General features: G+C 37.4%; 9 protein-coding genes and 1 non-coding gene across 21 annotated transcripts in view; 5 read left to right on the top strand and 5 right to left on the bottom strand.

Moving 5' to 3' along the window:
- Window positions 1-38,748, bottom strand: part of plcl2 (phospholipase C like 2) — a 51,569-nt gene extending 12,821 nt beyond the window's left edge. For 4 of the 5 annotated variants that reach the window (XR_003937706.1, XR_003937707.1, XM_030158004.1 and 1 more), the window contains exons 1-4: window positions 38,179-38,594; window positions 11,966-14,449; window positions 9,396-9,599; window positions 563-638 (exon numbers count right to left, since the gene is read on the bottom strand). Coding sequence is in view for 3 of the 5 variants with exons in the window: in XM_030158004.1 (XP_030013864.1) it covers window positions 563-638; window positions 9,396-9,599; window positions 11,966-14,449; window positions 38,179-38,391 (2,977 nt within the window). In the remaining 2 variants the exon portion in view is untranslated. Of the gene's footprint in view, window positions 1-562; window positions 639-9,395; window positions 9,600-11,965; window positions 14,450-38,178; window positions 38,595-38,729 lie in introns of those variants that run through there. The other variant, XM_030158006.1, reaches the window with a different exon arrangement.
- Window positions 38,749-50,346: 11,598 nt separating this feature from the next.
- Window positions 50,347-85,734, bottom strand: LOC115435827 (cysteine-rich secretory protein 3). Its single transcript, XM_030158439.1, has 10 exons — window positions 85,511-85,734; window positions 85,317-85,416; window positions 75,727-76,024; window positions 58,251-58,254; window positions 57,830-57,935; window positions 55,379-55,469; window positions 54,116-54,258; window positions 50,944-51,032; window positions 50,728-50,810; window positions 50,347-50,619 (listed from the first exon to the last, which is right to left on the bottom strand). The coding sequence occupies exons 1-10, from the start codon at window positions 85,732-85,734 to the stop codon at window positions 50,483-50,485; spliced, it is 1,275 nt and encodes a 424-aa protein (XP_030014299.1). The 3' UTR covers window positions 50,347-50,482.
- Window positions 55,968-56,049, top strand: trnal-uag (transfer RNA leucine (anticodon UAG)). Its single transcript has one exon. It is a non-coding gene; the product is annotated as a tRNA-Leu (tRNA).
- Window positions 85,735-92,048: 6,314 nt separating the features above from the next.
- On the top strand, window positions 92,049-364,265 carry rftn1b (raftlin, lipid raft linker 1b). Of its 2 annotated transcripts, none has more exons than XM_030158789.1 (10): window positions 92,049-92,630; window positions 117,639-117,821; window positions 202,630-202,807; window positions 237,982-238,090; window positions 251,245-251,707; window positions 273,566-273,769; window positions 307,750-307,868; window positions 340,142-340,245; window positions 362,104-362,179; window positions 362,889-364,265. In XM_030158789.1, the coding sequence occupies exons 2-10, from the start codon at window positions 117,674-117,676 to the stop codon at window positions 363,459-363,461; spliced, it is 1,974 nt and encodes a 657-aa protein (XP_030014649.1). In that variant the 5' UTR covers window positions 92,049-92,630; window positions 117,639-117,673; the 3' UTR covers window positions 363,462-364,265. The 2 variants fall into 2 exon arrangements, with proteins under 2 accessions (XP_030014649.1, XP_030014648.1); XM_030158788.1 differs by having other exon boundaries at window positions 251,242-251,707.
- Window positions 364,266-376,233: 11,968 nt separating this feature from the next.
- LOC115436022 (vitelline membrane outer layer protein 1 homolog) lies at window positions 376,234-390,553 on the bottom strand. The gene is made up of 4 exons (XM_030158710.1): window positions 390,344-390,553; window positions 387,579-387,691; window positions 382,562-382,871; window positions 376,234-376,313 (listed from the first exon to the last, which is right to left on the bottom strand). The coding sequence occupies exons 1-4, from the start codon at window positions 390,551-390,553 to the stop codon at window positions 376,311-376,313; spliced, it is 636 nt and encodes a 211-aa protein (XP_030014570.1). The 3' UTR covers window positions 376,234-376,310.
- Window positions 390,554-424,366: 33,813 nt separating this feature from the next.
- Window positions 424,367-444,276, bottom strand: brd2b (bromodomain containing 2b). The gene is given in 13 exon segments (XM_030157705.1): window positions 424,367-426,803; window positions 429,011-429,139; window positions 429,269-429,585; window positions 430,965-431,218; window positions 431,306-431,551; window positions 432,465-432,593; window positions 432,693-432,772; window positions 432,775-433,189; window positions 436,115-436,278; window positions 437,119-437,263; window positions 437,966-438,103; window positions 438,307-438,595; window positions 444,135-444,276. Coding segments are annotated over 13 exon segments (2,469 nt in total). The 5' UTR covers window positions 444,167-444,276; the 3' UTR covers window positions 424,367-426,672.
- A 640-nt stretch (window positions 444,277-444,916) lies between these two features.
- tap1 (transporter 1, ATP-binding cassette, sub-family B (MDR/TAP)) lies at window positions 444,917-459,559 on the bottom strand. Of its 2 annotated transcripts, none has more exons than XM_030159028.1 (13): window positions 459,368-459,559; window positions 458,319-458,657; window positions 455,329-455,560; window positions 454,600-454,714; window positions 453,881-454,011; window positions 453,397-453,602; window positions 452,843-453,040; window positions 451,160-451,288; window positions 450,870-451,064; window positions 448,838-449,011; window positions 448,363-448,522; window positions 446,658-446,794; window positions 444,917-445,904 (listed from the first exon to the last, which is right to left on the bottom strand). In XM_030159028.1, exons 2-13 carry the CDS (start codon window positions 458,637-458,639, stop codon window positions 445,674-445,676), a joined length of 2,229 nt encoding a protein of 742 aa, XP_030014888.1. In that variant the 5' UTR covers window positions 458,640-458,657; window positions 459,368-459,559; the 3' UTR covers window positions 444,917-445,673. The 2 variants fall into 2 exon arrangements, with proteins under 2 accessions (XP_030014888.1, XP_030014886.1); XM_030159026.1 differs by lacking the exon at window positions 459,368-459,559 and adding an exon at window positions 459,197-459,332.
- A 1,214-nt stretch (window positions 459,560-460,773) lies between these two features.
- Window positions 460,774-467,317, top strand: LOC115436402 (uncharacterized). 2 transcript variants are annotated; one of them, XM_030159264.1, is made up of 5 exons: window positions 460,774-460,947; window positions 461,272-461,382; window positions 461,474-461,599; window positions 463,853-464,500; window positions 465,637-467,317. In XM_030159264.1, the coding sequence occupies exons 1-5, from the start codon at window positions 460,902-460,904 to the stop codon at window positions 466,542-466,544; spliced, it is 1,839 nt and encodes a 612-aa protein (XP_030015124.1). In that variant the 5' UTR covers window positions 460,774-460,901; the 3' UTR covers window positions 466,545-467,317. The 2 variants fall into 2 exon arrangements, with proteins under 2 accessions (XP_030015124.1, XP_030015125.1); XM_030159265.1 differs by having other exon boundaries at window positions 460,778-461,169.
- A 1,191-nt stretch (window positions 467,318-468,508) lies between these two features.
- notchl (notch receptor, like) lies at window positions 468,509-491,913 on the top strand. The gene is made up of 11 exons (XM_030159337.1): window positions 468,509-468,895; window positions 471,181-471,325; window positions 476,126-476,458; window positions 476,634-476,854; window positions 478,638-478,962; window positions 482,113-482,288; window positions 483,451-483,512; window positions 484,773-484,896; window positions 486,840-486,937; window positions 488,227-488,558; window positions 490,113-491,913. The coding sequence occupies exons 1-11, from the start codon at window positions 468,844-468,846 to the stop codon at window positions 490,621-490,623; spliced, it is 2,379 nt and encodes a 792-aa protein (XP_030015197.1). The 5' UTR covers window positions 468,509-468,843; the 3' UTR covers window positions 490,624-491,913.
- Window positions 491,914-520,533: 28,620 nt separating this feature from the next.
- LOC115435867 (uncharacterized) lies at window positions 520,534-526,758 on the top strand. Of its 5 annotated transcripts, XM_030158478.1 has the most exons (10): window positions 520,534-520,742; window positions 522,452-522,567; window positions 523,281-523,430; window positions 523,685-523,818; window positions 524,638-524,729; window positions 525,030-525,146; window positions 525,318-525,541; window positions 525,649-525,820; window positions 526,077-526,135; window positions 526,341-526,742. In XM_030158478.1, exons 6-10 carry the CDS (start codon window positions 525,071-525,073, stop codon window positions 526,437-526,439), a joined length of 630 nt encoding a protein of 209 aa, XP_030014338.1. In that variant the 5' UTR covers window positions 520,534-520,742; window positions 522,452-522,567; window positions 523,281-523,430; window positions 523,685-523,818; window positions 524,638-524,729; window positions 525,030-525,070; the 3' UTR covers window positions 526,440-526,742. The 5 variants fall into 5 exon arrangements, 4 of the variants coding, with proteins under 4 accessions (XP_030014338.1, XP_030014339.1, XP_030014337.1 ...); XR_003937738.1 differs by having other exon boundaries at window positions 522,452-523,430; window positions 525,659-525,820; window positions 526,341-526,758; XM_030158479.1 differs by lacking the exon at window positions 522,452-522,567.
- Window positions 526,759-530,000: the final 3,242 nt, after the last annotated feature.

The following is a 530,000-nucleotide window of genomic DNA, read 5'->3' as shown; positions in this document are numbered from 1 at the left end:
ACAAAGTCAAAAATATATAAAACACATACATGACAGACAATGAACAATAAAACAGAGTAACAATTATTTAATCATAATGGATTTAAGTAAAATAGTGACATTCCTCCTTCACAGATAGAGAACGATCAGTCATAAGTATCAGGTGAGCCCATTACCAGAGGCTGGAGGACATGGCTGGATACGAGGCCTGTAAATACACACTAGTAGGAGGTCTAATTGTTACAGGAAGTGTAGTGGTGCAAAACCATAGACAGCCCACCATCTGGTAGTGTTCATGTTTGTCTAGTTTCAGCCTTAGGTGGTGACCCCGCCCACTCTTTTCACTGAACCTCAGTGTAAACCTTGTAATTAGACCAATAAGAACAAGCACACAGGCTGTTACTGCTGTCAGTCAATCCACGAACAGTGACTGGATGAACATGATGGCCTGTACTGTGAGTCAGCTGTTCTGCAGTAAGCCAAGTATAATCCATCCGCTTTTCATGCTCATGTGGCAAAATGCAAATGGGTAAAAGAACACTGCAGGGCTGCTAACACGAGCTTTAATGGGGTGTTGTGTTACCTGCTTTCTGGGTTTGGAGGATCCTCTCGTACACCCCCTCAGAGGTCTCTAACAGAGTCTTGCTGGTCTGGATCACCTGGAAGCAGACAGACACAATGTTCATATTGGCTTTTATTTTCAGCCTCAGCACAATTGGCATCCCACAATCCATCTGCTGCTCGGGTGTCTCTATCCGGGGAGGGCTCAGGCGAACAAGCTGTTATTAAGGGGGGGCCACTGGTGGGCGAGGTCGCTGAATTGCACTTTTAGAGAACCAAAATTAGAGAGAAGGAGACATGGGCAATTAGGGTGTTCCACTCAACTTCAGCCTTTCTTTCTTTAAACAGTAACAGTGTTTTGGTAAAAGACAGACAAGGTCCTCTAAATGTCAACACTGTGTTCGTGTTTGTCACGTTAAGACGAACATCAGCTGATTGAGATCATTTGCTTAAGACAGGAGGAGAAACATAAACAAACGTATCCTGGTTTTAAAGCACACCACTTCTGTGTCATCAGTGGAATTACAGCTGTGAAGCATGCTAAGTTTAGCTTGGCCTGTGTTCTGCTCAGCCTTAATTGAGTACACAAACTCTGCTGACCTGCAGACTCACAGCTCTCACGGTGGCTGTGAAGACAGACTCAGAGGCTTTGGGAAATCCATTTACATATTAAATGCCAACATCTCAGCCTGCCCACACCTCCCCAACAAACCTCTGGTTTCTTTACACAAGGACAGAGCACAGTGGCATTTCAGGAGGTTAATTACACACATGTCGGCTGTCACCGACCACCGTAAATACCCTCTGTGTGAACAGGCAGCCAAAGAGGACATCTGCTTCTCTTTCCAGTTACCTTCATGAACGCTTCTATCTGAAAGATGCCAGACGACGTGATACCCACACACCCAAGTCAGCCTCACTATTCTATATGCCTCAAATATAGCAAAGACAATTATAAATAGATTTTAATCAGCACCCAACTGGTACCACAGAACTGCTTTTCCATAGACAATGTCCAGAGGATCAAGTCTAGACATTGAGCCCATTTACAAGCACACTACTGTACTAATCAGATTATTCAAGTGATCATGAAAACAGTATAATCTGATCTGTTTTATCAGATAACAGCAATAATCTGATTATGAGAAACCAGATTAACACACCTGGATTTCTCCCCAATACTCCAATGTTTTCATGCATGATGTAAACAGGTTAATCTGATCTATTTAGTTCTTTCATGTCTGGACATGTGTAAACAAAATTAAAATCGTACAAAATGGAAGTTACGCAGTAAAATGTGAGCAGACGACAATAACGGGAAGTTTAAGTTTACTATCACTACGTACGTATGTACTCCGAAAGAAATCTGGTTATCGACTGGAGCATCTAAACCATGGTTTTTCGATTATCACATTTCCTTAGTGCATGTAAATGTCTTAGATCTGATTATTACAATTACCTGATTATTCCCAGTTATCAAACTTTTATGGTCATGTAAACAGGCTCAATAACAGGAAGTTGGATTCTACCATCAGTACATAGGCTACATACATATTCCGAAAGAAATCCAATAATGGACTGAAATGTCTTTTGATTAGTATATTTCTGAAGCGTATGTAAATGTGTTAGATCTGATTATTACAATTACCTGATTACTAACAACTATAGGATTAATATGGTCATGAAAATGGGCTAAATGTTTACATGAAACACAAGAAAAAGTTATGTGTTGGAGGCCTTCTCCCTTAACTGGTCTTACTGCTCTAACTGGTTAAGGTAAAGGTTGCAGAGCTGAGGAGAACTTATCTGTAATATGGTGTTTTAGCCTCAAAATCAATATAAGATATATTTAGACTATCAACACTATTGGTGAGAAAGAGTGGAAGCATAGCTGTAGTGCTGCTGTAAAGTGGAAACAGATTTTGTTCTGAGCCAGGGCATAATGCTGCTACATGGACGAGGACATAATCTCACATACTCAGACCTAATTCCACACTTCGTTAGTGCTGTGCCAGTGCTGGAGGTAGGTCTGACTCCATCCACTATCACTCTGTAGTGGGTAGAAACTCTCTGGGTTGTTTGGCTAGTTGGATTTGTTTGTACCAATCACTCATATACCGCTAAAGGCAGGATGCAGAGAAAGCGCTTTTGCAAAATAGTTTGAGAAGCTATTTTGGTGGAATGGGAAGTGAGCTGTGTTATTTAGATGACTGAGTTCCTGCGAAAAAACAACACAGGACGATGCAAGCCATTTTCAGCATGTTGTGGCAGCATGGATGTTGTTATTGGCTGATATTGTTAATGGTCTCATATCAAGGATTTCTGAAAACAGCAACATGTAACTGTGAGTATTATATTCCATTTCTGCAATTAAAGCCTCCTAAATCAGTATATCAGCTGATGCTATTGGCTAAATGCTACATTCTTACTTTAAGTACCAGCCCAGAATTTACAAAACCTCTGGTGTTTCCAGTGTAAAGCTTAGTCAGACATGACTTAAAAATGCTGTAGGCGATACAATAGTTGTGAAGTCTCTAGACAATGAGCTGCTCTGTTCATGTATGAGACAGTGGACAGACTCTGTACGACTGTAGGCAGCTGACTGAGTAAAGTCCGTTTAATATCTGATCTGTCTGGGATTTGGACATTAACATTCTCACTTGCAGCTATTTTGGCGGATGTCCAGAGAATTTCAGGTAGCAGTGCATGTGTGAAAGAGGCTTCATTGTCATGTATGCAACGGCTGACTAATTGACTTTTACACCCACTTGTGCACTTTCAGCATGAGGTCAGGTCACCAGAGGCCACACTGAAATACTCAGCTGCCCAAAGGAAATGAATGAAGAGAAAAACACGCTGTTTATTTAAGCTCAGAACAACAATGCCTCTCTGTTTAAAGAAAAAAAAAGAGCTATGAACAACACAGTGGTCCTGAGATCAATATCTGAAACATGGCAGCTCTGTAATCGGCCACAGGACGGGAGGGTAGAGATGTCACAAAACAACTAAGAACAAAGATTTATCCCAAACTCTTGTGTATAATGACTTTGGGCTGTACCTCTTCTAATTTAATCTGCTGAGAAGTTATTTAAAATTTTCAGTACGTACTTTCAACTGGTTCAAGGAAACACACTGCTTTAAAGGAGATAATAATCACAGAACTGGAGAAAATTAGAACTGAATGATGAATAAATGTTTTTATTTTTCCTTTCCCAAAGAAATTGTGGATCCTGCAAAATCAGGGACACACAACAAAGGTATTTCAATCGGATATTTGCAGAATATCTCGTCATCTCTTGTGTGCAGTGCAGGGTTCCTAGAAGTTAAATTGAAGACTTTTTAAGAACTTTTAAGACCACTTCGAACAGATTTTCATGCCCATTTCACAGCATATTTCATGGCAAAAATTTGTGATTCCTAGAAATTAGGAAAATCTTTTTAGGTACTCCAACGCCTTGATTCCCATCGTTTCGAGTCATTTCTCACGGGGGGCTACAAAGTTAGCGATAATTGGTTCCTAATTTCAATATAAATTGTCAGGTGGAACTGAGTAGAAGTTACTTTCTTTGAACTTTGGACATTTCCCAGACACATTTAAACACAACACAGCCAACACATTTATAGCAACATAACTTAAGACATACCATATCAAATTTAATACCTTTTAAAGACCTTTTAAAAGGTATTAAATGCAGATTTGTAAATTCAAGACTTTTAAGACTTTTGAAGACCCCACAGGAACCCAGGCAGTATAAAAACAGTAAACGGAAATTTTGTTGGAGGTTTTAAAGAAAAGAGAGATGAGTGCTGCAAACCACCTGCTTATCAACCTACAGTTAATACACCAGTGCAGAGATACGTCTACAGCAGCTGCTGCAGTTGGAGAGTGAAGATGGGCTTCATTTTTTCAACCACAGTTAGTTATGAAATTTTTATAGTTATGATTTCTGTAATGGTGTCTTATGATCCTTGATAATTTGACTGTTTTGAGCACTTCGACAAAATAAGGAACTAGTCTGATTTTCATGAATTGATATCAATAAATGTCAAAACGCTATTTCTTTCAAGTGGAGTTTTGGTTAATATGGTTTAAACATATTCTTTAAGGTCAGAACATGAAAAAAACTGTTGCAAAGCAGGGAAACATTTCCCAAATATAGAGAATATAGACTGGGAATATTAAAAACAATTAGCCTGTAATGACCACATTGCTTTCAACATCAATATATGTTCACAATTAAGTCAAACTGAACACTTATTCATGGTTTAAAGATAGAAATAATAGAAATATTTACGTCCATTCCATTTCCATGTTGGCCTTTTCTAACATGAATGAACATGACCTCTGCTCCATGGAACAATAACCTGAAATGTCTACAAACTAAAACAGGGTCCATTTCATTTCACTAGTTATACAAATGTTCTCCATGAAGACCTCTGTCTCTACTGATCTGGAGGTAATTCTCTATTCAGGGATTGTGTGTTTTTGTGATTGTTATTCACCGTTGACATGAGGATACATTTTGCTCCAGGGTTTTACCATTTGGCTCCTTTTTGTGAAGGGCATTAATGAAAGTGAGCCTAAAAATAAAAATAAAAAAATGTTTTTTGCGAGTACATTCAAAGTTCATCCTTATTTCTTCCCGGGGGAGCAGATCCGCTTCCAAACCCATGTACTGAATCATTGTTATGCTACGAGCTCTCGCGACTAAGTGATCATGGCTGTTTGTGCCACTCCGCAGCTGCACATGCAACACTTAGAGCTGTCACACATGCTGTGATTACTTCCCTGATGGGTGAAAAAATTACTGTCTTGGTGGTTCATGCAGCATCTCTGTTGTATTTAAAACTGCACTGGAAGGTTAAATGGGTGGTCAGTGCCCTTACTTAAGAAGTGCACTTACTTTTATTATTATTATTACAATTTACCAAGGAGCCCAAAGGTCACTCCTTTTAAAATGATATAAAACAAGATTATTCTGTTTTTGACTTGTGTTAAAGCGTGAAAAAAACAAAGATTACTATGTTTCCATTCCAAACCCTGTCCCAGAAGCGCTCACTCTGCTGTTCAGACCATTTGTCATGACTGGTCATGTGGCAGATCATGTTATGACTGACATCTGCTTAAGTATTAATGTAAGCAGCACCATAAACATGGAACAGCAAAACATCCAAAAAGACAGATAACTTTAAATATAGTCTAATAATACATATACAACAAATAGCTTACTTGTATCTATGGTTAGCAACACTATCAGTCTCCACTGAGGGAGAGGATGAACAGTTAATGTTGTGGTTGCACAACATGAATGTACATAAAGAAACAGGGCATTTTTACAGAAGTTTACATTTAAAATTTTTGTGGACATCCAGATGGAGTCAGCATATAAAGACAAGTACCATCATGGAAAAAGTGTTCATCAGACACATTATATTAAGATGCACTGTGTCCAACATTTTCCATCAGACTCATGATGTTTATTATATGTGTATTGCTACGTTTATTCATTCATTTTCTGAACAGCTTTGTCCTTGAGAGGGTCGCAAGGGTGCTGGAGCCTATCTCAGCTACCATTGGGCAAAGGCGGGGTACACCCTGGATGTGCCACCAGTTCATCACAGGGCCGACACAGAGACAAACAACCAGTCACTCTCACATTCACACCTATGGACAATTCAAATTAACCAAATAACCTATCAGTGCATGTCTTTGGATGGTGGGAGGAAGCTGGAGTACCTGGAGAGAACCTACACACGGAGAAAACACGTAAACTCCACACAGAAAACTCTGCCCCGTCGGCTGCTGTTGGAAATACATATATATTGCTACAGTGTATATGTATAATGAAGAATATAAGTCTTTTTGTATTATTTCAAAATGTGGTGACTAATATGATATTTACATGCAGAACTGTTTCAAGGCTGTTTTTCATGTCCATCGCTGCCAGATTTCAAGTGTGACATTTGCGTATGGAAAGCGTTAGGCTGCCACGGAAGTGTCTCGACATCATCATGTATCATGACTCGCACTAAAATTTAATTGAATTAGAAAAATGTGACACAGTGGAAAAAAAAACTGGTTCACACTGAGGTCAAAGTCTGTTTTTAATCTATTCTTTTGTCAAAGACGTTTTGATTTGTGAAGGGGCCAAGTGTTTTTGAGAAGTCAAAGCATAAATCCCTGATACATAAATCCTGACTGAGTCACAGTAAAATGTAAAGTAAAAGTTGCACTTTTGTACTCCATTTATTATTTGCTGTCATCTTGAGAAGAACCTGAAAAATCAAATGTCTATTAAATCTTTCAATCGTACTGATATAAATCAAAATGTATGTCATTGCATCGGTTGTTGCTGTAGTGATGGAGATGCACATTGGCCACAGTGGAGTTATCATACATATACAGTTACGGAGCAGTTGGTAGCTAACAGTTTATAGTTAATTTGGGTGAAAAATTCAATTCACACTTAATATCACAAATTAACAAAAATTTTAAATATAGTATTTCATGGATTTAAGCTCATCTCTGTACCTTTGCGTTTATAAATTTTAGGGTCTAAAGTATTGTTTATTCACATTTTTAGTGGAATTCTTATAAATTCAAAGCTCAGTAAAACCTGTCATTACATATTAGTAATTTTTCTTCAGCAAGAATGAGTCATAGCATTAATATTTCAGTGGAATATATTCCAGGAATACAAAAGTATTGGGTTATTGCCAAATGAAATAATGATGGACATGCGGGCTTTGAAGTCCTGCTGGTTCAGCGTTTCAGAGATTGAGTCTTTTTAACTTATCTCAACAGACACTGGCCTGTTTTTCATCTGTTCATCTGTCAACAAAAACAGAAGTCGGGCCATATTTTCCTCCAGCACAAGCTGGCATCACGCTGTAACCGCTCCACCTTTTTTTCCCCCATGCCCAAATGGGCAGGGATTGAGACCTAGATTCTATTTTTGCAAATCAAGAAACAAGAGGCTGGTTTAGTCCCTGTGGTGGATCCTGACAGTGTGTGAATGTCTAATTGTACTGTCCATACATTTACTCTTAACATCGATCTTTCCTCATTTGGGTTTGTGTTTGTCAGCTCGACACCCCCCCTCTGCTCTTCTGCTGATGATCAAGGCCTACAGCTTTCCCACCTCTTAAGCCCTGGGTCTTAATTTATTCAATTGTGCTCCCCAAACACCCATCATTTTCTCCTCTCTTCTTTCCAACTCGATTTCTGCGACGCTCTCTCCAGCAGGGCCAATTACCTAACCCTCGATTCAAAGTCTGAACGGAGCAGAGGGGTCACCTTAATCTGTCTGTGTCTAGTGTTTTCACCATCATCTTGCTTTTCCCATGTTCATCTTTACTCCCAAGTGCTTAAATGTGTCATAAAAATAACATAGCTGGGGTCTATATAGCACTTAATTATTTTACCATTTCCTTCACAGCACTATAGGAAATACACATCATTTACAAGTTAAATCACATGTGAAATGTTTCCAACTCTTGGACGATGTAATGTGTTTCACTTTCCTTCGTGTGAACTCATCCAAGAACATTTTACAAGTGGATGACAGGGGTTTAAATTTTTACCACTTTAGAGTTTTATTTTATGGAGTGGAATCCTAAATACACAGGTCTGCAGAGGCCTTTTAATGTGACATGACAGATACAGCAAATGGTGATATCTAGGCTAGACCAGAGACAGAGATAAGAAATAAAAGGGGAAAAAAATGTAACTGCCCGTAAAATGATTGTGTAATAACTGTAAGTGCATTATGATTGTCAGTACATTAGGTGCCATACAAGTAAAGTGTAGCTTTTTAAGGTAAAAGTGAGCCGTCACCTAAATTTTAGCACTGTGCTCCTCAACCTTGTCATCTTCTCTGTAAAATTTGCTAGGTATTTAGCTTCTGTCTAAAAAAAAAAAAACAACTGCATGATTTTCAGCTTGTTTGAAGTCTCTCCTTGTGAAATTTACATGGTTTTTAAGCTTCTCTGTGTGTAAAACTGTCAGAATTTTCCCTTGTTTTTAGCCATTTGTACATTCAGTCTTTTACATGAAGTACTTCTGTCTTTTACATGAGTGCATGCTTTAAAGTCTGAAGACAAAGAGCAATGATGAGCAATCTATAGTTTTCAGTATGGTTATAAATATACAATTACAACTTCTCTAGCTAACCTTAACATACAAAAAGGAACAATGTAAAGTGAAATATTTAACATAACATTGCCAGTACAGTGCATGTGTACAGTATTTTCTCTGCTTTAATCAGGCTCAACAAAAGATTTATGTTCCTCCTCTAAGCACACTGTTTATTTATGGCATCAGAAATAGCTGGGTTCAGACACTAATGCCAAATAGTGACTATTTTTGTATGTATTTAATGTTCCAGGAATCTCACGGTGCAGATGGACAGGACAAAATTAAATCAAAGGCCCAGAATTTAACTTGTGGATCAAAGTCACGCTAACAGTTCAGTAGATGCTCTATCTCACAGCAGATTCCGTGCAGAGGCTTTTATTGTTATGAAAATCTGGTGGAAACTCACCTTGCTTATAATAGACAGAGAATCAATACTAGAGAACAAGCTGTGTTAAAGGTAATGGATTTGTGTGGAATAGCCTCAATGGCATGTTGCATAACTTGTGAACAATGATTTTATTACTTAACAGAGCTGCAGTGCTATTATCTAACCTAAACTGATTGCCACCATTAAGTCCAGCACATGACAGGTGTTTAGTTAAACATCAGTCAGAGTTAGTTTGGATGGATCAATCTTTTTCCCTTAAGAGCACTTTTAAAGATAGGAGTTCATTTTGGTTTAGTCATTGATGAATGTACGATTGTTGCTTGGTCTCACCATGTCGTAGGTGGTGACGACCTTCTTCAGGACCTCTGGGAGCAGGCCTTGGGGCTCCAGGTTGGGGTACTGGTCGATGAGGTTGAACACCAGCAGGGGACTGTTGTCGGGTCCCGTCAGGCGAGGAGAGAGAGCCAAGAGGCACTGCTTCAGGTTAGCCACCGCTGAAAGGCCACACAGCTCTTTGAAGGACACTATGGCGTTCTGGAGACAAAGGAAAGACAGTTGTACTCTGCGTAGGTGTAAAAGGTTTACTGGTTTATACCTCTGTACTATGAGCCATGCACACCTGTCTTTTATGGAGTTTTTATTTATAAAAATGGTGAAAAAAAAAGGAAAATAACAGTCAGGTCGGCTCTAAATATGTTTGGAACTCATTTTCTGGGTTGCACACATAAATCAGTTTTCACCAGTTATGAACCTGGTAGAGTATAGGTTTCAATACATAACCGCTTTGATAAAATAATTACAAAATGCACTTCTTCAGTCCTGACACTGCCTTGGTTGGTCAGTCAGTTGGTCAGTCGTCACACTGACCACCCCCACACCACAATCCACTTCTGCTGCACCAGGACAACTGACTGAAACTCAAATTTTAACACAAATTTAAGCACCCCTAGTTTTATTCATCCTTACTTTATGAACCTTAAGGGTACAACTGGACAATACATTCAGTTTTATTTGACTAACCAACTTTTTGTTATTTAGCAGTGGTGAAAAATGCTTCAATTCCAAATCTTTCTTATTCAACTTGAATTAAAATGTAAACTTTGTGTGCATGATTTTAACTAAGTGCAAGTTCTGCTTCTTGTTTTTAATGAGGAAGACTGGTTTATAATAACTGTTTTGCTGAAAAAGGTCTCATCTGTCTAATAAGTATGAAGTCAATTCTTCAGTCCTGCACTTGATCATAGGAAGGAAGTGTCTGGGACCTCTGGCATTACCTTGATAGAGACTCAGATTCACTTAACACTGTTGGACTGTTGGACAGATACCAATATTACATGGAACAAACCCATAGACACAGTCAAACCTCCTGTGAGGCCAAATTTAAACCCTACACAAACAACCACAGGGACAAAGTATGACAGGTCGGGCCAGATGTGTTATAGTGCCAAGGCCAGTGCTTCGTTATCACACAATGAAAGCAATATCAACATGGCAACCAAAATAAATCATCACACAATGCCTGAAGAAACACCACACCAGACTGACTGCAGAGCAACACTTGGACACTGCCTTTCTCATAAGGTTAATGCCAGATCGACATGAAAAAGACAATAAATGACAATGCTTTGTGTGGATTTGTAGCCAATCAACATTCAGTGTTAAAATTCACAATAGCATCTTGTTGAGCCAAGTTCAGACCAAAGATTCACAATGAGATGAAGCCATTTTACAGCGTTGCAGGGTGAGAACTGGTCCATCTCAGCTCGACTGATGGTTTCCTCTGACACTCAGCTTGTTAGATTACCAGTGGCTGCTTTTAGAAAACAGCATTATACAGTATTTACAGTGTTCTTCAGTATTTAAGGGCTATATTTCACCTTTTGCCAAGAAGAACTATTTTCATCATCCATTCCCCTGGTGAAATGCTGTCTTGATTGTGTTTCCTTTGCTTATAGATGAAACCAGCTCTAAATAACAGGACTACAATAATAGACATTTTCAACATTTCATTAATACTAGAAATGTGACTATCATAAGTAACTCGCTACAATTATCTTCATTCACGTTATGATGCTGCAAATTATAGTCCACCCTGACAACAAAAAGTCAGCAATTAGCAAAGTACTACTAAGGGAATGTAATACAACATGTGGTCACACTGGTGGAAACTAGTCAGTTTAAGAATCATTGTGGCATTTACAGACAGGGCTGGGTGGTACGGATAAAAAAAAATATGACAATATACTATGTACTTTAATATAGCATAAACTGCAGTATTTCAGTTTATGATGTATGTATGTTGTTCCTGCTCAAACTATCATTGTTATAAGATCAGATTAAACTTTATTTATCCCAAAACAGGAAGATTCACTGGTCAAGGTACTAACAGGATAAAGTGCAAAAAATTAAAAATCAACAAAATAAAAATCCATGATCAGTCGCCTCTTTCTGTAGTTTCCAATTGTCTTTGGTCTGAACTGGGCTTTAAATGCTATGCTGACCAATCCATCTTGGCAAAAATCCTTGTCAGATGTAGTTCTTGGAGATTCCCTTTACATGTGATCTTTCCATCCTAATGTCAATTCATGCGTAACTCAGACTGGTAATGCCATAAATATTATATTAAAGAGGAAACAGATCTCATCTCTTCATAATCTTTAACTTATATCCCTAAATCTGTCTGCGATTGTTCCTGTTGTATAACACAAAGATTTGATCACATAAGGTTTACTAGGTTTTAGTGATTTTGTCCATCCATTCCCATAAGGGTGAATACTTTTTAAAATGTGCAACATTACTTACTCTACTGTATATGTGATTATTATCCTACTTGACTTTCAGGAAAATTACTTCCGTCAACTCTTAGCAACCAATCATTTCTATTCAAGGATACATCTTACCTGCATGTTTTCCCGGAGGTCTGTTGCCTCTCTCAGTGGCTGCATGGCTGTTTTGAAAACATCGTCTATAGCCTTGATCAGCAGTACTCTCATGCTGGCATACTCTCTGCACTTCTTGCCCTTCCGAACAGAAAGACCCCTTTTGTGTGGCTTGCCACCTCCCCTTCGATTGGTTATGGCCACATGAACGAACAACAATGTATGTGGCAAAACCTCCCCTGTGAGAGACTGGAGTGGTATATGACGGAAACCAGGCTGGAGACACTCAAAGGGGATGGTGTACTGGCCGATAAATTCATCGCCAATATAGTCATCATCTAGCACCACAAAACGCACCATCGCAAGCTCAGGGAGGTTTATTTGGAACTCAAAGCTCTCATCAAACAGAGGGTTGTCCCCGTTCTGGTTGACAGTTTTAGTCCTTTGTTCAGCGCAGTCAGCAGGAATGCCGTGGATTTCCACATAGACGTAGGGGTCTACTACATCACCTTTGGCACCTGAGCCTTTGGGTTTGGGGAAATTTTGTCCACTGATGATCTTAATGTGTAAAAGCTGTGGGGACACACCAGGCACTGAATCTTTAGTGTTGGCACTAAAATAAGAAACCTGCTCCCTCATAATAGCTGGACGTAGCACATAGCCACAGTTCCCATTCTGACGGAACCAGCCAATGTTTAAATCCATCATCAGGCCTGGAGTCTGGTAGTTCATTGCCACAATCTGGCAACCGCACTTCCAGAAGTCTTGGGGATTCATATTGCTGGAGTCAATCCGCATGGGGCTGGGGTATACTCTGGCCAAGAACTTCTTGTTGTAGTTCACAAAGTCGCCTGGGAAGTCATTGGCAAAGCGACTGGCAAACACCTCATTGAAAGAGCATAGTTCCCAGTGTTTCTGGCTTTGAAAAGATGTTGGGAAGTCTTTGAACTCCACGGACTTACACAAAGTTACTAGGTCTGACAGATCCTTTGAAAGTTGAAATTTCTTGGGTGCAAATGTCTGTTGCTCTGTAGACTCGATGCTCATCCTTTGAGACATCTCTGCCCCTTCATCCTCATCTGTTACTTCCCCTTCTGATGCGGTGCAGTTCATGCTCAGTTTTTTACCTTTCAACAAGATCTTTCCTTTCAGTTCAGAAGGTGAGGGGAGGTAGCAGTCATCAGCTTTTGGGGGATCTATGTAAATCTTGTCTCCAAGGATCTTCTTGAGATGCTGGAACATGACTCTCTGCTGCTTTAAGGAACAGTGGTTCTCTAAACACAGAATAAGAGGATACTCAGATGCAACGAAGGCATACTTGTTGATGACGTCAATAACACTGCGAAAGACAATCTGTGAGGTCATTGTATGACCAGTGTAAATAACTGGCTCGTTATCAGGCCCATCCCACACATCCAGCTCCACGCTGCGACAGCCCATCTTGAGGGCACGGATATATCCTGTCACATCAGAGGGGCCTCTAAACTGGTCTTCTATCAGGTATGTGTTGTGGGAGGCATTGATGTAATAGTGGGACAGCGGCTGGTTCATGTCTTGGCATACTGTTTTGTGTTCAGGATCAAATATATGGCACTCTGGAGACATGAGATAGTTGGTGAATCCATCAAGAGAAAGCCAACCCTTGAGCTGGCCTTCTTTAGAGGGTTCATGTTTCTGAATGACCTCTATGCTGGTGTCCTCACTGACCTGTGCCATACCCTGCTCTGCCTCAAGAAATATCATGAGGTCCTTTGTATCCAGATATTCTTTGTTGCTAGAAAATTGAACAAAGAGAAAATAAATCTCTGGTCTTGTACACAAATCATGAAAGACCTCGATGAATTCTGCTCTTGTCACATCAGAACCAACTCTGTCTTTAGCTTTGTGGAGCTCCTTGAACTTGAGCTCTATTTTAACATTTTTAAGTCCTGGATTTAAGTTTTTAACCAGCAGCACAGCAGCACATATTGAGATTTGTTTGCTGTTGTTAACATCAGCCTCATCAAAAATTTCACCAAGCCAACATGAACGCATGTGGTTTTGGCTGGTCTCTATCATATTCAAAGTGTGTTTTCCATAGGATATCAGGTATCTCAGCCCTGTAACCCAGATGTTAGCTACATCTGCAGTGTTTGCAACCAAGTCCAGGGACTCATAGTTCTCCCCAAAGATTATTGAGAAAGCACAGTCTTCTGATATCTGATCATAGGTTCCATTAGTTCTAAAAGTGTCTGTATTTTTCCCTGTCCTAACCTCCTTAATCGATTTCACATCTATTTTTGCTTTCTCTGACTCCTTCTTTGAAGGCTCCCATCTCACTGACTGCATGTCAGCATCGAGGAGGAAGTAGCGATGGTAAATACGTGAATTGGACCGCACTTTCTTGAGTTCAGTTCCTTCCACCATTGCACTTATACAGTCACTTGCACTGCTGATTTTCTTCTCCGTGGGCATACTGCTGAATGACACAGTCTTCTTTCTTTCTTTGCGTTGTCTTGAGCCATCCTGCAAATAAACAAAAAAAGAAAGTTTACCTTACCATAGACAGTAAAATATATAGATTTACATAAATATCACATGTAAACAACTAGCATGTCGAGGGTATACCCTGCCCTCACGTGATGGTAGCCGGGATTGGGTCCAGAACCCTCTGGAGGAAGAAAATAAATGAATGAACAATTCATTAAAACCTTATGATATGGTCTTTTCAAAGATTTAGGATAAGACACAATGTGTAGTGTCCCTTATCAAGCTTATTAGTTTAGTTTTAGATTTATTTTTAGGGCCTTAACAGTTTTAAGTTTTAGGTTTAGGACACTTAGTTGAGTTTTTAATGAGCATCAGTCTTATTTTGGGTTTTTAGGGTATTATGAGTAAAACCTTAAGTCACAGAAGTTGAGAAAGTAAGACTGAAACAATATATGACTTCAAATAGGATTTTTTTTTTTTTTAATTTGCCATGTCAGGACCCCACAGAGCTGCCTCTTCTGATCTACTGCTCACAAATTTTGTCCTCATTTCCCTGTCGTCTTTTGTTTCAGTCATCGTCTTCCAAACACAATAACGGCAGTGACTTTGTTGCTTGACTTAAGGTACCTGTCACTGTATATTACAAACACAACAGGGAATCTCCCTAAGGCAGGGGTCACCAACCCTGGTCCTCAAGATCTACTATCCTGCATGTTTTAGATGTTTCCCTCTTCCAGTCCACCTGACGGTCGTTATCTGGCTTCTGCAGAGCTTGATGATAGGCTGGTCATTTGAATCAGGTGTGTTGGAAGAGGGATACATCTAAAACATGCAGGATAGTAGATCTCGAGGACCAGGGTTGGTGACCCCTGCCTTAAGGAGAGTTTTCATCCACACAGTCATCTACAGCTGCCACATTTCTTTAACTTTCTACAGTAAATGTTCTTTCTGCAAAATGGCATCATTTTATATATAAAAAGTCTAATAATCCCAGACAGGTTTATGAAACCACTTGATGCAAAAGGAATGCTGCATGCATCTCATGCCATAATTGAGAATTGGTTAGACTTATATTCAAGAGTAACATTTCATCTTGTCCTTTAGCATTTAATAAAATGCTCAGAACTTTCACAACCTTTCCTATGGATATCTCCCATAATATAAGATGCAACACTAATAAAAAATGGTTCTTTCATGAAAGTATCACAAAAAATATATGTCAATATCTGCAGCTAAGGTACAAGATATCACTTAAATAGTGATATAAGCCACTTAAACTTGCACAGAGGAGAAATTTAAACTGTAAGCCATGAATGTCAGCAGAAAATGAGGAACTGGTAGACACAAAATTCAGAATGTTCACTGAAATTTATCCATCCACTGTTAATTTGTCTCTGGACCAAATTCATTAGAGCACCTGACTTACCACTTATTATTCAAAATGTAGCATTTTTTTTCTCCTGTTTAAGTTGCAACCATATTTTTATGGGACTTAACACAAATATACACAGCTTGATGGAATTTCATTTCAAAGGAAGTATAAGCAACAAAAAAATGAAATTCCTTAACAGTCTGTTGCTTAAAGAGAGTTCATTACATTAAAGGGGAGCTTAAAACCTAAATGCTTGACTGCAGATAATCCTTGTGATCTGGAAAAGAATGTGGATTGTTGTGGAATTAAAGCCGTCTCCATGTTAACCTTGAGTTTCGGTCACAGCTTGCTAGACATATGCGTGTGCTTCCTGCGGTATTTGCCTGGGCTGCCACACCAGGCCATCTCCTCAGGATTTCCCTCAGCTACCTTCACTGAACCCACAAAACAATAATTCACACTCCGCTCTTTGGCTTAGCTTTTGTTATTATTTCCTGAGGGGGCTGTTTCTTATGGTATTATGTAACAATCCTTTTCTGCCTCTGGTGGAAGTCACATCACACAGGGCTGTTTTTAACAGTAGGAGTCCTTAGCGGCACTTAAACAGTGAAGGTGAATCTGTTTGCTTCCCTGTACATTTGGTTTATAAGGCATTCTGTAAGATAAACATCACCAGTGACAGTTCATCTTTTTTGTCTTAATGTTCAATACAATTCTGTTACCTGTACAGTGCAGTCTTTTTTTAACTGTTCAAAGCCAAACCACATCATCTGAAAGCTTTGAGATACCCATGTACTGTCAAAACACAAACTCAATTAAAATCTTGATCTTTCTGGTAAAACTCAAGTGGTGATGAACTAGGACTGACAGCTTGTCTAACATTAATAGACATCTACAAAGGCTGCACAATGTTGGAAGGAAACTGACATGGCAATACTGTTTTTCCCTGCAACCAACATTTTTTGATTTAAAAAGATTTTCTCCAGATGACTCAACCAGCTCTCTTTGAAAAGAATTAATGATTCTAGAATAAATGCAGTGAATTTTCACAGGATTACATCTGCATAGAGGAATAAGAATTTATTTTTATTTTCTATTACTAAATATAAACCAGCCTGTCTTCAAATTTGTTTCTCGACATTGAGTTTCCATGCAGCGAACACAAAAGCAGGCATGTGTGGTGACAATTCTTCTACAGTGAGTAAACTCTTAAGATTATTTCGGTTCATTTACATTGACTCTATTGAGTTTGTCACCACCAGAGTGCTGGGTTGTGTCATTTTAACCTCCAGGAGTTTGTGTAATTTGTTTTGCTGACTCAAAGGCTTGAATGTAGGTTTCATATAAACATCTGGGGGACACATTTAGCAGTGGGTTTGTAGGTCCTATCGCAGGTCCTATCTTCAATCACATCATTTCCTGCGTTCTAGTACATTTCTTTATTTTACGTCCACATGATTGAAATGTCTTGATTTATACAAAGGTAAACACAAATTTAGTCACCATAAATACATAAATCAGACACAGTGTTTCCAGGTATTCTGCATTGTATTCAAATATTTGTTTCTCCTGTACCCTAACACAAATCTTACAATATCCAAATCACCACTGTAAAAAGTATGTATACTGGTAGGTAATTGTTAGCAACTTAGTGCTAATAAGAAGCATGTTGAAAGAGCTGCAAACCTTCCGATTATTCCATAATTATTGAGCTCATTCACAAAATTTTCTAAAGGATCTAAAACATTTTCTGTTCTAGGACTGTACCAAAATAGTAGGATTAATGTTATGTTTGCAAAAGAATAGTTTACCATTTTCCACTACTTTTACCCTTTTTCTTCCCCTTTGAACCTCTGTTTTTCTCCAACAGGTACTTATTCCATAAACTGATTATCCATTCAGCCATTCTGTCCCTAAAGACTTTAATGTAAACTACTGAGATATGAAATGAGAGAATTGTGCTAACTGTTTCCTCAGTTTCTTCCAGTGGTATTCCAAAATGAAACAATGAATGAATTACACAACAAATAATTACTATTTTCTATGACGATTGTTTAATCACCAGACTGCTCTTAAATAGGCCATACTTTAAAACTAACACACTAACATTTCTTATTATCCTAAACATATTCGCTAAATCTCAGATTGAACATAAAAATCCTTGAGGTTCCCACTTAGTTTTCAAGCAGCAGAACAGTTGCTGACATTATTGAGCGGCCTTAGTCTATAAGTCTAATTAAATGCTCACTTTCAATATCCACCATTTCATGGATCGGCATCTTAAAATGACATGGTGCAAGAAGCGAGAGCACATTTCATAAGCTAGGAATTGCTGCATATGTTGCTGCACTTGTTGAGTCACCAGTCTAGATAAGAACTGTCAAATTCCCTCTTGTGTAACTATGATTTTTTAAGTATCGCCACTAAATTAAAAAAGATAACTCATTAATGCTTTAAATGCACACATGTCATGCTTAGAATGCTTTGTACTTCTGTACATTATACAGTTTTATCCATTCCTAAGTTTCACCGACTTTGTACTTTTTATATTTATGTATAAAAAAAGACCTTGGTTTAATTTCATGGATAGTTCATTGAAGCAAAGGATATCAGATGTTTTTATGTTGTTATATAATACAAGTGGAAACTAGACAATTCCCATGTGGCTCACTCAACAGGGAAATCACTTCAAGCCTTCGCTTACAGTAAATCATCAATATTTCTGTTGTGTATTTGTGTACTGAGTTGGAGAGAGATGCTCAAAAGAAACGGACAGTCAAAAAACCAAACACTGAATAAAACACGAAGACATCAAGACGGAGGTAGTGAGCAAGTAAGACTGTTTATATCCACTGCTCACATATCCCACTGGAATTCCAATCCCCCGTGGACTGAATCCTCTTTTTTTTTCCTCGGCTCAGTGAACAGTTGAACTATCTGTACAACTAAGGACATCACAGGGGACCCATTAGTCTGTGCTCCAGAGTTTTACCTACAACCCTGACAACAAGCTCAAGCTGAACAATGTCACAAAATACTTTTACGCAATAAAAATGTTACAAATAATATATAATTACCGCGTCACACTTTTTGGAGATTACCAAATTTATTCCATTGAGGTGTACAAAACAGCTAGATAGAACTCACAAAAATATCATAATATCACAACTTCCATAACATTTTCCCCTCTTTGGGTCTCAACTACAACTCCCATAATGCCATAGCTTCTTTGAACTATTGGTATCAATCATTACCAGTCTGCTGTGCAGTTTTCGGTTAGAAAGCCTAAATGAAAACATAAATACACTTCTTATTCACATGCTTCTGGTTCAGTGCCTCGCTCTTCTCCTTCATACATGTACATTAGGTGTAACTTCCTACAGATGTACTTGACTTGGGTAGGTCACCAAAGTAGATTTAGCTTGTAATCTTAACATTTCTGCCACCACAAAGTATCTTAACAAGTGTGAAATGAACAGTAAAGACAATAACCCAGAATATAGAAAAATTTGACAAAATGTACAGAAGTTTCTCCCAAGTCCGTAATTAACTGGAATATTAACTAGGACTTGTCAGACAACTGGTGCTGAATATGATCTGAACTTAAAGTCCAACACCTTAACTTGACTACAGTAACAGAACAAACAAAACACTTTTAGAACTGACATACTGTAAAGAATTGTGGTCAATGAACTCATATTTGCTAGCTTAATATCAGTAATACAAGCAGTCATAGTTAAAATAATGATTTTTTTAGATTCTATGGCTGTAACTCAATGAGGCACATGCTGCTCATTTATTGTGACGCATAAATAAAAATGAATTGGTCTTGCATGATACCCAGCACATACCCCACACTGATGGAAAGTCATTAACGTCACCAAGCTTAGCCAAACACAATAAATAAGAACACTGTTTTCTTTACCTCTTTTTCACCCCTATTCTGGTCTTTTCACATTATATGTAGTATAAGTAAGTGCATAAAGTGCAAACGTGAAAATGAAGTTACTCAAACCATTTGACATTTGTTAATATGGTTTATGTTGCTCTACTGCACTATTTGACAAATTAAAATAGCAAACTTTAGGGTCTTATTATTTGAACAGAAAATATTTTGTTATTTACATACAAGACCGTGTAAATGTAAATGTGTGATGTAATATACAAGAAAGCACAAATTGATCAACCAAAACTTGTGCACTGCTAAGACCAATACTTTGCACGACTGTCAAAAATACAAACTTGCAGTGAGAGCTACCATCGCAAAAAATACAAAAAATAAAAGAAGGTCTGCACAACCTGTGAGCTCCCAGAAAATTTATTAGACAAAGTGGTGACGTTTTGGGCCAAGGGTTACCGAAACGTCACCACTTTGTCCAATAAATTTTCTGGGAGCTCACAGGTTGTGCGGACCTTCTTTTATTTTTTCATCATTTTTGGGATCCTGTACACCTCTCATTTTTTGGATGTGCATGTCGATCCCCTCTCTTCACAAGCTACATCACAAAACACTATAAAAAAAAAAAGGTTAAATTATGATTAAATAAAAATACATTGACGTTTGAAGGTGAAAAAACATATCCAATACATTCTGTATGCATCAAAACATTTACACATTAACAGAATTTTCCACTAAAGAGAATATTATTTTATTCAAATAAGCATATGGAGTCGTGTTGTTCTATGCTGCTGTCAAATCCCACAGGAGCTTCAACCTAATAAGGACCCAGCTGCTGCTTTTCTCTTCCATAAGATATGAGTCTCTGGTCAAATAAAGTGTGAAGAATTCAGCTACTCCTGGGTCAACTTTCAAAGCGCTATCATTTCCTCAACAGAAAAATAATGTGAATACCCATTTCTGGAACATTGAGACTATGAATAAAAGGTAACAGTGGAAACGGATCAACACCAATGGTCACTGATGCTGAGTCCAGCTTTTGCTGCATTTACATCAGCAGGGTTTTTTTTGTAATTTGAACAGATCATTTACAGGTTTTTGACATGGTTGTCGGTCACTACATGTGACATCTGCCTTGACTTCCAACTGATTCTACAAGGATACTGAATCGCTCAAGTTTCTGATGGTGTTGTCTCTACTAGCAGCTGTTAAGCAATTTGAGACAATTTTTGCTTCCTGTTTACATCAGCACGCACATGCCCAGTGTACATGAATGCTCATGTAATTCGAATTTCAGGAAGGTCAGCACGGACTGAGTGCATGGGATCTGAAACACTGCTAAAGAACTTATTACATTTGTATACTTGTTGAAATTCTTAAACTGACTTTGAGTGTTCAGAGAGGTTGCATCCATTTATCATCATAGTATATGTGTTAAGTTCATCTGTAACGAATATTCAGGCAAATATATGAGTCCATTTGTAAAGGGCCTCTGGCTGACTGGTTGAATAATGCGTTCTGGCAGCTTGGCCTCCATCTTAGCTGTTAAGTGGAACAATTAGTCCTAACCTTTAAGGACCAGATTCACTGTAGGAAAACATGCCTGTTTAGATAAGTGTACATGCACTTTAGAATAATATGCAGCAGCAGAAAGTCCAAGGAATAGGTAATACATTGTCCATATTGTCATGAATTTATCTAACTACAAAAATGTCCTCATTGTAAATAATGAAGCATCTGAATGTCTCCTCAAAATGTACTGAGAAAGAGCCAAAGACAATCTACCATAATGCAGAAAATATTGCCCTGAGTACAAATTACCTATTCTACCACTTTCCCCCTAAGTGTGTCTGTGGTTCAGTCCAACTGTTACATCACCATGGCTTTGTTCTTTGGCTCTAGGCCTCAGAAAAAAGCCTCTCATATTTCCAAATATTGATTGAGTAAGTCAACAGACCCATTTCATTTGTTAATTTAGTAATATTAATGTGTTCCTTTACACACACTGGGCATACTATTAAATTGCTGACACTGCCTAAGGGCAGACTCTATAGCAACAAAGATGGAGGTTATTTTTCGTACCATTATGAAGCCAGTCGGGTCAGTGAATAGGATCTCATTGTTTGCACACGTGTACTCTACCCGCATATACTGAACATCTCAGCTGCCATTCTATCAAGGTTCTATCAAGGAGAAAAAGCTCTTATTGAGGTCCTCTTAAAGCTGGAAACTGAATGGGAGGAACAATTCATTAGTCCATAGCTCATTAAAGAACAACGTTGTCATTCAAGGTGTCTAATAGGCTGCAGTAAAATAAAACAGACTGTGGTGTAAATTATGAGTTATCTCTGTCTTCTAGAGACTACCATATGGAACTTGTTGATTTGTGCTGTGCTTTAACCATAAGCGTAACCATATAACCTCCTACTACTGGTTCATTTTAACAGTTTAATGGCTAACATGAATAAAATATTTAAAGGGATTCTGAGAAAATGTCAGCGAGTGAGTGGAGCACGATGACATTTTGAATCATCACCGAGAGTATTTCTCATTTCACAGTGAGCACATCATTTCCTGATCCCTGTGATGAGCTACAGATACAGGGAGCCAAGATCCATTTCAACCACCATGTAAGTGATACAGCAAATCTCTGATGGAAGAAATTTAGATTGTCTCAGTGTGGGTTGATATGGCCAAAAAATAACTCTTTCTGTGTTACGGAGGATGCACAATTTATTTATTCATTTTAAATTATCATTCAAAATAATTTATCAGTCATAACATATTATTCCCTGATCCATGATGTCTGCCATATGTGAAAGAAAATTAGAAACAAATGTGGATGACCAGCTGATAGGACATTGAACCACAATATCTGATACTATCCTTGTTGTCTCTGCTAGATTTTGTGGGTACACATTGTGACAATTGTTATTTCCTGTTTTTTATCAGCACACACATGAATGTAATGGTGTGTGAATGTAACATGTATGTTAGTATTCACACATTAGAAAATATAGACATTAATTCTGAAACACTGCTGAGACACTTGTCAGATGGAGAGTGTCTTCATTTTATAACGCAGATGGACAAATGGGATTTAGCAAAACAAAGCACCCTAAATTTAAGATGACTTCCTTTCATTTATTATATTTCGTACATATTCTTTCAGTTCTTAATCTGACTTTGAGATGTTTTATTTTTGACTTGCAGTCTTTAGAGATGCTACATCTGTTTGTCATCACACAAAATATGTTGTCTTTATCCAGCTATGAACTGTTGATTAGATCTGAAATGATTTATTGACTTGAATCGATTAAAAACATTATTCGATTACAATTTTCCTGACTCAATGCATCGTTTTCTCTATTTCACTACAACTTAACATTGGTTCCACTGTTGTGTTTCACACAGATGCTTATTGTGATGCACATGACGCCAGGATCAACTCAAACAACATGGAGCATAGCTCAGAACAGATGAGGACAATAAAGCAGGAAATGTCTATATGTTGACTTTTCTTCATTGGAAACATCACTTACTCCTTTAAACCCTTTAAACAACAGAAAAACTCCTTTTAAGGTTTTACACAAATATTGAAAAATATTTGGCTTCGTTTTATCAGTTGTATGTTATGTCGCGTTTCCACTATGTGGAACCAGCTCAACTCGACTCGACTCGGGTATCAGATACTATTCCAGGAGACTGTTTCCATTACAGGATACTACCAACTTAAGAGTACATGGATGTCACAGCAACATGACATGTAACTTCCGTGATGTCTGCTCAGAGAGTTGCTGATAAACTCGCTCATTGTGTGTTGGCCCGTCAAGCTCATGCTGAAGGATAGAAATGTCTGAACCTCCTTGACCAACCACGGTGTAGTTTTGCAGGCTGTCATCATGTGGATTAACCTACCGGTATATTTACTGTAAACTTCCGAATCTGTTTTTTTTAAAATGGCGGGTCGCACAATGATGCAGAGACCACTCTCTGACCAATCAGTGGTCTGCACTGTTTACACATCACGTTTTAGTATCTCTTCCCCCGTTTTGGAACCTCGGCAGAGCAGATACTAAAAAACTAGTACTGGGTACCAGAGTCCAGGTTCTTTTATGTAAAGTAAATACAAAAAGGCTGAGTCGAGTCGAGCTAGTAACACATAGTGGAAATGCAGCATGAGTTCAATCTTAAATTGTCAGTAAGTTGGATCCAAATGTGTTGAAGACTGCAGTGCACATATTGTTTGTAGATGTCATTGGACTTGTTTGTTGTTTACTGTATAAATATTTATTGTATATTTTTCTATATACATTCATACGGTTATTATTGTTCTTATTTCTATATAAACATTGTTTATATATCTTTCTATTTTTATTCTTTTTGTGGTTGTTGTTTCAGCTGGTTCTGGAATAAAGGACAAGTTGTTTGTCATTTTCAGACATGTCTGTTTCACATTTTCACGTTTTTTTTTTCAGTCTATTCACATAATTGCTTAGTGGAAACGAATCGAAGAAAGTCGATTATAAAATCGATGACAAAAAAATAATCAATAGCTGCAGCTCTACAGGTGATATCCTAGCTCTCACTGGATAAAGATGGCTAACACCTGGACAGTTAATCCCACGGTTGACATTTAGGGAAAATAATTCCCTCTCATATTCCCAACTACAGATAATTCAGAGCAACCTGTTCACATTAAAGTGCATGTCTGTGGTAAGTGGGAGGAAACTCCACTGAGAAGCCCACACCAGACTATGCTGAGTTCTAAGCCAGGACCTTCTTGCTGTGTGTCAAATTACTGAAAACAATTTTTTTTAATTAAATTTTTAAAAACATTTACGTTAGACCTCACCCAGGGAACTATGAGGCCAAGTTACCATGGCACAGTTCAGATCAACAGAAGAAAAGAGTAAACAGCACCAGCACAACTGGGTTTCTGATGAGACACTGGTGATGAGATGGTTTGGGTCTATTGGCAGGCTGCAAGCACTGCCGAGACTACAGGCAAATTAATGCAGTCCATTAGCTGCCAATCTCATAAAATTTCCACAGCCAAAATGGGTATGACTGAAAAATCATCTTGGCTGATTCATCCAAGGAGCTGCTCAAGGTTGAACAGCCACAAGACAGTTCTGAGGCAACAGGAATACTAAAGACCTTAATTAGAGGATGAAAAATCAGGAGCTTTGTCAAGAATTTTCAGATGATACGAGAATACACTGGTCTACAAATAAAATACTGCCAGACTAAAAGTAGTGAATTTTACTAAGTGTGAGTCATTGACAAAGAAAAATCCAGTCAAAAATGCTGGTTGGCTAAAGTTTCCAAGATACAGTCTTGAGTCAAAATGTGAAATTCAAGAATTAATGAGAGAATGGGTTTAACTCCAAAGGAATATTTGTCTCAGAGCTACCAGATCTACTTCAAAACACTGTCTGCACATTACAATACATTCACTGTAGAGGTTATATTGAGTGGAAAATTTATGAATCTATTGTATAATTGTATATAAACCAATATAAATGTGGCATAACACTTTATCATATACCTTGAAAGCATCAGCAAACCAGCACTTTTGTCATTGGTTTTCCAATTAATCTTTGTAAAATATGTAACATTTAGCACATTTAATCACTGAAGCAGATCTCTTAAAAATTGTAGGCCAGTGACATCAAACACAGGCATGTAATAGTGAAGTAATATCTTAGTGTATATGAATTCACTAAATTAAATGATTGTTTTGTACTCATCTCTGATATTACCATTTCAGAAAGTGAAGTTCCCTGATAATAGTTTCAATATGCATTCTCCTGCCTGTATATCACTGCCTTAGGAAAGCATTAATGCAAAACTGGGGCTGTAAAAGCACCTCCCTCATTTAGTAGAATTATAAGTCATTTCAGATATGTTTTATATAACACTAGAGGCACTCGGAGAGCGCAGACCTCCGCCAAGGCTGATTAGTGCCCCCCCACCCCCACCGTGGGCCCCCCCCACCCCCGATCACCACCAAAATTTAATCATTTCTTCCTTATCCCATTTCCAACAAACCCTGAAAATTTCATCAAAATCTGTCCATAACTTTTTGAGTTATGTTGCACACTAACAGACAGACAAACAAACAGACAGACAGACAAACAAACCCTGGCAAAAACATAACCTCCTTGGCGGAGGTAACAAGCGACTCTGTAAAGTAGCGACATCTGAGCTGATGAATGGATAAACATTTATTCAGGTAACTGATTGGGTGCCTGAATCAAATCCAGCCTCCAGTCCGACAACAGCAGGATACTGCACGAGAAGTCTATTAGACTCAGACAATATGAGTAACAACAGTGGTGTGTGATAATCTGATTAATTTAATGATGATAATATGCCATTTGATAGATTATTGGCCATCGCATGGTTTCTATATTTATCACGAATTGCTATTCACACACCAACTGATTCAGAGTAAATGTGACATATTATTCTGACTTTCATTACATCAAGGTTGTAAATAAATCCCATCTCCAACCATTACTGTCTAATGTGAGTGTTCCAAAGTCAGATATGTGATTTATAAAGGACAGTCTTCTAAATGCACACCAAGGATAGACATTATTAATGGTACTTTGAGTTCAGTGTTAAAAGTAAAACTAACATCAATAGTTTATAAATACAAATGCAGAACAAGTGTAAAACAGATGGAAGAGTAAATTCAAGTCTCATTTACCAGAACAGTTTGTATCATCCTCAGTGTTTCCACCAATCTGTATGACTTGCTTCGCCCTTCTTTAATCTTTCACTTTAATACTTTTTTTTAGATACTATGTTTAAAAAACTGCAAAGTTGAATGTATGAAATGTGGGTTTAGAGGGACAACTTGTCAAAGTACAGTAACCTGACGATGATGTAGTGGATTGTGTGATGCAGGCTGACGGAATATTATGAACCATCTGACTGCTCCCATAGAAAATACTTGTTGGAGCCTTGGACTCACAGCACTGCTGGTCCACCATAATTAAAACCATACTGTTCCCTTGTAACAGGGTGATATCACAATCTCAGTTTGTTTTCTAACAGAGCAGTGACAAAGTGCTATTTACCAAACTGTAGAAAAGATCCTCTTTGTTAGAAAGGATGTGAGGTGAGACATGAGGTGGAAAGATGAAGCCATGGGCTCATTATTTCTCCTGCCGCCTGCCTCCCACAGTCAACATGGCTCTGATACACTGCTGAAGTACAGACATTCAAATGGGATTCTGGTAAATACCTAAACTAAACTAATATTGCCACATGCATATCTATGTGTCCCAAATATATACTATGTTATGGTTATGCAGCAGTTGCACCTTTTTCTAGATACTGTATATTTCATATTTATTTTAAGGATATGAAGAATTAGAGACTAATCAGAAAGCCCACAGTAAGTGCTAGGTTTGGACAATCTCACAATCTTAACTCACAATCAATTCTAATTTGCTATATAAACTGCTTTCCAGAGGGACTATATAGACCGTGTCATTAAATGAGTGAATAACTCTGCTGTAGAAAATATTCTGCTCAGCTACTATTCATTCTAAATTGCCCGAATACCATTGTCATTGCTGTATTTTAGAGTGCATTGCAATATGGGTTACTGTAGCATTAATGTTGCTAAACCATCCACTGACTGCAGGTGATCGTTTGCCATCTATCCACACTAACACAGTTTGGTTAGTTTTCTTGAACCTGCAGAGTATATGGAACATGTCTTAGCCCTGCTGAAGAAGTGATGATTGATGAAATGACAATAGATGAGCTGCTGCTCCAACTTCTGAACACCAAGGTTAACTAAGCCTCATTTACAGACGCTTAGCTGAAGCAGAGAATGTAGCGTTAAGAGTATAAAAACGTTTGGATCACTGTAAAACATTGGCTGATCCAGAATTATTGTAGTCAAATAACAATTATGTAAAGTCATCATGAATAATCCAAGTTTTCAGAATAAAACTAGGGTAAACATGTTTTTTTTGTTTTTCCTAGGAGGTGTGACATGGATTGAATTCAAAGCAAAAATCTACATGGTGACTGACACCTCACCTCAACAGCTCCTTCTCCAGAAAATGTCAGCCAAATTACAGACAACACAAACTGCCAATCAATTAGATAATCACTCCAGCTAAATGTTTGCCATGTCAGAACTGATTATTTATTCCTGCTGTAAAAAAGACAAAAACAACCTCAAGCAAGCAAGCAAGAAAAAGGGTTTTGGAGTTTTTCCACAAGGGTCAAAGTTAGAGAAGTGCGGCTAATGTCTCCTCTACTGTGTAAAACACAAACACCTTTCATTATAACATGTGATTCAATGACACCAACAGATGACCACCTCCCAGCAGGATCACAACATCAGGAGTAGCCACAATAATATACAGCATATGTCATGTAATATATCACAAAGAATATAAACATTGTTAGAATGGCAAAATAATCACAGTCATATGCAACATACATGACTATATTAACAGATGTAAATACAATAATTTATACTTTTATTTATTTTGAGTACAATCACTCGTCAATAACCAGTGAAAACTAAATGACTATTTTATCAGTGCAGTATCCAACAAAGCACAAACACAAAATTAAATAAATAATCTTGGGCTTTTCACCTTACTATAGGTGGTGTTGATAACAAAGGTGTTTAAAATGTAGAAGATTGCCACTTTAGTGGTAAAATAAATGTGCAGTCTGTGGACTTTATTCTCGTCTACATCTAACTTGTTTTTCCCATAAAAAGGAAATTCGCTTCCACAGTAGATGGATACATAACACAGATAAACACTTAATTAAAGCGTCACACAACAGAGGCAGAGACATCGATTAACACTCTGTACACACCGCAGACTGGATTTCTTGTAGCTGGAAGGAGGGTTACTTATTTAAAGGCTGTGAGAGGAACAAAGCCTCTGCTCAGTGGTCTGAACCTATGACCAGAGGGAAGGTGAATCAAACACTGTGGTCTGGGTCATGTGTCATAATAAATGCTTGTGGATCATGAATAAGGTGCAACCAACAGATGTTTCAGGAGATGGACTCAGTGGGTTTAAGTCAAATGGAGGCAAGATGCAGTTTATTGACTAAAAATAACAACAGAATAACCATGGAATGGAACAGAAATGTATAAAACAGTTCATTAGTTGGAATATTTCTAATGTCTGTAGGTGGATTTATGTCCAGTTAACATGTATAGCAATACAAGAAGTTGTTTTGACCTTTAGTTTTGTAGAAGGTGGGTGAATAATTTACTTAAGGCAGAATATTATGCATAAAAAGAATACTACAGTTGTTTTGACAGCCATCACAGATGGAAGATGAATCATGATTTGGAGAATGGTCATTTTTGCATTTCATTCTCACACAAAACAAAGAAAATGAGTCTGTGATTCTTGTTTTTGGTATGTGTTTACTTAATCTGTCAGAAGATTTTACTGAAGACCATTCAAGATGCAGATGAGGAAAGTTATTAAGGCATTATTTGGACTCTTAGAACAAAATATTTTTTAAACATATACATTTTACTGCTTACAAGTAACGTCAACTGAAAACATGACCTCCTTGACAGTTTAGTGGAAAAGAAGCTTACAGTGGCATCTCCACCCATAATATTTTGAGTCACATGTGGTAGACTTCAAATCTGGCTGTTTAAGTCAGGTAGTAAACAGGATGTGGCTGTAGGCTTTAGTAGTAGAGTGTAATGAGGTTAAAAATGTCAAAACAGCTAAAGATACTTATCACACCAGTCCTGTGCTTCATACTGTCCCCAGTATGAATCTGAATGCTCAACAATTCCACAACAGATGTTCCACAATGTGGCAGCAAACAACAATTTTGAGTTTCAACATTTTGCAGTCACTGTATCTTTTCATGGTTTTTCTAGAAATGACTGTGAATATGGTAGATATTGGAGAAGTGGTATACGCTGCAGTGTTACAGAAAGCCTCTCTTTTATCTCAACATGTCTTTAGATGTGCTGGGCCCCCACCCCCACCTCCAAACCCTTACACACCCACACTGCCACCACTTCTTCCGCAGAAAAACGACATAAAAATCAGGCTGCTCTAAATGACTAGTACAGCTGTTGGAAGTGAATGCGGTTGGTGTTGCCCTGGCCACATCCTCCTGTCATATTAGAAGAACATCTAAGAAACTGATGATGTGAAACCGGCTGCTAAATCACGTTAACACTGGTCCTGCTGTTGACTACTACAGATCAGTCCAATTGTTGAAAACAAATTTAAGTACATATCAAGATTAAGCTCAAGTATTGGTTATTCACAAAACACATCACTGCTGAATAAACATTACATTTCATTGTAAGAAAATACAACATATATCAAAATGTACACACCATTTTACTAAAAATAAATACTGAGCCTGATATACAGGGTGTCCCATAAGTCTCCATACATAGGAGACATAATACATATGGTTCTAACATGTATTTCTTTATATTTCTTCTTTATAGTTCTTCAGCAGTGGAGGACACGCATTGAAATGTGTTCCCGACAAAATGGCAGACATATAGAGCATATTATATATATAAAAATGGTTTATGTCAAGAAATGTTTATTTTTCCTATGTATGGAGACTTATGGGACACCCTGTAGATTTTTACTGTGCTACGGTTGTAGAAGATCATTTAATTTATTACTGTCTAATGTAGGGCTGCAACTAACAATAATTTTAATAACCAATTAATCTGTAGATTATTTTAACAACTAATCAATTCATCAGATAAACACAAAAGACTCAGTTGTCAAAGATCAGTATTTAACCCAAAGCAATATAAGCTGCAGACAAGTCACTAATGATTACATCCAGGCAATGGCTCCGGGTATAGTTAGACAGCACTAGCCCACTACCTAGACTTGTTATGGCTAGAGATTAGCAAGCTATAGTCTTCAACCAGCTCCGGTTATAGGCTATCAAACTAGCGTTGCATGTATTAGTTCGAGTCAAAGATAGGTAATGTTAGTCTGGTGGCCTGATAAACGGAGATGGATGAAAACGTTATAATTATGACAATAGTGTCTAACTAGCTAGCGGTCTAAAGTAATCACGACACGTAGGCTATCTTAAGCTAGGTTTACATGTTACCGGTGGCCACAGCAGCCCCCTTTGCCCGAAACGTAGTGCTCCGTGGGATTTCGGCCATGTTTTTCTCCATATTCAAGTTTCGTTATATAAACAGCGCACTAGATTTGGGCCAACCAGGGCTGCAATAGCCACCGCGAACATAATGTAAACCAAGTTTTAAAAATCTGGCCCAGGATCCAAAGTCTCAGCCATGCTGCTCTGTGTTTTCCTCTGTTGCACTACATAGCGTGCGGGCATTCCTCAATACGAACGTGTTCAAGACCAAAGAATCGACTGCTGAATTCATTGCCAACTCTTTTAAGAATTGATTTGGATCAATTTAATTGATTCATTGTTGCAGCACTTAGTCTAATGTGTATGTGAATGCTAAGACTGGAAAATTTCTAAATGAGCATGAGGTTGAAAGGAAGTTGTTGATGGCACTTGAACTCACCACCACAATTAACATCAGTAGTGCATAAATACAACTCTAAAACAGATTCAACAGTAAATTCAGTGACTATCTAACTCACAACACTTCCGTAGTAAACACAGACCAGCAAGTAACTTTGCCAATATGTTGTCCTGTCTCTACTCAACACCGTTCTCTAATACACTCTCATAAGTAAACTTTAGGGAGTTTTAAGCACACAATATTTCAGTGTTTCCTGCATATATTGTTGAATATCATTATACCCTCACAGCATTGAGTCTTATTTTTTCAGGTCAGGTCATGATGAAAAATCAAGCAGCAGTATTAGGAGATTAAAGTTACAGATATCACAATTTGGACAAAACTATGACAATGAAAACTATGCTATGAGGCTAAAGAGACATAAAGTGTGTGATTAGATTATGACAGTTCTTAAAAGTAGTACGTAAACTGTCTGTGTGGTGATGTCCAGAATTCTCTATCACAGTTCATGTCATTTTATATTCTAGTAACAGTAACAGTATATATGTAGTCAACAAAGTATTATGTGTTAATAAGATCTGCTTCATCACATTTGATTATTATTTTTTATTTGGACTGTCTACACAAATAATATAATTTCCAAACTATTCCTGTACAGAATTATGCCATTCTGTACATTCACTGTGTCCTCCTTCTGTATTTCACCTTCATTCAGTTGTCCTGACTGCATCCATATGGAGGAACATAAAGCATCCTCCAAAGGATTAAAAATGTTACCTAACAAGTGGCTTGTGGCACATTAATATAAACAATTAAAGCATAATGTGAAATGATATGCATTTTGTTAAAATTGTTGTATGATATTAATCATCAGATCACATGCCCTGATTCTGTCTCTGTAATAATTGTCCCATTGGCAGCCAGTGGAGCATGGAAAAATAAAAATGGTTTCAGTGAAACTGGAAATATTAACTGTTTGTGTTTTAGTAGCATCGTTTGGAAATTAGACATCTGAATATTCTTGCATCAACAAGCAGTATTGGTGAGAATACACTACCAGTCAAAAGTTTGGACTCACCTGGTTTTTCTTTATTTTCATGACTATTTGCATTGTAGATTCTTGCCGAAGGCATCCAAACTATGAATTAACACACATGGAATTATGTAGATAAAAAAAAGTGTGACATAACTCAGAGCATGTTTTATATTTTAGATTCTTCAAAATAGCCACATTTTGCTTTTATTACTGCTTTGCACATTTTTGGCATTCTCACGATGAGCTTCATGAGGTAGTCACCTGAAATGTTTTCCAATAGTCTTGAAGGAGTTCCCAGTGATGTTGAGCACTTGTTGGCCATCTGTGGTCCATCTCATGCCATTTAAATGAGGAGGTGAGTCCAAACTTTTGACTGGTAGTGTATACTGTAGCATACTGTTGCATTTAACAACATTACATAATTAAACTACATATGGAATGTAACTGTAACCCATTGCAGTAACTGAGGAAATGAGTGTAATTTAATTACATTTAGTAATCAAAATGTTACGCCAGGGTCAGACTACACAACATCAGTCGGCCCATTCCAACTGCCACAGAGCTTCGATTCACATGGGGAACAAGAAAGGGCATCGAGCAGGAAAATACAACGTTTTATCTCATGCAGTGCATCATAAAATACGACAATCAACACAGCCTCTGGGACACACAACACACTAATAGCATGTCTGAACATTGTCGTATCATCCATCACAGAGTCTGACACTTGTGACATTGGCCAGTAGGACCATAGATCTGCTCTGGAGGGCTCAACTTTGACCATGGCTAAGTGATCACAAAGAGCTCACAGGGCTCTATGTGGAACCCAAAACCAGCAAAAGACAGCCAGTGTCAAAGAGAAACGAAACGTTAGTCAATGTTATCGATGAGTTTCATACACATCCCTTCAGTTGCTAAAAACAACCATGTTACGGTTATTAAAAATACCACAGAAACTCCACCGTTGGAACCTAAACAAACTTAAAAACACCTTTTCAAGAGCCAACAGTATGCCCGTTTTATGGTGTGGCCCTAGTGTCCCTAACCTGAGTGAGAGTTACTTATTCATTGAATTCTGTGTGGTCTTAAGCCTACTGGATCATTCTTTGTCTCACCTGTTTACTAGGACCACTTTGCATTGGGAGACATTGCTCCTGAGATCACTCAAACACTCATACCCCTCCACCACCCTTAGGTACTAATTTAAGAAGGACTTTCCAGTTTAAAACAAAGTTACCAATAAGCAGAGTAATTTGTGAATTATAACCTGCCTTCTCAACATTGTTGTTGCTGTCCATCCAGGTCTAAAGACTGCCTCTGTATTCTGAAATATGAAGTCTCCATCCTGCTTCAACCACAGCCTCTGTAACGATCCATGTTCCCATAATGCTAACTTGACATGACAGCCATTCTGGCTCTGACTTATCAGAAGTCATTTGCTGTGCTATGATTCACTGGATGTTTATCCATCTGTGTCCTGTGTTGCTATGTGCTGAAGTATTTCAATCTGATCTGATGTTCTTATTTTACATACTTTGTCACAATGCTTTCACTGTGAAATCTGACATGACCTTTATTACATTAGTTAAGAATCATGGAGTATCTCTGAATTATTTGTTGTCAGAGGTCCACTATGTGGAAGCCTCTGGTTCGCACAAGACCGAAGACCTGATCCGGAAAGGAGCAACAACGACACAATCAAGTAGCAGTAAGGTATTCCAACTATATTTCTCTGTCTGTTCTTTAGCAGTACATTTTGTTGTCTGTGTTAGTTCTTATTTGTCCAGATTATCGTTCATCTTTAGTTGTTTTAAAAGTTCAACAGGACTGGGCTCTTCCAAGAGACTTCACCAGCTCTGAACTGAAATTCCAAAACAACTAAGGACACATTTTGTTGTGTGGTTTTTTTTTGTTTTTTTTTAATAACATTAAGGTACGTGAACTGACATTTCCGTTTTTTTAAATAAGTCTGACCAAGCTCCCTCTCTTTTCCTCAAGAATCTATTCCTCACGACATTAAATATCCTGCTGAAATAAATCGCACCCAACAGCCTGCTAAGTGAGACAGGTCCTTGTGTAGTGAGAGATTACTAGGAACTTTACAAGGCAGAAATGTCAATATTACCCACATCAATCTGCAGGCAGAGGGCACGTCAAAGTTCAGCGTCCACAATGTGCCAAGAATGTGTTTCCTGTAAAAACTGCAGAGGAAAAGGTGAGCAACCAAGCCCTCGTACTGAAGGTAGACATATCCCGCTGCAGGATCAAATTATAGACCTAATAATGGTATTGATTTTTGCACGTGATATTGGATCACTCAAATACATCACGTTGGCCACTATATAAGAGCCTCAAAAGGAAAGAAGGCAGTGCAATAAGAACGACTTCTGCTTTACTGGCCTCTATAAACTAAAAGTAAACACACAGAACTGATGCTTCACTCTGATATTTCATGTTCTTTTCTGGATTTATACATTTTCTGTTGGCAGATAGTGGAGCTGATTTGCAGATAAAATGAAGCCTTTGTTCCCTACACCTGTGCAAATCCTCCTTCACTATCTTCAGACTTTTTCGCTTTGCTCTGACTGACATTAAAGACAGTTATAGGAGCAACAGCGACAACAACATTAGCATCAAAAAAAAAATGTCTTCAAGGCTTACAACATAAACTGATGCAATGTGAGGAAGTCTCATCATCTCCAGTACCTTTTAAGCAATACTGCAGTCATGCCCATGAGATGTGTACACCAAATGCAATATGATACATAGCTGTCAGAATAAAAATGATACCAATTAAATGTATGTACAGAACCAATGGGATCTGGATCTGACTACAAACAACTCTTCACATATGCAGTAACACTGTGTTAACAAATATACATTTAGATATTTATATTTTTTACAAATATTTTACATGAGTTGTGGTATTCATGAGTTATTTTTCATTCATTAATTAGTTCATTAGTGAGTTTTTGTCTTTGTGCAGCATAAGAAAGTTCCCCCTGGATAAATTGATTCTGATCTTTGGGAGCAAAGATATTTCACAAATGGCAGAACTTAGACAGATGCTAACTTAATATTAGGTTTCTAAACTTGAATAACAACAGCCATAGATTTTTCTTACAGTTAGTTTGAGGAGGCAGACACGTCAGGCTGTAGATGTTGGGCCTCATTTGATTGTAAACTGGTGACACTTGATCAGGGTTCCTACAGGTTTGTACAAGTTATATGTAAGACATTTTTAAGACTGCTTAAAACAGAATTTAATGCCCATTTCACAGCCATACTGGCAAAAATTCATGACTCCTAGTATTTAGGAAAATGTATTTATTTACTCCAACGTCTTCATTCCCACCATTCCAAGTCATTTCTCACCGGGGGCTACAAAGTTAGCCATAATTGGTTCCTAATTTCAATATAATTCGGGCTGGAACAGGTGGAACTGAGTAATACTGTTACTTTCTTTGCAGCTTGGGCATTTCCCAGACCCATTTAAATGCAATACAGTGAACAACTTTGTGGCAACATAATTTAAGACCTACCACATCAAATGTAATACCTTTTCCAGACTTTTTTAAGGTAAATGCAGATTTGTAAATTGAAGACTTTTAAGACTTTATAAGGCCCCTTGGGAAGCCTGCTTGATGAACATTTGATAATATGCTTAAATGCTTGTCTTGTAAAGTGATTTTTAATCTTAGTGTACCATTCCTGGTTAAACAAAGGTTAGCACAGTCCCATATTTATTGATCAATTACTTTGAGTTTGATGTTCTGTGATTCAGATTTATCTACTGTAATTTCAGATGTACTGCATTTTCAGTGTAAAATGTTTTGAGGAGGGGCAGAAATGATATTAGCTTTTTCTTACTCCTAGTCTAAAGCATTGGTCTATAAAAATCCACTAGTGGTCACCTGTAAAAAATAAATAAATAAATAAATATATAATAAGCACACTGTAGATCATCCTGTTTCACTGTACGTTCTGCTTCTATTTGGAACTTCCCTTTCCCTCCATGTTTGTTAGTGTGACCTTTCTCTTCTTCCACACAGCATGTTTGCAGAGAGGAAATCTGTAAAATACTCAAATGATAAAATATCTATCTATCTATCTATCTATACACACATATATATCTATACACACACATATATATATATATATATATATATATATATATATATATATATATATATATATATATATATATATATATACACTCACACACATACATACATTGCACTGTTGCCTACAGGTAGAAGGTCCTGGATTTGATGCCAGTACCAGCCAGCTGGGGCCATTTACTTTGTTGCAAACCAGATCACTGTCAAACTGAACATCTGTGTCAAAAATGTTGATCGCTAAACATTAAACTCTAAGTTAACATTTTTTTTTAATCTTTCCAGATAGTATTTTCCTAGTATACCCTATTAACCTTGATCGCTCAGGAAACAATGTTACTGTGTGTCAAGCTGTAACACTTGTTCCAACATACACAACATGTGCTGTAGTGATTAGTTATTATTAAGTTATTCTGCATCAGTTAATTGTTTTATTTTGTTGGTTTTTGTACTGTACTTTGGTCAATTCTACATCTAACGAATTGGATCAGACTGTACAGCATTATCTTTCAATTAGGCCTAACTAATGAGTCCAGTTAAGGAATTTGGTGCTGGCAGTTAAGGTTTTGCCTCTAGAAAGGAAATGATGCTCCCATCTAGATTTTTTTTACAGAAGGTTTGATGTTCAGTCCCACATCTACCAATTATTTACTTTGAATTTGATGTTCAGTGACTGTGATTTAATGTATTACTGTGACTTAAATGTTCAGTTCAAGAGTTACTTGATTTCTAACAAAGTGAGAGATGACTCACCCTTGAGTGTCAACATTTTTGGAGAAGGGGCAAGATTATCTCTGCTAATTAATGAATAAATCTGCCTTTAAAAACCTGCCACTGGTTGAACTCGATCCACTGGTGCACTGCACACATTATCATTAGTATCATCGCTTTATGTTGCATTCTTTTGACACACGCACAGTGTAATTAATTGTTTTTACTTGCTCATTTTTGACTCATTTTCTGCACCTCCTTACCCTTTCACCCTTGACTTTTCTTTACTTCTACAATATGATGCTGTTCGTTTATTTCCCCAGCTACAAAAGTCAGATCCATCTTCACACCCACACTTCTTCTACGCCACTTGATTTATTTTCTGTATTACTGATCCCCATTCCTTCCACTACATTCAAATTATTTTATAGTAGATAAGAGCTGCAGAAATGTCACTTCCTGATATATAACACTTCACTTCTTTATCGCTGTACTTTCCTGTAGATCGTCACTATATTTTCCTTATGTGGACATCTTGAATTGCTTTACTTTCCATATGTGGCCATCCCAATTCATATTATTCATGCAATATAAAATATTAATGTTATTTATAGAAGAATATAACCCATATTCTTCTATTTGTAGAGGAATGTAACCTAAGAATATAATCTAACCCTATATTCATTCCTTCCACCACATTCAAATTATTTTACAGTAGATAAGAGCTGGAGAAATGCTATTTCCTGACATGTGATACTTGACTTCTTTATTGCTGTACTTTCTTGTAGATCGTCATTTTATTCTCCTTTTGTGGTCATCTTTCATTGCTTTAATTTCCATCCCTTTTTATATTATGTTATGCTATATAAAATATAAATGTTATTCACTGAAGAACGGATGGTTCATTGGGATGCAAGATGTGCTGCATGTTTGTTGTCCTGAACAGTTGTCTATATAACAGCTTCCACTGAAAATATTAGGTGTGATAACGTTATATAAGAGGTTACAGAAAAGATATTTGACGAGATATGTGGACTTCCTATGTGTGGAATATTCGTGCTAGCTCACCCACATGAATGGTAAACCCACAGGCTTGTAACTTGAATGCATACCTTGATAATGCTGCTCCTGCGAGGTATGTCAGAGGTGTTGGCAGCCTCCACCACGGCTTGGCTTCCAGGTGTGACCGGGGCTCCGGAGCCACCACAGTCTCCGTTAAGGACCGACCCTTCGCATTGCGTCTTGCCCGCCGCCTCGTCGCTGTGCACGGCCGAACCCCCGGCGTTCACCGGAGGCAGGCTGCCGTCCTCCCCGAACTCCGCCATAGGCACTTCTATATTCACATATATTCACACAAGCCGCCAAGCTGATGGGTAGCAAAGCCTTCTGTTTCAGCTTTACTCCAATTTCCTGCCTGGCCTATTATTGCCTCGATGCAACATTTGGACCGAATCCTTCCATATCATCTGTCGGAGCTCATGTCTGTCAGGTTCCTACCGACGGAGGGGCTTGTCCTGGGCATTGTGCTCTGAGAAGAGAAAACACGCCGATTAGCATTATTAAGCCACATGACATTAGTGATAGCGTCCCCAAATGAGCCCATAGGCATGAAGGCGTGAAGCAGAAGCGTTCAGTCCTGCACTGAAAACGGATGTTAACTTACAATCAGTGAACGCTGTCATCGCACATGCAGCATGATAAAAAAGGCACAGAGGAAGTGCTTCATTAGAAATAAGGGCCTTTTTGTATTTAAGGCTGAATGTCGTGGCCAGATTTCATTCCTACAGACCGCTTCATTCCTTTGGTAAATTTAATAACACACCCTCCTCAGTGCAGTCGCATTAGTCGACAAGTTAATAAACATTAACATCATGTTCAGTCACCGTTTCAACGAAGTCGCTCAGAAAAAGCTCCGGTCCATAAGTGGGATATACTTGCCTTTAATAATTCCCTCTATATGTGTGTAGGACAGTCTTCTTTTAAGTTGCGGCTCAGAGAGTCCAGACTACCCACCGTTCGGCGTCCGTGCCGTACCGAGCAGAGCCGAGCTAGTTATGCTAACTACCTAGCCGGCTACAGCTAACCACGGCTGCTAGCAAAGAGGCTGAAGTTAGTTTAACAGACAAAGTCCACTCAACTGTCGCCAGGGCAGGAATTCATGCCCTGAACCGTTAATACTGAAGCAGAATGATTATTCCGCTTAACATAAACTCTATTTATGATATTAAGTCAGAGAAAAGAGCCGGTGTTTGACCCTCCGCTCTGAAGTTTCTACGGTTTAAAGTTGTGTGAAAGGACTGCGCGCGACTGGCTAAACAGGCTGCATTGTCAATCAAACTTAATTGTTTTATCACTGACACATAGGGAACGCCCCCTTTTCAGCTTTTGACAACAGATCACTTTCAAACCCACAAACACACACGGTATGCAAACAGTCCATGAACACACTGTCAGCCATATATGGGCAGAGAATCCAACCTCTATTCTATTCTATTCTATTCTATTCTATTCTATTCTATTCTATTCTATTCTATTCTAGTCAGAGTTAACTACTGCACAGTAACATATACTTCCATGTAAAGGTATGCAACACTGCTACTGCAACAGGGTTATGTTATTCTACTAGATTACATTTAACCCCTAAAGACCCAGAACTACCTTTGTGTTCACTTCCAAATGATTTTTTTCTCTAAATCTAACCTTCCTCAAGTGATTTATCATCTTTACCTCTGCCAAGGAGGTTTTGTTTTTGCCAGGGTTTGTTTGTTTGTTTGTTTGTCTGTTTGTCTGTCCGTTAGTGTGCAACATAACTCAAAAAGTTATGGACAGATTTGGATGAAATTTTCAGGGTTTGTTGAAAATGGGATAAGGAAGAAATGATTAAATTTTGGTGGTGATCGGGGGTGGGGGGGCCCACGGGGGGGCCCATTTCCAACAAACCCTGAAAATTTCATCAAAATCTGTCCATAACTTTTTGAGTTATGTTGCACACTAACGGACAGACAAACAGACAGACAGACAGACAAACAAACAACCCTGGCAAAAACATAACCTCCTTGGCGTGGGGGGGGGCCCACAGGGGGGGCCACTGATCAGCCTTGGCGGAGGTCTGCGCTCTCCAAGTGCTTCTAGTTAATTATAATGTCATTCTCTGCATTTTGCATTTGTCAGTGTAAATGGGGTATTTTTTTTAAATATTTAATTCACTAATCATGTAGATGTTCATTAAAGCTCAGCGTAAAGTCGAAGGTTATTCGATCAAATCAGAAGAAGTGAATTTTTCTTGAAAAATATATCATTAACTGATAACCAAGTGTCTCCATCCACGGTCATTGATCCAACTCCATGGGTTTTACTGGTGAATCAATGTTGTAGAAGATGACAGTGATGAAGATTTCCACTTCACTATGGAGCCTCTGAACATCCAAATGGGTCATATCTGATGACCACGAAAAGATGACAAACTCCATTTTACACCAATTATTTACATGTATTAATAGGATTAGAGGATCAACAGGTATTATGGTTTTGGTCGCTGGCAAGCAAGCATCAAATGGAAATATTTGTAGTGTTCACATGTCTAAAAATCACAAGAGTGTAGTAAATGCAGTGTAATTATATACTTAGCTTTGGTTAGTGGGAAACAATCTTGAAGGAAAGTCAAGTTTGGTATGTGGATAAGTAGTGGAACACTATAGTTTATAATGACCTAATGACTGTACCAAAGAACTAAAGAAGACCTCAGACCACACAGCATCTCAAAGCAAAATCTCTGTTTTACTTCAAAATGTTTCTTTTATACCTAGTGATTTCATGTTATAATGCACTTGATACTATATATAAATGTATGTTACTGATTTACTTTTACATACCGATATATAAAAGCAGTAGTTTGCTCGTAACAGTAGAACTGGTGTTACGACAGTATAGTGCAGTGCTTCTCAAACTTTTTCAGTTGAGTATCCCCTGAAATATGTTTTTTTAGATAAGTACCCCCAACTCTTGGTTCAGCAGTTTTGACTGAAAACATTAGGCAAAATTTGTTTCTATGCCAAAGTGTTATTTTCAAAACTTTGTAAACAAACAACATATATTTAACTTTAATACATCAAAAATAACAAATCTTTATGAGTAAATTTTGTGCAAAATATAACCTGAAAAGTCCCCTCTTTCATTGATAAGAAAAATAAATTAAACGGTTACTGATGAATAAATGAACCTTTCAACAACAAAAAAAAATTTCTTAATTACTCAAATAAGCTCATCTTGTATAATTGAAAATAGAAATGTTCTTAAAATGTTACCAAAGCTTAAGCAAGATGACTGACAATAACAGTATGAAAAATAATAAAAAATATTGAAATGAAATAAGGTCAGAGGTGTTAGTTTGATCATATGAATGTATTTGTTGTGTTTTATATTTCAGCATTAATTCTCATTATTTATTTTGTATTCAGTACATGATGACTTATTTAATATATTTTTCCCAAAACATTTCAAGTACCCCCTGAGCTTCTTCTAAGTACCCCTGGGGGTACACGTACCCCCATTTAAGGCAGACTGCACTATTGTAATGAAGTCAAATACTGGATATATCCACCTTGGTGGAGCTCACATGACAGTTGTTTTTCTGTTGGTGTCCCACTGTGCGTCAGATCTTCCTCTTTATTTGAACATGGAGATGATGGACTAACATGAGTGGTTTGGTAATCGCCTCCACGCCTTAACAGCCGTTTGTCATGTTGTGTCAGCTCAAAAACAAAGTTGCGCAGTTGCCTTTTTGATCAAAAAGGGAGAAAAAGGAAATCACCATAACTCAGCTGTCTTTACATGATATAAAAATTAAAGCATCACACACTGTGCACAGAATTCACACTAGTATGAATAACTGAGTGGTAGCACATGTAATTATTAATCAGACTATTACATTAATGAATCATTGGTTGAAAGAGGCAAATGCACTAAATAATTTAGATTTCAGAAGAAAAAGATGATGTGAATATGTTTGTGTTGTGCAACAGAGCCATCTGCTGGTAGAAAACAGGTACTGATTATCTGTCCATCCCATACGTCTATTCTATAAAATATTTTATCATATTTTATGTATTTAAAATAACATTTTGATTTGTTCAGTGTGGTCTTTGAAAACATCACAAGACTTATCAGTGTGTAGAGCTTGAACATTTCCCAGATCTAATGGTTGTAATTTAGCCCCAGATGAAGGATTGAACATATTTAGTTCGTAAGCCTCTTGGCTGGTTCTTATTGTTGACTTTAACTTTTCCAAATTTTTGCACATATAAATATGCTAACACTTGTGGTTCAAAATTATGCAACAATTTTTTTAACTGAAAAAACAAAACAAAACAAAAAAACATTCTTGTGGAAAAACAATGAAAACTCCCTACAAACAAATTTACACAGTAAAATTCTTAAATTACATGAAAATGAGAACTATTTTAGTCAAACAACACCAAATTTATATTTATAGAGATAGATGCACTTCAGATTTATTCTGTTAGGTGGCTTAAGTTATTTATTTATTCAGCCCTTTGTTGTTTATGGTTATATTATATGATTATAGTTATATTGTATTTCTTAATTTGTTTTGTTTTTTTTAATGTTCGTTGCATCACCGTGGGCTGTGAGTTTTGCAGTTTCAGTCTTCTGTATGTGCTGTACACATGGCAAAACCAACAATAAAGCTGACTTTTCCTTTGACTAAAGATTGATGCACTTCAGATTTACTTATGGAGGATGTTAAGTCCCATGAAGATGAAGATGGCTGGATAATATTTCATTGATGTTTGTCCAGTGGTTGTAGAGATCTTAACAAAAACATGAAATGACATTGTTCAACCTGTGATCCTCATCCCAGACCAAGACCATTCATTCATTCATTCATTCATTCATCTTCTGAACCCCCTTTATCCTCACTGGGGTCTCTGGGGGTGCTGAAGCCTATCCCAGCTACCTATGGGCCAAGGCGGGGTACACCCTGGACGAGTTGCCAGTTCCGACATATAGAGACGAATAATAAATCTATCTCACATTCACGCTTATGGGCAATTTTAGGTCAACCAATTAACCAAGACCATTCATAGAAATCAAAAATGTATTGACTTTTTAAAAATCTTGGTGTCAGTTTAGTCAGTTTGTCTGTTGACAATAGACATAACAAGTACAGACAAGCTAGTAAGAGGCATCACTAACACATAACTGATCAACTGCACGTTAAGTGCAAAATACTGAGTGGTTTACTAATTCTGATCTAAAAACAGAATAATGACAGACTCGCACATGCACAGACCTAACACTTTACATTCTGGCGGATGATAAATGTCCTGATGGAATATGTAGAAGCTGTGAGAATATTTACTCTGGATGAAACATCAGTAATAATAGAATTAATTCCATACTCTATAGCTTCGTAATGACTCGGCACAGAATAAACCACGGGTGTCAAACATCCGGCCCGAGAGCCAAAACCAGCTGCCAGGGGGTCTAATGGGATGAATTTGTGAAACTCAGAAATTACACTTATATACCAGTCATTTTAGTTCAGGGGCCAAATTCAGTCCCATTCGATCCTAAGTGGGTCAGATCAGTAAATACTATCATAATCACCTATAAATAATGACTACTACAATTTTTTTCTCTTTGTTTTAGTGTAAAAAAAAAAAAGTAAAATTACATGAAAATGTTTACTTTTACAAACTATCCTTTTACAAAAAGTGTGAATAACCTGAACAATTATGAACAGCTTGAAATGTCTCAAGAGAAGTGTAATTGTACCAATATTCAGCCTGTTACTAAATGTTTTGTGTATTTGTAGATCCACTGTGAACTGTAAGTTGAAATGCATGTGTAAACGATAAACTGAGGCATAATATTTCAATAACTGTGTCATGCGTCGACGTTTATGTTGATTTAGTTTTGGGTTTTTGTCTTTTCCTGTTTTATTTTGGTGATGGTGGTTTCCTTCCTGTTCTGTCTGCACTCTGTCAGTCTTGTCTTTGTCTTCCCTGTCCCATCATTGCCTGCACCTGCTGTCTCCTCATAATTGTCCACACCTGTTTGTGATCCCTGCCTCCCTTATATATTCTCCCCGCTCCCTTTGTCTCTTGTCAGTGCGTCGTTTTCTGTAATCTTGAGAAGAGCTTCATCTGTTAAGTGTCTTGAATCTTGAATCTTGAACCTTGTGTTTTTCTACCTCAGGTTTTAGTTTGTATAGAGTACGTTGTACTTCTCTTTAAGTTATTGGGGTTTTTTGAGCACGTTGTGCTTCTCTTTTTGTTAATCTTTTGTACTTTGAGAACTTTTGTTTAATAAATCCTTTTTGACCACTGACTAACGAGTCTCGCTGCATTTGGGTCCACACCAAGAGTCGTGTCCTAACAAACTGCACTTATTTTTCTTAATAAATTTCAGTTTGTTCATGATTGTTCATGTTATTCACATTTTTTAAAGGATACTTTGTAGATTTAAACATTTCCATAATGTAATTTAATTTTTTTCACTCTAAAACATAGTGAATAGTTTGGAGTTGTCATTATTTATAGGTTATTACGTTATTATTTTACTGGTCCGACCCACTTCAGATCATATTGGGCTGAATGTGGAACCTGAACTAAAATGAGTTTGACACCTCTGGAATAAACTCATCTTTTTCATGCTGTGTATATATGAATAAAAGTACTTGTGTTAATGTTTAATTCCTCTGGATATACATTGAATCAGATAATATGAGCATATCAGATAGGCTAGAAGATGTTGTACTGACACTATTTTATATTTAAACCACACAGACTCAGTGGTGCTTTTGTGGCAGTTCCCAGATGATTTTTTTCTCTGTATTTAACCTGTCCTAAGCAATTTTACACCGTACATATTATGCTCTATATTTTGGATTTCTCACTGTAAATCATGTATGTTCCCATATTTCATTTCTATGTTTAATTTAGAAGTTCATGAAAACTCAAAGTAAATTCAAAGGTTATTATATCAAAACTGAGAAAACTGAAGAAAATGTGACTTTTTCAACATAGATCTCAATAACTAAACAGAAAAACAAGTGTGTCCATCCACTGTCATTGATCCAACTCTATGGGTTTTACTGGTGAATCAATGCTGTAGAAAATGGCAGTGTTTCCACGTTCACTATGAAGCCTCTGAACGTCCAAATGGGTTATATCTGATGCCCATGAAAAGATGCAAACTGCATTTTACACTAATTATTTACATGTATTGATAGGAGTAGTGAATCAACCAGTATTATGGTTTTGGTCACTGGCAAGCAAGCATCAAATGGAAATATTTGTAGTGTTCACATGTCTAAAAATCGCATGTCTAAAAAAATGGATGTTTGGGTCTTTAAAGGTTAAATCATAGAAAAATAAATGATGCAGATCTGAACAAGTGTTCTCACCAGGATAGACCATGACTTGTACTTATCATAAAGATGGAACATAGTGATGTCTGTGCTCAGGCTTCCAGAAACACTTGGCTGTGCTCGGCATTGGCAGAAGCCTTGTGTTGGCCGCTGATGTCTTTGCAAGTCACTGCAATAAAATGGTTTCCCTCTAAATCTGTATGCAGCAGTGTAGTTAAACAGTAAAAATGGCACATTTACCAGGATGCAGTGTGTGTTTATCAGCTTTCTGTCGGGTTGCACCTGTTTCACATTCAACGCTCTGTCAGGTTTGTTGTTTGATAAAAGATTTCCACATTGCAGTGTCAGTGACATATTATATCCTGCTTTATACCACTTCATAATGTAGCAGTGTAAAGCATTTGCTGTTATTTCAATGATATTATATTATATGCTTATTGATTAACATTTGAGCTACTGTATTATGTAAAATTATAGCATATTATGCTACTTGCGACTACTTTTATGTATAAAATCCTTTGTTTGAGTACAAAGCTGTGAATTTTGAATCAGACATAAACAGATTAACAGTATTATACTACAGGCTAAAAGAAAACCTGCTGATGAGAAGATTCAATTTCCAAACACTTCTTTAAGGTAGTAAAGTAATAACGTGTTTCCATGTGAATAATTCTTGCTTTGTCAAGGTCATGCGTTGTGGAAGCTACACTTATGTTTACAGTAGTGTTGTAAAAGTGGAGACTGGCCTTTGTCCCCAGATGTATGATAGTTTTACTAGAATTTTGACACTTACTGTGGCGGATCCAGAAAGAAATGGAAAGGGGGGGGGGGGCTCCAGGGTAGGAGCACTGATGGGGCAAAATTAACATTATAAATACTTCAAATCACATAAAACTGTATTATTTTGTATTTCCATAAAAAATTTATCCTCACTAATGGGACTACGAAGGGTTGGTTTTAATAAGGTTGGCCTCAGTTATGGCATTGAATTCCATTGCATTCCAAATAATTTAAAATGAGAAACAACAGGATCCAGTATGACTCATGCACGACTTTAACCTTTAATAATTGTACTTCTTGTTTTTTATATTGAGTACATTTGGATCCAGTGTTATATTTTCCCAGTGTAAATATGACTTCTGCACGATACCTTCCTTCAAAACAGAATCATTGTAAGCCTCTGGCACTGTTTTAACATCCTATTTTTCCATTTGGACTTACTGAGATCCTTGTTTTATTAAAGTTGTGTCTTGGTCTTGGGCAAAGAAGGCTTGAGATTTGATTTCCAGATCAGTCAAGACCACAACAGCTGCAGGGACGTGACCAAACGTCAGTGCACTGATGGATTTATTTGGTGAACACTGTAACTGTGATTTGATGCACAACCTCATATAAGACACAGTTGGAGCAGTCTGGAACATGCACATTAAAATGTTAAAATGTACTCTGACGTGGGTTTCATGGTATGGACACAGTGTATTTCCTATTCTGTCTGGTCATCTTCATTTCATTTGTAACCTGTGGTGGCAGACACAACAAGCATAGACAAAGACAGCACAGACAAATTTCAGCCATTATAAGTAAACTAGTGCGTTGGCTCGTGGGGATCCACAGGTTCTAGATGTGGTAGTTTTTATCCTGTTGTGTATTCATGCATGCTGTACTGCATTTTTCCAGCAGTCACCGCCAAAGCGTTCTGGTCATTGCAACATGATTGAAAGGCTATTGCATTCCAAAACTAGAAGCACTCAGAGAGCGCAGACCTCCGCCAAGGCTGATCAGTGGCCCCCCCTGTGGGCCCCCCCACGCCAAGGAGGTTATGTTTTTGCCAGGGTTTGTTTGTTTGTTTGTTTGTTTGTTTGTTTGTTTGTTTGTCTGTCTGTTTGTCTGTCCGTTAGTGTGCAACATAACTCAAAAAGTTATGGACAGATTTTGATGAAATTTTCAGGGTTTGTTGGAAATGGGCCCCCCCGTGGGCCCCCCCACCCCCGATCACCACCAAAATTTATTCATTTCTTCCTTATCCCGTTTCCAAAAAACCCTGAAAATTTCATCCAAATCTGTCCATAACTTTTTGAGTTATGTTGCACACTAACGGACAGACAAACAAACAAACAAACAAACAAACAAACAGACAAACAAACCCTGGCAAAAACATAACCTCCTTGGCGGAGGTAATTACTAATATCTCCCAAAATATTGGTCCTATCAACTTGCTGTTTTTAATAGTCTGTTCCTTGACCAAAAATACATAAGTATGACAAACTGCAGCAGTCAGCTTTTTCCGGATTTTGTGTAAATCACATACATGCACGCACGCAGAGGCCACTTGTATTTTATAATATGAATGGGGAAAAAAAATATTTTAAAAATTCAGAAAAATTGTGAAGTTTTACCTACGTTTCCCAAAATGTAATCACATCTATTCTGGGTCACTGGTAATCTATAAACCCAATTTGGTATGAATTCAACCAATAGTTTTACTGCTAAAGTGTTAACAATCAAACAAACCGAACCCAAAAAAAAACAACAATATCCCTTGCCTCTTATTCGGGGGGTACGGTCAATATACATCTGTGGAGCTGAAATGAAACATCAGGAGTCCAGAAAATTCATCACCATCTTCATAGCTCTATCCAGTACTCATCCAGTCTGTGGATGTAGTTAATATTACTGCAGGTACATATTACCCACATATCCACTGGAGTGGGGAATAGTTCTAGTTGGTGTGGGTTCTAGTTGCAGCTACATTAATTAATATTAACTGAGGGATGTCGCCAATGCATTGTTAACTTTGTGAGCAGCTGAGGAAAGATAGGACATAAAGGGTTCTGATGAGACAGGTAGGTCATATCAAACTGTCTGACTAATGTATGTACGTGTAAGTTCATGTATCATTGATGTTCACTGACTTCTGATATAAACACAACATGCTCTCATGCTAGATGTGTCTGCACTCCTAACTTTAACTGGTCATTTTCAGATGTAGGTCTATGTAACATTTAATTCCTCCTTCGTCATCCCTGTGATTTGATTCGTCATCTTTCATTTTTTTCAACACTGGGAGACTCACACCAGCTCTAAAATACACATGAGGACTCTTTGTGTGGAAGTTGAAGCTCCTTAAACTGTATCAGTTCATTTTCTGGTCTTGACTCGGTCTCGTTTTTGGCAGTGTCAACACTAGTATGACTATTGGTTTATGTTTCACCAACATTGATGCCAACTTAGCACTTTTGTTGCTCAATTTAGCAACTTTTCAGACTACCCTAGTAACAAATTTACCTACTTTTAAAACTTGTTTAGAAACTTTAAACAACTTTTGAAAAGTGACTTAAATGCTAAAACACACACATTTTTCCTCTACATGACACCGAATGAGTTTCTCTCTCAGGTTTCTCTGTCTAGCTGTAAAAGTCAACTCATCCACTTTGTTGGTATATTTAGTGATTTTTCAGACCCCTCTAGAGACTCTATCAAAAAAGCCACCAGTGACAAATCTATCAACTTTTTCTGGTGTTAGTGGAGACTTTTGGAGACTCTGACATAAAAGCAGGTATTGTTCTTTGTCTAAAACAAATCACTGGATATAAATCAGTCCCACTGACATTGACAGTTTTCTCTACTGTCTCTTTTTTGGTGCAGTTAGATTGTTCATGTGACTGAAACTGAAAAATGTTATGGTTAAAAATGATTATGTTTTATTGTGACTTGTTGTAGGCTCTTAAGTGGACTATAAGGACAAAAACCAAACCAAACTGAAGAAAATTAAGATAAGAACTAAACAAATAAACAAATCAATAACCTACTCCTCCAGAGTGTTTCTTTTGGGTCACTTGGGTCGCTCAAGTCCAGATAAAGAAGGAGGACTGGAATTGGGACATAAAAAAAAAAACAGGATGAAGATGAGAAGATGTTTGATGGTGCTAATGAAGACGACGATGAAGATGATGATGAAGACAACACCGGACACAGCACCTTCACAATATTTCAACAGCCGGTGGGCTAAACTAGAACTGACAGTAGAGTTCATTAGTAGTTTTAAACATGTTGAGGGTGTTTTTATACTCACTTTTTGTCTCTAACACAATGTCATTCCTCACCTACGTCGTTTATGATAATTACATGTACATTTGCAATTAAGTAAAATTAGGTGATGATGTCATTTAGCAACTTCTAGGTACTTTAAGGACAGACAATAGATACTGTCATTACTGAGGAGTTGGAAACACTGTTCACAAACTGCTTCTTGCTTTATATAAAGTACATAATTAGTAAAAGTATATTTTTTTTCATGTAATTCTCTACATTATGGATCAGAAATTAGTAGATTAAGAGTACTAAAATGTAGGTTCAAAAAAATTTAAAAACACATTTCACCCAAACAGTCACCGTCGACCAAAAGCATCTATTGATCTAAATGGTTTAATACCTGTTGATCCACTAATCCTACCAATACATGCAAATAATTGGTGTAAAATACAGTTTCTAAGTTTTAAATCATCATCAGATATGACCCATTTGGATGTTCAGAGGCTCCGAAGTTACTGCGGAAACACCGTCATCTTCTATCACATTGATTCACCAGTAAAAGCCATAGAGTTGGATCAATGACAGTGAATGGAAACACTTGTGTTCTGTTCAGTTAATGATTATTTGCTGAAAAACTCAAAATTTTCTTTAGTTTTTTTCTGTTTTTGATATAATAACCCTCAATTTGAATCTAAGCTTTTATGAACATCTACATGACAAATAAATTAAATACATGAAAATAACTGATTTTAGTGAAAAAATGCCAAGTTACAGAAGGTAATACTACAATACATGGTGATAAAACACTTAAGAAGGATTAAATAGAAAGAAAAATTCATTTAGGAGCTTCTGGGTCTTTATGGGTTAAGGCAATAAATCAATAAGCCTAATATTACACTACTCTTTGCTTGCTTCAAGGGTGTATTGGGTGTTTAAGCTCAACAGGTGCATTAGTTCAGAATACACAGACTGCAACTATGAAGGGTTTCATTTCAGTGTATTGGGATGATCTGGTCGTGGCATTTGCATGCAGCAGGACACCAGGCATACACATGTGTGTTACTGCATCCATACTTCGCTGTCAGGGTTGGACAGTTGAGGAAATTATTTATATAAGGACAGGGATTGGCTGAAATGAAAGACAGACGAAGGAGTGCAAAGGTTAGTTCTTTTCTTACTTAGAATGAACATTTTAACTATTCAAGCCAAGGTCATTTCAGATGTTTTCGACACCTACTGCAGAGTTTGTCTTCACAGTGATCAGGACAGGAAGCACATGGAGGCCCGGCCTTATAAGGCGGCCACCGCTTGAAGTTCCCTCTATGTAATAAAAAAAAACAAAAAAAAAAAACAACAACATTAAGAATATAAATATATTTACCATTTAAAAGACTTTCAGTGATGCTTGTTTACTGTCATTAGTGTAAGAGTGTCAGAGGGTTTGATGACATACGCTCTGTAATAATGGCAGCCATAGAAGTAGACGTCATTAGGACACAGCGTGACTCCACAGCCGACTTTGTATGAGCTGTTCCAGATCACCTGAACACAAACACACATAGGGCATTTTTATACTTACTGTAGGAAGGTAGTATGAATACACACCACTATATGAAGACTGTTGTTGCTAGATACGGAACCTATGAGGCACATGAACTACGCTGAGAGCAGGTTTGATTAACATGCTTTGACTTGAAAGGTCAAGTTGTAAGAAGTGATATTAACCCTTTCATGCATGAATTATGAAGAAAAGTATCTACATTTTATTTTTAGACTGATTTTATTACTCAAAATTAGGCTTAAGTTGAAATGCATTTTGAATTATATTTAACCTCATGAGACCCAGGAAAGTACAAGTTTTGTCTTTTTTAACCCATAAAGACCCAAACATCCATGGAGACCAAATTATCTACTGATCTAAACTGTTTAATAACTGTTCATCCATTAATCCTATCAATCCATGTAAATAATTGGTGTAAAATGCAGTTTTTCATCTTTTCATGGTCATTAGATATGATCTATTTGGACGTTCAGAGGCTCTGTAGTGAACATGGAAATGTCATCATCTTCTACAACACTGATTCACCAGTAAGAAGTTGAATCAATGAAAGTTTATTTATTTATTTATTGGTTTAATTAATAGGGACCATGCACATTTATGAACATTGCTGTGTAAAAGATACACCTGTAAAAATAACTACTTTTCATCTGCAGTCCCTCAGCAGGTGACAGAATCAAAACATAAAACAACCAATATTAATACATCACTCGTTCGCTATAATTTTTTTTTATTTTTTATTTTTTAAAGGTGGATGGAGATGCTTGTTTTAACATTCAGTATTTAATATCTTTGCTGAAAAAGTAATTTTTTCCTCAGGTATCCGTTTTGAGATAAAAACCTTTGAATTTACTCTGAGTTTTTGTGAGCATCTAAATTAAGTGTAGGAAATTAAAAATCGGAAAATACACAATTTATAGGGAAAAATGCAAAATATAATATGATATAATATTATATAATATAATATAATATAATATAATATAATATTATATTATATTATATTATATTATATTATATTATATTATATTATATTATTAGTATAATATTATAATAAAAGGTGATAAATCATTTAAGAAATGTTAAATAGAGAGAAAAATTCATTTGGGAACTGACACAAAAGTCACACTGGATCTTTATGGGTTAATTAAATAATTGCCTCTATTGGAAACATCATGATGCAACAGTTTTTTCAGATGCATTTTTAAAATATTTTATGGAATGTCCTTTGCGGTGGTCAATTTTTTATTTTGTTTTTTTTGTATAAAGCTGTGAAACTCTTGTCCACAAACATGGACAGAAAACCCATAGCTGGGTCTGAGGAGGTTAACTTTATAAGATCACAGACCAGTCCAAATTCTAAAACTAAGATGATCCTTTTTTCATTGTATTGTTTAGGGTCAATAGAGACTGCCCCCATGTGGTTTGGAGAATATTGCCAATTTAATCCTTTGGAACAGGGGTGTCCAAATCCAGTCCTCCAGGGCCAGTATCCTGCATGTTTTACATATTTCCAGCACACCTGATTCAGTTAATGATCAGCTCATCATCATGCTCTGCAGAAGCCTGATAATGATGTAATGGTTTCCAGGTGTGATGAAGAGGGAAATATCTAAAACATGCAGGATACCGGCCCTCAAGGACTGGATTTGAAAACCCCTAAACCAGGGGTCTCAAACTCAGATCCTCGAGGGCCGGTATCCTGCACATTTTAGATGTATCCCTCTTCCAACACACCTGATTCAAATGATAAGCCTACCATCAAGCTCTGCAGAAGCCTGATAACGACCGTCAGGTGTGCTGGAAGAGGGAAACATCTAAAACATGCAGGATACCGGCCCTCGAGGATCGGAGTTTGAGACCCCTGCCCTAAACTATGTGTCCAAAATTTGGACATCGTATATGAAAGGGTTAAGTGTTTACCACAGGCCTGGGCTGTCATGATCCGCTCCAGGGTTTGCTGCCTGCTCACCCCTCCCTCTACTCACACCTGCAGCTCATCTGCCTGTTACCATCCCATATTAACACCTCTGTTCCTCCAGTCACTGCCAGATCATTTCATGCATCATTCCACATCCCATCCTGGACACTGCCCTGTAGACTCTCTTCTACCCAATCCCAAACCTTACCTCCCATCACCCTGTGGACTATCAGGTACCCCCAGTCTCAGGTCCTGGTGTTTGTTTGTTATTTGTGTTTAGTTTTCTGTTTAATAAATCCCTTTATCTGCTTTAGCGCTGTGCACTTGAGTCCTTTCATTCCCTCCACATTACATGAGCTGGTCATCAGTATCTGCTCGTCACCACTGTCACTGGTATATTTTAATTTACAAAGCAATTTTGAGGAGACTTCCATTTTTATTGATGCTCACTGTTAAGATGGAATCAACTTATAATCTCTGCAAATACATGTTACTGACTGGACTTCTTCCCTGGAGTCTCTGTGCTTTGTGTCCTCCCAAGTTTTCCCTGGATCATCAAAGGTTTTCCCTGGATCATCTCTGGTCCTGCTGCTGAGGTCCTGCCTCTCTCCTGCCTTAATTGTTATCATTCACTTATCCATATAGTTGTGATAGTGTTTATTATATAGTTAAAAATACAGTATATAGATATAGTTACAAACGCTATCTCGACTGATTCTGGAATGGAAACGATCCAATGTAGGCTGAATTTGCGATAGTTAAGGGGTTAAATGTCTAGATTATTTAAAGTGATTCAAATTACAGCTGGAATGGTCTTCACATTACAATATTAATTCTAGTGTCATAGTTTCATATTGGAATCATTATATTGAGCATCCATTATCCACGAGTACATGTTTTTATTTATTTATTTATTTAACCAGATAAATTCCCACCAAGATGGAGATTTCTTTTACAAGGCCGCCCTGGCCAAGAGGTCAACAGCACAGACCATGATGAAAAACAGGTTAAAAGATTAGTGATATAAAATTAAAAATTAAAAAAAAACATTAAAAAAAAATAATTTAAAAAATATAATAAAGATTAAAAATAATAATAATAAAATGAGTTTATGTGTGTTGGGATGTGTTTGTGTTTGACGGGTGTTACCTGAGTGTAGTGGCCGACGGTCTGGCTGTTGGTGGATCCGTTGGGATATTGGTAATGTGCCACCTCACCGTGCCAGGCGCTGATCACGTCCGTCCATGTGTAAGGTATAGATGAATAGAACAGATTCTCACCTAATTCATATCCTAGTTGTTGGTGGGAAACAAACAACAGCACTAATGTGAAAGTGCAGAGTCTTATTTTCATAACTCAGTAGATTAACTTATTTATATAATACAGGGTATTAAAAGGCCCATTGACGAAAACCTCCTGATGATAACATATCCAAACCTGTGTAAGTTTTTATTAACTGATGATATTAAGACTGGAGATTAGATAATGTTCCCTGTGACTGCAGCCATCAGTCAGAGGGTTAGTGAGTTCACAGGGAACATTTACACTCAGAGGTTTTTAGTGAATGGATGGATCTGAAGAAAGGCAGCAAAGAAAGACAAACAGCAAAGACTGAATGAACTAAGGGTGTCAAACATGAGGCCCAAGGGCCATACTGGAACCTGTGGTGGGACGGTTTTGGCCCGCGGGCTGCATGTTTGGCACCCCATGTTCGGCCGCACATTTGGTGGGATGAATTTGTAAAGTGCAAAAATGACAAGGTTGTCAAACTCATTTTAGTTCAGGTTCCACATACAGACAAATTGTGATCTCAAGTAAAATAATAACCTATAAATAATAACTCCGAATGTTCTATTTGATTTAATGTGGAAAAAAAGCCCAAAACATTACATTATACCTAAAAATAATGACACCAAATTTTTCTCTTTGTTTTAGTGCAAAAAATTACATTAAATTAGGAAAATATTTGCATAAACAAACTATGCTTTAACGGTAAAATACAAAAACCTGAACAAATATGAACAACGTGAAATGTCCAAAGAAAATTAAGTGCAATTTTAACAATATTCTGCCTGTTACTGAATGTTTTGTGCCTTTGTAGATCTGATCCATAATGGACATGTATAGATAATAATCTGAGGCATAAGATTTTTAAAACTGCACTTATTTTTCTGAAGAAATTTCAGTTTTTTTCTGGGTATTCACATCTTTTGTGTTTGAATAGTTTGTAAATGTAAATATTTTCGTAATTTAATGGGTTTTTTTTGCACTAAAACAAAGAGAAAAAATTGGAGTCATCGTTATTTATAGGCTATTATGTTATTATTTTACTGGTCCTTGAGATTCAAGTTGGTTGTACGTGGCGCCTGAAAGAAAAAGAGTGAAAATGACAGCCCTGGAATAGACTCGTACCGTTGATCGTACGGGTACTGGGGGGTCCATGAGCCAAAATGCATTTATTAAGCCAGGCCTGTGCATTGGCAGCGACCTCATCACTCCAGTTCTGTAAAAGAAAATAAACATTAGAGCTGAAATGATCAATGGACTCGAATCGATTAGAAATATTATTCAGTTACAATTTTCCTGAATTGAAGCTTCGTTTTCTTCCCGACTCAGGTTAGATTTATAAAATAAAAGGGCTTTAGTGAGATGTATTCAGAAATGTTAATATGGATCATTTTTGCTGATTTAGAAATATAGAGGTAATACTTATAATTTACAGAAATGCTGTTTTGTTGCATATAAGTGAATTGTTTCATTAAACATTTACACAAATTTGAGTTAAAATCAACTTTCCTATTGATATAAATCTAGTACAAAAAAATAATTCTGCTGTTTAAACGTGGAGTTTGCATGTTTTATCTGTAACGGGGATGTCTGAGTCCTTGACCTACGTCCACATGCAGGGGCGTGGTTGGGGGTCTGGGGGGGAGCAGTGCCCGCACCCCCTGCTTCCACATTATTCTTCCCGCCCACACATGACACACCTCTGTCCTCCTGTGGTAGTGTGGCCGAGTGGTCTAAGGTGCTGGATTTAGGCTCCAGTTCCTCTGGAGGCGTGGGTTCAAATCCCACCACTGCCATTTAACTCACTCAGCTTGTGACCAAAGGACTGCTTGAATGTTGTTGGCTAATGTGCCCTTGAGCAAGGCACTTAACCCCCCCACCCATTTACTCCACGGGTGCGTGATACAGCACCTGCTAGTCTGAGGTGTGTTCCTGCATGTTCTAGTGATGGGTTATATGCAGAAGGTCAATTCCAGTGTGTAACCTATAAACTGACAAATAAATAATTTTAACCTTATATACAGAACTCTTACACTGGTGTGTGAATGTGTGTTTTTGTTTGTGCAAAAGGGTGAATGTGACACAGTGTAAAGTGCTTTGAGCTCCATAATCCAGCTACTATCAAACCAAACCTGTAGCCACAATGTAATGTATGTGATGCAAACATGCTTAGAGTGTGTGTGTGACAGACTGCAGTGGGACAAATTAGAGTGAATGGTTGGATGTGAATGAATTTTTTTATGTAGATGGCGTTACAGAAATGCATTTTTTTACTGCTTTTTGTATGTTTTAGTTTTTTATTAATGCCTATTTTTTTTTAACGATAACATCAGCCTGGCCAGGGACTACAGGTGGAAATTAGCACTAATGCTACAACCTGGCACACTACATCTCTCCTTTTTAAGGTTAATGTATACTGTGCATTGTCCCTGTCTAAATGAATAAATGAATAAATAAATAAATAAATAAATAAAGGCAGAAATGTGCTCTACACAGCTCTGGAGAAAATTCAGAGACCACTGCAATTTCCTTTGAAATCATCATGTGTGCATGTATGACAGCCATTCCATTCCTGTGTCTGCTGAATTCCAACACAAACACACCTTATTCTACTGAATAAACACCTGATCCATGTCTGATTTAAGAAGGAGAAGTATAAAAACCACTACTGTGGCCATCACTATCTTCTTACAATAGTCAAAAACAGTGCTATTAGTACCACAAAAGTAACTGGAATCCAAAAATAACTATGTAAAACTACTGGACTTCTGCTCTGACAATGTTCCCAAACTCTGAGGACTGGTTCTTCTATCAGGACAATGCTCCTGGCCTCAGCTAGGTCCATAAAGGTGTGGATGACGGACCACCAGATGAAGACTGTCATGGCCAGTCCAATCTCCAGACCTGAACCCACTGTGAAAACTTCTGGAAGAAGATAGATGGTCATAAGATATCAAACACTGCTGAGCTTCTTGAATTTCTCTGCCAGGAGCTGCATAAAGTCATCCAACAGTAATGGAGGAGAGACCAGACACGTGACAGCTATCATTGAAAATCAGGGTTATTCCACTAAATACTGATGTCTGAACTTTTCCACAATTACAACATTAGTTTTGTGTTTTTTAGAAATGAATATGAACTGGTTTTCTTTGCATTACTTGAGGTCTGAAAACACCTGCACTCTTTTGTTATTTTGACCATGTGTCATGTTCTGCAAATACATGCTCTAAACAATATTTTTATTTGAAATTTGGGAGAATTGTTGTCAGTAGTTTAGAGAATAAAACAAAAATGTTCATTTTACTCAAACACACACCTATAAATGGTCAAATTAGAGAAAGTGATCATTTGGCAGTGGTCTCTTATTTTTTTTTCCAGAGCTGTAAGTTTAATTCCATTAGCATGTATGCTAGGTTAATTCTCCTGTCCGTGTTCTTGTCAGCAATTTATAGAGCTGAATTGGCTTTTCAGACAATAGATAAGAGTTGGAAAACTGGCTTATGGTGATGATTTCCACTGACGCTGACAATGAGTTCCAAACATTGCATTAGTCATTGTGGTATTGTTAGAACTGACCATTCTGAGCATGTTGGAGGCAGTCGGCTGAACGTCTCTCCTGAAGACATTGTGTTGGTCGACGATTTCAGCCTGAACTGCTTTGTTTTCAGGGCAAATTTCTATTCACACACACGCATGCACACATATGCACACACACAACACGACACACAGACATGAGCTCAGGCTGAAAACCAGTGGGTAAACAGAAGATTAAAGACATAATAAAGGGTAATATTTACTCTTGGCTGGCTTTTAATATCCACAATATGACTCAGGCGTATCCTGGTTTAATTACTCACAAATGACTTGAAATAACAAAGGATCGTAACATTCAGGATCACGCCAAAGCCCATAATCTTAGTGGGAGACGCACTGGCATGGGTGTGCAGACGAAGCTGCAAAATAAAATAGATCTGAAGGGAAGTTATTTAACGCTTACCCGGCTGTAGAGAGCACACAACAGCATGCAGCAAAGGAAAAAAATGACAAGACATTTAAGTTAAAACCAGAAAAATTATTAATTTGAAGATAGTAGTTATGTATATGTAAAAAAAAGAAAAAAAAAAAGAAAGAAATACATACAGAATAAAAAACACAAATATGCAAAAGCTGTATAGCTAATAATAATAATGATGATGATGATGATAATAATGTTTTATTTACATAGAATTACATTGGATTGGCAATAAAAACAGTAAGTGAATTAAATAATCAATAAAAAATAGTTTTCTTTCCAAGCATCATTTGAATGTTCCTGCCAAAAATAACTGTATTACACTAAATATATTTCTGTCTACATGGAATGAACTCAAAAAAGTTTACAAAAACGAGGCTCACTGTGTGTTTTTCATATAATGTTTAGCTTTAACAGATGGCCAAAGGTACCAATTTAATCTTCATCCGATATCTAAAAGGCAATTTTTAGATTTTTAGTATATTTTCATATTTTTCAGTATATATATTTTAGCAGAATTTTTATGTTTTTATACACAGTCTTTCTTTTTGCACTTTAAGAATCTTCTGCTAAAATGATTTTCATTGTTCCTGTAACAATGACAATAATGATTTCTTCTATTCTATTCTATTCTATTCTATTCTATTCTATTCTATTCTATTCTATTCTATTCTATTCTACTTTCTGTACCTTATAGTGCATTATTTTGTTTTGATATGAACCAGACTTACACTGACAATATATGGCACTCAATAAAATTTACATTATACAGCAAACATGTTCTACACTGAAAAAATCTAAATCTTACCAAGTGTTTTTTTTTTTTTTTTTTCTTGTCAAAATGTCTCATCACACTTAAAATAAGACATAATCACCTAAAGAGTACCTTTTCAGTGAGATATAAGAACTTATTTTTAGATAATAGTTATTGGAAATCTTATTTAAAGAAATTTTACTAAGGTAATTTTCACTTGTTCCATTGGCAGATTTTTTTGCTTTAATTCAAGTTTTGTTTTTTGGTTTTTTTTGTTTTTTTTTTTCACTTAATTCAACTGAAAAGTTATTCTTTAGGTGATTATGTCTTATTTTAAGTGTGATGAGATATTTTGTTTAGAAATGAGAAAAAAACACTTGGTAAGATTTAGGTTTTTGCAGTGTAACTGCAGCAGAATACACGTACAGAAAAGAAAATGCCCTTGATCAAACATCCCCATCCTACTGTGTGTTGCATTAATTGAGCTTATTATTATTATTATTATTTTTTTTTTTTGTGATTGTATAAAGTGTACTCACCTCCACAACACAGGCAGAGTGCACATGATGCACGGATGTCAAGATGCAAACCAGGAGTACAAGCATTTTACTGCAAAGAGAAAAAAAACACACACACACAGATGAAAACAAACCAAAATGACAATAAAGGCCAATTAGGATTCAGTTCAGTTTATGTTAAATCATTTTCATTTTCAGGTGACTTGATCGTCTCATCCATTAAAAAGATGTTGCTTGTTAGGACGTCTGGAGGCGTGTACCTGCTCCTAGTCTTTGTGGAGGTGGAAGTGGACTCTTTTTTTTCCAGACCCACATCAGGTGCTCTTTCTTTTTATAGCCATAGGTGAAGCACTTTCCCTCCAGCTCCTAATGATACAGGAGTATCCGGGGTTTTAGATTAATGGATGGTGGACCAAACAAGTCTATCACATGCTCCTGAAAAGGGGTTTTTCTTCCAAACAACTCAAGTGACAAGTAAACAGTTGGAATTGTTGAGCCTTCGGGTGCAGTGACTGGCTGATGTATGGGCACACATCGCTCCACATTTACACAGCATAGAATGGAAAAGCTGCTGAGGTCAAGGTAAATAAAAAAGACCGAACTGGTCGATGGATAAAGACACAGTGGTATAGTTCTGTATGTAAATGGATTACATTCATACAGCTCATTTGGATGAAAACACACCCTGTGCTTACTTTGGCTCAAAGGGAAACTACATTCTTTCTGAGGAACATGTGGGAAAACGAAAAAGATTCTGCCTTTTAGATAGATAGATTATGAGCAAGTGTTACACTGTTTTTTTGTTTGTTTGTTTGTTTTTTATAACAATTCACTTATTAAATACATAAAAACAACCCATTATTTTAATTTTTATCCACTTTTTCTGTTTTTATAATTCTAATTTATTATTTATAGTGTTTAATGTCTATCTATCTATCTATCTATCTATCTATCTATCTATCTATCTATCTATCTATCTATCTATCTATCTATCTATCTATCTATCTATCTATCTATCTATCTATCTATCTATCTATCTATCTTTTGTCTTTCTCATGTGATTTATCTCCATTTATTATAATATTATCCTCCACATTTTGCATTTTTAATTATAAATCATGTATTTTCCTATATTTAATTCACTGATCATATAGATGTTCATTAAATCTCAGAGTAAATTCATAGGTTATTGTATCAAAACACAGAAAACTAAGGAAAAAGTGACTTTTTCAATAGAAAATGTAATAAACTGAACATAAATTAAGTGTGTCCATCCACTGTTATTCATTAAACTCCATGGGTTTTACTGGTGAATCAATGCTGTAGAAGATGACGGTGTTTCCATGTTCACTACGTGGCCTCTGAATGTCCAAATGGGTCATATCTGATGACCATGAAAAGATGATAAACTGAATTTTACACCAGTTATTTACATATATTGGTAGGATTAGTGGATCGACAGATATTAAACATTTTAGATCAACAGATCAGTGGATGTTTGGGTCTTTATGGGTTAAGACATAAGTCATTTTAACCACTAAAAAGGGAAATGCACATGTGACATTTTCTACATACCCTTGTTTCTTTTCTGCTTTTCACTAATATAATTCAACCCTCTCTATTGTTCGGTCTTTCCTGGGACATATTTCTGTCTTATTTGCTTATTTTATGTAGACGGGACCTTATTGCCATTTATTTTATTGTCCCACAGTGAGTCTGAGTTTAATTTTCATCCACAGTCAAATGAGACAAACAAGACGAGACCCATGACACAAATTCCACTCACACCTCATCGATACCACAAGTGTTTTTGACAACGAAGAAAATAGAATATTTGAATGGTAATCCTTAAATAAATATTTGCCACGTCAATAGAACATATGGATGATGGAGCCAGTGGTTACAGAGCTGTGGAACATTTAACAGGTTTGGCAGTTTATCTATGAAGGCTTTTCATTTTAGATTCCTATGTTTATATGAGGTTGGTGTTGACGTCCCTTTTTACTGGGAAATGGTCATAAGCCAGCTCTATTTCTAAGTTGACTGGAGTTATTTTGTTAAAGAAAGAGCATTTTGTTTTTTAATCGTTCTCCTCTGCAGATGATATAATAGAAATTACATCATAACTGTTAACAGATCCCTTCATGAAGTTTAGATGTACACACGAACACAGTATATATATGTAATTATTTTTCTTTGATCTGATTTGATTAAGTAAAAAATGTGAAATAGTCATGTCAGAAAATGACAAACAACTTGTCCTTTATTCCAGAACCAGCTGAAACAACCACAAAAAGAATATATATATAAAAAATATCTATATGGAAAAACAACTTATTAACTTAAGATGGAACTAACAAACAACTTTGTGTTAATCCTGGCGTCATGTGCATCACAATAAGTGTCTGTGTGAAACACAACAGTGGAACCAATGTTTAACGGCAGCAAAATTAAGGAAACGAGGAAGCTTTGATTCAGGAAAATTCTAATCAAATAATGTTTTTAATCGATTCAAGTCGATTAATTGTTTCAGTTCTTTTTTCTGTAATTTCTTCTCTTTATTACCATCAAACATAATAATAATACACAGTGTTCCGCAGCAGAGCGATGCCTATACTGTGGTAAAACTGGAAACTGGGGTCAAAAACCAACCAATTTCACCTCTTTGTTTCTCTGTTAAAGCTCTCAGAGAAAGTGCCTGGATATTAAAGCGAAATTAAAGAGTAGATCTTAATATTTGTTACGCATTAATCTCCTTTTGTCTTGTATTCATTGTACTTATGATGGTGAATATAATTGCAGTTGAGGCGGTAGATTCTCTGCCTTTGCATTTTCATCAAACCCAACATGGATCTGCCCTGATTGTGCAGTTTGTCTTTAGATTAAATGTAAAATCCAGAAATGACTTCTTGCGAACAAAGCACAATTTTATCATCGGAGTGACCTTGCTTGTTCAGAGTGTACCACATTCCGCTCTGTTGATTCTTGATTATGTCTCTTAATGCACAATAACCATTATGCTGCTATCGCCTTTCAGCTTAATGCATTATTGTGCTGTTTGTTATAGATTACAAAGGCCAGAGCTGGGGCCACACAGGCACAGCGTTCAAAGACATTCTCTAACTGGGACCATTGTTGGGTCTGTGCTCAGCCTTGCATTTAGAACAGAGTCATCAGGTTTAGAAGAGTTTAAAAGCTTAGATGGGTTACCAAACCCATCTAACCCATCTAGATGGGTTAACAAACCCATCTGCATTAAATGATCAGACTCAATGTTTTTCTGTCTGAAAGAGTAAAAGAGACTTTTCTTCCTTTGAGAAACGATTTCTTGAGAAGATAAATGAACACTGCTTCCAGGAAATTACAAATGCAGTGTGGGAACAACTGTGACATGACTGAGTAGATTCTTTTCTCTTTTTTTTTCAATTGTCTTTATTAGATTTTATTACATTTTTTACAACAACAAATGGCTCTGTAGAACACCTGATCTATAAGAAAATAAAAAATATGAAGCTGCTGGAAGATAAACTAAGTAAGAAAAAAAAAGACTAATCCAAGATAAAGCAACTAGTACACAGTATGGACTTATAGTGAGGCTAAAACAAAGATCAGACAATCAAGCAGTGACAGGTGAGATCAGTAGTGATCTTATTGTGGACCGGTACCAAAGATTTTCAGTCACTGATGAGGTTTGAAAGCATAGAAATGACTGATGAGTTTGTGAAACGGAGGTATGGAGTCCAAATTCTCATAAACTGTCCCTTTGAGGAATGAAGGAAACAGGTCAAATAGTTCATAGGAAAGTATTCCATAAAAATTTTATGCAAGTAGTTTTAGTGGGAGGTTTGTCATTTATCCAAGACATGAAAATATCTTTCCTTGCAGCATATGCGAGGATATCACAAAGTCTTTTCAAGCTGGTGTCAATCATGTCCCAACTTGGATGTCCCAAGAGTAGAGAAAAAGGGTCCAGTTTCAAAGACACTCCAAGAATCTTTTTCATATTTTGTAAAATATCTACCCAGTAGATCTGAACTTTTAGACATGACCAGGCACAGTGTGTATAGGTTCCCACAGTAGTCCTGCACTTCAAACGCAGAGTGAAAGTTGGTGATTCATCTGGTGTCTTTTATTAGGAGAGATTTGCACATTGTGCAGAATTTGGAATTGCAACAGCCTTGCACGGTTACACACCGAGATTTTATTTGTATGGTTCCAGATTATGTCCCATTCCTCTTTACTGATGTCTACGCCGAGTTCATTTTGCCACACCTGTGCTACACTATGAGTGTTTATGTTCAACCCATCGGTCTGATTCAACACATTGTAGAAACAGGATATGGCTTTCTTGGCTGGGCCCTGGAGAAGTGACTGCTCCACTGGAGATTCTTCTTTAAAATAATCTTTTTATTAGGACACATTTTCAGTATACATACCCTCTCAGCACAGGTATAAGCATGTTCAATTTACCAGTTTTACAAAAACTAACTAACAACAAACAAAAACTTAAACTGAAAATAATAAACAATTAAAAAAGAAAAAAGTAGTATCTCCACCCCCACCCACACTGGTCCACATTCACTTACTGTACTTTCCAGGCTATAAGCCTGACTAAAAGCCACAGCTGACTTTAAGTCGCACCTGACTATAAGCTGCAGGTGTCCACGTTGTGACATGAGATATTTACACAGAAAGATGGTAAACAGAAAGATTGTTTAAATATTTATTTCCATACCTTAACTGCTTTTTTCCAAACAGTGCCTGTAAAATGGCAGGAACAGGCTGGTTAAAAAACCCAGAAAAGTCATTGATCTGTATCTTCATCTTCCTTCTGCTCATTAAACCACTGCAGTCGTCTTCTTCAGTGTTGGAGTTGAACAGCCTCAGAGGCTCCATCACACACCTTCTACGTCTCTCCTCTGTTGTTGCTCAATGGCACTTCCGTGCTGCAGCTCTATTTCCTTCTTGGACAGACACATCGATTGTTTTTAACTTAAAAGCTGCAAAATATGCATATGTGTTTTCCATGATGAGGGTTTGTGCATGACACACAAAATGATTGGTAAAAGTTAGGACTGAAACTTCTCCTCTTCATCACCTCTTCCCCCGGTCTGTCTCACTTTGTTCTTCCTGCTAGAGTGCCCCCTGGAGGCCGTTAGCCCGTAAAAATCTATACTTGAGCTGCATCGCTGTATAAGCCTCAGGGTTCAAAACGAGAAAAAAGTAGCGGCTTATAGTCTGGAAAGTACAGTAATTACAAGTGTTATAGCTATTCTATTCTGTTATGTTTTCTATAGGTGTTTTATCAAAGTAAGAGAGAAAAGGCTTCCATGTAATGTGATACGTCTCAGTTGATCCTCAGAGAAAATTTGATCTTTTCCAGTTTCGAGAAAGTCATTACGTCCATTATCCAGACATGTTCTGCTGGACGTTTAGGTGACTTCCAAAGAAGGGGAATACATCGACGGGCAATCAAAGAAGCAAAAGCTACACATTTAGTTTCTGTGTTGAACTCAGGATAATTCAAGGAGACTCGAAACACGGCAATGTTTCAATTTACAAACTATCCTTTCACTAAAATGTGAACAACCAATGAATAATCTGAAATTTCTCAAGAAAAACAAGTGCAATTTTAACACTATTCTGCCTGTTATTAAATATTTGGTGTATTTATAGATCCACTGTGATCTGCAGGTTGTACTGTACATGTGTAAATGATAAACAAAGACATAATTTTGTTCTTAAGGAAATTTCAGGTTGTTCATGGTCATTCAGGTTGTCAGATTTGTTTGTAATTATGAACATGTTCATCATGTAATTCTACTTTTTTTGAACAAAGAGATGCTTAGAAATGTGGTTATTTATAGGTTATTATGTTATTATTTTACTGGTCTGGTCTGCTTCAGATAAAATTGGGCTGAATGTGGAACCTGAACTGAAATGAGTTTGACATCCCTGCTGTAACTGATCCCATCCATCATTTAAATTATATATTCTGCTCTGTTAATCAGATCTCAGGATAAATAGGATAAGGCTTTGATTGACAGGTCTGTATGACAGCTCACCTGCCTGTGTTGGACTTTCACTGTGTGTCATTCTATTTAATAAATCATGTTTTCCCAGCAGACAGCGCCACTGCAGTCGTGCTTAACAGGTTCCATTAATAAGGCTGTATAATGACTTGGATACAAAACGCATAATGAACTTTAAGGGTCCAACTCATTTCTGACTCCTCTAGTTCCTATATTTCGGCACCTTTTGTCACTTCTGGCTCCAAAAAGCCAACACTGCGACAGCCAAATCAGTTCAGAAGCAGCTGATATAACTGAAACTGACATATAGTTAATTGTCAGCCTCATAGGATAAGTCATACCCTATATGGACAAAAGTATTGGGACATGTTGAATTCAGGTGTTTCTTTTCTATCAGGGGTCTGGGATACAAAACAATAATGACAAATGTCACAGGGATATTGGGATAAATATCATTTCATTGATTAGTTGGGTTTAAATTGTTATCTTTGCTTCCAAAATGCCTCAGAGATGATTTTTACTTAACCTTTTCAAGCATAGTGGTCACTCCAGTGGTCAGCTATTCAAAGCTGTTCTCTTGTATATTCATGGTTTGTATTGTTTTAGTTCCATATCAGCCAACACAGTGGATCATCCCATACACTGACATTCAGACCATTACTGTAACGTTGCTGTTCTTAATAAACCTGATCTGCTCCAACATGTTTGAGTGTAAATCAATTGCTTGTTATTGTGATTAGACTGTAATTAACATTTTTTTCTCAAACAAAAAGGTTTTTTTTTTTTTTTTCATATTATCTCCAGTATGTTAAAATGTGACATAACATAAGATTAGCAGCATTTTTTTTTTTAAAAATCATAGTTTTCACATGGTACTTCAGTTAATGCATGTTTTTTTCTTTCAAAAATTAAACCCAGTGTCCACCTGAGTGGACATTTTTACAACTCCATGAAAAATAGGTTCATAAAAATGTTTTCAACCGCATTGTTTTTTTTTTTTTTTTTTTTTTTTCCATGCCTAAAGAGGAATAAAAACACTCATCAATCTTGATTAAGGTTCTCAAAGTTCATGCATGAAAGGGTTAATTTCTCTCAACATTTTTTTTTTTTTTGCAATCAATGACTATGATTTTAAATGTTCTACCTTTAAATTTCTAAAATATTTTTCATGGTCTGTCTGTAAATAGTAATTTTCTACCACAACTAACCATCTACTTTCTTCACATCTCACTGAGAAAGAAAAATCTCCCATTAAACTTTTTGGTGTTTATAAACTAAATGGACAAAACTATTGGGACACATCATGATTACAGCTGTAAGATGTCCTGTTCATGCAGATTTGAGATATAACCATCAATACTAATAGTCAATATGATACTTATCACAATCTAAAACTATACTGTGACATTTGTCAGTATTACTTTGTATCCCAGACCTCTGTTAGAAAAGAAACACCTGAATTCAATGTGTCCCAATACTTTTGTCCATTTATGTATGAGTTAGGCAATTATGTTATGAGGCTAACGATATACTTCAGATACAATAAACTGAAAGGTAACAGTGGAATTTCTACCTCATCATGTTAAAAAAAAGTTTTTAAACAGAATAAACAGACATAAAAATGATATTCACGTATATTTCTTTTACTTATATTGATAATATTTATCTAGTACATATTGTACAAGTTGCTTGTTCTATTTTGTATATATATAGAGCTTTATATATTTTTGCAAGATTGATCATTAGTTCCCTGCTACTTCTTCATATACCTACCTGGAGCGACTGTAACACACAATTTCCCCTGGTATTAATACACTATTCTGAATAAATGAATCTGTAAACAAATTAACGACAGAACACAGTTAAAAAAAAACATTAGATTGTAATCATAGTTTTTAATCTATCTCTAGGTATTATTCTGTTATAATGCATGTTGTAAGATGCTGCAAATGCCACACAAAAATAAAAATCAGTATTGAATATTTGCATGCAGACCTTTCAACCAGTGACTTGGACATAACTTAAATGTAATAAGTGAGGGATGTGTGAAGACATGTTGCCATTAAAAGCCTCATAAATAAATAGAAGCCGATGCCTGTCACGTCTCACTGTTAGAAACGTCCACCCAATCTGTTCATGCACGATGCAATGATGAGTGGAATAACTGTCAGCGATAATGAATGAGAGGGCAGAACGATAAACTGAATGTGGGGGTGTGAGAGGTGTGCGTCTATAATAATATCACCTCTAACCAGCATCAGTCACCCCAGTGAGCACCGCTAAATTACTTCATTTTCTGTACAAATATTAAATTTTGGTCATACCTTGCTGTTTATATGCAAACCAGGTGCTATGGTAATACACTGTTATTTCCATCAGTATCAAAGAAAAACACTGACCGCTTGATTGGCAGTAAGGTACATAGCTCTTTCAATAAAAATGGTTTAGCATTATTTTCATACTGTTTGTTTTTAACTTTTTTTTACATTTCTTTTTTGTATTTCATCAACTTGAGTCATTAACAAAAAAATCAAATACTCAATAACTGTCATATTTTTAACCCTTTAAATGCCATGGTTGTAAAGTAAACAAACACTATTTTTTGATGGGTTTTTTTATTTATTTATTTATTTTTCAACATACTGCATAAAAATTTCATTACTTTTATTTATTTATTTATTTATTTATTTATTTATTGCAGTCTGGCATATGCCAATGATTAACATTAACACTAGTAAAAATGCATTATTATTTTTTTTGGTGCTAGGGTCAAATGTTAAAATACGTATTTTTTACTCACTTCAGAGAAGAGTACTCGTGCAATGGCAGATTTACCTACCGGCGCCCTTGGCGCCACGCAACTTGTTTGGAAATAAGCAGACAAACTTCAGTACTTCAGATGGAACTGAACCCCAGTCTTCTGCACTGTGATCCAAAGCATTACCTGCTGAGCTATACATCAGTAGTACTTTGAAATGATCTATTTATTACTATTTGATTTTCTTACTTCTTTTCAGGATGTGATGTTTATTCCTGTGGGTAGTGCTTGGGTGCCAAATTTTGCACCCCAGGCTCTCTTATGTCTGGTATTGAGGTTTTGCACAAACGTCACATGATCACATGGTTTTCTGTTTATGACACCATATGTCACAACGGGGGAAAATAAGAGGACTCAAATGCACAGTACTGAAGGGAAAAAAAACAAGTTTATTAAACATAAATGAAAACTAAACAACGGATAAACACAAAAACTAACACAAAACCTGGGTCAAAGTCCATAGAGGAGATGAACAAGTGTCCGGGTTATGGAGTGTAATGGAACGGAGTGAAGAGGAATGGACCAGCGCTGCATGGCTGCAAACCAAAGCCTTAAACAGGCTGGAAGGTAATTGGCTGCAGCCACGCAGCGCCAGCAGGTGAGTCTGATAATGATAAAATGAGGAGATAAGGAGAGGGAGGAGCCGAGGGCCACACAGACACAGATCATGACTGGAGCTGAGGACCACACAGGCACAGACCATGACAGAGGGAGGAGCTGAGAGTCACACCAGCACAGATCATGACACCATATTGGTAGGCAAGCTTTCCTTGGATCATACAACGTGTTAAACGATGGACCTGCTAAACTCCTGTGTACCGTTTATTACTCAGCTTTCACCAAGTATAAATTAGGCAGAAAGACCGCTCAGTTCCACTGGGGGCAGCGGTGGTTCTGTTCTGCCGACCGCTGTTTATAGTTATTACCACGGTTAGCGTAGCTTCTCAGTATAGTTAACCTGTTGCTATTGGCGGCGTGGAAAAAAAGAATTGTCATCATGTGATACGGTGATGAAGACCCCTTTAAACCTGCCAGGAGGGCTTCCCCTGGACTATCACCCTATAGAGACAGAGTGATTGTGGATCTACCTGCTCCCTTTGCCAGTGATGACAGCCAGAGTTTCCTCAGCTGGGTGAAGCAGCTGGAAGTGGCAGTCGGAGCTACGGCGGGCGACACCGGTGAGTTCAGCTGGAGCTGGTGAGAATACTCCCCATCCATCTGTGCAAGTCTGCTTTTCTACTATGGGACAGCCTTCCCGATGCGGTCAAGTCAAATTTTGTGGCCATGAAAGAGAAGATGGGATCATCTTTTGGACACAGACAGTTAATGGACCGTTTTACAGCTAACATATCGGCTAGTTCACGAGTTCCGAGGGAGAGCCTGGAGGTGTACGTGGCTGATGTGAGCTGGCTGGAGCTGGTACTCCCGTTTTTACCTCTGAGTTGACCGCGCATCACTGTTGTTAGTAAACACTGAAACTCATCTATGGTGCCTTTATCACAAGCAGACTTACAAATAACAAAACACGCAAACACGAGTCCAAACAAAAACACAATATAAAGCAACAGTTCTGACTTTCTGGATCCAGATAGCGTGCCTACCAGTAAGGCGGTGTAAACAACAGTCACATGACCAGTGACGTCAGCTGCAAGTCCTCAATTGGAGGAGGGAGTGGGTCTACTGTGCACGCACCATTTATAACCAGTGTTTATATGGTAAAGGGAGTTAAATCTGAACTGAACGAAAGTCTAATAATCATGAAAAGATAACTGTCTATTCAAGCAGGATTTGGGTCTGCATGAAAAACACACAGGCAGCCGCAGAAGCTGTGGAATGTATTATACAGTTCGAACAATAGAAGTGCATGACATGTCCAACAGCCAATAAATGCAGCCATATTTAACTACACACACCAGTTAGATATAGGCCTATGTTTAACACCGTTGTGTGATTCTCTCAACTACTGGCTATTGTAAATCACACAACGGTGTTAAACATAGGCCTATATCTAACTGGTGTGTGTAGTTAAATATGACTGCATTTACTGGCTGTTGGACATGTGTCAGCATCTTGTGAATCATCACAGTGTTTTGTTTGACAGATGATCAAGTATTCTACATGAACACACACATTTTCCTGTATGAACTACTAGTAGGCCAACTACCAAGTAGAAAAAAACATACTACAACTACATCTAAGCCTCAGGGTTGGCTAGGATTAATGTCTGCATTGTGTATATAGGGATATGACACTTTGGAGAAGAGATATCACATATGTACAGCAGTAAAAACAAAAGCTTAAGTGATCTGGTATATATATATATATATATATATATATATATATATATATATATATATATATATATATGTCACAGTAGAGATTGAAATCCAGTAGGATTCCTAACCCTACTAGGACAGATAGGAATTATAGTTTGTCCTAGGACAAACTAAAATTCCTATCTGTCCTAGTAGGATTACAAATCCTACTAGGACAGATTGAAATTTTAGTTTGTCCTAGGACAAACTGAAATCCTACAAGAAATTAGGATCTGAAGATTGGAATTCCAATCTGTCCTAGGAGAATTTGCAATCCTACTAGGACAGATTGTAATTTGCAACTATTGTACACTAGTGAGTAGTGTACAACATTTTCTTACATTTCAGTGTAAGGAAAAACCTTTGTAGTATTACTTGTTTGAAATTTTGAAGTTAGCTGTAGACTAACGTTAGTGTCACTATTGAGTAGTATGTAGCACATTTAAGTATTAGAAAAATAACTGACAAAACCTCTGTAGTATTACTTGTTTGAAATTTTGAAGTTAGCTATAGACTAAGTTCACTGTCACTATTGAGTAGTATGTAGCACCTTTAAGTATTAGAAAAAAACAACTGACAAAACCTCTATAGTATTACTTGTTTGAAATTTTGAAGTTAGTACTATAGACTAAGGTTATTGTCACTTAACTAGTGAGTAGTATGCAGCACATTTAAGTCTTAGAAAAAGTCTTTGAATCTTAGCTATAGAATATTAGATTCAAAGTCTGTGTAAATTCTGAATAAAATCATGGTTTGTAAGAATATTGTTGTTTCTATAGAATATTAGATTCAAAGTCTGTGTAAATTCTGAATAAAATCATGGTTTGTAAGAATATTGTTGTTTCTATAGAATATTAGATTCAAAGTCTGTGTAAATTCTGAATAAAATCATGGTTTGTAAGAATATTGTTGTTTCTTTTACTTTTAACCCTACCATCTAGACCAGGGGGCAGCAAAATGCCAATGCCAACTTTAACATCGTACATTTTCTGAATGGCTTGGCAACAATTAGATAATAATAAAATTGTATGTTGCCATCGCAACGGGTTGTTTACAGGTATGTTTTTCAAATTCTACCGATTTCTGAATACAAATGTGTCTCATTTACATACCAATGACAGTTACAAACGGCCATTGAATAAGGTTGGACCAGATAGGACAGCTGGCATCCTGGTTACAATGTGTATTGACCTAAGGGCCATATACTGTATCTAAGATATGAAAATAATTCAGCTGGAATAGTGATGGCGAAATCGTAGGACAGACTGAAATTCCAATCTTCAGATCCCACTTCCAAATAGAATTACAATCTGTCCTAGTAGGATTGTAAATTCTCCTAGGACAGATTGGAATTCCAATCTTCAGATCCTAATTTCTTGTAGGATTTCAGTTTGTCCTAGGACAAACTGAAATTACTATCTGTCCTAGTAGGATTAGGAATCCTACTGGATTTCAATCTCTACTGTGACATATATATACAGGGTGGGGAAGCAAAATTTACAATATTTTGAGGCAGGGATTGAAAAACAGTGTATGACCAATTAGTTTATTGAAAGTCATGAGAATTTATTTGCCACAAGAAAATTTACATCATAGAAGATGTTTTTATTCTATGTGTCCTCCTTCTTTCTCAATAACTGCCTTCACACACTTCCTGAAACTTGCGCAAGTGTTCCTCAAATGTTCGGGTGACAACTTCTCCCATTCTTCTTTAATAGTATCTTCCAGACTTTCTCGTAATAGTTTTGCTCATAGTCATTCTTTTCTTTCCATTATAAACAGTCTTTATGGACACTCCAACTATTTTTTAAATCTCCTTTGGTGTGACGAGTGGATTCAGCAAATCACACACTCTTTGACGTTTGCTTTCCTGATTACTCATATGGGCAAAAGTTTCTGAAAAGGTATGGATAATAGTGTTAGGTATGATTATGACATCAATATATGTTTGGTTTCAAAACAACTGACGTAGTGCCTGCTGAGAAAAAACAACTAAATGTTCATTGTAAATTTGGTTCCCCACCCTGTATATATATATATATATATATATATATATATATATATATATATATATATATATATATATATATATATATATATATATTCCATTGCTTAGAATGTGCAGATTCACTGGGTTTGCTGGGTCAGAATTTGAATGTACAAATATGAATAACATTTGAATTCTAACCTAACATAGAGTGTGAAAAATATTATGACTTTTAATAACATGAAGTGCAACGTGTGTATAATATGCTCACACAGATACCAGAAGGTTGAAAAAACAGTTCCATGCTACTTTAATAGAAATATGAACCACCTCTGTCACACAGTATTAAATGTTCTATACTGATGAAATCTCTTATGTAGCCACAGAGTTGCATTCATCCAGATATGGTTTTCCCAGAACAAAAAGTTTCCCCATGAGGTACGGAATGAAAATCACTGTTATTTAAAGTAATAGTAGTTTGAAGAGGCCTGAGTCCAGCTCCAGGCAGAAAACTGAACACTTAATGCAGCTGCAATTCACGTTTCCCCTCAAAATTATGTGTGACGGGCATAACAATTATTTGCTGAAAATATAAGGTTGCTCAGCTGCAGTGCTGAGTTCTGATAATCTTTAGAAAAATCCAGTTTAATGGCTGTGTTTAAGGGTCCTTTCAGCTAACAAGTTCTGCTCTTCAGTGTGTTTGTTCTAAAAACCCAAATGAAACAGTTAAAGAATGACGTCAGTCTCCTGTTCCTATTCATATCCACACTGAAGTCCTGACATGAGACAAATTTGCATTAACTGAATGACTCGAGTCAAGGAGTGCAGGGAAGTGCCGGTCAAATGGAAGGGTTGAAACCACAGCCTGTAGAAGATAAATGAACAGCAACCGGTGGACGGTGGAATACCAACTGAAAACCTCAAATCTAGCATTTGGTGATCACTGCCTTGGTTTTTGGAGAAAAAATAACCTTAAAAAACAGGTTAAAGATGAATGTAAAGGTGATATTAAATGCCATCAAATAATCTGAAATACTTGATGAATGTCAACACACAGTCATGATGATGCAACAGTAATGACAACTTTATAGATAAACACATTAGTACAGAAGCTGACCATTCAATACCAAAGGAATGTCATTATTATTAACCCTCAAAGACCCAAACAGCCACTGGAATCCAAATTATCTACTGATGTATAATGTTTAGTGCCTGTTGATGCACAAATCCTATCAACACATGTAACTAACTGGTGTAAAGTTAGTCATCTTTTCATGGTCATCAGATATGACCCATTTGGACGTTCAGAGGCTACAACACTGACTCACTAATAAAACCCATGGAGTGGATGGAGACACTTGTTTTTGTGTTCAGTCAAAGGTGGGGTAGGCCATCTTAGAAATATGGTCTGAGCAAGCTACATTTTGAAAATACACAATTCAAAAGTTGAAACCCCTTTCTCTAGACATCACCCCAAAGCCACGCCTCCAGAGTACTGGCACACGTAATGCTTACTCCCAAGTGTTTACGAGCGCTGCACTGCAACTATTCGCACGGCCTGTGGAGCCTACCTCATTCAGTCTCCTCCAACCCCCCCCCCCACAGATCCATGAATTCCTGAATTCTGGTTCTGTCTTTGTTTCCTGTACAAGTTCTCCAAGCCTCTGAGATCGCACAATTCATACCCAAAGAGGGGTATGCACTGAAGGGGGAGGGACAAATGGCAGTTAAGTTTGATAGACATATCACCATTCAATCATTTCGATGAGCCAGTTAAAATGATTGGATGGTGTTTTTTCAGTCCTGTCTGTTCCACAGGTGACTATTTTTTTTTTTTTTTTTTGTGTTAGAGCATTTAATTAACTGGTTGCAATTGGGGTGTGAAGGGTATTTTAAGCAATATAGTAAAAAATGCTCCAGGAAAACATCTCCCATCCTACCATTAATGATACATTTTACTGAAAAAGTCACTTATTCTTCAGTTTTCTGTTTCTGATTTAATGACCTTCAACTTTACTCCAAGCTTTTATGAACATGACATGTTCATGTTACATGATCAATGAATTGTATATAGGAAAATACATAATTTTGTACAGAAAAATGCAAAATGCAGAGGATAATATTATAATAAAAGGGGATAAATCCCTTGAGAGGTAAAATATAGAGGAAACATTTATTTGGGAAGTGCTACAAAAGTACGTCTGGGTCTTAATGGGTTAATGTACCTACATTAGGTTTGAAATAAACGTGAATGAATAAATGAATTATGTTATATTATGTCAAGTTATTCTTCAGAACTTTCAGACTGGATGAAACCTAATCCTCTGACAGTCTTGGTGTAACGCTACAGTCGAGCTCTGTGTCACGAAAAATCAGTTGAGAAAGATGAACTCAGCAGGTGGGAGAGCTGTCAATCACAGCTGTCAATCAAAAGCCTTCTGATTTCCTAAAGGACCCCCACATCACTCATTAGAGGATGAAGCAAATGAGTCCATAATGACTCATCGAAAATATGACTGACTTAATAGTATTAATACAGATAAATGGAAACATTTTGGTTTGGAGTCTTTTGGAGCCATTTCCACACGTTTCCATGTTTCCACTTTGTCATTTCAAGTCTTGGTTCTTACCAGTAAATAAATAAATGTTCATCTTGCAGTATCGTGCCAGTCTTTAAAGGCCACATCTTTGGTAATAATAAAATAAAAGACCCTGCCCTTTTTCTGTGTTTTCTATATTTTTATCTCACCTGCCAATAGGCATGAGCTTTTGTGAAGGTGCTTTGTCTGTTGTTGTTATCGTCTTCATTAGCAGTAAATTCAAACATCTTCTCTGGTCGGATTCATGTCAAATTTAATATGTAGCCTCTTTGGGACAATGTCTTCAAAGTCTGTATAGATCAATGTAGTTACTATTGAGCACTGATAGGAGGCCATATATGGACTTCCATTTGGGTCCATGACCTTTATCACGGGTAGTACAGAGGAGCCAACAGCAGAAACATCAATTAAAAGTTTAGAACAGTTTATTAACAAACAGGCTAAGAACAGGCAGGGAGCAGGCAGTAGGAGAGCCAGGGACAGGCGGTAGGTCGGGAGCCGGAGAATCCTCTCTTGAACCAGGTGGGCGCAGACTGAAGATGTGGTCATGGGCAGAAGGCGGTTCAACATCCAGGGCTCAGGCGGAGAGGCGAGGTGAAACAAAGGCAGGTCTTTACCGGGGGACGAGGACAGGCAGGCGAGGACAGGCAGGCAAGAGAGGTCGAATCCAGGTGGCAGGCGGAACGGGTCAGGACGGGCTGGGTCAGGATCTGGGAACAGGCTCGGAAAATAATGCTGAAGAGTACACGCTAAGTGAGACAATCTGGGAGAGAGGCAAGGCCAGAGAACAGGTATATATACCCCCCCGCCTAATGAGCCAGGTGGAGGTGGAGAGAGTTAGGCTGATTAGCGGGAGCGGGAACAGGGAATGAGGAGGTGTGGCCAAGGGAGAGAGAGAAGAAAAGAGAGAGCAGAAAAGATAGGGTTGTGACAACCTTTGACCCTGACTGACTTTATAGGGTCAAACTCAAGGTCGCTGATGTCTAGATTTCAATAATCTTCTCCAAAACCACTGATCAGATTCATTTCAAATTTCATATGTAACTCCCTTGGGACAATGTCTACATGATTGTTTGATGGATTTTAGAGATATTAAAAATGTGCCTTTACTTATAATAGTCCACATTTTGATGGCTTATAACATGGAAATAGTTAGATATATCATTATAGTTACTATTGAACACTGATAGGAAGTCATATATATTTACATACATGTAATTAGTTGAGTTATTCTCCAAAGTACCACCCACTTCTATTGGGAGACTGATCTTATCTTAGACTGATCTTAGTTTGCAATACTTTTTATTTTTTAATGTAAATAACTGTGCCTTTTACTTATATTTTTACTTTTACTTATACTTATGTTTTACTGATATTTGATGTCTGTGTCAATTCTTGCACTGAACCTAAGAGCTTTGCCTCCATTTCATTGTCCTTGGTACAATGACAATAAAGAGATTCTGATTCTGATTTTGATTCTGATTCTGATATGGGCAAACACATGTGGGGCCACCATGGAAACTGCAGACAAAGCCACATGGGACCCTTACACGCAGCCCACTTGTAACCCTTCTGGGGCCCACATGGACATGCTGGTGGGGAACATGTGTATGAAAAGATCTGAGTGACCATGGGAGAAAGTATCGCAGCTGAATGTAGTGGATAGTAGGGATGTAAACAATTACTATCGACTGACAATTAATTGTTGATAAGAATGTGCTCGATTAAATTGGGGCTTAATTGCCCTTTTCCGCGGTGGAATTTGTGATGTCGCCACTGCCCAAACTAGGCTTTATTGCTTAAGTTGAATAACGGGGGGAGTCACCCTGACCTGTCCACTTGTCCACACCTGTCTACACCTGTCCACACCTGTCCATACCTGTCCACCTGTCCACACCTGTCCATACCTGTCCACCTGTCCACACCTGTCCATACCTGTCCACACCTGTCCATACCTGTCCACCTGTCCACACCTGTCCATACCTGTCCACACCTGTCCATACCTGTCCACACCTGTCCATACCTGTCCACCTGTCCACACCTGTCCATACCTGTCCACACCTGTCCATACCTGTCCACACCTGTCCGAAGGCTGTCGGTTTGTCCGCGCTGCAACGCCGCGGCTGGGATAGCCGGTCATCAAACCGAATCATGGCGCTGATGAGTTAGGATGGCTTTAGGTACATGGTGGAGCCAAACACAGACCGGCCCGTCCGCACAAATGCGGGGTCGGTATTGGACCAGTATGGGACCAGTCTCGGACGGAGTGTTTTCCCTGGAGGTTGGTCTAGTCCGCGGTCATCTGGACTATCTGGTCAGTGAAAACATTCATGTTGAAGTTGAAAATATCCTCCAGGCTCCTGATCTGGGCCACAGGTATGTCCCGCGGTCACCCCGGTGGCAATGGACAATAGTTGGGGGGGGGGGGGGGGGCATCACTGCTGAAATCTCGCTCCATCATGTCAGTGATGCAAAGTCAGAAATGCCCATTTCTTGTAAACTGCCCCTCTTCAGATCTATTTATTTTACTGAATTTCTCTGCAGAATTTCTTTAGTTCTACTCCATAAATGTCATTGCCTGTACTGTATCCAGTGGTTCAAGAAGTCAGTCATTAAGGAATATGACATGTTTTTTTCATTAAGTAAACAATATTTAGCTTTTATTCTTAGACCCTATCGAAAAAGAGAAATTTAGGTTAACAGGAAAATTGCCGCTTATCATTAATCAATCAATAAGGTCAACCAACTAATGATTAATGGATTAATCCAGTGTTTTTCCACCTTTGGATTGGGACCCCACATGGAGTCGCCTGGGATTCAAATGGGGTCACCTGAAATTTCTAGTAATTGATAAAAATCAAAAAACAAAACAAAACTTACTAATAAAAATATATGGTGAGTTGAGAGAGACAATCCCAGTATATAAAAGACAAACTGTGAAGTTGAAACTGAAGCACTGTGGTTCTATTTATCTTTCAAATGTTCATTGTGGTCGGTTTCAGATGCTGCAGCTCTTTCATAATTCATAGTTTTGTTTGTTTGTTCAGTATTAATTGTCCTCCTTGTAAATCCAAGCTGGACTGACTGTACATATCCTGACCAAGGAAAATAAAATTCTCACTTTGTGCAGTAATCTACACCTGGCTTTTCTGCTTCCGTCCATAATATTATACATTATATAGACTAAATGTCGTCTAATTTACCTTCATTTGGAACATAGTATAGAAAACTATTACATGATCAAAAACAAATTAATTTTAGAAAAAAAAAAGTCTCCATTTTGAATGTCTGGGGTCGCCAGAAATTTGTGATGTTAAGATGGGGTCACAAGACAAAAAAGGTTGGGAACCACTGGATTAACTGATAATTTGCATCCCTAGTGGGTATAGAAGAAAAATAACTGGGAAAGTAGAACGTATGCTGTACAGTTTTTGGTGTCAGTCTTTACAAAGGAATTGAAGACATGGAGACAAACTATGACACACATCTATACGTTAAGAAGAAACATTAACTAGTTACCCTCGGCCCTCACCACAGGGTATTGTCATCAGTTGGTCGTCTGTCTGTCCCGTCCGTATGTACAAAAACTTTGGCGTGCTCCAGTGGTTCTCAACCAGGAGGGGGGGTAATAAATAGTCAAAGATAAGGTGATGGGAGCTCACTTTCACTTTCTCACAGCTTTATCCTCCACATACCGGTCTGTCTTATTCCTATTAGAAGTACATCACTCGCTCCTTACAGTACATGTATGATAAACCTACACAATGACATATTCTGAAAATGCCATGAAACTGATGTCTAAGTTTTTCACAGTCATACATCCCATATTATAAGATGACAATTACAGTGATTCCTTCCATTTCTTCGGACCCGGTAGCAGACATGGTTTCATTGCTTGTTTGTTGCTGCCGTGGCTGCATGGAATTCCCATTCTCACAATGCACTTAGTGACAAAATTTCCAAAAAGGCCAGAGTGATATTTGTTATGTAAACAGACTACTTGTGATGGAGTCTTCTCCAAAGTTGTTCATTGTGAGGGAAGTGATTAATGTTCATAAGCACGGAAATAGGGCTGCACGATACTGGAAAAAAATGATGTGATTTTTTTTAACCCTGCGATATATATTGCGATATGAAAAAATACTCAGGACATTATAGCTGCATTGTGCCGACGTAAATGTTCAAACTAATTAGTTGTGTTTCCTCACATTGTGGCAACAGGTGCAAGGCACTATCGACACAGAACACATGTTTAAACATCATCCTTCTTGTAGTCGAAATAATTCCAGATAACTGACGTTGCTTTTCTTTTTGGCACCAAGTCTTCATTTACAGTGATTTTCTCTTGTTCGTTGAGCATTTTTCAATGTTGTTACCAGCGACTTACTCCAAACTGATTAAGAATAACTGTGATTGGTGGATCACTGTGTGCAGTATGTGTCAGGTATCTTTGATATTAGATGAGAACACGTTGAGTTCATTTGCTTCCTACATTGCAGGACCTGTGATGTGACTATTACGCACATGTACATCACGATGTTGATGCTCAAACAATTTATTGTGCAGCTCTACATGGAAAGACTAATGGATTAATGACAATTAGGTTATCACTGGGGTTTTACACGTTTGAAGAAAAATTTGTGATGAAAGTCATATGCTGCTTTAAGACACTAACAATGATGGTTGGACCTAATCATGAAAAAAAACATCCAGAAGAAAATGCAGATAATCAAAACGGTATAGGAATTAACCCTTTCATGCATGAATTATGAGAACCTTAGTCAATCTTTTTTCTTGAGTGATTTTTCCCTCTTTAGGCATGAAAAAAACAATGCACCTGAAATTTTTTATGACCCTATTTTTCATGGAGTTACAAAAATGTCCACTTAGCTGGACACCATGTATTTGATTTTTAAAGCAAAGAAACCTGTATTTAAAACACATTATCAGAAAGTGATAAACTGTGTGAAAACTATGAAATAAAAACATTTTTAAAGCCACTAATGCCGTTTTCTCACATTTTATTATACTCTAAATACCAGTTGTTACTCAATTCCTGGTGATAATATGCAAAAAAAAAAAAAAAAAAAATTGATTAAGAAAACTGTTAATTACAGTCTAATAACAATTAGCAATTAATTTACACTAAAACATATTACTGCAGATCAGGTTTATCAAGAACAGCAAAGTTTTTTTTTTTTCCATTTTATTTATTTATTTAGACAAGGACAATGCACAATATACATTAACCTTAAAAAGGAGCGATATAGTGTGCCAGGTTATAGCACTAGTGCTCATTTCCACCTGTAGTCCCTGAACCGGCTGATGTTCTCATTAAAAAAAACACAGACATTAATAAAAACTAAAACATTAAAAAACAGTTAAAAAAAAAAAAGCATTTCTACAAGTCCATCTATATAAAATATTCATTCACATCCAATCATTCACTCCTACTCGTCCCACACACATTAATGATATGAATGTCAGTGTATTATGGGATGGTGCATAAGTGTCCATAGTGTTGGCTGATATGGAACTAAAACAACAAAACTCATGAATATACAAGAGAACAGATGTAAAATAACGGTCCACTGCAGTGGCCAGTATGCATGAAAGGGTTAAGCTCACAGTCAGATGTTTACAATAACACTTATACATAGTCTGATACTGTTTTTGACCATATTTCCTCATATCCAACGGTCATATAGACACTAAAACCGCCATGATGTCTGTTTTCTGCCCATGTGTTAAGAATTTCATGGGTATAATCCAACAAACCAAGCAGCCTTGAAATTCCAGTTTCCTCATCGTCGTGCCTGTCGGACGAGTAGCTCCTTCATCTGGTGGCTGTTCAGGCGTCGCTGCTGTCTATGACCTGTTAAGCCACTAGTGTAGGGTGCACCCTGTCAGTTTCTGGAGGACATGGTAGCAGGTCTCTCTCAAATACCTCACACAGTAAACCTGAGAAAAATTCAGTCTGACGCTGGCCTTCAGTTGGTTCTGGCCCAGGATGCAGATGTTGCAAGTTGCATCTTTGGCCTCCAGCCTAGCGACGTCTTCACAGAGGGAATAAAAACATGTATAAGACCCCTGATCGACTGGTTAAAATCCTCTGAGGCTCCAGAGTCAGCATACGTTTGCTGTGGTCCTCTACTCTGATCCATGTTGGGTCCAGTTTGGAGTCCAGTTGGTGAAATAGAGCAGCACCTCGGTGTTGTTCAGGTAGCATTGTGATAGCTTCAGGTGTTAAACTACCTAGTATAATTTTTTCCCAATTTGGCATTTTTTGAAGATATTGTATAGGCGAAAAAAGGTTTGTTGCATTTGCACAATTAACCCATAAAGACCCAAACATCCACTGGTGACTAAAAGCCTCTACTGATCTAAACTGTTTAATACCTGATGATCCACTAATCCTGTCAATACATGTAAATAACTGGTGTAAAATGCAGTTTGTCGTCTTTTCATGGTCATCAGATATGACCCATTTGGACGTTCAGAGGCTCTGTAGTGAACGTGGAAACACCATCATCTTCTACGACACAGGTGTCAAACATACAGGCCGGGAGCCAAATCCAGCCCGCCAAAGGGTTCAGTCCGGTCCCTGGGATGAATTTATGAAAGCAAAAATGACACTGAAGATATTAACAATCATTTTAGGTCAATTCAATCTGAAGTGGATCAGACCAGTAGAATACTATTATAATAACCTATAAATAATGAAAACTGTACATTTTTCTCATTGCTTTAGTGTAAAAAAAAAATTAAAAAAAAGTAAAATTACACAAAAATGGTTACATTTACAGCCTTTTATAAAAGAAAATGTGAATAACCTGAAATCTCTTAAGAGAAGTATGTGGAATTTTAATAATATTCTAACTATAATTTAATGTTTTGTGTATTTGTAGATCCACTGTGATCTCTAAGTTGTGATTCACATGTATAAATGATAAACTAAGGTGTACTATTGTTAATATTGCACTTGTTTTACTTAAGAATTTTGAGGTTGTTCATATTTGTTCATGTTATGTTTGAGTACAATTCATAGATGGAAACATTTTCAGTATGGAATTTTACTTATTTCACTAAAATGTTATTATCCTACTATTTATATTATTTTACTGGTCCGGCCCACTTAATATCATACTAGGTTGTATGTGGCCCCTGAACTAAAATGAGTCTGACACCCCTGTTCTACAACATTGATTCACCAGTAAAACCCATGGAGTTGGATCCGTGACAGTAGATGGAGATACTTGTTTTATGTTCAGTTAATGATAGATTTGCTGAAAAAGTCACATTTTCTTCAGTTTTCTCTGTTTTGATATAACAACCTTTGAATTTACTCTGAACATCTAAATTAAATATAGGAAAATACATAATTTACAGGGAAAAATGCAAAATACAGCAGGATAATATTATAATAAATGGAGCTTAAATGGAGAGAAAAATTCATTTGGGAACTGCCAGAAAAGTACCACTGGGCCTTTATGGGTTAATATAAGGGCTGTGTTTGAATAGAACTTAAAATGGTTTAGTTATGAAAATAACATAGAACTTAACCAGAGCTTTTCCTTCTGCGTCTCCTCCATGTGCCTGTTAATTATAAGTCTCCGTATTGTGCATTTTTAAGTCCTTTTCACATTGATTGCTTCTTCTTTCGGGCCTTTTTATAGCCAGCTTTTATCTGTTCCCTCTGTTCCTAATTGACAGATCGCATCAATATTTCCTTTTTAAATTCAGTGTGTGGGCAGACTCCTGTTGTGGCTGTTTGTCTTCTATACGTGTCTGCTCTTCCTCCTCTGAGGATGAGGACGGTTAATAGAGTCACATCAGCTCAGACTGTTTTCCAAACAGAGCCTATATGTTACGGACACCAGTGTCTGTTTTATGTCATATTGTCATCATTGGAATCATTAAACTGATTGAAGAAAACAGAGTGATGAAGTGATGTCATTTAAACCAGCACTTCTGACAGAAACAAACAACATTCATTAACTGTAAATAAATTCCATTAGACGATATCAATTCCATATCTACGACGGCATATTAGGGCCACATAAAAAAATAAAAACGCTAATAGTGCAGATATTTGTCAGTTCTTATTCAGTGTAAGGGAGGAAGGGAGTGATGTCTGCTTCAAGTTTTTACTGGTACGAGGTCATTTCTACAGTGGAAACCAGTGCACTTGCAAAAGAGGTAACATTGAAATACCCTGGATAAGTAGGGGAGACTGGGGACAGTTGCAACATTTTTGACATTTCTGTCTCTGACTTTGAGCTCTTTTAACCCGGTGTCTTCAAACTGCTATGTAAACTAGCTTCAAGTGTCTGCTAATAAATGACCTAGAAAATGTCTGTGCAACACAAATATAGGGTGGGGAAGCAAAATTTACAATGAACATTTAGTTGTTTTTTCTCAGCAGGCACTACGTCAATTGTTTTGAAACCAAACATATATTGATGTCATAATCATACCTAACACTATTATCCATACCTTTTCAGAAACTTTTGCCCATATGAGTAATCAGGAAAGCAAACATCAAAGAGTGTGTGATTTGCTGAATGCACTCGTCACACCAAAGGAGATTTCAAAAATAGTTGGAGTGTCCATACAGACTGTTTATAATGTAAAGAAGAGAATGACTATGAGCAAAACTATTACGAGAAAGTCTGGAAGATACTATTAAAGAAGAATGGGAGAAGTTGTCACCCGAATATTTGAGGAACACTTGCGCAAGTTTCAGGAAGCGTGTGAAGGCAGTTATTGAGAAAGAAGGAGGACACATAGAATAAAAACATTTTCTATGATGTAAATTTTCTTGTGGCAAATAAATTCTCATGACTTTCAATGAACTAATTGGTCATACACTGTCTTTCAGTCCCTGCCTCAAAATATTGTAAATTTTGCTTCCCCACCCTGTAGAAAATGAATGACTTTATCTCAAACACAAGGAGTGAAATGTTACAATTGACCCCATAGTCCGGGTCATTTGTAACATACCTTGGGGTAAAATGTAACATTATAAAATCAGGACCATGACAATGACTTAAGATATTGACTGACTAATGGGAAGAGTTGGGTTTTGTTTCATAAAGCTGGAAAACCAATCTGGACCAGCAGCTGAAGTCTCATCCCATGACTTTGGATGTTTGCAGCCATATTTTTCTGCAAACTGATACGCAAGTTCTCCTACCTGTAATGTTAAACATATAAAAAAATGTTCAAAAAAGTTTCCCTATTCAATATTTTTTTTTTTTTTTATTTGTTGCCACCAGTATAACTTTCATAAATTCAGCCTGACTTATCCTCAGTTCTTATGTGCTTATCTCTGTGGGACAGAGTCCATAGTATGTATCAGCAGCACCTTTCAGATACTCTGTCCAAATCTTTTCTTGTTCATCAGTGAACATCTTTGTTGCAGAGTTGTAGCCTACTCATGGAAGTTCGCTTGATCTTCTAACTTCTTCCTCCCTTTGCAGAATCTATATAGAGTGACATGGCATACAGTTTTGCCACAGATCTGACTGACTTTCTGTGGACCTTTACGTCAGTGGATCTCCAGAGGGACCCCCCCCGTCAGTCTTTCTCTTCTGAGACCTCGGCATGTTAAAACTAAAAAAACAGTGACAGGGTTCCCATGGTCATGAAATCCTGGAAGAACAATTGAATTTTAGCTTGGAGTAGGTTGTAACATTTTAGAAAGTTTTACAATCTACCCCATGCAAGTTTGTTACAGCTGTCCCTGAGTGCATTAGTGATGAGTTGGCTTGCCTCACAGCTAGAAGCTAAAACAATACCACAAATAACCTGAATGAAAGATAGCTAAACAGACACATAATCAACATGACATACCTTTAATGAGTCCAACTACAAAGAAAGCTATGTACAGTGAACCCTCACACTTCGCGGTTAATGGGGGCTGTGACCCCCCGCGAATGGTGAAAAACCGCGATGTGGAGTACCACACAGTATATGTACATGTACATGTACGCGTGTACGCAAAATCTACGGAATGTACACTCACTTTGACGATCTCTCCTCTGTGCGTGGCTGACGAAGATCTTGATGATGACGATGGTGACGATGATTCTTGATGATCGATGGTAATGAAGATGATGGATTGCCTGTGCAGGTGTGAAGTATGGAATGTGATACCTGCACAGGTGCTGAGGGAGAGCTATGGGCAGAGGAGACGCATCATCGACCAACTCCCCTTACGAGAGAGTAGGAGAGGCTGGCGGAGGCGTACGGGCTGCAGGAGGAGGAGATGAGCGAGCAGGAGTACGAGTGGGCGTTCGAGGCGTAGGAGTTCGAGTAGCAGCAGCAGTGGGGGTGCCAGTAGGAGTAGCTTGTGGCGTATCTTGTGGCGTCTTTTTTTTGACGAGGAACATGGTGATGGGTAGTTGCTGCCTTTGTTTCTTTTTTTGGGCCAGGATGTCCATATACATATATATATATATATATATATATATATATATATATATATATATATATATATATATATATATATATATATTTTTTTTTTTTTTTTTTTTTTTTTTTCTTTTTTTTGAAACCTCCGCGATGTACTGAGACCGCGATTGCTGAGACCGCGAACTGTGAGGGTTCACTGTAATTGCAAAAGTAATTTGAGCAAAAAAATTACTTTCTTACCAGAAAATTATGTTTTCCCTCACAAATTTTGATGTGTCTGCCTCACAGCACAACAACTTCCCACATGGACTACGGACTAAATGAGCATGTGCAGAATGAATTAGGTGAGTTCTAACTTGTTCCTGATTGGAGCAATTGCAAGTGTTACAACTGACCCGTGTTACAACTGTCCCCGGTCTCCCCTATTCCTTCACAAATAGGGCAAAAGATAACATAGAGGATTGCATTTTTGGGTGATAGACTTTGAGATTACACACATATCCATGCTTTACAGAGATGCCAAAGGCCACAAATTTTCCTGGTGACTGGACTGGATCAAGACAGTCACTAAGTCATGCACCATTTGTGTTCATATTTTATGGACAGTATAGTTTTGATCCATTATGAGACTGTTTTAAGGGGCTGATGATAGGGTCAACTACACCAAAATGTTGCAGTGTACTGCTTAGATTAGATTAGATTAGATGAAACTTTATTGATCCCACACCACAAGGAAAATCACTGATCAAGGCAGCAATGGGATAAAGGAAATGTGCAGCATAAAGAGACAAATAACAAACAAACAATAGAAAAATAATATAATAGTAGTAAGTAATTAAACTCTGTAGGCTATATACATCATGTTCATGTCATGTTGCAGAAGAAAATGATATTTTACTGGTAAAATACAGTTTATTCGGTGCCTTTCACTGATATTTTCCTGGAATCTGTTTTCTGTTCTGAACTAAACTGAAAATGAACATTATCACCCATGCAGAAGGTCGAAGACTGCGCCTTTTCATGCACTTTTCCCTTATCGTTAGCCTCATAGCGTAAGTCATACACTACATGGACAAAAATATTGGGACACATTGAATTCTAACAGGGGTCTGGGATACAAAACAATATACTTTTATATTTGGATAAATATCATTACATGTCTTTGTCTAGTTTTGTTTAAATTGTTTTTGATCTTTGCTTCCAAAATGCCCCAGAGATGGTTTTTCCTTAATTTCTCTCAACATTGATTTTTTCTTTTTTGTTTTTGTTTTTTTATCCATGACTATGATTTTAAATGCTCTACCTCTAAATTTCTAAAATATTTGTCATGCTCTGACTGTAAATAATAATTTTTATCACAACTAACCATTTATTTTCTTCACATCTGACTTAAGAAGAAAAATCTCCTGTTAACCTTAAAAAGAAAATATTGATGTTCATAAACTATATGGACAAAAATATTGGGACACATCATGTCTACAACTGTGAGATGTCCTGTTCGTGCTGGTCTGAGATATAAACATCAATATTAATAATCAGTATAATATGTGTTACAATATAAAACTAAATTATGAAATTTGTCACTATTGGTTTTGTATTGCAGACCCCTGTTAGAAAAGGAAACACCTGTCCCAATACTTTTGCCTATATAGTATGTGACTTGGGTAATTATGCTATGAAGCTTGATACTTCTGGAGTTCAGTTTCCACATTGAACACTAGGGGGCACTGCCACATCTCTTGTTGCTGGGTAGAAGTGGAGGCCTTGAGGTTCAATGGAAGGACACTAATGAACACTCTGTGTGAGACCTGGGATATGATTGACTCAACTAATATGATTATTTTTGTAGTTCACTCAGTAGATTGGTTGATGCTCTCTGTGATCTGTTTTGTTGTTGGATCTGCTGACGTTCTGATTCTCAGCAGTTCACTTCAGACAAACAGCAGCTTGAACAAACACTCTGCTTGACTGCTCATCTTTATCAAGCGTCTTTCATTTGTCGTCCTGTTTCAGTCATCCCACATGGTTCGTTTGACCCTGGGACGTTAAAGCGCAGAGGTCAACTTCAGTTACAGCTCTGAGCAAAACTAATCTGCACTTAAACTAAAAACACACATGAAGGAGAACATATGTGAAGGTGATTCTTTATACGCAATGTGATTTTCATTTTTGATCATCAGAGCTTACATCGTGGATGATCACTTCTTTTATTTCACGCAGCTTCAGTGTTTTGGTATCGGTTTGATTCAGGTTTCAGGGTTGGAAATTCAGTCAGGCGTCTGCCCAGCCTTTACAATTTCATTTGCTTTTGTTCTGTAGTTCCAACCTCAGGCCTCTCCTTGGGGTGGTTTCAAAGATATGATTTGCAAGAAGTGGTCTTTCGCTTTCTGAAGTCAAACCTTGTTTCATCTGGGTAAAGTTAAATGGTGCCCGTAGAAAAAAAAAAGAAAAAACCCAAATACATATTACCCAGATCTAGTCAGAGGTTGGTGATTTCCTTTTGTGCTTTCGGGGAAGGGTGATTAAAGTCAGATGGGACTCCTGATACGACAGCAAATAGAGGCAGGAACTCCACATTTAAAAGAAAAAAAAAAAAGAAGGTATTTCATTAACTTGTGGCCTGCAGATTTCTTTTTTTTTTTTTGAGTGACACAATAAGAGCTCTGGTGAAAGTCACCACAGTGCTCACAAATGGGCGATTATTGCTTATTAGGCTTAAAAGGAGAGGAGCTGAACATCCTGATCACATTGAGCAGGATCAGTCGGTCTAATCACACTCTGTGGAGCACGTTAACGCTAATTATGGCTGTTTGTCAAAAAGGAAGACACCTCTACTCTTCATTTATCTTATTCAGCTCTTAGTGTCTGTGTTTATCATTGTGATGCAGTTTTCATGAATGACATGAACTTTAGATGCACAGAATAATAAAGAATAATTTGCCAAATTATTCATAAATTACATTTTGCACAAAAACGTTTGAAACCTTGACAAGTGACACTCATCAACAAACTGCTTATGGTTTTATTCATCAAGATAGAGCTTTTCTCATCATTAGGTTTTTTCTTAGTTAACACATTTCAAGACTGAAAACAGTCACTACTGTATAAAAAGATTCTATATGACTTTTTGACAAAGTCAAAATTCAGTGAAACAAACCTTTTTTTTTTTTTTTCTCAAAGAACAGCTCCTTGTCCTTGTCCAGAATTTCAGCTGAAAGACCCATTTAAAACTAGGCAAACTAAACTAAAAACATTAAAAATAACATGGTAGTCTTTATTAGTGCATTGGCAACAACAACAGTGTGAATTTGGAGATTAAAAGATTAACAATAGAAGTGAAGATGAAAGTTGATGTTAACTTAATAATATGAGCCCCTTTTCCAACAGTTCCCAGGAACTTTTATCACCAGGAACATACTTACCTGGGTAAAAGCCTTTCTGGTAATCTGCATGGTTTGTGTTTCCAACACACATCAAACTTCCTTTAACCTCCTAAGACGCAGCTATGGGTTTTCTGTCCACATTTGTGGACAAGAGTTACACAACTTCATACAAAAAAGAAAGAAAAGAAAACTGTCCACCACAAAGGACATTCCATAAAAATTTTAAAAACTGCATCTGAAAAAATTGTTGCATCATGATGTTTCCAATATAGGCACTTATTTTAATAAAAAACAAAGAAAAGCTTGTACTTTGCAGACATTTCCTGGGTCTCAGGAGGTTAAATTCATAAAAAGAGGCTTGGTCATTTCAAGTCAAATTTCTTTGGAGTGTATTCATCCAAACCAACCAGGAGTGTTAGCATAGCCTCAGTGTGTTCAAAAGACAGTAGTAGGATTATTTCTTTTTTTTTTTAAATCAAAAAACAGAGGGAATTACCAAACATTGTTTTTTTTTTTGTAAATTGTTTTTTGCCAATGTGAAGACCATTAAATACATATTCATGCTTATATTTCCAATTTGCATATAAGCATGAATATGTGAATTGGACACATACAGTACTTAATCCCTCAAGCTAACCATGTTCCAGGTTAGCTTAGCCAACAAAACATGGCCCTGTTCCCTTAACAAAAACCTTAGAATACGAAGAAAGCAGTGAGTTTCCTTTGGCTTTTGGACAAATGCAGAAAGGTTTATGAGACTTGCATATTTTCTTCATCAAGATGATCTTCACAAATGAAAAGAGCATTTATGATACGTCAGTAAAATGCTAAGGATCGGTTACAGCAGTTTTATGACCTCAGCGATACCGCCATATGGATATTTGTTGTCACATTCTTTGTACTAAATGTTTTCCTCTCATATCCTGTTTGTGAATAGAATAATCTTTAACACAGTGAGGCTGTACAGTCTGACTTCACCTTGATGATGTTTCATGTCCCCATCATCCCCTGAATTTAGCCGCTTCTTGACAACATGTAAAAGCTTCCAAATTCACAGCTGGGGTTTTTACTTGTGTAATTTATGTGACATTTCTTCTCTGACAGGGCATTGAAGCTCTCTCCTCAGGAAAATCTCTTTATTTTTGTACTGCTTCATCAACATGAATTGTGTTAAATTAAGATGCTAATTGTGATTAGCACATTAGCATGCTAATCAGTGCAGAGTGTCACTCAAACTGATCCAGGCTAGCATCAAACGTGCATTTATTCTGATGACAAAAAACAGCGCTACAACAGCATTATTTCCCCTTTATTTGATTTTGGACTGAAAGCAGACTGGACACTATATTGAGTCTGTATTTACTGTAATGTTACAAAGCTAATAGTGTCGTCTCAGTCTGTCCTGTTACTCGTTTGGTTGGTTTACAAGCTAACTGGTGTAATTGACTTGGCAAAATAATACAAGAAAATCTTTCTCAACGTAAAGACTGTTATTTCTTCACAATGATAAAATTTTGGGGGGTATTTTTGTTAATGTCTTAAAGTAGAAATATTACAAAAAGCTCCTGAAATGTTCAGTGTGTAACATTTAGTGATATTTAACGGTGAATTTGCAGATTTCAACCGACTGAATACCCTCCCCCACAAGCCCTTGTTTAGCACTAGTGTTGTTTTTGTCTGTTGGAGGATTTTTAATAAAGCGAATATAAACTCTGATCCACACTTAAACATAAATAGAATTTTAATAAGAAGTCTGTTGAATTTGTAAAGGTTGTGATAACTAAAAGCCCATTCTAAAAACCCTCTAATATCAGAAATGAGGAAGGTAGTGGTGCATAATGCTAACTCATTTCTGGATTTAAGTCTAATTTCGGTAGTAGACTTCTGCAAATAAGATAGATAATACATGAGCTCTTTTAGGTTCGTTTCATCCTCTGAGATGCTGCTAAAATCATTTCCGAAACCAAGACCTGGACCATAAACCATGTCTGACATGCAATTCATTATTAAAAACTGAAAATAATAAATCAACTTCCAATTAAAATAAAAATTAACAGATGCCTCTAAGGATGCTGAGCCTCTGGTTATGGTTAGAATTGCTGTTGCTTTGTTCTCCAGATCCAGACCCGTATTTTGTTGCCATCGGTCCACTCATTTACTGTAAACGTCTATAGATTTTTTTAGTGTTTCACAGAGTTAATGGAGCAGAGTGACAGTGAAGGAAACTTCCTCTGTGGTGTCGGTGCTGAGGCAGATCTGCGTTCGCCTCCAGTGTGAATACAGCGAAGTGACATGGGTTTCTGCTGTTGCTGTTCAAGTCATGTCGTTGTTGTTCTTGTTGTTGTTGTTATTGTAGAGGAAATCACAGTTTAGGTATCAGAGGTTGGCTGTTTCTCCTGAACGGTGGTCCCCACGCTCATACCGCCTTAAATAATAAATACACAGTTATAAGGGGTCCTGACTCGGACATATTAAATATTCATAACCAGGAGAGTGAAGGACTGAGGATCACATACACACACATGCTTAAAAATACCACCATTATCACCCTTAACCGGTGTTTTTTAGACATATTGCTGGTCATTCCCACAGTGTGTATGTTTGTGCACATGAGTGTGTGTTTGTGGACATTATTGACTATGTGACACACTATTCTATTGCTTTCTTTCCACTTTTCTCCATCTCTCTTTCAAACTAACTATTGATTGCTATTTCTGTCCACCCATCTTCCTTTAATTCTTCACTCTTTCAAGTCCCCCTCCCCACCTCCATCTCCACCTCCACCACCACATTTCCTCCTTGCTTTCCCCCCAACTCCCACTGTAACTCTGGTATTTCCCAGCGAAGCCCCCTCCTCCCCATCTCTGCTGTCACCCCTCCTTCCTTTCCCTTTTCCTCTCCCTCCCCCTCCCCTCCTCTCCTTAGATGGATTCTTCAGTCAGTCGACTGGAACTGGTGCGGCTGCCTCCGACAGAGACAGTGAGGCAGTAGAGGCTGTGGCGAACAGACGCTAGGTCAGAGCGCTCAGACAATCACAGGGGAGAGCGACTGGAGAAAAAAAAAAAAAAAAGACACAAGAAACGAGAGAAAGCAGCACCACATAGAACAGACAGATAGAAAAGAAGAAGGAGGTAGAAACAGGGGAGGGAGGTAAATATGTGACAGGATGTGGTTTCCCTGAGCTTGCAGAACATCAGCATACTTTGAGCATGACCTAAACACACCAAACGTACAAGTGTGTTTGAGCTCCGTTAGGTGGCGAGGGGGAAAAACCGCTGGAGCTGCTGCCGCCGAAGCTGAAGAGCTGACAGACGCTCTGGTTTTTCTGCTTTCAGCTGCGGGAGGACTGTGTTTCCTGTATGAGAGCCAGCAGCTGCTCGGCAACCTCAGTGTAAAGCTCATCGGACAAGGATCTTAACCTCAACCTCCATCCTCTGCCTCTGTTTTTGCGTCAGTCGTCTTCTGAGTATAATGCGTTTCTTCAGTGGAAGTCCAGTCGCAGCCTTCAACCAGTGAACTTTTTCAACTCAACTGTCAAACAGGTAAGTTTGTTGTGTTCAGAGCCTTCAGATTGGGACTTCCCCAGCAGATGTGTCGCTCTACACTCATTTGGACATCAGCTGCTGTAAACTTGGATTACACGATGATGCTGCAAGCCACAAGTTTGGTTTCTGAGTAGCGACAAACTCTCAACCTGCCCGTTACTCCATACACATGCTCACACATTCTTCATGCGCATCGATAGCTCTGCTTGTTTTGCAGTCACATGTGTGTTAGATAGAACAGAGCGGAGCTGAGAATGCCAAAAATGTCTACCTGGATCCAATCAGACCGTGTTTCAAGATGTGCCTGGCGTACAGTATCACACCACTCCCACTAGCAACAAGACACAAGACGTGGGAGCTTTTTGGGCTACTGAAGGATGGGTGAAGGCGTGTGTTCTCCTTTATGGGAGTCCGTCTGTACCAGTGGATGTTTACATGCTTAGACTATGTCTGTGGTTCATTCAAGCATGTGTGAGTATGAGAGGAGGTGGTTTAAAGGGAAAACAAGAGAGGGTTGCCAGGGGGGGAGGAAGACGAGGGCATGAGAGGGGTGAAGAGTTATGTGTGTGTTTGTGTGTGTGTGGGAGAGAGAAAGTGAGTGAGAGAGCTCAATCTGACTGAAAACTGTTGTTAATTAGTTCCAGGCGGTGAATAGAGGAGAGTTAACTCTACTGAACTGGAGGAGCAGGACTTCTGTGTGTCTGCGAGCTGCAGCTATCCACTATTTTTTTAGTCAATCAATGTACTGATTTTTTTTTTTTTTCTCGGTTTGATTAAATGATTATTTGAACAGGCAAAAAAAAAGGAAAAATGTGAAATGATAAATGATAAAAAAGAAAAAAAAAACTTGTCCTTTATTCCAGAACCAGCTGAAACAATCACAATAAATATAAAAGTAAAAGGATATAGAAAAAATAATAAAAAAAAAACCAGTAACAGTATAAATGTGTATACAAAAATATCTGCACATACAAACAACAACAAACAAGTTACATGACATCTACAAACAATATGTGCACTGCAGTCTTCAGCACATTTGGATCCAACTTATTAACAACTTAAGATGGAACTAACATACAAGTGAACAAAATAAAGACTAATATTTTTAATATTTGTGTGAAAGTTTAAAAGTTTAAAGGAGTAAGTGATGGTTCCAAAGTAGAAAAGTGAACATACAGACATTTTCTGCCTTTTTTTCCTCGTCTCTTCTGAGCTACGCTACTTGTTGTTTGCGTTGTGCGTCACAATAAGCGTTGGTGTTAAAAATAAAAGTGGAGCCAATGTTTATCAGCAGCAAAATTAAGGAAATAAAGCTTCGATTCAGGAAAATTGTAGTCAAATAATGGTTTAAATTGGTTCAAGTCGACTCATCAATTAACTGTCTCAGATCTAGTCTCTCTCTCTCACACGCATACATAGAAATCCCTCTAAAACATACATATAAAACATAGCAGCGAGCTATCAATGGAAAAATCATCAAAGTGAACGAAAACAAATGCGTATACCTTTGTCACTCCCAAACCTTTTCAGCTGAAGACCCAAATGAGACATCTGGTGTTTTTGCAGAACCCAAACTGAAACACCATATTATATATCACTGACAGTTTTTACTGACTCTTCCCCCATCACAACAATGTTGAATAAATGGACTTTGTTGTCCATTTGACAGCAGGAACAAACCAAGGTAACATCAACAATAACTCATATATAAGTGCTAACCTCTCAGGCTGATAAATGACGCCAAGAGCTCCAGTCCTTGAATGGACACTCGAGGTTTGAAAAGGGACTCAATCCTCATACACCTGTTGAAATTAACACCTCGACAGAAATAATCACTATTTGCAACTTGGTTCAATGAATGATTTTGATTTCTGTAGCCAGTTTCTCCATTTATGACAACGTATGTGGAGTGACTTATTACTTTATCCACCAACATCAATTATTGTAATGTTTAAAGTTGTGCCAAATGATGTGTGTGGCTGCTTTTAGTAGTGGTTGGATGAGTTCTGTCTACGTCTGCCATGTGGGCTTTGGTTATAGATAGCTTTGTCAGAGATCTGTAGCTTCTGTTAAGTGAATAAAAAATGTTTTCCTTCCACACATACAGCTGTTATAGTGGTGGCTGAAACATTATGCTGACCAGGTCATCTGTTGTTAATCATGTAACTGAACTACATTAGCCAAGGCTGGCCTTAAATTGGTTTTGTATTATATGTTTTGTCAATTATCCTGCTAATAAGGACAGTTAGCATTAGTGCTGCAACAACAAATTGATTAAATCGATCCAAATTTATTCTTAAAAGAGTTGACAATGAATTCAGCAGTTGCTTTTTTGGGTCTTGAGCATATAACAGAGGAAAACACAGAGGTGCATGGCTGAGGCTTTGGATGCCGGACAGCCCTGCTTGGCCGAAATGTAGAAATGTAGGCAAAATGTAGCGCCGTTTATGTTACAAAAATTGAATATGGAGAAAAAAATTACCAAAATCCCATGGTGCAGTTCATTTCAGGCAAACAGGGCTGGTGTGGCCACCGGGAACATAATGTAAACAAACCTAGCTTAAGATAGCCAAAGTGTCGTGACTACTTTAGCCTGCTAGCTAGTTAGACACTATTGTTGTAACTATAACTTTGATCAATCTCCATTTATCAGGCCATCAGACTAACGTTACCTATCCTTGACTGGAACTAATACATGCAATGCTAGTTTGATAACTGGAGCTGGTTGAACACTATAGCTTGCTAGTCTCTAGCCATAACAAGTCTAGGTAGTGGGCTAGTGCTTGCTAACCTGGGGCACCGTAAACAGGGGGTAAACATAACAAATTCATGGGGCCCAGCATTCCCAGGGGGGCCAGTGGATATAGGTTAGAAGTTGTGAAAATTTCGTGTAAGCTCCGGAGTAAAAGAGAGGTATGGAAGCTGGGAGTCAGATGTCGAAAGTTAAGTTTCACTTTCGGTTTCACGCCAGTTACGGCACTTATGGAATGCACCCCCACGTATATACCCCCCTCTTTTCTTTTGTGTTTATCCGATGAATCTATTAGTGATTAAAATAATCTACGAATTAATCGATTATTAAAATCATCATTAGTTGCAGCCCTAGTTAGCATTAAGAACTATCAGCTAAAACACCCACTGTGACCTGACGTCACATATAAACAGGGAATCTGAGCTGAACAGACCACCATAGCAGAAAAAACAACACTCCTATTTGAAGCAGAAAACTACATTGACATATCCCAGTTTGAGTCCCAATATTAAGTTTGGGAAAGTACAATGTATTTTAATAATCAGACCTGCAAATGTAAACTCTCCACATGAAAACAAGCAAAATGACAAAATACATTATACACTCACATTCTTCTACAAACATGCAAGGCAGTAATGAACTTCACTAATATATCCACAGAAAAACACAAACACACACTTATTCATTCCCCAAACAAAAGAAAAGTCTCTTATAAACACATGCACAAAAAATAGCCATCTGCTCTGTGTAAAATTCAGTCAAGGGTCAGATGTCCAAATATCTGTGGAATAAATATATAAAGAACCAAACACTGAGCTTGATCATAGATTAAACTGTGACATGAGGACATAAACACAGGTGTAAATGCACACACAGACACACACAGAGGGAAACACTTTTCTATAACCCACATCTGACTGCCTCATACAACGTCCATGCTGCAGTTTGACTGTTGGAAATGTGGAAGTAATTGTGGTTTGGGGTTTTCTGCGATGTCACGTCCAAAGGGGAATCATTACACGGGGCAAAAGGTGAAGTAACCATTAGCTCCAAGGGTTGGTTCACCCTCATTTCATCAAACAACATGTACATTTCTTTAATCTGAACCAACCACCAATCGTTCAATCGAAATTTAATTTCTCGTGCTCAGTGAACTGAAAATTAACAAATGACAAAACAGTGACATTTCATTCCAGAAATGATCTATTAGTCTGGGTAATCCAAAGGCGTTCATGTGGGCAGTTTTATTTTATTTTTTTTATAGGGTGTATGTCTTGCACAAAAAGTTTGTGCACTTGCTTGAGGAGGTTTTTCTCTATAATGTGTTTATTCACTTAGTGAGACATGGAAATTAAAATCACAAATAATATGTGGTGAAACAAACATGTCGCAGCTGTTTCCTCTACATCATCCTGTAGATTTTAATATACCACAAAACCAACTGTATATGACTGTACAAAAAAAAAAAAAAGAAGTTTGGCCAGCATGTCTTATTTATTTATTTAACTTAGGCCTCAAGTTCCAATCCATTAATTTATTTTCGTGTTTAATAACAGTAATGACCCTACCCTATTTAGCAGAATTAATGTTACCATTAGCTTGTGTGGCCATGTTATGCTAATGCTTGTATACTCTATAAAGGGCTGGTAAATGTCATGAAATGTTTGCATGATGGAATACTTTGACAGTTTTGTTCATGTAACTTCCCAACCACAACCACTGTAGAGTGGTCGATTTGGAAGAAAATATGTTTTATTCAATGAAATGAGAATTATGTGTCAGCAGCTGAGTGAGCTGACAAGTACATGACATGGATGGCATTCACCTGTCACTCAAAGTTACCATGACTTTAATCTGCAAAACATTAACACTATATGCAAGTCAAACAGTGGAATTATGCATAAATAGCTTTGGAGATGAAACTCCTTTTTTTCCCCAAGATCTAAAAGTGAGTATTCTGTGTTGTGAAGTTAGATGTTTTACCAGTGTTGTCCATGGATGATGTGACCATGTGGAGAACCTCACTGCATATCATTAGCCTCAAATCATAATTGCCTAAGTCGTATTTTTTTCAGGTCATGGACAATGATGAAAAATGAATTAACAGTGTTAATAAAGTAAAGTTAAGCAGATATCACAAACTGGCCAAAAATAGGACTTTTATTTTTATTATGCTATGAGGCTAACGATATGCATAACATTCATTCAAATTAGCTTGACAGTTTCTCTAAATGCAATGGGTTTATTCAAGCTAGAGTCACAGGAAGTATTGAACATTTCATTATTACAGTACAGTCTGGTTTTCTAAATAAGGCTGAAAGTGGTCACTGTAGGGTTAATGCAGTGTTTTTCAACCTTGGGGTTGGGACCCCATGTGGGGTCGCCTGGAATTCAAATGGGGTCGCCTGAAATTTCTAGTAATTGCTAAAATTTAAAAAAAAAAAACTTACTAATAAAAAATATATGCTGAGTTGAGAGAGACAATCCCAATACATAAAAGACATGACAACCTCTGAAGCTGAAACTGAAGCACTGTGGTACTGTTTACCTTTCAAATGTTCATTGTGGTCAGTTTCAGATGCTGCAGCTCTTTCATAATTCATAGTTTGAGTTATTGTTTGTTCAGTATTAATTGTCAGCCTTGTAAATCCAAGCTGGACTGACTGTACATATCCTGACCAAGGAAAATAAAATTCTCACTTTGTGCAGTAATCTACACCTGGCTTTTCTGTTTCCATCCATAATATTATACATTATATAGACTAAATGTCGTCTAATTTACCTTCATTTGGAACATAGTATAGCAAACTATTACATGATCAAAAACAAATTAGTTTTATGATTTTTGTGATGTTAAAATGGGGGTTAAAATGGGGACACGAGCCAAAAAAGGTTGGGAACCACTGGGTTAATGAGTCGAAAAACAGCATTAATCATGTACAGACTTCACAATTACAGACGTCAAACCAACATCAATGGGAGGTTTTGTTTGAAAGCAGCTTCATGTGAGTGAATATGGACCAGAGTCATTTTGTGTGGATGTTTTTAATCCAATAGATTTGGCAGCATTGGTTTATTTTTGTTATTACATATATTTTTTTTACCCCCTGACAGAAGTTAACTGTTGCCAAATCATTTTAATGCGATTTGGCTGATGTTTATGTTGGCTCTTCTTCCACCTGTTTGGATACATTTACCTGTTACCTGCTTGGACTCAGACTCATTTCCATGTGTTTTCAGAGCTATAATACAAGTCTATCTTATGCCTACCATCCAACCACCAAATAAGGGAATATCTGGGAGAAGAATGCAGTTTTCAGCAGTAGTTCAGTCGAGGACTAGACACTTGGAAAATCTGTGCTAACAAGAGTTGAATCTGCCCTTGATGTTCACAGCTCTCAAACATTTCTAATATATCTCAGTCTTTATGTTTGGTATCCTGTGGATTCTTCTTGAGTTATTTTTCCATTCAGAGTTTTGAATGTGTATCCTTGAGTCCAAATCTGTGTGTGTTTAATGCATTTCTTTCAATCACTTGCCTAAAGCTATCGCAGAGGCTGTTACTTACAGAAGAAAAAACCTTGTATTCCCATGTTTCTATCAGCTGATAATGGGTATAAGAGTTTCTACTTAGTGCAAATGACCAAAAAAACCCACAGAGTGCATTTAATTTGTTACTTACCATTTAGTGAGAAAAACACTTTCACTGTTTTAGTAAATGACTAAACAGTCCTTATATGATTTCTCCAAGACTATTCATTTAAATTATTTAAGTTAACCCATAAAGACCATAACATCCACTGGTGACCAAAAGCGTCTACTGATCTAAAATGTTTAAAACCTGTTTGGATGTTCAGAGGCTCCGTAGTGAACGAGGAAACACTGTCATCTTCTACAACATTGATGCACCAGTAAAACCCATGGAGTTGGATCAATGACAGTGGATGAACACACTTGATTTCTGTTCAGTTAATGATATATTTTGCTGAAAAAGTCATTTTTTTCTTCAGATTTCTCTGTTTTGATATAGTAATCTTTGAGTTTACTTTTACTTTTCGTAAACATCTAAATTAAATATTGGAAAATACATGATTTACTGTGAAACATGCAAAATACAGAGGATAATTTTATAATAAATGGTGATAAATCATTTAAGAAAGGTTAAATAGAGAGACTAAACTAAACTACCTAAATAAATGCTATTAACATTTTACTCTACTTACACTTATACTTATCATCTGTAGTTTGTGTTTTTTCAGTATAAATGAGGTATTTTCCTATCTATCTATCTATCTATCTATCTATCTATCTATCTATCTATCTATCTATCTATCTATCTATCTATCTATCTATCTATCTATCTATCTATCTATCCATCCATCCATCCATCCATCCATCCATCCATCCATCCATCCATCCATCCATCCATCCACGTCGATAACTTTAATCCTCTTTTTGGTCTTTCTCAAGTGATTTATCTCCATTTATTTTAATATTATTCTCCACATTTTGCTTTCTCAAGTATAAATCATGTATTATCATCATATATTCATATGTTTAATTTACTGTTCAGCCCTGCAATGAACTGGCGACATGTCCAGGGTAGACTCTGCCTTCACCCTAAAGTAGCTGGAATAGGCTCCAGCGACCCCTGTGACCCTAGTGAGGATAAAGCAGGTTCAGAAAATGAATGAATGAAGATCAGTGTTTCTCAATGGGGGGCATTGGGACACCATCGGGGGGGCATTTGGAATGAGAAAGCTGAGAAGAGGGAGACTGAAATGTGGAGTGTTAGTCTGTATAAGTATCAATATCAATCATCAGACTCCCCCACTTGACAATTAGTTATGGAGTGCTATAACCACCCCCTAGACAACTTATTACCATCCCACCCCCGTTCACACATTTTTTTTTTTTGGGGGGGGGGGGTTAGGAGGCTAATGTTGACGTAAAGAGGGGTTCGTCCAAAAATGGTTGAGACACACTGATGTAAATGTTCATTGAAGCTCTAAATTCAAATGTTATTATATCAAAAATAGATAAAACTAAAGAAAAAGTGACTTTTTCAGCAAAATATATCATTACCTGAGCATAAACCAAGTGTGTTCATCCACTGTTATTGATTCAACTCCATGGGTTTTACTGGTGAATCAATGTTGTAGAAGATGATGGTGTTTCCATGGTAACTACGGAGCCTCTGATCATCCAAATGGGCCATATCTGATGACCATGGAAAGATGACAAACTGCATTTTAGATCAATTATTTACATGTATTGATTGAATTAATGGATCAACAGTTATTAAGCAGTTTACATCAGTGGATGCTTTTAGTCGCTGGCAGTTGTTTAGGTCTTCATGAGTTTGTTATAACTGCACAAGGTGATTTTTAACATCTACAAGAAATTACGTTCATATGTAGGTTCTGTTGTAACCTTTAAACATCCACCCTTTTATGGAATCTTAACCTTATGAAGTTCATGGGTTTTTCGCTTAGAGTAAAGGGTAGGGTTATACATAAGTGACTGTATATTACATGGGATGTCTTCTCTGCTCAGTGTTTGTGGTTAAAACACACTCTAATTTATGTCAGTTGACAAAAATAGTTATGTGTAACAGGATGTACCACATGTTGTTTAACTTAAAAGCTAGCATGAGAACATTTGACTTGTGCTGAATTCTGCATTAATTCATCATTGTTTACTGCTGTATGATGAAAAAAGCAAATATTCAAATATTAAAGTTAAAAATCAAATGTCATCTCATTGAGCAACATTTCCACATAGTAAATATATATGAATATTATATTGTTTTATTTGTTATATTTTTCCTTGTGCTTTAGTCTGGCGACCAAATCATTGCAGATTCAGTTCTTCTCTGTTTTGAGAGACAAATTACTTTGAAATGATGGGTATCTGATTTGCAGAAACATGGTTCTCTAATGGTAACACTTTATTCTGTCATCTGGGTTGGACATCTCAACATCTAGGCCTTCACACACATGCAATAAGGAGGTTAAAGGTGGAATTGCTTTTTCAGTTCCTAGAATTTGTTATATTCATCTTGAATGCCCAAGGACGACACATATTGGCCAGCAATGCAGCCAAAAAAAAAAGAAATAAAAAGAAAATGCAAGATGAGAAATGATGATGAGTGAGACGGAGAGATCAGTGGAATAAATAATAGGGTTTGTCTGTCTGAGATTCTCCACCTTTTCAAGGCTCCGTAATTCACAAAGGCCTCGGCCTGCCTCCTCTCCATACAGTCTCAAGGCCCGAATACAGTCCACACACACTCATGGTGAACACTATTGCCATGGGAACCAACCCCTCTATGAGTATTCCCTTCTCCTGACAATAATAGGTACCAATCTTTCTCAGCTTGTCTCTGTTTTTTCATCAGCTCCCTCTTTCTTCTCTGTTTTTGCTTCGCTTGTACCCCCATCTCCCACCTGTCTTCCTTTGTAGGACGTCCTCCCTCTTTTACCCCCCACTTTCTCACCATGTGTAGGTCCAACCCCCCGTGTCCTGCCCCCCCCCCCCCATCCCTCTTCCCATCCACTTCTTTGCATGTTTTGACAGTCATGAGTTTGATTTGTTCTGCATAATCTATCCACGCTGGGATTTGTACAGTTCTCACAAGTGGAAAGCAAAAAACATTATCTCAGCCCAACCTGCACAAACACTGCGTCGGTTGTTTTCGAGCTAGAGCCACACAGCGACATGAAAGAGGGAGTGAAAGATGCTCGGTTTAACAGAGAAAATTCTTTTGGTTCACCCCTTGCTATTTTTCTCCGAGAGGTTCGCAAAGATTTCCCGAGAGTGACTCATTGCTTTCTGTGAACTTGCTCCAGGCAGGTCATTCTTTATTAAAGCCAGCCTAAGTCAAGTTCTTAGTTTTCAGACATACTATCGACATGTCCGTGTTGAACATTACCCAATCAATACCACAGCAATTTTCTTGACCACTCATTACAGCAAGAGTCAATTCTCCTTATAGAAATATCAAGGGAGAGGTTTTTCTGTCTCTATTTTGGGGGAGTCGTGTCAGAGCGAGAACAAAACGGTGTGAATGTTGGCTCTGTGGTTTCTGTCTTCACCCACAGGATTCATCCTAATATGCTATCTCAGGTCTAGGGCAATGCCAGGGGCTTGAATAACTTACTATCTTCAAAAGCGCAATTGCTGTCACCTCGCTGGGGGAAGAGGAGCGTAATCTGTGCTTGAGATCTTGTAACCAGGCATTTCAGCGGGAGAAGATGTGAGGTTTATGGTGGAAACTCCTATCGAGATGACAGTACTGACATGAAAACTGCAAAACTCACCTGTTTATCTCTGCTAACACACCATTCAGTCATATTTACTGCCAATAAGGGAGCCAAATCCTTAACCTCAATACACTATATGGACGTAAGTATTGGTACACGTTGAATTCAGGTGTTTCTTTTCTAACAGGGGTCTGGGATACAAAACAATAATGACAAATGTCATAATATAGTTTTATATTGGGATAAATATCATTGCATCAATTAGTTTGGTTTAAATTGTTATCTTTGCTTACAAAATGCCCCAGAGATGGTTTTTGCTTAATTTTTCTCAACATTGATTTTTTTTTTTAAATCTATGACTATGATTTTAATTGTTCTGCCTCTGAATTTCAAAAATATTTTTCATGCTCTGACAGTAAATAATACATTTTCTACCACAACTAACAACACACTTTCTTCACATCTCACTTTACTTTAAAGGTGGGGTAGCAAATGTTTTCCTGGAGCATTTTTTACTATATTGCTTAAAATCTCCTTCATACCTCAATTGCAACCAATTAATTAAATGCTCTAACACAAAAATAAAAAATTTTAGTCACCTGTGGAACGGACAGGACTGAAAAAACACCATCCAATCATTTTAACCGGCCCATCAAAATGATTGAATGGTGATATGTCAATCAAACTCAACTGCCATTTGTTCCTCCCCCCTCTGTGAGTACAATCAATGCGATGGAGGTGTGGCTTCGAGGGGAAGTCTGAAGAAAGGGGTTTGGACTTTTGAATTGTGTATTTTCAAAATGTAGCTTGCTCGAGTCATTTTTCTAGGATCTCCTACCCTACCTTATAAGGAAATTTAGGGAAATATTGTTGCTTATAAACTATATGCACATAAATATTGGGACACATCATCGCTACAGCTCATAAGATGTCCTGTTCATGCTGGTTTGAGATATAAACATCAATATGATATTTATCCCAATATAAAACTATCTTATGACATTTGTCATTATTGTTTTGTATCCCAGACCCCTGTTAGAAAAGAAATTCAACATGTCCCAATACTTTTGTCAGTATAATGTATGACTTAGGTAATTATGCTATGAGGCTAATGATATGCAGAGCTGGGGTTTCTCTTAAATCTGTTACTGCACTGTTTGTGCAACTTCACCCTCCTATTATCCTCAGATATTACTAACACATTTTACCCTTGGGGTCAATCTGACCCCAGGGATATTTGCCTCCTGAAAATAATTTACATAAAATTGTTGACCAAGTTTTTGTGTCAAGCACTTTGTTTATTTGTGGAATACATAAATAACCCCTTGATAATTAAACCAATCAGTGCGTTGACCTGTCCTCTAGTGCCACCATCAGGCCAAACTTTTAAATTAGAACTAATATATCTTGACAAGTTTTCATACAAATCTTCTCAAATTTACTGACAACATTATTGACCACAAGAGAATGAACCCTGTTGGTTTTGGTGATGATATGACCTTTTCTGTAGCGCTACCATCAGGTCAAACTTTCAGTTTTAGAGTTAGTGTATCTTGAAAATATTTCATCCAAATCTTTTCTAGATAGATAGATAGATAGATAGATAGATAGATAGATAGATAGATAGATAGATAGATAGATAGATAGATAGATAGATAGATAGATAGATAGATAGATAGATAGATTGATTGATTGATTGATTGATTGATTGATTATTCATCCCACTGGGAAATTTATATGTTCCAGCAGTATCCACAAACTAAAAAAAATAAATAAATAAACAAAACAAAAAACAAACAGTAGTAAAAACACGATAGTAAAAAACACTTTAACTTTCCACAAGAAGTCAGTGCAAAGGAGACTGCTGTGCTTAGAATTTGGGGTACACATTCATGACTGGCACAGAATGAACTCTATACTGATTGATGTTGGTGACCCCTCTTTCCTCTCATAAACATATTTATTTAATTATTTTTATCTCCTTTTTTTTTTTATAACATTTGTGGTTAGTCACTATGAAGTCTTACTCACCCCTCCTCTTTTGTTATCTGCTGCTAAGTGTGTCCCACCAGACGCACAGTCAGCCATGCTGAAGACATAAACTCATTATTCGAGCTCTTCATATAACCATCAATTAAAAATATTGTACTTGAGATGAAAATTTTAGAGGAGAGGCATGTGTAGTTGGACAGACTTGGATGTGATCAACTCCAAGCCCACATTGGCGTTCTCATTTTGGCAGGACTTCACAAGTCCAGTTGTTTCCCGTATGCCCACACCACCAGAAGTACCAAAGTTCTCATGGGAATAGTTGTTTTCCCCACCGTCCTGTTATGTATCAACTCAAAAGTATTGACTCTGCACTTGCAGGTGTGGGGATGTTAGGTCACACACACAGACAAGTTTTACACAGATAAAACAGCTTGGGGTCAAATTGTGCAATACGTATTCAGCACATCGAAAAAATATCATCATGATAATGTTATGCTTAATCAGATGAAATATGAAGCAAAAAAAAAGAAAAGTCAACTATTATTTTTTGAATGATAAACATTGAATGGGGTCAAATTGACCCCAAGGATAATATGAGGATTAAATGCACCATAACCATAAAAATACATGAAAAAATTTGGATCAGTCTCCCAATAGATTTGAGTACTAATATTTAATTTAGTATAAGTAAATGTGATCCTTAAATTATGCCCCAAATCCAATCCAAATTGAAAGCATTTCCTTGGCATTAAACGAAAGTAAAGTATAATTAAGACTGTAAAAATAACTTCCTGTCAATTAGATGTACCCTAAATGTTCAGATTATAAAACGTTGTGGTATTTTGTTGTGTCTGGCTGTCAGGGGGTGTTTGTCTTTACATACTGAGTAGAGACGAGTACACATTAAGGTTTACACCAGCCAAAGCTTGCCAATTACCTTAATCAAATTTCATGCTGCACAGGGAATTCACTGTGGCCCGATCAGATAGCAAACATAAGTTGATTAAAATACATGTTTGCTGAAAGACTGGAGAGAAACAAAATCAACACAGGCTCAGAAAACACTGACGGATGGAGAGTCAACCCCGTCACCGGAGGAAAAATGTTGACGTAATATATATTTGTCCAAACCATAGATGAGTATATGTCTATGTTTCTGCACCAGCGTTTTTACATATCAGGTTTTTAGTGTTTTACCCAGATGAGTTCACATCCCAACTCAGGTTAAAAAGGCTTTGGTTTAGAAATATAAAGGCAATACTTGCTGTTTTGTTATATATAAGTTAACTGTCTCATTAAACTTTCACACAAATTAGGCTTAAAATAAGTAGAGCTGAAATGATTAATTGATATGAATCAATTAACAAATATTCAGTCACAATTTTCTTGAACTGAAGAATTGTTTCCTTAATTTTGCTGCTAAACATCGGTTCCACTGTTGTGTTTCACACGGATGCTTATTGTGATGCACATGACAACATGAAGCATAGATAGAAGAGATGAGAACAAAAAGGCAGAAAATGTCTCTATGTTCACTTTTCTACATTAGAACCATCACTTACTCCTTTAAACTTGGCCTAAGGGTCTGGTTTAGACCAGCTCTAAATGTAAAGTGTCATCTTGTAGTCTTTAACACAAACATTAAAAATATATATATTTTTTTTCTTCAGTTGTTTGTTAGTTCCATCTTAAGTTGTTAATAAGTTGGTTCCAAATGTGTTGTAGACTGCAGTGCACATATTGTTTATAGATGTCCCTTGACTTGTTTATTAAATATACTTTTATATTGTTGTTATTGTTTTTTTTTTGTATGTAGAGATTTTTTTTTTATATATCCTTTTACTTTCATACTTTCATAAGGAATAATCTCAGTAATAATATAATAATAATCTCATGTGGAAGTTTTTCCTCACCACTGTCACCAGTCACAAGTGTTTGCTCCTGGAGGATTCTGATGGGTTTCTGTAAATTAGCTTGAGAGTCTGGTTTCGACCGGCTCGATATGTAAAGTGTCATGAGATAACTTTTGTTATGATTTGGAGCTATATAGATACAATCTGATTGAATGATTGATTGATACTTTTTGTTTTTGTTTCAGCTGGTTCTGGAATAAAGGACAAGTTGTTTGTCATTTTCAGACATGTCTGTTTCACATTTTTACAATTTTTTTCACCTATTCAATTAATCATTTAATCGAAATGAAGAAACTAATCTATCTATCTATCTATCTATCTATCTATCTATCTATCTATCTATCTATCTATCTATCTATCTATCTATCTATCTATCTATCTATCTATCTATCTATCTATCTATCTATCTATCTATCTATCTATCTATCTATCTAACTTGATGTTTATGTGTTAAATCTGACTTCCATCCATCTCAGGTTGCTTGTCTTTGTGAAGAGCTTGTGTGGACAGAACTGTGTTCAGCAGGAGTTATAGGGAATTCCCACAATGTGTCAGTTTCTCAAGATTAGAACAAGCACTAGTTTTACAACCCAGTCCCACACAACTCATTTCCTCCTCTGCTCAGTCATATTGTGACTACTCGACGCATTCCTTTTGAAACATACGCCAAAATATAAAGAGCTTCTATTGGCAGCTTTTGTTGTAGCTTAGTTGCTTGGGACCAACATTAACTGTTATTTAGCAAGAAACTGGATAGAAATGTTTTGATTTTGTGATTTATTCTGAACATGCAATGAAATTTAACATATATGCGAACAAGGAAAAGATGCGTAATAATACAAATATCAATAATCATAACAATCCATGACAGAAGAATAGCACAATAGTTCCATTTGCCCTAAGTATAAAATCATTCAGGAATATTAAGTGGAGATGGTAGATGTGTTTTTGTTTTGTTATTGATTCTTTTGTTATAATGACAATGCTAGATGATGTACGCATTTAGATTAATGTAAGTGGTGTGTCAGGTGAAAAGGATAGGCAAAAAATAGGCTTCTGCTTCTGGCCTATTCCTTTTTTTGGTTTTTGTGTTTATTGTGGTTGTACTGTGTGCAGTGATTACTATGTAAACCAAAAATACACCATTCATTCATTCATTCAACTTATTTAATCCCACCCCCTCTCCCTAAAATATAATTAAATATACATATGTCCCTCTTCCTTTTCCGTTACTCTTTTAAATGTTAAATGGCATGTTTTAAGGTTTTACTGATTCATCCTCCTTCCAAATATAAAGCCAGTATATCTAAAACAGAGGTCATAGATGATCTCTTCCAACCTTGTGCTCCCTCTTCCATACATTCCCAGGTCATGTTGGGTCACGAAAGCGCACATATACAGGGTGAGTCAGAAAAAACGCTCTTTCCATTTAAAGAAATTGTACTGCTAAAACGGAAACACTGATTTTTCTTTTGACCATACAGTCATATTGATGTGGTTATTGAGCATGTCTGGTGATGTAGTCATAGATTTATTGCATTGCATAAGAGAGAGAAGGTCCATTGTTTATTGGGCACTGAAATACCTGCCAACACAATGTATACCACAGTGAACAAACTTGAAATTGACAACAATTACAGGAGTCGGGGCTTTGCTTTCACACTCAGGACATAGGCCTACATGACAGTGCCCAGGGAGTTTTCATCATGGCAAGACCACAGTTTACGGATGTGCAGAGAGCTTTCATGGTGACAAAATTCTGCGAAACTGGTAGCGTCCAAGAAACCATCCGGCAGTTTCAAGACCGCTTCCCTTTTTCTTGTGGGGGTATCTTAAAAACCGTGTGTATCAGACTGTTCCACAAACTCTTCAGGAACTCCGAAATCGCATCACGGCTGAAATCCAAGCCCTACGACGAACACGAATGGCGCGAAGAGCTGTGTTAGAGATGCGACAACGAGCACAGATTTGCATCAATCTGAATGGTAGCCAGGTTGAAGGTCGTGCCGGACGACTTCGTTGAGACAAAACATTTTGATGGTGAGTAAACATGCTGTAATGGTTGACAATTTCAATTTCATTCACGGTGGCATAAACTGTGTTGGCAGATATTTCGGTGCACAATAAACAATGGACATTCCCTCTGTTATGCTATGCCATAAATCAATGATTCAATCGCCAGACATGCTCAATAACCACATCAATATGACTGTATAATCAAAAGAAAAATAAGCATTTCCATTTCAGTGGTACAATTTCTTTAAATGAAAAGAGCGTTTTTTCTGACTCACCCTGTACAGGGTGGGGAAGCAAAATTTACAATGAACATTTAGTTGTTTTTTCTCAGCAGGCACTACATCAATTGTTTTGAAACCAAACATATATTGATGTCATAATCATACCTAACACTATTATCCATACCTTTTCAGAAACTTTTGCCCATATGAGTAATCAGGAAAGTAAACGTCAAAGAGTGTGTGATTTGTTGAATGCACTCGTCACACCAAAGGAGATTTCAAAAATAGTTGGAGTGTCCATAAAGACTGTTTATAATGGAAAGAAGAGAATGACTATGAGCAAAACTATTACAAGAAAGTCTGGAAGATACTATTAAAGAAGAATGGGAGAAGTTGTCACCCGAACATTTGAGGAACACTTGTGCAAATTTCAGGAAGCGTGTGAAGGCAGTTATTGAGAAAGAAGGAGGACACATAGAATAAAAACATTTTCTGTTATGTAAATTTTCTTGTGGCAAATAAATTCTCATGACTTTCAATAAACTAATTGGTCATACACTGTCTTTCAATCCCTGCCTCAAAATATTGTAAATTTTGCTTCCCCACCCTGTATATCATTTTAGGAATTTGGACAACAAACCAATAGTGTTGCTCTTTGATAACTGAAAGGTCAGTCTCTTCTCTGCAGTTACGTGATCTCACAAACCACTGTGTCTTCTACAGAGTCCTGGACCGTAGTGGACCCACAGTATCAACTACCACACACTGTTTCTGTGTGCTACTTTACATGTCAGATTAGAAATATTATAAGTCAGAAAAAAGGCAAAGAGGGTAAGAGAGATAAAGCTTGAAAGGCAGCTAGAGAGAAGGGAGAAAGCTTAAAAGGGAGACTACATGAAGATGAACACAAGAACACAGTGTCCTAATTAATGTCTTCCTCCATTAATCCACTCTGAAGCTTCCAGTGCTGCTGGGTTTGATCTCAACAACGTTGCTATCAAAGCCTTGTAACATGGTCTTGTAAGATGGGGAATATTTCAGTCACACAGCATTAAGGAAAATCATTCAGTGCATTTGCATCTTGTTGCTGATGCTGTGATGTCGGTAACTGCAGATGGGTTTTGTTCAATCATTTCCCAGAATGCTGTAGGTGCCAAAAAAGTCAGAAACTATTACATCCTTGTTAGATTAAATTTATTGCTCCCCTAGTCGATTCTTTCATATTAACAATGAATCAAATGAAGGTGAGAAATATAAAGGCTGTCATTTGTGGTGACACACAGGCAAAGAATTATCATCCATTATTCAGTGTCTTGGGGTCTACATAACTGTTATTTTTTTTTTTACTTTTATTTTTTTTTAGCTCTTTGTTTTTTTTGTCTGATAAACAAACTATATTAAACAAACTATACCAAGCAAAAATCACAGATTGGACAATAGTTACTGCTGAACAAATGGGGCATCCTAATAAATTGCATATTCAGTTAATAGGTAAATGAAATTAGTAGCTCCTGCTTTCAGATAGTTGACTTGTCTTATGCATTAACTACTGATGGACATGTTGCTATGTGGGGCTAGCAGTGCAGTCCAATGAAGGATCACATAAAGAAAGTCTAAGTGATTGTTTAGTTCATCTTTAATTTTTTCTGTCGGATTTTGGGTCTAATATAAGATTTAATAATAATAATAATAATAATACATTTTATTTGGTAGTGCCTTTCAATTCACCTAAGGTTTTTTTTTTTTTTTTTTGTGATAAAATATATTTTTCCTGACAGCTCCAATGTAGTTGTAGTTAATAGGTCCCACCATCAACACTGTAAAATGACTGTTTCACACTTCTTGATGAAGCTAACAGTCTTACAGTGTCAGTAAAATAGCATTAGCATTACTTCAACTCTGATGCCTTGGACTCCCGTTGTTTTGCAGCCTTTGCCCAGATAAGGTCATTTATGGTTGCAAGAAGCGAACTACTAGCCTCAGAATTTGCAATTCTTCTATCCAATAATAATAATAATAATAGACAGTTTTTTGGGGCATGATTACAAAAAACAACAGTAACAGCATTTACATATGCATTTTGAGTTATTGTGGTAAAGAAAACCTGATGAAAATGGCAAAAAAAAAAAAAAAAACTTGAATAAAGGTTGAATTCAACCCTGGATATTCACATAACCTGTCATTTCATTATTGGATTATTACTCCCAGCACAGACAATTCAGATGGAATATCAACATAAAACATATCACAGGTTGCCCACTCACCTTCTGACTATCGTATGTAGCATTATAACCATGCTAGCTGGACAAAAATGCATCTAATTTGCAATTTATTTTCTTTTTTGTAACATTTCAACAGTGCACTTAAAAGTGGCTTGGCAGTTATGTGGAAACACAGCAAGTAATTTCAACTCATGACATGTTAGGATCACTTGAAACTAAATTGTTGGTGTCAATGACCCATTTGTGTGCGCAAATTAGGAAATGGAACTTGAAGATCACCTCCCATAACCTTCCAAACTTCATACAGATCTGAATTAAAAGCCACAAGACAAAACTAACATTCAACAGGTGTGAGGAGGCAGGATTTCCTGTTGAAGGGTTGAGTTTTCTTTGTGCTCATTTGTACAAAATTGCACACAAATCTATTATTGTAGGTGCAATAATGTGCCAGATCATTGGAGAAGCAACAGACAATGGCCTTCAATGAGAGTATGGAAAACAAAGCAGATCTTAGTCTGACATGCTGTTGACTGACAGTGAGTAAGTACATCTGAAAGGTCCTGCACCTTCCTGATGTTGTCAGTCTGAGACAAAGTGCTGTTGGATGTTTTCAGTTGTAGGAGCCAAAGTTAAGTGCATCCCAACTACAACAAAGCACCTAAACCTCAATTTCAGCATACGAGAGCAGAGTCTTATCGAATAAAAGCTCTTATCAAATAAAACCTCAAAATGCCATTAGCTAGAGACAAAAGATGGAACAAAATGGTAGGGGGGATCGTTGCTAATTCAGCAAAAGGGAAATCAATGGCAGTCTTCCTGTTTTTCTGAGGCTACCGACCGTTTGCCCATCCTGTCAAGCAACCCCAACTCCCCCGTCTGTCAATCTCTGAAAGCCAGAATATGAGGCACAAAGGGTTGGAACTGCCCAAAGCTCACGCCTCAGAGGAGAAAAAAAAAAACACTGACTCTAAAAATCATAAACATCTCACACTTCCTCTGTCAGTTCAGCTCTAAAAATACTCCCGCACACCTCCTCTGGTCTCAGGGAGCTATGCAAATACAAGTCCCTCCACTTTGTTTTCCTTCCACCCCCCTCCCTCGTAGCCCCCCCTCTCCTATTGTTCTGACTACCTCTTCTCTGTCTCCTGTAGACGACATGACAGAGCCTCTCTTCCCCTCTTGTTGTTCCTCCTCTAGGGGGAGAAATGATAAAAGCTATTTACAAGTAACTGTTGGCAACAGTGGAAATCCACAATTCTGAAAATTCACCATTTTCTTTGATGGCAGAGTAATTTTTGACGCCGCATCATGAACCACAGCACAGTCCTGTCCTGAGTGACAGTTTAAGGGGGGGGGGGGCTGAAGCAGTGCTGTCAGGGAGTTTGACTATCCCGGTTTCTGCCACTTATGTTTGGCTTCTTTTATACTTGAAAAGAGAAGCAAGACATCAGGCCTCCTCTGGATGTGCTGAAAGGGAAAGACACAACGCTTCTTGCAAACCTGGACAAAAATCATTTGCAGAGCTCAAAGTTAACACAAATCGGCCGTCATCCTGCATGCAGTCCATTTCACGGAGCTGTTATGAGCAGAGCACAGATATGATTGTGATGCACATTGAGATTCATAAACCCCAACAAAGACTTCCATGTAAGTGCCACTGGAAACACTGGCTTTCATGACAGCCATAATGAATCTTCTGCTTCATCTCTCATTCTTTCTCTCTCGTTGTGTGTTGATCACCCCTTTTCTATTCAATAGACTCTAATTGCACACTCTTTTCTCTCAAGACTCTACTTGCCATGCATTACCCGCTGCACCCCCAACCCCGCCCCTCCACCCCTGCCATGAACAATCTCCAACCCCAGACGCCCCCATTTCCTCTTTCTCCCTTGATTGATTCTCACCTTTTCCATTCTTGCCGCTCACCTCATTAACAGAGCCCCCCATCTGCTCGTTTCCTATTTCGCCTCCCACTCCTTCCTACATCCACCCGCCCGAGCCCCCCACCCTTCCATACTTCCTGTCCTGTCGTCTCTGAAGCCACGGTTGGCTCGTATTTGCAGGCTCCGGCCACGGGCCCATGCAGGTTTGTAATTAGACTGCAGCATAATGGAGAGGGTTACTCATCAGGGGAAGGGGGAGGGTAGCGCAGGGTACCACCACTATCCATCCAACCCACTGCCCATCCATCCAACGCTGCTTGAGTTTAATCAGCGGCACACAATAGGATGTCACCTGCTCCCAGATGCAGTCACCGGAGAGAGGCAGTGAAGCTGTCACAAGCCATTTAGGGTGAGGTGGCGTCCGGCGAAGGCTCTTTAAGGCGTCCTCGTCCTCCACGGTTGTCTCCGTTATTTCAGTCTCCCTGGGAGCGAGGGATAGGAGACCCGTGAAAAATCAAGCTCATTTAGTCCTGCTTATTTATTTATTTACGGCCTTATCTGCCATGTTCCTCTTTATTGGTTTTCTGTCTGAAATCCCCGAGGAATCACAGATACCCAAGTGCATGAATTTTTGTGTTTCTATTTATGAGGGTACTTGTCTGAGTTTGTATAGTACTTCATCAGTATTAACCCACAGGCCATCAACTAAAAACATTGTCTCTAGTCCAATTATGGGATACTTTTCCTTTATTTTTCCATTGCTGTAGTTCTGTGTTTATTTATAATTAACAAGATATTGCTTAACCCTTTGCAGGGCACTCAGAAATACTCTGAAATTCTAAATTTCAACTTTAGTGTGTTATTGGAGGACCTAACAAGACTTTATTACTTTTGTGAAATTTTTCCAATTTTTTTTTTTTTTTTTTATTGTTATGTAGAAAATCAAGGTCCATGAAGTTACCATATTTGGTTCCTTACCCATAAGTGGCAAAAAAATATAAATAAAAAAAAAGTAAAGAAGTAAATTTTAAAAATGCAAGAAAAACACATATAGGATAAAATGAATATGTATTTTAGAACATTAGAACATCACTTTTAGAGCATTACAACAACATAAGTGCTGATCCAGACACCTGTCCATATCCACATGATCCCTTTGAACATCATTCCTTGCATTAGTACCATTACTTCATGGTACCTAACAAAGCAGGTACACTCACTGTTCATGCAGAGGTGGACCTTACAGACCCTGTAGACCAGTGGTCCCCAGCCTTTTTTGTACTATGGACCAGTTTCATCCATGAAAATTTTCTGCGGACCGGGTAAAGGTGTGGGGGTTCCAAAAATAAAAACCTTTGTCAGTTCAGAGCACGTGATCTGAAACACTTACACTGTATATCAGGCCATTCCAATGATTCTACAGTAGAATATCAACTCCCCCTAATGCAGAACCAGTGGAACCCTGGACTTGTTTCCCTGCAACTAGACGGTCCCATCTGGGGTTGATGAGAGACACACACTCCAATTGTGTTCCGTATATCCAGTCTACTCTGGATTCTTGTCTTGATAACTGTCGTCGCAGAAAACCCAGCCACACAAAGATATGAGGTTGGAAACGAAAAGACTTTCAGGGCTTTTGTGGCGATGTCTGCATATTCTGCTTTGACTTTAATCCAGAATGCACAGAGACAGAGGTTTGCAGTTGTCTCAAACATGAATTGATGTGCTGGAGCAGTTTTGAGGCGCTTGCGTGTCACCTGTTGCGATGAAACTGTAACTTACGCAGGAATCCTGATGTTTCCTTCTAAATGCAGCTTTCTGTTTGCAGGCAGTCTGTGACCCCTCTGTAGCCTCATCGTCTCCTCGTTTCTTCCCAAAAAAGTTCTCCAGTGAATTTTGTTTTTGGCTCATTTCTTTAGCTTGTGTTACTACTGATTCATGAAATGGCACACCAGAGTCAAGAGCAGCTGTGAGGCCAGGGTGGAAGTGGTCGCTTTTCAAAATAAAATCTCCGCAAGACTAATGGAAAAAATTGCTTTAATATTAACCACTATTTTTTCCCTTTGCGGCCCAGTACTAAATGATCCACAGACCGGTACCGGTCTGGGGACCAGGGGTTGGGGACCCCTGGTGTAGACAACACTGGACCTGAGATTGTTGACTCACTGTCCTCACTGTATTTGTTGCTGTGTGTGGAAATCACCAAAAATAGTCACTTGCCCAATAAAGGGCTAAAGATCCAAATATCCACCACCGACCAAAACCATCTACTGATGTAAAATGTCTAATACCTCTGCTAATCCTATCAATACATGTATATTATTTGTATAAAACTTAAGTGCAGTTAATCATCTTTTCATGGTCATCAGATATGACTCATTTGGACGTTCAGAGGCTCTGTAGTGACAGTGGATGCAGATACTTGTTTTTATGTTCAGTTATTGATATATTTGGTTGAAAAAGTGACTTTTTCCTCATTTTTCCTGATTTGATCGAATAACCTTTGAATTTACTCTGAGCTTTTATGAACATCTACATGATCGGTAGAATAAATATAGCAAAATTCCTGATTAATGACAAAAATAGTTGTGGATCTTTGAGGGTTAATGAAAGAGTATGGCATCATAAAACATTATATATCGCTGTTGTTCATACAACTCAAAAGTAAAGTAAAGCAACATTGTAGGGGCTTTAATACCTAACTTGGTTGAGACTTTTGAACTTTTAAGATTGATGTAAACTGAGATTGGTTTGGTTTTTTGGACCTTGGTTTGTTGGTCCATTGGATGTTTTTGGATGGTATTTCTTTTGGGTGGTTTTGTTCATTGGCCATTAAACAAACAGAGAAGAAAAAGAAGTGGCAGAGAGAAAAACAAGCTGTGGAACTGCATGTGTAGTCGTGGAGTAAGACCTTGGTTTAGGAGGTGATGCTGAACCAATGTCTCAGGCTTTCAGGTGTGAAAATGGCCTAGAATGCCACTTATACTTTAAGTCACTGGGGTAACTACGTCTTAACCCACAGACAAAGCACATAACACCTGTATGTGATCCAACCCTCCAAATCCTTTAACATTTGAAGTATCCATTTACAGGTGCTTTTGCATGTTATTAAATCCATTATCAGACCACTGAAAAGTGTTTGAATGATGTCACACTTGGCATTGAGGCATCAGATCTGCATTTTTTTTTTTTTTTAATTATCTAGTTACAGTATTTTTTTTTTATCAGTTCATCTCAGTTCTTTGTATTTGCAGTGCTACTGTAACATCCATCTGCAGTAGAGCTTCAACACATCAAAACACAAATGGACCTGCATTAGAACTGAATACATTCTACAGTTAGCATCAGGAGAAATCCAGCTGCAGTGGATGCAGACAGTGGGTTCTCACAAGTCAAAATATTTCAAAGCTATTTCCTTGTACATTATGTATTGGTTTTTATTCAATGCTCTGAAAGGGATGTCTAGTTTTCAACTCCTCAAATACACATTAACATCAGGATTAGGGTTCCATTAGACACAGGTGGACTGAGAGTGTTTAGGTAATGTTCTAACTACTTGCTAAACACAGGATCTATAAGATGTTACCTGTCAGTGAAGACTGAGGCTACGTTCAGACTGCAGACAAGTGTGTACCAAATCCGAGTTTTTGACCATATGTGACCTGTATCCGATCTGTTAAAGACAGTTTGAACAGCACAAATCAGATTTTTTCAAATCCGCTCCAGGCCACCTCTACATGTGGTCCTAAATCCAATATGCATTCGATATTTTGCAATACAACTTGAGTCTGAATGGCCAGGTCGCATTTATCCGACCTTTATGTCATTGAAATGCGACAAATGTCACAATTCTGCATCCCAGGAGGAGAGGCAGCAGGAAAAACATACTTAGGCCATTTCTCACTACGCTTTCTTCTCTGTTCTTCCATTCTCGCCAAATGTCATCAGTCGCGGCCCAAGTACTGTTCCAAGTGCAAGTCCGCATAAACCAAGAACGCATGAAATACCAGGATGTTGTTCTTGTCAGCCAGCTTAAACCAAGGATGCACCGGTTGGTGACTTGTGTAGACTTGGCTGGGAAATAATTCCCAAGATGCAGTTCAGGCCAGCCTGGCTGTGAGCCCCCGGGTGGTTGTGAGTCCACCAGTTCAGGCGGGACCCGGTCGGCTGTGCCCGGCTGAACCGATGAAATGTATTACAGTTTTGAAAAATATACAGAATGTATAAATGACTTGTAAATACCAGTACAAATGTATTGAAATCAAATTGAGTGACATTGAGGTGATTTGAGGGAAATACTTTCGGGAGCAGATGGTGTAAATACAGCAGAGACAGGGAGGAAAGTTCACACGTACGCAGCTGTTCAATTACAGATAGACTTGCATTCTTAGGAAGTCCGTTCTCTGAGACCATTCTTACTAAGACTGTACTTGCTGAGTTCACAAGACTGTACTCTGCGCTCTTGGTATTGAGAAACAGCCTTACTTCCGTAAACAGTGTGTGCCTGTGTGGTCACGTATTACGTCAGGACCTTTTTTGTCACTCCAGGGTTGCATTCAGTTCATACTCAAGTCATACTTAAAGTGTAATATGAACGAGCACACAAAAAAAGTGGATTTTACCAAAAAATCTGAATTGTGCACTAAGACCTACTATCTGAACATAGCCTGACACACACATTCTGGCCTTACGCTCCTGTTGTAACCTTAACCCTAAGCGACACGTCTGGTCTCATTGGCAGGTCATTATACACAGGTACTACCGGTCTGTTGAACCATGGGCTGTGGGCTGCGTAAGATGAAGCCGGTGTCGGAGGAGAACAGTCCAGGGAAGATCTACTCCACCTTGAAGAGACCTCAGGTGGAGACCAAAGTGGGCGTCGCGTACACCTACCGCTACCTGGACTTCTTGATCGGCAAAGATGGTAAGTTTTTATTTTATTTCCACCGAGCTGTTTATTGTGAACTTATTGATGCCGACGTAGCACTTTTGTTGCTAGATTTATTAACTTTTCAGACTACACTAGCAACACTTTTTTCCCCTAAAAGCACCTTGAAACACATTTAGCTACTTTTAAAATTTGTTTGGAGAGTTTTATCAACTTCTGAAAAGTGGCTTAAACTCTAAAACACACACATTTTTACTCTAAATGACACAAAATGTACAGTCTTCCTGTAGCTGTAAAAGACAGTGTTTCCAACTTATCCACTTTGTTGGTATATTTAGTGATTTTTCAGACCCCTCTGGAGACTCTTTATCAAAAAAGCACCTAGTGACAAATTAATCAGCTTTTTCTGGTGTTATTGGAGACTTTTTGAGACTCTGACATGACATCATTCTTTGTCTAAAACAAATTACTTCACTGAATATAAATCACTCCTATTGACATTGACAGTTTTCTCTGTTGTCTCTTTTTGGTCCATTTAGACTGAAAGTTAAAAATGTTGTGGTTAAAAATGTTTATGTTTTACTTTGACTGGTTGTAGTGGACTGTAAGTTTAAAAAGCAAACCAAACTGAAGAAAATGACGATAAAAACTAAACTAAACAAATAAATTACCTAAGTAACTCCTCCAAAGTGTCTCTTTAGCCGGTCCCCAAGCTTGGATAAATGAGGAGAATTGAAATTGGGACAATAAAAAAAAGAACTGACAGAGTATAGTTCATTTTTAGGGTGTTTTTGTCTCTAACAGAACGTTATTCCTCTCATCCTCATTCATCATTCATTACATCATCCATTACAATTACATGCACATTTACAATTATGCAAATTAGGCGATGACATCTTTTAGCAACTGTATTTACTGAGGAGTTGGAAACATTGTGTGAACATTTTTTGTGATGTTTTTTTTTTCATCTTACTACCTGTTGGAATCGTCATATTTGAGCTCTAAGCCCAGTCCTCAGGTCTGAAGTCTGAGCAGTGAAAGCCAGAAATTCCTGCATAGTAATCACTGCTATTGATCCGTAATCCCCGTCTCCCTCTGTGCATGTATTACTGCCGTTTTTTCTGCAGGTCATAAAATCTAAATTATCGCTCTTGTCACGTGCAGCATTGGAATCATATGAATTGCTGGAGGCATTTGGCATTTTTCAGCATCATAATTCTGCATGGCACGTCAGCAGAGTGCCACACAACTTTTGCAAGGAAACGATCCCTAACAGCAATTTACAATCGTGTGTTTGCATGCTTTGGATTTTACTGAATTATGTGACCAACTGTCATTCATCTGCCTTCTCCACCTCTAAAATGCCATCATACCTGCATTTTCCCAACGGCATTATAAATTCAGATGCAGATGAAACCTATCAGTCATGTATATGCAATAATAAACACACAAGCTGTCATTTTCATCAGGGTTTGTTCTCCTGTAATGATGCAGTGTTAATTAGTGCTTGCTCCCTGTATAGAAGCAGCCATTGTAATTTATTTTCTGACAATTAGTCAGTCATGCTACCGCGTTGTTGCTAATGATATAGAATTTTCTAGCTCAATCCATGTTAAAAATCCTAGTGGCGTCTATTAATTATGTATGGCAGCCAGTCCAACCTGCTAGCAGGGGCCTCGAGGAAAGTAAGCAAGGAAAGTGTTTCCTGCTGGTTAGTGACACTGTTTCATTAGCTTTCTGTTTTATCAGCTAAGGTTGTAGGTTTGATACTTAAAGTTACAGGTTGGTGAGGCAAGTGTCAAAGTGTTTATGGCAGACGGTTATGGCTCCTTTCCATGGAAATATGTTTCTCTTTTTACAGAGATAGCGGTCTTCTTTTGATAGAAGCAACCTCTAATGATAGAAACATGTTTATTTCAACCAAATACAGGGTGAGTCAGAAAAAACACTCTTTCCATTTAAAGAAATTGTACTGCTAAAACGGAAACACTGATTTTTCTTTTGACCATACAGTCATATTGATGTGGTTATTGAGCATGTCTGGTGATGTAGTCATAGATTTATTGCATTGCATAAGAGAGAGAAGGTCCATTGTTTATTGGGCACTGAAATACCTGCCAACACAATGTATGCCACAGTGAACAAACTTGAAATTGACAACAATTACAGGAGTCGGGGCTTTGCTTTCACACTCAGGACATAGGCCTACATGACAGTGCCCAGGGAGTTTTCATCATGGCAAGACCACAGCGATTGCAGGTATTATTTCCTCATCGAGTTGTCTGTATGGGTTAGGAGAGAGAGTGGCCACCTAGATCCCTGGACTTGACCCCCCTTGATTTTTTCTTGTGGGGGTATCTTAAAAACCGTGTGTATCAGACTGTTCCACAAACTCTTCAGGAACTCCGAAATCGCATCACGGCTGAAATCCAAGCCCTACGACGAACACGAATGGCGAGAAGAGCTGTGTTAGAGATGCGACAACGAGCACAGATTTGCATCAATCTGAATGGTAGCCAGGTTGAAGGTCGTGCCGGACGACTTCGTTGAGACAGTAAACATGCTGTCATGGTTGACAATTTCAATTTCATTCACGGTGGCATAAACTGTGTTGGCAGATATTTCGGTGCACAATAAACAATGGACATTCCCTCTGTTATGCTATGCCATAAATCAATGATTCAATCGCCAGACATGCTCAATAACCACATCAATATGACTGTATGATCAAAAGAAAAATAAGCATTTCCATTTCAGTGGTACAATTTCTTTAAATGAAAAGAGCGTTTTTTCTGACTCACCCTGTATACTAAGTAACTTCTCAGTCTTTTTCTGTGGTGCCGCACTTTGGAGGATGAAAAGTCTCCACGACATTGTAACAGTGGTGCAATTATAACTTTTATTGAAAAAAACATCAATATTGTAATAATACTTTTTGTTTGTCCTTGAATTTGTTGTGCAAATTAAAAATAGCTTAGATTTTTATCAAACAACACAAACTCACCAAAACTGCTCCTTGAGCCTTGAGGCAATATTTTTCCAAACAAAAATAGGAAATGTGCAAATATCTTACAACTATGATATTAAAATTACTGTTTTTTTAGAACAACAAACACATTTTGGTAACAAAGATGAACATTTTAACAATATCAGTGGCTGCAATGAGAACATTAAAGTACAAACTGCAAAAACAGAAACATTGCACATTAGCACCCCCCCCCTTCCCGGCAAGCCTTCATGCACAGTTTCAGAAACATTGCTGTAATGTTATGTAGTGACATTTTTTTCCCTAGTTGACAGTGAAAGCTCTATGTGTCATATAACCAGTATTGTACACGTTACTTCCGAACTGTAATCCATTACAGATTACTTGTTACTGTTATTTTAAAGTAACTCCTTACCTTACAATATTACTCTCTCCAAAATGTAATGCATTACATGATTCCTGTATTACTTTTGAGTTGCATACAGACTGTCATCATAGATGGCACAGTAGAACCCAACCCCCCGAATTCAAGCGACAGGAGACCGTTGGGATGCATACATTTGTGCCCTGAAATTCACGAGGACGGATAGCTCAGTAAGTAATGCTACAGTCTACGATGTTCGAATCCCAGCAGGAACGCTTGCATTTTTTTCAACATTATACATGAATTCTTACTAGTCGTAGAAACACTAGCTTACCTCATCATTGCTGATCACAGGGATCATGCTAACTAGCTCCTGTAAAGCAGGGTTAGGGTTAGTAATGAGCATACGTCCATGTGGACAATGGACTGTGTTCTGTCATCTTCACCCATTGGCTGAACACCAACAGGAAACAGAACTGTCCTGATGCATTTATGATTCCTTCAGGTCTCCTGGTCTAACTTTTTTTTTTTTTTTTTTTTTTCATTCAAGCAGTTAACTTATGGGCAAAAAGTGTGTTGTAACTCAAGCGCTATTGAACATGTACAGAATAAAATATTACTGAAAATTGATTAGTAATGCCTTACACTACTGCATTACAGCAAAAAGTAATCTGTTAGTGTAATGCATTAGTTTTGTAACAAGTTACTCCCAACACTACATATGACATATGGCTTGTCAAAAAACAGACATGTCTGAAAATTACAAACAACTTGTCCTTTATTCCAGAAACACAAAAAGTATAAAAGTAACAGATTTTTTTTTTTTTTTAATGTATCTACAGTATCTAGAAATAACAATAAAAACAGTATACAAGTATATATAAAAATATCTATCAATATAAATGATAACAAACAAATCAAATGACATCTATAAACAATATGTGCACTGCAGTCTTCAACACATTTGGGTCCAACTTACGAACAACTTAAGATGGATTTGTGTTGATCCTGGCGTCATGTGTGTCACAATAAGTGTCTGTGTTAAACACAACAGAGGAACCAGTGAAATTAAGGAAACAAGGCTTCGATTCAGACATAATTGTAATCAAATCATTTTTAAGAATTGATTTGAGCCGATTCACCAATGAATCATTTCAGCTCTATTTAACTTTTCAGCCCTTCACAGCCTATGGCTTTGGTTGTACTATGAGGATAAGGTTATGTTTGTTCAGTGGATGTTTGTCAATAACTTTGCCAAAAGTTTACCTTCAACAAAGAACACTCCAAAGTATTGCATTCCACTGCCTTCATTCAAAGAGTTGACTGGGATGTAAACACACCGAGTCCAGCTCCTTCCATGTGCCGCTGAGGGGCCGACAGCTGTCAAATATATTGATTCACAAAGTAGTGTGTAATGTCATCTGCCAACAGAGTTTGTGATGAGCCAGTAGCGTCTTATCCGACAGACATCAGTATTGGTGGGAAGGTCAAGGTTGGGTTAAGATTCGCTGTAGAATTAGGATTACATTAAGGTTAGATGTATAATGGAGGTCGTTAAAGAAAAGGTGAACAGCTGGGAAAATTAATGACCTGTGTGTGTGTGTGTGTGTGTGTGTGCATGTGTTTAACATGTTCATGTTTGCTTGTGTGTGGCTACGTGTGCAATAGGCCATGGGAGGAGCTGGGTGCTATATATAGCCATCACTTTGTTATTTCTTGTCATGACAGTTGGAGCTGAAATGATGGTGGGATGGGAGTTTGGCGGCAGCGGCGGTGGGCGGGGGAGGGGGAGGGGCTGGTACGGGAAGCCAGGAGATGTAGTGCGCTGTGTGTTTGTCCTGACAGTTGATTAGTCTCCATTAGTTTGTCAGGGTTAGCAGACTGGATGGATGATGGAGACAGAGACTGGGGGTGTCTGGGGGGGGGCGGACGTCTGAGGGGGGGCGGGTCCAGGACTTTTCCAGCCTCCCTGACACCCCAGCGGAGGCGGCTGGACGTAGACAGGAGTCCTCCCTTTTGTCATAGAATGTGTGTGTGTTTACGTGTGTGTGTGTGTGCGTGTGTGTGTGTCTTTGGCTTGTGGCCACATTATTATGTTGAAGTATTTTCTGTAATGGTGGGGGTTGGTACTTACTGTAATCATTTTCCTTTTGCTCTTTCTCTCCATTACTGTCAGGATGTTTGAGTCGCTCTCACCTCTTTCTTACTCTCATCTGTCAGATTTGTGTGTGTCTTTCTTATCGTCGGTGTGTGTGCTTCTGTCTGCTCCCCTCAGGAACACATTAAGTTTGAGGAATCAGTAAGTGTAGCCCCACCAGTCGACTCATTTCACAGCATCAGCACATTTTCGGGCTGAAAGGTTAGCGTGCTACTCATGGCTATAATTACCTTGTACCAGGTATGTGAGTGTAGGTAATGATTCATGCGTTCAGTCCTTTACTGCAAGAGGACGATAAAATATTAAAGAAAGAGTCAAAGATAATGAATATGCAGATCGGCCGCATGAGTGTGATGTTCATGAATGCACAAATGTGAGATAAAATAAAGAATAAGAAATTTGTATTTAGAGGGGATTTTCATGCTAATGACTTATAAAATCATATTTGATTGGAAAGATTTTCACTTTTTGCTTTAGATATGTAAATGTCATATCTTCATACAAAATTTCCACAAATGAAACTAATGGAAATGTGAAGGGAAAAACACATGACCTGTCAGAACAGACACTAGTTTGTGTCAATTGGCGTTACCAGGATGTTTCATGAATATGACAATATGCAAATTTTGTACAAAAAAAGACAATTGCAAATACTCAGCAGCCATGACAGTATTCTTGCATCTGAGTGCTTTGGATTTTTTATTTGTTATTGTCTTTTTTGAATGAATGAATGTTTATTTCAGTTAAATACAAAACACATACATATTAAAAAAAAAACAAACAAACATAAAATTAACACAATTTGTAACTGAAAAAGGAAGAAGCTGAAGCCAGTGGCTTTTTTCTGCTTCCCCTATTCCCATCCTTACCCTAAGTCCACACCTGAAGTTGCAGCAGATTAATACTTAAACACAAATTATACTACATTCGGTGTTATAAGTCACTTTATAATCATATTACTTTCGTAGCCCTTCAGAATTTGACAAATTGAAGTCTTTTTGAAACTCGACAGTGAGCTACACAATTTCACTTCATCCTTCAGTTCGTTCCATAGCTTGACACCAATAACAGAAACACTGTGATATTTAACGTTTGTTCTTACTTTACATTTTTCAAACACAAACATCCCTCTTAAATTATAATTTCCTTCTCTTAACATAAAAATTTTCTGAATACAAAGAGGAAGATTTTTACTTTTAACACGAAACATAAATTCCATTGTTTTTAAATATACAATATCAAAAACTTTTAGAAAACCAGATTCTATAAAAAGTGGATTACTTGATTGGAGATAACTAGCTTTGTTTATGACTCTAATAGCTTTTTTTTGAAGTTTAATTATCGGGTCTAAATTAGTTTTATACACATTGCCCCATATTTCCACACAGTATGACATATATGGCATTACAAGTGAACAATACAATATAAGCAAACATTTTTTGTTTAACAAGTCTGGAGTTTTATAAAGAATCGCAACAGCCTTGGACATTTTACATTTGATATATTCTATTTGTGGTTTCCAACAGAGTTTATGGTCAATAATCACTCCCAAAAATTTTGTTTCATACACCCTTTCAATTTCAATTTCATTAATTTTCAGTTTTATATCATAATTTCCTCTAGCACCACCAAAAAACAGAAATTTTGTTTTATCTTCATTAAGTGATAACTTTACGTCAAACCATTTTTTTAACTTGATCAATTCCTTTTCCACAGTTTCTAATATTTGTTTCATATTTGCTCCCGAATAAAGCAAATTAGTATCATCTGCAAATATTGTAAATTTTAACTTACTAGATGCCATAAAAATATCATTTAGATAAAGTATAAATAACTTAGGTCCCAGAACTGAACCTTGTGGGACCTCACATGTTACTTTTCTAAGTTGTGAATTTGTATTTCCAATTGATACATACTGAGACCTATTTTGTAAATAACTTTTTAACCAGTGTGTGTTTTTGTGTTTCATATACTTAACCTGTCCTTAATAAACACCTGATTTCTTTATAATGTCTGTGACCCAGTCAGTGTCATCATAGTTTGGTTTGATTTTATACAGACAATAATATGGACTAGGATGTAATGCTCTATTGCAATGTAGTAACCTTTTTCTTCTTATGTCCCATTCAGTGTTATAACTGTTTCATATACAAACTTTGGGATAATCCTAGGAATATGTTTCATGGAGATATTTAAAAATGAAATGTCTATTCATATTGCTACACTTGTGCCATTTGACATCTTCAGGTGAAATCAGTCCTAAACATTGTGTAAAAAAAATCAACTTAAAGAACATAAAGCCAATATAAAAGCAACCTATTACATGTCTCTTAAAAAATGTTTTTAAATATGTAGTTAATTGTTCGTCTCTCCAACTCATACTTGTCACAGACTCACGTACATGTACAGTGTTAGTGGAACCACTCAGACATTAGTACAAGTAAAGGATAAGGGCGGGTCAAGGGCGTCACAGATGGACAGCCCACTACTTTTTGATCCATAACTTTTGAACCAGACAAGCTTAAGACAAATATCACGGATGGACAAAAAATTTACATCTATTTTTTGCAAGAATTACAAAGTTCTCAAAAGTGAAGTTCCTCTGACATTTTCATCCTAAAATGTATTCAGTGTATACCTTAAACCCTCTATTTTACAACCGAAAAATTGTTTAGAAGAAAAAAAAAAAAAACGATCTTACCTAAATAGCAAGAGTTTTGAAAAATGGCAGTGTCAGTGATGGACAACAAAAGTAAATATAAAATTAAACATGTTTTATTTCAATTATCAATATAATGCACTTTTTTTTTTTTTTTTTTTTTTTTTTTTTTTTTTACAATATTTACAACATACAAATAGTATTAACATTATATTAAATGTATTTTCCATAGATTCCATAGATAGCATTTATTAGTTTTAAACACTGTCTGTTTAGAATATGACATAAATAATATAATAGTCAAATATCAATGTATTTGGAATACATTTAGTCTATGAGAGTTTATAAAATGAACCCAGAATGATGGCAGAAAACGTTCACACTCATAAAACTCCTGAAAATTTTTTCTCAATTTTTTTTTCTAATTTCAAAATACATTTTCCTGAAAATATAAGTAAATACCTACCTAAAAATATAAGTTTGGTGTAGATTATTGTAATTTGTTAACCTTCCCTTGACTTCGCCCTAAAATAAAGTGTCACCGTGGGCAAACGTCGGTCCACAGACTCTGGAGGTCAATTGTTAAATCAATAAAGTACTCTGTAAATGAAGACAACTGATTAAACTATTCACTCTGTTAGTAAGTTCAAATATAATACATGGGAGGATGGGTAGATCTGAGCTGGTGAAACTGTGTCCTGCATCACCTTTTCAGGGTTTATTTCACATTAATGAATCTTTAAGTACAAGGAACGACATGAAAAAAACATGAAAAGATCAGGATACAAAGATTAAAACAACTGTTTCTGCTTCACTGGTTCTATCATTGATCAATAGAATTAGAATTAAGTGTTGGGGAAAGCATGTACGAGTAAATAGTCAAATAAATTAGTGAAATTTTTTTTTGCAGCTCTTGATGTTGAGTCTAAAATGGTTCATTTGATAGTAAAGGCTGCTGATCCCTGATATAAGAACATATATATCAAATATTACATTTAGCATCAGACGACACCACCCTCCTTCTGTCTGCACAACATCATTTTCTTGGCCCTTTAATCATCATCTCCTCCAAACCCCAGTGTACACCACCTGCAGCACAATATGACACACATATACAATGAATGATCAGCAGATGAAAGTAGGGCATTTAATGGCTGAAATGACAAATATTTCAACCAAATTCCAGACTAAAATGTTTTACTTGTATGTTTTATATATATATATATATATATATATATGTATAATTTCAACCTATTATGCAATTGAAGGATCTGATCTTATTTTTTTTTCTCCAGAGACTCATAGGTTTTGGATCCTTGGAAAATTTGGTTTAAATACTATGGATATATGATGTGAAACATTTTTAATCACATTGTTTTAGACTTTTCTGTATTGAAACCTGGTGTAGTGTCCTATCTGTAGCCATGTTCATTCAGTGTCAAAGTTAAAACATATATAATGTGTCAGTATAATGTTACACTTCACAGAAATGTTTATATGAAATGTAGTTTTTGTTCAGAAACACATAGATTATATGCAGTTTGTAGAAACAGACAACATTAACTGCTGTAAATGGACTGAATCAAAATGAGCTGTGAATCCCTGACATGCAATTTGAAACTGCTTTTTTATTTATCATATTATAATGTCTATAAAACACTTGTTGAGAGGAAACTACGGGAAATAATTGATCAGTGATTGCTACATAATTTTTTTGAAGTTTTATACCAATCTCAGTTGTTATCTTTTCCTAATCAGAAAGACAGATTTTAGCAACAACATTACGTCGACTGTCGAAAGTTTTCATCAAAACGTTTCCATTATAGAATCAGAGATAGTATATGTATTCTCCCAATGCCAGTTCAGGGTTATAGATACATATCAAGTCAGGACACAGAAAATTATTCTGTGGCATCATAAAACCTATTGATGCCTCTATTAACCATTATGCCTATTGTTGCAAATTTGCATCATACCCACATTTCTATGTATTCTATGTGCTATTGTCAAATAAACAATCTCCGCTTAATTTAGCATCTGCTTGTAAGTAAAAACACAAATAATTCATTTTTAAATATACCTGTATATAAATTCAGGCATTAGGGGATAAAAAAAAAAAAGCGCTCACAAAATTGGTGCACACAAATATGCCCAGCACAAAGGCACAGATGTGGAGCATGTCACTGCAAAAATATTTCCTTCTTGAGCTCAAGGAGACCAAAGAGACTGTGAAATGGAATGTGTAGAACACATTATCATTATCATTATATTCTGCAACAATATGTTGCACCAAGGAAAAAAAGCCAGTCTGAAAAAAAAAAAAAAAAAAAAGAAAATGCTGTTGCAGAGACATGCTCAGCATCAGCATATTTAACTGGAAACCAAATTAAAGGGTTTTTGCTTCCCTTTCACCTCTCTGCTTGGGAAATATACCCTCATGTTGTTTAGTTCACCCCACCATGACTACCGCAGTGTGAATAATGTTTGTAATAATTTCTTGCCATAGTGTTAAATCATAGCCTTCAGCAACTGCCACCACAATGGCCCTGCAGGCTTCGAACCAGCCACCAAATGTTCAAAAATAACACCTTTCACTGCAGAAACACTGATGAAAGGAAGAGTAAATCTGTGCAAAGGGGTGAGTAGCAAACTGCCGCTCCACTAAATATGAATGCCGACCCACCAATGAGTCGTCACCTTGCGTTCTTCCATCATTTTAGAAAGCAGACATTCACCTTCTGAAAGAGCCGATGAAAAACAAAAAAACCACAGGGTCTGTTTGATATTGAGATCATGACCCGACGGGGAGACGGAGAAAGTGGCCAGAGCTATTGCCGTGTTAGATGGTGTGGAAAGAAGCCATTTCATTGTAAACAAAAGCATGGAAAAAATGCCCAATGCCAATCTTATTTCCAAAAAAAACTGTGATATTGTGGTATTTAAATGTTAAAAATGTCAAAAAAAAAAAAAAAATGAGAAATTGAAAATGTGTTTAATATCTTCCCATGCAGACAGGCAGGGAATACTGGAATATAAGCACGCCGTCCTTGACATCAAAGCTGGTAAGTGCACCTCCAGCAAATAGACGGGACCCAGACACACTGTTTGATATCATCTCAGGAGCTAGACACATCATTTATATGCAAAACCCCCAGAGCCCCTCAGTCCCCTTGTTAATATGAGCTGTAGCAGTGGCGGCAGGTGAGTGACACGAGGCCCCCCCCCATTCCACCCCCACTCCCCGTCACTCCACTCAGCTATGCTCAGATATAAGACCACGCTGCAGGAGAGGTCAACGGGAACGGCGAGCACCCGAGTGGCTTTCCGAGGGGAGATTAGTCCTCGGATGGCGACGGGAGCTGGGATTTATCCGTCCTGGCTCCTCGGGCTGAGGTGGAATTGAATCGCAGTTATTGAAGGGAAGAATGACATTGAAGACTGAATTCACGGTCATCTGCTTTTATTATATTTCCATTATTGAACCCGCTTCCCTGGGCGTGGCTGCACAGCGTGGCTCCAATGGAAACGATTCTTAAAACATGATTGTAAATTAGATGCAGGGTGAGGTGACTTAAATGTGTTTCTGATGGTCTGAGGAATCAAAACAGGCAAGTGGTGATTATATATGAGAAAGTGCTGAATTAATAACCCAAACCTCTTTTGGATCTGGCTCGTCTTTGCACACACCGAGTGCTCCTGATGAAGGTATTCATTGTGATTACCACAAAACCCGGGAATCGTTTTAGAAACTGGCATGAAATATGCATCAGCTGCCAGCTACACTGAGTGTGTCACTGCTTTTCGTCCTTGCCTTCATCTATAGCTGGTGTCATTCTAACTAACCCACAATTAGTGACGAACTGATGGTTATAGCAGAGCATTTTGTTGCTAAGGTGCCGAATATTTCAACCCAGTTTCAAGAACAAAGTGTCGCTATTGTATAATCGCTACAAAATTTGTCATTGAAGGATCTGCTTCTATTCTATTCCTTCCTCAGTAGGTGGAGGTGGACTTTTATGTTTGGATGTTTTTTTTTTTTTAGATTTAGGCAAAAAAGCACTTTAGTCAGAGTTAGGAAAAGGTCATAGGTCATCCAACAGTTCTGCAGTGATTTGGTTAAAGGTTAGATGAAGTTACACTGGAGTCACATTTCAACTGATGTAGTTTAGGTTGTTTTAGCTTTCGTTCAACACAGAAATTAGATGTTCTCTTTCAGATGAAGTCTAATACATCCACTTTGGCCTTACACTTCTTCTTTTGTAACCCTGACCCTAACCTCACGGCTTTGGTAAAGTTACAAAGAAAAGATCTAAACAGCCGCTGGCAACAAGAGCCATCTACCAATTCAACTTTTGATCCACTAATCAATTCATTTAATTCAGGCAAAATTAAATTATTATGTGACTAGATATGACCTACTTGGATTTCAGAGGGAGTCAGTCCTATGTTCCTCAGTACCTATGGTCCCCAGTACCTATGTTCCCTAATGCCTATGTTCCTGGTACCTATGATCCCCAGTACCTATGTTCTCCAGTACCTATGTTCCTCAGTACCTATATTCTCTGGTACCTATGTTCCTCAGTACCTATGTTCCCCAGTACCTATGTTCCTCAGTACCTATTTTCTCTGGTACCTATGTTCCTCAGTACCTATGTTCCCCAGTACCTATGTTCCTCAGTACCTATGTTCCTCGGTACCTATGTTCGCCAATACCTATGTTCCCCATTACGTATGTTCCCCATTACCTATTTTCTCTGGTACCTATGTTCCTCAGTACCTATGTTCCCCAGTACCTAGGTTCCTCAGTACCTATGTTCCCCAGTACCTATGCTCCTCAGTATCTATGTTCCCCGATACCTATGTTCCTCAGTACCTATGTTCCCCAGTACCTATCTTCCCCAGTACCTATGTTCCTCAGTACCTATGTTCCTCAGTACCTATATTCCCTGGTACCTATGTTCCTCAGTACCTATGTTCCCCAGTACCTATGTTCCCCAGTACCTATTTTCTCCGGTACCTATGTTCCTCAGTACCTATGTTCCTCAGTACCTATGCTCCTCAGTATCTATGTTCCATAGTACCTATGTTCCTCAGTACCTATGCTCCCCAGTACCTATGCTCCCCAGTACCTATGTTCCTCAGTACCTATGCTCCTCAGTACCTATGTTCCTCAGTACCTATGTTCCCCAGTACCTATGTTCCCCAGTACCTATGCTCCTCAGTACCTATGTTCCCCAGTACCTATGCTCCTCAGTACCTATGTTCCCAGTACCTATGTTCCCCAGTCCAACATACATTACAGAAATGTAGTTCCATATGTAAGGACAAAGGCCTACAAACTATAATTACAGGCGTTGCTGTTTCACTAGTTTCACCAAGGGTAAAATAATTAACTGATTACCACCGAAATTTAATAAAGTTTTGAGGCAGACAAACAAACAGACAAACAAATGCAAGCGAAAACATAACCTCCTCGGTGGAAGTAAAACTAAATAGACTCCAAAAAATAAAGCAAAAATTACTGTTTAATTAAAATATTCAACACAATAAATAATAAAGTTAAAAGGTGCAGTGTCTAAAATATTTCAATTTGCATTTGTGTTCAAACAAGAAACTTTGTGATACATGAAAAATATTATAGCTATAAGTATGAGTGATTATTGTTGGATTACATTTTTTCAATACGATTATATATTGTGTGGAGAGATGAATATTTTGTCTAGGGGGAACATACAGTAGGTACGTTTCTGTTCAGAGGCTCCGTAGTGAACATGGAAACACCGTCAGCAACACTGATTCACCAGTAAACCCCATGGAGGTGGATAAATGACAGTAGGTGGAGACACGTGGTTTATTAAGATTAGATTAAGATTCTTTATTTGTCAGTATATAGACACGTGTAGACATGAATGAACCTTCTGCTTTTAACCCACCGCTAGAACATGCAGACGCCACACACACACTGCAGACTAGGAGCAGTGGGTTTGCCATATCAAGCGCCCGGGGCAGCAAAGTGCCTTGTTAAAGGGCACATCAGCCAGCAACTTTTTTTCTGCCAGTCTGGGGAATCAAACCGCTGACCCTTAAGTCACAAGGCGACTCTCCAGCCTTCTAGGCCACAGCTGCCCCCGTGGCTCTTTATGTTCAGTTAATGATATATTTTGTTGAAAAAAGTAACTTTTTCCTCTTTTTTTTTTCTCTGATTTGATAAAATAAATTTACTCTGGGCTTGTATGAACATCTACATCAGGGGTTTCAAACTCATTTTAGTTCAGGGGCCACATCCAGCCTAAACTGATATAACGTGGGCCGGACCAGTAAAATAATATAAATAATAGGATAAGAACTTTTGAGTGAAAAAAGAAAAATTCCGTAATGAATGTTTAAATCTACAAATTGTACTTGAACATAATATGAACAAATATGAACAACCTAAAAATTTGTTAGTAAAATAAGTGCAGTGTTAACAATAGTATGCCTTAGTGTATCATTTATACAAGTGAATCACAACTTAGAGATCACAGTGGCATTACAAATACATAAAACATTAAATAACAGGATAAATATTATTAAAATTCCACATACTTCTCTTAAGCCATTCCAGATATTCACATTTTTTGTCAAGGACTAGACTGTAAATGTAAACATTTTTGTGTAATTTTATTTTTTTTATACTAAAACAAAGAGACAAATTTACAGTTCTCATTATTTATAGGTTATTATGATAGTATTTTACTGGTCTGATCCACTTTAGACTAAAATGACCTAAAATGATTTTAACATCCTTCATTGTTAATATCTTCAGTGTAATTTTTGCATTTAACAAATTCATCCCAGGGGCTGGATTGAACCCTTTGGTGGGCCGAATTTGGCCCCCGGGCCGCATGTTTTACACTTGTGATCTACATGATCAGTAAATGAAATATAGGAAGATATGCGATTTTATTTATGCTGAAAAATACAAAATGCAGATGAAAATATTAGAATAAATTGTGATAAATCAGAACAATTAATTTGGTTGCTACCATAAAAGTAGCACTATGAATGACCTAACATACTTTACAGCAGGTCAACACAAATCCATTTAAGGCTTAGGTTTCAATTTGAGCCATTTTTACCGAGGTAGTTGTTAAATACATGTTCAATAAGTCCTGTGGGTTCATGAAAAGAGCAGCTGTTCAAAGGTTAAACATGTTCCTGACGGTCAGAGGAATAAAAGCAGTAAAGTGATGATTATACACGTGGAAGAGCCAGATTAATAACCAAAACCTCTGTCCAGTCTGCTTTTCTTTGCACACTGAGTTCTCCTGATGTGCGTATGCATTGCGATCACCAGGTAATCGGAAACCAGGAATCATTTTGGAAACAGGCATTAAATATGCATTAACCTCCAGCTAAACCGACAGATTCCAGCCTGTGACAGCGCTCGCCTCTGCCTCCATCCACACTTAGCGTCATGCTAAGTGGGTGTCATGTATTGTTTTGAACCAGTCAGGCAGTAAAATGCTAAGCCATCGTTTGCTGAGACAAAGATGTCAGAGCGGCATTTTAGGTTTGGCTCAGCAGGTTCCATTCGTTCAGCTTCAAACGGCTGCAAATGCTGACAAAGTTTTCAGCAACAGGAAACGCAGATTTCTGCTGGGTTCCTTCCTCTTTCTCCCTCACCTCCCTCTCAGCAGCATGTTTAAGATTAGCCTTCCTTGTAATGCTTCATATTCTGTGCAGACTATTTCCTGTCTCTGAGGGCTTTGTTACTCCAGTTAACACAACTCCAGTGTGTAGCAAACGCAATTCCCTGAGAAATATTCAACTCATGATGTGAGTGTGGTTGGTCCAGTACGATGAGTATGTTTTAGGTTTCTCATATGAGACAGAAGGTTAGAAATGCACAAAACAAAAAGACAAGCAGATGAGTGAAACTGAACAAGTCATTTTAAAGTTCTGTACATTTTCTTGGATTTTAATCTAAACTCCCTTGAGATTTCTGACATTCCAGTCATGGCTGCACCTTCTACACAACCTCATTATCAGCCGCCTCGGAGCTCCAGCAAAATAACACATCCTGAGGCTGTGCGTGTTTTATTTTGGAGATATGAATTGTGCATGTGGGTGGGGAACCTGTGTGCGTCATTAGATGAGTAAGTGAGTGTGAGCATCTTGAAGAGAGGAAATGAGGGGAAAAAGATAGAAACCGAGATAGAAGCGTTGTGTGGTGTGTGCACACGCACTGGGCTAACACAGCTGAAGTCTTTTTGTCTGTGATTCTTTGCAGATTTCTCATGTATAGATGTGTTTTCTGCAGCCTGTTTGCTTATTGCCTCTCCTAAACATGGCCTCCACTGTTTTCCATCCCTGACAGACAATACGCCCTTCACCCCCTCAAAGCTTTATTGGCTCTTATTGCCCTCTCACTCAGATCCAATATGCCAGTATTGATTGTGTTGAAATGCAATCAGGGTCTCCGCAGCAGAGAAGCAAACAATCTAAATTTAACAAAACACCTCCGCCGGCCTTCGGCCTGGCCTTGATAGCACCTCCCAAAGAGGAACAAATGTATTTATGTGTAGAGAGAAACCGAGAATCTGTCATGAGGCTGCGGCTATTGTTAGATGCTCTTCTTAGTCGCCTTTGAGGCCACACAGAAGTGGAAGAATGGACAGGAAGTGACCCAAACCGTGACCTCACTTCCTGTCAAGGGTGGTGGTTTACATGTTGTCAAAGCCAAGCATGTCTCTGCTTTACCTTCTATATATTTAGACCCAGATGTACTAAGCAAAGCACATTTACCACAATTTCCAAGAAAAAATAATAATGCAGACTGGAACTGCTCTTCTGTGGCTGATAAACAGTTTGTTAATTTATGAACCAAGTCGCAGCCTGTTGATAAATAACCAACCAAATTACCAAATGACCACCCATCTGTGCTGGTCATAGTAATGATGGACCAGTGTAAATCAACTCATGAAGACCCAGTGTTACTTTTGTGGCAGCTCCCAAATGTTTTTTTTTTTCTCTATATTTAATCTTTCATAAGTGATTTATCACAATTTATTACAATATTATCCCCTGTATTTTCCATTTTTCTATGTACATTTTTCTATCTTTACTGGTCATATAGATGTTCATAAATGCTCAGAGAAAATTCAAATGTTATTCAATAAAATCTTTAAAAAAAAAAAAAAAAGAAGAAGAAAAATTACTTTTTCAACATATCACTAATTGAACATGAAAACAAGTATCTGCATCCACTGTCAGTATGTTCACTATGGAGCCTCTGAACGTCCAAATGGGTCATATCTGATGACCATGAAAAGGTGACAAACTGCATTTTACACCAATTATTTACATGTATTAACAGGATTAATGGATCAACAGGTATTAAAAATTTTACATCAGTAAATAATTTCAGTTGATGGTGGATGTTTGGGTCTTTGAGGGTTAAATTAACAACCAAGATGTTAAATTTGCAGTTAGCACAGCTCCTTTTTTTTTTTTTAATACAACACAATATCAAAATAGGAACAGAAAAAAACAACTGTATAAAGAAAGAGGATGAGGATGTGCAAAAAACACTAAATGACTTTTCTACATGAGATTTATTCAGAACACGACTTTAATTGAAGCTAAACTACATTTAAATCAAAAGTAAAATGTACTTTTTCAGTAAAATATATCAATAACTGAAGATAAACTAGTGTCTCCATCCGCTGTCATTTATCATTTAAACTCTGAATGTCCAAATGGGTCACATCTGATGACCATGAAAAGATCGAACTACACTTTATACCAATTATTTACATGTATTAATAGGATTAGTGGATCAGCAGGTGTTAAACATTGTACATCAGTAGATGCTTTTGGTTACCAGTGGCCTTTTGGGTTGTTGAGGGTTCAAATGTCTTTCAACACGTGTGAAAGTTAAGAGTTGATGAAAGTCCTGCTTCTGGACATTTCAGGACATTATTTGCCGTTGAGCTCATCCCATTCCTAACCTCAGGACCAGGGTCAGTGCAGTTCAAAGTTCAGACCAGCTGCAGAAGCCCTGTTATGTAGAAGCCAAAAGATGAAAGGCTGAAAGAGGCTCTGGAGGTTCAAGGTCATCTTTGAGTTCCTTGAACAAACTGTGGGAAATGATATGATCTGATAACACCTTCCTCAAACAGATTAACACGAGTGGACAAACTTCCCTCCTTCCTACCTCACAGCTCCTCCTTTAAATACTCTCAAGCTTTTGTGGTCTGAAAGGGAAACTTACAGACCCATATGCAGCCAGTGTTCATACCTTTCCACTTTATTTCTTTAATACATCCCAACAGTATTTTTACATTTATTTCATTTCATTACTAACAGCATTAGTTGCAAGAATACAAAACAAGGCTTTGACCCAATCCCAATTCATCCCTTGGCCTTACCCCTACCCCTTGGCCCTTGCACTTAGCAGTACCCCTTGAAACAGAGCTGCAAGGGGTAGGGGTTGAAACATTCCCCTGTGAAATGGGACAACCCTTTGCGACCTGTTACATCATCACCAGTCATCGATGCCGCTATTAACAGATGCAAAAACTTTGTTTTCGAAAGTATTCCCCATGCCGTCAGTAGCTGTAACCATCTCTGTTTTATGGGCTTTGGGCATCTTTTTATGACTATCAACTATAAACCGCAGAAATGCGATTTATAATACATTCAAACAGCATTAAACGGTCGATCAAATGATTAAGTTGTTTACGAAGAAAATACGTACATTTGTGTGTTCCTTTCATCACACTGCTGCACTTTTTGGCTGAGTTTACCTCCATCTTGCCAATGATTCGAACTGAATTATGGGAAATTTCTCATACCCCTCTGTTCGTAGTGTGGTCCTGAAATATCTCCGTTTCGAGGGCTATACAACCTCTCTGCCTTAGCCCTTCCCCTCCGTCTAATTGAGAATCAGAGCAACACTTCCCCTTTATGCATACGTGCAAAATGGAGGGGTAGGGATAAGGGGGAGGGGCCAAGGGGTGAAATGGGATCCAGCCTTAGTATTAAAATATGAGTTCATTCCAGGTAAATAAACACCCCAGTTACATGTTGATGTAAAGGTCAAAGGTGAACTCGCTTTATTAAAACCATAAGGCAATTTGATTTCTGCATTTTATCCACAATTCATACACAGACAATATCTAGCATTAGCATTAGCATTAGCACATTAGTATCCGTGAGCTGCCACTGAAGGCCACTTTTTTTTTTACACATTTCTTGGAATTGTGAAAATGTTTACAAGCAAATAAGAGGCCAAAGGATTGTCTCAACACACAAAAGCACTAACATGATTCATCTCCTGAAATGAAAGCAAACAATCATCAGAACCTGAGTTATGAGTTTTCACCCAAAAGCAAATACGTCCACAATGACTTCACAAAGCCCGCTCTCAGCATTTCCATACATTTTCTACTTCAGAGGAGGAAAATCCCTCGACTACAGCCAATGACTATGATTTGTCAGCTTGATAATGTAATTCTTAGCTGCCTCTGCACTTTTCAAAGCCATAAATGCTTCTTCGATAAAGTGCTTTGTCCTTTTTGAATCATTTCGCTCACAGGTTGGAGAGGCTGGATTTTTAATGCAGTGACAGACATTAGTTTTCAAATGCCATGAATTCATTCTGCTTCCTGCTGCAAAAAAGTCTGTTTGTTACTCACAGATAAGCCAGAACTCATTGAATTAACCCATAAAGACCCAAACTTCCACCAGCGACCAAAATCATTTACTGATCTAAACTGTTTAATACCTGTTGATGCACTAACTTTATCAATATGTTGAAATAATTGGTGTAAAATACAGTTTGTCATCTTTTCCTGGTTATCAGATATGACCCATTTGGACGTTCAGAGGCTCCATAGTTACCGTGGAAACACTGTCATCTTCTACAACATTGATTCACCAGTAAAACCCATGGAGTTGGATCAATGACAGTGGATGGAAACACTTGGTTTATCTTCAGTTATTGATTTATTTGCTGAAAAAGTCACTTTTTCTTGAGTTTTCTCTCTTTTTTATACAATAACCCTCAATTTTCATCCAAGCTTTTATGAACATCTACCCGATAAGTAATTTTTACTGAAAAACTGCAAAATAAAGAGAATGAATGAATGAATGAATTTATTTCGAATGAACATGTCTAAAATGTAAAAAAATATATATTTAAAAAAATTAAAATAAATAAATAAAGGCATCATCAAGTTGTAATATGAACAAGTTCAAATAAGAATGGGCAGAAGTATGCACCTTTAAAAAAAAAAAAAAATTCCCACCCATTTCTACACACCATGGTTTGTGTATCTATCTATTTACTACATAAATATCTATATACTACATAATTATCCATATAGATAGATAGATAGATAGATAGATAGATAGATAGATATGTTGCATAAATATCCATATTAATAAACATATATGCTACATCCAGAAAAATATATAAAACACACACACACACACACACATTTTATTTTTATTACAGGTTGATACTAATGTTTATGTAATATATATATATATATATATATATATATATATATATATATATATATATACTACATAAACATTAGTATCAACCTGTAATATCCCATATGCATATGCAAAGGATAATATAATATGACAATAATAAATGGTGGTAAATCACTTAAGAAAAGTAAAATATAGAGGAAAAAAATGTTTCAGAACTGCCGAAGAACTAGTCATGGGTCTTAATGGGTTAATACTGAACCATATATGTTTTTCTTAGGTGTGGTTTGAGTAGAATAGGTGTGGTTCTTTACTGGCTTTAAATGAAATGAATCTTTAATGTGTCAAACTAGTACAAAAGTTTGATCAGACTGCAGATAATACAACCCAGACTGTATGTTCTGTGTGTCCTTGAATATCAGTATTTTATTCTAGTTTCTAGCTTAGACACTTAGTTAATGGTTATACAGAATAATGTCTATCTTGACTGGAGATGTTCAGCTGTTAAACTGTGTCAATAAAAAGGGAGCTTTGGCTGCTATAGGTAGCTTCACAATAACAAGGCAGACCTGTGAAGGACGAAGGTTGAATATTTCCCTCTGATTGTATAAAATACATATACAGTACTTTTACCCATTAGTAATTATTACTCAAAACCTGATTCTTGCTATCTTGGCTTTTTGGATCCAGAATTGACCATGTAGCTCATCATGCTAATGCTACACCTACTTTACAGGAAATACCAACCGAAGCCAACCACACTTCTAATTACGAAGTACTATGGTTCATGTCACAAAGTAATTTTAGCTACTGGCTTAAATGTCAGTATATGCATTTTTTTTTTTTTAACTCATGTGATGTAAAAGACTATACTCAGCTATAAGACCTAATTAGTGGGCCAATGGACAGACAGTATAATCTAAGACTACAGTAATATTAACATTCACTATTTATTTTATTTTATTTTATTTTATTTTGTTTTGTTTTATTGTATCGTATTTTATTTCATTTTATCTAACCTTTATTTAACCAGGTTGGTCCTATTGAGATGGGAGGTCTCTTTTTCAAGGGAGACCTGGCCAAGACAACACAGTCACATATTCTATTCTATTCTATAATAATAAAAACATTTGCAAACGGAGAAAAAAAATGCTAATGCTAAAAGCTAATGCAGACTTTTTTTTTTATTAGGTGAGGTTTTGCTAAGTTATGCTAACTACTTATTGTAATCAGTTACCATTAACATGATCTTGTTTGTCTAACTACTGAAGCACATACATATTAATAAAAAAGGAGTTCAGTGTTGTTTTAACCAGGATTTCTGGAAGTATAAAGTGTAAATGAGGTATTACATTTTCAGATACCTTCACATTTACTATAAGTTCAAGCCTTGGTTTCTGTCCTTGAATGCAACTTAAAAGGGAAAACAAATGATTAAAAATTACCATTTAAAATATGTTTGTTTGTTTGTTTTTTTTCTGGAGCTGAACCTATTATGCTCAAATTAAATTAAATTTTGCTATAAGGGCTCAGCTTCATATTACTGTGAGTCTTTTTTTTTTCTTCTTCTACACATTATATAAATCTGAACAGTCCTTTTTGTAGACAGTTGTGGTTCTCCATCTCCTTTTACCAAATCTATTCCCTTTTCCAACCAAGCCTTTTAGACCTTCAGAAGTCTAAACCCTCCCAGTGGACGTGTTAAGAGTTGGACAGTTCTTAGAAGTATATTTTCTCATGTTCTGAAGAACTGACTGTGCTTCTTTCTGCTCAGCCTCCCTCTGTTGGATCATTTTTAGTCAGAAATCATTGCTGTTCTGCGACTTAAAAAGAATCACTACATCAATAAAAGAAAAAAAAAATGGTTGCTTCATTTAAGTGTATTTCATAAATGGGGTACGATTCCTGGAAAATGTTTGAGCTGAACTGAGTCATTTTGGCTCCTAACAGACGGAGATGAAAGCAGCGTCTCCACTCGGCGCTGTGAGTCACGCCGCCGCCGCGTCCTCTCAGACCTTTCATTTTTTGACTTTGTTCTTGGAATCATGGGCTGCCAATTTGCACCAAGCTATTGTCAAATGGTAATGAAGATGCAGCAAACCCGCTTATGTTTTCAACCCATCAGGGTGCTATTCAAGAAAAGGCTGCTGACGGGGGTCGATTTGTGCGCACGTTAGGGTTTGATTGCACTTACACCTGTGTGGATGCTCAGAGTGATTTGTCGACGTGATGAATTTGCAGTCGTGGAAAAGAGACGAAGTAAAAGCAATCAGAGCTCAGCGTCCCTAGCTGTAATATAGATGTTTAATTATCTATTCTTCTATGATGACAAGCAAAATGATCCTGATAACTGCTAATGCATCATGGTGGAAGTTAACAACTGGTTTATCAAATGTATACACTTTGCTTTTACATTCAGATGCTCTCACAGTGTCTTTCCTGCTGATTCAGATACAAAAGACAGAGCAGTGCACTTAAGAAAAAAGGTCAGGTCATAACTGATAAAATCTCACAGTGAGGGAAAAAAAAACAACACAAAAATGTGAAGGCAAACAAGCCTCTTAAATGCTGAGTGTTATTCTTGGCCATGGGAGCAGAATGTGTGACGAAACGAGGACCAAGAACGGTCTGAGGCTGAAACCATGCAAAAGTATCTTAAAGTGTAACGAACTGACAGACTGATAGTTGTTCGCCTGCTGAGACTGACTTTCAGAGCTTGTGTTTATTAAGTCAAACTCATTTTTTGACAGACAGCTTTAGTCAAAGTCTACAAACAGCTGATGTCTATGTGTTTCATACATTTTACCATTGGTTCATCTATAAGCACAACATTAATGTTAGCATTAACTCAGCTAGTGTTGTGATTATTATGTAGTCTTTAAACATTTAGTGAGAGGCAGAAATGAACTAGTATTAACCATAACAATCCCTAATAATTAGCAGAGTAATGGGTGTTTTCAGTAGGTTTAGTCAAAGTGTTAAGTAGTCTTTTATACTTCCCACCTCCACAGTGGTTGCACTTCTTCATACAGTCTGTTCTGAGGAAGAATCTCAGCTTATATATCCCATAATCAGCAAATACAGCTGGAGAACGTTATAATGTTATGAGAATTAGTAAAATGAATCATAAAGAGACATAAAGGTCAACAACCACAGCTGGATGTCTTTTACACTAAGGGCTGAAATAAAAGAACATGAATGTGAAATACTCACCCACAAATATTCTGAATCAATACTGTTCATACGGTCGCGGAAAAAAATGATTAGACCATCAAAAGTCATTGAAAACAATGGTTATGCAATCAAGTACTAACTCCTGTGTGTATCATGTGACTAAAACAGACAGAAAAGAAAACACGGAATGCCTAAAAGTACTGTTTTTGTCAGAACAATGCCATAGATATTAATGTAAGAACTGAAGTGATTTTAGTATTTGCCAAGAAAACATGGAAAATGGATAGATATCAGCTCTGACTTTAAACTACTATAAGCTATTTTTGTTGTTATCATTTTATTTTTACAAACAAATGTACCTTTAGTTGTACCAGGCATTAAAATGACCAAGAAGTTGAAGAAAACAGGGGTGGTCTAATAATTTTTTTCCGTGACTGTAGATGAGACGATGAGTATTTTCAACACTTTCACCACTCATCCAATAAAACACCGGAATATTCTTGCAACAGGAACAGAATTAAACATCACCTGGATGTGTCTGATTCAGTTTCCTCTGTTCCTCTGGGTCTACAAAGATAAATCATCAGTGTTTCAGAAAACTAAAGGTTTTTTTGATTTGTAATCTTCACATTCTGTGTTAAAAGGGCACATGACACAAACAACAGATTGAAAAACTATAATGGTGTGTGAATTAATCACATGAAAACCCCTCCTGGTGTGGAAAGTCCTTTACAGTGTAATACCACTGATGGCCTGTAGGTATTGACATGACATCTATGACATCCAACTTCTTTGTTGTTTTTCCCAGGGGTCATTCTGTCTCATTCAGTCGTTTATTTGACAGTCTAATTAGTGGACTTATTATGGATGTGGTTGTAAATTATAACTGGGTCGTTCTATGTGTTGTTTACCATTTCACCATATCATCCCTAGTATTAGTTTACCCATCATGCCTCTGCTTTGCAGAGCTCCGCCCTGTTGTCCAGATATAGTCATTTCTGATGATAACGATTGGCCCAAAAAATCTCCGTATATTGTCACAGTGACTACATCCACTTCTTTTGTACAGGCTCAGACAGACTAATTAGAGGCTAGAATCATGGAAAGGGTGAAACTTTGACCAGGGATTGATGGAAAGTTCGAGAAATAATGAACTAGTCCATTCATGTCATACTTCATACAGACTATTTTCAACAAATGGGGTGATGACATCCGCCTGTAGGTCATGTGATATCACCTCAGCATTAATAACCAGTTAGAACATAATGAGTGAAAGTTTGTCTGTCTTTGGAGACGCTAAAGAAAACCAGTAACATAACTTGTTTTATGAAAAGAACCCCAGAAATGCATTTCAGGCTTGATTTATACTCATTTGCATGAGCTGTGTTTGCATTGTTTCACTCCCGGAAGCAGGACATGAACTTTCTAAACTAAGAATCCATTTATATGCAGTATATCCACACTCTCTTCATTGTTATAATCAGAAACAAAAGACAGAGACAGGTGTCGCTGAGGCCCAGTAGGCGGTTAATTATGAAATAGATATCGCTCCCATACACTCGCTCCGTCATAATTACACACCCGTCTCATATTTCACACACATGTCTGGTTCTTTTGGGTCCACCATTGTTTTCGGGGATTCACATGACAATGGTGGATGCAGGTTTGTATGAGGAGAGGCCACCTGTTGCTCAGCAGGGTCTCCATCTGCTGGGAGATTAAGGTACGGGTGTGGGGGGGTGGCTATAATTTGACTTAATTACTTCTGTAGAGACTGGGTGATGGATTAGCGCTGTGTTTCTATTAGCATACGTTCAGTCTCTGGTTCCCTGTGGTCGTCCACTGGAGCCCAGGGGAACCCTCAATTGTTTGAAACCATCCATCCGTATTCCTGTCCCTTCAAGCCAGAATTGAGGTTAGATGGTATGTAAGAGCTCTTATATGTAACATTGGAGGTAGCTTTTATAATGTTAATTCAATCTTGTGGTTTTCATCTCTGGGCTCCCTGACCACAGGAACATAACAGAGTTCATATGAACAGAAACACCTTTATTTAACGCCAAGGTTATCACTGAATACCTACACGTCCCCTTTTCACCTCAAATCCCTCACTACAAGACTGAGTGTGCAGCTTAAAAAATACTGTATAATATGTGTCTTTTCAGAAACCATTCACATTCTTACTGTTGTAAATGACAGCCTGAATTTATAAGAAGAAAATTCACCTTTTCTTCAAGCCGTACTATATAATTTATGTTAATTATGGAGCAGCAACAAAAGAGGTGGAGCTCACGGAAGATCAGCATCGACTCAGAGTTTACAGAGTTTATTCACATTAAATGGACTTAAAAACATACATATCTAAGAAAGTGAAAAAAGCCTTATATCTAGAACATTTGTCTTATTTTTCATCTAAATAGAAAAAAAAGCTTGCCAAGAAAGTTTTACATAAGACAAATATTCTTTTTAAAAAATAATATATCTAACTTTTTCTTAGTAAGACTTTCCAGCTAATATCAAGGTTTTACTGGTAACAAGGTATGACAATATTTAGTAAATGATCTAAGCAAAGGATCCACATCGTTTTCCTTATTTTAACACTGAAACTGCAATTTAAGAATCTTAACAAATGACAGCAACTAACTTTTTGCTAACCATTTATTGGTATTTACAGGCTTAAAACATGACAAAAATGAAAACACGGTTTAATATGACCCCTGACTAATTTGAAAAATAACTGAAAAATTCCTACGGCCAGTAGAAATGTCGTAGAGACATGAAACCAAAGACACATTTTTTGTCTCATTCATTCTCCCATGTTAAATGTCTGTCACTAACATGTTTGACAAACTCCATGTTCCCACAATCACTGCTTATTCAGTTCTGACTTTTTTTCCACATATTATACATTGATATGTTCACTAGACTCACCACAAGTCTCACCTGCAAGAATTTTTGAGATAGAACATACGGTTATGGATTAATGTCAGTTTGTTTTAGAGGTGGTTTCTTAGTTTAACATGGACACCCATGTCTCCTCCATAAGGAGGAGCTAATCGGTCACATAACCCCACAGTGGGTGTTTACCTCAGTAGGTAATGAATCGTACTCCAATGCGGAAGACCCAGGATTGATTCCCAGTTGAGATGGTCGTTTTCAGCTCAGTCAAGACAATCAACTACCTATTTTAAGAATTTTGTTCTACTTGTTACTCTTTTTTTAAGACTTAATTCTTACATCCAGCTCAGTCAGACTAAAAGTCCTCATTTAAAGTAATTTTGTCTAAATGAGTGGGGTTTTATTTCTTTTACTAAGCACTGTTTGCTAAAACTCTAGCATTTTTGTCTAGTTTTAAGGCACATATTTTTTGCTTGTTTTAAGAATCCTAGTTTTAGGACTTCTAGCCAAGAATTTTTTACCTTACCCCTTTGGCAGATTTTTTTTTTTTTTGCTCAATATAAGCCAATTTGACCAGATTTAAGAATATTAGGCTTATTTCTAGCAGGGGATTTTTTTTGCGTGTTTTTTTTTTTTCATTTCATTTTAAAGAAAGAGCAGCAAGTAATGTCAGCTTAAATACTAACCTTTCATTAGACGAGACACTTTAAGTTGATGTTCATGTTACGGTATTCTACACATTAACCTGGTGGTTCACATTAAAATAAGCTAGATGAATATTAAAATATATTCAAATATAAGTAAGTAAGTACATTTTATTTATAGAGCCCTTTTCACAGACAGAGTCACAAAGTGCTTTACAGTGCGAAGTACAAATAAAAATACAATTAAAATACCATTAAAACACAATAAAATACAATTAAAATATGATTAAAATATAATAAATACATAAAGTGCAATCAGTTTGTAGCAGCCCTGAGTCAGTTGGGAAATTAAAAAGCCTGCTTGAACAATAGTGTTTTGAGGTGTTTTTTAAAACTCTCTACAGAGTCCGTGGACCATAAGTATAGAGGCAGGTCATTCCCAAGACGCAGTGCTACAGCTTTAAATATAAATAAATATATATAACAATAATATATAATGAACATATTTATAAATTTGCTTTTTACTAGACTATTGTATCATTGTTAGTTTGCAAATAATAATAAAACTAATTCTGGACAATGACTAAAATACTGATACATTAGTGAATGGCTGTGCACATAAATCTATATTTTTACATGCACATTTTTATTTTTATATGTATTCTGTTAGTTGTGAAGTCATAAAATGACACAAAATGCATTCATCAGTCAGTGAGGATCATGGCTTCAAACACCCCTGACAGATGTGAGAAAAAAAAGATGGAAAAATGGACAAACATGATTGACTGATACAACGTAAGATCACATTTATCTGTTACAGGTTTGGAGGAAAAGCACAGACTTGGTGTTAATAACCAGTAAATCTGTGACAATATATGATTTACACTTATCAGAATAAGATATTATCTCTCTTTTAGTGTGTTGACCTCACTAATTACCATTATACTGGATAAAATTACATATTTAAGACTAAGATTTATAATAGACTTATGTAATGTACTGTATATAAATATAACATATTATCTAGATTGTTTTCATGCAGAAATGTTAAGTATCATAGCTTTCGGTAATAAAAGCCATGAAGTGACTTTATAAATTGCCCCTTTAAACTGCTAGTAGTTTAATATTACAATAAAGCTGTGTATAATTTAATCTCAAGTATTAGTGCATGATGTAGAAATGACTTGATGATGATGATTTATACTGTACCTACCATATACATCTACACCTTAGTTTAGTTTCGTCATAAAACAAGATGTATCCGCATCATAAATGAAAAGAGGCAGAAAAAAACCATCATATTTCTGCCTCTTTAACAACATTCTTGTGCATCCACAGCAGTAATTCCAAACAGGATGGTAAAATCAATCGCTTAATACAATATCTGCACGACTCGCTGCTACAGTTCATTATTTGTAAAAGAAAAACAAGAAAAGCACTCGAGAGCGCAGACCTCTGCCAAGACAGATCTGCCCCCCCACCCCTCGATCACCACCAAGAGTTAATAATTTCTTCCTTGTGCCAGTATCAACATTACGTGAAAATTTCATGAAAATCTGTCCCTTAATTTTTTGAGTTATCTTGCTAACAAACAAACAAACAAACACAAACAAACAAACAAACAAACAAACAAACATGCAAACACACAAAGTAAAGCGATCACAATACCTCCAGGCGGAGGTAATGAAATTAAAGAAATCAACATATTCTTTCATTTCTCCTTTTCCTTAACCTTAACCTATGATCCAAGCACTTTAGAAGAAAAAAAAAAAACCTGACCAGAAAAAGCTTAAAATATGCATAAAATATATAAATAATAAACAAAGATAACATTTTAGATCATTTTAAACATGCAAACATACACTTGAATTGGCAGTTTTCACATATCAACACATACCTGAATGAAAAAATCTAATGTTTAAGTAAAGAACAGAACAAAACAATACAGATAGATTCTTTTCTTTAAACACTGCCATTACTGTCCTGGATTAAAGTGCTTTTCCTTATCCTCATATTTATTTATTTATTCATGAGCTTTTGTGAAGGCACTGTGTCTGGCGTCATTGCAATTTCTTCAAACATGTTCTCAGATGAAACTACTGGTTGGATTCATTTCAAATTTTATACAGCTCTGGAAAAATTCAGAGACCGCTGCAATTTCCTCTGAAATCATCATGTGTGCATGTATGACAGCCACACCTTATTACACCTTAAAGCACACCTTATTCTACTGAATAAACACCTGATCCATGTCTTATTGAAGAAGGAGAAGTATAAAAACCACTACTGTGGACATCACTGTCTTCTTACAATAGTCAAAAACAGTGCTATTAGTACCGCAAAAGTAACTGGAATCCAAAAATAACTATGTAAAACTACTGGACTTCTGCTCTGACAATGTTCCCAAACTCTGAGGACTGGTTCTTCTATCAGGACAATGCTCCTGGCCTCAGCTAGGTCCATAAAGGTGTGGATGACGGACCACCAGATGAAGACCCTGTCATGGCCAGCCCAATCTCCAGACCTGAACCCACTGTAAAAACTTCTAGAGGAACATGGATGGTCACAAACCATCGAATATGTCTGAGCTTCTTGAATTTCTCTGCCAGGAGCTGCATAAAGTTATCCAACAGTAATGGAGGAGAGACCAGACACATGAAAGCTGTCACTGAAAATCAGGGTTATTCCACTAAATACTGAGGTCTGAACTTTTCCACAGTTACAACATTAGTTTTGTGTTTTTTAGAAATGAATATGAACTGGTTTTCTTTACATTATTTGAGGTCTGAAAACACCTGCATCTGTTTGTTATTCTGACCATGTGTCATGTTCTGCAAATACATACACTATATAACTATATTTTTATTTGGAATTTGGGAGAAATGTTTAGAGAATCAAACAAAAATGTTCATTTTACTCAAACACATACCTATAAAATAAGAAATAAGTAAAATGAGAATAAGTGATAATTTTACAGTAATAATAATAATGGATTAGATTTATAGCGCCTTTCTATGAACGTCTGTATGCACATACTCAAAGCTCATTCAGAGGATCCATTATTCATTTGCTCTCACACTCTCACTCTGGTGGTGGTAAACTACGTTTGTAGCCACAGCTGCTCTGGGGCAGACTGACAGAAGTGTGGCTGCCAATCCACGCCTACAACCCCTCTGACTACCACCGAACATTCATACACCAGTGTGAGTGGCAAGGAGGGGGAAGTGTCCTGCCCAAAGACACAATAGCACATGGACAGAACAGGATTCAAACCGCCAACCCTTCGGTTATTGGATGGTACTGATCTCTTATTTTTTTCCAGAGCTGTGTGTAGCTTCCTTGGGACAAAGTTTTACAGTTTTGAGAAATTCAGATTTTTGCTTTTTTTTTTTTTTTAATGAATTTTTGAAATATATATATTAAAAAAAAGCCCTTTACTTATAATGGTCCATATTTTTGTGGCTTATAACATGGAATTGGTTAGAGATATCAATATAGTTACTATTGCACTGCAAAAATCCAAATCTTACAAAGTGTATTTTTCTCATTTCTAGTCAAAATATCTCATCACACTTAAAATAAGACATAATCACCTAAAGAGTAACTTTTCAGTGAGATATAAGAACTCAATTTTTCAATATATATATATATATTTTTTTTTGCTTAATTCAAGCAAAAAAAAATCTGCCAGTGGAACAAGTGAAAATGATCTTGGTAAGATTTCTTGAAATAACAAGATATATTGTCTAAAGATAAGTTCTTATATCTCATTTACAAGTTACTCTTTAGGTGATTATGTCTTATTTTAAGTGTGATGAGACATATTGACTAGAAATGAGAAAAATACACTTGGTAAGATTTGACTTTTTACAGTGTGAACATTGATAGGAAGTCATATATGGACTTCTGTTTAATCAGTTGAGTTCTCCTTCAGTGAAAGTATCACCCACTTCTTTTGGGAGATTGATCGTTGTCAAGACCACAGGAGGCAGAACCAGACAAGCTCACAAATTCAACTGGTTATTGATTCTTGATAGAATATAACTGTGATTCAGGGCCATTGGTCCTATTTTTGTTCTTAAATCACCTTAAAAATAGATGAACCTTTCATTAATATACACCTCAGCTAAAATCATCCAGGTCACATCTTAATCCTCCCATTTCTTTTATAGTGCAGTAATGGTTATTTGCTTCGTTAATACAACATAAACAACATAGAGAAGTGGATTTGGTGTGAACATGAAGAACCAGTGTGAAACTTGGCAGATGTGGAGTAGAAGTAGATAATCCAGAGTGAAGTCAGGCGTGGTGTTAAAGACAGAACAACCTCAACCAGTGCCTTTAAACAGCTCCAACAGGTCACCAGGGCCCTGAACGCCACAGCAGCCACCGGCAATTTACAGGCCTCAAACCATTTCACACTCAGCTGGTATTTTTAGCCGTCGTCTTGGAAGTGCAGAACAGACGGGGAACAGTTGGAACAAGCTTTTAAAGAGAAACAGACTCATCACTATAGTTTAAAATATACATCAGAGGTAGTTTCATCAACCTGTCGATAATTATATCCTCATATAAACACGTGTCCGAGGTCAGTGGAGTTCCTGTTGATGTCATGGACAAGGAGATGACAGGTGTTTCTGCTGGAGACAACATCTGGCATCATCAGGGATTTGGTCCTTTTTTTTTTTTTTTTTTTTTTTATCCACAATATGTCCAAACAAAAGGGCAATAATTAGATTCCTGTATTAGACAATGACCACTGTAATAGGGAAAAACAATCTATGAATAAAATAATGACTTTATTTAGTTTCTCAACATGACCTGGTCGCTCACAACTCAAATTCAAACTCAAAATCCGCTCTTCTCATTACTTTAAGGGACCGTTATTATTTCTGAGTCATTATGTTGAGATACTAAATCATTATTTTGAATTGTAGGATTTTCTTCTCATTGGTCTAAACAGGCTTCTTCAGTATAAAAATGGCAAAATGAAATGCACTTAGACCTGTGTCCACAGGCGACTTTTTTCTTTTTTTTTTTGTACTGAAAGCGACCAAGACAATATTTTCACCGGGTGTTGTTGCTATGGTTACCAATCCTGTCACTTCTGTATCACTTCATTATTCATTACTGGCTTTTGTAAGTTATAGTTTTTATACGACTGCTCTTGGTGGGTTTCAGAAGGTTTTTTTTGTTGTGAATTTTCTTATTTAATTTCAACTTTATTTGTCCCTCGAAGGGCGATTTTGTTATGCAGCAGTTACACAAGCATTCACACTAAATAAACAATAAACCACAGTAAAAACAGTGGGAAAAAAACCCAAAACAAAGCAAAACAATAAAAACAGTAAAAAATACAATAAAAAAAATAAAAAAAAATATCATACAAACATGGGATAGGCATGGGCATTAGCAGCAGTCTCTGTCATTTAGTCAGGTGTAATTCAGTGCAAACAGTCACTCAGTCAGTCAGCAGCAGCAAAACAGAATCAAGTAAAGTACAGCCTGTGATAAAGCACTACAGCAAAAGCACAGTGCATTATTAATTTATCAAGATTGAAGCTATTTGTAAAGTCGCTCATATGATTTTGGAGTTTTGTCGTCTGTCACTATGTTTTAGCATCAACATAAACCAACAGAGTAAGGTTCAGGTCCAAGAACGGCCTTACTGTGGAACATATGTAAACATTTAATGACCTCCTGACAGCAGAAACACATGGACGCTGATGTTTATAGAAATAATCACCTCCTTTTTCATAATGTGCTACTGTGATTAAATCCATATGTTGATCAGAGTGACACGTATAAATGTCCTGTTTACAGTTAAGTAAAGCTGCAGCTACTGATTATTTTTGTAATCGATTAATCTATTGATTATTTCCTTCAGTTCAATTAAGCAAATAGACATTTTCTGCCCTTTTGCCCTCGTCCCTTCTGAATGACGCTCCATGTTGTTTGTGTTGATGCTGACGTCATGTGTGGAACACAACAGTGGAACCAATGTTTAATGGCAGCGAAATTCAGGAAAATTACAATTGAATAATTATTTGAATGGATTTGATTGATTGATTGATTGATTGATTGATTGATTGATTTTGAATATGAATGTCAAAACAGAAGAAAATAAATAAACAAAACACTTAAACATAAGACATATAATGCATATTCGAAAAGGAGTGAGAAGAAGCAAAACTTATAAACTCCCACCCCTTCTCCTTACATAATTAATAACAGTAATAACCTTCCTAGTCTAAACATATCTATGCTATATACTATAATATGTCTGATACTTATTACGAAATAATTTAGTTTCTGGCTTTATGTTATTATGAACAAATATAATATGATTTACATAAACACATAATACAGAAACACATATATGTAAATACTAGGTGTGTAACAGTACATGTTGTACTGTCGTACCGTCGGTATACCCCTCACGGTTCGGTACAAGCATGTACCGCGGTACGGCTCATTTGTCATTTTCAAATGTCATTCCCGGACAGCTTGCATTTATATGAGAGCTTTACAAGATGACGCAGAGCCCAGCTAGAGCATTACGTGCGGACCCCGGCCTGAGCTGGACGCAGCGCGAGCTGTGAGCTGGAAGCGGTGGACCCCGGCTTGGGTCAGACACAGAGCACAGCTCTTCTACTTCCACCTACCCTTCTCAATATTAACATTAGTGTCCACATTTGTAAAACCTCCTCTGTTGTCGCCATGTTTGTTATTATTGACTTTCTTCTTCTTCTTCTTCTTCTTCTTCTTCTTCTTCTTCTTCTTCTTCTTCTTCTTCTTCTCCTCAAAAAAACTTTACTCTTCTTCATAGTATTTGGCTGGTATGTAATTAAGAGCAGTGCCCTCTAGTGGACTGATTGAGAAACGCTTATTCCAGTGTACAGGAGGCATGGAAGTATGAAGGCAGTGACACATGACAATGTTAGAAACTCACAAACCTATTTAGCTGTTTTATATATACACACACATACACATACAGTACACATACACATCAGTGGCGGCTGCTCGTCTTTCAGACAGGGGAAGCTCATTGTCGGCTTACAAAAAAAAAAAAAAAAAAAAAAAAAAAGAATTAAGAAAATGCTGAGTGACATTATCGTACCAAGACGGCATCTTTTCCAGGGACTGGACCAGTGTCCTCTCAACATCCAGCAGAGCTGGGCTGCTTAGATTGCCTTGGCCCATTGTGTTGTGAGTGTTAGACTTCAGCCTTTTTAAACAAGAGATGCTCCTTTCACTCCGACCTAGCCGACAGTTTGATTTAACTATCTACAAAACGATATTCAACTCAAACAAGAAATGATTAAATTATGGAACCGAAACAAGAAAACGCCGAAATTATGTTAAATTGAAACAAGGGAGTACAATGAGTGTGTTTTATTTACAGTGCAAGAAATGAACGAGTAATTTTGTAGTGGTTTCTCTCTTGATTTCACAGCAGAATGCGCGATGTTATTAAACTGAACTGTGTCAGTGAAGGAGGAGATCTGAAACTAGCTGTCAATCAAACGGGATTCAGCCTTTCGACCGATCCTCCAATCAGCACGTGGGATTCTGGCGTCCAGCCCGGCCGAGCTCCGCCCACAGCCCCATTCACCCCCAGTGACGCTCGGCGTCCGGGGGCGGGACAACATCGTGGCATTTATCCAATTACCATCCAGTTTTGATGCAATGAAAAAAACTGTTCCACTCAGTCCCATTGAAGCCCAGAGACGCCCGCAGTCTACGGACAAATGCACTGAGCAGAGATGGATGAGAAAACAGCGCAACGGGAATGGAGGAGAAGTGAACAACATCGCGTTCATTGATTTGTGATAAAGCTGATTTGAACGAACTCATCTTTGAGATGAACGTGTTCTAACACATTTATAGTCAATAAAATGTCAACACAACTGTACATATTTAACCATTTAATTTTCGTAATTTTAGAGGAAGCCGGGCTTCCCTTGCAGTCTATGAGAAATCACCACTGATACACATACACATACACATACACATACAGTACACATACACATACACATACAGTACACATACACATACACATACACATACACATACAGTACACATACACATACACATACACATACAGTACACATACAGTACACATACACATACACATACACATACACATACACATTCACATACAGTACACATACACATACACATACACATACACATACCACTACTGGATTTGAGTGGATGAAGTGATTAGTTGTTTCAGCTCTACAGATATGTTTTAGTCGGAGGTCACAGTCACTTGTATAAATCTCCTGTCACACTGTTAAGTTTCCATAATGGATATTGTGGATGTTCAGTTTTCTTCTCAGATCATGTTTAATCTTCAGTATTAGCTCAACTGGGTCGTCTTTGTGTTCCTCATCAATCATTGTTGACAGCGCAGGTACCATAAGTCCCGCCCCTTCTTGATTTTGATTTGGCTGTTGATGGAAAGTGACGCAGATGAAAATGAACACAGACCAGCTTGGTACTGTTCCACTAGTTCTCTGCTTTCACCTCAAAGCGCTGCGAGTGAAACATAAAAAACACCATGCACTGAGGGTTGATGCTGAGCTCCGTCAATGTGGGGCATCACGGGGGTTGAACAGAAAACAGACACCACCGGTTCAATAACAGCCGCATTTGGACACAGGCCCTTATGCAGTATTTCATGTGTATTTTGTAAAACCCACAAGTGCATTTTTATCTCAAGTCTCTTACTGTCTGACCCTGTCAAGTTGTCCTATTTTTGTTCCCACATCCACATTTAGGTAGACAGACTCTGAGACGTCACCACACAATGGAAAATAAAACCTGATTTCTGGTGTCACAGGAATAAGAGGAATAAAGTTATGACAGGCGATCTCCTAGAAGTTCCCTGATGCATCCTTGAGTCAAGATCACAACACATCCAGCAGTAAACGCTGACGTCCTGACGCTACCTTTGACATTCACATCACACCTACACATTCTCTACACACTCTGCTCTGACACTGAGTTTGGGTTCAGTCGAGCTGTGAGTCTGCAGAGGATGTGAAGTGACGCGTCAGGTTTTTGTCCTGTCAGGGCTCCGGTAGTAATTGAAGAGGCAGCTCAGTCCTCACAGGAGATGCTGAGCAGGTGAAGTGAAGGGATGTCAAGGACTAGGCTGAGTGTGTGTGAGTCAGTAAATGTGTGTCCAGGTGCATACGTTAACTCTTTTTTTTTTTTTTATTGACTCCAACCCCACAAACGACTCAGAACTGGCAGGTAATGGGCTCAAATGCACCATCCAGAGAGAGAGAGAGGTTTGGTTTTTTTATAATTCAAAGCTGGGTTCATCGACAGGTGACGTTGCAGAAGCAGACAAGGCAAAAGCTGCCAACAAGACAGAATGCACAAAAGGCAAACTGGCAGGAAAAGACGGAGGGAAGGGGTCTGGTTTATATGCAGGGGGGAATGGGTGGGGGGATTATAGCAGGTGTGCAGGTGGGTGTCGGGGTTAGGTAATGACTGCAACAGGGAAAAGAGGCTGTGAAATAACAAGAGGACTTAGTAACTAGCAAATGCACAACAGAAAAGTGATGATGCTTAATGCTATGGCACAATGTACAACCTAGATTCTTAAAAACACAGTAGATGTATATGAAAGTATCTGGAAACCCTTTGGACAGTTTATTAAAAAAGACAGATATTGGATGAATAATATAGGAGGGGGAAGGCCTCATTGTATTATTGTATTATTTATTTGTTCTTTGGTGTTTGAATGTGAATGTTGTGTACTGTACAATAAAATAGAACAACATTTAAGGTACTGTATGTATTTGTGTTTGACTATTTGTTCATTAATTTTCATTGATACTAAAAGACTGGAATGATGTTCATGTCCTCCTGAGACCCAAAAAAGTACAAGTTCTGGCTTTTTTTTTTTTTTTACATAAATAATTGCCTGTATTGGAAAAAGCATAACAGATGCATTTTTTTACATTTTTATGGAATGTCCTTTGCAGTGGGCAGCATTTTTTGTTTTTTCAAAATAAAACTGTGAGACAGTTTTTTGTTTTTTTTTTAAATAAAACTGTAAAACTCTTTTCCCCTACAGAAGACAAAAATGCATTGCTGGGTCTCAGGAGGCTATGATGGGGTGTACAAGTGGATCCTGAATGTCTAACCTATATAGAGCCAAACATCCATCACCGATCAAAAGCATCTACTGGTTAATCTGATTTATTTAGTTCTTCTATGTCTGCGCATGTGTAAACACAATTAAAATCGTAGATAACGGAAGTTACGTAGGCAAATGTGAGCAACAGGAAGTTTGAGCCTAACATCACTACATACGTACGTACTCCGAAGGAACTCTGATAGTGGACTGGAGCGTCTAAACCAGGGTTTTTCCATTATCGCATTTCTTTAGTGTATGTGAATGACTTTAGATCTGATTATTAACAATTTTATGATCATGTAAACAGGCTCAATAAGCAACAGGCTCAATAAAGAACAGAAGCAGAAAAGTCATTCTAGTAAGTTTTTGAGTTCTAAAACACTCAAACTAAAAAGAATTTTTAATTGTTGGAACTCAGCTCATTTTTTTTGCCGTTAAACTGACAACAACAGCGCTGGTTTGCCCTGGGTGCAGTGTTCTGACTACAGAGTAAATTATGCACCACAATCAACAGCACAAAGCATCTAATGGCAGAGCCTCGGTGCCACCAAACCATCCCGAGCCCGTCAGAGCGTAATCATCATACAACCCTGTGTTTTACAATTTAAATGTGCACTCTTTTGCAATGCTAATGACAGAAACCCCCCCACACACACCCCCACCCCCCACCCCCCACCCCCCATCACCAAATCAAGCTTGTACGTCTGACCAGAAATTGAAGCTAAATGTGATTTTTGGCTGGATGCTGATGTCAGAGTGCTACCGTAGAACACTTATTGGCCGTTCTTGTCTGTTCTTCTGTTCTCGCGATCTCGTGAAACATCATCAGTCGAGGTTCAGGTACTGTTCCATTTCAAAGTTCACACACACACACACACACACACACACACATACACACACGCGTGCACACACACACCAAGAACACATGGAATACCCAGATGTTGTTGTTGTTGTCTGCTAGCTTAACTTCCTAAGACCCAGCTATGGGTTTTCTGTCCACATTTGTGGACAAGAGTTTCACAACTTTATACAAAAAAACAGAAAAGAAAACTGTCCACCTTAAAGGACATTCCATAAAAATTTTTTAAAACTGCATCTGAAAAAACTGTTGCATCATGATGTCTCCAATATAGGCACTTATTTAATAAAAAACAGAAAAATCTTGTACTTTGCTGACATTTCCTGGGTCTTAGGAGGTTAAACCAAGGATGCAGTGGTCGGTGACTCATGTAGACTTGGTTGGTAAATATCCCATGATGCATTTTGTGCTACTGTCAAATGCAACGGCAGCTTCTGTAACAACTTACCTCAGAAATGTTTTATGGAGTAGATGACCGTCACCACATGATGTCATAAGGGTTCCCGCAGGGCCTTAAAAAGTCTTAAAAGTCTTGAATTTCCAAATCTGCATTTAATACCTTAAAAACCTCTTCAAATGTATTCAATTTGATAGGTCTTAAGTTATGTTGCCATAAACTTGTTCACTGTATTGTGTTTAAATGTGTCTGTTATATGTCCAAGCTGCAAAGGAAGTAACGTTAGTCTATTCAGTTCCACCTGTTCCAACAATTTATATTGAAATTAGGAACCAATTATCACTAACTTTGAGAGAAATGACTCAGAACGGAGAGAATCGAGGCATAAATCAATACATTTTCCTAAATTCTAAGAGTCACACATTTTTTCCAGTATGGCCATGAAATTGGTTCTGAAATTGGCATTAAACTTTGTTCCAAGTAGTCTTATAAAGGTCTAAAAAGTCTTAAATTTAACTTGTAGAACTCTTTGTCATACAGTGTTGGAACACAAGAAAATACATCTTTATTATCATGATCTGGGATTCGATGAAATTTGTTTATCCAGTTTTGAAGAATATAGAAAATATAAATGACATGTAAATAGAACAAATGTACTGAAATCAAATTGACACTGTGGTGGATTGTGGGAATATGTTAGGGAGTACCCAGGGGCGCTGCTACCAGTTATGGGCCCCATGAAAGCATAATCCTTGTGGACCCTACAGAAAATGACTATCTTCGCAGTTTTTCAGACCAGGGTGTGTGTGTGTGTGGGTGCGCTCCATACACAATGTCATTTACAATAGCGTGAAAATGAAAACGAAACTTAACATCCTTTCAACATTCACTGCCTCTCTTCTACAGCAAATCTTACCCGAAATTTTCACAACTTCCAATTTGTATCCACTGGGCCCCCTCCACTGCTCTATGGGCCCCCCACAAATCCTGGGCCCCATGAATTTGTCATGTTTACCCCCCCTCATCGGCGTCCCAGCAAGTACCAACCGTTCCAATGACAGATAGACTTGTGTTCTTAGGAAGTCCGTTCTCTGGGACCGTTCTTACCAAAACTGTACTAAGAACCTGATATTGAGAAACAGCCTTTGTTAGCAAGAGAACAGACATCAGAGTGTTGAAACCGCCGTCGTGGGCTTTGATCAACAACGTGCTCATTTACCACAGCTTGTCTCTTACGTCGGGTCTCCAGGCGTCTCCGGGCTGTCAGCGGAGGAGGTGGCGTTGAGCAGACAAAACGCCCCCTGGAGGCCTCCTGTCAGCCCGAAGACCACCGATACCGGCACACTTTAACTCCAGGGAGAACGGAGACAGAAAGACAGAGCGTAGAGTAAGAGAGCAGACGATAACAGGCCTCTTTTTTCCTTCTATTTATAAACCTTTTTACTGGCTGAACAAATTACAGGTAGTTTTCCCTCATCAAGACACCCGGCGCCTTTTCATTTAGCCATGCGCCCTTAAAATACAATGTTCCAGTCATTCAGCGGAGTGAACGGTGGGTGAATTTGGTTTGCTTTTCACCCATCACCAGTAAAAGCTTTTGGTTGGGGCTCTGGGGCTGCATATTTATTCAGAAATTTGCCCAGGCTGCTTTAAATGCTCCGTCTAGACAAAGAAACAGCAATTGCATTAGCATTTAGTGAGCCATCCTGTCTATTTGGTTGTTTTTTTTATCTTTATTTACCCAGAGAAGCTTTGCACTGGACTATCTGTGTCTGAATGTCCTTCACACTGGTTCAGTTCCGGACATCCAGACCTGGGATCTGCCCAGTCCAGCCCCAGTACCGGTGCCAGTAGCAGCAGTCGGCTGTTAAGCGCCTTGCTCAAGGGCATCTTAACAGGGAGTTGTTGGAAAGGCAAAAAAGCGTGTCTCATTCGCTCTCCATGTCCAGATTTTCCTCGCTCCCTCGGTCACGAATTTGGTTTCCGAAAATATGCCTCAAGGCAGATGCTTCTCCAATCTCCCACTCTCCATTCTCATCCTGTTTTCTTTCTTTTTTTTTTGTCTAATGCTCCTTTGGTGCCCATTACCCTAATGGGAAGATTCCTGAAGCCAGAAATGGGACTAAGAGTCGTCCACCTCAAATCCTGCAGATGTAGACGAGAATTAGAAGAAAAACTGTAATGCAGCATCGACACATTCCACATTTTCACCTTATACTTTAACAGATAAAAATGGTCAAGGGTCAAATTAATTCAGTTAATTAAATTAAATTTAAAAAACATGTAAAGTGGCTTATTAATCACTTAAACAAAGACCCAGTAATATATTTGTGCTGACTCCCAAAGGAATTTTTATCTCTATTTAAGTGATTTACTACTATTTATGATAATCTGTATTCTCTGTATTTGACATTTTTCAGTGAAAATCAAGTATTTTCCTATATTTATTTTGTGGATCATGTAAATATTCATGAAAGCTTAGAGTAAATTTAAAGCTTATTACCTCAAAACAGAGAAAAATGAACAAAAACAGATTTTTTTTCATCAAAAATATCAATAATTGAACATTTAATTCACTGATCATGATTGATGTCCATAAAATCTCAAATTAACCCTGTCGTGCATGAATTATCAAGATTAATCAAGATTTTTTTTTTAGTGTTTTTATTCCTCTGGGCGCCTGGAATTCAAATGGGGTCACATGAAATTTCTAGTAATTGATAAAAAAAATGTAAAAAAAAAAAAAAAAAAAAAAAAGAAAGAAAACTTACTCATAAAAATGTATATTATATAGCCTAATGTTGTCTAAAATTAACGTTTATTTGCAACATAGTATAGCAAACTATTACATGATCAAAAACCAATTAATTGTAGCCAAAAAAAAGTCTCTGTTTTGAATGTCTGGGGTCGCCTGAAATTTCTAATAATTGATTTAAAAAATTAAAAATTAAAACTTACACATAAAAATTTACATTATATAGTCTATGTTGTCTAAAATTAATGTTTATTTGCAACATAGTATTGCAAACTATTACATGATCCAAAACTAATTTTTGCAAAAAAAAAAGTCTCTGTTTTGAATGTGTGGGGTCACCTGAAATTTCTAATAATTGATAAAAAAAAAAAAAGAAAGAAAATTGAAACTTAGTTATAAAAATTTACATTATATAGTCTAAATGTTGTCTAAAATTAACATTCATTTGCAACATAGTATAGCAAACTATTACATGATCAAAAACTAATTAATTTTAGCCAAAAAAAATGTCTCCGTTTTGAATGTCTGGGGTTGCCAGAAATTCATAATGTTAAAATGGGGTCACGAACCAAAAAAGGTTGGAAACCACTGCTCTAGGCATTTAAAAAACAATGTGATTAAAAATGTTTTGTGAACCTATTTTTCCTGGAGTTGCAAAAATGTCCACTCAGCTGGAAACTATGCATTTCATTTTTGAAGTAAAGAAACATATGTGCTGATATATTGTGTGAAAAGTATGAAATAAAAACATTTTTAATGCAGCTAATCTGATGTTTTCTCACATTTTAACAGATAATATGCAAAAAAACCCAAAAACTTTTTATATAAAAAGCCCAAACTGTTAATTACAGTCTAATAATAATAATAATAATAATAAGAATAATAATAATAATAATAATAAGCAACTGATTTTCCTCCATTTTCTCTGTTTTTGATACATTAATATTCAACTTTAACCCTTTCATGTACAGTGGTCACTCCAGTGGACAGTTATTCTACAGCTGTCCTCTTGTATATTCATGGATTTTGTCGTTTTAATTCCATCTCAGCCAACACAATGGACTCTGATGCATCATCCCGTACACTGTAATTCATACTGTTACTGTAACTTCGCTGTTCTTCATAAACCTGATCTGCACTAACATGTTTTTGAGCAGAAAAGTGACTTTTTCAGTATAATATATCATTAACTGAACATAAAAACAAGTGTCTCCATCCACTGTCATTGATCCAACTCCATGGGTTTTGCTGGTGAAACAATGTTGTAGAAGATGACAGTGTTTCCATGGTAACTATGGAGCCTCTGAATGTCCAAATGGGTCATATGTGATGACCATGAAAAGATGACAAACTGCATTTCACACCAATTATTTACATGTATTGATCGGATCAGTGGTTAAACAGTTATTTAACTTTTTATACCAGTAGATGGTTTTGGTCACTGGTGGATGTTTGGGTCTTTATGGGTTAAAGCAAAACACTGAATATTTTAAACTCAATATCAAGCTACAAATTAGTGATTTTTGTGAGAGCATGGGTCTATTTTTCGACTCCTCACCCTGATGTGAGTAAAAAATATAAATCAATACAACCCTGAGCATGTTTGTTTGTTGAATGTGACATTTGTGGTCAGATGTGTTTAATGGAGCCCCTCGTATCTGTTGGATTGGACCCCTGGCAGCCGTTCAGTCTTACATTATTAGTGTCATCTTGTTCGCTCATCGCAGCATCTGTGAAGTGAACAGGACCAGACTGTTCTTCTCTACATGCAGGTGTGATCCATTGCTCTGACTGTTACTTTGAGAAAGTGAAGCGGCAGAATGAAGGAGGTGTGAAGACGGCACAAGGAAAGTGTGGGTCCTCATGTCTCTGAGTATGTGTTTGAATATTCTTAGCATTTGAGTCAGAGTCAAACCTGCACTGGGTTTGTCCATATCCAGTGTTTGACTGTCAGACTCCAGCAGCACAGACCACAGGAAGAGGATGAGTAAGAGATTAGAGGCAGTAAGAGTGGAGTAAGAGTACGTGAGTAAGAGTACAATGATGCAGAAGTAACAAGTGTAGAGAGACAATCCCAAGTGGGAAATGAGTCGGTAATAAGACGACAAAGGCTTCTACAAAGTGAGATCTTTAGGTCACATTGTGTTCCTGCAGGGCTGGATCTAGACCAGGGGTGTCTTATGCCGCGTTTTCACGACGTGGGACCAGCTCGACTTGGCTCGGCTCAGCTTGACTCTGTATTCCTGGAGACCGTTTCCATTACAAGATACTACCGGCTTTACAGTACCTGGACGTCATAGCGACGCGGCTCATTACTTCCATGTCGTCTGCTCAGAGAGTTGCTGATAAACTCGCTCGTTGCGTGTTGTCTCGTCTAAATTTTTACGTCGGCCACCAAAGACTGAATCTCCTCGACTGACCATGGTGTAGTTTTGGGCTGTTATCATGTGAATTAATGTACCGCTATATTTACTGTCCACTTCCGCATCTGTTTTTTGTAAAACGGTGGGTCACAGAGAAAACTGTCTGACCAATCAGTGGTCTGCAGTGTCTACACATCACGGTTTAGTATCTGGTCCCCACTCCTGGAACCTCGGTGGAGGTGATACCAAAAAAGTAGTACCAGGTACCCAGTGGCGGCTGCTCGTCTTTCAGACAGGGGAAGCTCATTGTCGGCTTACATCAAAAAAAAAAAAAAAAAAAAAAAATTAAGAAAATGCTCAGTGACCTTATCGTACCAAGTAGGCGTCTTTTCCAGGGACTGGACCAGTGTCCTCTCTGCTTAGATTGCCTTGGCCCATTGTGTTGTGGGTGTAAGACTTCAGCCTTTTTAAACTACAGATGCTCCTTTCACTCCGACCTAGCCGACAGTTTGATTGATTTAACTATCTACAAAACGATATTCAACTCGAACAAGAGATGATTAAATTATGTAACTGAAACAAGAAAATGCTGAAATTATGTTAAATTGAAACAAGGAAGTACAATGAGTGTGTTTTATTTACAGTGCAAGAAATGAACGAGTAATTTCGCAGTGGTTTCTGTCTCGATTTCACAGCAGAATGTGTGACGGTATTAAACTGAACTGTGTCAGTGAAGGAGTAGATCTGAAAACAGCTGTCAATCAAACGGGATTCAGCCTTTCGACTGATCCTCCAATCAGCACGTGGGTTTCTGGCGTCCAGCCCGGCCGAGCTCCACCCACTGCTCCATTCACCCCCAGAGACGCCCGGCGTCCGGGGGCGGGACAACATCGTGGCATTTATCCAATTACCGTCCAGTTTTGAGGCAATGAAAAAAACTGTTCCACTCAGTCCCATTGAAGCCCAGAGACGCCTGCAGTCTACGGACAAATGCACTGAGCAGAGATGTATGAGAAAACAGCGCAACGGGCATGTATGAGAAGTGAACAACATTGTGTCTGTTGATTTGTGATAAAGCTGATTTGAACGAACTCATCTTTAAGATGAATGTGTTCTAACACATTTGTAGTCAATAAAATGTCAACACAACCGAACATATTTAACCATTTAATTTTCGTAATTTTAGGGGAAGTCTTGCAGTCTATGAGAAATCGCCACTGCAGGTACCAGATTCCAGGTCCTTTTTCGTAATGGAAACGCACAAAAAAAAAAAAAAAATTATAATAATAATGATAATAATAATAATAATAATAATAATAATGATAATGGATTAGATTTATATAGCGCTTTTCTATGAACGCATACTCAAAGCGCACAAAAAGGCCGAGCCGAGCCGAGTCGAGTCGAGCCGAGCCGATACCATGCAGTGGAAACGGGACATGACATATGACTCACGGGCCAAAATCAGCCTGACAAAGGGTCCAATCTGACCCATGGGATGAATTTATGAAATACAAGAATTACACTGAAGATATTAACAATCAAGGATGTTAAAATTATTTTAATTCCAGTTCCATATACAGACCAATTGGAAATACAGTGGGTCAGACCAGTAAAATACTATCATAATGACATATAAATAATGACGATTCCAAATGGATGTCTTTGGTTTAGCGTAAAAATAAAGTAAACCCACATGAAAATGTTTACATTTGGGCCAGATGAAGCGGTGACACAGGGACACATTTCCTGTTCAGTAAGCTCTGTGTTTAAACTAAATAACTTATCTCCATATTTAATACATGTATGAATAGGTCTCAGTAAGTACTTTCACATGACACGTTACAATTTACAGAAATAAAATTTTGGGCTTAAAATACTGCTGTGTGACACGGGGAAACATGCTGTTCTCATAAGAAATTGATACTAAATAAAAACATAAGGCTTTAGTTATGGTGTTAAACTATAATTGTTTTTTTTATTTTACCTTTATTTAACCAGGAAGTCTCATTGAGATTAGGAATCTCTTTTGCAAGGGAGACCCGGCTAAGGTAGCAGCCGTACAAAGTCCAAACAACATAAAACACATACACTCAATTAACAATAAAACACAATAACAACTATTCAACCATAATGGCATCAAGAAAAACAGTCACATTCCTCCTTCGCTGCATTCTCCATGATACTTTTTTGTGATTAATATTGGATAAAAATGTTTAAATGATAAGTTTTTATGAACACAAATATGTTGTAACACGGGGACAGCAGTTTGTCACTTTGTTCAGTATCAGAATAAAAGACTTTGCTGGAACTAAAACACTACAAATATGCTAATGAACTTTTATTTAACATACATATTACAACTGAAGTGATATATACAACTAATAGCAGAGCATATTTGACAAATAATTGGAATGTACATAACCTTTCTATATTCTTGTACTGTTGAATACTCACTTCCTACAGATTCACAGACTTAAAATATCACTTACACAAGCAAGAAAAAATATTATTAAAGTTAATTATGCATTTACCTATATGTCAGAAGTATAACTTTACATAATTAGTTTGATCTTTTTTCTACATGTGATACTGAAATTTTGTAAAAAGTTCCATAAAATAAAATTATTAAGCAAAAAAATTAGCCTGTTTGAGAAATGACAGGTGAAACTTTAATTTTTGACACTAATGTTCACTTTTGCTCGATCTGGCCCATTTACAATTATCCTCTCACAAAGATATGAATAACCTGAACAAATATGAACATGAAACGTCTTGAGTAGGTGACTGTTAATTTAGTCAGAGTTCCAAAAGAGCTGAGGCCCAATCCTTTAGTCCATATAGTGAATAAAAGTCCTCTCCAAAGGGGTTCATTCACCGTCAGACATACAGTACCTCCACTCTTTAACACATTTCCAGTGTCAGAGAAAAGTCTGTGGCTAAATCAATGATCATTCTGAACAATAGGGGAAAAAACATCTTCATTTATCATTTGTTGACAGTGACAGTGCCTTTGCAAAGAACGTTACAGGAAACTGCCCTGGAATTAACCCTTAACAGTCTCTGATCACACCCGCGTCATCAGATCGCATGACGTTTTCAAAGCAACGTTATAAAAAAACTAAGTGACCTAGAGCTCCTGTCAGACTTGAAACTCTCTCTCAGTTTTTGTTTGATGTTGATGGTTCATGTAAAACCACAGATATGATAGTTTTAAAAACCCTCTAAGATCAGTAATGCACCGGTATGTTTTCACGACTGTTTCACTGTGTTTTATTAATATTTTTGCTATTTTCCATTGTAGAAAAGTGATTTGAAGTGCTTACCTTAATGGAGAATCTGATCTTTCCATTACACACTCTACTGATGTCCCATGTGATTGACAGCTGGAGTTAGAGCCAATCGCAGATCAATACACACATATCTTCACCTCTTACTGTACAGAACTGGATCAGTCCTTTGTCCATCAGTGTTTGCAGCATAACCAGCTGAATCCCTTGTCTGTCAACTTTTATCAACCAATGGGAACTCTGGAATCACTTAGGCCCGCCCTATTCCAGTTTAATGGGTACAGGTTAAATTTATTCCCACTCCTTTTCGAATGTTGGACTTTCTTTTATATAATCCTTTTCTTGTTTGGGGTTAATGCAACTTCGAAATAAAAATAAATAAACAAACAAACAAACAGGTATGAGGAGAGACAGGACATAGACCATATACAGGTGGGGAAGCAAAATTTACAATATTTTGAGGCAGGGATTGAAAGACAGTGTATGACCAATTAGTTTATTGAAAGTCATGAGAATTTATTTGCCACAAGAAAATTGACATCATAGAAAATGTTTTTATTCTATGTGTCCTCCTTCTTTCTCAATAACTGCCTTCACACGCTTCCTGAAACTTGCGCAAGTGTTCCTCAAATATTCGGGTGACACCTTCTCCCATTCTTCTTTAATAGTATCTTCCAGACTTTCTTGTAATAGTTTTGCTCATAGTCATTCTCTTCTTTACATTATAAACAGTCTTTATGGACACTCCAACTATTTTTGAAATCTCCTTTGGTGTGACGAGTGCATTCAGCAAATCACACACTCTTTGACGTTTGCTTTCCTGATTACTCATATGGGCAAAAGTTTCTGAAAAGGTATGGATAATAGTGTTAGGTATGATTATGACATCGATATATGTTTGATTTCAAAACAATTGACGTAGTGCCTGCTGAGAAAAAACAACTAAATGTTCATTGTAAATTTTGCTTCCCCACCCTGTAGACCTGTCCAACATGAGACGTCCCCCTCTGTGACGTCTCACAGCAACTGTTTTACTGCACCACATATCAGGCAAAGAAAAAAAGAAATGAATTTACAGTGTGTAAATATTGTAATAATATGTAATACACACACACACACAAACACGCACACACACACAAAATATAATATAATATAATATAATATAATATAATATAATATAATATAATATAATATAATATAATATAATATAACTCCCCTTTGTCATTTGAATATATCTAATGGAGGCCGACAACATTTATTCTCCAGAAACAGTCTTACAAAATATCATTTTAGACATGTTTTCTACACTTATCTATTATTTTATTGAAATATTTCACCATTTTTGTGAAGCTCAGACTTTGTTAAGTCTCTTTTAACACCAGAACACTTCGTCCATGTGAATGAAAGTGTGTTTTTACAAGAGATTTGAACATTTCCAAATCTTCGGATTTTCAGCATTTGGGCTGAATTATTTCTTCCTACAGTGCTTTAGGACAATAATACATAAAGGTGAGATGTTCTGAACATGTTCATATAAAGCACTTGAGGATTGTATTATTGGAAAATACTGTAAATTGGTGAATTTAAGCAAGTGTAAAAATCTAGAAAATACACTACGATGGCTCTATCCTTAAAAAACACAAAGAAACAACAGAACTTCCCATTCAGATCTATGAGTTAAGTTGTCATCGTTGAAGTTGTTGTTAAGTTCCCACTGAAATAGTCGCCCAGTTGCAGAATTATTCTCTCACCCTGTGATTCAGACAATGTGTTAGGCTACATTTACATGTAGCCAGATATTTTAGAAAATTATATTTTTCCCTCTCCGTTTAAAAAAAAAAAAACTCGTGCACATGTGACCACTTTCAGAAAAATCTTTGTTTACACAGCCCTGTATATCTACATCGTCAAGAGCATGCCAAGCCTGTAGATGACAGTGTGGTGAGATGATTGAGTACCATTAACCAATCAGAATCCTGAAAAAAATCACAACAAAACTTTACTTCTGTTAACCTTCTACACGTTACAATCATGGCACCAACATCATTTGTCTGTGATAAAGAAGTCGAGCTTTTGATAAATGTAGCGTTAGATTATAAATCAACCAGGAGAACGTCGACTGCAAAATGAATCAATAGTTGCACATGTGACGCAAATGTATTTCAGTAGAAAACTGTGACTGTCTGAGACCTCCGTTTCCCTTTGTTTACACACAAATGTGGAAATGGAGGTTTGCCGAAATCCCGTCTGGCCAGAGTTTTTAGAAACCATTGTTTTCAGTCATCGTTGTTGTGTAAACAATGGGCACAAACGCAGAAAAACATCTCTGTTTTGCCAGATACCCGGCTACGTGTAAACGTAGCCTCAGGATTGTCACTTATTCCTTCACTGGTGAAGGTGTTGATGATCTTAACCATTGTCCATTTGTTGTCCATCTGTTTCACCATCACACGTCTGAATTAACAGGTCGACTGTTGTGTCTGTTGCTGAGGGATATGATGAGTGCGTACATGGTGTCATAGTGACGCTCATGGCTGATGTGTGGGTTGTGGGAGGTTTGTCGGCTCATCCCTGTTTTCGACATCATCACTTGTCACATTGACTGTTCACAGCGGGTCAGAACGAGCCTCAGACCACAGGGAAACGTCCTGGTGCTTCTGATGGGCTTCCTCTGCATGTGTTCAGGCCATGTTTACAGATATTTTCAGAATTTTAATGAACGCTGGCTTTGGTCAATAAAGTTCCACCGTGGCTGTGATGTGAGTGACTGAGAGACTTCAGCGCCTGTTTCTCAGTAAGTGAAAAAGTCTTTTTGGGAAATGGGAACGTTAAGTCAATGAAAGAAAATCCCTAAAATCTGGAATCATGCTGTAATTGGAAGCTGAAAGACATACTTGGGTGTTGAACTGATGGGGGTGGGGGGGTGGATGGGTGGATGGGGGGCTTTGTTCCATTAGATTCACTGCAAATCTTTGATGGAAATATTCCTCTGTTAATGGGGTTGGATTTGTATGAGGTGGAATGAAACCATCCTGCTGAAATGTGAACTAATGAAACTTCCTGCAGTAATGTATGATCAAGTATATTATGTTCCCGTCATTCAGGAATAGACTTTAAACATTTCCATTTCAGAAATATGGAAGCCTTTTACATGAGTGAGATGCTGAATGGCCTTTAACCCATAAAGAGCCAGTACTACTTTTATAGCAGTTCCCAAATGAATTCTATCTGTTTAACCTGTGCCAAGTGATTTATCACCATTTGTTTTAATGTTGTCCTCTGAATTTAGCTTTTTTTCCGTGAAAATCTTGTAATTTTCTATATTTAATTGACTAATCATGTAGATGTTCCTAAAAGCTCAGAGTACATTCAAAGGTTAATATATCAGATCAGTGAAAACTGAAGAAAAAGAGGACTTTTTTATTAGAAAAATCCATCATAAACTGTAACTTTACCTGTATATAAAACCAGTGTCTCCATCCACTGTCATTTATCAAACTACATGGGTTTTGGTACAATTTCATTCTCAGACTCCACATATTATAAGGACAAGGTCAGTCATTTTAAGAGGTTTATTCATATAATTGTGTGTTAATAAAACTATATAAGTATTTAATGTTTGTTAGATGTCAGATTACCACATAATACAACCTTAAAGAACTATTTCTGTGGCATCATCCAGATGAGTTTTTCTCTGCCATTTAATGTTTCCTAAGTGATGTATCACCATTTATTACAATACCATCCTCTGTATTTTGTATTTGTATGGGGCAACCATGGCTCAGGTTCGAATCCCACTCTGCCCTAATCATGTGCCATTGTGTCCTGAATGAATGCGTATGAATGTTTGGTGGTGGTTGGAGGGGCCGTTTGGTGTGAATTGTCAGCCACGCTTCTGTCAGTCTTCCCCAGGTCAGCTGTGGATACAAACGTAGTTTACCACCACCAGAGTGACAATGTGAGAGGGAATAATGAATAGTGGATCAATAATGTAAAGTGCTTTGGGTGCCTGGAAAAGCATTATAGAAGTTAATCCATTGCTATTATTCACATATTTCACTATTTAATCCACTGATCATGCAGATGTTTATTAAAGCTCAGACTAAATTCAAAGTTTATTAAATCAAAAGAGAGAAAACTGAAGAAAAAGTGATGTTTTAAGCTAAATCTATCAATAACTAAACACAAACCAAGTATGTCCTTCCACGTCATTGATCCAACTCCATGGGTTTTACTGGTGAATCATTGTTGCAGAAGATGGCGGTGTTTCCATGGTAACTACAGAGGCTCTGAACGTCCAAATGGGTCATATATGATGACCATGAAAAGATGGCAAACTTACATGGATTGATAGGATCAGTGGATCAGCAGGTATTAAACCGTTTTAATCAGTAGATGTTTTGGTGGATGGTGGATGTTTGGGTCTTTAAAGGTTAAAATGTATATGCAAGTAGCAGAGACAGTGAATGAGTGAACGAATGAACAAGTAATGAGTGAATAAGTGAACGAGTAAATGAGTAGCCCTGCAGTTTTTAGGTCGATGCAGTTGAGTCCTAGTGTGTCAGACTGTGTGTGTGTGTGTGTGTGTGTGTGTGTGTTAACAAGTCACTGCTTGAAAATATAACATTATGAGGTGCAGTATGAGTGAATGTAGTTCAAGTGTGTATGTTTGTGTGTGACAGAAGGGGGGGTGGGGGGTGTACCAAGGCACCAGCATGCCCACTGACTTTCCCAGTGACTCATTAGGCGGGTAATTAAGGCACAAAGCTTTGGCCCCGGGGCCCCACCGAGCTGCACTCTGAGCCCCGACTGCTAATGACGCCATGCAGGACCTCAGAGAGATTCAGAGACAGAAAAACTCACCAGGATCCAGAGTCAGGCAGAGACGGGGATTAGTCGACACCGGCCTCCACAGTTCATCACAGAGGTGAAAAGACAGAGGGTCCGAACTGTTCACACTCCACACAGATACGACAGTAAACTGCACCGAAGTCTGATTCCATCTGCACAAGGCTGTCGTCTGCAGCCTGAGGAAATGAAGCCTAAGTCTTTACTACATCTGTTTAACAGAACCGAACAAGAACCACATATAGACCCAACACAGGCATTTGGACTTATCAGCACATTCAGATACAAACAAGAATTTAGTCGAATATTTTCCACATCTTTAACCCATAAAGACCCAAACATCCACCACCCACCAAAACATCTACTTATGTAAATGTTTAATAATCCACTAAAACTATCAATACATGTAAATAATTGGTGGAAAACAATGTTTGTCATCTTTTCATGGTCATCGGATATGATCCATTTGGACGTTCAGATGCTCTGTAGTTACCGTGGAAACACCATCATCTTCTACAACATTGACTCACCAGTAAAACCCATGGAGTTGGATCAATGACAGTGGATGGACACACTGGATTTATGTTCAGTTAATGATATCTTTGCTGAAAAAGTCACGTTTTTCATCAATTTTCTCAGTTTTTGATGTAATAACCCTTAACTTTAATCTGTGGTTTTATGAACATCTACATCAGGGGTGTCAAACTCATTTTAGTTCAGGAGCCATATTCAGCTCAATGTGATCTCAAGTGGGCCGGCCCAGTAAAATAATCACAGTGAAAAGAGTAAATTACGTTATGATAATGTTTACATCTTCAAAAATCTGAATAACATGAACAACTGGAAACGTCTTAAGAAAAACAACTGCAATTTTAACAATATTCTGCCTCAGATTATCAGTTTATCAATTTCACATGTGCGTTACAACTTACATTACAATTACAAATACACAAAACATTTAATAACAGGGAGAATATTGGTAAAGTTGCATGTTTGTATCTTAAGACATTTCAGGTTATTCACATTTTTTGTAAAATAACAGTTTTTTTTTACATAAACATTTTCTTGTAATTTTACTTTTTTACACCAAAACAAAGAGAAAATTTGCTGTTTTCATTATTTATAGGTTTAATACAATTTTATTTCACTGGTCTGACCCACGTGATATCTTATTGGTCTGTATGTGGAATCTGAATTAAAATGATTTTGATATCCTCGATTGTTAATATCTTCAGTGTAACTTTTATATTTCACAAATCTATCTTACGGGCCAGACTGCATCCTTTGGCGGGCTGGATTTGGCCCCCGGGCTGCATGTTTGACACCTGTGATCTACATGATCAATAAATTAAATACAGGAAAATACCTGATTTTCATTGAAGAAACACAAAATACAAAGGGTAATATTATAATAAAATATAAATCACTTAAGAAAGGTTAAATACAGAGAAAAAATAATTTGGAAACTGCCACATAAGTAGCACTGGGTCTTTATGGTTAATACCGTTTCATGTTTTAACTTCAAACACACATTTTCTCCTGTGTGCAGATTTATAATCACACCATCAGAGCTGAGTGTCAGTGTGAAACATGGATTTATCTGCTTTATGGACACTGTACCATGACTATATGTTCAAGTACAATTTGCATTTCAAATTATAATCATCAAAGCCATTCAAATCAGCTTAGAATATATATAGTGTGTATAAAATATACAGTATAAATGATGGCACATTTAAAAAAAAAAAAAAAAAAAGAATGTGTTGAATGGTTCAGATTTACATGTGTGTCTGTTTTGTGCAGGGAGATAATTATTTGTTGACGTTAGTTAATGCTATTTCTAATCTAAGAATCCAGTCGTGTTCCCTCCTTCTATAATAACTGGCTGAACACTGAGTTCTCTGCTTTGGACTCAAGTCCTTATGTGAATCCTGAGTTCCTACAACGTCTCCAACACAACCATCTTCCCTTAAACAGGACTACTTCAAGTGTTATTTTACGTTTATAAACATAGTAGTAATTTAGTCTAATCTAGGAAAAGAAGAAAATATAACTAACTTAATCTTTTTATTCCAGCTACTGTTTGGGATTAGTCTGAGGTTTAACCATTAACAAGCTAAAACACCAGTTTTCTTAATATTCCAACAGAGGAACATGATTGTTTTTCTTATTTTAGGATCGAGACCAGTTGAAGAATGTCCCAGTTTACGAATATTTAGTAGGTATTGAGTAACTGTTTTAGTGGTGTTTTCATTGTTTGAAGATGAGTTAGGCTTGTCTCAATCTTGTAATTTTCTCCCAGTTTTAACCCATAAAGACCCAAACATCCTCCGATGACCAAAACGATCTATTGATGTAACTGTTTAATACCTGTTGATCCACTAATCCTATCAATACATGGAAATAATTGGTGTAAAATGCAGTTTGTCATCTTTTCATGGTTATCAGATATGACCCATTCGGACGTTCAGAGGCTCTGTAGTTACCATGGACACACTGTCATCTTCTACAACATTGATTCACCAGTAAAACCAGTGGAGTTGGATCAATGACAGTGGATGGAAACACTGGGTTTATGTTCAATTAAGGATATATTTTACAAAACAGTCATGTTTTTTCAGTTTTCTCGATTTTTGATATCGGCTAAAATTTGCTTAGAGCTCTTATTTGTGTCTTTGTGCATAAGAAATCAATCTAAGTGAATCCCCACAGGAACTTTGTGTTGGTAAATGCAAGTTATGCAAATTTACAGGATTTCAGTTCTGTTGCAACATGTTGATGGTCATATGAACTGTTTTCAGCTCAAAAATGTCCAATTTCATCACAATTAATGCTATATTTTCATGTCACAAATGGCCAAGTTATATTTGAACTGAATTTACCTGAAAAACAAATATTCTGTTCTTTTAGATTCCCCAGTTTTTCTTCCAAGATTATATACTATCTATCACATGTTTTATTTTTACAGGTTGCAGTATGGCGTATGGTGCTGATCCATCCTGCTTATGTTACGCCAATACCTATATTAAGAATGTCACACGTCACTTTTTAAATCAACAGTTTTCTAATAATAAGCATTTTTATGAAGAAATAACAATTCTATATTGTTATTTACTCTTTAGTATGATGATAAACTATACAATAAATAATTCTGATACTAGTTTTTGCAAAGGGATCATTTGTGGAAACGGTGACATGGCTGCCGAGCATCAGTATGATGGGGTCTGTAACAACCATGTCACATCCGTCCACTGCCACATTTTGTGTTTTTGTGTCAGCTGTTATTGTTTTAGATCCACAATACTAACATTTATGAATAAGAGGAGAATTAGCAATAGTAAGTATATAAGTTTATTACTAATAAAGTACTGGTACTGACCAGATCATCATGGGTAATGTCACGTCCGTCCACCAGCAAAAGTTTTCACATACATATGCTATTCAAAATCCAATATTTCTGAAAATATAGCTTCCCCTGTCAAATAATATCAGTAGTCTGTGCACAAATTTATGAGCATTATTTCAACACAACTTTTTTTTTTTTTTTTTTTGACAAAAATGGCCACTCATTTGACCCCTATGTAAAATTTAGCCGATATAATAACCTTCAACTTTAATCACAGCTTTTGTGAACATCAACTTGATCAGTAAATTAAATATAGGAAAACACAAAAATTCAAAAAATTCATTTGGGAACTGACACAAAAGTAGCAGTGGATCTTTATTGGTTAATCCTCATTTTGTTCTCTTAGTGAATAGACTTTTAGTGTTTAGCCCTTAAAAATCCACAACTACTTTTGTCTTCCAAACTTTCAGATGATTAAAAAAAAAAAATCTTTACCAGGTTATTTATCAATGTTTATTATAATATTATCCTCTGAATTTTGTATTTGTAAATATATAGTTTAATAATCACAGAATATAAGTTATAATAAAGGGATAACTGTAATAGTAAGTATGTAAGTAATAATAATAATATTAAAAATAATAATAATGACTAAATGTATTTTCCACCAATTACACACATATATTGGTAGGATTAGTGGATCAACAGTTTTGATCAGTAGATGCTTTTAGTTGTGGTGAATATTTGGGTCTTTATAGGTTAAAAAATTTGCCCAAGAAAAATGTCATATCCCCACTGACTGATGAATGCATGTAATACTGGTGTGTGTTCGGTTATTGCGAGCTTCCTCAGCTCTTTGACTCCACATCAGCAGATACAGTCCAACCTGGTCCACACAGGATGAGAGAAAAATATAGAAAATAGACTCCTAGTGGAAGCAGGAAAGAGGTTAAGAGCAAACTGACCCTTCAAAGACTTCACTCTCCTCAACACTGCACGGTGAATGCATGGACGGGGAGGGGGAGGAGGGGGCAGAAGGGGGTGGGGGTGGGGGGGTGGAGAGGTTGCATGAGCACAGTGGTAAAAGCAAGACAGAGAGGGAGAGTTGAAGAGAATCGGGTGGATTCCCTGCAGAGAGGAGAGGAAGAAAAATAGGCTAAATGTGCAGAGTGGAGAGACCCCCCCCACCCCACACACACACCCTCACCCCCCTCCTGTAGCAGAGGGGGGAGAGAAACCAGAGGAGAGAGAAAAAATGAGAGGAGGAGGAGGAGGATGGAGTAGTTACTGGCATTTCCATTCGGGGTCTGTATGAAGGCTAATGACTGGAGGCTGCTGAGGCTGAGCGAGGGTCTGCAGGTGGTCCTCACCGGAGTCAAGAGCTCCTGACGACACTAAGGCCATTTTAATTGGACACTGAATAACGATATGACTGCTTCACATAGGGAGGAGAGAGGTGGCACCTTCAGTTCCAAAAGGCCAATTACACTATAGTATTATTTTATTGCTTTTATCAAGACTTCATCAAAGTTCACAGGTTTATATCAGCAATTATCTTTTTGTTCCCCTTTACATTCAACTAGAAATCCAAAGCTGAAAGATGGTGAATATCCAGATGAGACCAAAATAATGGAAATGTAATGTCTTTTACATTTATAGAATGTAAAAGAGCATTTCTGATGAAAGATGTATTGTAATTAACATTAGAGAAAATTATAGAGATTTTTATGAAGCTGCATAGAAAAAAGAATTACATCAAGTCACCAAAGTACAGCTGTAATTCTAATACTAATGTTTCAGCAGTTATTATTTTATTCCATTTCACTGTACTTTGGAAAGAATTAAGTTCTTAACTTAAAGGTTTGCACATTTTAGATTTCATCATATATTCTAATGTTGAGGACAGCTGTGTCGTCACATGAGAAGGGTTGTGTTCAAAGACAAGAAATAAAAATAAATGAAATATTAACCCTCTAAAGCCTGAACCCCTTAAATCATTGACAGAAAATTCCAGTTCTTTGAAACCAGAGCCTTTATTGGTCCTTCTGAACAACCCAAATTTTTTTAAAAAAAATATCAATTTCCATGTATGAGTTTCAATAATGTATCATATTTGATACATTGGGTCTTAGTGCTCAAATATTATTATTTTTGAACAAACAAAAACATGTCTAACAAATTGGTAATTCCTTTTCAAAATTGCCAAAGTTCTACCTCCTTCCTCATTAATGACAGTCTTGTAGTGTCACCGGAAAGGCCTCTAGTGAACAAATTCCTCCCCCCTGGTGGATTATCTGTGTATTGCATGTATCTAATTGTATACATCAGGTTTTATTAAAAAAAAAAAAAAATCACACTGATCATGTAGAGGGCTTCAAAACTCATGTATCAAATATGATACGTTTGGCGTTATAGGGTTAACAAATGAATAGATGAAATAAAGCATTGGTCAATAAAAGCTAAAAAAATATGTGTGACAATGAGATCCCATTCACTTACCACTGTCACGGCCCAGCCTTTGTTTTTCTTGGTTTTTATCTAGTTGCTCTAGCTCTAGGGCCTGTAGGCGCTCTATCTCCGGCCATCTCCTGGGGTGTGGCCAGAAAGCCTGAGAGGCATTCAGGGTCTGGTCTGTTCCCTGCTCATTCAGACCTTTGTTCCCTTGTGCTTTGAGTTGTTTGTCATCTGGGCAGGTATGGTTTCAGTTTTGGTTCTGGTCTTTTGGTTGGATTATTTTTGCTTTCTTTTACCACTTATAATAAATGTTTGGTTAACCGTACTTGTTGTGTTTGGTCCTTTTGTTACAGCTCTGTGCTAGGTCATGACAGTATTATAGATTTATTGTACAAAGGGCAAAATTACTGTACAAATATGATAATTATCTTACATCTGGAAATACTTTTAAGAAGTCCATCTGTGTATTTACCTCCAGTGATGGAGGGTCCCATTCATTCTCTGTTTTCTGTCGTCTTCATGACCATGTAGCAGCTTCATTCTAAACCTCCTACAACTTTTCTGTGCAGCTCTAGTGCAGACATATTTATTTTACTTCACGGAAATAGACTAATAACATGATGTAATGGGTTCAGAAAAAGGCCAGTCCTTAAAGATCATCTGAACTTAGACTTGGACAGACTTTATTTGTCATTCCAGATTTTACATCAAAAATGAAATGTAGATGCAGTTGGCTCAGCAGGCAGCAGCAATAAATACTAACAGGCGATATATACAGAGGATAGTAAATATGCATATAAAATGTGTAAACTATGTGTGAGTATAAAAACTATAAAAACTAAGTATAAAAACTGGATCCTGTTGGTATTTATGTTGTTATTTAAGTCTTGGTATCTCAGTACAATCACACAACAACTCTTACTGGTGAACAAACCAACAGCTGAGTGAGTTTGTTTTATTTGGATCCTCTAATACGTAACTGGATATTTCTTTAAATTATTGTTCTATTGATTAAATCTCAGGTCATACAGAAGGTTTTGATGTCTACTGTCAGGTTTTGATTGACAAGTCTGCATGAAAGCCTTTCAGAGTTTCTTTTAATTTAATAAAACGAGTGTTGTCAAACAATTACAATTTTTAATCAGATTAATCACAGGGTTGCTGTGGATTAATTTTGATTCATCCCGATTAAATCATTCATTTTTAATCTATATTAATCGTGTTTCATTTTGCATGAGCAAATACACTCAAGAAAGAAGGAAATATATATGCACTTAACTTGTTTATTAAACACCTTCAACAGTTAAACTAAACAACTGTAAACATCTGTTCCGTTTTGTTTATTTTCATCCTCATATTTCCATCCAGAGGGCCAACATGCTGTTTAGTGTCTTCTATCTTTATGGGTTGGTTCTGCTGCCTGTCACCACCGGATCAACTGTCCATTTGTTCACGTGGACACTAACTCTACTCTGACAAACTGACCCAAAGGTTTTGTCAGAGACGTTCAGATTCATTCTGGATGCAGATGGGTTAATTGTGTTAAAATTTTTAATCAGATTAATCATGATGATGGATTAATCCATGTTAATGCGTTAATTCTGACATCCCTAAATAAAACAGATGTTTTTAGTAGTTATGGTTAATAGGTTCCACTGACTGAACTCTAATGTAATGGCTTTTCTATTCGATGCTTGATAATGTTTAATGTTGAACTGAGTCTGTAGGTGTTTCATCATTATTTCACCTCTGGCCCCTCGATGATTCATTCCTACAGCTCTTCCTCTTTTTTATAAATATGGTCACTTCAGGCTCCAAAAAGCCAACATTGCACAATTTCAACCTAAGAGCTTCAGAAGGGAAGTTCAGATTCCGCTGGATGACCTGATGGTTCCTCAGTCCAATATATTATATACAGGGTATGTCAGAAAAAAGTAGACTCTCAGAGAAAAACAACATAAAACCAAAATTCGAAGACATTTTGAAAATCTGGTCATATGTATTTATTGACTTTGTAATTCTCCCTTGATTGACACCAGTGTCCTGGGTCAGTTTTCATGCTTCAGTGAACAACGCTAATTTGAATTGTGCAAAATAAAAGTGTTTTATGCATGGAAGTGTAAGGGTTAATATGAGATCTGTCGCCGGTGCTTTTTTAAACTGAACGTGACAGTGACCTATTACAGCAGTGGTTCCCTACCTTTTTTGGCTTGTGACCCCATTTTAACATAGCAAATTTCTAGCAATCCCAGACATTCAAAACGGAGACATCTTTCTCTTTGAGATGTCTTAGCGGGGCCAGGCAGGCGAAGAAATCGTTCCATTCTCTGTTCAGCCCGCAACTGTGTCCGGGCAGGTTGAAGCGTAGTAACGAATGCGGTCACACGATCAGGTCAATCAAGATACACCCTCTCAGATATTATATCCTGCATTTTATTTGAACTTGATTTTTAGTAGGACAAATGTGTGGTGTTTTAATTATAATGAAAATTATATTGAATCATTAAAAAAATATTTTTTTATTAGTAATTTATACTTTTTTTTGCATCAATTACTAGAAATTTCAGGCGACCCCATTTGAATTCTTCATCACCTTCTTCTCTCTTGTTCTCTCCCCTTCTTCTACCCCCCCCACCCCCGTCAGGTCTGGCATCGAAATGTGGTTCAACAAAACTCATAATAAACACAGTAGAATATCAAAGGGCGCTTCATATACTTTATGAAGTTACCCTTGGCAAAGCAATTTGTTCAGCACCGGGAGGAACCAGACCACTATTCTGCTGTTAGGACGCTGGACAAGACAAGTAGAAAAAAAAAAAAAAAGTAGTGTGAGATACTCCCTGGTAAAATGTCCAAATGAAAGAGGATACACAAGCAAAGGTGTCAGAAAAATGGGCAATGATGACTGGGAGTACAGTTGGTGTTGGCTGCTGCCTTATCGGTACAGACAGCTGCCTGTCAGCCAGTTGAGCCCATAAAAAAAAAAAAAGAAAAAAAAAAAAAAAAGAATTCCAGGCGAGCCCACGAGGGGTCCTGATGCCAAGGTTGAAAAACACTGTATTACAGGTAACACAGTTGGATGCTGTCATGAACCTCATACAACCCAGTGTTAATGATCTGATGACTCTGAGTGAAACGCTTCTTGTTTTCTGACTGAAGTTCCGTAAATGTTCAGTTCAGGTCTTGTTTAGGGTCCGATACGGAGGGTCCTGCTGTCCTCTGTGGGACTGCAGTGTTTTTAATCCATGTCTTCGGTGTGTCGTCTCAATGCTGTGGACCAGTTTGAACACGTCAGCCACTAATTGAGCCATTACTATTAACAGAAACAAACCGTTCTCTAATCATGATGAGGTGAGCTAATATCATGGAATGGAAGACGTGGATGATAAGAGGAACAGGATCAGAAATGAGTTGCAGTGGGTGGATAATATATGCCAGGCTATTTTCTCTTCCCTCCAATGCAAATGTGGTGGAAGTCTTTCTCCCAGAGGCGGTGCAGTGTGTGTGTGTGTGTGTGTGTGTGTGTGTGTGCTCAGCCTCGGCACTTCAATCTTTCAGCTTATTAATTTCATATTTACTCATTTATTTTTAAATGTGTTGAGTGATGGAAATGCAGCAGGCTGCAGCTCAGAGGTGCTTACATGGCAGATGGCTTTAAAAGGGGAAGTGAGCCGCTGTCAGAAAAAGGATTACAATTCAAAGTTCTGAGACCCTTAGTTTGATTTATTCGTGAAAAGTGAAACGTGTCTATAGGCGTTGGACCCAACACACAGGTTCCACTGATGCAGCAAAGGGTTAAATGTTACGGTAAAGGCCACATGTGACTACAGGGTGATAACGGAGGTTGTCATTTGTCTTATTTCAAACCTTTTAATGAGTTTCCTCAAATAGTTCCTGTGGTCGTTAGTTTCAACCACAGGAAGCACCAGGCTTTTATTTTAGGAGGGTTAGTATCAGAGTCAGAGTTCTGCAGGTTAGAACATGTAGCAGGTGGATCTGACGGTTTTAGCGTTGGAGCATCCTGGACTAGGGCTGCACGATGCTGGAAAAAACTGACAACGTGATTTTTTTTAACTCTACAATATATATTGCGATATGAAAAAATACTCAGGAGGATATGATAGCTGTGTGCAGGGGCGCTGCTACCAACCCTTTCATAAAATTCAATCTGAGGTCGATCTGTTCTGGGGGGGGGGGTGTATGTACGCATGTATGCAGTAGATAAAGAATTGTTATATGACCAACTGATTATTTTAAATTTACACCTTTTTATGATTGTAATTTTTTCTGTGTTGTTATTTGTATTTTATTGTCTTATTTCTATTTTATTATCTTTTGTGAAGCACTTTGTGACTTCTCTTGTCTGTGAAAGGTGCAATATAAATAAACTTTGCTTGCTGTCTTGTATGTGGAGGTGTGGTCCATACAAAACGTCACTTATCGTAATGAAACTGAAACTTAACATTCTTTCAACGTCCGACTCTCATTTTATTCAGCGGATCTTACACGACATTTTCACAACTTCCAGCCTGTATCCACTGGACCTCCTCCTCTGCTCTATGGGCCCCCGCAAATGCTGGGCCCCATGAATTTGTCATGTTTACCCCCCCTTATCAGCGCCCCACGCTGTGTGGTGCCAACGTAAATGGTCAAACAAATTAATAATAATAATAATAATAATAATAATAATAATAATAATAATAATAACAATAATGGATTGGATTTATATAGCGCCTTTCTAGACACCCAAAGCGCTTTAGTTGTGTTTCCTCTTGTGGCGACAGGTGTAAGGCACTGTCGACACAGAACACGTGTAGTAGTAGTCAGTATCATCCTTGTAGCTGAAATAATTCCAGATAACCAATGTTGCTTTTCTTTTCAGCACCAAGTCTTCATTTACGGTGATTTTCTCTTGCTCGTTGCTCATTTTTCAATATTGTTACCAGCGACTCACTCCAAACTGATTAAGAACGATTGTGATTGGTGATCGCTGTGTGCAGTGTGTGTCAGGTACCCTTGAAATTAGATGAGAACATGTTGAGTTCATTTACCTCCGACATTGCAGGACCTGCGATGTGATTATTGCACACACGTATATCGGAATGTCGTTATTTTGTGCAGCTCTACCCTGGACTCATTTTAGGGACGTACAACAAACCAATCTACTGCCATGGTGATCTGTCACTAGACTAGACAAAGAGTTTAAGTTTGGAGAATGGACGAGGACTGGACTGGAAAAAAAACATGTGCAGTGTTTCTGTTTTTGCACAGTTTGTACTGTTTGCACTTTCATGTTCTGAGATGTGCAATGGAAACGGGTTCATCGCAGCCACTGATACTGTTCAAATGTTCATCTTTTTTACCAAAATTTCTTTTTTGTTCTAAAAAAAAAGTAACTTCATTGTTAAGGTTGTAAGATAATTGAGCATTTCCTGTTTTATTTGGAAAAATATTGTCTCAGTTTCAGTCTGGTTGAGTTTATTTGTATTATTCACGCAAATTGATACTGATATTTTTAATTTGCACAACAAATTATTCAAGGAAAAGCAAAAAAGTATTGTTACAATATTGAGGTTTCTTTCAATATCAGTTATAATTTCACCACTGTTACAATGTAGTTGAGGTTGAGGGAGGCCTGGAGATTTTTTGCTCTTCAAAAGGGGAAAAAAATTGAGAACCACTGTGTTAGAGGAATATAAACAAATGTAGATGTTATGACGATTTGTAATATATTTTTAAGTTTGGGTGCCAGGGAGCAGTGTTGTATTAACAAAGTACTAATACTCCACTACTGTACTCAAGTATGTTTTGGGGTAATTTGTACTTTACTGAGTATTTTTTTATTCTTTTTACTTCCACTTTTACTTGACTACATTTCCTAACTCAGTTACATACTTCTACTCTGATGCATTTTAATTCATGGTATTGCTGTTCATTACAAAAAATTCATGAACCCTTTCATGCATAGAGGTCACTCCAGTGGACAGTTATTCTACAGCTGTTCTCTTGTATATTCATGGATTTTGTTGTTTTAGTTCCATATCAGCCAACACAGTGGACGCTCATGCATCATCCCCATACACTGACATTCAGACCATTACTGTAACTTTGCTGTTCTTAATAAACCTGATCTGCAGGAACACAGTAACATGTTTTAGTGTAAATCAGTCGTTAATTGTTAGACTGTAATTAACAGTTTTGGGGGGGTTTTCTCATCAGAAAGGTTTTTACCTATTATCTCCATGAAGTGAGTAATAACTAGTATTAGAATATGTTAAAATGTGAGAAAACATCAGATTAGCAGCATTAAAAATGTTTTTAATTCATTCTTTTCATATCTGATATTGGGTTTTAAATACAAATTTCTTTGCTTCAAAAATTTTATGCATGATGTAGCTGAGTGGATATTTTTGTAACTACATGAAAAAAGAAAAAAACTCAATCACATTTTTTTTTCATGCCTAAGGAGGAATAAAAACAACGAAGAAAAAATCTTGACTAAGGTTCTCATGAAAGGGTTAAAGGAACTTTGATGTTTTCACCGCTGAGATTACCGGTGCCTGCAACAAAGTCAGGAAGATGATTTGTCATTAGTGTGTAAACGACGGTCCACACTCATCCTGTGGGTGATCTGTGGGTGTGGGAGAGAGTTGAATGAAGCTAAAAAACAACAACAACCAAAAAAAAAACAGGTTGGTTTTATGTCAGTGGTTCAGACTTTGGATTCCTTTGTAATGTAGGCTCCATGTTCTGAGGAGCCACATAAGCTTCATAGTTTTCTTTTCTTTCTTTCTTTTTTTTTTAATTATTCTGACATTTATAATCCCAGCAGTAGCCTACTTCTGTTTAGGTTTTTGAAACCTTGTTTTTGAAGTGTGTGTTTTAGGCATCATTTTCAATATTTTGTCTGCTTTTCTTTTACTTTACCATGTTTTAAAATCCTGGATAAACTTTATAATATTCAACATTCTGACACCTTTAGTTGTTATTAACATTTACTGTACTTGTGCTTTTGCTTTCATTACTTGGGTACAGTTAATTGTAATTACTTGCTATACTTAAGTACAGTAAATACTAGATACTTAAAGACTTTAACTTGAGTAGTATTTCAGTTAGTGACTTGAAGTTCTACCAAGGTAATTTTTTGGTAGAGTACCTGTACTTTTACTCCAGTGTGACTTTCCACTACTTTATTCAACACTACCAGGGAGATAACGCAGTAACTGAAGACACTAATGTCAACACACACTCAGCTCTGAGCGTATCACTGACTTCAACACAAACTCCACCAAAGCAGATTTTACATATTTAAACAGAAACCCTCTTTATTCCAAAGCTGATATACTGTGATTTGAATAAATAAATAAATCTTTGCCCACGGCAAAGGACATTCCATTAAAAAAAATAAAAAATAAAAAACTTAATCCAGGGGTGTCACACTCATTTCCATTCAGGGGCCACATTCAGCCCAGTCTGATCTCCAGTAAAATAATAACATAATAACCTATAAATAATGACAACTCCAAACTTTTCTTTATATTTTAGTGCAAAAAATAACATTAAATTATGAAATTTTTTACATTTACAAACTATCAAAAAAAAAAAAGATGTAAATAACACACACAAAAAAAGTGCCGTTTGAACTATATTATGCCTCAACTTATCATTTATACATGTGCATTATGGATCAGATCTACAAAGGCACAAAACATTTAATAATTGGCAGAATATTGATAAAATTGCATTTAATTTTCTTTAGACATTTCAGGTTCATATTTCTTCAGGTTATTCACATGTTGTTAAAAGATAGTTCATTAATGTAAATATTTATTTTAATGTTTTGTTTTGTTTTGTTTTTACACTAAATCACAGAAAATTTTAAAGTTGTAATTATTCAGGTATAATGTAATATACATTTTTTTTTCACATTAAATCAAGAAGAACATTTGGAGTCATTATTTTAGGTTTTGTTTTTTTTTTTACTTGAGATCATAACTGGTCTGTATGTGGAACCTGAACTAAAACCAGTTCAACACACTTGACTGTTAATATCTTAAGTGTAATTTTTATAAATTCATCCCATGCACTGGATTGGACTCTTTGGTGAGCCAGTTTTGGTCCACAGACCACATGTTTGACACCCTGCCTGAGTCTATCTGAAAAAAAAACAACCAAACAACTGTTGCATGCATGCTGTTTACAATCAAGGCAATTATTTAACATAAAAAAAGCCAAAACTTTAACTTTCCTGGGTCTCACTCATCTGAAAAGCTACCTAAATCTGCACAATGATGAAGAAACCAGCCTTTTTAGTTTGGTTGAAACCAAACATGACTCTAGTTTGACCAGCGGCTGCAGCTTGTGAAAAATGAGGAGTGATTACTGAAAATGTTATGTTATTTGGCACAATATTTCAATTATTTATTTATTTATTTATACAGTTTATAACTCTTTATCACACCAGCTAACAGACTGTAAAATGTAATACTGAGTTAACGCCAGCATTTGCTAATGTAGCTAAATTATGCTAAGATGCATGGTATTTAATTAAGTAATGGTAACCTTCAGGGAAATATTTCCACAGCAAAATCTTTCCACTGTCTCGCTTGTTTAACTCTTTAAATATAACAGCTATAGGGCTGTAACAAAATATGGTTTATTTAGTTTTATTGACAAAATGATACTACATTATGCATATAAATAATGACAACCCCATATTTTTCTCTTTGTTTTATGTAACCTCCTTGACACACAAAACTGGTGGACTCAAATGCACGACTCACCGAAAATGAACATTTAACAAAAGTATTTTAATATTCCAAAAATGATGAAACAAAAGGCGCTCCCAAGGAGGATTTAAAATACAACTTAAAAGAATCACTATGATAAATAAAACCAGAAAAACTGAACCAGAACTGACAAACATGAAAAACCTGGTTGGGATGCATGATCACACTGACCGAACAAGACGAACTGGCACAAGACAAAGGGACACAGGGACTATTTCTACATGAGGTAGGGGAACACAGGTGACACCAGTCAGGGGTGGTGCTAACAACCACACTGGCAGTAAAATCACACAAAGGGAGGAAGTCAGGGTCTGAGATGAGAGGGAAGAGAAATAAAACAGGGAGTGTAAGGCCGCCTTAAGACAGGACCAAATGTGAATGACTCCAACTTAACATAAAGTGACTGGTCAAAAAACATGGACAAAAAAGTGAAAACCTAAGACAAGACAAGAAACACTAAACGTTAACATAATTAAATAAACACACTTGATGAGACATGACATTTTAGTGCAAGAAATCCCCAAACATTAAATTCTGAAAATATTTACATTAACAAACTATCCGTCAACAATAAAATGTGAATAACTTGAACAAATATGAACCTGAAATGTCTAATACAAATGAAGTTCAATTTTAACAATATTCTGCCTGTTACTGTATGTTTTATGCCTTTGTAGATCCGATCTGGAACACACGTGTAGATAATGTTGAGGCATAATATTGTTTAAAAAAAAAAAAAAAAACACTTATTTTTCTTAGGTAATTTCAGTTTTTTCAGGTTGAGTCATTATTATTTATAGGTTATTATATTATTATTGTACTGGTCCGGCCCACTTGAAATCCAACTGGGCTGTATGTGGCCCCTGAAAGAAAAATAGTCTGACACCCCTGCTGTATCTGAAACTGGAGACTGTTCTCAAACATAAAGAGAAGGGGTGGGATTCAATAAGTTATACTTCCTCCCACTCCAAGTGCAAATGAAGTCATACTTTGCTTTCATGTATACGGATATGTTTTTTTTTTGTCCATGATTTCTTCTGTTTTTTTTTCTAAGGACTAAGTAAGATTACTTTGTTTTGTTACATATTCGAAATAAACCAAACTAAAAAAAAACAAAACAAAAAAACAAAAACAAAATAAAAACATATAGACCATAAACCTACAGTATCTACACAGAGAAAGGCATTCTGGGTAAACCTCTGAACAACCAGTGCAGTTGTAATTCTGTAAAATCCACAAATATCCGACGTCTTCAATAATTCAAAGTACATCAAGCAGAAATAGTCATGTTTAGAGCAGTTTAGTTTGCATCTGTGCAGCTCAATGACAGATGTAAGATTGAATATATAAGCCTTATGGTGCTACAAAGTCAGTTTACACTTGTAGACTTCTGTTATATGTTTGATAATGCTTATTTAAAACAGTAAGATAAGTGAAACTGAATAGTAATGTGACAGGCAGAACAGCTCCAGCACATTCAACACTTCCACAGATGTTTTAATATGCTGGAGTTTTTCTCACAAGGCGAAAAAATGTGGGAGTAAAGACTGAGGGAGTCCATCTGGCACAAAAGTACCTTCTAGAACAGTCTGTGTGTGTCTGGGAGTTGTGCATGTGTCGAAGTTACACAGTTTGTTCCCTGTTATGGAAAGTGTCTCACACAAATGATCAGGATTCATGTCATCTCCTCTTGTTTCTGTCTGGGGTTTTTTCGCCTGCTTTTGGTTCGTCCTCTGTTTTTTTTTCCATCTAGTGTTAATAGAGGGCACTAGGGCACCACCCCACCTGCATCACATGAAGAAGAAGACGATAGGAATCACAAAAAAATAATTTTATAAAAACATTAATATTCAAATAAGTGAGCTATACATGATACATCCAGTGAGTATCCTACTATAATGGACGTTCTGCGTCCGACGTGTGTCCCGGTGTTCCGATGTTGCAACACGGGAGGGCGTACGGGTGCAATGCCGCTGTTGCACCACAGGAGGGTGCTATCGTACAATGGCACCAGAGGTACAATGCTGCTAGTTTTATACAATGTGCATTCAAGTGTAGTTTAAAAATGTTTTTGGTCATTTAGTGAGCAGTCAACTTACATGTGCCTGAGGTTCTCCTTCTACCATAATAGACTGTGGTTATAAATGGTGCATGTGCAGTTGACCCCCTGCAATACAAGACATAGGAGAGCCTCGAGGCGGCCAAGCACCGCCCACAGGAGTAAACATCACATCCCAAAAAGAAATTCACCCAAGGCCTGTAGGTAAAACTACGGACATGTACCTGTGGCGGGACAGCTCATGACTTCTATCAGTGACCTCTTTGAACCCTTACATTGATTTTCTGCTTTTTTAATACTTTGTGTTCTACCTGTACTACCGTCACCCCTGCTTTAAATGCATTGTCCATATTATCAGTGGAAAAGACACTTGTCAGGGACATGCCTGACTAACAATAGAGTCATGGAAAAATGATTTGATAATTACTCCTTTTACACAGCACTTCTGTTCTGGGAATATTTCACCTTTATTCCGGAACGACGTCTGTGCAAACAATACGGTGGGATCATGTGGTAGAGAGAGTTGTCCAATCACCAAAGGGTTGGCGGGTCAAATCCAGTTCTAGTGATGTGCCATTATGTCCTTGGGCAAGACACTTCACCCACCTTGCCTAGTGTCATTCACAGTGGTGTATGAATGCATGTGAATGTTCGGTGGTGGTCGGAGGGGCTGTTTGGCATGAACTGGCAGCCATGCTTCTGTCAGTCTGCCCCAGGGCAGCTGAGGATACAAATGTAGTTTACCTCCACCAGAGGGAGAATGTGAGAGTGAATGAATAGCGCTATAGAAATCTAATCCATTATTATTATTATTATTATTATTATTATTATTATTATTATTATTATTATTATTATTATTATCATCAGGTCCCACCTCTGTCACGTCTCTGTAACTGCTCTAGAAGTAGTAACAGAGCTGTGATAAAGGTGGAATCATGATTCTGGAATGCTATGTAAAAGGAACACCTATTGTTCCGCAACCAAGGTGTGACGTTTTGACAGGGGCGCCACTACCAACTGTGAGCCCCATGAAATGTTATGGACCCTTTCATAAAATTCAGTATCTTGTTATTCTGTCAGAGCAGGGGTGGGGGGGTTTGTGGGGGTTTGTGGGGGTGCGGTCCATACGTAACATCACTTATGCTAGCGTGAAAACAAAACTGAAACTTAACATACTTTCAACATCCAACTCCCGACTTCTATGCCTCTCTCATACTGTGGATCTTACATGAAATTTTTACAACTTCTAGCCTGTATCCACTGGACCCCCTCCACTGCTCTATGGGCCCCCCACAAATGCTGGGCCCCATGAATTTGTCATGTTTACCCCCCCTTATTAGCACCCCAGCCTTTTGATGACATATTGCCTGTGCAACCCCAGCACCAGGGGGATTTAAAAATGAGCGTGGACCATGCACAGTAAACAAACATATCAATGCAACCAGAAAGATGTTAAACTGGGGAGACGCCGAGATCCATGAGCTGACGTCACTTCAGGCAGAGGACTCTATCCATGCTAACATTTGTGGAGCATGAGAGCCAACACCGCTATGTTTGGGCTATTTCCAAAGTGTAGGTTATACGTCACACCATACACTGTGCTGTGTCATCGTGCCTTTGGTTCCAGAATGCAGGTCCACTGTGTAAAAGTTCAGCCGGTCTCACCTCCGTTACTCCTTTGGCTATGGAATTCAGTCAAAAGGTGGAAAAAAGGTGGGATCACCATCTCACCTTTTTTCCGGGATCTCTGTGTAAAAGTGGCTAATGCTTAAAGGATAGACAGGTGCAGTGGTGTAGTCCAGGGTATATGGCGGTATATGGAGTATACCAACTTATTTTTCAGTCAGTACTGGGTATACCCACCTCTAAATCCTTCTAATGCAAACCATTCAGTAGTATCTCACATTCATGCAGCTGCTTGTGTGACCAGTAATATCTGCAAACTGCTTCTGATCAAGTCATGATAATTTTAAAATAGTGAGCAAATACTACTGATGGATTTTTGGGTAAACTAATAGTCTTACATGTCAGTTTCTAAAATGCTGTTTTTCTGGACTACTTGGAAAAAAAAAAAAAAACGGGGGGGGGGGGGGGGGGGGGGGGGGTTGAGAGTATACCTACTTTTCCAGGGACCACAACACCACTGGATGGGTGAAATTTATATCTAACAACTCCATGACTGAAAACACATACTGTGTATTTTTATTTTTATTTAGATGAATATTTGAAAATAGTGGTGCATGTGCTATAGCGTATCCTAGTGGTGGTATGTGGTCATAGTGCATCAGCCACCGCTACTATCTAACCTTCACTCTTCTGAATTTACCGTCTTATGTTGTGAATGTTTTTGTTGGTTGGCAAGCGTCCTGTTCACTGACATGTGTTCAGATCTGCTGAGGTTAGCAGATCATAAAAACACATACGGATACCATTTAGCGTCTTATCTTAAATAAATCATATCTGAATACCATCCAGATATGAGACACAAGTGTAAATATGTTAGTGCCAACGACTAGTCCTGATTCAGTCAAATCCGTTCTGGCGTATGTGGAAGGTCGTCTGATGGGATGTTTATTATTTATTCGGCTCCTTCACACATACATATTCAGATTGGATGTTTGTCTTCACATTGAAGTGTCTGGAGGCCAAGCTGATCCACACATTCGCAGACCTTTTCCCTCTGTGTCTTAATGCAAACTCAACTGAACACAGTCTCCATTTCAATACTACGCATTTTCCTCACAGTATGTCAAAGCTTTTACTTCCCGCTTTTCTTTTTTTTATAGTTGATTCATTTCAGTATCGTTCACCTTTACCACGTGTCTTTGATTTGCATTGCATTTGAATAAACACTGAATAATAATGCAAGAATTCATCTGTGAGCTATGGATGTACTGAAACATCCAACTCAGAAAATAAAGCAGAATTAATCGATAGATTTGCCCTTTCAGGGGTTGTTCTGATGAACATCTTAGCAAAGGGCAGTGTTTGAACTTCCAGCAAAATTAAAACTGACTTTTCATTTAGTTCCATTTGTGTTTTCATCAGTTTCTGATTAAATATCTGGCACATCACCTTTAAAATTCCCCACAATTTTCGACAACTGCACCCTAAAGGTTTTTATAGCAAACTGTGGATCTGGCAGCAGCCCACAGCAACTGTAAATAAGGCTGTTATGAGTGTTGAGATTGATTTTAGACAGTAAAATACTAGTGTGTAAAGCTAAACCATGAGCTCAAATTTTCAGTAGAGCTAAAGGAAGTGCAGAATTGACAAAAGCTCGGAGCATTTCACCTCCATGATTGTGTCAATAAAAGTGAATGATGTCGTTCACATTAAACGTCATGATTTGAGACAGTATTGATATAAAAATAGGCAGATGCTATTTGCACCCAGACAGTGTTATTTACACCTGGGGTGGAACAGCGTCTGTAACTATTTACACCCAGCCAGGCGGATGTAACGGTGGAGATGATCTGTAGTGGATTTGACTCAAGAGGACCAGGAGGAGCAGAACCAGAGGGTTCCTGACTGGATGATATGAAATATAGGACACTATCAGGGTTTTCCAGACGAGTTTGTACTTATTCTGTTTGGTCAGAATCAGTCGGCAGCCTGAAACTTCAAACAAATGAACAGATGTGGTTTACAGTTGAGCTGCAGGTGTCAATTATTTTTGTAGTAGATTAATCTGTTGATTGTTTTCTTCATTTTGATTCAATTAAATGATTATTTGAATGGGTAAAAAAAAAAAAAAAAAACATGTCTGAAAATGACAAACAATGTTTATTTTATTCCAGAACCAGCTGAAATAACAACCACAAAAAGTACAAAAGCAAAAGGATATATGAAAAATATCTATATAGAAATAACAACAGTAACAACAGTATAAAATAATACATAAAATATCTATAGATATTAACAACAAACAAGTCAAATGACATCTATAAACAATATGTGGATCCAACTTAAGATGGAACTAACATTGAACTTTGTGTTGATCTTGGCGTCATGTGCATCACAATAAACATGTGAAACATAACAGTGGAACCAATGTTTAGTAGCAGTGAAATTATGGAAATGAAGCTTCAATTCAGGAAAATTGTAATCGAATATTTTTAATCAATTTGAGTCAATTAATCGATCAATTGTTTGAGCTCTACTGATGATCACTGGCTCCATTTCTAAACTAACAGTAGTTGGTGTTGTGGTGGAGGAGGCACTAAAGAGCTTTTTCATGGAAAAACCAACCTGAGTTTTATACAAACAAATGCTGTTAGCAGCTGTTTAGATGAGTCTAAACAGATCTAGTGCTTAATTCAAGTAAATGTCCCTTAATTGTCATGATACTAAATTTCATTTTAATCCGAGTTTTTAAGTAGATACAATTTATCTGCAAAACGTCCGCTTCATGGATAGAAGCGTCATTTTAACCACTGTTAAGACAAAAACATCTGTTTTAAAGCATCAGCTCCATGATTAAGAGAGAATAGCTGTAAAATGATTCCTGTTTGTGGAAACATAAGGACCTCTTTAGCTGAAAGATGGAATTTTTAAATGGTACCACATTTTTAAAACAAAGCATACCAAAAAATAAGGATTATTTTTAATGTTTGTGTAAAAGCTTCTAAGTTTAAAGGACTAAGTGATGGTTCCAGAGTAGAAAAGTGAATATATAGACATTTTCTGCCTTTTTTTCCTCATCTCTTCTGAGTTACGCTCTTTGTTGTTTATGTTGATCCTGTGCGTCACAATAAGCATTCGTGTGAAACACAACAGTGGAACCAATGTTTAGTGGAAGTTAAGGAAACAGAGCTTCAATTAAGGAAAATTTTAATCTAATATTTTTTTAATTGATTCATCGTTTCCGCTCTATATTCAATCATAACACTGTCATTTAAAGCCCCTAAACAATTCAGCAGTATTGTGGGTTCTTGTTCTGGTTTGTAGCACGAAAGCAATAAAAAAACTAGGGGTTTGTTTTACATCACTGTTTGATGCCGATACGACATAACAGCCATCATGACCTCTGACCTCCGAATCCAGCGTGAACAATAGTAAAGGGATGCATCTTACCGTTAGCCTGAGGGCGCAGTTATCCCTCCCTCTTCATACATTCTTACATACATCTCCCCCACTTTTGTTTCCTCGTCTGTGCTTAATGACAGTGTCTGTTTGACGGCTCCGCTAACACAATTTTCCAGAAAACCAATTTGTTGGTTGTCAGCGAAAAGCCTCCTGTTTTCACTTACATTTGTCGTGAAGCGATTTATTCCTTTAGCAGAGTTTACGCTCTTCTCTGTTTTTATGTGCAAGAATTTTCTTCCAGGGTAAACAAAAAGGACAGAAGAGAAGTAATTGGCTGCCGGTTTTTTCATGTAAGGTTTAGCAGATTGCCTGTGTGATTGACCGCATACCCATACAGCAGTTAGACGGTAGCTAATTTGCGCTCACATCTGCACAAACAAAGCGATTCTCCTTGGATAACATGATTTTAGGGCAGAGTAAACATCCTTTCAACAGCGCAAGATTCACGGAAACTTTGCACCGGGCAACATTTTGCTCTGGGGACGCCACGATAAATAAAATTCAGCTTGATAAATAAATGTAGCGCCTGTGTATTCACAGGCCTCTGGATGAGATTATTAGCAGCTCACACAGCGATTAAAGCCAATTTAAGAAGTCGCCAGCGGCTATGTTCCCCCCGCCTAATTGAAACCATTCCTTATTTACTCATCTCAACTAAGGGGATCAGAGAGCAAGCAAAGACGGTTTCATTTCCACTTAATATCCAGCGCCTGGTGAACTGTGCACAGACGCAGAGCTCTGGGGAAAGGATGGGGTGTTCATGTCGCACCCAAACGAGGAGGGAAGGGAAAAAAACAAAATCACAGATCACAGAAGGATTAATTCTGTTTCTAAAGGCAATCAGGAAGTGAAGGAAGAGAGGAACGAGGAGCCGAGGTGGGAGGGAGGGAGGGGAGAATATGTTTCAGTCATTTGCAATGGCGGCCTATTTCTTTGTGTTAATTCCTCCACGCCTTTTAACTTCTAAAGCTCCTGCATTGTGGCGCAGTAGGACAGAGTGTGATTGAGAAATTTGGAGGAGTATTTTTAGCCAAAGCACTCACAGGCCCCGAGGGGACAACGTATGATTTTTTCCCCTCTTCTTCTTCTTCTTCTTCTTTAGTCGTTTCACAATGAACCTCTGGATTTGTGCCCAGAAGGAAGAGTAGGGATCAGAACTGAATCAGCTTTCTATCTCCATCACAGGGGCTGCCTCCTTATTGGCACCAAAAGCCTTGTTCCAGAATTCCATTTTTTTTTTTTTTCTTGCAGGACTTGTACAGTGATGAAAGCTGTAAACTGAAAACACATCACACCACTGTGGCCCAGAATGTGTCACACTGTGTGTCCACTGCAACTGACGGCCATTTTAACAGCTGATTTTTATCACTGATGGAAAAGAGAAAGATTTAAACAGATTGTGATATTACAAATATGAATGATGTGTAATTGTGGCCAATAATTAGTGACGTGAATGATTTTAAAAGTGATTCTGGATGTTATGGAAAATAGCAGAATAGAATAGAATAGAATAGAATACAATAGAATAGAATAGAATAGAATAGAATAGAACTGAGTAGAGTAGAATAGAGTAGAAAAGAATAGAGTAGAATAGAGTAGAGTAGTCCCTTCTGTTGTACTCCATTCTATTCTATTCTATTCTATTCTACTCTACTCTACTCTGTTCTGTTCTATCTACTCTATTCTATTCTACTCTACTCTACTCTATTCTGTTCTACTCTACTCTAATAGGATAGAATAGAATAGAATAGAATAGAATAGAATAGAATAGAATAGAATAGAATAGAATAGAATAGAATAGAGTACAACAGATAGAGTAGGTAGAATAGGATAGAGTGGAACAGAATAGAGTAGAATAGAACAGAACAGTCTATTCTATTCTATTCTGCTCTACTCTGTTCTGTTCTGTTCTGTTCTGTTCTAGAATAGAATATAATATAATAGAATATAATATAATAGAATAGAATAGAATAGAATAGAATAGAATAGAATAGAATAGAATAGAATAAACTTTGTTGCCATGGCTTTGGTTAGTGATGAACTTCGTAAATACTGTGTATACATAGATACTTTAAATAGAGTCTCAATATTCTTAAGCAATCTATAAAAACTGTTATCATGTTTGCTTAGAAAGTAGTGCTTAGAAACATTACTGACACTAACTTTATGATTATTTAGACTTCTTAATGTGAAGTGATATTAACAAGGGTCTTATAAGGTCTTATAAGAGCTCAATTGCATTTTAACTATTGCTCATTACAAAGAAAATGTACAAAAACAAAGAATTAAAATAGTGTTATCTTAATCTGAAAAAAATTAAAGATATGAGCAGTAAATTTAGAAAACAATAATTTTCATTGTCATTGCAAAAATACAATTGTACAGAGCAATGAAAGTTTTTATGCTCTGTACAGTGACCAGAATTATAAATACAGACAGCTACAATAAAAGCAGCTAAGAATAAAAATATAAAATCAGTCCCATAAACACATACATACAAATGTGCAGAATGTCCAGATGTTATGATGAAGATGAAGTTCCTCATCCAGATTAAAGGTCCACTAGTGTAGAATAGAAAAGATCTTTATTGTCGCTGTCACAGGAACAATGAAAATCAGTTTAGCAGCTCAGTTCAATTTAGCAGCAAAACACTCAGTTCAAAAGGGACTGTAAAAAACCATAAAATAAAATACAAATATTACAGTGTTAAGAAAAGTAAACTGTGCAAGGGCTTCAGAATAAAATATTAAAACACATGTGCTACTAAAGTAATGCTAGAACTCCTGAAATGAACAAAATATACAGAAAGAATTAAACAAAAGCTAACTCTATACTACAGATGAGAGATATGTAAACGAACAGGATATATACAGGTAGAAGTAAAGTGCATGTGTTGTGGCTAGAGGTAGGGTAGGTAGGGTGAGGATTGCACTGTCCATTACTCTGGGGGGTGGAGATTATTCATTTTGGAGGGGGCGCATTTAACCGCTTGTGGGTAAAAACTGTGCTTGAGTCTGTTTGTTTTAGTCCTGAGTGTCCTGAATCTCTTTCCGGAAGGGAGGGGGGAGAAGAGGGGGTGTCCAGGGTGTGAGGGGTCTGCAATTATTTTCCTGGCTTTCTGCTGGAGTCTGCCATTGTAGATGTCATATATATTAGACTTAAAAGGATTTTAGAGGATCTAATAGCAGAAATGGAGTATAATATTCATACTTGTGTTTCCACCAGTGTACTATCACATTAAAATGAGACTGAACCTGAAAATGTAGTGTATTTTTCTGTTGTAAACTACTCACTAACATTTTACAGACATTCCCTTCGTAGTTTTTGTTGATATACATCATATAAGTGCAGTTAAATGCAAAGATTCTCACCTCTTCATTCACTAATTAACAAAGACAAAAGACAACATGAAACACTAAAGAACAGTTTAAAGCCTGGTGGATGCACATGCACTTTAACAAAGATAAGAAGGAAATAAAAAAACTATACCAAAATATAATAAGAGAAAAAGGTTAAGTATGTACAAAGTACATACAGAATAATCACTTATTTGCTATGTTAAAATATAGGGAGCAAAATGAATGTGTTAAACATTACTTAAGGACAGTAACACATTAGTACCAACACACCCAGTGTTATGTCATAAATCAGTATCTGAATCTAATTGGTTAACTAACACTGTGGGCGATGTTCCATTCAATGTGTGTAAAATATATTGGTAAAAGAACATGTTTGTCGTAATGCTACTGTAAAACTAAGCTTGTGTTTCTTTCCCATAGTGCAACAGAAAAGCATGAGGGGCCAATTTAGGCCAAAACAGTCGTCACATAATTTACCTCCTGACACCGACGGCACATTCTCACACATCCACAGGGCTGTCGTCTGTTTGATGTCGTGTTCGTGTCTGCATGTTCTGAAGAGGTTCTGCATGACATCTGTGAGATTCATTATGCTCAGAAGAAGCAAATAGAGGCTTTGTGGCTCAAGACCTGCTGTGTCATAGAGATACTGACATGAGAGTCACTTCCTCAGAGTCACTGCAGATGCCATTCATACAGCTCTGGAAAATGATCACTTTCTCTGATTTGACCATTAATAGGTATGTGTTTGAGTTAAATGAATATTTTTGTTTTATGCTCTTAACTACCGACAACATTTCATCCAAATTCCAAATAAAAATCTAATTATTTAGATCATGTATTTGCAGAACGTGACACATGGTTAAAATAACAAAAAAATGCAGGTGTTTTTACACTTCAGATAATACAAAGAAAACCAGTTCATATTCATTTGTAAACAACACAAAGCTAATATTGTAACTTGGGAAAAGTTCACACATCAATATTTGGTGAAAAAAAAAAAAAATATATATATATATATATTTGGTGGAATAACCCTGATTTTCAATGACAGCTTTCACGTGTCTTGCCTCTCCTTCATTGCTGTTGGATGACTTCATTGTTGTTGGATGCTTCTTGGATTTCTCTGCCAGGAGCTGAATTTGTGCAGCTCCTGGCAGAGAAATTGAAGAAGCTCAGCAATATTCAATGGCTTGTGACCATCCATCGTCCTCCAGAAGTTTTCACAGTGGGTTCAAGTTTGGAGATTGGACTGGCCATGACAGGGTCTTCATTTGATGGTTCGTCACCCACACCTTTATTGACCTAGCTGAGGCCAGGAGCATTGTCCTGATAGAAGAACCAGTCCTCAGAGTTTGGGAACATTGTCAGAGCAGAAGTCCAGTAATTTTTAATAGTTATTTTTGGATTCCAAATACTTGTAAGGTACTGATAGTACTCTTTTTGCCTATTGTAAGAACATAGTGATGGCCACAGTAGTGGTGTTTATACTTCCCCTCCTTCAATAAGACATGGATCAGGTGTTTATTCAGTAGAATAAGGTGTGTTTGTGTTGGAATTCAGCAGACACAGGAATGGAATGGCTGTCATACATGAACACATGATGATTTCAGAGGAAATTGCAGTGGTCGCTGGATTTTTTCCAGAGCTTTTAGAAGCTTGAATATCAACAGGATTGTGGATAGGAGTAAATACTAAAAGACTGAGCTTTTTAAAAAGTTGGTTGATCAAAGAGTAAATATGGATAAAGACCACTATATTTTGTGCTCATTAACCCTTTAACTCCTGGTGTGTCAGTGGTGAGCGTTCTGTGTGTATGATTTTTTTTGAAATATTCATAAAAATTCAATTGTTTGCTCAATAGGAAAATTTTCAAAATGTGATGACAGAATAGACCTTGTTCTTTCTGTAGACATCTGAGCATGCTCAGTGCACCCCCCACTGCCTGTGAGTAAGACCAACTTGCTATAAAAATAGCTGGTTTGGGCTTTTTTTTCCCCACCGTTTTCCTTGTCGTTATTTTGTTTTCATTGTTTGCAGTGTGGTGGTGATTTTCCTTTTGTTTTTGTTTTTTTTTAACTGTGTTTTTCCCAAGTTTTGACCATGTAACTGCTTTTTGGAGTTCAACCAGGTGCCAAAAAGCAGCTGGACTGATTTAGTAAAAAAAAAAAAAAAAACTACTGGGACAAAAATTCAAATCCTTGTTGTTGTTCACTGTGTCCCAGTTTATGTTCAACATCCTAAATCTCTTACTGATGTACATTCTGAGTGCCTTATTTAGTAAAAGTTTGTCAAACCTCAGTTCCTCTCTTTGTCTTTTTCTGTTATTCCACCCTGTTTTGACCCTAAAACACATAGTAAAGCAAAACCACTGAAGAAAAGGAACAAAAGCACAAACTCACAGCAGCTTTAATGACACTGAAACAGACGACAATTCACAGCAGCACATTTACCTGAAATACTGCCTCAGGGGCTAAAAGGTTAACACATATATATATATATATATATATATATATATATATATATATATATATATACACATTCTCTACTTGCAGCATGTTCAAAACAGGTTGTCACCTTAGTTTTAATACATTTCTGTTTTGCATGATTTTACACCTACAGAACATTAAGACTGACTTCAGCCTAAATCAGTGAGACAGTTACATAATGCAGTGTCTGCACACATGGCAAATAGAACAAGACAAAAAGGCCATACAAGACATAATGTGAAAATAGCATCGTAGACATAACAAGAAAGAAAACTACAAAAGCACTCGGAGAGCGCAGATCTCCACCAGTGCAGATCAGTGAGCCCCCCCACCCCCCGATCACCACCAAAATGTAATCATTTGTTCCTTGTGCCAGTATGAACATTTCCTGAAATTTTCATCCAAATCAGTCCATAACTTTTTAAGTTATCTTGCACACGGACAGACAGACAGACAGACAGACAGACAGACAGACAGACCAACGTCGGCAAAAACATAACCTCCTTGGTGGAGGCAAAAATGAGATAAAAAAAATACAAGTCAATACCTATGAAAAGTTGTAACATGACAAAATGATGTATTAGATGTAGTAAAAGCCAAAATACTGAAAATAACATAAAAGACAGACAAAAAACATCTAAAACAAAATTACACATAAGATCCAATAAAACAACAATGACATAAAGGATCAAACAAGATGCAGCGAAACTGGTGTGAGTGTAAAAGATGCAGATAAAACACTGCTGAAAGGGAGGAAATGTGTCAGAATGTTCTACTACCTGAGTTTGCATCTCTGATCCAAGTACATATTGAAGTATAATTAAATGTATAAATAAAAATGTAAATACAATTTGATTGATTGATTAATTGACTGGAACTTTTAATGTTTCACACAAACATTACAAATATTTGTCTTTTTTTTTCAGTTGTATGTTAGTTCCATCTTAAGTTGGATCCAAATATGTTGAAAACTACAGTACACATATTGTCTGTAGACTGTTTGTTGTTATTTATATCAATAGATATTTTTATATATACTTTTATACTGTTGTTATTGTTGTTTTATATTTTTTCTATATCCTTTTCCCTTTATACTTTTGTGGTTGTTTCAGCTGGTTCTGGAGTAAAGGTTCACACCTGTCTTGTTCATGTTTTCACTTTATTGTTTTTTTTTTTTTTTTGCCTGTTCATTTGAATCAAATGAAAGGGAAACTAATTGATAGATTAATCGATTACAACAATGATCGACAGCTGCAGCTCTAAGACGCCGCCTACACTCACCCTGTCTCTGAACTCCCACTCCACATCCATACTTTGACTTTTCCCATGGATCTGAGCCTGTCCTTCTGTGTTGTCTCATTGACTTTAATTAGATTTAGCAGCATTTCCCACGTCTTGTGACAGCTCATACAGATATCCAGACCCCACCCCCTCCACCCCTCCATCTCTCGTCTTCCCTCACCCCTCTCTGCTTTTACATCCAGCTCTTTCCCAGATAGCAAAATCATTATGGCTTAGATTTGGCCCAAAACTGGCTTGCTATTTTGGCAAAGTTCTGGGTGGATGTATGGGCCCTAAACGGCCCTCATTAGACAAACCGAAAGGGAGCCAAAATTCACCCAAAACTAATTGTGGACTTCCAAAATATAGCCCTAATTGTCCCACAAAAGCCCCAAATCCCCACAATCCAGCCAAACATCAGCCAAAACTGACCCAAAGACAGGCCATGATGCCAAATGATTGCTCCTACATGTCCCGCCCCTCTGCCTCATGCTCCAGCTGTTTGGCGTGCTCTAAATGTCGCCGTCCTGCTGAGATCGCAGCCGTCCGCCGTCCGGGGCCAAGTGTCATTGTGATCGCAGCCTCTTTCCCATTTCCCTCCCCTCCCTCTGTGTCCACGCCTCTCCTCCTTCCCTCTGTTGAGATTTGCATTTTCTAATCTAATCACTCCCATCCCTGAACCTGAACCACTCTCATTACCATACGTCCTGATTGGCTGATGTTCCCTGACAGAAGCTGTGTGTGGTTTGTTGTGACACAGCTGGCTGCTCCCGGAACCAGGCCGTCACCGGCGACCGTCTGCTCCAGGTTTCATCCCAGGGGAGGGGGGGGAGAAAGGGGGGTAATGCTGAGAAAGAGCTTTGTACAACAACTCTGTCCCTAACTTTCTTCTTTAAAACATGCGGACACTCGCTGATTGCAGCTCATTAATGTCAAAGTGCTCTCTGCTTTACTTGGACAGTTAAGTTGAGCTGAGATGCATCAAAGTAAAGTGTCAGAACGGAGCTGCTGTGAAACAGAACATCAGCAATCAGCTCTGATTGGATTTTGATCCACTCTTATTAACTCCCAGATTGAGTGGATGGGGTGAAAAGCGGAAAACTAATTGCCAAAACAAACGGAGAATGAGTCTAAAATCAGTGATAGTATCTGAATTGCAAATCTTCACATAGCTTTTATTTAAGCAAATTTACACCAGTTTGGTATTTTCTCTCATTGTGGAGTTACTCATCACTATTACAGAAGGCACGACATACACCTCCACATCAGAGGTTCACAAAATGATCTGCTATAAATAGCTTTAAATGGTTGGTACAAGTAGATACACATACATACACAACACTGTCTGCAGCATCTAGAGCACGGGTGTCAAACATGTGGCCCATGGGCCAAAATTGGCCCACTACAGACTCTAATCTGGCCCCTGATCTAAAATAAGTTTGACACCCCTGATCTAGAGGCTGAGGATCTTTCTGTTTCAATAGTGATGTTTATATTTCTATTATTTATTTATATAGAAAACTATGTAAAAAGGGGGAACATGTTGACGCAGACGAGTCCTGGGAAAAGAGGACAACTTGGACGTGGAATGGCCAATTTTGCAAAGACAGCTTGTACAAAGTATTTTTAGCATATGTCAACATACGTGTCACATTGATCAGTGCATCATTTCATGCTGCATTCCTATTGGTTGTGATTCTCACACTGTCAGAAGTTCATCCTGAACGTCTAACACTGTCTGCGATCGTCTGTGAACATCTCTCACAGTGTAATGATAGAAAATCACACCGTGTACCACGATGCATCCACTCACCTTAACTTTGATGAACATGGAGAAATACAGGGTGTCCGCAAAGTCTCTTTTTAGAAAATTAATTACAAAAGCAATTGATGAGATATTGTATGTTAATGAGATTTGTTCTCTGTACTGAGTGGTTATCAAAGTTTTCCATCACGTTGTGGGATCATGTGCAATCACATCATTGGTTGATTGATTGATTGATTGATTGATTGATTGATTTATTTGTTTGTTTGTTTGTTTGTTTGTTTGTTTATAAAATTTGCACACAAGCACCGCCCACAGGAGGAAACATCACGTCCTGAAAAGAACAAAGACAAGTATACCTAATAGGTCCTTTAGCAGGATGACTGGTGTGTAGCTCACTAGGAACCACTACAGCATACGATGCAGAATACCGTGGTTTGAATCCCGGCTGTGTTGGTCCTTTTTTTCTGCACATTTTCAAATGGGGGGGTGGTGGTGGTAAATCAGCCATTAATTACTGCAAATGTTTATCTTGACCTTTTGATTGAACATGTGTCACCACAACTGGATGACCTTCAACCAACCATCATTTTTCAGGTAGATGGTGCACCACCACATTGGGGACTGCATGTTGGTGGGTTCCTAAATCAAACATTTCCAGACTAGTGGATTGGAAGGGATGGTCCAATTCCCTGGACACCTTGTTCACCATATATCACTAGCCTGGATTTCTTTCTATGGGGTTGTGTTAAAGATACCATGTATCAAGCAAAGATACGGAACATCAATGGCCTGAAGTAAAAGCTCACTGACATCATTAACATTATTGATGAGGTTATGATAGAGCCGACATGAAAACAAATCCAGTACCATCTGAATGTGGTTCATGCAAATAATGGTGTCCATATAATTAAATGAAGCAAAAAACCCTCAATCTCTATTTTTCATTTTGTAATAATTTCCACAGATTTATCCATTCTTTTAAAAAAAAAAAAAAATGCATTTCTAGAATTGTAAAGAGACTTTATGGACACCTTGTATTTCAGTTAGTCCTCAGAGGAAGGTGATTCTGAGTAAACTGACAGAATAAACAAAACAAGATGACATTTATATTGGGTTCAGTAGAGACGTGTCTTCAGTTGTCATTCAGTTCATTTTCTGTCAGTGGTCTGAATAAAAACCAACAAGTATAAAGTGGGAGCACGACTGAACATCACCTTTACACTATTTCAAAGGTTCAATAATGGAGGATTTGTATGTGTTTGTGTGTTTACATGAAGTTTGTGCTGGAGGTGGAGTAGTGCTGTTAGATAACTCTAACAAGACCTCACATGTTCCCACATCCATGACAACATCCATCCAGAAATGATTCAGGTTATGTTAGAATAGGACTAACTGAGCACTAAACACAACTTCATGTATGCATACACAAATCTGGATGTTTTACCCCTGGCCGTTTTCTGAATGCTTGTCACTTGAACAGTATAAATGTCATTGAGTCAAATGCAATCTGAATAAAACATAAGTGATACTAACATAGCTCAACCCCATTTCTGTTGAGAAGATCAGAATTACAAATAGTTTCAATGGTGCTCAGAAATGGTATGAAGTTTATGTTAGAATTATGATGGGGATCTTTTGGACAAACGTGTCCCTGGTGCGGAGTCCCTGGTATGTACCACATATACCACAATCTGTTCTAGAATGAGCCCCAGAGGACCCAACACAATAATTAAAAGCACAAAATCAAAAACAGACAAGTTTCTGGGAGAGAGAGAACACTGTAAATACTAGGAACCACAGTAGACGATATTTGTCATCATGTGGAGCCTGTATGTGGTCGGACAGGGAGAATGGGAACGCTAACCTGGAGAAGAGGCTGTTCTCAAAGAAGTGACTGTTTATGTAGGAGCAGCAGTGATTTGCAGAGTAAACAGATGAAATACTGAATTATTAACACGGCTGACAGGCACGGAAAGTGGAAAAGGCTAATTTCATCAGCAAAAGTGCAGAGTTACAAAAGAGTTTGTTTCTGTTTGACTAAGTGAAAATGCACAAACACTGTGACATTTAGCATCTGAGATACGTCCAATGAAAAGGAAAAAAACACACAACTCCACTAAACACTTGTGTAGCATATTTAATGGAACTCTTGGTCCTCTGTGGTTCTGTCTCAGGTGGGACGTCCACGCTGCGCCTGTCCTCGGTCCGGGAGCTACCGGGTCAGCTGCAGGACCTGTACCAGCAGGGCTTTGTCTTAGCAGCCCTCCACCCCTTCATCCACCCCTGTGGCCCCGAGTCCAACAGCCCCCAGCACCAGCTCTACCGGGCCATCCTGGTCCGACTCAACGACGGGTAAGAGTCATTCATCACCACGGAAATGTGGAATTATTTTAGTAAAAGCTGTGCTTGAGTCTGTTTGTTTTAGTCCTGAGTGTTCTGTATCTCCTTCTGGGTGGGGTGCGGGGGGGTCATTGATTATTTTTCTGGTTTTCCACTGGATTGATTGGTTCATTGTTCCTGTAGTTTTTTGTCATGAGTTTTTCTCCAGTGGAAGTATCACTTAAAATTGCAGCTTCAGTAGGTCGTTTGTTGCATTGTGTTGTTATCATTGTCAAACTGCAGACTGAGAGCAGGGGCTGGTTTTCTATATAGAAAACACTGGTGTAAACTGTCAAAATGCCTCTGGATTGAGTTGTTCAATAAACTACAAGGAGCTTTTCATAAGAGGAAAAACCTGCAAGAAACTGAACACTGGCCTGGGAACCTGTGTTTCAGTTGTATTCTGCTGTGAAAACGCCACAGACACTTAGACTGAGCGTAGTGTTAGTTCAGGCCATCAGAGGACTGACATCAGCTGATCTACTCTGGACATCCTATTGGTTTATGTCACTGACAATCATCCTGCTTTAACAGTAAGAGCTACTGATGACAACTTAGCACTGTTGTTTTTATATTTATGGATTTTCCAGACCCCTCTAGACACTCTATCAGAAAACTAACTAGCAAAATATCTATCAAAGTTTTCTGGTGTTTTTAGCAGTTGACAGTTTGGTCCTTTGGTCCATACTTTTTGGTCCATTTAAATTGTTAATGTAGATGGAAAATTAAAAAGAAAAACCCACAGTCTATCTGTAGCTGTGAAAGTCAGTGTTTCCAACTTGGACACTTTGTTGGTATATTCAGTGATTTTTCAGACCTCTCTAGAGACTCTTTATCAAAAAATGACTAGATAACGTTTTCTAGTGTCATTGGAGACTTTTGGAGATTCTGATGTGAAAGTACATATCACTCTTTGTCTAAAATAAATCACTGCACTGAATATAAATCAGTCCTATTGACATTGACAGTTTTCTCTATTGTCTCCATTTAGTTTGTTAATGTAGACTGAAAATTAAAAATATTATGGTTAAAAATGGTGATGTTTTACAGTGACTTGTAGGCTCCTAAGTGGACCGTAAGGTTGAAAACTAAATCAAACTGAAGAAAAGGAAGTTAAAAAATAAACAAACAAACATATAAATAAACAACTCCTGCAGAGCGTCTATTTTGGGTCACTTTAACAGTCCCCAAGCCCGGATAAAGGAGAAGGATTGGAACTGGGACATTAAAAAAACAAACAGTTGACAGAGTATAGTTCATTTGTAGTTGTAAACATATTTCGGGTGTTTTTATACTCACCTTGTCTTTAACACAATGTTATTCCTCCCTCCTACATTGTTCATTACAATTACATGCACATTTACAATTATACAAATTAGGTGATTATATCATTTAACAACCTTTAGGAAAGAAAACAGATACTTTCACTACTGAGGAGTTGTAAACAGTGGTGATAGCTTCATGTCCCACATGTTCTAATGATGCTAACTAGCTTAGCACAGGCTTTTTTCGTCCCATCCATTCTGCTGCTAACCTTCCACCCTCTGAATATCAGCATCACCAGAATGATGTGACCGCAAACAACCTCTAATGTTTTGTTTTAAACATAATGCATTGCATATTACGGTTTGTCTTAACAATAATTACATATTTTTGATTAAACTAATATTTAAACAAGGTGATCCTGAATGTTAGTTTTCTATTGAACACAGAAAATGTCCACAAATACAAGAGGAAAAACCTCCCACATTGGATTTATTAATGTTCAAACCAAACCAGTCTTTTTCTAAACAGAAATGCTTTTATTGTTTGAACCCAAACATATTTTGGGAGTCAGGATGTGAACTCTGCTCTTACGAATTTACAAATCTACAATCCACTCTAAACACACCCTCCCTATTGTGGAAGGACAAAAAACCCCCAATGCTTAAATGACAAATGACATTTCCTAGCAACAAAATCAAAGCACTGATTACTTTTTGCCAAAACCTAAGTGGAGTTGTAATTTAGTTATATATGAATATAATTTCTTGGAGTCTGGGTTAGAGCCCTTAGAGCCTGAAATGGTGGCAATTACCAGGAGAGAGCCCTTATTAAAGTCAATTTATTGTAATAAAACTAAGAGGGAGGGTGCATTTGTCCAATGGCAATCGTCTTTCAGGAGCCCAGCGTCCTCAGTTCCACCCCTGAGAATAGAACCATTGTTATTCCAAAAAGATGGAGACGTTAGAGTGACTTTGGAAACATTTTATACTTTAATTGTGTTGTTGAACTGGAAAAGCCTCGGAGGTGTTCAGGTTTGGCTTTGTCTTCATTTTTATGAATGCCCTTTCTGGTTTAGAAGTGGCACTGAATGTTTTTTATATATATATATATATATATATATATATATATATATATATATATATATATATATATATATATACATATATATATGTATATATATATCTCCACAGCTCTGTGTATATAGCTCTCACATCACAGCTCTGTGATGTGAGATTCATGGAGGGAAAAATGCTGTATCCTAGATAAACAGAGGAGGTTTATGTTGCGTTTAATAGCAGACCTACAGCCTTTTAGTGTCTCACCAGAGAATCCCAACATCTGTTTGCGACTCAGCGAGTTCATGTGTACAGCTCCACTTGGACATGAGTCAGCGATAATCCTCCTCCTCTATCTCCAGCCCTTTCAGCGCTCTGGCCAAAACCAGCTGCATGGCCCACAGTCACACACCCCCACCACCTCTACCCCCCACATCTGCCCTCCAGCCATGTGCCCAGGCTCCTCTGTCCTGGGAACTGTGGGGGTGGGGGTAGGAGTGGGCCGCAGACTGGAGCCAATGGTGGCTGAAGGTCACGGGGGGGTGAAAGTTTGTCTCCATCTGCAACAGAGGAAGCTTATTATGATCCATCCACAGACATGATGTGTTGTCGACAATATTAGACACTTAAGGACAGGAGGATGAGGAAAGGTCAACAATACACTGGAGTTTATCACAGGAAACCTCTATGAGTATTTTTGTAATCAATAACTGTATTGATTATTGTATTTGATTAAATAATAATTGGAATGGGTGAAAAAACAGTAAAAACTAGAAAAGCACTCAGAGAGCGCAGACTTCCACCAAGGCAGATCAGATCTACATTTTCATCCTCTTCTCTTCTGAGCCACACTCCATGGTGTTTGTGTTGATCCTGGCATCATTTGCATCACAATAAGCATCTGTGTGAAACACAACAGTGGAACCAAAATTTAGCAGCAGCAAAATTAAGGAAATTAAGCTTTGATTCAGGAAAATTTTAACTAAATAATTTTTTAAATGGATTCCAGTTGATTAATCGTTTCAGCTCTAGGCAGCTTATCCATCCATAGTAATAATGTGTTGTTAAGAATCACCTAGAGTTCATGTCAGACAGTTTTAGACACTAACTGTCAAGAAGAAAGATCAACAAGACCTTTTTTCATGACCCTCCCTTTTTTAAAGCATTTGTATTTGATAGTTGAAAATGAGACCAGAGACATGGAAATACCCCCCCCCCCCCCCTTTTCCCTAATGTAGGGTTAATTAAGATTTTTGCACCTTTATCATTCTGGGCATTGCACTTATGTTTCACCTACAGTTTAATTATCTGAATTTTTTATTCAGGTCTATTTTTATACTTCTGATTTATTATGTATAGTGTGTTCACTCTCTCTTTCTATTTTTGTACTTTTTTACCGTGTCGTGCTGCTGCTGCACCATATTTTCCCAGTTTGAGATCATTATACGTCTATCTGTTTCTAAGATCCAAGCTTCGGTTACTTTATTTTACTTGGGTTGAGTAAAATGCACCACAGTGGTATGATGAATTAGTTTTCCTGATTAAACTAAGAGGACGGTGCTTTTTGTTGTAGTGTTGGTGTGTGCAGCTCAGATGATACATATGTACAGGACTGCATCGCTCTTCTTTTGAACCTGGAAGTATGATTCTGTTTTCTGGCTGACTGTGTTTACCTTCTGTTATTCCCTCTCTCTCAGTCATATACTTGTTGTGATAATGAAACTGACAGTGTTTCAGTGGTTTGTGTTCTGTAGGTTGTTTTTTTCTCTTTGTGTGTCTTAGGTTGTGACAGTTTACTGATATGGTTTGTTATTGTTAGGAGCATCAGTTTTCTAACATTAATAGAACAGTCTGGACATCCCAGCTACAGTAGTTCATGGATGTTTTTGTAAATTTGGGTCCCTCTTTTGGGTCTTGAGCTGAAAACGTTGGGAAACCATCGTTGTCTTAAACCAGCAATTATTCAGGTATTGTCCATTTGAAGTTAAAACTATTTTGCTCCTAATGGTAAGTTCAGATGAAGTGCATTTTTTGACTAATGTTCCTTGTGCAAATATGGCAGCTGAAGTTTTGTTTTTTTTAAATTATTTTTTTATTTTTCCCTCTACAATGGTGTTTGGGGAGTTGGAGGTTTTAGAAGAAAACTTTATGTATTGTAGTTAACCCTTTAACCCCTGATGTGTCTGTGGTGAACGTTTTAAATGTATGATTTATTTTCAATATTCATAAATATTCAACCATCTACTCAATAGGATAAATGCCCAAATGTGCTGATTGAATAGACCACAGTTGTTCCATAGACATCTGAGCATGCTCAGTGTACCCCCCGCCACCTGTGTAAAGGGCGGGGGGGCACAGAGCAGTGACTGAGACTGACTCACTATAAAAACAGATGGTTTGAGGTTTGTTTTTGTTTTTTTCAGTTTTCCTCGTCATTTTTTTGTTTTGTTTTTACTGTTTTTTGCAGTGTTGTATTGATTTTCCTGTATTTTTTTTAATTGTGTTTTTACCAAATTTTGTCCATGTAACTGCTTTTTGGTGTTCAACCTGGCATCAAAAAGCAGCTGGACTGATTTGAAAAAAAGAAAAAAACAAAAAGAGTCCCAAAACAACAACTACTGGGTCAAAATTCAAATACTTGTTGTTCAGTGTGTTCCAGTTCACTGTTCATGATAAACATCCTAAATCTCATATTGATGTACATTCTGAGTTTCTTATTTTGTAAAAACCTGTAAAACTTTAATTCCTCTCTTTGTCTTTTTCTGTTATTCCACCTGTTTTGACCCTAAAACACACAGTAAAACAAAACCACTGAAGAAAAGGAACACAAACACATACTCACAGCAGCTTTTAATAATGTCTCAGGGGTTAAAGGGTTAAACTGTCACTGGGTAGTTCTTTACTTTGTCCCAGTGTGTTTGCAGAGTACACTTATGTTACATTAACACAGACCTATGTGTGGTAGTTTGGATAATGGTTAAGTATTCACCCAGATGTATGTGTGTGTGTGTGTGTGTGTGTGTGTGTGTGTGTGTGTGTGTGTTTTCACCATTTTCAGTTTACGTGACATTAGGAGAGAATTTTAAGCTCCACTGAACAAACGTTGTCCGTCTCCCAGAAAAGCTTCTTCACATTCTCTGGTCACATTGGAATGCATTTGCATTTTTGCCTTAGTAATCCACTGGCATGTGAAAATTGGCCGTTTTCTGGTCCTGGTTTTATTGGGTTAAAACCAATTTATTCTCAACAATTAATTTTTTTTTCAGGAGTCTGGTTTAGACCAGTTCTAATTTTCAAGTGTCATGAGGTAACTTTAGTTGTGATGTGATGGTATGTAAATGAAATTTGATTGATTGATTTTTTTTTTTTTTTCACATTTGGGAAAAAAACATTTTCAGATTTGGAGACTTGTTTGACGGCAGCAGGGGTCATGAAACCTGATCAACTTATTCAAGACCACGTCCAGTAAAGAAAACATGACATTCAATAAAATAACTATGAGAAGTGGGATTTTTCAAGTGTTTTTCCCTCTTTTATCTCCTGAGTCCATCAGCTGAAGCCCTGGTGGCAGCTCTGTCCGGTCCTGTTTTCACCTGAACACTGTCCCCTGGCTGCAGCGTCTGTTCAGTGTGTGTCTCCCACACACACTCCCATATGTCAGCATATCCTCCTTTCCTCTAAATGGGTTAGAGATTCAGCACTTGAACTTTTCACCTGATCTTTGGAGTGTTTCCTGAGCTGCTTTACCTTGTCATGCCAGCTCCTGCACTGGGTGTCTTTACTGGGTGTTTGTTTGTACCATTAGCCTGAATCTGCAGACTTCACTGGTGTTCCTGAGTAGAATATGCTTTTCGATCCCTCTGAGATTAAAACACCGCCAAACTGACAAAACATTCTTGTAATTTCCTCACCACTGAACATAAACAGCACACTACTGCCACTAATCCACAGTGACATTTCAGTCATTTAGCTAACGCTCTCACCCACAGTGACAGCACAATAAGTGCAAACAAAACCAATACTCAATATTACAACATCAAAGAATAAAGAGAGTTATAATGGCAGAGAGCTGCTGTGTGTTTCAGTCACCGCAGCCACTGAGTGGAAGAAACAGGCAACATCATATAAAAACAAAAACCACTAAAGTGTGGACAGGTTTTGTTGCTAGAATTCATAAAGAGAGGAAACACAATATGGAAATGTGTCTCATCTTTTGTGAAAAAGTGTAGAAAAGAACTCCACATCTGTCCAGTGTTCAGTTCTGAAGCCATCAGTCATACACAGATCTGCAGTTTAGTGAAGGTCAGGAAATGTGTGAACCTGTTTCCAACAGGGAAAAGCTGCACACACTGGGGGACTGGTCTGAACCCTGGATCCAGGACTGAGGCTCCAAACACCCCTGGGTCCTGTAGAGGGGGTTTATCGATCTGTAGTTTCCCTGAATTTATCTCTAATTTACAAAGTCAGTACTTTTTTCATGGATGTGCTAATATTTAAGATTAGTTGACCTATGACCCCTCATAGTTTAGCCCTATTGTCCAAATGTGGTCACTTCCATCTCCAAGAACAGCGAAACGTAGCAACAGCTAAATCAACTGTCATTTCAGAAACCAATGGTTGACATCACACGCCCCTACAAACACAATGCCGACCATAAAGTTGGAGTCAGTTTGTTTTCAGATACATTCCTCTTTTTTATTGATCCTTTGGGCAGAGCCCTCAGGAAACTTATGTTCCAATAGCAGCACAAACACAGAATATACACACAAGAAATAAGCAAAACAATAACTATAAAAAAAAAAAAAAAAAAAAAAAAAAAAAAACTGGTGAAAAATTGTAATTGCACATGGGAAAGTACTAGTAGAAACAACAAGGAACAAAGTAGTAATAATAAAGTAATAGCAGTAATAATAATAAACAAGAACAGCACTCGGAGAGCACAGACCTCCGCCAAGGCAGATCTGCCCCCCCCCAATCACCACCAAAATTTAATCATTTCTTCCTTGTGGCAGTATCAACATTTCCTGAAAATTTCATGAAAATCCGTTCATAACTTTTTGAGTTATATTGCTAACAAACAAACAAACAAACAAACAAACAAACAAACAAACGTGCACATCTATCTATCTATCTATCTATCTATCTATCTATCTATCTATCTATCTATCTATCTATATATATTTATGTATATATACATACATATATATATATGTGTATACTCTTTATCAAAAAAGTGACTAGTGACAAATCTATCAACTTTTCTGGTGTTATTGGAGACTTTTGGAGACTCTGATGTATATATCATATATATCATATAGCATATACATCATCTTTTGTCTAAAACAAATCACTGCACTGAATATAAATCATTCCCATTGACAGTTTTCTCTATTGTCTCTTTTTGGTCCATTTAGGTTGTTAATGTAGACTGAAAATTACAAATGTTATGGTTAAAAATTGTCATTTTTTACTGTGACTTGTAGGCTCCTAAGTGGACTGTAAGGTTAAAAACAACACCAAACTGAAGAAAATTAAGCAAAAACACTAAACAAACAAATACATAAATAACCTAAGTAACTCCTTCAGAGTGTCTCTTTTGGGTCACTTTAGTCGGTCCCCAAGCCCAGATAAAGGAGGAGGATTGGAATTGGAACATTAGAAAAAATAGGACCAATGGCCCTGTAGCTTACCGGCCAAATTAAAAGCTTTGGGAAATGTATCCAGATGCCATTTATTATCACCCAGTTATGTGTATTTATTATGTTACAGAAATAGCCCATGTTTTGGTCATATTCCAATCAGATCTGTAAAAAATTCTAATTCCAACTTGATATCATTGATACTTCCTGATTTATTGTATCAATCCACTTCTTATCTGTTATAATGGGGAAATTTTTCAAAGTTGCACCAAATCCAGAATCAGATCCGGATCCAAATAATTTCACTAACTTTTGTTGACATCATCATAAAGAAGCTGTATACCAAGTTTGAAGTCAATCAGAATTGTAGTTTTGGAGAAGAAGATGATTGAAGTTTTTGTAACGGACGACAGACGACGACAGACGATGACAGACGATGACAGACGACGACAGACGACGACAAACACCGCCGCTGGACGCCCCATGACGATAATAGCTTACGGCCTGTCGGCCGGTAAGCTAAAAGCTAGAATTGATAAAGTAAAGTTCATTTGTAGTTCTAAACCTATTTAGGGTGTTTTTACCTCTAACACAATGTTATTCCTCTCTCTATTATTTTTATTGAACTTTTATTTAACCAGAAAAAACAACTTGTTGAGGTTAAAAATGTCTTTTCCAGAGTGTCCTGGCCAAAACAGCAGTAGCAGAAGTTACACAAAATAAAAATCACAGCCATACATCCATTTTAAAAATGTACATAAAACATATTAAAAGTCAGTTTTAAAACCACATACAAATCACTAAACTAAGAACATACATATAAAACACCATCAGTAATTTAAAAGGTACTAAGAGTATACAAAAAATGTTCCTTAAAAGTATCTCAAAGCAGAATTCAATCAGTTAGAAAATATTCTAGATCCAGAATTATCTCTTACATCGTTCAGTACAATTACATGCACATTTACAATTATGCAAATTAGGTGATGATGTCATTTAGAACCTTCTAGTGACTTTAATAGATAGTTTCATTACTGAGGAGCTCAACTTCACCCCCCCACCCCACCCCACCCCCCTAGGGGAGGCAAGAGGTATTGTTTTTGGTTCGGTTTGTTTCCGTGTTTGTTTGTCAACACTCTAGCAGCAAAACTATTGGTTGAATTCATATCAAATTTGGTTTATAGATTGCCAGTGACCCAGAATAGATCTCATTACATTTTGGGAAAAGTAGGTCAAAGTTCAAATTTTTCAAAAAAAATTTTTCCCCTAATTACTTATAATGGGTGAAATTTCTTTTTTTTTTTTTAATGGGCGAAATTTCAAATGTCTGTACCACCAAGACTATTGGTTGAATTTATGCCAAATTGGGTTTATAGACTGACAGTGACCCAGAATAGATGTGGTTACATTTTGGGAAAAGTAGGTAAAGGTTAAATTTTTTAATGAATTTTTTACATCTTTTTTTCCCTCCCATTTACTTATAATGGGTGAAATTTCAAATGTCTATAAAAGCATCCATTTTGTTTCAGCTAACTTCAAACTTGGCACATATATAGAGGTGACTGATATGCTGACATCACCACATGCATAGACATGATGACATCAGCTGGATCGATGCCAAAATAAGCTACAATACGTGTGAGGGGCGGGGTTTGTTGTGCCTGGTACCACTTGTTTATTAAGGTGTTTATGACACTAACGTCGTCACAAACACACTCAGACAGATGGCGTCATCTGCCCACCCCATGGCCCGACTCCATCAGTGTGGATGAAAACCTCATTGGTCAACCAGCCTCAACATTAGACAGAGCTGTACTTTTCTGCTGTAAATGTCAAAAATCACACCCCAACCATGTTTCAAAGGAAAATATTACACTTTTTACTGAAGATGTTGACATTGATCTATGAAGAACTCATTAAATATCTTACACTTTGTTGTAGATTAAATCGTAGGTGAAGGTAGAGCTAAACTTCTGTTGATTGACTGAAAATTAATTAAAAATGACTTTGATAATCATTAAGTCATTTGTCATGTAAATCTGCCAAAATGCCGAGGCTCAAGTGAATATGCAGCTTTTTCTTTCAGCCTTTTGGGTCCTTTACAGGTTTGGGTTGTTGGTTTGGTAGAATTTTTTTCTGAATTTGCACATCCCATTTTCTTTTAAGGTATCGACTGAGTCCTGTTGAAAATACTGATGCTTTCAATCAGGGTTTAAAATCACAAATCAGAATGAGAAATTGCCAACGTATAAGCAGGAACATTCCAGTCCGCAGCTGACCTTTATATTTACACTCTCTGAGCATTTAACTAGTAATAAATATGGACATGAAGACTTTTACCAACAGGAAACATACATATTACAACCAGAAAAAAGTAAATGACAGTATTTTTTTTTTTTTTTTTTTGCTGTTTTGTACATATTTCAACACTAAACATCAATAGATGAACCAGCATCTGTGAGCCTGTTCACATTCACACTAATACTCCGATCATTATCTGATTTATGGAGTTATCAGATTATTGAAGTGACCATGTAAACAACATAATCTGATCTGCTTTATCACATAACAGCAGTAATCTGATTATGAGCAATCTGATTAACACACCTGGATTTCTCCCCAATACTCTGACATCTTCTAGCATGTATACAGGTTCATCTGATTTCAGGTTAATTTATTTCGTTCTTTTACGTCTGCACATGTAAACACAATTGAAATTGTTGAAAATGTAAGTTACGTAGTCAAACATGAGCAGAAGACCCTGAAAGAAATCTGATAGACTGGAGTGTCTAAACCAGGGTTTTTTATTATTGCATTTCCTAAGTGCATATAAATGCATCAGATCCGATTAGTACAATTATCTGATTACTCTTAGTTATTGGATTTTTATGGTCATGTAAACAGGCTCAGTGTTATTTGCTATTTTGCGCTTGAAAACAACAACACTTATTTTTGCTAAAATTAAAGATGAAGATGAGGCATCACTAGTCTGCAAATATAAATAAATTCAATATTCATTAAATGTGAAAAAAAGAAATGAGGTGAAACTTGGTGATAAGAAATAATGCAGAAAAAATACAAACACTGAGCAATAAATGAAAAAGAATGAAAGATAGAGTGGTAAGTATATTAAAAAAAAACAAAAAAAACAAGAAAACCTCAAAATAATTAAATGAGTGCAGAGGAAATTAATTGGTTTGTGTAAATGTGTAGTGATTACTGAAGAAGACTGGGCACAAACATGTCCAGAGGAAAAATCCTTTAGTTTTAGTGCCAGTTCTGTTCCACCGTCCCTGTTTGTTGGAAATATCTGAGGCTTTTTTCATTCCTGCTGAAGAAACTGTTGGCTGCTAATCGTTGTCATGTATGAAAAAAAACCTCCACACTGTGGGATAATTTATCACAGTGAACATGACAACTTAATTTGGGTTTGTCAAGCTTTCTGTTTTATCATTATTTACTGTAATTTTGCCAGAGCTGAGTGGCTCATGCAGTTCGGATCTGCCCCGTTTACTGTCAATCACCTGACAGCCTCAGCTGACAAGGAAGGAAGAACTGCGAAACATTTTTTTTCTTTACTGCAACAACCTCTGATAAGAGCACTTCCCCATGTGCTTATCAGAGGCATTTTTATTAAAAACAGAATTCATTCTTACTCGAAAATTATCACTCAAAAGATAAATGCTACTCATTTATTATGTTTCCATTATAGCAACAATTAATATGAGAAAAGTGATGACATTTTGCAAACCATGAATACCTACAATAATATTTCTCAAAAATGGAATTAATGTCAACATTTCTGGATATGTGTATATTAATGTCATAATGTTTTGACTGCTCATGGCACTTCTGGCGTTTTAAGGGAACAGAATAAGGCTGTCATAACCAACCCTGTTTTTCAGAATCTACTTCCATATGGAATTAAAACTGGAAATGGAAATATCCTGCCTTTGGTCCTACATAATAATTAAATAATGGTAATTAAGCAGTAAAGACCCAGTGCTACTTTTGTGGCAGTTCCCAAAAATTTTTTTCTGTATTTTTAACTTTTATTAAGTGATTTATCACCATTTATTCTAATAATATGGTCAGTATTTTGCATTCTTAACTGAAAATTAGGTATTTTTCTACATTTAATTCACTGATCATGATTGATGTCCATAAAAGCTCAAAATAAAGTTGAATATTATTATATCAAAAACAGAGAAAATGAAGGAAAAAGTGACTTTTTCCGTAAAATATATCATTAACTGAAGAGAAAAACAAGTGTGTTCATCCACTGTCATTGATCCAACTCCATGGGTTTTACTGGTGAATCAAAGTTGTAGAAGATGACAGTGTTTCCACGGTAACTATGGAGCCTCTGAATGTCCAAATGGGTCGTATCTGATGACCATGAAAAGATGACAAACTGTATTTTACACCAATTATTTTCATGTATTGATAGAATTAGTGGATCAACTGTTATTTAACTTTTTATATCAGTAAATGGTTTTGGTCGCCCGTGGGTGTTTGGGTATTTATGGGTTAAAGTAGGTGTTAAATATTGATCATGAATATAAACTGTTTATTTTCTACCAGAAAACATTATATCTGCTTCTTCTGTAGATATAAATGGTTTATTCTATGGTAATGACATCACAGTTTGTCTTATTTTCAGAGCTGAAACAATTAATTGCCTTGAATCAATTAAAAGAATGATTTGTTTACAATTTACCTGAATTGAAGCTTTGTTTCCTTCATTTTGTTGTGGCTAAACATTGGTTCCACTGTTGTGTTTCACACAGATGCTTATTGTGACGCACATGACCCCAGGATCAACACAAAGTTGTATGTCAGTTCCATCTTAAGTTCTTAATAAGTTGGATCCAAATGTGTTTAACCCTTTCATGCATAGTGGTCACTCCAGTGGACAGTTACTCTACAGCTGTTCTCTTGTATATTCATGGGTTTAGTTGTTTTAGTTCCATATCAACCAACACAGGGGACACTTATACATCATCTCATAAACTGCAATTCATACCATTATTGTAACTTTGCTGTTCTTGATTGGTTCTTGAGTGGAAATCAATTGTTAATATTTATTTTTTGCATATTATCTCCATGAAGTGAGTAATAACTAGTATTAGAATATGTTAAAATGTGAGAAAACATCAGATTAGCTGCATTAAACATGTTTTCATATCACTTTATGATATTGGGTTTTAAATACATGTTTCTTTGCTTCAAGAATAAAATTCATGGTGTAGCTGAGTTGACATTTTTGTAACTCCATGAAAAACAGGTTGATTTAAAAAAAAAAAAAAAAAAAAAAAAAAATTCAATCACATTGTTTTTTTTCTTCATGCCTAAAGAGGAATAAAAACACTCAGGAAAAAAAAAAAATCTTGATTAAGGTTCTCATAATTCATGCATGAAAGGGTTAAATCTGCAGTGCACATATTGTTTGTAAATGTCATTTGACTTCTTTATATTTACTTGTATACTGTTGTTGTTATTTCTATACAGATATTTTTTCTATATCCTTTTACTTTTATACTTTTTGTGGTTGTTGTTTCAGCTGGTTCTGGAATCAAGGACAAATTGTTTGTCACTTTCAGACATTTTACTTTTTTTTTTTTCTAATTCAATCAAATCGAAGAAAATAATCCATAGATTAATCAGTTACAATGATAATCAATAGCTGCAGCTCTACACCAATGAAAACATAATTCTGAACATTATATTCTATGTCTGCATGTAGACCCTGTGTTGCCAGATGGGAAATGACAAATTATTGTACCAGAAGGTCAAAATTATCGTACATACCTGATTTGACATTGCTCAGGACCATCTGCTTCAGTAAAGCATTACCACAGACCATGTATAGTTTAGCTTATAATGCAGTTTTACCTTTAAATAAACTAATAGCACGGTTGGAAAAAAGCTGCCACTGGCAGAACAGCGCCCCCACCTGTGTGGTGTGTAGGATAAGCCCTGCTGGCGCTTTTTTTTCTCTGTCATACCTACCTCCTCGTCTTCCCCCTCCTTCTTTTTGTGCCCTGACCCACTCATTGTGCATTGTTGTTTACATTTTGTGTTGCCGTGCTACGTTGTGCATCACTGGTGCTACGTTGTGCGTTGATTGGCTGTAAAGAGGCACGTGAGACAATGCGCAACATCAGGCGCAGTGCACGATGTATCCTGTTTGTGTTTGCTAATTGCCATGTATTGAAGGGGTCAAATTATCATATATTATGGGATTTTTGGAATTACTGATTGTACATCGTAGAGAGGGTGAAATTGTCATGTAAAATTTATAGCCACAAGTAGGAGACATTGCTGGTCTCTTTGAAGTTCTTCCTCAACCATCAGGAATGTTGAATTTATGTCTCTGTACTCCCTAATCTATGTGGTGGAGCATCGTCAAGTAAATACACACAGAGTCAAGTCAAAGTCGGAGATCAGGCAGAATTCGAGATGAATAAAGTGTTTATTCATATACAAAATAAACACTCTGTTGACATCTGCAGAAACAACTGACTTTTTCGCTCTGGGAGACCATTTTTGTTTGCCCAAAAATAGGTTGAGTTTTGGCTATAGACCTTCCCTTTTTACCATATTTAAAACATCATTCTAGTCACGTTAGAGCCCGCCTTTTTGGCTTTGTCCATGATAGGGTCAATTTTACTAGTCTCTATCTAGATGGGACAGCATATATACAGTACATATGCAACTATTTCCCAGTATGAATTCATCATTTGTAACTTTTTCCAAGAATATGTAAATTATGTCCCAGAATGTCCAAAATTTCCACTCAAGTGTACTTTTGTCCACCACGTTTTGAAAATATTCCATTAGCGCACGTGTCTTTTTGTAGCGGTTCTACCAGGAAAAAATATCAGCCACTCTGGTACAATCGTCACATTACACTAAGAATAACTTCTGGCATGCAAATGAATACAGGTTAAATACTTATGAATACAGACTGAATACTTTCGATTAGGGCTGGGCAAGTTAACGCGTTATTACCGTGTTAACACATTCATTAAATAACGCCGACAATTTTTTTAATCTCCCGTTTATGCCATTCTGCCTTTCAAGCAAGTCTTAGTTCATTTATACATACAGACTCTTATTTTGAAACTCATGCTTTTATTTTGGTGCTCCACACGCACTTCAGAACCAAGCGCAGGTGTCCTGAGAGGGGAAAAGCCAGCAAACTTTACAAGTAATGCTGAATCAAACTTGGTTTAACTCCTGCAGTTCAACGCCTGTATGTATCAATCATTCTGTTGTTTGATAAAGAATTTCACATGCAAACGTGCCGTTAGAAACATGTTTATGACATTATTTTGGATGTTTATTACAATTTGTTATTAACATGTTTAAGCTAATTTGTTTATGCTAGCAGTCGCAGATGGGTTGCTAATTCTTTATGCAGGCTCATGTTAAGTTTATGTAAATTCATTGGTTGTGTTTAGGTGTAATATGCCAGCCTTTGAACTAACCTTTACTTATTTACGATGTGATTGTTGTATTAGCAGTCAATTTAAGTTTATATTAATTACATCTATGCGCTCTCCGTGAACATGCATATCATTAATAGACATAACTAACTGATTTATTTTGTCTTTATTTTATAGTTTCATTCTGTCAATCTGCATGATGTCAGGTATGTACATTAAAGCTGCAAATTTCAAAGAGGACATATCTTGCATCGTCAATTCAGAGTTTAGCTCGCTATCTAGCTCAGACTAAGTACAGACGTCTTAGCGAGGACAGTACACTCCTATTCTTCTGCTCCTGCTTGTGTGTGTGTAGCGATTAGCGTGGCAGATAGACAACAGGTTTAATGAGAAAAGCGGGACGCCCAAAACTTCTCTCCAAATCTTTTACTTGAGACTCACTATAAAACTGCAACATACATACAAAATATGTCTCAGTTCTGTTCGTTGCCTTAGTACATTTACATGGCATTATACATTTAAATGAATTGGAAAAAGATTGCTAGGTCGATGCTAACTTGAATGGGAAAATCCATAGACATGCTAACGATTAGCATTTACAGATTAATTTAAGATTTACAATGTCTTTTTATCCAGCAACAAATGTTCATATCAGAGATATTTTATACTATTCATTCTTACAACAGCTGAACATAAAATACTCACAGGCAATGTTTTTGAGGCCATATAAACAGAATGAAAGAAACGTGTCTGTTAGTTCCTTCTTAGGTCCAAACGGACTACGGGAACACCGCAAGTACAAAACATACATTAGTGCAACTTATTCCAACCACTAGAGGGCCCCCTTTGCTTGCTTTGAACAACTGAACATCACATATTATTGGGTTTATTAGTATTAGTACTAATTAGTGGGCTTAAGACTCCTGTCAATCACTCACAAGCGCAAATAAACTGGTGTGGACATAAACATGGAGAAAAATACCAGTCTTTTACATGGACATTTTCATTTTAAATGTCTTCAGATGGTGGGGTTGAGAAGAACACAGTTGTTTGTGAGCACTGCAATGTGGAATTATTTTTTATCACCTGGGTACTTCAAGTCTGAAATATCACTTCAAGGTAAAACACGCTGTTGATGCGCCCCCCCCCCCCCCCCCCCCCCCCCCCCCCCGTATAACTATGTGATTAATCACAGAAATCCATGCAATTAATTGTGATTTAAAAACTTTAATCGCTGCCCAGCACTACTTTCGATTAAAATACTGGTTTCTGACACCACAAAATTATCATACAAATATGATAATTATCATACGTCTGGCAACACTGACTCTAAATCTTACACACTCGTCCTCCTCATGCTATCTTTTCCTGACCATAACCATAGCATGTCTATTGGTGCTACCATCTACATGGATCCTAGAATGACAGATTACATTGAGATTGCACTACATTTATTCTGACTATCAAATGTAATTGCCCACCATAAGCAAGACCGGTCTGTAGTAGAATTCACACATCCTGGTCTGTCACTGATGTATTGGATTTATGTCACATAATCTTAATAAAGACAGGATGTGAATCGCACTCCACTTTAGTCAATATAGGTCAAGATTATTTCACTGATCAGAAAGGCTGTTGATTGAAGTCTTTTTGGAGCCACCATCTGTCCATCACCAGCGTTATTATACCTTAAATACTTCTATAATGGCTTCGATTTCAGTTCAGTTGGCCTCGGCTTGTGCCCTTTGGATGGAGGCGTTGTCATCCTGGAAAAGACCACCCTCATCTGATTTTTCCTTTTGTTTGTCACATTCAGTCTAGACTCCTCAATCCATCCCTGCTACAGTATTGGACTTCAGAAATATTGATTCTGTATGAAAAGGCGACAGCTGAATAGATTGAATTTATTTTTTAAAATACATGTCTGCCTTGCTCCAGAGACCATATAACAGAAAAGAAATGAAAATCACAGCAGGATCATGAGGTAAAAGAAAGAGGAAGATAGAGGGAGGCAGAAAGGGATGAAAAAGAGAAAGGGAGAAATATTGAGTGGAAAAGGCGGAGGAGAGTCTGTCCTCCTTTGACGACCATGGCCAAAAGCCTGGTCTGGCTTTATCTCTAGTGTCTGTCACCGTGGCGACAGCTGCTCGCATCAGCACCAACCCGGGGGAATCCAAATCTCCACCAGGGGAAAATGAAGCTGGGGGAGGAGGACGAGAAGAATAAGAGAGGCCACAAAGCAGAGCCCCTACTCTCCTGCTGCCTTCCACTTTCACTTCCACTGTCAGTCGCAGGAATCAAAAGAAGAAGAAAGAAGGAGGGAGGGCACAACATCGCTCCAAAACCCAGAGTATTTGAGACAACGCAGGAAACAAAAAGCAAAGCAAGAGGAGATAAGTGCTGGCTTTAACAGCTCTAGCCCCATAGTTAGTAGTGGTGAAAGCAGTAGTCATTCAAATTTAACAACAATTTAATTATATCAAACCAAATGCTATGTCACACATGTCTGAAGCACAAGTGGAGTTGTATTGAAATAAGAGGGAAAAATTAAGACTAATGCTGCCTTCAGGTGCTATCGGGAAGATGATCCTCTCCACTTGTGAATTCTAAATTACCTGTGCGTTATGTTCAAGTGCTTTTGTTGTCGTAGCAAATTAACAAATGGTTGACACACAATTTATCATGACCTGCTACTTGGATTAAACAGTTTGGACGTGTTAATTCATCTGCTACAGTTTTTTACTTCTGCCAGGAGGTATTGTGATCACTTTGCTTTGCGTGTTTGCGTGTTTGTTTATTAGCAGGATAACTCAAAAAATTATGATCAGATTTTCATGAAATTTTCAGGAAATGTTGATACTGGCACAAGGAAGAAATTATTAAATTTTGGTGGTGACTGGGGGGGGGGGGCAGATCTGTCTTGGCAGAGGTCTGCGCTCTGTGAATGCTTTTCTTGTTTATTTTATTTTCATTCTTTCATTCATTCATCGTCTGAACTTTATCCTCAGAGGGTTACAGGGACATGTATACACTGACACATATAGAGACGAACAACCAACCACTAGTCGCTTTTCCACTGACCCTCAAATTGTGCGAATATAACTTGCACATAAAAATTTATCTAATGGAAAAATTTCACCAAAACTCTCGCTTTTCGATTAAAAGTTTTTGCACTGGCAAGACGTGGTTTTTCAGGCATTGCACAAATGGTATATCACGTAAAACTGCAATTGAAAGACCTTTTTCTGCAACTAGAGTCACATGAATAAAAAAAAAAAAACTGATGTTGATGGACATTACAACAAGCGAAAAAGAGTTTTAAAAGAAATATGGCATGGTATATGTGGTCACGCCAGGAAACCAAATCATTTTTTTAATTTAGTGCAGGATAGAGGGGTAATATCTAATAATAATGAATATATCTGTAAATTCAAGACGATATTTACGTTCCTTGCCATGTTTATGGAATTACTTCTTCTGTCATCTTGCGATAATAAATAAACAAATCATCGCATATGTGATTTAATGGAAAAACCGACATTACGCACTGCTGTTTTTTCAACATTTAGAAAACATCAGTAAAGTTTTGCCCAAATGTCCAATGGAAAAGCAACTTTTGTCACATTCACACCTATGGGTGATTTAGCTTAAAGCAGTTAACCTATTAATGCATGTCTTTGATGGCCAGAGTTCCCAGAGGAAACCCACACACAACTATTTTTGTTTTTTTGTAAACTGTATATACTATAAATGTGCATAACCATCAGCTAACAGCAGCAGAATGTTCATAAAACCAGTCTATCATTCTCAATTAATCCCTTGTTGATCTCCACCATGTTCACCTCTGCAACTCATGTATCAAAATTTTTTTCCAGTTCCCCAGTGGAAAATACAACATGACGGGGTGTTAATATGCAATTTTCGAGTTTATAAGTAGCATTTACCACAATTCCCATTGGGCATGAAGGCAGCAAAAGACGTCCAATAGTAGATTATTGTCTGAAATACAATGTGAAAATCAACATGTTAAAATCCACCTTATACTAAGCTTATGTTAACGTCTCAATTAAACTGTTAAAATATACAACTGCCGCTTGTATTCGTCTGATAAACCAATTCCTAATACCCACATAGTAATAGTGGATGGAAATACTGATAAACCAGGGTTTTCTTTTGCTTATTGTCTTAAAATTTGGTTAAAGGAGTGATATTTTGCTTTTTTTTTTAAATGGAATTATGCATTTTCAAATCTTTCCCTGTGGTCTACATAAACTGTAAATGCTCTGCTTGGGTCTGAATTCTTCATTAATTCAACTCCACAGGTCCATCTTTAACCCTATTTCTGAGTAATGACACCAGAAAGGTCATTTTGAGCGCTGGTCCTTTAAATGCACACGAGCCACTTATCGCCCCACCCCCTCCAGGTTGTTGGCTGTGCTGCTCTGTCCTGTTGAACCAACAACTGAACGTTTTAGGTAATTGGCTCAAAGTTTGGACATATTTTCAGTATGGACTACAACCACTGCTGCTGACAAACAGTTATGGTGTACTCTAAGAAATATTCATCTGAAGTCTTCACCTTATATGTGCAAATGTCATGAAGTAACTAGTTATAAGACATAACAAATTAAGAAGGAATTAAAACAGGTTGTAGAAATCCACTGGATTTTGGCCAAAATGAATATAAAGATAGCTTTGAAGCTGGAGGGTTCAAATTCAAACTTTTTGAACTATTAGGGTCCACATACACAAATAAATGTACCAAAGACTAATAAAAGTGGGTTTAGCAAAATATGACCCCTTTAAAGATTACTTGGAGTGAATTTTCATTGCTAGATATCTCATAAGATTACATATATCACTAAGCAGTTCAATGACAGTACAATTGTAGTATAATTCGTAGTATTTTCCGATTACCTGGGCTGTGATGGACTGGTCACTGACCCCGTGCAGCAGCCACCAGTCTAAGGTGACACAATATCAGCCATTGTTGGGTCACATCTATGGGGCAATGACAGAGTGCAAAGTTTACAACTGCACAAACAACAAGTGTGAACATGTGCTTTAACTCAATCTCGCTCACTGACTGCTGCTTGTTTACTCAAACTCGACCACCTGGTATCAACAATGGTACATCCCATACATCCAGCAAAGGCTGCTCCCCATAGGTAATTCATATTAAAAAAAGTCCCATGTGGTACATTTATGGTGATTTTTTACTGAATTATGCACCTCCAACACTTATAAGTAATATACAAAGCACATTTAATGCCGTAAACATGGCCAGTACAGGTACACAATATAGGTTCATACATTTTAATGGATGGAAACGTAACTAATGTTCAGCTGGAATGAAGAGGAAACTAAATAAAAGAAGAGGAATAGGAGCTGACTGCTAGGATTAAAGTGCTCTATCTGTATTTAGTATGCACAGAATGTCTGGGGATACAAGTCACTGCAGTTTTAGCCTCAGTGTGAGAGGTTCAGCCAATGAAGTACTCGACGGAAAGGAAGTGACACTTAAGCAGCGTATGCACAGCCAGGATCGACATGGAGGTTGTGTACATAGAGCGCAGTGTCATTGGTAAATGTTAAGACCCATCACCGGACTGGCATGTCTGGTTAAGTGGGTTATAACCAATAGTAATTTGTCACCTCTGGCTGCAGCCCCCACCAAAAACCTGCGGAGGAAAAAAAAAGCATCACGGGCAAAATGGATTGGCCTGTTTGAAAATTTAAAATGTCAACTGTCAAATTTCCCAGTGTTCAATTTGCTTGCGATGGAATAGGGTTACAGTTCAGCAGGCAATGTCTGATGGGATGTATTCATCATTATTGGGTAATTGCAAGGAGCTCCCGTGAGCTCAGGCAGAAAAAGAGAGGGAACGAAAGAGAGACGTGTCAGGAGGAAGGAGAAGGGAGGAGAGCATGGAAAAGAGATGGAGCCAAAAGAAAAATAGTGATGTACTTACTAAAAACCATTAGTGGAGGTCTGCTCCGGTGAAATTATTCACAGATGTGTGAAAAAGTGACATTAGGAGAGGTGTGTTATCAAAGCTGAGCGGTGACGGAGTGTGAACGGTGGCTGTGATCCTGGATCGTCATGGCTTTAGATGAGCCGTGGGTGATGGAGGCGGGTGAGAGGGCTGACACACATCTGTTTGTGATGCAAGTGGAACCGAATTTCACATCTTCATTTGAATATCCCTGTCTCTTTTATCAGCCTCCATTTTCACATGAGCAAGAGAAAGACTTCTTTATTATATAAGGGTGATTCACTTCCATTCTGGCAATTTCCTGAAACAAGTTAAGTAAAAGTAATTTAAAGCACTTTCGCCGTGTTAGCCTCCTGCAATGGCTGCTACAAGACAATTACTAAGAGTTTCTTGTAAATTACATTCCTTTGAGAAAGAAGTGATGCATGTATATATATATATATATATATATATATATATATATATATATATATATATATATATATATATATATATATATGAAGTAAAAAGAAGTGAGTAACTTAAGATGTAATATCCTAGTGTGTGCAGTAAAATGACACATTTTGTCACATTTTGTCAGAACATCACACATAAAGTCATATATATTGTCAGTGGTGTCACCATCTGAAGTTAAGAGTCAAGTAGAGGTCGATCAGTGAATCCCTTGATACCAGTTTGCCATCTTAACCCTTTAATGCCAAATGTTTCACATTTGATACATGAGTTTTGATCTACATGATTAGTGTGATATATTTTTTTCTTAAAAAACCTGATGTATACAATTAGATACATGCAATACATGGATAATCCACCAGGAGGGAGGAATTCATTCACCAGAGGCCTTTCCAGTAACACTATAGAGACTGTCATTAATCAGAAAGGAGGTAGAACTTTGCTAATTTGGGATTTACTAATGTTAGACATGTTTGTGTTATATCATGTTTTTGTTTGTTCAAAAATAATATTTGAGCACTGAGACCCAATGTATCAAATATGATATAAAATTGAAACTCATACATGGAATTTTTGAAACTTGAAAAAAATGTTTTTAGTTGTTCAGAAGGACCAATAAAGGCTCCAGTTTAAAAGAACTGGAATTTTCTGTCAGTGATTTAATGGTCCAGGCTTTACAGAGTTAAAAGGGAACTACGCAAGATTTGAACCTTAATTAAACAGCTTCAATGTAATTGTGATGGTTAAATGGCTTGTTAGAGAGCCTCCATTCTCCCCCTTCCTACTAACGTCTCTAGGGCCGAATACACCACTTGCCAGTTCTCTGCCTCCGTCCCGTTGACCTAGATCTTGTTTCTAGTGAAGAACGTCATAGTTTGTGGCACTACGACCCAAACACACCCCAGTCAGGTAACTGTAAACACAAGCCACCCATGCCTTCATTTCACAGGCGTGCACCACGGCAGAGACGGCAAAAAGAAAGAGGATGATAGGAAGAAGAAAAAAGTGGGTGACCAAACGAGGAACAAGACAAGAGCCTGCCTTGGTCCAGCTTTTGCAGAATGGAAAGAGCTGAAAGCATCACTGAGATAAATTCTTTATACTCTATGTATTTCAGCTCTTGATGATTGCTATTGGTTGTAACAGTGTTTATTGCCTCCCTGTCACCAGTTTCAGTGACAAATGTACATGGTGAGAGGGGGAGGGTTAGGTGTGGGTTTTACAACAGTGAATATGTACTTCGGAACTGTAGGGGGAGCTCCATAGAGAAAAATGCTTCAAAAACAGCGAAGAAGAACCAAAACTGTTTAAATCTTGCATAAAAACCATTGGTATTAGGAGAAAGGCCTCCACCGTCCACACTGGATACTACAAAATCCATTAACCCTTCTGTCCTCCTCGGGCATTTTCGTACATTCTTTCAACTTTTTATTAATTTGGTGATCATTTGGGCATGAATTTTTCTTTTTAGTTATATTTTTGAAAGCCATTGTCTTTTACTCTTACATGTCTTTTGTAGTCTGTAGATATATTTTGCAGCCTCCGGACGCCTTCATGACAGAAATGTACACTCACAAAAAAACTGCTGTAAAATCATCATACAACAATGTTTCTTCTTTTTCCCACAAATCTCCTAAACTACTATTGCATGTACATTTGTACTCCAAAGGTGTCCAGAGGGTTGTGAATTTGAGGAGGACACAAGGGTTAATTGAGCTTCACACACATTCACAGTCCTGCAGTTACGTCCAGTAAATACTAGGAGTTTCCACATACAAAGTCAAAGTACAACATGAGTCGTGTTTCCAAGTAACTTGAACCCAATGTGTGAAGTTTACACATTGGGCAGTAGATTAAAAGCCCATGTGTAAATATAAGGATTGTATGGATGTAGGTAAATGAATGAACAAATGACCAGACTCCAGGACAAACTTCATATCAGCTCAGGACCATGAATGAATCTGATATATTGAAACTAAATAGTGAAGTGAGTTAAACATTATCAACAAGCAATGTAAAGATTGCTTATTGCAAAAAAAAAACAACAACTGTCAGCACATAAAAAATTACAACAACTAAATATGAAATGCTTTTGGCAGAATTATTTTTAAATAATTTTAGGATTGAAGAGCCAGTTTTAATACATTTTGTGTCATAAACTGAAGAATGATACTATGACAGAGTTACAACTGCACGTTCACAGATGATGCAGATACACTTTGCTGCTGATATATACCCGTAAGAGAACCAATAACAGGTAACGCACACTAAGGCTGTGTTCAGACTGCAGACAAATGTGGCCCAAGTCCAGTTTTTTTTTGCCCATATGTGACCTGTATCCGATCTATTAAAGACAGTTTGAACAGCACAAATCTGATTTTTTCAAATCCGACCCAGGCCACTTTCATATGTGGTCCTAAATGCGATATGTATCTGATATTTACCTCCGCCAAGGAATGGTGGAGGTTATGTTTTCATCGGGGCTTGTTTGTCTGCTTGTTTGTCTGTTAGCAAGATAACTCAAAAAGTTATGGAAGGATTTTGATGAAATTTTCAGGAAATGTTGATACTGGCACAAGGAACAAATTACTAAATTTTGGTGGTGATCAGTGGGGAGGGGACACACTGACCTGCCTTGGTGGTGGTCTGCGCTCTCGAAGTGCTTTTTCTAGTTTGCAATGTGACTTCAGTCTGAACAGTCAGGTCACATTTATCTGACCTTTATGTCATTGAAATGCGACAAATGTCACAATTCTGTGTCCAGGAGGAGGAGCGGTTGGAAAAAACACACTTACTTCCGGAAACAGTGCGTGCCTGCATAGTCACATATTATGTCAGGACCTCTTTTGCGCCTCTTTTATACTTCAGGGTTGCATTCAGTTCATACTCAAAACTGATAGAAGTCGCATTTAACTTGTAATATGAACGAGCAAAAAAAAATTTCACCAAAAAATCTGAAATGGGCTTTAACACCTGCTGTCTGAACTTAGGTGTAAATGTTCAACTCCAGTAGGAGGTATTAGTCCAACACAAGATGTTTTGCTTCAACACAAAGCGACTGACCAATCTGTAGGCAGACGGGGGGTGGGGGTGGGCAGGTGTATGTACCCAGGAGGGAAGTCCAGGTAGGTGGGTGGGCAGGCAGGCAGGCATTTGACACCCATCTAACCACACGAGGCCTCAGAGGCTGACAGGTGGTGCTGCACTCTGCATGTTTCACACAGAGAAGATGGACTGCAGGTGATTCAGCAGCTATTTTTAAACTGGAGCCCCCCTCCTCAGACCCCCCCCAGACCTCCCCCAGGGACTGTGTGCATTGTTTGAGTTGCTCTTACACACACCTCCCTGCCTTTGTCTCGCTGTCGCTCTGCCTGCAGATGCCTCATCCTGTTTGGAGTTTCATTTTTGGAATGACATATTTGTCTTTTGACGAGGGATGACAGCGTTTATGTGCAAAATATTTCAAAGTATGAGATGAAAGTGAATCTTAGTGTTTAAGCTTCTATGTTCAGGGCTACTGAATCCTTTTAGAACTCACTGGTAGATGTGTAGGCAGACTTGACTTGTCCCCCTCCGTATATCACTACCAACATAATGGTATAATACACGAACATTAAAGCTATTTGTGGCATTTAGAAATACGAAGAAAAAAAAACAAAAAAACATCTCGTGTGTTTGTGTAGTCTAGTCTTTCTTGTATTAGCATTTGTTGACTTAAGCTAATTTCCCTTAGTGTGCTAAAATGTGGCTTAAATGCCTGTCCGTAATAACTGGATTTCTTCAGACTTTTTTAAGAATCTCTTCTTATTCTCTGCAGCGGTAACACTATGCACCTCCAGCTACAGTTAGCTTACAAATGGAGTCAGCTAACGTCAACAAAGAGCAGCACTAACTCCAACACAAACTGCATATGAGCACATAAGCATGCAAGGACCCTTCTAGAGACCCTTCAATTCACTAAAAATACATATTTACAACAAATACTGTGTTAAAATAGTTTTATCAGGCTTCGTATTTGAAAGCAAATCATCATATCTGACTCTTCAGGAAAACTGAATCCAATTAGCATCTATTAGCTTTGAGTGTTGCTTCTTTCCCACCAGTGTAAATATTGATGAGTATAGGACACAAGTAATATTTCAATTTGTCAGCCAGTCAGGTTTGATAAAATGGCAGAAAATAATGATTTCAATAGAAGGATGGACAAGAATAGAATCCTTATGGACATATTTCATTATCGTGGAGAAGGACAGGGTTTCCTCTTGAGCTGCAACTATTGATTATTTTTGTAACCAGCTGAAACAACAAACACAAAAAGTGTAAAAATTAAAAAAAATATAAAAAATATCTATAGAGAAATAACAACAAGCAAGTCATATGACAATATATGCACTGTAATCTTCAACTCATTTGGATCCAACTTAACATGGAACTAACAAACAACTGAAACAAATAAAGACAAATATTTGTAATGTTTGTGTGAAGGGTTCAAAGTTTAAAGGAGTAAGTGATGGTTCCAATGTAGGGAAGTGAACATACAGACTTTTTCTGCCTTTTTGTCCTTGTCTCTTCTGAACTATGCTCCATGTTGTTTGTGCTGATCCTGGTCAGGGTCTGTTCATAGTTTCTACCTGTTAAAGGAAGTTTTTCCTTCCACTGTCACCAAGTGTTTGCTCCTGGAGGGTTCTGTTGGGTTTCTGTAAATTGGCTAAAGAGTCCAGTTTAGACCGCTCTAAATGTAAAGTGTAAAGTGTTTTGTTTTTTGTGTGGTGCTATATGAATAAAATGTGATGGATCAATCTAATATTTGATTAATATTTAATTGATTAATATATAACTGATATATTATTATGTGAAATTATTTTAATCTGATTGTTTGAAGCTGCATCTGAGTGTGAGGTGGAATATGACACCTATGGACCTCATCTTCTTCTTCTTTGTCTTTTTCTCATCTTTTTTTTTTTCCTTTAAATATGTGCCTAAAGCAAAACCAAAGTCTTTGCTTGTGACTTACGTAACAGCCAAAGGGGGTTACACACACCTTTTTCTGACAGTGCCACCGGGCCTCCTTCTCCTCTTCTTCTTCTTCTTCTTCTTCTTCTTCTTCTTCTTCTTCTTCTTCTTTCTTCTTCTTTCTTCTTCTTCTTTCTTCTTCTTCTTCTTCTTCTTTCTTCTTCTTCTTCTTCTTCTTCTTCTTCTTCTTCTTCTTCTTCTTCTTCTTCTTCTTCTTCTTCTTCTTCTGCTGCTGCTGCTGCTGCTGTGCCTTTGAATATTATGATGCTGCTGAAACGCTTCCCCAGCTCGCTGTAATGAATGTTTCACAGAGCGTGTGAAGTTAACGAATGATTCGGCCCAGTTTTAGTGGCGCTGTGACAGCAGAGCATGCAGCCCGTTGAACGTCTGCGATGTAGAAGCGTGCTATAAGACGATGACTCAGGGCCATTACTGCTTCTGCTGTGAAGTCAAAAAGATTCAGGCCCAGGTTTAATGTGACAACACTTCAAAAGAGACGCACAACAAACTCAACTCCATTCAAAGATGGAAAGAAGCGCAGTGTGTTTCCTCTGTACCTAAAACATAAGGATGCACTTCTGTATATTTTGACAGTTCTCTGTCTCTTTATAACTGTTAAAAAGAAAAAATATACTGTGACTTCCATTTTCTCCTACTAGAGGGAACTTTACACAAGTAGGACAAAATAATGAATTTACTACTTGGATCAGTTAATACACATATAAAACACGGTTCAAAGCAGTGACAGGACTTTTACTAATTGTAATAAGATAAGACTAGCGCGTTGATCTGTGGGGAATCAGGGTTAGGGTTCTAGATGTGGTCGTTTTATGCTGTGGAGAGCTGACTTTTGGGAAAAGATGTTAGTCAATATTGTGTAAGTACTGACACAAAAACTGTTTGGTAACTCAATCTTTAAAATTTTAAAATGTATGAATACTGTTATCTAGGGACTGAAGTTAGTAAATCCTTAGTAAATTCCTGTTTTTAACTTCATTTCCTGTCATGCAGCGTGGTAATGCATTTCCCGTCAACTGTTATGGGCATAGCAACTATTCAGGGGCAGCTGTGGCTCAGGAGGTAGAGCGTGTCATGCGTTAACTGAGGGGTTGGCAGTTCGAATCCCTCTCTGGCCTAGTCATGTGCCAATGTGTCCTTGGGCAACACACTTCACCCACCTTGCCTCCAGTGTTACCCACTGTCACACCATTTGGTGCAGAATGGCAGCCACACTCCCATCAGGGCAGCTGTGGCTACAGATGTAGTTTACCACCACCAGGATGTGAGAGTGAACATTATTATTGTATTCCAAAATTACTAACATCTCCCAAAATACTGGTCCTATCAACTTGCCGTTTTTGCTAGTCTCTTCCTTGACCAAAAATACAGTGAAGTGAAATATATTTTACTTTAGATATTGAAGTTTTAGGATGAATTGTTTTAGTATTAAGTAGTTATTGTTTTAACATAGGATTATTTTGTTTAATCTGTTTTACTTCAGTAATGTTAATAGTGAGTTCTTTGTGACCAGGATTTATGTAGTACTCTGTAGTAGTTTAAGTATGTTATCACTAGGTTAAGCTTGTTAAGATAGGAAACATCTGTCTGCACAAGAGTTAAGTAGGTTCTGTTCTTCTTCTAGATACACGTTTGAACACACACATTCACACACATAGTGTTGTCACATATAGGTGATAAGGGTAAACTGATTGTTGACATAAGTTTACTTAGAGTTAAGGCCCCACATCTGTTTGATCTTTTTAGATAATGCAAAGTTAAAGATCAACCCATTTGTACGGGCGAGCCTGCCCATAGGAAAAATAAATGTACATTTCATCTAATGTTCGGGGCTCATTGTCTTTGAGTCCTCAGCGCTGAGTGTCCATCTTATTTGTGATCGGAATAAATTTTGTCAACTTTGAGACCAATCTGAATCCAGACTCGTCCTTAGAGCTTCCAATAACAGAACACGTAAGCATGGCAAACTCCAGCAGTCAGCTCTTTCTGGATTTTGTGTGATGCCCGAGACACACACACAAACACTTCCCTTTTATAATACAGATAAGATATCTAAATATCTAAATATCAATACTATTAATTAGACATTCATTCATTCATTTTCTGAACCCGCTTTATCCTCACTAGGGTCACGGGGGTCGCTTGGAGCCTATCCCAGCTACATAGGGGCGAAGGCGTGGTACACCCTGGACAAGTCGCCAGTTCATCGCAGGGCTGAACATATAGAGACAAACAATCACTCTCACATTCACACCTATGGGCAATTTAGATTAACCAATTAACCTATTAGTGCATGTTTTTGGATTGTGGGAGGAAGCCGGAGTACCCGGAGAGAACCCACGCAGACACGGGGAGAACATGCAAACTCCACACAGAAAGGTCCCACCCCCCGTCGACTGGTGTTGGAATCGAACCCAGGACCTTCTTGCTGTGAGGCACGAGTGCTAACCACTGCACCACCGTGTCACCCAATTAATTAATTAATTAGACAAATGAGGTTATGTAGTGCATCAGAACAGCTGCCTGATATGTTTTACTGGACAAAACCTGAGTTGTGTGACACATAGGTTTAAGACAGAGTCAGTGTGGGTTCATTCATGGTCCTTCTGGTGTTGTATTGGCTTTTACTGATCAGCTGCTTTAAGTATAGGTTTGTATTTCCATTTAAAAGTGGAGTTTTATCTCTATTACCAGTCATGCAGAAGAATTGTTCCTCCAACATTATGGGGTTTATCTCTGAGACAAAATTTAATATAAACATTAAGTGGTTGATTTATGATCTTCCATACTTGTCCTGGTTGTAGCAGTAAAGCAGTTTCCCTGTGGAGTCATGGATTGGGAGTGTTTTCAGTTTAGGATTGTAAGTATCTTTATTTTTCTGATCTGTTTTTTTTTTTTCCCCCCTTACATTAATACGTACACTGTCATCACAAATAGTTTTCTTCATTTTTTCTTAAAGACAGTCAGATCATGTCTTTATAATGTTTGTCAGTCCACTTATACATCTGTAGGGTATGTGATACAATAGGACACATACTGGACACATACTCTATGTATTTGTTTCAACATTACATTTTATTTACAACTGAAGGGATGAAAACTTAAATGTTCCATGAAAATGTCAGAAGCTCAAAAGTTAGATGATAGTAGTAAAGGCTGTAGCCTGTTTGGGTAGAATATTTAAATGCATAAAACCAATGCCACAGAGGTAATTTTCCAGGCATTATTGAGTTTTTTTCTGTTGACCATGAAATACATCACAAAAACTTTTATTTTCAAGTGGATGAAGCTTCTCTGTGAATGTTATTGATTTTGGTTAATTTCCACTTATGTTTAGTAACTGTTGAACATCCACGCTTTTCATTGAATTTTAAGGTTACGGTTAATAGAACGGTAAAGCTGAAATTCATTTGAAAGGAAACGTCTTCTGATTGCATCACTTACATCAGCATCGCCTTAAATCCTTCTCAATGAGTGGGTCATAAGACAAGTTGTTACAAATGACAAGTATGATATTGAATGTAGGGCTGTTTTCAATGAGGTTATTCATACACTGTGGACTTGTTTTAAATTAAACGTCAACAGTCACACTTGTAATATTTACAGTTTCTGAACCAAAAAAAAAAAAAATTATAACAACACTTCAGCTAGGTAGGGTCTTTTAACCGTGACTCATAAATTGATGATTGGATAAAGCACTCATTGATATCCACTCTTTATGGACTTTTCTATGTTAAATCATACACTACTACCTTTCACTAATGCGACCTGAAATGTGTCAATGCCTAGACCTACTTTAGAAACAGAGGAGCTTTAAAAACATCATCCTTCCCTAAAGGTAACACCTGCACGCTGACAGAAAACCACAGTTTGTTTTTATTGATGATAATGTTCCGATCCTACTTGGATCGCCATCTGCTCAGTCCATTCTCACTCCCATGTCAGTTTATTCTGCTGCTTCATCATGAGGCCTTAGCATCTGTTTTTTACACCTACAGCATCACCTATCAACACACAGGGTTCCATTCACAGGCTGTATAGAGTCTGTAGATGCTGGACAAAGACACCATGAGCTGATGATGTCAGTGAGTCGCCAAACACATACGCACGACGGTTTGTGTCTAATTTCATGCTGATCTTATTTTAGACATTACTCCAACCTGTTTTCTAACACAAACCAAAGGTAGCTAAATAGTAGCCATGGTATTGTGTAGATGTCTTCGGGATACCTGTGTAAAAAACATAAAAAAAGAAGAAACAGAAAATGATGGGGTACCCAATTTGTTGGAATGTGATGGACTGAGAAATGGAAACACTCATATGTACTTATAATGTCCGCCAGTAGGACAACAGTTCTATGACAGAGATATGGTTAATTATTAAAAAAAAAAAAAAAAAAGCAGCAATGCAAAACCTTAACTTATTATCAAGTTATAAAAAAAAAAGTGCTTTGACCTCACCAAATAATTTCATAGATCTATATTAATGTTATTTTTCAGGAAGTAATGATACCACAGACAGTTATAACATTATAATGCTGATATTAGAGTTATAGCTATCGATTATTTGTGTAATCAATTAGTTTATGGATTATTTTATACAGCTTTATTGACAATAACAATAAACAATAAAAACAACAGTATAAAATTATATATAACAAGTGATGCCAGGCACAACAAACCCCGCCCCTCGCACGCATTGAAGCTTATTTTGGCATTGATCCAGCTGATGTCATCATGTCTATGCGTCTGCTGATGTCAGCATATCAATTGCTTCTACATGGGTAAATTGAAGCAAAATTAATGTTTTTTATAGACATGAAATTTCGGCCAATATAAGTAAACAGGGGGAAAAAAAATCATAAAAAATTGTAACTTTGAGACCCACTTTTCTCAAAATGTAATGACATCTATTCTGGGTCACTGGAATTGATATGTTATTATCTATTACAACTGGATAATAACAACTGGAATATGTTGTTATTCAACCCAGTTTGGTATGAATTCAACCGATGGTTTTGCTGCTAAAGTGTTAACAAACAAACAAAGACATGAACCAAACCAAAAACAATACCCCTTGCCTCCCCTTTGGGGGGCGGGGTAAAAATATCTAAAAAAAAAAAAAAAAAAAAAAAAAAAAAAAAAAAAAATATATATATATATATATATATATATATATATATATATATATATATATATATATATATATATAAACAACTAAGTCAAATGACATCTACAAACAATATGTGCACTGTAGTCTTGAACACATTTGGATCCAACTTATTAACAACTGAACATGGAATGAATATACAAATTTGTGTTGATCCTGGCGTCATGTGCATCACAATAAGCGTCTGTGTGAAACACAACAGTGGAACCAATGTTTAGCAGTAAAAGTAAAGAAACAAAGCTCTGATTTAGAAAAATTGTAATCAAATGTTTGTTTGTTTGTTTTTTGTTGAAAAACACTGAAATAATACATAACCATGGTTAGTAGAAGTGTACCATGTCAGAGGTGTGTTGTGGCGACTGGTTTAAGATCTAAATCCCTGTGTCACACTGATAAAAGCAGCAGCATCTCCGTAGCATGACCTGGGAATGACAGCCACAGCCTTTCCAACACATCCATCCTTTCTCCTCCTCCACATCAGGTGTCCATGTTAAGCCTGAGCTCACATGGAGCACACACTGACACACACAGCTCGAAACACAAACACACACTTTGATACACACTGATACACACTGTTGCAGACAGTGTGTGGGTCTGTGCAGCCTCTAACAGGATGGAAGGCTGGGAGATAGAGGCTGGGGCATTAGTTTCCTCGAGGGCTGGCTCTGGGATTTCCTCCAGATGATAGGATAAAAAACTACAACACCATATAAATAGATTCTCCCCACTCGAAAATACTCCATAGAGGAGGGGGCCAGACCACATTTGCATTGAATTTCTTGCTTTCTTTGCTCCCCATGTGCTTTCTTTAGATCTGGGATCTATGTCTCACTAAGTGTTTTATTGTATTTCCCCCCACCTCCCACAGCACAATAGAAACATTAACAAAGCTTTGTGATGTGGTGTAATTTGTTGATAGGGGGCTATTTTTGTATTATAGATTTACTGCTTTGGTCTAAGAATAACACACTGCTTCTGGGCAGCAGTGAGTCTAGAGGCTGAAGAACCCTCAGGGGGCTCCTGCAACCAGTGTTCATCACCAAAACAGCAGGAAATACAAACTTCTTTCCCTCCAGATGGTCACATACATGAGTTTTAAAAACACAAATTGAAAAAACAATAAAAATCAGAACAGAAACATAATTAAAGTAATTAAAGTAAATGCTTATAAAGACTTAAAAACTGCTGTTCTGAAAAAGAGATAAAACAAACACATTAACCTAAATAAACACTAACCTCTCCCCCCTCGAACTCCTGCACATAAATCAGAACACAATGAGTAAAATGTCCAGTACCCACAATGCAATGCATTAAATATGCTACAGTATCATTTACAGGTGACACATCCCTTTACAGCGCCACAGTGAACATCACTTCAGTGTATTTAGTATTGTGTTAAAATTAAGTTGGCATACAACAGCAACAAAGTTCAGTTGTATGTTACATGGAGACGTCTTTGACGTATTCTGCTTTTATCTTATAGCACAGTGTTATATATAAAAGTGTAGCAGGGTTGTCAGGCTGTTCTGTTCTTTTGTGTCATTATGAGCATGTTTGGATACGCCTCTTAGTGCGTGAGTCCTGTGCGTATGTTTTGTTTTGTTTTTTTTATGGTTCAGTCATTTTGGGGATAGTGGGGGTCGCCAGGCTCTGTTACCGTTATTTTGGGGGTCGCAAGTTTAAAAGTTTGGGAACCCATGTTCTAAAGGACGATGTGGGGTTTCCTTCTGCAACTTGCTCCTGGATTAATCAGGGACTGATGAAATGAAGTATGTTGGCCCTCAGGGGCCCCTAATGGCCCTAGATACACATCCTACCTGTTTGGAAGATATGGTCCTGGTTCTGCGTGTTTTAGTCACACTTCTATTTGTACTGGGAGTTTGAATGTGTGTGAATGTATGGACAGCATCATGTATCACAGATGATCACAGATGTTTGTCCAGCTACCTGTCTGCCTGATCTGTCTGCCTGCTTGCCTGTCTGTCTGTCTGTCTGTCTGACCTGTCTGACGTGTCTGTCTCTCTGTCTCTCTGTGTTCTCTGACCTGTCTGTCTGTCTGACTTGTCTGACCTGTCTGATTCTCTGTGGTGTCTGAACTGTCTGTCTGTCTGACCTGTCTGTGTCTGTGGTGTCTGACCTGTTTGTCTCTCTCTGTGGTGTCTATCTGTCTGACCTGTCTATCTCTCCATGGTGTCTGACCTGTCTATCTGTCTGACCTGTCTGTCTCTCTGTGGTGTCTGTCTGTCTATCTGTCTGACCTGTCTGTCTCTCCATGGTGTCTGACCTGTCTATCTGTCTGACCTGTCTATCTGTCTGACCTGTCTGTCTCTCTTTGTGGTGTCTGTCTGTCTATCTGTCTGACCTGTCTGTCTCTCCATGGTGTCTGACCTGTCTATCTGTCTGACCTGTCTGTCTCTCTGTGGTGTCTGTCTGTCTGTCTATCTGTCTGACCTGTTTGTCTCTCTTTGTGGTGTCTGACCTGTCTATCTGTCTGACCTGTCTGTCTCTCCATGGTGTCTGACCTGTCTATCTATCTGACCTGTCTGTCTCTCTTTGTGGTGTCTGACCTGTCTATCTGTCTGACCTGTCTGTCTCTCTGTGGTGTCTGTCTGTCTATCTGTCTGACCTGTCTGTCTCTCCATGGTGTCTGACCTGTCTATCTGTCTGACCTGTCTGTCTCTCTTTGTGGTGTCTGTCTGTCTATCTGTCTGACCTGTCTGTCTCTCTGTGGTGTCTGTCTGTCTATCTGTCTGACCTGTCTGTCTCTCCATGGTGTCTGACCTGTCTATCTGTCTGACCTGTCTGTCTCTCTGTGGTGTCTGTCTGTCTATCCGTCTGACCTGTTTGTCTCTCTTTGTGGTGTCTGACCTGTCTATCTGTCTGACCTGTCTGTCTCTCCATGGTGTCTGACCTGTCTATCTGTCTGACCTGTTTGTCTCTCTCTGTGGTGTCTGACCTGTCTATCTATCTGACCTGTCTGTCTCTCTTTGTGGTGTCTGACCTGTCTATCTGTCTGACCTGTCTGTCTCTCTGTGGTGTCTGTCTGTCTATCTGTCTGACCTGTCTGTCTCTCTGTGTTGTCTCCAGGGTGGAGCGGACCCAGTCGGTGTGTCCTTCGTACCGTCTGCAGCTGGAGGACTGTCTGTCTGCTGAGCAGGTTCCCACTACAGAGCTCATCCAGGGTTACGTCAAAAAGGTACGACTGCTTCACCGACTGTCACACAGGCCTTATCAGGTCAAGACAGAGAGTAAACGACAGGAAAAGATGCACAGAGGAAAACTAATATGGATGAGTTTCACACTTAAGCTTAAAGCAGTGTATGACTTTCATCACACATTTTTCTTCAATTTTGTAAAACCTGAGTGACAGCCTAACTATCACTGAGCTGATCATACATGTACTGTAAGGAGTGAGCAGTGGGGGCCCGCCCATACCCTGTCTGCCTGTGAGGTGTGTATGATCAGCCTACACAACGACATATTCTGAAAATGCCATGAAACTGATGTTTAAGTATTGTTTATCACAATCACATTATAAGATGAAAATTGACTTACAGTCATTCCTACCATTTCTTTTGACCCAGTAGCAGACACAGTGTCATCGCTTGTTATTTCCATGTTTGTTGCTGTTGCGACTCCATGGAATTCCCATTCCCACAATGCGACAAACTTTCCAAAAAGGCCCAAGTGACATATCAGTTTGTTATGTAAACAAATGGACTGTTTGTGATGGAGTCATCTTCAGAATGGTTCACCATGAGGGAAATGATTTAGGTTCATAAGCATGAAAAGACTAATGGATCAGTGATAATTCGGTTATCACTGGGGTTTTACACATTTGAAGAAAAATTAGTGATGGAAGTCATACGCTGCTTTAAATTCATTGTGATCAGTGTTGGACAATAGGTAACAAAGACCTTGTAGACATGCTTATTAACATCTTTTGCCGTTAAGACTATTAGAGCTGCAGCTATTTTTGTAATTGATTAATCGATCTTTTTTTTTTTTTTTAATTTGATTAAATTACTATTTGAATAAGCAAAAAAGTTGTACAAATGTGAAAAAGGCACGTATGAAAATGACAAACAACTTGTCCTTTATTCCAGAACCAGCTGAAACAACAACCACAAAAAGTATAAAAGTAAAAGGATATATTAAAAAATCTATATATAAATCACAACAGTAATGACAATTATTCAATTAATTGTTTCAGCTCTAACGACCAAAAGTGTTAGAAACAGCATCATAGTATCTTCTGAGTAAACCAGATGTCATATGTCATACTGGAGTCCATTTTGTTCCCTTTCAACACTCATCTTCGTAATCTATTCAGATCTGTGGTCAAACGTCCATCAGTCTGTTTTTCCACTGGAATGAGTTCATTTATAAAACCATCATTGGTAAAACCCCTCCATACCTTCACTCACTACTCAACATGACCAACAATAACCATAAATTACACCAATCCAATATCAATAAAAAATGTGCAGAAGATATCAGTGTTCTGTTCAGTAACGAGTGCAGTTGGAATTGTCAAGTATTATAAATGAAAAGTGAGTGAGAGGAGCAGTTGACATGTATATAGTAGAATATTTATTTAGCAGATACTCTGTTCTTCATTTCACACAAATCACATACATTTGCATTTCATGTAAATAAACCTGATTTGGACAGATTTATCCTTTTACATAAGCTGAATGTTATTGGTAGAAGACGAGGCTCTGAATGGATGCAAAGGAAAAAATGACAAAAATTGAGATCTATGGATTCGATAAACATTTGGATGAATCTAAAACGCATCATTCACTGTGCAATAAAATTTGGCTACTGCCACAGTAATGTGGCACAAAATATTGGTTTGTCTACTGCCACAGAGCCAATCAGATGTCAGTATTTGGACTGTGACAATAAGAAGTAATGAAATGTCGTTGCCACAGAGCCAGTCATGGATACTGTTCCATGAACTCATTGTCCTCTTGTTGCCACAGTACTGTGGTCATATATGGAGTATACACCCTGTACACAGCACGACCAAATTATGTCAACCTGCAAAAGTTTAATATGGTTTCAGCCTTTTGTCCACATGACACTGGTCGTGTCACTGGTCAGTGCCCTGAAATGGTAATTGTGGAGAACATGTCACAGAGCAGAAAAATCTCACAACACGGCCCTCGCATTGCCGTACGGAGCAAAAGAACACTTTTGGGAAAGGATGATGCCATAGTACCAGGTGACCAGAAGAAGAAAACCCCAGACATAACCTCATGCACATGCTCACTGTATTCTTCTGTGCTTTTAGTGTATCCAGCTGCTCTGTCTGTGTTTGTGTACAGCGATACATATAGGTGTGACATACGTATTACACCGTTTTAACCCAGTTTTCTCGTTTATACCTGGATGCAGATATTTCCTGAAATGATATGTGTATGGATGTAAAACATTTAGAATCCTCAAAAGAAAAATGCCAGGAGCATTTTCATCGGTAACTGGTCTCTATCCTTTTCCTGTGACCGGATAGGCCCATGGCATGTGCAATGTTTATTGTCACAGTACTGTGGCAGCAGGGTGACAGGTTACCACTCTGCACAGGATAGAACCAGGGCACTGATTGGCTCTGTGGTAACAGACAAATGAGAACGTTAGTCCCACAGTACTGTGACAATAGCCACTCGGATAAAATCCTGTGAAGTTTACCAAGGTGCAGTTAAAGTTAGGCATCACTGTCCTACGAACAAACAGAATTATTTAAAGGCTGCTGTTGCTAAGTCATCTGAGCATCCTAAGAACAGTAAAACCTGATCTGTTCATCCACAGTAGAAATCAGACTGTCTGCTAGTCTGCCTGAACTTCACAGGGTTTAAACGTTTACCACAGAACAGCGCTGAAACAAGCACTTGACGCAGCCTGTACACAAGCTGCTGTCAGACTAAAAGCCTTTTAACAGAAGACGACAGCGGAGCTCACGCCACCATGTTGGACGAGTCACAATGAAGAGAAAACTGCGGCATAATTGGCACCTTCTGAAAAGACAGAAAACACAGTGATTCCACAGTGGAAGTCGTCCAGACACATGAGCCCTGTTTTTGTCAAATCACTTTCTCTTTTTGTGTGTGTATATAACCAAAATACCCAAACTACAATAAAATATCACCCTCTACAAACCACCATCTACAAGTCAGCGTTTATAAACACATGCAAATAAGGACGTGTGTTTGTACAGATGTATTTGACCATGTATTGAAGATCCTCATGTAAAAATGTTAAAAGAAATGGCAAAATTGTAACTTTTTACGCTGCCTTTTCTCATGAAGGTAAAACACACAATGAGAATCCCATGTTCTGAATGTTATATGAAAGTATATGAAAAAGTTCTGACACAACAAACATTTAAGTTAAGTAACTATTTTACAGCATCCTGGATATTTCAATCTTCTCATATGAATAAAAAAAGAGAGAATAATAATACCAAAGCCTCTCAGAAATGATAGCATTCTTACACTTCACTGGAAATTCTTGGTTAACAAAAAGACAGCGTGGGCTTGGTTTAACGCAGACAAAAGCTGTAAAGTGATGAACAGAAGACTCACAGATGCTGCTTAACCTGCATAGACCCAAAGATGTTTTTGTTGTGGCGTCCACATACATTTTCCCCTACATTTAATCTTTTCTAAGTGATTTTTTTTTTTACCATTTATTATAATATTATGTATTATTTATTATAATATTCATATTATATTATTATCCATATTTTGCATTTGAAGTATAAGTTATGTATTTTCCTGTATTGAATTCACTGATCATATAGATGTTCATTAAAGCTTAGAGCAAATTCAAAGGTCAACGGAGGAAACTGAAGAAAAAGTGACTTTTTAGGCAAAATATATCCTTAATTAAACACAAATAAAATCCACTGTCATCGATCCAACTCCATGGGTTTTACTGGTGAATCAATGTTGTAGACGATGACGGTGTTTCCATGTTCAGAGCCTCTGAATGTCCAAATGGGTCATATCTGATGACCAAGAAAAAATGACAAACTGCATTTTACACCAATTTAGATGTATTGATAGGATTAGAAGATCAACAGGTAGATGGTTTTGGTCACTGGCGGTTGTTTAGGTCTTTGAGGGTTAATATTTACATTATGTCAAGATCTTTTCCTGACATTAACCATGTTTTATTGCAGTGTTGGGATGCAAATTTTTGTGTCTGGTGGCTTTTTTTGTTAATCCATCAGGGAAGAATATGACAAACGAAACTCCTCAGAGATTACATATATCAATGATTTGCAGAACTGTACAATGGAAACATTTATTTTAATGACTCGGTTGCAAAATCCTGTAAATTCTGCTGGGAGGAAAAACAGAACTAAGCAGTATTGAAGCAGTGGCATGCAGCCACGGTTTGTAATATTAATTCACTCACAACTGAAAGTACATCACATGTAGTCATGAACTAAGGGCTTTGTGTTCCAGATACTCTGACTTTAGATCCATCTGGAATCTAACAGTTGGGACTGTCCATGGGAGAGACAGAGAGAGAGAGAGAGAGAGAGAGAGAGAGAGAGAGAGAGAGAGAGAGAGAGAGACTTTTCATTTTCACATTACTATCCCGTTACACTCAAAGTTTGTGGAAGACCCAAACGCACAGGAAATAACTATTACATTTTGCAATGATAAACAAAATGATATAATAGTTTTATATAGTAGTTATTAATATAATAATCTTTCTGTGTGTAGAAATCTGGAAAAGCAAGAATACAGTAAATGAGAAACAGGAAGAAAAATCCACTAGGAAAAAAAATTCCCCAAATGTTGATATTTTTTTTCTTGTTCTTACATTAATTTGCCTCAGGTTCTGCATCTGTTGTCATTCCACACTTGCATTTTCTGTTCACTGATAGATGAACTTTTGTACTACTCACATGGGATGATTTCAACATTGTTATTATTATTTTTTTGCCAATTCCACTCAGACTTTTTATGCAAATGAATGTTGAGTCCTGCCACATTAAACATGTATTGATCAAATAATCTCCTTTTTAATCCATACTGTTACACTCTACTTGAACTTTCCCAATATAACACCCTGCTAAATGCTTCTCCAGTCGTGTGAACAGAGGCGTACAGCCGTGTTCCACAATCTTAATTTGCACTGAATTTAAATCACATTAGTCCTTCTTAAGATACTAAAGATAGTCATGAACTAAAGTGATTTGTGCAGCAGATTCTGTAAATGTAGATGTGTATCTGGGGTCTGACAGTTAGTCAGCACTCTCAGAAGACTCGCAAAATAAATCTGAGGAGATGAGGAAAGAAAGTCAAAAAGGATAAAGGAAGAAATAATCTGAACATAAAAGCCTATTTTTCTTGACCTTTCAGTGAGTGCTGTGTGTACAGGGGTCAAAGGTCAGAACCAATGTTTCCTAAGTAGTTCATTGTCTGATTTCCATTCTTATTAAAACTGTATCTGTATGAATCGCTGGGAGATTATCTATCGCTTTTTGCTGATGTAAATGTTGGTGCTTCATTTATTTCTGCAGCTGTTCATATGTTTCCCATTGAATATGTTTTTTTCTGTCAGTTTTTTGTATCAGTCTAGATAGATAGATAGATAGATAGATAGATAGATAGATAGAGGTGTACCAAACTAATACATGTAGAACGCAAACACTCGCCATAAGTTTTCACACAAACCTTGAAGCAGAACACACACAGTATGGGCAGGGTGGACGAAAGCTGAACCCATGTGCAATATTTGATATCCTAGACAGACATCTAAGCGGTCCACGCACCATCCACATGCTGAAGGTGAACCAGTATGGCAGCTCAGAGCAGCGTCACAGGTCCAAAGCCAGAGTTGGAAGATCCTCTGTCTTCTCTAAGGTCTCTGATTTGGGAGCATTTCAGATTCCCTGTCGGTTATGTCAATGGAGAGAGACAAGTGGACAAAACAAGAGCAGTGTGCCGGCATTGTTTCATGACAATCAGTTATATTTGTGGTAACACTACAAATTTCATAATGCATTTAAGGCCCACACAGTTGTATAAAAACTTCAGCTGTAGAGTGACACTTCATTGTTCAGAATATGTTGCATTTTTACTTCAATAAAGTTTTTCTCCTTCACTGTACTGAAAATGTATCGAAAATATATCGAACCGAAGAACCCTGTACCAAAAACATACCGAACCAAAATTTTCTGTACTGTTACACCCCTAATAGATAGATAGATAGATAGATAGATAGATAGATAGATAGATAGATAGATAGATAGATAGATAGATAGATAGATAGATAGATAGAAAGACTTTATTTTGAGCATAAGTTGGCAAAAGAAATTACCAGTTTAAACAGGACACTCCAATATATTGAAGGAAATCAGCCAACCAAAAAAGAAAAACAAATGTCACCCAATGTACAACTATTTCATCGTGGCTCTTTAACAGTACTTTATGTCAAAAAAGGAGTAGGAAGAAGCCAAGTGTATATTGTCCTTCCGCAATTATTGCACTGCACCAACTCTCCCATTTCAAAAAAGGGTAAAAACATTTCAAGATGTTTCTGTTCTCTTCTTTCTTGAGTCTTGGATGAGTATTATGTATAACCGGGGGTCAAAATCCAAACAGAAGTGAACGTAGATTCTTCCAGGTTGGTGTCATTTTGCTCAGTAGGTTTTTCTTTTCCAAACAGCAGCTACAGAGTCCAACTCTCATTCAGTGAAGCAGTAATTAATTGTTTCTGTAACATATGTCAGTGTTATGAATGCACCACTGCAGAGAGCTGGTTTCAAATGGTACTTCAGAAGAAATATATGACCCTCCCCCCTCCCTCCTCCTCCTCGTCCTCTCCTGTGTGCTGCTTATGCTTCGTCATCATCATTCAACCTCTGCTTAATCTGTATATTACGGAACGTTCCGGTGGCCTTTGAAGCCTCTCTCCTGAACCTTTCCGCACATTTTGCCCTTCTATTAGTCATGCAGCTGCAGTCCTGTAGGACCTCATTACTGTTGCTTATCATTTTAATCTAGTGAGTCGCTACAGGCCTGCTGCTGGATGAGGAGGGGGCCCAGCTATAGAACTCTATTATAAAGGAAGTGGACATGGATGAGTGGTGGAGGACGGAGCAGGAACGTCCATCCCCTTCAGGCTTCCTCTCAGTTTGTTTCTGATTTTCTCATTCTTCATTGATTTTTTTTCTCCCTCTGTGTCACTCATTGTCTCTTGTTTCTAACTCTCACCATCTCCATCTCTGCCTCCCTTCCTTCCACCCCCCCCACCCCACCCCCCCATCTCTCTCTGGGGTTTTCATCTTGACCTTCAGACACCTCCTCCTCTCGATGCCACTTTAATAACTTACGTGGGAAATAGGAAATGTGGTTTCAAGTCAAAATTGAAATGGGTTTTCACTGCAGGCTGTTGATATTCTAGTGGCAGAAAAGGGAAGCTGCTTCCTGAATATTTTTCATCAGGTTTGTGTTTGGCATTATTTTGGTTAATGAAGAGAAACAATGCGGTGAAAAAGTTTTTCTTTTGACCTCAAAACCTCATTTTCTCGACCAGAGTCGGGTCCTTCAGAACCGTTGAAACTTGTCCGTTCATTTAGATTGACAAGTTTTAATGAATACTGAGCATGTGTTCATTCTGAGGGTGAACCCATGTCCACTGTTGTCTGGATCTCAGTGTCTGACAGGGAAAAGAAAAGAGGGTTAGTCATGGTATGAATGAATGCAGAACAATATGCCATCGAAATGCACTCATCTGAGCCAGGCCATGTCTGCAGGTGGTCTGATTGAATTTTAGATGTGAACAGAATCTGTCATCCTCATCTCCCAGAAATTACATCGGCATATATATAGAACTAAATCACATTTGTTATGTTTTGTAAGAAACACAGCAACATTTGGTTGGAGTTAGGGAAAGATACAAGGGATTATTTAACACAAAAAGCAAAAGAATGACATTATTTACTTTAAGGATTACACAAAACCCCCAGTATGAAGAGCCAGACAAAAGAGAAAATTCAGTTGTCCACCTTGGCCTCAGGGAAATTATCACAACATTACATAAAACTTTCAGCCAGCTTCTAGGAAAATGAGTAATTTAGTCCTAATCCCCAAATATGGAGTCTGGTATGAAGATGGAAGAGTCTGCAAACAAAAACTGTTTTCATTATGAATTAATCCTGTGATGGTTTTCATAATTCAGCAATTAAATGCACATTATTTAATTTTTCGCTGTTATGCGTCTCAGTCAAAAATAATAACTAAAAGAGCTCTTCTGTTCGATGATGTTTTGAAGTAGTATGGGATGATGGCAGTAATTTCAACACTGCTGATGAAAGTATAATAGAAGTGGACGTAGCCACGGTGACGTCACCTACTGGAGGCAGAAATGACCCGAACTGTCCAACATCACCACTAACCCACTGAAAATGCAGATTATTGTATCTTCTATTGTATATGAGATGCTTTTTTTACATTAATACCTTTTGTGTTGTCATTCTGGGTTCATGCTTATTTCTTGAATGTGTAAGAGGATAATTATCTGTCATGGATCAATAAAATATCAAATATAGTCTAATCTAACAAAATATTATTATTCATATTATATCAAATTATATTGCAGATTTGTAAACAGTATGTATATAGGCCTGTGCAAAGAAAAAGTAATTTAAATTTTATATCTCTTAAATCTTTTTTATTTCCTCTCACTCTTGAGTCTTTCTGCCTTTTTACACTTTGTTTTGTGCATTTTCTGCTGTATACACTGCAATTTACCCACAGTGGGGTCAATAAAGTTATATCTTATCATAATTTATCGTATCTTATCTTATAGTATTGTAACGTATCTTATCTTATAGTATTGTATCGTATTGTGTCGTATCTTATCTTATTGTATATTATCTTATCGTATCTTATAGTATCGTGTCGTGTCATCTCTTCTCTTTTCTTCTCGTATCGTATTGTATCATATCGTGTCGTATCTTATCTTATCTTATCTTATCTTGAAATGCCAAATGAATGTTAACATTAGGAAATAAAGCTAAGCTAAGCTAACAGGCAGGTATTTTACCAGTAAACTCCACTGATATTGCACCAAATAAACTAGACACACAACATAATATTTGCATTGATAATAGTAATGTCATGTTTGTGTAATGTGTAAGTAAATTATTAGCAGTTCAGCTGACGGACCATTTAATATAATACTGATTTAATGCGAACATTAGCTACTGTAGCTAAGTTACGCTAACAGAAAGGCATTTTACTTGAGCACTGGTAAACCTGGTGTTGAAATTTCCCAACACTAGAAACTTTAACAATAACCTTTGAAATGTTAAAAATCTAACAAATGTAATAAGTTCTGCTAAATATTAAAATGTAGGACTTGTGTGTGATAACAGTAATGTCTTTGTAATGTGTAAATACAATAATGAGCAGGTTTATCTGGCAGACCATACGATGCAATACTGAATTAATGCAAACATTAAAGGTAGGGTAGGAGATCCTGGAAAAACGGTTGAAAATGGTTGAAAAACAGCAAGGTACGTTTTGAAAATACACAATTCAAAAGTCCAAACCCCAAAACCACACTTCCAGAATACGAGAACGTGCAATGCTCGTTCCAGAATGCTCACGAGCGCTGTACAGCATCAATTCGATTGATTTGTGCTCAAAGAGAGGGGAGGGACAAATGTCAGTTGAGTTTGATAGACATATCACCATTCAATCATTTCAATGGGCCGGTTAAAATGATTGGATGGTGTTTTATCAGTCCTGTCCTTTCCACAAGTGACTAAAATTTTTATTTTTGTGTTAGAGCATTTATTTAATTGGTTGTAATCAGGGTGTGAAGGGGATTTTAAGCAATATAGTAAAAAAAAAAAAAGCTCCAGGAAAACATCGCCTACCCTAACTTTAAGTAAAGTGTCTATGTTATTCTAACAAACTGGGTAATTAGGAACCAGTAAGTATGATTAAACTACCCAGCAAAATCAATGAATCTACAGTTTACAAGTGTCTCAGGGAAAAATTATTCAATAAAAAGAAGTGCAGGGCCTTCTATATATTAGCTCTAAACTCTTATTAATGGAATAATAATTAACAGACGAAGCATCAGAATACATATATGAGGGTCAGAGTAAAGTGAATGCCGACTCCTGGAAAAAGGGACTGACTGAATATTTCTACAGAAAAAAATCTACGTTTTAGTTATTATGCATTATACCTTTACTTTTGTACTTAAAATTTCAGAATATGCTTCACCATGAGCAGAAGATATTTACAATCCCTAAAATAACACCTTCAAATTGTTTGCTATTTCCAAATAATGTTTCTAGATGGTTTTATTAATAGAAAACTGGTTCCAGCATCCCATATTTATGATGTATGTATGAAGAAAGCATGAAAATGAACTGTAATGTGGTTCTACTCTGGACTGCTTACATTATTACACTTACCGTCTAAAATGTGCAATCTGTGATCTTGATGTTTGTCATGATGGAAGTCTGTCTGCAAGATGGTCCTGCATAAAAAAAAAAAATCCCACAAATCTCAATGGCTGTACTTTGTCAAACAAGTGATTTAATAAAATGATAATGACAATAATGGTACTAAAAATAAATTCAATTATTACAACCCAGTGTGTGAATCTACCCATCCTATCAAGTGCACCAACATTAAACAGTCAAAACCATTCATCTTTCTCACTGACTGCCTGCATTACCATTAAATGAGATACAACAGTTGCTCCCTTTTATCTCAGCAATTCCATTTCAACATATTGGTGTGGGAATTATGATGTGGATTCACCCAGAGAGCGTTCACTGATATTAAACAATATGGCTGGAAACAATGCAACTGTTTTCCAATTTAATTTCATAGTGAATAACCTGCGATTTGATTTGATTTTTATTCGCTTCCTTCTCCATGGCTCAAGATAGAGACGGGTGGGTGTTTTTTTTTTTTTATTATTATTATTATTTTATTTTATTTGGAGGGGGTTGGGTAGCGGAGGTTGCAGGGGTGAGGTGGCACAAATGGAGAATGGCATCATTAACATTCTCTGACAGCTAATGTTTCAATCTCACTCTGTGGCAAAATCCCAATATTGACATAAATGCCAGACAACAATAAGACAGACAAAAGGGTGCAGTGGAATTGGGATGCAGCCCGGGCCTAACAAGGGTTGTGACCGTTCCAATCTAATCAACTGCTGTGTGATTGCACAGGCAACTGGGAAGGAATGGGGAGGGAAAAGGGGAGAAGAAAACAAAACCAAACCAAAAAAACAGCAAAATCACTCAACTCAGCTATAGAAAAACAATTCTGTATCAAGATAATTGATCTGAAACTCATTCAGAAAGTTTGATTTTACTTTGAAATCACTTGGGAAAGAAATTTTGCTTGTGCTTCTCCTAATGTGCTTGATATTTTGAATTTCAAGTTTATCTTTTTGTCATTTTGCAAAACACAGTGCTAAATGTACATGATGCCTGATGTACTTAGAGCAGTGGTTCCCAACCTCATTTTAACAGCACATACTTCTGGTGACTCCAGACATTCAAAACGGAGATTTTTTTTGTTGCTAAAATTAATGTGTTTTTGATCATGTAATAGTTTGCTATACTATGTTGCAAATAAATGTTAATTTTAGACGAAATTTAGGCTGTATAATGTATAATATTATGGATGTAGGCAGAAAAGCCAGGTGTAGATTATTGCACAAAGTGAGAATTTCAGTCAACCCAGCTTGTATTTACAAGGCTGACAATTAATACTGAACAAACAATAACTCAAACTATGAATTATGAAAGAGCTGCAGCATCTGAAACTGGCGACAAAAAACATTTGAAAGATAAACAGCACCACAGTGCTTCAGTTTCAGCTTCAGTTTGTCATGTCTTTTATGCATTGTGACTGTCTCTCTCAATTCACCATATATTTTTTATTAGTATGTTTTTTTGTTTGTTTGTTTGTTTTTTTATCAATTGCTAGAAACTTCAGGTGACCCCATTTGAATTCCAGGCGGCCTCACCTGGGGTCCCAACCCCAAGGATGAAAAACACTGACTTATTGTCTGTGTGTTATTTATAACAAGACTACCTCTGAGCATTGTACTGCCATACTGCACAAAAACCTAAAAAAAAAAAAAAAAAAGCCCAAGGATTAGTTTAGTTTAATTTCAGTGTACAGTATATTTAGAATATTTTCACTGTCAGCCAATCCAATACAAGTAAGTAAATTTTATTTATAGAGCAATTTTAACAGACAGGGAGTCACAAAGTGCTTCACAGTACGGAATACGATTAAAATACAATACAATTTAAAATACAATAAATACATTAAATGCAGTCAGTTGTATCAGCCCTGAGTCAGTTTGGATTTAAAATCCTGCTTGAACAGAAATGTATTAAGATGTTTTTTTTAAAAGACTCAACAGAGTCCATAACAATGAAGATGCTGTATAAGTCTGTTCAAAGCCCCCAGACTCACAGTATTTAGGAATGTTTAAGATTTTCATGGAAAGACCAATCTGATTGTTCAGTGTAGAAAGCACTATAGAAACAGATAGAGGCTCAGGCTACATTTGCACGCAGCAGGGTATTTTGGATAACGGATATTTCCCACATGTGCACACATGACCGTTTTCAGAAAAATCTGTTTACACTGCCCCATATACTGTATCTACACTGTCAAGAGGATACCAAGCCTGTAGATGGCAGTGTGGTGAGACCATCAAGTACCACTAACTAATCAGAATCCTGAAAAGAATCACAACAAAACGTTACTTCGATTAGTCGCAAATGTGATGCAAATGTATTTCTGTCAAAAACTGTGACGTCTGTCCAAGATCTCCTTTTCCCTCTGTTTACACGCAAACGCTAAAACAGAGATTTGCACTTTAGCTGGAGTTTTTAGAAACTATCCTTTTCAGTGGGCGTGGCCATCATTGTATAAACGATAAGCGCAAATGCAGAGAAAAATCTTCGTTTTGCCAGATACCCGACTACGTGTAAACGTAGCCTCAGAAATGGAATTATTAATGGAATTAGCCAACAAGCAACTCCAAAACAACACAATCACAAATCTTATACAGTGAAAGTTTAAATTGGCATTGATTTTATTTTTTTGTTTGCCTTTCTTGGTTAATGTCAACGTACTCTATGATGATGATGATGATGATGAAGAAAAACATTTTTAGTAGCTGAACACAATTCAGTCTTTTCTAATGTTTTCTGCAATTATTTTGAAGATGATTTCACATAGCTGCAGTAGCCTTTGTGTCTGTATTTATGGGATATTTATTATTCAGTCCTTTTATTGTATCTTATTATTCTCACAATAGCAGATCCAGGACGCAGCCGACCAGGGGGTGATGTTCGTTGGATTTATTCAGGAACCTTACGGGGCGCCATGCACCACAATCAGAGAACCAGACACCCCCTCTCTGTCCCTGCACTCCAGCCCCAGCTCCATCCTCGGCTCCCTGGGAAGCTGCAGCCCCTCCAACCCCTCCAGCCCCACATATCATGGAGGGCCCAGAGGTCGGGATGACACCGTGGACAAAGAGGGAAATGCCTCACCGTGCACAGCTGGAGGAGGAGCACAGTGTGTGGAGAAGAACAGTGAGAACATGGGGAACTGTTCAGGGAGGGTGGAGGCCGACGTGGCTTCAGCCCCGGCCTCGCCCACGTCGGAGGGGGGGCACAGTGAGGAGCTGACGGAGGATGAGTCTCTGTGTCACAACAACAACAAAGCCGGCGGCGCAGAGACAAAAGAGAGGCCGAGGTACCGGCAGCGGAGAGGCGATGGTGAGTGGTCTCCATGGTAACCATCATCAAATATAACTAAAAATGAGACATGAACTGGGTCACACAAAAACCCTATAATTTAGAGAAAAATTAACTGTAAAACTGTAATATACTGTAAAGAAAGGAGGATACATCTTTGATAGGATGACAGATAAGTGACTTTAAAAGGACCTGGAGACGTGTAAATGTAAGGAATTCAGATTCAGAATATTTTATTCATCCCAGAGGAAACTGTGTGGTTGTAGTTTTCCCATGCAAGTATAAAAGTAGGACTGAAGCTCTAAATATACACATATAGCTACAAATATATGTACATATTAAAGCACTTAAAATGCAATTACAACACAATTGTGTACAATATGTATCAGATAATAATATTAATATGATAAGTAAAAGAAATGTGCATAATCCCAGTTTCCCTCTTTAAGGATGTGCAGATTAAAGTCATTCATGTCCATGTATTCACCCAGACTCATATTTAGATTCACTGACTGATGGAATTGAGGCAAAGGTGGTAAAAATCAACCTCCTTTCTCATGCTGCTTCTTTGATCCAGACTTTTGGACTTTTCAGTTTAATCGGAGCTAAAATCGTGTGAGCGAAACCTCCGTCAAACCTCAGTTCAACTAACAGCCACGGTCTCAGTCTGGGTCCAACTGATCCACAGTTTGGTTCATTTCTAGTCTGAAACACTTGAGGCTTTTCTCATTTCTCTATTTTGTGCCTCAACGTTCGTCCTCCTGCTTTGACCCAGAAATCGATCTCAGCGCCATGTTGAAGAATGTCTCGATTGCATCTTGAAGAACAAGGACTGAGTTGAGAGGAGGCCAGTGGAGATACTCTGAGTGAGAATATAACACTGTTATTCTGTGGTGAAATGTAAAAGAGACGTATTTATAAGTGATTTAAAGCTGCAGTGCTTGATAGTTTTTGTGTCATTTGGCAAAAAACCCATAATTACCATTTAGTGTATTGTAATTGAAGTGGTCTACCACCATGGGAGGAGGTTTTCAGACAGGTAGGGGGTTAAATATGTGACAGATATAATTACTGATCAGACATGACTCTGAAGCTCTGGACTGAGAATAATGGTTTCATTCCATCTGTTTGATTTGGACTGAGAGAAGAGAACTGCAAAAGGAAGGGCTGTACAAATGTTTTTCCCCACACGGTTTTGACTAGAGCTTCAACTATTGATTATTTTTGTGACTGATTAATCTATCCATCATTTTCTTCTATCCAATTAAACTCTTTGTCTCCTCTATTTCAAAAGAGGAAAAAAATTGTAGAAAAAAAATTGACAGAAAAAACATGTCCTTTATTCCAGAATCAGATCAAACAACCATAAAAAGTACAGAAGTAAAAGGATAGATAGATAGATAGATAGATAGATAGATAGATAGATAGATAGATAGATAGATAGATAGATAGATAGATAGATAGATAGATAGATAGATAGATAGATAGATAGATAGATAGATAGATAGATAGATAGATAGATAGATAGATAGATAGATAGATAGATAGATAGATACAGTGTGGGGAAGCAAAATTTACAATGAACATTTAGTTGTTTTTTCTCAGCAGGCACTTCGTCAATTGTTTTGAAACCAAACATATATTGATGTCATAATCATACCTAACACTATTATCCATACCTTTTCAGAAACTTTTGCCCATATGAGTAATCAGGAAAGCAAACGTCAAAGAGTGTGTGATTTGCTGAATGCACTCGTCACACTAAAGGAGATTTCAAAATAGTTGGAGTGTCCATAAAGACTGTTTATAATGTAAAGAAGAGAATGACTATGAGCAAAACTATTACGAGAAAGTCTGGAAGATACTATTAAAGAAGAATGGGAGAAGTTGTCACCCGAATATTTGAGGAACACTTGCGCAAGTTTCAGGAAGCGTGTGAAGGCAGTTATTGAGAAAGAAGGAGGACACATAGAATAAAAACATTTTCTATTATGTAAATTTTCTTGTGGCAAATAAATTCTCATGACTTTCAATAAACTAATTGGTCATACACTGTCTTTCAATCCCTGCCTCAAAATATTGTAAATTTTGCTTCCCCACCCTGTATATATATATAACAATAATACCAACAGTATAAAAGTATATAGAAAGCTATTTATAGAAATAAACAACAACATACAAGTCAAATGCAATATGTGCACTGCAGTCTTCAACACATTTGGATCTAACTTACTAACAACTTAAGATGAAACTAACATATAACTGTGTGTTGATCCTGGTGTCATGTGCGTCACAATAAGTGTCCGGGTGAAACACAAGAGTGGAACCAAGGTTTAGCAGCAGCAAAATTAAGGAAATGAAACTTCACTTCAGGAAAATTATCATTTATTTCTTTATTTTTAAATTGATTCAAGTCAACTAATTGTTTCAGCTCTAGTTCAGACATTCCAACTTCTTAGCAGTTCTAGGAAGTTATGACAAAAAACAGAGCCAGTGTCAGGTATAATAAACTGGTGAAGAAAGAGGAGATGAAGTTTCTAATATACATACATTCCAAAAAAGTAATGAAAAAAAAAATAAGCTTGAAAACCACTTTAAAATATTGAATCTTTAAATCTATTTTTCTGAGAGGACTGGAAGGATAAGGGAGGATGACAGAGCTTGAGGTTGGTAACAGTCACACCATAATATTAATAATAATACAGTGGTTTTGTTTTTCTATTTTAAATGTGTGTGGTTCTTCTTAAAATGTCTGCTTCACTGTCGATCCTGTGAAACAAATTTCTTTCTTCGTGTTAAATGTTGACAATAAAGGATCTTGAATCTTCAGTCTAGCAATGAAATTAATGTTAACATTATCTATAGCACAGTGGCTCGTCTTTCAGACAGGGGAAGCTTATTGTCGGCTTACATTAAAAAAAAATTGTCAAGTTATTTGAACATACATTCGTCCCTCCATTCCTTTTTAAGAAAATGGTCAGTGACCTTATCGTACCAAGTAGGCGTCTTTTCCAGGGACTGGACCAGTGTCCTCTCAATGTCCAGCAGAGCTGGGCTGCTTAGATTGCCTTGGCCCATTGTGTTGTGGGTGTTAGACTTCAGCCTTTTTAAACTACAGATGCTCCTTTCACTCCGACCTAGCCGACAGTTTGATTGATTTAACTATCTACAAAACAATATTAAACTCGAACAAGAAATGATTAAATTATGTAACTGAAACAAGAAAACGCTGAAATTATGTTAAATTGAAACAAGGAAGTACAATGAGTGTGTTTTATTTACAGTGCAAGAAATGAACGAGTAATTTCGTAGTGGTTTCTCTCTTGATTTCCCAGCAGAATGCGTGACGGTATTAAACTGAACTGTGTCAGTGAAGGAGTAGATCTCAAACTAGCTGTCAATCAAACGGGATTCAGCCTTTCGACTGATCATCCAATCAGCACGTGGGATTCTGGCGTCCAGCCCAGCCCATAGCTCCATTCACCCCCAGAGACGCCCGGCGTTCGGGGGCGGGACAACATCGTGGCATTTATCCAATTACCGTCCAGTTTTGAGGATATGAAAAAAACTGTTCCACTCAGTCCCATTGAAGCCCAGAGACGTCCGCAGTCTACGGACAAATGCACTGAGCATGTGTAGGATGTAGCGGGTCATGTAAAGTTCCGTATGTGATCCCAAAAGGACAATGTGAGCCCAAAACTAAGCAGGTCTAATGTGTCCAGCTGAACAAATACATGGACCTCGGTTCCGACTTCCAGCTGTGAAAAGACTCTGAGTGTTAGCTTGGTTTGTTTTTGAATGAATGTCTCCGTTAATGGAAATTACACTACAGTAATTGGTCTAATGAGACTGCAGTAATTAAAGGTCAAAATTTTTAAAAAAGAAGAAGAATTAAGCATCTAAAAATAAATAAATAAATGAAGACTAGACTCCATGAGACCTGCTACACAAATCAAACTATTGCAAATTATTCAGATAATGAGGGAATGACAATTAAGATAATTAAAGGTCAAAACTTCAAACTGTGAAAAGCATCGACAACACAAGCTTGACCCTGATGAAACATGGAGAGATGATTGTCTGGGAAACCTTTATGCATGATGATGTTGGAGCATTTGTTAAGCAAATCATGCTTTATTTGTTCAATTAGAATCCCAGTTAAGGGTTGAGTCTGACTCCTCTGACCTCAGCGCTGGGGAGGGGGTTAATGAAAGGGTTTTTTACATTTGCACATGGGATTATGGCATAAACTGAAGAGCTGTTCTGTAGTCTTGAAGATGCTTTATATGCGCTCTCAGTAAAATATTCCTCGACCAATGACAGGATTTAAATCCAACATTTTGACTGACTGTGCAGGCTTCCAAAACACCTGTGGTCGACCATTTACAGCAAAGGTCTAGGCTGTAAACCTCCGTCACAGGGTCTCCTGGGGGCACAGGAGTCTTGTTTTCCAATATGCTGAACAGCTATGGAGTTTGTGTCTGACAACACCAAAAACAAAACCATGTATTGAAGCTTTAGTTTCTTGTTTGGTTATTAGACGTGGGATGTGAAGGGTTATGAAGAATAGGTGTTAATACTCAAATGTTCACTGGAGGCTGTTTAAATGCTAGTTCAGACTGCAAAACATTAACCTCCATCACATCTCCAGTTGTTCAGAAACCTTTGACATAATTTCCAAAGTCATGAAAGGGTTTACAGTTAAATCCAGCATTCAAAGCCCATTTACAGAGACTTCACTGTAGCTTTTTCTGCCATAAAATCTCAGCTATTCACACTGACAGAATTTCATGTTTAGCCCATATCTGTCCATACATCATGTTTTTTTTTTGTTTTTTTTTACATCTGAATCTACACCTTTGGCTGTATAAATAAAAACCAGCATGGTGCTGTGGATCCCACTTAAAACACTTGGCAACTGCAGAGGTGTCATTTCCAGCTATTGCCTCAATGTTACACAACAATGTGCTGCCTTGGGATATAATCCTCTCTATCCCTTACACAAAGGGGATCGCATTATAGCTGTGGCGCATACAAATTTACAACCACACTTAGCTGATGGAGCAGGGAATCTGTGAAATTCACCACAGCATTTTGTCAGGTTTTTTTTTTGGAAACTTTAGGTTTCACCGCTCACTTTTCTGCCTTTCCCCTGAAGCAGATGTACACAGCCACACCTCAATCAGTTATTCATGATTTTCTGTGGGAATGGTGTTGAAATTAGCGCAGACATTTATAGTTTCGGCTTTATTTGAGCATTTCAGCTTAACAGATGGAGACTCCCACCACCATCACTCCCCTCCTACAGTCTCTGCTCCTCACACAAAACCTATTTGTGATATGTGTTGGATAATATGTGTGACACACGTCCCACAGGGACTGTTATATGTGTTTGTTTCTACTGAATATTTGCAACTAGGGTGCAATGCGGTGGGTTCAAAGCTAATAATACTAGATATTGCATAATGAATGTACTCTACAGAGAGAACATACGTGTGTGTGTGTCCAGATCTCCATTTGCATGTGGTAACACACTCTTGGCATCAGAGCAGACCACAGCCCACTGGTCCATCTGGGCCCCCCCACAGTGCATTTTGCAGTGAGATAATCCCCCATTGCCTCGTCCTCTACTTCCCTCAGCTTCACAGCTCTCCCTCTCCCCCCACCTTCATCCCCCTCTGAATCTCTGCAACAACGCCAGCAGCACTGGTGTAGCAGCCAGCCGTGGTGGGGGGGTGGGGGGTGGGGGCCTGCCAAGCTCCCATGTCCCTCTCTACTAATGCCCAGTCTGCCGAGGAGGCCCACACTACCAGCTCACACTGGCTTGTCCACGCTAATCCTCAGATTCTGAGGTGAACGGCGTGCAAACGCTGGCAGAGAAGCTGGCAGGAGTCAGGGTTTGATGGTTGAATGAGGAACACAGAGGCTGAAACGAAGGCTCTGGACAGAAAACCAAGTCTGATACGTTGTCTTGATTTAAATGTGTGACTGGTTTCAAAGATAGAGATTACGATGGAGAAAAACTGGGAAGATGGTAACAGCTGCCCATGTCTGGATAAGACAGCTCTGTCGACTAAAGATGCTGTTCATTTTCAGCTGACTTGTAATTACATTTGTTCAAAACATCGTACTGGCCATTTTGTGTTTTTATCAGTACAACCAAGAATGTTAATATTTTTGAATGAATCTGAAAACTAAGTAATGATAATGCAAAGCACAAAATGATGGCCCTTTTGCACATTTATATTCTCCACTAGTTCCAAACAGAAAAACACTCACCTGACGACTGAAACTAAGGAGCAACAACACATCTTGAAACGGAAGCAAATTATTAAGTATCAAATTACCATGTGTCCACAGCATGTATGCTAGGTTAAGTCTCCTGTTGTTGCTGCTCCTGGTGTACTAGGACAGGCCAAATGTAGAGCTTTCTATTTCCATTCAGAAACAATCAAGTGAAGTTCAATACTGACAACCACTAGACCCTTCAAAATACATCCATCCTCCATCCAAATGTCAATAGTTCTTTTCCTAGGTGTCATTCTAATATGTGTTTTGAAGGTCCTATGATGAATTATTTCTCTGCTAATAAGATTTTAAGAGGCTTTGGTGTCTGCTGTGTGGGCTTTGATTGACAGGTGAGATTGACAGCTCACTGGCCCACTGAGCTGGACTTCGGGAGCTTGAGTTAAAAGTACTTTTCTGACAGAAGCCTTAGTGTAGTTGAATGCAGAGCTGCACCTATCAATTATTTTGTAACTGATTAATCTATCAATTATTTTCTTCAATTCAATTAAACAAATATTTGAATAGGTGAAAAAAAAATGTAAAAACTTTAAAAAGACAGTCAGAAAATGACAAACAAAACTTAGCCTTTATTCCAGAACCAGCTGAAATAACAACCACAAAAATATAAAGTAAAAGTGTATAGATAGATAGATAGATAGATAGATAGATAGACGGACGGACGGACGGACGGACGGACGGACGGACGGACGGACAGACAGACAGACAGACAGACAGACAGACAGACAGACAGACAGATAGATAGATAGATAGATAGATAGATAGATAATCTATATAGAAATAACAAGAGTATAAAAGTATATATAAAGATATTTATAGATATAACAATATGTGCACTGCAGTCTTCAACACATTTCAGTCCAACTTATTAACAAATGAACATGGAACTTACAAACAACTGAAAAAAATAAAGTCAAATATTTTCAGTGTTTGTGTGAAAGATTATAAGTTTAAAGGAGTATGTGATGGTTCCAATGTAGAAAAGTGAACACATAGACATTTTCTGCCTTTTTGTCCTCATTTCTTCTGAGCTATGCTCCATGTTGTTTGTGTTGATCCTGGCGTCATGTGTGTCACATAAAGTGTCCGTGTGAAACACAACAGTGGAACCAAAGTTTAACAGCAAAATTAAGGAAATGAAGCTTTGATTTAGGAAAACTGAATATTTTTTTTAATTGATTTGATTCGATTAATCGATCATTTCTCTAACAATCTCTGAAAAGCATCTTTTATAGGAGGCTCTATTTAAAAACAGCTCTTTTGTCATCATAAATTACAGTTCTAACTGCACCTCATATTTAAGTTCTACATCTATAGTGGAAATGCAATGAACTGTTGCCAAAACGAACCCAAGTTGAGTAAAGTTGAGGTGTCCTGAGCTGATAGCATCAGTTGAAAAGCAGTACATGAGAACACTGGTGTATTGGACCACCCAACCGTCCACCCTGCATCTTATACACACTGGAAGAACTTTTAACAATCCTTGACTGAAAATAAAACAGCAGAGAACTTAATCCTGGCCTTATCTTTCAGATCTTATTGAATGTGCAGAGGGCGCCTGTTCATCTGCACTGCTTTATTCTGACATCAGTGTTATCTTAACACTGATGGGATCAGTGTCCAGCTACTCAGATTAGAGAATCAGACGTTGAAATGATGACATGTCATGTTGGAAAGATGCACTGCTAAGATTAGGACAAGGTTAGTGCTGCCGACCTTGTCTGTTGGACAGCTGAGCTTCCATCAGATAAGTCTTTGAAGCAAAATGCTTTCAATGTCCTAACGACACTCATGCGCTCATTTTCTCATTAGCTGCCCAGATAACAGCAACATGAATCAGGTGAGCAGACTTTCTTCTGAAAGGCTTTGCTGTAGTCAGGTTGATGTAATGCATTCATGTGGTTGGGTTCAAAGGATTCTGACATATGCTTCAATTTCTGTGTGTGTGTACTTCCAACACAAGGTTACTCAGATAAAGCTATAAAGAACTGAATTATTAGGACATAAAGTGAGATTTTACTGCCCTGTTGCACTATATGACCATAATTCTCTAAAACAGAGGTGCAGTTATCGATTAATACCAATGAGAAACCAATTAAATCTACATATGGTGACATTTGTGGGTTTTAATCCTTCTTCTTGTTGTAAAGCCAAAAAGCATATAACACTGCAGTGTTACTGTCACTGTTGCATTCTAAATTAACACCTCCACAAAAAGGAGGCATTATAAGACCTGTAACATATATCAGTCTGCACATGGATACTTTGAACAGAGGCGATTTCTCATAGACTGCAAGGGAAGCTTAGCTTCCCCTAAAATTATGAAAATTTAATGGTTAAATATGTACAGTTGTGTTGACATTTTATGGACTACAAAAGTGTTAGAATACATTCATCTCAAAGATGAGTTCAGAATCAGCTTTATCACAAATCAACGGACTCGATGTTGTTCACGTCTCATACATTCCCGTTGTGCTGTTTTCTCATACATCTCTGCTCAGTGCAATTGTCCGTAGACGCTCAGTGTCCATGCACTTCAATGGGACTGAGTGGAACGGTTTTTTTCATATCCTCAAAACTGGATGGTAATTGGATAAATGCCATGATTTTGTCCCGCCCCCAGATGCTCAGCGTCTCTGGGGGTGAATGGAGCTGTGGGCGGGCCTTGGCTGGACTGGATGATGAGCTTATACGTGCTGATTGGAGGATCAGTTGAAAGGCTGAATCCCGTTTGACTGACAGCTATTTTGAGATCTACTCCTTCACTTGACAGAGTTCAGTTTAATACCGTCGCGCATTCTGCTGTAAAATCGAGAGAGAAACCACTACGAAATTACTCGTTCATTTCTTGCACTGTAAATAAAACACACTCATTGTACTTCCTTGGTACGTACTTGGTAGGATAAGGTCACTGACCATTTTCTTAAAAAGGAACGGAGGGCCGAATTTATGTTTAAATAACTTGACAATTTTTTTGATGTAAGCTGACAATGAGCTTCCCCTCTCTGGAAGACATGTAGCCGCCACTGACTTTGAACCCTCTGATACACTTATAATGGTCTATTTTAATACCACCTAACAGTACTGAATAAGAGCAGAGTCCCAGCGTAGATGCTCTGCACACCACAGGTCAGTAATAAAAATAAATCACTCCCATTTGAAGCTATAATATGGAACTTTACTGCGTCATGTAGTTTTATTCAGTGCAATAGTCTGTTTCATTCAGTTATATATCAACAGCTTTGTAATAAGTGGCCCTGCCCGACTCTGCAGGAGTTCTAAGCTTTTTTTTTTCTGCCACGGTGGTGGTGAAAACAGATTGACACCAGTGGCCGCTCATCAATAGAGGGTGCTAGGGCGCTGCCCCACCTGCATCACATGAAGAAGAAGACCATAGGATCGCATAAAATAATTTTACAAAAACATGACGATTTAAATAAAGGAGCTATGCATGACACAGCCTATGAGTATTGTGTATAATCTGCATGCACATGTAATTTTAAAATGTTTTCAGTCGTTTAGTGAGTAGTACAGTGACAGGTTTCCTGTTTCAGGGGCAAAAATCCACACCGTAGGCTTTCCCTTTACCATAATAGGCTCAAGCACAGTAGACCCCCCTGTAAGGAGAGCCTTGAGGGGCAAAAATTTGCACCTTAGCATGAGTGAAATTAACATATAAAAAATAAAAGACTGGAAACACATACTGTGTATTTTTATTTTAACTTAAATTAATATTTTTTTTAAAGTGCTGCATGTGCTTTGGTGTATCCTAGTGGTGACACATGGTTATAGCGCATCTGAAAACTGACTTGCATACTGCACCCCACTAACAATAATTTCACTGACTGAGATACAATAATATGGACTGTTTATAACCTCCTGATGAGTGCATGAAGGACAGATATACAAGTTATGACCCTTGTGTTCTGTATGGACTCTCTATTTTAGCCTGTATTTCTTCATATTAACTGTCTGTCCATTCAAGCATTTTAGCACATTTTTATAAGTTTTCTCCACGTGACACAAAACAAGGGACGGTAATAATGTAACTGGACACAAAAGCTGTAGAAGTCACTTGAATAACAGTTCACAGACTATGACAGCAGCTAAAAGTAGGATGATAACATTATTTGATAAAAGCATGATGAATCACGGAAACAATGCGTATTTACTGACAAGAACTAAATAGAAGTGGATGTATGGGTCACTGTTTGCAGAACATTCCATTTGACTTTACAGATTACAGCAAAACCCCAAAGTAAAACTAAAAAAAAAAAAAAAAAAAAAAAAAAAAACTAAAAAATAGTCAGCATCGTTTCCAAAACTCATTATAAAACTTCATGGTGAGAGTATTCGGTGTAAATATAACAAAAGGTATATATTTAAGTAAAAGTCTACTACAGTGGACAAGTGTTAAAATGTACATTTTCATTGGTGAAAAGAATACCCATGATCCATACTTCAGGACTTATCTATGAACATCTTTCGTTATTTTTACAACTGAGAGACGCCTAGTGGTAGAACTTACTGTTACTCACTGTTTCTTTAATATTTGATAGATGCATGGCATTGGGTTTTGGGTTTTCCAGCAAAAACCAGAAGGTAAATATACCATTGTTTCCTCTAATGCATTGGTTCCTAAACCTTCTCATTTACAGACCCAAACATCAGTTTTATGCATTTTTGGTGAATTAATTGCACTATTCTGGATCATCTGATCAGTCACATCACTAATTAATTTTTCCTCTGTAAAAACATTGTGTCCAAAAGTCTAGTTCGATAACTTTTATCCTACATGTCTTGCCCTTTTTTCATCTTTTTATGTTGTTTTTTTGTCTATCGTGTTGTTTTCACTGCGTTAAATTGTTTTCGTCTTGTTACATATTGTTATTTTGCTGTGCTTTGTTTCATTTTATTGCATCCTTAAAATAATTTCCATCTTGCTTTGTCTTTTTTGTGTTTGTTTTTTGTTTTGTTTACTGTGTCAGTTACACCCAATTCATCTTGTTTTGACTTTAACCACACATTACTTTTAAGTATTTTACTTTAACAACTGATGATCCAATTTAAACAGCTCCGCAACCCATTTTAGGTATGAACCTGTACTTTGAGGAAAGCAGCTCTACTGCATTGTGGTGATAGAAAGAATAAAACCATAAACAGAAACAGGGCAACTCCATCTTAAGTACTGCAACAGTGTTAGAATAATGCATTAATACTTTGTAGCAAACAAACTTTGACAGCCTTAACACAAATGCAAAGACATCTGTGTCTCTGAACTGTTGACCTGAAACAACCAACATACTGTATTCAAGCTAAAGTCTGTAAATTCTTTAAACGCTCAATGTTTCAACCTGTTATTTATAATATATTTTGATTTCACTCATTTTCAAAGTCTCTCACTATTTCTCCCTTATTTGTAAATCCTTGTGATGAACATCAGCCTGCAGTCTCCTTAGCTTCATCTTCATGGATTTTTTTTTTTTTGCCCTAAAGCAAACTCACGTTAAAAGACACCTGTAGTAATTTTCATTGCTAGCTATTTCAAAAGATCACATATAATACTAGCGGTACCATCCGGTAACTTTTGTCATAGCCCGTTTGTCAAGTAAACGTGAGTACGAAGTCACTGCTCCATCAGTCAGTCATGGTTAGAGACATGTTTCCTCCTTCATGGGCTGTTCCAGCACCGGTAGTGATGCAGTAACGTTGTATAATCCGATTACCTGGGCTGTGATGGACTGGTCACTGACCCCGTGCAGCAGACACCAGTCTAAGATGACACATTATCAGCCAGTGCTGGGTTGTGTTTCTAAGACAATGGTGACTCCAGTGGTGGAGTCACCACTGTCCACCACTCCACCACAAAGCTTACAGCTAGGGTTGGATGATTTGGGTCGAAAATAAAACCCTGATTTTTCCTCTAAAACTCATGTAGACAGCAAAAGTCTACATGTCGTTTTCATGTGCAGCCCGCAATGCAGTGCACTGCTCCCTACCTCAAATCTGTGATGGTATTATGGAATCACCGAAAATTCCATGATGGGCCCACAGAAGTTATAAAATTGTAAGTGACAGGCATCAGTCATGCGTGCGTGGACCACGTAAGATGAGTGATCCCCACGCAGTTGTATTTGAATTGGGGGATCCATGCGTAGACCACGGCTTACATTGGTATCATTTCTGTGGGCCTATCATGGAATTTCTGATTCTGTGATACCAACACAGATTTAAGGTCCGTGGTCATTACATGGAATTCTGTGAAAGACCGCTCTCACAGTTAGGAGGAGGAGCCTACGGTAGCAATCAAGGATTTTTGCCTGCATTTTTCTGGAGGGACCGATTAATGGTGATTTTTTTACTGAATTTGTGCCTCTAGTACTAAGTAATACACAAAGCACAATTAATGTTGTAAGATTAAGATTCTTTAATTGTCAGTATATAGGCACTCATAGACATGCACCACACACTGAAATCAACCTTCTGTTTTTAACCCATCACTAGAACATGCAGACACCACACACACTGCAGACAAGGAGCAGTGGACTTGCCATATCAAACACCCAGGGAGCAAATGGAGGGTTAAGTGCCTTGCTTAAGGGCAACAACTTTTTTCTGCCAGTCCGGGAATCAAACTGGTGACTCTTGGGTCACAAACCAACTCTGCAGCCTTCTACACCACATAAGCATGACCAGTACAGATGCACTTTAATCCTTCATCCTTTACTGTAGAGAATGCAACACTCCAACCGGTGAAAGTTTTCAAAAGAACGTCGTTCCCTTTCTGCTTATAATCACAGCTGCTGCTGCGCTATAACCACAGTGTAATTACACAATAATCCAATATAATACATGGAAAACTCTGTGCTAATAAACAGAAACCTGGTAATACTCTGGGAAAGACAGAGGCTTGGCAGTATGTTTGTTGCTGGTGGCTGTTTCATGTCAGCTTGTTAAAAATCTGACCAGTGTCTATAAAGGTCCTAATAAAATCAACTCTGTTAGATATGATTTAATGTTGTTACTTATCTAATTACACTGCAGTTACAGAAAGTGGGAGCTGGAACCTTTTTATGACCTGACTGAAACTCAGTGAGACGTGCAAAAGATTCATGGGAGAAAGTGCCATGATCCATCAAACCAATCACCACAGTAGACAATAGCCCAGACATTTCTGTAACCAGATCTGTATAATCTTAACCTTTGTGTTGTGTTTTCAACAGTATATTCATTCTTCTTCCTTTTTCATCACAGCTGACATCTACAGTCATGGACAAAGGTTTGGACAGTGACATCAATTGTTTTTGCACCAACTTCACTGATCTAATTCTTTGAGTTTTTTTACCTCCGCCAGGAGGTATTGCGATTACTTTGCTTTGTATGCATGCGTGTGTGTTTGTTTGTTTGTTAGTAAGATAACTCAAAAAGTTATGGACGGATTTTCATGAAATTTTCAGGAAATGTTGATACTGGCACAAGGAAGAAATTATTAAATTTTGGTGGTGATCGGGGGGGGGGGGTGTCTGTCTTGGCAGAGGTCTGCACTCTCCGAGTGCTTTTCTTGTTTCGTATTAGTTTCTCAGGAACACTGAATACAATTTTTAGAGTCCATTTGTGTCACGGCCAAAACCACAGCTGTCATTATAAGTCATTTTTCCATGATTGTTGTTTGACTTTGGGCTATTATTACAAACTATAAAGGCTCTCACAGCTGAGCTAAACACTGACTCCAGTGGTCACCGTAGGGGAAGGTGAGACAAGAGGGATTCAATGGATTACAATGTGCAACTTCACCACTAGAGGGCAGTCAACCTTCAATGATTTTTATAGTTAGGTTTACACAGTGGCAGCACCTGGTCAGAGTCCGAAACCATGACTTGGTTTAGAAAAGAAAATGTCCACAAAAAAAAAAGACTTATAATTATTAACATTCAAATCAAAAGGCTGTCTGAAGTGGATTCGTTTACTAAATTTAACCACTTAAAGAAGTTTTGATGCACTGGATTTTTTATACATACCATCCACTGCAGCTACTTCTTCCATATCAAGAAAATGCAGGTAAAAACTCAAATGTGGTGATGGTGCATATGTACTTGCTTCCATGTCCTCTTTGTGCTATCAGCACATCAGACTATAACCACCTCAGCTGTCTGTGCATGATAGTGTTTAGATTTACTGGTCTGGTTACCATGCAATCATGTGCAAACCAGCCAGGTCTATAATTTGATAGAAAAAAAATAAAATTCCACTTCAAATGAGCTACAATGGATGGATCAGTATGGAACAGTATATGACAGTGTTTTTCAACCTTGGGGTCGGGACCCCATATGGGGTCACCTGGAATTCAAATGGGGTCGCCTGAAATGTCTAGTAATTGATGAGAATTTAAAAAAAAAAAATTACTTAAAATATATATAGTGAGTTGATAGAGACGATCACACTACATAAAACACAAGACAAACTGTGAAGCTGAAACTGCAGCACTGTGGTACTGTTTATCTTTCAAATGTTCATTGTGGTCGGTTTCAGATGCTGCAGCTCTTTCATAATTCATAGTTTGAGTTATTGTTTGTTCAGTATTAATTGTCCTCCTTGTAAATCCAAGCTGGACTGACTGTACATATCCTGACCAAGGAAAATAAAATTCTCACTTTGTGCAGTAATCTACACCTGGCTTTTCTGCCTCCATCCATAATAATATACATTATATAGACTAAATATCATCTAAAATTACTGTTTATTTGCAACATAGTGTAGCAAACTATTACATGATCAAAAACAAATTAATTTTAGCAACAAAAAAAAAAGTCTCAGTTTTGAATGTCTGGGGTCGCCAGAAATCTGTGATGTTAAAATGGGGTCACGAGTCAAAAAAGGTTGGAAACCACTGGTATATGATAAGGAACATTCTTTTATCCTTGGATATTATTGTGTCTATATTTAAGTGGCGCCCCCTCTTTGACATCACAACCAGGCATTCATGTCTGTAAATTCGTGTAAAAACCAGACTTCCCTCATCTCATGCCAAAGTGCTGTATGAACACACCACATGGGGGGAGGGTTTCCAAATCACCAGACGTCCACAGGTTGTATGTTGTGGTGGTGGTGGTAGCATCATGCTCACAGCTGGAAGGTCTGCTGTTTGATTCCCAGTCAGACCAGGGCTTGTCTCTGTTCAGTTTGTCTGTTCCCTGTCATCAAAAACAGGTTTACATATTGCAATCCTCCTGTTCGTGTCCTTGACCAAATACTGATGAAGATCTGGCGTTGGTCCTGGAGTACCTTTAACAGCAGCTCATTGCTCTTAATATGCTAAGTGCTAATGCTAATGCTAAATACTGTGTATATTACAGTGGGTAAAATGCAGACAGGGAATTTCCCTAGAGGGATAATGAAGTGAGTTAACCCTTAACCTTTACTAGTCCTGCATGAATAGGCCTTAACATGTTCTTTGACCAAGGCTACTGGCCCCCACCCTCCCCAGATATTTAACCCCTAACTGGTGTGAGGTTGACCAGTGCTTGGGTTTGTCTGTGATCGTCTGCAGTCTAGTATGAAACTGTCAGGTATCACCTCCCATTTACTGTCATTAGGAGGTGCTCCAGAAGCTAAGTATCACTTGACTCTTGTTTTACCACACTAGACAGATGTGTGTGGACTAGGGATGTAACGATTACCTGTATAACGATTAACCACGGTAAAATTGCAGACGGTTAGTATTACCGTTTAAATTCTAATTATCATGATAACCGTGTTTGATGACCGCACTTTTAGGGGAAAAAAATGCCTATGTAAAGATCTGCTTTTATGTCAAATATCTGAATATAATTTTAATTTATTACAATTTTGATTTTATATACCTAATATTTGGAACCAATATTCACTTTTAAAGTCTTTGAAAAGGTTCATTAAGCATCTTTGTGTTATTTATGCAATAAATTATATACATTTTTCAAATCGGATTTTTTTTTTTTTTTTTTTCTGGCCTTTTATTTTGATGTAGTAGGTTAAAGTGAAAAAATAACAGGCAGACGATATAGATGGAGTAGTGCTGAATAAAAAGATACCAAACATGGCTATAGTAAACATTTGTTTATATAGTATATAAAGGCAAAATCAAAAGTACTGAAAAATGGCCAAAAGAGGCTCAGACCACTAAGGGTTAATATTTGAATGTTTCTGCCAAGACAAGGTACATTATGCCTATTATTTTATTTTATTTATTTATTTATTTATTTTATATAACTTGGTTAAATTATTTCAGTGTATGTCTAAGTACTTTTTGAACATTTTGAACACAATTTCAACACTATCACAATAATAATGATATCCGTGAAAATTTTGATCAGATATGAAATTTTCATGTCATTACATCCCTAATGTGGACCACCAGTGTATGATTTGACATATAGTTTTGATTCAGAAATGTTGGTATTACACACATACACTGTTTACAGAAAAGAGGGTGATGTTTTTCCTGGTGCCTGGGTTGGATTCACCATCTCAGGCCTTGAAACAAACTGGAAACAAGTTTATATGATCCAACTCACAGCCAAATCATGTTATCGCAGTGCATGTTCGGGGCATGTTGAATGGGAAGACAGTCATTGCCTCGTGTTGCCCAAGATTTGTTTGCCATATTGTCTGGTTGTATCGTGGGTAACATGGGAAAGATGAGGAGAGGGTGTGAATATTCTGCTGTGATTCGACTTTTCTCCAGTGACAAATGACAAGATTTAGGGAATTTGGTGGCCAGCTGTCACATCAGTCAGATGAGCCAGACAAGAAATGATTCTAAGAGATTCATTCTTTCCTGGCTGTGTGCTGGAGGGACGAATGGACGGGGGACCGAAGCGTCAGAGCCATGACTCGCCCCCCTTACCCTCCCCACCCCCTTGTGAGTTGTGTGGGTGGTCAGGGTAAGCGGCGGCAGTGCCACACATTCTGCTCATCCATCTGGTTCAGTTGCAGAATGACAGGCCGGCATTTGCATCGGAGGGACGAGGCGGAGGGAAATGTTACCAGAATGGATTTGAACAGTTTCTCAGTCGATTCAAACCCTGCTCACATCTCACGTTTTTCTGTTTTTCAAAGCTAAGAAGAGCAAACATTTCACTCACTCACATCACAACAAATAAAACTCTTTCCACTTTGATTAAGTATGATATTAGCATGGAGCGCTGACACATGTACCCAGGGCCAATTTCTAAGCTCATTCCTTCCCCTGGAGGCTCACTGCATTATGTATATTTCTGCTTGATGTAAACAACAGCTAGCATGGAGCACCTTTAATGCATAATTCAGGGTTATAGCACGAATTAACTTTGTTACAATGAAACGGCCCCTTTTAAGTTCTGCATCGGTAGAGTTACATCACTTCAGGAAAGCCTTAATAGGAATATGAGGATAACTGGTAGCGTGAATAACATTAACTGCTTCTCATTCACTTCACGTTTGTTGTTGAAAAAGAACTGATGTAGAATAAAAAAAAAAAAAAAAAAAATCATCCTTGGAAAAGATTTTCACTGCTTTTGTGAGTCCAGCCTTGAGCAACACAAATCTCATCTTGTATTATTTTTACATTTCTCATGTATTTGCACCTGGTTCAACTTTTGTTCATGATACGATAACGATGAATAAACTGGGATTATTGTGCATCACATACAAACATGACCAGCCTGAATGTGTGTCAAAGGTTCACCTCAAACAGTATGCATGTAAACTAAATGGAGGATGTGGAGAATGACCTTTAAAGCTTCAATATATAAAACTTTTACATGCTTGTGTGTCTACATTACATTTGTGTTGGAGTCTGTGGGTCTGTTCTTGTGTTTAATTTGCATTTTCAGTCTATGTATAAAAGTTGAAGCATTGAAAATTCAGTTCAAATACTGCAAAATAAATGTTTTATACTTGGGAAAAGTAGAAAACTTAGTGATGCAAATAAGCATGATTGAAGCAGGGAAATAGGGAAACTAAAACAGATGCTTCAATTAATACAAGACACAGAATTACCTTATTAGATGGAAAACAGTAGTGATATGTAGGAAGAGCTGCAGTAACAAATGCTAAACAAAGGCTTTAAGAAACTGTGGAAGACTATGAATCAACTATAATCCAGACCCATGTTTGGGTTCAGTTCAGGAGGCAACGTCTGCCGTCACAGATCTTACATCTATCAGCTCCTCAATCAACAGCTCCAATACTTAAGACCTATGTATGAAAGCCTACTTTTAATGGCAAACCACTAAACCAGGGGTTCCTAAAGTGGGGGACACCAGTGGGGGGTTGCAAGATGATTTTCAGAAACCTCTTGATGTGATCCCTGAGGTGGTTACGACTGACTAAGGGCAGTATTATTGCACCTATACACTGAAGGAAGGATATTGAGAATTTCAAGGTGCATAGAAGTGCTTTTATTTTGAAAGAGCAAAGTTTCATTAAAACTGCATGTGCAACAACCTGTTAGCACCAAATAGGTTAGGCATTTTTCAACCTACAGGTTTGACTAATAGTATCACATTAATAAAAAATAAACATAAAAAGGCCAATAAATCTTGTAAAACAGACACATTAACCTAAATAAACTTTAACATAACACCCCCTTGAACTCCTGCATAATGAATAAAATGACAAGTACCCACAATGCAATGTGGCAAATATGCCACAGTATCATTGTGTGACTCCTGTGTGCACGTTTTTTTAAATGTTTCAGTCACTTCGGGGACAGTGGGGGTCGCCAGCCTCTGGTACCGTTATTTTGGGGGTTGCGAGTTTAAAAGTTTGGGAAACCTTGTTCTATATAACATTTTGATGTTGGTAAACAGAGATGATGTATTTTGTGGGCGGGGCCTAACTGGTGGCAGAAAGTGACAGTTGTGTTGTCAACAGTACATGGAAGCCGGTGTCAGGAGCACAAGAATCAGGACAGAAACAGAGTATTGGAAGATACAGAGTCCTTCTCCGATATCTTAGGGGCTGTTTACACGGCGTAGGATTCAGTCGACTCCGGGAAGATTTCATCGCGGATTAGCCTTCTGTTAACATGGAAACGGTGCCTAGAGTGCCTGAATCCGGAAACTTTTGATACCAGGGTCCAGGGTGGAATGTTATCTATACGCTCCGCATTTCAGCTCCGTGTTAACGCGAATCGGAGCGTTCTGGGGTAAAATATGACGTCACCGCATGCGCACGCAGCCAAGAACCGCCAGTTAACCCACTCCAGGCCAGTTGGTGGCGGTAATGCACCTCCAAGCTGGTTTGCCAGCCTCTATGACAAAATAAAGCTGCAGAAAAAGAAGGAACAACCACAACAACAATGGCCGGTTTCAGAACAACATACGTGCTGCTAACTGTGCTCAGTTTGCTGTCGCTTCTCCACCAAAAGTTAGACTTACACTCTTACCAGCGCCTCTTCTTCTTCTTCTTCTCATTTAAAGGCTGTCTAAACCGGAAATCGTTTGTGCGCAGGCGCGTGTTTTACCACCACTGTTTCACTACAGCTCTACATCGCCAGCTACTGGTCTGGCATGGCCACTACAGCGTATTCAGCCGTCCTCGCGGACTCATGTTGACGCAGATCGTTATCATAGCAGCTTCGTCTTAACGCGGAATGATTTTGTAACGCAAAGGAGAAATCTTTGCGGAATTAGATCCTAGTGTTGCCGTGTAAACGTACCCTTATTTTAATGGTCTGTCAACAAGAGACAAGGTGTCTTACAAAGATAAGTGTTTAGTTAAGTCTAAATGAATCTAGTGCTTCATTCAACTAAATTGTCATGATAGTCAATTTTATCTGAGTTTTTAAGTAGATACGATATATCTGCACAATGTCCACTTCATGGCTAGAAGCATCATTTTAACCACTGGTAAGACAAAAACATCTGATTTAAGGCATGATTAAGAGAATAGCTGTAAAATGATTCCTGTTTCTGGAAACACAAGGACCTCTTTAGCTGAAATATGGAATTTTTAAATGGCACAGAAAATTTAAAACAAAGCGTACCACTTGTGGTGCAAATATGCAAGAAATAGGAGAGGTTGGTCTGGAGAACATGAAGCACAGCTGAAAATAGAGAATTCAAGCAGGTTAATGTGGAATTCTTACATTCTGTTAAAGCAAAATGTAAAAAAAAGACTTTTTGTTCATATCTACTGTACCCTTTTTGTAAGATTCTGTAGAAAAGTACAAATACAAAAAAATAACATGGTTGAACAACAATAGGAATGAAATAACTGTTATTATATTTGATGAGGAGTCTGTGATTTTTAATTATTCTTCAAAAGTTGTGAAGTTGTAGTTTTAGTTTCCAAGTACTTTACTTCTTGTATTCATTTCAGTTTATATTATTATATTTATTAGTAGTAGTAGTGGTAGTAGTAGTAGCAGTAGTAGTAGTAATAGTAGTAGTAGTAGTAGTACTAATAGTAGTAGTAGTAGTAGTAGTAGTAATAGTTGTAGTGGTAGTGGTAGTAGTAATAGTAGTTGGAGTAGTAGTAGTGGTGGTAGTAGTAGTAGTAGTGGTGGTAGTAGTAGTAGTAGTAGTAGTAGTAGTAGTAGTAGCAGTAGTAGCAGTAGCAGTAGTAGTAGTAGTGGTAGTAGTAGTAGTAGTAGCAGTAGCAGTAGTAGTGGTAGTAGTAGTAGTAGTAGTGGTGGTAGTAGTAGTAGTAGTAGTAGTAGTAGTAGCAGTAGCAGTAGTAGTAGTAGTGGTAGTAGTAGTAGTAGTAGTGGTGGTAGTAGTAGTAGTAGTAGTAGTAGTAGTAGCAGTAGTAGCAGTAGCAGTAGTAGTAGTAGTGGTAGTAGTAGTAGTAGTAGCAGTAGTAGTAATAGTGGTAGTAGTAGTAGTAGTAGTAGTAGTAGTAGTAGTAGTAGAAGTAGTAGTAGTAGTGGTAGTAGTAGTAGTAGTAGTAGTGGTAGTAGTAGCAGTAGTAGTAGTATTGAAAACTGTCCATTTGATTGCCACAGTTCTGGACAGACATTAGAAACAGAACAGAACCCAGTACTTGTTCCATTTTCATGGCTGATGACCACAGACAATGTGGCCAAGATTTCTTGGCCAAGAAGCCTGTTGAGTGTCCACAATTTCCTGAGTTTTTTTCTTTTTTCTTTTTTTTAAAATCTCATTTGAAATTAATGTTCTTCTGGTGCCATGTTACCATGTTCCTGACAGTGGAAAAGCGTGGTAAGTGTTGGAAGTGACAGATATCGAAGTTTTCTTGTGTGAAGTGTTTTTTGTGCCAGTAAGTATATCAGCCCATGCATCTGCCTTCATCGCACAGCACAATACTGCACATGTTTTTCTGCATTGCAACCAAATGTACATATTTTAAAGCCAGACCCCAGTGTGTCCTCTTCCAGCTGCTTACCAGGCCATTTCATACGACTCCTGGCAGCTGAACAGAGGGAGAGTGCTCCTGCAGAAGCTGCCAAATCACTCTTTGGGTTGTGGCCAAAGCACAGAAGTCGTTCAATAATCATGCAGTAAAACGCGAGACCTCCACAGAGACTACATCTGTATTGTCACATTGAGCGAGTCCCTGACAGGGCTTTTGTTTTGTGTGGTGTCTCCACAGGAGTGGAACTGCTGGCTCTGTACAACCACCCGCCGGTCCGAGAGGCCCAGGTGAAGTACTACACCGTCAAGGTGCCTCTGAGGGTGCAGAACTGTGAGGAGGGGGTGAAGGGGGTGGAGGCCAACTGGCTGGATCACATGACCCAGCACTTCAACAACGGAGCGTCACTGGTCGACGGGTATTTCCACCTGGGGAACGTGAACGGTACGTCATTGTTGAAGCTGAGTGATGGGCTTTACAGAGAAAAGATGTGGGGAGAGGTCTGCAAGGGCCTCAGGGTCCCCACAATGCACATAAATACGTCTCTTAGGTTAACTGTCTCAGTTTGGAGTTGGTTTGTTGGATGTTCAACTTTTCAGTCATGTTAAGTTTCCATCAGCCATTTCTGGTAGATTGAAAGGCTCAGTGTGAGAGGTTTAGGGCAATTTAATATCTTAAATATAATACAGTATTCATTTATTGTGTAGACATTAGAGAGTAACGACCTGAATGCTCATGTTATGTTAGAATAAGCTGTTTTAAACCATGAGGAGAGGGTTAGCATTCAGTCGCTGGGTTTCCATTACCCTCAGAAATGTAAAAAATCTAAATTGCACAATAGAAACCTAGTAATGGAAACACCAAAATGTCACAAAAACTGTCAAAGATCACAAAAAAGTTTTTACACTCTCATGAGGTGGTTTTGGAGACGTTTCGATATAGAAGTATAGTGGAAATGTGTAATGGAAACACATTTTGCCCATTTTCACTCATCTGTGCCGGTGGTTTTGGTCAGGCCAAACATCTCACCTTTGACCCTGGACTCAGAACAGGTGGTTCTAGTTTGTACAGAGTAATAGACACTGACTTTAGTGGACGAACTGTTTCCAGAGGGTATGACAAGTCTGGTGCCACAAAAGGTTCAATAACATCACACAGTTCATTAAATGTTGCCTGGGTTATTCGGAAATTCTGGATCCACAACTTGGTCAGTTCCTTATGTACAGTTCTCCCAGAAATCCATTCTGCGTGGCCGCTGCCGTGAATAAGGACATTGCCTTGAGACGATTATACGTTCCCTTCTTCTGTAGTTGAAGACAGTCAGTGCAATAGCAGTAGATGAACCGACACTACAGTGGCAACACCGTGGAGGTTTGGATCAAACTCAGTGCAAACATCTTCCTTAAACGAGCGTCTTGTAAAAACTGTGCAGTATTTTATGAGAATTACAACATGTCGGGAGACAGGACTTTACTAGAATCACACATCAGAAGAGAAACACTCTTCAATGGAAACATGAACAAGTAGCACTTTGACAAAATTGTACAAATATTGCTTTTATTTTGTGGAAAACTAATGGAAACCCAGCTAATGTCACAATGTTTCCACAGTAGTAGAACATACTTTGCCTTCTTGTTTCCTCTGTTTATAGATCATGGTTAAGGTGCATCACCTCCACTACGCATGAGTCTAGACCACAGTTAATACATTCTCAACTAAAAACCCTAGAATATCCAAACACATAGTGGTTCTAGAGAACGCTGCCACATTTTGTTGCTGCCACCGTAGTAGAGGATGAGGTGACGGATACTGAAACGGTACTAGATCCCACTAAATACTGACATTTTAGAATGATAACATTTATGGATGCAACTTCTTGTGTATGTGAGAAAAAGGATAAAACCTTAGAGCAGTGGTTCTTAACCTGGGTTCGATCAAACCCTAGGGGTTCGGTGAGTCAGTCTCAGGGGTTCGGCGGAGGTCAAGACACACACTCAACTCATTAGTCGGATGTGTGTGTTGGGCTAGGTCCGTGTATGTAAACAAACGGCTTCGGAGACTCTTTCTCTGATTGACATCCAATATACGCGGTGTATTGTTGTTGCTTATAGCACTACAACACATTCAGAAGTGTTTATAATCTCTTCCACTCGTTTGACGATGAATTATTTTCCACATCGTTGTTATGACTTTTGCTACTTCCTGTTAACCATGGAGGCAGCCATGTGTAGCGTTTGTTTACATTTTCGGTCACCGCACTGGTCAGTTACAATCATGTGACGACCGACTCACCGTCGCGGATGGAGAAAGAAAGTGGCACTTGCCAAGGTGAAGCCACGCATTTCTGAACTGGTCTCTCAAAGGCAACAGCAGAAGTCATAGCCTCATAACATAAGTCATATAGACAAAAGCATTGGGATACGTTGAATTCAGGTGTTTCTTTTCTAACAGGGGTCTGGGATACAAAACAATACTGACAAATGTCATAATATAGTTTTATATTGGGATAAATATCATATTGATTATTAATATTGATGTTTATATCTCAAATCAACATGAACAGGAAATCTTACAGTTGTAGCCATGATGTGTCCCAATATTTTTGTCCATATACTTTATAAACACCAAAAAGTTTAATGGGAGATTTTTCCTCCTGAGTGAGATGTGAAGACAGAAGATTTTTAGTTGTGGTAGAAAATTATTTAGAGTAAGAGCACAAAAAATGTTTTAAAAATTTAAAGGTAGAACATTTAAAATTATACTCATGGATAAAAAAAAAGTAAATAAATAAAAAAATCAGTGTTGAGAGAAATTAAAAACCATTGCTGCAGTATTATGGAAGTAGCGATAACAATTTAAATCAAACAAAACAATGCAATGCAGTCATGTGAATCCCAATACAAAACTATATTATGGCAATTGTTATTATGGTTTTGTATCCCAGGCCTCTGTTAGAAAAGAAACACCTGAACTCAACGTGTCCCAATACTTTTGTCCATATAGTGTATGACTTAGGAAATTATGCTATGAGGCTAATGATATGACATTTTATTTGAGTCATTACCACCATCTTTTCCTAACACTAACTATGTTTTTTTTTTACTCCTAAACTAAACCTTAGCATTGCCATAACATCCCCATAAAAGTCATTTTAGGGACAGTTGTGTCCTTCCCCCAAATGATGGTGAAAACACAGAGGGTGTTATGTTTTGTACATATTATTAATAAATCTATTATACAGACCTCAACAAATAAAACATGATCACCAAATACACTATATCTACAAAGAGTAGCACAGCATGGATATTTAGATTATATATTCATGTGGCTGTGTTAGTAAAAGCAGAACCAGTGGCAACAGGTGCAAACGCTTCAGTGAACCAGCTGATCATCTTTCATACTCTGTGTTGGAACTATGTCAAAAGCCTTGTCCCTGTAAATTCAAGGCCTGTGGCAGATCACATCCTGACTCTGGGCCAATACTGGTGCATCAGCTGGCATTACTTTCCTACCAGTAAACAAAAAAGGAACATTTATATCTGTAAAACACTTGTATCTGATCCTGGTCTAATCCTGCACAATGGAAAACAATGGAATCTCTGGGTGGTTGTATGATTAACATTTCAGATTTAATATCAACATTGAATCAAACAACACATAACCTGAAGCAAATCACATTTGCTGTTTCAAAGGTTTGACTTGTATTTCGATGCCTTGTGCTCGTTGTAGCTGTGTGCAGACTTTAGCATCTTTAGCCTCTTAACTTATTGATTTGGACCTTCAGCTGAACAGAGATGTGAATTTACATTTTATAGCTCTTACCAAAGCTCTGCATTATGTATTAAACAACTGAAGCAGCTGCACGGATACACAGACAGCCCAGACAGCAGAGTGTGTGCTAGCGTTGCAGAGTACAGTGAGGGAATAGGTTTCAGACTTCTTCAATCAGCTCAACACGAAATGTAGGACTAAAAAAAGTCTAAAACAGAGTAACAAGTACACCTGTTTGTTTTCTCTGTCACATTTTGTATGCAGTCCAACAAAATATGAAATCACCTGCTTTTTGTAAAAATTATTCTATTTCTGTGGTTATTGCAAATTACAGGTGAGGCTTTTTATGATGGAAATATAATAACGCAGTGCACTTAATAATAACCAACTAAAATACATGTCTTCATCTGCAATACAACTAAGTTGATAAAGTCAACATCTAAGAACATCTTCTAAAACCTGAGGGTTTTAGCATAAGCATATTTTATTGTTTTTGTCAAAATCTTCATTAAAAACTGTAGTGTTAACTAGGGATGCACCGATACCAGTATCGGGTATCAGGTCCGATACTCAGTATATTTGTACTTGTACTTGTAAAAGTACTCCAATACAACCGCACCGACACCACTTACGGCAGCGTGACATTCGCAGTTAAGTGCAGCAGGTACGCGGCAGACGAGTAATGTCAGCAGTGTGGAGATTTTTCAAACTAAATGACAGTGACAAAAGTAACGTCAAAGACACAGAAGGATACAGACGGAGCATTCTGTCCGCTCTCTGCGCACATTCCATCTGTTTTCCAGGTGCTCATGGATGCGTACCCAGACGGAGAATACCACTGGGAACCATGGAGGTAGAGGATCTGTTCAAAGAGCGACTGTGTGAGTTAGAGAAAAACTACTGATGTATTTATGACAGTTACCCTCATCAGTATCAACATTAGTATCCACATTAGTGTTACCTCCACTACATCGTCTCCATGTTTATTATTACAGACTTTCTTCTTCTCAAAAAACTTTACTTTTCTTCGTGGTATTCGGCCAGTATGTTTAATTAAGAGCGGCGCCCCCTGGTGGATTGATTGAGAAACACTCATTCCAACACATTAAATGTCAGTAATGACAACGTTAATAAAGCACATTTTTAAAATGAACTAAGAACTGTAATGGTATTATTAAGTGCTCATATCAGTACTCGGTATTGGCAAGTACTCAAATGTAAGTACTCGTACTCGTACTCGGTCTGGAAAAAAGTGGTATCGGTGCCTCCCTAGTGTTAAGCCGTAAAGACCCAGTGCTACTTTTGTGCCAGTTCCCAGATGAATCTTTCTCTTTATTTTAACCTTTCTTTAATTATTTATCACCAGTTATTATAATATTATGCTCTGTATTTTGTGCTTTTTTGTGATGATTATATATTTTCCTATATTTCATTTACTGATCATGTAAAGGTTCATAAAAGCTCAGAGTAAAGTTGAGGGTCATTTTATTGAAACGGAGAAAACTGAAGAAAAAGTGACTTTTTCAACAAAATCTCTCATTAACTGAACATAAACCAAGTGTCTCCATCCACTGCCATCGATCAAACTCCATGAGTTTTACTGGTGAATCAATGTTGTAGAAGATGACAGTGTTTCTGGAGCCTCTGAACATCCAAATAGATCATATCTGATGACCATGAAAAGACAACGAACTGCATTTTACACCAATTATTTATATGTATTGATAGGATTAATGGATCAGCAGGTATTAAATGGTTTAGATCAGTAGATGGTTTGTGTCACTGGTGGCTTTCTGGGTCTTTATGGGTTAATACTGAAGAGGACATGGGGCTGCTTTATCCACTCCTTCCCTTTGTTTTCAGGCTGTAGAACATCTTCCTTGTGATGCCCAGACATTGTGTTTTCAGACAGATATGATGATTAAATGTGTGATGGATCGCTGTAATTACTGATCAGATTCTATCACAAGTCACTTCTCTTAGTTTCCAAAAGTGTTTTTATTTTTCCATAATGACATGCAACAGCATTAGCTCATCTATGCTTATATTTACTCTTTGATTTGGAGAGAAGACGGAAGGTCTGTATTTCCAGATTCTGGCGTTTTTGTGTGTGATTTTGGCTTCTTTAACTTTTAAATGTTTTAAATCAAACAAAGAAGTGCAGTAATTATAACTCCACGCAACTAAAATCAAATGTTAGTGTTATGAATCTATTACAGGACTTTGCTAAATACTTAATACTGATTGGTCAATTACTGCATTATGTTCTGTTAATAAATAATAATAACGGTTGTGTATTGAGCAGGATAATGTGCAGAAACTGGTCATTATAGTAAATCTCTGCATCACTCTGTCGGGTTGATTTTGCTGTAATGGTTTGTTCGACTGTATCTCATCCATTACATAAACAATCATCTCTAATAGATATAAGTGACTTTATTACAAAATGTGCTTTTTTTTTTTACATAATATTGTGTTACATGGGCCAAAACTAATGTAATCCTTATGATGTTCTGTGTCTGCTTGATGTTGTTTGGCGCATCAGTCTGTCTTCCTCTAAGTTGAAATTGCTTAATGCACCTCTTACTGCTTTATGTCTAAGTCAAGGAAAACTGTGAGAATAAAAGCTGAAACGGTTGCATAATTAGTAGAAATGGCTTAGTTTTGAAAGTATGTTCTATCGCATTATTGTGTGAGGTACATTTTGGCTGCATTTAATTTGCCAGCAGTAGATTCCATCCTCTAAATGTAACTGCAGATGTTGGTAAGAGTCAGCACCAAGGTCTGACCAGACCATGTGACCCCAGAAGAAAACAGCCTCTAATATTAGTGTGGAAAAAATAAAGGTGTGTTTGTTGCTGTGGTGGTGATGACTGAAGTGATGCAATAGTGGCTTTTCCATTGGACATCTGCGCCAAACGTTACCAATATTTGCTGAATGTCAAAAAAACAGAAGTGCATAATGTCAGTTTTTCCATTTAATCACAGATGCGATAATTTGTTTATTTATTATCGCGAGATGACACGAGAGGTTGTTCCATAAACATGGCAGCAAACTTAAATATCGTGTTGATTGACAGATATATTCATGATTATTACATATTATCCATCTATCCCGTATTAAATAAAAAAAATGATTCGGTTTCCTGGTGTGTCCACACATACTGCCACATTTTTTTTTTTTAACTTTTCTTCTTCACTTGTAACATCCATCAACATCCCTTTTTTTATCCATGTGACTAATTGCGGTAGTTATGACATGATATTTGCGCGATGCCCAAAAAAACACCTCTTGCCAGCACAAAAACTTTTAACTGAAAAACTAGAGTTTGGGCGAAATTGGCATTTTTCCATTAGGTAACTTTTTATGCGCAGCTTACATATTCACGCAATTTGAGGGTCAATGGAAAAGCAACTAGTGACGTGCAGTCAGGGGAGGCATCATGAAAAGAAAATAATAATAATAATAATAATAATAATAATAATGAAATAAAATAAATGTTGATTTATCCACTGATCTGTACTATAAACTTATTTTGCATGTGATTCCGATAATTTGATTTTTTTTTTAATTCAAAATTTCAGAATTTCTGCACTGTTCAAATACAGGGAAGAGATGGTGCAGGAGCAGCAAACTCTGCCTCACCTTGGATTGGATAATCATTCACAAACTGTGCTTCATCCCATACAATTAGGCTACATTCAGACTGCAGGCAAAGGCGTTCCAAATCCGATTTTTTTGCCCATATGTGACCTGTATCCGATCTGTTAAAGACAGTTTGAACAGCACAAATCCGATTTTTTTAAAAATCTGACCCAGGCCACTTTCATATGTGGTCCTAAATCTGATACGTATCTGATATTTTGCAATGCGACCTCAGTCTGAATGGTGAGGTCGCATTTATCCAACCTTTAAGTCATTGAAATTCGACAAACGTCACAATTCTGCGTCCCAGGAGTGTCACTTCTGCACAGTGGTGGAGAATCCCAGCTCCATAAAGTAAAAGTCCTGCCTTGTATTTGTTCCAACCATTCACTGAACCAGCCCATTTTGATGAGCACAACTCCTCATCCAGGTAGGTGGGATAATCAGTGGAATCACCTGTGTTAAGTGAACAGGTAGAACCAATACATGGCAGGACTTTTACTTTATGGAGCTGGGATTCTCCACCACTGCTTCTGCAAACACAGTGCATGCCTGCGTGGTCACATACAGGGGTTGGCCAAAATAATGGAAACACCTTCACCTCAAGATGATAATGCCCCAATCCATACAGCTAGAATTGTTAAAGAATGGCATGAGGAACATTCTAATGAAGTTGAGCATCTCGTATGGCCGGCACAGTCCCCAGACCTCAACATTATTGAGCATTTATGGTCAGTTTTAGAGATTCAAGTAAGACGTCGATTTCCACCGCCGTCGTCTCTAAAAGAGTTGGAGGGTATTCTAACTGAAGAATGGCTTAAAATTCCTTTGGAAACAATTCACAAGTTGTATGAATCAAAACCTCGGAGAATTGAGGCTGTAATTGCCGCAAAAGGCGGACCTACACCATAAATTATTATTAAATTATATTTTGTTGATTTTTTAAGGTGTTTCCATTATTTTGTCCAACCCCTGTATTACGTCAGGACCTCTTTTATGCATGTGGGTCACTTCAGGGTCACATTCAGTTCATACTCAAAACTGATAGAAGTCATATTTAATGTGTAATATGAACGAGCACACAAAAAAATTGGATTTCACCAAAAAATTTGAATTGTGCATTAAGACCTGCTGTCTGAACGTAGTCTTAGAGTGTGTTTCTGTCTCTCTGTCGCCATTAAAATGGTTTCAAACACATTGATTCTATGCCCTGACTTTCCATAGTCTGGATAATGTGTAAAATGTATGAGTGTAACTTGTTCAGTCCGGCAGATTAATCATAAAAAAGGCACTCGGTGAAGCAGCCAGTACCCCTGCCTCATGACAGAGGGCGCTACTGAGCACACAGGTTCTTCCTGTTACTACAAGTCAAGTGCAGTGATTCTTTTATTTTTTCCTTCTTGTCTTAAACTAAAATGGAAGATTACATACCCAACATAATTTGATTGAAAATTGAATTCTGACCGTAAATGAAATATGTGTCACATATAAAAAATCCTGATATGAGATATGAAACACAACCTGTGAACTGTTGTTGTTCAAATGGCAAATAAGACTCTCTTTTGGCTTCATATTTTTGTAGATCTCAGCAGTCATGAACCTCATGGTGTCTCTCTGAAGTGTCGTAATAGTGTGCTGTTTAGTTCTGTGCAGATGATGTGATGTGATCCCTCCTGCTGTGCTTTAGAAGCTGCAGCTCATGGGGTTGTTTAGTTGTTCCCTCTTCGTATGATTTCTTGTTTGGGCTTTCCTCCTCCATCAGACGCTGGCGGATCTTGCACTGGAAGAATAAACCAGACTGAGTAAATAAGAGTCATAATTCATTAATCTGGGAAAGTGAACGCCTCAGCAACTCTGAAACACAGATAATTAACCTGATAACAAATTAGTGCCTCCCTGCATATTTTATGTCCTGAGAATGAAGTAATGAAGTGTTTTATTATGATTCGTTTTTTTTTTTTTTTCCTTCTGCCTATTAAAGTCCTCTAACATATTTTGCATTTTTCATGCGCTTCTATAACTTGTGCGTCCCTTGAACAGTGGAAAAGTGAGTAGATCAGCAACGCCGTAAAAACTCTCAGCTTCCATTGACTTAAGCTGATGCGATTAGAGCTCAGCCACTTTAGAAAACAGACGACTTTACAGAGGTGAATGTTGTACTTGGTGGATTTGCGTCTCTCGGGAGCAGCTGGCGGTATGACATCAAAGCGGCGCCCTGTTTGTTGTTAGCGGCTAATTACATCAAACCGGTGCTGCTTCTCAGCTTCACAATCGCGTTTTCTGATTTTCCATATTTAGCATCTTCTTTGAGACCAGATTCTGAATTGTTGATGAGTTTCACTCAGCGCTGAGTGAAGACCGTCCTGACCTTCTACACATCAAGGACGTGTTCGACAGAGATAAAACAGTAAAGGTGAAGAACGTGGACACAGAGACAGACTGGTGATGGTAGTGACACTGACAGTGTTATTAGCAAATACAGACGGACTCATGTTATGACAGATACATGTTCAGTCCAGGAAGGGAAACGGTTTTTCTGTCTGACATTGACCTTGTGCTTGTTTTTATTTTTCTATCCCACTGTCGTCACGCTCCTTTGTAACTGAAAAAAAAGATGCTGAGGATGCGTCATATTGACTAAATCAGATCAGTTTATGTGTTCCATCTCTAGTCTTCTATGGAAATGCTTCAGTAACGGAGGTTATAAGAACGCTGATCAGAGGAGGGTAGAGTTGGTGGAAACTGTAGTAAAAGTATTGTTACGTCATGACAATAATGACTATATGTCCTCAAATGAAATTACAAAGAACAGCAGAGGCCGAGGTCAACGCAAACAAATAAAATAATGACATTGATAAACTTTTGGTAAATAAAAATTTTGGCTTTTTCTTTTTTATATTAAATTGTTGCATTTATTGGAAACAGCACAATCCAACAGTTTTAAATTAATATCCTTTACAGTGAACAGTGGGGTTTTTATTTGTTTGTTTTTAAGTAAAAGTGTACTCTAGTCCACAGCAGAGGACTAGCCATTTATTAATAATAATAAGAAGAAGAAGAACAAGAACAAGAATGCATATTATTTGTATAGCACTTTTCATGGAACTCAAAGACACTTTACATAAAGCGGATAAAAACAGAAACCAAACACATGAAAAACAGATAGAAGTAGGTGCAAAAGGCAGGTATATGAATATAAAACAATTAAACATTAAAAGCAATCTTAAATAAGGGAGTTTTTAAAAGGGATTTGAAGGTTGTTGAGGGCGGAGCAGTGTTGGATGGTAGGTGGGAGGGAGGGAGTTCCAGAGGGTTGGAGCAGCAATAGAAAAAGCTCTGTCCCCCCAGGTAAGCACAACATTCACATCTACAAGTTTAATTTAATACATTTGTGAATATAATCCAGCTTTATTCAACACTTGGCTATTCTAGATCACACGTCTTATCGTCTGGTTTTAGTAACTGCAGAGGCGTGTCTCACTTTTTCAGTGAAACTGTTCTGTATAGAAACTTAGGAGTGCAACAGGAGGCAGTATTTACATAGAAGAAGTTCTGTTAAGCAAAGAATAGATTCAGTCCACTGAAATGTTAGAGCAGTGGTTCTCAAACTTTTTACAGTGGACTACCCCCTGAAATGTGCTTTTTTTAAACCATGTACCCCCAACTCTCGTTTCAGCACTTTTGAGTGAAAAAAATTTGGCAAAATTTGTTCCTGTGCCAAAGGTGCCTGTTTATATTTTAAAAACTGTGTAAACAAACAACATATATTTAACTGTAATATATAAAAAATTATAAATTTTTAAAAGTTAATTTTCTGTGCAAAATATAAACTGAGAAGGGCCCTCTTTCATTGATAAGAAAAATAAATTGGTCATTAATTAATAAATGAACCTTTCATCAACAAAAAATAATTGCTTAGCTACTCAAATAAACTCAATTTGAATAATATAAAATAGAAATGTTCTTAAAATGTTACCAAAACTTAAACAAGAAGATTGACAATTAAACTATTATATGAATGTATTTATTGTGTTTTATATTTCAGCATTAATTCTTATTATTTATTTTGTATTCAGTACATGATGACTTATTTACTGTATTTTTGTAAAAAAAAAAAAAAAAAAAATTCAAGTACCCCCTGTGGGGGCTCGTATCCCACTTCAGGAACCCCTGCGTTCAAGGGTTTAATATTCTGACTGTTTATAGAAAAGAACATTGCAGTATTTTTAACATTGCAAATGGGAATAGATCCAAATAAGCTTTTGTGCTAATAATGATCATTTGTACTGAAAACAGGAACTAAGACAAACTAAAACAAAGCAGGTACTTGAAAGAGGTGGTGGGATTGGGTTGGTTATAACCTGCAACATCACCCCTAGAAGTGACTGAATATCACCCACTGAATCTCCACTGTGTCTGATTCTTATGTAAACTGATTGCAAACCTTTAACCAGGAGTGATATTGTGTATTCAGCAAAAAAAAAAAAGCTTTTATACAACAACATAGTATGCAGCCAAAATGCAACAGATTCCCATCAGTCTCATGGTTTAATGTGCAGCACAATGCAACTACAGTAAGTAAACCCACGAACAATTATTCATAAGCAATTCTTATGCAAAGCCCATAATTCAGTCGTTGATTGAAATTAATTGTCCATGCAGCTCGGAGCTTTTGAAGCCTATATTCTAAATAGAAACATAATTTATGATCAGCTTGAAAGCACTCAGAGCTGCAGATCATATGTAGGATGGAGGGAGTAATGGACACCCGCTGGCAAACAGTCAAAATCTATAAGAAACTGACAAAAAGTACATCTCAGTGAACTGATGTTTTAATACATTGGTATATTTCCTTTTCACTGAATGTTTCACTTTCCTTAATTGTTGGTTTTGATTCATTTTTACTGAAACATACCCCTTCACCCTGTTAATATTTGTAGATTTATGTGAAATATCCTCCTCTTTTTCCCCCAAAAGTCAGACTTGTTTACTCCTTCACCCAAGATGCTTTTTAGATCAGAAATTACCATTGCATTTATAATAAGATACATGAAAGTCTGTAATGAATGAAGTCGTACTTGAGGAAGTTTTGCCCAAACAAATTACTACCAAAGAAACCATTTCTAAATGAAATGTCTGGATAAAACCGTGTAAAAATCAAAGCTTGTTTACAAAATACTACATGGATGAATACATTCACTCAAAGAAAGATAAGAAGGGGTTCAGTAGCAGATCGAGAACATTTTCTATGGGGTGGCATGGGCGATCGGTATGTGGGAGTCGACACAAACTAAATATAAAGTTAGATTCAACAGAAGATCCACAAAAAGCTTAAATAAAAAATACTGCAAGATTTAATGCATGAGTCAGATTTTTTACTGATTTTTGATCATGGGTGTCGACGTTATAATTTAAATGCAATGCCATCAGACTCGTGTGTGAACATGAAGTGACGTCACATGCATCACAGTGTGTTTATGGAAGTAAATATGGAACTTGCCTGGTCCTGTGACGTCTCCTGTATTTCAGTGACGTAAAAGTCAGATGAAATATGACATGACCGTTCAGACACACTGCAAAACATCAGGTATGAATCTGATTTAGGACCAAATGTGAAAGATTACTGGGTCAGATTTCTGCCCTTGAGACCATCATAAAAAAGTCTGATTTGGGTCAGTTTTACCCAGGGTGCGATTTGTTTGGGGGGATGGGGGGGGGATGGGGGTCAACCCTCCCTCTGGTTTTTACTTCCCTACTTCTGCTCAGTGAATTTCATCCTCAGGGTGGACAACCAACCACTGTAAATAACAGGCAGGTTGTGACAGTTTTCTTACACTTATATCCTACATTACTGGCGCTAACGTTCACCTGAAGCGAACTGTCGGCAGTCTCAGAATTCGTGAACGTCCCCATGCACTGGGGCACTGTGAAGGGGGGTGAATGTGACAAATTCATAGGGCCCAGCATTTGTGTGTCCAGTGGGTACAGGTTAGAAGTTGTGAAAATTTCATGTAAGATCCGCTGTATAATGGAGGAATAGAACCCAGGAGTCAAGTTTCACTTTGGTTTCACGCCAGCATTAGTTACATTAGTTATAGACCACACCCCCACATGTACAACCCCGCCCCTTGGTCTGACCAAAAAAAAAAAAAAAACATCCCCCCCTCTGGTTTTTTGACAAATCGCACCCTGAGTGCAATTTGAACAGAGTTAAATTCAGTGTGTACAGACTAACACTGTGAACTCTGATCCCTCAGATGACAACATATTAACCCTTAAAGACCCACGACTACTTTTGTGTCTACTACTACAACTACTACTACTACAACTACTACTACTACTACTACTACTACTACTACTACTACTACAACTACTTCTACTGCTACTTTTGTTTTGTGTACTTTTTTCTCTAAATCTAATCTTTCCAAGTTGATTTATCATAATTTATAATAATATTATCCTCTGCATTTTTCATTTTTCAGCATAAATCATGTATTTTTCTTTTGGTTTTTTTTGTTTAAGTCACTGATCTGCTCTGGTCTGACTACCTCGTGTGCTTTCATTGTGTGTTTTTTACTTTATAGGCTAACTATTTATTTTTCTGACTATGTCATTTTATTATGGCTATGTCACTTTTTCTTAATATTATTAGTCTTATTCTTTATACTTAACTCTTACACCTTTTTTTCTCCATCCTTTTTTTTCACTACCGTTCTATCCCTACCTGCTGTATTGTACATATGCTTGTTCACGGTGTCATTTGTATGTATGTATGCGAGCAACGGAGTTCTATCTATCTATCTATCTATCTATCTATCTATCTATCTATCTATGTATCTATCTATCTGTCTGTCTGTCTGTCTATCTGTCTATCTATCTGATCACGTAGATATTCATTAAAGCTCAGAGTAAATTCAAAGATTATTATATCCTTTTATCCTTTAATAAAAGGTTTCCTACAACCTTTTCGACCATCCAAAATTCAGACTTGCGTGTACTTGAAGACAGATTCTGTTCATTTAAATGTTATTTTGTTTTTGTCTTAATTTGCTTTGTTTTGTTTTATTTTGTATCTTGCATGTTCGAATAAATAAATAAATAAATAAATAAATAAATATCAAAACAGAAGAAAACTGAAGAAAAAATGACTTTTAAAGCAAAACATATCATTAACTAAACATAAAAACAAGCATCAGCAACTACTGTCATTGATCCAACTCTGTGGATTTTACTGGTGAATCAATGTTGTAGAAGATGACGGTGTTTCCACGTTCACTACAGAGCCTCTGAATGTCCAAATGGGTCATATCTGATGACCATGAAAAGATGACAAACTGTATGTTGTATGTATTGATAGGATTAGCGGATCAACAGGTATCAAACATTTTAGATCAGTAGATGGTTTTGGTCTGTGGTGGTTGTTTGAGTCTTAAACTGTCATTGGTCCAGAGCTGATGTACATTGTGCTTAGCAAAATTTGCATTAATTAGTTAATTTGATCAAAATGAAGCCAGACTGTCACAACCAGAGAGTAGAAAATATCAACACTCCACTGGCATCACCAAATGGAATCCCATGAATCATTAGAGTTTGGAATTTGAAGCCTGCAGCTATTAGAATAAATCAACACCACATGGAGTAAACAATGATAGTAGCTCTGTTTTGTCAAGGAGTTAATCAGTCCATTCATGATTTGGTACCTATTTAGCAGCGTGCTTTCCTTCCCTGTCCTTTTCCTAAATCCTGTGCTACCCTTTCTTTTGTTGCTGATGGATAGACCTGGTCCAGAGGGAAACACACACACCAGCATTCACACAAACCCAGCGTGTCCCTGCACTCCTTCTAAAGATGGGTTTCCATGGTGAAGCTGGATGAGGAAGCATTAAGGGGCATTGTTTGCATGTGTAAGTGTGCATTTTTGTGCATGCAAGTGTGTGTATTTGCAGTGTGTGGTGCAGCAGCAGTGTTTATGGTGAGTGGAGACCTCACCTGAGCCACAGGGTTGGATATTACAGCGATATTGAATTTACAGATCCTAAGCCTCACGCCAGGCCCCACTGTCATAAGATGAGCATTAAAGATTCATACACACCGTGGCACTGCCGACAAACACAAACACACACGCTGAGGCCTGTATACATACAAACTCAGGTATATACTCACAACATAAACACATATACTGTATTGCTGAACTGCCTCTGTGGACTGGGAGAAGGACGGGGGGTGGAGTTTGTTGACAGAAGAACTGAAGGTAATGACGTGGATGTAAAGTTTGTCTTTGTGTAGTTTAACCCTGTAAAGCCTGAACCATGAAATCGTTGACAGAAAATTCCAGTTCTTTGAAACTGGAGCCATAATTGGCCCTTCTGATCAGTCAAAATAATTTTTTTTCAAATATCAATTTTCCATGTATGAGTTTCAATTTGTATCATATTTGATACATCAGGTCTCTATGCTCAACAATGAATATTTTTGAACAAACAAAAACCTAATATACTACAAACATGTCTAACAAATTGGTAATTACTTTTCAAAACTGGCAAAGTTCTGTCTCCTTCCTCATTAATACCAGTCTTGTAGTGTCACTGGAAAGGCCTCTGGTGAATGAATTCCTCCCCCCCGGTTGATTATCTGTGTATTACATGTATCTGATTGTATACATCCATTTTTTCAAGAAAAAAAAAATTACACTGATCATGTAGAGGGCTTCAAAACTCATGTATCAAATGTGATACGCTTGGCGTCGTAGGGTTAAGCTATCTGTAGAGGAACAATGAGGATTTGTAGCCTGGTTGTGAGACATTGAGTTATTCATATACATGACAGTCAGCTCTCACTGGTTTCTAAATTTGGGCAAAGGAGCAATGGAGGAAGAAAAAGACAAAGACAAGGAGAGAGGAGGCATATGGGGAATATGAAATTCCAATAAGGTATTACTTCACACTGAAAAGATATTCTGGAGCAAGCATTTCTTTGAGACAAAAGTTGACAAGATGTTGAATTAGAACTCTGAGCCTCGAATTGTTTATGTAGCCTGTGGCTTTGACAACTCAGCATGTGTATCTTTACCTCTGAGCTATAGCTATTACAGAAATCCCATCTCTGCACAACAACACCGCTGAATGTGCACCGGAGTTAAACCAACAGATGGATTCATGTGTGAATCATCTCTAAACGGTCTGATGACATTGTTATTTAGGTACAAACTGAAGGAATATGACAAATAACAAACGCAGATGTCTTTTTGTTTCAAACAGAAAGCAAACCCTTTAAGCACCAAAGTAGCAATTCTGTGAAAAGTATCATTACTGAATGAAACTGAAAATTGATTATTAAAAAAAAATACGTCTCAATAATTTTTTCTTCTGTCACTCCAAAAATGTTCACATGAGGGTGAAAAATGCATTCTCTGTATCTCGTTTCATCATTTCGGTGTCTCCTAACCCCTTCCATGTGTGCGCAATTACACATCCAACCTGTTTGCGCCTCCTTTTGAGACGTGTTAAATATAGACGCAGTTTCTACGAGCAAAATTGCTTTTGGGTTTGATAAATCACTTTGCGTGTGCTAAATGCATATATTTACATTTTCTTCTCCCAGCACACACACAACTGCGTGTAAACGCCCCATATTTCATATTCATTGTGGCAAATGTACTAACTGGATGCAGACGTGCTATTTTGCACCTTTGAAAGATGGAACCCTTAGTGCACACTGTGAGTAAATCAGTTTGTACATTTTTTTTACGTGTGCAATGAGTTTGCACACATTTTAATATACGCAAACCTTTAGTAGATCCAGCCCTGAGTCATTCACCATAAATAACATTAGAAATGTTTACAGTCTGACAATAACAACAGAATTTTTATCAACATTGTCATCACGTTTGGTTCCCATTTGGTGCAAGAAGAGACAGTAAAACTGGGTGTCTAATGGAAGTGATTACATGAAAAAAAAAATAAATAAATATCACGGTGTTTGGTGTAAAAGTGAACTACATCAACCAATCAGATGTGTGGAAACTTTTGACACCAGATTGTTTTGTAAATGCCTAAGGCATGGCCTGAATTTTCATGTAAATAGTTGTATATAACTTTATTTTCTAAACTTTTATTTTTTGAAGTTTCAATGTATATGTTCATTCTGTAATTACAAAAATGGTTCATTCAGCATGTTTTTAGTGAAAACAGTAAAGAAACATACCTTTTTTTTTCCAACTCAAATTTCCTGTTTTTTGTGTGATTTTAGGTTCAGTGTGTTAATTTGTGGTTGGAAAAATGCTATAAATAAATTTGACCTCGACCTTTAGAGAAGTGACAGTTTTAGGTGAAGTCAAATGCTGAAATTGGACACTTTTGTCTTAAATCAGAATAGAGTTGTCAATTAATCCTGCATCTAATCAACCAACTCACAATATTCAATGCCTTATACATTAGCTGGAGCTGACATTACTGCAGTCAAACAGAACTGTGTGTGTATTCATTCAGCAAGTTGCTAAAATACCTTCAGATTTTAATATGGTATTCCCTCCAGTCCGGTAGTTCTCAATACTGTGGTCTCTGTATGTTAATTTTTTTAATTTTTTTTTTTTTTATATTGAACTCATTCACCCTTTAGTAGCTCTATTCTTAGTAGCACCATGGTTTAATGAATGGATGAGATCACACTGACTTCTTTTCATTTTACCTTTTTATGAAATTTCTTCGATTACATACATCCATTTGTGAACACTCATATTTTACCAGACATGACTGTCACTCCTCCTTTTAAGGTGGATTCATTAAAGCATCAGCATCTACTCTGAACCTTCCATGGCTGTTTCACTCGTTCTGTGTTATTACCTGGTGTGACAACAACAGCCAAATCAAGTGCAGTTGTACGCTTTGCCAAATTGTTAAACAGGAGAATGAAATTGTCCAGGGCTCGAGTGAATGCCAGCAAAATCCCCTGTTTTCACTCAACTGTAAAGTAAAAAAAAAAAAAAAGACAGACAAAGCGGGCCAGTTTTGTTTTTTGTTTTTTTTTTAATCTGTCAAGCACTGTGATAATCCCTCTGTTATGCATCGATATCACAGCCGGTAAGTTCAACAAAGAGCATTAATGATGATCCACCAATGCTGCTGATACTGACGTGCAGAAGGTTCAACATAATGTTTTTGTGTTTTTTTTTAAATATCAGTGTTGCTGAAAATACCTGACTTTCAGAACCAGTAGCAACATATTCCATTGAACAAAATGTGCACTGCCGTAGAGAAAAAAACCATGAACATCTCATGTGTAAAACCATGCAGTGACAGATGACATGGGCGACGTGTGGTTTTGGATCAGATTCCTGTGTGACTGCATGTGAAACCATGTAACAACAAGTTATAACATGTTTCCCACAAATCACTCATGATCCCATGTGGATAAGCGGCACATGTGATTTACATGGAACTCACACTTCGAAAAAGTCCCAAAACCATATGATTTTCACCTGTTCACACATGTAAAGCATGCAACATTCATAAGTTATTTTTTACACAGTATCTGATGAATGTATTATGTTTAGAGAATTTTTCTGTACTCAAAGTTTAACCCATAAATATTCCGAAGTTTATATTTTCTGTTTTCTGTCTTCCCGGCACTGTATTTTTGTATTTGCTGCCGTCAATTGTGCCATTTCCCCATGGTGGGATCAATAAAGCGTTATCTTACCTTATCTTATGTTATGTTATGTTATCTTATCTTATGTTATCTAATCTTATCTTATCATAAAGATCCTAGTCCTACTTTTGTGGCAGTTCCCAAATGATTTTTTCTTTCTATTTAACCTTCATTTAAGTGATTTATCGCCAATTATGATTCTATGATCCTCTACATTTTTTATTTTTCATTGAAAATCTGGTATTTTCCTATATTTAATTCACTGATCATGTAGATGTTCATAAAAGCTCAGAGCAAAGTTGAGGTTTAGGATCAGAAATAGAGAAAATGGGATAAAAAGTGACTCTTTCAGCAAAATATATCAATAAGTGAACGTAAAAACAAGTGTCTCCATCTACTGTCATTTATCAAATTCCGTTCCATTTACTGGTGAATCAGTGTTGTAGAAGATGACGGTGTTTCCATGTTCACTACGGAGCCTCTAAACATCCAAATGTATCACATCTGATGACCATGAAAAGATGATGAACTGCATTTTACACCAATTATTGACATGTATTGATAGGATCAGTGGATCAGCAGTATTAAACATTTTACATCAGTGGATGCTTTTGGTTGCATGTAGCTGCAGTTTGCGTCTTTGAGGGTTAAGTTGCTAATACTTTCCTTTTCGTCTACAAGCCTGTAATTTTCATCACAAATCCAACAGAAGTTCGAGTTTGTGATGTTCAATACCCTTTGTTACAAAATCAGCCAAAAAAATTGAGGATAAAAAACACGATCATTCTTCTTCTTTAATCCTACTATTTGTTTATTGCACTCGTGTTTATTTCAAGTGAGAATAACGACTATATTCCCTGTGTTCTCACCCAAACAGACGCTCCCCAGTATCTAAATATCCTGCTGTTCATCCTTTGCCTTAACTGGCAGATGGAGTCGAGTAACCCATGTACCAGATCTGAAGCTGCCAAAGTTTAACTCCGCAGGGAAGCACCCATTCCAGTCCACATACATTAGAGCCCCCCCCCCATTCCACCCACCCTATCTGAAATATAGATAAGCTGTCAGCGGTCCGTCTGCATGTCTCTGAGGTACGACTGCCCTGCATCCATGTTTAAACCATGTCAGCACACATGACCAGGGTCACTTTCTGGTAGCGGTCAGCTCCACTCAAACACAAACACTCCAAACTGTACAAGAGGAGGCACATTTGGATGATTTATTTGAAATTAAAATGAGAATCAGAACTCTGGTGACATTAATTGTTCTGTATCTCACTAATCTTTCTTAATTAATCAGCAGGGACAATTTGCTCGCAGATGATTAGCAGTAAAGCATACTGCCAAAATGGATCTTTGAGTCTGAAGGCTTAATTGATGGCTTCTATTTATTCCTTTGTACTTTTTTCAATCTGGTGAACAATTAATTGAGATGCATGAAAAATGGGTACAAAACAAATTCAATCCTATTAGAATTTTTGGTCTAATTTTCAGCAGCTCTGCTTGCATTGCTTCGTATTTGCCTCATAGGACCTGATTTACGAAGATTGCAACAAACGGGTGCAAATTTGCTTGCTCACACTAAAAAATGTGTGTGCTACAAGGTTATAATAGTTTGGGATTTTTAATTATAGTTTAGTTTTAATTAGTTTTTACTTTTTTTTCTCTAATTCAGTTACTTTTAATTAGTTTTTAGAGCAGGTTTGCTAGTTTTTATTACTTATCATTTTTTTCTGAATGCTTAGTTTTAGTTTAGTTTAGTTTTAGTATTAGTTTTAGTTATTTCATATATTTTATCCTCCTCACCATCCTATTCGAAGAAATTAGTGAGGCACGGATCAGTGGGTTACCCTGGTCACTTTGTTTGGGGGTCGGGTTAGGGCGGCTCATTGACTGAGCAGAGACACAAACACATGTACATTACGATGTATAAATTCTCTATTGCAGGTTGGGGGGGGTGCGATCCATACACAACGTCACTTATGTGAAAACAATGCAAAGATGTGCAAAGCGTGAGAGGAGATGCACAAAGCAGCCAGCAGTAAACCAGATAGAAACATATGTAAACCAGCCAACCAGCAGTAAACCAAATAGAAACATTTGTAAACCAAATAGAAACATATATAAATAAACCAGCTAACCAGCAGTAAACCGCATACAAACATATAGCAACCACTTATAAACATATATAACCCAGTTCATCGGCAGTAAACCACACCTTAAGAGATCTCATATCTTAATCATCTGCAGTTCCATTATTAGCCAACTTTACTTCATTTCAGTTCAGCTAGCTGTAGCCTGTAACATCAAACATTTTTTAACATTATAACAGGTTCCATACCTCTGTAATTGGATTAGTTTTCATCCTCCTCTTTTCTCCTCTTCTAAACTGTGCATTCCAGGGCTTGGAAGGCCTTTTCATGGTGATAAACTCTCCAGTCTTTACCTGGATGTTTACACCTGTCTGACTCTGTCATTCAGCTCTGCTCTGTCTCTGTCACTCACACACACACACACACACACACAGTGAGCGCAAAAAAAAACCCCCAAAAAAACCCATGTATCACTAAAGTAAATCCCATACAGGACTCTGCTGCTTTTTCCTGGTTTTAGTCTGTATGTTTCAGGTAGAGTGGGGACCAGAAGACGACTGGAAACCACAAGTGACCAGACATGACGGACTGTGAAGTGACAAATGGTGCCGCTAGCTAAAATATCAATTTCATATCAATCCGACATTGACAAAGATGAAAACTAAGGGAATTGTATCCATAATTTTTATACGTTTTAGTTAGTTTTGTAAGCTCACAATACAGTTTCAGTTAGTTATCTTTTTTATTCTTTTAATTAGAGTTTTTGTTTATTTCAGTTGATGAAAATATTTTTTCAATTTTAGTTTTTGTCATTTCGTTCGTTTTCGTTAACGATTATAACCTTGGTGTGCTATTGATTTGCGTGTCACGGGTGATCAACTAAAATGGCCTGCACAAATGACAACAGGTGCAAAGTCTTCGAGCCCGCCCTATTTAAATGAGGATTTTGCGCACACTACTTGTTGTCGTCATGGAAACAGTACGCTGTACACTAACTGGAATGATCCAGACGCAAGGAAATGTAACATTGGAGGAGTTTTATCATAGAATGTATTGTATGACTCCTCCTTATGACTGGCCCCAAATCATCCCCTAGTTCATCTAGAAGTTCTAAAATGGTGTTGCTGGGTAGGTGATACATCTCAATTATTTTTTCTTGTTGGCGTGAGCAGAACAGATTGGTTCTCTGCGTTGCCTTTGGTTGTGCCTATGCCGCCTCCTCGCCACAACAACTGCAGCCAGTTTTGCGTGAAACCTGCCTTTCAGACATGCTAAATACAGACGCAAAATCAGCCACTGCAATCAGTTTCAAGTCTGGTAAATCACATTGCACGCACTAAATAAATATTTGCATCTACTCCCCCCAGTAATTTTGTGCGTTCTGGCAGAAACGCCCATATTGCAGATTCATTAAGGCAAACACACTAAATGGGTTGCGTGAGCTATTTTGCCCATTTGAGAGACACAACCCTCAGTGCGTTATGTTACTAGATAAGCTTCGACGTGCATGCACAGTCGCACATGCGCAAACCTTTAATAAATCAGGCCTGTAGTGTTTTCCAAATCAGTCTTTCAGGATTTATACAGCGTGGGGAAGCAAAATTTACAATATTTTAAGGCAGGGATTGAAAGACAGTGTATGACCAATTAGTTTATTGAAAGTCATGAGAATTTATTTGCCACAAGAAAATTTACATCATAGAAAATGTTTTTATTCTATGTGTCCTCCTTCTTTCTCAGTAACTGCCTTCACACGCTTCCTGAAACTTGCGCAAGTGTTCCTCAAATGTTCAGGTGACAACTTCTCCCATTCTTCTTTAATAGTATCTTCCAGACTTTCTCATAATAGTCTTGCTCATAGTCATTCTCTTCTTTCCATTATAAACAGTCTTTATGGACACTCCAACTATTTTTGAAATCTCCTTTGGTGTGACGAGTGCATTCAGCAAATCACACACTCTTTGACGTTTGCTTTCCTGATTACTCATATGGGCAAAAGTTTCTGAAAAGGTATGGATAATAGTTTTAGGAATGATTATGACATCAATATATGTTTGCTTTCAAAACAACTGACGTAGTGCCCGCTGAGAAAAAACAACTAAATGTTCATTGTAAATTTTGCTTCCCCACCCTGTATACTACGTGTACTACTTACACTACCAGTCAAAAGTTTGGACTCACCTGGTTTTTCTTTATTTTCATGACTATTTGCATTGTAGATTCTTACCGAAGGCATCCAAACTATGAATTAACACACATGGAATTATGTAGATAAAAAAAAGTGTGACATAACTCAAAGCATGTTTTATATTTTAGATTCTTCAAAATAGCCACATTTTGCTTTTATTACTGCTTTGCACATTCTTGGCATTCTCTCGATGAGCTTCATGAGGTAGTCACCTGAAATGTTTTCCAATAGTCTTGAAGGAGTTCCCAGTGATGTTGAGCACTTGTTGGCCATCTGTGGTCCATCTCATGCCATTTAAATGAGGAGGTGAGTCCAAACTTTTGACTGGTAGTGTAAATGCAATAGATATAAACAATATAAACAAGTCCTGTTATAAGCATTTTCTATTCTGTCATTGTTCCACATCAACAACCATATAATGGGAAGAATCACCTGATGGAGCTGAGGAGGTGATTTCCACTTCATCCACACACTGGACCTGCTTGTGAACTGCCCACTCACATTTTAATACAGTTAATGTAGGTGAGATTTCCTTTAACCCTTAGATTCATAAGTGAGTCAAAAATTGCAAAATATTTGTAATGAAAAGAAACATTTCATATTCCAGTTGTCCCTCAAAAAACATTATTAACATCATGTCATTTAAATTTTTAACCTATCTTTTATAGATTTTATGAAATTTTAGTTTTTGTATTACAACCCCAACCTTCCATAGGTGGGTCAAAATGACCTATATATAACTATATATATTAAAAACATTTTAGAATGGTTAATAATGTCCAAAAAAATTAAGAATAAAAATAAAATTCAAAGATGAAATCATTATATTGTGGACCAAAATATAATACAAATTATTATTTTTAACATGGCAAAATGACAAAAGTGGCTCAAAAACACATTGATTTTAACACATGTAATTTTTAACCCACTTATGGAAGAGTGGAGGGTCCACACACTCGAGAATCTAAAGATTAATAATAATCTTATCAATGATAATAATAACTATAATGGATTAGATTTCTATAACGCTTGTCAAGGCACCCAAAGTGCTTTACATTACAGATCCATTATTCATTCGCTCTCACATTCACACTCTGGTGGTGGTAAACTACATATGTAGCCACAGGTGCTCTGGGGCAGACTGACAGAAGCGTGGCTGTGAATCTGCGCCAAACTGCTCCTTTGACCACCACCGAACATTCATATGTATTCAGACACCAGTGTAAGTGACACTAGGACAGAGTGGGATTCAAACTGCCAACCCTTCAGTTATTAGACAACCCATTCTACCTCCTGAGCCATGGTGTCAAACTTAAAAGGAAAACTGCTTTGTGTTTTATCTTGAGGGTCTGTATGAAATCCACATATAAATGCAAAACTATTTCTAGTGGAGAAAAAAAACTGCTAACACTTTTATAGCACATTTGGGCGCATCATGACCATAATGAAGGGTTTTACTGCAGGTGTGTAGGTGTCTTCCAGCCTGGCCTGAGTTTAATATCACCCCTGTGTATACTGTTTGGGGCTGCACCTCCATAGGACGGGCTACGACTTTGACTCCATATTTAGACATTAATGTGTTCATACAGGAGCTTTACTTAAACATCAGAAATTCCAGGCAGTTTTCAGTTTCAACTACTTCCTGCTCCATAACAAACCACAGAAAAATCATAACTTTGATAATTCTGCACCACGCCAAGATCTATAGATGACACTAACCAAAGCTGAAGTGACTCTGGGTAATTCTGTCAGAGCAGATTGTTAAACTACAGAAGCACAGTAATGGAAAAAAAAAGCAGAATGCAAAAAAGCACTGTAAATAAAAAACAGCTCCATGATGCTTTTTTTTTAATCTAGAGGTTTTATTGTAGAAATCACAGACTGTGTATAAACAGTGAACAAAGCCAATGATTGTGATCTAATTAGCCCACCGAAGCCTAACGAAGCCCAAACATGTCCATCATGTCTGTCATGTCCGTCACCCTGTTGGTTTTATGGAAACAGGAAGGAAGAGTTGGATGAAACTAGCAGTTACTGAAAACACAGACTACATCCACCAACAGTGTAATAATAAATGTTGTTGCTTCCAGTGATGTTTGATATAAGTAAAGTTGTGAAGGGTATGAACACAGTAATATGGCTAACTGAGCTAATTAGCAGCCTAATTAGCAGGCTAATTAGCAGGCTAGTTAACACACCACATAACTGAATGTCCAAGGCTCTCAAGTTTTCAACTGAGTTCAGAGAGAGATTTTGGCGGTGGGGGTGGGGGTGGGGGTTTGGTTGGGGTGGTGGACAAGGAGTGTGATCTGATGAATGACACATAAAATCACACAAATAAGAATATTTATTTAATTCAGCATTTCTTAGTGCAGGTGTGTGTGTGTGTGTGTGTGTGTGTGTGTGTGTGAGAGAGAGAGAGAAAGAGAGAGAGAGAGAGAGAGAGAGAGAGAGAGAGAGAGAGAGAGAGAGAGAGAATGTTTCTTGTACAGCTGTCCTCTTCTGTAACTTTGTTGTAGCTGGAACATCTAAATCTGACCTGGATACAGCAATGCTATTTTTTGATTGGCTGCTATGTTCTTTTTATTTGATTAGCTGGTGCGTGGCAGCCAGGCGCCATCTGAACTTTCCAGGGGACCCACTTGATTCTTATCTGTTCCACTATTATAAAAAATAGCAACTTGGTGGGCGTTATCCTGGTATTTTCTCTACATGAGGAATACAAGGTGTGGCGAGTGAGCGTGCGAACGGGTTGAAATGTGTGTGTGTGTCATGCCCAATGCGTGAGACTTGAGAGCCCTGAATGCCTATTGAATGCATATTAATGTTAATATTTTACTGTTGTTGTGTTGTAAAGAAATTTGATCAAAAGTGCTATATGAATAAATGCATTATTATTATTATTATTATTATTATTATTATTATTATTATTATTAGCTAACGCAGCTAAGTTTCACTGATTATTGTAATTAACTACCAGTAAACTTCACAACAGAATCCTCTGACGATCTAGTTAATGTAACTCCTTAAACATAAGTGAAAGTTGTGTTCAATAAATAAAGGCTGTGAATGTTTGACTCAGTAACCAATACTATTAAAGCACAAACAGCATGAAATAAACTGACACTGACTCTTACCTGTCAGGCACAGCGGCCACTCCATTAATATTATGCAGAATGTTTTGGCTTTGAATGATCTGAACAAATGAGTTCCATCCAAATTCACCCTTCAGTTGTCACAGAGGAGGAAATGAACCATAGAGACCAAAACCATTTTTGTACCAGACTGTAAACATGTTTATTTCTGCTGTAAATGTGATCATCAACATGTGGTCTATGGGGATTAACCCCATTTTGGAGCCGGCCCCCAGTGGACGCCCACTTTACTGCAGGTTTGGAATACTTCCACTATGGTTTGCTTCACATTCCAGCACCTGGAGGTCGCCACTTGGTAGAAAATGTACAAATTTTTACATCTAACTCCATTTAAAGTTTTGTTTCATCCAAGTTACTGAATATTCTCATTACTGATAGATTTATTTTATTGTTATCTTCTCTGGAGAAACTTGATGGAATGAAATGTAGCAGTAACTTTTATATTGTGTCTGAAATGATGCTGGTGTAGAGCTGCTGTGAGCGCTGTGCATTTAATACTTATTACTTGTTGTACTGAGATTTAGTCAGACATCAAATACACATGGGTTTCAAAACCAAATAGCACCAAATCTGCATGGCAGATGCCACAAAAACTGGGAAGAATAAAAGTGGCCTTTTATTTTCACATTAATGCAGTAAGTGTACTATATACATCTAAGTTTTTGCTGCTGCCATATTGACTTTTTTGAATGAGAACAGATTTTAAAAAATGAAAAAAAAAAAACTCATGCAAGATTGGAAATGTCATGTTAAACACCTACAGTCAATTTCAGCTTGATTCTATAAGTTCAGACATACAGTTGACATTCCATTGAACTGCATCTTGAACACTGGACTTTCATCCATTACACTCATTCATGAACAAAAATTAATTAAATAATTTACGTGCATTAATTTTGGCAATGGCTACTGCCATAGTACTGTGGCATGAAATATTGGTTTGTCTATTACCACAGAGCCAGTCATATGATCTGAACTCTACACTCTGAACATTGTCCCGGTGGCTGATTTATATTCATCAAACACTCACAAATTCCTCATATGAAGTAAAACAGTCACCACATTTCATGTTGTTTGCCTGCATGCTGAAACTGAAAGTGTGAATAGGCACAAACCAGCTTCCAGTAACTGGTCCCCTATCCTTTTCCTGTAACTGGATAGAGATATGGCATCTGCGATGCTTATTGCCACAGTACTGTGTCAGCAGAGGGACAGGTTACAGGTTACCAGTCTACACAGGATATAATGAGGGCGCTGATTGACTCTGTGGAGATAGACAAATGAGAAAGTAGTCCCACAATAGCCACTTCAATTAATTTTATGTCCTCAGCACTTATCATGTATATTTATCCACAGCACTTTCATCTGCATATATTATACCACTGTACATCATGTAGATATTGTTAATACTGTGTCTTCTGTATCTTTTGCATTTGCTGCTTTTGCACCTCTGGCTAGATGCTAAATTGCATTTTGTTGCCATGTACTCGTACATGTAATGACAATAATTTGAATCTGAATAAAGTTGTATTTACGAATGCATAACATGTCATTTCTAAACATGCTAATTATCTGAATATCTGAGGGAAACACAGAGTAAATCAATACCAACATTAGTTAATGTAGCGGAGTTACTTTAACAGGTCAAGTGTTGCTAGTGTAAGTTCTGAACCACAGCTGTCACTCAAAACCCATACGACCTTTAGCCTTTGAGTAAGGAGGAATTATTTACAAAGGAAATCACTAGTATACATATCATTCATTCATTCATTCATTCATTCATTCATTTTCTGAACCCACTTTATCCTCACTAGGGTCACGGGGGTCACTTGGAGCCTATCCCAGCTACATAGGGACGAAGGCGGGGTACACCCTGGACAAGTCGCCAGTTCATCACAGGGCTGAACATATAGAGACAAACAATCACTCTCACACTCACACCTATGGGCAATTTAGATTAACATATTAACTTATCAGCAAGGTTATAATAGTTTTGGATTTTTAATTATAGTTTAGTTTTAATTAGTTTTGACTTTTTTTTCTCTTATTCAGTTAGTTTTAATTAGTTTTTAGAGCAGGTTTGTTAGTTTTTATTAGTTATCGTTTTTTCTGAATGCTTAGTTTTAGTTTAGTTTAGTTTTAGTATTAGTTTTAGTTATTTCATATATTTTATCTTCCTCATCATCCTATTCAAAGAAATTAGTGAGGTGTGGATATGGGTTACCCTGGACACTTTATTTGGGGGTCGGGTTAGGGCAGCTCATGGACTGAGCAGAGACACAATGTACCGTACAATGTATAAATTCCCTATAGCAGGTTGAGGGGGGGTGCAATCCATACACAACGTCACTTACGTGAAACAATGCGAAGATGTGCAAAGCATGAGAGGAGATGCACAAAGCAGCCAGCAGTTAAAGCAGATAGAAACATATATAACCAGCTAACCAGCAGTTAAAGCAGATAGGAACATATTATAAACCAGCTAACCAGCAGTTAAAGCAGATAGGAACATATTATAAACCAGCTAACCAGCAGTTAAAGCAGATAGAAACATATATAAACCAGCTAACCAGCAGTTAAAGCAGATAGAAACATATATAAACCAGCTAACCAGCAGTTAAAGTAGATAGGAACATATATAAACCAGCTAACCAGCAGTTAAAGCAGATAGAAACATATATAAACCAGCTAACCAGCAGTTAAAGCAGACAGAAACATATATAAACCAGCCAACCAGCAGTTAAAGCAGATAGAAACATATATAAACCAGCTAACCAGCAGTTAAAGCAGATAGGAACATATATAAACCAGCTAACCAGCAGTTAAAGCAGATAGAAACATATATAAACCAGCTAACCAGCATTTAAAGCAGATAGGAACCTATTATAAACCAGCTAACCAGCAGTTAAAGCAGACAGAAACATATATAAACCAGCTAACCAGCAGTTAAAGCAGATAGAAACATATATAAACCAGCTAACCAGCATTTAAAGCAGATAGGAACCTATTATAAACCAGCTAACCAGCAGTTAAAGCAGACAGAAACATATATAACCAGCCAACCAGCAGTTAAAGCAGATAGGAACATATATAAACCAGCTAACCAGCAGTTAAAGCAGACAGAAACATATATAAACCAGCTAACCAGCAGTTAAAGCAGATAGAAACATATATAAACCAGCTAACCAGCAGTTAAAGCAGACAGAAACATATATAAACCAGCTAACCAGCAGTTAAAGCAGACAGAAACATATATAAACCAGCTAACCAGCAGTTAAAGCAGACAGAAACATATATAAACCAGCTAACCAGCAGTTAAAGCAGACAGAAACATATATAAACCAGCTAACCAGCAGTTAAAGCAGACAGAAACATATATAAACCAGCTAACCAGCAGTTAAAGCAGATAGAAACATATATAACCAGCTAACCAGCAGTTAAAGCAGACAGAAACATATATAAACCAGCTAACCAGCAGTTAAAGCAGACAGAAACATATATAAACCAGCTAACCAGCAGTTAAAGCAGATAGAAACATATATAAACCACTTATAAACATATATAACCCAGTTCCTCATCAGTAAACCACACCTTAGCAGATCTCTCATCTCTTAATCATCTCCAGTTCCATTATTAGCTAACTTTGCTTCAGTTCAGTTCAGCTAGCTGTAGCTGGTAACATCAAACGTTTTTAACATTCTAACAGGTTCCATACCTCTGTAATTGGATTAGTTTTCCTCCTCCTCTTTTCTCCTCTTCTAAACTGTGCAGTTCAGGGCTTGGAAGGCCTTTTCATGGTGATAAACTCTCCAGTTTTAACCTGGATGCTAGTCCTGTTTGTCCTTTAGCTCTGCTCTGTCTCTGTCACTCACGCGCACACACACACGGTACGCCAAAAAAAAAAAAAAAAAAAAAAAAAAACGACCCATGTATCACTACAGTAAACTCCAGACAGGACTGTGCTGCTGTGTCCCAGCTTTAGTCTGTATGTTCCAGGTAGAGTGTGGACCAGAAGACCACTGGAAAATCACAGTGAGCAGACATGACAGACTGGGAAGTGTCGTATGGTGTCACCAGCTCAAACTGCTGAAGTGAAATAAATTAATTTCATATCAATCCGACATTGACAGAGACGAAAACGAAGGGAATTGTATCCATAATTTTTATACGTTTTAGTTAGTTTTGTAAGCTCACAATACAGTTTCAGTTAGTTATCGTTTTTTTCTTTTAATTAGAGTTTTTATTAATTTCAGTTAACGAAAATGTTTTTTCAATTTTAGTTTTCGTCATTTCGTTCGTTTTCGTTAACGATAATAACCTTGCTTATCAGTGCATGTCTTTGGGTGGTGGGAGTATACATATTAGTGGGTGTAAAAGAAAAAAAAAAAGGAAAAAAAAGGAAATAAGGCCAGTGGCTCCAGGAAGAACAAGTACTAACTTAGTATTTCAAAAGGGAAGTCCACTTTTTTTTTTTTTTAAGTGAGTCAGCTGGATTTTTTTGCCGTGGCCCCTTTATCAATAAATGGAAACCCCAGAGTGTTTTTGGTGGGTATTTAGTCCTGAAGCCAGGCTGATGGACTTTGCTGGTACATGCACAGATGCATACAGTTTCCCTGGAACTACTTCCTGTTTGTCCCTCCACACGCTCAATCCAAATGCCATGTGCTAGAAATCGATGCACAACAGCCGGTTTGTGAACATGTCCATGAATATTAGGAACAAAGAGCTTCCTCAAAGTTCTTGGTATGTTCAACCGAGGCAGCACATACTTACACGAACACCCACACATCTACAAACTCCAGCCTTTTTTGTGTCAGTCTTTGTGTAGGTTCTGTTTACCCCCGCTGTGCTGGTTCTGTTCTGTTATTCAGAGGTTGATTTCGGTGTCACCGCTTGTCACCCTGCCTCTTCAACTCCACTACTTTAGCTCCTGTGTCGCTCAGTCCCACCGCTGTCACTCCCAGTTTTCGGTGCATCTGTATTTGCATGCCTCGCCCTGTGACCTTGACTATGTGAGACACGGGGGATGCTGAGCAGTTTTACTGAGGGTGCACAGTGGTTTCTGCAAGTGTAAACAACTTATTCTCAGTCGGCCGCTGCTCAGCTCAGCTCCCTGTCAATATGCAGCAGATAATGTTTATTCGTGCAGGAAAGCGGTGCGTTCTCCTGGTGAAACTCACAACCCAGTCCTTCTACTGCTCCTCGTCCTCCCCTCCTTTTCTGTCTCATCTGCTGATCCTTCCTTCATTATCAGCAGAGACTGGGGTGAGCACAAACCCTGATCTCACCTGGTCCATGTCACATTGGCCTTTACAAGTTTACAAGCCCACCCCCAGCCAACCCCCCCACACCACATCTCCCACATAACTACATATCTGTAAACTGTTCTGTATTGCTTCAGCACAGCACCTCACTCGTTTTGTAAATCCGTCTTGTAGCTGAAATAATTCCGGATTACTGATATTGCTTTTCTTTTTGGCACCAGTCTTCGTTTTCGGTGATTTTCTCTTGTTCGTTGCTCATTTTTCAATGTTGTTACCAGCGACTCACTCCATGTGCAGGGGTGTGGTCTGCTTCAGCAAACTGATTAAGAACGATTGTGATTGGTGGATCGCTGCACGCAGTGTGTGTCAGGTTGGAATTAGATGAGAACACGTTGAGTTCATTTGCCTCCTCCAACATTGCAGGACCTGTGATGTGACTATTGCACACACATACATTGCGATGACGATGCTCAAACAATATATTGTGCAGCTCTAATTATTATTATCATTATTATTATTATTATTATTATTATTATTATTATTATTATTATTATTATTACCATTATTATTATTATTATTATTATTATTACCATTATTATTATTATTATTATTATTATTATTATTAATATTAATATTAATATTAATTACCCCTCTATCCCGTTCTAAATTTTAAAAAATAATTCAGTTTCCTGGTGTGTCCACACATACTGTGCCATGTTTCTTTTAAAACTCTTCTTCTTCACTTGTTGTAACGTCCATCAACATCATTTTTTTTATTCACGTGACTCTAGTTGCAGAAAAAGGTCTTTCCATTGCAGTTTTATGTGATGTACCAATTGCACTCCACCCAAAAAACTACCCAAAACCACCACAAAAAGTTTTCAGCAAAAAACAAGAGTTTGGGCAAAATTGTCATTTTTCCATTTGGTAAATTTTTATGCGCAAGTTATATTTGCACAATTTGAGGGTCAGTGGAAAAGCGACTACTGTCCTCTGCACCTTAACGTGGTATGAATGTGCAGACTTGACTGAATGGGCGATGGGCGGGGTGTGTGTTTTTACAGTTTTCATTGTTCTTTTTACTATTTAATGCTATTTAAATTCTTTGCATTTCATATTGTATATTTACTTTTTTTTTACTCATGAAATACCGTCTCTATAAAGCGCATCAGAATTCCATTGTGTATTTCCATTGTGTATACAATGGCAATAAAAGGAATATTGAATCTTGAACATTACATGTTTTTGTGTGCATCCCTGGGTGTAAATGACTGAACAAGCACCCTTGTGTTTTTTCCTCATTCACATTTGGCTCTTTGGTTAATAAGACATTTCTCTGTTGTGTGACAAACTCCGAACACATATTTATTAGTGCCGAACACAGACTTCCAGAGAGGCCTTTTCTTTTATACAGAGCTGACGAATGAGGTGGAGAATCGTGGGACTCGGAGGTGATGGAGGGAGAAGAGGAAGAGAAAAGACAATTGGGCAGGGTGGGGCGTACGACACACACAATGTCTGTATTTGAGAGAGCTAGTAGATGTCTGAGAGATGTCTTCAATTGAGCGTGCATGGGTCCTAAATGGGTTTTCAGGGAGGGGGAAATGAAAGAGCCTGTCATCCCTCCACTCTGTCTCTCTCCCTTTCTGTCTAGTCCCGGTCTCCCTCCCTCTCTCCCCCGCCCACCGTCCCTCATCCCCCCTATTATTAGGGCCCGGTAATGAAATGTGGAGTGTCTCGTATTGGTGCCTGGGCCCCAGCAAACTGTATTAGTGTGTAAATGGTGAGGGAGTAATGAGAAAGCACTCAGGCCAGCCGGGAAGACTGGACCACGGGGCGTGTATTATGTCCATTCTTGTATGTGTACGTGTGTATGTGTGTGTTTGTGTGTGTGTGCAATGTGCATGTGCATCAAATGAATAACAAGAGACGTCGGGTGGAGAAGGTTCCCGGCTCATGGGGGTCGGAGTGGTGTTTCTGTCTCGGATGCCAATCCCAGAATTGTTAGCCCACAACGCTCGACATGCTTAGGAAATCTATTTGGTCAGAAACACAATCACACCCGTGGCCTAAAGCATCAATGCCGTTACGAGGATCCAGTAATTGAAGTCTTTTTAAGGTGAATTATGCGAGCTTAGCAAAAAGGATTTATGCTTTAATACCTTATGGACTGACTTCATTAAATCAGCACCTGCACTTTACTCAAATCTGTCCATCTTTTGTAGGTTTTCCGTCCTGATTCTCCGGACACAGAGCACCGCTGCTTTTAAATCCTATCTGCTATTGCATTCACCTCGCCTCCCAGCAGTAATTAGAGTCTGTTTAGGAGGAAAAACCAGGGCTCTGACTGCTGAAACCAACTGATCTAGTGCATAATGTCTGTTCTTCGTCTTTAACATCCCAGAAGGGGAATACCTGTTCCTTTCTTTTTCCTCTGCCTGCCTGCATAATGTATAAATGCACATTGTTCATACAAATGGCCCACACCGCTGTGGCCATGTAATAAAGGGCTGTGTGTGAATGTGGCTGAGTGATATTGTTCTATTTCCGCTGGCCTGGAGGACCCTGAAGGAGAACACAGAGACAAGACAGACATCCTGTAAATACTGGCTCTGTCGTTTTTTTTCATTGCTGGATTTCTTGTTCCTCTTCTTCTCTGCAGATTTGCTGCCTAAGTCAGTGGAAAGCGTCTTCATCTTCCAGGAGGCTAGTGAAACTGAGCCCAATGTGGCAACCCCGACATACGACGCCATCGTCGTGGAGCAGTGGACCGTTATTGATGTGAGTGGATGGATTTTTTAACTTTGACACTGTGTCACAGATTTTCTGCTTCCTGACACCAGTGGAGAGGAAAAGCTGTGCAGGTGTGTTTGCTCCTTATCTGCTACACCAGTCTGATGTACTTTACATAAATTTGTCCACCGTCATGAGAATAGACCTTGGCTAAGGCTCAGATTAGATTAATAGCCAAACTTGAGCTCAATATTTAATTGCATCTGTTACACAAATTAGGTTTGTTCTAAATAGGTCTCATTTGGTTTCGAGTATTAATATTAAAGATTTTTTTCAAAGCAAAAAACATGCCAGAACATGCCACCACTTCAAACCACTCAGTTCACTCCACTCGAATTTGAAGTTAAATATTATTTTAGATACTGCATTAGCGAAAAATGGATAGAGTACTTTAACCCCTGACATGTCTGTGGCGCTCGTACTGAATGTATGATTTATTTTAAATATTCCTAAAAATGTAATCATTTGCTCAATAGTTAAAATTTTAAACTATGTTAATAAAATAGACCTTGTCCTTTCCATAGACTTCTGAGCATGCTCAGTACACCCCTCACCACCTGTGGAATGGGGGGTAAAACACAGAGCAGTGAGTGAGACCGACTCACTATAAAAACATTGTTTTCCTTGTGTTTTTTTGTTATTATTATTGTTTGCAGTGTTGTGGTGATTTTCCTTTTTTCTTTTTTTTTTTTTGTACTGTTTTTACCGAGTTTTGTCAGTGTAACTGCTTTTTAGAGTTCAATCAGGCGCCAAAAAGCAGTTGGATTGATTTAGAAAAAAGCCCCAAAACAAAAACTACTGGGCCCAAATTCAAATCCTTGTTGTTCAGTGTGTTCCAGTTCACAGTTCATGATAAACATCCTAAATCTCTTATTGATGTGCATTCTGAGTGTCTTATTTTGTAAAAACCTGTAAAACTGCAATTCTTCTCTTTGTCTTTTTCTGTTATTCCACCAGTTTTGACCCTAAAACACGCAGTAAAACAAAACCACCGAAGAAAAGGAACACAAACACATACTCACAACAGCTTTTATGACACTGAAACAGACGCAAATTCACAGAAGCCAGTTTACCTGAAATTATGTCTCAGGGGTTAAAGGGTTAAAAAGGAGTCAGCATCTTCACGTCATGATTGCAACAAACTCTGAGGCCAAAAGTTAACTCTCCAAACTTTAAGGGAAGCAGTGAATGGAAGTAAAAGTGAATGATCGCTGAGGTTGACGAACAGACGCCTCAGATACATCAATCACTGAATGCAACTAATCAACAAAAGGTCAAAGTTCAAATCAGTGTGAATGTCACTGGGATAAAGTATCCAACACCGAAAAAAGGGAAGGTCAAAACAGAAGACGACCTGGAAAGTGATTAAAAGTGGATTATCTGGAAAACAACAGCCAACAATCCAATCTCCTGTTTTTTGGTGAACTGGAAGATGCAACAAAGGATGATACATGTGCAAATTTTATGTGCAAGAGGCTTCACAAAAACACATAGAAATATCTTGTTGTAAACTGGAAAGATTTCATTTATTTGGATTTAAGTGCAGCTGGTCAGAGAAAGCACCAACTATTTACCCCAGTGAAAATTGAACTACTACTACACTGGGTAACATATACTTAAATACACATGTGCTCTACAAGTTCCAAGCCACTGCTGCAGCACAAAAGTTTCCGAATGGCCTGGATGGATAAAAAAAAAAAAAAAAAAGTCTCCTATGAAATAATTCTATGTTAAATGAAATTTAAAAAATTACAGTCTGGCAGAAAATGGAGAAATAATTAGTTTTTTCTCCCATATATTCTATAGTATGTTATATTAATATATGTCACTTGCACACTTATCAAAGTCACATACTGCACTTGTTACTTTATTTATTATTACTATTGCTATTTGTTGTTATTTTCAGTCACTTTAACAACTGTTTGTATTTTTTATCTTTTTCATTTTTTGTATTTTATCTGATGCATATTGTCTGTGCTGCTGTGCGTTTGAAGGTATCAGCAGTGTAGCGTTTGTGTCTATTATCAGTCTCTAGTAGATTGGTACTTGCACTGCATTTCATTTTTCTGTTTTGGTTTGTTTTCTTTTGTGGTGAGATTCATGCTGCATGTTTTTGTAGGCCACTTACGGATTCCTAAAAGTCATTTTGGCTGGGAAAATATCAGCTAAAATGACTAAACACAGTCATTGTTGGTGTGCAAGGACCGTGTTTCATTTAATATTAAAGGCTGTAAAAACCCAGTGAAGCGAAATAGGATATTAGCCTTTTCCAGAAAAGAACATGTCTCTGTTGCAATGTTACAAGAGACACATTTGCCAGAGGAAGAACACAAATAATAGTAAAGGCAGAGGTGTAATAATACAAACAAATAAAAATGGACCTCTCACTGTTAATCACTGTGGGGTTGATCCAAACGGACGATTATACAGGGAAAAATTACTATTCTTCATGTCTCTGCTGCTCCCAATATTGATATAGTTTTAGATATTATTCCGATTGTTGGGAAGGTGCATAAATAAATGCAGCTGGCTACAGTAAAGGTTATACTTAAAGAACCAGAGATTCCTTCATCCTTTAGACATTTATCTCTTATTCATTAAAAACCGTCAGTCTCAATGAAGTATTTGCAGATTGTAAGAACAATAAGACAGTAAGAAATATCCAGCAGTACCTACTTCAGACACTGAAAAAGCATTTGATTGTGTAGAAGAGGATAATTTATTCAGAACGCTTAATTAATTTTCTTTTGGTGATATTTTGAACCCATAGATCCAGTGCTACTTTAACCTGTCCTAGTGATTCATTACCATTTATTATAATGTGATCTTCTGTATCTGTATTTTGCGCTTCATTTTTCTCAGTGAAAATCAGATATTTTTCTATATTTAATTTGCTACTTACTCTGAAGTTTTTTGGATTATGCATTAAGACATTTTCCCATTGGTAAGAAAATCAATCATAAGTATAAAATACACAAGACTGTTTGATCAGTTTCATCAAACCTTGGGTAGTTTTCTTCTAAGTTCACTATTTTCAAAAAAAAAAAAAATTATATATATATCTCAAATAATTACCAACAAAATCTACCTGAATTGCTGCTTCAGTTTCATTCATTCATTCATTTCATTTATTTTGTTCATGGTTGTGAATTTCATCAGCAGACATTCAATAATCATCAGGTGAACAAACATATACACACCCATGCTCAAAAAGGAGCAGGATGAAGAAAATCTTATATTTCCTGCCCCCTTCTCAATAATAATAGCCTTTATGGTTAGCTATACACAACTAGCTATAAAGTCATACTGAAGTCAGACAAACCAAACAAAATACATCCAATGATAATTCAAAATGAATACAAAACCAAGTGCAAAACTACATATCTAGGAAGTACAAAACATAGATAAATGATAAAATAATTTATATATATATATATATATATATATATATATATATATATATATATATATATATATATATATATATATATATATACATATATACACACACACACACACACCTGATGTATGTCATGTTCTTTCAAACTAACCTACAGAGTCCATGTTCTCAGCATTAACAGATCAGATGTTGTCTTCTTCTGGGGGGGTTTATCTGTCTTGTTAAACCTGTCAAAGTAAATGGAAACACAACCAATGTCAATATGTTGGGGTTTTTTTAAGAGTTAATGTGATTGCTTCGAAGTAGAAAGGCTGAAATGGACAGAATTCCTTTTAAGAGTCTGGTAGTTTTGAGCTCAGATGTCACTGGGATATGTGCCCTGTACCCCCCACCCCCCGCCCCCGCCCCCACCCCCTTCACTCTGCAGCCCAACAACCCCAAAGGCAAATCTGGCAAATCTCAATTTATGGGACATGTGTCGTGGCTGCTTGTCTTATCAGGAGCAAACAAGCCCTTATCTGTCCCCGATTAGTGTCTCTCTTCAGCACAACTTCCAAGTTGGAAATTGATTTCTGTCGAGTGTTGAAGTCTTTGCAGCCGTTTCAGTGCTTTTCATCTGTATGTACGTATGTGTACGTCTGTGTGTCCATACATGATTGTGCATGCAGCTGTATGTGCTTTTATTTGTCCCCGTTATGACTTTGTACATGAGGGTTTTTTTTGTGTGGACGTGTTTGCTGATGATATCTCAGTAATTGAATTCTGACTTTTTTTTTTTGCCCGGCCCGGGGCTTTCCAAGTGTGAAAGGACACTTTTGTTCCCGAAATGTGTCTGTGTGATTGTCCTGCCCAGCGCTGATGGACACATGTGCCAATAAAAGGCGTCCTGCAGTCCTCTGGCTTCTTCCCTCTGAGATGAATGGACGGACTGGTCTCATCCTAATGGATTTCGAGGCCTCTTTAGAAATGTTGACCGCAATGAACCCACACCCGCTGTTGCAGCAGATCCAATCAACCCCTCTGCTTGGACTTTATCAAAACTGGTTTCACATGAGTGATCTGCACCGCGACAAATCAGACTGACAACACAATCTTTCACCGAGGCCGATCGGGGCCTCGCATCATGATATGCAAAGTATCCTCATAGCTCATTACTGTTTCACTGGAAGGTAATTACAATGGAAAATGATGCAGAATACTGAGCAGGGCAGTATTTTTTATTTATTTATTTTTGTTCATCGTCTCTTATATGTCATTTTTTCTTCTCTAGAGCAGGGGTTACAAACTTTTAAACTCACGACCCCCAAAATAATGGTGCCAAAGCCTGGCAACCCCCACTATCCCCAAAGTGACTGAAACTTAAAAAAAACGAAAAAAAAAAAAAAAAAAAAATGTGTGCACAGGAGTCATGCAATGATACAGTGGCATATTTGCCGCATTGCATTGTGGGTACTTGACATTTTACTCATTGTATTCTGTTTTATGTGCAGGGGTTCGGGGGGGGGGGGTTATGGTAATGTTTATTTAGGTTAATGCCTCTGTCTTACAACATTCATGGGCCTTTTTATGTTTATTTAAATTCTTATTAATGTGCCATCATTAGTCAAACCTGTAGACAGAACAATACCGTACCTGTTTGTCACTGTCATGCTGTTGTTCATGCCACATTAATTAAACTTCTGCTCTTTCAAAGTAAAAGCACTTCAAAACTCACTATATTAATGTTCTTCCTTCAAAGTACAGGTGCAACAATACCGCCTTTAATCAGTCGTACTCACCTAGGGATCACATCAAGAGGTTTCTGAAAATCATCTTACAACCCCCCGCTGGTGTTGTGACCCCCACCTTGGGAACCCCTGCTCTAGAGCTAAACACATTCATTTATCCTAAAGTCTGACAGGTAGTTTGATAGAATGAACTACGACAGGAAAAGGACAACAGGCTGTTAGACTGAAGGTGTGCAGTCATTTATCCAGCATCATCTTCTCAGAGACTGTATCTGCTCATCTCTAAAAGTTGCAAATGTCTCACTTAGTGAGACTGATCAGAGAATTTGCATGAGTTAATATCATCAGAGCCGCAGACCAGTAATGATGAATTGCAGGGATACAGTATATCAGAAGTAATCTAATAATGTGCCATCTTACTCAGACTGCAAAGTAATAATACATGAAGGCCTGGTTATACTGAAAGTGGCAAAGAAAGACTGTTGAGCAAATCCCAGAGAAATGGTTGTAGTGGGTTCATAAAGGAAAGGACATGGTGAACTGTAGTTTAATGAAAACTAATGGAGTACTTTGTCACTGGTCCAGCAAGACTCCATACTTCATGGTAATACTATACCTATACTGAATCCATCATCTTTCTGGTACAGGGGACAAAAACTCTGTCTTGCATGTATTGTATTTATTTAGGTTGTGGTCTTAATCCAAGGACAGTCATGATGCTTTTGCAAACAGTGTTAGGGGAATAGCCTGGTGAAACATTTGTACCTGAGAAACTCTGGTGTTAAAATGTACAAAAAAAAAACAAAAAAAAAAAAACAAAGAAAGCATCACAAAGACACAAATAGGCCCACCTTATTGTAAAACCCAACACCTATAACCACAGTAAAAAAAAACATCCTGCCTAAAATAGTTAAATATGTTGTTCACCTGCATGTGATCCATGTCAGCATTCCTTGCATTAGTGCTTCCAAAGGACAAAATACATTAGAAAACATTAATTTGTGCAAAATAAATGTTTCATTTAGGCTCTGAGATGTCAGTTTGGTTTAGAGACAAAATAATGTACTTAAGGTTTGGAGAAGATGATGACAAAGCTAAAAAAAAAAAAAAAATGAAGAAATGAATCTTAAACCCTGGAAATTAGTGTTAATTTTCATGCTACAGCAGTGGAGTTCACAACCTAATGTTAGGATTTTTCCTGCATTTAAAGAAATCATAAATACGAGATAATCTGCTGCTGAGCACAGCATGTGAAACTTTTATTTAACTGAGCTTTTATTCAACAATAGCAAAGTTGAAAGATTTTTAAACTAACAGAAACATATCAGATTTCAACTGTGAACTCTAAATTTCTCAGGTGTTCAAGTTATGTACAGGTCAGTGTACAGACACCAGCAGGATATCAACTTTTGAGTTCTTTGAAATCTAAGTTATCAAATTTCAGATGGCTTTGGATACCTGAAGCTGAAAACCTGGCATTTTCAGAATTCACTGGTGATCATGTATTCCATTTATAAGTACCAACTAACTAAAGTACTGAAGGACACTCATTTTTTATTATTATTATTTTTCTCCCACCCAATCAAGCACATATTATGTCAGATTGCAAATACACAATAAAAGACATTTGGCTCAGAATGGAATTGGATTGGAACAGTTGTGTTTATACATACACACACACACACAAATATATATATAAATAAATAAATAAATAAATATATATACATATATATGTGTGTGTGTGTGTGTGTGTGTGTGTGTGTGTGTGTGTGTGTGTGTATGTATGTGTGTATGTATGTATGTGTATATGTATATATATATATAATTCCAAATTCCTGATGTTATGGAGAAATTCTGGTTTCAGATTTGATCTCCATGACTGATATATGGGGCTTTTCACCACCATCTACTCAGCTTTACTTGTTTTTTTGTTTTGTTTTGTTTTTCTTAATGGTTTTCCATTAGATGATGGTACCTGGTACTTTTTTAGTACCTATTCATCCAGGGTCCCAAGCGAGCTGAGTCAAGTCAAAAATGTGATGTCATCAGATTGCAGGCCTCTGACTGGATAAAGAGTGCCATCACTGGAGGAGTCATGAGTAACTCCACGTCCTCCGTTGTTTGTGTCACATACAAATGATGTCACAGGAGTTTCTGCCTGCGTTGCTATGACAACCCAGCCCATGCTGAGGTGGTATACAATTGTAATGGAAAAAAACGGTAGAGTCAAGTCAAGTCAAGTAGAGGTGACTAGTGCTAAAACTGCACATGAAAAGGTTTTTGTTGTGATGGGAAAAAAATCTATTTTGGTCGAAGGCACCAGGCTGATGCTAACGCATAAGATGACCTACAGAATGATTTCATCCCTTTAAAACTCTGTAAAGCACAAACATAATGTCATCATTACAGTAAGAAACATGTGGCTACGTTTAGGTTAAGGCAAAAAAAAAAACAACTTGTCAAGCTATAAAGAAACTTGATAAGGTTAGAAGAAGAACATCATTATGGTTCTAAAAACAACCAGACCCAGATTAAAAGTAAATGTAAAGCAGTTTGGGGTCGACTGCTACAATAAGCCAAGTGTTGTTGTAAAAAGCAGGTTTCACAGTTTCTGCAGAAAAAAATCTTAAAGATTATTTAAGTGTGAGAAAAAATAAGCTGGTCATTAAAAGACATTTGTAATATCTGCAACATATAATCACTCATACTACTTAGGTGATTAGCAAAGAGGTATTCAAACAGATTGATCTTTTTAGTAACTTTTCGAGTAAAAATACAAAACATTCAGTCATTTCAAGTTCTCAAAGGCTCTTTTTTTTGTCTTATTCAAGTAAAGTAAAGTATCTTTGGGATTCTTGATTAGTGTTAATAAGCACTTTGTAGGTATTAGTTTGTCAGTATTTCATTTTATATTTACTTTGATTAAATGATGAATGAATTAATCAAGAGGTGAGAGCTGGTGCCATGGATTTGCAGATTTCCTCACCCACAGTGACTGAATTCATTCATCACTGGGATCACCACAATAGTTGTGGTTGCTGTGAGGTGTTATATTTTTATCAAACTGAATTTACAAATTTTAGTTTAAAAAGCTAACATTCATTCTAAACCTAGGGAACAGCAAACCAAGCTGTCACCTTCAGTTTGTTTATTTGATCTGCTTGGTCAAAAAATAGATTCCATTTGTGATTGTTTTAGTTTATTCGTATCATGTCTCAGCAAAGAAATTATTTTAAACCAGATGATGAAATTTTGATTATGATGAAAAGCAAATAAATGTGATGAAAGATGTAACGTATCACATTTCAGACAAGGAAAAGCCCAGAGGTCTGACTACAAAATGAGCCTAGAAAATATTAAACATATAATTACACGTCAAACTGACAAACTAAGATACGAGCGTTATGAAAACTGCCTGGAAATGACAGCAGAACACAGCCTGGAGGAAAACAGCACAAAAACAACAAAATGCATCAAATGACAAAGAAGGGAAGTACAAGTAAAAGCATGTGTGCAGGTTGTTCTGCATTAAACACCATTAGAGCAGAAGGAGCTCCAACAGATCTTCAACATTGTGCTGAAAAGTTTTAAAGATGCAGTTGTTTCCTGACCATGAATGACCTGAATAAGAACCATATGGACGATGATGAAGAGTTCACAATGAATAACCCATCAAGGGTCTCAGCTCCGAAACACCAATTAGGACCGGCTTCTCATCTCATGTCTCCAGTGGAAAATCAATAAGAGAGCTGCCTCGGAGCTGAAGTACCTTCTTTTGTATCGCTGAGCTTCAGGAGCAAAAGCTACACAAAACAAGCTCTAGTTCAGATCTGGTTTTATGCTGCCTTCACGTGCTGTGGGAATTATGGTAAATTCTAAAACTCAAAAATTGCATGTGAATGCCGCCTCACGAGGACATCAATCTGGGTCAGAAGTAACTGGTTCTGGTTCTGGAGCGTTTTGATGGTGGACCGTTAACCATTCAGAGCTCTCACCAGCTACAGACTCCACTGAGGTGAGACAGTTCTGGAAACAGTTCACTGTGGTCTGTAGTGAGTCCAGTAGTCCAGTAGTGAGTCCAGTAGTGGTTTTATGGCTCTTGAATCAGGTAGGAGACATCCTGCTTGAGTAAGGCCACATTTACACGTATCTGACAACACAGAGATTTTTCTCTGCATTTGTGCCTATTGTTTAGACAACAATGATGGCCACGCCCACTTAAAACAATGGTTTCTAAAAATTCCTCCCAAAGTGAACATTTTGATCAAGCTCCATTTTTTGTGTTTGCATATAAACAGAGATTGAACAGACGTCACAGTTTTTGACGGAAATACGTTTGCGTCACATGTGCAACTTATGTCAAGTAATGGAAGTAATGTTTTGTTGCGATTCTTTCAGTATTCTGATTGGTTAAATGTATGTCTCACCACACTGACATCTACGGGCTTGGCATGCTCTTGATGTTGTAGATATATGGAGCAGTGTAAATTAAAATTTTTCTGAAAACAGTCACATGTGCACAAAGTTTTATTTTTTAAACTGAGGGGGAAATATTCATTTTCCAAAATACCTAGCTATGTGTAAACATAGCCTGAGGGTCTCTGTTTTGCACAGTTGGTCCATAACCACCACCGCAACTGGAGCAGGCTCCTCGGAGATCTCCAAATTTTTTGCAGTTGTCGGGCAGTTGTCAGTCACCAAAAAAGCTAACTTCCATGCAGAACATGTGGCCAGAGTATGGCCACTATTAGCTGATTTCATGTTTTTAGAGTTGCTCATTTTACGAAGGATAGGCTAAACTAGCGCAAACAGAGTTAAGTAAGTAAGTAAATTTTATTTATAGAGCACTTTTCACAGACAGTCACAAAGTGTTTTACAGTGCAAAGTACAAATGAACAGTACAAATAAAAATACAAGTAAAATACCATTAAAACACAACAAAATACAATTAAAATATAATAAATACATAAAGTGCAATCAGTTTGTAGCAGCCCCGAGTCAGTTGGGAAATTAAAAAGCCTGCCTGAACAGGAGTGTTTTGAGGTGTTTTTTAAAACTCTCTACAGAGTCCATGGACCGTAGGTGTAGAGGCAGGTCATTCCAAAGACGCGGTGCGACAGCTTTAAAAGACCTGTCACCCTGTGTGCTAAAACAGGTGCGAGGAACCATCAGCAGGTGCTTCCCTGAAGACCTCAGGCTACGAGCTGAGCTCTAGGGCTGAATCAGCGCAGTAATGTATGCAGGGGCCTGGCCATGTAAAGCCCGGAAAGTTAGCACCAGAATTTTAAAATGAAAACGATATATAATTTACCAAAAAAGATTATTTAAAAAGGAAGATAACAAAAACCAAACTGGGAGACTTCACCTGTGCTTCGTCTTCCTACATGTTTCAACTGGAAGTCCATGAATGCTCCCTCACGTTATTTTCCACTGGAGAACTGGGAAAAAAATCTTGATAGACAAGCCGTCAAGATGAAATAACGATACTTTTATTAACATTCTGCTGTTGTTAGCTGATGATGTTGCAATTTATAGCATATGCAATTTGCAAAAAATTGTTAAAAATAAATTCAGAAAATGCTGTAGCAGATGAATTAACATGTCCAAAACTGTTTTATCCAAGTACCAGGTCATAATAAATTGTGCATCAGCCATTTTTAATTTCGCTAACACAAAAAAAGTACTTGAACACAAAGCACTTGTAATTTTGAATTCACAAGTGGAAAGGATCATCTTCCCTATAGCACGTGAAGGCAGCATCAGATTCAGACCCAGAGATGCCGCTGCTACAGTTTATACATAGAGATGAAACGGGGGTGGTGGGTTCACCAGAGTCTGCGTCATATTCACATCACATATGTTTTATTAAGAGATGGAGTGATAATCCTGTCTGTGCAGCTGAGACCCGGAAGACATGTTGTGTCTTTGAAGAGTTTTGTTTGTTATTCCCTTCCATAAGACGTCTGCAGCCCCATTAGAACCACTTCAGCCCAGCAGTGGGTCCATTACAACAAGTCTATGTAATGCAACAAGCTGAGGTTCAGAGTCTGAGCCTTCAGATATTTTACATCAACAAAGAGGAGCCTGGTTCTGAAAGATCCTGTGTTCCTGTTGAAAGGGTCTTAATATGTCATTTGCACAGCTGGTTCAGTCCAACCTGTACGTACATCCTGTTCTAGTGATTTCACACCAAACTGTCAGACTGAGTCACACAGAGGCAGAGCAAGACAAAAAAAAAAAACAAAAAACACCTCAGTTGAATGAGTTTGTGAGTCGGATGCAGGTGGATAAATCTACAGACTTAGTAGTAACATAAATAAATATAGTTTCTTGTAGTGTATTTCTATGCACATTCTGTAGGATTACATTTAAAATGGCTGATCAAAATGACAAAGTATGCTAAAACTTCATACTTCAAAATCATCACATCATTTTCATATTGTTTCATTTTTTACATTATTTCCATCTTTTTTTATGTTGTTTTTGTCTGACGTCTTTTACATTGTTTTCATTTTATTATGTCATTGTCATCTTTAAACCCAGAGCTGGCTTCATCTCAGTGTTATTTTTCATCCTTTTAGGTTTAATCAGTCAAACGTTGGATGTAAAGGTAAATATTGACACATGATTACTGTCCACAAATGCATCAACAGTCTGTTTTGAAAATGGAGGCAGTGAAAGTATAATACCTGATACTTGAAATGTGTTTATTACAGTAACAGGGTATTAGTGCTTTGTTTCATCTGCCCCCAGTTAAGTTTTATGTACCCGAAATAAAATAAAATAAAATAAAATAAAATAAAATAAAATAAAATAAAATAAAATAAATAATAAAGACTTGTGTCACAGAGGTAATGAGATGAAGTTTTCCTCCATGAAATATTTGATGCTTTCAGACACAGACACCAGACAGTTTAGAGTGGAGATGAGGAAAGACAGACAGGCAGACAGAGAGACAGACAGACAGATAGAAACACAGACAGATAGACAGACGGACGACAGAAACACAGACAGACGGAGAGACAGACAGAAATACAGACAGATAGGCAGGCAGATGGACAGACAGAGAGACAGACGGAAACACAGACAGACGACAGGAACACAGACAGATAGACAGACAGACAGACAGATAGAAACACAGACAGATAGACAGACGGAAACAGAGACAGACAGATAGACAGACAGACAAATAGAAACACAGACAGGCAGACAAGAGACAGACAGACGGACGGACAGACAGAAATACAGACAGAAAGGCAGACAGGCAGGCAGATGGACAGACGGAAACACAGACAGACAGGCAGACAGACCAGCAGACAGACAGAATAGATAACTTGAATTTGACAGTACTTGCATCCTGTGGTTGTAAATGGAGCCTTTAGTCCTGGTCTTATTTTTCCATTCCATCGTCCTGCGGTGCAGACTGACACTGACACTGTTGGTTATTACTTTACTGTCAACAGGAACCAACAGGACGTTAAATGCACAAACAGGCGTCGTCGGAGGATCCTTCCATGCTACACACTGTTCACTGTACTAATAGATTTGTCAGTTTTTAACCTCACCTTCAGTCTCTTCATCCTGGCTCCAGGGTTAAGGTGGTATTTGTCTTTTTTCTAACGCTGTAGTGGACATAACAGCAGCTTCCACTTCAACAAATGAAGAGAGAGAAGACACTGTTTCCACTGTCTTTGCAGATACTCCTATAAAACCTGAGAACATGGCTGGTGCTGGCATGTGTATGTGTAATATAATGACTACATTCATACAGATTCACTGATTATCATGTCATATTTAGGCTGTAATTATATTTTCCTAACTCTTACTCATTTGTTTTTATGCATAAACCTAACCAAATTCTAACTCAAAAACAGTTGTTTTGTACATTTTAACATGAACTGTTGTGTAAGGGTGCACCAGTTGCTAAATAATATTGTCTCAGCTCTCATAGTCTGAACAAATGGGTAAAGACATGTTAAGTGTAAAGGGAGGTCACACTAAATACGACCTCTGTGGTTTATAAGAAGCTGTTTTAACCTGAAACGGCAGCTTTTCCTGCTGCACATACCTCACATGTATCTAGATTGGATCGAAATAGAGAGACTGACAAATGCATATGTGGACATGAGAACTTTAATAAACTAACAAATATAATGTTGGCCGATGCAGATACTGTTACTTTCTGTTTCTTTATTTTATTTTGTAATCATTATCTCTCCTTAACAGATATCCCATCAATATAAAAACAGCTACTATTTTAAAGCCTATCTGCCCTTTATCACATTATCACAGTTTCAAATATACAAATTTATCTGAAAAAACAAATGTTTAAAGCTGTGTATGACTTTCGTCACCAAGTTTTCATCAAATCTGCAAAATCCAGGTCATAGCCTAAGTATCACGAATCTGCAAGTCTTTCCATGATTATTCACCTGAATCTCTTCCCTCACGGTGAACAATTTCGAACTATACTCCACCATAAACACTCCATGTGTTTTCAAACAGAGGCAGTAGATCACTCGGGTATTTTCAGAAATTTGTTGCGACATGCATTGTGGGAAGTGGAGCTCCACGCAGCCGCATTAGCAGTAACAAACATGTTAACCAAGCAAAAGTGGGTGCATGGAGCTCAAAAAATACATCAAAAATATATCATAAACTACACTGTATTTCAAACTTTGGTTATAAGGTCTCATAAACATCTAAATTCCAAAAAAAAAAAAAATGTAACTTTGTGACTAGTTTTTGATGGGTCAGGTTTTACAGGGTTTAAGAAAATAGAACGAGAATTAAATATGTACGATGATTTCAACCGTAAAATACAACAAAGATAAAGTTGGAGTAAGACTTTTGCACAGTACTGCACATATGGAGTACTATATAAAGCTGTGGTGCCTCTGAAATCTGGAGATCTTTTAAGTACGGAAACTTTTGTGTACTTTTGTTTTTTTTAGGGTTTAAGTCAGTCTCTTACTCCAATTATGTTGAATCTCAATGATAAATGAGTATTACTATGCAAGTTAAGACAAATGTCTAAAGAAAAATTTGTTTAGGAAAGCTCTTTCCTCTTAAAACGGTACACAGAAACAGAAACTGTATTTATTTTCTGGGGATGGTTGAAGTTGACTGGCCTGCACAGAGCATACAAACTTCACCTTTATCAAACACCTATAGCTTAAAATGGATTAACAGACTTTGAACCAGGACTTAATAGAAGCAAATCCTCGAAGCTGCAGTTTCCTCTGGAGGAGATCCTCTGTAGAAAACTGGAAGTGGTTACCCAGATGGATTAATTCCCAAGGCTTTAGAAAGAGAAGAACGTTCATCAGCCGCATTAAGATGTCCCTCTATTTTGTTTGGGTGTCTGCAGTCTTTTGGTATGTAGTGAATCTCAAATACCCGACACAAACCTGATTATCTGCAGGGGTATACACCATGGGGAATGTGTAACAATATGAGAAAATTAACCCTTTGAAATATTCCTTACCAGAGCAATAATACTGGATTAGCTGTTTGTTACTCTAATTAGGTACAGCAGTGATACAGCTACGAGCCGATGTGCACGACAAAAACTGGAAGATGATTACTTCTGTGCAATGCTGAGCAATGCATCTGTGAGTTGCAGGCATTTCTGTTAAAGGATTATACATAGCTCTGAAAATCTGCAGGAGCAAAGCACAAGACAGATTGCAAACTATCTCCCTGGTTACCACAAGAAAACCCATGTTTATATTATCATTAGCACTGCACAGACATAAAAAATAACTGTTGTTTTATGCATTTGCAAAATGATTTAAAGCCAAAGGAGCTGTTTTGTGTTAACTGATTTTAAACAAACTAGAGTCTTGAGGCCTTTGTTAACCCATAAAAAACCAGACATCCACCATCGACATAAACCATCTACTGTAACTGTAGATGTCTAATACCTGTATATCCGCTAATTTTATCAATCCATGTAAATAATTGGTAAAAAAATACAGTTTGTCGTCTTTTCATGGTCATCAGATATGACCCATTTAGTTACCGTGGAAACACTGTCATTTTCTTCAACATTGTTTCACCAGTAAAACCCATGGAGTTGGATCAATGACAGTGGATGGACACACTGGGTTTTGAGTTCAGTTAATGATAGATTTGACGAAAAATGTCCCTTTTCTTCGGTTTTCTCTGTGTCTGATACAATAACCCTCAATGCTAATCTTAGCTTTTATGAACATCTACGCAATCAGTACACTAAATATTGGAAAACAGCTGATTTTCACTGGAAAAATGCAAAATACAGAGGATTATTTTATAATAAATGGTGACGAATCACTTAGAGGAGTGATATTTTGCTTTATTAAATGGAATTATACATTTTTAAACATTTCCCTGTGGTCTACATAAACTGTAAATGCTATGCTTGGGTCTGAATTCGATACAAGTACAATAGAGGACCCAAAAGCAGAACCACATAACTAGAGACTTTAACAGTGTTTATTAACTGGCAAACAAGCAATAGGCAAGGGACAGACAGCAGGTGAGTCGAGGACAGGCGATAGGTCGGGAACTGGGGAATCCGAACAGGACCAGGAGGGCGAAGGCAGGAGACGTGGTTGGAGACGGAAGGCAGGTCGGTCATCCGGGGTTCAGGCAGTGAGACGTGGTCAAACAAAGGCTGGTCATTTACTGGGGAAGTAGACAGGCAGGTGAGGTCGGACAGGCAGGCAGGGTAGGAATCCAGGCGGCAGGCAGGTCGGGTCAGAACAAACAGGGTCAGGATCAAAGGTTCAGGCTGGAGAAGAATGCTGGAGAGTACACACGAAGGTAGAACAATCTGGCAAATGACAAAGAGCAGAGGGGTGAATATATACGCCCCAGCTAATGGGCTGCAGCTGAGGAACACAGGTGGACGGAGTTAGGATGATTAGAAGGTGCGGCAGAGAGAGATGAGGAGGTGTGGCTGAGAGAGAGAGAGAGAAAGAAAAAAGAGAACAGAGCAGACAGGGACGTTACAGAATTCTTCATTAGTTAACCTCCACAGGTCCATCTTCAACCCTATTTTTGAGTAATGACACAAAAAAGGTTGTTCTGAGCGCTGGCCCTTTAAATGCGCATGACCCCACCCCCTTCCAGGTCTTTGGCTGTGTTGTGTTGTTCTGTCCTGTTCAACTAACAGCTGAACATTTTCGGTAATCAGCTCCAAGTTTGGACATATTTTCAGTATGGACTACAACCACTGCTGCTGCCAAAACTATTATGTCCTACTCGGAGAAATCTTCGTCGGAAGTCTTGACCTTATATGTGCAAATGTTGTGACATCACTAGTTATAAAATGTAACAAATTAAGAAGGAATTAAAACAGGTAGTAGAAATCCACTCGATTTAGCTTTGTAGCATCTGGAGGGTTCAAATTCAAACTTTATGAACTATTAGGGTCCAAATACACAAATGAATGAACCAAAGACTAATAAAAGTGGGTTTAGCGAAATATGACCCCTTTAGGAAAGGGTCAGCATAGAGAAATCATTTGAGAAACACCTCAAAAGTAGCACTGGGTCTTTACGGGTTAGGACTTATTGTGGAGACTATGTTTAGTGTAGTTCACAAATTGATGCCCAGGCCTTTATTTGAGGGAGACTTGTATTAAAGCCAGGCCTTTGTTTCTTAGTTCCTGTTTTCATTAAGAAGAAATAATCATTATTAGCACCAAATCTTATTTTATCATTCACTGAACTCTGGGTTTTGAGTTCAGTTAATGACAGATTTGACTAAAAATGTCACTTTTTCTTCAGTTTTCTCTGTTTTTGATATAATAACCCCAACTTTAATCTGAGCTTTTATGAACATCTATACTATCAGTACATTAAATGCTGGAAAATACCTGATTTTCACTGGAAAGATGCAAAATACAGAAGGATTATTTTATAAGAAATGGTGACAAAACACTTAAGAATGATCAAATATCGAGAAATCATTTGAGAAACACCTCAAAAGTAGCACTGGGTCTTTACGGGTTAGGACTTATTGTGGAGACTATATTTAATGTAGTTCACAAATTGTCGCCCAGGCCTTTATTTAAGGGAGGCTTGTATTAAAGCCAGGCCTTTATTCCTTAGTTCCTGTTTTCAGTAAGAAGAAATAATCATTATTAGCACCAAACCTCATTTTATCATTCACTGAACTCTGGGTTTTGACTTCAGTTAATGATAGATTTGACTGAAAAATCACTTTTTCTTCAGTTTTCTCTGTTTCTGATGTAATAATCTTCAAATTTAATGTGAGCTTTCATGAAAATCTGTATGATCAGTGAATTAACTACCTGATTTTTCACTCAGAAGTGCAAAATACAGAGGATAATGTTAGAATGAATTGTGATAAATCACTTAAGAAAGGTTAGATAGAGAGAAAAATTCATTTGGGAACTGCCACAAAAGTAGCACTGGGTCTTTATGAGTTAAGGTGCTGTTATATGAGCATATACTGTGTGTAGTGGATGTGGGAGTGTCATTGTCACTTGTTAAAATATCAGTTTGATGTCGTCACAGATGTGTCTCGTCCTTGATCCCAATGAACCCAAAAGACAAATCAGAAGAACTGCTGCAGGAGTTTAAGAAACTGTCTATATCAGCAGAGTGACACCTTTAAAAGTTAACATCAGCCGAGTTCGGTTTTGGGAAAACGGCTGTGAAAGGAGCTTAACGCCGCTGACATTGTTGTCACTCTTTCCCCAGGATTCACTCGCATCCTCTGGCTTTAAAAAAAAAAAAAAAAAGAAAGAAAGAAATACGGCACTTCACAGCCTGAGGAAACCAAATTATGTCTGAAATAAGATTAGGGCCCCACATCACAGCAACGGTACAGCACAGAGCAAGCTTTGAAGGAATAGTTTTAAGACACCTCAAGATCTGGTGTTGTTCAAGTGTGTGTCTGTGAGAGTGTGTAGTCAGCCTCTACTGTCTCTGTGGAATTATAGCCACACAAAAGACACAGGAACACTCATTCTCTTTGTATTTTTAGTTTTCTTTATGCATAATTTATCCATTTACAGATTGCATTTATGTGTATATTTGTTCCAGTGCTGTATCCAGTGTATGTTGCACAGACAGGTGATCATTAAAGTGTGTCCTGTGTCCATGATATCTTTATCGTTTCTGACGGAGGTGAGAGAGGAGGTGACCTAGATATAGAAGCAGAGTAATTTGCACTGTCCCTGGAAGTGAGAGATCTGGCCCGCTCTGTCAGACAACGTGACGATGATGCTGATATGATGAGCTCCGAGGCGGTGCATCGGGTGAGGCTGATGTTTGAGGTGTAACATAACACCAGAAACACCTAAATGATAGAAAAGAAGCTCTGCTGTTTTATCATGAATGTACCGCAAAACTGTCATGGTGGGTGCCACGGAGACGGAAACGTGGCTGAATGTAAAACGAGCTAAAGGGACATTTGGAAAAAGCATCCGCGTGGTCCTGCATCAGTTTAACATAAAAATAAAAATGTGTTTATGTTTGGAGGGTGGATGGTGGGATGAAGGGGTTGGGTTTATGCTTGTGAGAGATTAAGAATTGAGAATACCGAGTACACAGCAAAAAACAGTGTCAGTGTTTTGTTTTGTTTTTTACTTTTTATTTTAATATTTTAAATCACTTTTACAGTGCAGTAACAACAACGAAAGAAAAAAAAATCCCACACAATACAACAATGGAGGATGCTGTCCCTTATGCATTCGACTGCTTTTCCGTACCTGATCTGATATCAAGAATTAGTGTCCTCGAATATGGTCCATTTCTCCCATCTTCGCTTACAAGTTCCCATCTTAATCCTCAGATGAAATGTTAATTTTTCCGTGGTATATATTTCCTCTATAATGTTCAGCCATTGTTGTGATCTAAGAGGGTCATTTTTTAACCAGTTCCTTATGACTACCTTTTTGCAAGCAAGACTCCATTATTATTACTATCATTATTATTAGAATTAAAATTTTAAATAACTGTCTTCTCTTTTAATTACGTCATCAGGTATTAGACCAAGGTAGATAGTCTGGGGGTCCATTGGAATTTTATAATTTAAACAGAGTGTCAGTTTAGTTCTTAGAGAGTTGAATTTAACTCTGTTTCAGATATAATTTGGTCCCACTCACAATTAGAGTGAAATATACTCTATAGCCAGTGTCAAATTCTACTCAATTCAGTGTCAAAATAAACAATGAAATGTGGAAAAATATTTAACACTGGTGTTTTCACACTGTTAGAGTAATATGATTACACTTTATAGAGCTATTTTTACTCCAAATTTAGCTTAAAAATGACTAAATAATGTGTTAATATTGAAACAATGTAGAATTCCAGAGGTACCCAAGGTGGGGATCGTGACATGATTTCCATACATTTCTTGAAGTATCCCTTAGATTTACAACAATAGATTAATTGTATTATTGTTACGCTTATAGTTTGAAGGGAGATTAATTGCCCCATGGATTTAAACCAAACCAGGAAGTGCTTTCACTTTGTTAGAGCTGGTTCCTCACAATAGTTACACAAATTTAAGTTCATATCGACAGGTTCGGTATTGTTCTGTCTGCAGGTTTGACAAATGGTGTCACATTAATATAAAAAAAAAATAAAAAAAAAAGAACATAAAGAAGACCAATAAACATTGTAAAACAGACATATTAACCTAAATAAACATTAAAACAAAACTCCACTCAAACCCCTGCACATAAAATAGAACACAATGAGTAAAATTTCCAGTACCCACAATGCAATGCGTCAGACTAGCACTAATCATCACACTGTAGAGTTGAATTTTACACTGCATCTGTGCAGAACTTTACACTAACTTTTAACTAGAGGTGGTTTACTCTCCATAGAGCTATAAATACTCTAGGTTAAAATAGTTTGATTCTGAAATACTGACACTGCATTTTTACTGTGTGGGGAAAGGGAAGAACTTTTACATGAAATGAAAGATTTGTGGATGCTACAGGAGCCCATTCTCCTACATACACATGTTGTCTATTCCTAATAAAAATCAACAATGTGTCAGTTTTAAAAGAGACAGAAAAGAGAGAAGAAAAAAGAAGGAAAAACTGAACAAGTATACAAGAGTCAAAGTCCTGGAAATCACAACAGATACAGTGTTCTGTAGCCTGTTAGCTGCAAATAAATAAATAACTACATTCTGTAACCCAGACAGATGTTCTGCAGGTAAAACCACCACCAATAATGTATATGTCCCAACCACAGGCTGGTTAGCAGGAAGCATGAGAGGAAAGACAGGAAAACACCACATATGACACCTACCACTACCTACCAAAGTACAGGATATATGACAGCAGCCAGTTATCCCAGTACTGTTGTACTAGTGGACAGCACTGCAAAAATCAAAATCTTACCAAGTGTATTTTTCTAATTTCTAGTCAAAATATCTCATCACACTTAAAATAAGACATAATCACCTAAAGAGTAACTTGTAAGTGAGTTATAAGAACTTATTTTTAGACAATAGTTCTTGAAAATCTTATTTCAAGAAATCTTACCAAGATAATTTTCACTTGTTCCATTGACAGATTTTTAATTCAAGCAAAAAAAAAGTCTTCCAATGGAACAAGTGAAAATTATTTTGGTAAGATTTCTTCTGAAAATTAGCTAACACTAGAGTAGTTGCTGAAAATGCAGAACATTTGCAGAAAAATAATGTCAGAGTTTTAATAAACACTTTGCTAAAACCCTGCATCCACGAGGGCCGCCGTTGTTTCACGGGCTATGTGACGTCAGAGCTCGGAACTGGGAGTACATTAATCTAGTACGAGTTCACGGGTGCGAAGTCATGGGTCTGACTGCCATTCCAGTGCATTTTCACCAGTAGAAGGTTGGAAAAACACGAGTTACAAGTTACCTGGAACGCAGCATTGTTAATTACTCATATCAGTCCTCGGTATCAGCAAGTAGTCAAATGTAAGTACTGGTACTCGGTCTGGAAAAAGTGGTATCGGTGCATCCTTAGCCCAAACCGAAAAATTTTAAGAGTCAGGAAGCAAACCTCACTGTGATGACAAAGTCCTGGGCTTTAATCCATCAACTTCCTGCCTATTAACAGAAGAAAAACACTGGATGTTATATGAGAGTGTGGTAATGTAGTTGAGAATGTTTTTCATATTATCCACATTATTCATTATTATAGAGAAGTTATAGTACAAGTTCCACCAGGTATTTTCTGCCAGTGTATGATTTTGAGAACCGTCTTCTTGCCTTTAATAAGGTGAAACATCCTGTTCAGCCACTGCTGTGTGAATATCTGTTTAGTACAGTCCTGAAATGTCTGTCGAGGCAGAGTCAGTCAAAATTGAGGTCAATGTGACGCAGAAACTGACTCGTCTCTTCGTCTTTACTCTGTGGTGTAAAACATGTCGGCTCAGTTAACCTAAAAAAGTCTGTTTTTTTTTAGATTCCTACCCAGCAGGCTAATTTAACAAAGCAGTAAACAAAAGGCACTGCATCGTACTGAGACACCAGACTGCTCTGAGCCCCGTCTCTGTCAAAACAACAGTGAACCTGCTCGAAAATCAATGATTTGTCAGAGAAGTTTCATCAGTCTTCAGTCATCAAATACTCATTTCTACCTGCGAAGTTACATAATGAAGACTTACACTGATGCTTCAAGTAAAAGCAGGGTTTTTCAGCTTATACTTATGTTATTCTGTGTTAAAATGAATTCCCAAAAGTGTGTTCAGTGATTCTCAATCCTGGCTGTGAGTTACGAAGTTGCAGTGAAAAGTCTTTGTGGTACAGTTGTCGAAGTGCAATGATATTAATACAAAAACACATTAATAATATAGTAATATGGAAAAATAAAGTAAATATTCAACTCAACCCATAGATTGTAAATGGATGGATGGATGAACCATGGTGTCAGCCACTGGTTTGTGACCATATTAAAATAAAGACAAGAGATCGTAATCAGGTTTAACTGTTGGTGAAAACATTAGTGCATCACATGTTTCATCATGGACCAATAATATAATTTCCCTACTAAACCTCCTAATGTTAGCAGGGTTAATATCATATCAGTGGGAGAGGTTAGTGTCATATTTGGTGAATGTGATTATTTTTACCTCTAGTTTTGATTATATAAAGATTAGAAATATAAAAATACATGTATTTGGTCAAAGGTTGGGCAACATAACAAACTCTAGAACTGCCATAAATGGGACTAAACTGCTGCAAAACCTCAAACTTTCCCAGGTTTTACAAAATTTTATCAGTTAGATTTTATCAGGTGGAGTAAGATATTTAAGACCATGACAGAGGTCTGTTTCATCCTCAACAGAAAATCAACAATACTGTCGTGTAATTTCTTCCTGTAACTTCTTGTAGTTGCCATATGTATTTTCTTTATAGTAACTGAACTGAACCATTAGCATGTTTTGTTACTAAATGACAACAAGAATATCAGGCAAAATAGACAATAAAATATGTTAAATAAACAGAAATAAAATAAACAGAAAATACATGTAAAATCATTCAAATAAATCGTATTAAAATAAATGATAAATATATTAGGTTATCAATGGGGGATCCCCCCCCCCCCCCCCAAGACCATTTCAATCAGGAATCATTCCCAGGTCTTCTGCATCAGAGTAGATAGACAGACAGACAGACAGACAGACAGACAGACAGACAGACAGACAGACAGACAGATAGATAGATAGATAGATAGATAGATAGATAGATAGATAGATAGATAGATAGATAGATAGATAGATAGATAGATAGATAGATAGATAGATAGATAAAAAATATTGTAATATTATGTTTTGTGATGCTGCATCATTATACCCTGAAATACACTGTACTGATCCAAGCTAATGTAAAAAAAAAAAAAAAAAAAAACACAAAAATGTAATAAATAGTGTGAAATGTCTCAACACAGTACATACCAAACAGAGAATTTCTGTTGCTGTGACAACAATGTACCAGGTCATGCGAGCCAATGAGGAACAGAATGTGAAAGTCCTTTTTTAAAGGCATTTGCTTCATCATTACGCGTATGTGTCTGCAAACCTGTTGACCCCAATAGTCTGCACAAATACAGCTCTATCCAGAGCCGGGGAGAAACAGAATTCTGGTTTGTTATGTCTGCTTTGCAGCAGAGCTTTAAAGAAAAACAACAGACCTGTGTTTTTGTTGCGAGTGCACTCTGAACCTGAAGGTGACCTGCAGAGACTCCACTCCTGAAAACAAACTTTGTCTAAGGGCTGAATTTCCAAACAGCTGGATCATATCTGCATGGCTTTTTCTGAAAATGATAGCATAGGGGTTGAGTGGCCAAAGATTAAAAGCAGGATTGATTCAAGGCACTTGAGCAGAACTCCTCATCAGCCACGAAAACCAACAGAGAAAGTCAGACAGATAAGATGCCCTTTAGCTTCAGGCTAAAACTGTGAGAGGAGGATATCTGAGGAAAACCCTGGAGAGGTAAAAGTTTGTCTTCATTTAAAGCAGCTTTGAGAAGTACAGTTGTGTTGTTTTACTGTGTGGTCCTTTATGATTCCTCCAATACCACCGACGTCTACGCTGATGAGTTTGTTCCTTATGCTCAGGTTCAGTGCAGAAGTGCTGATGCAGCAACACACAGAGAAGGAATCAGACTCAGGGGATTGTGATTAACTCTCACCTACTCCAAAGAACACCAAGCCATTACAGAAAAATTATTTCTCAATTTACTTTCTGGGCAGCCTTTGAAAGAAAGCCCATTTCTGGGAGTCATTCCAATATAAACCACTGCAAAAAAATGTAGATCCACTGTTCCCCATAGGAGCCGTGTAAGTAATGCCTGTGTAAATATTGTTGGGAGCAGCGTGTCGTATCCTAACGATTAGCTCTTGCCTTCCTTACAGCTTGAAATGGAAGTGCTTAAGGTCTGTTTGTGCATGTTGTGTCATCTTGGTCAATAAGAATCTGTAGAAGAAAAATGAGGCGATGTGCGATGAAGTGGTTTTAAGTGTTTTGGTCTAAAGTCTGTCCCATGGTTCACAGTGGGAGCTGCATACTGATCAGTCTGCCTGTTGGACCAAAACAAGCCATGTCTCTGCCTCTGCCTAATAAATGGACTTTCACTGTTAAAGTACACATTAAAGTGAAGGAAAGTGAGGTCGTATTAAAGGTTATACACTGAGCCTGTTTACATTCACACCAATACTCCGATCATTATCCGATTTCTGGAGTTATCAGATTATTCAAGTGACCATGTAAACAGTACAATCTGAACTGTTTTATCAGAGAACAGCAGTAATCTGATTATGACAAATCAGATTAACACACCTGCATTTCTCCCCAATACTCCAATGTCTTCTTGCATGTGTACAGGTTAATCTGATCTATTTCATTCTTTTATGTCAGCGTATGTGTAAAAACAATTAAAATCATAGAGAATGGAAGTTACATAGTCACACGTCAGCTGAAAACAACAAGACGTTTGAGTCTACCATCACTACGTGCATACTTCAAAAGAAATCTGATAATGGACCGGAGCGTCTAAACCAGCATTTACATTTATCGCAGTTCTTAAGTACATATAAATGCATTAGATTTGATCATTACAATTATCCGATTACTCCCAGTTATCAAACTTTTATGGTCATGTAAACAGGCTCAGTGACAGTAGCAGTAATAACACTGGCAGTTTGACCTGTATTGTTTGCATTATTTGTGCAGTCGGTCCTTACATTAACACAGTGTTTTTCAACCTTGGGGTCGCCTGAAATTTCTAGTAATGGATTAAAAATAAAAGTAAAAATTACTAATAAAAAATATTTTTGAATGATTTAATATATGTTTCACAAAAATTGAAACACCACACACGTTTCCTAATTAAAATCCAGTTCAAATAAAATGCAGGATATAATACCTAAAAGAGGGCATGTCTTGATTGACCTGATCATGTGACTTTCAAATGTTCATTGTGGTCGGTTTCAGATGCTGCAGCTCTTTCATAATTCATAGTTTGAGTTCTTGTTTGTTCAGTATTAATTGTCAGCCTTGTAAATCCAAGCTGGACTGACTGTACATATCTTGACCAAGAAAAATAAAATTCTCCCTTTGTGCAGTAATCTACACCTGGCTTTTCTGCCTCCATCCATCATAATATACATTATATAACTTAAACCAAGTCAAGAGCACTTATGAGAACATGTTTTTCACAAGATATAGGGATGAAGGTTATTAATTGTCACCATATGTTCACTGCTGTTTTTGTTTATATTTCTTTCTTTGAGTTATATATTATTTATTTATTTATTTATTTGCCAGCACAACTAAAAAGCGCATAGGTAAAAGATTATACGTGTATTTGTATGTGTGTATTTGTACTTGTATGTCGTGGGTATATGTATAAACGTATGTATGTGTATATGGATGAATGAGTGTGTTTGTGTGAATAGATATATAAATATAAAAGAGTCATGTAAAAGGAAGAGGGACATATATTATTAGTAATATTTTAGGGAGAGGGGGTGGGATTAAATAAGATGCATTTCTTCCCACCCCTTTTCAGGCATGTAAATGGAATTATTGTGCTGTTCTTCTGTCTAAGATTGTTATGATTGTTGATATTTGTATTATTATGCATGTTTTGCTTGTTTGCGTATATGTTAAATTTCATTGCATGTTTAGAATAAATCTCTAAATCACTAAATTACTAAATGTCATCTAAAATTAATCTTTATTTGCAACACAGTATAGCAAACTATTACATGATCAAAAACAAATTAATTTTAGCAAAAAAAAAAAAAGTCTTAGTTTTGAATGTCTGGGGTCGCCAGAAATTTGTGATCTTAACTCTTTCAGTGCCATGGGCCGATTAAATCGGCTTTACAAATACAACCTTTAAAGTGCCACGGGCCGATCAGATCGGCTTTGGAGAACACGCCATATTTGTGTACAAACAAACCATCCACCCCCATTTCTTTCTCACATTTCGATGACGTTCTTTCTGTGTCCCCCTTTTGAGACCAAGCAGATGGGAATTTGAGGTCACGCGACTGAATAATATTTTTATATCTTTTTAATGTTTCTTATTCTCCGGTGTTTCATCAGAGGGAGCCCTCCATGCCGGGGGGCGGCTGTGGACTCCGGGGGCTGTGGCGCCTTCTCTCACTGGGGTCCGCTCCTTTCTGGTGGGTGGGGGTCCCAATTGGCCCTCTCCCACTAGTTGGGATGCGGGGCTGTGTTGCTGGTGCCTGGTCGCCGGGGTCGGCGGCTGCCTCCTGGTGCGGATGGCTCCCTGAGACAGCGCCTCCTAAACTGATGTTTTACTTTTACTTGTACATTTTTGTTCTGGTCTACCCGTGCTCAGTCAGTCTTCTTAAGTATGTGTGAGCTTGTGGGTTTGCATGTATATGTGTGTGTGTGTGTGTGTGTGTGTGTGTGTGTGTGTGTGTGTGTGTGTGCGTGTGTGTGTGTGTGTGTGTGCGGGTGAGTGGGTGGGTGTGGGTGGGGGGGCGGTACTGATTTTTAAACTGATATGTAGAGCACTTTGTGCTACAGTTTTTAATGTATGAAAAGTGCTATATAAACAAAGATTATTATCATTATTATTATTATTATAAATTATGCAAATTACGATCAATAATGAATCGGCTGCGTCCAGTGCGTTTTGAATCTAATCAGCAATCGGTCGGATGTTACCGAGCGGTTTCCTGCAGGATTCTTCAAATATTATAAAAACAACGCGAAATACTGAAAAATGGCCAAATTCTGTGGCACTTTTAAGACTTATTAGCCCCTTAACTGTCTGGCACTGAAAGAGTTAAAATGGGTTAAAAAAAAAAAAAAAAAAAAAAAAAAAGCCAAAAAAGGTTGTGAACCACTGTATTAACGTTCACCTACTCAGTATTAACTAGCTCCTTTTTAGCACACATATCAGTACCATATTGGCTTTTTTAGTCTGGAAGTAAGAAAGTGGCCCTACCACCTTATATAACTCACACTGAGCAAAGTATATTAAGATTGATTCTTTACTTACTGTCAATAGGCAGTAATTAGGAGGTTATTGATGGAAAACAGTTAGTGGCCTCGAACAATTTGTACCAGCTGTGTTAATAAATGTTGCAGAGTTTGGCTCATTGTGTCAAATCTCTACACAAACACACAGCACTTAGAGATAAACACCTCACTTCAATGTCAAAATGAAACTGCACCAAAGTTGAAAAATCCTGTTTCAAAATGGTCTTTTATTAATAGAATGAGACACATATGCACCGTCTGAACGTCTGCTTGAAAACAGCAACAACTCACTGATTATTCTATTATATTATTATATCATTATTATCATTATACAAAGCACTGTTCTAGTACTCGTTTGCCTTTTACTTTGCTCACACAGGCTGCTGTGAAATACAGTTCTATTGCTGAACATCTATTCACAGCTGGATAAAAACAATACACAAAGAAAAGCACAATTATAGCATAGAAAATTTTAAAGAAACAAATAATTATAGTAAAATGACAATACACTGGTCAATAAAACGGCATTCTAAAGAACAGGGAGGATGGTTTACATCACAACAGTCAAAAATAATCCCTGGATAGGCAGTAAATATTACCTCCTACTCAACCTTCAGTGTCTTCATCCTTACTTTAGTGAATGTTTGTGTGTGTGTGTGCGTGCGTGCGTGCGTGTGTGTTGTGGGGATTTTTTTAGAATGTTTTGCATTTTCAACATTTTTACTTAGTTATTTCAAAGTATGTAATGTAGGAAACAGTGTAAAGTATCCTACAAAACTGTAATTTAAAAAAAAAAAAGTGCAAAGCAGAACATATACAGGATGGGGAAGCAAAATTTACAATGAACATTTAGTTGTTTTTTCTCAGCAGGCACTACGTCAGTTTTTTTGAAACCAAACATATATTGATGTCATAATCATACCTAACACTATTATCCATACCTTTTCAGAAACTTTTGCCCATATGAGTAATCAGGAAAGCAAACGTCAAAGAGTGTGTGATTTGCTGAATGCACTCGTCTCACCAAAGGAGATTTCAAAAATAGTTGGAGTGTCCATAAAGACTGTTTATAATGTAAAGAAGAGAATGACTATGAGCAAAACTATTAGGAGAAAGTCTGGAAGATACTATTAAAGAAGAATGGGAGAAGTTGTCACCCGAATATTTGAGGAACACTTGCGCAAGTTTCAGGAAGCGTGTGAAGGCAGTTATTGAGAAAGAAGGAGGACACATAGAATAAAAACATTTTCTATGATGTAAATTTTCTTGTGGCAAATAAATTCTCATGACTTTCAATAAACTAATTGGTCATACACTGTCTTTCAATCCCTGCCTCAAAGTATTGTAAATTTTGCTTCCCCACCCTGTATTTGTACTTTTTGTGTCTTTCTTTAGGGAATTATCACAAAAGTTAAAGGCAAAATAAATACAGTAATATTATCCTTGTAAAACATCATACCTCATATATTTATCCAGTTCTAATATTCTCTGTCTTCATTTGTGACCACAGCTGAAAACATTAGTCAATGAATCAACTCACGTCAATTAAAAATATTCAATTATAATTTTCCTGAATCAAATCTTAATTTACTTAATTTTGCTGGTGTTAAACATTGGTTCCACTGTTGTGTTTCGCACGGACGCTTATTGTGACGCACATGATGCCAGGATTAACACAAAGTTGTATTTTAGTTCCATCTTAAATTGTTAAGAAGTTGGATCCAAATGTGTTGTAGACTGCAGTGCACATATTGTTTGTAGATGTCATCTCTCAGATGGTAGAGTGGGTCGTCCAATAACCGAAGGGTTGGCAGTTGTCCATGTGCGGTTGTGTCCTTGGGCAAGACACTTCACCCTCCTTGCCTCCAGTGCTGCTACTCAACACTGGTGTATAAATGTGTATGAATGTTCGGTGGTGGTCGGAGGGGCCGTAGGCGCGAATTGGCAGCCACGCTTCTGTCAGTCTGCCCCAGGGCAACTGTGGATACAAATGTAGTTTACCACCACCAGAGGGAGAATGTGAGAGTGAATGAGTAATGGATCCTCTGTACATGCTTTGAGTATGCATTCATAGAAAAGCGCTATATAAATCTAATCCATTATTAACATTATTGTTATTATTATCTGATTTGTTTGTTGTTGTTTATACTTATAGATATTTTTATATATACTTTTATACTGTTGTTATTGTTGTTATTTCTATAAGACATTCCTGGTTAAATTCAAAGAAAATGTGAAATGGTTAGATTATGGGATCAAATTATTAATATGCCGGATAATTGAATAACCAAAAAAGTATTTGGCTGGAGTAGGACATGGTCCCTTTGGGTGGCGGAAGTCAGAGCTGTCTTTGCAGAAGCATAACTTCAATATATATTCTACAACAACCTTTCATGTAGCATTAACAAGATCAGAGCTAACCTAATGTCTGCTTTTGTCGATAAATGGGTGAATGGGATCCTGGCTAAACTGAAGCTGCGGACGTACATTCAATTGAAAAACACATATAAAACCGAGTTTTATGTCAGCACAAACTTGACCCGGAACCAAAGGTCCATAATTGCTCAGTTGCGTACAGAAATCCTTCCCTTGGCCTTAGAAACTGGGAGATTTAACCCAAATCCCAGAAGAAAACAGACTTTGTGGATTGTGTGATTTGGGGAAAGTGGAAACTGAATTACAGTTTCTTTTGTGTTGTCCTTTATATGATGAACTGAGAGCATCTTTGTTAGATGAGATGTTTATCCGAAATCCTGATCTGTTCTGGAGCACTGATGATGACAAGATGAAATGGTTGGGTAATTCAAATGTATATAAATTAGCAATTAGCAAAAAACAGCAGACGTGTTTGTTGAAATAGGTCAGTACATTGTCTTGTTTATATCTATTGTTCCTATTGTCTGGTATTTGGTCTTTGATTTACATTGTTTGGTGTCTTATAAGCCCATGTAATGCAGGACACAATAACAAAAATTCATTCGTTCGTTCGTTCATTCATTCATTCATTCATTCATTCATTCTATGTAAACATTTTTTAATATATCCTTTTATTTTTATTCTGTTGCAGTTGTTTCATTTGGTTCTGGAATAAAGGACACGTTGTTTGTCATTTTCACACATCTGTTTCACATTTTTTCTGTTTTTTTGCCTTTTCAAATAATTGTTTAATCGAATTGAATCAAAAAAATCACTTACAAAATATTCAATAGCTGCAGCTCCACTGTCTTTTGTCAATGTGTGGATGGCATACACAGACCTGTGTAACTATGGCCTCTAACAAACCTGTCAACTACACACACAGCATGATACAGTATAACCACGATGACAGAATAATTCATTTGTATTTTTCTATTTTGGTGCTTTTTTTTTCATCACTTGTTCTGTCAACTGTTCTCTCAACCCCCTATCAGTAGTAGGCAGAGTCTCAGCTGTTCTGTTGGAATCACAAAACAGAAATGGTCCGTACTTTAGAGTTTATAATCAATCAGGAATATTCTCAAATGTGTTTTTTTCTGCCCTGATTCAAGCCTCATGCAGCTTTAAGTAAAGCAGATTGACTCAAATCCATTAGAAATAATTTGAAAGATTTATTTAGTTCAGTGCCAAGCAACAAGATAAATAAACAATCAATGTAAATAATTAAATAAGTCTATGAATCACTGTAGGAAGGATAAAACACACAACATATAAAATGTTCATTTCAAAAATAAGACAGTGAACAGTGTGAGCATTTTCAGACAGACTGAAGTAAAACAGCGTCTTTAAAACTATCTGTAAAAGATTAAAGTCAGCCAACATTAATAATGGAAATGCTACCTTTGACAGGAAACAGCTGTGCAGTGGTACCTGTAATAGAGGTAAGAATTAGTAGTAGTATTCATTTTGTCATACATACGCGTAGTAGTTGGTGAAGAGTTGAACTGTTCCTTCCATATTTCATCGTAAATAGGATCAGCAGTCACTGCAGACATTTATAGTTTCCATAATTGTCACAAATGTTAGTGATTCAGAAATGGGGAGACGGGAGATTTGTCACCAGATTTTCTCTGTAATTGTCCATGAACACAGAGGCAAGAGCATATATATATATATATATATATATATATATATATATATATATATATATATATATATATATGAACATGAAACCCAGGATAAAGCAGCTTTAATTAGACAGTCTCAGTACGGTGGAAGGTCATGGTGTGTGTAGGTGGGCTGCATTGTCAGGTGTTGTACAGGTGACCCCTCCTCCTCATATTTCTGTTCACAGGCGTTTCCAACCATGTTGTTATCAATACTAAGGACAGACCGTTAAAGGGAAACACACAGGGTTTTAGTTTGACTGTTCTGTTAAACCACGTGAAAGTAGACGTTGGAGTCGAGTCTCATTGACACGCGTTGTGGTTTTTCATTGTTAGGTCGGTGCACGTCCTGGCACGCATGAAAAACCACCTTTGTGAACTGTTTTTCATTGTTATTTGTATGTTTGTAGTTTGATTGAGTGTGTCTAAATACTAAGCGCAGCCTTAAAGGATCGCATCTGAAAACCTTAACGTTATAAAGGTTAGATCGTAAATTGGTTTGTTCTGCATTTGATGAGAATAGCAACAGATTTATCAAAACAAGACCTGACACACTATTGTAAATATGCATATATAAGTTAAAATTTGGCAGTTTTATTCCCTTCCTGACAAAAATGTGCAATGAGACAATACAATTACAGCTGCTTTGATGGTATTTTAATAGTACACACACTATGCTAAATATTTACTTCAGGGAGAGCAGTTTCACATGAGCAATCGATTTGCTCAAGGACTCACTGCGCTGACAAATTCCAGTCATGAATGAAAGCGGTTTTGATGTTGAGTCATGGCAGCCGTGGAGCTGCTGCAGCTCTGATTTATGTCACCTTCCCTTCTGCTTAGAATCAAAATACAGACAGTGTATCTGATTATATTCGGGCCTTTACTGTTTTGTTTTTTTTGTTTTTTTTTTATCTAGGATTCAGTCTCTAGGTGATGCACTTTAATGCATCTCACAGCTGTAATCACAGAAACACTGTGCATCCCAGTGTGCATGTTGCATGTTCATTTAAAGAGACAGCCTGGATTAGTGCAGGTGTTAATGGGTATTCTATTCCCTCCGCAGGGCCTTCAGGTGAAGGCAGACTACATTCCTCTGCTGCAGTCCTTGGCCACATTCGGCTGGAGACTCACCTGTGTGCTGCCAACTCCAGTCATCAAGACTAACAGGTAAAGACCCTCTCCTGACTGTTTAGAGTCAATTAATAATCTGTGACCTCCACTGACCCCTTTTGGCAGCCATGAGGAATTGCAACACAGTGCCCTAGTTCTTTACACACTCTCCACACACTGAACCAACCCAGTGCAATAATACAGTGTTGCATATTTTATCACAGTGCTGACAGGAAGTGCACCAACAGACATAACATCAGTCAAACTGTGACCAAACTTGGAAGAAACTAATCTAAAATACTAATCAGTGTGCACATATTTAAGTTTTCAGCACCCTTCCCTAGATATTTTCAGCTGATTTTTTCTAATCATGCCTCTCTTCCACATCTGTTGTTCATGTCACAGTGAGACAATCCTATGCAGACTCAATAATCATACTGTTCAAGGTCATAAACATTGTAAGTTGGGTTTATTATACTTATTTTTATTTTTTTTTTATCTTTTTGTGAGCAATGTAACAGTACATACAAAGGAGCAGAATTACAATGCATTCATTATACATTGCCTTTTATATCATTTTTCCCCATGCCCAATCCAACCCCAAGGCCCTCCGAGAAGGGGCAACAGCGGAAACAAGAACATCATAACAGTCTCTGAGCAGTAGAAAATCAAATAAGTACAAGCAGTATCAAATCTGTGGTGTACAAGAATATTAACTGAGCTAATGGAAACAGAAGAAAATAAAACTAAATAAATAAAAATAAAAAAAAGTCATAGCTTGTAGATACCTGTGTTTACTTTTAAATATTAGACATTACCTAGATGTATCAAATGTGACAATAATTGGTAGACAGAACAAATTGCAACAAAAAACAACAATACCTTAACAATAATAAAATAGAGTAGGGTGGAGGTGTGAGAGATCAATCTGAAGGCAGTGTTTGTAAAGACTGAAAGTAATCTAAAAAAGATTGCCATTTATTAAAGAATTTAGTTGAGGAGCCTTGTAGTGAGAGTCTAATCTTTTCTAATTTAAGAAAAAACATAACATCTCGGGGGTTTAGGAGACTTCCAGAAAAATAAGATACGTCGTCTTGTAAGGAGGGATGTAAAAGCTATTATATCAGACTCTATTTGGTTAAAACAGGAGTCAACAGGGAGCCCAAATATTGCTATAAAAGGGCACATATTGATATTTTTCCTAAGAATATTAGTCATGATCATTAAGTAATCACACCAAAATTATTTGGAAATAACGAAACAAATGGTTAGCTGGTAAAATGAAATCTAACATCAGGGTTTATTACACTTATTGAATAAAGATAAGGATTCAAAAACATGCAATGCATATATACAATATGAAGGATTGTTTATTTCGAATATCGATATTTAAAACCAATACAAGAAGAAAAAAACAACATAAAACAGAAAACACATTCAAATAGGAGCTCAATGTAATTCAACTTATATACTCCTAACCCCCTTAAGCTTTTCTTTTTACTGACCATAAATTCCCATGTCAGCTCCCATAAGTAAGCCTAACAAATCTTATACGTGTCAAAATAAATTCTGAGTAAGCCTGAACAAAACACAAAAACGTTATATATATCCAAAGTAAACTCTGTGACAATGCAAATCAGAAACAGAACTTCAGGTAAAATTAGCAAGTTTTTAATTTTTTCAACAACCCATAATGTACAAGAATGAAATGGTTTTGCACTATATAGGACATTTAATACGCAATTTTTCTTTTGACCTCCATAAATCAAAGAATCTTGCATATAAACCTAAAAAGCAATACTAAAAATACATAAAAACTCAAATGCTTCAAAAGCAAAATCCAACTATACGGTATATGCACAAACACTTAACTGGAATCCAAAAGCAGAATGAAATTAAATAAGACCAGGAAACGGAGGAAAGTTTCCAAAGTGAATTAAAAGAGAATAGTCACATTTCAACACATTTGGTCATGAGTCCTTAGTGTCAGTTATTACATTTATATTACACTGATATTTACATTTACAGGCAGTTATTACAGTTAACCCTTTACCCTGTAACCCTGTGCTGTCCATCCAGCATAAGAACAAACAGCTCCATTTGTACGTGTGGTTTCAGTGATCTAACATTCAGGACAGACCGTGATATAAAAACCTAATATTTTCTACGCTGTGTACAATGTGCAGGTTACCATGGAGAAGGAAACATAGTCCTTCACTGCTGGAACTTGACAAAATGGGCCTGATTATGTTGTTAATAGTAGAAACCGTAGTTGACGGTTGTTGTGTTGCTTCTAGATGAACACCATATTTGTGAACTCACCCACAGGAGACCAAGGTTCAGATCCTGCTTTATGCTGTATTCTTTGTCAGTTTTCTCTCTGTGTCTTTATAATTATCACCCTTCTCTGACCATTTTTCACACAAACCTTAACAATGGCATCATGTGAATGTCTTTCAGACTACAACACATATCAAAAAATGACAGACTGGACTGAAAATGAGTAGCTTTGGGAATTTCTTGGTGCAGATAAATGAAGGAAAGAGATGCACAAGTTAGAGGATTAAGATGAAAATGACAACGAAAGGAAAGGAATTAGAGAGAAACTGAAGATTTGGTACAAGTACACAGGAAAAATTGCTGAGCATTTTTTTCAGAGTCAAAAGTATTTTCCTCAAAAAGAGTAAATTTGGCTCTACCCAAAGAGTAACTTTTACTCTTTTTAGAGAGGGACCAAATGTCATCTGAATAGAGTAAAATTTTCTTCAATTTGAGTAAATTTTATTCAGGCAAACTTCAAGTGTGTGTAGATAGATAGATAGATAGATAGATAGATAGATAGATAGATAGATAGATAGATAGATAGATAGATAGATAGATAGATAGATAGATAGATAGATAGATAGATAGATAGATAGATAGATAGATAGATAGATAGATAGATAGATAGACAGACAGACAGACAGATAGATAGAGCAAGCGAGCGAGTGAGCGAGCTCTGGAAAAAATTAAGAGACCACTGCAAAATGATCACTTTCTCTGATTTGACCATTTATAGGTATGTGTTTGAGTAAAATGCATATTTTCGTTTTATTCTCTAAACCACCGACAACATTTCTCCCAAATTCCAAATAAAAATATTATTTAGATCATGTATTTGCAGAACACGACACATGGTCAAAATAACAAAAAAATGCAGGTGTTTTCAGACCTAATAATGCAAAGAAAACCAGTTCATATTCGTTTCTAAACAACACAAAACTGATGTTGGAACTTGGGAAAAGTTCAGACATCAGTATTTGGTGGAATAACCCTGATTTTCAGTGACAGCTTTCACATCTCTTGGCTCTTCCATTACTGTTGGATGACTTTATGCAGCTCCTGGTATAGAAATTCAAGAAGCTCATCGATGTTCGATGGCTTGTAACCATCCATGTTCCTCCAGAAGTTTTCACAGTGGGTTCAGGTCTGCAGATTGGACTGGCCATGACAGTCTTCATCTGGTGGTCCGTCATCCACACCTTTATGGACCTAGCTGAGGCCAGGAGCATTGTCCTGATAGAAGAACCAGTCCTCAGAGTTTGGGAACATTGTCAGAGCAGAAGTCCAGTAGTTTTACATAGTTATTTTTGGATTCCATTTACTTTTGCGGTACTAATAGCACTGTTTTTGCCTATTGTAAGAAGATAGTGATGTCCACAGTAGTGGTGTTTATACTTCTTCTTGAATAAGACATGGATCAAGTGTTTATTTAGTAGAATAAGGTGTGTTTGTGTTGGAATTCAGCAGACACAGGAATGGAATGGCTGTCATACATGCACACATGATGATTTCACAGGAAATTGCTGTGGTCTCTGAATTTTTTCCAGAGTTGTATATATATTGTTTAAATTATTTGTGTGTTTGCTTCCGAGCAGATGCTAAATTAAGTGGATGTTGGCATAATGGTCAATATGAAAAAGTAATAAAACAGATTTTCCCATCTCAGGAGCTGGAGATGGTTTTATTGATACCATATAATTATTTTCCTGACTAGGTACGTATTGAATATTAACTGACATTGGAGAAATAAATAAATGATTCTGTAATAAAAACGGTGTGATGCACATTTCCAATAGTCGACATTTGGGAGTTAAAATCCAAATCTATCTGTAATGTCTGTTTATTGTGTTCAAACCTGGTGTGACAAATGTACAAAAACTATGTGATGCTGCTGGTAGATGCAGAGGAATCAGTTATAATGTTTAATTGGTTCACACATTTTTTCAGTTTTAGACCTAAATGAGAAATTTCATGTCTTGACAGGACCCAAACTTACAAAAGTACATAGTTATTTACCTTAACGTCTACATTTTAACAGATTTTTGCTGCCAAATCAACATGTCAGAATGTCAGTCAGAACTAAAACCATCATAATTTTTCATTGTCAGAACTGATCAAGATAAAATGTGTTTGATGTACTTCAATCTAATGTGTTCAACAGAGTATCTCTGCACTAAACACATATTTAGCATCTCATCTGCACTGTCAAATGGCTTAATGAAGCCAAAACCTATAAACGTGTCTTCATATTTTCATTCTGATATCATATACGCGACCACAGGTGAGGGAATGAAATTGATCATTCTGTTTTAACCCATAAAGACCCAAACATCCACCACTGACCAAAACCAACTACTGATCTAAACTGTTTAATACCTGCTGATCCATTAATCCCATCAATACATGGCAATAATTGGTGCAAACATAGTTATTCATCTTTTCATGGTCATCAGTTATGACCCATTTGGACGTTCAGAGGCTCTGTAGTGAACATGGAAACACCGTCATCTTCTACAACATTGATTCATCGGTAAAACCCATGGAGTTGGATCAATGACAGTGAATGGAGATACTTGTTTTTATGTTCAGTTAATGCAACCTTTGCTGAAAATATGACATTTTCTTCAGTTTTTCTCTGTTTTGATATAATAACCTTTGAATTAACTCTGAGGTTTAATGAACAGCTACACGATCAGTGACTTAAATATAGAAAAATACATGATTTACACAAAAAAAAAAAAAATACTGAGCATAATATTACAGTAAATGTTGATAAATCACAGGAGAAAGGTTAAATATAGAGAAAATTCATTTGTGAACTGCCACTAAAGTAGCACTGGGTTTTTATGGGTTAAAACCCAACAACAGAATGAATCCACTGTAGTTCGCAGCAGTAACAGACCTCAGAACAGTCGGGTCAAACTGCTCCAAACCTGCCTGAATTCACAACAGCTGCAACTAACAAGTGGTTTAATGGATTCTTTATGGAGAGGACAGTTCTCCTGCCTTTAAGCCCTTAGGATAACTGAAAAGCCCTTTGCTTTTCTTCAGGATCTACAAAAATAAACTGAACCAAGGCCCATCAAAGCTTTCAACCACATCTTAAAGGAACAATTAAAGTTGGACTTTAAAAGGGCTGAATAATGTAAAATAAATAAATAAATAAATAAATAAAATATATTTTCGCTGCATGACTTATTCTAACATTATAAACAAAAATGACAGTTGGCAAACTTCTTTTGTATCCTTTAACCTGAGTTAAAAGCTGTTGAACTGTTTAATTGCAGTATTTCACAATAACACACATAGACATATTTTTATGAAAAGCTCAGTGAACAATAAGGGAAAAGAAAAAGACTTGTATTTGAATGAATTTAAATTTGAATGAATATTTTTATTTTGGTTACATACAAAAACACATACATATAAAGAACATACAATTGACATAATTAGAAACCGATAAAGGAAGAAGCTGAAACCAGAGGCTTATTTATGCTTCTCCTACTCCCATCCTTTGAATTACCTGAAATTGCAGCAAATAAAACATTTTTTTTTTTTAAATAATTTTATTTGTGGATTTTCAACAGCATAACATGGATGCATCATACAATCTGTACATTTCTACTGTCTTTTTAAACACAAGTCTCCACCCCCAACTTAAATATAAACATAAACATGTAAATATATTTACCAAAAGACATCAGGATTATGAACAGGAGGCATATAGCATTCATACAGAGTCTAGATGTGAAAACATAGCAAAAGCAAAAATAAATACATAAAATAAAATTGAATAGATAACAATTATGTATATATTAAAAAAAAAAAGACGGAAAATAAAATATGTACCATACCTACAGTAATCCAGGTGATGAGTGGTGATTTGGTGTTAAAGTCATGATATATTGCTCATTCTATAAGTTTCTGTGAAGTTAAGAAAAGGCTGCCATGCTTTATAGAATTTTGCCGTTGATCCTGCTAACGTACATCTCATCTTCTCCATATGTAAAAACCTCATAATGTCAACAATCCACTGATCATGTGTGGGAGGGGATTCCTGTTTCCACCTCAAAAGTATAAGACGTCGTGCAAGTAGAGAAGCAAATGCAATAGCAAGCAAATAAAACATTAACACAAATTAATTTAAGTCACTCAGAGATCATTTCTTAAGTAATTTTACCTTTATAGCCCTTGAGAATTTGACAAAACATTCACAGAGAAATGCAAATGTGGTGTAAGAGATGAACTTAAGTTAAAGTTATTGTGGACACAGTTAATGAAATCCACATATAATTTCAACATTCATCACACGAGGCTGCAGTTGGAGAGCAGTGTTTATCAGTTTAAGGAGTTATGGGCGCTGTCTGAGAAAAGTAGAACATGGTATAAATTACAGCATACACAAACGTACTCCGTTCAAGTTATTGTTCAAAGAAATATGACAGCATTTGGAGGAAACTGACCTAAATCTGTGCAGGTTTATAGGCAGAGCTTCTCAGAGCCGAGTGTGAATGTTTGAGAAGCAGCAGCTCTGACTGTTGGTGGAAAATCACATCTCACACATGTAACGGTTCCTCAGCTAAGCCTGTGCTGACTCATCACTCACAGCTGGATATGACTGTACATGGGCTTATGGTCAGAGGCCTCACATGGACGTCAGAACACCCATAACAGACTGTTTTTAACATTACACTCCAGGAAGGCTGACTATGAGACGCTTCACTACAAACTCAGTAGTTCATTATAACACACACTGAAACTGAAGACCTTTACTGTGGGTGTCAACAGTTTACCCACAAAACAGCCATGTGGATCTGTGCTTATCTTTGCACATATAAATGCTATTAATCTTATTCTTATTTTTACCTCCGCCAAGGAGGTTATGTTTTTGCCAGGGTTTGTTTGTTTGTTTGTTTGTTTGTTTGTCTGTCCGTTAGTGTGCAACATAACTCAAAAAGTTATGGACAGATTTTGATGAAATTTTCAGGGTTTGTTGGAAATGGGATAAGGAAGAAATGATTAACTTTTGGGGGTGATCCGGAAGAAATCCTGGATTCTGGATCACTTTGAAATTTTCGTTAACATTGTGGTAAATGGGGCCAAAATTTTTGTTTCCCAATATCTCGCTTAATTATTGACCAAAACTCATGAAATTTAACTCAGGAATTGACAATGGGGTCCTCTATCACATTTCAAAGGCTGATCCGGATCTGATCTAGAAGGCGGATTTTATCTCAATTTATATAAAAAATGGGGGTGCCCTTACTTTTTGGCCTACTGTGCCTTTAATATTAAAGGTAGAAATTTCTGACAAGCGCCATTGTGTAGCTCAGTCAGTTCCGCATCGGGAGTATGCCACCGGATTTCATGTAGCTTTAATACTTAAGGAGCTAGATCCAGAAGAAAACCGCCATTACGAGAAATGTGATTTTCGTGAATAACTACTGAACTAATAAGGATATAATTATGAATCCAGTTGCTAATGGTATGTTTTCATGGTCAAGGAATCTTGAAATATAGGTAAAATAAATATGGGACTAATATTTATGGTGGAAATCACAATATGGGGGAATTGTGCAAATCTCATGCAATTTGACTCAGGGATTTACAATGGGGTGTTCTATCAAATGGCAAAGACTGATCCGGATCTTTCAAAAAGTTATGGACAGATTTGGATGAAAATTTCAGGAAATATTGATACTGGCACAAGGAACAAATGATTAAATTTTGGTGGTGATCGGGGGGGGGGGGGGGGGGGCACTGATCTGCCTTGGCGGAGGTCTGTGCTCTCAGAGTGCTTTTCTAGTTGCTTTATATCCTCTTGAGACCCAGGAAAGTGAAGGTTTTAGCTTTTTTTTTTACATTAAATAATTGTCTTGATTGGCAACTGCATAATGAAACAGTTTTTCAGATATGTTTTTTTTATTTATTTACTTATTTGTATTAATTTATTTTTTAATGGAATGTCCTTTGCAATGGACAGTAATTTTTAAGAAAAACTGTGAAACTTTTGTCCCCTACAAAGGACAAAAATGCATTACTGGGTCTCAGAAGTATATGCCCTATCAGCCTGCCCACAGGCCGAAAAAATTATACTAATATTCATCTAATATAAAAAATATAATAAATCAGGACAATGGATGTTTTTTTCAACTTTTGTTCAAAGTTTAGACCCTAATGTTAACAAAAGTACATCAAAAGTGTATTTTAGTGCAAACTTTAATGTTCAAACATGATTTTCAATCTTTGTGGGGTGAAATATACGCTATTAAAAATCTCCGACATGAACAATTGATTTATGCATATCATCGTCAATCCAGCCGAAAAAAAAACAGGCGAGGACAAAAAATTCACATTTCTCTTTTAGTTTGTTACAGTTTACTCAGGCATAGTAATAGATACAATATTTTAGACAATGGGAATAGATTCTGTGAGGTCTCTAAATGTCCATAGACACCAAGAACATCCATATGAACCTTATTGTGAAGTAATTCTTCATTTACTTTGGGTATGTCTTTTTAGGTGTTTTTCCCCTGAAAATATGGTCAGGATTTAACAGGTTAAGAAGCGTCTAAATTGTATCAGAATATATTTCATTAATTACATTACACAACAGTATAAATGTAATTAAGTCAGGTTTTCATTTGTGACCCTTTAGATGCTTGTGTGAGCTATGGAAACCCCCAAAACCACTTACATTTACATCTGCATCTACAACAGTGGTGTTTTTCATGTCATCAGTATACATTAGCAACAGAGGTTTAACACCAAGTCATTTTAAAAGAGCAAATAAAGGCGTAGATACTCAAAAACACAGAGATACTAACGTCTATAAAATAACACCTCAAGGCCCATTTAAATGTCCAACCTGTAACATCTCATCATCAACGTAACTAAAAGGACGAGGCCTATGTTCTATATATTTTGTTGTTTGGTGTACTTACACTATATCCAATTATTCTGTGAAATCCAACATTTTATTCCATGTAACGACCTGTCAACAGCATAATATCACATTTGTGGAGAGACAAAGAGGTAAACCTTGGATAAACATGTGCGACTTGGGCTATTATTAAGTAAAACAGGTATTTAGTCATAGTAATACAGCAACATTTCTGCCATACTTTAACTTTTAATTATTTACATACTATTGTGCAGCATGGTAATTAAATGTGCACAATGCTATAACGCTACCAGCTAATGTTAGATTCTGGTTGGTTCTCAATTTTTTTCTCTCGGACAACAAATCTCCAAGGCCCCCTCAACCCCAACAACATTGAAACAGTAGTGGAATTATAACTTTTATTGAAAGAAACATTATAACGTAACAATACTTTTTGCTTTTCCTCGAATAATTTGTTGTACAAATTAAAAATAGCTTTGATTTTTGCTTAAACAATACAAATAAACTCAACCAGACTGCTCCCTGAGACAATATTTTTCTAAATGAAAATAGGAAATGCACAATTATCTTACAACTATAACAATAAAGGTACTTATTTTAGAACAACAAAAATATTTCAGTAACAAAGATGAACATTTGAGCAACACACTGGTCTACAAGGAAAATGCTTCCAGAATAAAAGTAATGAAATTTTACCACATGAGAGTCACTGATAAAGAAAAATCAAGTAAAAAATGCTGGTTGGCTGAACTTTCCAAGATACAGCCTTGGGTCAAAATGTGAAATTCAAGAATTAACGAGAGAATGGGTTTGACTCAAAAGGAATGTTTGTCTCAGAGCTACAAGATCTACTTCAAAACACTGTCTGCACATTAGAATACATTCACTTTACAGGTTCTATTTAGTAGAAGATTTATAAAACTATTATGTAAATGTACATAAACCAATATATATGTGTAATAACACTTAATCATATACCTTGAAAACATCAGCAAACTGGCACTTTTGTCATTTATTTTCCAATTAATCTTATTAAAATACGTAACATTTAGCACATTTAATCTCTGAAGCAAATCATTTCTAAAAAATTGTAGACCAGTGATATCAGTGGCTCCAATGAGCCCATTGCACATCTCAGAACATTAAAGTGCAAACTGTACAAACTGTGCAAAAACAGAAACATTGCACATTTTTCTTTTCCAGTCCAATCCTTGTCCATTCTCCAAACCTAAACTCTTTGTCTAGTCTAGTGACAGATCACCATGGCAGTAGATTGGTTTGCTGTACGTCCCTAAAATGAGTCCAGGGTGCTCCAACACTAAAACATTAGTTTCACCTGCTACATGTTCTAACCTGAAGAAAAAAATAAATAAATAACACCCAGGAGTGATCCCATGCCCCCCCGGGCAAGCCTTCACACCTTGAATGTATTTAAATAGATCAGCTCCTTTATTTTTAGCTCCCTCTGTAAGTAGGTCCAGGCAGTGGAACCAGAACATAACAGATCTTTCCCAGTTCTGTTCTGACAAATAATAATAATAATAATAATAATAATAATAATAATAATAATAATAATAATAATAATAATAATAATCATAATAATAATCATAATAATATGTTAACATACATTGAAATCATTAGTGGCTTGTCATTAGAGGGCGCTTTGGCACCGCCCCACCAGTCTAACATGAAGAAGAAGATGATAGAAATCACATAATTTTACAAAAACAAGAATATTTCAATAAACAAGCTATACATGATACAGCCTGTGAGTATCATGTATAATCTGTATTCAAATGTAGCTTAAAAATGTTTTCAGTCGTTTAGTGAATAGTCAAGAGATGTGTTTCCTGTTTGTGCTCAAGGCTCCCCCTTTACCATAATATACTATGCTTATAAATGGCATATATGCAGTAGAACCCCACCACCACCACCAATACAAGAGACAGCAGAACATTAAGGACCACCCACAAGAGTAAATGTCACACCCCAAAAGGAATCAAAACCTTCCTCAGAAATGTACAAGATCATCTAAACCAGGGGTGAACACACTTTTTAGGCTCATGAGCTACTTTTAAAATGACCACGACAAAATGATGTACGTCCAATATAGTTTAATATACATCAGGGGGTCGATCAGGAGATAATACTACTGATAAATACAAGTGGAAACGTAGTTATGGAATAAATGTACAAATAAAGGCAAAATGAAAGTACATTTTGGAAGTGTAAATATTACAGGTCTTCCCTGTATCTTCTTTCTTCTGATACAGTGTTTGGGTAAAGGCATCTCAAGCGTTTGGTTGTATTGTGTCATGTCGAAGTGTGTGCAGCATTTGCCCCCCCCATCGGCTGCTTATGTTTGCCACTGTTTTAGAGCATGGCTGATTAATTACCTCGCTATTTTCAACCTTTGTGGATTTTTTTTTATTTCCCTCCCTCTCTCTCTCTCTCTCACTCTCTCTGTCTCTCTCTCTCTTTTTTCTCTCCTTTCTTTCAAAATGCCACAACACAACAGCACAACATGGCTAATTAATCAGAGTCGGCCTAGATTCAGTTACAAGACGGAGCTCGTTTCTCTCCCTGCCTGAAAAACATTTTGCACATCAGAATAATGGTTGATGATCTATTTCAGGTTAGCAATAGTGATTACACTTGTTTTTGTGGTGTTGACGCCTCCATTTTTAAACAACAAATTTGCAAAGGCACTTCTTTTTTTTCTTTTTCTTTTTTTGTCTTGAGTGTTTGCAGGCTGCACTTGATCTGGAGGGGTCGGATAAGTGTCAGTGATCTCAGCGGTGTCTGAAATTAATGCTAACTGGTGCTCAGCGGCCTCTCTACACAACATTAATTCATGTAGTTGTCTCCGAGCATGCGTTCATATTCGCTGCATTCATTTAATGTAGGTAGTAATTACATTTTAGAGCCATTAACTACTGAATACTGAGATTCTCTGAATTAATTAGGGTGTTGAACGTACAAGTGGAAAACAACAATGCTCCGCTGTATTCATTAATATCTGCAGTTTTCCTTTTTTTAAAGGATTCTATCCAGGCCTTTATCTTATAACATATTTATATTTTTAAGAGTATTCATTAGCTTCATAACATAATTGCCTAAGTCATACACTATGTGGATAAAAATATTGGGACACGTTGAGTTCAGGTGTTTCTTTTCTAACAGAGGTCTGTGATATAAAACAATAATGACAAAATAATACAGTTTTATATTTTCATAAATATTATTGCATTGGTTAGTTTGGTTTAAAATGTTATCTTTGCTTCCAAAATGCCTCAGAGATTTTAGCTTAATTTCTTTCAACATTGATTTTTTTTTTTTTTTTTTTTTTTGGTTTGGTTTTATCCATGACTGATTTTAAATGTTCTACCTCTAAATTTCTAAAATATTTTCCCTGCTTTGACTGTAAATAATAATTTTCTACCACAATTAACCGTCTACTTTCTTCATATCTCATTTAAGAAGAAAAATATCCCATTAAACTTTCAGGAAATATTGATGTTTATAAACTATATGGACAAAAATACTGAAACACATCATAGATAGATAGATGGATGGATGGATGGATGGATGGATGGATGGATGGATGGATGGATGGATGGATGGATGGATGGATGGATGGATGGATGGATGGATGGATGGATAGATAGATAGATAGATAGATAGATAGATAGATAGATAGATAGATAGATAGATAGATAGATAGATAGATAGATAGATAGATAGATAGATAGATAGATAGATAGATAGATAGATAGATAGATAGATAGATAAAAACTTTATTGTCATCACAAGGCTCTTCAGAACAGTGCAATCAGACTTGACATAAAAGAGAACATATACTAAACCACATCTCATTTAGGAAGAAAAATATCCCAACAATAGAGGTAGCTAAAAAAACAATTAAAAGCAGCTAAAACTAAGCTACAAAAGAAAAAAAAAACGCCATGAGGCTAATGATTTTGAATATTTAACATATAGACTGCTGGAAAGTCTTTATAGGGTCTTCACTGTCAGTATTTGCTCTTTTTCTCACTTACCTCTATCAGGTGCATTCACTGTCCTCTCAACACGGTGGACATTTCTAGTTTCTGTTTTAAATCATTCCATCATTGGATCAAGAGGAGAGAACATCCACCTGCACCACAAAACCAACAATGCACCTGGAACAGTAGATAATTTGGTGGTTGATGATAAGAAGAGATTATTGCGTGACCATTAGGGAGATTTTATCTATAAAACAATCAAAGTAAAGATTGTTAACTAGAAAGACAGTCACAGAAAAATGAGGGATCAAAAAGGAAAGAGTTCTTAGCTCGACTAAAGCATGTTTTCTTCTAAATCTATAAAAGTATTTCTCCTCCTGATGTCTTCACAGCTATGTTAACCTATCAGCTAATGCTACTGTGGGAATAATAAGAGCTGGTGGAAATGCTAATGGAAGATGAGGATGTGATTTTCATATTTGTAGTTGTGGTTCTTTTCCGTATGTGTCCTTTCTCATGAAGGTGTTCCCCTTATTTGGGTTGAGTTTTGGGAAATAATGACAAAGACATGAGACTATGATGGGGTTGTATAATGTAAACCAAAACTATAAAACTGGCTTACATTTCTGAAGTATAATTGCATTCCGGATTTTGCACAGGTTTACTAACATAAAACCTGTTATAGAGAATTATAACAACCGTGACAATTCACTCCTGTTTGATACGAGTGGCATGAAACATGGATATGTAGACCCACTAGTGATAATCCTGGTATTTGTTCAATTTCATCATTTCCATTTCCCAATAATTATTTATGATAGGAGTCCATGGTTCACACAGAAAAAACTCTGCACCTACAAGCACAACACACACACACACACACACACACACACACACACACACACATACACACCTGCTTTTTAGGGATTTGCGCAAATTCAGTCAATTTGTCAAATTTTAAGTATAGTTCATAATGCAAGACACACACACACACACACACACACTGGTATATTTACTTGACTGTTTCTATATGAGAGTTTGCTTTAAGTTTTGTGTAGAAAAAAATTAAAGACTGATGTCAACAATAAAGCAAAAGAGAAAATATTACAGCTGCAGCTATCAGGTGTTTTTGTAATCAATTAATATATAGATTATTGTCTTTGATTCGATTCAATTTAATGATTACTTGAGTAGGCGACAAATAATAGAAAAAATGTGAAACAGACGTGACTGAAAATGAAACTGTCCTTTATTCCAGAACCAGATGAAACATCAGCCACAAGAAATATAAAAGGAAATAGGAAAAATATTTATACAGGTTTTTAATAGATGTAGAAAAAATATCTATATACGTACACTAAAAGTAGAAAAGTATATATAAAAGTATATATAGATATAAACAACAAACAAGTCCATTGCAGTCTTCAGCACATTTGGATCCAAATTAACTGTGGAACTAACACAACTTTGTGTTTGTCCTGGCGTCGTGTGCATCACAATAAGTGTCCATGTGAAACACAACAGTGGAACCAATGTTTAGCAGCAGCAAAATTAAATAAACAAAGCTTCGATTCAGGAAAATTGTAATTGAATATTGTCTTTAATCGATTCAAGTCGATTGATTAATCATTTCAGCTTTGGAAATTGTGCCATTGCCCTTCTAAAGGTTTCACTTCATCTCATCTTCATGTTCATGTTGCTTTCATCTACATTTTAACTTTTAAAGTTTGCATAAATAAATTGAGGGGGACATGACAGTCAGCATTTTTATGGTTTGTTTTTTTCATTTTTATCAAAGCTCATACCACATAGAAACCTACAGTAGTTTTTCCTTCAAATGAAGCCGACAGCAGGTACATTCACTTGTAAAAAGGCTCAGATTACTGTTCTTCTACGTGACTTATAGTAGTTATAATAGTGTAGCTGACGCTGACATCCAGGAGAGGGTTCAGTAAAGGCCTGTAATTTTCTAAACTATCCACTCTTTTCTCACTTAATGGGCTGCGGCTACCTTGCTGGGAACCCGGTTAGTTTTCAGCTTTGATTTGCCAGAAAGCTGTCCAGCTTTCTTGACAGCCTTGAAAATAGCTTTATGGATAAACGGTGGAAGGAAGGCGGTAATGGAAAAAAGACGTTGCGGTGGGCTTTGGGATGGTTTAGATAGTAAGCCGTCTGCTGGAGGAGTCTCGAGTTCATTTGATGTTGAGAAAGGGAAGATTTGTAGGCAGCTTTTAGGGTTCTACAGCGATCATAAACCTGCCATCTTTTCCTCATGTGCGAGGCTGAGATGGCAGCTTAACTTTAGACTGTGCCGCGCCTTCATGTGTATGTGTGTTATTGAACTTGTGTCAGATAGCAGCACAGGACACATATCTCCTCTTAAGCCAGCAAAGAAATAGAGGGCTATGGCAGAAACAAACTATAAAACTGTCAGAAATCAAGCTGTCACTGCAGATAAAAGCCCAAGGGGGCGACTTGTTAGTGAGAGACGATCGTCGAAGAAAAGGAGCTGAATGTGACAAAGACTAGTGAACATCAGAGAGGAAACCGTCGCACAGATGAAGCTGCATTTCCTGCATTAATCTGTCGTCTTGAGAACTCGTGCAGATTATCCTCTTCAGAACACAGGAGTGTTCATGGGATGAGGGCTTATGTTTGGGGAAGTTTTAAAAAAAAAAAATGAAAGAAAATGAAATCCATGTTTTAAAGTACAGGTGCCAAACATACGGCCCGTGGGCCAAAACTGGACTGCTGAAGGATCCAGTCAGGCCCATGGGATGAATCTGTGAAACCCAAAAATTACTGAAGATATTAACAATCAAGGATGTTAAAATCATTTTAGTTCACTGGCCTTATACAGACCAATATGATCTAAAGTGGGTAAAACCAGTAAAATATTATCATAATAACCCATAAATAATGACAACTCCAAATTTTTCTTTTTTTTAGTGTACAAAAAAGTTAAACTACATGAAAATGTTTACATTAATAAACTATATTTTCACGAAAAATGGGAATAACTTGAACAAATATGAATAAGCTGAAATGTCTTAAAAGATGTATGAGCAATTTTAACAATACTTTGCCTGTTACTAAATGTTTTGTGCATTTGTAGATCCACTGTGATCTGTAGTTTGTTATGCATATGTGTAAATAATAAGCTGAGGCATAATATAGTTAAAATTGCACTTATTTTTCTTAAGACATTTCAGGTTGTTCATGTTATTCATATTTTTAAGGAAACTTTGTAGATGTAAACATTTTCATAATGTAACTGTACTTTTTTCACTGTTATTATTCAGATCGGATCATATTGGAACCTGAGCTAAAATGAGTTTAAAACCACTGTTTTAAAGGAACTCAATATTGGAGAGATCATTGAAATGGGCGTGTGCTGGCTTGTGAAACCTTCTCATCCCTCTGAGATTTGGACGTTGGTGGGTCGGTGACACTGACAGATGGAAGTAGAGAAGAGGTTGAGTCACTAATGTGTGGTTATATCCTTAAAATGTCAGATAAGGGTCTGAAGCATGAGCAGCCGACAGCCATCATCTGACTATCTTTGTACAAGGTCAAAGACAGGATGCATCACTCCATGTTCCAACAGTAATAAATTACAGATATTTATCTTTCTGTCTCTTTTTTTATAACATTATTTCAAGTCAGTCTGAAAAAACAGGACTGGGCAGCTTACCAGTGAATAAAAGTATATAGTGTAGATAAAGGGTTTTTATTATCACAGTCAGACTGCCTCAGATTCCACAGTTAATCTGCATTAGATTAGATTAGAAGTACAGGAAACAGGCTGCGGACTGCGTCGTTTGTGTTGATTTAACCCAGCCACCCAGTGGAAAAGATACGGTCATTGGTTACATTAAAAAATACTGGTGATCATGAATAGATTTAACATGAAACATGACTTAACACATATTTTTCAAATGTTAATCAAACTGGATTTACATGAAAGATTTCAAGTTCTTGGATATTTAAATGTGAGATTTAATTAAGCTTTAGGTGAAGTTTAGTTAGATTAAATGTAAAGCGTGTAACAATTCTTGACTATGTAAAAAAAAAAAAAAAACGCGCAACTTTAAAGAGAGAAAAGCAAAATGAGAGTCAACAGTCACCTTTTTTAAATACATGTTTTGTCATTTTAATTTGTAACTAACATTACATAATGTTAGAATTTTACTATTTTTTCCAGATGTTTGTATCTACGCTGTAAAATTTGACGAGTTGATCTTACTTTTTCAAATCTAGGAAACCGATTGCACTCAAAATAGGCAAGTAAATATGATCATTCGTCTTAAATTCAGTTTACTTCGTATCTAGTAATTAAGTTTATTTAATTCACTCAAACATGTCAAGTGTAATTAAATTGATCTTTCTAAGTGTAAGCAACTTAAATTAATGAAGAGAGCACAACAAAGAATAATTAGTTTGCAGGGTTATTTTTTTATTCAAACAAAAAACCCCAACAGCAACACACACCTAACAGCATCTCACTTTGTGCAGTAATCTACACCTGGCTTTTCTGCTTCCGTCCATAATAATATACATTATATAGTCTAAATGTCATCTAAAATTAACGTTTGCTTAACTACTCGGTATTATATAGGTACATTTTCTTTTTCCTGGAATGGATTAGAATTCCATGAAGAAACAAATGTTCAGAGAACGCAAACCTCCGCCAAGCACCCCGAATGGTGTGCATGTGTGGATCGACTATTTCTTTTTAAATGAAACAGTTTCAAGGTTGTTCCATACAGTAGAGCAAGTTGAAGCTTGGTACCAGTCATGTATCTGTCAAATTACATTCAATTCCAATCAATATTTGTTGAGTTATATTGAAAAATGTGTCGTAAATGGGATTTTCAATGTTAAATTGAAATGTCCACAGAGTCCACATTCCACAGTGGATGTGGACAATTTTGTGCCAGATAAAAGATATTGTTCTAAGCTACGGGTGGATCAAATTGGAGGCTAATTGGAGTTGTTTTGATTTTTTTATGACTTTTCAAAATTGCTCAATGATAAGAGATAGGAAAATTGTAGATTTTGTGACCTTGCTGTGACTTTGAACTTTGGCCTACTAGGCCCAAAATTTAATGGGTTCGTCCCAGGACCTAGGCCTATCTGTGGGTACAATTTGGTAAACATGGTTGTAATAGTTTTCTTGTAAAGTTGCTAACAAACGAACACGCAAACAAACAAACACACAAAGCAAAGTGATCAAAATACCTCCTGGCAGAGGTAATGATAATTCAGTATGATATTGTGTAAAGCTACCTGAACTCCTTTTATGGAGTAAAGGTTGCATTTACCTTTTTACCAAGTATTAATTCATTCCATTCTCAGTTTTTATGTTGAACACCTGATTTTCATTTTTATCACAGCTCTCCTCTTATTTTTTCACTCAACAATTTTTTCAAGCTTCTTACATGTAAGATTCATTTAGTGTTCAATAAATAATGAAAATCCTACCTCTTTCTGTAATCATTTCAAGACAGCAGCACTTTTTTCTTTCTGTATTTGTTACTTTGAAGGAATTAGTTATGGCTTGGGCTGTCGATCTGTTATAAAAGAATTTATTAATGGGACAATGTGCTCCAACTGCATTAAACTTGAACTGAATTGGACTTTTTAATATAAAATCATGGAATTAATGTAGAATGAACACAAAGGGAGTACATAGAAGTTGAAATACCAATGTTTAATGGGGGCTTTTAACTTTTAATGTGATTCTGTCCTGTTAATTAATGAAAACTAAGCAGTGAAAACACTGAAATGAAATTAGAAATGTCTCCAATGAAACGTCAGGTGAAAACATAGACTACAAAAGAAACAGATTTTCAGGTAGAATCATGTTTTGTCCATTTCCTTCAGTGGTTCAAGGTTCAATATGACACAATATGGGAACTTTAATGAACAGCTGTTTTGTATTTGATATAATAGGCATGTCATGCAGTCTATCATCCTTCCTTTATCAGCTTCTATAAAGTGTTCAGAAAGATTTAATTCATAAAAACAGAGAAAGGTGGGAGAAAAACAATTCATGACATCAAACTATTGTTAAAGGTTCCATGATGCAAATCATTTTGTTCTTGTACAGCATGAACTATTAAAATTAGGGGTTGATTTTGTTTTCATTTTAATCTCATTGTTTGGTAATTGTAATAACCCTGGTATTATCTGCATTATTAGTTTATTTGAACAAATATTTCAATTTCATTACAAATTCTCAAGTTATAGGTTCAGGTTCAGATTATCCCTTATAAGTTTGACGACACTAGTAGTAATATGTAACACATGTGTTTAATTAACCCATAAAGACCCAAACAGCCACTGGTGACTAAAACCATCTACTGATGTAACTGTTTAATACCTGTTGATCCAGTAATCCTATCAATACATGTAAATAATTAGTGTAAAATGCAGTTTGTCGTCTTTTCATGATCATCAGATATGACCCATTTGGACGTTCAGAGGCTCCGTAGTGAACTTGGAAACACTGTCATCTTCTACAACACTGACTCGCCAGTAAAACCCATGGAGTTGAATCAATGACAGTGGATGGAGACACTTGATTTATGTTTAGTTAATGATGTATTCTGCTTAAAAAAAGTCGCTTTTTCTTAAGTTTTCTGTTTTTAATTCAATAGTAAATGTACATAACTGTAAATTAACTACTTTTGTCACATTAACCCTCAACTTTTTTTTCGGTCAAAGTGTTTTTATTATTTTTGATTTTCGAGTCACAGAAAATCATAATACAGTCACTGTTGTTTTTTTTTTTTTGTTAACCCAAACCCATGAACATTCCCACCCTGTTGCACCAAAAAAAAGATAACTGACAGCAGTAATAATAATAATAAATAAATAAGGAACACAGATATCAGTCACAGACTTATATTAATAAGACTACTGTGGAATAAGTGAGGGATCTACCTCTTTTATGTGATTCAGAACAGGTTGCCAGGTACTGAAAAACTTACTGGCACATCCTCTTATAGAATATCAGATTTTTTCCAATGTTAAATGATGTAAAAGATCCAGAAACCAAGATTTAAATGTTGGATGTTGTTTAAATTTCCATTTTAGTAGTATGAGTCTACGAGCTAGAAGAGTGGTGAAGGCAATTAGATTTTTAGATTTTTGGTTAAAATGAAAAGAATGTAATGTAATGCCAAATATTGCAGTTGTTGCCTCAGGTTCAATATGAGACCCTGTTACATCAGAAAAAAATTTAAATATAGACTGCCAAAAGTTTTTCAGTTTTGAACAAAACCACAACATGTGGCTGCTTCAGCTTCATAGTGATCTCAAGTGGGATTCAAGTCCGATTTAATTTTTGCCAACTTCACTTTAGACCAATGCAGTCTGTGAACCACTGTGAACTGAATTACTCTATGTCTTAAACAGAATGAGGATGAATGAATGTTGTGAAGTATAGACTGCCATACATCTTCAGAAAACTCTATGGCCAATTCTTTCTCCTATTTTCTTTGAACACACGCAGAGGGTTCCAAATTAGAGGAATTGATTACAGTGCATATTTTACCAATTGTACATTAACCCTCAACTTTAATCTAAGGTATAATGAACATCTACATGATCAGTGAATTAAATATAAGAAAATACCAGGTTTTTACTGAAAAAATAGGACCAATGGCCCTGTAGCTTATCGGCCATATGAAAAGCTTTGGGAAATGTATCCAGATGCCATTTATTATCACCCAGTTATGTGTATTTATTATATTACAGAAATAGTCCATGTTTTGGTCATATTCCAATCAGATCTATAAAAAATTCAAATTCCAACTTGATATCATTGATACTTACTGATTTATTGGATCAATCCACTTCCTATCTCTTACAATGGGAAAATTTGTCAAAGTTGCACCAAATCCAGAATCAGATCTGGATCGAAATAATTTCAATACCTTGTGTTGACATCATCATACAGAAACTGTATACCAAGTTTGAAGTCAATCAGAACTGTAGTTTCGGAGAAGAAGACGATTGAAATTTTCTCCCCATAAGAGCCCATGTTAAATTTTGCGTAAGTTCCCGGATCCAGAAGAAGATCCTGATCAGCATGTGACCATTATGTTTTGGTCATCTCCCCATCAGGGCTGAACTGTAGAAATTTACACTGGATATCATTTATATTTACTGAGTTATTGCATCGATCCACTTCCTATCGCTTATAATGGGGAAATTTTTCAAAGTCGCACCAAATCCAGAATCAGATCCGGATCCAAATAATTTCACTGAGTTTTGTTGAGATCATCATAAAGAAGCTGTATACCAAGTTTGAAGTCAATCGGAATTGTAGTTTCGGAGAAGAAGACGATTGAAATTTTTGTAACAGACGACAGATGACAGATGACGACAGACGACGACAGACGACGACAGACGACGACAGACGACGACAGACGATGATGCCGGACGCCGCATGACGACAATAGCTTACGGCCTGTCGTCCAGTAAGCTAAAAATGCAGAATACAGAGAATAATATAATAAATGAAGATAAATCACTTAAAAAATCTTAGAAAGAAAAATTCATTTGGGAACTGTCACAAAAGTGGCACTGGGTCTTTATGGGTTAAATGTCTGGATGATCATCTTTTCACTGTGTGTTCTTTTTTTCTGCTTCGTGTCTCCGCTTTGGACCCTTTAGTGATGGAAGTCTGTCCACCAAGCAGATCGTTTTTCTGCAGAGACCCGTCCTGGGCCGAAAGAGGAGGGAGTCCAAGGTACGACCTCACATTCCTGTCTGTTTCTTGTCTCATATGTGGTGTCTCCCCCTGGTCTGGTTCTGTCACCTGCTGCTCATATATCCAAGGCCAACCCACCTCCACTTCCACAGATGTTTCAGTTTTATGTAGACAAGCACAAACACACACAGACACTGGACAAATACCAACAAACCCGTCTCTGTTTGAAATATCAGAGTTCTTCAGACAAATGTGTAGGGTTTGTGAGGTTTTGTGGCGACCCTGAATAGTGGTGATAACCTCTAAAGTTAACCTTTGTCCACGGTGGAATGAATCCATGTTGACACTTTCTGTGACCCGAATTTAAACTGCCATCACAACAACAAATTTAATAGGCCCAGGACTCTGGGAATTGCCAGTGTTAACAAGATTTTCTGTCCAGCTTTTTGCAGTTTGTCCCTTCAGCTTGCAGAGGTTGTTCGAGTAACTGTGCACATGTTGCATTAAAATATGTCTTGTTTATTTGGTCAAACTGCAGACCTTGAGGCTAGTAATAACTCCCAACAAAATTGCCTCAATTTCCTTCCCTGCATCAATGAGACTCATTTGAATTAGGTTGTTATCCTAGTGCAATATTAGATCCACCGTGATCCAGTCTTAATTAAGTCTACTGCTTCATGCCCTGCAGCACATTCAGAGCTAACGGTGAGTCCAACAGACATGCTAATGTAAATGTTACATCTTGCAGAAACTGATCTTCAAACCCAGAAGCAAGTCCAACAAGAACTGCATTAAAGACACAGTGAAGAACAAGAAGAAGAAAAAGAAAACGGAGAAGGACGCCGAAGACCCCAAGATCGTTGAAGACAGAGAAAATGATGTAAGAGGTGAGGGGCGGAGCTTGGATGAAAGGGCGGAGCCTATGGAGGAGGAGGCGGGAAAAGACAATGAAGAAACAAGTGAGAGAAAAGCAAAGAGTGAGGAAGACGGAAAGATTGACGACAGCAGTGAAATTAAAGTAGAGACTGTTGGTAAGACGGACAAAGCAGCAGAAATGAAAGCAGCAGAAGAAGAAGACAAGTCAGGAGGACCGACAGAGAATGGAGAGCCTCTAGAAATTCAGGAAATTGTGACTGTGGAGACAGATACCAAAGACGAGGAGGACGAGGTTAAAGCCGTGGTTGAAAACGGGGTCAAGTCAGATGAAGACGACCACGACGACCAAGAGGATCAAGCAGAAGAACCAGCGAGTGTGGAGGTTGTCACTAAGGAAGTTATGGCCGATCCACAGGCCACGCCGGCGGAGGGGACTCAGGAGTAGTCCCCAGTGGAGGTCCGCCCCCCACCCTACCTCTTCAGTCCCCCGTCTGAGGAACTGGTCCACACTGTTATCCCTGATCCAAATTAACGGGGGCTTCAGTCTCCATCGCTGCAGCAACCCCCCACCCCCCCCCATCCTCATTCATCAATAAACCCCCTGAAACCTGCTGCGGTGTGTAGCTTCAACACGCTGAGACGTGACCACAGATGTCACCCTACTGTAAAACCACACATACTGAATATATATACCCCAAAACCAGGACCAGGACCAGGACCGTCAATGTGGAGCCACTGGAAGACACTGGGCGCTGGAATCTGATGAGAATCACCCCCGTTTTTGTTTTTCTGGAGCAGATCAAAGATGGAAACAAAGATGTGCTCCGTTGTTTTTTTTAAGAATGTAACACAATGTTTAACTTCAACTCACAACCTGATATAAACCAATTAGACGAACCCAAAGTGTGTTGGAGCAGCTTCGTTCTCAATATTGGAGATTCTTCGTACTATTATGGTTTGGTTCAAGCTTTCAGTCACATCTACAGACCTTCAACGTTCACTAGTTTAGAGCTACAGCTACAGCTCTGTTTCCATTTATGCGTCATACTTTTGAAATGCTGCAATAACGGAAGGTGCACATTAGGCATTTAACCCCTGAGTGGTTTAGAAGTAAACTGATCTAAATAGTGTCGTCAAAACATGGCACTATAGATATGTTACAGTTGGCTGTAATAACCAGACTAGAAGCACAGCGTTTCGTGTATTCATTCTAAAATTTCTTTTGCTTTCTTTTCAGTAGCTAATAATTTAGTTTCTTTATCAGTCAATGCATACATTTAGATATCCTCTATATTGATATATGTGTTTTCATGCTTTATGGTAAAATCTGAAGAAACAGCTCGTCAGTGACACGACTTAAATATTAACAATGTCAAAAGTTAGAAAAAGGTGAAAAAATCCACATGCTCATGCTAGATTTAAAACATATTTTCAATTGTACTGTTTCCACCAACCATTTAGGCTCTAAATGCATTTAGAAATATGTTGATGGAACACAGGATAAATGACTCAATTAACTGTAAGTCGTTTTTAAAGTAAATTTCTCAAATATCTTCTGGCTCCAAAATCCAAAAGTTTGGATTTTCTGCTCTTTCTCTGTTGTGTAGTTGCACAATATGGTTTGAAAACTCCCCACCTTGACTTCTGGGTGACACATTCGACATTTAATGAGTTTTCTGAGGTTGTAGGAATAAAACATTTATAGATGAATTTAAAAATCGGATTTACTAATAGTGAAAGTATAAGGGCTGTAGTCCTCTGATTCATCCAGCCCCATATTTAAAAAAATATATAAATAAATGAATAAGAGTTTCTACCTCTTTTTGTGAATCTACCACAAAATATAAGTGGCTTATCTTTCCACCAACTTCCATGAAAATCTGTCAGATTTTTTGCATAATCCTGATGCACTATTGAAATTATTTTGCGACTCCACACAACTGACATGTCATGTTTTAGCTTTGACTGAGTCGGTTGCAGGATATGAACAGGATTTGGTTCAGACAGTTTACTTTGGTCAAATGTTGTATGTTTTTAAGAAACTTTCAACTTTAGACATGTTCAACATCCTGATCTTTTTTCAATTATTAACTTTATATCTAAGGTCATATGACCAATTAAAATATCCCCTTTTTCCATTTTTATTTGTGACAGGTGATTGTTTAAATGACTATAGTCTTATACTGACCTTGGTCATTGTCAAATAAATCTACCTATCTGTCTCTAAAGTGCTCAACAGTTTCTATAAAAGGATTAGAAGATGCTATGACATGAAGCACAAGTGAAATTTAAGAAAAAGGGTGACAAAAAAATGCTTCGGAGGCTGTATAATGAGATCTAAATTACCCAACAACACACTGTGGAGGGGTCAAAGATGTGACTGAAAGTTTGAGAAGAAAAAAAAGTACATGGACCTGATTTTTTTTTTTTTTTTTTAGCAGAAAAATTGCTCTTCTTACTTTTGAGAAAAACTTTTAGAAACCCCCAACTACAAGGTGCTCCTCGGGCAGATACATGACTTTTGTCTTGTCCAAATGTTCCACCCAGATGACGTCTGTTTCAAGGGAAACTTTTACCCGACAGTTGGACACTTTGAGTAGCTCCTCTGAACTAAAAAAATCAAAGAGTCTGAATGTGGACAAAAATCCGGCCCTGTTTCCGCCACATGACTGACAACATAAAGGCAGGTGTTTGAATGGAAACGCCGTGTGATTACAGACTGGATCACCGTCCGCCGCTCTTCGGTTCTGTGCACCTCACTTAGTTGTGATGTGGAAGGGACTTTGGAGAACACCGGCAGAGGTGATGGCAAAGGCGTTTGTTGCGACAGGCAATCCAGTGGGTAGGGTGGAGAGATAATTGTTTACGTGGAGCTCTAAGCCGTCAAGTGCTTCAAAGAGAGCTGATACTAACGCTTCGGTGGGCTGTGCTCAGCTCACCTTGCATACACAGTGTTCAATATTCAAAGCCAAGTTAGATAAGGATGTGAACTTCAGCTGAATGTTTGTAGCTCAAGGGCAGAACCCACATTTAGACACGCCGAGTTGCATTTTTACAAGTTTACATACGGGATTGAGGGTTCATTTCTGTCCAAAGTTACATTTTATAATTTTGTTTCCAGTCAGTGGTCATAAACAAAAGCACCTGACAATAAGGAAGCAAGGCTAAGATTTAACAACCTCCAGGTTTAAAGGTTAGAGTCACATGTGAGCCAGGCTTGAACTGAGGTTAGATTTAAGCCACATTTTTAGCATGGAAACTAGAAGATGTTCCCTTTCAAATGAAGTCTAAAACATACCTTTTGGCCTCACGTCTTCTTTTATAGCCCTAACGATAAGTAAAAGTTCATGAAAAGGGTGGATTGGAAAACATTCAAAGCTCTGTGGTCAGAACTGAGGCTCATGCTGCCTTCACGTGCTATCGGGAAGATCCTTTCCTTTCTTGTACATTTGAAATTACCAGTGTGTTGTGTTGTCGTAGCAAAATCAAAAATGGCTGACACACAATTTATGATGACTTGCTACTTGGGTAAAACAGTTTTGGACGTGTTAATTCATCTGCTACAGCCCTTTTTTCATTCATTCATCTTCTGAACTTTATCCTCAGAGGGTCACAGGGACATGTATACAGTGACATATATAGAGACGAACAACCAGTCACTTTCACATTCACAGTTATGGGCTATTTAGATTAAACCAGTTAACCTAGTAATGATGTCTTTGGAGGCTGGAGTACCAGGAGAGTACCCATACACACAGGAAGAACATACAAACTCCATTTTTTTTTTTTTTTTTTTTTTTTTTTGCAAATTGTGTAGACTATAAATGTGCAAAATCATCCGCTAACAGCAGCAGAATGTTAATAAAACCAGTGTTTATCATTTCGGGATTAAACCCTCATCAGTCTCCACCATGTTGAAAAGGTCAAAGGTTATTCTCACCTCAGCAACTCCTGTATTAAAATTTTTTCCCAATTCCCCATTGGAAATTATGACATGAGGGAGTGTTCAAGTGCAATTTTTGAGTTTGTAAGTAGTATTTCTCATAATTCCTATAGCACATGAAGGCAGCATTAATGTTTACAAAGACCACAGCTGAAGACTGAGAAAGAAATGGAGCAAAAAGACATTGAAAGAGAACAACTACTTCAATCAAGGGTAAAAAAAAAAACAACACAATTTTGATGCACATAGACCTTTGGTTTTTACGAGTTTACGTATAGGATTTAGGGTTAATTCTTGTCAAATTTAGGCAGCCTCAGTTTCAAATAGTGTCATAGCCTTACACTTCTGTCAAACCAAAATGGAAGTTCGTGAACCTTTGATTTGATCCACGTTTGACAGGATGTAGTTCGGGATGTGTTGAAGCAACGAGCTAAACACAAAAACTAGAAGACGCACTACTGCTAATTCAGTCAATTTGGCCTTCAACCCTAACCCGAGTTCCCTGGACGTTAAAAGGTTCATCTGTGTGGTCAGAGCTGAGGCTTACTGTTTACCGAAACTGAAAGTGAAGATTGAAAAAGAAATGAGGAAATAAAGAAAGAAGTTGAGAGTGAAAGACAACGACCACTGCACATAAGGGAGTCAAATAAAAGAAATGAATAGGCTCATTTAAAGTAATGGCCGTTTGCGTCCCACACTCGCCTGTGGAGATTCCCTTCATTATTTTACCTCCAGCTCTTTAAGCACCTCTTACCAGACATCGTTCCTGACAATAACCAAGTCATAATGCGCTGTTTCATGGCATCATGTAGCTTTCCATTTAAAGAGAAGGGGGGGCGGTGAGAGGTGAAAGGGAGGCGGGGGGGAGGTGGCGACATTCACGGCGTACAGCTCTCATTAGCCTGCTAATGGATTTTGTCAGTGGGGTATCTGTCAGGAATCATGCATTTCTAATGGGGGTCACTTATTGGGAGATGTATTGGCAGCAAAACACCTCAGTATGTCAAGCAAATAGCCTTCACATTTAAAGGTGATGTCATAGGGAACCATTTGCACTGAGGAGAAGGAGTCCTCATTAAAATGTTATATTTTGCAAAGAAAATACCCTCCATCCTGAATCTATTTATTAAAATGTTCCATTCAGTCAATCATGGACTCAAACTACCTGGTGCCACACATTACACACACACTGTCATTTGTCCTAGTTTGCATATTTGGTTTAATGACGATAAATGATACCTTGATCAAGAAAAATGTCTTCTTTTTGAGGGGAAGAACTCTTCAATTATACACAAGTAAGATTGATTACTGTCTGCTGAATAAGTGCTCTCCTTATAAGGATTAATCCTCCCGCCGCTGAGATTTTTCAATGTAAAATGGCAAATGTTTTTGTGTAGAGTAGAATATATAAAACTGTGACCAGTTTAGCCTTATTTCTATACTGTAAATGGCCCACACTCTGCTATTAGACATGTCCTTTAGAGGCACATTGGTGATTTAAGTGTTATGTTTGTTGTAGTCAAACAGGACAGTGTTGGTATTTTTGAAAGTGTTGTTTTCTGTTTCGATACTGGAAATCTGAGATGGAGGAGAAAAGAGATATGAAGTGTTTGTCTACATGAAGGTTTGTATGGAGCTACTTACCTGCTGAAACCTATGAAAACAACAATGATATTTTACAAATGTTCTTCATTTCACTCAATAAAAACAGGTTGGTTTACAAAGACAAAATGTACAACATAAACGAAAAACATCATGTTTCAGAAGCAGCTTCAGCATATCTTATCTTTAACCAGGCAATGACAAAAAGAATGAAGTTGTGACTTTATTCTCTTATCCTACACTGGTGTTGTGCATTTCTGCCAAAATTAGCTTCACTTCTTGTTTCAAACCAGAGACACAATGGCTGTTTCTCAGTATATGTTCTCGTCAGTTCTTTCGTTTCATTCACGCAATCTCATGAAATGTCATCAGTCGAGGCCCAAGTACTGTTCCAGGTGAAAGTTCGCACAAACCAAGAACCCATGGAATACCCAGATGTTGTTCTTGTCTGCTAGCTTAAACCAAGGATGCACTGGTTGGTGACTAGTGTAGACTCGGCTGGCAAATATCCCATGATGCTACTCTCGAATGCAACGGCAGCTTCTATGGCAACTTAATTCAGAAATGTTTCATTGAGTAGATGACTATAATGAGATGATGTTAGAACACGCGCAAGAAGCAGAATAATAAGAAAATACATCTTTATTACCATGACATGGGATTCAACGAAATTTGTTTCAGTTTTGAAAAATTAACAGAATGGATAAAAAACACAAATGATATGTAAATAGTAGTACAAATCAAATCGAGGGACATATTGTGGTGGATTGTGGGAAATACGTTTCGGAACCGATACAACAGAATCAAGGAGGAAAGTCCACAAACACTAACTGTTCCAATTACAGAGAGATTTGCATTCACAGAAGTCCATTCTCTAAGACTGTTCTTACCAAGATCGTACTCACCAAGTTCGCAAAACCAACTTGAAGGTGAACTTGATATTGAGAAACAGCCAATATTTTCTACACATGCAAACATGCAGCTACTTCCTGGCACCATTATCCCAATGAAATGATCTTATCTTTTACTAATTGTTTCATCAAATAAGAACATTTTTAACAGACAGGACAGGATATTGACAGTTCAATCTGCTAATGTTACTTAGTGAGCTTAAGGGGTTGGTGTAACAATGAAGCTTGTAAAAGGACATATAGCGCCACCTCTGTTGTGGAGGTCACATTACTCAGGACATTTGTGAGAAAAAGATGAAAAACTGTACAAAACATCCTGTACCTGTTTCTAAGTTTTAAAACCTCAAACCCGTTGGTTGATAGGTACTTTTTGTTTTTGTAAACCACACTGTTTTTGTTAGTCATTCATAGGTCTTTTGTAAAAGAATGTTTTGTTTGTTAAGTTTTGGCAGGAAATGAAAACCGTCGTATTATTTTTGAAGAAGTTTAGACGTTACCTGTCGTTGTGCCGGTTCTGTTTCTGGTTGGGTTTTATGTGGGCTTTGCTGTTCTGCTTAAACTTACTGACATGTATGTGACGCTTCGAGCTACCTCCCAACGGCCGACGTGGGTCATGAACCGAGGCGGGGGTCGACGAATGTGCCAACCCCCCCTTAAAAAAAAAAAACACAAAAAAAAAAACCCATATGCTCCTTGTCCTCTCGCCCTCCACTTACAACACCGTCCAAACCCGTGGGTGTGAGGTCATCGCTAATGGCAGAAAAAGGTCGAGGATCGTATTTGAGCCCAAATGGATTTTCCACAGCTGTACACAGGAGTTTGCACGAGCACACGACGAATAACCACTGATAACGATATCAAGTCATATCAAAATACTGTCTGTGGTATTTTCTTCTTTTTTTTTTTTTTTATTTGATTTTCGCAGCTGCTTTTAGCTTTCCGCTGTTTGAGCTTTAATAAGCACTTATTGTACTCGAGAAATATTTTATGCTGCCTCTTGCGTCTGAGCCTGGGAGCAAATAAGACTGAGCTGTCACTTTCACACTTCTGTCTGGATTTGACAACTCTGAATTATGAAAGGCGATACCGAAAGACGCCTTCTGATGTCTGATGAGATCATTATAAATATTTGAGGAAATTTCCCTGCTGAATCCTGGTCAAGTTATTTCACTAGATTTAATCAATGTCTTCATTCTCTCCGTCGTCAAGATAAATGTTTTAACTGTCATCTATCCTTTTAGGGAATATAAGTTTATTTTACCTCAGCTTTTCTTTTCTTTTTTTTTTTGTCTTTTTAGATGTGACTGTGACATATATCTTCTTTGGCACTCTGTGAAATCAGACAGATTATATTTTATATCTAAGGGAGCAGTTTGGAAATCAGTTAGCACCAAGGTGTTTTTTTTTCCGACTCCCACTACATTCCAGTGATTGTAACCTTGACAAAAGTTCCGAGCGGCCACACATCCGCCCGTCCTACCTGAGGCCACGGCCCCACAGCTCCATCTTCCCCCTGATAAGGGCTGATTGGTTGCAGTGTAGTCTGACCTCTGACACCAGTACACTCCAGGGACTGTGGGTAATTGTGATTTTTTTTTTTTTTTCATCCTGTATTTGAAAGGAAAACACAGACTGGGAGAGAAAAGTGGGGCAGGATGTGACACTTTATCAGTTAAATGATGCTGAACCGTGTTAAGTTAGCCATCCGTGAAAAGAAGCAGACCTTTGAGTAATGTTGGATTTACATATACATTTACAGCCCTCTCCCCATTTGTGTAGAAAAAAAAAGATAATATACAGTTTCCTGTCTTATATCAGCATAATTGTCGCTGAGCCTCAGTAGTGGCGCTGGTGCAATCGTTCTTGGTGATGCTGTTAAAAAAAAAAAAACTGTAACGGTTCATTTCCTGTGTGCAACTATGATGTGAAATGGGCAGAATAGAAATGACAGAACATGAAACAATAGGATGCCGTCATTTTTTCCTGTGTTGTCACTTTAGCTTGCTCACAGCCTCTGGAAACTGTTTTCTTCTGTTTTTCTTTGTCTCTGATGTTTTTTTATCACCTCAGCTGCCATCTTGAATGTCGAGTATCTTTGATCATGTGCTGTTGTCAGTTGCATAGCGGTGTTTGCTATCGAGGAGAAAGAAATATTCTTTATCTTTACTATCCTCAGTATGTCCACATTCCTATTGTTCATGACATCTGTACAATTTGTATATTATAAAATGATTTATATTTAATGTCTACACGTGTCCTGCTTCTTTTTTACTTGTCAGAGCTGTTTGTCGGGGCATTAAAGGTAACTCAGACTGTCGAAACGCTTTTAGGGGTATTTAGTAGTGTTGACACCATACATAAACAGGTTTTCCTAAACATTTAACATCTTTTGACCATGTTTACAATAGAGACCTGCTGTAAATTGCATCTGAATCTCTAAATGCTCAGATTTCTAGAGTGTGCAGTCATGTAATATGGACAGATTGGGGATTTTCCAAGAGGTAGAACATGACAAACCACGTGAAAAGCCAAAATATAATGTCAAATAGGCCCTAAATATCATTATTTTGTGGTGAAGTGTTTTTTATGCTTGCAACCAGTCTTTTTCTGACATTTTTTAAACTCATAAAAAATCACTGCTACTTTTGTGCCAGTTCCCATGTGAATTTTTCTCTCTTTTTAACCTTTCTGAAGTGATTTATCACCATTTATTATAATATTATCCTCTGTATTTTGTATTTTTCGCTGTAAATCATGTATTTTTCTATATTTAATTTAGATGTTCATGAAAACTCAGTTAATTCGAAGGTCATTATATCAAAACAGAAAAATGAAGTTACTTTTTCAGCAAAGATATCAATAACTGAACGTGAAAACAAGCATCTACAACTACTGTCACTGATCCAACTCCATGGGTTTTACTGGTGAATCAATGTTGTAGAAGACAATGGTGTTTCCATGTTCACTACAGAGCCTCTGAACATCCAAATAGGTCATATCTGATGAAAAAATACATTTTACAACAATTATTTACATGTACTGATGGGATTAATGGTTCAACCGTTATTAAGCATTTTAGGTCAGTGGATGCTTTTTGTTGCCAGTGGAGGTTTGGGTCTTTATGGGTTAAGTGAATGTCTGAGTTACGTATATGAGAATTTAAAGTTATACCGTATGATGTGGCATTTTTACACTTTTCTTTTGTCATCTTAAAATACTCCTAATAAGAGTGTATCCAACTGAAATATAAAAGAACTCCACCAGGTTGTGAAACTCAGAAATGTTTAATTCTCATATAGTTCTGATAAAAGTCTGACCAATCATTTTATTCGGTCCGAATAAAATAACTGGCCGAGCCTGGCTGAGCCTCCTGTCAATCATCCATTACTGCCGTTCTGCATCTTATATGGGTACCTCTGAATCTGACGTTTCACTCCCGCTGCTCCTCCTGTCACTAACCACTGAGTATCCAAATATACAAATAACGTAACATAAAAGGTATAACAGCTTCTCTCACCTTCTCTTGTGCACCATTTTTCCTCCTCTGCTTCCCTCAAATAAGCAAAGAGCAAACACCTCTGGGATAGAAATGACTGTAAATGAGCATGAGCCCCGTCCACCATACTGGTTTGTTTACATCTAGCTACCACAATTCCTTAGGCAGTTTAGTGGGACTTGCCTGGAATGCTACAAAGTCGTGAGTCGTGGCTTGAAGTCATGACTTACGGGCTCAAAAACCTGCCCTGAACGCAGCATTAGTACCGCTGCATGAACACCAGTTGTGTTTATTAATGAGTCATTTCATGGTGTGTTTCTATTGGTTGTTAAGTAATATAAGTCTAGCAGTTTCACACTTCAAGAAAGAAAGTTTCTTCTATTCAGTAAAACATTTTGGTGTTAAATGTTTTCATATCCACGGTGGTTCATATTCATCTGTTTCTTTGGCTATGTAGGTTTTGGTAAAGTGTTCTCGTACTCTCAGTCAAAGGAGGAAAATATAAACTGATGGATTCCTCCTGTATCCCTGAAAACTGGTTTTAAATCAGCAGGAACAATCATTTGTCCTTCTTTAAGTGCTGCCACTCCATCTCTGTCAAAAAACTAGCCATGATGTGTTCAGGTTCTGCCCAAGGACAGAAGCTGAAAAATCTTCAGAGAGAGAAAAAGAAAACTTCAGTCCATTGAACAAAGTACAAATAATCCAGAAAACTACAGCAGGGAGTAGAGACCCAAAGCACCAGCTCCTTGAAGGAAAGAGTGTTTTTATTTATTTTAACTGTGCTCCATCTGGTGATCACCTTCATTACAGTGGAAGCATTATAATAGATCAGCTTTATAGTTATTATGGGCCAACACTAAACAGAAGCAGACATGCCTTTACTGCATCATTCAGGCCCATACCTGTCCCTCATGCATCAATATTTCACATAAAAAATCCGGGACCCGGTACCCGTGATAATAACCCTACGGTGCTTATGAGCAGAACTATATTTACAGTTGAGTCAACACGGCCGGTGCAATCTATAAGTCATGAGCCCAGAGCCCAGGGGAGGGTAAGGCCTTTGCCTTGAACCAAAACCACAAACACCGAATCCATTCAGTTCATTACAGGAGGAGTTAATGGCTGCAGAGGCAGAGACGGGACCGGCACCGCGGCGCTCAACCCGTCACACACACACTGAGCCTGTGGTTTGGGTATTAAACTCATGACCCGGGGCGCTGCATCCCCAATGCTGCACACTGGAACTCAGAGGTAAGACTGAACATGGAACTGAGGGCAGCACGTCTGAATAGTGAAGAAAGAAACAACAAAAAGGAAAACATTTCATACACTGTTTGGAGATATTAGTAGACGGTGTTACCAAAGAGGCACATGTGTGCGGTTCTGTCTGTTATTGTACAACAGAGGAACAGATGATTAAAAATTCAAAGAGCTAATAAAAATCAGTCTGAGGTGTTTATATTGGCTGTGTCATGCCATAAAGTCTGAGGAGACACGTGAGTGACATTTGACACAGCACTGCCATCTAGTGGAGCTCCAGTAATGAATATGGCAACGGATACTGAGAGGAAAAACAAGCAAAAATGAATAATTATTATTATTATTATTCATGATTTAATATTAGATAGATAGATAGATAGATAGATAGATAGATAGATAGATAGATAGATAGATAGATAGATAGATAGATAGATAGATAGATAGATAGATAGATAGATAGATAGATAGATCGATCCTCTATATTTTGCATTGTTTCCCAGTAAAAATCATATATTTTCCTATATTTAATTTAACTGATCATGTAGATTTTCATAAAAGCTCAGAGTAAAGTTGAGGGTTGTTATATTACTGAAGAAAAAGTTGTTGTTTTTTTTCAGCAAATATATCAATAACTGAATATAAATCAAGAGTGTCCATCCACTGTCATTGATCAAACTCCATTTATTACAATATTACCCTCTGTATTTAGCATTTTTCCATTTTAAATCATGTATTTTCCCGCATTTAATTTCCTATATTTAATTTAGATGTTCATGAAAACTCATAGTGAATTCAAATGTTATTACATCAAAACAAAAAACTGAAGAACAAGTGACTTTTTAAGCAAAGATATCAGCAACTAAACATAAAAACAAGCAACTGCACTCACTGTCATTGATCCAACTCCATGGGTTTTATTGGTGAATCAGCGTTGTAGAAGATGACGGTGTTTCCATGTTCACTACAGAGCCTCTGAACGTCCAAATGGGTCAAATGTGATGACCATGAAAAGATGACAAACTGTATTTTACACCAATTATTTACATGTATTGACAGGATTAATGGATCAATGGTATTAAACAGTTTAGATCAGTAGATGGTTTTGTTCGATGGTGGATGTTTGGGTCTCTATGGGTTAAAAATAGGAGCCGGTTGCTTGCCTCCAAAAAAGAAAAAGAAAAAAAAAAAGAAAGAAAGAAATTTGGGCTGCATTTCTTTTTGAACATAATACTTAAGGGGAATATTCAGAACATGAACACAGTTTAAGTTTTAAGTGTAGCCTGGGACAGAAAAACTGATCTACAAGGCCACACTTTTTACAATCCTCTTAATTCTCATATTAGCATATCCAGTTTTCTAAGTGGACAATGCATGTGTCTAAGCAACAAACTTCAGTAAGTGTGAACTCAGACATGAGGTCAGCTGGAGTGGATTTATTACCATCACAGAGAGGCACTCTGGAGCTCTGTGGTACAGACTATAATCACTTGACTTGCAAAAATCTAGTGAAAACCACTACGGCGGTGTTTGATAACATCCTCCATCCGCACACACTCTGTTAGCAGATTAACTACTCAACGATTAATTAACACAATTACCTCCGTGTGTGCCAATCGGGGTCTTATCAACCTTTGTCAGGCCTTAAACTGTAAATTAATTAATACTTGCTCTCTTGTCATTTCTTAATTACCTTGGTTCCAGCAGGAATTCTGGGAAACGCCTGTGTCAGCGGCTCTGTTTTGGTGCTCTACACTTATTATGACTTTGCTGTGAGCTCATTGGTTCATTACACAGGATATGAAAACATGCTGATGAGAAGTGAGGGGGGAGACATTTTCAGCAGCGCTCCTTAATGGTTTTTTCTGCCTCTGAAAGCAACACTCGACTTGATTCTGAGAGTTGGATGTTTTGACAATTACCTGCCAGTTTATTGTAAACTCAGACCTCACCACACACTGAAATTCAACAAACTCAGACGTAGAAGAGCAGCAGCCACTGAAATCATCAAAGTTTTTATTTGAGTGAATCCAGATGGAGGCGGATCAGGCTGATACGGTCTACTCATGCCCATCCTGATCACTGTCAATCAAACACAACAGACATTTAGAAACACAACACATACATATTTATATGACAATTCAGTCCTTTTCACCCACTTTTCATGTTTTCTAGATCTTCAGATGTTTACCACACTGTTTATTCTCTCTTATTTTGGTGTTAGTGAGTGAGATTTGCTTATTATTCTATTTTCAGACCGTCAGGGCTCTGATGGGATCTGGTCTTTGTGTGCCTCCTTGAGGACCAGAATATTTTTATTTTCACAAGAACTCAACTTTACACTGCCTCTTTTATTGTATATCCCCAATTCCATATAAAACATAAACAAAAACAGGATACAATGATTGCATAATTTCACAAACCTATATTTTATTCACTGTAGAACATAGAAAACTGAGAAAATGTACAATTTTAAGAAAAATGATCATTTTGAAATTGATTGGGTTTTTTTTAGGAGAAACACGTCTCCAATGAGTTGGACGACAGTGACAAAAGTCTGGAAAAGTAAGTGGAATTAAAATGAAACAGCTGTTACTTGGTTACAAAAAGGATTTGGTATAAAAAAAAAATGTCTTAGAGAAGCAGCATCTCAGAGGTAAAGATGTGCAGAGGTTCAACAATCTGTGAAAAACTTATAATAAAACTTATGAATAATGTTGCTCAATGTAAAATTACAAAGACTTTGCAAGTCTCGTCACCTGCAGGTTACATTTGAATTAAAAAAAGGATTAGGATTTAGGAAGGATGATAATCAATACTGGATGCCTGCATTAAAACCAGGATGGATTTAGTAATTCACCTCCAGAAATGGCTGTCTGAATACAGTTCACCATCTCATCCACAAATACAGGTTAAAACTCTAAAACTCCATCATGCAAAGAAAAATCCATATATGAACTGTGTTTTCTGGGCCAAAACTCATTTAAAACGGACTGAGGCACAATGGAAAACAGTTCTGTGATCCATGGACCATGGAGCTGCATCCTTCAGACTAAAGAGGAAATGGATCACCCAGCCTGTTATCTCTGCTGGTGAGGGGGCAGGGGGTGGGGGGGCATTTATTAGAACCTGTTGAATGTGCAGTTGCACATCTGGAAAGGCATTATCAATGTTTGTTTGTTTATTTATTTCAAATTTAAAACCAAAATCAGCAAAGAAAAACTAAGAAAGAAAAGAAAAACATTTGAAAAGGAGCAGGATGAAGAATGAATGACATAGCCCCACCCCCTCACCCCATGTTCTTCTACTAGCCATAAAGTCCCATGCCAGCTCCACAAAATAACTCCCAAATATTACAAATATCAGAAATAAACTCCTAGCCTATATACATGATATATATTGTATATCATAGTTCATTATTCATAATCATATAATATAATACACATCATATACATTGTTTAATAATATGATCAATAATAATGTTAAAATGTTCTCTGCACATCCGTCATAGTCTGGTTTGGTTCAGCCACCAAACAGGACAGGAACAGACTGAAACGGACAATCAGGAACGTAGAGAAAACCACAGGTGTTAAACTGCCCACCATTCAGGACTTACACCCATCCAGAGTCAGTAAGATGGGCAGGAAACATCTCTGCAGACCCATCAGACCCTGGTCACAACCTGTTCCAACTTCTCCCCTCTGACTGGCGATACAGAGCTCTGTACGCCAAAACAGTCAGACACAAGGACAGTGCCCCCCCTCCAGGCCATGACTCTGATGAACACTTCATGAGTCTTACAGTGTCAGTACCCCCCCAACTCCAACTCATCCACTCACACACTTATATTTGCACTCTGTACATACTGACAACATAAATCCACACTGTAAATAATATATACATAAACATATATTTTAATAGACCAGATCTCTGTACACATCCATCCATCCATCCATCCATCCAGCCATCCATTTTCTTCCACTAATCCGGGGCCAGATCGCAGAGGCAACAGTCTAAGCAGGAATTCCCAGACTTCCCTCTCCCCAGACACCTCCTCTAGCTCTTCTGGGGGGACCCTGAGGCATTCCCAGGCCAGCCCAGAAACATAGTCTCTCCAGTGTGTCCTAGGTCTTCCCCGAGGCCTCCTCCCAGGCATGCCCAGAACACCTCCCCAGGGAGGCGTCCAGGAGGCGTCCAAAACAGATGCCTGAGCCACTTCAGCTGGCCCCTCTGGATGTGGAGGAGCAGCAGCTGTACTCCGAGCTCCTCCCTCACCCTATCCCTAAGGGTGCACCCAGCCACCCTATGGAGGAAACTCATTTGGACCGCTTGTATCCAGGATCCTGTCCTTTCAGTCATGACCCAAAGCTCATGATCATAGGTGAGAGTAGTTCATACACATCTATTTATATTTATTTTATACTATTACTATTCTTCAACCCAGTGTTGTCCTTGGTTCTAGTTTAATGTCTGTTTATATCGGGTCTATGTTTACGTGTGTTCGTGTTTATATTGAAATTGTATGATGTGAGCCAAGAAAAACTGAAGCCCAATTCCTTGTATGTGTTTGTGTACTTGGCCAATAAAGTTGATTCTGAATTCTAAAAGGCAGGTTTACATATAACATATGCTCCAATCCAGATGATGTGTTTTTCAGGGAAGACCTTGTATATTTCAGTTATACGATGCATAGACTGCATCTATTCCATCAACATGGCTTCGTAATAGGAGAGTCCTGGTGGTGAACTGGCCTGAAAACATTTGGTTTGTCATGAAATGAAAAATATTACAAACACCCGGGACTGCTGAGCAGCTACAATAGTTTACTAGGTGAGTGGCATGTCTTATAATCATCTCATACACTTGTGATATAGACAAAACAACCATCAATGTTTATGTTAAGGGTTAATATTTTTTTTGTTGATTCTGTCATGGGCTGTGCCATTTGTTCTGTTGTATTTTTGTAGTTTTTTCTGTTCTCTTCCTTGTGGGTGTGTTCTGTTTGTTTTCCCTCCAACAGATAGCAGTTAAAGATGAGCTGCAGGTGTGCTGTTGTTCTGCTGGCAGCAGCTGATTGAGGATGAGCTGCAGGAGTGGTGTTGGTGTGCTGGCTGAGTCTGATTGGTGCTTTGGAGTTGAGCCGGGAGATTTAAAGGACAGATTTTCATTCCTCCCCGGACTCCTCTCATTCCATCCTCCCCTGTGTGCAGACCAGCCTTTTGTACATTTTTGTTGGAACTTTGTAGACCTTGTGATACAAGGAGGGAATCCTTTTCTTTAAGTTTTTGTTTGGTAAGACTGTTGTATTTTGGTTTCCTTCATTTTGTGTTTGTAGAATATGATTCCCTTACCTGATTTAATTTTTTCTTTTTTTTGTAAATAAATATCTCATACTGCAGTTCCACGGTTGCTGGTCATTTTTGATCATTTGCTCCTGTTTGTTAAGGGACATGGAGGGAGGGGAGTCTCACTTCATGTTGCGTCTCGGCAACCCCTAGACCGAGCGTAACAGTTTATTTCATAGTAAATAATAAATAATAAGTAAATAATAAGTAAGTAATAATAAGTAAATAGTACATTGGCATGTGTATATAATACATTTAAAATATTTAGTTTGGATTAACCCAGTCATGCATGGTGTTACTCAAACTTCACTTAAAACAATAATATTGGTAATAATTATTACTAATTAGCCATTTTTGGTGAAGATATAGTTCTACAAAACCAAAAAATACTAAATAGATTGTCTGATCAGTCTGATATTTATATCCACTACAGTTACATTTTACATGATGTTTTCCTAAATAAATCTTATGTTATCTTTATGGACAGAGGCTTTCGGACACTATGTTATAAAATATAATGGTCAGTTGTAATATACAGTATGTATCTCACTCATTAATTCAATCAGACATATTTAAGTCTTTTTTGGGACAAATAATCACATTAAGTTTTACAATAAATCATACATGAGTTAAAGGGTTTAACATATACTGTAGGTCAAGATATGAAATTCATTAAATATAGTTCATTTTCTTTTTTTCTTTTTTTTACTTTATACGAATGCATTAAGTGTCATAGATACAAATTCCATTGCATATTGACACATATTACATTGGAGCCTATTTTGGCCATTATTGAGTACTTTTGATTTTGCCTTTATATACCACATTAAAATAAGTTTCCATACCCGTGTTGGATTTTTTATTTTTTTATTTTTTTCAGCACAACTTCACTTGTGTGACCTGCTCATTATATTTTCACTTTGATCTACTATATCAATATACAGGGTCAAAAAATACACAAAAAATATATAATCCAATTTACAACAATTATAGAATATATTTCTCTAACACAAACATACTAATGAACCTTTTCAGAGACGATAAAAGTGATCTTAGTGTCCAAATATTAGGTGTATATAGTTGATATTATAATAAATTTAAATTACAGTGGTACCTTGACTTATGAGTTTAATTTGTTCCATGATCGAGCTTGTAACGCCATTTGCTTGTATATCAAATCCATTTTCTTCATTGAAATTCATGAAATGTTATTGTCAGTATGTCGAGATAATGTCCAGTGGATCCAATACATATTTCTAACCTATGTATAATTTATATTGAATACGTATGATGTATGTAGACATATTTGACGTGTTCTGGATGACCTGTTTTCACCTCTTCCAGACATGAGTCAAAGCTTTTCAGCACCTCCCCTCTGGACAGCGACCAGACTTTATTATGCAGCAGGAGATCCTTCCTGTTATACCTAATATCACCAAAATCTTCAAATTTAGAATTACATTTAAAAAAACTAGCAAACTGAAATTAAATTAAATTAAATTAAATACTCATTAATCTTCCAAAGCCACAGGGAGTTGCAGCAGAAGGATGCGTCTCTAGGGCCACTGTAGGCTTTATCCGACTGCAGTTGACAGGAGGAACCCGTCAGTACTCTTCTGGATGCTGTGGTGATCAGAGACATGGAAGATCCAGCACCAGGATACCTACCAACTGTCCTCCATTGCTTTTCTTTTTATTGGCTATGATGACCAGTGGCAGCGTACCTGAAGCTCACTTGTAATTTGATTTTGACTCTCAACTCAAAGCAAAAAATCAACCAAGCGATGGCTTGTAACTCGGAAATCTCATAAGTCAAGGTACCACTGTACATACGTATAAGTATTTCTAATAAAAGCATGCCATTGCAAGACACGTTATAGAAAATACTTTTATGATTGTTTTTTAATCGTACTATATTATGACCACTTTATATATCAGACTATACTATCGCAAATTTTTGTATCATAGTATACTATAACTGGTTCTTATATTATACTATTCACTTCAAAGGACATTCCATAAATATTTTTTTTATGTATTTGACAATACTGTTGTGTTTTTTGTTTTGCTTTGTTTTGTTTTGTTTTGTTTTGCTCTTTCCAATCATGACATTTTTTTTTTATGTAAAAAAATTAAAAAAGCCAAAACTTTTACTTTCCTGGGACTCAGGAGATTAATGTTAAGTATTTGCCATTTTTATATCGAAGTGGCTGTTGACACAGCACTGTGGCACGAAATATTGGTTTGTCTATTACCACTGAGCCTGTCATCACCCTCGTTATATCATGTCTAGACTGGTAACTTGTTACAGCCCGAAAAGTACCAAAACAATCAGATAGCAAATAGGTCCAATATGAAGGCAGTGGAAATTTAACTCAGTGGTGTATTGGCTACAATGTGGAAGACTTAGGTTCAATTCCTGGTTGAAGATGCTTTTTTTTTTCTTTTTCTTTTTTTCTGAAGGTTTTCAGATTGGGGGGGGGGGGGGGGGGGGGGGGGCATGGCGTGGTAGGGAAATCCAACGCTGATATAAATCAGAGAATCACAGAACTGAGAGGTCACACTACCGCATCTAACATGCAACTCCGCCCACCTTCTCCAGCCTCACTGACAGCAAAGAACACCATAAAACAACATATAGCGTATTTAGAACAATAATTCCTATTCTATACTATATACTATCACTCATTTGTCATTTATTCCATCTACTGCCACAGTACTGTGAAAGCAAAAATGCACAAAAGAATGTTCTGAAGTATACACCATATATCACCACAGTACTGTGGCAACAAGAGGCTAATGAGTTCATGGAACAGTATCCATGATTGGCTCTACTACAAATACTAACATTTGATTGGTTCTGTGACAATAGACGAACCGATATGTCGTACCACAGTACTGTGGCAGTCGCCATTGCCTTCTTATATTGTAAAATATTTATGTAAAAGTGCGCCCACCCACTGCTCCTCGGTGACTTCCTCTTACCTGTGTTGTCTGGGGCATAGCGCAGCAGTGGAAGCGAACGTCGTTGAGGGTGGAGTCGTCCAGGCCGTACTGATACTCCTCCATCTTGGTCTCGATGCCACAGATTCCTCCTGTACACTCCTGGCTCCAGTGGCCGTACTCTCCCCAGTACATGCCGTTAGCCTCCAGCGTGGGGTTGCTGCTGCAGCGGAACTTGATGTTGTTGACGGCTGTGTCGTCGCCAAACAGACCCTGATGAGGCTCCACACGAAGCTGGAAGGAGGTGAGGACGCCACTGGGGCAGTACTGAGGCTGGGTCCAGTCACCGAAGCTGGATAAAAGACAGAAGATGTGAAATACACGAGTCTGGCAAGTGTCCAGGATGTGGATTGGAAATACTGGAGGGAAGACAAGACATTCAACATTTGAACACCTAATTTATAATCTTGGCAGAGGCGCTGTTTTCATTTCCCCTCAGAGTACGATGGGGAACAGGCAGCCTGCTGTTTCCTGCTGCTTTCAAAGTACCTACTTTATTTATCTGATTCTTACTTGACCTTTAGCACAGCCAGGCTGGACCCACTGAGATCAGTGATTTCTGTTCTAGCGTAGCGTTGGCTCTGACAACAGACAACTACACATGTAAAGATATAACTAGACATGTCTGTAAATGTCACAGACACACTGAGAGAATGTGCAGGGGGCCAACTATGGTCTATGCATTTATTAGTGTTCCACATCAAACAGGGTGTCCAAAAAGTCTCTTTACAGTTTAACACATTTATTATTAAAGCAAATGAATAAACAAATCTGTGGAAATTATTACAAAATAAAAAGTAGATATTGATTTTTTTTTTTTTTTCTTCATTTAATACACCTCTATATGGACACCATTAGTTGTATGAAGCACATAAGATAGTACTAGATTTCTTGCCATGTTGGCTGTCAGTATATGAAATCCACTGCTTATGTGTACATATATATTTTACTTTACACATCTGTAGTATATGTCATAGATACAAATTCTACTGAATATTGAGACATATTATATTGTAACTGTTTTCAGTGACACATTCTTCCTCTGATGGAGGACTGCATGTGAATATTTTAATGGAATTCCTGCCGTTTTTAGTTTGTAGTTAATGCCAACAGATGTGTAAGACCATTTTAGGTCTGTTGATTGATTGATATGTGAAAGGACAGATTTAATCATCAATCACTTATAACCTTTAGGGATTTGAGCCTATTTTGGCCATTATTAAATACTTTGATTTTGCCTTTATAGACCACATTAAAATATGTTTACCATACCTATGTTTGGTGTCTTTTTTTTTCAGGACAACCTCATTTAATTCAATTCTATATATATGAACACTATTAGAGGCACGAAGCACATGCAGACGGTACTGGGTTTGTCTCCATGTTGGCTGTATCATAGACTCAACAGTGGTTTCAGTGACATCACTGACCTTTTACTTCAGGTCTTTCATGTCCCATATGTTTGTTTGATACACGACATCTTCAACATAACCCCACAGAAAAAAATTTGGTTTCAACAAACCATGATACACATTGTGCTTTTTCTTTAGGAGTAGCCATTTTTAAGGGTTTATTTAACAGAACCTATTTCATCAGCAAGGTACCTGAAATACACATGTACAATGCCACTAAAAACACTGATAACCGCTGAGTACATAGAATAAATCTAATTAACACATCTTATTGCATTTGTAATCATTTTTTAAATTGTAAATAGACTTTACACCCTGTTTTTCCAAATAGAAGTCAATACACAGGGTAAATACTAATGTACATGCTCTTCAAATGTTGGATTTTCATGAATTTAAGGATGGGTTGCGCCTCATCTTGCATGACCAGACTCATCTCTGCTCTAACACTGTGCCAGAACTGGAAATAGCTCTGGCATCCAGCGTCATTCTGGGATAAGGAAAAAAAAAAACTCTGAGTCGTTTGGCTCATTCAGATTCCTTTAAATAAATAAATCACACTCATCTTGGGTGGCATTGTCTGTGCAAAATAGGATCTGGAGAGAAATTGTTTTGGTGGAGAAACTGCATGTTGGGAGGTGAGGTGTTATTAAAGTGACCATAATAAACAGAAATAAGAAATACATGTACCTGCTGCTGAGATAGTTAAAATAAAACAGAGCATTCCACAGGTATTTATTAAAAATCTGTAATATATGAAGACATAGAGGTGGTCATCAGAGCTCATCAATAATAAGTAACAATAATAATAATAATAATAATAATAATAATAATAATAATAATAATAATAATAATAATAATAATAATAATAATAATAAGTATCAGTCATATTATAGTATATAGTATAGATATGCTTAGACTCGGAAGGTTATTACTGTTATTAATTATATAAGGAGAAGGGGTGGGAGTTTATAAGTTATGCTTCTTCTCACTCCTTTTCGAATATGTATTATATGTCCTATGTTTAAGTGTTTTGTTTATTTATTTTCTTCTGTTTTGACATTCGTATTTGAAATAAATACATCAATCAATCAATCATCACTGAGGTTTTGCATTGATCATCACCATATTTAGACATAAGAGTGGAGCTGGAGTGAGTGTAAGGGCTCATGGGTGAGCTAATGCTTCTGCCAACTTCCAGAATTCTAAACTGAAACATATGCGTAAACAAACCCTCTGCTGTTGTTAATGTATCTTAACCACAGCTACAGTTGAACAGTCAGCAAAAAAAATATGCTGTTCAATAAACAGAAGGTGTGAAACTCCTTCTGTTGACTGTGAAGTCTGCTGTTATTAAAACTGATTTATAGGAGAAATGGTTCCAAATGCATCCAATGAGACCATAAGGAGCAAGGCTTTGAAATCAAAGTCCACTGGGCCTCGATTTACAGCTGATGTGATGAGACGACACATGATGCTCAACAGAAAAACTCCAACTTATGTGAGAAAAAATGTAGCTGAATTAATGAAGCAAAATGGGAAAAAGTACAATGTTTGGGTGCTTCTATGAAACTGGTCCCTAAAAACAGGAAGCGGGGGCTAAAAATAAACTAGATGTAGACTAATGTTATGAAGCAAGTTTGGAAGCACTTTGGGTCTATGTTAAAAATAAATTCTTTCCGAGATGAAAGAGAAACTATTTTTCAGAGAAAACACATTTTTACATTATTTTACATTATATTTAATACAAAAATCTGCATGTAACACGGTCAAAAGGACACGAAAATTATGCACTACTATTTCTTATTAATATCGCTTTATTCTCTCACAGATACATTTTGGGAATTGAACTAGTTATGCAAGGCAGAGTGTTTCACAAAAATGACCGCTGTTGCTAAATCATTTGCGATTTGTGTGCATTTAACTGGGCAGGTTCTGTACATAACACAAGTAGACACGATGGGTTACACACAAAACCTGGAATAAGACTGCCGATTCATGAAAAACCTGTATGTCTGGATTAGAAAAGCCACTAGGATCATCAAATTTAACACAGTGTCTTTATTTATAGTGACATATAAGACCATTTCAAGACATGTTTTCCAGATCACATGCACTGACACCTTGGTAGCTTTTCCTGTCCCAATTTTGGTCCTATTTTTGGCCCTAATATTTGATTAAAAATTAATTAATTTTGGGATGGCTCAGAGTAAGAGTATTTTTTTTTTGCATTTATCTGGGGTCATCGTTAGGTATGTCCTGGGGGGAAATATGTCTAAATTTCTCGTTTATTATTGGGTCTAAAAAGCTAGCAAAGTGCCAGGTACCCAAATGAACCCAGTTTCATAGAAGCATCCTAATATAAAGACATGTTTATAAAGACAACAGTCCAGTGGGTCATGTTTGTCTCCCTGTTCACTTGGGTCCCATAACTGTCTGCAAAGAACCGGAGTGTTTTGTTCAATCTTTCTCAAACAGGCAATCATTTTAAAAGTTTAAAGTTTTGGTTCAACAGAATTAAATATTTGGACCAGTTGTTCCCAAAACATCAGTGAACCTCAGAACCCACATTTAACCAAATACAAGCAGGTTTGTAGAAACAGTAACTGTAAGTTCAACCGTTATCCTTGTGCTTCTGGTCATGCAGTTCTCTCAAGACATATTTAGTGACTGATTAGAGCTTTTTAATGTGTGTGTGTGTGTGTGTGTGTGTGTGTGTGTGTGGGGGGGGGGGGGGGGGTAACTAAACATGTTTTGTGAGGTCACAGCAGCTTCCCCTTTGACCTCTGGCAATTGTAACTCTACTTTATCCTGAAGTCCAAATGAACAAATCTGATGTTGTTGAGTATAAACATACTCTTTCCTGCCCTGAGCAGTCTGAGTGTACTTTAATTGTTTTTAAATACTTTTTTATTTTGCCTTTATATTTCTCACTAAAAACTGTTTCCTTTGCCTTGTTTTTTGTTTTTTGTTTTTTTTCAGCACAACCTCACTTGTGTGACTCTACAGTTACTTTTATCATTGAACATGCTGTAATAATTTTAAACAATTCATGACTTACAATGAACATTTAGGCTAAATTAAAAACTTGAAAAAAATAATTACACATTTAGAAAATAACAAAGTTGTTCTATACAACCATTTACATGAAAATTCAGGCAATGTCACAGTGGGATTTTTGGAAAACTATATACAACCAAACAATCTGGTGTCACAATATGATGCACAAACATGTTCAAAGAACAATTTTTACAACTCACAAAACTATTTATAACAACAATCAGGTGTCACAAGATGGTACGCGTCTGATTGGTTGATGTAGTTCAGTTTTCCAGCAAATGCAGTGACATGTTTTCTGTTTGTTTGTTTGTTTTCATTCAAATTCTCCCCTTAGACAAAAGTTTTTACCATCTCTTCCTGCACCAAATGTGATGACAATACTGATAAAATTCTGTTTTTACTGTGTATCATGAACCTGCTTTTCCATGGCCTTTCAACGCCATTGACTCCTCAGTATTACTTTGACATTTGCACTTTCACAAAAATGACTCAACGAGGCTTCTTTTAACTGTTAAATGTCGGTAACTCACTATCCGGTGTGGGATTCCACAGTGTACAGGAAGCTTCGACTGCCATCCTTGGCACAGATGAGGCGGATCCCGTTCAGGGCCGTGTCATCGGCACCGTACTGGTTCGACTCCACCTGAGGAAACCAGGAACCGAAGCACAGAAGAAGAAGATACTGCTGCAGTTTGGTAGAAAAACTCTGACAACTGGAGACCCTTTAGTGTTTTAATCCACTGTCCCTTCAATTTAGTTTAGTATCTGATCCATAAATAGATCAAATGAAGGAACATAAGATTTAACAGCCATGACATCAGGTTTCATCTGGATTATTTTTAGTTTGTTTAATCCTTACAAAGCGAAACACTGATAAAGATTTTCTTTTTCATGGCAGCTTAGGAAGACTTTCTGTCTGCAACTTTAGTTTCAACTAGTTTGAATTGAACATATGTTATAGACGTGACCCTGCAAAAACAGACCAGAAAATATAGAAAACAGTCTCAGCCACATAATTACACTTAATTTTATTAATTAGGATATACATACTTTTATAATTGCTCTTGTGTTCTATTTTTATTCATATAATCTATTTTTGTTTTACTGTGTCAAATGCTATAGTTGCAGTTTCCCAGATTGGGATCAATGAAGTCTATCTATCTATCTCGTAATTACACACAACATTGTTTAGCACATTTACATGCATATTTCTTTTGACTTATCATATTGATATTTGTCCCATACATATTGTACAAATTGCTTTTCGAATAATGTTTTAATAAAGTGTTTCTATATAGAGTGAACATATTGATCATTTTTTTCCTGCTACTTTTTCTTACCTTTGCATGAAGCAACTGTAACACACAATTTCCTTTTGAATCAATAAAGTATTCTGAATGTGAATCTGACTCTGAATCAAATGAAGCACAAGTGCATTTTTCTCTGCTAAACTTCTTGAAACTAAAATAAAACTCTTGCTGCTGAAGAATTAAAGTAAAATCTATGAGGTAAGGAAGCTGCATTAGACAGATATGTGTGCATATTAGCCCATAGTTGTGCAAAAATAAATAGAGTTTTGCAAAACATAAATATTTCTAAACTCTGGAATGAGTTCAATCATTTGTAAAATATATTGTGTGTATTTTATTTGTCAGAATAGGAACGAAAAAGTTTTGATATCAAGAATATGAAATGCAACTTTACAATTGTGCTTTCTCCATCATGAATATGAATTCCCTGACAGGACTTCACTGTCAAAAATACGTCACCACTTCACAGGCATTATTTATCAACCAGACGATACATTGATTCCACATGAGTTCAGGGTCCCTTTCAAGGCCAAGATCAAGGCAAGATCAGGCAGGATCACTGTGCAAGATGACTGATGAAGTCAGAGAATGAAATCAGGTAAAATCAAATAATTCATACATTGTTCTGACCGTGGAAGGAACCTGAACACATGCACTATCTGTGGAATCGATGTATCCTCTGCTCAATGAATGATGCCTGTGAAGTGGTGACATATTTTTGACAGAAGAGTCACGTGGATAAACTTGTATTCATAAGTGTAAAGTTGTATTTTGTGTTTGTAATTCTTGTCAAAATGTATTCATTTGTATTCTGACAAATAAAATACACACAATGCATTTTATGTACGAATGAACTCATTCAAGAGTTTGCAAATATTTATTTTTTGCACAACTATATATACTATACTATATTTTGAGGCAGGGATTGAAAGACAGTGTATGACCAATTAGTTTATTGAAAGTTATGAGAATTTATTTGCAACAAGAAAATTTACATAATAGAAAATGTTTTTATTCTGTGTCCTCCTTCTTTCTCAATAACTGCCTTCACACGCTTCCGTGCGCAAGTGTTCCTCAAATATTCAGGTGACAACTTCTCCCATTCTTCTTTAATAGTATCTTCCAGACTTTCTCCTAATAGTTTTGCTCATAGTCATTCTCTTCTTTACATTATAAACAGTCTTTATGGACACTCCAACTATTTTTGAAATCTCCTTTGGTGTGACGAGTGCATTCAGCAAATCACACACTCTTTGACGTTTACTTTCCTGATTACTCATATGGGCAAAAGTTTCTGAAAAGGTATGGATAATAGTGTTAGGTATGATTATGACATCAATATATGTTTGGTTTCAAAACAACTGACGTAGTGCCTGCTGAGAAAAAACAACTAAATGTTCAGTGTAAATTTTGCTTCCCCACCCTGTAGACTAATATGCACACATTTCTATCTTATGTACATGAACATTTTGACAGCAACCTTACTCCATAAACATGTACTTAATGAACATAGACTCAAAATGTTAATATTTCACATAAACTTTAAAATAGATAATTTGGACCTCTGTTTTTCCACTGTTGAGGTATTATGGTATCATTCTAGTTTGTTAGTGTGTAAAATGCACAATTATAAATATCTAAGCAAGACTTATAATTTCTTAAAATGAAAAACATGCTTGAGGTAATTTTCTTTCAGAGAAAAGTGGGATTAATTTCCTAGAAATGAGGCTTTTTCACTTACTTGAATTTTTATTTTTTGGAGGCAGTTGATAAAATAAACATGTTCATTTGACTCAAATTAAATCATTATTCGTTTATTTGTGTCTTACGCTGCCTCAGACCACCCACATTAGGTTTCATCATGAATCTTTGGACAATTTAATTGGATTTTATGAACCTCAGACATGCGGATAAGGTTGTGTTACTCTATTAATATTTTTCCTCTTCAGTTTATGTCATTTTCTTCATTCTTTTGCTTTGTTTACCCTGACACTGAAGCCGACAGCAAAGAAGTTCTCAGGACACATCTCGGGCCAGGTCCAGTTTCCGAACTGCTCTCCATTGTTGACGGTCAGCAGGGACTTGTACTGTCGGCTGTTGAACGCCACTCCGGCTCGCTGCAGAAAGACCTTCTCCTGACAGAGGCCACAGGACAGAAGCCCCACCAGGGCCACGGCGGCGAGCAGACCCGTCATCCTGACAGCACTGAGTCGGTGTTTGGCCGAGAGTCAGCGAAGCCCAGGCCTCAGAGCTCTTATATCTGCTCCATCACCGCCAAAGTACTCATATCAGGATGAATCATTTACAGAAGCACCCGGTTATTTGGGAACGAACAGCTGTTGGTTGGAAATGGAAATGTTTTACTCTGTGAAATGTGGAAACTCTGAAGTGGAAAACACCCCCACACACATTCAATCCTCCAGCAGAAGCAGAGATAACAGATCAAAAGCAGACTGATGAAAGTAGAACGGTACTCACTCATCTGTCCAACTGCAGTAAAATTCAAAAAGTACAGGATCTGAAGGTAGCACAAAAACACAAATAGACAGAAGCACATTTCTGTCTGTTACTTTACACATAATATTAACCCTTTAACCCAGGAGTATCAAACATGCGGCCCGGGGGCCAAATGTGGCCCACCAAAGGTTCCAGTCTGGCCCGTGGGATGAATTTGTGAAATGCAAAAATTACACTTTAGATATTCATAAAAAATTTTAGTTCAGGTGCCACATAAAGACCGGAAAAATATCATTATACTAACCCCTATAAATACTTACAACTTCAATTTTTCTCTTTGTAAATATAAACATTTTCATGTAATTTTCCTGTATTTACACAAAAACAAACTATCATTTCCCCAAAAATGAATATATCCTGAAATAAATACGAAAAACCTGAAATGTCTTAAGAGAAGTAAGTGTAATAATTTTAACAATATTCTCCCTGTCACAAAATATTTATGTTTTTGTAGTTCCACCGTGATCTGTAAGTTATAATGAACATGATAAATTGAGGCATAATATTGTTAAAACTGCAATTATTTTTCATAAGAAATTTGAGGTTGTTCATGTTATTCACATTTTTTTAAAAGGCCGTTTGTAGATGTAAACATTTTCACCATGTAAGGACATTATTTTTATATAATTATGTTATTATATTATTGGTCTGGCCCACATCAGTCCAAATTTGACTGAATTTGGCCCCTGAATTACTTGAGTTTGACACCCCTGCTTTAACTCCTGATGTGTCTGTGGTGAGCCTTCTGAATGTATGATTTATTTAAATATTCAAAAAAATTCAACGTTTGCTCAATAGGAAAAATTTCAAAATGTCCTGATAGAATATACCTGGCATTTTCCGTAGACATCTGAGCATGCTCAGTGCACCCCTCACCACCTGTGTAATGGGGGGCAAAACACAGAGCAGTGAGTGAGATGGACTCACCATAAAAAAAAAACAATTTGGGATTTTTTTTTTTTTTTTTTTTCTCCACACCATTGTCCTTGTTGTTTTTATTGTTGTTTGTAGTGCTGTGGTGATTTTCCTTTTTTTTTTTTTTTTTTTTTTTTTTTTTTTACTGTGTTTTTACTGAGTTTTGACTGTGAAACAAGGAGTTCAACCAAGTGCCAGAAAACAGCTGGACTGATTTAGAAAAAAACTGCCCCAAAACAAAAACTACTGGGACAGAATTCAAATCCTTGTTGTTGTTCAGTGTGTTCCAGTTCACAGTTCATGTTCAACATCCTAAATGTCTTATTGATGTACATTCTGCATGCATTATTTAGTAAAAACCTGACAAACTTGAGTTCCTCTCTTTGTCTTTTCCTGTTATTCCACCCTGTTTTGACCCTAAAACACACAGTAAAACAAAACCACTGAAGAAAAGGAACACAAGCAGCTTTTATGACACTGAAACAGACAAATTCACAGCAGCATGTTTTATTGAAATAATATCTCAAGGGTTAAAGAGTTAAGGACTAGACTATTAAACTACTCAAATCTTAGATGAAATAAACAATATAAGGATAATAATGACCATTTAAACAAACACTGTTTGATGGTTTTACGTCATTCTGTAATGATCTTTCAGCATCATATAATTAAAATCGTCTGAGAGGAAATAAGACTCCAACCCTCTTCTCTGGACTCTGTTTTCGGGCCTATGATGGGAGGTTTTGGTTGCTCAAAGGTGTTTTCAGACATTTCGAAGGATGTGGTCGAGCATCGACTGCTTTGAGAAGCAGATTTTCATCTCATACATTCATATGTTCAAATAGCAGAAGAAGGAAACGGTGTAGTTTCACATTCTGGTTTTCTTTTCGTGTGATTTTGGCTCCAGCAGCTTCAGTTTGACTCTAATGCGGAAATCAGTCTTCAGTGTTGACAACAGAAGTTTTGTGTTGCTGCATCAGTGATTTCCAAACTTCTTTGAATAAAAACTCAAAACATCAATATATGTCTCCTCAAGAGACAAATGTACAAAAACATATGGCGAATAATGCATGTGTTTTTACTATCTATTCCAGCCTCAGATCAGTGTGTCCAAAAGTCTTATGTGACACTGTATTGCATCTTTGCATAATTTTCATCTTTTTTGTGTCTTGTGTCTTTTTATTTATTTACGTCTTTCACATTTCATTTCAATTTATTATTTTGTTTTGTCGTTGTTTTGTCTCTTACTTCTCTCTATTCCATATTACCCACCATTCATAAACTCTTCCAGAAAACACTCTTAAACTCATTTTATTGACGTGCTTTACTCTAAAAAATTAACAACAAACTAAAATCCTTTTTTGACTTTTACAACTAAGTTTGGGAAAGGCAAGTTCACATCATTTTCCACATTATGCTTTTTTTGTATTATTTACAGCTTTCACTGTTTTCATCTCATTACCTCTTATGTCTTTTATGTCATTTTTGTCTCGTTATGTTTGTCATAATGTTATATTCACTGATTTATTCACCAATGGATCCTCTTTTCTTTGTGTTATTATTCCATCCGTTTTCAACATGAAATCAGTCTTAATGAAAATGATCATGTTTGGACCTCATAGTATAGCCCACAGTCCTTCACTGGGTCAGGTATGCAGGTAACCTGCAAAAACATGCAGGGACGGGTAAAAAATAAAAAACAAGAATTTTTGGGCGCAAAATTAAATAAAATGTGGGCGGGTAGTGTACAAGATAAAAGAAGATTCATGGATGACAATAATTTGCTGGACATTTAATGATGATGATCTAATTTCAGTGTGGTTGATCCACAGCCACTTTGTTTTATTTTGAGGTGAGCTTCACATTTGTTTACATCCAGCCAAAGACGTCACTGAGCAGCACATATTAGAGATTTATTGATGGCGTGTGTTTTAGCCAAGAATAAAGCCTTTAAAAGTGAGTTACTGTGTAGACAATGTGTTTAATCACAGGTCAGGTCTGGTAGTACACATTCAGTACCTAAGCAGAAGTAAGTAAGTAAGTAAGTAAATAAGTAAGTAAGTTTTATTTATAGAGCCCTTTTCACAGACAGGGGGTCACAAAGTGCCTTACAGTGCAGATGCAGTTAAAAGCAATTAAAAGAAAAGAGAAATATACAATTTTAAAATGCAATAAAATGCAATTAAAATGTGATAAATACAAGTACAAGTACAAGCACAGATATTTGTGTACAAAAGCCTGGTAAAAGTAGAACTACTGATTAAAGCTCTTAACTGAGTACGGTGTATGTAAAAAAAAAAAAAAAAAAAGTGCTGGCCCTGAAATGTACTCCAAGCATAAAATAAAATATAGTCCTTTGAAGGATATTTCTATTGCCTGTTTCTGTGCAAAGCTGAAAGAACCTCACGTCACATTGGACCAACAGCGGTTAGATAACTGATCGATTTACTGCCAAGTTTTGAATCAGTCACCAACTGTTTTGATGTCTATTTTATGTTTAAGTTATCATTTTGAGTCATTTTTAAAAAGAAAAACAACTTGTTAGTGTTAGTAAAACAAGTTTAAATTCCACATTTTTGCAGTATAGCAGTCAAGGGGGGTTGTTTTCCCCCTCAGGTTTCCCCGCCCATAGTTGTGACGTCATATCTATAGCCTTCCTACTACTAGCCACCGGAGGGCACTGATGACCATTGAAATAAAGGTTTAAAACATCCTAAAATGACTTGTAAAGTGTTATTTAGCAGTTTATAATAGTTTTTAAGTGAATTTGAAGACGTGTTAAATTATCATTTTTGGACCCCATAGTATAGCCGTAGTACTCGGCCACTGGAGGGCGCTGGTTACCATTGAAATGAAGGTTTAAAACAGTTATGATGTTGTGACAGTGCTCAATAATGGAAAATATAATAAAATAAAATAAAATAAATAAGTGATATTTCTCCTCAAAGGTATTAAAATGATAACAGACCTGCTTTGAAAATGTAAGGAGTCTAAAGTATACCTACATCTGCTGAGGAGTAAAAGGAAAAAGCAAAATGCAGATGAATACAAACTACTAATTGAAAAACAGTAAAAGTATTTGTACTTGCTTCCTTCCCTCTTTACAAGCACCTTTTTCATATCTAACATGCAGTAAATCTATGTTTAACCACACAACAAATACAACACAGGGGGGTACATTTTCCAAAGCCACAGAATATGGTGTAAAAAAACCCACCAGTCTAACCTTTACAGCTGTGGCGTCTTGTAATCGATTCTGCAGGGATTGTGCTGTTGGTATTAATACTGCAGCAGTCTATAAGAGATTAGGAGAAAAGGTGGACGAGCTTTATTCTGCTTTGCCTCAATATTTGCAGACATCGCAGCTTATCACCATTCGCAGATGAAAAAAAACTGAGAAAGTCCATTTTCCTTCCTATTGAAAACAGTGTTATATCCTGATAAGGCTGTCACTGATAGTGAAGTTATCACTGCATTCGACATCCATTCCTACACATCCAAATTCATATTTTTACAGCGTCTGCTTGAAATATACCTTTATAAAAAAAAACTGAAGTCAGCGTAAACTATGACACAGAGTACATGCAATAGTTTTCTGAATGGAAATAATATCCTTAGACGATCATTTAGAAATTAGTTTTTGACATGTCACATTTTAACACATGAAAATTATATCACTGTGAGCTCAAACTAACGGTAAAAAGAGCTTTATTCATGGTATTAACTTGCACATATGAGACCCTAGTCCTACAAAATGACCACTGCAAGATGAGAACAGCTTCGGGTTTGTTTGTTTTTTGTGAAGGATTGTAAGTCAGCTGAGTCCTTGGTTGACAAAAGTGATAAAGTAGGAGCCGTGTCCTCTCAGGGGCCAGTTCTCTATTAAAAACAACAGCATGTCGACTTCCCATGATGCCGTTTATCTCCTGCGACTTCAGGCCAAGTTCAGCCGACAGCAGGTTGACAAACAGAGCCCAGTGGAGGAAGCAGATCCAGGTCAACATGGATGTCCAGGCTTTCACCACCTGTTGAAAACCAGAAAAAAGGCTGATTTAAGACACGTCTGAGACAACTTTTAGTTTTTAATATGTGTATGCAAACTGGACTCTGTGGTTCAGGTCTGGCGTCTGTGGTTCAGGTCTGGTGTCTGCGGTTCAGGTCTGGACTCTATGGTTCAGGTCTGGTGTCTGCGGTTCAGGTCTGGACTCTGTGGTTCAGGTCTGGATTAAATGGTTCAGGTCTGGACACTATGGTTCAGGTCTGGAGTCTGTGGTTCAGGTCTGGACTTCATGGTTTAGGTCTGGACTTTGTGGTTCAGGTCTGGACTCTATGGTTCAGGTCTGGACTTCATGGTTTAGGTCTGGACTCTATGGTTCAGATTTGGACTTCATGATTTAGGTCTGGACTCCGTGGTTCAGGTCTGGACTATATGGTTCAGGTCTGAACTCTGCGGTTCAGGTCTGGACTCTGCGGTTCAGGTCTGGACTACATGGTTCAGGTCTGGACTAAATGGTTCAGGTCTGGACTAAATGGTTCAGGTTTGGACTCTGTGGTTCAGATCTGGACTCTGTGGTTCAGGTCTGGACTCTGTGATTCAGGTCTGGACTCTGTGGTTCAGGTCTGGACTCTATGGTTCAGGTCTGGACTCTGTGGTTCAGGTCTGGACTCTGTGATTCAGGTCTGGACTCTGTGGTTCAGGTCTGGACTCTATGGTTCAGGTCTGGACTCTGTGGTTCAGGTCTGGACTCTGTGGTTCAGGTCTGGACTCTGTGATTCAGGTCTGGACTCTGTGGTTCAGGTCTGGACTCTGTGATTCAGGTCTGGACTCTGTGGTTCAGGTCTGGACTCTATGGTTCAGGTCTGGACCCTGTGATTCCGGTGTGGACTGTGATTCAGGTCTGGACTCCGTGATTCAGGTCTGGACTCTGTGGAGATATATATATATATATATATATATATATATATATATATATATATATATATATATATATATATATATATATATAAATAATATACGATATATTTGCAAAGATTCATGATATACTTTCATTTTGCAAGAAATTGATAAAAGTGTTATCGTCTATTTTTTTATCTGATTACACATTTGTTGGTGTGTTTTTAGACCACAATTAGATTTCAGAACACAGTTTTGCAGTATATTGAATGACACATATTGATAAAACACTGACTGCAGATAATCTGCCCATACATAATAAAAGACATGGAGTCCACCAGTTTGTCCCCAGTCTACAGAGTTCAGTCGTCCAGTTTAACTCTAGTTGTTGGTTTGTTCCATGATGCTGCTGCTGAATTAAAACCCCAGTGCAGAAACACAAACCGACCTCACAGATCTATCAGTTACAGCGGTGGCCTATGGGAAAATGACTTTAAGGGCGTCCAGTTACAACACTGACATTTAGAAATTTCAAATTGATTTATCTTGATGAAACTTATACTTTAATAAAAACCATTCATTTGACTAGATTCCTGAATAATGTTTGACGTTGCACCGTGGCGCTGACCTTACAGTAATATAATTTAGGAGATTTCCCGGTACACACATTGCATAGTTGAAAAGGCAAAATAAGAGAAAGTGGGGCCAGTCTGGACTGATTTTCCCTTTGCTGGTATGTTATCACACATATTACTGTGGTTTTCAGCTCTGCCACTGCTGTAAAATAACCTGTCTTTCAAAATCTGTTCTCTATAATCTATCATTTGCGCACGACTACAGTTTGAGCCTTACTTCCCCGGTCCAATATATGATTTATTTCTGCACCACTGATATACTGTTAGTGAAAAATTAAAGCTGCAGTATTTTCGTCGTCTCACATCTCAAATTCATCCCTCTGAAACTCCACACACATTCATATGAAAATACAGCGGCTTATCTCATCCATCACTGTGAAAATAATTAGATTCAGGTCTGAGCCAAATAAATCAGGCGGAGAACAGCGGGTGTTTGGAACATCGCCATTTGGTTCCTGTATTAAAACACAAGTAAGCAGACATGGCCGACATTATTTACCCATCATTTGTGTCTGGTTTTAGCTGCAGGTCCAGTGACCGGCCCCCAAGCAGAGCCAGGACCCTGATCAGTATTAGCACAGGCTGAAGGGTTGGGGGGTCCATAAATACACAAAGACAAATGGAATATAGTTGTATTTAATTTGAACATGATTTAAGTGTATTTGGTGTGTATTTATCTATGTTTGACATATGGTTCAACAAACTGGAACAGAGATTATCAACTTGCCTTAAAGGTTGATTCTCTTAAGTTTGTGGATCTCAGTCTGTTGTTGATGTTCTATAACACAGCTGCCAAAACTGGCCCGCCAACGGTTCCAATCCGGCCTGTGAGATGAATTTCCAAAGTGCAAGTTAGGACATCAAACTCAAAAATAATATCATAATAACCTATAAATAATGACAACACCAATTTTTTTTCTCTTTGATTTAGTGCAGAAACATTAAATTATGAAAATGTTTGCATTAAGAAACTATCCTGTAACAATAAAATGTGAATAACCTGAAAAGTTTGAAGTAAATTAAGTGCAATTTTAACAATATTCTGCCTGTTACTGAATGTTTTGTGCCTTTGTACATCGGATCTGTAATGCACATGTATAAATGATAAGTCAAGGCATAATACTGATAAAACTGTAATCACATTTCTTAACAAATTTCATTTATTTCAGGTTATTCACATCCTTTTTGTTTGAATAGTTTGTAAATGTAAATATTGGGATAAGTGAATGTTAGTTTTTACGCTAAAACAATTTGGAGTTGTCATTATTTATTGTCTGTCACATTATTATTTTACTGGTCCGGCCCACTTCAGATTAAATTGGGTTGAATGTGGTCCCCAGAAGAAAATGAGTTTGACACCCCTGTTCCATAACAACGGCCCACTTTGTTACGTGTGTGTGTGTGTGTGTGTGGGTGTGTGTGTGTGCTCGCCTTTTTACTTGACTGTTTTATGCTTTTTATTATTGACTGAATAATTGGTGTGAGTATTTTATGGAATTTTTTTTGTGCCAATATATTCAAACTAAACGTTTTATTTCTCAAATAAAAATATATGAGTTTGAAAGAGAATAAAACTCACCCAAGCAAAAAAAGTTATCACAAAATCAAAACCTACAACTTGCAAACAAATCATCTGTGTTATTGTGTAAAATATTGGTATTTTGCTCTTTTCACATCATGTCCCTTTGTTTACACTGACAGAAGTTGTTCGTATCGAGTTCAGGCGTCACTGGACTCTCCATCCAACAGACACACGAACACAACAAGGTCTCTGTGTTCGCATGTCCGCTGGATAGATACTCCAGTGACGCCTGAACTCGACGCGAACAACTTCCAGGTCACTGAGTAGCTTACTCGATGGAGCTGTCACTCAAAAACATATTAGCCGATGAGAATGCATCTCTTAAAGAACCCGCCCACCCGAGAGGTTTGTGCCAAAACTGTAAACAAAGAATCATGAAGCACAAACCAAAAAGTGGGGAGTGTAACCGTAAAGACAGCAGTGAGAAACAAACAGAGGGAACTGTAAACAAAAGGACATGTTGGGAAAAGAGCAAAATAGTAATACTTTACACAATGACACAGACGATTTGTTTGCAAGTTATAGGTTTTGATTGTGCGATTACTTTTTGTTTGCTTAAGTGACTTTTATTCTCCTTCAAATTCATATTTTGTTTGAGAATTAAAAAGTTTTGTTTGAATATGTTGGCACAAAAAAGAATTCCAAAGTATTTTACCTGAGCACCTAACAGAATGTAAAACTATTCTGTTCTGTTCTATTCTATTCTATTCTGTTCTAATCTATTCTGTTCTATTCTATTCTATTCTATTCTATTCTGTTCTGTTCTGTTCTATTCTATGCTATTCTATTCTGTTCTGTTCTATTCCATTCTATTCTATTCTATTCTATTCTATTCTATTCTATTCTATTCTATTCTATTCTGTTCTGTTCTATTCTATTCTGTTCTGTTCTGTTCTATTCTATTCTATTCTGTTCTGTTCTGTTCTAATCTATTCTGTTCTGTTCTGTTCTGTTCTATTCTGTTCTGTTCTATTCTATTCTGTTCTGTTCTAATCTATTCTATTCTGTTCTGTTCTGTTCTATTCTGTTCTATTCTATTCTATTCTATTCTATTCTATTCTGTTCTGTTCTGTTCTATTCTATTCTATTCTATTCTGTTCTGTTCTATTCTATTCTATTCTGTTCTATTCTATTCTGTTCTATTCTATTCTGTTCTGTTCTATTCTATTCTGTTCTGTTCTGTTCTGTTCTAATCTATTCTGTTCTGTTCTGTTCTATTCTGTTCTATTCTATTCTATTCTGTTCTGTTCTAATCTATTCTATTCTGTTCTGTTCTGTTCTGTTCTATTCTGTTCTATTCTATTCTATTCTGTTCTGTTCTGTTCTGTTCTATTTTATTCTGTGCTGTTCTATTCTATTCTGTGCTGTTCTGTTCTATTCTGTTCTAATCTATTCTATTCTATTCTGTGCTGTTCTATTCTATTCTATTCTATTCTATTCTGTGCTGTTCTATTCTATTCTATTCTGTGCTGTTCTGTTCTATTCTGTTCTAATCTATTCTATTCTATTCTGTTCTGTTCTGTTCTGTTCTGTTCTATTCTATTCTATTCTATTCTATTCTATTCTATTCTATTCTATTCTGTGCTGTTCTGTTCTGTTGTATTCTGTTCTAATCTATTCTATTCTATTCTATTCTATTCTGTTCTGTGCTGTTCTATTCTATTCTATTCTATTCTGTGCTGTTCTGTTCTATTCTGTTCTAATCTATTCTATTCTATTCTGTGCTGTTCTATTCTATTCTATTCTATTCTATTCTATTCTATTCTGTTCTATTCTATTCTGTGCTGTTCTATTCTATTCTATTCTATTCTGTTCTATTCTATTCTATTCTATTCTGTGCTGTTCTGTTCTATTCTGTTCTAATCTATTCTATTCTATTCTGTGCTGTTCTATTCTATTCTATTCTGTTCTATTCTATTCTATTTTATTCTATTCTATTCTACTTTTCTCTGTTCCTCTTTCTACACATCAGTTATCCCCTTTGACCAGGTGTCTGTGTTTCCACCTCCTCAGTAATGAAAATATCTATTGTCTGTCCTAAAAGTTGCTAAATGACATCATCTCTTAATTTGCATAATTGTAAATATGAATTTGATATTAATGAAAGATTAAGGAGAGATGAATAACATTGTAGAAGAGACAAACGGTGAGTATAAAACCACCCTTGATATGTTTAGAACCAGAAACGAACGATACTCTGTCAGTTCTTGGTTTTTATCTCGCTGGCCAACAGGTCATGAGATATTGTGAAGGCGTTGTGTCCAGCGTGGTCTTCATCATCTTCGTCATCTTTGTCATCTTCATTGCCTTTGTCTTTGTTAACAATTTTTTCAAACATTTTCTCAGACAAAACTACTGGTCAGATTCATTTCAATTTTTTTATGTAACTTTCTTGGGACAATGTCTATAAAGTTTGTTCACAGATTTGACAAAATTTTTGAAATATTAAATATTTTCCTTTCTTTATAATGGTCCATATTTTTATGGTTTATAACATGGAAATGGTTGGAGATATCAATATAGTTACTATTGAGCACTGATAGGAAGTCATATATGGACTTAATAACTTGAGTTCTCCTCCAGTGAAAGTACCGCCCACTTCTATTGGGAGATTGATCTCCTGTATCAACACCACAGGACTCTAACACAGAGACAGGACCTGATAACCTCACAAATTTAGCTTGGCATTGATTGTTGATAGAACATGCCGGTGAGGTACAGGGACATTGGTTGTATTTTTTTTAATGTCCAATTCCAACCCTCCTCCCTTATTCGGGCTAGGGGACTAAAGTGACCCAAAGGAGACACTCTGGAGGAGTTACTTTGGCTTGTTATTTATTTGTTTGTTTAGTTTTTAGCTTCATTTTCTTCAGTTACTGCTGAAAACCGAAGGTAGGTTGCAAAAAAAAATATTGTAAGCAGTGTTATTCAGAAAAAATATTTGCAACTTGCAACAGAATGGTTTTCTGTCTCATATTTTAGCTTTAACAGGTCAGAGATAATGCCAACATGTGACACAGTTTGAGGGGAAAAAAGATGGTTTTAAGAGCAGAGAAAAAAACGGAGATAGAAACAAGTTAAAAAAAAATTGGTGATTGACAGCCAGCTCCAAAAAACTGTAATATGAGAGTTCCGAACCATGATAACTGGCTTTAGTTTTCCATAGAAACAGCGCAGCGTCATCCACCTGTATATGCAGATACAGGGAGATGGTGCATCTTCACATTCTGGCATTTTCTTTTCCTGATTTCTACCTCCTGCAAGAGGATTCTGTGATGCAGTTGAGGCATAAACTAAGAAACTACATCTGTAATGCATGTTTCATAAAACCACATTTAGATTCAGTGTTGCAGCAGAAAAGAAAAACTATACAGGCAGACGTATGAAAAGACAAACACTGCAATCAGATGCAGAAGTCACCTCAGTAAGAGGAGAAAAAACCTATGACACACCTGACATCAAAATTCAAGTGTTTTTCTTGATGTCTGTTATGGCTTACAGGACTTGTTGGTTTTCATGCTGAGTCGGAGCCTGATGCCAGTTCCCATCAGCCCCGGGTTCATACTGATGCAACACAGCCTCTGAGGAGACAAAAACAAACACACACACACACAGCGAGCATGTCTGACTTTCACTTAAATCAGTTTCTGAAATTCCTCCATTCACCTTCTCTACAAGTGGACACCTGTTGACATTATTTTAAACACTTAATGGTTCAATATGTAAACTTTGCATATGCTCCTGTTGTTATATGACGTTTGTGTTAGACCCTGAATTGTGTTACTGTTCCTTATCTCCTTTTTAACGGTAACAGTGGGTGCATTTTGTAACTAAAAAAAATCATGCATTGTGGTATTATGTTCAGTTACTTAATTACTTATCATTTATTCTCATACACAGTTAGGAAATACACAATATGTGGATTAATGAGAGCTTTAAGAATGCTGCTATGACACTGAAATGATAGATAGGTTATAATGTATGTGGGGAGACAGTGTATCGTATTTGTGTAATTACTGTCCGAGTGTAGATTGTATATAGACAAGTATAATACATGTTTTGTTTAGAGGCTTGGAGTTTATTTTTGGTATGTGTAATATGTTGGTAACACTTTACAATAAGGGTCCCTTTATTAATGTTAGTTAGTGCATTATTAGCATCAATTAACTGTTTAATAACATAAAAACAATCATTATTATGTATTACTTATTAGATAATGTTTCAAGAAGGAGTTAATTATTGTTTACTACTCAAAGTTAGTTAATAAATTATTAAGCATTATTAAAAGTTAAATAATGTAATTAGTTATCATTATGTATGCACTACTCAGCATTAATTAACACATTGTTTATAGATTAGTAAGCTGTTGATAATATAATTAATATACTCCTGGCCCCTTACCCCACCTTTTTCTATTGGTCACAAAGTCCAAACCAGTTCCACAAACTAACTCAAACTAACAAGGGTTCCTTAATTATTGTTAGTTAGTACATTATTAAGCATTAATTAACAGCTTGTTAATGCATTAATCAATATGTAACCTAATGCTAAGTAATATATAATAATGATTGTTAATACAATAATAATAATAATAATAATAATAATAATATAAACAGTTAATTCATGCTTAATAGTGTATTAACTAATGTGCAACAAACACACAGCACTTTAGCACTTAGCACTTTTTTTTCCTGCACTTTAGGCGTCTTTATATGTTCTGTGTTGTGATTGTCAAATGTAGTCCATGTCTGTTTTATATAACATACTAACTGTCATTACCTCCGCCAAGGAGGTTATGTTTTTGCCAGGGTTTGTTTGTTTGTTTGTCTGTTTGTTTGTTTGTCTGTTTGTTTGTCTGTCCGTTAGTGTGCAACATAACTCAAAAAGTTATGGACAGATTTGGATGAAATTTTCAGGGTTTGTTGGAAATGGGATAAGGAAGAAATTATTAAATTTTGGTGGTGATCGGGGGTGGGGGGGCCCACGGGGGGGGGGCCACTGATCAGCCTTGGCGGAGGTCTCCGAGTGCTTCTAGTTGTTATAATGTGTCCATGTGATGATGTTTTTTATCTTGTCTTGTGAAGCAATGATATGTAGCACTGTGCCCAAGATGAATTTCCCCCAGGGGACAATAAAGTTTATTTTACTTTACTTTACTTTACTTTACTTTAATTTACTTTACTTTACTTTAATTAAGGGACCCTGGTTGTAAAGTGTTACCAGTACTTCTTTAGAGTTATTTTGTGGAGCTGGTATGGGAATTTGTGGCCAATAGAAAAAGATGGGGTAAGGGGGCGGACGTATATACATTTTTTTTCTCTGTTCTTATTTGTTGTTTTTCATTTTAACTGTTGATATTATAAATAAAAATAAACCAAACCAAACCTATACTTAATTACTCATCATGTATTTCTATCATGCATTCTCTAAAAGCAGTAAACAGAGCAGTGAGCAGCACTAAAACAGCATAAAAAGTCTGTAAGTAGAGTACAGTGGGGGTAAGATTATGCTGAAAATATTAAAGCGAATCTGTGTTGCGGTCTCACATACACACTGAGGTCCTACCCTGTTGGAACTGGTGTTTTTGTCAGATACATGTGGAATAAAAACCATACGGCTGTATTGGAAGAACTGGAGCTGTGAAATGTCTGACATACAGCATAAGGTTGGATGTGAGAGCTCTCAAACCTGGTTTCCTGCGCCCTCATGTCAGGCTCTAGCAGGGGTCGGGTACATGTGACCTCTTATCCATGTACAGGTGTTCCACTGTGAACGAGATGCACTGCTGCACATGTGTCCTACTGCACATGTACTGTGTTGATGTGTTGGTCAAGAGCGGCAGGAGCATATGTTGGTTGCTAATGAGCTCCCCTGAAATGTGTACAAACCAGACCCTAGTGGAAGAAGAAGCAGAGTAAGGGCTCATTTCTGCTCCAGGTTAAAGATGCAGACAGATACAGATGGAGTGTTCTGTCCATCCTCTGTGTACATTACGTAATTATTTCTGTCCATTTTCTGGGAGATTGGGGACGCAAACCCAGATGGAGAAAACAGAGCAGTACCACCGGGAACCGTGGAGGCAGTGTTGAGATTTGAAGAGAATAATTTCCATAAATAGTGGAACTTTTCAAAGAGCGATTGTGTGAGTTAGTGGAAAAACTGAAGACATATTTATGACAACTACACTTCTCAATATCAACAATAGGATCCACGTTAGTAAAACCTCCTCTGTCATTGCCATGTTCGTTATTATTGACCTTCTTCTTCTTCTCAAAGATCTTTACTCTTCTTCAAAGGATTTGTATTCAGTATGTTAGTTAAGAGCGGCACCCTCTGGTGGAATCATTAAAAAACGCGCATTCCAAAGCACTGGATAGACAGATGTACGAAGGCAGTGACGCATTACAATGTTAGAAATCGACGTACCTATTTCTGTAGCCTACGTAAAGCGAGCATAAATGTGCCTTTAGCAGGATCACAAGTGAACAAGCTACTGCTCAGAAATTACATGCTCTTTTATACTTTTCTGATGCCCCCCCCCCCCCCCCCCCCCATTTTGTGATTTACAGTCACACTTCAGTGAAGGTTGCAGGACTTATGCGACTGGTAGAAAACACATCTTGTCTTTTAAGTCTACCTCTTTTTAATCTAAGTTATTCACAGTTACTTATACTATGGATTTATTTATTTATTGTGTCTTGATGTGGTATGGCTGTGTTTGTGGAGTGGTGACCGCATTTTGTATTTTGAATTTCCCCTTGGGGATTAATAAAGTAAATCTATCTATCTATCTATCTATCTATCTATCTATCTATCTATCTATCTATCTATCTATCTATCTATCTATCTATCTATCTATCTATCTATCTATCTATCTATCTATCTATCTATCTATCTATCTATCTATCTATCTATCTATTCTGCAGTTCATGTCCTACTTTGGAGCACCTTCTATATTGCTGAGCTTCCTTTCCCACTCGCCCTTCTATAAGGAGCTCTAAAGGCTCATCTATGCTCACTTTACGTGCATAAATAGGTATGTCAAATGTTGTCATGCGTCACTGCACATCCATGCGTCCAGTGCTTTGGAATGAGCATCTTTCAATCAATCCACCAGAGGGCTCTGCTCTTAATTAACATACTGGCCGAATTCCACAAAGAAGAGTAAAGTTTTTTGAGAAGAATAAGAAGAAAGTCAGTAATAACAACAATGGCAATGACAAAGGAGGTTTTACTAATGCTGATATTGAGAAGTGTAGTTGCCATAAATATGTCGGTAGTTTTTCACTAACTCATACAGTTGCTCTTTGAAAAGTTCCGCTATTTATGGAAATTATTCAAATCTCAACACTGCCTCCAGGGTTCCCAGTGGTACTGCTCCGTATTCTCCATGAAAAATATGTACGTAATGTACGCATTGGACAGACAGAACACTCCATCCGTATCCGTCTGCGTCTTTAACGTAGAGCAGAAATGAGTCCTTATTGTGTTTGTTGTTACCACTGCACCAGACCCCTCCAGACTTTGCCTCATTTTTGTATGACTGAAGATTAGAACTTTATAATAAAGACAAGTAACTTAAGATAGAAGATTGAGAATTTAAGACAAGAAGAGTTCCAGACCTGTCAACTTCCATCCAGATATTTTATTTACATTTTCATTAGTGCATTGAAAAACCTGAGTGGAAATTAAAAATATTCATAAAGCTTGAAACTGTGAAAGACATTTGTTACGACTGGCTCACACCACAACAAAAGGAAAGGCTACATGCATGGTTTAGAAACACAGTTACATATGTATTTAGACAAAGCATAAACAAAAATGCAAAACAGGGTATGAATGTGGACGTCAGTTGTGTGGTGTTGCTTGAATGTGATGTCAAACATGTGGTGTGCGTTGACAGCATGTTAAACTAAAAGCTAAGGCATCAGGTGGCAGGGTGGAGGTCCATGAAGAATGGAGGAGCAGCGCCAAGTGAAGCTGATCCAGATCCAGGCTTAAGACCGCCTCACACAGCAGCATGCAGGTGCTCTAGATCAGAAATCAGCTCTGCAACACACACAGACCCACCATACAGTCTGCACACATACACAGCAACAGGCTGTGAATACAGGAACTCAACAGAAATGTCATATTAGATGGAAAACATAAACTGAATGGCATCATATGAAGAGCTCCAGAAATAAATGTTGGACAAAGGCTTTGACAAACTGTGGAAACAACACTTTATTACCTAGACCAGTGATTCCGTTCAGTTTTGGAGGCAGCAACTGTCAGCCAGCTTCAGGTATCTCCACAACTATCATCTCCTCAAATAACACGTCAGGTTATTGTGGTGTTGGTTATCAGACAGCAAATACTACAGCTAATGGGCTGATTTTAAAAACAGAGGGAAGAACCTGCTCTTAATATTAGCGTTAAAGTAGTCGATAGGTAAGTGTTGATTTTCTTTTGCTGATATTCTTAAAATGTAGCATATTTGAATTGAAACCCACCTTCTAGCTGGTGTTTCTGCTGTAGAAGAATAGAAAAGAGGCACTCAAGAATTCAAGAGGAAACATATGGATTTATACCAAAAAAAAAAAAAAACTGACCTGAAACCTCACATAGAAATCAGTGTACAGGCTGTTGTCGTGTGTGTAGATAAGAGGGGCTAAGGAAATGAAAATGAAGCCGATGTGGAAGTGCACAGCCAGGCTAAAAAACTTAGAAGGAACCAATAGTTCAGATCCTTCTATTTGATAAAAACTGCGCTGATGAATCTGTTTCAGTTCTTTAACCCTTTAACTGAGGCAGTAGCTCCTCATTCCTTCAACATCCATCAGTTTGATAAAAGCATAAAGACTGGACTGTGTTTCAATCAAGGTTATAATAGTTTTGGATTTTTCATTATAGTTTAGTTTTATTTAGTTTTGACTTTTTTTGTCTAATTTAGTTAGTTTTAATTAGTTTTTAGAGCAGGTTTGCTAGTTTTTGTTAGTTTTCGTTATTTTCTAAATGCTTAGTTTTAGTTTCTTTATATCTTTTATCTTCTTCGCCGCTGTATTCAAATAAATCCCAGACAGGACTCTGCTGCTTTCTCCCAACTTTAGTATCCATGTTTCCAGGTAGAGTGGGGACGAGAAGACGACTCTAAACCACAAGTGACGAGAAGTGACAGACTGTTAAATATCATACAGTGCCAGCAGCTAAAATTGCTTGAGGGAAATATATCAATCCGACACTGACAAAGATGAAAACAAAGGGAATTTTATCCAGAATTTTTATACGTTTTAGTTAGTTTTGTAAGCACACTATACAGTTTCAGTTAGTTATTGTTTTTTTCGTTTAATTATAGTTTTTATTTACTTCAGTTAACGAAAATGTTTTTACAATTCTAGTTTTCGTCATTTCGTTAGTTTTTGTAAACAATAATAACCTTGGTTTCAATGGATAAAGGTCATGTGATCTGATGAGTCCAGACTGACCCTGTTTCAGAAGTGGATGAAGTGATTACCCATCATGCCTACTGCCTTCAGTCCAAGACTATGGGGGCAGTGTTATGATCTGGGTTGGTTCAGTTGGTCTAGGATCAGTAACATTACGTCAGCTGATGTGTTTTGCCCAGTCCAATTTATTACCTCCACCAGGAGGTATTGTGATCGCTTTGCTTTGTGTGTTTGCATGTTTGTTTGTTAGCAGGATAACTCAATAAGTTAGAGACGGATTTTCATGAAATTTTCAGGAAATGTTGACACTGGCACAAGGAAGAAATGATTACATTATGGTGGTGATGGGGGTGGGGGGCATGACAGAGGACATGGCGGAGGTCTGTGCTCTCCGAGTGCTTTTCTTGTTGTCAATGCGTACTCTGAGGTATTTGTAATCCTCCACTATTTCCACAAATATAACACAATAATAAAAACAAGCTTTTGTGTAGTATCTGTACTCTGTGATTCTATGCATTTAAGTACAACACACTAAAGATGAAACCAGTGTTTTCCAACCTCGAGGTCATGGTAAAAAAAAAAAAAAATGGTAAAATGGACTGAACTTATATAGTGCATTTTCTACACCTTAATGGTGCCCAAAGCACTTTACAGTTCCCCACATTCACACACCACTGGGCGGCTGCTGCCATGCAAGGTGCTGCCAGGCCCTACTGGGAGCAATTTAGGGTTCAGTGTCTTGCCCAAGGACACTTCCACATGTGGGAAGTGTTGGAGCCAGGATATGAACTGCCAACCCTTCGGTCATTGGACGACCCGCTCTACCAACTGAGCCACAGCCGCCCTTTTTAATGAAGATGTCATATGACATCTTATTAAAAATAATCAGCTTATGTTTCAGTTGTAAACAGCTCCATCTGGGTCTATGTCCCTTTAAATGTCTCATATATTTCATACTGAATACATAGCTTATTTTAACTTATTTTATCTCAGGATACAGACATTTATTTATTATTGAAATCTATCTTTTTTATGCTGTTTATTCTGTGCATATGTTTGCACTGAAGGAGCTGCTTTTTAAATGTCATTGTACATGTGTATAGTGAAAATAAAAGCATTTTTTTTATGTTTAATGTGTCAGGTAGAATACACACTTTGTCTTTTCATTCTACTTTCTTAATAATCTAACTAATCTCAATGACAGTGGTTGTAGATGCTTGTTTTTATGTTGAGTTACTGAAATCTTTGCTGAAAAAGTCACTTGTTCTTCATCTTTCTGTTTTGATGTAATAACCTTTGAATTTACTCTGAGTTTTCATGAACATCTAAATTAAATATAGGAAATTAAATATTGGAAAAACATAATTTACAGTGAAAAAAAAAAAAAAAAAAGCAAAATACAGAGGATAATATTATAATAAAATGGAGTTTGATCAACGACAGTGGATGGAGACATTTGATTTATGTTCAGTTATTGATGTATTTGCTGAAAAAGTCACTTTTTCTTCAGTTTTCTCTGTTTCTGATTTAGCAACCCTCAACATTACTCTGAGGTTCATATGATCAGTTAAATTAAATGTAGGACAATACATGATTGTCACTGGGGAAAATGCAAAATCTATCTATCTATCTATCTATCTATCTATCTATCTATCTATCTATCTATCTATCTATCTATCTATCTATCTATCTATCTATCTATCTATCTATCTATCTATCTATCTATCTATCTATCTATCTATCTATCTATCTATCTATCTATCTATCTATCTATCTATTCTATTCTATTCTATTCTGTTCTATTCTATTCTATTCATATGGTTTCACTTCAATAACTGTTACATTATTTCATTATTATAAAGATTTGAGAGAAAAGTCCAGTCACTGAAAACAGAACTTCAGCTTCAGATGTGCCTGGTGTCCTTCTCTGTCAAATTGGATATAAAGTAGTTCAGTCCTGCCCCCTGTCCAGCAGTTTGCAGAGGAGTATCTTTATAAGCAGATAAAACTGGGCTTTTGTTTCAGTTCCTTCTTTCATTTCAGGTGATTCATTCTAGAACTAGGCCATCGGAAAAAGCAGTAGGTCATAAAGATGTTGAAGTGGAACATCTTTATGTCTTTGATTTTCTGCCCATTGCTGGAACATCACTATAAAAGGACCATGTGTTCAGTCAGATTTATTTGACTCCCTGATGAAGGCTCGATGTTCAGTTAAATACGACTGAGCCATGAGAATAAAGACACTTTAAAAGCTTAAAGACAGAATGCCTCAGAGCTTTCTTGAATTTTTATGTCTATATCCCATCCAAAGAACTGCTCAGATAATCTCATTTTAAGTCCAGGATCCAACTATTTTATCATGATACAAGTATTTCAACTAGTCTTTAAGATTTTGATTATAGCAAGAAAAAGTAAGGATATTCTTGTAGAATTTAGCTGTTGAGATGGTTTTAATCATGTCTTCTGCAACTAAATGCAATACATGTGGCTCAGCATTAAAACTTATAGAACGTTTCACTGGCAACTATGAGATTTGTTCTAGAAAGCATGTAAGTTTAGTTTAGTTTAGTTTAATTTAGCTTAGTTTAGTTTAGTTTAGTTTAGTTATTTCATTCGTAAGACTAAAGAACATCTGCTTCTACATGTCAGCAAATCAACCACATCATGAATGAAAAGGAGCAGAAACACTGGAAAAAATCAAAATCTCACCGAGTGTATTTTTTTTTTTTTTTTTCATTTCTAGTCCAAATATCTCATCACACTTAAAATAAGACAATCACCTTAAGAGTAACTTAGTGAGATATAAGAACTTATTTTTAGACAACAGATCTTGAAAATCTTATTTAAAAAAAAAAAAAAAGAAAGAAAATCTTATTTAAAAAAAAAATCTTACCAAGATAATTTTCACTTGTTCCACTGGCAGATTTTTTTTTTTTTTTTGCTTGAATTACGCAAAAAAAAAAAAAAAAAAAATCTTGAATTAAGCACAAAAAAATCTGCCAATGGAACAAGTGAAAATTATCTTGGTAAGATTTCTTAAAATAAGATTTCCCAGATCTATTGTTTAAAAATAAGTTCTTATATCTCACCAAAAAGTTACTCTTTAGGTGATTATGTCTTATTTTAAGTGTGATGAGACATTTTGACTAGAAATGAGAAAAATACACTTGGTAAGATTTTGATTTTTTCCAGTGAAGAAGAATGATTTTATATTTCCTGTCTCTTTTACAACATTCTTGTGCATCTACAGTAGTAATTCCAAACAGAATTGTGAAAGCAACCTCTTCATACAATAACAATAACTGCAATTTATCATTCGTCATCATGAAGATCATATAAGATTCTCTTTACATTTGTATTTATATTTATTTCCCTGCACTTTATTTTTGTGTTTGCTGCTGTCAGCTGTGTAATTTCCCCCTTATCTTATCTTATCTTATCTTATCTTATCTTATCTTATCTTATCTTATCTTATCTTATGATTTGGACGAAGAATAAAGAGCTGCAGAGGGAAGATGTGTATTTTCATATTCTGTGTTTTTCTCTTTGATTTTAACTCATCCAACTTTAACCTAAAAAATAGTGGGTTCAACCTGTTTTATGTTCAGCAAATGAAGTTTGGGTTCAGCCTGCAAACATGAATATCCTGAAAATCCATCCTCGCCTTCATTGTTCAGGCGGTTCTTTTAAAAGCAGTTGAACTGTACGTAGACTGACCTTTCAACATTTTCATGAGAACATATTTTCCTGGAAACATTATCATTTCATCTGATGGTTTCATGTTTCTGGGTAAATGCTGTAAATGCTGGGTCGGTTCTGCAGCTGTGGGTCCAACCCACCCATGGACCAACAATCCTATACCTAACATATGTGTTCAATGGCAGGGAATCAAACCCACAATGGTAACCACTGATCCACTGTGACCCAATGCACATATCATTACCTAATAAACCTACAACAGATGATGATGATGAAAAACTATATGTTTCCTCTGAGTCAAAAATAATATATATACTGGGTTAATTAAGTTTAAGTGTATTTTTTGGATCATCCTTTACACAAATTGGGTTGTTGTTTTTTTTTTAATTCTTTTTTTTTTTTTTTCTAATTTTGTTTTTTATTGAACAACACCGCCACAGAAAAATACATGTTCCAGTTGTTATATTTGTTTTTGTTTTTTACATTCTGCTAGAGCATAAAACAAAGACAACAATGACAATGTACAAGAAACAATTTTCACAGTTAATTTTTTTTTTTTTTAATTCAACAGTTTATAGAGTGCACTTCCAGTTCACAACAAATGGAGGAATATAATAATAATAATATTAATAATAATAATAATAATAATAATAATAATAATAATAATAATAATAATAATAATAATAAATAGACCATAATATACCCACATGCACATCATTAAGCACATCATACACAAACAAAGGACTGTTTGATGAATAAAGTTTTAATCTTATTTGTTATGCATTTTTTTGTCTTACCATTTTCAGCTTCTATAAATCAACCTGTAAAACTCAAACTTAACCCATAAAGACCCAAACATACATACATACATACATACATTTATTGTTATCTTTGCCGAAAAAGTCACTTTTTCTTTAGTTTTCTCTGTTTTTTTTTTATTTAATAACTTTCAACCTAAACCATCTACTGATCCAAACTGTTTAATACCTGTTGATCCACTAATCATATCAATACATGTAAATAATTAGTGTAAAATGCAGTTTATCACCTTTTCATGTTCATCAGATAAGATCCATTCGGACGTTCAGAGGCTTCATAGTTACCGTGGAAACACCATCATCTTCTACAACGTTGATTGACCCGTAAAACCCATGGAGTTGGATCAATGACAGTGGATGGACACACTTGGTTAATGTTCATTTATTGTTATCTTTACTGTAAAAGTCACTTTTTCTTCCGTTTTCTCTGTTTTTGATATAATAACTTTCAACTTTAATCTGAGCTTTTATAAACATCTTTATGATCAGTAAATTAAATATAGGAAAATACATGATGTATACTGATACAATGCAAAACACAGATGATAATATTATAAATAAATGGTGATAATCACTTAAGACAGGTTAGATTTCATTTGGAAACTGAAATAAAAGTAGCAATGGGTCTTTATGTGTTAAGCAAACTAAAACTCAAGTAAAGCATTTTCTTCCTTAAAATAGAAAAAAAAAAAAAAAACATGCTGTTGAAAAACTAATTAAAACTAGATGGGATACATTGGAATAAAAAAAATTTATAGAAAGATGAAAAATTTAAAAAAAATAAAAATGAGTGATGATGAAAACTATAACTCTGCCATGACATGTACAGTGTACCCTTAATGAAATTAGTCAAATAAGATATCACTGCGTAACTATAATGTACATAACGCACCAGAGGCTGCAGTTTGTATCCATGGATTTGCAGGATTTTTTTCTTGGAGCCTTATGAGAGATGGTTTTCATATTCCATCTGTCAGCAGAAAACACTTAAAAGCATTTGTAGCAAAACTAAAGTTATCTTTGAGAAGAACTGGCAGGGAAGGAGGGAACTGTTTTATTCTTTTTGTTTTTTTTTCTTTCAGAGAATCAACAGCAAACATCCACTGCAGAGCTGAGATTTCCCCTGTGTGAGTGGACAAATAGTATTTATTTGACTGTCAGAGACTGTCTTAAAGTGGCAGCTTCAGTCGACCATGAGGCTTTTCACTGCTCAGCTTTGTTTGAGGAAAACAGACCAGATGCTGACCTGAAATGGTACCAATATGCTCCTCAAAACAAACATCAGGACAAACCAAAGTGAAACCATTGCACGTACACTGAGCAATATCATGGAATGGATAGACGGTATCTCTTGGAAACTCCTCCTGTTCCCATGAGATACCACAGCCTGCTCAGACCGTACAAGTGGATTCTACACCAGAGGTTAATTGGACCTAGTTTAGTTTTATTTTATAGAATTTAATCTCATTTTCAGTCCGGAATGCATCTATTTTATCATGGTACAAGTATTTGAACTAGTCTTGGCAATTCACAGTTACTTTAAAATTTTTATTCATAGCAAAAAACAGTGCAAATATTCTTGTAGAATTTAGCTGTCGAGGTGGTGTTAATAATTTCTTGTGCAACTAAATGCAGTACATGTGTGGGACAGCATTAAAAACGTACAGAATGTTTCACTGGCAACTATGACATTTCTTCTAGAATGGATGTTAAAATGTCCTCATCCATGAAAAACCACAAGGCCTGTTTGATAGTGTTTAGTTTAGTTTAGTTTAGTTTAGTTTAGTTTAGTTTAGTTTAGTTTAGTTTAGTTTTGATTTAGTTTAGTTTATAGTTTAGTTTAGTTTTAATTTAGTTTAGTTTAGTTCATCTTATTTTAGTTTAGTTTTAATTTAGTTTAGTTTAGTTTATAGTTTAGTTTAGTTTATCTTATTTTAGTTTAGTTTAGTTTAGTTTATCTTATTTTAGTTTAGTTTTAATTTAGTTTAGTTTATAGTTTAGTTTAGTTTATCTTATTTTAGTTTAGTTTTAATTAAGTTAAGTTTAGTTTAGTTTATAGTTTAGTTTATCTTATTTTATTTTAGTTTAGTTTATAGTTTAGTTTAGTTTAGTTTATCTTAGTTTAGTTTTAGTTTAGTTTAGTTTAGTTTAGTTTAGTTTAGTTTAGTTTAGTTTAGTTTTGATTTAGTTTAGTTTATAGTTTAGTTTAGTTTTAATTTAGTTTAGTTTAGTTCATCTTATTTTAGTTTAGTTTTAATTTAGTTTAGTTTAGTTTATAGTTTAGTTTAGTTTATCTTATTTTAGTTTAGTTTAGTTTATCTTATTTTAGTTTAGTTTTAATTTAGTTTAGTTTATAGTTTAGTTTAGTTTATCTTATTTTAGTTTAGTTTTAATTAAGTTAAGTTTAGTTTAGTTTATAGTTTAGTTTATCTTATTTTATTTTAGTTTAGTTTATAGTTTAGTTTAGTTTATCTTAGTTTAGTTTTAGTTTAGTTTAGTTTATCTTAGTTTAGTTTATCTTAGTTTAGTTTAGTTTATCTTATTTTAGTTAAGTTTAGTTTAGTTTATTGTTTAGTTTAGTTTATCTTAGTTTAGTTTTAGTTTAGTTTAGTTTAGTTTAGTTTATCTTAGTTTAGTTTATCTTAGTTTAGTTTAGTTTATCTTATTTTAGTTAAGTTTAGTTTAGTTTATTGTTTAGTTTAGTTTATCTTAGTTTAGTTTAGTTTATAGTTTAGTTTATCTTATCTTATCTTATCTTATCTTATCTTAGTTTAGTTTAGTTTATCTTATCTTATTTTAGTTTAGTTTAGTTATTTAATTCATACGATAAAAGAAAATCTACTTCTTTGTGTCAGCAAACCAACCACATCATGAATGAAAAGGAGCAGAAAGAACAAACTTATATTTCCTGTCTCTTTAACAAGATTCTTGTGCATCAACAGTTGTAATTCCAACCAGAATTGTGAAATCAACCTCTTAATTCAATATCTGCCATCACTCACTGCTGCAGTACATTATTTTCAAAGCAAAAATCAATTTATTCTTTCATTTATCATTTTCTTTAACCTTAACCTAACCAATCTATCCAAGCTTGACACAGTATTGTGCCTTTGGTGCTTACAGGGTTAATAGTTCGCTGTCGTCAGTGTTAGCTGTTCGCCTCTCAGAGCACTCATAGCTACAGTCTTAAAAATGAAATAAAACCTTTGCTGGACTTGGTTAGTGAATCTGGTTTGGGTGTAGGTGTTCATTTCTTAATTATTTCTCTTTTGCCTCCAAACTGGCACCTTGAAAAATGTTTTCTGTAAATCTGCAAAAAGATCTGGTGTGGCAGTGGATCCCATTTTCTTTTGGTTTAATTTCACATTCATATGTAGGAATTTCATGATGAAAGTTGGGGGGATCATTGCTGGGCCCAGAGAACGTCCTATCATTTAACATCAAAAGTTGACTGGCTGATGATTCGGTCTCTAATGCATTAGATGTGTGGTCTGTCAACAACAGGTGAGTATCTGTATCTACATCAGTAGCCCCTTTTACACAAAAAGGTGGGATCACCATCTCACCTTTTTTGGTCTATGTGCATCTGTATCTATATGTGTATCAGCATCTGCATCTATATCAGTATGAGTATCTGTATCTGTATGACTGTATGTCTGTACCTGTATCTGTATATCTGTATCTGTACCTGTGTATCTGTATCTGTGTGTGTATGTGTATCTGTATCATCATCTGTATCAGTATGTGCATCTGTATCTGTGTATGTGTACCTGTATGTGCATCTGTATTAGTATCAGTATATATATATGTGTATCTGTATTAGTATTAGTATTAGTATGTGTATCTGTATCTGTATCAGTACCTTTATCTGTATCTGGATGAGTACCTGTATCAGTACCTGTATCTGTATCAGTACCTGTATCTGTATCAGTATCTGTAGTATCTGTATCTGTATCAGTACCTGTATCTGTATCTGTGTATGTGTATGTGTATCTGTATGTGTATCTGTATTAGTATCAGTATCTGTATGTGTATCTGTATCTGTATGTGAATGTGTATGTGTATGTGTATCTGTATGTGTATGTGTATGTGTATGTGTATTTGTATCTGTATCAGTACCTGTATCTGTATCTGTGTATGTGTATCTGTATTAGTATCAGTATCTGTATGTGTATCCGATTCTGTATCTGTATCTGTGTCTGTGTCTGTATCTGTGTCTGTATCTGTGTCTGTGTCTGTATCTGTGTCTGTGTCTGTGTCTGTATCTGTGTCTGTGTCTGTGTCTGTATCTGTGTCTGTGTCTGTGTCTGTATCTGTGTCTGTGTCTGTATCTGTGTCTGTGTCTGTGTCTGTATCTGTGTCTGTGTCTGTGTCTGTATCTGTATCTGTGTCTGTGTCTGTGTCTGTGTCTGTATCTGTGTCTGTGTCTGTATCTGTGTCTGTGTCTGTATCTGTGTCTGTGTCTGTGTCTGTGTCTGTGTCTGTATCTGTGTCTGTGTCTGTATCTGTGTCTGTATCTGTGTCTGTGTCTGTATCTGTGTCTGTGTCTGTATCTGTGTCTGTATCTGTGTCTGTGTCTGTATCTGTGTCTGTGTCTGTATCTGTGTCTGTATCTGTGTCTGTGTCTGTGTCTGTATCTGTGTCTGTATCTGTGTCTGTGTCTGTATCTGTGTCTGTGTCTGTGTCTGTATCTGTGTCTGTATCTGTGTCTGTGTCTGTATCTGTATCTTTGTCTGTGTCTGTATCTGTGTCTGTGTCTGTATCTGTGTCTGTATCTGTGTCTGTATCTGTGTCTGTGTCTGTGTCTGTATCTGTGTCTGTATCTGTGTCTGTATCTGTATCTGTGTCTGTATCTGTGTCTGTGTCTGTATCTGTGTCTGTGTCTGTGTCTGTATCTGTGTCTGTGTCTGTATCTGTGTCTGTGTCTGTATCTGTGTCTGTATCTGTATCTGTGTCTGTATCTGTGTCTGTGTCTGTATCTGTGTCTGTGTCTGTATCTGTATCTGTGTCTGTGTCTGTATCTGTGTCTGTGTCTGTGTCTGTATCTGTGTCTGTGTCTGTATCTGTATCTGTATCTGTGTCTGTGTCTGTATCTGTGTCTGTGTCTGTGTCTGTATCTGTGTCTGTGTCTGTATCTGTATCTGTGTCTGTGTCTGTATCTGTGTCTGTGTCTGTGTCTGTATCTGTATCTGTGTCTGTGTCTGTGTCTGTATCTGTGTCTGTGTCTGTGTCTGTATCTGTGTCTGTGTCTGTATCTGTGTCTGTGTCTGTATCTGTGTCTGTATCTGTGTCTGTGTCTGTATCTGTGTCTGTATCTGTGTCTGTGTCTGTATCTGTGTCTGTGTCTGTATCTGTGTCTGTATCTGTGTCTGTATCTGTGTCTGTGTCTGTGTCTGTATCTGTGTCTGTATCTGTGTCTGTGTCTGTGTCTGTATCTGTGTCTGTGTCTGTATCTGTGTCTGTATCTGTGTCTGTGTCTGTATCTGTGTCTGTGTCTGTATCTGTGTCTGTGTCTGTATCTGTGTCTGTGTCTGTATCTGTGTCTGTATCTGTGTCTGTGTCTGTATCTGTGTCTGTGTCTGTATCTGTGTCTGTATCTGTGTCTGTATCTGTGTCTGTGTCTGTGTCTGTATCTGTGTCTGTATCTGTGTCTGTGTCTGTGTCTGTATCTGTGTCTGTGTCTGTATCTGTGTCTGTATCTGTGTCTGTGTCTGTATCTGTGTCTGTGTCTGTATCTGTGTCTGTGTCTGTATCTGTGTCTGTATCTGTGTCTGTGTCTGTGTCTGTATCTGTGTCTGTGTCTGTATCTGTGTCTGTATCTGTATCTGTGTCTGTATCTGTGTCTGTATCTGTGTCTGTGTCTGTGTCTGTATCTGTGTCTGTGTCTGTATCTGTGTCTGTGTCTGTGTCTGTATCTGTATCTGTATCTGTGTCTGTATCTGTGTCTGTGTCTGTATCTGTGTCTGTGTCTGTATCTGTATCTGTGTCTGTGTCTGTGTCTGTATCTGTGTCTGTATCTGTGTCTGTGTCTGTATCTGTATCTGTATCTGTGTCTGTGTCTGTATCTGTGTCTGTGTCTGTATCTGTGTCTGTGTCTGTATCTGTATCTGTGTCTGTATCTGTGTCTGTGTCTGTATCTGTATCTGTGTCTGTGTCTGTATCTGTGTCTGTGTCTGTATCTGTATCTGTGTCTGTGTCTGTATCTGTGTCTGTATCTGTATCTGTGTCTGTGTCTGTATCTGTGTCTGTATCTGTGTCTGTGTCTGTAGTGCTGCCCCAGTGAGCTGACATCACTGTGGGGTGTTAGAGTGACTCTTTGAATGTAGGATATTTCAGTTCAACCTCAGTTCCATTTTACATACAGTTCCATTTGAACCTGTGCAGCAGAGCAGGCCCTGCTGGTCCACCGCTGGTTTTGTGAACATGTGTTTTTCTGCCTCATTAAGTGGATTATACAAACCACAGCAGGAGCAGAAGTTTAAATATGACAGTTTTTTGTTGTTGTTGTTTTTTTTTGTCATTTGGTATTTGTATTCATTAGTTAAATGACTAAATGCATGACCAAACTTTAAGAAGAATGTCAACAAACTTGCATCACTGACTGACTCATTAGGAAGTGAAAGGTAGTGTGTTTACATGAGCCCCATCAGACAGATGATAGAAGACAGCAGAGGTTTGACGGACAGATGGACAGAGCTTCTATAGATACATGGATGCATCTAAAACTAGTGCATTCATATCCATTCTGAGCAGTTTTACAGTCTTCAAAGAAGTCTTTGTCTCTGCTTGATCTAAACATAAAAAGAAATCTCAACCACAGTAGAGAATGAACACCAGACAACATCCAAGTTCTGCCTAATAAAATTTTGGCATTATTTGTTTTTGGCATTTCTGTCAGAAAACCTGGCAGGCAACCAATAAGCATTGTACAAATGTAGTTGGCAGGAAAAAAATGTTAAATGGAGGGAGAAAAAAAAGTCATTTTGCAAAGGCAGACATACCAAAGGCTCTTTGATTCACTACTAACGAAAAACTGGTCATTTGTGAGTATGTAAGTACTTGTACAGTGTTAGTCCTGCATGTGCCCTTCTGCTCTGGACACCTACAAGAAGAAGAAAACAATGGCCCTGGAGCTCACCGGCATGTTCTGTCAAGAGCCAATAACAACTGGAACTGTCAGGTTCTGCTCCTATGTAAGGTAAGGTAAGGTAAGGTAAGGTAAGGTAAGGTAAGGTAAGGTAAGGTAAGGTAAGGTAAGATAAGATAAGATAAGATAAGATAAGATAAGATAAGATAAGATAAGATAAGATAAGATAAGATAAGATAGGATAACATAACATAACATAACATAAGACTTTATTTATCCACCGTGAGGAAATTTCACAGTTAACAGCAGTAACTTTCAACATCCAAGTGCAGAGAAAAAGACAGGTAGAAAAACCACAAACCAGTGAAAAATGAAAATATAAAGAGAAAAATAAGACTTTGGTATTTATATAAATAATCATTGTCGTGCATGTTACTTACAAACTGCAGTCCATTAAATTACTTGTTACTGTTATCTAAAAGTAATTCCTTACCTTACAATATTACTGTCTCAGAATTGTAATGCATTACATGTCTCCTGTATTACTTTAGAGTTACATACAGACTCTTGTCATAACTGGTGTGTGTGCAGTAGAACCCACCCCCCTCAAAAAGTCAAATAACTCAAACAGCTCATGGCCACTCATGCGGCGCCATCTTGGACAGAAGAGTCCTGTGGTGTTGATGCAGATCAATCTCCCAACAGAAGTGGGTGGTACTTCCACTGGAGGAGAACTCAATTAATTAAATTCAAGTCCATATGTGATCAGTAGGAACTATACTGATATCTGTAACCATTTCCATGTTATAAACCATCAAAATATGGACCATTATAATTAAAGGCAAATTTTTAACATTTAAAAAAATCATTAAAAATTTTCAAAAATCAACATTTTTCAAAACTGTGACCAAACCTTGTAAATATCATCCGGCAGAAGTTACATATAAAATTTGAAATGAATCTGACCAGTAGTTTTGGGGAAGATGTTTGAAGAAATTGTTAACAAAGACAATGCCGGACACAGTAACAGTAACTTCACAATAACTCATGACCTATTGGCCACTGAGATAAAAAACATGAAACCTTAAAGTAAAGGTGAAATGTAGTGTGTCTGGTATTTGGAAGACGAACACATTGAACAGATCAGATTTAATCAGATTTAATGTCATGTTGGTCAGAGCAGGTGTGACCAACCAGATAGATCTGAACCCAGACTGACCTCGTTCTCCAAACCAGTAGAAGCTCATACAGTCACTGATAAACACTGTCTACACCTGGAAAACCTGAGGAGAACAGAAGAGGGGTGTTTTGGAACAAGTAACCGCTGACACCTAGTGGGACAAAGTTAGAATCACAGAGGAAATGAGTCAAACCACAACTGTTAAAACAGGTAGAAATGATCAGACTCATTTAATCTGGTACTGTTTTTTTCTGACTGTACTTGTATAATTGAATTCATTCAGTTTAGTTTCATTATTTGCACCAGATTTACCAACAGCTTTTTGCCCTGGGCCGTGCGGACTACAAACACACACCATACTTCACAGTCATGTCTTCTTTTACACTGTTTTTAGATTTTCTTACCTTGTCATACACTATATCTTTAATTTGCACATAATAATTTGCATATCTCTATTGCACCACACACACACACACACACACACACTACATATATATATATATATATATATATATATATATATATATATATATATATATATATATATATATATATATATATATATATATACATATATATGTGTGTGTGTGTGTGTTCTTTTAATATATATCTGTATTATATTGTGTCATATATAGTCACATAGTGCACTATTGTTGGCAGAAACCACCCGGAATTTTGATTCTGTTCTATTCTATTCTGTTCTATTCTATTCTGTTCTGTTCTGTTCTATTCTATCAGACACTTTTAACGTTGATATTGCGCAGTTTTGGTAAATTCTGGTACAATATAAAAAAAGCAATGAAAAAATAATTTTCCATTGGCAGATTTTTTTTGCTTGAATTAAGGAAAAAAAAAAAAAAAAAAAAAAAATACTGAATTAAGCAAAAAAAAAAAATCTGCCGATGGAACAAGTGAAAATAATCTTAGTAAGATTTCTTGAAATAAGATTTTCAAGATCTATTGTCTAAAAATAAGTTCTTATATCTCACTGAAAAGTTACTCTTCATGTGATCATGTCTTATTTTAAGTGTGATCAGATATGTTGACTAGAAATGAGAAAAATACACTTGTAAAAATTTTGATTTTTGCAGTGCAGAATAACTGTTAACTGTCTGATAGAAGGTTGAAAATCTTCCCCTCAGAATGAGATAATTTGGGTGAATTATACATTTCCTGAATCCTTAGAGTCATGCCAGTATTGCAGTGTTTGTATTTTCTTTCTCTGATGATTCATGATGCTACAGGACTAAAAGAAAAAAGATGATTTAGGCAGAAATGGTGGAAAATATGTCTGATTAAAAGTGTGAAGAGCTCCAGTGTCGACTGTACTTGTCAAAAGTATATTCACAAACGAGCTTGAATGAAAGCTCAGTGTCCCCTTTAAAATGACACCAAACATATTAACCCATAAAGACCCAGTGCTATGTTTGTGGCAGCTCCCAAATATTTATATTAAATAATATTAAATTTATATTTTATGCATTTAACCTTTCTTAAGTGATTTTTCACATCTAGTGTAATATTATCCTCTGAGTTTTGTTTTTTTTTTGTCAGTGTAAATCATGTATTTTCCTATATTTAATTCACTGATCATGTAGATGTTCATTAAAGCTCAGAGTAAATTCAGAGGTTATATCAGAAACAGGGAACACAGAAGAAAAAGAGACTTTTTCACTAAAATCTATCATTAACTGAACAGAAACACAGTGTCTCCACCCACTGTCATTGATCCAACTCCACAGGTTTTACTGATGAATCAGTGTTGTAGAAGATGGTGTTTCCATAGTGATTATTTTATATTATATTATATTATACTATTATAATTTCCAATATTTAATTTGCTGAGTCTGTTCTTCACTACTCACCTGGTGTCCCTTTTCCCCACTCCCCTCTGCGGGAGTGGCTACTGTTTCAGTTGTAGCCGCCTGCGGCCCAATGACGACGGGATCTGAGATGGACCCCCTCATGCGCTACCACTCTGCTGCACCTTTACAGGCTGGAACTACATCTGTAAATGGACGTCCATCAGTCCTGGTGCATCTACAGCCTGTCCGTCTATGGGAGTGGATCTCTCCTTCACTGTGGTTCTCCCTGAGGTTTCTCTTATCCTACTGGGTTTTTGGAGTTTTTCCTCGCCGAGAAGGAGGGTCTAAGGACGGGGGATGCCCAGGACATTAATCCATTTCCTTCTTCTACTGTTTATTTGACTGTTGTTTGTTTTCATATCCAACTAATTCTGTAAAACCCTGTGAGGCAACCTTGTTGTGATATAGGGCTCTACAAATAAAACTGGTTTGAATTACAGAGCCTCTGAACGTCCAGATGGGTCATATCTGATGACCTTGAAAAGATGACAAACTGCATTTTACACCAATTATTTACACATATTGATAGGATTAATGGATCAACAGACATTAGACAGTTCAGATGCTTTAGGTCACCAGTGGCTGCTTGGGTCTTTATGGGTTAATATAAAACATTGAAATATGTCTTTAACAAGGGCCAATACCAAGATATGCACCAGTGTCAAAACTGCATTTGTTCAAAGGGGGAGGGTAACTTCAACAGCTGATAACACTCACTCAGCTCCAGCTGACTCCAGAAGGCTTACCATACCAAAATGTTAACTGCAGACATGTATCTTTTCCAAAAGTATAAGCAACCTTCACCACCTTGAGTGCTACTGACATTTGTTAAATGACTGATTAAAACCCTTATCAGCAGCTCCTACCGAACCACAGATTAGATTATGGTGTCCATCACATGTGTAATGAAAATGACACTGAATCTAAACAAACATAAACTCCAGACTTTGTAGAGAAGAGGATATTTTTAATAAACACAGATGTCAAATGAATGGAAATGCAGAGGCAGCAATGCTCATGTTAACTGGAATGAGAAAAAGCATGAAAATGAAAACAAGAAAAAAAAAAAAAAAGACCAAACAGCAGAAATACAAGTTTGTGCAACAGTAGTTACAGTTTTAAGTATTTACAAGCAGAAGCTCCTTCACTGAACATTCAACAACAGCTTCGACTGCAATGTGAGCCGACCATTAGACTGAAGGTCAAAGGTCAACGGGAAATTCAACTTCCCGTTGCTCGGTCGAAACATTTTGTTCCAGTAAACGCCAAACATCCAAACGGTTCTTTAAAGCACCATCGCAGTGTGTTTGTATGATTTCACTACAAACCATGGAGCTTTTACATTTTTTTTTGATGACTGTTTCCAAATTTGAGCAATCTATACATCTTTAGATTTTTTTCTTACAATTCCACATAGCTGCTGGTGTCCTATTCATTATCAACTCTGCATTATTTTATTAAGTTACTGTGTTGTTGTCGTGTTAATGCAACATAAAAGCAGACTGCAGTGCATCACAACTGAACAGTAGTGTAACCAACATGTTTTAGGAGTCTGACAACGGAATCCAGTTTTCTGTAGAAATCAGTACAGATGCCACTGGAGGCAGAGGAAGAAACATGGTTAGATTTAGTGTAAGTGTGTAAAACATACAAAAACGCTGGTCTTTCAAGTAGCTCTTTTAAGAACTTGAACTACGGTTTCAAGCGCTACCGTTTAACGTGTAGAGCTAAAACAAAGTGCAATGAAAGCTGGAAAACATGAGTAGACCTGGACTATTTTAATAACATTCAGCAGCCTGTGTTCAAGTCACTGCTCCTTTTAAATTGAGAACAAAACAAAGTTAACTGTATGAAATGATGTCGAAATACTGACCTACTGTTTAGTCCTAGGTTACATAGACAGGGTGGGATTTAAAACGGCCGCTGGGTGTTTTCTATTTACTGCACCTCAAACCAACTCAAACATGTCACTCAACATGTTTCTCTGAACACTAAACTGTAATGATGCGTTGTTTTTTTTTGTACTGAACTACAAACCCACCTACTACCTAAAAAAAAACAAAAAACAAAACAAAACAAAAAAAAAACACAAGAAGCACAGCTTGTAAATGAATAAAACAGAACCATCAACAGTAAGAATATTGTAAACGTACCAGTGTGACAATCTGAGCAGAAGCACAAAACGTTCACTACAGAGAAAAGCATCAGACACTAAATCTTTTACAGACTGATCCTGTAATATGTAGTTAAACCGAGCTGTCACTTCAGAATTTAATCTATTGAAAGAAATGCTCATTTTTACATGAAAATATTATTTCTAGTCTAGAAGCAGCACTAAAATCCACTAAAATTAGGCCTTTTATTTTTGGATCTTATGACATGGACGAATTCTTAAATATCTGAATCTTTTATTCAGATGCGTGGCCTAAAATGTGGCCGAATAAAATACATGTCATTTTACTGGATTAGTAATATTTTAGGAAAATAATTGGCACTTTTATGCTCAAAAGTACAGAGAAAGTTCAGCCAAGCCATCAGTTAGAGTCACTGAACATGGAACCAATGAAAACTGAAAAGAATGCAGGTTTTAGATAAAAGCATTGATATGAAGTAGGAAAATCAGTGAAATCCAATAAAATGAACTGTGTCTTGTCTGTTCAGTGTAATTCTACAACTTGGCATAGATTTTGAGTCACTGACGTGGAATTAAAATGTTTGTTAATGTTTTTACATTTACATAGAAGACACTGAAAGTCCAAATCTGCTGAATTGTAGAACAACATTATTTTACTGGACTTTAGTGCTTCTATTTTGTAATAAAGTCTTTACGTAAAATGTAAAATTCTTTACATTTTACAAAAGACTTTTATGTCAGAGTCAGCTTTTCTTTCTAATAGTTGTCATGTAATGTGAAGACGACTGACGACCAGGTTAACTGGAATAATTACAAGATCCTGATGTTATGATAAGATAAAGTGTCTATTTTGTTTTTCTTTAGTGACTGTAATGCACTAGTTTAAGACGGTAACAGGCATGACTAAATTCTTCTGCTCTCAGCAGAGTCTCTGAGGGAATCCTCTGTCTCCTGGGATGTTACTGCCTGATTCTTCACAACACTGTAGTGTTCTCTGAAATACTTTTGTCACTAGGTGACGATGTGGTCGATTAAGGCTGACATTAGAAGAGCTGGTCTAAAACAAAGCCTGGTGGTACAGCTGGATGTTAAGGGAGCAGGTTGACCCATAAAAGTTGCTGGTTCAAATTCCAGAGGAAATGGGGGTAAAGAGAACAAATAAATAACCCTCTGCGTTCCCTCAGCGTAAGGCCAGCCAAAGCCGATCGGAGTAAAGCCCGTCTCCACATCCTTTTATTACTCCACTTCCCTCCTCAGGGGATCACCATAAAATTCTTCTTTATAAAAGAAACTTAAATTTGTACAAATATTTACAAATGGGAAAAGGAGAAACCAAGGCATTTAGTGTTTGGGTTCGACCATTACCCGCAGAGACTTCTTCCCTACATCCCCACATTCAAACATTTTCTGAACAATAGTCCACTTAGGAGTGTGTGTTTTTCCCACTGTGGTATGAAATATCTGAGCCCACTTCTTGTTTCAGGGTGCTTTGTGTCCTGGGCCAGCCCAGGTCCCTGAGTTAGTGTTAGGATTTTCTCTCCAAGCTCAGCGCTGACGATCTCAACCAGAGTCTGAGTCACTGGTGTCTGAGGATGACGATGAAGATGAGGAGGAGGAAGAGTCGGAGCTGGAGCTGCTGCCGCTGAGTCGTGACGGCTGAGCGTGAGTCTCTACGGCGCTGGGCTTCTCCACTGAGGGGACGGAGGACAGGTTAAGACACCAGGGACCCAACACTGACAAACATAACAGTCACTGAACCTGTTCACATCCATACCAATACTCCCATCATTATCTGAATACTGGAGTAATCAGATTATTTAAGTGATCATGTAAACAGCATAATCTGATCTGTTTTATCAGATAACCACAGTAATCTGATTCTGAGAGATGAGATTAACCCACCGAGCCCCCCCCCCCCCCCCCCCCCCAACACTCCGATGTCTTCCTGCATTTATACAGGTTAATCTGATTTATTACCTCCGCCAAGGAGGTTATGTTTTTGCCAGCGTTGGTCTGTCTGTCTGTCTGTCTGTCTGTCTGTCAGCAAGATAACTCAAAAAGTTATGGACGGATTTGGATGAAAGTTTCAGGAAATGTTGATACTGGCACAAGAAACAAATTACTAAATTTTGGTGGTGATCGGGGGTGGGGGGGCCACGGGGGCCCACTGATCTGCCTTGGCGGAGGTCTGTGCTCTCCGAGTGCTTTTCTAGTTTAGTTCTTTTACGTCTGCACATGTGTAAACACATTTAAAGTCATAGCAAACAGAAGTTACATGGTCAAATATGAGTGGAAGACAATAACTGGAAGTTTAAGTCTACCATCACTACGCACGTACTCCAACAGAAATCTGATAATAGACTGGAGCGTCTAAACCTGGGTTTTCGATTATTGCATTTCTGAAGTACCTGTAAATGCGTCAGATCTGATTATTACGATTATCTGATTACTCCTAGTAAACAGACTTTTATGGTCATGTAAACAGGCTCAGTGATAAACAACCTGCAACTCTCCACCACACTCACACCTGATGGGTACGTCTGTGTGTGCACCATGAACTCACACTGACTGACTGACATGATGTTGCATGATCATGGTGTTTTCTATGAGAGTTCAGTTCCTGTTCTCATTGTTGCTGAGATCCGGGATGATACTTTATTCTCTATATATAGAAGTGAATGTGAAATCAACCTCTCCTTCCTTAGTTGCTAATTTGTTTGATTTGTCTTTTTTCTCTCCTCTTGTCCACACATTAACTCGCTACTCATGACTTGCTACATAAGTTTCCTAATACAGTACTTAAAAACATCACAGTCTAATGTGTATCCGAACAGTTTCACAGAGAATCACTTTACACTTCCTCTGATGAGGGATGTACATATATATCAGGTATCTGGTGTGTTGTATTAAAGGTTTTTTTCATACATTTGTGCATCTGAATCTGTTTATTTGAAAATAATACAAATAAGAACTGAAAAACATATTGTAAAAATATTAACTATTTTTATAGTTTTTTTTAATCATCATAAAAATTTTAACTAATTAAATTAAATTAAATATTATATATTTTTACATTCATAATACAGATCTTTGTCGATAGGGGGATCAATAACAACAAAAACAAAATGAACTAACAGCTATCAGGTAAAATGTTATATCAAATACTGGTATTGTATCAGCCAAAAATTTTCCTATTAGTGCATTCCTACTTACAATAAATGAAAAAATAAATTTAAAATAAATGCTTAATAACAGAAAATGAATTACTGTGGTTAAACCATCTCAACTCACACATTTAACTTTATTTACTATATCTTCTCAGTAGCGGCAAAATGATGTTATACAAAGTCCTGCAGGTTAAAGAGGATGAAACAAACACACACTCACCAGCCTGAAAACATGAATGCTAAAATCTGATTGACTATAACAGTATTATACTGTCTGTGTAATACTGTAATACACCAATACTGGGCCCACTGTAAATGAATAATAGTGGAGTAGTACAGTTGAATACATACTCCCGACATATTAATTGATATGATGTTAACATTTGCTTCACTTTGTTGAAAATAGGTAATTTTTTTATGTCATGTAACTGCTTTGAGTGTGTAAAAAGAGGAAGCTGAGAAATAAAACTAAAGATTTATACCATTTTATGTAACTTTCTCTTTAGTGTTAAAATGGATTTTATGCAGTCAGTCATTCAGGTGCAGGTTTAAAAGCCAATCAGAAAACAGATTATTTCCCAAATGTTGGAAGGAGCAACAAACAGCTGTAGTGTTCCAGGACGAGAAGAAAAACAACAACAACAACAACAACAACAACAACAAAAAACACTATGTAGAAAATGGCGGATATGAACATCCAGGTGTAAGATGGATGCTGTGTGTGTGTTCACCTTTGTTTTTGGGAGGTTTCTTGACAGAGTTGAGCTGACCACTGACATCTTGCAGCCTCCTCTCCAGCTCCTTCCTCTTCTCCAGAGTAAGCTCCTCTTTAGACTTCCCAACACTGGTATTTTTACCTGCTGCGAAAGAACACACAAAACCAACAATAAGCCTGTTCTACACCTAGTGCTGATGTTGTAATGCACTGGTGTCTGTTACAGGACTGAGTCTGCACATGTTTTCAGTCTGGACATGTTTTCAGTCTCTACCTGGTTCACCGTAGGGCTTCCGGGGCTTCTTCCTCAGACATGTCATGACGTAGCTCTCCAGCTCCTTCAGTGTCGATGGCTTCAGAGTTTCAAAGTCAATCTCGATTTCCTCGGGGTTGGTGTCTCTCAGTGAGGGCTCCCTGGACTGGATAATGTGGACCACTCGGCCCAGCTTCTCCCCTGGGAGTTTGTTGATGTCGAGGCTCAGCTGGCGCTTCTCATCGTACGACATCGGTACGATCTCCTCCTCCTCCTCGGAGTCGTAGTGTGGCAGCATAGTGGGAGCCAGCGGGGGGTAGAACGGCTTCTTTGTTGCCCTGAAATGTTAAGAAAAAGATATACAGTCAAAATAGATGCAAAATACACAGATGTGTGTGTTTTTATGGTGGCAACTATATGGGTACATAAGGACACAAAGAGGATAAGTCCTGTTTTACTAAAGAATACATTATTCCATTAAATACAGGTATGTATATGTGAACTCTCCTGTTGGCGTCCTTGTCTATGGGGCTGATGAAGATCTGGAATTTGTCCTTGAGCGCCTTCAATGACAGCCCACTGCTACTAATGAGTGCTAACTAGGGATTGGAGTTGAGAATTAGCACTAGCTATAAACTCTATATGCATCACATCAGCTGCAAACTTGTAACTATGTTTGACTGCATTGTCTCTGTCAAATAAATAAATAAAAATGCTAATTGCTAGATTTTGCATGTATCTGGATTGGTTGGATACTGGATTTACCCGTGGGATAGTAATGTAATTAATTTTTTTAATGTTTATGTAATTTAGCAAACCTGAGTGAATAGCATGCCATTTGTTTATTTTCTTTATTCCACCTTTTCAAAAGTAATACCCAATTACAGCACTTTGGTGCAGGGTTAGAATTTGTCACTTTTCTTATTCAACTGCTGATTATACAGTTCCTGCAGTTTAAAGGAAGTTACATTTAAGACTTTTTCACTGCCCTTTGGACATAGGATTCAATTCAAAGACTAAAATGAAAAAAAGGGTAAATGTCAGTACCTTTGGATTGGAGACAAGCTGGTTCATGTTGTAAGAAACATAAAAATAAATGTTTTGACCATAACAGGGATGTTGGGTCTGTTATTCTGATCTATAAATAGTTATTGTCAGAGGTATGTGGTAACTTATTTAAAAACACAGCTGAAATATAGAGGTTTTTAATTTTAATGGTGGGAAAAATCTGATCCTAGTTTGTTTGTGTTAGAGTCTTTGAGAAAACATTTCGAATTACAGACACTTTTGGATCAATGACATTTTTTCTTATAAGACATTTCAAAAATTTACAGGAAGTCTAATTTATCTTTTACTCATATTTTAGGTTTATTGTTGTATGCAGCCAACACCAGTAGAAATTATTATCATTACTGATTTTGTTCAGGCGTGGGAAAAGTCACTGAAAAAAAATTCATTTTGGAGAGGACATGTAGATTCTGATTTACAACAGCAGGTGGCACCTCTACACCACCATGGGCAGCCTTTTCAGGGCTGGTGCAAACTCAAAAACTCAAAAGAAATCTGTTTTTCATCTTTAATATCATGATCACACAATCTACAGAGGCAATGCATGATACCCCAAGTAATATTTATCAACTGCTGTAATGGTTTAAGGAGTTCTCCACATCACAGCTACTGTTTTGTGATTCTGTGTATATGCACTCGTTGGACTCACTTGCTGTTCTTGTTACTCTTCTTCCCTTGGCTCTTCTTGGGCTGGGAGCCTCCTGCTCGGGCAGATTTGCTCTTCAGTATTTTGCCGGGCATCTTCCACTCCTCTGAGCCGGCTCGGCTTCGGACAGCTTTGTTGCGCTTGTCCAGTTTCTTCTTTTTCTTCTTTTCCTTTTTGTCCTTCTTCTCCTTCTTCTTCTTGGGCTTCACCATGGGCCCCTGGGAGAGGGCAGCCAACTGCTCATGCACGGCTCGGAGCTGACAAACAAAAGCAAAGTTTCCTCACAGTGTTTGTTCAAATGAACATTGCTAAAAAACAACACCAGCCCATAGTGCGGTCCATACCTGAGTGCAGACCTGGTCCTGTAACTCGGCCAATCGATGCGCTCGCTCCTCCTCGCTGTCGGAGCTTGGGCTGCTCTCGCTGTCTTCACTTTCACTGCTGGGTTCACTCTCAGAAGTGGAGGAAGATGAAGACGAGGAGGAGGAGGAAGATGAGGAAGAAGATGATGGGTGACCACTCATTGACATGGCGGTGTGTTCCATATGGGGCTCATCCGGCATTTTAGCAAAACGAAACTCAAACACATCCTGGACACAGACCCAGACACAGGAGGGAAATGAAAGGAAAGAGAAAACCTCAGTTTTCAAATTTTTGATAATGAAGAGGTTTCAACCAAGAACTAAATACAATCTATTGCTCTACACACTTAATATGGAACCTAGTGGCATTCCAGTTAAATAAATGAATGTAATGAATGTTCTGAAATCTAACTATCATCACGTTAAAATATGTTACAATAAATGAGCATCGTCTCTACCGTTGTTGACCGTTTTGTGGTTTGTTGTCAGCTTGCAAAACATTCCGCTACTGCAGTATAATGAAACGCTACCTACCCATAGTAGATCTCTGTACTGACAGTGGAAATTATTTAAAGAGCTGGTGTTTTTGGTGAAGAGACATAAATGGTGAAAGACTGGTGGTTCATGTTCTGATCATTTCTGACTAGGATTAGTACTTAATGGTTCCTTATTGGCTGTTGTTAGTGTAATCAATACACAGTTAAAAGTAAGACTGTAGTTAATGCAACTTTATTATTAATAATAATAATAATAATAATAATAATAATAATAATAAGTTTATTAGCAAGTAATTTAAGGCCTTTTAAAATAATTTTCAATATACAATTCAGATCACTTCATTTTACATTTTTAAGGAGACTACATCTGTAACAATCATACTATGGCCTTATTAGAATCCTTTGACCTGATTAAGGTCCTTTTGCATAATTGTGATTTTAATCTCTACTCAGTTGTATAACAACAGCCACATTCATAAAAATACTATAATACATCCCCATTCCCACCACACACATCATTGTCAGATGATTTCATGCTATTTTTGATTACATTTGTTGAGTTATTTATGTCTAATGAACCCTGTGCAGTTTTGGACAGAACCAAATTGTTAACACCCTGTTAAATAAAATATGGTTTAACAAACCTGTAACTTCCGTGCCATTCCTACAACATCATGGTCAGGTGGGTTGTACTTGTAACAGTTGGAGAACATGAGTCTGACGTCGCTGGCGAACTGCTGAGCATCCCTGTATTCTCGACAGTCCATCTTCCCCTGAACAGCAAGAACAACAAAGCTTTATCATGTATCAGATGCACAATTAATGTCCTCAACTTGTGGAGAATTTTCCACCGTTTTTCCTCATGAACTTACCTTGATGGTGCTGAGGTCCATGGGACACTTGATGATGTCGTGGTAGTCGTGAAGTCCCAGTGCTGCTGCGTCCACAGTGTGTAGAAAGGCCAGGCGTATGCAGCGTGTTTCTTTGACAACATGTCTTTGAGTAGTCCACTGCAGTACCTCAGCTGGGGGCTCAACTTGCTCTTCCTTGAGGGCTGAGGCTGGATAGAGTCTGGCAAGTCCTTCTTGGGGGGTTTGATGGGACGTCCACTGCCCACCCTGCGTCCCGCGCTGGCCATCATGGGTTGCAGCAGGACCGGACCCCCAGGGCTCCTGACCAGGCCCATTCCAGGGGGTGTGTCCAAGCCCATGCCCCCCATGGAGGAGACTGTATGCATAGAGGAGTCATGGACCTGGCCGCCGTGTCCGCCCTTTCCCAGGCCGACCATGTGTGTTGGCCCTGACATGCCCACGGTCAAGCCCATGGTGGACGGGGTAGTGGTGTCCGCTTTGCGTTTCACACCTTTTTTCTACAAACACATGAAAAGAGTCTGGGGGTCAGATTACAACTGTCTATTGAACAACACTGGAATCTGACCTATTTTAATTCATTCAGAGACATCATGAAGGAACCACAAAACAAATGAATCCTTAAATACAAGTGAATCTGCCACATTCACCACTGTATCATATGTTGAATATGGTGTTCAACAGGTTTGTCTACGTCATTGGCAGTTTGCTGAAATGAAAACCATTTACTTGTACTGTACAAAAACAAAATAAATAAAAGGTGCTGACATAACTGTGAAGATGCATGAGGCCTGTTAATTTATTAAATGAGCTGCAATTTTCAACCAACTTCAACCAACAGCAGCTTTTAACAAAAATCTCATATGCCATCACTATTTCCACCATTTGAGCTTTGACTGGTGCTCTTTAATGACATCCTCAGCCCTTAAACAGCAGATGACCTGTCATATTAGGGCTGTGCAATTAATCGAAATTCAATTATGACTTCGATTATTACACGCAACGATTACAAAAATTATGTAATCAAGAAAAAACGATTATTAATTTTGAATCGTTTTAATTCACGCGCACGCAAGTTACCATGAGCTGCTCTGCCCCGCCCCCCTCTAAGCTACTGCTGCCGACTAGCCGGCAGGTCCACCCCAAGAGGAAAATTGTACCTAGCGGTCTGGAAAAACGGCAGGAGAATCACAGCAGAAGTGCTTGGTAAACAAAAAAGGCAAGTCAAATTCAATTGTATGGAATCACTTTGGGTTTGATGAAGAAGACGAAGAGCAAAAACACATCACGTGCAAAAAGTGTTTCATAGTTGTGTCCGCACCGACCGCTAACACAACAAACCTTTGTAACCATCTAAAGTTTAACCACCGCCACCGTTATCATAATCTTATGAAAAACTAAAACACATAAAAACAACTCCGTCTACAACTTCGTCCGCAATGCAATCTTCAGTCTCCGAATCTCTTTACGCTGCAACTCCCGTATTAACCTAACCCTAACCTGTATAACCCTAACGTGTGTATTCTAGATGGCTGATGCATACAGAAGGCCTTAACTGAAACCTCACGGCACGCCACTGAATTTACTGTTTCATACTACATTGAACATACTTTAAGTCATAATTTGCACTTTACTTGAGGTTTTTTTTTTTTTTAAATTGCTACAGTTCTATGGCAAGTCTATAGCAGTTTAATTACAGTGCACTATTTGTTTACAAAAGGAAACATACTTGAATTTACAATACACTTATTTGCATTCAAAGATTTTTTTGTTTCGTACAAAAGTGAACATACTTTGTTTTAGTGGTTAAAAGCTTTATTTATGTTTAAGGAGTATATTTTACATTGTTTTGCAAGAAAAAAAATAAATAACTTTAAGGTTAACAAATAATCGTTTTTAATAATCGTGATTTCAATTATTGCTAAAATAATCGTGATTTTTTTTTTTTTCCTATAATCGAGCAGCCCTATGTCATATAATCTACTTTTCAGAGACAAACAAAAACTGACAATAAATAAATAAAAGTGCTGCTTAAATTCAGGTAACATTCATTTTCAATAGCCAGTAGGAGTGTAATTACAGTACTTTACAGGAAGCACAATGAGTCATTTGCATTCATGTTACTCCTGTTTTAATGCTGCTAACATGCTGCGCACTTTTAATACCCCTTAGCCAAATATAATGTAAGGGGCCGTTTACACGGCGTAGGATTCAGTCGACTCGAGGAAGATTTCATCACGGATAAGCCTTCTGTTAACATGGAAACAGTGCCTAGAGTGCCTGAATCCGGAAACTTTTGATACCAGGGTCCAGGGTGGAATGTTATCGATACACTCCGCATTTCAGCTCCGTGTTAACGCGAATCGGAACGTTCCGGGGTAAAATATGACGTCACCGCATGCGCGCGCAGCCAAGAACCACCAGTTAACCCACTCCAGGCCAGTTGGTGGCAGTAATGCGCCTCCAAGCTGGTTTGCCAGCCTCTATGACACAATAAAGCTGCAGAAAAAGAAGGAACAACCACAACAACAATGGCCGGTTTCAGAACAACATACGTGCTGCTAACTGTGCTCAGCTCGTCTGTCCAGACAAAGAAGTCCTGCGTCTTTGTACAACCACTCGCCATTGTTGTTTGTAAATAGTGTTGTCCGCCTCTTCTTCTTCTTCTTCTTCTTCTTCTCCTCATTTAAAGGCTGTCTAAACCGGAAATCGTTTGTGCGCAGGCGCGTGTTTTACCACCACTGTTTCACTACAGCTCTACATCGCCAGCTACTAGTCTGGCATGGCCACTACAGCGTATTCAGCCGTCCTCGCGGACTCATGTTAACGAAGATCGTTATCATAGCGGCTTCGTCTTAACGCGGAATGATTTTATAACGCAAAGGAGAAATCTTTGCGGAGTGTTGCCGTGTAAACGTACCCTAAGATTCTGTTGAAAGTTACTGCCCTGTAATTTACATTAGATTGTCGTTGTGTAAATTTGGTGCAGAAATCTCAATGCATTCTTCAGATAATGCCATTACATTGTTGACAGGACATGTCGCCATTTGACCTTGAAAAAGTAGGTCAAGGTGACCCGTTTTCAATAGGCTTCTGCTCTATGCCTAGATGCATCCACAGTATAAATTTGGCACAGATATGCCAGTGCATTCTTCAGATAATGCGATTACATTGTCGAATGGACAGACAGACGACAAGACCATTACAATACCCCTTCAGCCCAAAGTTGGCCAAGGGGTAAAAATGACATCTTCAGGCAATTTCTGAAGCCTTACATGCAGTGAGTCTTATCTACAGATACTCTAGAGGAATTTTAACCCTGATATTAAAACTCTGGACAGACAACTTAAGATGTCATAGAAACCAGAGACATTTAAGGGAAAGATCACATGGTGGATATTGAAATATTGTTTTATTGTGCATACCTTGGTGGTAGGTTGCGTTGGAGGTAAACCCATGATGTTGGCTGGAGGTAGGCTTTTAGTGAGCACAGTCTGGGGGGAGTTGGCCAACATGGACTCCCCAGTGTCTGAAGAAGAGGGAGAGTACGCCGACTGGGAGACAGCTGGTACCTGCTGAGCCCTTGATGCTAAAGACAGACCATAAATGTACCATCACTCTTGATCAGAAATTGATTAAAAAAAATAATGTTAAGAAACAAATCCTGTGCTTTATTTATTACAGAGCGGAGCACTGTTCATTCACACTCCCAAACAGGAGGGAGCAGTAATGTGCTGTAATGCTAATTAACACCAGACATTTCACGGCATAAAAGAAGAACCAAAAGTTTCAATTCATATCATGGTGAAACTCTGGTATGACAACAACTACATCCGATATGGTTTTACCTACATTGAGGACAATACCTCAGTGTTTATTTCTTGAATAAGTGACTGAATGAACTTTTAATTTTTAACTAAATGCACTTTTAGTTTAGGTTAAAATGTACCTAATTTAGTGTTAAAGGGAATATTTCCCTCTTCATCGTCACCACCTGCTGCTCACTTTGGTTTATCGTTAAACTTCTTTGTTGACATACTGTGATATTCTGTATTATCTCCATTTCAAAACACACCATGTTTTCATGAAATAAATTTGAGAAGTCTTAACTTTTATCAGTTTGGGTCATGGTTTGTCATTGAGGGGTGATAGTGGGTCCTGAAGCCACACCAGTTGAGAGCCACTGCTCTTGATAATACAACCAATACAGAACTCGGAAGTTACAATTAGATTTACTGTATAAAAGACTGACAGGAGACTAACTTACATTTTGTGTTAAGCATTCATTTAACTTCTCAAATTATGTCAAATTATGTAATTATAAATTGTTGAATTTTGTCAGATGTGATGGTGCCGTCCACATAATTATTCACCAGATTCACCAGTCAATGAAAACCCTGTATCAGCTGATCACTAAAGAGACACTGACCACTGGACTTGCGCCCCCGTCCTCGGTTGGTTTTGCTTCGAGGTGTAGGCGGAGGCAGTTCGACTTCATCCTGAGGCATCTGGGCCACCTTTTGGAGAAAGATCTTCTCCAGGGACTGGGCCATTAGCACTATGTCATCTGTCGGCTACCCCCCAGAAATAATCAAAAAATAACACATGAGCACACTGGAAGAAACAACAGAGGTAAAATACTACACAAGTGTTTTTTGGAATTAATTATTCAAACAGAACTCACAAGAATTATTTTACAATATTAAGGATTTCCTTTAACAACTACTACCTACATCCATAACCAGATTCAAATCCTCAAGAAACTCCACTGCGTTAATACATTGGTATAAATGTCATGTAATTGTTACACATGACCTTGTTAAGTGAAAAGCTGCCGGTGTTTATTGTAGTTTACTGTAGGACCATTTTCACTGTATATTTACAAACAAATAATCTATGTCACTCAGGTGGATAGAATTGCATTATTACTGTGAACACAATCTACATTAGACCATGAGAAAGTGTGAACTAGTAAAAACTGGTGAAAATGAGAGAAAACTAATCACTCTGTGACAGTTAACTAAGCGTCAAACTTCAGAACCAAAAAAATATTTGGAACTTTAGGATTTTGGTCACATCATGAACTTGGCAGAAGTTTCCATACAATATTTCTATTTCTACAAAATATATGATGTGCGCAACAAAAAGCTGTGGATGAGAAGCCACAGAGATAAAATCTGTTTCAACTGAAGAGTAGAATTGCACTTGGATATTCTAAAAACAAAACAATCTAAAATGGGCAAAAACAGGAGGTAAAACTGAACCATTTCACCCACCTTGTTGTAGATGTAGCAGTTGGTGAACATTGTATTGAAGTCCTGTATGCACTCACTTGCACTGCGGTAGAAGTTGTTCTCCAGACGCTTTTTGATAGTCCCCATGTCCATGGGTTGTTTGATAATTTTATGGTAATCCTGTGAAAAGCAGAATGTAAGTAACAGAGACTGAGAGACAGTGGCATGCATTAAAATTAGTTTTGGAGGATGGCGACCTTAATTGTGACCGACAGTGGGTCTCATGTTGATTTGTCATATGACCTTTGATATTACCCTGAGTAGGAGATGAATAACTCTAAACTAAATGAAACAGAGGTTTTCTTTCTGCTGTATGAACCCACCGGCAGGTTCAGCCTGTAGGCGTCCACAGGCTCATGAAAGGGCCAGGCAAAGTTGTGCCTCCACAGAGACTTCATCAGCGTCTTCTGGAGATACTGCAGCTGGTTGGTCATGCGGCCCTGTCGGTTGGGATCCTTCACTGGGGGTTGGGGTGGAGGGGGAGGACCATGGGGCATTGAGTGTGGCAGAGAGGGGCTCTCGAAGTCTTCGTACAGCAGGGAGGGCTTACGGATCCGTTTGCCTGTGCTTGTGTGTTGGTCCATCCCGCCGCTGGTCAACCCGACTAAAGAGCTGAAGAAAAGCATAAACCCAGCCAAGAAGTTGGAGTTAGTTTGAAGATAGATGGATACTTTACTAATCAAAAAGTAAATTAAGATATCTAGTAGCTTAAACATATACCAAAAACACACAAAAAAAGAAAAGAAACACAAGCTGTTTTTAGTTCCCGCACCAGTTACACTGGGAACAAAAGTGCTTGCACGTGAACGGCCCACGTTCATACCATTATGCAAGCCCATGATGTGTCATCGACAGAGGGCATTGCTTCGCCACCAAGAAAAAAAAAAAGGCCATACAAACGCAGATGTGTTCACGGCAGAGAAAATAACAACAGGGCTATGGATCATTGACTACCTGCAAGCATTTGTAGCCTTAATACAGATCATTATTTATCTGCACCAAGCCATGCTACAACATCTGCTGTGGAGAAGAAGGCAGTGACACCGAATCCGCAGATGTAACCCCAGCAGGCAAACACGAATCAGCTTGGTGACGTCCACTCATGCCATCATGGTTCGCTTAGAAAAACCAAGTTTTACTTGGTGCCCATCGGGAAGCATATTTTCAGCTCCTGAATGCTCTGATTTTTGGTGTGAACTAGGGATGTAAACAAATGATCAACTATCAATTAATTGTGGATAAGAATTTACTCGATTAAATTACAATAACTGTCGGTTAATTGCCCTTTTCCATGGCAGTATTTGTGGTGTTGACAGTAGGGGCTGCCACTGCCTAAACTAGGACCAGGATAGCCAGTCCAGGACCAGGATAGCCGGTCATCAAACCAGATTGCGGTGTTGACGAGTTAGAATCACTTTAGGGATATGGTGGAGTGAAACACCGATCGGCCTGTTCGTTTGTCCCACATGCTGCGGGTTGCCCATTTGTGAGAGCAGTACATCCCTGCCAGCAGGAGGAGGCCCAAATACGCGCACATATGCAGGGTCGGTATCAGTCCGGTCACAGACGGAGGGTACAGCATCTCCCTGTTCCTTGAGATCCGTCCCCCGTGTGAACCTCCATCTCGCTCCATCATGTCAGGTAGTGATGCAAAGTCAGAAATGCCCATTTCTTCTAAACTGCCCCTCCTCAGATCCATTTATTTTATTTAATTTCTCTGCAGAATTTATTTTGTTATACTACATAAATGTCATTGCCTGTGCTGTATCCCTAATGGTACAATAAATCAATCATCAATCAAGGAATATGACATGCTTTTTTCATGAAGTATATGAACAATATTTAGCTTTTATTCTTATATATTTTATCTAATCTAATATATCAAATCTACAAATCTAATATTTTTCTGTCACACTGGAAGAAAAATTCAAGGCACTCTCTTTAAACATTAAAATGCCTTTATTTCCATGGCATGGTCATATCTAGACCTAAATTTAGGTCTAGATATGACCATGCCATGGTAATAAAGGCATTTTAAATGTTTAAAGAGAGTGCCTTGGATTTTTCTTCCAGTCTGATAAATACTTTTTGAATCCCTTTTTCCAACGAGCACCTCGAACAAACCTTTTTTTGGTCCGAGAAGCATTCCTTCCCAAACATTTTTTGAACTGCCTCTAATATTTTTCTATTGAAAGAAAAATTCAGGTTCACAAGGAAAATCACCGCTTATCAATTAATCATTAATCAGTCGACAGGGTCAACCAACTAATGATGACTGAATCAATCAATAATTTGCATCCCCAATGTGAACACATCTGCCAGTTCAAGATTAGGTGTGGGAACCAGCACAGTTCTCTGTGGGTCTGAAAACAGCTACAGTGAATAGCCTATCTAATGAAGATGAAGAACAATTTCTGAGAAAACACAAGACAGGTAGTGGTAGAGGTTGCCTGATGATGGATTTTGAAAAACTGAAATAGCATTGAATGACTGGAGCTCAAATAACCAAATGTCTGATTAATTGCCAATTATAAAATATTTGACACTTTGACTTAAATATGAACTAGATAAACTACTACATGAACAGAAGTGGACCACAATTATGCAATGTATGAAAACTATAAAGCAACCTTGTGCATTATCTGACTGTTGGTTATTTTTTATAATCAGTCGTTTACAATAACAACATGAAAAACGTTATCCTTACACCTAAATCCTCCACTAACCTACAGGAAGCCCTGGGATCAACTCAATGCTTTATTTTTCACTTCTTTGTCAAAACCTGACAGGTTTGCTGTTTGGTGAATTTCATCAGAGACAAAATTCAGGACTGCAAACTTTAAAATGTTAACTTTAAAGTTTGAATTTACAGTCCCTTTTTATTTGACAATAGGGACAAAATGTGAATGTAATTTATTTCAGTGAGATGTTTGACATGAGCCGAATGAATCCCGCCTCATCATTACTTTTAGGATGTGAAAATGATTTCTAGTTTGGCTTCTGTTCTGAATTTCTCTTAATTTTCAGTTACAAGAAGAAACCCCCTGAAGTCACAGAGAGTTTTCTCGTCTGCAAGAATATCATAGGCGACCACTTTCTCAAAATGTCTCAGTTGTGTAAAAGGCACTTGTGTCCCTAAACATTAAATTCTATGACTTTTCCAAAATGACTTTATTTCATGGCTGTTCTGCATTTTTCACGACCATGGGAACCCCTGTTTTTCTGTAGGAAAACAAAGTGGACGGGTGATTGATGCAGAGGAAATGGAACTTTAAGGCTGGTTGTGTGACCTCTGTCACCCTAACTGAGGCCAATCTACCCACTGATCGTCCATCAGCATCAACGCAGGCACTTGAGAACAATCTATCATTAACGCATTCGACCAAAAAAACTACAACTCAGCCCTCTCCATCATCAGTGAACCATCGTCAAGGAAACGTGGATTCCATCAATTGTCTGCTACTTTTAGCACAACCATGGGAACAGCCACCACTTGGATCATCCACTAAGCTAAGAAACACAAACAGTCATTTATTAGAAGGCTGTGTGATAAGACCCCAATTTTTGTAGTATATAAACATATTTAGCATTGCACTGATTATGCACAGCAATATTTTCAGACTCATAGATAGAAATCAATATTTGGCACTAACAGAATTTTTTTGTTCTGCAATAAACCACAGAAACTTTGCAAAACCAGGCACAACCATTTTACTCCTTGGTAATGTTAAGTTATATTATTTTATTTTCTGAAGTCTATGTTTCAGCATTTGTAGCTTGCAAGAGATTACCTCAGTTTACTTTCCTTATTCTTAGAGAAATGAGCAACATATCATAAGACAGATTTAAGGTGCAATTTTTTAAAGGGACATACTCTTTGTAAAAGGGCCTAGCCAATCAAAAGTGAACATCGGGGTCAATTTCTTTTTTCAGAACAATATTTTTGATTACTCAGCATGAAAGACATATCTCTAGTTTCTAAAACTGTGTTTATTGCATTTGTACCTGAATTATAACTGGATATACAAGAATATATATGAGAAAACAGTGTAAATTAAGAACAGTAGAGATTGTAAATGAATGTATACAGCATGAATTCTGAATGTAAATAGCAATGTGTAAGCAAATATGTTCAAAATGTATGCCTGTGTCTAATCTTATATTTCATAATAATCAAATGCTATAATGATTTTGAACATTATTTATTATTAAAAAAAAAAAAAAAAGCAGAAAGATGTGAATTAAATATAGTAATGAAAAATCTGTCACCAAGGACTGATAATTTTATAGTATCTTAATAAAATCTTTCATTATTATTCTGGTGCATCACACTGAACAAACACCTCTCTGTTACTTTTTTTGGATTCTCACTCCATTACCATGAATTAATGTCTTTTAAAACTAAAATAAAAATGATATCAGTTTCATTTTAGATATAGCGCACTCTTATATGTTAAGAAAAGTGTGGTATGCTAAGTATTTGCACGTTCCTTGAGGAACAGCACTTTTTTGCATTTTTTCCAAACCTTGAATAACTGCTGTATATTTTTCCTCACTCCGTTACTTTGTCAATGAGGATCAATTCATGTTTTCATTAAATATTTGGTTATTATTCCTTAAGGCATGTTAAAGTACTTACTTAGACCTACAGTTTGAGCTATTATGGTTGCTGCTAAATTTACTTTTAAAACAGATATGGAATGATTAGCTTGTAGCCTATTTCTGCATAGTGCTTTCTCACTCCATTACTCACTTGGCCAGGCTGAAAAGAAGAAATAATAAGTTACAGTTCTTTCAAATGTGTTCTGCACCTACCTGTGATCTTAGGTATGCTGCTTTAACATGACCTTAACAACAGTGCAAAAGCAGAGACAGGTCTAGCTGTAATAACTTTAAAATAGACACCTTCCTCTAAGCAGAGCACATGAACCACATTAAGGTGAAGTTAAACCTCATCCTGCAGTTCAAGACACACACCTGCTTGTCTGACATACAAACTGCAGCAAAGCCTGGTCCCCAGCAACAGAGCAACCTTCTTAGGCCTCAAAATTATGTCACCAGGAATTGTACTGCACACTTCCTATGCAGTCTAAGTTTTACTCATATATTCCTCTGAAGCAATAGTTAATGTCTCCAAAAAATAACTGTACACAGCTCAGAACATGTCAGCTTGCTAACTGTTGTGTAGTTAAATATAATAATGTACGTCTCAATTGTAACAGACATATACATTTTACATACAACATATGTGGACCGCTGTAACATTCCTGCATAGTGTAATAGTTAAAATTGATTAGTAAGAAACACTTGTCTGTAACAGCGCCTTTGCTGCATCACTTGTAATGATTAAAGTTGCATGTATTCAAACAGAATGCGTTGAAACATCGCTGCTACATAGATAATCAGTGACTACATTAGAAAACTATAGTGCTATCTTTTCAGTCAAACAGCTGGTGAACGCGTGGTTTCAACGCCCCGCCCTCGATGTTTGTAAACACCGCCTAAGGAGGGCACACTATTCATATTCAATTATTATCTGTAGAAAAACTAAAGAAATACTAAGGATTTTGGAATTAGCGCCGTCTAAACATCTGTCAAACCATGCTGTTTGACAGCACAAAGCCCTACATCCAACAGTGACGGAGCCTGTGATACTAGAAGCTAACCTGGTACTAGCCAACTAGCATCACCAGACCGACACAACAACAGTTTATTGATTCTATTCAGCGGAGCCTATGGGTGTAAATATTCATGCACACAACAGACATGACATTTAAGACCAGGCTAGTTACAAATGCTGTCAAATTAGCATTAGCAGGACGCCATTGCATTGAATGAGCTGACTGTTGTGCTGAAGCAGCCGGTGAACGGAGCCGGTCAGGGAGCAGCTGTCATTTACATGACTGCCTGTCCTAGAATACATGCAAAACTGAAAGCTAGTTTGCTTCACAGAGAAATCTCAAAAGGCAATTACAATTAGGTTTACCAAAAGCTAGCAATGCACTAGCTAGCAAGACCAATCAACCTTTCAAATAACGACAAGCTAACCTTAAAAACGGTAAGCTAACATATATAAACTGATAAGTTAGCTCCATTTCGCTCTTTGTTCAGTGTCCAACAGCGGAGCCTGAGGTCTTCGGGCACACAGTACCTGTCGTGAGAATGGTTGACGGCCGCTTCCATCGGGCTGAAGCCGGGGGTGTTGTTATAGTCCAGTATATCCACCTCTGTTTACTGTGCACTTCCACCGAGTCACCACTGAGCAACGCCGCAATGAAATGGCGCCGAAACGCTTCCGCTTGACCCAATATAAACCCACCACGTGGCAGTGCTGTGTATTTCCGGTTACGTTAGGGCCACTTCTGCACTCTTATTGGCTATAAGTAGACGTCAGTCAAATGTTGCACACGCCCCCTCTCCCAGGACACAGAACATCTTGTTCTCTGCCCTGAAAGGCTAAGCTAAAGCAGAGCTGCACGCGACATTCGGCGGCCAGTGGGTTTAACTGTTACATTTAACTATTCCTGTATTTACAAAGGGGGTTCATTTACGCTTGTTATTTGTCCTCTACCGGCCACCGTCTAGGGTCCCCTTTACATTTTATTAATAAGGACGAGTGTCTATAAATTTCATGGAGTAACTACAGGTTATTTCAGCAGGGGGAGTATGTTGGTAATCATTTCTGAGCACATTTAAATCATTCTTACTGATATCCAATTACTAGTTTCCCTGGAGTTCAGCTTTGTAACATTAATGAAAAAATCTGACCATGTCAAGAAATTTGATTTAGATTCCACTAACACAGCTGCTACAAATGTGTGGAGTTTATTCCCTTACACATATTACTGTATATTTTAATTAATATCAATGAAATGGTTTAATCTTAAAACCTAAAAACCTGATAAACACACTCAAAAAAATTAAGGTTCACACCACAGTGAATTATATATGTATTGTAGCACCCAAAGTCAGAATGGCAGACAAGGAAACATTTACTTTATTTACAAAAAAAGAGAAACAAAAAAAAAATGCACAGCTAATGTGAAGTTGTTATATAACAGAGTAATGAAATGATGCAAACTTTGAACTCTAAACAGGTTGTGATTGTCTCATATATACAGGTCATTATTCTACTATTTTATAAAAAGTAAAGAAAAAAAAAAGAATAAAAAGAATGCTTAAAAAGTCAAAATTGTCTGGAGTCCAACATATTATCTTCAAAGTTTTTTTTTAAACTTACTAGTCCAAAACCTTAATATGACTTTGTACAAGTCAGTAGCTGAAAATTAGGCAAATAGTTACATATGAAAAAGCTGGCATTTTGCTTAGAAATCACTAAAACAATTTATTATTTATTCTGTTATTCTTGTCAAAATCTTTGCAAATATTTGTGTTTTTGTCTACTGTCTAGTTTTGTTGCTGCAGCTTTAGAGATGTGCAAGACTGTTTTATTGTTTCTCTCAGGTGTGTGTATCTTTACTTGTGTAATTGCTGAATGAATGATGAAAATTCAGTGAATTTTATTTCAATAATAAATACGGATGTTCAGAAGTCCCTCTGTATTCACAATGTAAATGTTATTTCACTAAAGAATTAGTGAAATACCAATTTCAAGTGTATCTTCTACTCTCAGTACCAGTGACTTTAAAGGTTTGCTCAACGTCTTCACTGGCCACAGGGGAATCAGATTTCATTCAGTGCTGTTCATGTCCTCTCCTTTTCTCTGAAAGCCTGTATTCTGTTTTTCGACAAGATCAGCATAAAGGCCGTGCTTCTCCATCAACTCATTGTGCCTTCCCTCCTCCTTCACCATCCCATTGTCAAGGACGATTATATGATCCGCCTTCTCCACCACTCCCATCTTATTCGATATGAGCAGCACTGAGCAGTGGTCATTCTGGTTTAACAGATGCTGGTGAACCTGTACAAGAGTAACATTAGTAAGAAACGTATCATTTGCTTCATAGCATAATTGCCTGAGTCATACACTACATGGACAACAGTATGTGGACACGTTGAATTCAGGTGTTTGTTTTCTAACAGGGGTCTGGGATACACAACTATAATGACAAATGTCATAATATAGTTTTATATTGTCATAAATATCATTGCATTGATTAGTTTGGTATAAATTGTTATCTTTGTTTCCAAAATGCCTCAGAGATGTTTTTCAGTTAATTTCTCTCAACACTTTTTTTTTTTTTATAATCCATGGCTATGATTTTAAATGTTATATCTCTAAATTTCTAAAACATTTTTCATGCTCTGACTGTAAATAATAATTTTCTACCACAACTAACCATCTACTTTCTTCTCATCTCACTTAAGAAGAAAAATCTCCCATTAAACTGTAAGGAATATTGATGTTTATAAACTATAGACATAAATATAGGGACACATCATGGCTACAGCTGTAAGATGTCCTGTTTAGGTTGATTTGAGATATAAACATCAATATTAATAATCAATGTGATATTTATCGCAATATAAAAGTATGTTTGTAATTATTGTTGTGTATCCTTGACCCCTGTTAGAAAAGAAACACCTGAATTCAACATGTCCACATACTTTTGTCCATATAGTGTATAACTTAGGTAATTATGCTATGAGGCTAACAATATGGTACATGGTGGACGTACGTATGTATATATGAAGAATAGAGGACAGTCCTTACCTGATACTCATTCTCTACGTCCAGGTCACTGGTGGCGTTGTCTAATATCAGGACTTTGGGACGTCTGATCAAAGCTCTGGCGATGGCGATGCGTTGCTTTTGTCCTCCAGAAACCTGGCCTCCCTTCTCCCCAGCATCTGTCCAACAAAAACAACAGTGTTTCTCTGCTTTTGCTTTTGTATATTTTCTCAAAGAACTCATTTTCTTGTCAGGGACAAATGAACCTTTTAAAAAGTAGAAGCAGTGGAGCATAATTAGCCTCCTGCATTATGCACATGTGATGAATGGGTAACTGTTTGTTTTACAGTCACTGGCCATAAAAACGCTTTTGTCCACAGACTCAGATAAGTGGGATTCCGCTTGCATTGAGAGAGGTGTGTAGGTGGTAGATTCCTGGTAATTTGAGATGGAACAAACAAATTACAAATAACTAATATCTTCTATAGCAAAGGTTCCAAAGAAGTCGCTGAACGTGGATTAGCTCTGACGTCTTAGTGTTAACACTGTACATCAAGTCTCAAACGCCACAGGAATAAAAGTCTATGAATAAAAAGATGAGGAGCTGGACAACATCCTGGCTCTTTCTGTCCTCATATGCAGACTGTACACACATGAAATAAGTATATTTGTAAAATGTGTGTATAAACACGACTTTATATCAAATATGAATGGGCATTATTAGTACCTCTAAAACTGGAGAAAGTGGTAATAGCATGCGTTGCCATGGTGCTAATGTCACCATACTATTGTATCCAAAGTCTTCTGCTATCCAAAACAGAAAAAAATGAAAATACAAAATCCCTTTCATCTTTTATCTTGACAGACTTTGGGGACATTATTACAAAAAATGGAATTACAGTGAAGAAAATACTTCAGAACACTGGGCTATCTTACTGAAACTTCAGTGTGACCAGAAAATCAGCCTCAGCCATTCGATGGGATGTCTAAGGCCGGTGTCAGTTTGCAAAATGGCAATGAGCTCGTTTACATCCACACTAATACTCTGATCATAATCTGATTTCAAGAGTTATCAGATTATTATTGATCATGGAAACAGCATAATCTGATCTATTTTATCAGATAACAGCAGTAATCTGATGATGAGAAATTAGATGAACACACTTGGATTTGTCCCCAATACTCCGATGGCTTCATGCATTTATATCTGTTAATCTGATTTATTTAGTTATTTTACATCAGTGCACGTGTAAAAATCATAGAAGACAGAAGTGACATTGTCAAATGTGAGCAGAAGACAATAATAGTAATACTACTACTACTACTACTACTACTACTCCTAATAATAATAATAATAATAATAATAATAATAATAATAAACTAAAACGTCTAAACCTTGGTTTATCAATTAATTATTTTTTTAAGTGCATGTAAATGCGTCAGATCTAATTATTATAATTATCTGATTTCTCCCAATTATCTGATTTTTGGGACCATGTAAGAGTATCAAACATTCTGGGAATGACACTGGGTTACTCTGGGGATAGAATTATTTTACAACAAAGATGGGGATATTCCAACATCCACATTCCCCTCAGTTAAAACACCCATGATTCTCACCATTAAAATGTAAAATGACAAAAGTATTCTGTTTAAGTTTTAACAACTGAGCATGGAAATAAAAAATATTCTGCAGTTTTATCTATTTAACTTCTACCCCTCTAGATGATAGTTTCCTGGATCGAACCTGTGTTGTATCCGTTTGACAGCTTATCGATGAAGTCGTGAGCACAAGCCCGCCTGGCAGCTTCGTACATATCGTCATCGGACGCTTCCTCACAGCCATACTTGATGTTCTCCTTCACAGAGCGCGCAAACAGCAAACAATCTTGGCTCACCACAGAAATCTAAAAACAGGATGAAGAGGAGAATTCAGTGGTGAGGCTGGATCAGACACAGGCTTACAATGGAGAGGAACGCCAAATACAGAGTCCATGAGTCTAATAATGCACAGATGACTTGAGTACAAATAATAAAATAACAATAATGGAATTAAATGAAAGAAATCCTTTCAGATTCTACTTACATACGCCATATTAGACATGATGAATGTTAATGAACACTAGTAGTAAAGTCAATGTCAGATAAATACTAAATATTTTCAGTGGAATATAACAACATATTATTGATGACTATTGATGTTGCGGCCACTCACTACCCACCTTATCATGGAGGTACTGGTCTTTGTATTTGTCCAGTGGTTTCCCATCCAGCAGAATCACCCCTGACTGAGGCTGGTAAAACCTCTCCAGTAGTTTGACACATGTGGACTTCCCTGATCTGTTGAGTCCCACCAGGGCAGTGGTTTGACCAGGCTTTATTTCAAAAGACACATCCTGGTGGATCCAAGGGGGACGGGAGATCGTTAAAAAAACACTGGTGGTTTATACAATAGTTCTCAGTAACCCCCCCAACCCTTCACATCATCAGCATGTGCAACCACAGTTTTAATATGTAAATAATATTTAATTGTAATCCTATACTTATATAAATATTTATATAAATACCACATTTCTTATTTTTCTCTTTATATTTAATTTTTCACTTGTCTTTTTCTCTGCACTTGCTTGTTGTATCTTGCTGCTTTTAACTGTGAAATTTCTCCATGGTGGGATAAATACAGTCATGTTTTATCTTAAAAATCAAAACTAAAAGTCAAAGTCAACTTTACTCTCAGTTTTGCCATAAGTACAGCACATGTAGAAGATTGAAAATACAAAACTGTAAGACCCACGGTGCAACAATAAACGTAGTAGAAAAAAAAAAGACAATAGAATATAACTATAAACTTAGAATATGACTATAAACAGCAAGGGGTTGAAGAGACAATAAATAAAACAAAGTGTGACAGATGAGTTATTGAGTTTAAGTGACAAATGCAAATATAAATATATATATATATATATTTTTATGCATTTGGCAGACGCTTTTTTCCAAAGCGACTTACAGGGGAAAACCAATCAAATCACTCAATCAATCAAATTTTATTTATATAGCGCCAGATCACAACAAAAAAGTTATCTCAAGACACTTTATATATAGAGTTGGTCAAAACCAGACTCTAAATATATATATATATATATATATATATATATATATATATATATATATACATATATACATATATATATATATATACACACACATACATACACACACACACAGGGTGGGGAAGCAAAATTTACAGTGAACATTTAGTTGTTTTTTCTCAGCAGGCACTGCGTCAATTGTTTTGAAACCAAACATATATTGATGTCATAATCATACCTAACACTATTATCCATACCTTTTCAGAAACTTTTGCCCATATGAGTAATCAGGAAAGCAAACGTCAAAGAGTGTGTGATTTGCTGAATGCACTCGTCACACCAAAGGAGATTTCAAAAATAGTTGGAGTGTCCATAAAGACTGTTTATAATGGAAAGAAGAGAATGACTATGAGCAAAACTATTACGAGAAAGTCTGGAAGTGGAGGAAGCAACAAAAAACGTACCAAAGCTTTTATTAAAGCTCTCAAATCCAAAATCCTAAAGGATCCAACCAAATCCATGAGAAAAATGGCAACTGAACTTGAGGTAGACAACAAGACCGTTAGAAATGCAGTAAAATATGATTTGAAGTTAAAATCTTACACAAGAACACCAAAACACTAATTGACAACAGCAACAAATCCAACTTTAGCAATTTTTGGGGATCATGTTTATGGCTGCCTTCTAGCCCAGATCTAAACCTTCTGGATTATGCTATTTGGGGCATTTTAGAACATGCTACCAATAGAACATCACACAGCAATGTCGACTTTCTTAAAGATACTATTAAAGAAGAATGGGAGAAGTTGTCTCCCGAATATTTGAGGAACACTTGCGCAAGTTTCAGGACACGTGTGAAGGCAGTTATTGAGAAAGAAGGAGGACACATAGAATAAAAACATTTTCTATTATGTCAATTTTCTTGTGGCAAATAAATTCTCATGACTTTCAATAAACTAATTGGTCATACACTGTCTTTCAATCCCAGCCTCAAAATATTGTAAATTTTGCTGCCCCACCCTGTGCGTGTATATATATATATATATATATATATATATATATATATATATATATATATATATATATATATATATATATATATATATATATGGGTGGGTGGGTGTGTAAAATAAGACATAAGATGCACACATGGATAAATACATACCTTGAGCACAAGGCTCTTTTCCTCTGTCTTGCCTGCGTATGAAAATGACACATTTTGGAACTGAATATGTCCCTTAAGGTTTTTGGGCTCCAAAGTACCATCTGGAGGTACTTGAGGTTTCCGATCCAAATATTCAAAGATCTTCTCAGAGGCACCGATTGCCTTCTTCACCTCTGGGTAGTAACGCATGACGGCCTAGAACAGACACAGCAGTAAATGAAGCGCTCCTTCTCACGACAGAATGAAAGAAAATTTTAAGCTGCTTTTTAATCTCAGCTTTGAAAACCTACCTCAACAGCTGAGGCAAACTGTAGCTCATAGAGGACAAAAGACACCAGGCCTCCACTGGTTACACTTCCCCCAGTCACTAGGGTCCCTCCGTAGTATAGAATGAACACCTTCAGGGCCAAAGTTGTCATCTGTAGGGACACGATATGGTTCATTAAACATGATCACAAACTGGTCACATTCAGATTCAATGGCCATGGCACTGTGCAGATATCTGCTAATGATGTTACAGTACACTGGATATGAGAATACAAAAGGCTCAAACAGCTGGATCACCCATTTAACAGAATACACAAGGCTAATAGTTCAGTTAGCTCACAGGGCTAGCTCTATAGAACACTCCAGAGCAGGGGTATCAAACTCATTTTAGTCCAGGGGCGACATTCAGCCCAATATGACCTAAAACAGGCCAGACCAGTAAAATAATACCAGTGAAAAAAGTACAATTACAATATGAAAATGTTTCCTTAAAAATGTGAATAGCATGAAGAACCTGAAATGTCTTGAGAAAAATAATTACAATTTTAACAATATTATGCCTCAGTTTATCATTTACACAAATACACAAAATATTTAGTAATATTGGTAAAATTGCACTTACTTCTCTAAGACATTTCAGGTTGTTCATATTTGTTCATGTTATTCATATGGTTTTATGAAAGGATAATTTGTAAATGTAAACATTTTCATGTAATTTAACTTTTTTACACTGAAACACAGAGAAAATTTGGAGTTGTCATTATTTATAGGTTATTATAATAGTAGTTTTACTGGTTTTATCCACTTTAGATCATATTTGTCTGTATGAGGCCCCTGAACTAAAATGATTTTGACACTGTTAATGTCTTCAGTTTAATTTTTGCATTTCACAAATTCATCCCTTGGACTGGACTGGATCCTTCCCAGTTTTGGTCCACAGGCCATAAGTTTGACACTTATACTCTTGAGGTCTAGAGTTTCATAGTAAAGAGTTGTCTGATGGCAAGGTGAAACTGTGTAAATATTCTGAATGAAGTGTACACTGAAACAGATGATGATTTTCTTTTTAATCATTGCTTAAACAGGTTTTACTGCTGCCTCCACCCAGGCTTGTACTCATGCCTGCTTCTCTGCTCCCAGCATTTCACAGCAACGAGTAATACTCATTTTCTTCACGATTTTGACACCTAATTTTATATAATCCGTTACATTTGGATCAGTGGTTAATAAGATGTTTCTCTGTGGTAGGAAAAACTCATTTATTACACATTTATTACTGCTTTATAGAAATATTTTAATGCAAATTAAAGCTTTATTTCTAGATTTAAATGTTTGTGCGTTTGCATATCGTATGTGCGGGAGTCTGTGTTTGTTGTGTTGGGAGTTGGATGGTTTCTGATGCTACTTGAATGCATTCGTACGCTGACAGCAGCTCCATTTGTACACTGTTACTGCTGCAAAAGAGACACACTGAAGAAGTCAAGGCAAACAGAGGGACTTTTGTAGAAAAACTGATTGTAAATGCAGAAAAATTGAGATAACTGATGTTAAACTGACAAGGACCCAGAGCAAAACAGATTCCTGCATGTGTGCATCTTCCATAAACGTAGAACATTTGATGCAGTTTCAAACTTTTTAAGGATCATCTGGAGCTCTGTGATGCTGAAAAACACTTGCAGATACACTGTAATAGTATTTTAACTCACACTGCTGGCCCATGTAGAAGTTGCATAGGCTACTGCCTCCCTTTTGTTCAGGCTGTAAGTTTCCTCCAGCCTCTTCCTGTATCTCGCTGTCTCACCATCTTCATTGGCAAAACTCCTCACTGTCTTCATGTTGGAGAAGGTCTCTGTGGCCACCTGGTTTGCTTTGGCCAGAGATTCCTGAACCTTTCTGGCCATAGTCTAAAAAAAGAGCAATTCAATTAGTGTGAAGTAGTCTGGCTATGACTGTCAGAATGAACTGCTGCTATTATTATTATTACCTACATTATATTACTCGTTGTTATGACTACTATTACTGTTATCACTTCACTGCTATCACTTTACACACACACACACATATATATATTTTGCATTTTTTATAGTTATTGTATCGCTATTTTCTTGAGGTATTTCTTGTGTGTGTATATTCAGTGTTTGTGCTACTATTGGAACCTCAATTTCCTGAGGGCTCTGCCCAAAGGATCAATAAAGTTTTATCTAATCTAATCTAATATAAAATAATATAATATAATCTTCAACAGCTGGTCAGGATTTACCTGGTGAAAGTGTCCAGTGAGCTCAGGAATGATCCAGATGATGGGCAGGCCCATACAGGTGAGCAGCGTCATTTTCCAGGACTGGCTCACCATGAAGAATAAGAGGAAGCCGAAACGTGCCGCGTACCACATCAACAGACTGAGCTTCTCACTCAGAGCTTCACTCATATCGTTGGTATCTGTGGTGATTCGCGACACCAGTTCACCTAAGAATGAATACAGTAGTTTAGAGGGCTGTCACAAGATGATAAAATACAGTTTTCTTCCAGACCAACATTCACAAATTCATTCAGTCATCTTCTGAACCGCTTTATCCTTGAGTGGGTCACGGCGGTGCTGGAGCCTATCCCAGCTACCTATGGGTGAAGGCAGGGTACGCCCTGGACATGTAGCCAGTTCATACCGTGATAACAAATTATGTGTGTAATTTGATGTCTCAGGCTTTACAGGATGGATGATGTACTGCTGTCTGTATGTGGTTCACCTGTCGTCGTAGACTCAAAAAAGGCGATCTCCTGTTTTAACACAGCCTGGAAGACGACTCCCTGCACTGAGGCATGAATACGGCTCATGGTGATGTTGTACGTCAGGTCACATATAAACTCCAGAACAGCACTAAAACACATGACGGAAAACAGGTTACAGCATGAAGCCAAACCCCTCGGACACAAGCCCAGACGGGGTGCAGATGTCTGACAGTACAGTGAGCACGCATTCACACAAATGGTTGGTTGAAGCTGCACGAAATCAACACATTAATGATTTTATGATGAGGGGGGTAAAAGTATTATAGTGTGAGATCGGACATGTTGGAGCCTGTTTAAAGTGTACGTTCTGTTGTATCATGTGTACAGTTGTGTGTATCCTAATAGGTGCAGTGAGTCCCAGCGTCAGCAAAGACAGGATGTGAATAAAACGATGCCGTACTAGTTCAAAACTAAAGCTCCATTGAAAGAATTGGTGGTTTGGGATACGTAAAGTCCATCCATCCATCCATCCATCCATCCATCCATCCATCCAAGTATTTAATCGAGTAAATCACAATTTACCGAGGGTTTACTGTGTTGTCTGTCAGACCCAATGATGGGAAGCTAAATGAAACTGACCATTACATTAAATAAAATCACAAATTAGTTGTAATCAATTGATATAATAATGACACACCTCAATAGTTTGAAGCTGTATGTGAAGCGTGAACATTACCTTGCCAGAGTCATCAGTGTCATGACTGTGATGGCCTCTGTGAATGCATCAGGTGATTCTTCATTCATGATCCAGTTGGCCACTTGTCCGGTGTACTGAGGAATCGCCATTTCCCCTGCAGTCAAAAGGTCACATGATCAACCACATACACGACTTGTATCGTGTTTCATTGTCTTTTCATGAGCCTGCTTACATGACCATAAAAGTCAGATAACTGAGCGTAATCAGATAATTGTAATATTAAAAACTCTGGTTTGGACGATCCAGTCCATTATCAGATTTCTTTTGGACTACGTACGTACGTAGTGATGGTAGAATCAAACTCCGTTATTGTCTTCCGCTCACGTTTGACTATGTAACTTCCGTTCTCTACAATTTCAATTGTGTCTATACATGTGCAGATGTAATAGAATTAAATAAGTCAGATTAACCTGTATAAATGCAGGAAAACATCAGAGTACTGGGGAGAAATCCAGGTGTGTTAATCTGATTTCTCATAATCAGGTTACTGCTGTTATCTGGTAAAACGGATCAGATTATGTAGTTTACATGACATACACTTGAATAATCTGACAACTCCAGAAATCGGATAATAATCGGAGTATTATTGCACATGTAAACAGGCTCAGTGATGCTGCCCACTTTGTGGTTGAAGCAGATAAAAACAGAGCACATTATTATTAAAGACTCTACAGGGTTGATGTTAAATGGAGGAACTGTCTCACTCACCGTATGAAGAAAGAAACACAAGAACCAGCACAAAAATAAAGCGTCCCACATAAGGCTGCATGTATCCCAGCAGCCTCTTCAGAGAAGCACCGGAGTCATCCTCTTTGGGTTTTTCAGCGGAAACGTTTGTAAACCAGGATGAGATGTAACGAGCCCAGGAAACCAAAAAAGATGAGACATATCGAGTCCAGTAGAGCCAGGCCACAACTGTCACCACGTAACCCTGTAACACCTGCACAACCAGAATTAAAGAACATTAAACGAGTACAACACAAACAAAACCTTGTGTTCCTCAAAAACATTACAAATACAATCAAAGTTTAACTGTAGTTTTCCTGAATGAATCTGAATTAATTTAATCAGAAAATGAAGATTTGGCTTTGGTTTCTTTTTTCCAGGCTTTATCAGTTTCCTGGATAGAAAACCAAACCCCTGCGTGGAGTCAACGTCTGCTTTAAACAGGAACAAACACAGGTCATACAGTTCTGTTCAATGAGTTAAGTAACCATAACACCTGGTGACAGAAGCACATTTACTTGTTTTACAAACATGGAAACTTTCAGTACTTTTTTATTACCAATTTTTAACACTGTATAGCATTAGTTTGCACATTGCACAAAAACCCAGTGCTACTTTTGTGTCAGTTTTCAAATACATTTTTCTCTCAATTTAAACTTTCTTATGACTTACTTATTATATGGTGATTTATCAACATTTATTATAATATTATTCCCTGTATTCTGCATTTTCCACTGTAAATCATGCATTTTCCTATATTTAATTTCCTATATTTAACCCATAAAGACCTACTGCTAGTTTTGTGGCAGTTCCTAAATTAATTTCTCTCAATATTTAACCTTTCCTAAGTGATTTATCACAATTATTGTAATATTATCCTCTTTATATTGAGTTTTTTCAGGGTAAATCATGTATGTTCCTATATTTATTTTACTGATCATGTAGATGTTCATTAAAGCTCTGATTAAAGTTGAGGGTTATTAAATCAAAAACAGAGGAAACTGAAGATAAAGTGACTTTTCCTGTAAAATCTATCATTAACTGAACATAAAACAAGCATCTTCATCCACTGTCATTGATCAAACTACATGAGTTTTACTGATGAATCAATGTTGTAGAAGATGACGGTGTTTCCATGTTCACTACAGAGCCTCTGAATGTCCAGATGGGTCATATCTGATGAGCATGAAAAGATGACAAACTGCATTATACACCAATTATTTACATGGATTGATAGGATATTAAACATGTTAGATCAGTAGATGCTTTTGATCCCTGGTCGATGTATGGGTCTTTATAGGTTAAAGTAACGGGTAACCAAAAGCTTCCACAGCAACTGCAGGTTGAGGACTGGGTACAGACTATTTCACCAACTGTCGACACATCATCCTACAAGAATATCCGCATTTACTTTATTTTTTCTAAGTAATATTTCTGCCAATATGCCATTTTACAACACTAGTTTTCAGTTCCACTGTAAAACAATTATATCAGCACATGAACAGGTTCATATTTATTCTCACATCTGTTGTTGTTTGTGTCTTATTTATGTTTAATGTTATGGTTGAGGCTCCTATTAGTATTATTGTTAGTATTTTTTTTTTTATGTGGTAACTGCTAGCAAAGTTTCTAGACCAAGGTTATTAAAGTTAACAAAGACTGAAACTAAAAGCAATTCATTTCGTTCCTTGTGTTTTGGTTTTGTTTTACATTCTATGAACTGTGATTGGATCTAACATTCAGTAATTGATAATTTAGCTGAGACAAGGGAGACTTTTACATGTTGCAACAGGTGAGGCTGCTACAGTCTGATCTGTGGTTAAACCATGGATCGAACACATAAGTATTTTTGTGCCTCTATTCTTCCTTATTATGAAAACCAAAGATAAAAATACCCAAATTATCTCAACATGTAACTAATCTCTTCTGTTGCTGTTATTAAATCCTCTCTGCTGAACCATCAGACCTATTGTTATAAACCTTAGAGTGTTCAGTGACACCAGGGAACTGATGCAATACACAATCACAGTGATATATGTGATTAATAATTAATTAATTAATAAGCCACATGTTTGACGTTACATTGTCATCAACAGAAAAACCAGGGGTGTCAAACATTCAGCTAGTGGGCCAAAACCGGCATGCCAAAGGGTCCAATCCGGCTCTTGGGATGAATTTGCAAAGTGCAAAAATTACACTGAAGATATTAAAATATCAAGGGTGTCGAACTCACTTTGTTCAAATACAGACCAAAATTATTTCATGTATTATAATAATAATAGAATAATAACCCACAAATGATGACAACTCTAAAGTTTCTTCTTGGTTTAATGTTGAAAAAAATATCTTAAGAAAAATAAGCGCACTTTTAGCAATATTATGCCTGTTACTAAATATTTTGTGCATTTGTAGATCCACTGAACAGTATAACGACAAAACATGATCGAAATTGCACTTATGTTTCAGGTTGTACATGGTTTTCAGGTTACTCACATTTTCCTAATGTAATTTTACTTTTTTCACACTGAAACAAAGAGAAAAAGTTTGGATTATTTACGTGTTATTCTATTATTTTACTGACACTTGAGATCACATTGGGTTGTAGGAGGCCCCTGAACTAACATGAGTTTGACACCTCTGAGTTAAACTGGTCAGACTGAAATCTTTTATCTTTAGCCCCAGGTGTTGTTTGTCATTTAAACTTTCACTTTTGGTTTAGCTCTACATATTAATGACATAGCTCTGAGGTGGATCAAGAACATCCAAAGACAAACTGAAAGAACACATTAAAATAAAACTGAAGTTAAATTCTACTGTTCATACATTAGTTTACAGCAGTGTCATGTGGACTTCTCTTTCTGACACAAGTCATCCCAACTTTCAAATGATGAGACACACAAACCTAAAGTACAAGTGATCTACTTGGAAATTACCTATGATTCTGAATGTAGCAGTAAAACAAGGACACCTACTCTCTCCCATGAGTGCCACCCCCAAAGCTCCTCCATCACAGGCCGACCCAGCATCCAGAGGACACTGGTGTACGCTGGGAAGTGGAAGCAAAGGACCCCTAAACTGTGGAGCCCCTCAGAGCTGCTCATCCACGGCATGGCTCTAGGGTAGGTGGAGGAGAGGAACAGGAGGATGCTGGCCCTGGTGAGACCTCCTCCCCACAGGGTGACGAAGGGACAGGAGAGGAGCAGGGGTGAGTGTTGAGCCAGACGGATGAAATGGACCACACACACATCCAGACACACAAACAGCAAGGGGAAGAAGCAGCTCATCTTCTGCATATCGACCAGGTTCTGCAGCTGCAACAAGTCAATGAGAGTTAATGTCATCATCAAAATCAATCAACAAAATATTTATACTCAAGGGTGTAAATGCAGGACATTTTCATCATTTCTTAGCTGACTAGAGTTTATATTAAAGACCTGAATTTGTATAAATATGTGATTGAAGTTGTTAAACAATAACAGTAATAGAGTCATAAATAAAATGTAAAATACTTGCTTCCAAATCGTTGTGCTATTGCGTACAGAGTTTTACAACTGGTCTAAATCTTTCTTAACAGGATATAGCAATGATATGCAATGATTAAAAAAAGGTCAGTTTGTTGCAGATGGCTCTTTTTTTTTACTTTCATTTTCACCCGAACCAGCTGATTTACTGGAAATACCTGAAGGACACAAACCTCAAACCACGTCCAGACACTCTCAGATGTAAAAATGACCAAACCAACCCTGCTTTAGTCAGTTATAACCCTGGTTATTGTTCTGTTCAGTGTGTGTCTAACAGATGCTAGCTCAGGTTAGCTAACGCACACGACTGTTGAAATAGATCAACTTACACAGATCCAGACTGGTCCAGTGGAGAAGTGTCTTCTCTAAATAAAGTCAAAACGATTCCAATATTTCACCTTGTAGACTTTAACTGCATTAAATATCCAGTGGACTAGTTCGTTGGTCAGTCTGTTGACTCTGACACTGAACGACGAGTTAAAACAGAAACCGAAACTTACTGGTTCTCATAAGCTTTTACAATGGAAAGTCCCCACATTCCCTATGTTTACTCCGCCTCCATGTTGACAGTGAAAACATGTCTTTATATAAGTCCGTTTACTTCGAGTCCAGCTTCCATCATGTTTTAAAATCATAACTTACACTCTGTGTTGAAATAAACATGTAATGTGCCTTTCACCTGAAACCTACTGTTTATGAACGACTCAACAGCACCTCCAGGCGGCAAAGGGTGGAACTACCCCACATTTACTGATAATTAAAACCCTGTATCAACATTATTGGACAACGAGTTATTATTTGTAGAAGTTATTTTACTGTACAGTATTTTATATAGTCATAAAAGGGTATAAAATAGTATAAAATACTACGACGGCATATTAGGGCCACATAAGAAAAAAAAAAAAACACTTGTCACTACGAGAATAAAGTTGTAAAATATTGAGATAAAACCCGTAACCTGTTAATAATTTAACCGTAAACTATCATCAACAAGGCTTAAATTATGACTTTTTATTGCACTATCGCGCATTTATCTTCAAAATATTACGAATTTATCTCATAAAAGTACGAGACTATTTTTCGTTAAATTATGAGGGTTTTTTTGTTTTGTTTTGTTTTCTTTTTTTTACTACGACTTTAGTCTCATAATATTATGAGTTTATTCTCAAAATATTATTTTATTCTCGAAAAATTATTACTCCTTTTGTATTCGACTTTATCTCGATATTTTACGACTTTTTTTCTCGTAGTGACAAGTTTTTTTATTTTCTTATGTGGCCCTAATACACCGTCGTAAAACATTTTTAATAACCAAAATGAATAGTTTCTGAACATCATCTCAACTATTTGTGGCAATCAAAAAAAGAAGAAGAAAAAAGAAAAATTATGTAAAATCCGAAATTTAGGATTTAGTGGATTAATATTAAATAATCATAAATTGCAAAAATTAAAATAAAATAAAATAAAATAAATGTTGCAATAAAAATGCATTGCCTTTCACCTTTCTTTGGTGAATAATCTTAAATTATCATAAAATGTTAAAATAATCAATTAAAGTAAATAAATAAATACTATGTTTAAAAACACACAAATCCTGTGTTTTCTCTGAACTCTGTTTCAGTCTGTCAGACAGCTGTAAAACCAAAGACCCCCTACAGAAACTTTGAACTCTTTTATAGTTTCCTTCCTCCTTTTCTTTCATGTCAGACAAATGTAGTAACGTTATAAATGTCATCACTATTTTTAGCATCCACTAGGCATATACGACTCACGAATCGTTGGTTATAATAACGCACTTCATTTTTTACATATATATATATTTTTTTGTATTTCCAATGAACCGTTTCGTCAAAACGTTTTCTGCCCCAGAGCCTAGTGCGCATGCGCACACATGGCAGCCGCAAGTGGGGGGGGGACCTCTAAGATCAGACAGAGACATTTAACAAGTACACGAACCTGCGGGACTGGAGTGGACACATGCGGGGCCTCTGTGGACACGTCAGCCGGTGACAGGGGTTCTCTGGTTTGGACTGGATGGAACCGACGGGTCTACGAGACGTTTTCAAATGTATAACACTGTGTAAGCCGATGAAAGCAGCTGCATGTGTCATGTTTACCTGCTGTAGCCCAGACTGAGCTAAATGCACCGTCTGTCTCCTGTGGACAATCTGACCGTTTTTACACTGTGGTTTTATCTGTCCTCGGGCCTGGGACGCCTACTTCTACGTCAGCTGCCAAAAACATCTGGATGGAACACATGACAGGGCTGCGTAGCTTTAAAATCTGTGTTATTGGACTAAAGGTCTGAAAGGGAAGGATGATCCGCAGCCAGGGGGTTTATTTGAAGTTCATGCTGTTGTTCAGGCTTGATGCAATAAGCAACAACTTATTTTTTGTGTTTTAGCCATTGCAGCAATGGAGGATATGGGTCTTGTTCCCAAACCCAGTGGTGATCCTCTGGTTCCCAAACCCACTGTCCCTGAGGCTGATGGGATGCAGCAGAACATTCCTGCAGGTACGTATGAGGTCACATAAGGTCAAACTGTGTCTGTGTTTTACAGAAAACCTGTCTGTACTGGTGACTGAACATGTGCTGTTTCAACCAGAGCATCTGCACGACACCGAAGGAAGCAGGACATCTGACAGGGACGATGATGGAGCCTCCACAAAAACATCACAAGACTCAGCGATTCCACCTCCACAGAACCCACTGCCAGCAGGGACTGACACCAGTGAGTAACAACGTAGTGAAATCCTCTAACACTGACATTCATATTGACCTGTACTGAGTACGGTAACCTGGGGGACAGATTTCTACATCCTGATTCACTCTTAACTCGTCTACATTCATCGACAGCTTTAGTTACTTTTCAGATTACAGCGATTCCATCCCCTTCTCTGTGGTGAAAACCATGTGTTTCACTTCGAATGTTTGTGAGATTCAAGGATTAAGTGTTCCTTTATGGGTTGAGAGAAATTCTCCTCCATCTTAAGCTAGATAAACCCTTGGAAAATCCTCTTGGCTTACCCATAAAATGCATTGTCACAAAGCTGACAGAGGCCTGTTTCTCTGAGCATGTGAAAGCTTGACTTTTGAGGGATACGTGGTTCTCACAGGACGGTGATGCCACAAACATGTGATGATCTTATAGACTATGATGCATAATAATATTTACTTTTACTTACCTAATGCTTTGGATTCATAGCTTTTATTTATAGTTGAGTATTTTCTAGTGTGGTATTAGTACTTTAATTTAAGCGAAGGAAGTCTTCCTCCCTCACTGGTGATAAACTAAAGGATTAAGTGTTCCTGTATGGGTGGAGGAAATTCTCCTCCTTCTTGAACTAAATAAACTCTGTTAAAACCCTCTTGGATTTGATGAAAAATATATAGAGTGGAAGCTGAAAGCAGTTTGAAAGCCTGTTTTTCTGAACTCAGGTTTTACAGACTTTTTTGAGATATGTGGTTGTCATTAAAAAGAATAAGAAAGTGATACACTGCCGGAGAATAAGCATTCAGCAATATATAATAATATGTAAACTACTTCAAATGAGCTGCAACTATGTATGAAGGCAGCAGTAAAGTGAATCCATAAACGTCAGATAAAATAGTATAACATAGATCATTCTTGCATATTTGCACTTAAAAGTAAGGGCTGAGAGCACAGCCTTTACTCTGACTGGGGTTTTTTCAGAATGTGTATCAGTACTATTACTGATGGAAACCCTTTGATTGCTGTTATGGATGTGGTTCAGTTCAATACTGTAACCAGGTCACAACAGAATCTAATATTGTCCACATTATAAAATAAATTATGTGAACAGTCAAACAGAAAAGTCTGTTTTTTGAGGAGTAAACCTGAAGTGAACACTATGGCTGGTACTGTGAATGCAGCCCACTGACGTACCAGGTACTAAAAGCAAGTCCGATCAAGCTTGTTCCATGTTCCAGAAAGATTATTTGTACATGATTTCATGTCAGTTGTTTAATTCTGTTAAATCAGCACAACATTGCAGTGAATATATACTGAATTGTTACTTGTTGCCCCTTTTTAGAGGAGTTTTCTTGTATTTAGTTACACATGCACAAAGAGATATCATAAATGATTGTCAAGCATTGAACAATAATTTCATTGTACCATTGTTGTGATAGTATGGTCACATGAATTACTCTTACTGTTCTGCGCACTGTAGATCAGTGGTTCCCAACCTTTTTTGGCTCGTGACCCCATTTTAAAATGACAAATTTCTGGCGACCCCAGACATTCAAAACAGAGACTTTTTTTTTTTTTTTTTTTTACTAAAATGAATTTGTTTTTGATCATGTAATAGTTTGTTAAACTATGTTGCAAATAAACATTAATTTTAGATGACATTTTAGGCTATATAATGAATATTATTATGGATGGGGGCAGAAAAGCCAGGTTTAGATTACTGCACAAAGTGAGAATTTTATTTTCCTTGGCTATGTACAGTCAGTCCAGCTTGGATTTACAAGGCTGCAAATTTATACTGAAAAAACAATAACTCAAACTATGAATTATGAAAGAGCTGCAGCATCTGAAACTGACCACAATGAACATTTGAAAGAAAAACAGTACCATAGTACTTCAGTTTCAGCTTCAGAGTTTGTCATGTCTTTTATGTATTGTGATTGTCTCTCTGAACTCACCATATATTTTTTATTAGTAATTTTTTTTTTTTTTAATTTTAATCAATTTCTGGAAATTTCAGGCAACCGCATTTGAATTCCAGATGACCCCACATGGGGTCCCGACCCTAAGGTTGAAAAACACTGCCCTAGCCACTTTAAGGAAAAAAGATGGTTATTTCCTTTTCAGTCTCCCTTTATTTCCTCTATTGTATCTAAGAATTAATGAGGGGAGAATACCAGAAAATAAAAGAAATAAAAAATAAAACAGTGAGTAAGAAATTGAACCACAGGGTTTTCACAAGTATTTTCATTTTAATTCTTTTATTTACAGCACTCCTAAATGCAGAGGACAAACCTAAAAGTGTGGATTTGGACAGGGCGGGGTCTGCAACGAAGAAGCTCAAAGCCAAAGCAGCAGATTCAACAAAGTGGAAGCAAAACAAGCAGAAGCAGCTGAGGATGGAGGGAAAGGCGTATGTCAGCAAACGGAAAAAAGATGGAGAAATTGTGACAAAACAACCGAGATCAATGGGTCCAACGTGTACCTCAGGCGCTTGTAAGAGAGCTTCAAACCGATTTTGTGGCCAAATACCAGAAGAGGCCAGAGAGAAGGTGTTTAATGATTTCTGGCAGCACATGACCTGGGCCCAGTGGAAACTATATGTGGCAGGACACGTTGACCGGGACCCCGTGGAAAGGTCTCGGGCTCTAGGGGTTCAGTCGAGAAGATCAGTTTCACTTCGGTACCACCTGATGGTGGACGGTGAAAGGAAGCAGGTGTGTAAAAACATGTTCCTGTCCACACTGGGGATCGGAGAGTGGTCTGTGCTGAACTGGGCCCAGGTAGGACCACCCAAAACCAGGGAATCAGATGACATCACACCAGACGAGAGGCAGCCTGGCCCCCAGTTTAACCAACATCACTGTACTCCAGCTCTGACCAGTAACAACACGACGCTCAATGTGGATGTAATGCAGGGTGAGTTACAACCAACAAACATCAGTATCAACGTTGTGCTAAGATGAGTTCAAAAATGTCTTGTCTGAAACCCAGTTGTGTGCTAAACTACGTGCATTTCTGGTGATAAGTATGAACAGTGTTGGGAGTAATGCGTTTCAAAAGTAATGCATTACAGTAGCAGATTACTTTTTGCTGTAACACAGTAGTGTAAGGCATTACTAATCAATTTTCAGCAATATTTTACTCGGTGCATGTTCAATAGTGCTTGCATTACAACACACTTTTTTGAAATTTGTTTGTCATCCTTTCTTGCATTACCTTGATCCTTCAGTTTGCCAATTCAAAACTATATTATTAGTACCTGGATAGTCCACAATCATTATGCTACACCATCACCCTCTACTTGATGTAAAAGGTTCTGAAGTACATTTTGTCATTTTAGAGTGGTAAGTTCTACTTCTGTAGTTATTTTAGGGAAAGTAACTCAAAAGTAATACAGTAACACATCACAATTCTGAGACAGTAATATTGTAATTGTAATTGTAATTGTATTTTATTGTAATATTCCATTTAATTGGAGTAAAATTAAGGTGGGAAAATATAAACTCGGCTTCTTCCTACTTCTTTTCAGACATAAAGTATTGTTAAAGAAGAGCCACAATGAAATAGGCTAGTTGTGCATTGTGTGACATTTGTTTTTCTTTTTTTGGTTGACTTCTTTCCTTCCATTTACTGGAATGTTCTGTTTTAAATTGGTAATTTCTTTTTGCCTTTTGTTCACGTTCATCTTTTGTTCCTACTTATGTTTGAAATAAAGTTTATCTATCTATCTATCTATCTATCTATCTATCTATCTATCTATCTAGCTATCTAGCTATCTTCATGAGACCCAGCAATGCATTTTTGTCCTCTGTAGGGGGCAGGAGTTTCACAGCTTAAAGACAGAATTTTACAAAACCTGTCCCCTGCGTAGGACAGTCCTTTAAAAAAATACAAATGTACCTGGAAAGTGTTGTGTCTTACTGTTTCCAATAAAGACAGTTATTTAATGTAAAAAAGGCAAAATCTTTACTTTCCTGGGTCTCAGGAGGTTAAAATACTAGCTGTACCACAATAAAATTGCGTCATGTTCTTCTTCTTTTCTTTATTTTTAGAATATGTCAATCCAACAACTAACCCACCAGTGCCAGAGGGGCCTGTTAGAAAGAAATCCAGAGTGGCTAAGCCCCTAACATGGAAGCAAAACCGGCAGAAACAGCTGAGGATGGAGGGAAAACCGTACATCAGCAAACGGAAGAAAGATGGCACAACCATAACCAAAGCTCCAAGGACACTGGGGCCCCCATGCACATCCATCGCCTGTAAAAGAGCATCCAATCGCTTCTGTGACGACATCAGCGAAGAAACAAGAAATGAGCTTTTTACTGGTTTCTGGCAGCGCATGAACTGGGCTCAGAGGAAGCTCTATGTGGCTGAACTGGTCGACTGTGATCCGGTGGAAAGAACCCGAGCCCCGTGGACTCAGTCCAGAAGATCAGTTTCAATGCGGTATCATTTGCTAGTAGATGGAGACAGAAGGCAGGTTTGTAAGAGGATGTTCCTGTCTACTCTGGGAATCGGAGAGTGGTCGGTGCTCAACTGGGCCCAAAACGCAACCCAGCACGAAAAAACAGAGGAAAAGAGTAAGACGCAAACGCAAAGGAAGTCACGGAAAGCTTCAGAACATATAGTCCTGAAGGAGTTCTTGGAGAGCTTACCCAAAGTGCCCTCATACTCCTCTGGCACATCCATATCTAAACTGTACCTGGAACCAGTGTTCTCAAACATGTCTGAGGTGTACAGGCATTACTACAACCACTGCTTAGACAACAACACAACTCCGCTGTCCCGCCAGGTGTTTTGTGCTCAGTTTAAAAAGATGGATTTGGGATTGTGCGACCCTAAACATTATCAACATTGTTCTTTGGGGGTGGCAGGAAACTTGTTTAATGAACTCTGGGAAGAATACTGCATGGAAAGAGGGACAGTAGGAGCAGAACCAGAGAAAGCAGGTGGACAGTAAAAGCAGCGTTGGGGAGTTACTAGTTCCACTGGATTAGGGGATTAAGTTACAAAGATCCGAACCTGATCTAGGGTTCGGGTTCCATCTGAATATATTGTTTTTAGCAAAGATGCTAACCACCAGGTGGAACCGTGTTGTTGGGACAATAACTCTTTTGACCATATTTTCCTTCTGAAATTGTAAAAAAAAAGCACATTTACGGTTTTAGGACTTTTTAGTTTTATTACCAAGGTTAACGGTACAAAATATGTGGGAAAAAATTAGAACATAACTTAAAAATGAGCATCCTCTCTGACTTTCTCAGTTTTCTACATCTATGCACTGATGTCTTTGTATTTGACTTTGGTTGGATTTTTTGTGACAATCCAAAGGGTGGTGTATATGTCGTCCCCCAGGTGCCATTGCAGAAGTATCTCAAAGTGTAAAACCACTGACGGCCAATAGATGCATGCTCCTATTGACACCCATTGAACTTCTCTCAGCGCATTTTTACAGATGGTTTTCCTGGTGGTCTTCTTGTAAACTACTGTTAATAAGATGTTACTTTTATAGGACTCTTTCCCTTGCCTTGACGTCTGCCATGTGGCCTTTGATTGACAGGTTTGATTTGACAGCTCACTCTTCTGCTGGGTTGGAATTTCACAACTGTTTATTAAATAAAACCTATTTTTCCTAACAGATTTTATATAGTAGTTGTGGTTAAAAGTTACACTAGAAATATAGTCAAATCGTTAGCCTCATAGCATAATTGCCTAAGTCATGCACTACATGGACAAAAGTACTGGGACACGTTGAATTCGGGTGTTTCTTTTCTAACGGGTCTGGACTACAAAACAGTAATGACATGAAAGTGATTACTGTACCTTTCTTTTCTTATTTTCACAGTAATGAAAAAAAGGCATATTTTCCTGAGTAGATTTAAAGTTTACAAGTCTGTAAAAATGTACACTAAGTAACTTTAAAAATGTACAATGAAATTCATGAATGGTTTACTTTTAATTCATGGACAATATTTCCAATTATAATTATTGTTCTTATTGCACACATTCTGGAAGAGGCACACACAAGATTTGGAATGGTGGAGTGATGGACACCAAAGTGACGAGTAGCATCCTGACTGCCCGATCATGGTTGACTGCACTCAAGTGTCACATTTTTGCTACAGACATTTTCCCCATTTTTACTTCAGGGAGGTTCAGTTTTTATAGGGAGGTTCACATGTACATAGCCTACACATTTTTGGTTAATAATTTAACCCACCCCAGTGTTTCACTCCCCTACCCAGTTTGTACACTTGTGAGTACAACTTTCATAAATTGGTCTGTGGTTTAGAAAAAGCACAAACAGTCAGGCAGAACAACAGTATATTGTGTCTGAGAAGCTGTTTGGAGCATCTGAGCTCATGTCATGACAATTCTAGCAAATTTTTTAATGTGTTTTTTTTTTAAGTTGCTGAGTTAATTTTAAAAAGTATAGCCAAATTAGCTAAAAAAATTAAGAAAACATTTTTTCCCCCTTTAATTTTGCCAAAAATTATGATAATTTGGTTTGTTTTAGTTTGGTTTGGTTTGGTTTAGCAAAAATAAATGTAGCTTCACTAAGTCTCTGGATATTTATGTCTCAGCTAAACCTCAACATAAAGAATTAAATAGATGTAGTTCATTCTGTTCATTTTAATGAATATTTCACAATGCAAAATCATTGAAACTATTTGACTTTATATTTAAAAGCTGACTGTCCATTCACATTTTTCACATGTAACCCATTTCCACTGAAATAATATCAATTTTTTCACATAAATCTTCCTAAAACTCATTGAATTAACTTTTAACTGTTCTCTGGCCTCTTGTCCTTTTTGGTAAAGTCAGTAGAGTATCCCTCCTTTAACTGTAAATCCTAATCAGTTTACTGTTTTAGACACATACACTTTTCACAGTTAACGGTTTCTGAACTCTAATTCTGTAATATTTTCATTAAATGACCCAACCAGAACAAATACACTCTTTTCACACACGCACATACGCTCATCACCCTTCTATTCTTCTCCACACAGTGGCAGGAAGTTGTCCAGATATCCGCAGGGCCTCTGAAAAAAAAAACACCAGTGTGAATGGACAGAGTGGGCTGGGTGTCGGTGTGGATGGAGCTGAGGTGACTTCTCTCTCTCTGTGTGTTAAGTCTTTCATCGTGAACAGCAGGACTTGAGCTCCACATTTACAACTGGAGTCCCAGCTGAGTTTGTTCAGAGCTCACCAAACATCTGGACCGGACCACAGCTGTCGACCCGATCGGTCCTGGGATGTGGACGCTGAGGACGTTTGTGCTGCTGGGACTGAGCTGGGCATGCCAAGGTACGTGGATCAGCTCCGAGGTGTCATACTATCACATTATCTGACAGTTTCCCAGACACAGATGAAGCTCAGACTGAAAACAATGAGCAGTTAAATCACATACAAGTGAATCTCACCCACCAGATGGTGACATTTAAAAGCTTTGGTATTTCTAGCACTGAATGGTTTTGCCTTGAAATTATGTTAATTGTTCACCATAATATCTTGTTTTCACTTAAATTAAAATTTAATAAAAGTATATATTTAAGTTCCAAAAAGTTTAGAGAATACAAATTTAAAGTATAAGTCAAAGTCAGACCAACATTGAGCCAGTCACAGTTTAGTGTTTACTTGAAAGTGTATTGTTATTTTTTTATAACCTTTTCTGACTTTATGAATATCAAAATACTGTATAAAATACATTACTTGAAATTTGAAAAAAAAAAAAATTGCAAAAAAAAAATCACATTTTCAAAAATTCAAAAGCTTTTCAATTTCAAAATCTGATGAAACAATTACGTTTCCATAAACATTAATAAAAAATTCCAAGGCCCAGAAAGTCTTAAAAATCCTTGTCAGATACCTGGGACTCAGTAGGTTAATAATACGATAGGAAGAAAGTATTAAAAAAATACAGAGTAAGAAGATATGTAATGGGAAAAAATACATTAAATATTTAAATATATCCTCCAAGTGATCAAGGAAAGAAAAGTCCAAGTACAGAGTCGGTTTAATGTCTGTTCATCATTGGTTTGTAAAGTCTCCATGTGCTGATCAGGTGAAAAACTGTAACATACGTAACATCTAATTTCAGCTCTATTGTCCAAACTTTTTATGTGAGTTACGACTTTTCACCCCCACACACACCTGCCAAGGCCCATTGTCCAATTCCATCACATTCCTCATCGCCTCGGCAACGACCTTCGACCTTTATCAAGTCCCGACCCACTCCATTTCCTGTTGCTATTCGCTTCTCTTTGAAACTTCCTGTTTATGTCGGGCCCCGTTTCCTGTTCCCTTTAACGGTCCGTATCAGGGCCCACCTTCCACGGCTCTGACCTGCACTGTTATGAATAGACGCTAATGCTGAGAAACAATAAGGTTCTCTGAGGCAGTGACGGAGAAACTGACTGAACATATGCTTAGGGTTCTTACTGGGGCTGTGTATGATCCAACTCACATAATAACACTGAGAGAATTCATGGACTATTTTACTACTAAGAAAATGAATGTGGCACCATCTTATATATAAATTCATTATTTTTACCAGATTAGATAAAAAAACCTTTAGTTTAAGATCCGAAAGAGAAATATTTTGTCTCCTTGGGACCCCAGTGTTTCAATATGAACTACGATAACATCTCAGTTTTTACCCTTCAGCTGAGGGGTATTATAATCATTTTGTTGGCTGTCTGTCTGTCCATCCATCCATCTGTCTGTCCATTAAACAATATAATCACATTATCTGAAGAACGCATTGATACATCTGCACCAAATTTATACTGTGGATGCATCTTGGCATGGAGCAGAGGCCTATTGAAAATAGGCCTATAGTTGACCTACTTTTTCAAGGTCAAATGGCCTTGTGCAGTTATAATATCTGAGTACTTTCAAATATAAGTATGTATGTAATAAGTTTTACACAAAGACAATCTAATGTAAATTATAGGGCAGGAACTTTCAACAGAATCTTTCACTATATTTGGCCGAGGGAGATTAAAAGTACACAGCACATTATGTTTATTTACTGAACTGCAATGCTTGAACATGAAAAAGATTAGATTAGATTAGATTAGATTAGATTAGATTAGATTAGATTAGATTAGATTAGATTAGATTAGATAGAAAATAAATTGAGGTTCCAATAGCAGCACAAACACAGAATGTACACACAAGAAAAACCACAAGAAAATAGCAACACAGTAACTATAAAAAACAGTACTGAAAAACTGCGATTGCACCACATTGGAAAGTACTAGTAGAAACAAGTGGCAAAGTAGTAATAATAATAATAATAAGTAGCTTTTTAGGTTATATATAATCACAGGATAAAAGTCATGATAAAGTCATAACAGTAATGCTAGTCATAACAATGATATGCAAGTAATATACGTATGTAAGTATTAAGTAATAATAATAACAATAATTATAAAGTTTTTAAAGCTCCGATACCTATAGACACCGTCTTTAAGACAATGTTTAAAATTTCACCCTTGGTTCATTTTAGTTTCATTCTCTTTTTGACTGTGAGTAAAATCAGGTGAATGATAGAGTGGATTTGTGTGATTCTGTGTTTACTTCCACAGCTTTGTCTGGTGATCCATGGGGTCAGTGTCCAGTCAACAGAAAGTGTAAAGAGAAGTTCAGGGACGGGACATGTGATCGAGACTGTAAGGAGGCCGACTGTCTCCGAGACGGCTTTGACTGTTTAACAGACCGGGGTTCATGCAAGTAAGACACCTCTGTCAGTTTTCATCATCTACATTTTAGGTTATAGTTAAATAATAATAGAACAGTGGTGCTTTTCCAGTACTGTTAGAATACACTCCTGAATAAGGCAGTGTACCTATGCTCCCCAGCACCTATGTTCCCCAGCACCTATGTTCCCTAGTGCCTATGTTCCCCAGCACCTATGTTCCCTAGTGCCTATGTTCCCCAGCACCTATGTTCCCCAGTGCATATGTTCCCCAGCACCTATGTTCCCCTGTGCGTATGTACTGGGGAACATAGGACTGACCCCCCTGAGCATCGCAATAATCCACATTTTGCGATGGTGGACCGTAACCAGATTGTAAGTAGAGCTTCAAACACAAATAAAGAAGACAGAGTAGGTCATTTATTGAAAACTGCATTTTAACTCAAACAGGCTGTTCATCAGCTGATCAGAAGTTTAAGACCACAGCCTTAAAAAAAAAAAAAAAGCAAAATCTGTACAAAATTTGGGCTTTCCTTTCATTTTCGTCTTTGAACGCGGCAGGATTGTTGAGCTGCACAAATTAAACCTCTTAAAACAAAACATCGCTGCCGAGTTCAGACACAGTTAAACAGTCATGTTAAATGTTTTAAAAGATCCTGAGGGTTATGGGACAAAAAAGTCTAGTGGTAGAACCAATAACCATCTGACAGCATCTGTGAGAGAAGGACTTTAACCCATGAAGACCCAAACACCCACTGGTGACCAAAAGCATCTACTGATCTGAACTGTTTAATACCTATTGATCCACTAATCCGATCAATACATGTAAATAATTGGTGTAAAATACAGTTTGTCGTCTTTTCATAGTCATCAGATATGACCCATTTGGACGTTCAGAGGCTCTGTATGTGTTTATGGAAACACGGTCATTGATTCACCAGTAAAACCCATGAAGTTGGATCAATGACAGTGGATGGAGACACTGGGTTAATGTTTAGTTATTGATATATTTGCTGATAAAGTCATTTTTTTCTTCAGTTTTCTGATATAATATCTGATATATATCCCTCAACTTTATGAACATCCACACGATCAGTAAATTAAATATAGTAAAATACCTGATTTTCACTAAAATACAGAAGATAATATTATAATAAATGGTGATAAAACACTTAAGAACAGTCATATACAGGGAAAATAGTATTTTTGTAATTGTCACAAAAATAGCACTGGGTCTTTATGGGTTAAGAACATCTTCAAAGATCATATCTCTTCCCTTGACACAAATTGACCGGTTTGGATTTTGTAAGGCAGAACCGAACCAGGGACGTTGAAGGGTGGAAGGAAGTTTTATCCTGGTTGGTCCTGATGGTTCCAATGTCACTGTCATGATGAGGAGATCCCACTGGACATGTTTTCGACACAGTGGATGAGGCTCCATCATGATGTGGGAATTTTTCCTTCAGTGGAACAGTGGATTTTCATGTTGGGAACCCTTTAAGATTTTACAGGTTTTTATTAAATAAGGCACTCAGAATGTACATCAGTAAGAGATTTAGGATGTTGAACATGAACTGGAACAAACTGAACAACAACAAGGATTTGAATTTAGGCCCAATAGTTTTTGTTTTGTGGCTCTTTTTTCTAAATTAGTCCAGCTGCTTTTTGGCACCTGGTTGAACTCCACAAAGCAGTTACACAGTCAAAACTCAGTAAAAACACATATAAAAAAAAATAAAGGATAATCACCACAATGCTGCGAACAACAGTAAAAACAAAAAACGTCAAGGAAAAAAACAAAAAAAACAAATCATCTACAGTCGTCCTCAAAATTATTCATACCCCTGCCATTTTTTGTAACTTTTTGTTTTTGTGATGAAATGAATGAGTTTTGTCAAGTTTGTTTGTGACTTATATGTGATACACAAGTGAGGAAATAAGAACAAATGATACTTGGAGAAATACTTTATTTCAGGAGTATTTTATTAGAGGATTTCTAAAAAACGCCATGTTCAAAATTATTCATACCCTAGGTTTACTAAGTCCAAAGTCTTTTCTTAATAGTCAGTAGAGTAGCCTTTTTTCTTGATAATGGTTCCTGTAAGTGTCCACAGGTTCTCTTCTGTCTCCTGTGGGGTTTTGGTCCACTCTTCCAGGACCAAAGCCTCCAGCTGGGTCCGGTTGGATGGTCTCCTACCCATCACTCTGGTCTTTAGCTCCCTCCACAGATCCTCTAAATGATTTAGGTTAGGACTTTGACTGGGTCATGTCCTTGAACCACTACTGCACTACCTTGGTGGTTTGCTTGGGGTCAGTGTCCTGCTGGGACATCCAATCAGGACCAGTCTAGAGTTTCTCAGCACTTTCACACTGTCATCCAGGACGTTGATATAATTATGATAAATTCATGATGCCTTGTAACTTCATGAGGTTTCCAGTGCCACTAGCAGAGAAGCATCCTAGCATTATAGGTTATAACCATAGTATTATGTTGCCACCAAAATAACCGAGGTATGAAGGTATCACAGACAACCATCCAGCCAGTATTGCACAAAGGAGTTCTCCATGGATGCAGACACAGGAAGATGGCATGACTCAGGATGAAACATCAGGAGGCTCATCTGGCATTTCCTAGAGCTCTTCTTAACCAAAATCCAAGCTTTTGGTCATCAATCCAGTGATTTGATGAAACAAAGATGGAGTTGTTTGGCCACATGGATGTTGACTGCATCTGAAGGAAGCAAGGAGAAGAACGCAAGCTGAACACAGCCCCAACCATCAAGCATGGTGGTGGCAACATAATGCTATGGGGTTGCTTTTCTGCTAGTGGCACCGAGAACCTCATCAAGATACAGGGCATCATGAAAAAGGAGGTTTATATCAACATCCTGGATGACAATGTGGAAGTGTCTGCTGAGAAACTCTAGATTGGTCCTGACTGGACGTCCCAGCAGGACACTGACCCCAAGCATACCATCAAGGTAGTGCAGTAGTGGTTCAAGGACATGACCCAGTCAAAGCTCTGACCTAAATCATATCGAGAATCTGTGGAGGGAGCCAAAGACTAGTGTGATGGGTAGGAAACCATCCAGCCGGACCCAGCTAGAGGCTTTGGTCCTGGAAGAGTGGACCAAAACCCCACAGGAGACAGAAGAGAACCTGTGGACACTTACAGGAACCATTATCAAGAACAAAGGCTATTCTATTGACTATTAAGAAAAGACATTGGACTTAGTAAACCTAGGGTATGAATAATTTTGAACGTGGTATTTTTTAGAAATCCTCTAATAAAATACTCCTGAAATAAAGTATTTCTCCAAGTATCATTTGTTCTTATTTCCTCACTTGTGTATCACATATAAGTCACAAACAAACTTGACAAAACTCATTCATTTCATCACAAAAACAAAAAGTTACAAAAAATGGCAGGGGTATGAATAATTTTGAGGACGACTGTATTTTTATAGTGAGTCGGTCTCACCCACTGCTCTGTGTTTTGCTTCCCATTCCACAGATGGTTGGGGGTGCACTGAGCATGCTCAGATGTCTATGGAAAATGCATTTTGACATTTTTCATATTGAGCAAATGGTTGAATTTTTATGAATATTTAAAACTAGAAGCACTTGTATAGCGCGGACCTTCACCAAGGCAGATAGGTGGCCCCCCCACCCACCCCCACCCCCACCCCCAGTCACCACCAAAATTTAATCATTTGTTCCTTGTGCCAGTATCAACATTTCCTGAAATTTTCATCCAAATCTGTCCATAACTTTTTGAGTTATGTTGCACAGAGACAGATAGACAAACAGACAAACCAACGCCGACAAAAACATAACCTCCTTGGCGGAGGTAATAAATCATACGTTCAGAATGCTCACCACAGACACATCAGGGGTTAAAGGGTTTAAGGGGCGTCCAACAGTTTCTGTCTGTGTGGAGATGTCCCAGTGTTCGTCCCTCTGGACTGAGAGTCCTCATCCGTTGATCATCACTGGGTTTATCCAACAGGACAACACTGTCATTCACTGAGTCATTTTGAGACACTTTTACTTCTATTTTTGGGTGTTTTTAGGCTGTGGTCTCACACTTCTGATCAGTTCCAGTTTCTTCTTTTGCATTTTGAAGCTCTGCTAATAACCTGGTTACGATCCACTGCAAAATGTGAATTATTGTAATTTTTTTCGTGGTCTTAAAATTTTCTTCCTGCGTGTATATGACGACTAATGCAGTGTTTCCATATATTATGTAGATTTTCATGTTGTAGGTTTTATCTGTTTTGAATATCAGTGTTCATTATTCAGTGAATGTTTAAAGACACATTTAGGTTGAACACTCATCATGACATGACTTACATCCATTTAAGCAACTTTTGAAATGTATTTTTGTATTATTATTATTATTATTATTGTTGTTGTTGTTGTTGTTGTTATTATTGTTTTATTATTATTATTATTATTATTATTATTATTATATCCTACAAAATCTACCCAATCACTTTTTCCAAAACCATGTTATGTAATGTGATTTAAACTTTAAATGTCTGTAATATGTATTTTGAAAAGTTTTGCCAAATTAGGCAAAAATTTTGTAAAAAATGATTTTTAAAAAAATTGCTACAAATTATAATATTTGGTTTGATTTTTGTAAAAATTAGTGTAGTCCCTGGATATTTATATTATTATAATATCATATAATATAATCTTTTTTTTTCTTTTTGCCAGGTCTAAACTGTAAAATCATCACACATGTGTTTGACATCTCTGAGAAAAGACGTTGGGTTATTTATTTTTCTCTTCCTCTGTTTCTTTGCGTCTCTGCCCATCATGGCTCTCAGCCCAGGCCACATCCAGTATTGTCGTAATCACTATGGCAACTCCTTGTGCGACCACGGCTGTGATAGCGCCCCCTGCGGGTGGGATGGCAGTGACTGCATCACCCAGCAGAGCCCCCAGTGGGCGATGGGCACCCTGGTCCTCCACACCAACATCCCCCTCCAACAGGGCACCTTCTCCAACAGCTCCCTCCTTTGGGCGCTCAGTGTCCTCCTTCAGTCGCCCCTCATACTAAGAGGCTCCGCCCCCCTCGCCGCCAACAGGAACCTGTTTGACTTTGAGCCTCAGCAGCTCGCAGACCTGTTGGCTCAGGCGTCGCCGGCTGACGCTAACGGGTGGGTGATGAATGAAATGTTGCTGTTCAGAGTGTCATTATAAGTGGGAGTGTGTGAAACAGTGCAGTTTAAGTTTCTGTTAATTCAGTTTCTCCACATGGTTCATTTCTGCTTTGACTTCAGGACCTTCCTCTGAGCCTGTCAGCTGTTTCTATTGTCTCCTTCTTCTTTCTAGATCCCTCCTTTTCCTCCAAGTGGACAACAGACCCTGCTCCTCCCTTCCCTCTACCTGTTTCCCCTACGCCACCGAGGCCGGCAGTTTCCTCCGTGCCGTCATGCTGCTGAGGCCGTCCTCATTCTCCACGCTGCCGGAGCTGAAGGCCGTCATTAGTGTAAGAGGCATCCGAGAGGAAATAGGAAGCAGAGAGGAGGAAAGAGTGGAAAAGGATGTTGAAGGTACGCTTACATGTCCTGTGTCATCCACAACACACACCAATCCAGTTCTGAACTTCATCCAATGAAAACAATATAAAAAGTATTTCTGTTTCCAGTGTGTGGGTGGGCTGGTGTAGGTGGGCTGTGCGTGATTTTTAGCTTGGATTGGATCTACAAGGTCTAAATTTACTTAAATCATGGTTTAACTTTAAATTACAAAGCAAAAACTTAAAAACCAATACAAAATCAAGACAAATTACATGTAAACCTAAACATCAGATTATTTATTAATTAAAATTTAGATTAAATATCATTTTTGTTGCACCAAAGCTTTAAACTGAAAATTAAAATGTAAAATTAATTAAACTCTACAACTGAGGAGGTTTGACCAGGTTCAGCTGAGTTTTATGATGTTACTGCAAAAATACAGATTCAGTAGAAAACATTCTGCTGGTCTCTCCAAGAAGTGTCTTTATATATTTATTGTGCTTTCGCTCTATTTTTTTTTAATCTTATTTTATTTGGCTGTGTGGATGACAGAAATTAGAGCTTCATCTTCAAGACCATCAAAAATAGGCTTAGTAGTAGCTCAAATTTTATCTACCTAACAAAAACAGAATAACGGTTTCATTATAATATTTGCTACCTTACAGATAAATGCTAATACCTCAGATCTTACATTAACCCTTTAACCCCTGATGTGTCTATGGTGAGCATTCTGAATGTATAATTTATTCTAAATATTCATAAAAATTCAACCATTTACTCAATAAGAAAATTTTCTAAACGTACTGATAGAATAGACCTTGGTCTTTCCATAGACATCTGAGCATGCTCAGTGCACCCCCCACCACCTGTGGAATGGGAGCAAAACACAGAGCAGTGAGTGAGACCGACTCACTATAAAAATAGACAGTTTGGGCTTTTTTTTTTTTTTTTACACTGTTTTCCTTGTGTTTTTTTTTTTGTTTTGTTTTCACTGTTGTTTGCAGTGTTGTGGTGATTTTTCTTTATTTTTTTACTGTGTTTTTCCAAGTTTTTACCGTGTAACTTCTCTGTAGAGTTCAACCAGGTGCCAAAAAGCAGCAGAACTGATTTAGGAAAAAAAAAAGAGCCCCAAAACAAAAACTACTGGGATAGAATTCAAATCCATGTTGTTGTTCAGTGTGTTTCAGTTCACAGTTCATGATAAACATCCGAAATCTCTTATTGATATACATTCTGAGTGTCTTATTCAGTAAAAACCTGTAAAATTTCAATTCCTCTCTTTGTCTTTTTCTGTCATTCCACCCTGTTTTGACCCTAAAACACACAGTAAAACAAAACCACTGAAGAAAAGGAACACAAGCACAAACTCACAGCAGCTTTTATGACACTGAAAAACATAACAATTCACAGCAGCATGTTTACCTGAAATAATGTCTCAGGGATTAATTAATAATAATTCATATTTTCTAATTTTTCAAAGCATCTCTGTTTTGATTAAACTTTCATAGTTGCAGTCTAATCAGTCGGTTTTAAACCATGCAACATAGCTCTTCAATTTTTCACCTGGATTTACTCATTTGGAAACTATTTTATTAAATTAATGAGTTAATGTTACATTCTATCAAGCCTTAGTGGTTCACTGAAATCTGGTTGTTTTGACTTTGCAGAGGAAGAACCACAGAGACAAAATAAACTAAAAATATCTTCAGTAGAATTATTTGTGTGACCCCACTGGTTCTTCACAGTGGAAACCAAACTACGAATAGTAACACCAAATATCAATAGCAAATAACTTTTCCATTTCCACCTCTTAAAGAACCAACTCCTGCGTGGATATGGGCTGTGGTTGCCATAGCGATCGGCCTGCTCCTGGTCCTGGCCCTGGTGGTCTTCCTGGTGGCGAGGAGGGTGAGGCAGCAGTGGGTGGACAGGGAGGTCAACAACAGGGTGAGACACCGGCCCACGGCCTCGGAAAAGGACGGCAAATCCAAAGTGTGGACAATGCACGCGGTCCAGCAGGAGCAGAGGGTCCGGACCAGCAGAGACAAGGACCGGCTCGGACTCAGGAAAAAGAAGAAAGCAAAGGAAGCAGAGAAGAAAAGACGGAGGGAGCCGCTGGGGGAGGACGCCATTCGAATGAGGTCAGAGATGTGACAGATATGAGCACGTTCAGTCTGAAGTCACGTAGATGGAGACGAAGGTTACAGAAAATCTAACAGTCTGAGGCCAGTTTAAGATGTCAGGAGCATTTGTGTGTTAAAAACTTTTGCTTGAGACTTCAAAAGTTTTGCTTGAAAATCACTCCTTCAAATCAATTCAATCAAAACTTTTGAAGTCTCAAGCAAAAGTTTTTAATTCACAAGCAAAGAGGACTGATTTATAAGCAAAATGAGCTTTTTTTTTTTATTGCCACTTGCTGTCTTTTGCTCTCAAATCTCTTTTTTAGTTGCAGATCTATTCTTTTTAATTGCAAATCCATTCTTTTTGACTGATAAATAAAGAAACAAATTTCTCTCCATACCCCACCAAGGCGTCCAATCCGGCCCATGGAATGAATCTGTCCAAAAATGACACAGAAGATGTTAACAGTCAAGGTTGTCAGACTTTTTTAGTTCATGTGCCAGTAAAATGATAGCATAATAACCTGTAAATGATGAGAATTCCATTATTTTTGTGTGAAAAAGGTACAATTACATGTTTAAATTGTCTACAAACTATCCTTCCACAAAAAATCTGACTCTAAACAACCATGAATAACATGAAATTTGTTGAAACAATATTCTACTTGTTATTAAATGTTTTGTTTGGTAGATCCACTGCCATCTGTGAGTTGTAATGCACATGTGTAAATGATAAACTGAATATTGTTAAAATTGCACTATTTCTTTTTTGTTCTGAAACAAAGAGAAGAAGGTTTTATTTATAGTTATTATGCTATTATTTTACTGGTCTGGCCAACTTTAGATGAAATGTAACTGTATGTGGCCCCTGAACTAATATTAATTTGACACCTCTGCTCTAATGCTTGACATTCTCTGTAACTCCTCATAGTCTCCCTCCCTGTATGACTTTGAAATACACACTGTTAAAATAGACATATTTTAGATATCTGTGACTTTATGTAGATTTTATGTACTTTAGATTGTCCATTCCTAATTTCTCATAAACATCTGGAGTGAATGCCTTCAAATGAGCCACAACTGGTCATTTGGACTCAAGAATGAATTGATTAGAGTTTGTTGGTCAAAGCAAATGGCAGCCTGAAACATGGAGCTGATGCTGAAGTGGAAAAGCTGTAGGTTCTTGTGTTGTCATTTGAGTTGGGCTCCAAAAGCAAGTCAGTCCTAAAGTGTAAGTTCTGCTGCTTTAAAGTGAAAAACATGTGAAGGACATTGAAGACAGTACTACTGATGGATGCAGGCTGATCCAAACAGGCCTGAATCCCATTGTATTCAACATTATATTCATTATATTATTCAACATTATATTCATTATATTCAATTTTGCTCTAAAAACACTAAGTGAATATTTTTCCTTGAAAATCATTGTAGTCTCATTCCTTTTATTAGGACTCTCTATATAAAAAGTTTGATCCTTAAATTATTACTTCTCTAGTAAGACAGATGACTTTTTGATTGACAGCTCACTTGCCCGCCTCTCCAAACTCTTCTCAAAAGCCGGCTTCACTAAAGCTGTGGTTAAGAATTTACTCTAAAGATTGTCAAAGCATCGTGTTGTGCAAATGTTTGATCAAATTGAGCCTTTTTTCATACCTTAGCTGCATTAGCTGTTACAAACTTTAAGAGCAAGAAAAATATTTTTATTTAAAAAATTTGGAGGTAGAAATCATAGTCTTGGATAAAAAAAAAATTGATGTTGGGAGAAATTAGTAAAATAATGTCTGAGGCATTTTGGAAGCAAAGATAACAATTTAAACAAAACTAACCAGTGCAATGATATTTATCACATTTGCTGTGTTGTCAAATGATTACAGTTTTTAATCAGATTAATCATGGGGTTTCTGTGGATTAATTTTGATTAATCATGATTAAATATAATTTTATTTGTAATCTATATTAATCGCATTTCATTTTACATGAGCAAACAGACTCAAGAAAGAAAGGAATATATATGTACTTAACGTGTTTGTCACAAGCTGGGCGACACGTTAGCCGAAGTGCTAGCAGAATCCCCGACTATCGTGTGCTTTGCGTTAATGTGGTATTTTAAAATGGAAGTGCTTTGGTGAAAAGAAAACTCCTTCCTGCAGAGTGTGTATAATACTTTATGTGGATTGACTGTTCCATCTTGTTTATTTTTGTCCTCATATTTCCATCCAGAGGGCCAACGTGCTGTTTAGTGTCTTCCATCTTTATGGGTTGGCTCTACTGCCTGTCACTACTGGATCAACTGCCCATTTGCGCATATTTGATGTTAACTCTACTTGGACAACTGCGCCAAATGCGTTGGCAGAGATGTTCAGAGTCATTCTGCACTGTAGATGGGTTAATTGCGTTAAAATTTTTAATCAGATTAATCGTGATGATGGATTAATCTGCGTTAATGTATTAATTTTGACAGCCCTAATCACAATACAAAACTATATTATGACATTTGTCATTCTTATTTTGTAGGCCAGGCCCCTGTTAAAAGAAACAACTGAATTCAATGTGTCCCAATACTTTTGTCCATTATGACGTAGGCAATTGTGCTATGCGGTTAATGATATGATAATAATACTAATACTTCTGACTTCAAATAATCAAGATGAAGCCAATGACCATTTGGAACACGATGGTTGGCTGGAGTGGGACTTCCTGTCTCAGTGTCTCACTGTTGGCATCTCCACCAATTTCAGATTTAGCCCAAAGACGTCCAAGTCAATATAGGAGACACTGAGTTCTATAGTAAATAGAATATGTTTATGACATCCCAGAAGTTACGTTCTCTTGCCCAAAAATATAAAGAAACTAGAAGCACTCGGAGAGCGCAGACCTCCGCCAAGGCTGGTCAGTGGCCCCCCCCGTGGGCCACCCCACCCCCGATCACCACCAAAATTTAATCATTTCTTCCTTATCCCATTTCCAACAAACCCTGAAAATTTCATCCAAATCTGTCCATAACTTTTTGAGTTATGTTGCACACTAACGGACAGACAGACAAACAAACAAACAAACCCTGGCAAAAACATAACCTCCTTGGCGGAGGTAATAAAATGAGAGAATATGAACAGTGTGGAGGACTGAAGACTGGAGCAGCTTCTTACATCAGAGCTTTGCTTTTATTTTCAGACCTCTGAAGAGGGATCAGGACATCGGCAGTGACACTGACTTTACCCAGAGTTCAATGGAAGACATCAGTGCTCGATGTTCCAAGCGACAGGAGGACACGACCATCTGTGACCACCGGACCCCCGAGCAGAAACAGTACCGGGCCGGACCCTCTCAGACACGGAGGGCCATACAGCGTAATGAAATGACACTTTGGTTTTTAACTTTAACCTCTTGAGACCCAGCAAAGCATTTTAGTCCTCTGGAGGGGACAAGAGTTTCCCAGCTTTACTTAAAAAATAAGTAAAAATAGTGTCCACTGCAAAGGACGTTCTGTAAAAAATAAAAAAATGTTTCTTAAAAAACTATTACATTATGCTGTTTCCAGTAAAGACAATTATTTCATGTAAAAAACAGCCAAAATTTTTATTTTCCTGGGTCTCAGGAGGATAATCAAGTCATTAATTTCCAGCTTCCAAAATTTTATTTTCAATATTTTTTCGTCATATTATTAGGGATGTGTTTTCTGAACATGTTAGTACCATGTTGAGGGGTTTGTATTTACCCATTTATGTCTTGTGAATAACTAATGTCATAATATATTAATCATTTATAAGAAAATCAAGCATTATTGTCCTCTTAGGTTACTTAGTGTAAGAATAGTTTGAGCAAAGCAAAATATTTCTACACAACAATGTTTAACCCATAAATACCCGGTGTTTTTGCAATTTCCAAATGAATTTTTCTCTATATTTAACCTTCCTTTAGTGATTTATCACCATTTATTGTAATATTATCTTCTGCATTGTGTAATTTTTCAGTGAAAATCTGGTATTTTCCTACATTTAATGTACTGATCATGTAGATGTTCATAAAAGCTCAGATTACAGTTATGGTTTATTGTATCAGAAACGGTTAAAACTGAAGAAAAAGTGACTTTTTCAGTAAAGATATCAACAACTGAACATAAAACAAGTATCTCCCTTCACGGTGATTGATCAGACTCCATGAGTTGTACTGGTGAATCAGTATTTAAAGCCAACATTTCCAACTTCCAAAATGTTATTTTTAATATTTTGCATCACAGCTGAAGTTTTGTTTTTCTGTTTCTTCAGTTCTGCTATCTTAGAAATGATCTTTTATGTATGAGGGAGTATAGGATGGAAATAAACTTTGTAATATGTTTAAGGCAGGCAGTGCTGTAATCTGTATAGCTATAATCTATTATTAATGTATAAGTCAAAGGGTCAAAGACTTACAAATATAATTCTACATGTATCCTGACATTATTTCTGCATCACAAATTATTCCATGTTCATCTGCTGAAGTCCAACTAATGTGATTCTGACCTCTCATCAGCTCCACCCAGAGGATGGGAGAGGAACGCCATGCCCCCTCCTCTGCTCAGTCCTCCTCAACAGGTTTGTACTGAATTCTGTGTCACTTTTAACCCTTTAACCCCTGAGGCATTATTCCAGGTAAACATGCTGCTGTGGATTTGTGTGTGTTTCAGTGTCATAAAAGCTGCTGTTAGTATGTGCTTGTGTTCCTTTTCTTTAGTGATTTTGTTTTACTGTGTGTTTTAGGGTCAAAATAGGGTGGAATAACAGAAAAAGACAAAGAGAGGAATTGAAGTTTGACAGGTTTTTACTAAGTACGGCATTCAGCATGTACATCAGTAAGAGATTTAGGATGTTGAACATGAACTTTGAATTTTGTCCCAGTAGTTTTTGCTTTGGGACTCTTTTTTTCTAAATCAGTCCAGCTGCTTTTTGGTACCTGGTTGAACTCCAAAATGGAGTAACACGATCAAATTCAATAAAAACACAGTAAAAATAAAAAAAGTAGTAGTGGTTTATTCGGTCATTATTTACTTTAAACAACAAACAAAAACAGCCTATCCATTGTTCCATATACAATGTGACTGAAAGGGTTTAGGCTGAAGTTAAGACTATTTTGCCTGACCCTGTTTACAATGAACACAATGTTTCCACAAGAAAACAAACATAAAAAAAAAACATTTTCAGTGTAATCACTGCTAAATATACAACAGAAGAGAATACATATTTAATTTTAATTCAAGTAAATCATGTCCTTATCTCAACTACCAATATTGATCCTAGTCTTTTAAACAATTATTTTCTTTAGTCAATCCTGAGCTCTATATTGAATAATAGTTAATTTGTCCATCTTTTTAAAAGTTTTAATTGTTTTAGACTGTTTGAATCGATCTTCCAGGCCATTCCAAAGATTAACCCCTCTAACAGAAATACATCTACTTTTTTTATTTGTTCTTGCCTTGGCTTTTTTAAAATGTCGGTTCCTCTGAGGCTATACTGACTCTTCCTATGTACATACATAGGAAAATCATGACAACACTGCAAATAGTAAAAACAAAAAATGACAAAGAAAACAGTGTAAAAAAAAAAAAAAAGGCCAAACTCTTTATTTTCATAGTGAGTTGTTCTCATTCACCGCTCTGTGTTTTTCTTATTGAGCAAAAGGTTGAATTTTTATGAATATTTAAAAAACTCATACCTTCAGAACGCTCACCACAGACACATCAGGGGTTAAAGGGTTTCCTCCAGTGTCACTGTTGTTCCTTCATGTTGTGGATGTCTCTGATGCCATATGTACAGTATTGTATTTACGTTTCTGTTATGTTCTGGTGCTGTTGGCAGTCGGCTGAGTGGTGTGGTCCAGATGGTTCTGTGGTTCTGATCCGAGCAGTGCGAAGCGGTCTGGACAGGGTGGTTCTGGAGCTGCTACGGGCCGGAGTACCGGTCAACAACACTGACCACACAGGTAATGCTTCTGTCAGAAAGTGGCTCAACCCCAAACTGTAGCATTTGGATTGAACTGGTTTATTAAAGCTGCCAAAACCAAAACTAAAACTGCAGATTATCTGTCGACTTTACAGTCGTCATTACTGGAATAAACAGATTTAATCTAATTAGACCAGCGAAAACAGAACCAAAGAATTATACACAAATGCAGATTAAGTGTCAAACTAACAGATCACACCTGTTTCCAACAGGAGGTCAGGACAGAAGTTGCTTTTTAACCCTTTCATAGATTATATATAATTACATGATATATAATATAAGCATAATTTTTGAATTTACCAGGATTTTCTGTAATTCTACATATTAGTCCTTATGATGAGTGTTACAACTTAATAGATAATAAACTGTGCAAGAGCCTCAACAGGTGTTTGATTATTGATGCTTTATATTAAATTTACAATATACAATTTAAATCACTGTCAAAAAGTATTAAAACCCTACTACTATTTTATTGTTCAAAAAGACAAAATTTACAATTTCACAGGGAGCTACTGGTATTCGGCAAACCAAAGGTGCTCATGGAGAGGACATGAACCGTTGGAAAAAGACAAACGTCCAGGCACTCCTTGGGTTAGAAAACTTTAAAAAGCCTTTTTTTCATGAGGGTTTGTATATTAATTCATAGGGGCTGGCGTTAACTCCAGCCATGAAATAAAGGCTTTTTAAAAACATTTTTAACCAAGAGTGCCTGGATGTTTGTCTTTTTCTAGTATTTTATTGTTGTTGATAACACAATTACTACTACAATTCTAATTAGAAAATGTAGTCTTCATAAAGCAAATAACACACAGATAAGGTTGTTCAAATAAAATGTGTTTACTGTTTTAGCAGTAAACTGTTGTAAAACAGTTAAAATTAACTCATGAAACTTTTATGACCAACCTTAAGGAGTCTATAATCTATTATCAACATCCTATAAAATATAGCAATAAATATGTTTATTTAGATTATAAGTTTTTATCTTCCATTATAATGTTAACAAGTAAATTTTTAAGACTTAAGGACCTCATTAACTATTAACTAATGCTCATTACAAGAAAACTGATATGAAGTTTTACCAAAGAAAAGAATTTTAGCTTTAGTGAGTTTCAACATAGTAGTGGGAAATAATGGAATTTGGATTGTTAAATTAATCACAGTTTCTATATAAAACATTTCAATAAGATGTACTATTTTTGTGCATTTATCCAATGAAGCATTATTATTATCATTCTTGTTAAATGAAGAAATCTTAATTACGGAATATTTTAATGAGATGCGTGAAGGGCTTAAGTCTGGGCTGGGGAGCGTGTGTGTGTGTGTGTGTGTGTGTGTGTGTGTGTGTGTGTGCGTGCGTGCGTGCGTGCGTGCGTGTGTGTGAGGGGTTGAGTTGAAGTGGTGTAACTTACCCAGTCTCTTCCACGTCCTCTTTTTGTGTCCCTCCTCTCCCGTTCTGTCCCTGTCTCTCCATGCCTTCCTCCTCCTCCTCTTCCTCCTCCTTCTCCTCCTCCTCTTCCTCCTCCTCCTCCTCCTCCTCCTCCTCCAGACCCCCTGCTGCCCTCCTCTGACTCAGAACAAAGTTAATGTACTGTAGCTGCAGAACTTGGGTTGATGGACATATTAACTTTGTGGCTCATCCGTCTTCCTCTGTCTGTTTTGCTTCTCATAGATCTGTGTCTTTGTCTTTTCATATTTGCCTTCTTTTTTGTCCTCTTTTTTCCTTCCTGTCCTCTCGGTCTTTCATGTCTCTAACCTTGACTAAAGTGGATGACCATCACCTCCCTCCTCCCTCCATCCTCCTTCTGTCCTCCACTGTCTGGACTCGACTCTGTTGTGTAATGGTTGTTCATTGGCTGACTTAATCCTTCCCTTCTTCCTCCCCCCTCACCTCCCCCCATTCTGAATACACACTGTCTCTCTCAGGGAGATCAGCCCTGCACTGGGCATGCTCAGTAAACCACCTGTCCTTAACCAGGACGCTCATTCGCTATGGGGCCGCGGTGGACCTGCAAGACAACAAGGTAAGATAAAAGCATTTCATCATCCCAAAACTAAAACTGTTTCTGTTACATGTACATGGATGCTTTTATGTGCCATTTTTAAATCTAAGACTCAAATAACTGAGCTATTGTAGACTAAAATAATACAGAAGGGAGAACACCTAAAATTACTTTCTGTAATGCTTTGATTCCCCCTACATTCCTGAATTCAGTCAGAATTTGGGCATAATTAGTAAATAAGACCATTAAAAACATCACTTCCCTTAAGATTAGTTTCAGACTCTTGCCAAATTATTTATAATAATATGTTAATAATATTTATGTATGTACAGAAATCTTATCTTATTTTATCTTGTCACTTCTTCTCTTATCTTATCTTATCTTATCTTATCTTTACTTATCTTATCTTATCTTATCTTATCTTATCTTATCTTATCTTATCTTATCTTATCTTATCTTATCTCATCTTCTCTTATCTTATCTTATCTTATCTTATCTTTACTTATCTTACCTCATCTTATCTTATCTCATCTTATCTTATCTTATCTTATCTTATCTTATTTCATCTGGTTGCCTCTCAATAACTGTTAATGTTTAATGTTACTTGTGGTTAGTTAGTTAGTTTTAGTTTCTTTCAGACACAAACATACAAAACATAGGGGGGGAAATAATAAAAAAAAAAAAAAAAAAAGAGAAAAAAGAACAACTGGTGGTGATTTCATTAAAATGAAATGATGTAACATGAATATGCACCACTAAATGTAATGTCAATAAAAGTTCTTAAATTATCTCATCTCATCTTATCTTATCTCTAAAAACAGTTTTAACCTTAGTTTTGAGGTCCCGTTAATCTAATTCTGTGATTCTCTGATTCTGTTGGGTTTCTGTAAATTGGCTTAGAGTCTGGTTTTTGACCAACTCTATATATAAAGTGTCATGAGATAACTTTTTTGTGATCTGGCGCTATATAAATAAAATTTGATTGATTGAGTGATTTGAGTAATTAGTTTTCCCCTGTAAGTTGCTTTGGAAAAAAGCATCTGCCAAATGCATAAACATAAACATAATTCTGTATTTTGACAGTGGCTGTCTTATTTTATCTAATCCTATCTAAGAAGATAAGATTAGATGAAAAATTATATTAATGGAGTAATAATTTATGAAACCACCTTCACTGCACTAATTAAAATGTCTAAACAAAGCATCTGAGTCAAAGTTTTGAGGTCCCATTAATCTGATTCTGTTTGCAGTATTTCAGTCACCTACAGTCTATTACCTGCCTGTTGATTCTTGATGATCCTCTCCATTAGGGTGAAACACCACTTTTCCTCTCCGCCCTTCATGGTTGCTATGACACTGCCAGACTCCTCCTCCTTCACGGTGCCAATTTGGAGCTTCATGACCGGAGGGGGCGTCGGCCAATCGACGTTGCCAGAGAGGGCATGCACCACCAGGTCCTGGAGCTCCTCCTAGCCCACCAGATCCAACGGGTGCCTGTTCCTGTAGAATCGACCAATGAAATGCTGTGGGAGGAGCGTGCTCTGATGTACTCACCGTGGGTGGGATCTCAAGGCCTACCTGGAAGAAGTGCATCCTTCTCTGGGATCATAGCACATCGAGACATGACTCCGCCCCCACAAAGGTGAGGTCTGAGAAACAGCCTGAGCACAGAGACTATAATACATCTTGTTGTTTTATTAGGGACGTGTTTTCTGACTGAGTTAATACCACGTTGAGGGGTTTGTATTTACCCATTTATATCTCTCTCTGTCTGTCCTCAGTGACATTTTCAGGCCTAAACAAGTTGAATTAACTTTGAAAGGAACAGCTGCCATGGGTAAAGAAATGAAACTGACATGGTGGCCAAAGTCTTAATGCTGTAAACCGGCAATTTTGTGTAAAACAAGATGGATGCCCATTGTCCCCTCCCATGACCTTTGATTGGATTTAAATCCCACCGCTACTTCGGACAAACCAGTTTTATCTTGGATTGCGCAATTTGCCCCTGCTCACTCATGCATGAAAACCTGGGTCTGTAAATTTGGACAAATATTCACCAATCCCCTACCTACCAACATTCATAAAAGAAAATTCCAAAAATTATCAAATTCGGAACTGGGATTAATTTTTCAAAATGTATAGTTTTTTTTTATACACCCTGTATATAAATGCTAGCTGACATTTTTGTTCCAAAACTGGATCAGTAGAATCAGGGGATATTTAGAATTTTCAAAATGTTTTGTCACACAAATAATTCCTGAAGTTGTACCTTTCTAATTATTATACTCACCTTGTTAGCATATGTAGTTTAAAAACATTACAGTTATGACACTGATCTGTCAGCTAACAGCTGCACATAGATGACATGAAATTGCCATTATTCTTATGAGTTGCAGTTATATATGTTCACATGTAGCAAGCAGCTGAAAATAGTTGATGCAGTTTAACATAACATGTCTAGTTTGCATTGAGGTTGGTGTTTTTAGTTTTAGCTTGAAGAGTTTCACTCCTTGGTGTCCCCAGGTTCCAACCTTTTGTCCAAATACGGTCCCTTCTGGCTCAAAAGAACAAACAACAAAATGGTGACGCAAGGCAAATTTATTAATGTAGCACCATTCATACATAAGCCCATGGAACAGAGATGGTTACAGCTGCTGACAGCATGGGGAATTATTTCGGAAACAAAGTTGTACATCTGTTTATAGCGGCATCGATGACTTTTGATGACGTAACAGGTCTGGAAAAGGGTTGTCTCAATTCATAGGGGAATGTTTCAACCCCTACCCCTTACAACTCCGTTTCAAGGGGTAGTGCCAAGTGCTCGGGCCAAGGGGGAGGGGTAAGGGGGAGGGGCCAAGCGGTGAATTGGAATTGGGCCTGTGTCTTACATGACTTCTCAGTTTCTCAGTAGTGAAAGTCTTTCTGCCAAACACAGTTGTCATAGATGAGTCCAACGGTCTGTCAGCCTCCACTATGTTTAAAAATGCAGTATCTCTAGAATAGTACGATAGAATGTCTTCAAATGTGGCACAAGCATTTATGAACTGAGAGGACACATGATACACTTCTGGCATTGACTCCAGATTTCAGATTATGATTCAAAGATAGTGGATGCACTTGACTCATTTCATCAGTGCTGGGACGCCATCAGCTGGTGTGTCAGTTTAATTTTGTCGCATCTTTCTTATCTTGTCAGTGATTGGTCGATGAGCAGAGTCCAGTACCCCTCCCCTCAGAACTGGCGACCACAGCTAAACCAATCAGCAACAGCGCTGGTCCCTCCGAGGATCATGGGCCGCTCCCCTCGCCCAATCAGCACCTTACAGGAAGTGACATCAGAAGACGAGGACCGCGAGAGGCATCATGACGCCCCCAGAGCAGTGACGCCTCATTTCCTGTCGCCCCAACCTGCCCCTCGCCAGCGCTCCTTCTCCTGCACCCAGCATGCACTGCAGCGCCGCCCCAGTGCCCCACAGCCAGAGCCCAATTATGTCATCGTAACAGGCCAAACAGCCAATGAGCCCATAGAGAGAGTGGTCGTGTCCCCGCCCACAGAAGCTGCCAGCCAATCAGAGCGCCCCTCTGTCATAAACGTTGACAGTCCCAGTAGAACTGAAGAGTCATCGGTGAGTTCAGTGAATACGGAGCAGAAAACCAGAGGTGAAAGGTCAAACAACGCCAATGACTCCACACAAACAGCTCTGTAAACATGGGAAAACCAAAAAGATGTTTTAATTCCTTCCATTCAAGCCTTCTAGAGACATAATAACTTATAGTGATCCAGTAAAGCCACGCCCAGAAAGTGTTTTGATCAGTCCTGAAGCTCTTATAAGGAAGCACAGAACAGTAAGACGTAGCATAACTGTCATGGTTATGATACATATTTTAGTATACGAACCCTATTTTAATCCATACTTTTGAGCTTCAGCATGAAACAGCTGTTTGAATGAAAGGTTTTGTTAGAAGACAATTTCAATATTAAGCAGAACTTTTACATTTGAACACAAAAACCTACAGATCAGTGAATATGTCATACTGTTCTTCCCACATGAAAATGTAATATAATGTCCTATGACCCTATTGGATGAATATCACATACTTCCTCTGGATATTTGGAGATACATGTTTATTAGATGTGTATATAACATAAACATGGTCATATTTCTCTATGTGCATATAGTATATCAGTACATGAAAGTGTTTTGATTTATAATACGTTTCATATATATACTTTGTACATATATAAAATATTTTTTATTTCATATGTACATATACAGTATTTCATACACAGAAAATCAGTGTATATACATATAGGACATTTGCATATTTTGCCAGGTAAGTATTGTGACAAACCTGTAACGGCAGATAATCTGAAATGTTGCAAATGCACAGACTTAAATTTTTTTGTGTTTTTGCAATGTAAGTGTACAGTATTTTTAAGTGATCCAGCTGTTTTCTGGACAGGACATACAGAGCCGACACAACAAACTGATGAACTTATTGTCACATTCATCTGCTTTGTCTGAATGTATGATTGACTGTAAAGTGCTGACTCTTATCATTACTGTGATACAGTTTTGAATGCTTCCCTTTCTGCATTTTAAATACTTCCTTCACATTTGTTGCACTTTTTTCTTGAAGCTGTAGTATTTATAGATTATGTATTTGTATAATCTTACATAGACAGCACCAACTCCCCCATGACTGTAAAAGACTCAGGTTCATCAATGAACAAATGCAGAAGTCACAGGGTGCTGAACCAAGGTCCAAAGTCAGAAGTCGCTCTCTTATAAACCTGTTGTATTGAGTTGTTTCAACTAAAATCATTTGGCCACCATGGATCAGCCTTTTTAGAGGATGAGGTTGGTTTTCTGTTTCACTCCAACTGACATCATCACAGAGAAATGAAGCTGTTTAACACAAAGATGTCAATTGATGTATGCAATAAAGTGAGTTTTAAACCGCAATAGTTAAATATATGTTGTTTGTTTACAAAATTTTGAAAATAAAAACACTTTTGGCACTAATTTTTCAATTTTTTTCAATAAAAGATACTGAAAGTGAGACTTGAGGGTACTTGGCTAAAAAATATATAGACTATTTTCAGGGGGTACTCCACTGTAAAAAGTTTAGGAATCACTGTTGTAGAAGATTTGAGTTGAAAAAACATTAACTGTCAGAGAAACAGTTCTTTGGTGATGATACTTTTCTCATAATTTTTTTTTTGGTTTTATTAAATCATTCAAAACGGATAAAAATGTCACAAGTACCATCATAAAAACAGTAAAAGTGGTAAAAAATAAGTCAAAGACATTAAAAATGCTGTGTATGTAAAGTTTATTTTATTTTCGCAGCAACATCCAAATAATTTTTTTCTTAACCTTCCCCAAGTGTTTTAACACCATTTATTGCATTATCCTATATTTTGCATTTATCCTGTGTAAATCATGAATTTTTCTATAATTAATTCACTGATCATGTAGATGCTCATAAAAGCTCAGTGTTCATATGAAACCACCAGACCCTGAGTAAAGATGTGACTGACAACAGAACAGAACAACTAACTAGTTTTTCAGATTTAAGAGGTGAAGACAGGCCTGTTTCATCCTCACTTCATAATAAACTTTTACACTTTGTTCCTGAAGATACATACCAGCAAATAATCACACATGAGCATGTTTTGGTGAATTTTCTCTTTATTCATAAAAGACACAGAATAAATAAGGTGCAAAAATGCTTTATACATGACACAGTTAACATAAATTGGCCTGAACAGGCAATAGCAGCAATGGATGTAAATGTACAATATCGACATGTTTCTGTTGATTAAATAAAACAGGATGTCTGTTTTCATTATATTGCACTCAACCTTACACCAGGGGTGTCCAAATCTAGTCCTCGGGGGCCGGTATCCTGCATGTTTTAGATATTTCCCTCTTCCAGTACACCTGGTTCAGTTCATGATCAGCTCATCATCAAGCTCTGCAGAAGCCTGGTTATGATGGAATGACTTCCAGGTGTGATGCAGTTATGGTTTGAGGCAGGGGGGTCATTTTGGGTTTTGTGGGAGGGTCAGGTCTGTGGTATGGTTTCTGGTCCTGGTCTCCCTCACAGGTCCATTGTTGACATCTCCTCTGATGTCGTCTACACCCACATCTAGAAACATCAAGACACAATCATTAAACACTGTGTGGATGAGGAAGAGTGATTTCAGGATGGGATTTTGTAAATGTGGGTCCTGAGGAGACAGGAAGTGGATTTATACCTACCTCTGGATCTACTGGTTCTGATGGAGAACGACCACCGATGGATGAACAGCTCCATCAGACTGGTCTCCTCCTTCACTGAGGATCTGCATCGCTGTTGTCTTTCCTGAAACACAGTCAAAATCAGACCCAGGTTATCCACTGTGACACCCACTGACACACAACAACACAAATGTACAACTGTGGTGGACATTTCTGATCAGACACAGAAATGTTGACTTACATTTAGAGATGACTGCATTTCCTCGTCCTCCATCCATTTTCTTCTGCTTTATCCAGGTCTGGGTCGCAGGTGGTGAAACGAAAAATAAAAATAAAGTTGTAGATAAGATCCCCTTGTACATGAGCTTTGACAACAGTAAAAAATATGAAATCTAAATGAATACATGACCTGGACCCGTTGAGGGTCCAGAGCCCTGTTGTCAGATCCTGGCTGGACTTGACACCTGTGTCACCAGGTCTGCATCTGGACTGGTCCTGTTCCTGTGGTATCTCTCACCTGATCTGTAACAAAAATTATGAGCAAAATGAACAAATGAGCCAAAAATATAGAGAAAATTATCAACAAAAAAACACAAAAATGGCAAAGATACTCAATAAAATGAACAGCAATTTCCATATGAATCAGTTAAATGTGTCACCTGTCTGACTGCAGAGGTTCCACAGCTGCAGACCCAGTCTGTCCTGGGTCCACCGCTGATGTCTCCTCTGATGTCGTCTACACTCACATCTAGAAACATCAAGACACAATCATTAAACACTGTGTGGATGAGGAAGAACGGTTTCAGGATGGGATTTTGTAAATGTGGGTCCTGAGGAGACAGGAAGTGGACTTATACCTACCTCTGGATCTACTGGTTCCGATGGAAAACGACCACCGATGGATGAACAGCTCCATCAGACTGGTCTCCTCCTTCACTGAGGATCTGCATCGCTGTTGTCTTTCCTGAAACACAGTCAAAATAAGACCCAGGTTATCCACTGTGACACCCACTGACACACAACAACACAAATGTACAACTGTGGTGGACATTTCTGATCAGACACAGAAATGTTGACTTACATTTAGAGATGACTGCATTTCCTCGTCCTCCATCCATTTTCTTCTGCTTTATCCGGGTCTGGGTCACAGGTGCTGGAAAAAAAAGAACAAGTAAGTTGTAGATAAGATCCCCTTGTACATGAGCTTTGACAACAGTAAAAATAGGACCAATGGCCCTGTAGCTTACCAGCCAAATTAAAAGCTTTGGGAAATGTATCCAGATGCCATTTATTATCATCCAGTTATGTGTATTTATTATATTACAGAAATAGCCCATGTTTTGGTCATATTCCAGTCAGATCTGTAAAAAAATTCAAATTCCAACTTGGTATCATTGATAATTCCTGATTTATTGTATCAATCCACTTCCTGTCTCTTATAATGGGAAAATTTTTCAAAGTCACACCCTTCTTGCCATGAAGGGTCTTCTGAACCGTTCTTCGCCTGGCCCTTCGCCTGGGACCAATCTGCCATGGGAGACCCTACCAGGGGCAAAATGCCCCAGACAACATAGCTCCTAGGGTCATTAGGGCTCTCAAACTCCTTCACCACGGTAAGGTGACGGTTCAAGAAGGAGTCACCTGAGAGCAGGAGGGCAGGGGGCTGGCTGCCCTCCTGCTCTCAGGTGCCCTCCACCTCTGGCAAAGGGCAGGGGACTGCATCGTGGACTCAGAGAGTCAGGGGCCACCTGAGAGCCAGTGGCAGAGGTCCCCTTCCCTCTGCTTTTGGCTCTCTGGTAACCCATGACTGTTTGGGCCGGGCATGCAGTCCCCTGCCCTTTGCCAGAGGTGAAGGGCAGGGGGCTGGCTCTCAGGCGGCCCCTGACTGTCCACCTGAGAGCAAACCCCTTGCCCCCCCTGCTCTCAGGTGGCCAATCAGGGGCCACGTTAGAGCAGGGGGAATGGTAGCTGGCTTTGAGGTGGCCAGTCAGATCTCTGTATTTGACTGGTACGGCTGCCATCCTTGATAACAAGGGAAGAAAGCTAATGTCAATTATATAATCACACATATACACAGCCATTTCATAGTTTTAACAGTGACAAATTAAGAGCATGTATTGGCAGCTCATTAGATGTACAATCCCACAAGAACTACAAACAACTATTCCAGAATATGCAAATAGTAAAACAGATATGAGGACATAGTGTTATGCCTTTAATGAAGATACTTTATTCAGAATACTGTGAAAATTTGACAACATGATCACTGTTACTGCAGTGGGCACAAGAAGCAGTCACCTACAATAGTGGACATTTAAGAAAATTAATAAAACTATTAATGTTTAGAATTCATATATACACATGAATGTCTAAATGATCATAATACTAGCCTGCTTCACACACACTGACAATCCGTCACAGATCACATGTCCATCGGACTATGGTGACTGAGGTTTGCGAGTAGCAAAATGTTTTCAGTTCCACACTCATATATCAGTTATCACAATGCATGCTAATGATCCTACAGTTCAGAAGATGTTTCCTGCCTCAATCAACAAGACTGCACATGACTTATTATGTGTGGGGATTTTTAGCAGTGAACAGTGAATTGCTCTGATCAGAGTGATAAATAGAAAATGTTATGACACACATGACATTACTGGTATAATGATAAACCCTGGTAAAATTCCCCACTTCAGTATTACCCTTTCAAATTCTAATTATCATTAAAACCGTGTTTCATTGCCGCACTTTGAAAAACTCATTGTGGTCAATGTCAAATGATTGAAATGATCAACAGATCAGATCAAACTTTCGCTTGCAACACATTATTTTGAATAGTACATTCACAAAGAATCAACTGGAAGCTAACCAGTACACTGCATGAGCTAGCTCAGGCATTCTGTTCACAGTCAATTCTATTATTACACCGGCTACTGTCTTGCTAACGCAATATGTCACAAAACCGACACTCTCCCGTTAACACACGATTTATTTGACCATTAATGGTTGTGATCTGTTCAAAGTAAAACGCACTGGTCACAGACTTAGCTGCAGATCAGCTACTGATTAAAGTTATTTACTGAGTACAGTATATGTAAAAAAAAGTAAAAAAAAAAAAAAAAAAAAAAAAAAAAGAAAGAAAAAGAAAAGTGCTGGCTGTAATGTACTCCAAGCATAAAATCAAATCTGTCCCTCTGAAGGACATTTCTATTGCCTGTTCCTGTACAAAGCTAAAAGAACCTCACATCATATTGGACCAACAACAACATTAATTAACATGAATTCATCTATTTAATGTCAGGTACTGAAATGATGTTAAATTCACTTCATCCTATCTATAGCAAAAGTGATCTAGTCTCTTACTCCATTCAGTAGTAGAAGCTGTGTGTAAATGACACTTCAGACCACTGAGTCAGATCATTGGCCCAGTCTGTTCAAACCTATGGACAACAAAGTGGGTGCAATTTTAGAATTGGAGGGGGACTTCCCCCCCACACGTCATTGTATGAACTCCATTAGAATTCTGGTGTTTCCAGGTTACTGCTCTGTCTATATATTCCACTGGACGGTTTTTAAACGCCACTTTTCATCTGTCTGCTGACAGAGCAGGACTCACTTTCAGGTTGTCTATCAAAATGATAAGAAAAAAGTTATTTTAGGCCAAAAATGTAGTTATCAAATACTTGAATTTTTTTCTACTTCCTCCCATCTTATTTTTAAAAAGCAAAACTTCAACCATTTGTGGCCTTACCTTTACTTCTAGATGAAGTCCATGCGCCGATCCTTCTCCACGAAAAGCTGTGACTTGGTTGTAAAAGTCTTCCTTATTTTCTCTTAGTTTGAAGAGTCTCTTCGCCTCAATAGAGCTTATGGCCAAAGAAGAAAGACGTCCTTGATAAGGCAGAGCATAAAAAAACGCTGTTGTTGACCTACTAGCTTTAGCTTGGCGCCCACTTTCAATTCCTTCTGTTGAAGCCAATGCAGCTACAAAGCACCTGTCAGTTCACGTCCGCCCCCTTGAGGTGAGGCAGAGTACTGCCTGCCTCACCTGCTGACTTTTCTCTGCACTATTGTACGATCATGAATTAATCTAAATGACAATTAAAATAGGAGTAAAAGTGATGAAAACTGATACAATCCTTGTCAGACTATTTCATATGACGGCGTATTAGGGCCACATAGGAAAAAAAAAAAAAAAAAAACACTTGTCACTACGAGAATAAAGTCATTATTTAACAAGAATAAAGTCATAGTTTTAAAAAAAAAAGTCATTATTAAACGAGAATAAAGTCATTATTTAATGAGAATAAAGTTGTTAATTAATGACAATAAAGCCGTAGTTTTAAAAAACATTGATTAACGAGAAAAAAGTCATTATTAACGAGAATAAAGTCGTACTTTTATGAGATTAAACTTGTAATATTTTGAAAATTCGACAGAGTTTCCAGTTTTACATCGAAGGCAACAAGCGAAGCAGCAACTTTCCCTTCTGTTGGACGCAAAAACTCAGAGTAGAATCCCCACAGTTTGTTCAGAAACACCAAACCCTCTCTGTATAGTTCTCTGGTGTATCCACTGATAGCCCTACAGCTGAACACTTCATCAGTTTCTCCTCCACAAAAAAGACAATTTGCTCCAAATCAGTTCAGTTCTTCCAACAAACCCAAATGTGTGCGAACTCTCTTCAAAGTCCTCAGACTAATGTGTTGATGGAGGATAGACTCAGTATTTGGCCTTTGTGCCTAACCCCCAAATGAAAGGAGAACTGCACTAAATGTTCACAGTTCTACATCGATGAGTAGGTACAACTTCTCATTATATTATGACTTTATTCTCAAAATATAACGACTTTATTCCTGTTAATTAATGACTTTATTCTCGTTAAATAATGAGTTTTTTCTCATTAAATAGACTTTATTCTCGTTAAATAACGACTTTATTCTCATACTGACAAGCGTTTTTTTTTTGCTTATGTGGCCCTAATACGCCGTCATAATTTCATAAAAATCTAAATATTGTGGATAAACTGACTTATATTTGGAAGAATTGATTAGTTTTACATAAAACTGAGACATACACTGCAAAAATCAAAATCCAACTAAATGTATTTCTCTCATTTCTGATCAAAATGTCTCATCACACTTAAAATAAGACATAATCACCAAAAGAGTAACTTGTACGTGAGATATAATAACTTATTTTTAGGCAATAGATCTTGAAAATCTCATTTCAAGAAATCTTACCAAGATAAGTTTCACTTGTTCATCGGCAGATTTTTTTATTTATTTATTTTTTATTAATTCAAGATTTTTTTGCCTAAGTCAAGCAAAAAAACCTTGTAAAACTCATTCAAAATCCCTGAAATCATCTAAATATTATTCAAAAGAGGAATAAAACTGTTGAAATAATGAGATTTATTCAATAATCTGGAAAATTCTAGATAAAACTAAGTGATATTGAAATAAAACTGAAAATAAAACTAGTCAATTCATCTAAATAACAATTAAAGTAGGACTAAAACATGAAAAACTGATGTAAACCTTTTCATATTATTTCGTAAAACAGTAAGTATTAAAGATAAACTGAATTATATGTGGAAGAATTGATTAGTTTTACATAAAACTCAGATATAAAGCAAAATAGAACTTATTCAAAATGCCTCAATTCATATTAATAATAATCAAAACAGGAGTCAAACTGGTGAAAAACAGATGTAAACCATGTCAGATTATTTAATTAAATTCAAAGTATTAAAGATAAACTGAATTATATTTGGAAGAATTGATTAGTTTAGTATAAAACTCAGACATAAACCAAAGTAAAACTCATTCACAATCACTCAATTTATCTAAATCATACTAAAAAGACGAGTAAAACTGATGAAAATGTGAGATTCATTAAATGATCTGGCAAGTTTTGGATTAAACTAAGACTAATATTAAAGAAAGACTGAATTAAAACTGGTCAATTCATCTAAATGCCACTTAAAATAGGGGTATAAGTGATGAAAACAGATTTAATCCTTGTCAGACTATTTAATAAAAATCTAAATGTTACAGATGAACTGAGTTATATTTGGAAGAATTGATTAGTTTTACATAAAACTGAGTCCTAAACCAAAGTAAAAACTCATTCCAAATCACTCAGTTCATCTAAATAATAATCCACAGAGGAATAAAACTGATGAAAAGCTGCTGTAAACCATTTCAGATTATTGAATCAAACTCAAACTATCCACTCCTTTACTGAAACCATTCAAATATTTGTACTTTGATCACAGTTAAACAAGTTTTGCAGTAAAAGTATTTGACTGCCATGGTGCACATGGCAGTCAAATGGCAGTAATTCTATCTAAACAAACATTTGGTGTTAGTTGTCCAGGTTTGTTCAAATTAAGACAAAACTAATATGTTAGCTTGACAACGTTAAGATCACTTTAATGAAGCAGATACTGCTAAAAGCTCTAACTCCACTCTGAGAATGTGAGTCATGATAATTTTTTTTTTTTTATCAGGACTTATCATTGAATACACTCTAACTTTACCTACACTGAATTAAAAACTGAAAATCATTTCTCCCTCAATGCATACTTTATTTTCTTCGTTTACAGCCAGAGTGGAGCCAAGGACACCACCCTACCATCGTCCGCCTTCAGCTGGCTCTTCTTGAAGAGAAAGGGCACGGCCGCCTCACCCCCACCGCTGAGGCTGAGGTGGCGCCCGTGCACTCGCAGAGAGGGTGCGCCCACCTTGCCCCCATTGATGAAGTACAGACGGCCTCTGTCCGCTATGAGACAGGACACGGCCGTCTTGTCCCTCTCACTGGGGTTCAGGTGGCCTCTATCCTCTGGGACAGAGGCCGCGGCCGCTGTCTTTGTTTCGCTGTGGTTCAGATGGAGTCTGAGGTCCAGTAGAGACGGCGCAGCCGCCTTTTCCCATGGCAGTGGTTCAGGAGGACACTGACCAGCCTCTCTGTCTGGTGGCCCCTGCCCCCTGAGAGCAGGAGGGCAGGGGGTTTACTCTCAGGTGGACAGTCAGGGGCCACCTGAGAGCCAGTCCCCTGCCCTCCCCCTCTGGCAAAGGGCAGGGGACTGCATGCCCGGCCCAAACGGTCATGGGCCACCAGAGAGCCAAAAGCAGAGGGAAGAGGACCTCTGCCACTGGCTCTCAGGTGGCCTCTGACTCTCTGAGCCCACAATGCAGTCCCCTGCCCCTTGCCAGGGGTGGAGGGCAGGGGGCTGGCTCTCAGGTAGCCCCTGACTGGCCACCTCAGAGCCAGCCACTGTTCCCCCTGCTCTCAGGTGGCCACTGACTGGCCACCTGAGAGCAGGAGGGCAGGGGACTGCATGCCCAGCCCAAACGGTCATGGGTTACCAGAGAGCTAAAGGCAGAGGGAAGGGGACCTCTGTCATAGGCTCTCAGGTGGCCCCTGACTGTCTGAGTCCACAATGCAGTCCCCTGCCCTTTGCCAGAGGTGGAGGGCACCTGAGAGCAGGAGGGCAGCCAGCCCCCTGCCCTCCTGCCCTCAGGTGACTCCTTCTTGAACCGTCACCTTACCATGGTAAAGGAGTTTGAGAGCCCTAATGACCCTAGGAGCTATGTTGTCTGGGGCATTTTGCCCCTGGTAGGGTCTCCCATGGCAGATTGGTCCCAGGCGAAGGGCCAGACGAAGAACAGTTCAGAAGACCCTTCATGGTAAGAAGGGTGTGACTTTGAAAAATTTTCCCATTATAAGAGACAGGAAGTGGATTGATGCAATAAATCAGGAAGTATCAATGATATCAAGTTGGAATTTGAGTTTTTTTACAGATCTGACTGGAATATGACCAAAACATGGGCTATTTCTGTAATATAATAAATACACATAACTGGATGATAATAAATGGCATCTGGATACATTTCCCAAAGCTTTTAATTTGGCTGGTAAGCTAAAGGGCCATTGGTCCTATTTTTACTGTTGTCAAAGCTCATGTACAAGGGGATCTTATCTACAACTTAACTGTTCTTTTTCGTTTCAGCACCTGTGACCCAGACCCGGATAAAGCAGAAGAAAATGGATGGAGGACGAGGAAATGCAGTCATCTCTAAATGTAAGTCAACATTTCGGTGTCTGATCAGAAATGTCCACCACAGTTGTACATTTGTGTTGTTGTGTGTCAGTGGGTGTCACAGTGGATAACCTGGGTCTGATTTTGACTGTGTTTCAGGAAAGACAACAGCGATGCAGATCCTCAGTGAAGGAGGAGACCAGTCTGATGGAGCTGTTCATCCATCGGTGGTCGTTTTCCATCGGAACCAGTAGATCCAGAGGTAGGTATAAATCCACTTCCTGTCTCCTCAGGACCCACATTTACAAAATCCCATCCTGAAATCACTCTTCCTCATCCACACAGTGTTTAATGATTGTGTCTTGATGTTTCTAGATGTGGGTGTAGACGACATCAGAGGAGATGTCAGCAATGGACCTGTGAGGGAGACCAGGACCAGAAACCATACCACAGACCTGACCCTCCCACAAAACCCAAAATGACCCCCCTCCCTCAAACCATAACTGCATCACACCTGGAAGTCATTCCATCATAACCAGGCTTCTGCAGAGCTTGATGATGAGCTGATCATGAACTGAACCAGGTGTACTGGAAGAGGGAAATATCTAAAACATGCAGGATACCGGCCCCCGAGGACTAGATTTGGACACCCCTGGTGTAAGGTTGAGTGCAATATAATGAAAACAGGCGTCCTGTTTTATTTAATCAGCAGAAACATGTCGATATTGTACATTTACATCCATTGCTGCTATTGCCTGTTCAGGCCAATTTATGTTAACTGTGTCATGTATAAAGCATTTTTGCACCTTATTTATTCTGTGTCTTTTATGAATAAAGAGAAAATTCACCAAAACATGCTCATGTGTGATTATTTGCTGGTATGTATCTTCAGGAACAATGTGTAAAAGTTTATTATGAAGTGAGGATGAGAACAGGCCTGTCTTCACCTCTTAAATCTGAAAAACTAGTTAGTTGTTCTGTTCTGTTGTCAGTCACATCTTTACTCAGGGTCTGGTGGTTTCATATGAACACTGAGCTTTTATGAGCATCTACATGATCAGTGAATTAATTACAGAAAAATTCATGATTTACACAGGATAAATGCAAAATATAGGATAATGTAATAAATGGTGTTAAAACACTTGGGGAAGGTTAAGAAAAAAAATATTTGGATGTTGCTGCGAAAATAAACTTTACACACAAAGCATTTTTAATGTCTTTAACTTATTTTTTACCATTTTTACTGTTTTTGTGATGCTACTTGTGACATTTTTATCCGTTTTGAATGATTTTATAAAACCAAAAAACAAATTATGTGAAAAGTATCATCACCAAAGAACTGTTTCTCTGACAGTTAATGTTTTTTCAACTCAAATCTTCAACAGTGATCCTCAAACTTTTTACAGTGGAGTACCCCCTGAAATAGTCTATATATTTTTTAGCCAAGTACCTTCAACTCTCACTTTCAGCATTTTTTATTGAAAAAAAGATTTGAAAAATTAGTGCCAAAAGTGTTTTTATTTTCAAAATTTTGTAAACAAATAACATATTAACTATTGTGGTTTAAAACTCACTTTATTGCATACATCAATTGGCATCTTTGTGTTAAACAGCTTCATTTCTCTGTGATGATGTCAGTTGGAGTGAAACAGAAAACCAACCTCATCCTCTAAAAAGGCTGATCCATGGTGGCCAAATGATTTTAGTTGAAACAACTCAATACAACAGGTTTATAAGAGAGCGACTTCTGACTTTGGACCTTGGTTCAGCACCCTGTGACTTCTGCATTTGTTCATTGATGAACCTGAGTCTTTTACAGTCATGGGGGAGTTGGTGCTGTCTATGTAAGATTATACAAATACATAATCTATAAATACTACAGCTTCAAGAAAAAAGTGCAACAAATGTGAAGGAAGTATTTAAAATGCAGAAAGGGAAGCATTCAAAACTGTATCACAGTAATGATAAGAGTCAGCACTTTACAGTCAATCATACATTCAGACAAAGCAGATGAATGTGACAATAAGTTCATCAGTTTGTTGTGTCGGCTCTGTATGTCCTGTCCAGAAAACAGCTCGATCTCTTAAAAATACTGTACACTTACATTGCAAAAACACAAAAAAAAACTAAGTCTGTGCATTTGCAACATTTCAGATCATCTGCCGTTACAGGTTTGTCACAATGCTTACCTGGCAAAATATGCAAATGTCCTATATGTATATACACTGATTTTGTATGTATGAAATACTGTATATGTACATATGAAATAAAAAATATTTTATATATGTACAAAGTACATATATGAAATGTATTATGAATCAAAACACTCCCATGTACTGATATACTATATGCACATAGAGAAATATGACCATGTTTATGTTATATACACATCTAATAAACATGTATCTCCAAATATCCAGAGGAAGTATGTGATATTCATCCAATAGGGTCATAGGACATTGTCGTGGAGGTGTAAACGACAAAGAAATTCATGGAGAATGGATTGGTTGTCAGTCAGGCCTTCCTTTATTGTGCACAAGTGAGAAACTGACAAACAAAGCTTCGCCCTCTGTCAGAAGTCAGTTCTACCTAATACAGAAAATCAGTCTAACTTATAGAGGCTGTGCTAAACTTACATGGGATTGGTTAATATAAAATATGACGTATGATGCTGTTGCTAAGTAAAAGAAAGAATGTCAGATGGACACAGGACAGAATGTAAGACCTTGGAGTCATTCTGGGAAGTTAGGGAAAGTAACTCTTTGTTGAATTCAAGAACTGAGAGAGCTCATGCGCTGCCATGGGCTAAAAGGTCAAACTGTAAGTTGTGCTATCTTTAGAGACAAAGTAGCATACAATATGCAGAATTGAGAAGCTGACTGAGAGAAACATTCATGTTTTGAAGGACACAGGTGTCTGACAAACTAACAGTTGTGAGGAGCCAGGAAAAGAAAACTTATGGTCATCATTAAGCATTAAAATCAGTATTAACAACATTATATTACATTTTCATGTGGGAAGAACAGTATGACATATTCACTGATCTGTAGGTTTTTGTGTTCAAATGTAAAAGTTCTGCTTAATATTGAAATTGTCTTCTAACAAAACCTTTCATTCAAACAGCTGTTTCATGCTGAAGCTCAAAAGTATGGATTAAAATAGGGTTCGTATACTAAAATATGTATCATAACCATGACAGTTATGCTACGTCTTACTGTTCTGTGCTTCCTTATAAGAGCTTCAGGACTGATCAAAACACTTTCTGGGCGTGGCTTTACTGGATCACTATAAGTTATTATGTCTCTAGAAGGCTTGAATGGAAGGAATTAAAACATCTTTTTGGTTTTCCCATGTTTACAGAGCTGTTTGTGTGGAGTCATTGGCGTTGTTTGACCTTTCACCTCTGGTTTTCTGCTCCGTATTCACTGAACTCACCGATGACTCTTCAGTTCTACTGGGACTGTCAACGTTTATGACAGAGGGGCGCTCTGATTGGCTGGCAGCTTCTGTGGGCGGGGACACGACCACTCTCTCTATGGGCTCATTGGCTGTTTGGCCTGTTACGATGACATAATTGGGCTCTGGCTGTGGGGCACTGGGGCGGCGCTGCAGTGCATGCTGGGTGCAGGAGAAGGAGCGCTGGCGAGGGGCAGGTTGGGGCGACAGGAAATGAGGCGTCACTGCTCTGGGGGCGTCATGATGCCTCTCGCGGTCCTCGTCTTCTGATGTCACTTCCTGTAAGGTGCTGATTGGGCGAGGGGAGCGGCCCATGATCCTCGGAGGGACCAGCGCTGTTGCTGATTGGTTTAGCTGTGGTCGCCAGTTCTGAGGGGAGGGGTACTGGACTCTGCTCATCGACCAATCACTGACAAGATAAGAAAGATGCGACAAAATTAAACTGACACACCAGCTGATGGCGTCCCAGCACTGATGAAATGAGTCAAGTGCATCCACTATCTTTGAATCATAATCTGAAATCTGGAGTCAATGCCAGAAGTGTATCATGTGTCCTCTCAGTTCATAAATGCTTGTGCCACATTTGAAGACATTCTATCGTACTATTCTAGAGATACTGCATTTTTAAACATAGTGGAGGCTGACAGACCGTTGGACTCATCTATGACAACTGTGTTTGGCAGAAAGACTTTCACTACTGAGAAACTGAGAAGTCATGTAAGACACAGGCCCAATTCCAATTCACCCCTTGGCCCCTCCCCCTTACCCCTCCCCCTTGGCCCGAGCACTTGGCACTACCCCTTGAAACTGAGTTGTAAGGGGTAGGGGTTGAAACATTCCCCTATGAATTGAGACAACCCTTTTCCAGACCTGTTACGTCATCAACAGTCATCGATGCCGCTATAAACAGATGTACAACTTTGTTTCCGAAATAATTCCCCATGCCGTCAGCAGCTGTAACCATCTCTGTTCCATGGGCTTATGTATGAATGGTGCTACATTAATAAATTTGCCTTGCATCACCATTTTGTTGTTTGTTCTTTTGAGCCAGAGGGGACCGTATTTGGACAAAAGGTTGGAACCTGGGGACACCAAGGAGTGAAACTCTTCAAGCTAAAACTAAAAACACCAACCTCAATGCAAACTAGACATGTTATGTTAAACTCCATCAACTATTTTCAGCTGCTTGCTACATGTGAACATATATAACTGCAACTCATAAGAATAATGGCAATTTCATGTCATCTATGTGCAGCTGTTAGCTGACAGATCAGTGTCATATTTATAATGTTTTTAAACTACATATGCTAACAAGGTGAGTATAATAATTATAAAGGTACAACTTCAGGAATTATTTGTGTGACAAAATATTCTGAAAATTCTAAATATCCCCTGATTCTACTGATCCAGTTTTGGAACAAAAATGTCAACTAGCATTTATATACAGGGTGTATCAAAAAAAAACCTACATATTTTGAAAAATTAATCCCAGTTCCGAATTTGATAATTTTTGGAATTTTCTTTTATGGATGTCGGTAGGTAGGGGATTGGTGAATATTTGTCCAAATTTACAGACCCAGGTTTTCATGCATGAGTGAGCAGGGGCAAATTGCGCAATCCAAGTTAAAACTGGTTTGTGCGAAGTAGCGGTGGGATTTAAATCCAATCAAAGGTCATGGGAGGGGACAACGGGCATCCATCTTGTTTTACACAAAATTTCCAGGTTACAGCATTAACACTTTGGCCACCATGTCAGTTTCATTTGTTTACCCATGGCAGCTGTTCCTTTCAAAGTTAATTCAACTTGTTTAGGCCTGAAAATGTCACTGAGGACAGACCAAGTTAGGGTTAGGGTTAACATTAATCCTAACCCTAACCCTGGGTCCGTAAATTTGGACAAATATCCATCTTATCTTATCTTGTCTTATCTTATTTCATCTTATCTTAATCTTATTTTATCAAAGATGATAAGATTACAGATAAGATGATATTAATGGAGCAATAATTTATGAAATCACCATCACTGCACTAATTAAAAGGCCAGACTGACTTGTAGACTTTAGAGACAACTTCCTGTATGTGTTCCATAACTGGGAGCCAACACTGACTGGTTGACCATGGTTTTACCTTTTTAATGTGCTCTTTACATTGAAGCCTGGGATAGTCCTACTTGTTGCAAATGTAATAAACAACCATTTTAAACATTTTACTGTAGGAATATTTTGCTTGGCTCAAACTATTCTTACACGAATTCACCTAAGAGCAGAATAATGCTTAATTTTCTTAAAAATTATTAACATATTACCACAGTAGTTAAACACAAGTTGTAAATGGGTTAATACAAACCCCTCAACGTGGTATTAACTCAGTCAGAAAACACGTCCCTAATAAAACAACAAAAGTATTATAGTCTCTGTGCTCAGGCTGTTTCTCAGACCTCACCTTGGAAATTTTGTCTTTTTGAACAATAAAATAGTAGTAGGGTTTTAATACTTTTTTGACAGTGACTTAAATTGTATATTGTAAATTTAATATAAAGCATCAATAATCAAACACCTGTTGAGGCTCTTGCACAGTTTATTATCTATTAAGTTGTAACACTCATCATAAGGACTAATATGTGAATTACAGAAAATCCTGGTAAATTCAAAAATTATGCTTATATTATATATCATGTAATTATATATAATCTATGAAAGGGTTAAAAAGCAGCTTCTGTCCTGACCTCCTGTTGGAAATAGGTGTGATCTGTTAGTTTGACACTTAATCTGCATTTGCGTATAATTCTTTGGTTCTGTTTTCGCTGGTCTAATTAGATTAAATCTGTTTATTCCAGTAATGACGACTGTAAAGTCGACAGATAATCTGCAGTTTTAGTTTTGGTTTTGGCAGCTTTAATAAACCAGTTCAATCCAAATGCTACAGTTTGGGGTTAAGCCACTTTCTGACAGAAGCATTACCTGTGTGGTCAGTGTTGTTGACCGGTACTCCAGCCCGTAGCAGCTCCAGAACCACCCTGTCCAGACCGCTTCGCACTGCTCGGATCAGAACCACAGAACCATCTGGACCACACCACTCAGCCGACTGCCAACAGCACCAGAACATAACAGAAACGTAAATACAATACTGTACATATGGCATCAGGGACATCCACAACATGAAGAAACAACAGTGACACTGGAGGAAACCCTTTAACCCCTGATGTGTCTGTGGTGAGCGTTCTGAAGGTATGAGTTTTTTAAATATTCATAAAAATTCAACCTTTTGCTCAATAAGAAAAACAGAGTAGTGAATGACAACAACTCAATACGAAAATAAAGAGTTTGGGCTTCTTTTTTTTATTTCAACACCGTTTTCTTTGTCATTTTTTGTTTTTACTGTTTGCAGTGTTGTCATGATTTTCCTATGTATGTACATAGGAAGAGTCAGTATAGCCTCAGAGGAACCGACATTTTAAAAAAGCCAAGGCAAGAACAAATGAAAAAAGCAGATGTATTTCTGTTAGAGGGGTTAATCTTTGGAATGGCCTGGAAGATCGATTCAAACAGTCTAAAACAATTAAAACTTTTAAAAAGATGGACAAATTAACTATTATTCAATATAGAGCTCAGGATTGACTAAAGAAAATAATAGTTTAAAAGACTAGGATCAATATTGGTAGTTGAGATAAGGACATGATTTACTTGAATTAAAATTAAATATGTATTCTCTTTTGTTGTATATTTAGCAGTGATTACACTGAAAACATTTTTTTTTTTTTTATGGTTGTTTTGTTGTGGAAACATTCTGTTCATTGTAAATAGAGTCAGGCAAAATAGTCGTAACTTCAGCCTAAACCCTTTCAGTCGCATTGTATATGGAACAATGGATAGGTTGTTTTTGTTTGTTGTTTACATAATGACCGAATAAACTACTACTACTTTTTTTTTTTTTTAACTGTGTTTTTACTGAGTTTTGACCGTTTATTTCCATTCTGGAGTTCAACCTGGTGCCAAAAAGCAGCTGGACTGATTTAGAAAAAAAGAGCCCCAAAACAAAAACTACTGGGATTAAATTCAAAGTTCATGTTTAACATCCTAAATCTTTTATTGATGTTTTGATGTACATTCTCATTGCCGTATTTAGTAAAAACCTGTCAAACTTCAACTCCTATGTTTGTCTTTGTCTGTTATTCCACCCTATTTTGACCCTAAAACACACAGTAAAACAAAATCATTAAAGAAAAGGAACACAAGCACACACAAGTTTGCGAGTAGCACAATGTTTTCAGTTCCACACTCATATATCAGTTATCACAATGCATGCTAATGATCCTAGAGTTCAGAAGATGTTTCCTGCCTCAATCAACAAGACTGCACATGACTTATTATGTGTGGTGATTTTTAGCAGTGAAAAGTGAATTGCTCTGATCAGAGTGATAAATGGAAAATGTTATGACACACATGACATTACTGGTATAATGATAAACCCTGGTAAAATTCCCGACTTCAGTATTACCCTTTCAAATTCTAATTATCATTAAAACCGTGTTTTATTGCCGCACTTTGAAAAACTCACTGTGGTCAATGTCAGGATACTGTCTTGCTAACACAATACCTCACAAAACCGACACTCTCCCGTTAACACACGATTTATCTGACCATTAATGGTTGTGATCTGTTCAAAGTAAAACGCACTGGTCACAGACTTAGCTGCAGATCAGCTACTGATTAAAGTCATTTACTGAGTACAGTATATGTAAAATAAATAAATAAATAAATAAAGTGCTGGCTGTAATGTACTCCAAGCATAAAATCAAATCTGTCCCTCTGAAGGACATTTCTATTGCCTGTTCCTGTACAAAGCTAAAAGAACCTCACATCATATTGGACCAACAACAACATTAATTAACATGAATTCATCTATTTAATGTCAGGTACTGAAATGATGTTAAATTCACTTCATCCTATCTATAGCAAAAGTGATCTAGTCTCTTACTCCATTCAGTAGTAGAAGCTGTGTGTAAATGACACTTCAGACCACTGAGTCAGATCATTGGCCCAGTCTGTTCAAACCTATGGACAACAAAGTGGGTGCAATTTTAGAATTGGAGGGGGACTTCCCCCCCACACGTCATTGTATGAACTCCATTAGAATTCTGGTGTTTCCAGGTTACTGCTCTGTCTATATATTCCACTGGACGGTTTTTAAACGCCACTTTTCATCTGTCTGCTGACAGAGCAGGATTCACTTTCAGGTTGTCTATCAAAATGATAAGAAAAAAGTTATTTTAGGCCAAAACTGTCGTTATCAAATACTTCAATTTTTTTCTACTTCCTCCCATCTTATTTTTAAAAACCAAAACTTCAACCACTTGTGGCCTTACCTTTACTTCTAGATGAAGTCCATGCGCCGATCCTTCTCCACGAAAAGCTGTGACTTGGTTGTAAAAGTCTTCCTTATTTTCTTTTAGTTTGAAGAGTCTCTTCGCCTCAATAGAGCTTATGGCCAAAGAAGAAAGACGTCCTTGATAAGGCAGAGCATAAAAAAAACGCTGTTGTTGACCTACTAGCTTTAGCTTGGCGCCCACTTTCAATTCCTTCTGTTGAAGCCAATGCAGCTACAAAGCACCTGTCAGTTCACGTCCGCCCCCTTGAGGTGAGGCAGAGTACTGCCTGCCTCACCTGCTGACTTTTCTCTGCACTTTATTGTACGATCAGCAGGAACAATTCTCACACACGAACATTAAAGACATTACACAGACTGTAGAGAGTCATGCTGTAGAACAAATATTTCTGTAAAGTCCATATTGATGATATGCTGAGGAACAGAAACGGGCACGCGCCATGTGACCCAGTTTGTATTGCCTCGCGCAGTCAGATGTGAGGCAGAGCTCTGCAGTGACTCACTGGGGTTTTTACTGAATAAAATGTCAACAACGTGTAGAGTCATACTGAATATGCATCTGTAACACAGATCAGTGGAAAATATTAACATTTATTTTATGTACTTTTTTATCATGATAGCCTCCCCTGACCGCACCTCACTGAATAGTACATTCATAAAGAATCTTCTGGAAGCTAGACATTATGCCCCCCCCCCCCCTTTGAAACCTTTAAAATGTTTGAAATGAAATAAAAGAATACATAAAAAAAATTTAAATAAAATAATTTAAAAGAATAAAGCTTGCTGCACTTTCTAATAACTATCATTTTTGTATCCTCTGCAACAAAAGATTTCCATCACAACTTACTTGTGGTTTGTTCCATCTTTGCTATTGAAAACTTTTGCTGTAGTGATATTAGGGCTTTGACGAGGATGATTAGAAAAAAAATGTCTGTATATCCTGTGACTGAGGGCGAGCAAAGCAGTCAAAGCTAACAACAGACTCCTCTTCATCTGTCTCCTTTGTGCCTAGTGGTTCAGGGTTGTGCTGCTGAGCTGCTCCTCTGTCATCAGTAGACTCTGCTCTCCCTTTCACACTTCCTCCAGTTTCCCTAGACTCACCTGCACCTGTATCACAATAAAAAATAATATCTACAGACATTTTGACTTACTTAACCAATTCAGATATTTACATTGGCAAAATATGCAGGCTTATTTAATATTACTTTATGCTATTGCCTTTCAGTTGTGGGCTTTGTGTATTTACTGTCTCACTTTTAATAATAAAAAATAAAACAGGTCAGTACTATGGTTTGGGTATAGAAAGTGGTTTTAGTGGAACTAATGCTTGTTCACACAGTCTGTTCCAACAGCTCACCTTTTCCTTCCATCCTGACAGGAACAATCCCCTCATCACTACTGGCTCCTGGCTCTGCTTCTGACACTAAAGCACATTTTAAAAATGCTCATAATTCTCAGCACAAATCTTCTGTTTTGCAAAGTCTTGGTGTCAGTTTCATTCATGTAGTGCTGAATCATCTAGCATCTCAGAGCCCCTTTCATATAGAACAGGCCAACACCATACTCTTCATTGGAGCCTATTTCTTCTAATTATCTTCCCTCTATGAGCAGTCCTACCTGCCCACTCTGGACTTGTGGGCTCATGGCTGGTGTCTGCTGCTGGATCTGCTTTCTGACTCTGAGGAGCTACAAGACAAAGTTTCCCAGTTATGTGGCATCGCATCATACTATTATTTAAATGGCATAACGTTATGTTACACGCCACAATGCCACACAATTCACTGACTCGATAATTAACTCGCTTGAAAGGTGGTTTGGATTATTATTTAGATGAACTGAGTGATTTGGAATGAGTTTTTACTTTGGTTTAGGACTCAGTTTTATGTAAAACTAATCAATTCTTCCAAATATAACTCAGTTCATCTGCAACATTTAGATTTTTATTAACCCTTTCATGCATGAATTATGAGAACCTTAATCAAAAATTTTTCCTGAGTGTTTTTATTCCTCTTTAGGCATGAAAAAAACAATGTGACTGAAAACTTTCTTGTGAAAAATCAATTTAAAAAATAATAATAAAATAAAAATAATTTTTAAAAAATTTTTTTTAAAAACATAAAAAAAAATAATAATGAAAAAAAAACAAAATCTTATGAACCTATTTTTCATTAAGTTGCAAAAATGTCCACTCAACTGGACACCATGCCTTTAATTTTTGACGCACAGAAACATTTAACATACACAAATATTTACTGATAAATTGTGTGAAAACTATGGGTAACGCTTGTGATTCTGGGGGTTTATGCTCAGGAGAGATCTACATAATGTTACCAGTTCATGTCAGAAAAGATATGTAGTGTCTTAAAACTTTGATAAACATATGTGTAAAAAAAAAAAAAAAAAAAACAACGAAAAGAACAACAAAATCCATGAATATACGAGAAAACAGCTGTAGAATAGCTGTCCACTGTAGTGACCAGTATGCATGAAAGGGTTAAATAGTCTGACAAGGATTAAATCTGTTTTCATCACTTATACCCCTATTTTAAGTGGCATTTAGATGAACTGACTAGTTTTAATTCAGTTTTTCTTTAATATCAGTCTTGGTTTAATCCAAAACTTGCCAGATCATTTAATGAATCTCACATTTTCATCAGTTTTACTCCTATTTTTAGTATAAGTTAGATAAATTGAGTGATTGTGAATGAGTTTTACTTTGGTTTATATCTGAGTTTTATACTAAACTAATCAATTCTTCCAAATGTAATTCATTTGATCTTTAATACTTTGAATTTAATTAAATAATCTGACATGGTTTACATCTGTTTTTCACCAGTTTGACTCCTGTTTTAATTATTATTAACATGAATTGAGGCATTTTGAATGAATTCTACTTTGCTTTATATCTGAGTTTTATGTAAAACTAATCAATTCTTCTACATATAATTAAGTTTATCTTTAATACTTACAGTTTTACGAAATAATCTGAAAAGGTTTACATCAGTTTTTCATGTTTTAGTCCTACTTCAATTGTTATTTAGATGAATTGACTAGTTTTAATTCAGTTTTTCTTCAGTATCACTTAGTTTTATCTAAAATTTTCCAGATTATTGAATAAATCTCATATTTTCAACAGTTTTATTCCTCTTTTGAATAATATTTAGATGATTTAAGTGATTTTGAATGAGTTTTACAGGATTTTTTCGCTTGAATTAAGAAAAAAAAAAAAATCTTGAATTAATAAAAAATAAATAAATAAATAAATAAAAATCTGCCTATCGAACAAGTGAAAATTATCTTGGTAAGATTTCTTGAAATAAGATTTTCAAGATCTATTGTCTAAAAATAAGTTATTATATCTCACTTACAAGTTACTCTTTAGGTAATTATGTCTTATTTTAAGTGTGATGAGACATTTTGACCAGAAATGAGAGAAATACATTTAGTTGGATTTTGAGTTTTGCAGTATATGTCTCAGTTTTATGTAAAACTAATCAATTCTTCCAAATATAATCCAGTTTATCCACAATATTTTGATTTTTATGAAATTACGACGGCAGAGTAGGACCACATAAGAAAACAAAAAAAAAAAACGCTCGTCACTGCGAGAATGAAGTCATTATTTAAAGAGAATAAAGTCATAGTTTTAAAAAAAACTCATTATTTAACAAGAATAAAGTCATTATTTAACGAGAATAAAGTCTATTTAATGAGAAAAAACTGATTATTTAAGGAGAATCAAGTTATTAATTAACAAGAATAAAGTCGTTATATTTCAAGAATAAAGTCATAATATAATGAGAAGTTGTACCTACTCATCGATGTAGAACTGTGAACATTTAGTGCAGTTCTCCTTTCATTTGGGGGTTAGGCACAAAGGCCAAATACTGAGTCTATCCTCCATCAACACATTAGTCTGAGGACTTTGAAGAGAGTTCGCACACATTTGGGTTTGTTGGAAGAACTGAACTGATTTGGAGCAAATTGTCTCTTTTGTGGAGGAGAAACTGATGAAGTGTTCAGCTGTAGGGCTATCAGTGGATACACCAGAGAACTATACAGAGAGGGTTTGGTGTTTCTGAACAAACTGTGGGGATTCTACTCTGAGTTTTTGCGTCCAACAGAAGGGAAAGTTGCTGCTTCGCTTGTTGCCTTCGATGTAAAACTGGAAACTGTCGAATTTTCTAAATATTTCAAGTTTAATCTCATAAAAGTACGACTTTATTCTTGTTAACTAATGACTTTTTTCTCGTTAATCAACGTTTTTTAAAACTACGACTTTATTCTCATTAATTAACAACTTTATTCTCCTTAAATAATGACTTTATTCTCATTAATGAACGACTTTATTCTCGTTAAATAACGACTTTATTCTCATTAAATAATTACTTTTTTCTCGTTAATCGTTTAAAACTACGACTTTATTCTCATTATATAATGACTTCATTCTCATAGTGACAAGTGTTTTTTTTTCTTTTGTGGCCCTAATACGCCGTCATATGAAATAGTCTGACAAGGATTATATCAGTTTTCATCACTTTTACTCCTATTTTAATTGTCATTTAGATGAATTGATTACTTTTTATTCAGTTTTTCATTAAATGATCTGGCAAGTTTTAGATAAAACTGAAACTGACATTAAAGAAAAACTGAATCAAAACTAGTCTGAGGTACAGTTGGAAGAACTGATTAGTTTTACATCAAACTGAGACAAAAAACAAAGTAAAACTCATCCTTAATTGCTTATTTCATGTAAATACTACTCAAAAGAGTAAAACTGATGAAAATATGAGATTAATTCAATGATCTGCCAAGTTTTAGATAAAACTAAGACTGATATAAATGAAAAACTGAATTAAAACTAGTCAATTCATCTAAATGACAATGAAAGTAGGACTGAAAGTGATGAAAACTGATGTAAACCTTTTCAGATTATTGAATCAAAATTCAAAGTATTAAAGATAAACAGAATTATAGCTATTTGGAAGAATTTAATAGTTTTGAATAAAATTCCGACATAAACCAAAGTAGAACTCTTTCAAAATCCCACAATTTATCTAAATCATACTAAAAGAGGAGTAAAACTGATGAAAATGTGAGATTCATTAAATGATCTGACAAGTTTTAGATAAAACTAAGACTGATATTAAAGAAAAACTGAATTAAAACTAGTCAATTCATCTAAATGACACTTAAAATAAGAGTAAAAGAGATGAAAACCAATATAATGCTTGGCAGATTATTTAATAAAAATCAAAATATTGTAGATAAACTGAGTTATATTTGGAAGAATTTGTGAAGGGCTAAGTACAAAGGCTGAACCCAAAAGCAAGACCACTGAGAACAAGTAAAGTTGAGCGTTTTTATTAAACACTTTAACAGGTGACAAAATACAACACAGAGATAATGTTAATTCCGTGAAGCCACTGAGTCCGGGAATAGACGTCTGGGCTGCGGGTGGATATGGCTGACGACCAGCAAGGACGAGCCGGAAAAGCCCCAACGGAATCCCCACTAGGGACAAACAGAGGGACATAAAAAAAAAAAAAACAAGCCAGGTCATACACAGGGAAGCAATCAATAAAGCAACAGTACATGGTGGACAGGCAGAACTCACGGTCAGTAATCCAGGCGGGTGGTCGAAGCACAGGTAACCGGTGGAGGCTGAGGTATTAAAGGGAGAAGGCAGAATCAGAGTCGGGTAAACAAACCAGGTCGTAGACAAGCAGGCAGGATAGGCACAGGCAGAATCGGTGGTCGAGGGACGAAAACGGGTCAAAAACGGCAGACAAACTAACAGGATCCAAAAACGCTGGTGAGTGAGCACAACAAGTTGTAGAACACAAACTGGCAACTAGACAGGATTTAAATACACAAGAGGGTGGGAAGACAATTGGACACAGGTGGAACACATCAGGGTGGAGCCAGGTAATCAGGGGAAAGGTGAACACAATCAGGAAAAGGAAGTAAAGACACCAGACAAGACACATGAGGTAAACTTAACAAAATAAAACAGGAAATGACAGACAAAACAGAAAAGACAGACAAATCCAGACACAGTCCGGAAGCCGACATGACAGAATCGAGTCAATTCATCTAAATGACAATTAAAATAGGAGTAAAAGAGATGAAAACCAATATAATGCTTGGCAGATTATTTAATAAAAATCAAAATATTGTAGATAAACTGAGTTATATTTGGAAGAATTGATTAGATTTACATAAAACTGAGACATAGACTGCAAAAATCTGAATCTAACTTAGTGTAGTTTTCTCATTTCTAATCAAAATATCTCATCACGCTAAAAATAAGACATAATCACCTAAAGAGTAACTTTTCAGTGAGATATAGGAACTTCTTTGTAGACAATAGATCTTGAAAATCTTATTTCAAGACATCTTAACAAGATAATTTTCGCTTGTTCCATTGGCAGATTTTTTTTTTTTTTTGATTAATTAAAGATTTTTAAATATTTTTTTTATCTATTTATTTATTTTTGATTAATTAAAGATTTTATTATATTTTATTTTATTTTTTTTGCTCAATTCAAGCAAAAAAAAAAAAAAATCTACCAATGGAACAAACGAAAATTATCTTGGTAAGATTTTGGGCCCGGGAAAGGACATGCAAAAAAATAAAAATTATTGTGTTATAACACAATCGTTTGAAAGTATTGCGTTATAATGCAATTGTAAGAAAGGAGACCAATTTATGTTAGCCTACCCAGGGACGCCAATTTATGTAAGAAAGGAGCGTTGATTTATTGATTAATTTAATTACAGATTTATAGTCGGCTTAAATTTCAATCAACCCAAACCAATAATTTGTAAAACCTTTCGAAGTTAGTGGGCCGTTGACTATACAGGGAACCCGAGTGTGAAAAGATGCAGTACACAAAAATAACTGAAGCAGCGGATTTGTACACACAAAGAATTTATTGACTAAACTAAGACATACAAATAAGACGAAGACAAGAGAAAAATATGACAAAAGGAAGCAGGAGATTATGGACAGGAGAAAATAGACTAAATCGGCAGATGGCTATATTAAAGGTATTGTAACATTAGTGAGGTTAAGTTGAGGTAACTCTACTTAAATTGGGAATAACACCAACTCAGATAAGTCAGGAGCAAGCTTCCTTACGAGTTGCAGGTCTTGAAGGATGCAGGTCGTGACTTCGGAGAAGGAACAGGCATAGTTGGAGCAACACGGCAGCGGTGCGGACGCAGCAGCTGGAACGGCTGGAGCGGCCTTGATGGCGAACGGAGGAAGTTGGGATGACGTCTTCTGATGGAGTTCGAAGCAGCAACAGGTGTCGGAGCGGCCCGAGCAGAGTAGGCAGGAGGCGAGAAAGCACGAGCAGAGCCAATGAAGTGAGAAGAAACCCACGAAGCTGGAGAGCCTGAACTGGAGAGTCTGGCGAGAGGAAAAGGCAAAGCGAAGCTAAAGACAAAAAGACTCCTGGCGAGAAGTTGGTTCCTTCTCCTTTATAGTTTTGCCAGGAACCAACCCGGCACGCCCTCCTCGTGCGTATTGATGAGTCATCGATATCTCTGGGCCGTGCCTTCTTTTGTCCGTTTTGGCGCCAGTCCAGCCCACCTCGCAGGTCATCTGCATGCTCCCAAAGGCGTCAAGTTTCTCTTCCCTCTTCGGGAGAGGGAAGCGGACCATGTGCAAACTTGTAAGAAAACCTTGCATCCTTAAATAAATTCACTCAAACTTATACGTCAACTGTAACCTCACTCAGCATCAGTAAGATGGCAGCATTATTATTGGACATGTTATAAACAGTGTTACTCTTACTTTCAATATAATTCACAGTGATATGAACAGGACATAACATAGAAAGTCACAGGTCAGGCAAATGGACTCTTGCATAGATATACATCAAAGGGTTAACATGCTGAGTACAATCAGCGTTAACACATTACTGTGACACTATGAACACGGCAACAGATAAGGATTTTGGTTATTCAGTCCATTCGTTTCTAGTTTTCTCTCCACTTCTTCCTCCACTGGAGCTTAAACAGAAAAATTAGGAGTGAGAACATGTAAACACCCAGTTCCTGTGTGCCCTAAATTACCACGACAGGGAAGATGGCTCTGACGAAGAACAGATGACAATGGGCTTGTAATGTTCTGTGTACGATAACTGAACCCAAATGCAGAACCCAGAGACAGATGTAAAAGTTCAGTGTTTATTGGACACTGAACACACTGACAGATCAATGAATATGATAACGAACAAAATGGACGCTGCGTTCTTCTCTGGGTTAGGACTCCGGAGTGGGGACGAGCAGTGGCGCAGAAAGGGTCCCCTGGGGCCCCAAGCAAGCAATCAATCAATCAATCAATCAACATAGCACGCAACCTGCATGCAATATCTCACTCTGACAGAGACAGACAGGTGAGGGAGGGGCAATTTGGACTCAGGGGGCCCCTTCAGAGAATTTGAAACAGTTAGTTGTTACTGCAACTTCTCACTGCCGCTGTGTAGTGAACTTATTCTTTAGTCTGTTTGTGTCAAGTCTGTTGGTCCTTTGGGGGCCCCTGCTGGCTTAGGGGCCCCAAGCAGCTGCCTGCCTTGCCTAATGGCAAGCTGCACCACTGGGGACGAGAACCCTCCGTCCAGTTCGGTAGTACGCGTCGGTACCCCGACTAGGGAGAAGCAGAGGGAGGTCAGTGGCAGAAACAGGTCATACACGGGAAAGCAGTCAGACAGGCAACAGGACATAGGGATCAGGCAAGCTCACGTACCGTAAAAAGTCAGGTGATGAGATCAAAAACCAGGAGGTCAGAAAGAGGCAGACAAAACCGACAGGGAAAAGGCAAACAGGCAAAAACGAGATGGCAAACCGGGTCAAAAAACAGGTAGGCAGGCAGACAGACAGGATCAGAAACGCTGGTAGGTACTTCACAGGGAAAATACAAACTGGCGACTGACCAGGGCAAAAGACAGGACTTAAATACACAAAAGGGAGGGAAGACAACGAGACACAGGTGGAACAAATTAGGGCGGAGCCAGGTAATCAAGAGCAGGAGGACACAATCATGGAAAGGAAGTAAAGACACCAGACAAGACACACGAGGGAAACTTAACAAAATAAAACAGGAAATGACAGACAACATAAAAGACAGACAAAACCAGACTATCGTCTGGGGACAGGCTTGACAGGGCTTAGGTTTTGTTGTCTCAGGTCCATTCCTTAGGCCCATTTGTCACCATAAATGTTGCTTGCAGATGATGTCCCTGCTTTGACCTGATACGAGCCAATCAGCACGGCTTTTCTGGAATTTGGTTTGACAAGGAGAGAAGGATGATTTAATTATAGTTCTGTTCTTGCTCTGTTCGGTCACTCCCCTGGTCATGACGCTACACAATAATTTTTGCATTATTCCGGTCATACTACACAGGACGGGGGGGACATGTCAGACCCTACACGGTCGAACCCGAACTGGAGACCAACGGATTATGTACAGACCTCAAGCAAGAGAGAGCAGATATGACTGAGTTATAAGGCAAAAAATATTGCATTTTACCACAAAAGTATTGCGTTTTACTTTTTTATTTTTTCCATGTCCCTTCCCGGGCTCCGTATTATTTAGATGAAATGAGCAGGTTCACATATTTGCTCCTACTTTTTCCCTACTGGAAGAGGGCCAGGCCGTCCTCCTCCTCCACTGGGTCTGCTGGTGGTCAGTCCAGCGGTGGTCGGCGGTCTGGTAGTGGTCTTTGGTTTTCTTTCCACCATCTTGAAGGTAAGTGCAGCTGTACTGTCTGCAAGCAGATGGAAAAGTGACCGTTAAAAACCGTCCAGTGTAATATATACACACAGCAGTAACCTGGAATTCCAATGGAGTTTTAAAAAAATGTCCATAGATACAATGACGTGCAGCCATGTGTGTGTGTGTGTGTGTGTGTGTGTGGGGGGGGGGGGGGTGCCCCCCCATAATGTCTGGTTAGCTTCCAGAAGATTCTTTGTGAATGTACTATTCAGTTACGTGCGGTCAGGGGAGGCTATCATGGTAAAAAAGAAAAAAGTACATAAAATAAATTAATATTATTAATATTATTATAATTAATATTTTCCACTGATCTGTGTTACAGATGCATATTCAGTATGACTCTACACGTTGTTGACATTTTATTCAGTAAAAACCCCAGTGAGTCACTGCAGAGCTCTGCCTCACATCTGACTGCGCGAGGCAATACAAACTGGGTCACATGGCGCGTGCCCGTTTCTGTTCCTCAGCATATCATCAATATGGACTTTACAGAAATATTTGTTCTACAGCATGACTCTCTACAGTCTGTGTAATGTCTTTAATGTTCGTGTGTGAGAATTGTTCCTGCTGATCGTACAATAAAGTGCAGAGAAAAGTCAGCAGGTGAGGCAGGCAGTACTCTGCCTCACCTCAAGGGGGCGGACGTGAACTGACAGGTGCTTTGTAGCTGCATTGGCTTCAACAGAAGGAATTGAAAGTGGGCGCCAAGCTAAAGCTAGTAGGTCAACAACAGCGTTTTTTTATGCTCTGCCTTATCAAGGACGTCTTTCTTCTTTGGCCATAAGCTCTATTGAGGCGAAGAGACTCTTCAAACTAAGAGAAAATAAGGAAGACTTTTACAACCAAGTCACAGCTTTTCGTGGAGAAGGATCGGCGCATGGACTTCATCTAGAAGTAAAGGTAAGGCCACAAATGGTTGAAGTTTTGCTTTTTAAAAATAAGATGGGAGGAAGTAGAAAAAAATTCAAGTATTTGATAACTACATTTTTGGCCTAAAATATTTTTTTTCTTATCATTTTGATAGACAACCTGAAAGTGAGTCCTGCTCTGTCAGCAGACAGATGAAAAGTGGCGTTTAAAAACCGTCCAGTGGAATATATAGACAGAGCAGTAACCTGGAAACACCAGAATTCTAATGGAGTTCATACAATGACGTGTGGGGGGGAAGTCCCCCCCAATTCTAGAATTGCACCCACTTTGTTGTCCATAGGTTTGAACAGACTGGGCCAATGATCTGACTCAGTGGTCTGAAGTGTCATTTACACACAGCTTCTACTACTGAATGGAGTAAGAGACTAGATCACTTTTGCTATAGATAGGATGAAGTGAATTTAACATCATTTCAGTACCTGACATTAAATAGATGAATTCATGTTAATTAATGTTGTTGTTGGTCCAATATGATGTGAGGTTCTTTTAGCTTTGTACAGGAACAGGCAATAGAAATGTCCTTCAGAGGGACAGATTTGATTTTATGCCTGGAGTACATTACAGCCAGCACTTTTTTTTTTTTTTTTTTTTTTTTTTTTACATATACTGTACTCAGTAAATAACTTTAATCAGTAGCTGATCTGCAGCTAAGTCTGTGACCAGTGCGTTTTACTTTGAACAGATCACAACCATTAATGGTCAGATAAATCGTGTGCTAACGGGAGAGTATCGGATTTGTGAGGCATTGTGTTAGCAAGACAGTAGCCGGTGTAATAATAGAATTGACTGTGAACAGAATGCCTGAGCTAGCTCATGCAGTGTACTGGTTAGCTTCCAGTTGATTCTTTGTGAATGTACTATTCAAAATAATGTGTTGCAAGCGAAAGTTTGATCTGATCTGTTGATCATTTCAATCATTTGACATTGACCACAGTGAGTTTTTCAAAGTGCGGCAATTAAACACGGTTTTAATGATAATTAGAATTTGAAAGGGTAATACTGAAGTGGGGAATTTAACCAGGGTTTATCATTATACCAGTAATGTCATGTGTGTCATAACATTTTCCATTTATCACTCTGATCAGAGCAATTCACTGTTCACTGCTAACAATCACCACACATAATAAGTCATGTGCAGTCTTGTTGATTGAGGCAGGAAACATCTTCTGAACTCTAGGATCATTAGCATGCATTGTGATAACTGATATATGAGTGTGGAACTGAAAACATTTTGCTACTCGCAAACCTCAGTCACCATAGTCTGATGGACATGTGATCTGTGATGGATTGTCAGTGTGGTGTTGGTGAAGCAGGCTAGTATTATGATCATTTAGACATTCATGTGTATATATCAATACTAAACATTAATAGTTTTATTAATTTTCTTAAAAGTCCATTATTGTTAGTGACTGCTTCTTGTGCCCACTGCAGTAACAGTGATCATGTTGTCAAATTTTCTCAGTATTCTGAATTAAGTATCTTCATTAGAGGCATAACTATGTCCTCATATCTGTTTTACTATTTGCATATTCTGGGATAGTTGTTTGTAGTTCTTGTGGGATTGTACATCTAATGAGTTGCCAATACATGCTCTTAATTTGTCACTGTTAAAACTATGAAATGGCTGTGTATATGTGTGATTATATAATTGACATTAGTTTTCTTCCCTTGTTATCAAGGATGGCAGCCGTACCAGTCAAATACAGAGATCGTCAAAAGTACATTTGTTATGAGGGGCAACTGACTTTCAAATGCTTTTTGGAGTGTGATGAGTGAAAAATGTCCTTACACACAGGTATGAGATGCTTTTTCCTGCATACATGTTATCATGGGTTTTATATGGTTATAGTTTTTTTGAATAGGGTCATTTCAAATTGACATGGTTGCAAGACAACTTATGCTGATGTTCTACATGGAGATTATAGATAAAGTTTGCTTCTAACTCCTGTCCAGTTCTGGCTTTCAAATAGAAAGAATGATGGATATCTGTCATCTACAACCTACCAACTACATGCAATTTTTAATTCAAGTTTAAATTTATTTAATTTAAACTTAATTAAAAACAGAAAGGGGGGGGGGTCTAGTTGTGGTGTAGTTCTACAATACTTAAACTGATACGATAATTAAATCAATTTTTATTTGTACAGCGTCAAATCATAAAAGTCATCTCATGGCCCTTTACAAGTAAAGCAGATAAAGACCATGCTCTACTAATTAGAGAAACCCAACCAATTCCCAAATATATGTTAGAAATGGGTACAGACGCAAATTAGCTCTAAGCTATAATCTGGTACAGTGCATCAAATGATGCCATTCATGTTTTAATATTTACATTGTCCTGTTTTAAACAATAATTAAACTGATAAATGGAATTAACCTGTAATAGTTTTGAGATTACACAAACCATTCAAGAGAAGATGCCCTTTGATTTACTCTTGATCAGTTGTTTCTCTACTATACTCAGCAAATCCATCTGTAAGGTTGTGTAAACTTACTTTGTCATCACAGTTGCCAAGAAGTTTGACATTCCAACCCTGGACCTCAAAGTTTATGATGACTCCAAAACTGAAATTGATGAGGAGGTGTTTGAGTTTCTTGTAAAAAGTCAAAACCTTGGAGTGCTGGAGATATGTTTGCCTGAAACCCCAAATCCTGATGGTGAGTTGAGCCATATATTAATTCATACATTCCTGTCTTTCTAAACATGCTCTGAATTAGGGCTGGACATTATGTTGTAAAATTGGTATCATGTTAGAATTTGAAGCAGTAAATTAAACTGAGCAGTCTCCTTTAATTTTGAAGTCATCTTTTCTGTGCTAACCTGTCCCTTCCAATCCCAAACCTGAATTGCACTTGCATTGTGTAATTGTTTTGTGTTAATCACACCTATCAAATCTGAACATGTTTGCTAGATTCATTGAACTCCTCTTCAAGTTGCTCCTTTGAAAGCACCAGTGGAGAGAATGAGGGGGACTCTAACAGCACCATCATATTGCAGTCCAGTCCTTCTACAAGACGTGCAAATAAGGCTACTTCTCTAGCTCAGGTAAGATCAGCAGATTTTCTTGCATCGTTTTAGAATGTTTAAACACAATTTCAAACTTTAAGATTGAGTGATAAATGACAGATGAATTTCAGTTTTGACATGTTTTACTGTACAGTACTTGCCAATCCTTGTTAAAATTCTATTGGGCACTCATTGAAACAATTAATAACAAATTTCAACCGTGGTGTTATTTGAGGATATTACTAGACCGTTACCTTGTTTCTATGTTACTTTTTAAGACATTTTTATTAAAAAGATATTCATGATATTTTTCATAGTAAAGTTGTAAAAATATAGTATGTACATACATTTCACAAAAAGGGGGATTATTTTCTGAAAAGTTTTAAAGAAAATGTGAATATTATTGCTGTAATTGGAGACTTTTTTTATAGTATTCGCAGATAATATTTGTTAATTTTATCTTTTTTTTTTTTTTTTTTTTTTAACAAGTAAAGAAATCCTCAAAAACAAAAAATCCAACCTGAGCATCATCACACTATTTGTTCCTTGATTAAATAAAAAAGTTAAAAATCTGACTTCCATTTAGAAAATTGAAAACATTCTGAGTAACAAACCTGGAGGAGAGAGGATCCTGAATGAATATGCCCAGACAAAAAGCCTAACCAATTCCAGAAGACGTGATATGGTCAAGATATTGGTTGCACATATGACAAGTGAACATGGGTGTGTTAAACCGACACGTTAAATTTTTGGTTTGACTCAGTAGTACAACATCCCTCCTTTTGCAGATGTCAGTTGCATGTAATATTTAAATTTGATCTCATAAAGTGACATCTATGCATCTGTGTGTGTGTCTAGGACAAGTCCTTCAAGGTGTGTTAAAGAGGAGTATGCAAGGGGCATCACTGCCTTGTGTCCATACTTGTCTGATCCTGAACAGGTTTGGCTATGTAAGTGAATCAAAACTAAGTCTAACCCATTTCTCTTTCACCTCTCTGTTCTCTGGGACTCTTAAACCATAAAAAGAAAAAAAAATGCTCTGAATGTTCATATTGGGTGGTTTAGTCCAATATAAAGATTTTTTTTCTAGATGCCCACCTTCACTTTCACAAAAAAAAGCCAAATATTGGTTGACCTCTACTCATTTACTGAGCAATTTTTTATCTGTTGATATGATATGTATATTATTAAGGAAAAGTATGAAAATATATTTAACCTGCTCACCCAGACTGAATGTCTTTTTACTTTAGGCGCATTTTTACAATGCAGAAGAGGGGAGTGGGTATCTAGCATGGAGACTGAAATTTGTCCAAAGGAAGCATCAGAAGGACAAAAGAGGACCGGCCGACAGCCACTGACACAAAGAGGTATGTTTATTAAAAATGTGTGTTGACTGAAAGTCTAATTCATGACATATGATTGGAGAATGATTATATGAGGGTTTATAGGGGTGTAAGAAATCATTTAAAGCACTTAAATTTAGGTCAGATCAGTGCTTGATTTTGTCAGTCATCTGTAAAATGTCTGTACTGTTACAGGTGGTCCAGAACGTGATGGAGAACCCTTTGTGGAGGAGAACTGGCTAAACACAGACACCCTGTGTTCAGAGGCCACAGCACTAATGAAGCATACAGCGGATGAAGCAGTTGTCAAGGAGAAGATGAAGCAGACCTTCATCTATCGCCAAAAGATGGTTCATGACCCAGTGAAGTCTTCCGACATATTCACAACATTTCCAAGATTCCTAGACATTGCAGGATTGGTATGTGGATATTCAACTCCCTTACTTTGAAACTGCGAATGTCCTTCATAACAATAGTATTAGTAATGTTTACTTCTCTGTCTTTACTTACTCCATCTTTTCTGCAGATTGAGCAAGATTTCAGTCTGATGTTTGGTGATGCCATCTCTGCAAGTTTCCTGGAGAAGTGGCCCACGGTCTACAAGAGGAAAGTCCTTCAACAAAGCCGTGGCCTCACACAGGCAGCTGAACTTCAAGACCTTGTTCAAAACGCTGAATCTACAGAAGAAGTAGAAAATGGTATGCTCGAAAGTACTATAATAATAGAAGTGGGGATTGTTTTTGATAGAGAATGGAATGACTGTTATTAGTGAAAACACATTTATGAAATTAACAACAGATTTGATCTGACGAATAAAAGATAATTCAGTAATGAATGAATTTGACTTCTGTAATCCCAACAAATTAACAAAACATGCTATTATAATACTTTGGAAGGTTTTTTGTGTGTGTGTATGAATGTCTGTGTATTTTGGTGATTTTTTTTGTTTTACAGAGTCTCTTGAGAATCTGTGCCACAACTGTGGAGCACAGGACACTGATGACCCACAGTGGGTATGTAACATGAAGTGTAACATTGGAGAGTTCAGATAATGGTTCATATTAGGTTTACATGAACACATTCCTTTAATGTGGTAGAGAAAATACCCACAGAGAAGCACCAGTGATGAAATGATGTCAAAAGGAACAACCAATATTCATAGGTAAAGCTTTAAGAAAAATTAGTAAATAAATATTAATATATATGTATATTTTTCAGATTGCCTGTGACATCTGTGGGAGGTGGTATCACCACACACGTGTGAGCAGTCCACTATTGCATGAGGCCTACCTCTGTGCTGTGTGCAAAATAGACTGATAACATTTTTCATTGTCCTTCTGCTTAGCCAGCCCTCATCCATCCATCCATCCATCACCAATTTCCAATTGTATAATATGTTATTGTTGCATTATATGTTGTTGTTGCTTAAGTTTTGTTTTTTTGTTTTTTTTTTAAGTTGTTTTAAGTTGTTGTTTTGTTAAGTTGTTAAGTTTATTGTTTAAGTTGTGCATGGTTAACACATTAGTTATTTACAGTACTTATTTTACATTTTTCCTTTTAATACACATTTAAATTAAACATTTTGATGAAAGGCTGTAAAGATTTTGAATGTTGAGTCTTTGAAGTTGGAATTTTTTAAACTGGGGTGGGGACTGGCAACATTTCTCAGTAAGTACAGCCTACCTGCCGAAAACTGCATCCCCAGTTAGAATAAGTTTATGAAGCCAAAGGAATGAAATCACTTTCACAGCTCACATTTGGAGTTATCCTGGTGTGACAGGGTGAATTTGGTGCACATAATCCTCTTCAGGTCTGATTTAGAGGGGGGGAGCATTTTTCGGCGGCTACTGCCGAAAACTGCATCCCCCCTTAAAATAAGGTTATGAAGCCAAAGGAGTGAAATCACTTTAACAGCTCCCATTTGGAGTTATTCTGGAGTAACAGGGTGAATTTGGTGCACATAATCCTTTTCAGAGCTGTTTTCAGCTGCTGCGCGCTCCCGCAGCTGGGGATGCAGTTTTCGGCAACGAGGTAGAATTTGGTGTAACATGAGCATCTACAAGAGGAAAACAGAACAGGTGAATATCTGGGCTTCACACATACACACATGTAGTCAGTGGTAAAGAGGACTGAAGGGCTGACGTCACAAATAACAGTCCGTTTAGTTCATTAATAACATGGAATGCAAACAGAAATGACCCCAGTACCTTTCCTTTGGCTTTGGCATCCTGTGCATCTGTCATCAGTTTCATGCTTTCTCTCCAGTATTTGTTGACACTGTGTCACTCACTGTGACTGAGGCCTTATAAGGGCGGAGTGGGCGTGGCTTTAGACCACTCCCATTTCAACCAGTGTCATTGAGCTGTTCTTTGATTTCAGGTACAACCGTGTTGTGAATGCTATGTTTATTTTATTTTTGTAGTCTCACGGGTCAAAAGTAAATCAAATTAATATAATTATTAATAATAATCATTATTGTATTATTCAGACGGTGACTTTCAGTTCGCTCCTTCTCAGAATGATTCGTTCCATCTAATCTATAATTTCTGATTTGTTTATCCAAATCTTTTAGACACAGTCTGATCACCTGACTCACCTCCAGTCCAGTTCAGTGTGAGGGCCACGCGCCTGAAGGTGTTATCGACTCCACGTGCGACTCTTATTTCCATGTGTGAGGGAAACATCAAAGCATCCGCCAGATCAGCGTGAAACTCAGACACACGTCGGCGGCTGCGCACGAGCACGTTCACACCTCATTGTTATGGAGGAAAACGCGTGCGCACTTCTTTATTTCTTTACTATTCGTTTGAAGATCTCTAAGGCGCTTTTGCAAAGGTCTCACAGGCAGATGAATGATAATCCAAGTCCAACAACACACACAGTACGAACACGTGCCGTGCGTAAAATCGTCTTTTACGCATTATGTTGCAACCAATAACATGACGTTGTACTTTGATAGAAGCACGAATATGACATTGTGAGGAGACCACACTAAAAATAAAGCTCCGTATTCTAAGTTTTGTTAAGTAAACGAAAATAGGTATCACCTGCAAAATGTAATTCCAGAAACTCAAGCGCATGCAGGCCATCGAGGAATCAAAGTGTGAAGGAAGTTTGCAGCTGGGCACGCGCGGATTCTCATTGGCACGTGCTTACAGAAAAAAGTTAGTGTTCAACAGAACAGTGGTTTTATTATACACAGGACTTAATTCGTGACTCATGATTAGTCACTTACAGTAATGGTGGTGTTCATTATAAAATCTTTTACAAGGGTAAAAGTTGACGCATGTGTGAAGACACTTTTCAGGTTACCCGTGGATTTACTGTAGTCCAAGTGAATTATTAGCAAATACGAAATAGCACTGTGGTCATATTACTCCTCATTTTAAAACAAATGTATTTACAAACTCCAATATTTGATCATGACAAGTGCAAGTCGTGCGTAAAATGTCTTTTTACGCATGTTCTGTTGTTTAGGTCGCTATAGTAATTTGATTAATCGCTGATTCTTTTGTCTATAGGAAGAAACCCGCTGCCATTTTCAGTCCAAAACATGTTTTATATGAATGGAACAACGTGTCCATTCTAACAGGTAATAAAAGTGTGAACAGGACGACCTGCTCCATTTTCCGACAAGAAACAGAGTTGGAGCGGATTCCAACCATAAAGATGAGAAAAGCTGACTGGAGTGGATTCTTCCACGTTTGAAAACGTGAGGATATGCTTTTGTTGAAGAACACGCATCAACTACAAAACACTTTATCAGAAAAGCTCGTGCAAGTTCAATATTTGAAAATGACAAATGTAGTTCGTGCGTAAAATCTCCTTTTACGCGCTAATTTACACACCAACATGTCATTGTGAACATACAGTGTGGATTGGAATAGTACATTCTAAAGTACACGTCCCTCAAATCTACAAAAGTGCATCACCTCTGACGCCCAAAACAAAGTCCTTTTGAGACAAACGCGTGGGAGGAACACATCACCCTCTAAACACTCTATGTGACGACGTATCGATTTTAACAGATAATAAAATGTGAATAGAACGACCTGATCCATTTTCCCACGAGAACGAGTTGGAGTGGATTCTCCCATATTTGCAAAAATGAGAATCACCTTTTGTGGGTAGAAAATATGCATCAATTCCAACTGTTTACCAGATAAATTATTTGATAATAATAGTATTTTTTTTATATAACAAATACGTTCACAAAAAAAATAAAAATTTGATCGAGAGAAACATACGTTGTGCGTAAAAAGTCAGGGGTCATTAATATGCACACCGTTTGGTCTGTAATCCCAAAGGAAAAGCTCGTTGTGTGAGTAAAGGCAGTTTTACATGTCTGACAAAGTGAACCAGTGGATATACCACTGTCCAAGTGAGAGTAAACATTACTTGGATAATGTTACTCTTGATATTATAACAAAATTTGATCATGACAAACCGACGTCGTGCGTAAAATCTCCTTTTACGCACTTTAACTTAACATGTCTTGGTGAACATGTTCTGATGGAAGGGATCGAAATGTTAAGTTCTAACATGTGCCTTAAATGTCCACTTAGAAGTACACTGTCAGAGTAAAAAGTATTCGTTATTCAGCTGAAATTATATCAAAATCAAATGGTGGCGCATTCAATAAAGTCACCCGAGGCAAACGCGTGGAAAAAAGGTGAAGAGAACGACCTGCTCTATTTTCCCACGATAAACTGAGTTGGAGTGGATTCTCCCACATCTGCAAAAATGTGGATGATATATAATATAGCTTTTAAACATTTTACCAGTACAGTCAGGGCTGTTCTCTTGTTGTTTAAGTTGTAAAAGAAATTGGATTCATCGCTGATTATTTTGCTTTGGGGAAGAAACACGTGTTTTCCT

This window comes from Sphaeramia orbicularis, chromosome 16 (genome assembly GCF_902148855.1).
Source record: "Sphaeramia orbicularis chromosome 16, fSphaOr1.1, whole genome shotgun sequence".
Classification (NCBI taxonomy): domain Eukaryota; kingdom Metazoa; phylum Chordata; class Actinopteri; order Kurtiformes; family Apogonidae; genus Sphaeramia; species Sphaeramia orbicularis.
The sequence above is the reverse complement of the archived record's forward strand: the minus strand, read 5'-3'. Positions and strand labels throughout refer to the sequence as shown.

Excerpts from the sequence above, each read along its gene's own strand:
- rftn1b (XM_030158788.1), top strand. The coding sequence starts at position 117,674 with ATGGGCTGTGGGCTGCGTAAGATGAAGCCGGTGTCGGAGGAGAACAGT. Across the intron at positions 202,808-237,981 it reads CTGGTCCGACTCAACGACGG|GGTGGAGCGGACCCAGTCGG; the intron begins GTAAGAGTCATT and ends TGTTGTCTCCAG. Across the intron at positions 273,770-307,749 it reads CCACCTGGGGAACGTGAACG|ATTTGCTGCCTAAGTCAGTG; the intron begins GTACGTCATTGT and ends TCTTCTCTGCAG.
- LOC115435867 (XM_030158479.1), top strand. The coding sequence starts at position 525,071 with ATGGAGACTGAAATTTGTCCAAAGGAAGCATCAGAAGGACAAAAGAGG. Across the intron at positions 525,542-525,648 it reads TCCTAGACATTGCAGGATTG|ATTGAGCAAGATTTCAGTCT; the intron begins GTATGTGGATAT and ends TCTTTTCTGCAG. Across the intron at positions 525,821-526,076 it reads TACAGAAGAAGTAGAAAATG|AGTCTCTTGAGAATCTGTGC; the intron begins GTATGCTCGAAA and ends TTTGTTTTACAG.
- LOC115436022 (XM_030158710.1), bottom strand. The coding sequence starts at position 390,553 with ATGACGGGTCTGCTCGCCGCCGTGGCCCTGGTGGGGCTTCTGTCCTGT. Across the intron at positions 387,692-390,343 it reads CTGTCGGCTTCAGTGTCAGG|GTGGAGTCGAACCAGTACGG; the intron begins GTAAACAAAGCA and ends TGGTTTCCTCAG. Across the intron at positions 382,872-387,578 it reads GTGGAATCCCACACCGGATA|CTTCGGTGACTGGACCCAGC; the intron begins GTGAGTTACCGA and ends TCTTTTATCCAG.
- tap1 (XM_030159028.1), bottom strand. The coding sequence starts at position 458,639 with ATGCAGAAGATGAGCTGCTTCTTCCCCTTGCTGTTTGTGTGTCTGGAT. Across the intron at positions 454,012-454,599 it reads ACACTGATGACTCTGGCAAG|TGCTGTTCTGGAGTTTATAT; the intron begins GTAATGTTCACG and ends CATGTGTTTTAG. Across the intron at positions 453,041-453,396 it reads TCACTGGACACTTTCACCAG|ACTATGGCCAGAAAGGTTCA; the intron begins GTAAATCCTGAC and ends CTCTTTTTTTAG.
- notchl (XM_030159337.1), top strand. The coding sequence starts at position 468,844 with ATGTGGACGCTGAGGACGTTTGTGCTGCTGGGACTGAGCTGGGCATGC. Across the intron at positions 483,513-484,772 it reads TGCTCAGTCCTCCTCAACAG|TCGGCTGAGTGGTGTGGTCC; the intron begins GTTTGTACTGAA and ends TGCTGTTGGCAG. Across the intron at positions 486,938-488,226 it reads TGGACCTGCAAGACAACAAG|GGTGAAACACCACTTTTCCT; the intron begins GTAAGATAAAAG and ends CCTCTCCATTAG.
- LOC115436402 (XM_030159264.1), top strand. The coding sequence starts at position 460,902 with ATGGAACCGACGGGTCTACGAGACGTTTTCAAATGTATAACACTGT. Across the intron at positions 460,948-461,271 it reads TTTCAAATGTATAACACTGT|CCATTGCAGCAATGGAGGAT; the intron begins GTAAGCCGATGA and ends TTTGTGTTTTAG. Across the intron at positions 461,383-461,473 it reads GCAGCAGAACATTCCTGCAG|AGCATCTGCACGACACCGAA; the intron begins GTACGTATGAGG and ends TGTTTCAACCAG.
- LOC115435827 (XM_030158439.1), bottom strand. The coding sequence starts at position 85,734 with ATGGACATCCTGGCCCAAAAAAAGAAACAAAGGCAGCAACTACCCATC. Across the intron at positions 76,025-85,316 it reads ACAGAGGAGAGATCGTCAAA|CATTATTTTCCGAGCCTGTT; the intron begins GTGAGTGTACAT and ends TGTACTCTTCAG. Across the intron at positions 51,033-54,115 it reads CCGTCGGCCACTACACTCAG|GTGATCTGGAACAGCTCATA; the intron begins GTAACACCCGTC and ends GTTTGTGTTCAG.